Source organism: Primulina tabacum, chromosome 11 (genome assembly GCF_025594145.1).
Source record: "Primulina tabacum isolate GXHZ01 chromosome 11, ASM2559414v2, whole genome shotgun sequence".
In the NCBI taxonomy this organism is placed as follows: domain Eukaryota; kingdom Viridiplantae; phylum Streptophyta; class Magnoliopsida; order Lamiales; family Gesneriaceae; genus Primulina; species Primulina tabacum.
In genome coordinates, this window is record NC_134560.1 from 20999774 (window position 1) to 21576489 (window position 576716).

At 37.4% G+C, this 576716-nt stretch overlaps 4 protein-coding genes and 1 non-coding gene across 5 annotated transcripts; 2 read left to right on the forward strand and 3 right to left on the reverse strand.

The window, feature by feature from the left end:
- Positions 1-3635: 3635 nt before the first annotated feature.
- On the reverse strand, positions 3636-3741 carry LOC142519983 (small nucleolar RNA R71). Its single transcript, XR_012813865.1, has one exon. It is a non-coding gene; the product is annotated as a small nucleolar RNA R71 (small nucleolar RNA).
- Positions 3742-68412: 64671 nt separating this feature from the next.
- On the reverse strand, positions 68413-70472 carry LOC142519688 (uncharacterized). Its single transcript, XM_075622720.1, has 2 exons — positions 69175-70472; positions 68413-69037 (listed from the first exon to the last, which is right to left on the reverse strand). The coding sequence occupies exons 1-2, from the start codon at positions 70470-70472 to the stop codon at positions 68413-68415; spliced, it is 1923 nt and encodes a 640-aa protein (XP_075478835.1).
- Positions 70473-107198: 36726 nt separating this feature from the next.
- Positions 107199-109439, reverse strand: LOC142518635 (uncharacterized). Its single transcript, XM_075621428.1, has 5 exons — positions 109259-109439; positions 108693-108785; positions 108488-108595; positions 107490-107774; positions 107199-107383 (listed from the first exon to the last, which is right to left on the reverse strand). Exons 2-4 carry the CDS (start codon positions 108759-108761, stop codon positions 107556-107558), a joined length of 396 nt encoding a protein of 131 aa, XP_075477543.1. The 5' UTR covers positions 108762-108785; positions 109259-109439; the 3' UTR covers positions 107199-107383; positions 107490-107555.
- Positions 109440-453758: 344319 nt separating this feature from the next.
- Positions 453759-454214, forward strand: LOC142519690 (putative E3 ubiquitin-protein ligase XERICO). The gene has a single exon (XM_075622721.1). The coding sequence runs from the start codon at positions 453759-453761 to the stop codon at positions 454212-454214; it is 456 nt and encodes a 151-aa protein (XP_075478836.1).
- Positions 454215-527327: 73113 nt separating this feature from the next.
- Positions 527328-528718, forward strand: LOC142519691 (uncharacterized). Its single transcript, XM_075622722.1, has 5 exons — positions 527328-527600; positions 527701-528065; positions 528179-528293; positions 528438-528566; positions 528632-528718. Exons 1-5 carry the CDS (start codon positions 527328-527330, stop codon positions 528716-528718), a joined length of 969 nt encoding a protein of 322 aa, XP_075478837.1.
- Positions 528719-576716: the final 47998 nt, after the last annotated feature.

Consider the following 576716-nt stretch of genomic DNA (forward strand, 5'->3'; position numbering starts at 1 on the left):
TAGTAAGTATATAAGAGTGCGGTCTCTTTCATACAATACATGACCTAATTCTCCCTGATATGCTAGATTATCAGCCCTCATCCGTTCTTCAATAAATCCATGAAAAGTTTTAGTTGTTCCAAAGGTTTCAAAATGCTCCCGATACATGTTCACTAGACATTTCAAATCTGAGTTTTCTTTGCTTAGTTTTGCTATTTCTTCCTCCATTTGTATGATGATTATAGTTTGTTTTTTCTTTGATGTCCCATTAGACTCCGTCATCCTGAAAGAAAAATATTTCAATTATGAAGACAACATAAAGATTAAGGTATGACATTATAATAAACCTTAGGCTCCTGTCTCTAGGCTCTAAGAAACCTAGGCTCTGATACCACTTCTGTGGCGCCCGGTTTAAGAATTCATAATTATTCCCTTAGTAAGTGCCACATTTTTTTTTTCAATCTTTCTTTATTGAACTTATATTTTTATTTTTATCATTATTATCATTAGAAAGATATTGTAGATAAAAATTTAAATATAATTTAAAGATTATCTACAAATATTTACATTATTATTTCAAATATGTACAATTATTTTACAGCGAAAGTTTAACATTCATATGTACAATTATGTTACAGCGGAAGTTTAACATTCATCTATAAACAGATCATCCCAACTTTCAAATATTCTTATTTCAGCTTCAATTATTTTTCTCTTGTTCCAATTCGGGGGTTCCTGTGTCTGGAAATTACAATAGACGAAAAGAAACAGAAGGTTAAGTCTTCGAGGACTTAGTGAGTTTAAATTAGTATATGGCTTTTAAATAACACTTCATCGTAATTATGCATGAAATAATAGGCATACCAATTTAGATATTATGAATGATTTGCAATAAAATAATAGATAAATGAAAATTCCATAAATTAACATCGGTGGCTCTAATTGAGCACTTTTTACGAGCCGGGTGAACCATTCTCCGGACCGAAATATTCGGTGCGCGTTGTTCAGATGAACCATATACCCGAGATTTTTGACTCGTTGTTCATTGGACTCATTTTCCGGGCCGAAGTCACGTTGTCTAGTGGACTCAATTTCCGGACCGAAATCCGTTGTCCATGACTCCATTCATTAATGGTATATCAATCCATTCATAAATATGCAAGAAAATATATCAGTAATTGAAATGAATTGTATATGATATTTGCATATTAAATAAATGCTATTGAAATTTTCAGGCCAAATGCCAAAGGCTTTAATAGAAGAATGAATAGTAATTTCCTCACCTGATAACTTACAGTTTATGCTTGATTAATAATCCGAGTTGCTGGAGCAAGTCCTAAAAATATATTATGAATGATATTTATATGTTAGAGTTTTTAAGTAACTAGCTGATCATTTCCAGATTATTTTTTGTTCAAAATTTAACCCGGTTGATTTTACTTAAGTTTCCAAAATTCATATTAATTAGAAAGTATATCCAAACATTACGAAAGTTGGCCAAAAAGTCGTAAATATCATCAGGAACGTTCGGCCGCCGGAAAATCGCCGATCCGGCGGCGCGTGCAGTAGACGCGCCGACGATGCTGGCGCGTGTGTCGTCTTCCGGCGGGCACGCGCGGCCGGATTTTTTCCAGCATATGTAACTTTTGAATATCTTTAATTCTTCCGTTGAAAGTTTTGTCAAATTCCCAACCCATCAATACCAGATTTAAATATCGTCGTATGGCTAACTAAGGTACTTCGGCATTCCGAAAATGTTAGTTCCGGCAATATTTTAGGACGACTGTTGGTATGTGCCTTATCTATGCAACAAGAGGTACAACTTTTATATTCAAGTCGACCTCTAGTTTGGTGTGTAGCTATAAGAAAAATAAACGAAAAGTACCTAGCTTGAAGACGTGATACCGTTGCTGTTTTGCGGAATATCTTTGTTTGATTTTTCTAATTTTTGAGCGATCCTTTTACGTCACCTTCCGTGCTATATTGCTTTACTATATGAGGTAAATAGTTGGTGATTTATTGGGATTTTTCGGAAAGAGGTATGGATTTTTCTTCTATTTTTTTTCTCCCTTTTTTCCCTTTCCTCCTCCTCCTTCTTCCGTTTCCTACTGTCTCTCGGCTGGTTTTGAATTGCAATAGGCGAGAGTTCATATATATAGCCGATTCCATGCTTATCCTTTTATTATTATTATTATTTTATTTATTTATTTATTAAATGAAAAAAATGTTATGTTTATCCAAACTTAATATTATTATATTCGTGTATCTAATTATTGAACCTAATTATCTTATACTGAACTTAATAATTATTGTAATTAATTACTTAACATATATGTTGAGTTTAATTATAATATTTTATTATATTTTGGGTATTTGATTTTGGAATGGGAACCTCATATTGCTTGATTAATTTTAAAGTGTATTGCGATGTATTTTAATGTATTTCTAGATACTTTGGACAAATAAAATTTATACCGAAAAATAATGTGATAAAAATTTAAAAGTGAAAATAGTAAAATTTATAGTAATAAAAATGCATTTATGCACCTTTGTTTTAAGGGTGTCACAACTTCACTGAGTAGAATTAGTTTGGCACAGCTCGAAAGGGCGTGTTCAATTGAATAGGAAATCCTGTCGGAAGCATAATCACTATCGAACGAATTAGTTAATTAACGAGGGGTAGGTGTACCAATACTCCCAACAAATTCATTTTCCACTGAAATTTAATTAATCAGTCTAGCTTATATATTTCAGTATTTAATTCTTGAACTTGTTCATTGAGTTTTTATTTAATATTAGTAGTCATAAACAACCATTTAAATTTCGTTGCTAAAGATTTGATAACTGGAAATAAAACTTGTCAAATATAGTCTCCACTTGAACGACACTCTTACTCTCGTACATTATACTTTTACTTGACATCGTGCACTTGCGATTAATTTTCGAGCATACAAAACCATATTTTTATTGAGGATTCCATAGTGCAAGTTTTGCTCGATTAAGTTTTTAGCGCTTTTGCCGGGGACTGTTAATTCACAATTTTATTTTTAGTTATTTTCTTTAGCATTTTTTAATTCTCTTGAGCAAACACTCCATATTCTATTCCAGATATCTTTTTCAGTGCTTGCCAAAGTCACTCGACGTGGAGCTTGAGCAGTTTGACCCTGAGATTGAAAGAACTTTCCACAGAAGAAGACAGCAGCAGAGACTGAAGGAAGTGATGGAGAGGCACGAGCACGAGCATGAGGAGGAACACCATAAGGATAGAACTGTTGAGATGCCACACCGCATATCGATGCTAGAGTATGCCCATCCTTCTTTGGATGTTGCACGCCCCACCATTGTGAGGCCAATTGTGCGGGCAAACCACTTCGAAATCAAGCCAGCTATAATCCAGATGATTCAGAATAAAGTCCAGTTTGGAGGATCTGTATTAGATGACCCAAACACGCACATCATAGATTTTCTTGAAATTTGCGATACTTTTAAATTTAATGGAGTTTTTGATGATGCTGTTAGGTTGCGTTTATTTCCTTTCTCCTTATGTGACAAAGCTAAAGCATGATTAAATTGTTTGCCTGTAGGTTCGATCACCACATGGGAGGACATGGCAAAAGCGTTTCTCATTAAATACTTTCCTCCATCTAAGACCATGAAGCTGCGGGCAGACATCACCACATTTGCTCAATTCGAGCAGGAGTCTTTATATGAGGCACGGGAGCATTTCAAAGATCTATTACGAAGATGTCCTCATCACGAACTGCCACTTGGGTTAGTCGTTCAAATCTTTTACTATGGCTTACTCACTCCTAATCATACTATGATAGATGCTGCTGACTGTGCAAACCTACTGAGAAAAACTGCTGAGGAAGGATATGAGTTATTAGAGGAGATGGCCGCTAGCATCTATCATTCCCAATCTGAAAGGAACAACCAGCGAAAAAGTGCAGGAGTTCACCAGGCAACTGACCTTTCCGCTATTACTGCACAACTTGATGTCTTGAATAGGAAATTTGACGACTTGAATATGGGTGGCACGGCTATGCGTCTTCAAGAGATATTTTGTGAAAAATGCAGAGGAGAACACTATATTAAGGACTGTCAAGACAGTGGTCCTTTTTATGTGCAAGAAAGGGCACCAGTGAATCAAGTGGGAGTCCAAAATCGTCCAAGGAATGATCCGTATTCGAACACATACAATCCTGGATGGAGGCAACATCCCAACTTCTCATGGGGTGGCCAAAACAGTCAAAATCGACCACAGGGAGTACAAACATATGGAAAACAACCAATGTATAGATCTGAGCCTCCTAGAGAAGAAAAGTACAATTTGGAGCATATGATGTCTAAGTTTACCTCATCTACTGAAACTAGACTCCAAAACCAAGATGCATCAATAAAGGGGCTAGAAAATCAGATTGGGCAGTTAGCTAAGATGATAGCAAGTAGAGAACTGGGCACCTTGCCAAGTAACACAGAGACCAATCCAAAAGAGCAAGTGAAGGCCATTGAGTTGAAGAGTGGAAAGTCTAGAGAAAAGGAAAAAAGTCAAGTACCGGATGAACATACTGAGACATCTAAAGGTAAGTCTTCTAACTCTACACCAGCACCCATTGCACAATCGAAGATTGTCATACCTCCTCCTTTCCCTGCAGCATTGAAAAAAACAAAACTTGATGTGCAATTCTGTAAGTTTCTTGAAGTATTTAAAAAATTTCATATCAATATTCCTTTTGCCGATGCTTTGATGCAAATGCCTTGTTATGCTAAATTTTTGAAGGACATCTTAGCAAACAAGAGAAAATTGGAGGATCACATGACGGTAAATCTAACTGAAAATTGCTCTACTTTGGTGCAAAACAAGTTCCCACCAAAACTTAAAGATCCAGGGACTTTTTCTATTCCTTGCATGATTGGTGATTTTGTTTTTCATAAAGCCTTATGTGATCTTAGTGCAAGAATTAACCTCATCCCTTTGTCTGTATTTAGGAAACTTGGGTTGGGAGAACCTAAGCCAACGAGGATGTCTTTAAAGCTAGCAGACAGATCTGTCAAGTATCCACGGGGAGTTATTGATGATGTACTAGTGAAAGTTGACAAATTTATTTTTCCTGCAGATTTCGTGGTGCTCGACATGGAGTAGGATATGGAGATGCCTTTGATTTTGGGAAGATCGTTCCTTGCAACTGGCAAGGCCATAATTGATGTGTAAGAAGGGAAGTTGATATTGAGGGTGGGAGAAGAGGAGATTACTTTTGATGTTTTTAGTGCACTTAAGCACACACTGCATTCTGATAGTTGTTTTAGAATTGATGTTTTTGATTCTCTTGTATCTAACTATGTGCAGGATACTATTAGGGACACTTTGGAAGCCACTCTCACTACTAAATTGAGAGAAGACGAATTGGATGCAGAGAAAGCTGAAATAGTGGCATACCTCAATGCCAACCATCCATGGAAGAGGCCAATGAAGATGAGATTAGAGGACTTGGGGGATCGAAGAGACTTGATCCCTCAGAAGTCAAGCCTAGAGGAGCAATCGACTCTGGAGCTCAAGCCATTACCTCCTCATATGAAATACGTCTATCTTGGTGAGAATAATAAACTTCCTGTGATTATTTCTTCTTCTTCGACATATGTGATGGAGGACAAACTGCTGAAAGTCTTGAAAGCTCACAAGAGTGCATTTGCATGGAAAGTGGCGGATATCAAAGGGATTAATACATCAGTCTGCATGCATAAGATATTGATGGAAGACAAATACTCAACCCTTGTGCAACCTCAGAGAAGATTGAATCCAAATATGCAAGAGGTAGTAAAAGCAGAAACTATGAAACTTTTTGATGCAAGTATTATCTATCCTATATCTGATAGTGCATGGGTAAGTCCTGTTCAGTGTGTGCCTAAGAAATGTGGTATCACATTGATCACTAATGAAAATAATGAACTCATTCCAACGAGGACGATCACGGGGTGGAGAGTTTGTATTGACTATTGGAAATTAAATGATGCTATCCGTAAAGACCAATTTCCCATTCCTTTTGTTGATCAGATGTTAGAGAGACTAGCGGGACATGAGTTTTACTGTTTTCTAGATGGATATTCGGGGTATAATCAAATCACTATTGCACCTGAGGACCAAGAGAAAACCACTTCCACTTGTCCTTATAGAACTCTTGCTTTTCGTCGTATGTCTTTTGGTCTGTGTAATGCCCCTGCTACATTTCAGCGCTGCATGACTGCTATATTCCATGATATGATTGAAACCTTTCTTGAAATATTTATGGATGACTTTTCTATCTTTGGTGCAATGTTTGATGATTGTTTGCAGAATCTGAAGGTGATGTTGATGAGATGTGAGGAGACGAATTTGGTACTGAATTGGGAAAAGTGTCATTTTATGGTACAAGAAGGCATAGTGTTGGGGCAAAAGATATCACAGCATGGAATAGAGCTGGATAAGGAAAAAGTGGAAGTTATCAAGAACTTACCACCTCCGACATCCATAAAGGGAGTTGGAAGTTTTCTAGGCCACGTCGGTTTTTATTGGCGTTTTATCAAAGATTTTTCAAAAATTTCCAAACATCTATCTTCCTTACTTATGAAAGATGTGCCTTTTGATTTTAATTCTGACTGTTTACAAGCATACGAGGATTTGAAGGAGCGCTTGGTGACGGCTCCTGTCTTGGTGGCACCATATTGGGATCTACCTTTCGAGGTCATGTGCGATGCCAGTGATACTGCGGTTGGTGTTGTCCTTGGTCAAAGGCCGAACAAGGTATTTTACACTATATACTATGCAAGTAAGACTCTAGATGAAGCACAATTAAATTATGTCTTCACTGAAAAAGAATTACTTGAAGTATATTTGCACTTGACAAGTTCCATTCATACCGTGTTTTGTCAAAAGTAATTGTGTTTACTGACCACTCTGCCCTTAAATATCTGCTTGCTAAGAAAGAGGCCAAACCACGATTGCTTAGGTGGATATTACTTCTCCAAGAGTTTGACCTCGAAATAAAAGATAAAAAAGGTGTATAAAATGTGGTAGCTGATCATCTTTCTAGTCTAGAGCATGTTAGTAAAAATTGTGAAAACGATGAGATAGATGTTTGGTTTCAGGATGAACAACTGCTAGCGGTGAAAAATTGTCCCTGGTTTGCAAACTTTGAGAATTTTCTTGTTACAGGCTCACCCCCCACAAATTTAACATTTCACCAAAGAAAAAAATTCTTTTCGGACGTGAAATATTATTTTTGGGAGGAACCCTTCTTGTTCAAAATATGTGCAGATTCTATGATCCGAAGGTGTGTTGCGGAGGAAGAGTTTGGTCAAATTCTCAACCATTGCCACGACCGTGAGGTAGGTGGTCATTTTGGACAAACAAGGACGACATCTAAGGTACTTGAATATGGCTTCTATTGTCCAACTCTATTTAAAGATGCTCGTTCTTATGTGCTTACCTGTGATAAATGCTAGCGGACATGTAACATCTCTGTGGGGACCCGGACGCTAATTCATTCCTTAATCGTCTTTAGGAATAATTCAAACAATTATAATAAACAGGGTCTAAATTTTTTTTTTAAAATCCAAAGCGGAAACGTAATGTAATTCAATTCAAATTACATATTAAATATAAACATACAAATCTTGTGTTATCTACAAGAATTCAATTAGGTTCAACTATATATCAGTGCTGAATTCTAAGTTGCTTCGAAGTCCGGATCTTCACGCTCTCTAGTCCAGCCTCTTTCTCTTCTTGACCCTGATAATATCCCACCTGTTGCCATGCACACATACAAACAAGACAACAGCCGGATAACTCCGGTGAGAATTACATTCTCAGTATAAATCATGTATACATGCAATAATAAAAACAATATAAAAACATATAACAGATATGTCTAACATGTATTTAAATCAGAATATAAATCCATATCAAGAATAAATCCTATTCTAAACATATACCATCATCAGGAATATAATTCATCATGTACCATATTCAGGAAAATAATCAACATAACTCCATATAAACTGTCAATTAAACTCATGACTCCACATTTAAGACTAGACTCAATCCTAGTCTAGGGATCCCGGTTTCCAGATGTGGTATTCCTATATCGACCAACAGTAATAGAAAAGAATCCAGTTCTATCCACGTCGATATAACCAAAACACCCAGATGTAAAGATGTCAGTATTCCTATATCGACCAACAGTAATAGAAAAGACTCCAGTTCTATCCACGTCGATATAATCAAACATCTAGTGTCCTGACCTAACCGTCATGGACTGTGGTCCTATCGCCAATACACTATCTTGTGACATCGTGCAATGTGCCCGTGGCGATCCCACCACTATCAGGCACTTCTGTCACAAGATTACTCGTCTAATACCTGCTGTCTATAAATCAAGAGAACAAGTACATCAATCAAATCAATACAATAAGGTAAAGTATGTGATTTAGGGAAACTCGAGCCAAACCTCACTCGAGTTGTACAATCCCAACTCAACATTAATTTATACCTTTATCTTCTCGGTCTGACGAAGACGAAGTCCCGAATTCAATTCTGTCCATACCCAATCTGATAATGACAATCGAATAGATACAATATCAGTTAATAACTCAGTTCAACACCTGTTCTGATTAATACTCAAATCAAAACATAGTCTGATCAGTGCCAATCGACATAGGGTGCCACAATACAATCTCAACCAATACCGAATCTGATCAATATCAATTTACGGATGTTTCGACGGCATAACAATACAAATCTGATATCGAATCTCAATTAATCAATTCCAAAAATCATAACAATTACATAACCACTCTGTTCTTTAATCTGACTTCGATTATACGATGTCCACTGTATAAGAAACACCATATATGATTCCTATTCAATTTTGACAACATCATAATTTCAAACCGTACCTAAACGTAGCAAAACTTACATCCGGTTTTAGCCTGCGTTGATAGTAATTCGGTACTATACTCAGATTGAAAATCAAATGGGCGGATCGAAATCTAAAGGCGTAAGAATTCTTCAATTCTTTCTCGTGCTTCCTTTTCTTCGTTTGATATGAATTCTGAAGGCGTGATACGTATATATATATCAGCTGCATGTTAATGATACGTGTTATCATTTTCCATATTTTGCAAGCGGCGCTCGGGCGGTTAATCTTTACCGCTCGGGCGCGGAACTTTATGTCGAGATACTCAGCCGATCATCTCCTGGCGCTCGGGCGGTAATATTCTACCGTTCGGGCGCCAAACATTCGGTCCAAACTCATGGTGCATTGGCGCTCGGGCGGTTCTTTTCTACCGCTCGGGCGCGAGATGTTCGGTCCAACCTCTTGGCTTATAATGTAACGATGCCCTGCTTCTTCATTTGAGTTCCTATAACCTCAATTTTGTCAATTAATCAACGTCTGATTACAACAATTAAATCTCGGGCATTACATTTCTCCCCCCCTTAGATATGATTTCGTCCCCGAAATCACAGGCAATCAAATTAGATAAAGAAAGAAATGTATAATAGAATCAGTCATAACTCCTTTTAGTGTAATAACTTTGAACATCGCTACCTCATATCAGACTCAGTCTTCCAGGTAGCCTCTTCGATGCCCTGATGACTGTACTGTACTTCCAACAGTGGAATATTCTTCATCCGGAAATATCTTTCTTTCACGAATCTCTGATTTTACTCTGGAATAATCATTCAAGAAGTATAATATCATAATACCACTCGAAATAGCTCTAACAGAATTAATCTTACAATACTGGCTATACAACATCCGTATATACCCATCAACAGCTCATAACAAATCAACATTAACATATCCTATCAACTCTGATAATTCCAATCAAGGTTGTATTCAATCTTCCAGCTTCAAATATCAACAGTCATCATCCGACGTTGATATATTCAATCTATTTATTCTGAGCTGTCTTTATTTTCTTCTAAATCAGTTTCAATTTCTTTATCATATCTCTGATCCTATCCGATTCAATTTCAGGTATCTCGGAGATATTATTCTCATACGAAGGAAATATACCGTTCTCACTGTACAATACCTTGACTAGAGCTATCTCGATACTCATCTACTAGCTATTATTGTACAATCATTCAAAAAATGACAACACATCGTATCAACTAGTGCTAAAATCCAGCACTACAGTTCATGGATATCCTCCAGTATCAGGATAGTTACTCCAACTATCGGTCGATCTATAGACGATAAGTGAACGAGTTTATTGTATACTCTGCCAAAAGTACAAAATCAATCAAAAATCACGGTATGATATAATCACTATGGCATTCAATACAATCTGACCCCTTTTCTGACATACATCTAAGTCGTCTGATCATATCTATACGTCATCCTGTACAATATAACATCCGCGGATTTGAACAGTCGTTCAATAATAATCACATCATATCACCGTCAGCGCAAGATTTTCGATAGTTTCGTCACGAAATTCATATAAATGTACCCCCATTTCTATTCAAGAATCGATAATCTGTATAACCAATCTCCTGGTTTCTATCTTTCTGTCTTCATCTGTCAGCGATTTAGACATTTCAATACAAATTCTGACATAACTGATTTCATTTGTTTACATCAAAACTGTCCGTTCGAATTATCACACATTTCCTGTTACCAGAATAATACTGAATCTATTACTGTGTGCATCTGACAATACCTGTCATTTCAAATTCGAAATATCTGGGACAAAAAAATCAGCTAATTATATAAAATAAAGCATTACCTACCTGGTATTCTAACTGACACACTGTTCTGACTATCGATATCAAGTTCTGAACAATCTGATCAAAATTCGGAACTGTTGTAATTTTCAACATCAGCTCTGAGCCGGCTTGACTGTATATAATCTCAACGGTTCATAACAATCGGCATCAAATACGGATTCAGAATAACAGCAATATCGGATCGGATTCAAAATACCAATCATTTATACTAATCTAGTAAACACATAAAACGCAATTTCTGACATTTCTGACATTTATGAAGTTCTGCCATTTTCAATGTTGTTCTCATCCACAGATCACGGTCTCAACTGTGCTATAGTCAGTCAATATACTATCTTCAGATATCATAGACTCTGAATACTCTCTGTTACAATAAAGATTCATATCTGAACAATTCTGTATACAACAATCTCAGTTCCCAGAATATTCAATAAAATTTCAAGTGTTCGATTCAATCAATCATACCCTGATATCGAATCAAGGCTGAAATCGCTTTCCATATATAGGACAAATCCGGGATTTCATCTGGAACGACTATAGCAACTCTCCTGCTACTGGCAAATCATTCCCTGATAGGTTCAACTCCAGTAATAAACTGAATACATAAGGAATTACTCCATTCTTTTCGATAATCATCGAATCATACATAATACGGATATCAAGGAATTCAAAATCGAGAATCCTTACCGTATATCATTTATTCTTTGGTCATTTCAGGTCCGAATCTTACCATCTCCTGGCAAGAATCTATAATAGTTCTATACTTGCTAACACATCAATATCAATAATGTGGTCAGAATCAGATAACACAAGTACAACATAGTCTAACTCGATTTCATTCTCATCTTACTGCCGTACACAATATATCACAGAATTCACTGATATCAATTTCTTTCCCCAAAAGGTACAAAGATCAATACTACAGTAATACAGACCCAGCAGGTACAACATATATCAATACAACTCAGCCAAAGATAATCGTAGGGAATGCATTAGTATATATCAATACATATGCAACATAATCATAAAAGATTATTACCTGCCACTATATCATCATGTGTGTCATGGGTCTGTTCCTCGATCACTATCACCAGATGATTCTGCTCCCTGAAATCTTCGGGAACCTCTCTGTGGACAAACTTTACCAAAGTGTCCTGGTTGTCGACAAACATGACAACTACCAAGTACACCTCGGCATTGTTCTGTGGTATGCCTTCCTCCACAGGTTCTACAATAAACTCCAGTATAACTTGGGCTAGAACCACTGGAGCTAGATGAACCGCTCCCTAACTTCTTGAACTGTTTCTTTCGAGCTTTCAACAAATCTTGCTTCCCACTCGTACTGCCACTATCCAATCGGAGAGGGAATTGTTGTGTCTGGGGTTGCATTGCACACAACCTTTCTTGTTGTCTAATCAGACTCGCCTCAGCTCTTTTTGCTTTATTCAAAGTATCAGCAAAATGTTAAGGTCGCTGCATATTTATCAATGCAACTATCTCTGAATTCAATCTTTTGATGAACTGCTCAGTTACAGCTTCATCATTCCCAGCTATCTGAGGAACAAAACGCAGTAGAGTAGAGAATTTAGCAACATATTCTTCAATATTCAGTTGGCCTTGTCTCAAATTCTCAAACTCTGCTCTCTTGTCCTCTCGGTACGATCCTGAGAAGAATCTTTGATAAAATTCAGCTTTAAAGACTTCCCACGTAATCACCGTACCCCGCTGTTCTAATACTCTTTTGGTTGTAATCCACCAACTCCTAGTGACCTCGTGTAACTGATTGGGCACCAGTTTAATTCTCTGTTACTTTGGATAATCAAGTGAATCAAACAGTATCTCTATATCATCTAACCAATTCTCACACTCCCCTGACGTCTCATTACCCTTCAGAATCAGCGGTTGAAACGACTGAAATTTCTTCAACTGTGTTTCCATCAAGGTTTCTGTCTCATCCATCTGATCCGTCGAAGTACTACCCAATTCTCGAATTCTTCTTGGAGGTATATCTGATTACCACAAGGGTGATTAAGAATTGGTTCTGATTTATTTTCAAATCAGGCATATTACCAAATCAACTCAGGTATGCAGGTAACATGTATTTAAAAGCAGTAAACATAATATCATGCTAGCATACACAATGTAAGTCAACATCATAATAAGTAACATGCTAGCAATCAAAAGCAGGAAAGAAAACTCAATCTACCCCGCTCACTAGCTTCTATCTCAGTCTCAAGAACCTACAGTTCTAGAACCTACTGTTCTGGAACCTAATGCTCTGATACCACCTGTTGTGGGGACCCGGACGCTAATTCATTCCTTAATCGTCTTTAGGAATAATTCAAACAATTATAATAAACAGGGTCTAAATTTTTTTTTTAAAATTCAAAGCGGAAACATAATGTAATTCAATTCAAATTACATATTAAATATAAACATACAAATCTTGTATTATCTACAAGAATTCAACTAGGTTCAACTATATATCAGTGCTGAATCCTAAGTTGCTTCGAAGTCCAGATCTCCACGCTATCTAGTCCAGCCTCTTTCTCTTCTTGACCCTGATCATATCCCACCTGTTGCCATGCACACATACAAACAAGACAACAGCCGAATAACTCCGGTGAGAATTACATTCTCAGTATAAATCATGTATACATGCAATAATAAAAACAATATAAAAACATATAACAGATATGTCTAACATGTATTCAAATCAGAATATAAATCCATATCAAGAATAAATCCTATTCTAAACATGTACCATCATCAGGAACATAATTCATCATGTACCATATTCAGGAACATAATCAACATAACTCCATATAAACTGTCAATTAAACTCATGACTCCACATTTAAGACTAGACTCAATCCTAGTCTAGGGATCCCGGTTTCCAGATGTGGTATTCCTATATCGACCAACAGTAATAGAAAAGACTCCAGTTCTATCCACGTCGATATAACCAAAACACCCAGATGTAAAGATGTCGGTATTCCTACATCGACCAACAGTAATAGAAAAGACTCCAGTTCTATCCACGTCGATATAACCAAACATCTAGTGTCCTGACCTAACCGTCATGGACTGTGGTCCTATCGCGAATACACTATCTTGTGACATCGTGCAATGTGCCCGTGGCGATCCCACCACTATCAGGCATTTCTGTCACAAGATTACACGTCTAATACCTGCTGTCTATAAATCAAGAGAGCAAGTACATCAATCAAATCAATACAATAAGGTAAAGTATGTGATTTAGGGAAACTCGAGCCAAACCTCACTCGAGTTGTACAATCCCAACTCAACATTAATTTATACCTTTATCTTCTCGGTCTGACGAAGACGAAGTCCCGAATTCAATTCTGTCCATACCCAATCGGATAATGACAACCGAATAGATACAATATCAGTTTATAACTCTGTTCAACACCTGTTCTAATTAATACTCAAATCAAAACATAGTCTGATCAGTGCCAATCGACATAGGGTACCACAATACAATCTCAACCAATACCGAATCTGATCAATATCAATTTACGGATGTTTCGACGGCATAACAATACAAATCTGATATCGAATCTCAATTAATCAATTCCAAAAATCATAACAATTACATAACCAGTCTGTTCTTTAATCTGACTTCGATTATACGATGTCCACTATATCAGAATCACCATATATGATTCCTATTCAATTTTGACAACATCATAATTTCAAACCGTACCTAAACGTAGCAAAACTTACGTCCAGTTGTAGCCTGCGTTGATTGGAATTTGGTACTGTACTCAGATTGAAAATCCAACGGGCAGATCGAAATCTAAAGGCGTAAGAATCCTTCAATTCTTTCTCGTGCTTCTTTTTCTTCGTTTGATATGAATTCTGAAGGCGTGATACGTATATATATATCAGCTGTATGTTAATGATACGTGTCATCATTATCCATAATTTGCAAGCGGCGCTCGGGCGGTTAATCTTTACCTCTCGGGCGCGGAAGTTTCTGTCGAGATACTCAGCCGATCATCTCCTGGCGCTCGGGCGGTAATATTCTACCGCTTGAGCGCCAAACATTCTGTCCAAACTCATGGTGCATTGGCGCTCGGGCGGTTCTTTTCTACCGCTCGGGCGCGAGATGTTCTGTCCAACATCTTGAGATGTTTGGTCCAACCTCTTGGCTTATAATGTAACGATGCCCTGCTTCTTCATTTGAGTTCCTATAACCTCAATTCTGTCAATTAATCAACGTCTGATTACAGCAATTAAATCTCGGGCATTGCAATCTCTAACCGTCATGAAATGAATTAAATAATGTTCTTGAGTGTGAGGTTTTTGATGTGTGGGGTATAGACTTCATGGGACCGTTTCTCAGTTCATTCACGAAAAAATATATTTTGGTGGCGGTCGACTATGTGTCTAAGTGGGTAGAGGCAGAAGCATATGCCACTAATGATGCTCAAGTGGTCCTGAAATTTTAAAGAAAAATATTTTTAACAGGTTTGGGACACCACGAGCAATCATTAGTGATGGTGGCACCCATTTTTGCAACAAACTCTTTGAAAAACTTTTGAGCAAATACGGTGTCACACATAAGATTTCTACCTCCTATCACCCCCAGACGAGTGGTCAAGTGGAAGTGTTGAACCGAGAGATCAAGCGGATTTTTGAAAAAGCGGTAGGTGTCAGTCGGAAAGAGTGGTCAGTGAGGTTAGATGATGCTCCTTAGGCATATAGGGTTGCTTTCAAAACCTATAGGCACTTCACCATATAGGTTATTGTTTGGTAAAGCATGTCATCTACCTGTAGAGTTAGAGCATCGGACATATTGGGCATCAAAAGCACTAAACTTTAACTTTAATGATGCAGGTGAACGACGTCTGATACAATTGGATCAGTTGGAGGAATTCCGGAATCTTGCATATGATCTCGCACTGTCGTACAAGGAAAAGACAAAGAGGGCTCATGATAGGCGAATCATCGAAAGGGAATTCAAAGAAGGCGAAAATGTCCTACTCTACAACTCCTGGTTGCGACTGTTTCCCAGAAAAGTGAAGTCGCGATGGTCTGGTCCATTCGTGATTTCTAAATTTTACCCATCGGGAGATGTAGAATTGCAAGATGGAAAGGATGGTACATTTACGGTCAATGCTCAGCGACTGAAGCACTACATGTGGGGCACAATTGAGCCACAACTTGGAATCACCCGGTTCCAAGACAATCCAAACTAAAACTGACCGACAGTCAAGCTCTCGACTATAAATTGAGAACTACCTCTCTTTCCCTTATCTTGCACGTAATTCGATTTTGTTATTTTATTATTATTTATTAAAAAAAAATTATTTCAAAAACCTGAGGAGCTTGCGCTAGGGCGGTATAACTCTACCGCCCCAGAGCGACCCCTTTGATTTTCACCAGAACACACTGCGCTAGGATGGTCAAACTTTACCGCCCCAGCGCGCCTCGTTATAAAACCGTCCCCTTCCCTTCTCTTTTTCACTCTGCGCGCTCAAAATTTCTCCCCACACCGAAATTTCTGCTAAATTCGCCCTCACCTTCAATCTTCCCCTCTTGATTTGCAGGCACTCGAGTTCCTACACTCCCACAGCACTCAAGCCGCCGGTGACTCCGTTCTTCCTTCAATTTCTGCCAAGCCACGTGGATTGGCCTTGGCATCTCTACACACCCACATTCATACATGGCTCCGAAGAAATCAAAGGTAACACACGCCTCTTCTTCCTCATCGTCTGGTACTAGAGTTAAATTTGTCAATGACGAAGCCCGAAAGAGATATGAAAATGCCAAAGTTAATAGGCGCCCCATTCCGGAGCGGGGGTTTGATTTATCCTCTAGATCCTTAGATTTGTTGCATGCTATTGAGGAACGGAGATGGGAATCTTTTTGTGCTCTACATAAGGCCACGGTGATTCCGCTTGTATGTGAATTTTACGACAACGCCGTCGAGCGGACTGATGGAGCGGCTATGGTACGGGGTAGGTTATTCTCTTTCGACTCAACCGCACTAAATGCATTATTGGTTACCCCTGTAGTTGATGAGTCTGATTTAGAGGCGTTAATCGCCAATCCGAATTTCGAGTTCATTATGCAAACCATATGTTACCCGGGGGCTATTGGAAGACTCCGAGTTGTTTTCTGGAAAAATATTTGTTATTCAAGCCCGCGATGTGGTATGTGTTACTCTCAAAACGATTGATGCCGGTGTCACATACCAGTGACATTCAGAAAGACCGCGGCATCCTGGTCTACGCACTGATGGAAGGCATTCCCGTTAATGTGGGCCGACTGATCTTTTCTCAGATACAGCAGTCCATACACAGCTTGAGCATCGCCCTATTCTTTCCTACTATTAGTACCGCGCTGTGTGTGCGAGCCGGGGTAGTTGTTAATGTGGAGGACGAATGGTTACAACCAATGAAGCCCATTGATGACTCGTGGATGAAGACAAAGAGAGGCAAGCGTGCTATCGACTTCCCAGAGGTACCCGAGGAGGAGGCAGCCGCCAACCACCCACCACTACCCCCACATCCCCGCCGACGGTCCATTATTGATAAGGTTGACGAGTTGTGTGCCTTTGCAGTCCATCAAGATCAGTATACACTACAAAAAAAAGGCAAAAGACAATGGTTAAAAACCGTTGTCGTAGGTCAAATAAAACTATTGTTAAAGCCCCTGTGGTTAAAGGGTGCGCTCAAAGACAACGGTGAAAAACCGTTGTCGTAGACGTCAAAGACGACGGTGAAAAACCGTTGTCTTAGGTATTCTAAAACCGTTGTTAAAGGCCATGTGGTTAAATGGTGCCCTCAAAGACAACGGTGAAAAACCGTTGTTGTAGACGTCTAAAGACGACGGTGAAAAACTATTGTCGTAGCATTGAAAAATAGTTGTTAAACTAAATTTTTCGATGGTTTTGTAAAATAAACCGTCGTTTATATCGACGGCTTTTACAAAACCGTCGCTAATAGCAAATGTTTTTCATATGATATCCGTCGCAAACTAGCGACGGTTACTAATATTCCGTCGCTAATTAGCGACGGTGTTTATATACATTACATCGCTAAATAGCGACGGTTTGTAATATGATTTCCGTCGCTATAGTTTTCCGTAAAATAAAAAAATATATACTGTTATAATTTAATAAACATACAAAATAACCCTTACAATCTTACTAAATTAATAATATTTATAATCTTACATTTAGAATTTAACATAGTTTTTTTTAAATTAAAATAATATTTAAAATCTTACACTTAGAATTTAAACTTAGAACTGAAAACAGAAAAGAATTAGTTGTGGGAAGAAATGACTAAGGATGCGGTATTTATAGGCAATTTGCAATTAGCGACAGTTTTTGTATAAACTGTCGCTAAAGGCGACGGATAAAATAAAACCATCGCTATGAGCGACGGTTTAGAAATAGTCGTTACTAGTAGCGACAGATTGTCGAATCACAGTCGCAAAATTTAAATTAGCGACGGTTATTCCGTCGCTAATTTAAAATTGCGACGGTTTTTTTGAAACAGTCATTAAATGAAGCGACGGGTTTTTTTAAAACGTCACGAATTTAACAATGCGACAGTTTTATAGACTGTCGCTAATGTAAATTTCCGCAGTTATTTTGAAAACCGCCGCTACATATAGCGACGGTTTCGTCAAAACAGTCGTTGATTTAAAATTAGCGACGGTGTTTATTAAACCGTTGCCAACTTTACCGACGGTTTATAAAAAATCGTCGCTAAATTTAACCAATTTTTTTAAAAAAATTATAAACTACGACAACGTTTTTTTCAAAAAACCGTTGTCGTTAACAAAATAAAACACTAAAAAACGACAACGTTTTAAAAAACCGTTGTCGTAGTTAAAAAACCATCCGAAAGACAACGGTTTACACAAACCGTCAAAGATTTTCAAAAACCGTTGTCGTAGCCTAAAAAAAACGCTCATAGACAACGGTTTTTATCGTAGACACATCAAAGACAACGGTTTTTATAAAACCGTTGTTGTTCAGCGTGTTTTTTAGGCTACGACAACGGTTTTTTTTAAAACCATTGTTAAAAGTTAAAAACGCAATGGTTTTAATAAAAACCGTTGTCTTTTGAGTGTTGTTGATTTGTATTTTTCTTGTAGTGATAACACTGTCAACAGCGCACACATGGCATCGATGGAGTCTCTGGTACGCGGGATGGCATCGCACATGGGCCTTGACACCGCAACTTACCCACCACCACCTACATTCCCGCCTCCATTCCCATTCCACTATGCTTATCCACAGGCCGACGATCAGGAGCTTGGAGTTGTGCCACCCGAGGACAAGGAGGATGATCAGTGATCAGGGGAGTCTTCCTGTTCCCTTCTCTTTCCATTTGTTTACATATTTCACTTTGGTTTCATTTTGTTTAGCATTCAAAATTTTTGTTACTCTGTTAGTTTGTCTACTTGTTTTAGTATTGTTGTGCACTGGGGACATTGCACGTTTATGTTTGAGGGTGGGTGTTTAATTTTGTTATTTTGTGTTTAGTTCATCTGTTCAGTTTTGGTTTTGGTATTGCCTTTGTCTCGTGTTATTGGGGTGTCACTTGAGAATTGGTTTGAAGTAGTGTTAGATTGGTCAACGGTAGCCAATGATGATGTTGAATGAGTCACGCACACGCAGTTCCATTTTTTTGTCACGGCGCTAGTTCAGAACACACGAGGGGTTGACACATGAAAGTTTGAATTGGATAATGAAATCTTCGGCACGAATGTTGGCTAAAGACAAATGCATGACATAGTGAGCTTGGATATTGTCTGTGGGGAATTTGAAATGCACTAGGTGACTTGAACTTGAACACATTTCTTGACATGAACACTGCCCAGCAGGACGAGAATGAGTTAAACACATCTTTGCTAGACCAATTCATTGAACCTGAGCCATATGCTCATATTTCTTGTTCCTATTTAAGGGAGGACAGAAGAATTCAACAAAAGTATGCTGCACACACACAAGAAAAACGGGAAACGATGGAGATGTAAGTGAAAGAGGATCGGTTTTAGGTGTTCAAATGCTCAACGGAAGTTCAAAATTTATTTTCTAGGAAGAAAATCGAACACCTCATGTACTAGGATGTGTAGCAAATACAAAACACAAAATATGTCATACATAGGTTGTTTTAAGAAAATACACCTATCAATCTTAAAAGATTGATGTTGGCTCAAACTTAGTTGATATACAACTAAGCTCTTGATGGCAAGACAATCTTCAAGCTCTCCTTGCTCCAAAATTAGGTCCACCACTAACTAGCTAGAACCCCTCTTATTTCGCACTAGAAAAATAAAAAGATTTTTCTATGAGAAGTGTTTTCTTCCTCAACAATTGAAGAAGAAAATTTTGGTGAGAATATGAGGTAGAATTTCGGCCAAGGGGTGTATGGAATGAAGGGAGGATGACTTTTCTTGGTTGTGGAAAAAGTAAGTATGTCCCCAAAGGCATGTCATGCCTTGGATGTTGAAAAAGTGCCTCCAACCCTTCACCTCCTTAGCATGCCTTTCTATTTGGGCTTGTAACAATTACAAGGCCCATGAACTTTTATTTTAAATGTCTCAAACACATTTGAGTCCATTTAAACTTTACTTGATATTACTCAAGTCCACTAGTTTAATAATTATTTCTAATTAGGCTCTACAAGGCCCAATGTAGTTTAATTAATTCAACACTTGAATTAATTTAATTATTTGGACTATACTAGGCCCACTAGTGTTTAATTAATTCAACACTTGAACTAATTTAATTTAGTCCATAATAATGTTTATGAAAATCACAATTTTCAAAATACATTATTCACTTGGCCTACTTTTAATTTAAGAACACATTCATAAATTAAAAATTATATTTTTCTCATAGAAGTCATACTTCTATTTTTCTTTACGCTTATAAACTCATTTATAAGCCGTTCAACACATTGAACTATTTTAACTTCTCAACGGGATCTAGAAAGCTAGTACTTGTGTGGCCCTCAATGGTTCATTGATACAACTAGCCGTGGGTTCACATCTCCATGTGATTCGGACTAAACATGTCCTTATACGAGCATACACCAATTGCTCCATTCTTACTTATCAACTCCTTGATAACAAGAACGTCAGAACTCAAGTTTGATAGTACCCACCCAATCATGTTAAACGCTTAGCAGCATCGCTTACATGATTCCTTAGGTATCAAATGATAGTGCCTACAAGAACCATTCAATTATGGTTAGCGTACAGTACGGTCCCTTCAACTCATATATCCCGACCGATTCGACAACCATTGGTTTATCGAGAATTGTCATTGAATCGATACTATGTGTCATGTCGTAGTTGCATCGATGGTGTAATCTATGAAATCCCTTTCATAATTACCACCATACTCTGATCAGAGATTCCAACCTACATACACATGAGAACACATAGGATATCCATACCCGAAGGTAAGCGGTGAATCCCTGACTACAATGCATCGACTCCTATATGTTTCGACAGAACACCCAACCTTGCCACCTGATGACCCCATGAGAGTCAGTAAACAAGTCAAAGTGTAATTCTAGCACATAGAGTCTCAATGTTGTCCCGGGTCATAAGGACTAATGGTGTACAACCATAAACTAGGACTTTTGCACTCGATAAGTGAGAACCACTTGGAAAGCCCTTTATGGAGGGTTGTTCAGTGCACTCTACCACGAGCACCTATCTGCATGCTCGGACATCACAATGTCCCCTACCAATGAAACATGGTACTCACATCGCAGATACTAGTCTCGAACTCGAGCGGCCTATATCCTTCTTAGCAGCGGCTGAATCGACTAGGAACTGTTTAGAATATACAGTATTCCAAATATGAGTTTCATGATACTCATCATATGAGCATCTCGTATTCTTTCTACTATTTGTATATTCAAAGGCTTTATCTATGCAAATAGCATGGGTATACAGATAAAGATGTGCCAAAATAATAATTTCAAATATTATTAAAATAAAGATTATTTATACATAGAGTTTCATTGTGAACACTCGGCCAACACTTGGCTCGACGGGCATCTACTCTAACAATCTCCCACTTGCACTAGAGCCCACTACCCATATGCTTCAAACCCATCAATTCGCGATGCTACTCGAATAATGGTCCAGGTAAAGGCTTATTTAGTGGATCAGCAACCTTATCTGCAGAGCCGACTTTGTCAATCGAGACATCTCCTCTTTCCACAATCTCTCGGAGGATGTGGTACTTTCTCAATACATGTTTGGACTTCTGATGAGACCTTGGCTCCTTTGCTTGAGCTATAGCTCCCGTGTTGTCACACAACACCGGGACAGGAGAAACTCCATTAGGAATGACGTCCAACTCTTGGACGAAATTCCTTATTCAAACAGCCTCCTTTGCTGCATCTGATGCAGCAATGTATTCGGCCTCAGTGGTGGAATCCGCAGTACTGTCTTGCTTGGAACACTTCCAAGAGACAGCAGCACCATTGAACATGGATACGAACCCAGAGGTTGACTTCGAGTCATCGATATTGCTTTGGAAGCTAGAGTCAGTATAGCCTTCCAATTTAAGTTCTCCACCCCCATAGACCAAGAACAACTTATTGGTCCTTCTCAAATACTTGAGGATGTACTTCACAACTTTCCAGTGTGGAAGACCAGGGTTGGATTGATATCTATTCACTACACTTAGTGCAAAATCCACGTCAGGACGTGTAGATATCATCCCATACATGATGCTACCAATCGCAGATGCATAAGGAAAGCTTGTCATCGCCGCTATCTCTGCATCAGTCTTGGGAGACATAGACTTGGATAGGGACACGCCATGACACATTGGTAGATGTCCTCTCTTGGACTCATCCATCGAGAACCGCTTCACGATGGTATCAATGTATGTGGACTAGGTGAGACCAAGCAATCTTTTTGATCTATCTCTATAGATCTGTATTTCCAATAGAAAAGATGCTTCACCCAAGTCCTGCATCGAGAACTTACTCGCTAACCATATCTTAGTTGATTGCAACATCCCTACATCATTCCCAATGAGTAGAATGTCATCAACATAAAGCACAAGGAATGTCACAGCACTCCCACTGACCTTCTTATACACACAGGGTTCCTCAGGATTCTTAGTAAAACCAAACTCTTTGATTGTACTATCGAATCTGAGGTTCCAACTCCTAGATGCCTGCTTTAGACCATAAATAGATCTTTGAAGTTTGCATACCATATGCTCACTTCCGATAGATGTAAACCCTTCGGGTTGAGACATGTAAATCTCTTCATTAATATCCCCATTAAGAAAGGCTGTCTTAACATCCATCTGCCATATCTCATAGTCATACCATGCAGCTATGGCTAGCAAAATCCTTATAGACTTGAACATTGCAACTGGAGAAAAGGTTTCCTCAAAGTCAACTCCTTGTCTTTGAGTATATCATTTTGCTACCAATCGCGCCTTGAAGGTCAATACCTTCCCATCCGCCCCAAGTTTCCTCTTGTAAATCCATTTACACCGTATGGGAACAATTCCCTCAGGTAGATCCACGAGATTCCACACTTGGTTCGAATGCATGGAATTCATCTCAAATTCCATTGCTTCAAGCCACTTGGATGAATCGACATCAGATAACGCTTCCTTGAAGGTCATTGGATCACATCCATGGTTAGGCTCATCATGGCGGTCTTCAAGAATCAGACCATACCTCATAGGTGGTCTCGAGACTCTCTCGGATCTTCTAGATGCTTGTATCTCCTCTCTTGGCTCTTCGGGTGTGGGTTCTACGATTGTGGTTGTCTCTCGAACCTCTTCGAGTTCTATCATCTTCCCATTTCTATCCAATAGAAATTCTTTTTCCAAAAAGGTAGCATTCCTAGAAACAAACACTTTTGTTTCTTGGGGATGATAGAAATAATATCCAACTAAATTCCTTGGATATCCCACAAAGTAACATAAAATGGATCGACTATCCAATTTGTCTCCCACTACCTGCTTCACATAAGCAGGGCACCCCCATATTCTAAGATAAGAATATTTGGGTGGCTTACCCATCCATATCTCATATGGAGTCTTGTCAACTTCCTTTGAATGAACATTGTTCAACAACAGTGCCGATGTCTCAAGCGCATATCCCCAAAAGGATGGCGGCAACTCCGTGAACCCCATCATAGACCGAACCATGTCCATCAAAGTCCGGTTACGATGCTCCGAAACACCATTCAACTGTGGTGTAGCGGGTGGAGTCCATTGCGAGAGAATCCCGTTCTCCCTAAGATACTCTTGGAACTCGACACTCAAGTACTCACCACCTCGATCCGATCGAAGTGTCTTGATGCTTCGTCCCAATTGCTTCTCTACTTCACTTCTTAATTCTTTGAACCTTTCAAAGGCTTCAGACTTGTATTTCATAAAATACACATACCCATACCTCGAAAAGTCATTGGTAAAGGTGATGAAGTAGGCATGTCCATGCTTAGTGGTGATGCTAAGCGGACCGCACACATCGGTATGGATCAAATCCAATAACCCTTTGGCTCGCTCCTCATGGCCCTTAAAGGGAATCTTGGTCATCTATCCTTTTAGACAGGATTCACAAGTCGTGAGAGCATTAATATCAGACATATCAAACATGCCCACTCCCACTAGCTTGTTCATCCTTCTTAGGGAAATATATCCTAATCGAGCATGCCATAATTGTGCCAAATTTAGAGTATCTTGTTTGCGCTTGTTTGTTATTATAGCTTGGACATTTTTAAGTGGAATATCTTTCAATTTTAAGGTGTAGAGATCGTTTTCAAGTTCTCCAGTACCAATTAAACATTCATTCTTGTAAATATTGCAAACACCTTTGCTAAATAAACAAGAATATCCATCTTTATCAAGCATAGAAATGGAAACAATGTTTTCACCAAATCAGGTACAAACAAAACATCTCTTAAAATCAACTTAAAATCATTGTTCAACAATAAGTAAACATCTCCTACAGCCTTGGCAGCAACTCTTGCTCCATTGCTCAACCTCAAGAAGGTCTCACCTTCCCTAAGTCTCCTACTTCTTCTCATCCTCTGTAAATCATTACAGAGATGTGAGCCACAGCCAGTATCCAATACCCAAGAAGTAGAGTTAATTGAAATGTTTACTTCAATATAGAACATACCGTTTCCAGAACTCTTCTGGGCAAGATATTCTCTGCAGTTACGCCTCCAATGTCCAGGTCTTTTGCAGTGATGACAAATATTAGCAGTCTTGTCAGCCTTTACTAGTGTGGCTGCCACAACGGGATTCAGAGCTTGCCTCTTCAAGGGCACGTTCTTCTTGGGACGTTGGAAAGAACGTTTTTTTCCCTTCCCAGGTGGACCAGTCTTCGTACCAGATGAAGAGCCCACATAAAGAACCGACTTCTCATCTTTCATAGAAGCCTGCATATAACACTTGGCTTTCAAGTCATGGTCACACCATTTCTTGTAAGTCTCCAATTCCTCAGGAGTGCAGTTAGTCGGAGCCTCAACAGGGGACGACTTAGTAAGTGTATACGCTATCCTTTCCGAATTCAAGAGGATTTTTTAAATTTATTAGCCAATTGAGGTAATTAGGCCCGGTTAATACGTGTTTGTCGAGTATTACAGTTAGCGAATTGCGAATCGAAGACATTGTCAAAAAGTATTGAAAAGTAAACAGATAAATGTTAATGACTATTTTAAAATATTTAGTAAGATATAAAGTATGGAATTTTACTTTATAAATGTTTACTTCCACTGTTTTGACATCTTTCACTACCCTCTAGTGAAAACGAGAAACTCCTTTCCTCAGTAGGTACGCAAGGTCCAATTAGCGAATCATTATCCCGAATAATATCAGCCAATCACAATTCCTAAAAGATAGTTTCCAATTGCATCACAATGCAACCCTCTACGTAAACTTTTGTCTCACGTTTGATTAGGACCCAATAATATGACGTCGTTCATCTTCACGTGTCAAGCCTTACCCACCGATGTTGAACCTTAATGGACGGTCGCCATGAGTTCCCCCAATAATATGAGCCGAAATCATGGGAGTTCCACGTATTCACATCACCATGTCAATAGATGTCACAGCTTTTCGGCACCCAGAGCCCCCCCAATAATATGAGCCGAGCCCCGAGTACGGGTAGCGTTCATCATGCACCCATTGTCGATGGAAGACATGGAAATTATAAAAAAATTTATAATTCCCCTTTTCGGGCTTGATATTAATTTTGAATCTTATTCAAAAAGAGGGTTTTTTAATTTTGAAAGGTCTCATCATTAATTTTATTTAAAAGCTCGCCATGTTTGATCGTATGTTTGCCGGATTCATGCAACTTTGTTATTATCATAATAATAACGCACATACTCATTATTTATAACATATCATGCATATATTATAAACAGTAAACAAAACAAGGATGATCAATCGCCCCAATACTAATGGCCCGTGTGAGCTAAACACGGGCCTAGGTTCAATCCTAGGGTAATGCAAGGGATGCAAATGCATCTATTACATTAGCTTCCAATATTTACATGTCTTCGATCTTCATAATCATCATAGCCACCATCTTCCAATCTTGATCATCCACTATACTAATATTTACAAATAAATATCCATGGCAAATAGGGATACATCTCATGGGGGTGGGAACGGGCCATAAACCAAGCCCACTTGAAATTTGATAATTATTACAATCATTCAACACAAAATATCCTAGCATACACCTAGCAAATTGGGCTTGGGCTTTTGATCATCCTTCATGCATAATATCACATATCATACACCATCAATTAATTATCACAATAATTAATTGATCCAATATTATATATCTTGAACTAATCACTAACCGCCACGATTATAAACTAAATTAACAAAGTATACAAACACATTTGTCTACTTTCCAATTAATTTATTTATAACCGAATTTTTTGTAAATCACAATTTACTATAAATAATTAAAATCCAACTTCAATTATTTATTTTATGAGAAAATATTTGCAACTTTTGTAATTTTAAACTTAAGGGCCCAAAAACACATTTTTCACTAAAAATATTTTGGCCCATTTAAAATTTCACAAATATGTTAGCCATCTATTGGCCCACAACTTCAAGGCCCATGACACTTTGATATTCCAAAACACTTTTGGAAACCCCAGTCGTCATCGCCGTCGCCAGATTCCGGCCAACTTACCAAAAAAATTTTTTTATTTAAAATCAAGGGGCTGTTCGGGCAGCCCCTCGGGCTGCCCTTGCTGCCCGAAACGGGCAGCCCCATGGGCAGCCCGAGCTGCCCAAAAACACCCCAAATTCGGCATTGAATTCGTTGCAACAAATTATCTCATGCGGTTAGAAATCGACCTCAATATAATATCTTGTATAAGCTACACAAAATAGTATCCATAGCTCATTATACCACTTGAAAGAGGATCGGTTTTAGGTGTTCAAATGCGCAACGGAAGTTCAAACTTTATTTTCTAGGAAGAATACCGAACACCTCATGTACTAGGATGTGTAGCAAATACAAAACACAAAATATGTCATACATAGGGTGTTTTAAGAAAATATATCTATCAATCTTAAAAGATTGATGTTGGCTCCAACTTAGTTGATATACAACTAAGCTCTTGATGGCAAGACAATCTTCAAGCTCTCCTTGCTCCAAAATTAGGCCCACCACCAACTAGCTAGAACCCCTCTTATTTTGCACTAGAAAAATAAAAGGATTTTTCTTTGAGAAGTGTTTTCTTCCTCAACAATTGAAGAAGAAAATTTTGGTGAGAATATGAGGTAGAATTTCGGCCAAGGGGTGTATGGAATGAAGGGAGGATGACTTTTCTTGGTTGTAGGAAAAAGTAAGTATGTCCCCAAAGGCATGCCATGCCTTGGATGTTGAAAAAGTGCCTCCAACCCTTCACCTCCCTAGCATGCCTTTCTATTTGGGCTTGTAACAATTACAAGGCCCATGGACTTTTATTTTAAATCTCTCAAACACATTTGAGTTCATTTAAACTTTACTTGATATTACTCAAGTCCACTAGTTTAATAATTATTTCTAATTGGGCTCTACAAGGCCCAATGTAGTTTAATTAATTCAACACTTGAATTAATTTAATTATTTGGACTATACTAGGCCCACTAGTGTTTAATTAATTCAACACTTGAACTAATTTAATTTAGTCCATAATAATGTTTATGAAAATCACAATTTTCAAAATACATTATTCACTTGGCCTACTTTTAATTTAAGAACACATTCATAAATTAAAAATTATATTTCTCTCATAGAAGTCATACTTCTATTTTTCTTTACGCTTATAAACTCATTTATAAGCCGTTCAACACATTGAACTATTTTAACTTCTCAACGGGATCTAGAAAGCTAGTACTTGTGTGGCCCTCAATGGTTCATTGATACAACTAGCCATGGGTTCACATCTCCATGTGATTTGGACTAATCATGTCCTTATACGAGCATACCCCTATTGCTCCATTCTTACTTATCAACTCCTTGATAACAAGAACGTCAGAACTCAAGTCTGATAGTACCCAACCAATCATGTTAAACGCTTAGCAGCATCGCTTACATGATTTCCTAGGTATCAAATGATAGTGCCAGCAAGAACCATTCAATTATGGTTAGCGTACAGTACGGTCCCTTCAACTCATATATCCCGACCGATTCGACAACCATTGGTTTATCGAGAGTTGAAAATGAATCGATACTATGTGTCATGTCGTAGTTGCATCGATGGTGTAATCTATGAAATCCCTTTCATAATTACCACCATACTCTGATCAGAGATTCCAACCTACATACACATCAGAACACATAGGATATCCATACCCGAAGGTAAGCGGTGAATCCCCGACTACAATGCATCGACTCCTATATGTTTCGACAGAACACCCAACCTTGCCACCTGATGACCCCATGAGAGTCGGTAAACAAGTCAAAGTGTAATTCTAGCACATAGAGTCTCAATGTTGTCCCGGGTCATAAGGACTAATGGTGTACAACCATAAACTAGGACTTTTCCACTCGATAAGTGAGAACCACTTGGAAAGTCCTTTATGGAGGGTTGTTCAGTGCACTCTACCAGGAGCACCTATCTGCATGCTCGGACATCACAATGTCCCCTACCAATGAAACATGGTACTCACATCGCAGATACTAGTCTCGAACTCGAGCAGCATATATCCTTCTTAGCGGCGGCTGAATCGACTAGGAACTGTTTAGAATATACAGTATTCTAAATATGAGTTTCATGATACTCATCATATGAGCATCTCATATTCTTTCTACTATTTGTATATTCAAGGGCTTTATCTATGCAACTAGCATGGTATACAGATAAAGATGTGCCAAAATAATAATTTCAAATATTATTAAAATAAAGATTATTTATACATAGAGTTTCATTGTGAACACTCGGCCAACACTTGGCTCGACGGGCACCTACTCTAACAGTAAGGTGTGGGGGAGCCAAATAAAGGAATGAAATTCTATTCCTCGGCTAAAAGAATGGAGATGCATGGAGTTGAAAGAAATCAGACACAAAGTCTGGATGTGTGAAAATATTACACCACTGTACCTCCCTCATTATCCGTTCCAGCCTACTCGACACACCCCTACCCTGCACTAATTCTTGCATACTGTGTCCTAACTATCTGTGCTTCAAATCGGTAACTAGTGAAGAGGGATGTGAGAAAGGGATGTTACACGGACGTGCTGATTGAAGTCTCAGTCGGCTTTGAAAATTTTACGGTAGAAATGCATGAGGCTTGAGCCAACATTGCACACACACACGTTTTTTTTTTAAAAAAAAAATCCCTGAAAGATTGTAATGTTGAAACTCCGTAGTGAAATTTTGAACTAGTGTCGTGTGTTAATAGATTGGCGGATAAAATATGTGTTGAAATTCGCGGAGGCAAACCAAAACCATGAATGCACCGACATACTACTTCTCGATGTTGCTCTATCCTGCAACCTATTTTGCTCGAGGTCGAGCAAAAGGTTAGTATGGTGGGGTTGATAGAGGTAATATTTACGTGTTTTAATGCATTGTGTGAGTCGTAGTCTGCATCGTTCTGGGTTATATGGAGTCTACATTCTGTATATTTCTTCTTATTTTATTGCATTTGATAACCTCTCACTGAAATTATGTTAATGTGCACAAAAATGGAGAAAAATCAACTGAAAAAGAAGGCTGGGCACAGAAGATGTTGCGCTAGGGCGGTCAAACTTGACCGCCCCAGCGCGAGTGCAACAAAAGAAACGAGTGCCAAGCAGAACACCTCGCGCTAGGGCTGTCAAACTTAACCGCCCCAGCGTGAGAGGCTGAAGGAAAAAGAACAGGAGACCTCATGCAACTTGACCGCCCCAGCGAGAGAGGCTGTGGAAGACACCAGCAGTACAGAAGATCGTGCGCTGGGGCGGGGAAACTTGACCGCCCCAGCACGAATCAAAAAAGGAAAGTTATCTATTTGGATTTTATTCAATTTGGAAGGTGGAAGGCTATATAAAAAAACCCTAGGCACGAAAAAGGAGACATCATTCAGTAGCCAATGAAGAGAAGAAAAGGAGAAATTGCTAGGAGTTGAAAATTCGAAGATTTTCGGGCATCGTTCTTCACGTTTTTTGTCAAATCTAGTATTTCTAATTAATTTTTATCCTTTAAATATTGTTGTGTTTATTTTTACTATGAATTCGAGTAGGTAAACTAAAATATTTGTTGTGATTTAAGGGGATCCTACACCGAACTTTGAATTGGTTAATTCCATTGTCGATGTTGATTTATTCTTGATTATACTACTGTTTTGCATTTTGATTATTAAAGCGTAGCTAACTTTAATAATAGTCTTATATCGTGAGTGAGTTTGAGAGAATAACTTGTGATAAGAAGGAGTAGTATAGTCCGTGGATCTACAATTTACATAGAAATATTGAATTGGATACATGTTGATATTTATTGTTGTGGGGATCCGGACGCTAATCATCTTATTAATCGTCATTGGGACTAATTTAATTAATTATAATAAAGATGGCCTAAATTTTTTTTTTTATAATGCGGAACGTAATGGCATACATCTTAATATACACGTCAGTACTAAAAGTACAAATCTTGCACTATATACAATCAGTCTCAACTAAGGTTTAACAACTATATAACAAGTGTTTAAACCCTAACTCTAGTCCAAGTCCGTAGTCTCCACTCTAACTCGATCTTTCTTCACCTCTGTGACCCTGAACCTGTCCCACCTGTTGTCATGCACACATACATACAAGACAACAGCCGGATAACTCCGGTGAGATATAAATATCCCAGTATAAACAATGTATCAATGCAATCATATAAAACATCTATAAAAGCATAAATAATCATTAAAACATGTATCCAATCTGACTACATGAACCAATACGAATATGTATTTAAGTCAATGACTAATTATCTTATCTCAACTTATTTCTAACCTAGGGATCCCGATCTAATTTAGACTTTGGTATGCTGTATCGAATGTCTACAATAGACGTCGATCTACATCTATGCTCATCGATACACCGTAAGTCTAGAGTCTACGCGGTTCTGACAAAGACTCGGCGGTTCTGCCCTAGCTAGGCTGATCTGCCCTAGACTCAAACTCTGGCTCTGCTATAATTCAATAGACTAAACATATCAATCTGATAATCTGCAATATCAATGCAATAAAATAAAGTATGCGATTTTGGGAAACTCAAGTCAAACCTAACTCGAGTTGTGCAATCCCGAATCAACATTTATTTACACCTTTCTTTCTGTCGCTCTGATACAATCAAAGTCTTGACTCAAAGTCTGTCAATGTTCAATCTGGCAATGACAATATCAATATACTGTATCAATATTCTATTCAAATCAGGACCTCTCTGTCTTATTAAATTCTGACGGTACAACAGTATAATTCTGCGACACCGGTGATACCACACCAGTATATACTAATTCCAATAATTTATAGTCAACCACTGTACAACTCTGACATCACATCTCAGTCAATTTAACTCTGAAATTCATAACAATTCCATAATCAATCTGTTTCTTAATCTGACTTCGATTCTATGATGTCTACTATGTCAAGAACACTATATATGAATCGTATCTGATTCTGGACATAGCATAATTTCAAATCTTAACAAAACGTAACAAAACTTACGTCCAGTTGTAGCCTGCGTCGATATGAACCCAGTACCGAAGTCGGATTCAATTTTGGAAGGACGGATTGATTGAAAATCAAATTTTAATATCAAGAAACCCTTTTCCCGGAAGCTGCTTCGTTCCTCTTTCTTCTTTTTTCTGAAGAATGAACGAATGCATATATATATATATATATACAACCAACATTTCATAATACACCACATGTCGATTTTTCCTTTGGCATGACTCGCGCATATGCGCGGCATTACTGGCGCATATGCGCGAGACCTACTGGTCTCGGCCTTGGCAGCTCGCGCATATGCGCGACATTACTGGCGCATATGCGCGATGTCTTCTGGACCTCACTTGCATAGGCTCGCGGATATGCGTGACATCTTCCGCGCATATGCGCGAGGTCTTCTGCCTGTTTGGCGCATGTGCGCGCATCCGGTCGCGCATGTGCGCCGATGCTACTGTCCTCGCACATCAATTTTCACACGCGATCTCATTTCGTGTCCCGGTTAGCCCTTTCATAATCGTCTCGATTAAAAATTAATAATCGTAATTTAACACGGTATAAAATCTCGGGCATTACATTTCTCCCCCCCTAAGATACGATTTTGTCTTCGAAATCATAGGCATTCAATTATATCAATAGGGAGTATATACAGAAACGGTCTAAAAAGTTTACATTATCGAAACAACTCAGGGAATTCTTGTCTCATATCTGATTCAGTTTCCCAAGTGGCTTCTTCAGTGCCATGACGAGTCCACTGCACTTTCACAAGTGGAATGGTCTTCGTTCTGAGCTGTTTTTCTTTACGATCAATAATCTGAATTGGTTTTTCAACATAGTTTAACATCTCATCCATTTTGGCCTCGTCTGGCTGAATAGCATGTGAAGCATCAGGAAGGTATTTCCTTAATAATGATACATGAAAGACATCATGTATCCCAGATAATGAAGGCTGTAACGCGAGTCGATATGCACGATCTCCTATCTTTTCAAGAATCACATAAGGCCCAATATATCGTGGAGACAGTTTCCCTTTCTTGCCAAATCTGACAACTCCACTGAAAGGTGAAATCTTTAAAAATACTCGGTCTCCTGTCTCAAATACCAACGGTCTACGTCGAACATTGGCATATTTGGCCTGTCTGTCTTGTGCTGCCTTCATTTTCTTTTGAATTAGCTTCACTTTTTCTGTCATATCTCTGATCATATCAGGTCCAATCTCAGGCACTTCAGAGATATCATCCCAATAGAGAGGGGATCGACGCTTCTTTCCGTACAAAGCTTCAAATGGTGCCATCTCAATACTCGTCTGATAGCTGTTATTGTACGAAAACTCACAAAGTGGCAATGCATCTTGCCAATTAGTGCTAAAATCAAGCACTACTGCTCTCAGCATATCCTCCAATGTCTGGATAGTTCGTTCTGACTGTTCGTCAGTCTGTGGATGATATGCAGTACTTAGATGTAACTTCGTACCGAGAGCCTGCTACAAACTTTGCCAGAAGTGCGAAGTAAATCGAGGATCACGATCTGATACAATTGACTTCGGCACTCCGTGCAATCTGACCACTTCTCTGACATAGATCTCTGCCATCTGGTCAAATCTGTACGTCATCTTGTACGGAATAAAACATGCAGATTTGGTCAATCTGTCAATCACGACCCAAATCGCATCACAACCTCGGGAGGAACGCGGCAATTGTGTCACAAAATCCATGGAAATGTGATCCCATTTCCATTCAGGAATGGACAAACTCTGTAATAAACCTCCTGGTTTCTTTCTTTCTGCTTTCACCTGCCTGCAATTCAGACATTTGGAAACAAATTCGGCAATGTCAGTTTTCATTTGTTTCCACCAGAACTGTCTTTTCAAATCATTATACATCTTTCTGGAACCAGGATGAATACTGAATCGACTGTTGTGCGCTTCTGACAATATCTGTCGTCTCAACTCTAAAACATTCGGCACAACCAAACGATTATTTACATAAAAGACGTTATCACGTACCTGATATTCCGATCGATGCCCTGTTCTGACCATCACTATTGATCTCTGTACATTCTGATCAACTTTCTGAGTTGCTTTAATCCTCATAATCAGCTCTGGTTCTACTTGCACCGTATAAAGTTTCAACGGTCTATAATCTGTTTCAAATGCTAATCCAGACAAACAACAGTCTTCTATCAAATTTGAAACACCGATCGTCGATAAGGATAAGGAACATACCTTTCGACTTAGTGCATCAGCTGCTGCATTAGACTTTCCCGGATAGTATTTGATTTCACAATCAAAATCCTTAAGCAAATCAAGCCATCTTCGTTGCCTCATATTCAATTCAGATTGTGAAAACAGATATTTCAAACTTTTATGATCAGAATATATCTCGAATTTCTCACCGTAAAGATAGTGTCGCCATATCTTTAATGCAAAGACAATGGCTGCCAATTCAAGGTCATGGATTGGATAACGGGTCTCATGTGGTTTAAGCTGTCTTGAGGCATAAGCAATAACATTCCCTCTCTGCATCAGAACAAATCCCAACCCTCTGTGAGAGGCGTCGTAATAAACCACAAAATCACCAGTACCGGATGGGATAGTCAACACCGGAGCACTGGTCAATCTCTTTTTCAAATCCAGAAAACTGGTCTCGCATTCTTCAGACCAAACAAATGGAGCATTTTTCTGAGTCAGCTGAGTAATTGGTTTAGCAATACTTGAGAAATCTTTAATAAAACGACGGTAATATCCCGCTAAACCCATGAAACTGTGAATTTCGGGCACTTACGTTGGTCTTGGCCAAGAAATCACGGCCTCAACTTTACTGGGATCCACAGATATCCCATTTTTGGATATAATATGGCCCAGAAATACTACCTGTCTTAACCAAAACTCGCATTTTGACAGTTTAGCATATAATTTCTCAGTCCTTAAAATTCGCAACACAGTTCTTAGATGCTCAGCATGCTCACTCATAATCTTTGAATAAATCAAAATATCATCGATGAAAATAATCACAAAATCATCGAGATATTTCTGGAATATACGGTTCATCAATCCCATAAATACAGCTGGAGCATTCGTCAAACCAAACGGCATGACAATAAATTCATAGTGTCCATACCTGGTTCTGAATGCTGTTTTCGAGATATCAGAATCTCTGACTCTCAGGTGATGATATCCCGATCTTAAATCAATTTTGGAATATACTGAAGAACCCTGCAACTGGTCAAACAAATCATCAATACGAGGCAAAGGATATTTATTCTTTATCGTTGCCTTGTTCAGTTGCCGATAGTCGATGCAGAGTCTCATCGAACCGTCTTTCTTTCTTACAAACAATACTGGAGCACCCCAAGGAGAAACACTCGGTCTGATGTACCCCTTGGCCAATAAGTCTTCCAGCTGATCTTTCAATTCTTTTAATTCAATTGGTGCCATTCTGTACGGAGCTCTAGAAATCGGTACTGTACCTGGCATCAATTCAATGCTGAAGTCTATTTCTCTAACTGGAGGTAATCCCGGGATCTCATCTGGAAAGACGTCAGCAAACTCACGTACCATTGGCAAATCAGCCAATGACGGACTCGACTTCAGTACATCTACTGAATAGAAAAGGAATCCCTCTGCTCCTTTCTGTAACAATCGAGTCATAGATAATACGGATACTAAAGGAATTCTCGATCTAGAACCCTTGCCGTAGAATTTCCACTCTTCAGCCATATCTGGTCTGAATCTCACTATCTTGTGGAAACAATCCACAGTCGCTCTGTACTTTGTCAGCATATCAATACCGATAATACAATCAAAATCTGACAACCCAAGTACGATGCAATCTAATTCAATCTCATGCCCATCATACTGTAGTACACAATGTTTTACAGAATTTACGGATATCAAACCTGTCCCTAAAGGAGAAGAGACAGACACTACAGTAGCTAAAGAATCTACAGGCAAAGCATGACTTAATGCAAATCGTTCAGAAATAAAAGTATGTGAAGCACCGGTATCAATCAATACATAAGCAGGGTAACCACATAAAGAACAGTTACCTGCCACAACGTCATCTGGTGCTTCCTGGGCCTGCTCCTCGGTCAAAGCGAATACTTTGGTCTGCTGTCTAGGACGCTGGCTAACAATCTGGCTACCTCCTGGCCTCTGCTGTGACTGAGCTGGCGCTGACTGAAATGTATGAACAGCAGTTGATCGTCTCTCAGTCTGTGCTGCTGATCCCGATGACTCGGCTCCCTGAGATATTTGGGACCCTCTCTGTGGACACACTTTAGAAAAGTGTCCTGGCTATTTACAGATGTTGCAACTACCAGTTACTCCCTGGCATTGCTCAGTTGCATGTCTTCCTCCGCAAGTCTTACAATAAACTCCAGTATAACTTTGGCTCTGTCGGGAACCACCGGAGCTAGAAGAACTGCTGCCAGATTTCTTAAATTGCTTTCCTCTGGCTTTCAAAAATTCTTTCTTCCCTCCACTGCTGCTGCCACCCTCGAATCTGGGAGGTGGTTGCTGTGGTCTCGGTGCTGGAGGCACAAATGAAGCCCCTTTCTGTCTTATCAGACCGGCTTCTGCTCCCTTAGCTCTGTTCAGGGCGTCAGTAAAGTTATTCGGTCGCCCTGTGTTCACCAATGTAAAAATCTCTGGGTTCAAGCCATTGATGAACTGATCAGCAGTAGCTTCCTCACTATCAGCCACATATGGAGCAAATTTCAACAAGGTGGAGAACTTGGACACGTATTCTTCTATGTTCATCTGTCCCTGCCTTAGATTGGCAAACTCCGCCCCTTTGTCCTTCCGGTACGACACTGGAAAGAATCGTTGATAAAATTCAGTTCTAAAAACATTCCAGGTGATAGTCGTACCTCTATGCTCCAAAGCCCTCTTTATTGTAATCCACCAGTTCTTTGCAACATCGTGTAACTGGTGTCCAATCAATCGAATTCGTCGCTCATCTGTATACACCAATGAATCAAACAGCATTTCAATATCGTCAAGCCAACTCTCGCACTCCACAGCGTTCTATGTTCCTTTCAAAGTTGGCGGGTGAAATGACTGAAATCTTTTCAGTAACGTTTCCATTGGAGTCGGTGTTACATCCATTGGAGGATTTGATGTACTACCCTGTTCTGGAATTCGTCTGAGAGGCATATCTGGTTATCAATGGAATTAGTAACTCAAATACAACAACCAACTTCAGTCATCCTCTGATCATCTTACTGCTGATCTAGAATCGGTGCGGATCCAATCTCAATAAAACATATTACTATATCAAATCAGATAAGCAAGTAACATGTATTAAAGCAATAAGACATGCTAGCATTCAAAAGAAGGAAAGAAATCCTCAATCTACCCCGCTCACTAGCCTCTTCTATCTCAATCTAAAGGATCTATCGCTCTGATACCACCTGTTGTGGGGATCCGGACGCTAATCATCTTATTAATCGTCATTGGGACTAATTTAATTAATTATAATAAATAGGGTCTAAATTTTTTTTTTTAAATGCGGAACGTAATGGCATACATCTTAACATACACGTCAGTACTAAAAGTACAAATCTTGCACTATATACAATCAGTCTCAACTAAGGTTTAACAACTATATAACAAGTGTTTAAACCCTAACTCTAGTCCAAGTCCGTAGTCTCCACTCTAACTCGATCTTTCTCCACCTCTGTGACCCTGAATCTGTCCCACATGTTGCCATGCACACATACAAACAAGACAACAGCCGGATAACTCCGGTGAGATATAAATATCCCAGTATAAACAATGTATCAATGCAATCATATAAAACATCTATAAAAGCATAAACAATCATTAAAACATGTATCCAATCTGACTACATGAACCAATACGAATCTGTATTTAAGTCAATGACTTATTATCTTATCTCAACTTATTTCTAACCTAGGGATCCCGATCTAATTTATACTTTGGTATGCTGTATCGAATGTCTAAAATAGACGTCGATCTACATCTAAGCTAATCGATACACCGTAAGTCTAGAGTCTACGCGGTTCTGACAAAGACTCGGCGGTTCTGCCCTAGCTAGGCTGATCTGCCCTAGACTCAAACTCTGGCTCTGCTATAATTCAATAGACTAAACATATCAATCTGATAATCTGCAAATATCAATGCAATAAAATAAAGTATGTGATTTTGGGAAACTCAAGTCAAACCTAACTCGAGTTGTGCAATCCCGAATCAACATTAATTTATACCTTTCTTTCTGTCGCTCTGATACAATCGAAGTCTCGACTCAAAGTCTGTCAATGTTCAATCTGGCAATGAAAATATCAATATATTGTATCAATATTCTATTCAAATCAGGACACCTCTGTCTTATTAAATTCTGACGGTACAACTGTATAATTCTACGATACTGGTGATACCACACCGGTATATACTAATTCCAATAATTTATAGTCAACCACCGTACAACTCTGACATCACATCTCAGTCAATTTAACTCTGAAATTCATAACAACTCCATAATCAATCTGTTTCTTAATCTGACTTCGATTCTATGATGTCTACTATGTCAAGAACACTATATATGAATCGTATCTGATTCTGGACATAGCATAATTTCAAATCTTAACAAAATGTAACAAAACTTACGTCCAGTTGTAGCCTGCGTCGATATGAACCCAGTACCAAAGTCGGATTCAATTTTGGACGAACGGATTGATCGCAAATCAAATTTTAATATCAAGAAACCCTTCTCCCGGAAGCTGCTTCGTTCCTCTTTCTTCTTTTTTCTGAAGAATGAACGAATGCATATATATATATATATATATACAACCAACGTTGCATAATACACCACATGTCGATTTTTCCTTTTGCATGACACGCGCATATGCGCGGCATTACTGGCGCATATGCGCGAGACCTACTGGTCTCGGCCTTGGCAGCTCGCGCATATGCGCGACATTACTGGCGGATATGCGCGATGTCTTCTGGACCTCACTTGCATAGGCTCGCGCATATTCGCGACATCTTCCGCACATATGCGCGAGGTCTTCTGCCTGTTTGGCGCATGCGCGCGCATCCTGTCGCGCATGTGCGCCGATGCTACTGTCCTCGCACATCAATTTTCACACGCGATCTCATTTCATGTCCCGGTTAGCCCTTTCATAATCGTCTCGATTAAAAATTAATAATTGTAATTTAACACGGTATAAAATCTCGGGCATTACATATTGTCCCAAGGGTCGAAAACTAGGGGATTTCAAATATCGATATGCGATCCACTCTTGATAAATAATTAAAGACATTTAATTACTTCACTGAGTAGAATTAGTTTGTCACAGCTTGAAAGGGCGTGTTAAATTGAATAGAAAATCATGTCGCAAGCATAAATCACTATCGAAAGAATTAGTTAATTAACGAGGGGTAGGTGAACCGATACTCCCAACAAATACATTTTCCACTGAAATTTAATTAATTGGTCTAGCTTATATATTTCAGCATTTAATTCTTGAACTTGTTCATTGAGTTTTTATTTAATTTTAGTAGTCATAAACAACCATTCAAATTTCGTTGCTAAAGATTTGATAACTGGAAATAACAATTGTCAAATACACTTTCCAGTGGAACGACACTTGTACTCTTTTACATTATACTATTATTTGACATCGTGTACTTGTGATTAATTTTTGAGCAAACAAAACCATATTTTTATTGAGGATTCCACAGTGCAAGTTTTTCTCGATCAAGTTTTTGGCGCCGTTGCCGGGGACTGTTAATTCAAAATTTTATTTTTAGTTATTTCTTTAGCATTGTTTTATTTTTATTTAATATTGTCCTCCAATCCTCTCATTATCCGGGAAGTGAAAATCTGAACCCCAGATGGGATTGATACACTGAACCCTGAATCCATCGCTACTGGTATGATTCCTAGCCGCTTCACGAAAGATTCGGATACAAACGAATGCGTAGCCCCTGGATCTAGCAATGCATGCGTGGCTACACGTGCAATATATATCATCCCTCCTACAAAACATACCATCAAATCTAATAATGTTGAACTTAAGGAATTCCTTATCGGCTATTAGCCAAAAATCCTCGAAAAATCACTGAATTAACCCAAACATCATTTCCCAAAAATTCGAAATTGATCCTCAGAAAAATCGAAAATTGCAATATAGCCCATTTAAGTTCAAAAATTTCCCTATGGGTCTTTCAACATTTCAAAAATTACAACTTGACTCCATAAAATCATTGGTCGATAAATTTGTTCTCAATCAAATAATTACATTCTTATTCTCAACTAGGTAGAGCATGCATCCTATGTCCTTGTAAGTTATCAATCCCAAAAATAAATCCTCAAGCAAGCATCAAATCTATGCAATTGTACAATAAATTAAAATCTTAAACGAAAGGGTTATCGGTAATCAATGTCGAGTCTGGCTCTGCTTCAGGCCTCTTCGGCATTCATCACATAGACCCGACCATTAGTGGTGCATGTCTTCTTTGGGCAGTCTGCTGTTTTATGGCACTCCTGCCCACAAACGAAAAATCTGAAAGTCCCCCATAAGCACCAGCCGACATGGAGCTTGCTGCACTAGAGGCATGGCTTCTTGTCATCTGGCTTAGGCGCCCCTGGCGCCTGAGGAGGTCTCTGCTGCTGGGGCCTCTTCAACTATCCCTGGGGCTTCTGCTGCCCCTGCTTGCCTCGGTGGTCCAGAGAACTGCTTCTTCTGTGGCTGGGAACTGGACTGAGGCTGGTGCCGCTTCCGCTGCAGCTCAAAATCTATGTCTCGGAGCGCCTGCTCAGCCTGGAAGGCACAGGAAGTGGCCTCATCGTAACTTGCCGGCCTCATCAACATTACATCCGGCGAAGGGTAGGTCTCAGTCCATTCATAAAGTGTCGCAGCTTCTGTCCAGCATCCCTGGCGATAAGAGGCATGAAGTGACAGCCCCGATCAAACTTGCGGATAAACTCTGCCACAGATGAGCTCCCTTGGCCGAGACTCATAAACTCTCTCGTCAGGCGGCCCCTGATGTCGGCTGGAAAGTACTTCCCGTAAAATATCTCCTTGAATCTATCCCAGGTAAGGGTAAGCATGTCCACAGCATGAGCGGCTCCCTCCCACCAGAGGAAAGCATCGTCTCTCAACATATAGATGGCGCACCTGGCCCGGTCGCCATCCCTCATCTGAAGATACTCATAGTGTAGCTCCAGCAATCGGATCCACCCTCTGCTAAGAACGGATCAATAGTACCCCTGAACTCCTTCGGGTTAAGTCGCCTAAACTGTTCAAAAACATACACTTGTGGTTTAGGAGCCTGTTGAACATGCTTTAGTAGCCTAGCAATACCCTCCAGAACTTGGGTAGCTAGGTCCCCTGGCTGTGGTGGTGGAGGTCCTCTGCCTCCTCCATGAATCTAATCCTTCCTATCAGTACTGGGATCACGTTTGGGAGGCATATTTGAACACAGTCCAATTTAAAGCGTAACCCCTCATACAATTAATCTATTTTTTTTATACAGTAAAACCTTAAATCATGAAAGCAGTTAAACATGAACAGTAAATTATTGCAAGCGTACATCATGCAAACATGCAGCTGATAACAGTAAGCCATTTAAAACATTTAAAACATAAAAGCTTACATACTTGAGGCTTTGAATACTGAGCTACAGAGGCTGGTAGCGGCACAACCCTATACAAGACCCTTGCTCTGATACTGTAAGGTCCAAAATTAAGACGACGTAATTCAACAGCATGTAAATCTAGAAAGTATGAAAAATGGCTAATTAATTTATTTTAATTGCTTAATTGATTATGTAACATGCATGATTATATGTTAAATATGATTTTATTGTCATTATGCATAAAACTATATTTTAAGTATTATTCGAGTTGCGATCGAGAAATGGAGTCCAAGGGCTGAAAAATTGAAAATATTTTTATTAAATAATTATTTTTAATTATTTAAAATATGTGTGATGCTTTTTCATATTTTTTAAAATAAAGGGTTTTGAGGTGATTTTATACGCCGGGACGTAAATTTTATCGGTGTTGGTTTTTCAACAAAAACTTGAATGTTTTTGCAACCCGGCTAATAAATTAACAAAATTCATTAAACAAAATTATTTTTAAAATCTTAATTAAACACTAATGGGCTCAATTAGATTTAATAATGGGCCTAAGCCTTGTTAGTGGATTAATTAAGTATATATTAAGTTAAAACCTCCCCATTAACCCTAAACCCCCTGCCACATTTAAATTGCACACCCTCAAAATTCTCTCCATCATTATACACGAACACACACATCAAAGTTGAGAGAAAAATTCGAAGCTTTCAAAGGGAACACAAACCTAGGCCCTCGTCGTCGTCGTCAACGTAAAATCGTTCGTAAATTACGCAAAGGCACGCTATACATCTCTTTTTCTCATCTATCACATCGTATTGTGGTTTTAAATAACGTTTGTATGAAAAGCATGAAGTTCTTATGATTATTTTTGTAATATTGCACATACATGTATTAAACTTATAAATATTTGATCCAAAATCATGTTTTAAATTGTTCAATGAGGCTGCCATGATTAGGATATGATCAAGCAAGGTTTTTACACAATTTAGAGTCCTGGACACACACCATATACGCCACATAACCGAAGGAAACAAGCTGGTGCGAAACTTTCTGTCATGTGGTCTTGAGGGTTCGGTTTTGGGGTAAGGGTAGGCATGGCTGGGATCAGCTGGAACCAGGGCTAGCCAAGGTCATGTCTAGGTAAGGGAAAGAGTCCTCGAGTCAGGGGGCCAAACAAGGCACCGCGCAGGTACAGCTTGCACATGGGTTGAGAGGCTCTACTGGGGGTCTCGGGCTGGGCTATAGGGAGTTCTTAGGGTCCTAGGTGAGTGCACATGGGTTTGGTTCAAGGGCAGGGTCGATGGCTAGGGTCCTAGGCACCCAAACGTAGAGTCCTTGCACTTGAGGAGTTATCGGCCATGCTGGTGCAGGGTGGGGAGATTCGGTTCTTAACATAGGGGCTGGTTCCTTTGGTTCTTAGGGTACAGTAGGGTCCATAGAAGGGTTAGGAAGGGGCTGGCTTGGGGTGGCTCGAGCTTGGCTCGTGGGAATTAAAAGTTGGCTCAAGGGTGATCAAGCATGTTCGAACCTAGGGTTTCATTGCGAAAATAAATTGAAACATGGCTCTAAGGGGGTCGAGTCATGGTACATGAGGGCCAAATAATTATTAAAAGTCTAAGTTTTAAATTTAAGAATTTTATTTTAAAGTTTGAAATTATTCGGGATTAAAACGCCTTAAAAACGAATAATTAGGGATTAATTAAAATAGTCTATTATTTAAACTAAATAAAATTATGAGTAAATTAATTTACGCTTAAATAATTATTTGAGACATGTTAAGTGTCAAGGAAATTAAGAAAAGGTCGAAAACGTGAAATTTTACGTCCAGGCGTAAAACGGTAATTTTACACCCGAAAATTAGTAACCGTCATGGCAGTACTCTGAATATTGTTTTATATGCTAATATGATTATTTCAAATGTTTATGAAATTTTACATGTTAAATTATGATTTTAAATGTTTATGGAATTTTTACGATAAAGTTAAAATTTATGTTGTATGCTTGTTTTTAAAAGAAAATGATATTAGTGCATGAATTTTTGTAAAGTGATGAAAATGTGAAATATTGGAGGAGGTGAAGTAATTGTGACTATTGAGGATTTGAGGATAAGAATGAGGATATCGTTAGGGAAAAAGGCTCAAGAGGGAGCCCATTTATGGGAAAAGGCTCGTGAGGGTGCCCGACGATCGTATTTCCATTCGATGAGGATAGGCCAAGGCCCAGTTGACCGGTGAAAGTATTGCTGGTGTCCCCGCCGCCCAGTACTGTTATTACATGTAGAAGGATTCCATCGAATTTTTGAGGATGAGGAAAGTCACAATTAAAGATCTGAATGCAATAAAATGGAAAAATGTTTATGATCATGATAAAATGAAATATGTTATGAAATGAGGAAAAAGGAAAGGTTGAAGTTTATGTTATGCATGTCATGGAAATGTTATTTTTACGTAAAAGTATTTTCACTGTTGTTTGTGGTTTTATACGTATTATTTGTTATCAAGATTATGGTGTGTTGAGTTTTTAGACTCATTAGGTATGATGGATGCTGGTGATTATTATGTTAATGTTACTGAAGGTCTTGATGGTTGACCTTGCTGGATTGTCGGTGCACATAACCCGAGGACCAGCGCTTCTATTTTTCCGTACTTATGATTTAAGTTTATTATTTACGTTAAAGATTTTTAAGCCTATTTATTTATGCTTTTGAGTGGTTTTTGAGATGATGATACTTTTCAAGTTTATTGCTCTTTAGGTTGGTAAAAATTTGACGATTTTATGTCTTGAGATATTTCCTTTAATTTTCAAATACTATTTGGTTGATTTATTATTTTAAAATGATGCAAAATATTTTATAAAAATATTTTTATGTATATGTTAGTGTTCGGCCGATTCCTTTGAAAAAAAAAATTTTAGTACTTTTTAAGTAAAAAGAATTGCAGACGTTTCAGTTGGTATCAGAGCAAAGGTCCTGTAAAGGGTTGTGCCACCATCAGCGTCGGAAAGATCAGTTATCAAGGCTCAATTTGTAAGTTTGCATGCTTTATATGATTTAATATTATGTTACCTGCATGAAGACATGAATAATATGTTTACGTTACATTTTTACTAGCTTTTTGAGTATATATGCTTTGCATGCTTAAATTGCTAAATGAATTAGGATATGTCACATGATTAGAAAACTTAGATTTAAATACATGTTGGTTAAGTTAGAATTTGAAAAACGTTCAGATAAAATGCCTCCTAGACGTGCACCTGTTAATGAGAACCAAGCCGAGAATAGTGTGAACCATCAAGGGAATGCACCCCCACCACCTCCTCCAAGGGATGCTGCTACTCGTGCGTTAGAGGGGATGGCTCGTTTCCTGGAGCAACAGTTATAGCAGCAGCAGTTACACTAGTTGCAGCAAACACCTAGGCCACAACATGACATAAATGATCAGTTCCGGATGCTGGGGCCGAAGGAATTTTCTGGCACCACCGATCCCTTCGCTGCTGAGAGTTGGATTCGTTTACTCGAGGTACACTTTCGTTATCTTGATGTGGGAGATGCTGACCATGTGAGGTGTACCACTCATCTGTTTATGGATGATGCTTCTTTATGGTGGGAAGGAGCCCAGCATTGTATTGATGTTGCAACTCTTACCTGGGCACGATTTAAGGAGATATTATACGAGAAGTATTTCACTGCTGATGTTAGAGGGCGACTGCAGAGAGAGTTTATGAGCCTCCGTCAGGGAGACTCGACTGTTGCTGAGTTTGTGAAGAAATTTGATAGGGTTTGTCACTTTATACCCCTTATTGCGAGGGATTCTGCAGAGAAGCTTAGACACTTCATGGATGGTATACGACCCACATTATGAAATAATGTTATGATGATGCGTCCTATGGAATATTCCACTGCTATTACTTATGCATTCTAGTCTGAGAAATCTTTGAGGGACATTGAGTTTGAGATGCAGCGCAAGAGGAAACAACACCAAAGTAACAATTAGCCAAACAAGAAACCATATACGGGTCCTCCTAGAACTCAAGGGCCTCAAAAGCCCCAAGGTCAAGTCAAGAAACAAGGACAGCAAAAGCCACAAAATCCTGGAGCACCAAAGCCTGCTGAGAAGCAACCATGCAAGGAGTGCACTCGCTTACGTCTTGGAAAATTTGAATGGGGGACATTCAAATGTTTCTATTGCAAGGAGAATGGGCACAAGGTTGCTGATTGCTCGAAAATAAATGCACCTAATGGGACGAGCATATGTTATGAATGCAGAAGAAGCTGAAGAGGAGGCAGACACTACTCTTATCACGGGTAACCTAATCATTTAACATTTTTATACTGCTTTTATTGCATGAAATTTTAAATTGATTATTAGAATTGTATTGGTATCAAGTTTAACCTAGTGGAAATTAGGTTGCATCCTTAGTTGGATTTAAGTTATGATTTGAGAAACCCTAGAAATTAATTGGGAATTTTGTGCCTTATTTTATGTAAATGATGATTTAGTTCCAAATAAAAAGTTTTAGGGCCAAAATTTTAAGAAAATCATATCAAGGGTTTCTAAGGGTTTCGAAATTTATTAAGGGGTCTAAGTGCAATTTCCGAAAAATGTAAGGGCCCTAATGCAATTAACCGAAAGTTTAGGGACCTAAACGAAATTTCCGAATTATTAAGGGTCAAAAATGTAATTTTCAAAATTTAAGGGGCATAAATGAAAAGAATTCGAAAAAGTATAAGGATCAAATTGCTAATATTAGAAAATTTGGGGACTAAAATGTAAATTTCGAAAAATTGAAAGGCTAAAATGCAAATTTTCAAGCAATGCTTAGGATCAACACGTAATTTTCACTTAAATTTGGGAAATTAATGATAGAAATTCCTTAAGCTTCAACAAGAAAAGATTTAAAAGACGTTTTCGCCGCAGGGAGGATTATCATTCGAGGTGTGGCAACTTATGCACTACTAGTTTCGGGGGCTACACATTCCTTTATATCTGAAACCTTCATCAAAAGACTGAATATTACTCCTCAAGATATGGGTTTGGATTTCAAAGTTTTTATTCTTTCCGGTAATCAAATGCTCACGTCTAAATATTGTCAAGAATCTGGAGCTTAGTTTATTTCAAGATGTGGTTCGGGCAGATCTTATTGTGGTTCCTATGGTTGAATTAGATATTATTCTCAGGATGGATTGGTTATCAACAAATGGAGCTTCGATTGATTTTCGTCAGTGATAAGTGTCTATTCGACCGCTTAGTGGTAAATCTTTTGTCTTTGAGGCGGCGAGAAACAAATAAATGCCGCACATTATCTGTTGTCTATGTGCGAGAAAACTTATTAGACGTGGATGTCAAGTTTTTCTAGCATGTATCATTACCGCACATGATCTTATCAGTCAAAAATTGGAAAATGTTGATATTGTCAGGGATTTTCCTAGCGTATTTCCTGAGGACGTTTGTGGCATTCCACCCGATCGTAAAGTGGAATTCTCTATTGATCTAATGTCGGGCACTGTTCTTATATCTAAAGCACCTTATCATCTAACACCTGCTGAAATGAAAGAATTAAAATATCAAATCCAAGAATTGCTAGACAAGGGTTTCATTCGCCCTAGTTATTCTCCATGGGGCACACCAGTATTATTTGTGAAGATTAAAGATGATAGTATGCATCTTTGCATTGATTATGGAGAGCTTAATAGGGTCACTATCAAGAATAAGTATCCACTGCCAAGATTTGAAGATTCATTTAATCAGTTGCAAGGAGCATCGATATTTTCAAAGATTGATCTGCGTTCTGGATACCATCAATTGAAAGTAAAAGAGTCCAATGTTCACAGGACAGCGTTTCGCACTAGATATGGGCACTACGAGTTTATGGTCATGCCATTTGGGTTGACCAATGCACCAGTGATATTCATGGATCTCATGAATCGCGTATTTTTGCCGTATCTGGATCAGTTTGTTATAGTCTTCATTGATGATATATTAATCTATTCCAAGAGCAGAGAGGAGTATAGTCGTCATTTGAGGACAGTGCTACAAGTACTGCAAGATAGAAAGTTATATGCAAAATTCAGGAAGTGCAAATTTTGGCTTGATAGAGTGGCTTTATTAGGCCACATTATTTCTTAGTGATGGCGTCGAAGTTGATCCAAGTAAAGTTGAGGCAGTAAAAGATTGGCCAGTACCAAATAGTGTTACCGAGATTCGCAGTTTCTTTGGACTAGTTGGCTATTATCGAAAATTTATTCAAGGATTCTCATCCATTGCAGTACCTTTGACATCCTTGACTAAGAAGAATGAAAAGTTTATTTGGGGATCCGAGTGTCAAGACAGTTTTGATAAGTTGAAGCAAGCCTTGATATCAGCGCCAGTGTTATCTATGACGTTTGGCAAGGAGAGTATGTTCTATATACCGACGCTTCTAAACTTGATTTGGGCGCAGTTCTGATGCAAAATGACCGAGTTATAGCCTATGCGTCAAGATAGTTGAAAATTCACGAGAAAACCTACCCTACTCATGATCTTGAGCTTGCAGCAGTAGTTTTTGCATTGAAAATTTGGAGACACTACTTATATGGGGAGAAGTTCAAAATATTCACCGATCATAAATGTTTGAAATACAATTCACCCAAAAAGAATTGAATATGAGATAGCGTAGATGTCTTGAGTCATTAAAGGACTACAATTGTGACATTAGCTACCATCCGGGAAAAGCTAATGTTGTGGCATACGCATTGAGTCAAAAAGCAGCAGTTATCACTCCAAAAACCGTTGCAGTCCGAGATACATCAGTTTGAGCTTAAATGTATGCTAGGGGCGAGGCCCCTAATCTTGCCACATTATCAGTACAGTCGACCCTGAGAGATAGAATTTGTGATGGGCAGTCTACTGATGAGCAATTGCAAAAGTGGAGACCAAGAGATGAAGCCAAGAGCCGGAAGTTATATTCAGAGGTGGATGGTATAGTTCATTATCGAGATAGTTTATGGGTTCTGAGTGACGATTCTTTGAGAGATCTTATTATGAAGGAAGCTCATGACACACCATATTCCATTCATCCGGGAAGCACGAAGATGTATAAAGATTTGCAGTTGTTGTATTGGTGGCCAGGCATAAAGAGAGACATTATGAGATTTGAATCCGAGTGTTTGACTTGTCAGCAGGTTAAAGCAGAGCATAAAAGACCAGCGGGGAAACTTAAGCCACTTCCTATTCCCGAGTGGAAATGGGAAAATGTTACTATGGACTTTGCTGTGAGATTGCCGAAGACTATTAAGGGATTCAATTCCATATGGTTGATAGTGGATCGCTTTCAGAAATCAGCGTATTTTCTACCTATTAAGACGACCTTCACAATGATTCAGTATGACGAGTTATATATTCGAGAGATAGTTCGTCTGAATGAGATTCCAGTATCTATTGTTTCTGACAGAGAGCCGAGATTTATGTCATCTTTTTGGAAGAGCCTGCATGCAGCAATGAGGACCAAGTTATTATTCAGTACAACATTCCATCCTCAAACCGATGGTCGGTCCTAAAGAGTTATTCAAATTTTGGAAGATCTACTGCAAGCATGTGTTATTGATTTCCATGGCAGTTGGGAACCAAAATTATCTCTAGTGGAGTTCATCTACAATAATAGTTTCCAATCATCTATTGGGATGGCTCCGTTTGAGGCACTTTATGGAAAGAAATGTAGATCTCCTATTCATTTGGACGAGGCTGGTGAAAGAAGAGAGATTGGTCCGGATGTGATTGAAGAGACTGCCGAGCTTGTAGTCAAAATTTGTCAGAGAATAAAGACTGCACAAAACCGACAAAGAGTTATGCTGACAAGAGACGAAGAGACTTAGAGTTTGCGGTGGGAGATCATGTGTTTGTGAAAATAGCACTTAAGAAAGGTGGTGTGCGTTTTGGCAAGAAAGGCAAGCTTAGTTCAAGATTTATAAGTCCGTTCGAGATTTTAGAAAGGGTTGGGACACTAGCTTATAGAGTGGCATTGCCACCGACGCTTTCTGGAGTTCACAATGTATTCCATATTTCGATACTGGAAAAGTACATGTCAAATCCATCACATGTGCTAAATTATGAACCTCTACAATTGACTCCAAATATGACATATGAAGAAAGACATGTCCAAATCTTGGCAAGGCAAGAAAGAAGACTGTGTAACAAAGTCATTCCAATGTTCAAGGTCAAGTGGCTGAATCACTCGGAAGAGGAAGCTACTTGGGAAACAGAGAGAGACTTGAAGAGTCGCTATCCGGAGCTATTCGGTAAGTAATAATTTTGATGAAGAAATTTTATTAAGGGGGGAGGAATTGGAAGGTTTAAAATTAAGACGACGTAATTCAACAGCATGCAAATCTAGGAAGTATGAAAAATGGCTAATTAATTGATTTTAATTGCTTAATTGATTATGTGACATGCATGATTATATGTTAAATATGATTTTATTGTCATTATGCATAAAACTGTATTTTAAAGATTATTCGAGTTGCGATCAAGGAACGGAGACCGATGGCTGAAAAATAGAAAATGTTTTTATTAAATAATTATTTTTAATTATTTAAAATATGGGTGATGCTTTTTCATATTTTTGAAAATAAGGGGTTTTGAGGTTATTTTATACGCCAGTACGTAAATTTTATCATTTTTGGTTTTTCAACAAAAACTCGAACGTTTTGGCAACCCGGCTAATAAATTCACAAAATTCATTAAACAAAATTATTTTTAAAATCTTAATTAAACACTAACGGGCCCAATTAGATTTAATAATGGGCCTAAGCCTTGTTAGTGGATTAATTAAGTATAAATTAAGTTAAACCCTCCCATTAACCCTAAACCCCCTGCCACATTCAGATTGCACACCCTCAAAATTCTCTCCATCATTATACACGAACACACACATCAAAGTTGAGAGAAAAATTCGAAGCTTTCAAAGGGAACACAAACCTAGGCCCTCGTCGTCGTCGTCAACGTAAAATCGTTCGTAAATTACGCAAAGACACGCCATACATCTCTTTTTCTCGTCTATCACATCGTATTGTGGTTTTAAATAACGTTTTTATGAAAAGCATGAAGTTCTTATGATTATTTTCATAATATTGCACTTACATATATTAAAGTTATGAATTTTTTATCCAAAATCCTGTTTTAAATTGTTCAATGAGGCTGCCATGATTAGGATATGATCAAGCAAGGTTTTTACACAATTTAGAGTCCTAGACACACACCATATACGCCACATAACCGAAGGAAACAAGCTGGTGCGAAACTTTCTGTCATGTGGTCTAGAGGGTTCGGTTTTGGGGTAAGCGTAGGCATGGCTGGGATCGGCTGGGACCAGGGCTAGCCAAGGTCGTGTCTAGGTCAGGGAAAGAGTCCTACCCATGCTAGGACTCGAGTCAAGGGGCTGGGGAGAAGTCCTAGCAAGCTAGGACTCCACCCTAAGGCCAAACAAGGCACCGCGCAGGTACAGCGTGCACATGGGTTGATGGGCTCGACTGGGGGGTCTTTAGCTGGGCTAGAGGGAGTCCTTAGGGTCCTAGGTGAGTGTACATGGGTCTGGTTCAAGGGTTGGGTCGATGGCTAGGGTCCTAGGCACCCAAACGTAGAGTCCTTGCACTTGAGGAGTTCTCGGCCATGCTGGTGCAGGGTGGGGAGCTTCGGCTCTTAACTTAGGGGGTTGTTCCTTTGGTTCTTAGGGTCCATAGAAGGGTTAGAAAGGGGCTGGCTTGGGGTGGCTCGAGCTTGGCGCGAGGGAATTACAAGTTGGCTCAAGGGTAATCAAGCATGTTCGAACCTCGGGTTTCATTGCGAAAATAAATTGAAACATGGCACACAGGGGTCGAGTCATGGTTCATGAGGGCCAAATAATTATCAAAAGTATAAGTTTTTAATTTAGGAATTTTATTTTAAAGATTGAAATTATTCGGGATTAAAATGCCTTAAAAACGAATAATTAGGGATTGATTAAAAAGTCTATTATTTGAACTAAATAAAATTATGAGAAAATTAATTTAGACTTGAATAATTATTAGGGACATGTTAAGAGTCAAGGAAATTAAGAAAAATTTGAAAACGTGAAATTTTACGTCTAGGGGTAAAACGATAATTTTACACCCGAAAATTAGTAACCGTCATGGCAGTACTCTGAATGCTGTTTTATATGCTAATATGATTATTTCAAATATTTATGAAATTTTACATGTTAAAATTATGATTTTAAATGTTTATGGAATTTTTACGATAAAGTTAAAAGTTATGTTGCATGCTTGTTTTTTTTAAAAAAATGATATTAATGCATGAATTTTTGTAAAATGATGAAAATGTGAAATATTGGAGGAGTTGAAGTAATTGTGACTATTGACGATATGAGGATAAGAACGTGGATATCGTTAGGGAAAAAAGGTCACAGAGGGAGCCCATTTATGGGAAAAGGCCCCTGATGGTGGCTGACGATTGTATTTCCATTTGATGAGGATAGGCCAAGCCCCAGTCGACCGGTGAGAATGTTGCTGGTGTCCCCGCCGCCCAGTACTGTGGTTACACGTAGATGGATCCATCGACTTTTTGAGGATGAGGAAAGTCACAATTAATGATTTGAATTCTATTAAAAGGAAAAATGTTTATGATCATGATAAAAGGAAATATGTTTTGAAATGAGGAAAAAGGAAATGTTGAGGTTTATGTTATTCATGTCATGGAAATGTTATTTTTACGTAAAAGAATTTTCACTGTTGTTTGTGGTTATATACGTATTATTTGTTATCAAGATTACTCACGAGGTGTGATGGATGAATGTGATTATGATGTTAATGTTACTGGAGGTCTTGATGGTTGACCTTGCTGGACTGTCGGTGCACATAACCCGAGGACCAGCGCTTATACTTTTCCGCACTTATGATTTACGTTAAAAAATTTTAAGACTATTTATTTATGCTTTTGAGTGGTTTTGAGAGGATGATACTTTTCAAGTTGCTTTTTAGGTTGGTAAACATTTGACGATTCCTTTAATTTTCAAATACTAGTTGGTTGATTTATTATTTTAAAATGATGCAAAATATTTTATAAAAATATTTTTATGTATATGTGAGTGTTCGGCAGATTCTTTAGAAAAAAAATTTTTTTCTTGTACTTTTTAAGTAAAAAGAATAGCAGACGTTTCGGATACCAACTATAACATATAGCGTTTTAAAAAGTGCGAATTTTTTTTATTTTTATAAAGCTCATATTTTGAAACTTAACATTTGAATAAATGGCATGTATTCAGTCCTACTAAGAATATCATTTAAAAAAAATCATAAGTAAGTACCAATAAAATATAGCGGAGTAAAATTGAGTAAAAATCCTAACATCAAACAGTAAATAGAACAACGTATAAAATACTCATATCCTCTCAACAACATGAAATCATAAATATGCGGAAATCATGAGGTCCTCGGTCGTATCGCCCACCATGTCTGCTGACTCAGAGTTCAGCACCTCCTGTCCCCTTGACATCGAACTCACCTGCATCACACACGCCTAGTGAGTCTAAAGATTCAACACACCTGTACAATAAATAACAAATACATATACATAGCACATAGTAGTGAAATATATCATACTCAACATATCTTTCATGGGCTTTAAAAGCTTAATGTAAACGTGTCATATGCAATCGTGACATGTCAAAATAGTTCATCGTTAATCATCATTCATCATTTCCATTGGTGAATCCAGTTCATTAGAGGTGACTATCGTACATCATCATTTACGATGGATCTATCATACATAGAACCGCGGTACCCGGTGGCTGTCGGACATCAGTGACAGGATTATCCATCCACTGTGCCTAGGCCTCATCATCATCATTTACATATACGTCTTTTGTATTTACATATACTTTGATAGGCACAACTAATTATCATTGTTCAAAACATCATCAATTTCATAACTTATAAAATTCATGCACATATGCGGCTTTCTTTAAATTCAAGCAGGCAACGTATATTTTCATAAAATCTTAAAAATCGTGATCATGATGCTTCAACATTTAAAATATATTAAATTTGTGCTCAGAACACTGGCAGGACAAAAATCTTACCCCAGGTGCAAAATGACCATTTTGCCCTGGAAAACCCAAAAATTACCGTTTTACCCCTGAACCCCTAAAATTGACCCGAAACTTACCAAACTTCTTAAAACATCCTAAAACATATTTATAAGGATTCTTAGACGTAAAATCGAGCCCATATCATCACTTAACCGAATCATTTTAAAACTTGGACGTGGTCCCATTTTAACCCGAATCGACTCGAAACCTAACCAAATTCTTCCCAAATTTTTACTACACCTAGTAAACACTTAAAAGGCCCTAAAACCATCAAGACTCAGCCCTTAAACCTTTCTGAATGGGCCAAAAAGCTGCTGTACAGATTCAGCTATTCTCATCTCTAACCCATCCATGCGCCACCCGACTTCTAGGACTTAGACCAGACCCTAAGGGACCTACTGAACCCGCGCAACCAGCCCCATGCAGCCCACACGACGACAACGAGCACTAGAACCCAAAGCCCCCACTTCCGAGCCCTTCTCCTTCCCGCGTGCGAGCTACTAACTCAGGTGGTTCTAGCACGTGCCGAGCCCTTCCAAGCCTTGTCTCAGATGTTAGGAAATCGCACCACTAGGGTCTGGTCTAAGGCTTGTCTAGGTCCCTTCATTACTGGAAGACCCTTGCGTGCTGTTATTCCAAGAACATAGCCACCCCCATTGAAACATCCCGATCCGACAACCTACAGCCGCCAGCACGATTTCTAATCCTCAATACAACATCTTGCCCTCACTTTCAGTTTTTAAACCAACAAGAACCGCAGCCCCTTGCACAGCACACAAGAAAAACGTAGTTGATAAAAAATGAAAGAAAAGCAACCCAAAAACATTCGATCTTCATGCTGGGTGATGGATCAAAATTTCTTACAGTGATTAACACACATAACAAAAATGTGGCGTGAATGATTCATAAAAGAGAATACATGCGTTCCTTGATGATTCCTACACAAGAACGTCGAAGAAATGAGCAACAGGAAGGTGCCAGAAAATTTCTTTTGCAAGAACAAGGAGATGCCGAGGCTCTCAGCTGGATTTTTTTGATAATGCTATTATGGGAGTGAGGTTTCGGCTGATACAATCATTAGGTTTAGGTTAAATAGTAGCTTATGTGGTAATTAAATAGTAAACTAATTGATAATGAGCCCTTATTTGATAATTAAAAGTTTAAAAAGATAATTAAGTCTAAGAATAAAAGTAGGCTCATTAAATCCAAACACACTCCCGAAAAATATTTCGTGTTGGTAAGTTCTTGAAAATATTAGCCGAACCCTCAAAAATTCTCCCGATTCGATAAAACTTGCGTAACGGATAAAAATAAAATCATGCGGGTTAAAATACCAAATAAATACCATTTTGCAAAACACACTTAAAAACACCTTAAATTAATTAATAAAAATTAATCTTGCAATAAAATAATTTTCCTGAAAATTCTCCGATCTCTGTTTCTCGTTCGAGCGTGAAATGCATTTAGAAACCCTAATGCACGAACTTTTAAAATTTCATGAATTAAATCCTATCATGTGATAATTATGCATAAAATGCACAAAATTATTTAAACACGTAATTTAAATAGAAATCCTAGATTGCATGCATTCAGGTTACGTGATTTAAATTCTTGGAACTTACAACTACTCTGATAAAATAAGTGTTAAGTTGTCCTTACTTCTCCTCAATTCTAATTAAATTTACCTTCAAAATCCTCGTTTGCGAAACGTAACTTAAAACGACCTATGGTGACTTAGTTCTATTCTACTATGGCCTCGAATTTTTACTTTCTCGCAATTCCTGATACTAGAAATGGATATCCAAACTTATCGCACTTTAATTTTTTTGTACAATACCCATAATGTTATTCAACCTATTACATTATCATTTATGCAGTTTGACTTAAGAAACCTTAACACCAAAATTTACTGATAGACTTCTATCCTCAGCAATGCACTTAAAATTATACCATATCTCAACCCCATAAAAATTTTAGCCTAAGATCCATGAATCGAATCTTTATCTTACGACACCAATCTTACGTAACATTAACTATTTACATGTACATCCCAAATATAACAATGTTGCAAATCTTAAATTCGAGTAGTGTTAATCCATAAAACCTAAAATATACAATATCGATCTTCTAGCACCAATTGCATGTTTAAGCTATTCTCTTCCCAATTACAATAAAGTTGAGGACTAAGACCCTTGGACTATCCTCATTGACACGAATGTCGTATTCTTACGTATCTTTAATGCTAAATTAATATTAGCGTATAAACTTAATAAGTTATTCCATGTTAGCGATAAACTTACTCTAATAATTCAACATCGCTTATAACATCCATAGAGTTCTAGAATCTCCATATCACGATTTTAGATTTATTACTCGATAAAAATCTTAACATTCGTCCATTGGTAACCTATGTTGACCATAGCTAATTCCTTTTTATTTTTATTTCACCCAAAATTTCCGTTTGAACACATATCCCATAAATTTGAAATTCAAACTTACGCAACCCATATAGTTTTGGATAACATAATTCCAACACACATATTCACTTATTCCCAAGTTTCTTAATAACTTACAAAAATTCCTCAAGACAAGGTGTCTACCTCAATTCTTACATGCGTCTATCTTGTAACCTAACCATCAGTCATACCCCACTTTCAAAATAATAATTTTAACCCTAACTGTAAAATCATGACTAAAACTTATGACACGTCAAACTTAAGTTCGCAAAAATTCGTTAACTCAATGTCTACTCTTATAAATTAACTAACTGATCAACTTTATCTTAAAATGTCATCACTTTAAATTCTTGATTTACCACCACAGTATTTCACTAACACTTAAATTTTCAAGCCCAAGATTGGTTCATCATACAATGTCCTTGATTACCATTCCTTATAACATTATAACCCAAATATTTCAAGGTTCTAAATATCACTTCAAGCCTAAATAATCGAAAGTTCATATCCTTAAGACAATTCGATTCTCACTTACTGCTAAACTAGTTTCCCCAAATTTCTTAAAATTGCAACAATAATTCTTTATTTGCTCAAAAATTATCCAATTTGTCCTTAATTTCGAAAATTTAACAATTACCCATAAGTTCTTGGCGTTCCTAATTCTATTTTATAAGTTTATCGTAACATAAAGTTTAATAATTTTAAGCTTATTAAACCAAAAATCAATTCCCATAACCTCGAAAAATTACTGATTTAACCCAAGTGTTCCTTAAAAGTTTGAATTTAATCCTCAAAAATTTGGAATTTGCAATTTGTCCCTTAAAGTTCTCGAAAACTACATTTTTGGCCCTACAACTCTTCGAAATTTGCATTTTTGTCCCTATAAAATTTTTGATTTTAGTCTTATTGAACCTTAAAATTCTCGAAACTCAGAATTTAATCCAAAAATTTGGTAAATTCGAAAATAGTCCCTCAGAATTTTATTTTTGCACTTAGGTCCTCAAATTATAGGTTATTACAATTAGACCCTTAAAATTCTCAATTTGTGCAATTCAATCCTTAAATCCCAATAGGTAGAGCATGCATCCTAAATAAATTCTACGTTTTATACTTCCAAAGATCGTCGTAGTTTTAGAATCATTATTCCTTACATGAAATCCTCAAAAATTAACTCAACTAGTAACCACGAACTATCAATAATTTATTAGAAAATCTATAAGTCCCAAAAGCATTCATAATCTTAATGACTACCTTGTGATCCAAAGAGTAGAACATCAGTATTTACTAACCAAAAAATAAAAAAAATCAATATAAAATAATTTCCAACCTTTTCTAATGCCCAATAGAAAAATTCTTCTTCATGTCCAATTCCACCACAAAGCCAGCATGCATGAAAATCATATAATTTCTTATTTCGTTCCGTAACATGCATAAAAATTTAAAGTATATAATCTCAAAATATAACGACAGATAAATCCGTATTGTAAAACTTATATCATGTAAACATACATGTGATAACATTAAAACATATAGACTTGAGGCTTGAAAAATGAGCTGCAGATGCTGGCGGTGGCACAACCTTATACATGACCCTTGCTCTGATACCAACTGTAATATCTGCTCATTTTAAAATTCTACTGAACATTTATTTTTAAATGCAATGGCCGAAACCATGCCGGCAAAAATACATAAATTCAAAACATACATTTTGTAAAATCAATCCACTGTTGAATAAAATAACTACAGTTAAAATTATGAAAAGAGCAACCCACCTGAACAATTACCGTTTTGAAAATATAAAACTTCAAGCATTTTAAAATCTGTCAAAATCTTCAACAAAATAAAATCATCAACCATTTAAAAATCTGTTTAAATGTGTTCCCATAAAATTATATTTTTGCGGAAGAATACAAGGTCCTCGGGTTAACGTGCGCCACCAGCTCCGCCCGTTCAGTCATCATCACCTCAAGTCTCCTGATCAAAATGCTCACTTGCAACTCATACGCCTAGTGAGTATAAAGCCTCAACACACGTGTACCAGAAATAACAAGTAAATATACATGACACACAGCAGTGAAAAATACCATACTAAACATACCTTTTATGAACTTTAAAAGCGTAACATAACCGTCTCGTGTAAAATAATGACGTGTCAAAATATCTCATCGTTAATCATCAATCATCATTCATCATATCCTTTGGTAAATTTAATTCATTAGAAGTGACTATCGTACATCATCATTTACCATGGATCCATCATACATAGAACCGCGGTAACCGGCTGCTGTCGGACATCAGTGACATGATTACCCATCCACTTTGCCTAGGTCTCATCATCATCATGTACATATACGTCTTATCCATTTACATATATTTCGATTGCCGCAACTATTCCCATCATTCAAAACATAATCATTTTTATCACTTATAAAAATCATGCACATATGCAATTTTCCTTAAATCCAAGCATCGAACGTATATTTTCATAAAATCTTAAAAATCATGATCATAATGCATAATCATTTAAAATATGGTAAATTTGTGCTCAGGGGGATGCCAGGTCCAAAATCTCACCCGGGCGCAAAATGACAATTTTGCCCATAGAAACTAAAAATTACCGTTTTACCCCTGGACCTCTAAATTTTGACCCGAAGCTTGCCAAACTCCTTAAAATATCCCAAAACATATTTAAAAACATTCTTAGACGTAAACTTGAGACCAATACCAAACTAAACCGATTCGTTTTAAAACTTGGACTGTGGTCCTGGTTTTTAACCCGAATTGAACCGAAACTTAAACAAATTTCTCTCAACTTTTTACCATACCTTATAAACACTTATAAGACCCTAAAACCCCATGACTAAGCCCCTACATCTCTCGGCCATGACCCGCAAGGTGCTGAACAATTTTCCTAACTCACACCCGTAACCCTCAAGTGCAACTCTATACACGTTTTCTTCCCTAATTCAAAACCAAACGGACCAGCCACGACTCAGCTTATCCTAGACCACCCTAGGACCCCCTATGGACCCAAAGAAACCACGGCTACACCCCCATGCAAGGAACGCAGCTCGTACGCTCGAGGCTCACTCACAAGAGCATGACGCAACTGATCACACTAACCCATTCCCGATCTCATTCGGGCCTTTTTCCAACAGCGCTCGGGCTTACCTAAGCCATGGATTAGACCTACCAGGTCCTGGTCCATGGCTTGGTTCGGCCTTGTGCCGCTGGTTCAAGCAAATCGGCCGAACTCCTCACCAACGAGTCTACTGCTTCAAGGGACACACTCAACTTCTCCTCGACTCGACAAAGCCTAGTATCCAGCTTATACACCCCTTCTTCCTCGATGATTACAGACCTACAGCATCACAAACCAGCAGCCATTTCGCAACAGATCATCAGAAACGTGAGTGGTTAACACAAAGATGCAATACATGGCAAATTCTCGCATAAAAAAACGTGATACCGAACTAGATCGAAATACTTCAAGAATTTGTATAAATATCAACATAATATAAGCGTGTGTGAAGGAATAGAAGGGTGATACGTGCGTGCCTGATGATTCTTTTGTGAACAAATGCAAGAGGGGTACACGACCGAGGCACGAGGGAAGCTTGAGCTCAAAGGAAATGGAGAAGCCGACTTCCTGGTTGCTGCATCTAACGGGGAGGTTTGTGAGTGGAGGGGGTGGGTGGCTGATGTAAAATAATTTGGTTTAGTGGAGTGCTTAGGGGAATAAAAAAAATAGTATATTAAGCTCTAATGGGCTACTAATTATTGTTTAAAAAGTTTACAAAGAGTTTCAAGCCCACTAAGTTTAAAATTAGGCCCATTAAGTCCAAACGTACTCCCGAAAAATATTTCGTATTGCCCGAGCCCTCAAAAAGTCCTCCGTTTCGTTAAAATTTGCGTACTGATTAAAAATATAACCTTGCGGGTAAAAATATCCAACCAAGGCTCATTTTAAAAAATCATGCTTAAAAACATCTCAAAATAAATAATCAAAAATAATTTTTCAATAAAAATATTTTCCTGAATGTCCCCGGTCTCCGTTCCTCGTTCGAGCGCGAAATGCAACTTAAAAATCCTAATGCATGAACTTTAAATAAACCATGAATTAAAAAAACACAAATTAATAAAATAAACATGTATTTAATGCTTTAAAACAATTAAATAAAATACCAAAGAAATTTAATAACTTGCATGCATGTGGTTCACGTGGACTTTCAAATTTTCAGGACGTTACATATATATACATATATATATATGTATATATATATACTTCACTAAATTTTTGAAATGTCCACTATTTTTTAACTTTAAAACCATACTAAATTCTTTTTTATAAGCGTCGAAACTTGCAAACTAAATAACTCAACATTTCCAAAATAAAATAATTAATTTAACATTTAAAAATCTTAATTTCATAAAAATTTCTAAGTCGTCAATTAAAAAAAATCATACGTCAACCTTTAATTTGATCAAAACTAAAGTTTAAAATAAAAATAAAAATATCTAAATAAATCATTCTTAAAATCTTTATTTCAAAACTTCAAGTATCAAGCTAATGCGAAAACAAATGTCCCTCGAGAGTGTACTGCCGGACTCAATTCACTCAAGCGTCAGCACCTCCCTCATTATCATCATCACCTGCAACTATCCAAACCTAGTGAATCTAATTACTCAGCACGTTCTAACCATTAGTAACAAATATTACATTTACATTAACATGCACGAAAATCAAATTTTCATTGGAAATAATCTTGTAATCATAAATCATTTAATAGTAAATCTTTCTATCATCATATATCATTTTTGAGTGAAGTTTGATCCTTGAAAGTAACTAGCTATAATCATATCATGTGGTCGACCGATTAGTCTTAGCTCACCATTGCGCATGGGGAAGGGCACTAGGCGCCGCGGTAAATGGAAATACGATCGTTGGGCTCCCTCTGGGGTTTTCTCTCATAAACGGGCTTTATCTGCGGCCTTCTCACTCACGATATTCTCAATCATATCATATCATATTTGTCACTGTCAATTCACATCCTTCAAAATATTTTCCTTTCCTTTTTATTCATAAAATATTGCGTCCTTTCCAAATTCGTAAAATAGCATTTTAACAGGAAACATCGTGCAACTTTAGCATAAATCATAAAATTCCATATTTCATCGTAAACGTTTTGAAATATCATTTAGCATATATTATGATCATTCGGAACACTGCCAAGCCTTCCGTACTACTAGGGACGCAAAATGATCATTTTATCCATGGACTCTAAAATTCCATATTATGATGTTTTCCTACTTTAATCGACTCGAGCCTATCCCGAACCATCTTATAAGCTTAAAATTGATTTCTAATATTTTTCTTAGGCATAAACCCGAGCCTTTTGATTTATTTCCTTAATTACTAAACCGCAAAGTGTTTTAATCTCGAATTAATGCAAAACTTAATATTTGTTTCCCAAACTTTTTCAACATAAAATTTTCATACCTAAAATACCCCCGTGAGCCACGAACCACACCCCGTGAACCATGATTCGAGCCACTTCCTTGATCCCTAGCAATTTCGTAGACTAGACCCTAATTCACGTTTTTATCCCAAACATTCGAACCATCCTCGAGCCACCTAGGACCAGACTACGTCCAGCCCCTCCTAGACCACCCTGAACCGTCTTGGACTAGAAAACCAAGCCCCTAGCCCCAAGACAAACCTTAGCTCCTCTCTTTTAATCAACTAGGTCGCGGCCCTCACCAAACCGAGTCACCACGGACCTTGGCTGCACCAGACCAAGCCTCTACTTTGAGCCATCCTCCCTAGACCCTACTGGACCAGCCTAACTTTCCCTAGCCGAGCCGTGCACCCCTTTGAAGAAACCGATCGCACGCACACGCGTGAGAATCCTAGGGTTTGTGGACTCTTCCCTCTCTTACTGCCGCCAAGTCCATCCTTCCATGGACCTCCTTGCCTCTAAACCAAGCCATGTACAAGCCCTGTCCAGGCCCTGGCTGAGCCCTGGCGCGGTTCATCCCTAGCCGAACCCTTGAAGCAAAATCACTCCATGAAACCCTAACCTCATGTCCCCATGCACCGCACCTCTAGCTCTTGTCCAGCCATCGTCTCGTGCCTAAACAATCCTTTTTCCATTCCTTAAACATACTATGTAGGCAGCTGACCGACGATTTCGGTTGGGAATAAATCTAGCAAGCGGACTAGGTCAAGTAATAGTATTTGGAGATGAGTCCAGGTATCGTACCCACAGAGATCGATGTTTAATTACTAGAATATGAATTATTTTTCCTAATTTAGGCTAAATAAAGTTCAAATGATGGGAGAGATAGATTAATCAAAACTAAATTAAACAATTTAAATAAATTAACTAAAGAAAAAAAAATCCAAATTATTGAACTAGACGAAAATTCAAATTATTTAAAAATGACTAAGACGCACAACGGTACCGAGACAATTTATAATCTACGTGTCAAATTCATATTCAATAAATTAATTATTTAATTCACGACGGAATTCCCAAAATTATTTATTAAACGATTCCTCGAATTAATAAACCTAATTAAATCTAACAGTCCAATTATTACTAACTGAATTTAATTAGATTCAACCGCATTATATCGCTGTGAAATTCTAGTTTTTCAACCTAAAGTCGCACACTGAAATCCAATACTATTTCTAGTCAATTTAACCATGTGTTGATTGATGTGTGAAGCAAATATTAATATATCGCCTTCCGATTTTAGATTAACCAACAAATATTCAATTTAATTGGCCAGATTAAAAGAACACGTGATAAACGACATCAATCAATGAATAAAATAAATAATCTAATTGAATAAAACTCAAAACATCAAAAAATAATATGTCTCGGCCCTATCATGGCCTTAGTCTATAAAAATCTACTCCATAAACTTAAAATAAAATTCAAAAGCAGTGTTTAAATTCAATGAAGAGAACATAGTTAAGAAAGAAGGAAAGAATTCTCAGTGATTCGTAGCGTGTGCGTGGAATTCCTCTTGCTTCTTTTCCTTCTTCCGCGCTCTGTCTTTTTTTTTCTTCCCTTTGTTCTGCACTTCCGCCTCTCTCTTCCGCGCTCTGTCTTTTTTTTTTCCTCTGTTACGTTCTGCTCTCCTTCTTTTGTACGCTTCTGCCTTCACTCTTAATGGGCCTCCTTCTTCCTTTCATTCTAAGCCCATGTCAAATAAAGAAAGTGATAAGATATTTATCAAGATTCACATAGATTTTTCAAGATTTCAATATCATCAAGGAATAAAAATATTTTATTTCCTTTCTTTTGATATTTTTTTCTTTGAAGTCTTGTAAATTCATCTTTTATTCCAAATTTAATCATTTTCCTCTTTTATTCAAATCTACAATTATTATTCAATTAAGCACATAATTAGGGATAAAAAATTTTAGATAAGGGCAAATATTATTAAATCAAATCCCTAAAATCTTTTCAAGATTTGACCTTATCAATCCCCCCACACTTAGCCTTTGTTCGTCCTCGAGCAAATCAAAAGAATAAAAATATTATGAAGGAATATTCAATGATTCACCACACAAAATGACACAATCAACACTTTTCAACATACCAAATTTCGTCGCACTCAATCAAAAGATCATGCTTCGAAAATTGTAATATTCACTTTCGTTGCAACTTTAAAACTCAAGCATTCACTAGAAAAGATCAAGATAATGAGACGTGTGTAGTGTGGAAGTCAAAACTCATATTCCTCAAAGGTGTTTTAGTTCAAGGAGTGCTCATATTTTCTGATTTTTTTTCTTTCATATAAAGAAACTCTCCATAAGCTTATCTTTCATATCTTTCTCCACTAAATGTTGGAAGAATATGACCCGGTCAATAGGTCTTTTTAAGCTTATAACGTTAGGCCACGGCTCACGGCTACAATAAAGGTAGGGAGATTCAAAAATGAGAAAAAAATAAACAATTTAATCATACAGCGCACTCATTCATCTCTTATCTATCTTCCCTTATTTCATCATTCATCCACCTAACTTTTTCATCTTCCTTGTACTTTCATTCATGTTCCCCCATATTTTTTGTCTTCCTCTTCCTCCAGTTTTTTTTTTCGATCTTCAACAACATTCCCTTTTAGGTTTTTCAATTACCACATCATACAACGTTCAATCCTCTTTCTTTTCTTTTATAATTATATATATCTTTTCATCAACTCCTTTCTCATTCTTCATGAATTTTTTTTTTCAAACTCCTCCAATTTTTCTTATCAATCAGCACATGAGAGTTATTGAAAATTTTAAAGCGCTAAAGAGTTTATTTCTCTCAAAATTAAGGCAGAAGAATACTGTATGAGCTAAAATTGGGTAGTTGATGTGAGATTTTGAAGGAATACGAATGGTGGCTAATTGTATGTCTTTGACACACTCTATTCGATTTATTAGGCTCAAAAGGGAATACTAGGGATATGAATGATGGATTGGGTAGGCTTGAAAGGCTCAAACGCTCCAAAGATCGCCTAAATCATCCCTAAGTCATTCTCCTCCGTATTTTCGCCTCGAAAGATAATCAGACAAGTTCTAGATTGTTTCTTTTTTTTTTTTCTTGAGCTCGCATTTTACCAATTCACGATTAATTCATATAAGTATGACCTAAAGTGCATAGATGATGTCTCAAAACATGATACAAAACTAGTTTGTGCTCAAATCCTTCGGCTACAACTACAGCTCATATCAATCAATTCTAGGTGTGATTCAATCTCTCGAGTGATCAAAAATCTAGAAAGTCAATTAGTGTGTCATGTAATCACAAGTGCAGTTTCTCAAAGAATAACCAGAAAAAAAAATTTCATGCTCGAGGATTAAACATTGAAGCACATGCTAAGTGTGGTGACGTGAAACAAACACAAATCAAATCCCCCCCCCCCCCCCTCCACACTTTAGATTTACACTGCCCTCAGTGTCATGCCATTCAAAATGAATATAAAATTTGGATGCAGAATAGCAAGAGAACACTTCCCTGACAGTGTTGCTTTAAATTCCATGGACTGTTACATGAGGATGGTAGAATTCCTCAGTGCTGGAAATCTTTTATTTCAACAGTTTAGCTTTTCCAGAATCTAAATCATATTCCTTCATTCCAATATTCCCTACACACACCAAAATCACAGAGAATTAAACTAATAGAATGAAAAAGTAAAAAAAATAAAAATAAATAAAATGAACGAAATAAAATAAATCACCGGGTTGCCTCCCAGCTAGCGCTAAATTTCTTGTCTATAGCTAGACAACTCCCTTTATAGATTAGGTTGGATCGTGCAAAGGAGTACTCGGCTCCTCTTGCTCCACAATTCCTTTATGAAAATTTTTCAGTCGATGTCCATTCACCTTAAAGGGATTTCCAGAATCTCCACGGATTTCTACAACACCAAAGGGAAAAACTTCAGTGACAGTAAAAGGCCCAGACCATTTGGAGCGAAGTTTACCTGGCATGAGTTTCAAATGAGAGTTATAAAGAAGAACTTTTTGTCCAGACTCAAATTCCCTGTGCACAATCCTTGCATCATGCCACTTCTTTGTCTTTTCCTTGTAGATTTTTGCATTCTCATATGCATCAAGACGAAATTCCTCCAGCTCATTGAGTTGTAGAAGACGCTGATAACCTGTAGCTTGCACAGCAAAGTTCAAAAATTTAGTAGCCCATAATGCCCTATGCTCTAGTTCAACAGGAAGGTGACAATCTTTTCCATAGACCAAACGAAAAGGAGAAGTTCCTATAGGGGTTTTGAATGCTGTTCTATATGCCCACAACGCATCATCCAATTTACTAGCCCATTCCTTCCTCGAAGATCCAAGGTCTTCTCAAGAATTTCTTAATTTCCCTATTTGCACTTCTACTTGACCACTAGTTTGAGGATGATAAGGTGTTGCCACCTTGTGCGTGACCCCATATTTAGCCAAAAGAGATTCAAAATTGCGATTACAAAAATGTGTTCCCCCATCGCTAATAATGGCTCTAGGTGTGCCAAATCTTGCAAAAATATTTTTCTTTAAAAATTTGATCACAACCTTAGAGTCATTGGTTCTACAAGAACTTGCTTCCACCCACTTGGATACGTAATCCACAACCACCAAAATATATTTATTTCCTAAGGAATCTGGAAATGGCCCCATGAAATCAATTCCCCACACATCAGACAATTCACAGACTAAAATATTATTCAATGGCATTTCATGTCTCCTTGAAATATTACCAACACGTTGGCATTCATTGCAATTCAAAACATAAGTGTGTGCATCCTTGAACAGTGTGGGCCAGTAGAATCCAGCTTGAAGGATTTTTGTGGCCGTTTTACTTGCCCCAAAATGTCCTCCAGTTGGACCACTATGACAATGAGCAGGTATAGAACTTACCTCTTCCGCTGGAATACACCTACGAATAATGCCATCTGTACAAATTCTAAACAAAAGAGGATCTTCCCAAAGATAATATTTTAAATCTGAAAAGAACTGCTTTTTCTGCTGATATGTTAGATGAGAAGGAATAAATTTTCATGAGAAATAATTGACAAAATCAGCATACCATGGTAAATTAGAGATGACATAAAGTTTCTCGTCAGGGAATTCATCTCTAATTACATACTTACCTTCCTCGGGCTTCTCCAATCTCGATAGATGATCAGCAACTTGGTTTTCAGTCCCCTTTCGATCCACGATCTCTATGTCAAATTCTTGCAGTAGAAGGATCCATCTTATCAATCTTCGCTTGGCATCCTTCTTGTTTAAGAGATATTTTAAAGCTGAATGATCCGTGTGGACTATCACTTTACTCCCTACAAGGTATGGCCGAAACTTGTCCAAAGCAAACACAACATCCAGCAACTATTTTTCTGTAGTAGCATAGTTTAATTGAGCTCCTGAAAGTGTCATGCTTGCATAGTAGATTACATGCAAGAATTTGTCTCTCTTTTGCCCCAAAACAGCCCCTAAAGCAATATCACTTGCGTCACACATGAGTTCAAAAGGTAGATTCCAATCTGGTGCGACAATGATCGGCGTGGTGGTTAACTTTTGCTTTAATACCTGAAAAGCTTGTAAACAATCCTCAGAAAAAACAAAAGGAACATCTTTCATTAGCAAATTAGTTAAAGGCTTAGTAATACTCGAGAAATCCTTGATAAATCGCTTATAAAAACCTGCATGCCCAATAAAGCTACGAATTCCTTTGACATTAGTGGGAGGAGGAAGCTTTTCTATGATCCTCTACCTTAGCTCTATCCACTTCAATACCTTTTTCAAAAATTTTGTGACCAAAGACAATTCCTTCCCTTACCATGAAGTGACATTTCTCCCAGTTAAATACAAGATTTGTTTCTTCACATCTCTTTAGCACTTTTGACAAATTAACCAAACAGGAGTCGAAGGAAGAACCAAAAACAGAAAAGTCATCCATGAAGACCTCAATATACTTTTCAACCATATCATGAAAAATCGACATCATACAACGTTGAAAAGTAGCAGGAGCATTACACAAACCAAATGGCATTCTTTTATAAGAAAATGTACCGTATGGACAAGTAAAAGTTGTCTTATGTTGATCTTCGGGGTCTATTGGGATTTGCATATATCCAGAATAACCATCTAGAAAACAATAAAAAGTATGACCTGCCAAACGCTCTAACATTTGATCAACAAAAGGTAAGGGGAAGTGATCTTTTCTTGTGGCATCATTCAATTTGCGATAATCAATACAAACACGCCACCTAGTCACAGTTCTAGTGGGGATTAATTCGTTATTTTCATTTTCAACAACAGTGATTCCCCCTCTCTTAGGAACAACATGCACAGGACTTACCCACTTGCTATCGGATATAGGAAAGATCATACCAGCATCAAGGAGTTTGATTACCTCCTTTTTGACGACCTCTTGCATAACTGGATTCAATCTCCTTTGAGGTTGAGTAGTGGGAGAGTGCTCCTTCTCCATTAAAAATTTGTGCATGCACATGGATGGACTAATCCCCTTGATGTCAGCTATGCTCCATCCAATGGCACATATGTTGTCCTTCAGCACTCTCAATAGCTTATCTTCCTCATCACCTGTCAAGGAAGAAGAAACAATTACTGGCAGTTTATCTTCTTCCTTCAAAAATAAATATTTTAAATGAGGAGGAAGTGGTTTGAGTTCGAGGAAGGGGGTTCTTCTATGGAAGGTTTAAGTGATTTTGGAATATGCCTCAGCTCCCCAATCTTCGAATTCAACGATCTTGGCAAAGGCTTTGATCCCTCCAAATAGTTCATACATTACTCCACCTCTTCTCTGTCTGATTCCGTGGACTTTGGGTTCACCAAAAGCTTTTCCAGTGGGTCTTCAATCAAAGAATCCTGCACACTACACTCAACAATATCATCAATAGCATCTATTCTATAACAATCAGAAGATCCAGGATATTTCATACTACGAAAGACATTAAAAGTTACTTTCTCATCATTCAACCTCAAAACTAACTCACCTTTTTGCACATCTATGAGAGCTCTTCCAGTAGCTAAGAAAGGACGACCCAAAATTAGGGGGATCTCACGATCCTCCTCCATGTCTAGCACAACAAAGTCAACTGGAAATATAAATTTATCAACCTTAACCAAAACATCCTCTATAACCCCTCTAGGATATTTAATAGACCTATCAGCAAGTTGATGGGAAATAGTGGTTGGTTTAACTTCTCCAATCCCCAATTTCTCAAAGCAGGAATAAGGCATAAGATTTATGCTAGCACCAAGATCACACAATGCTTTGTTAAAATTAGAATTACCTATAGTGCAAGGAATGGAGAAACTACCTGGATCATTAAGCTTTGGAGGTAATTTATTTTGCAAAATAGATGAACATTCCTCAGAAAGCTTAACAGTTTCAAAATCAACAAGTTTTCTTTTTTTAGTCAAAATATTTTCAAGAATTTAGCATAAGAAGGCATTTGAGCCAAACCCTCTACAAAAGGAATATTTATGTGCAATTTCTTAAAAACTTCAAGAAATTTCGAAAATTGTTGATCCAATTGTACTTGCCTTGCTCTTTGAGGAAAAGGAAGTGTATTAATATCAATATTATCATTAGAATCAAATTCCTTAGCTTTCTTACATGTCTTCCGTGTAGTCTGAGTGTTCTGTTCCTTAGCATCTTCCATTTTGGGTTTCATTCCTCCATCATTCTTTGCCTCCATATCTGTAGAATTCTGCCTCTTTGGCTCCTCTTCCTCGGCCTTGATCACTGTACTCACTGCATTCACTCCTTTTGGATTTTTCTCAGTATCACTTGGTAGTGTTCCAAGGGGTCGATTTGCTAATTGATTGGATATTTGACCCATTTGAGCATCCAACCTTCGAAAGATAGCGTCATGATTATGCAGTCTCGTCTCCATTCCCACAACATGTTTCATCATAAAATCCTCATAAATTGGTCTTTGATGTTCTTGTTTGAACCCTGAAGGTGTTGCAGGTACCAATAATCCTTGTTGTCTCACTTGTTGAGGAATGGGCAGTGGAGGAATATGTGTTGGATTAAGGGAATTCTCCGTATTCTTCCAAGACAAATTAGGGTGATTCTTCCATCCTAGATTGTATGTGGAACTGTATGGATTGGATTGATGTCTCCAATGATTCCCCACAAAATTCACTGCTTCTTCATCAAAAATGGGTTGTTCCTCGATGATTATTCCTTGGACTTGATTTGCTTGATTTGATTGCAGCTGAGAGAATTTATGGGCCAACCCATCAATCTTAGCAGTAAGTGCATTCAAGACATACATTTCAAGAACTCTAGCCTTCTTTTCTCGTTTAATATCTGGCCAACCCGCACTATTTTCTGCTATATTTGAAATTATTTCAAGTGCAACTCGTGGAGTCTTCCTGTATAAGCTACCATTGGCTGCCGCATCTAGCATGGAACGCACAGAAGGATCTACTCCGTTATAGAAAATCTGAACTTGTTCAGATGAAGAGAAACCATGTTGAGGACACCTCCTCAACATCTTTCTAAATCTTCCCCAAGCTGTATGTAATGTCTCCCCATCCTTCTGGCGAAAAGATGAAATATCCATACGCAGTTGTGCTAGCTTGGTGGGTGGAAAATATTGATTCATGAACATTTCCACAAAACCATTCCATGTAGTAATAGAGCCAGCTGGTAGATCTCTAAGCCATTCTGCTGCTTCACCATGCAAAGAGAAAGGGAATAGTCTCAATCTTATGGCATCCGTGCTCACTCCATTGAATTTGATTGTGTCACAGATAGATAGAAATCCCTCCAGATGTGCATTAGGATCCTCGGCCTGCGATCTTCCAAATCTCACTTGATACTGTATCATTTGAATGATGGATGGCTTCAACTCAAAGTTATTTGCTTCCACGGTAGGGCGAGTGATGCTAGAACCATAACCTCCAGTGGTGTAAGGTCCGAAATTAAGACGACGTAATCCAACTGCATACGAATCTAGGAAATTATGAAAAAAATTGAGTAATTAATTGATTTTAGTTGCTAATTAATTATGTGACGTACTTGTTTATATGCTAAATGAGATTTATTTGTCATCATACATAAAAGAATGTATTTTTAGGAATATTCAAGTGACGATCGAGGAACGGGGACCGAGGGCTGAAGAAAACATAAAATATTTTTTAAATAATTATTTTTAATTATTTGAAAGATGGTCGATGCTTTTAAGTATTTTTGAAAATAAAGGGTTTTGAAGCAATTTTATACGCCGGGACGATAATTTTATCGGGGTTAAGTTTCAACTAAAATACGAACTTTTTGGCAACCCGGCTAATAAATTCACATATTTAATTAATCAAAACTTTGGTTAATATTTTATTAAATCCTAATTTAACTAATGGGCTTGAATTTTGGGGCTTAATAGGCCTAAAGCCTACTTAGTGGTTAGATTAGTATTTAAAGTGCAACGAATCACAAAACCCTTCACTTTTTCATCAAAGAACTCACGCCTCCCCACTCCCAAAATTCTGAAAAACCCTCTCCCAACTACAACACACACAGCACTTCACTTTAAGTTTTGGAAGAGATAATTCGAAGGGTTCAAAGGAAACAAGTCAAAGGTTTCGACCCGTTCTTCGTCGTCAACGGATTTTCGAGCGTATAAAATGCAAAGGCATGCCATATATCTCCTTTTCTCATCCATCATGTCATATTATTGTTTGGATAACTGTATGCATGAGAAACATGTAATATTTTTATGAATTTTCGGTTTACTGCATGTTTGCATGAGGAAGCATGGATTTCGAACCCAATATCTTGTTTATTGTTTAGTTAAGGGGCTGCCATGACGTAGGTAAGATCAAGGCTGGTTTATACATGTATAGAGCCACTCACACGCACCCTAAGCACCACAATAGTCGGCAGGGACAAGAACAAACGGAAAACGTATGTTTTGCTGTCAAGGGGCGTTGGGGTGTTCGGGTTCCAGGGAAAGGAGATGGGCTTGGTCTTGGCTTTTGCTAAGGCACGGCTAGGGCAGGTCACGGGTCAGGGGGAGAGTCCTAGCCAAGCTAGGACTCACGGTAAAGGCTGGGGAAGAGTCCTAGCCACGCTAGGACTCTACCCGAGAAGCATGGCAGTTCGCGTGCAGGGGGTGCGCGGCTGCAAGGAAGGGAAGGGCTCGTTCCAAGCTTGCTGGGCAGGGTTAGGGCGAGTCCTTAGGATCCTAGGTAAGTGCTAGGTACGCTGGTTCGTGGCTAGAGTGTCGGCTAGGGTCCTGATTGCATCAAACATAGAGTCCATGCAGGATATAACTCTCGGCCAGCATAGGGTCAGTTGGGAGGGGCTCGGTTTTGTGGTTTCGGCTGGGTTCTTGGTTGTCTAAGGGTCCAGTAGGTTAATTTAGGACGTTGGTCAAGTTTTGGACCAACATGGTTTAGGGGTAACTCGTGAAAATCGGAAGTTGGCTCGGGATCAAAGTTTAGGTGTCAAATAGGGTATTTAAAAGAAGAAGAAATTGGAAAAAGGCTCACAGGGGGGTCGAGTCGTGGTCCATAAGGGCTAAAATAATATAAAAAGACTAAATTTAGAATTTAGGAATTTTATATTAAATTTTGGTATTTTTCGGGATTAAAACACTGTTAAAACAATTAAGGAAAGATAAATGAAAAAGTCTAACATTTAAGCTAAATAAAATTATGAAAAAATTCACGTAAGCTTAAATAATTATTTGGGACATGTTAGAGTCATGAAATCAAGGAAAAAGTCGAAAAGGTAAAATTTTACGTCTAGGGGTAAAACGGTCTTTTTGCACCTAGAGCATAGTAAACGTCATGGCAGTGCCCTGAATGCTATTTTTATGAAAATATGATTATTTTTAAATTTTTATGAATTGTTCATGATTAAATGATGATTGTTAAATGTCTGAGGGATTTTTATGATTTAAGAAGACATTAAAATACATGTTGCATGCTTGGTTTCAAAAATGAAAAGCGTAATGATATTCATGATTTTTCTAAAGTGATGTGAATGAAAAATGTTGAAGGATGTGAAATAATTGTGACTAATTCGTTAATGTTGGCGACGTCGTGAGGGTTATGGTCCCAGTGGGAGTCCGATGATCGTGTTTCCATCATTGCGAATATGTGGTAACGGTTTTGTGGTAACGGAAGAATGGGAATATCGTGAGGGGAAAAGGCCCTGGAGGGAGCCCATTTATGGGAAAAGGCCCCAGAGGGAGCCCCGACGATCGTATATTCGAATCATGATAGGCCAGGGCCAAGTTGACCGGTGAGAGTGTTGCTGGTGTCCCCCGCCGCCCAGTACTGTGGTTTTATGTAGATGGATCCATCGACCCTCATGAGCATGATCAGGAAAGTCACAATTAACGATCTGAATTCAACAAAAGGAAAAAGGAAAAGGAAAAGGAAAAGGAAAAATGTTTATGATCATGAAAAATGTTTTATGTCATGTCATGTTGAGGAAAAAGGGAAAAGGTTAAGGTTTATGATTGCATGTCATGAAAAATTATTTTATGAAAATGTTTATGTTTAAAGTTTTATGCATCATGAAAATATTTACAAAAATGTTTATGTTTATGCATCTTCATGAAAATGATATTTTAAGTACAAATATTTTTCACCGTTATATGTTGACTGTATTACGTATTACTCGTTATCAAGATTATGGTGTGTTGAGTCTTTAGACTCACTACGTGTTATGGATGCAGGAGGTATTGAGGGAGGACTTGATGGGTGATTTGACTGGACTGAAGGCGCACACAACCCGAGGACCAGCGCTACATTTTCCGCATTATGCTTTATGATTTTATTTAAAGATTTTAAGACTATTTACTTATGCTTTTGAGAGATTTTGAGAGGTTTAGTATGGGCTTTACTTTTCAAATTTATTGCTTTTTAGGTTTGGTAATCATGCGACGATTTTATTTTATGACCATTGCACTCGATTTTTAAAATGCTAGATGGTTGGTATTTTATTTTAAGGGTTAAAATATTTTATAAAAATATTTTAGTGAAAGCCGAAAATTTTAGAGAAAGGAAAAAAAAAAATTTCTAGTACTTTTAAAGCAATAAAAAGAGCAGGACGTTTCAGTTGGTATCAGAGCAAAGGTCCTGTAAAGGGTTGTGCCACCATCAGCGCCGGGAAGATCAGTCGTCAAGCCTAAAGTTGTGAGTTTTACTTGCTTTATGTGATTCTATATGATTTAACCTGCATGACGTTATGGATATTATGTTTATGATACATGTTTAATAGCTTTTTGAGTAGTATTGTCTTGCATGCTTAAAATGCTAATTAAGTCAGGATGTGTTACATGATTAGAGAACTTAGATTTAAATGCATGTTGGTTACGTTAGAATTTGGAAAACATTCAGATAAAATGCCTCCTAGACACGAACCCGTTATCGAGAATCAGGCAGAGAACAGTGTTAATCGCGGAGAGAATAGTCAAAGAAATGCACCACCACCACCACCTCCTCCAGGGGATCCTGCTACTCGTGCATTAGAGGGTATGGCTCATCTCTTCGAGCAACAGTTACAGCAGCAGCAGATACAGCAGCAACAACTACTGCTGCAGTTACAGCAGATGCAGCAGCAGCAGCAGCAGCAGCCACCTAGGCCACAGCCTGATATTTATGAGCAGTTCCGGAGGCTAGGGCCGAAGGAATTTTCTGGCACCAGCGATCCATTTGCTGCAGAGAGTTGGATCCGATCACTCGAGGTACATTTTCGCTATTTGGACATGGGAGACGCCGACCGTGTGAGGTGCACTACTTATCTTCTTAGGGACGACGCTTCTTTATGGTGGGAAGGAGCCGAGCATGGTGTTGACCTTGCTACACTCACTTGGGCACAGTTCAAGACGAAATTCTATGAGAAATACTTTACTGCTGACGTCAGAAGCCGGATAAAGAGGGAATTTATGACTCTCCGCCAGGGAGACATACCTGTTGCTGATTTTGTGAAGAATTTTGATAGGGGTTGCCACTTTGTACCCCTTATTGCTGGAGACGCGGAAGAAAAACTTAGGCATTTCAAGGATGGCCTAAGACCTACCATTCGGGATAAAGTTATGATGATGCGTCCGGAGAATTATGCTATGGCAGTTACTTATGCATATCAGGCTGAGCAGTCCTTAAAGGACATTGACTTTGAGATTCAGCGCAAGAGGCAGCACTATCAGAATAACAATCAACCCAACAAGAAGCCAAATACGGGTCCTCCTAGACCTCAAGGGCCTCAAAAGCCCCAAGGTCAAGTCAAGAAGCCAGCGCCACCAAAGCCACAGAATCCGGGAGCACCAAAGCCTGCTGAGAGGCAACCATGCAAGGAGTGCAACCGTCTACATCTTGGCAAATGCGAGTTGGGATCATATAAATGTTTCTACTGCAAGGAGGCCGGTCACAAGGCTATTGATTGCCCAAAGAGGAAAGCAGCTGCTACGGCCCGAGCTTATGTTATGAATGCCGAGGAAGCTGAGGAAGAGGCAGACACTACACTCATCACGGGGAGGATCATCATTCTAGGCGTAGCTACCTATGCTTTGCTAGATTCGGGAGCTACACACTCTTTCATATCAGAAACCTTCATCAGAAGACTGAATATTACTCCTCAAGATATGGGTTTGGGTTTCAAAGTTTCGATTCCTTCCGGTGATCAGATGCTCACATTTAAGATTGTTAAGAATCTGGAGCTTCGTTTATTCAGAGATGTTGTTCAGGCAGATCTTATTGTGCTTCCTATGCCCGAATTCGATATTATACTTGGGATGGATTGGCTATCAATGAATGGAGCTTCGATTGATTTTCGTCGGCGATCGGTATCAATTAGGCCACCCAGTGGTAAATCTTTTGTTTTCGAGGCGGCAAGAAACCAGCAAATGCCGCACATTATCTCTTGTCTAAGTGCGAGGAAGCTTATTAAGCATGGATGCCAGGCGTATTTAGCATGTGTCACTACTGCACATGAATCCATCAGCCAGAAGTTAGAAGATGTTGATGTTGTGAGAGATTTTCCTAGCGTCTTTCCCGAAGACGTTTCTGGCATTCCGCCCGATCGTGAAGTGGAATTCTCTATTGATCTTATGCCAGGCACTGTTCCTATATCTAAAGCACCTTATCGTCTAGCACCTGCTGAAATGAAAGAACTAAAAGATCAAATTCAAGAATTGCTAGACAAGGGCTTTATTCGCCCCAGTTACTCTCCGTGGGGCGCACCGGTTTTGTTTGTGAAAAAGAAAGATGGTAGCATGCGTCTTTGTATTGATTATCGGGAGCTTAATCGGGTCACTATCAAAAATAAGTATCCACTGCCAAGAATTGAGGATTTATTTGACCAGTTGCAAGGAGCTTCGATATTTTCTAAAATTGATCTGCGATCTGGGTACCATCAGTTGAAAGTCAATGAGTCTGACGTTCACAAGACAGCATTTCACACAAGATATGAGCACTATGAGTGTATGGTCATGCCATTCGGGTTGACCAATGCGCCAGCGATCTTCATGGATCTCATGAATCGCGTATTTCAGCCGTACCTGGATCAGTTTATTATTGTCTTCATTGATGACATATTGATCTATTCCAAGAGCAGAGAGGAGCATAGTCGCCATTTGAGTACAGAACTGCAAGTTTTTCAAGACAGAAAGCTTTATGCAAAATTCAGCAAGTGCGAGTTTTGGCTTGATAGAATGGCGTTCTTAGGCCACATCATTTCTAGTGATGGCGTGGAAGTTGATCCGAGTAAAGTTGAGGCAGTAAAAGAGTGGTCAGTACCGAAGAGTATCACCGAGATTCGCAGTTTCTTGGGATTAGCCGGCTATTATCGCAAATTCATCAAGGGGTTCTCATCTATTGCAGTGCCTTTGACATCTTTGACGAAGAAAAATGCTAAGTTTATTTGGGGATCCGAGTGTCAAGACAGTTTTGACAAGTTGAAGCAAGCCTTGATATCAGCACCAGTGTTATCCATGCCATCAGGGCAAGGGGAGTATGTTCTTTATACCGACGCTTCTAAACTAGGTTTAGGTGCAGTTCTGATGCAAAACGACCGAGTTATTGCCTATGCGTCAAGACAGTTGAAAATTCATGAAAAGAACCACCATACTCATGATCTTGAGCTTACAACAGTAGTCTTTGCACTAAAGATTTGGAGACACTACCTTTATGGGGAGAAGTGCAAAATATTTACTGATCATAAAAGCTTGAAATACTTCTTCACCCAAAAGGAGTTGAATATGAGACAGCGCAGATGGCTTGAATTGGTAAAGGACTATGATTGTGACATTAGCTACCATCCAGGGAAAGCTAATGTAGTGGCAGACGGATTGAGTAGAAAAGCAGCGGTTATCACTCATTTATCACTCCAAAGACCGTTGCAGTCCGAGATACAGCGGTTTGAGCTTACAGTGTATGCTAGGGGCGAGGCCCCTAATCTTGCTACATTATCAGTGCAGTCGACCTTGAGGGACAGAATTCGTGATGGGCAGTCTAATGATGAGCAGTTGCAAAAGTGGAGAGCAGGAGATAAAGCCAAGGGACGGAATTTATATTCAGTGGTGGATGGTTTAGTCCGTTATCGAGACCGTCTATGGGTTCCTAGTGACGATTCTTTGAGAGATCTTATTATGAAGGAAGCCCATGACACGCCATATTCCATTCATCTGGGCAGTACAAAGATGTATAGAGATTTGCAGTTGTTATATTGGTGGCCAGGCATGAAGAGAGACATCTTGAGATATGTATCCGAATGTTTGACTTGTCAGCAGGTCAAAGCAGAGCATCAGAGACCAGCGAGAAAATTGAAGCCACTCCCTATTCCGGAGTGGAAATGGGAAAATATCACCATGGACTTTGTTGTGGGATTGCCAAAGACAGTTAAAGGATTCAATGCCATTTGGGTGATAGTGGATCGTCTCATGAAATCAGCGTATTTTCTACCTATTAAGACGACATTCACCATGGTTCAGTATGCCGACTTGTATATTCGGGAGATAGTTCGGCTGCATGGGATTCCTGTATCCATCGTTTTTGACAGGGATCCGAGGTTCACGTCGTCTTTTTGGAAAAGTCTGCATGCAGCGATGGGGACCAAGTTATTGTTCAGTACAGCGTTCCACCCTCAAACCGATGGTCAGTCAGAAAGGGTTATTCAGATTTTGAAAGATCTACTGCGAGCATGCGTCATTGATTTCCAAGGCAGTTGGGAATCAAAGTTACCTCTAGTGGAGTTCACTTACAATAACAGTTTTCAATCATCAATAGGAATGGCTCCTTTTGAGGCACTCTATGGAAGAAAATGTAGATCTCCTATTCATTGGGACGAGGTTGGGGAAAGAAGAGACATTGGTCCAGATGTGATTGAAGAAACAACTGAGCTTGTAGTCAAGATTCGTGATAGAATGAAAACTGCACAAAGCCGACAAAAGAGTTATGCAGACAAGAGACGAAAAGACTTAGAGTTTGCAGTGGGCGATCATGTATTTGTGAAAATAGCACCCATGAAGGGTGTTATGCGCTTTGGCAAGAAGGGCAAGCTTAGTCCAAGATTTATAGGTCCGTTCGTGATTTTGGAGAGGATTGGGACACTAGCTTATAGAGTGGCATTGCCATCAGCGCTTGCAGGAGTTCACAATGTGTTCCACATTTCGATGCTGCGGAAGTACATGTCGAATCCGTCACATGTGCTTAATTATGAACCCCTTCAACTAACTCCAAATATGACATATGAAGAAAGACCCGTCCAGATATTAGCAAGACAAGAAAGACGATTGAGAAACAAAGTCATTTCAATGGTCAAGGTCAAGTGGCTGAATCACTCGGAAGAGGAAGCTACTTGGGAAACCGAGAGGGACTTGAAGAGTCGCTATCCGGATCTATTCGGTAAGTTCTAATTTCGAGGACGAAATTTTATTTAAGGGGGGGAGGAATTGTAAGGTCCGAAATTAAGACGACGTAATCCAACTGCATGCGAATCTAGGAAATTATGAAAAAAATTGAGTAATTAATTGATTTTAGTTGCTAATTAATTATGTGACGTACTTGTTTATATGCTAAATGAGATTTATTTGTCATCATGCATAAAAGAATGTATTTTTAGGAATATTCAAGTGACGATCGAGGAACGGGGACCGAGGGCTGAAGAAAACGTAAAATATTTTTTAAATAATTATTTTTAATTATTTAAAAGATGGTCGATGCTTTTAAGTATTTTTGAAAATAAAGGGTTTTGAAGCAATTTTATACGCCGGGACGAAAATTTTATCGGGGTTAGTTTTCAACTAAAATACGAACTTTTTGGCAACCCGGCTAATAAATTCACATATTTAATTAATCAAAACTTTGGTTAATATTTTATTAAATCCTAATTTAACTAATGGGCTTGAATTTTGGGGCTTAATAGGCCTAAAGCCTACTTAGTGGTTAGATTAGTATTTAAAGTGCAAAGAATCACAAAACCCTTCACTTTTTCATCAAAGAACTCACGCCTCCCCACTCCCAAAATTCTGAAAAACCCTCTCCCAACTACAACACACAAAGCACTTCACTTTAAGTTTTGGAAGAGATAATTCGAAGGGTTCAAAGGAAACAAGTCAAAGGTTTCGACCCGTTCTTCGTCGTCAACGGATTTTCGAGCGTATAAAACGCAAAGGCATGCCATATATCTCCTTTTTCTCATCCATCATGTCATATTATTGTTTGGATAATTGTATGCATGAGAAACATGTAATATTTTTATGAATTTTTGGTTTACTGCATGTTTGCATGAGGAGGCATGGATTTCGAACGCAATATCTTGTTTATTGTTTAGTTAAGGGGCTGCCATGACGTAGGTAAGATCAAGGCTGGTTTATACATGTGTTAGAGCCACACACACGCACCCTAAGCACCACAATAGCCGGCAATGACAAGAACAAACGAAAAACGTATGTTTTGCTGTCAAGGGGCGTTGGGGTGTTCGGGTTCCAGGGAAAGGGGATGGGCTTGGTCTTGGCTTCGGCCAAGGCACGGCTAGGGCAGGTCACGGGTCAGGGGGAGAGTCCTAGCCAAGCTAGGACTCACGGTAAAGGCTGGGGAAGAGTCCTAGCCACGCTAGGACTCTACCCGAGAAGCTCGGCAGTTTGCGTGCAGGGGGTGCGCGGCTGCAGGGAAGGGAAGGGCTCGTTCCAAGCTTGCTGGGCAGGGTTAGGGCGAGTCCTTAGGATCCTAGGTAAGTGCTAGGTACGCTGGTTCGTGGCTAGAGTGTCGGCTAGGGTCCTGATTGCATCAAACATAGAGTCCATGCAGGATATAACTCTCGGCCAGCATAGGGTCAGTTTGGAGGGGCTTGGTTTTCTGGTTTCGGCTGGGTTCTTGGTGGTCTAAGGGTCCAGTAGGTTAATTTAGGACGTTGGTCAAGTTTTGGACCAACATGGTTTGGGGGTAACTCGTGAAAATCGGAAGTTGGCTCGGGGTCAAAGTTTAGGTGTCAAATAGGGTATTTAAAAGAAGAAGAAATTGGAAAACGGCTCACGAGGGGGTCGAGTCGTGGTCCATAAGGGCTAAAATAATATAAAAAGACTAAATTTAGAATTTAGGAATTTTATATTAAAGTTTGGTATTTTTGGGGATTAAAACACTGTTAAAACAATTAAGGAAAGATAATTGAAAAAGTCTAACATTTAAGCTAAATAAAATTATGAAAAAATTCACGTAAGCTTAAATAATTATTTGGGACATGTTAGAGTCATGAAATCAAGGAAAAAGTCGAAAAGGTAAAATTTTACGTCTAGGGGTAAAACGGTCTTTTTACACCTAGAGCATAGTAAACGTCATGACAGTGCCCTGAATGCTATTTTTATGAAAATATGATTATTTTTAAATGTTTATGAATTGTTCATGATTAAATGATGATTGTTAAATGTCTAAGGGATTTTTATGATTTAAGAAGACATTTAAAATACATGTTGCATGCTTGGTTTCAAAAATGAAAAACGTAATGATATTCATGATTTTTCTAAAGTGATGTGAATGAAAAATGTTGAAGGATGTGAAATAATTGTGACTATTTCGTTAATGTTGGCGACGTCGTGAGGGTTATGGTCCCAGTGGGAGCCCGACGATCGTGTTTCCATCATTGCGAATATGTGGTAACGGATATGTGCTAACGGATATGTGGTAACGGTTTTGTGGTAACGGAAGAATGTGAATATCGTGAGGAAAAAAGGCCCCAGAGGGAGCCCCGACGATCGTATTTCTATTTGAATCATGATAGGCTAGGGCCCAGTTGACCGGTGAGAGTGTTGCTGGTGTCCCCGCCGCCCAGTACTGTGGTTTTATGTAGATGGATCCATCGACCCTCATGAGCATGATCAGGAAAGTCACAATTAACGATCTGAATTCAACAAAAGGAAAAAGGAAAAGGAAAAGGAAAAGGAAAAATGTTTATGATCATGAAAAATGTTTTATGTCATGTCATGTTGATGAAAAAGGGAAAAGGTTAAGGTTTATAATTGCATGTCATGAAAAAGTATTTTATGAAAATGTTTATGTTTAAAGTTTTATGCATCATGAAAATATTTACAAAAATGTTTATGTTTATGCATCTTCATGAAAATGATATTTTAAGTACAAATATTTTTTACCGTTATATGTTGACTGTATTACGTATTACTCGTTATCAAGATTATGGTGTGTTGAGTCTTTAGACTCACTAGGTGTGATGGATGCAGGTGGTATTGAGGGAGGACTTGATGGGTGATTTGAGTGGACTGAAGGCGCACACAACCCGAGGACCAGCGCTACATTTTCCGCATTATGCTTTATGATTTTATTTAAAGATTTTAAGACTATTTACTTATGCTTTTGAGAGATTTTGAGAGGTTTAGTATGGGCTTTACTTTTAAAGTTTATTGCTTTTTAGGTTTGGTAATCATGCGACGATTTTATTTTATGACCATTACACTCGATTTTTAAAATGCTAGATGGTTGGTATTTTATTTTAAAGGTTAAAATATTTTATAAAAATATTTTAGTGAAAGCCGAAAATTTTAGAGAAAGGAAAAAAAAAATTTCTAGTACTTTTAAAGCAATAAAAAGAGCAGGACGTTTCAAGTGGTTTGTCTAGTGAGATCATAGACAGTGCGATCATCTTCCTCGTTGTCCATTACTTCCATCCCTACTGTTTCAACCTCGTCCTCTGGTTTTAACTGTTCTTCCACGTCAAAGTCTGAGGATTTCACCCTTTGTGCTCTACGTCTCCGTCGAAAGGTATTCTCAATCTCTGGATCAAATGGCTCTAATTCTATGTCTCCTCTAGCACGGCTCATGCACAGTAGATAATTCCTGAAAATAAGAAACAAACTTCAAACGTACTAATATGCAGAGAATCGACAAAATAAAATAATAACCTAATCTCAAGAAAATAATAAATCCTAATATTAAACAATTCAATCATCGGCAACGGCACCAAAAACTTGACCGACGATTTCGGTTGGGAATAAATCTAGCAAGCGGACTAGGTCAAGTAATAGTATTTGGAGATGAGTCCAGGTATCGTACCCACATAGATCGATGTTTAATTACTAGAATATGAATTATTTTCCCTAATTTAGGCTAAATAAAGTTCAAATGATGGGAGAGATAGATTAATCAAAACTAAATTAAACAATTTAAATAAATTAACTAAAGCAAAAAAAATCCAAATTATTAAACTAGACGAAAATTCAAATTATTTAAAAACGACTAAGGCGCACAACGGTACCGAGACAATTTATAATCTACGTGTCAAATTCATATTCAATAAATTAATTATTTAATTCATGACGAAATTCCCAAAATTATTTATTAAACGGTTCATCAAATTAATAAACCTAATTAAATCTAACAGTCCAATTATTCCTAACTGAATTTAATTAGATTCAACCGCATTATATCGCTGTGAAATTCTAGTTTTTCAACCTAAAGTCGCACACTGAAATCGAATACTATTTCTAGTCAATTTAACCATGTGTTGATTGATGTGTGAAGCAAATATTAATATATCGCCTTCCGGTTTTAGATTAACCAACAAATATTCAATTTAATTGGCCAGATTAAAAGAACACGTGATAAACGACATCAATCAATGAATAAAATAAATAATCTAATTGAATAAAACTCAAAACATCAAAAAATAATACGTCTCGGCCCTATCATGGCCTTAGTCTATAAAAATCTACTCCATAAACTTAAAATAAAATTCGAAAGCAGTGTTTAAATTCAATAAAGAGAACATAGTTAAGAAAGAAGGAAAGAATTCTCAGTGATTCGTAGCGTGTGCGTGGAATTCCTCTTGCTTCTTTTCCTTCTTCTGCGCTCTTTCTTTTTTTTTTCTTCCCTTTGTTCTGCACTTCCGCCTCTCTCTTCCGCGATCTGTCTTTTTTTTCCTCTGTTACGTTCTGCTCTCCTACTTTTGTACGCTTCTGCCTTCACTCTTAATGGGCCTCCTTCTTCCTTTCATTCTAAGCCCATGTCAAATAAAGAAAGTGATAAGATATTTATCAATATTCACATAGATTTTTCAAGATTTCAATATCATCAAGGAATAAAAATATTTTATTTCCTTTCTTTTGATATTTTTTTCTTTGAAGTCTTGTAAATTCATTTTTTATTCCAAATTTAATCATTTTCCTCTTTTATTCAAATCTACAATTAAGCACATAATTAGAGATAAAAAATATTAGATAAGGGCAAATATTATTAAATCAAACCCCTAAAATATTTTCAAGATTTGGCCTTATCAGCAGCGTACCAGTTGGAAATCATGATGCGTTTATATACGCATAAAATCATCAAAACATTGGAAATAATCGTCAAAACGTTAAGCGATTTATACTCAAATATTTTTAATTCTAAAATACATAAAACATGCATATATTATTTGAATGGTGTATTAAAAGAGTTTAGAAGTGTGCCTTTACGTTTAAAACCCCCCAATATACGACCGTTGGCGTGGGTTGCGAAGGGAGACGAACGGGCGACGAACGACCTTGAATATTTTCTCTCAACATCTCAAAAATTTAAGGGCGTTGTGTGTGCAAGTAGTACGGCTGCTAAGGGACTCAAGAACCCTAGCTTTGATATTAATATTTTCAAAAATTTGGTGTTTAATAGGTTAGGCTTTTGGGCTTTTTGTTTAGGAATAATATGTCCCACTAATCTTAGGTAAATTAGGCCCATTAAGGCCTATTTAATTGTAAAATAAATTTTTACAAAATTTATTTTCAAAATTAATAATTTTTGGGTCTTTAAAAGTTCTTCGTTTGACCAAAGCTTCCCGGATAAAATCGAGCTCGTCTTGTAAAATAATTTGGAATCCAACATTTTTAGAAAATTTTAATCATATTATTTACCCTCAAAAAAATTTATCGGAAAATATTTTATCTTGGTCGTCCGGTTTCCTTTCCCCAACCTATTATCGAATATTCAGATAAAATCTTTAATTTTCATGAAATCATGTAATTACATCTTCAACTATATATTATGTATCATTTAAGATTTTAAAATTAATTAAATGAAGCAATTTAAATCATTTGCATGCATGCAGTTTACGTGAGTTGACTTCTGGACGTTACAATTCTCTCCCCCTTAAAATAAAGTTTCGTCCTCAAAATTAAGGCTTACCGAATAATTCGGGGTAACGACTCCTCATCTCTGACTCGGTCTCTCAAGTAGCTTCTTCCTCCGAGTGATTTAGCCATTTTACCTTGACCATGTTTACCACATTGTTCCGCATCCTTCTCTTTTTTCTACCCAATATTTGAGTAGGCCACTCATCATACGACATGTTTGGTGTAAGTTTCAGTGGCTCAAAGTTCAGTACATGTGAAGAGTTTGACATGTACTTGCGGAGTATCGATACGTGGAAGACATTGTGAACTCCTGCGAGATTGGTGGCAACGCCACTCGATATGCGAATGCCCCACTCTTTCGAGTATCTCGAACGACCCGATGAACATCAGACTAACTTTTCCTTTCTTGAAAAATCTGATAACACCCTTCATAGGTGCTATCTTTATAAATACGTGATCACTGACTGCAAACTCAAGATATCGTATTCTTTTGTCCGCGTAGCTCTTCTGTCTTATCAGTTTTCATTCTGTCTCTGATCATGGAGACCATTTGTGCGGTGTGCTGAACTATCTTGGGTCCCATCGTAGCTCTACTTCCTAGCTCGTCCTAATAGATAGAAGACCTACATTTCCTTCCGTAGAGTGCCTTGTATGGAGCCATTCCTATTGATGAATAATAACTATTATTGTAAGTAAACTCTATTAGAGGTAGTTTCAGTTCCACACTCCCTTGGAAATTGATCACGCATGCTCGGAGTAGATCCTCTAAAATCTGTATGACTCTCTCAGATTGACCTTCTATCTGAGGATAAAATGTGGTGATGAATAGTATTTTGGTCCCCAAGGTCACATGCAAACTCCTCCAGAATGATGAAGTGAATCGTGTGTCTCTGTCTGACACTATAGAGACGAGAATCCCATGCAGTCTGACTATCTCACGAATATATAGCTATGCATACTGTGTCATAAAAAAAAGTCATCTTTACTGGTATGAAATATGCTGACTTAGTAAGACGGTCCACTATTACCCAAATGACGTTGAATCCTTTCACCATCATTGGAAATCCTACCACGAAATCCATAGTAATGTTCTCCCACTTCCACTCGGGAATGGGAAGTGGTCGGAGCATTCTCGCTGGTCTTTGATGCTATGCCTTCACTTGTTAACACGTCAAGCATTCGGATACGAACACATAATATCTCGTTTCATTCCCGGCCACCAATATAAAAGTTGCAAGTCCTTGTACATTTTAGTACTTTTGGGAGGAACACAATAAGGGGTACTGTGGACTTCAGTCATAATGTCAACTCTAAGAGATTCTCCACCAGAAACACATAGTCTACCTCGATATTTTATAATGCCATCGTCAACTGAATATAACATGCTGCCTTTTGATTCAATTCATTGTCTTCATTTTTGCAGTTTCTCATCGTTAGGCTAATAGCAAGAATTCTATCTCATATAGTAGGCTGTACTGCTAAAGTAGCGAGATTAGGGGCCTTTCCCCTGGCATAGACTTCAAGATCAAACCTCTGAATTTCAGTTTGTAGAGGTTTCTGAACTTACAAATGGGCCAAAACTGACCCTTTTCTACTCAAAGCGTCTGCCACTACATTAGCTTTGCCGGGATGATAGCTAATGTCACAGTCGTAATCCTTTACAAGTTCTAACCATATTATTTGTCTCATTTTCAGATCCTTTTGTGTGAAGAAATAATTGAGACTTTTATGGTCCGTAAAATTTGCATTTATCACCATATAAGTAGTGCTTCCAAATTTTTAGCGCGAATACGACTGCTGCAAGCTCAAGGTCATGCATCGGATAATTTTTCTTGTGGGTTTTCAATTGCCTAGACACATATGCTATGAGTCGATCGTGTTGGATGAGAACTGAGTCTAATCCTAGTTTCGAATCGTCGGTAAATAACACATAATCCCCTTAATCTGTCGGCGTAGTTAGAACTGGCGCAGTAGTGAGTTCTTGCTTCAATTGATCAAAAATGTTGACACTCCGGTCGCCAAAAAAATATTGCTTCTTTGTCAAAGATGTCAAGGGTACTGCAATGGTCGAAAAACTATTGATGAACTTGCGATAGTAGCCAGCTAAACCCAAGAAACTGCGGATTTTCGTTACACTTTCAGGCACAGGCAACTCTTTAACTGACTCAACCTTAGATGGGACGACTTCTATTCCTTTTCTCGAAACGATGTGGCCTAAGAATGCCACCTTCTCTAGCCAAAACTCGCACTTACTGAACTTTGCAAATAATTTTCGATCTCGTAAATCTTGCAAGGTCGTCTTCAGGTGCTGATCATGCTCCTCTCGGCTCTTGGAATATAACAATATTTCATCAATGAAGACAATAATAAACTTATCGAGGTACGACTGAAATACACGTTTTATGAGATCCATGAAGATCGCCAGAGCATTAGTCAGTCCAAAAGGTATCACTAAAAACTCATAATTCTCATAACACGTTCTGAAAGCCGTCTTATGCACATCCGCCTCCTTTACTCTCAGCTGATGATATACAAACTTTCTCCTTGCAGTTGGTCAAACAAATCCTCGATTCAGGGTAATGGATACTTATTGAAACTTCTTCTACTTTTTGACTTTAAAATCCTACTTTTTTTATAACGTTATTTCAAAAATTAATAACTAAATGCACTTAACATTTTCATAAATCAAAATAATCTAATATTTAAAATTTCAAGTGCATAAATATTCCTAAATCGTCAATTAACCAAATTTAACTCCAACCCTTAACATGATCATCCTACTTCAAAATAAAGCATAAAAATCTCTAACAAAATCATTAAAATGGAAATACGATTGCGCATGAGGACGAGCACTAGGCATATACATAAAATGGAAATACGATCGTTGGGCTCTCTCTGGGGCATTTCTCGTAAACCGGCTCCCTTTGGGCATTTTCCCTCACGATATTCTCAAAAATAATTTATCATATCATCTTTGTCACAGTCAATTTACATCCTTCAAAATAATTTTCCTTTTCCTTCTTTAATCATAAAATATCATCACTTTCCAAAAATAGCATTTTTACAGTAAATATTGCACAGCTATATCATAAATCATAAAATATTATATTTTCATTAAAATCTTCATAATATATCATTTAACATGCGTCATGACCCTTCGGGACCTTGCCAACCATTTTCGTACTACCTAGGTGTGAAATTACCATTTTTCCCCTAGATGTAAAATTTCTTGATTTTGATTTTTTCTTACTTTTATTGACTCTAGACCATCACAAATAATTATTTAAGCTTAAATTTAATTTTTAATATTTTTATTTAGCTTAAATTCGAGGCTTTAAATTTATTTTCCTATTTACTAATTCGTGAAGCGTTTGTTTCCCGAATTTATTTAAACTTTAATATTTTCCTCCCAAATTTTAAACATCAACTTTTTATACCTAAACGACCCTCGTGAACCATGAACCGACCCACGTGGACCATGGTTCAGACCCTTACCCATTAAACTCAATAATTCGAACCCTACCCTTCTATGTCAAGCCAACTCTCAATTTCCTTGAACCATGGCCGAGCCACATCGAGCCATACCATGACACGACCTCCTAGGGACCCTACTGACCATGCTTAGCCCATCTAACCAGCCCCTAGCCCACGCCACAACCCCATGCATGAGCCGCGGCCGTTCATTAGAGTCTAGCGAATTAGGACTCTTCTACTCAAGCCACCACCGAACCCGAGCCCTCCTGACCCTCACTGGACTACGCTGAGACCTAACCTGGACCAGCCTAAACCAATCCGAGCCCTTGTCAAGCCGGCGACAGCCATAATCTTATGAAGTCATGGCCCTCATCCTATTCAAGCAACCATGGACCATGGCTGCACCAGGCCCCATCCTAACACGAAACCATCTTCTTTAGACCCCTCTGGACCAGCCTAGATCCTCCCAACCAAGTCAAGAGCCGCCCCATCCGAGAACGCACACATGCGTGCAAGGGAATAGTCCATGCGGTTGTGGACTCTGCCCTTTGGCAGCTCCTAGGACTCTTCCCAACCCTTGACAATGTCCAGCACGAGCTTCTACCCAAGCCATGACCGATCCGTACGTAGCCAAGCACAAATCGAATCGTTTTTCACGTGGAAGCCATAGAAAACCCTAGGTGTGTGCTTCCTAGCCAAGCTCGAGTCCATCTCTCGTTTCCACCTTAAATCATCCTTGTTCTATCCATAAAATATCCTATGTTGGCAGCGCACCCGTTGGAAATCATAACACGTTCATATACACGTAAAAATCTTCAAACATGAAAAATAATCGTCAAAACGATAAGCAATTTGAACTCCAATATTTTTCATGCAAAATTAAACGAAGCATGCATAATATGGATTGAATGATGCATCCAAGAAATTAAGAAACGTTCATTTGCATTTTAGAACACTCGAATATGAGATCGTCGGCGTGGGGTGCGAGGAAGAACGGACGAGCGACGAAGACTCCTTGTTTTCTCCTCTCCAAGATTTTGAAAATATGTGTGTGTTGTGTGTTCAAATTTCGGCTGGTATGAAGTCTCCAAAGCCTATGTTTTTCTATTTTATATTTTTTAATTTGCATTATAATGGGCTTGGGCTTTGGGCTTTCAAGTTTAGGGGCAATTTGGCCAACTCATCCTAGGTAAATTAGGCCCAAGAAACACTTATTTAATTGAAAAATATAATTTTATAAAATTTAGTCTTCAAAAATAATGCATTTCATATTTTAAAAGTCCATCGTTTGCCCAAAACTGGCTTTTCGAATAAAATCGTGCTCGTCTCGTAAAATAATTTGAACTCTATTATTTTTAGAAAAATAATTTGAACTCTAGCATTGAAAAAATTTATTGAAAAATATTTATTTTGTATTGGTCGTCCCCGTTCTCTTTCTCCAACCTAATATCGAATATTCGGAAAAAATCTTAAATTCTCATGAAATCATGTCATTTAATCATGCAATCATACATTTAATTATATAATATGCATCATTCAAGCATTTAAAATCAATTAAATAAAAAAATTAAGCAATTTAGTTTATTTGCATGCATATGATTTATCTAGGTTGGTTTTGGACGTTACATATCATCCCCCCCTTAGATAAAATTTTGTCATCGAGATTAAGATTTATCGAATAATTCAGGATATCGGCTCCTAATCTCTGTCTCGGTCTCCCCAGTGGCTCCTTCCTCTGAGTGATTTAACCACTTGACTTTGACCGTCTTTATCACATTGTTACGCAACTTTCTCTCTTGTCTACCCAAGATTTGAGTATGGCTCTTATCATATGACAAGTTTGGTGTAAGTTGCAGTGACTCAAAGTTCAGCACATGTGAAGGGTTTGACATGTACTTGCGGAGCATCGATATGTGGAAGAAAATGTGAACTCCTGCGAGATTAGGTGGCAATGCCACTCGAAATGCTAATGTTACCACTCTTTTGAATATCTCAAATGGTCCAATGAATCTTGGACTAAGTTTGCCTTTCTTTCCATATCTCATAACACCCTTCATAGGTCATATCTTTATAAACACGTGATCAACTACTGTAAACTCGAGATCTCATCTTCTTTTGTCCCCGTAGCACTTCTGTCGACTTTGAGCAGTTTTCATTCTATCTCGGATTTTGACTACCATTTCAGCGCTGTGCAGAACTAACTCGGGTCCCAACGTAGCTCTCTCTCCTACCTCATCCCAGTGGATAGCCAATCTACATTTTCTTCCATAGAGTGCCTCGTATGGAGCCATTTCTATGGATGACTGATAAATGTTATTATAAGTGAACTCCACTAGATGCATGTAGTCTCGATTACCAACTCCCTTGGAAATCCATCACGCATGCTCGGAATAGATCCTCTAAATATGTATGACCCTCTAAGACTTACCGTCTGTCTGAGGATGAAACGCGATACTGAATAGTAGTTTAGTCCCCAAAGCTGCATGTAGACTCTTCCAGAACGATGAGGTGAAACGTGAGTCTCGGTCAGACACTATAGACACTGGAATACCGTGAAATCTAACTATCTCTCGAATGTATAGCTCCGCATATTGCGTCATGGAAAAAGTCATCTTCAATGGAAGGAAGTGTTCTCGTTTAGTAAGACGGTCCACTAATCACCCAAATGACATTGAGTCTTTTCACCGTCTTTGCAATCCTACCACGAAATCCACAGTAATATTCTCCAACTTCCACTCGGGAATAGGGAGTGGTTGAAGCATTCCCGCTGGTCTTTGGTGCTCTTCCTTCACTTGTTGACATGTTAAGCATTCAGATACAAAGCACATAATGTCTCGTTTCATTCTCGGCTACCAATATAAAAGTTGAAAGTCCTTCTACATATTGGTACTTCCAGGACGAACAGAATAAAGAGTAATGTGAGCTTCAGTTATAATTTCAACTCTAAGTGAATCACCACTAGCAACCCATAGTCGACCTCGATACTTAACTATGCCATCCTCGACAGAATATAACATGCTGCCTTTCGACTTGTCTCGATGTCTACATTTCTGTAATTGCTCATCATTCTACTGTCCAGCTTGAATTCAATTTCATAAAGTGGAATGCACTGTCAATGTAGCGAGATTAGGCGCCTCTCCCCTAGCTTAAACTTCAAGATCGAAGCGCTGAATTTCCACTTGTAGAGGCTTCTGTACTGATAAATGTGCCAAGACTGTCCTCTTTCTAATTAAATCATCCGCAACCACATTAGCCTTGTCGGAATGGTAGGCTAATGTAACAGTCGCAGTCCTTAACAAGCTCTAGCCACCGTCTTTGTCTCATATTCAAGTCCTTTTGGGTTAATAAATATTTAAGACTTTTATGATCCGTAAAGATCTTGAATTTCTCACCATACAAGTAGTGCCTCCAATTTTTCAATGCAAATATGACTGCTGCAAGCTCAAGATCATGAGTCAGATAGTTCTTTTCATGTATTTTCAGTTGTCTAGACGCATATGCTCTAACTCAATCATTTTGCATGAGAACAGCGCCCAATCCAAGTTCTGAAGCATCAGTAAACACCACGTATTCTCCTTGCTATGTAGGCATAGCTAAAACTGACGCTGTAGTGAGTGCTTGTTTCAAATGATTGAAGCTATTTTGACACTCCGGTTCCCCATAAAAATTTCACATTTTTCTTCATCAATTACGTCAAGGGTACTGCAATGGATGAAAAACCCTTGATGAACTTGCGATAGTAGCCGACTAAACCCAAGAAATTGCGTATTTCCGTCACACTTTTTGGTGCAAGTCAATGCTTAGCTGACTCGACCTTAGATGGGTCGACCTAAACTCCATCCTTTGACACGATTTGGCCTAAAAATGCCACCCTCTCTTGCCAAAACTCGCACTTGCTGAACTATGCATATAATTTCCAATCTCCTAAAACTTGCAAGGTCGTCCTCAAATGCTGATCATGCTACTCACGGCTCTTGGAATAGAACAAGATATCGTCGATGAAAACAATAATGAACCAATCGAGATACGGATGAAATACGCAATTCATGAGATCCAAGAAGATCGCTGGAGCATTAGTCAATCCGAAAGGTATCACTAGAAACTCATAATGCCTATATCGAGTTTTAAACGACATCTTGTGTACATCTGACTCATTGACCCTCAATTGGTGATATCCAGACCTAAGATCTATCTATGAAAATACCGAAACTCCTTGCAATTGATCAAATAAATCTTCGATTCGAGGCAATGGATTCTTACTCTTCACTGTCACTCTATTTAACTCCTTATAGTCAATGCTCAACCTCATAGTTCCATCCTTCTTTTTAACAAATAACACCGGCGCGCCCCATGGAGAAAAACTAGGGCAAATAAATCTTTTGTATAACCGCTCTTGAATTTGATCTTTTAATTACTTCATTTCAGCAAGTGCTAATCGATATGTTGCCTTAGAGATTGTCATAATACCATAGATAAATTGAGAGAATTCCACCACTCTCTCGGGTGGGATACCAGAAACATAGTCAAGGAACACGTCCGGAAAGTCCTTGACAACCTCCACATCCTCGATAGATCGATTGTCATTGTCGGGTGCAGATAAAATACTAACAAGGAAACTTTGGCAACCCTTTTGAATAAGCTTCTTCGCACGTATGCATGAAATAATATACGGCATTTGATTGTTTTGCGCCGCATTAAAGATAAATTCTTTCCCATTTAGAGGTCTAATAGATACTGACCTCCGTCGAAAATCGATAGTAGCCCCATTTAGTGTTAGCCAATCTATGCCCAAAATAAGGTCGAACTCGGGCATTGGTAAAACAATGAGGTCCGCTCGTATGATATTATTTTGTAATTTGAGCTCCACAACCTTAATCATGTTTGTAGAGACCATACGTTCGCCAGAAGATACTGTAACTTTGAATCCCGACTCCACTTCCACTGGTAGGATTCTCAATTTCTTCACGAAGCCTTCATATATGAAAGAATGTGTAGCTCTAGAGTCTAGTAAAGCGTAAGTAGCTATTCCAGCTAGCAATATTCGTCCTGATAATATTTGAATTATTCTTGATTAAGGCCATACAAATTAGGATTTTCATATCATCTAGGCCCCTCTAATTTCCCATATTAGCATTTCAACCAGTTAAATTTCAAAAATTAACAACCGGCCCCCTTAAAAATTAAAAAATTGCAATTTAGTTCCAGAAGATTTCGAATTAACCACTTAAAATTTTGTAATTTGCTAAATGACCCCTTAAATTTTTGAATTTTGCAATTTAGTCCTAGGAATTTCGAACTTTTATAAATCTATCCACAACATTTTTCGAAAATTGCAATCTAGCCAATTAGGTTTCGAAATTGCTAATTAGCCTCTTTCATTTTCAATGTTCTACGATTTGATTCATATAATTTAGTGTTCGCAATAATTCAAGAAGTGTCGTAACTAGCTTGCTGGGCACGATTCCTCTTACGCTGCATCTCCCAATCAATATCCTTTAGAGATTGCTCGCTTGAAAAGCTTAAGCAACAACAGTAGAATAATCGACAGGATCAGTGAGCATCACATCGCGACGGATCATGGGCCTCAATCCATCAAGGAAGTGTCGTAACTTCTCCGCCGGATCATTCGCAATCAAGGGCACAAAATGACAGCCCCTATCAAACTTCTGCACAAACTCGGCAACAGCTAAATCCCCCTAGTGGAGACGCATAAACTCTCTCTTCAACCTTGAACACTTGTGATAAAATATCCTCTTAAATCCTCCCAAGTCAGTGTCGCTAAATTCACTCCTCGCTCCGCTCCCTACCACCATAAGGAAGGGTCGCCCTTCAGCAGATAGATGGTACAGTGTACTTGGTCATCGTCCTTCATATCCATGTAAAGAAAAATACCTCCAAAGATCGAATCCATCCCTCAGCAACAAATGGATCCGTAGTGCTAGAAAAATCATCCGGTCGAACCCTCGCAGCATTTCCAACTTGGTGCTCTAGTAACTATGCCATGCCCGCTAGTACACGAGCACTGGCATCCTGATTAGGAGGAGGCAGTGGAATCTCCTCCTCACGTACAGCATCAATACAACTACGAAGAACTCGTCTAGGAGGCATCTCTGTACAAGTTGTCCCAACCACGTAACCAACATGCACTTAATATTTAAATATCATGTATCTAGCCTCTATATCATGCATCATGAAATCTTTTAAAAGAATTTTAGCATATAAAATATAAAGCAGGAAACACTCATGTGGGGACCCGAACCTAATTCGGCTTCTTAATCATTATTAGGATCATTTAATTAATCTGGGTCTAAAATTTTTTTAAAATACATAAGTGCGGAACATAAGATAATCAATCTGATATAATCAATCTGATATAAACATCCAAGGTAAAGTACAAGTCTTGTACAAATATATTTATCTCAAACTAGGGACCAACAACTATACATCAAGTGTTGAAAACAAAATATACTTCTAAGTCCGGATCTCCTCGTTAATCTCGAATCTCTCATCCTCTTCGTGACTATGATCATATCCCACCTGTTGTCATGCACACATACAAACACAACAACAGCCGGATAACTCTGGTGAGAAATACATCCCAATATAAACAATGTATACATGCAATCATATAAACAGATATAAAAGCATGAAACAAATATCAATAACATAGATCAAAATCTGAAAGACATGAATCGATATAAAGCTGTAAATAAACTCTGGACTCGTCATCTCAGACTCGACTCATCTCTAATCTAGGGATCCCGATCTAACTCAATCTTTGGTATTCTGTATCGAATCTCCGCAATAGAAGTCGATCTACTCCTACGCAACATCGATACACCAAAATCTAGTGTCTTGGCGGTTCTGCCGAAGACTTGGCGGCTCTGCCAATGACTAGGCGCATCTGCCTAAGACTATAACTCATGCTTTGCTATAACTCAATAGACAAAGCATATCAATCTCATGAATTGCAAATATCAATGCAATAAAGTAAAGTATGTGGTTTTGAGAAACTCAAGTCAAATCAAACTCGAGTCGTATCTTCCCGGTTCAACTTGATTTATACCTTTCTCTGTCGATCTGACGAAGTCGAAGTCTCAAATTCGAATCTGTCAATACTCAATCTGGCAATGACAATATCGAGGAGTATAATATCAATATCCCACTCAAATTAATACTGGATATAATAAGAACTCAATCTAATTCTGTTTGAACGGCATAACTGCACAATCTCAATATACCCAACAATACAAATCAACATATATCAATTCCCACAACTCATAATCGATAACAATACAAATCTTATATCAAATCTCAATCAAATCCATTCCAAAAATCATAACAATTCCATACGGTATCTGTTCTTCAATCCGGTTTAAATTATACGATGTCTAATATCGCAAAAACACCATATATCAATCATATCTGATTTCTTCAATATCATATTTTCAAATCATAACAAAACGTAGTAAAACTTACGTCCAGTCGAAGCTCTTGTCGATAGGAACACAACACTGAAGTCGGATTAAAAATCGGACGGACGGATTTTGCGTAAATCACAAATTCCTTATTCGAAGAAACTTAAGCTTTCCCCTGAACTTCTTCGTTATTTTCCCTTCTGAATTCTGAGGAATTGTAACATAATTATATATCAAGTTGCATGCCAAGATAGGTGGCTTCCTCTTGGTGCAGCACATCTTGCGCATATGCGCGACCCTCCTCGGCGCATATGCGCGAGACATTCTGTCTCGGCGCGTAACCTCATGGCAGCTCGCGCATATGCGCGCCCTCACCCGACGCATATGCGCGAGGTTCTCTGCCATACTCGCGCATATGCGCGAGGTTCTCTGCCTACCTGGCGCATATGCGCCCGTCTGGGTCGCGCATATGCGCGAGGGCTCATCCTCGCACATAATTCCAATCTCCTTTCCGGCTTTCCCGGTCTGATCCGTTCCGTCTAAAAATCACATCAATTATCAATAAATCATTTCAGATTATAATAACAAAATCTCGGGCATTACAACTCACATACTTGAGGCGTGACTTCCTGAGCTTCTCGGAGTGGCGGTAACACAACCCTTTGGGGATCTTTCGCTCTGATACCAACTGAAACGTCCTCGACTATTATTTTAAAATCTTATTAAAAAATTTTTTATAACGTTATTTTGAAAATTAATAATTAAAATCACTTAACATTTTAATAAATCAAAATAATTTAACATTTAAAATCTCAAGTACATAAAAGTCCCTAAATCGTCAATTAACCAATTTCAACTCCAACCTTTAACATGATCATCCTACTTCAAAATAAAGCAAAAAAATCTCTAATAAAATAATTAACAAAAATCCTTTAAATATTTTAACTATCAAGCTAATGCGGAAAAATAAAGGCCCTCGGGAGTGTATGTCGGACTCGATCCACTCAAGTGTCAGCTCCTCCCTCAATAACATTATCACTTGCAGTATTCAAACCTAGAGATTTTAATGACTTAGCACGTTCTAAACATGAGTAGCAAATAATACTTATACAAGCACATGCAATAAAATCATACTTTTATTTAAAATAAATTTGGAAGCATAAATAAAGCGTAAATCCTCAAATCGAAAAATCATAAAGCTTTCAATCATTTATCATTTTGGGTAAAGTTTGATCCTTGCATTTTATCCTCTGGTCGAATGATCAGTCTTAGCTCATCATTGCGCATGGAGACAAGCACTAGGCACCGACGTAAATTGGAAATACGATCCTTAGGCTCCCTCGGGGTGGGGGGCTTTTCCTCTAAACGGGCTCCCTCAGAGAATTTTCCATCACGATATTCTCAAAAATCTTTTATCATATCCTCTTGGTCACAGTCAATTCACATTCTTCAAAATATTTTTTATTTTCCTTTTAAAATCTAAAAATATCATGATTTTCCAAAAATAGCATTTTTGCAGTAAAAATTGCATAGCTTTACCATAAATCATAAAATATCATATTTTCATCAAAATCATCATAATATATCATTTAACATGCATTATGACCTTCAGGACGTTGCGAACCCCTTTCGTACTACCAACGTGTAAAATGATCGTTTTGCCCTTAGACGAAAAATTTCTTGATTTTTACTTTTTCATACTTTTATTGACTCTAGACCATCTCAAATAATTATTTAAGCTCAGATATAATTTTAATACTTTTATTTAGCTTAAATTATAGGCTTTTGATTTAATTTCCTATTTACTAATTCGTGAAACGTTTAATTCTTGAATTAATTCAAAATTTAATATTTTATTCCCAAATTTTAAACTTCAACTTTTTATACCTAAAAAACCCTCGTGAACCATGAACCGACCCCCGTGGACCATGGTTCAGACCCTTACCCATTAAACTCAATAATTCGAACCCTACCCTTCTATGTCAAGCAAACTCCCAATTTCCTTGAACCATGGCTGAGCCACCTCGAGCCATACCATGACCAGACCTCCTAAGGACCCTACTGACCATGCCTAGCACATCTAACCAGCCCCTAGCCCACGCTACAACCCCCTGCATGAGCGGCGGCCGTTCCTTGTTGTCTAGCGAACTACGACTCTTCTACTCGAGCCACCACCAAACTCGAGCCCTCCTGACCCCCTCTGGACCACCCTCCGATCTAGACTGGACCAGCCTAAACCAGTCCAAGCCCCCGTCAAGCCGCCCACAGCCATCCCCTTATTCCCAAAGTCACGGTCCTACGGACCCTGGCTGCACCAGGCCCCATTCCGACCCAGAACCATCTTCCTTAGACCCCTCTGGACCAGCATAGATCCTCCCAACCAAGTCACAAGTCGCCCCCTCCGAGAACGCACACATGCGTTCATGGGAAGAGTCCACAACCGCATGGACTCTTCCCTTCGGCAGCTCTAGAGTCCTAGCCCTGCTAGGACTCTTCCTAACCCTTGACCACATCCAGCACGAGCCCCTACACAAGCCATGACCGAGCCTTACATAACCAAGCACCAACCGAATCATTATTCACGTGGAAGCCATAGAAAACCATAGGCGCGTGCTTCCTAGACAAGCTCGACTCTAGTCCTCGTTTCCAGCTTAAATCGTCCTTGTTCTATTCATAAAACATCCTATGCTGGCAGTGTAATCGTTGGGAATCATAACACATATGTAAAAATCTTCAAAACTTTAAAAATAATCGTCATAACGATAAGCAATTTGAACTCCAATATTTTTCATGAAAAAATAAACAAAGCTTGAATAATATTGATTGAATGATGCGTCAAAGAAATTTAAAAACGTTACTTTGCGTTTCAAGAATGCTCGAATATGAGATCGTCGATGCAGGGTGCGAAGAAAAACGAACGGGCAACGAAGAATCTTTGTTTTCTCCTCTCCGTGATTTCAAAAATATGTGTGTGTGGTGTGTGTATATTTCGGCTGGTATGAGTCTCCAAAGCCTAGGTTTTTCTATTTTATATATTTTAATTTGCATGATAATGGACTTGGGTTTTAGGCTTTCAAGTTTAGGGCAATTTGGCCTACTCATCCTAGGTAAATTAGACCCAATAACAGCTATTTAACGAAAAATAAAAGTTTATAAAATTTAGTTTTGAAAAAAAATGCATTTGATATTTTAAAAGTCCCTCGTTTACCCAAAACCGGCTTTCCAGATAAAATCGTGCTCGTCTCGTAAAATAATTTGAACTCTATCATTTTTAGAAAAAAATATTCATTTTTATTCATATTAAGAAGCCTTAAAAACATTTATCGAAAAATATTTATTTTGTCTTGGTCGTCTCCGGTCTCCTTTTCCCAGCTTATTATCGAATATTCGGAAAAAATATTAAATTCTCATGAAATCATGCCATTTAATCATTTAAATATGCAATCATATCTTTAATTATATCTTTAGTTTTATAATATGCATCATGCAAGAATTTAAAATCAATTAACTAAAATAATTAAGCAATTTAGTTCATTTGCATGCATGTGGTTTACGTAGGTTGGCTTTTGGACGTTACACTTCTTCTTCACTGTCACCCTATTCAGCTCCATATAATCAATATACAGTCTCATACTCCCATCTTTTTTCTTCACAAACAGCACTGGGGCTCCCCATGGAGAGAAACTAGGGCGAATAAATCCCTTGTCTAGAAGTTCTTGAAGTTGATCCTTTAGTTCTTTCATTGCAGCAGTCGCTAGGTGATCGAACAAAACTTGCACTGTAAAATCCTTAGTAAAAAATTATAAAATTCAAGCTCGAAATAATCGGAAGTGCATGATGTCAAGTAATAATACAGTGTACGAGAGTACGAGTATCGTTCCTCTAGATACTGTATTTCGCAGTTATTCTCAGTTATTAAAATATTTAACAACGATAATTTGAATTATTGTTTACTACTATAATGATTAAATAAAAACTCAATGAAATGGTTCAAGGATTAAATTATGAAATAAATAAGATATAATGATAGATTAAAGTTCAATGAGAAATGAATTTGTTGGGAGTCTCGGTTCACTTACCTCTCGCTAATCTACTTAATTCGTTCGACAATGATCTATGCTTTCGACGAGATTTCCTAACCGATTGAACACACCCTCTCGAGTTATGCCAAACTAATTCGACTAAGTTAAGTAATTAAATATCTTTAATTATTTATCAAAGGTGAATTACATGTCGTTCTATGAAATCCCCTAGCTTTCGACCTACTGGAATATGACTATCGACGTGTACCCGATTTCATATTTCTATGTAAACTGTAAATCCACGTTTTATGCTACCGGTTCCTATCACGGGCTATTCTCTCGAATTCACTCGCAATATGAAATCGTTATTAAAGTTAGCTACGCTTCAACAACGAAAAGAAAATAATAGCTCAATCAAAAATAAATCAAAAGTCGATAGATGAATCAACTAAACTCGGTTTCGTGGTATGATCCCCTTAAATCCCAACAAATAATGAAAATTATCTACTAGAATTCATGATCAAACTAAACAAAACAATATTTCAATAAGAGAAAATAAACTCGAAATACTAGAAGCGATGAAAATGCAAAGAATGTTGCCATGAAATCTTCAACTCCAAGCTTTTTCCAAGCCTTTTCTCTCTTTCCAACCTTGGTGGCTGCTGAATGATGTAAATTTTTGTGCCCTAAGGTCTTTTGTGCAGCCTACCTTGGTAAGCATTTCACGGAAGGCAAGAAAACAACCTCAAGAATTTTTTTCCAAAATTAGTTCCCCTCGGGCGGTAGGATTCTACCGCCCGAGCGTCGAGTCCTCAGTAACTTCGATCCTAATGTGGGGCACTCGCGCTCGAGCGGTAAGATTCTACTGCCTGAGCACAGAGTCTTCAGTAATCTCCACTTGGCACAGGCACCACTCGCGCTCGAGCGGTAATATCCTATCACTCGGGTGCCAACTCTTCTATCAGCACTTCCGGATATCCATCCTCGTGCTCGAGCGGTAAGCTTTTGCCGCTCAGGCACCAGCTTTTCTGCCAATTTCTTGTGGCTTGCGTATTTCTGTCCCAATTTCAGTTCTCCGGCCATTTCACCTATAAATTCATCACCTACAAGTTAGACCATTCATATGCATATGCTAATTCTAAAACAAACAAAATGTATATGAAATGCACGCGCACACAATGCAACACACACACAAAACTAATGCAATAAAACACGTAAAAACAACACCTATCAACCCCCTCATACTGACTCTTTGCTTGCCCTCAAGAAAAATAGGTCATAGAACACAACTAAAACATAAAGTAAGACACCAAATAAACGTACTAAACCAACTAAATCGATGGAGAAACAACAACTAACATCTTATGCCTCTGCAGGTTTTTGAACTACATCTCATCAGTCAAATCACAACACCCATTACCACCCCCTTTAAAGCACCACATAGAATTTTTATTGGGACAAAAAATATGTTTATGTGTGTGCCGTAGGTTCTACTAGGTTGTACTTCAGATAGCTTTGTTCGCATATCATGTGAGTCACCAAATCAACACAAGTTTTCACTCGAGTTCCGTTTCTATTCGTGACCAACCAATAGACACAATGTAGTAGAATTTCATGGTTGCACAACGATATTAAGGGGGGGGGGGGGGGTAACGTCAACATGTGCTCAAATGGTCCAAAAAGATTGGGAGTACACCGATCATTTTCATTATGCACTTCCCAGAATTGTTAACCGACATTTCTCAACGCCTTACATCTCCATCTTTTCAGCCTAGGGATATGATTTCATCCCTTTTTGGTTCCCCCACACCTTACATTCCCTTTTGTTTTTCACTTTTTTTTTTTTGAATAAGTGCATAATTTTGTCATGTGTACACCCTAGGATCTGAATATAAGGCATGTTCATTTATTTGGCCTAGGGATGAATTTTCAGGTTCTATTCACGATTGGGAAGAAGGTTATTCCAGGTTTACTTCAGTTTTCTACTCAAGTTCATGCTACTGGTCAGTCACTCCTTTCAACGGACATTCATTCAAGTTCTACGCGCATCTCATGTCTCGTTAGTTTCCCCCACCAATTTTTAAACTCGACTATCATTCACACAACTACCAAAACCCACTATATGTGCATATAAAAATTCACAGTTCATGCTGAATGGGTATTAAATACGAGTGACAAGACTGCGAAACATGTAATTTATCAAGCCCAAAATCATCATCGGCTACCAACGTATTTGCTTCACCATCAATTAACAACACATGCAATGCACAACCCAACTGACCCCCTCATACTAAGTGTGTGCAATGTCCCCATTGCACAAAAGACTGAAACACATAAACGACACACATATGCCTAACATAGAAACAAATGCAATGTAATTGACATAATGAAACAACGATGATAACTGAAAAAAAACATAATGCAGCAGAAAATAATAATGAAATGATGGGGAAACAGTGAACTCCCCTGATTAATGCTCGTCCTCGTCGTGTTCCGGTGGTGGTACTCCAGGTTCATCCCCCTGCTGTTTAATTTTTTTTAATAAATAAAACAATAAAGATATAATTTAAAAACACTACTAAATAAAAAAAATTAGTGGGAAGGGAAATAAATTAGTTCTCAATTTATAGTCTAGAGCTAAATTGTAAATCCCTCTCAGCTCTGAATGTTGTGGAAACGAGTGATTCCAATTTGTGGCTCTACTGTGCCACCTAAGTAGTGCTTCAATCGTTAAGCATTGACTGTGAACGGCTCATTTTTCCCATCTCTCACAGTTATGGCTTCCGAGGGGAACACCTTGGTAATCATGTAGGGGCCAGTCCATGATAAACATAAGAAATTGTATATTATTTAAATTTTTTATAATATAAATTTATAATTTTTGCATTATTAAATGTTTAAATATTATATGTTTTTCAATAAATTGTATAAAATATAAGTTGTTGTGTAATTATAAGTTCTATTTTTACAGGTTCGTTAAAACAAGAATAACATTGGCTTTGCAAATGGGATTAAGGTGATTCTTGGACCTGTAGAAAGTTGATTTTAATATCTACAATATTGGTGTATTCTCACAATTGGGATAAAATTAAGCAACAAATAATGTTACCAAAGAAGTTGCAGTTTTAACATGCTCTAGGATTTTGACCATATCTCTCAAATTACTTGGCCAAATTTTTTCTTTTATGTGGAAAAGCAAAATCGGATAGGAAGATTTTCAAAAGTGATGTGTATGATCACATAATTTCTTGGAACACCAATGGAGATTTATGTGTATAAAATAATATTTTATTTGTGGTTGTCTCTCCAAATTTGGCTATAATAGGGGTGCATTGTAATGTATGGAGATATCCCTCATTTTATAAACAAATCCTTGAGTTCATAATATTTTTCTCTTTGTTTTTTCTTTATTTCTTCATTTAAGTATATTTAGCATGTTAATTTCATATTCAAAATTTTACACTTTGAATAATGAATAACTAACTTCTCAAAGTTAAGATGAAAATATGAAACTCTTGGTATGATAATAAGGTTATTAAAAGGTAATAATCGATTTTTTATATTGTTTAATCATTATTTTTTTATATTTTATTTATTTCTTTAAGCATTATTATACCCTACTTATAATTGGGAGTTTTGATTTATTGTTGCTATGTGTTACACTAAATAATTGTTACCATTTAAATGTTAGTATGGTATTAGCAACCATTTAAAGTTGATGCCTTGTTTATTATATATGAATATATCAAAATATTAATTTCTTGGTACTATGTAAATGTTTGTTTGGTTTTACCAACCATTTAAAGTGCGAACCTTGATTTAATGTTTACAAAATATATATAGCACAATAAATACTTGACAACATTTATAAGTTTCGGTATATATTATATACTTATAAGATAATAATATATAACATAATATAAATATGATTATTTAATATATCAGAACCATTTTATTAAGTGAATTTCATTATTTTTCATTGATGTTAACTTTATTAAAATACCAAAGAGTGGATCCTCTAATCTCAACTACTTGAATTAAAATTTGAACAATTAAAAATTAGTAATTAAAGAATCAAACAATTAAAAGCAAAAAAAATACAAAACAAAAGGACATTGTACTGGACATGTAATTACCTTAACTTCCCTGTAGATATGATATTTGAACTCACCGAATTATACTACTTGTGGACAATCTGCTCTTGGGAGTTCAACAATCAAAGCCGCATAAAGTTTTTGGCGTCGTTTCCGGGGAAGTATAATTTAATTTCAAGTCTATTTAATTTTGTTTATAATTTATTTTTCTTTCTTTGAATTTTTATTGATTTTGTGTTTTTCTTCTTTTCTTTTGCATTTGCATGAGCATTTGGTCACATAAACTTAGTGATTGACTCATTCGAAATAACATTTTATTTTCACAAAACATGGCGGAAGAATATATCCAAGAAAATAAAGATTAAATTCAATCTCAACACGATCATGATAGACGAAGAACACATAGAGATCATGTGGGGACCCGGACGCTAATTCAAGTCTTAATCATTATTAATGTCAAATATAACCATTAAGAAAAGTGGGACTAAATTTTTTTTTCTTTTAAATATAAATGCGGAAACGTAATGTAATCTATTTAATATACATGTCAGTATAAAAGTACAAATCATGTAGTACAAGTTTCTATCTCAACTAGGTTCAACATCTTTACATCGAGTGCTGAATCCTATTCTGCTTCTGGGCCCGGATCTCCACGCTAACTAAATCTCTCATCCTCTTCCTGATCCTGATCCTGTCCCACCTGTTGTCAAGCACACATACAAACAAGACAACAGACGGATAACTCCGGTGAGAATTACATTCCCAGTATAAATCATGTATACATGCATTTAATATAAACAGATATAACATAGCATGAAACAGATGTTCATCACATGTATCAAAATCAGAACATGAATCAATATAAACATCGAATCACACTCTGTGATTCTTAGACTCTGACTCGACTTATCCTAATCTAGGGATCCCGATATGAATAAGAACGTAACAATCTCTCACCTACTCCCTCGGTCGTGGTGACGGTACGTTCTTATTACGGACTTTGGTCCTAGCTATACGGAATATCGGAAATAGAAGTCGCTCTTCTTCTAAGTCACATCGATATGACCGAACGTCCGGTGCCTTGGCGGTTCTGTCCAAGACTAGGCGGGTCTTCCCTGGCTTATCTTGTCGAACCTCTGTGACATTGTGCAATGGCCCAGCGACTATTCTATCACTATCAGGCCCCTCTGTCACGAGATCAATCGCCTACGACTAGGCGCATCAGCCTATGACTCAATACATAAATCAATAGACCAAAGATAACAATCACATCAATTGCAAATATCAATGCAATAAGATGAAGTATGTGATTTTGGGAAACTCCAGTCAAATCTAACTCGAGTTGTGCAATCCCGCATCAACATCAATTTATACCTTTCGTTTCGTTCTGTCGATTTGACTCTGTCGAAGTCTCGAACTCCCTAGCTATCAAATCAATCTGGCAATAACAATATCGAATACACTGTATCAATGTATAACTCAATTCAAGACCTGTTCTAATCAATACTCAAATCAAACATAATCAGATCCATATCAATGATATCATGATACAATCTCAATCAATACTGAATCTGATCAAATCAATCTACTGATGTTTCGATGGCATAACAATACAGTCTTGATAACCCCGTCAATCTCCACATCACAGATATAATATCACAACTCATACTCGATATCAATACGAATCATAATCTACAATAATAACAGGTCGTGATATCAATTCTGTACAATCTCGATCATATTACTTCAGAAAATCATAACAATTACATACACAATCTGTTCTTCGATCTGACTTCAATTATATACTGATCTGTAGATCCAGAATACATAATATCAGTCCAATCACAATTTCCACAATATCATAATTTCAAACGATATTAGAATTCAATAAAACTTACGTCCTGTTGTAGTTGTCGTTGTTAGGAACACAGTACTGTACTCGGATTCAAATTCGGACGGCCAGATCGTTCACAATTCAAAATCTAAAATCAAAGACTTACGAATTCCTCAGATTCCCAATTCGTTCTCCTTTTCTGGTTGTTGAGGAAATGAACCATTGTATATATATATATTGCATGAAATGGTACAAGTGGCTCGTTGCATGTTCTGCATGTCTCGCCGCGGGTGCGCTAAGCGTACTGTATCACATCCAACAATTCAGAAGACACAACCGCGGGTGCGCTACATTTTGTACCGCAGGTGCGCTACCCTCACTGTCCCAATACCGCAGGTGCGGTAACTTTTATGGCGCGGGTGCACTGACTCTACTGTACACCAAACTCGAATTGCAACGTCGCCTATCCATGTCTGTTCTTCCATTCCCTTAGTCATAATACATGATAACTCAAAAGTATCAAACTAAAATTTCGGGCATTACATTTCACATGAATCCTACACGCACTAGTGCACCTTCATGTCTTGTTTTTCCCTCGGATGCATCTCATTTCAATTTTAAGCCTAGTATTATCAAACTTTTACCCAACTTTCATGGCAAAGATTCTGAAAATCTATACATGCATTTACGAGAGTTTGAAGAAGTGTGCAACACATATAATGATCTAAATTGTAGCATGAACACCATTCGACTTAAGCTTTTTCCTTTTTCTTTAAAAGATAAAGCTAAAACTTGGATACAAAATCTTAGATCGGGATCCATTCGAACTTAGGATGAATTGCAACAACAATTTTTGAAAAAAGATTTTTTCATCTCAAAGAACAAATTCTCTTAAAAGGCAAATCATCACTTTCACTCAAAAAAAGGATAAGCTTTTTATCAGTTTTGGGATAGATATAAAGAATTGTTTAATCTTTGTCCACATCATGGTTTTGAAATATGGAGAGTTATTTCTCAATTTTATGAAGGCTTAACACCTAAATATAGACAAATGGTTGAATTTATGTGTAATGGAACATTTGAAGACAAACATCCAAACGAGGCAATTGAGTATCTCGATTCATTAGCTGAAAATGCTCAAAATTGGGAGACTCATTACAAAAAAAATGGCTTTTCGCAGTGTGCAAATTCACTTTCCGAAGCGCGCATTGCACGATGCACAACTGCAAGCTGTTGAAAGTTCAACATTATCAACGGCGTGCCTATGCGCGCCGCGGATAATATTATCTACGGCGTGCGTAATAGTATCCGCGGCGTGACTGCGCACACTGCAGATAATATACGTCGCAGATAATAGTATCCGCGGCATTCACAGATAATATTATCTGCGGCGTGCTTGTGCACGCCGTTGATAATAGTATCCGCGGCATGCATAAAAGCACGCCGCAGATACTATTATCGATAGCGCGCGGGCGCACGCCGTGGATACTATTATCGATAGCACGCACACGCATGCCGTGGATAATATTATCTGCAGCATGCAACGTACGCTGTTAATATTCATATCCGCAGTATGCAAACAAATTCCTACATCGTTCGTTTGCAAGCCGATAAAATCAAATTCGTTAAAAAAAAATATCAATCTAATGGACAAAAACAATAAACCAAAATTTTACAAAAAATTTAGTGTAACTTTAAGTTTAATCAACACATAATTGATAAATTTCATTGTTTTTCAGTATATCAAAACAGAAAGTCTGAAAATCCAAAGCAAGATAAGAAATCTATAACAACTAGCTGGTACATATATAACAATGATTAAACTTTCAATACACGCAAATCAGTAGAATATGTATCAATCGCACAATACTCTAAATTAGATAACCATGCGACCGTGCTTCCTATCGCGTCCTCGAGAAACTGTATTTCATCATTTGGTCGAATTAGGTCCACCTTCTCCAAAAAAAATCAACCCAAACTTTTCAAAAAGATTTAACAAGAACAACATGATGCAATTTTGTGTTTGGATCTGTGGATGCAATTCGACCTTCTGCAACAACTAATTCATCAGCACACCAATGAAGCAGCTTACATTTAGTATTAGCACGAATATCTCCAAGACTCACATTCCTCAAATTTTAATGTAAATAAACAATGAAAAGTTATTGATTCAACCGTATCTATTTTTGTAACAATTTTGCGGTTTAAAAATACACAATTTAAAGATAATTACCTGAGAAACATGATCAAAATCACCATTTTTCTTGGCACCAATATCGATATCACCATTGCTACCAACTTAATTCCCGATACCACTACCAATACCACCACTAGCAACCTAATTTTACTTTCAAATCGTGTCAAGAGATGTAATCATGATAATTCAAAAGCATTTAAGTGTGTATATATACCGAACATATTTTTTATATGTTTTTTTTACTAACCTGTTCTTGCTGATTTTGTTTATTCATACTTTGTAAAAACATGAACCTCATTTCTTGCATTTCTAGCTAATTTTGTTGCATTTGTTGTTGAAGGCTTTGTACCATAGTTTTAAGTTGTTGAACAGTTTCATTTTGTTTCACAGAAGCTCCAACTTTTGATGGTATAACTCTGAAGCCCATTCCGCGCACACTACCCCGAGCTTCCTTGCCAAACACAAGGCTAATTGCATCATCAACAATGTAAGTTTTGTTTTGAGATTCAGGTAGACATTCTTGTATTTCTTTCTGCAAAAAAATTTTTTGTTTTGAGAAAATAACATAGTTATCTGCAAGAACCAAGAGAAATAATCGGATTAAAAGAACTAGTTTGAAGGTTATCATCTCATTAACCCATAAAGCTACATGCTGGTACCTAAATCTGAGCGACAAATACAAAAGCAGCGATAACCAAGGTGAAGATCATGCCAAAGCTATACATAATTATCAGAATCAAGAGAATGTTAATGGTATGTCAATATAACCAATCAAGATCATGTCCTCACTTTCTATAATGCACATAATCACTTATTTGCCATGAAGTTTTCACTCAAACATGCAGTCCAAAGAATGAAAATCACCATGATAATTTTCTTCACTTCGTCTAATTTTTCCCGACTTATCCCTTCTGTCATAATGAGCATACTGTGTCAACATTTAAACCAACAAAAAGTTCTCTAGAAATGAATAAACTTAAATCATCTAGAAATATTCTCCTGCATTTTTCATAAATTAACCCTTAAATACTTATTTCCCAAGATGTTAACTTTAACAGCTATGTTTGTTATGTGTGGTTATTTCAAACAGCTACGTGTGGGAGACATCAGCAGTTTTACAGAATGGAAACCAATGACCAAATATGTACTCTACTTCAGAACAAAAAATGAATATGTTAATTCTATTTTCCCAAATAAACATTACCTTATACAAGAAAAATGGTGCAAAGTTAATCTAATTTTTACCATTTTCTCTCCAACAGCTTCAGTACTAGGCTCTCCATTTTTTTTCTTGTGACCTTCAATCCAAACTTGCGATCTCGTAATTTTTGTATCTGTCGGGCTTCTCTTTTCCTTTAATATGAGTATATATACAAAATCGTTAGAACATAATTCAAAAGATGTATATATCACTAATTACATAAATTATAAAAAATTTAAAAAATTTTACCATAATGTGAGCCAAACGAGAATAACCAATCCGGCTCATTGTGTCAATGTGATCTTGTTTTTTCCTCATCGCTCTAAATCTTTCACTGTTTTCCTGAGATTAGTTAAAATCGCACAATCAAACCGTTCAAAAGATTAAAACTTAGTAGTCTCTTGCCCAACCAAAGCAACACAACGAAATGAAAAAATGAAATGCAAAACTTCTTCTCCAATTTCCAGGGCACATCCAATATTACAGTGATGGATTCTTCCCGAATCACGTCGCAATCTGATTAAGAAGAAATGCTCACATGAACGAGAACAATACTGGAAGGGAGAGTAATCAGATCGCAACTTGAACAAGCTTGTGGCTTATTAATGCGCCTTTATCTTCATAGCAACTAAATGAAAGAATGCAATATGTCCAAACAACCATTACATCCAAACACACACCTAAACTACTGACAAAGCAGTTTCGTTGGGGCAATAGCACAATACATTAACCACAAAGATATAAATAGCACCAAAAAATTGAAAGGTAAAGCAAATGTATTAAGTGACCATAAAAGAGTCCAGAAAAATTCTCACTTGAAAGTTAGGTGATAATGTCTTCTGTACAAACAAGTCCCACTAATTTTGGTCCATAAATTCAGGCTTCAAAAGATTGAGATCTCGTGAAGCCAGTCGACTTTTATTAGCTTCTCGTACAAGTATTTGCAATCTAGATTTCCTATCTCGCCACAATTTTGCTAAATTTCGAAAAATTGATTTCATTTCACAATCCTCAGCTTTGTAAGTCACCTGTACATTAAATAACAATAAAATATGTCAACATTTTTTTATGAAAATGGAAATGAAAAATTAAGTAACTAAATACATTACCTAAAGACAGATCCACATCTTATCCTTCACTTCTTCGATGATGTCATTCCATCGATTTAATGTATAAGGCACAAATTCTTTTATCATGCAACCTAGGAAAGAAGCGAACTTCACTGAATTATCTCCAATCGGCTGTCCAAACTAATTACGCTCCAGCTCTTTACACTTTTCTTGGTCACTAATTATTTTCAACTTTGATGCACCCCGTCCTTTTTTCTTATCTGTTTTCTCATCATCGATTGGTTCTTTACCATGCAAATCATGTGATGAATTAGCTGAATTGTTAGAATCCATTCTCGATAACCTATTAGACATATTTTCCTGTAAAATGGAAAAAGATACATTGAAATGTATTAGTGTGCTTTAGTAAAATAAAACAAGATTTAAAATAGAAAACAATATAACCTGAATTTCATCTACAGATCCTTTGCTACGTTTTTTGACAATTTTTCTTATCTTTGGAATGTTATTTAATGACTTGATAAACATGTAATATGACATGATGCATCACTGAAAATAAACAAGAAAATAAATACATTAAACACTAAATAAATAGTTACATAACTTCATAAAAAAATGTATCAATCAAAATAAATAAGTATAAAATCTATGCCTGAAAATTTCTGTCATGTCTCAGTCACATCGATTCCCTCACACTCATTCCTTGAGTACGGTTCTTTCTCAGTAATGTTAATCTCAAGTAGGGACACATCAAGAGGTGTTGATGACGTATAAGCATCTTCTTAATTCAAGCACATTCATGTTATTAATACCCCGCAGCGGCGCTTTTAGCAACACATACCAATTTGTTTCAACATTGTCCCTGGAATAGAATACTTGCTTTGCTTGTGATGCTAAAATGAAAGGATCACTTTCAAAAGTTTTTAGTCCTTGGTGTAAGCTGACAATTGTAAAACCATCTTCAATTTTGATATCAGTTCCAGGATTGGCCCAATCACACCTAAAAACAGACACTTTGAAAGAATAGTAGTCTAGCAAAACAATATCCCGTATAACCCCATAGTATGGTAGTCTTCCTGCTCTAAATGAATTGTCATTAGAATTAGATTGAAAAACAGTATCGACTTCAATGGAAACACCACTATCTTGTGTCGACCTTCCAACATCAATTATGTGGAACCGATGTCCATTTACAATATATCCCGTATAAGATGTAACATGCTTTCTTGGACCATGTGCTAGCCATTGAATTCGGTCTGAAGAGTTAACATGATCCTCTTTTGATAACCATTCAGCAAATGTTTTCATATGTTGCATTTGTAACAACGGTTTTGTTACTTAAGAAACGATGATCTGTTTGTTTAAGCTCGTCAATGTGCATCCTAAATAAAATAATTGAATGGAGATGTTAGAATACACAAGATATGTAATAGATCAAGACTAACAATATGAAACTAACTACACTCAATGTAAGTAAGGTTCAACTTCTACTGTATTGAACAACACATATCAATGTGCAACTTGTAACACATGATCCTCTAAAATCTTTTCTTTCCCTTTACAAATTGGACGACCTTTTGATAATCCATATTCCAAATTATCGTTCCTATTACAACGAACACCAATACTAGAAGCATTTTTTATATAAGCACTACAAAATGCCATTTGTTCTTCTGCGAGGTAACACTCGGCTCTACAACCTTCTGGTCTTGCCCGGTTCTTCACATACCTTTTTAGTATTTTCATAAATCTAAATCACAAAGCAAAATTCACATGGAAGAAGTGTTGATAGAAAAATCTAAATCTTTTTATAATATAAAATTTGTCAAAAAGATTAATGATTATTTTATACCTTTCAAATGGATACATCCAACGGAATTGTACTGGCCCACACAAGCGAGCTTCTCTTGCTAAATGAATTGTCTAGTGAACAGAGATGGTAAAGAAAGCGGGTGGAAAATACCTTTCCAACATGCATAGAATTTCAGCAATATTCTCCTTGAGTTGTTCTAAACGGTTCCTGTCTAATACTCTGTGACATAATTCATTGTAAATTACACTCAACAAAAATATAGCATTGCGTCGACCTTTCGGTAGAAGATTTCTCAATGCTACTGATAGCAATTGTTGCATCAGAACAAGACAATCATGAGATTTCAGCCCAATAAACTTACGCTCTTCTACAGAAACACAGTTACCAATATTTGAGCTATATCCATCAGGTAACTTTATTTTTTTCAACCTAGAGCAAAATACATCCATTTCTTTTTTAGATAATGTGTACGGGGCAGCAGACAAATGATATTTAGTTTCTCCTTTTTCTTGAGGATGTCATTCTTGTCTAATTTTTAAGTGTACCAAATCTTTGCGAGCATTCACACAATCTTTGGATTTTGTCTTCAGGTTTAACAATGTGCCTATGATATTCTAGCAGAAATTCTTTTCAACATGCATCACATCAAGTTATGACGTAGCAGGAGGACCTAAAGGTAACCATCAACAAGCTTCATAGTGTTAGTTAAGAATATTTCTAACATTTTAGTAACAAAAAATAAAAAATTTGCAAAATCTAATGAATAGATTGCAAAATAACTTACACTCCAATATGGAAAATCCAAAATAATTGACTTTTTCTTCCACCTTTGAACTGGTTTTTGTACCTCTTTTGAACTATCCTGCTTCTTCCTCTTTTTTCTCAAAGTGTTGACAGTCTCACCCTTTTGCTTTTTATCCCAGTCATTTTCAATATCTTTCAATACATCGGCAATTTCTAACCCATTCAAAGGTCTAGGTTTCCCTTTACTCTCTTTTTTCCCATTAAACCACTTTTTTTTTCTGACGAAATGGATGATTAAGAGCAAGAAATCTCATGTGGCCTAAGTATGCAAACTTTCTACTATACTTAAGCCACATAGAACATATGTCTTCACCACATATTGGGCAACCGAGTTTCCCTTTTGTGGCACATGCAGCTAGGTTTCCATAAGCTGGAAAATCATTGATTGTCCACATCAAAATAGCTTTCAGATTGAACATTGACTTGCTAAATGCATCATACGCCTCCACACCGGTGTCCCACAACTCCTTCAAATCCTCCACAAGAGGTTCCAAGTATACATCTATATCATTTCCCGGTTGCTTTGGACCTGGAATCAGTAATGTCAGCATAAGATTTTATTTTATCATGCACAACAATAAAATAAGGTTATAATTGACCAAAATAACTGGCCAACAACTATATCTGGAACTAAGGTCACAAAAAGGGTTGAATCCGTCTGTTGCAAGGCCAAGGCGGAGATTTCTAGGATCTGATACAAAATCAGGCCACTTATGATCTATCGTATCAAGAGTGTTTAGAAGGGGGGGTTGAATAAACACTCACAATTAAAACTGATCTTTTTCGAATTTTGAGTTCAGTTTGGTGACAAACTGATTCTCGGAATCTTGTTGGTCAATGACAATCAGTTAAACTAAAGTAGTTGCAGAAAATAACTGACTGAAAGATAGAATACGAAACTGAAATAAAGTAGGCAAGGGTTGTTTCTGGATGTTCGGAGAATTTAATTACTCCTACGTCACCCCTTCTATCTCAAGGATAGGATATCCACTAAAAGACTTTGATCAAATACAGTAATTGTACTGACCCACTTCAGTTTGGACTTAACACTGCCAAGACTTTAATCAAAACGGAAAATAACTGACTGAAAGATAGAATACGTAACTGATCTTAGCACTATCGAATTTCAACGATTATTACAACTTGCTAATGAGCTCAAACTGTAGCTTTAACTGCTACGAATATATCAAGTAAGATTGAGCTGAGATTTTGACAGAGTGACATCAAGCTTTTGAATAGTCTTGACTCTCTTTTTCTTCAGCTGTTCTTCTGTCATATTTATAAGCTTCTTTTCTCCAACGGTAACTTGAGATGAATTTGAATCTTTGTATCCGTTGATTATTCCTTGGACATTGTTTGCTTCATTTATTGTGATGTGGCGTCTTAATTGCTTTCGCCGAAATGCGTTTTTCTAAGCTGTATTGATTGAAGTGCGGCGTTGCAATCTTCTATGTTTCTTGACGATTTATTGTTCTTTCCCGAGATATGTTCAGTTAAAGGGTGCTTAGCATACGGCTGAATATATCAACTGATCAGTTTCCAACTGATCAGTCAGTTGATTTCAGTTATTAGTCCAGTTGCTGAGTTCAGTTTACTCGATCAGTTGGTTCGTATTTTTAGTTGATTCATATTTTGTCAAACGCCGGAATTTAGTTTCCAACAATTTCCCCCTTTATGGTGTTTGACAAAACTAAGTAAATAATAACTGAACATCTGAGCTCATTGTAGATAAAATAAGAGATTGAATTTCTTGAACTGAAAGAGATCTTGATTTAATAACAGCTGAATCTAATAATCTGATTAACTGCTTCTGCTGTTTTCTGCTGTTTTTCAAGATGCTCTTTGATCTTTGATTTTTTTCCCCTTTTTGTCAAACAAATCCATCTTCTCAGATAATTTTCGAACATCAGTGGAAAGAATTATGACATCTGCGGAGATACTTGAGACAGCAGTTTGTAAACAAGTCTGCAGCAATTCCATTTTATTAGAAACAGAAGTTTCCAATCACTCAACTCGTTGACTGATTATATCCTGGGTTGTATAGAAACTTTGAGCTAGACCTCTGTTATTTTTCATCTCAAGTACGGTTCGGGTAAGAGACTCCATGTTTGCTTGAATGCCTTTCAGTTTTGCGGAGTCATATTCAATTGAAGAATCCAATTTGACAGTATGAGAGAATTGTGTGGATTGAATTTTCTTGATTTCAGTAATCATCTGCTGCATATTGTGCTGCATATTTTGGATTTCTTCAAGAAGAAGATCCATTTCTGTGGATTGAAGAGGAGGTGACTGATTAGATGTTCTTGGTTCATGTAAGACTTGATCAAAGACCACCATGGTACTATCAGATAATATCGTTTCAGAGACAGTCTGTGCTGGAACATCTGTTTCAGTTACTGCTACTTGGACTGGAGGAGATGAAGATTGATGTTGATCAACAATTGGGCTTTCCTGCTGAATAAGATTTTCAGTGAAAGGATCATGAACTGCCTCCATATTTTCAGCAATCTGTTGATTAGGTGATTGAGTAGGCACCACTGTTTGCTCCTTTAGTTCAGAAACAGCAGGCTGAACTGGTGCTTCTGTTGAGATAGAAACCTCTTGAGTGATTTGATCAGTTGAGTGATCAACTTCTTCAGAAATGGTTTCATTATTCATAGATTCTGTCACTACTGCTTGAATTATTTCATCAATGTTGGCAAAATTCAACTCCGCTTCAGAGTACAGCTGATGTTCCACAGCAGATGATTGTGGCACATCCTGAACTAGTTCTTCAGTTGTAACAATAGTTTGTTCTGAGGATGGCTCTTTCTGCTGAGAGGAGGGGTCTTCTTCTTCTTCTTCAGAGGCTTCCTTAGGAAGAACTAACTCCTGATCCATTTCCCACATTTTTATCTGAGCTTGCAAGCTAGTAAGATCTGTATCTAGCTGAGTGATCACAGCTCGATCATTATAGGTAGTTGGATTGGTGGGAATGTAGTTTGCCTTTAATTTCTCAAGCAGTTGAGATAGCTTCTTAGCTCGAATTTGATCAAAAAAATATGTTTTTCTCTCCAAAGCCTGAACAATTGTAGTTCTGTAGACAGTCCAGTCATCATAGATTTTAAGTTTTGATGATGCAAAATTATTAACATGTTCCCAAACAAGGTCAATATGAGTTTGAATTGAATTGGATGGCCTGGGCTCTTCAATCAATTTGCCTTTGCCTTTTTCAGTACTGAGGATGTGTGTAATTTTCAATCCAGTACGAGTAGTATCCACCTGTTCTATAATCTTTATACCTTTGGGTCTGGGAGGTGCTAGAACGGTAGGACGATTGATGTGGATTAGAGGAGCTTTGATTCTAACTGTTTCCTTTGTTGCACCAACTGAGATTTCTGGTGGAATAATCTTCAGAGGAACTGCTTTGATAGGCTGTTGGGCATCTGAAGATATCAGTCTTTCAGTAGGAATTGATTTTACTGTGGTTGGTAATTTTGTCCTTTGTGTTCTTGGTTTCTTGGCAAGTTTTGGAGAGGGCGTCTTCTCAGAATCGGATTCACTAATAATCACTTTTCTTTTAACTGTCTTCAGTTGAGCCAATGTCTTCTCCTGTTTAACTGATTTGGGAGCCACCTGTTGAGTCCCAATCTCCTGTTTTATCTTTACAAACTGAGCAGGAAAAATGTCTAGTTTAGTCTTGGGTGGCAGAATATTCTTCCCATTGAAAATTTTGAATTTAGATAATCGCTCCGAATCATCAGCCACCAACCCTTTGACTTTCATCAAATAGCTTAGCGGCACTGCAAATCCTTTGGATTGCTTGGTGGAGGAAAACATGTTCTTCAAGATACTAAAAATAAGTTGCTTCCAGTTGAATTTTATTCCAGCCATAATGATCGTAATAGCTTGAAACTTCTCCAAAGTCAGGGCAGCATACGATCCTGCCTTGGCCAATAGCTCTTTGGCTACGATATCAGCCAGCAACTGAACCTCATGCTTCAGTTCCTTCTTAGGATCGGAAACTTTGATTTTCCGTCCATCAGCAGAGAGTGCAGTTTGCATTTCTTCAATATCTGATGCTTTAACATCAGCAAGGTGTACTAATCCATCAGAGGGTAATGAAAAGATTTCTCCAAAAGAATCTTCAGAAATGGTCACCGACTGACCATTAATAATGGCAATGATGTTTCCATCACAGTTGATATATATCCATTTGAGTAGAGGTCTTGGAGTTCTTTTGGGTAAATCTCCTGCGAGTATTGTCCCAAAAACATTCTGAGACCAGCAGATTCAATCTTCAGAAAGACGTTCTTAATTTAAGCTTCGTGAACTGATAGAACTGAATCAAAATCAATGGCCATGGCGTTCAACATGTGAGCTGGGATTTGATTCGCCATTGCTGAGAGTAAGGAAACCTGAAATTTTGTGAAATACAAGTTCTGAGTGTATGAGTTTGCTCTGAGAGATGATGTACGCGTAAGAAAGCTGAATTGAAGCGGGAAATTATTTATATGTATGTGACTGTTTAGATTCTGGACACGTGTCAGTCCATCAAAATTTTGAATAAAAACGTGTGTTCGTGTGCTATAAGCGTGTGTACAATTTAAACGGTTCAAATGCTTCCACGTTTTCAAAATGAGATTCATCATTAGATAATAGAAAGTCACGTCACTTGATTTGGAATATAATATGTTTTAATTAGTTAACTTATATGAGAAGATTAGTGAAATACCCAACTGAACGATCAGCTGTAAGACTGTGTCCTTTCAGTTGAGAGTTTAATAACATTTGTCTTCTCAGTTAACCTTTTAAAACCATTATTTCCCCTTAATTAGTGCATAAAGTAATTAAAGCAAATAAATTTAAAGGTCAGAAAGATTATCGTTTGCTGAAACGTTGACGACCCTTCAGCTTCCTTGATATTCTGCTATAAATAGAAGTAACACGGTTAGTTTCAGTTATATTGGTGAAAATATTCAAGACGAAAGAATGGCAGATACGAGTAGTTCGATTGCTTCGCCATTTTCTCTGAAAGCTAGGAAGGCTGATATAGAAGTCGAAGTCTTCTACAAGAGTCTTCCCTATTGGGAAAAGTTACAGGAGCTTGCGTTCCTGTATAATTCTGGAGAGGCTACCACTCCTGAACTGATGGCAGAGTTGAGAGAAGTGCGGGAGCACTTGAATATAGCTGTGTGGGTGGACATCTTTACGGATGGTCGTATCTATCAGCTGATGCTTCGAAAGGAACTGGAGATCCTTAATCGCATAGCTTCTTCACACAGCTTCTTCACACAGCTTTCTCAAGACATCTTCCTCATCTCTATCCGTTTGGTTGAGAATGTGGATAGATGATATAGAGGAAAAATATGAAAATGTAATCCAAGCAAATATTTATGGTTGAATAAAACATTTATTTTGGCTTAACTTTGTTTTTTTCTTTTTCCTACAAATAATAAGTTTCATTAGTTATTATATATGAATTACGATCATAAACAGATGAACTGATGATTGGTTAAGCGTTAAGTAATAAATATCAAACTGATATCAGTTGATAATGAACAACTGATAGTTAAGAAGCCTCGGTAAATGAGAAAGACGCTTCAGTTGATTTGAGTCTCTTCAGTTTCTTCAACATTTAAATTTCATCTGTCTTTAAATAAGATGAAAGAATGTGAGACAATAACAGTGAGTAACTTTCATGCATGCAGTAGTTCGCATATTCAAGTTAATGAGCAATTAAGTCCTTATTTAGAAGAATTGAAGAAGACAACGGAAGAATATGTCTTGATGAAAGTGATGTCAACATGGTTCAAGATTCATGATTTGCAGAGGGTAAGTAGTAGTGGTGTTGTTCCTACTCGTGCTCAAGCAGCAACAGCAAGAAAATACATTGATCGTTTTGAAGTTAGGCATGTTACAGATTTGATTGATGAAAAATGTCTGTTAGAAGCAATGTTATGGAAGGAATGGCATGTGGTTGAGAAGATTTCTACAACTAGGTCATTTTCTAGAATCCAAATTTATGAGTTGAATGATTGTATTAGAGAATGGCAGGATTCAGTTGGTTCTATGATATCTTCTGTACACTGGGATCGATGGTATTCTTAATAAATTATTATTTTCAATTTGTTGTGTTCTTATTTTCTGCAGATAATTCTATTAGTAAAGCAATATTATTAATAATTTTAAGACAGATCAATTAAACCAAGAATATTGTGAAAGTAAGAAAACTTAGTCTCGGGTAATGGTTTGGTGAAGATGTCAGCTGCTTGTTGCTCAGTTGATATATACTCCAGTCTGATGTTCTTCTTCAAAGCATGATCTCTTATGAAGTGGTGTCTGACATCTGTATGCTTTGTCCTTGAGTGAAGAACTGGATTATAGGTGATGGCAATTGTACTCGTATTGTCACAAAATATGGGCGAATTATTTGTAATTACTCCATAATCTCTCAATTGTTGCTGGATCCAGATCAGTTGTGCACAGCAACTACCAGCAGCAAGGTATTCTGCTTCAGTTGTTGAGGTAGCTATAGATGTCTGCTTCTTGCTGAACCAAGAGATCAGTCTGTCTCCTAGAAACTGACAAGATCCACTTGTACTTTTACGATCAAGCTTACATCCTGCATAATCTGCATCTGAATATCCAACTAAATTGAAAGTAGAGACTTTAGAGTACCATAACCCAACATTTTGTGTGCCCTTAAGATATTTCAAAATTCTTTTAGCAGCTGAGAAATGTGATTGCTTAGGATTTGCTTGAAATCTAGCACACATACACACAGCAAATACAATATCAGGGCGACTGGCAGTTAGGTATAACAATGACCCTATTAAACCTCGATATAGTGTCGCCTCAACTGATATTCCCCCTTGATCAGTGTCCAATTTTACTGATGAGCTCATGGGAGTATTTGCAGCTGAACATGATTCCATGCCAAATTTCTTCAACAGCTCCTTTGTATATTTAGTCTGACTTATGAATATACCAGTTTCCAGTTGCTTTACTTGTAATCCAAGAAAGAAAGTCAGTTCACCCATCATGCTCATTTGAAACTTATCCTGCATTAGCTTAGCAAATTTCTCGCATAATTTGGAGTTAGTTGACCCAAATATGATATCATCAACTTAAATTTGAACTAATAAAATTTGATCATTCTTAGTAAATTTGAACAAGGTCTTATCAACTGATCCAACAGAAAAATCATGATCAGTTAGGAATTTTGAAAGAGTTTCGTACCAAGCTCTGGGAGCTTGTTTAAGACCATATAAGGCTTTGTTCAAATGATATACATGATCAGGAAAGTTGTGATTTACAAAACCTGGGGGTTGTTCAACATATACTTCCTCTTGTAGCTGGCCATTTAGGAATGCACTTTTGACATCCATTTGATAGACTTTGAAGTTCTTGTATAATGCATAAGCAAGAAACATTCTGATTGCTTCCAGTCTTGCAACTGGAGCATATGTCTCATCATAGTCAATTCCTTCTTCTTGTCTGTATCCTTGTGCTACTAATCTTGCTTTGTTGCGCACAACTGAACCATCCTCGTTCAGTTTATTCCTGTACACACATTTTGTACCTATAACAGTTTTTGAAACTGGTCTTGGAACTAAGTTCCAGACATTGTTATGAGTGAACTGATTTAGCTCTTCTTGCATTGCATTTACCCAGTTAGGATCAGCAAGAGCTTCATCAGTTTTCTTTGGTTCTATTTGTGAGACAAAAGCTGAATAGATAAATAAATTTAGCATTTGATTGCGAGCTCTTACTGGATCAGATGGATTTCCTATTACCAGCTCAGGTTGACGTGATTTTCTCCATCTGTACTCAGTATTTGTTGTATCAGCAATTTCTTCAGTTGTTAACTGAACACAGTTTTCAGTCTCAGTTGGTGCTTCGTCAACTGGTATTTGAATGTTATCATTATGCTCTATCAACTGATCATTAGGAATGGCTTCTGGTTCAGCTGGTTGATCTGACACTTCTGGTTCGGGTGTTTGGAGATTGTTTTGATTAATATGATTGTCTTTTTCATCATCATCCTCCAAACTGATATCTGTAAATCGATCAACTAGCTCAACTTGATCAGTTGGCTTATTAGTTAGTTCAGTTTCATCGAAATCAACATGAGCTGATTCTTCAACATTTAGGGTTTTCTTGTTGAAGACTCTATAAGCTATCTAACTGATGAGTATCCAAGAAATATTCCCTCCGCAGATTTAGCATCAAACGCTTTTAAATAATTTTTACCATTATCAAGAATAAAACATCTGCAGCCGAATATTTTGAAATAAGTAATTATACTTTTTCTTCCATGCCAGATCTCATATGGTGTTTTCATATGATTCTTATTAATCATTGATCTGTTCTGAGTATAACACGCAGTGTTTACTGCCTCTGCCCAAAACCTTTGAGAAATACCAGAATCAACAAGCATTGTTCTAGCAGCTTCTTTAAGGGTCCGATTTCTTCTCTCAGCTACACCATTTTGCTGAGGAGTTCTGGCTGCTGAGAGCTCATGCTTAATTCCAGCATTCTCTAGAAAATTTGAAAGAGTTTGATTGATGAATTCAGTTCCTCGATCTGATATGATTCGATCAATTCCAACTGATTTTTCATTTAAAAGTCTTTTGAAGAGCTTTATCAGTTGTGAAGCAGTATGGTCTTTAGATTTGAGAAAAATAACCCAAGTAGATCTTGAAAAATCATCCATGACTACCAAGGTGTATTTCATTCTCCCTAAGCTCATGACTGGTATAGGACCAAAGAGATCCATGTGCAACAGTTATAAGCATCGGGATGAAGATTTACAACCCTTGTTTTTAAAAGAAGATCGTACTTGTTTACCATACTGACATGCTGAGCAAAGTTTTTCTTTTGAAAAGTCTATTTTGGGCAAACCAATTACAAGTTCATGTTTACTCAGATAGGCAATGGATTTAAAGTTTAGATGACTTAGTCTCTTGTGCCACAACCAGTTTTTAGATGATTTGGAAGCAATGAAACAAACTGGTGCATAAGTTTGATCATTCCAACTGATTTTATATGTGTTTTCATTACGTTTGCCAGTTAGTATGATTTCATCAGTTGAAGTTTTGACTGAACATGAGTTTCTGTCAAAATGTACTGAGAATCCACTGTCGCATAACTGACTGATGCTGATCAAGTTATACTTCAGGTTTTCTACTAATAGAACATCTTTAAAAGTGAAGTTACCATGGATAAGCTTACCCTTACCCACAGTTCTACCTTTGGAATTGTCCCTAACACTGATATTTGGACCACTGTATTTGATCAGTTGAGATAGCACACTTGCATCTCCTGTCATATGTCGCGAACATCCACTGTCCAAATATCATATTGAGTTCTTGTTTGTACCTGTTACCTGCAGTCACACACATAATATAATTTGGTACTCATATCTATTTGGGTCCTGAACTGATTAGTCCTTTAGGAACCCATACTTGGATTAGTCTAACAGGCTTTCCAGTACCTGTATTCCAAATGGTTTTTCTCGGCTTTTGTGTGCCTGTGTGGTTTACGAATGATACAATATGTGTTTTAGCTTTATTCAACTGATTGTTCAGTCTATATCTCTTCTGAACTGGCTTGCAGTTATAGTAATTGGAATAGCCATTCGAATAGTTTTTGTAAAATCTCTTTGATGACTGACTTTGTGAATCAGTTGAGAATTTTTGACTATAACCAATACCATATCTTTTGCCCTTGTTCATACTTTCAGTTGGCTTTTCAATCAGTTTACTTGGCTCTGATTGTTCTTGTACCATAACTGATTTGACAAAGTGAATGTATTTCCCTTTGCCCATATTCAGTTTTGGTTGAGTATCATTGGTTGACATTTCATCTTGGTTACAGAACCCCAAACCAGTTTTATCAGTTACTGATTTTTGGGAGTTCTGTATATCAGTCAATGCAACAGATGATTTGTTCCAAGCCTGAATAATTTCAGTTTGTTTTGAATTTTCAAGAATTAACTTCTGGATTAATTCCTGATTTTTGTTTCTTTCTGCTTTTAACTCAGCAATTTCCCTTTTTAGACTCAACCCATCGACTGATTCATCAGTTTTGGTTTTATTGTCTGTGAGATCAGTTTGCTTTGCTTTGCTATGATTTTTTCAAATGATGATGCAAGCTTTTGATACTCATTTACCATGTTCTTCTCGTGTGAAATCAGTTGAGCTGAAATCAAATACCTATTGGCTAGATGATTCTTCTGCTGCATCATTAGCCATCAAGCACTTTACTTCCTCATCATCACTTGAACTGCATGAGCTTTCTTGTTCCGACTCTTCACTGTCAGTTTCTGCTCATTTAGATTTGTTTTCTTCAGCTAAGAGTACCTCATGTTTCTTTCTGAAGACCTTCTTATCTTCCTTGGATCTTCTTTTGCGTTCATATGATTTCTTTCTTCTGTCAGTTGAGCCTTGACAGTCCTTCTTGGGTTTAGGACAATCAGCAATGAAGTGACCTGATTTGCCACAGTTATAGCATGCATTTGGTTCATCTATGGAATTGTTCCTTTGGTATGGCTTCTGAAAGTTCCCTTGATTCTTTCTCATGAACCTTCCGAATTTTTTGATGAATAATGACATAGCATCATTACTCAACTGATCAGCAGATTTTTCGACTGAACTGATTTGTTCAGTTCTGACAGCAGCTAGAGCAGTTGTGGCTGCAGGGGTGGATGGTTCTCCTTCTCTGGTCTGCAGCTCGAACTCATAAGCCTTTAAATCAGCAAATAAATCATGAAGTTCAATCTGGTTTAGATCTTTGGACTCCCTCATTGCCATGGTTTTGACATCTCATTCTTTGGGAAGACCTCTCATTATCTTTAGTGCAATCTCTTTGTTAGTATACATTTTTCCAAGTGCATTGAACTCATTGATGACACTGCTTACTCTTTCATCATACTCGTGCATCGATTCTCCTGCTTTCATTTTGATGTTATCAAGCTTTTGCATAGCAACAGAAAGTTTATTTTCCTTGATTTGATCATTTCCTTCATACAGCTGGATCAGCTTCTCCCAAATTTCTTTGGCTGTTTTACACATCTTTATTTTGCTGAAAGTTACTTTGTCCAGCGTTTAAAACAGAATGTCTTTAGCCACATTGTCAAGATTTGCTTTTCTTTTTTCTTCAGTTGTCCATTCATCTCTGGGTTTTTCTATTCTTTGTGGTACCCCTTCTGTTATGGCAACTGCTGTATTTGCTTTTAGAAACTTCATGGGTCCATCAGTTATGACATACCACATGTCATCATCTTGTGCAGCCAAATGAGCCTGCATTCTGATTTTCCAATCGTCAAATTCTTCTCTGGAGAATATGGGAATTTTGTTGAATGAAGTCATGCTTGCAAGTTTTTAGATCAAAAGTATTCAAGAACAAGATTCAACCGCTCTGATACCACTTGATAGGATCGATTAACGTATCAAGAGTGTTTAGAAGGGGGGGTTGAATAAACACTCACAATTAAAACTGATCTTTTTCGAATTTTGAGTTCAGTTTGGTGACAAACTGATTTTCGGAATCTTGTTGGTCAATGACAATCAGTTAAACTAAAGTAGTTGCGGAAAATAACTGACTGAAAGATAGAATACGAAACTGAAATAAAGTAGGCAAGGGTTGTTTCTGGATGTTCGGAGAATTTAATTACTCCTACGTCACCCCTTCTATCTCAAGGATAGGATATCCACTAAAAGATTTTGATCAAATACAAGAATTGTACTGACCCACTTCAGTTTGGACTTAACACTGCCAAAACTGAAACTCTTAGTTTAACAGGATGTTCTCAGTGCGTAACTGATCTTAGCACTATCGAATTTCAACGATTATTACAACTTGCTAATGAGCTCAAACTGTAGCCTTAACTGCTGCGAATATATCAATTAAGATTGAGCTGAGATTTTGACAGAGTGACAGCAAGCTTTTGAATAGTATTGACTCTCTTTTTCTTCAGCTGTTCTTCTGTCATATTTATAAGCTTCTTTTCTCCAACGGTAACTTGAGATGAATTTGAATCTTTGTATCTGTTGATTATTCCTTGGACATTGTTTGCTTCATTTATTGTGATGCGGCGTCTTAATTGCTTTCGTCGAAATGCGTTTTTCTAAGCTGTATTGATTGAAGTGCGGCGTTGCAATCTTCTATGTCTCTTGACGGTTGATTGTTCTTTCCCGAGACATGTTCAGTTGAAGGGTGCTTAGCATACGGCTGAATATATCAACTGATCAGTCAGTTGATCAGTTTCAAACTGATCAGTCAGTTGATTGCTGAGTTCAGTTTACTCGATTAGTTGGTTCGTATTTTCAGTTGATTCATATTTTTTCAAACGCCGGAATTTAGTTTCCAACAGTATCCCAAGCTACTGAATCAACTGGATGACGCATCATATGATCTTGACTTTTGTGTTTGGATTGCCAATTCAACTCTTCATCCTTTTGTTTTGATTTAAACATCCTTTTTAGTCTTGGTATTATTGGAAAATACCGTAGGACCTTTGCAGGAACTCCTTTACAAACTTTGGTGGTGACTTTGTCTATCTTTCATCTTGAGGATCCACACTTTGTACACGAGTCCAGATCTTGAAGCTGCTTTCTAAAAAGATAACAATCATTTGGGCAAGCATGAATCTTCTCATATCCTAAATCAAATGGTTTCAACAACTTTCTCATCGTGTAAATAGTTTCTGGAAGTGTGTTGTTTTCTGAATGAAACTATTGTCTGTGTGACCATTAGTAGACTTGTAATTGTATAGTGTGATGACTGCTGACAACTTTGTGTAAAATGTACAACAAGGGAAGAGAGGAGTTTCTACATCTTTTAATAAATCATCAAACTCATAATCTTTTTTCTCAGACATAGTGTATCCAACCTCTTCTTCCGGCAAAAAAACATCCTTATATAAGTGATATGCCTCTCTACTTTCATCTTTTTTCTGAACTCCTCCTGAACTACGTTCAGCTTGAGATTGTGAGTTATAAGTTTCACCATGGAAGACCCAAATAGTGTAAGAAGGATTGAACCCCTTAATAATTAAGTGGTCGTACACTTGGTCAAATTTCATATACTTCTTATTTTTACAACCCTTGCAAGGACATAAAATTACTTCACGTGTTTTTGCATAGTTCCTAGCTTGTGCTATAAATTTTTTTACCCCTTCTTCATACTCGGGTACAAGCCTAGAAGGCAGATGCATCCATTCCTTATTCATCTCGTGAACAAACCTTTTTCATTTGTATTAAATACAAAAAAACTTATTCATACATCATAATATTTTAAACAAGTAAAAATCTTGTTTCAAAGTAGTATTTACCATCTATTTCAAAATAATACACACAATTAATATTTATACCTGCACACAGATTGAGCACACTTCAGAACTCCAGCAGTGTTAGCTAATCCAAGCAATATCCCCTGTATAAGTAAGTGTTCATAGTATTACAAGAATGACAACTCAATGACTATGAATAGTATTGTTCAAGTTAGATCTTGGAATATATTAAAGAAAGATAAAGACAATGAAAAACTACTTAAATATATAATATCAAGTTCTCCTTTTTGTACAATAAAAATTGGTGGATTCACACGTCATTGCCACATAAAATGGAAAAAAATGACGGTTTGAAAAGACATACTAGTAAAAAAAATTGAACTGGTTATATCTCAAAATCTTGGTCAAAAGGTAATTTCTTAAATCTTCTCTAAAATACACAGTACTAAATAAAGCAGCATACTTGCGTAAGCATTAAATCTGCAATGGTATGACATTTAGTATTGAAATTAATTATTTCATTAAACCTGATAAGAGTTGTGAAACATTAATTTTTCACGCCATATGAAAGTGTTTTAGGAAAATTCCCATTTTAAAATGTCAAATAAGAGGGATTATTTCCTATGAATTACCATAATTAGATTTGATCTTAGATTAAAATTACTAATCAAATTATCAATTTAATTATGTTAAATTCCAAATATATTAATTAAATTTTTACCTTTTTTACATTATTTTTATTTACACATACATAATTAGAATACTTTATTTTATATTAAATTAACAAAATATTATAATATCACTATATATTAATTCTAAAATTTTATTAAAATATAAATTAATGTATGCAAATTAAATAAAAAACCATACACATGTCACTAAATTGTTTATGTATATATAGCCATGGTTTATTAAATTAAACTTTTATAATGCTCGAAAGAAGACATCTAAGTATTCATAGATATCGGCATGTAGTACTCAGATTCTTAATATAAAAATTCAAGAAAAATTAAAATTAACCAAAGGAAAGAAAGCATTATCTGCAAACATTAGAAAGAGTATACTTGACATGTTTTGAAGGTGCGGCTGATTTTAAAAATATTCTATTAGTTGATCCTTGCATTGGCAACAAAGAACAAGAAGATGATGGGGTAACATGATGAAAATCATCCAGCTATGGAGCATAACATAGGCCTTAAACGAAGAAAAATATTGAAAATGGAAAATAACATGTAAAATGCCATCAAAAACATGCATTCATATCTCAATCTCAGACGATTCAAACATACAGCTTTTTTTACGCTTCTATCTCTAAACTGGACAATTTAGAGCAGAAGCTAGGGGGTGAGCAGGGAAGATCACTTAAAAAATCCTCTAATACCTAAGATTCTGTATTAATTTTTAGTAGTATACATCATGAAAAACCTCGATATGGAACAAAAGGTAAATCATTCAACCAAATATTGAATCTTGTCGCTAGTCGTTGATGCAAGTTGCAGCAAAAGCATCCAAGCTAAGGGCCTCGTCTAGACATCAAATCCCCAAAATCTTAGCTTTCTAAGAATGTCCTAAGTTTATTAGCCAATACACTAATACTAGTTGAGTCACTGTGGGACCTAACATATCCAACCACTGGAGAAACCGAATCGATTTCACTCCGGCCAATATTCGATGCACGTGACGATGTAAACTTAGTTCAATCTATAAGATGAACACGGATCACCAATCTCTGGCCTTTCGCCTTTTCCATTCCCATCAGTTCTCAACAAACTTACAAATACAAGACTACATAAAGCCATAACGATAGTCCAAACTCCAACAAAAACCATCTTTTAGTTGAAATTCATTAGTAATCCAACGCTTACATTAGACGCCGATAGGAAGACATAAAACCCCTTCAAGAAATACCAGAGCAATTAAAACAAACAATCAAAATATACACCCTTCAAAACAATTTATGGACCGTGAAGGTACCGAGGAAGTTTCACGTACAGACACACATCATGAAGGTTTAAAAAAAATTACTTTGTTCTAGCCTTGGATGCACATAAACAATTTCTGGGTTTTTGAATTTAAAAACGAAAATCAAACAAAAAAATAAATTGGGGATTTGTATATTCTCTGATTTCTCTCCACCTTTCTAGCTTTTGGTACAGCAAATATAAATGAGAATTTAATTTCACAATACAAAACTGTCCACCTATATAAGGTTAATACTGCGACGAGCTTCTCTCATTCACAGTGATGAGATCGGAATGATACTTGCAAAGCACCTGAAGTAATGAAAACGAGTGACTGTTCCTAAGTATTACAGAATCGTGCAAGGAAGGTCCCTTACCTTTCATATTAGGGCATCTGATGACTGAAATCAACACTAACAGACACAGGTGGCGCCAGTGAGGAGGACGTGGCGGAAAGTTAGAGGCGGCGACAAGGGTTTTGGAAAAGAAGAAATTGGCGCACAGAAAAGAAGAAATTGAATTGGGGCTTGCCGGAATGAAAATTGAGCGCGCTTCTCTTCCACAGCGTGCATCAAAATACATGCGGTTAATAATCTAAACACGATTTTTTTTTAAAAAAAAATTTTATACTATTAATAGCGCACATAAAAACGCACGTTGTTAATAAAACCATTAACGACGTGCTTTTAATATGCGCTGTTAATGTCTAGACGCGATTTCTTTTTTAATTTTTTATAGTATTAACAACACACATTAAAGGCACGCCGTTAATATCGAAACACGAATTTTTTTTAAAAAAATTTAGACTATTAACATCGCACATAAAAACGCATGATGCTAATAGTATTATTAGCATCATGCGTTTTTATGTGCGATGTTAATGTCTAGACGCGATTTATTTATAAAAAAAATTTTATACTATTAACAGCGCACAAAAAGATGCACGCTGTTAATAATAATATTAACGGCGTGCTTTTAATGTGCGCAGTGAAAAACTATTTTTGTTGTAGTGATAGTTACAAAAAATTATCAAACAAGATTCAATCTCCCACATCTGGTGGAGGTATGTATACCCTCAAGGATGAACATGATCTCCAAGCCAGATTTAACTCTTTGGCAAGAAAAGTTGAGGTACTTGAATTGAAAAAGAACGGTTAATTAAAATTTGTTAAATAAATTGTGTGTCACATCTGTGATACAAGTGATCATTCTACAAAAGATTGTCTCACTTTGCCCTCTTTTAAATAATGTCTCAAAGAACAAGCCAATGTTTTGAACAATTTCAAAAAGCCAAAATTTGAACCATTTTCTCCAAGTTACAATCTAGGTTGGCGAAATCATCCAAATTTTAGTTGGAGGAATGATAATGCTGCACAATTTTCACAATCAAATTTCCAAAATCAAAATTTTTTTCAAAATTATGCACCTTATGTTCCTCCATCTAAAAGAAATTTGGAAGATACATTGAATTCTTTCATTGCAAAGCAAGAGTCTATAAATACTCAAACTGCTCAAACCATGACAGATTTGAAAGATACTCTTGCTAAATTTGCATCTACACTTCATGTTCATGAAAAAGGTAAATTTCCTTTACAACCACAGCCTAATCCCAAGGATCGTCATTCACAAACTGGAACTTCTGGAACTCAACCGATGGATCAGGTAAAATCTGCTATTATCCTTCGCAGTGGTAAGGTTGTGGAAAAATCCATTCTTGAACCTTGTGAAGATGATGATAAATCAACTCTAAAGGGTAAGGAAGTGGAACCCATAACTTGCGAAAAGGAGTTTCAACAAACAGTGTCACCACCATTCTCTCATGCATTGAAAAATGCAAAAAAATCAAGTTTGAATTTTGATATATATGATATTTTTAAACAAGAAAAAGTTAATATTCTTTTATTCGATGCAATAAATCAAGTACCATCATATGCCAAATTTTTGAAATACTTGTGCACTGTGAAAAGAAAATTGAATGTGAAAAAGAAAGCATTTTTAGCCGAACGAGTAAATGAAATCATTCCAAATAATAATACTTTGAAATACAAACATGCTGGTTGTCCTACTATTTCATGTATTATTGGAGAACAAAATATTAAAAAAACCTCGTTTGATCTTGGAGCTAATGTGAATTTACTTCCATATTTAGTTTATGAAAAACTCAATCTAGGCGAGTTAAAACGTACTTCGGTAACACTTTACTTGCCGATAGATATGTTAAAGTGCCAAGAGGCATGGTAGAAGACTTGCTGGTCCAAGTAGATAACTTTGTATATCCTGTAGATTTCATAGTTTTAGATACACAACTTATTGAAGTTTGTAATGCAATTCCTGTAATTTTGGGTCGTCCATTTTTAGCAACTTCTAATGCTCTAATAAATTGCATGAATGAAATAATGAAATTGTCATTTGGTAACATGACCTTGTAGCTTAATGTTTTTAATCTTTGTTAGCATCCACATGACAAAGGAGATGAAAGTGAAGATGAAAATCTTATTAAAACTCTTGTGGAAGAAAACATTCAAGAATGGAGTACTCGTGACCAATTAGATATTTGTTCAATTGATACTGTTAAAGAAAATATTGAAATTAATCTTGATGAGTCTATCAGGTATCACTTGTTACTAGGATCAGGGAAAGAATTTAAGGTAAAATATGAGAACAAAGATCAACCAACCATATTGGAGTTGAAACCATTGCTAGAAGAATTAAAGTAGGCATTCCTTGGAGAAGATGAAACATATCCGATGGTAATTTCTTCCAAACTAGCAAGTGATCAAGAAGGTAAATTAGTTGATATGCATAAAAGAAATAAAAATGCAATTGGTTGGACACTAAAAGATTTCAAGGGCATTAATCCACTAACTTGCACTCACAAAATTCACTTAGAAGAAAATGATAAAACATATTAACAACCAAAAGGAGATTAAATCCACAAATGAAAGATGTTGTGAAAACTGAAGTACTCAAACTACTCGATGCTGGAATTATCTACTCTATTTTTGATAGTAAGTGGGTAAGCCCAACACAATAATTTCAAAAAAAAATTGGCATCACAGTGATAAAAAATGAAAAAGGTGAATTTTTAACAAGTCGAGTCCCATCAAGTTGGCAGATATGTATTGATTATAGAAAATTAAATGACGACACTAGAAAATGATAATTTTTCGTTATCATTTTTGATCAAATTTTAGAAAGAGTAGCATGTCACCCGTACTACTATTTTCTTGATGGATATTTAGGATATTATCAATTTTCCATTGCACTCGAAGATCAAGATAAAACTACATTCACATGTCCTTTTGGAACATTTGCATTCAAAAGGATGTCATTTGGTTTACGTAATGCCCCAACAACATTTCAAAGATGTATTCTAAGCGTTTTTAGCGACGTGGTTGAAAATTATTTGGAGATTTTCATGGATTATTTAACTGTTTTTGGAAATATATTAGATAATTGTCCTAAAAATTTAAAAAAAGTTTTAAAAAGATGTGAGGAAAAATGTCTTATTTCAAATTGAGAAAAATGTCATTACATGATTACTTCTGGGATTGTTTTGGGACATGTTATGTCATCTTATGGATTTGAAGTTGATAAAGCAAAAGTTGATGTCATTGCCAATTTACCCCTCCAAAAACCATTAAAGAAACTCACTCATTTTTTGGACATGCTGGATTTTATAGGAGGTTTATAAAGGACTTTAGTTTAATCACTAAACCCATTTGTAACCTCTTAACAAAAGACACTGCATTTGAGTGGACTCAAGAATGTCAATATGAATTTGATAAAATCATTCGACATTTAACATAAGCTCCTACGATGCAACCTACTGATTGGTCTTTACCCATTGAAATCATGTGCGACGCGAGAGATTATGCTGTCGATGCAGTATTGGGTCAAAGAAGAAACGGAAAGCCTTATGTGGTATATTATGCAAGTAGAACTTTAAAAAATACTCAAATGAATTATTCCACAACTGAAAAAGAACTACTTGATGTAATATTTGAATTAGATAAATTTCGTTCTTATTTGATTGGATCAATGATTATTGTGCTTATTGATCATTTTTCTATTAGATATTTATTGACCAAACAGGATGCAAAGCCACGACCGATACGATGGATTTTGTTGCTCCAAGAATTTGACATTGTAATCAAAGATTAAAAAAAGAACCGAGAATGTCGTTGCTGATCATTTATCGAGACTAGTAACATGATCATCTTTTGAAATGACACAAATTGATGATAATTTTCGTGATTAACATCTATTTTCAGTCACTACTACACCTCGGTTTGCTGACATAGTAAATTTTATTTTGACAGGAAAAATGCCACCGCAATAGAGTTCCAAAGATAAAAGAAAATTTTTGAATGAGGTAAAAAACTTTTATTGGGATGATCCATATCTGTTCAGGTATTTTTCAGATCAAATTTTTCGACGTGGCATACCCGAGAATGAGGTAAGTAGTGTCATTAAATTTTGACATTCAGAAGCATGCATATGACATTTTTCTTCAAATAAAACGGCTGCAAAAATCTTGCACTGTGGATTTTATTGGCCCTCTTTATTTAAAGAAACCCACAAAATCTGCAAGATCTGTGAAAATTATCAAAAATTGGGTGCAATTTCAAAAAGAAACATGATGCCTTTGAATCATATCGTTGAAATTGAAATATTTTACTGTTAGGTAATTGATTTTATGAGACATTTCCATCGTTTTTTGGATACTTGCATATTTTAATCGCAGTTGATTATGTTTCAAAAGGATAGAGGCAATTTCATGTCGAACAAATGATCATAAAATCGTCATCAATTTTTTGAAAGAAAATATTTTTAGTAGATTTGAAAATCCTCAAGCCATGATAAGTCATGGAGGAACTCACTTTGTTAATAAACCATTTGCTTCATTAATGAAAAATATGGTATTACTTACAAAGGAACTACTCATATCATCCGCAAACAAATGGACACGTTGAATAAGCTAATAGGGAGATAAAGAAAATTTTGGAAAAACCTATTAATCCAAATAGAAAAGATTGGTCTCCGAGACTTAATGATGCACTTCGGGCATATCGAACAGCTTTTAAACATCATTGAATACGTTTCGCTATAGGTTGTTTTACGGAAAACATTGTCATTTGCATGTGGAATTAGAACATAAAGCTTATTGGGCGATCAAATCTTTTAATTGAAGCATGGTTGATGCCAAAAAATTGCGCAAACTGCAACTTAATGAACTTGATGAACTCAGAAATGACACGTATGAGAATCCAAGGATTTATAAAGCAAAAATCAAATCATTTCATGATAGGAGAATTCTTAGAAAATCATTTGAGATTGGTAAAAAAGTTTTGCTTTATAATTTTCGACTTCACATATTCCCAGGAAAATTACGATCAAGATGGACAAGCCCATATATTGTAAAACATGTGTATCCTTATGGAGCTGTGGACATTGAAAATCCTAAAAATGGTGATGTTTTTAAAGTATATGTACAAAAGCTTAAACCATTTTCAAATCTTTCAAAAAGAGTTTATTTCTCTTTCCAATCTTTGATTTTTTGTGTTGCATTTAATTTTGTTTGTTTTTATTTGAGGTTCCCTTAATCTTTTTATTTTTCCGGTTAAATGATTGATAATGGTACTCCGTGGCTCTCATAGTTTGTTAAATCAGTTTCTCATAATTGCTGATACAAAAATTTAAAAAAAAATCATTTCTTTTCCTTTCAAAATGGATGATATTCTCTCAAAAATTTGTAAATATTTTCCCTCTGTTTCTAAAAATGTTCTAAGAAAAATTTATGCAGGTATGTGTGAAAGATTGAGATTATTAATGCAAAAAAAAATTCCAAAAAATATTTGTTTTTTAATTAAAGCTAAGGTCCGATTAGGAGGAGAAGTTCCACAGTCATTGTTCATTCGGTATATGACTGGATTAGGAAAAAACACTTACGCGAAAAAACGACTAGGAGGAGAAGTTCCACAGTCGTTGCTCATTCGGTATTGAAAATTCTGATGCTTTTATCGCACTATCAGGTGGTTTTGGTACATTAGAAGAAATTTTTCACACTGTTTCTTGGGCTCAACTTAATATCCATAATAAAATTGTGGGTTTGTTGAATGTCAATAATTATTATGACAGTTTGTTGACATTTCTTGATAAAGCTGTTGAACAGAATATCATTTCAGAAAATTCACGACGGATACTCATCTATGCTTCGACTGCTGACCAATTAATTGATGATTTTGAAGCTTTTGTTCATAAGCCTGATCCAATGATAACAAAGATCAATTGGTCGCATTCAAGCAGTAAAAAAAGAAAGTTGGATCATTGATTCAAAAGTCGTAGATTGGTTTCTGTTTGTTTCAGTTTGTTATCTTCAATAAAATTCCAGATGATATCTCTTCTCTTTATTAATAGTTATTATGCCATTGGGGACAATGTCATATTCTGATTAGGGAGAGAACAAATTTAAAAAACAAATAAAAAATATATATAATATAAAAATATTATTTAAAAAAAAACATGTTTATTGTTTGTATCTTAGTAATTTTTTCAAAAATATCACACATTACATGTTTGAAAAGTTTAAATTCGAAAATGTATTAATGCATCTAAGGATGTTTAAATTTTTATTTTTAAACAAAAGTCAATTTTGATATTCTGATCACTATAAAAATATGATTTATGAAATCTTTTTGAGTTATTAAACATTGTGATAAGATCAGTTATTAAAGTATATGACCCAAGATATACCTGATAAGAGTGAATAAAATTTTAAATTAACACATATTTTGTGATTGAGTGGAGAGGATTGAGAAAAAAACTTTCGAGAGTTTATTGATCATGAGAGATGTTATCTATTGTTTAGATCTTGAGTTCTTATTTTGAAGAACCTGGAAAAAAAAGGAAAAAAATGTTTAAGATCTATGTAATTTTAAAGTTATATGCTACGACCCAATTATCTATCATAAAAAAAGAAAAAATACAAAGAGAGAAATATACTGTACAAATTAAATAAATATGTGGTCAAGGAGCATAAATTTAGTCTGATTCCATGATGTTATGAAAAAAAAAGATCAGGAAAAAATATATAATAAGAACAACTAGATTTTGAATCAATGGATTTCCTATCTTTTGATTAGTTTTGCTCGTTTGTCTGTCTGCATTCTGTAAACCATTTTCCTGAGCATTTATCTGTATTCCAACTCCATGAGAGAAATCGTTCCCATAAATTGAAAAATTTATTAACCTGTGAGTATATGAAGTTGAGACTCTTACTAGAAATTTCTGAAAGCCATGTACATTTATCTACCTGAAAATAAGCTTTGAATTGATCAACTCATATTATTTCATAAATTATAATTATGATGGTCTTGATATAACTTTAACAGTTTTCAACTTTAATTTAAACACTTGGATAGTTACGATTAAATTTATATTTAAATTAATCAATATGTTTTGTGTTGTTATTAACGCTTAAATTGCTAGAAACTAACAATAAGCTTGTTGGTGGGGTGTGATAAACATAAAATTTTTTACATTAATTAAATGTTTTATAATATAAATTTATAGTTTTTGTTTTATTAAATGTTTAAATACTATATGTTTTATAATAAATTGTATAAAATATAAGGTGTTGTGTAATTATAAGTTTTTACTATTTTTATAGGTTCGATAAAACATTAATAACCTTGGATTTGCAAATGGGATTAAGATGATTATTAGACCTGTAGAAAGTTTATTTTAAAATCTACAATATTGTTGGCAAGCATGAGATAAAAATCTTCTCATAATTGAGATCAAATTAAGCAACAAATAAAGTCACCAAAAGAGTGACAGTTTTACCATGCTCTAGCATTTTAACCATATCTATCAAAGTACTTGGTCAAATGGTTAAAAAAAATACCACAATTCAAACAACTCAATTATCTACATGTTTTGTTTTATGTGGAAAAGAAAATTCGGATGGGAAGATTTTCAAAAGTGATGCGTATGATGACATAATTTCTTGGAACACCAATGAAGACTTATGTGTATAAAATAATATTTTATTTGTGGTTGTCTCCCCAATTTGGCTATAAAATGGGGTGTATTGTAATGTATAGAGATATCCCTCATTTTGTGAACAAACCAATGAGTTCATAATATTTCTCTCTTTTTTTCCTTTATTTCTTTATTTAAATATATTTAGCATATTAATTTCATATTCAAACTTTTACACTTTGAATAATGAGTTGCTAACTTCCCAAAGTTGAGATGAAAATGTGAAACTTCGGTATGGTAATAAGGTTATTAAAAGGTAATAATCTATGTTTTATATTATTTAATTATTATTAATTGTTTATGTTACATTTATTTTTTTAAGCATTATTATACCATACTTATAAGTTGGAGTTTTGATTTATTGTTGTTATATGTTACATTAAATTCTTAGAACCATTTAAATGTTAGTTTGATATTACCAACTATTTGAAGTGAATGTCTTGATTTATTATATATGAATATATCATAATATTAATTTTTTGGTACTATTTAGTAAGATTGGGTCTATCTAATTGAGTCGAAGTAGTCAAGGGCTTTTCCCTTACTAGTAAAGTGGTAAGGTAGGGCGCTATTCGATGAAGAAAATGTTTGTTTGGTTTTACCAACCATTTAAAGTGGGAACCTTGATTTAGTGTTTACAAAAATATATATAGCACAATAAATATTTGACAAAATTTATAAGTTTTGATAATTATATACTTATAAGATAATAATATATAACATAATATAAATATTATTATTTAATTTATTGGAAACCATTTTATTAAGTAGATTTGAATAATGTTAATTAATGTTAACTTTATTAAAATACCAAAGAGTGGTGATCAAGCTAAACTTGCACTGTGGAATCCTCAATAAAAATATGATTTTGTAAGCTCTAAAATTAATCGCAAGTGCATAATGTCAAGTAATAATATGATGTACGAGAGTACGAGTATCGTTCCACTGGAGACTGTATTTTACAAACATTATTTCCAGTTATCAAATCTTTTAGCAACGAAATTTGAATGGTTCTTTATGACTAATAAAATTAAATAAAAACTCAAAGATAAAATTCAAGAATTAAATAATGAGATGTAGAATCTAGACCAATTAATTAAATTTCAACAAGAAATGAATTTGTTGGAAATATTGGTTCACCTACCCCTCGTTAATTAATTAATTCGTTCGATAGTGATTTATGCTTCCGACAGGATTTCCTATTCAATTGAACACGCCCTCTCAAGCTATGCCAAACTAATTCTACTCAGTAAAGTAATTAAATGTCTTTAATTATTTATCAAGAGTGAATCTCATATCGATCTATGAAATCCCCTAGTTTTCGATCCTTTGGACTATAACTATCAACATGTATCCAATTTCATATTTTTTGTAAATTGTAGATCCACGGACTATAATATTCGATCCTATCACAAGCTATTCTCTCGAACTCACTCACGATATGATACTATTATTAAAGTTAGCTACAATTTAATTATTATAATGAAAGACAGTAGTATTATCAAGAATAAATCAACATCAACATCTGAATTAATCAAATCAAGTTCGGGGTAGGATCCCCTTAAATCCCAAAAAATATTGTAAATTAGCTAGTCGAATTCATAATGAATATAAACAATACAATGTTTTAACGATAAATTCTAAATAAGAAATACTAGACAAGACGAGATATGTGAAGAACGGTGTCCGAAAATCTTGAAATCTTCAACCCCAAGCAATTGCTCCAAGATTTTCTCTTTCTCTAAGCTCCTTGGCTGCAGAATGATGTCTCAATAATGTTCAAAATCGTCCCATCTCCCCTTCCATATCTTCCATATCCAGAAATAAGGAAAGAAATCAGCCAATAATTTTTCCAAAAATTCAACTGCGCCCAGGCGAATGTCTTGCGCAAATCCTGTATTATTTTTTCCATCGGCGCGCCCGAGCGAACATAAGTTTCCGCCCGGGCAGGCAGATGACTTTCGCAAAAATATTTTTTTCTCACATCTTGCAGGCGCCCTAGCAGATATAAATGTGCTCCCGCGCGGAGTTCTCTCGCAAGTTGATGAATTTCTTCAATATTCACGAATTTCTTGCATTTTAACCTACGAGACACATGAGCAACAATAAAACATAATATATTCCAAAATGTACCAAAATTCAAGCAATCTAAACGATATGTGCAACACAATGAGCTATCACATAATATAAAAACACGTAAAATCCACCTATATCAACCCCACAATACTAACCTTTTGCTCGCCCTCGGGCAAAACAAGTGACACGACAAAACGGAACATGACACAAAGTAGCTCGACAGTGAATTCATAATCATCAATTAGCCTTAGCGAAACTCAAAATATTTCCTTGTCGAGCAATGTAAAAGCACAACTCTTCTACTTTTCTTGGTCTAGACATTGTTTCAAATAAACCCGAACGTGTATGTGTGTGTCGTTAGTCTTAGCATCATATATGATAGAGGGATCCATTCTCAACCATTTTCAAATATGTAAATCAGACTGTTAGTGTAAATCTTACTTTTCTCTATTCCTCTGCACTCAGTAACCACCAGCAACCATTTTTTTTGACTGAATTGGAATACAGTAATAAAATGATTATATTAGAACCTTTCATTTCAGATTCAAATCCATGTGTTTTACATTTTTAGCTAGGAATAGGATTTCATTCCTTTATTCGGCTCCCCAACACCTTACATCTCCAACTTTAGCCAGGAATAGGATTTCATTCCTTTATTCGGCTCCCTTACACCTTACATCTCCATCTTTCTCTCTTTTTTTTAGCGCTGCTGATAGATAAATCGATTCAAAAGAATATAGTCAAGCTCAATTCACACCTTCAAACCTCTCCGGTCCCCACTTTAGTTTTAAATTTCCACCATCTTATCATGCATGCTTCTAGTTCTAACATTCGTGCAAAGAGAATTCAACGTTTTAAATGAAAATTCATGTCTTTACCACAGTATGTGATAAAGAAATGCGAGTATACGATAGACAGAGCATGTCTCATCACCTCTTAATCATCCTTAGCTAACAAGTACTACTTCGGACACTGTTGGCTGACACACACACCAATGCAAAACGACTAAAACTATTTGCCAATGAATAAAACTTACAAAGCACCAAAAACAAAACACACAAAACAACACACATCCACTACCAATACTAAATTCGAGCAGTGTCCCCAATGCAACAGACGATAGAAAAAGAGACATATACTGCATAACACAATGGATGCAATAGAACCTAATAATGCAACAGAAACAGAAATAAATAAAATGATCGAAACAAAATGCAAGGAATAAAAGAAGGGATAGAAGTGACTCCCCTATCAATGATCATCCTCCTCGTGCTCCTCCGGGGGAATGACGTCAGATTCCAACTCTGGTGCATCGGCGTAGTGAAACTGAAACGGCGGCAGGAAAGCTGACATAGGTGGTGGCATATGGGCCGGGTCAATACCACAGCGGCTCAGGGACAGACGCAGCATGGCATCAGTAGCGGTCTGATAAGTCTGACTCACAGCCTGCCACTGTAACTGATGGTCAGTAAATGCAGCAAATTCATCCATTTGGTCCTGAAGAAGGCGACGTCGAGGTCGCGGGGCTAGTGGTGGGGGCTGCTGTGGCAGTATATCAAAAGTCAAGCTATCCCAAACTGAGGGAAAGCCTTCCGTTGCACTACTGCCTTCTGTAGCCAGCTGGCGTCATCAAGGGCCTTGGTCGGTGGCAACCATTCATCATCATCCTGGAAAATGACCCCGGCGCCTGCACACAGCTCAGCGATAACATGGGGAAAGAATAATGCCACATTCGGATTGTGAATGATCAGCTGGATCTGTGAATAAATAATTTTCCCCGCATTGATTGGCATATGGGTTATCAGTGCATAAACCAACACTCCCCTCTCCCTTTGTACGTCGCTAGTGTGCCCGACTGGCATCAATCGTGTGGCCAAAAATGCATACCACATCGCAGCCGGGACTAAAAAATATTTCTCGACGAAACAAGTGTATGATCCATGTGTCTTCCAAGGAGACCCCGGATAGCAGATTCAGCGCATCATAAAGTCTAAGTCGGGTTCTGCAGCCCATTCCATATACATCGAATCATCCACAACCAGTGTCTAAAGCACCCTATTAATCTCTATCGAACTAAACTCCACCAGCTTCCCTCTCACAAATGCTTTATTATCACTCCGCTCAGCCGCATTGACATAAAATTCTCGCACTACTGGTGCCACCGCGGCTTGCAGTTGGGTACAAAATTTTCCCCATCCTCTATTTGCAATTTGATTTATAATAAAAATGTGTTGCACAAGCTGGAAATCACGCTCTCGAATCGGAGATCGATGTATTTTTGCATGTTCATAGCGTTCCTTAGCAGCATTATTCACAAAAAACTGGGAACTACGAGATGAAGATGATGAAGCATCATGACTTACCCGAGATTTCTTAGGCGGCATCGTTGATGATTTGTGAAGAACAAGAAGCCCGGAGTAGGAGGTGTGTTGTCGGAAGAATGACTCGATGGAATCCGAGAGAGGAATCATTGGAGAATCACAGTGGTGGCCGGAAAGTTGCAGCGGTGGCCGGAGAAACAAAGTGGTAGCCAAAAATTGTAGTGGTGGCCGGAAAATTGACGCCCTTGGTGCTTGGTGAAGGTGGTGACACAAGATTTCACCTGAAATCGGCACAAAACAAGTTACTTGAGTGAGATTGAGAGAGGAGGAGGTGAAAATCGATGGGAAGAGGCTAGGTTTCGAATGGGGCAAGATAAAAAGCGTAGAACTCGAAAATCAGATTACGTATAAGCCATGCATAATTGCTACTATTTAAATTAAAAATGAATATTTTATATAAATATGAAGTGTTTGAATTATTTTAATAATTTTAAGTCATGATTATTTATTTCAAAGATAGATGTTTACGCGAGGCCGGACCGGAGTTTGGAGGTTAAAGATAAGATTAATAATAAGAAAAATATTCCTAAATTTAATTTAAGTAAAAGAATGATTTAATTTAAAGAAAAAGAATGTCTTTGGGATTTAATAAACTAATTAGAGCTAAGTTGGTAAATAAATTCTTTAGTTTAATATTTAATTAAAGCTTAAATTAAAATATGTAAACATATGGGGGATGAATTAATCTAGGTATAATATATTCAAAAAATTAAGCATAGCATTTGAATATTTAAATTTGAGGTCATACATGCCATGCAAAATGCTAAGAAGGATTCTAAGCTAAATAAATTTGTTAATGCATTAAAATATATATAATGGAAGTTTAAAAACTTAAACAATTAAAATGAAAAGTTAAACCATAAAATACCATTAAAAAATGAGTAGCAGATTCGGTCAAAACCTTAAACCATTTCTAAAGTGACTAGTAACTCCCCATTCAAGTCAATGTTAATTGTATTCTATGGTGTGTTCATCTCCCCATTTTAATGCACTAATTATAAGTAAATTCAAATACAAAATACACCTTAATTCTTCTTTAATCCATCATGCTAGCAAATAAAACGAAAATATGCAGCAAAAATAAGAACAAGACAACGGCAACAAGAGGAAGGAGAAGCAATTCAAAACCAATCAAATTCTCACTTGTAACTCTCAACTAAATGCATGTTATGACTCATTTAACACCTCCTATAATACTCCTTTTCATTGCCTAGCAAACCTATGCTCTTATCTTTGAAAAACACCAGAAAAACAGCAGCATAGAATTGAGAGAATAGCAGCAGGAATAAGAAAAGAGATTCAACTCCGTGACGCCGCTCGTATTCGTCGTATTGATTTGTTTTTGTCAAAACAAATTTTCAGGCATGTATATATTGTTTCTTTTCTCTTCAATCAAGTCCTATAGATATTTTAAAACATTATATGATCAAGATTCATGAGGCAAAACGAAATTTGACAGCAACAGTTTTGAACAAAATCTGCACAGGTTCTCTCCATTGACTTATGTTTCGTTTGAGATGTTGCTTGTGGTTTACAGGTGGTTGCTTGGTTCCAGGCTTCCAAGGCTGCTTCTAGGCATAAATTAGAATGTGTTAGGGTGTTTTTGGTTCAATGGTTCAAGTCCATACACGCACACACGAAGAAATGACAGCAAGTTCTTCTTAAGTGCAGAATGAGACACGATTTCTGCCATTGAGTTGTTTAAGTGGAGTGTTCGAACCTTGGCTGTCCTAGGGACTGTAGTCATGGTTAGAACCCTCCCTTAATATGTCTAGGGTGTGACCAAATCGGTATTTACAAGCTTGGTTCATGAATCCATCAGATTTTTACATCAACAATGCAAGTGTCATTCGGTTTTTCCCTTTTCAGTTTCTGTGTGAATGTGGTTTCGGTCATTGCTGTGTTGAGTGGATTATGGTTGGCTCCTAGCCCATAGCCATGGTTCATACAACACTCCTTCATGTCTAGATCGAGCCATGGTTGATTAAATGGTCCTTGAAACGAGAAATGATAATAAAATATTTCAATACAAACCATCACACAGCAAGTGGTGCTCTCGGGTTGGGCTGTGATTTGTCTTCGGTGGTGGCTTGGTTTGTGGTTGGCTTTTAGCCCTTAGCCATGGTCCAAGTCATGCCTTAGGATGTTGGTAAGGATATCTGAGTGGTGGTTCAAGCCAATGTCCATTTGTTTCAGAGATACACCTCACGTACGCACCACAGCCTGCTGCTGAAATTCTGTTTTTTTCTACAGCAACTTTGAGCTTCGATTTTGGAGGTGGTTTGAGTTCTTGGTTGGCTTTTAGCCCATGGCCTTGGACTGGACAGTACTGCAATGAGTTAGGAAAGTCAAGTTTTTGGCCGTTCGTGATTTGGTCGAGTTTAGAGGTCGTACGAGAATTTACGGTGAAAGGTGCCAAAATGAATCTCGAAAGAGTGTTTTATGTTTTTGGATTCCTTTCACCTATTTTCATGTTTTACAGTTATTATGCATATTTTTCAGTATGTTTGGGGTATTTTTAATCATGGTTAAACGTCAGTTTAATGTTGGTTCGGGTTGGTACAAAGCCATGATTAAAAATCAAGTTGTTGGTCCGAATCGTCTCGTTTTTGGTTCTATTGTTAAAATTTTGTCAAGTTAAGATTTATTGCATGTGTCACATATTAGTAGTATGTCGCAGCAAGCCTGGGAACGATCCAAATCATCCGGTAAAAAATTAAGGTTATAATTATATTACGTGCATAAAAATATAAAATTTTTATTTTTGAGATATATGCTATATGTCTTGTGGCCACCTTACGTTTATGGGTTTGGAAGTCGGTAGGCGCAACCGAGGACCTCTCCGCCCGATGACTTACGATCGGTTTATGATTATGTATGGGTACGGACATCCAGTCCAAGGGCTGTGACTGATCTATACCGCCCAGTATACTGTGGTTTAGTCTGATCAGACGCTCACGTTATGTTATGAGTTACTTGCTTAGAAACATTATCTCTACCAGAAAAATTATGATGTGTTATGACAGAGCTCTATTGAGCAAAGCTTTTATATATGAATTTTCAGATATTCACGTAGTTATAATTATTCATGATATGATTTTCACCATACGCTCTACGATACTTTATTTTTATGATGCATGCGATTTTATGATATATTTACTTGTTATTCACGATATATACATGTTGAGTCTTTAGACTCACTAGACTTGATTTTTGTAGGTATTGACGAGGTCAAGACCGCGGGCGGAGACCAATGAGCGATCTTGGGACAGCAGTAGTAAACCCGAGGACCTCATGATTTAATTTATGCACCTTTTATTATTTAAACTCAGTTTTAATATGTTGGATTATTTTTAAGTTGATGTTTACGTTGGATTATTTTTAAATTGTTGGTTGAAAACAATATTTGCTTCCGCTGTTATTTTAAAGTTAAAATTATTTACTTATTTATTTTAATTAAATAAGACAAGATAAATATTTATTTAGAAAAATTTTAATAATTCCGCAAAATTATGAATACGAAATACGGGCCTTTACAAAAAGAGTCTGCAGTTTTAAAAAATTTCGCGACCCGCCTGGGCGGACATAAGTTTTCGCCCGGGCGGATGGCTTGCGGCTTTGAATTAAAAATTTATTAATTTTTTTTATAAAAAAAGGGCGCGCCCGGGCGGACATAATTTCCGCCCGGGCGGATGCTTCACGGCTTTTTATTAAGTTTTTTATAAAAGGGCCGCGCCCGGGCGGACATAAATATTGGCCAATCAATGTGGAGAAAATTATTTATTCACATATCCAGCTGAGCATTTACAATCTGAATGTGGCATTATTCTTTCCCCATGTTATCACCGAGCTGTGTGCGGGCGCTGGGATCATTTTTCAAGATGGTGATGAATGGTTGCCACCGACCAAGGCCCTTGATGACGCCAGCTGGCTACAGAAGACCGTAGTGCGACGGATGGCTTTCCCTCAGTTTGGCCCTATTTGGACATAAATGTTGGCCTGGGCGGACCTCGTGCGCTGTCCCCCAAAATTTTATTTTATTATTATTATTTTTTTCAAATAAGTAGAATAAATAAATAACGAAAATAGTAAAATCGAATGAAGTAGGGAAAAATGTAGTTCTCAATTTATAGTCGAGAGCTGGACTGCCAGTCAGTTTCAGTTCGGATTGTCTTGGAACCGGGTGATCCCAAGTTGTGGTTCAATTATGCCACCCATGTAGTGCTTCAGTCGCTAGGCATTGACCGTAAATGTCCCATCCTTTCCATCTTATATTTCTACGGCTCCCGATGGGTATACTTTAGAAATCACGAATGGACCAGACCATCGTGACTTCAATTTTCCGAGAAACAGTCGCAACCGGGAGTTGTAAAGTAGGACATTTTTGCCCTCCTTGAATTTCCTTTCGATGATTCGCCTGTCATTAGCCGTCTTTGTCTTCTCCTTGTATGATAATGCGAGATCATATGCCAAATTTCGGAATTTTTCCATTGATCAAATTGAAGTAGATGCCATTCACCTGCATCAGTAAAGTTATAGTTTAGTGCTTTTGTTGCCCAGTATGCCCGATGCTCTAACTCTACAGGTAAATGACATGCTTTACCAAATAGTAACCTATATGGTGTAGTGCCTATAGGTGTTTTAAAAGCAGTCATATATGCCCAAAGAGCATCATCTAACCTCACAGACCAGTCTTTTCGACTCACGCCTACCACTTTTTCCAAAATCCGCTTGATCTGTCGGTTAGACACTTCCACTTGACCACTCGTCTGGGGGTGATAAGGGGTAGAGATCTTATGTGTGATACCATATTTGCTCAAAAGTTTTTAAAATAGTTTTTTGCAAAAATGAGTTCAACCATCACTGATGATTGCTCGTGATGTTCCAAATCTGTTAAAAATATTTTTCTTTAAAAATTTCAGGACCACTTGAGCATCATTAGTGGCATATGCTTCTGCCTCTACCCACTTAGACACATAATCAACCGCAACCAAAATATATTTTTTTGTGAACGAACTGGGAAACGGTCCCATGAAGTCTATCCCCCAAACATCAAAAATCTCACACTCAATGATACTATTTAATGGCATTTCATGACGGTTAGAGATGTTACCTGTCCGTTGGCATTTATCACATGCTAGCACATAAGAACGAGTATCTTTAAAGAGGTTTGGCCAATAAAAGCCACATTCAAGTACCTTAGATGTCGTCTTTGTTGGTCCAAAATGACCACCTACCTCAAGGTCATGGCAATAGTTGAGAATTTGACTAAACTCTTCCTCTGCAAGACACCTTCTTATCATGGAATCTGCACAAATCTTAAACAAAATAGTTCCTCCCAAAAATAATGTTTAACGTCAGAGAAGAATTTCTTTCGTTGGTGAAATGATATATTTGGTGGTGGTGTGCATGTGACAAGAAAGTTTACAAAATTTGCATACCAAGGACAATGTTTCACCTCAAATAGCAGCTCATCAGGAAACCAATCATTAATGGCATGAATGACACAGTCATTACTAATACATTCTAATTTAGACAAGTGATCTGCTACCATATTCTCAACACCCTTCTTATCTTTTATTTCTAAATCAAATTCTTGTAACAATAAAATCCACCGAAGTAGGCGTGGCTTTGCATCTTTCTTAGCAAGTAAATATTTAAATGCAGAGTGGTCTGTGTAAACAATGACTTTGGACAAAACAAGATATGAATGAAATTTTTCAAGCGCAAATACTGCTGTAAGTAATTCTTTTTCAGTTGTTCCATAATTCAATTGAGCCTCATCTAAGGTTTTACTAGCGTAGTAAATTGTATGAAATACCTTGTTTTGCCGCTGGCCAAGCACAGCCCCCAACATAGTATCACTGGCATCGCACATGACCTCGAAGGGTAGATTCCAATCTGGTGCCACCAAAACAGGTGCCGTCACCAAGCGCTCCTTTAAATCCTCGTATGCCTGCAGTTAGTCAGAATCAAAATCGAAAGGCACATCTTTCGTAAGTAAAGAAGATAGAGGTTTTGCAATTTTTGAATAATCCTTGATAAAACGCCGATAAAAACCGACGTGGCCTAGAAAACTTCTAACTCCCTTTATGGATGTCGGATGTGGTAAGTTCTTGATAACTTCCACTTTTTCCTTATCCACCTCTATTCCATGCTCTGATATATTGTGCCCCAATACTATGCCTTCTTGTACCATAAAATGTCATTTTTCCCAATTCAGCACCAAATTTGTCTCCTCACATCTCATCAACACGGATCTCAGATTCTATAAATACTCATCAAACGTTGCACCAAAAATTGAAAAGTCATCCATAATTATTTCAAAAAAGGTTTCAATCATATTATAGGAATATAGCAGTCATGCAGCGCTGAAATGTAGCAGGGGCATTACAAAGACCAAAAGGCATACGGCAGAAAGCAAAAGTTCCATAAGGACAAGTGAAAGTGTTTTTCTCTTGGTCCTCAAGTGCAATAGTGATTCGACTGTACCCCGAATACCCATCTAAAAAACAGTAAAACTCATGCCCCGCTAGTCTCTTCAACATCTGATTAATAATGGGAAGGGGAAAATGGTCCTTACGAGTGGTATAATTCAACTTCATATAGTCCATACACACTCTCCACCCCGTAACAGTCCTCATGGGAATAAGTTCATTCTTTTCATTAGTGATCATAGTAATTACAATGGCCCGAATATTCGTGTTTGAAAATTTGCGGAAAAATTTAAAATTTTCTTTTTAAAATAATTAAAATGCCTCTTTCACCAAAATAAACTGATAAGTCAAGTTTAATGTTCAAAATAGCAGCGGAAGAAATTATTGTTCGCAAAATAACAAGTTTAAAGTAATCCAACAACTGATAAAAATGTTTGAGCATAAATTGGTAAATGCCGTAAATGAGGTCATCGGGTTCCACTACTGCCGACCCAAGCTGGCTCACTGGTCCCCGCCCTTGGTCCCGACCTCATCAGTACCTACAACAATCAAGTCTAGTGAGTCTAAAGACTCAGCATGCATATATTGTAAATAACGAGTAAATAATATAATAAAATTGCATGGGATAAAATATCATGTCATGAGGCATAACGTGAAAATAACTTATCATGAGCAATTATAATACGTGCATAACTGATTGAAAATCATAAGTGAAATATTTGCTCAATCGAGCCCTGTCATAAAATAACATGTCATAAATTTTCTGTTGAGATTATGTTCTACGCAAGTGGCCCCGGCACTGAACTGAACTGAACTGACCGGTAACTGACGACCGGGTGAAGTAATAATCGTCTGATCAGAATAATGCCACAATATACTGGGTGGAACTGAACTGAACTGAACTGAACCGGTAACTGACGACCGGGTGATGCAATAATCCCATGATAGTGAAATGGCCACAAGCAATATCGCATAAATATCAAAAATTAATATTTTATATTTTTATGCACGTAATATAATTAAATGGCATAATTAAATATCCTGTATTATTTTACCACTTGAGTTGGATCGTTCCCAGGCTCGCTGCGACCTAAATTTAACATGAAAAATATGCAAATGATTTTCTTGACCCAACTTTGTAATTGAATCCAAAAACGAGACAATTACGCCCAACGACTTCGTATTTAATCATGACTCCGTGCCAACCCGAACCAACACCGAACCATCATTTAGTCATGATTAAAATACACTTAAAAATGATGAAATAATGCTCCTAAAATGGTAAGGACCGAAATTTTTTGTGAATGGAGGCCAAAACATGAAACGCTCTTTCGAGAGTCAATTTGGCACATCGCACCGAAATTCCTCGTACGACCTCTAAAATGATCCGAATCACAAACGGCCAAAAACACGACCTTCCCAACTTGATGAGGTACTGTCCAGTCCAAGGCCATAGGCTAAAAGCTAACCAAGAACCCGTAATGCACCTCTGAACCGACGTACCACTTGCTGTCGACAAAATACAGCAGCAACGCCTTCGTTTCCTTGTGTCGTTTTCGAGACTACCGGCCATTGGGGATTGCACCACTGACCAGAGCCTCTTCCCAACATCCTAAGGGATGATTTGAACCATGGCTAAGGGCCCTAGGCCAGCCACAATTCAAACCACACCAGAAAAGTGACCATACTCCTAGCCGAGAGTAACAAGCTGCACACGTGGGGTAATGCTGTCGTTTTGCTGTCATGGATCATTCCAGTGGTCATTTTATTGACCATGGTACAAACTAGACATCAAGGGGTATGGTATGAACCATGGCTAAGGGCCAGAGGCCAACCAAGATCCACACCACTCCCTAAAAACCAAACAACACATGCAATAAGGGGAAGGGGCCGTGGGCTGTTCTTGTTTCTTTTGATTTGAAAACCGATTCACCATGGACCAAGCCTCAAAAGGGCGACTTGGTCACGTCTTAGACATGATAGGGAGGTGTTCCAACCATGGCTATAGGCCCCTAGGGCAGCCAAGATCAGCAACTCTCCTCTTTGGACAGCAACTCAAAAAAATCGAACACAATATGACACTTAAGGGGGTGTTGCTGTCATCTCTAGATTTCGGCTTGCATAGGACTTGAACCAATGGACAAACGTGTTCCTAACATGTCCTAGTACATGACTAGAAGCAGCCTTGGAAGCCTGGAATCGAACCATACCCTGAAACCATTGAAACAATGCAACCCGTGAAGCACAAGAGGGGAACAAAAATTCTGTGCAGATTTTTCTTTGAAAATTTGTATCCAAATTTGGTTATGCCATGGAAATGATGATCATATAATATTTAAAAATGTTAATATGACTTGATTGAAGAGCAAGGGGAATATACACATGCCTTGGTTCGTTTTGAAAGAAAAACGAACGAAACGACGACGCGGCGTGGAGGAGGCGGAGTGATCTTCTTGTTCTTGCTTCTACTCGATTTTTCTCTCCTATTTTCTATGGCTACCTCACGATTTCTCTCTGGTTTTTCCTCTGAATTTCGGTGGTGAGGAGGGGGAATGATGGTTAGGAGAGATGGAGGGAGTTGCAATATAAAAGGGATGGCAAGACCAAGTCTTTCTCTCTTTTGAATTTGAAATGGTTTGATATCAAAATGATTGTTGGAGGGATAGTTGGGGTATGACCGATTCTACATGTCATCTCAAGGCTAGGATAATGATCTATTATTAATTAATGGTGGTTAATAAATGAAAGGATTATCATGCTAAGAAATGACAAGGAGAGGGTCAAAGGTTGTGAGTTGTCAAAGAAATGTTATCTCACTTAAGGGGTGACCGAAATAAATCTAATAAATGGAGGGGAAATATTGTTTAGTTAGTGTATTTTAAACCTTTAGAGCCTTACATATCCTTTAAATAATTTAGTGAATTAACACATTAATTATGGAACTTAAATGAACTTATTTCATACTTAACTCAAGTTACTTAAATAATTCCTTAAACCTTCTTTTAACTTAAATTAACTTATTAGCTAGCTAAAATAAATTCTGGGAATGATTTCTAAATCTTATATTTTATCTCAAAACTCCAACTCCAGTCCGGCCTCACTGAATTAACTGAAAAGATAAAAATTAAAATACTTCATAAACTAATTAGATTTAAAGGAAAGAATAAATACTCATGCAATAATAATAAAAAAAATCATTTTCCTTTAAATGCTAGAAATTATGCATGACTTATACGTAGTCTGGTTTACGGGTTCTACAGTAATCCCACATTTCTTAGGAACACACTGAACATGACTTACCCATGCACTATCAGAAATGGGATAGATAATACCTGCATCGAGAAGCTTGATAGTATCCGCTTTCACTACCTCTTGCATCTTTGGATTGAGTCGTTGATGCGAATCCTCGTACGAATGAAAGGCAAGCACGAATAAAAATCGCACCCTCAATTCAATAACAAACAAGGAACGATTATGTTGTCCCGATCTTTTGAAACAAGTAACGATTTGTGATATTCACCTCTAAGGGATTAAAATTTAGCAACAAATATCAACGATAAGAACAATTGAATTTCATACGAACCTTCAAATAACTTGTTTTGACAATCCGTGCGAAGAACAATCGACAAACGCCACAAAGATGCAATCTTTGATAAGTTTGATTTGGTTTTCTTCTTGTGAAGAACAAAGCTAAAAGCCTTGAAAATTGAGAGAACCTCAAGTTTTTCTTATATCATTCAATAATTTCGTTCATGGTCCTTACAATGCATTATATAAACAATAAAATACAAGAAAAGTTGTGTGAAAAGGCTTAATAAAAGTAGATAACAATTTTGACACGGAAGGACGCCAAAAGACCGCAGGTGCGGTGCTTGTTTGACCGCGGGTGCGGTGTAGCTTCGGCAACAGACCGCGGGTGCGCTAATGATTTGACCGCGGGTGCGGTGCAGCTTCGGGAATTTTTCTTAAATTTGATTATCATGGACCGCGGGTGCGGTCCCTGCTTTAGCGCGGGTGCGCTGGACCTTCGGCAATTGCACTTGAATAACATTCCAAAGACCTCCAATATTATTCCCATGATTCCCAACCTCTTCTAATTTAGTCATCCAATTTGTATAACTTTCTTTGTAGCTCATCATAAGTCCTTGAAGTGCTTCTTTAAACTTCTTGATACATCTCCTCGTTATAGGTCCTTCGTTATATTCTTTGTTGAACTCCACCACTTGCTTGAATATGCTTGATTCATCATCTTTTATCACAATCAAGCTTGAAAGTCCAAGGCAACAACGCATCTTAAATCTTCCCCCAAACATTTGCACACGGTGCCTAGCCAGATTCATATCATACTCCCCTTCTTCAAAAAGATTTGTCCTCAAATCTTGTCTACCTACACAAAAACGAAGCAAGTTAGTAATAACAAGAAGTATATTATCAACATGCTTACCTTTAAGCTCAAGATTGTAGACGCTATCATTTACTCGCTCCATCAGCACCAGAAACTCCAACTTCACGGTCGCCTTCCATATGTATTCATCATCCTCAACATACACCAATTGACGAGTGACACCAAATGATAAGATATCATTAACTATCACAAAGATCAGATTTCTCCTCTTCTTAGACCTAGTTAACACACAATTGAAATCCATACACGTGTACGACCATAGTCCACTAGGAATAAGATATAATTGATACAACACATAAGAATCAAACTTAAATGCCCTTCCCCATATCCAATGCACCCTTGACTACACCACTTAACATACTTCTTCATATGCAACCATAGTAAAAATTCATGCATCATATCTATGGCTCTAGTTACTTCATGGCTATCAATTAAACACATGTCATGTGCCTCAATATCAAGCAACAACTCATGCAATGGATGTAGGATGAAAAATTTATTCTTGTTAAACATGTTTTCATCATGAACAAAGAAACAGTCATGTTCATACTTGCCCCCCTCAAAACCATCATCAAACCAACATAAATCATGCAAATAGAACACATTAAATGTACTATCCATGTAATCTTTACAATCATCACTAATCAAGTATAAATCATGGAAATAAGATATGTCACGTGTACTATCAATGCAATATCTTATCTCATCACAAAAATTTAAGTCTAATGCATATAAACACTTGTAGCAAACAAATCCTACTAACTTAGTAACTCGTGGAAAATCAAAGTTCATAAAAAGTACATGCATTTCATCAATAGTCTCACATCCATAACAACCAAGGAATAAAGACAAACTGACACCCGGTCCTCTAACCACCAAACTTGCAACCCGTTCTACAAATTCTTGAAAACAAAGCAACACAACTTTAAAGTAAGGAAGAAAGTTATACCTCATAGTTGTTTTGTTGGCAACTAAACTTACCTCATCTCGAATGATCCTGAATTCATATGGATCATCCCATGGTATTATCACATTATCAACACTTGCTTTTCTCTTCATCATGTCATCACAATAATCCTGCAAAGAATAATTAACATCGCTCGGGATTGAACCGGCTATATCATCACAATGACAATAAACCACTTTGTACAAAGGTACTTTAAAGAGTTTATTCAAAAATACATAAGTCTCAACCTCACTCTTTTTACCCTTTTGGGCCTTCAAATTATATTTCTTTTCGTTTTCTTTTCCTTTGGCCTATTTTTCTCTCTCCTTTTCGTTAATATCATATTTTTCATCTTTTTTTTTTCATGGCCATCTCACTCTTTTGTTCTCTCTTTCTTTCGGTCATTTTAATTTTTTTTTCACTCACTTCAAGAATAAATTTCAATTGATCCTCAAGAACACTTGGATTCAATTGAACCAATGAAACATTTGGTTCCTCAACAAATTTATGTACAATAACTTCTCCTTGTGTACTTTCCTCCTCCATAGTAGACAAATTAGGCATTTCTTCACCACTCAATGATTCAGCTTCCACTGTACACAATTTAACATCATTCGAATCATCAACTAGTGGAATACTATCATCAACAACTTTCTCAACCACAACTTCAAATTCAGGTTCTTCTACAACCTCAATTTCACGTTCAAATTCTCCAACAATCTCAACCTCCACTTGGGATTTAAGTTCAACCAACAACTCTACTACTGTCAGCTCCTTACGTTGACATTGGCTAGTATCATGCCCAAATTTTAAACACCAAAAACATATAATATCAAAAGTACTAGAATTTGAGTTTTTACTTGTACCTTGATTTCATATTTGGTAGCTTCACGTCTCGACTCATTCATTGGCCTAGCAATAATTTTCTCTTCCAAGCTCGTCCGCCAAGTAGATGTCAAAGACTCCCTATGCACATCACGTTCACCTCTTCGGCCTACTCCTCTATTCTCATCACATCGCCTATCATCACCATGATCCACGTGCAAAGCTCTATCCCCACCAATTCTACTACCTCGTCTATTCCCATCATCTTGCCTATCATACCTCTCATCTCCTTCACTCCGCCTATATTTCTCATGTAAAGGCTTAAACTTCTTCTCCCATATTTTATCCAAACCTTTTAACATTGTTTGAAATTGACGATCGTCAACCATTATACCTGCAAGAAAAGGTTAGTATAAAATAATAAAGAATAAATTTTCTCACCACGAATCCTCACTGGTCACTCCAATGAAAATTCACTCGACTCTTTTTTTTTTCTCACTACAAAATACTCACCGGTCACTCCAAAGAAATAACGCTCGCACTCAAGTGTTTTCACTCGAATTTGATAGTTCTCTCTAAGATGTGCTCAATCTTTGTACTTGTATATCAAACTAACAAGATTCAACTCGTGGACACTCGCAACTGTCTCACTTGGACTGCACAAAACAAAGAACACTAGAATAAAGCAGATCTTACAACAATACAAAGGATAACAAAGATCTGAAAACAGAAACGAAGGAATAACACAGATCTGATAACAGAATGAAATTTATGTTTTTCTTTTCTTATATATTTTTTTATATAGAAAGATTTGACAATAGAAACGAAAGGATACCACAGATCTGATAACAGAACGGTTTTTTTTTTATTTTTATTTTTTTTGACAGATCTGAAAATGAAGAACAAGATACTTACTTGAATTCAATGAGCCAAAGCTCTGATACCAAATGATGCGAATCCTCGTACGAATGAAAGGCAAGCACGAATAAAAATCGCACCCTCAATTCAATAACAAACAAGGAACGATTATGTTGTCCCGATCTTTTGAAACAAGTAACGATTTGTGATATTCACCTCTAAGGGATTAAAACTTAGCAACAAATATCAACGATAAGAACAATTGAATTTCATACGAACCTTCAAACAACTTGTTTTGACAATCCGTGCGAAGAACAATCGACAAACGCCACAAAGATGCAATCTTTGATAAGTTTGATTTGGTTTTTTTCTTGTGAAGAACAAAGCTAAAAGCCTTGAAAATTGAGAGAACCTCAAGTTTTTCTTATATCATTCAATAATTTCGTTCATGGTCCTTACAATGCATTATATAAACAATAAAATACAAGAAAAGTTGTGTGAAAAGGCTTAATAAAGGTAGATAACAATTTTGACACGGAAGGACGCCAAAAGACCGCGGGTGCGGTGCTTGTTTGACCGCGGGTGCGGTGTAGCTTCGGCAACAGACCGCGGGTGCGCTAATGATTTGACCGCACCCAACATTTGCACACGGTGCCTAGCCAGATTCATATCAGTCGTCTTTGAGGTTGCACGAGGGGTGAGTACGTTTCTTCAATCAAGATTTTGTGTATGCAGATTGATTGACTTATTCCCTTGATGTCTGCCACCTTCTAGGCAAATGCCTTTTTGTGCTCTTTGAGAACTTGCAACAATTTTTTCTCCATAGCATCTGTCAAAGTAGCATAAATAATGACAGTCAAAGTGTTATTCTCACCTAGGTATATGTACTTTAGGTGCGGAGGCAATGATTTGAGCTCAAACGTCGGTGGTTCCTCGATGCTTGACTTTGGGGGTTAAAATCTCTTCGCTCTCTAAAATCCTCCAGTCTCATCCTCATTGGCTTTCTCCATGGATGGTTGGCATTAAAGTATGCCACTATTTCAGCTTTTTTTTCGTCCAAGTCATCCTCCTTCAATTCAGTTGTGAAGGTGGCTTCCAATGGGTCTTTCATGCCATCCTGCATAAAATTACAAACAAGTGAATCCACAACATCAATTCTAAAGCAGTTATCAGTGTGCAGTTGTGCTTAAGAGCATTAAAGATGTCAAAAGTAATTTCTTCCTCGCCCACTCTCAATCTCAACTTCCCTTCTTGGACATCAAACAGGGCATTGCCAGTCGCAAGGAATGGTCTCCCCAAAATCAAGGGCATCTCCATGTCTTCCTCCATGTCAAGTACTACAAAGTGTGCAAGAAATATAAATTTGTCCACCTTTACCAGGACGTCCTCCATGACTCCTCGTGGGTATTTGACAGATCTGTCTGCCATTTGCAAGGACATCCTGGTTGGCTTAGGCTCTCCTAATCCGAGTTTATTGAATACAGATAAAGGCATAAGATTAATACTCTCACCCAGATCACACAAAGCTTTAGGAAAAACATCACCACCAATCATGCATGGAATAGAAAAACTCCCTGAGTATTTAAGTTTCAGTGGGATTTTGTTTTGCACCAAGGCAGAGCAATTTTTAAACCATGCCATGTCATGCAAGAATTTATTCTAAATTAATGTGTTAATTCATTAAAATGTATAATGAGTATTTAAAACCTTAAGAATTTAAAATACAAGAATTTAATAATATTTTACCATGCACAAATTAGTAACCTTCGGTCAAGCCATTTCAAAAGGTAGTAACTTTTCTTTTCAAAGCACCTCTAATGGGGCTACATGGTATATTCATTTCTTTAATCTTTTAATTCACTAATTAGGATAATTCTAACACAATAATTCACCTTAATTCTTCTTCAACCCATTAGCCTAACAAATTAATGTGTACATGCAACAAGAATAAGAACAAGAACCTCGGCCAGCTAGGGAATGAAGCATTTCAAATTCCCATTAAAAGCTTTCACTTGTAACTCTCAATTCAAACCATCTCTAATTGCACTTCATGGTGTATTCATTTCCTATTTTTAATTCACTAAGTAGTAGTAAATTCAAATACTAAAATCCACATCATTTCCCTCAAGCCATTTCCTAAACAAATTAACGTGCACATGCAGTAAGAATAAGAAGCAAAATCCAACGGCAACTAGGGAAGGAATCATTTCAAAATCCATTCCACTTCTTGACTTGTAACCTCCACCTTAATGCACTGCAATACCCATTTAACACCCCTTGAATCTTCACCTTCAGAACTTACAACCATAAGCTTCGAAAATAGCAGAGAACCAGCAGCATAGAATCAAGAGAATAGCAGCAGAAATAAGAAAAGAGATCCAACTCCGTTTCGCCGCTCGTATTCGTCGTATTGATTTGTTTTTGTCAAAACAAATTCCAGGCATGTATATATTAGTTCTTTGCTCCTCAGTCAAGTCATAATAGATATTTTAAATCAATATGTGATCAAGGTTTATGAGAAAAACGAAATATATCAACAACATTTTCGAAAAAAAAACAAATCTGCACAGGTTCTCGCCTTGGCTTATGTTTCGTTTGAGTTGTTTCTTGTGGTTTCAGAAGGTTGTTCGATCCCAGGCAATCAAAGATGCATCCAGACATCATTTAGAGTGTGTTAGGTGGTTGTTTGTCCATTGGATTATGTCCATACACTCAGAAACAAGGGAATGACAGCAACATTCCCCTTAAGTGCCGAAATGGATTTACGGTTTTTGTCATTGGGTGTTTAAGGTGGGTGTTCGAATCTAGGCTGTCCTAGGGGCTGTAGCCATGGTTATAACCCTCCCTTAACATGTCTAGGATGTGACCAAATTGGTCTTTACAAGTTTGGTTCACGACCCAGCAGATATTTACAGCAACATAGCATACGTCCTACAATTTCAAAGTTATAAATTTTTGGGTGAGTGAGTTTCGGTTGTTGGATGGTTGGATGAATTATGGTTGGCTTGTAGCCCATGACCACGGTTCATACAACACTCCATCATGTCTAGATCAAGCCATGGTCGATGAAATGGCCAATGGAACGACCCACAACAGTAAAACAACTCAATACATGCCACTGCACAGATTTGGTGCTCTCGGTTGATACTTTCTGTTGTCCTAGGTGTTTGCTTGGGTTGTGGTTGGCTTTTAGCCCTTAGCCATGGTCCAAGCCATGCCTTAGAATGTTGGTAAGAGTCCTTGGGCAGTGGTTCAAGCCAATGGTCATTAATTTCAGGATTTACACCACAAATACACTAGCTGCTACTGCTGTAATTTTGACACCAGCTTTGGGTCACGGTTTTGGTGGTGGTTTGAGTTCTTGGTTGGCTTTTAGCCCATGGCCTTGGACTGGACACTACCTTAATGAGTTAGAAAAGTCATGTTTTTGTCCGTTTGTGATTTGGTAAAGTTTAGAGGTCGTACGAGAATTTACAGTGAAAGGTGCCAAAATGACTATCGAAAGAGTGTTTTATGCTTTTGAGTTCCATTCACCTATTTTCGTGTTTTACAGTCCTTGTGTATATTTTTCAGTATGTTTGGGGTATTTTTAATCATGGTTAAATGTCGGTTTAATGTTGATTCGGGTTTGTACGGTACCATGATTAAAAATCAAGTGGTTGGTCCTAATAGTCTCGTTTTGGTTCTATTGTTAAGTTTTTGTCAAGTTAAGATTTATTGCATGTGTCACATATTAGTAGTAAGTCGCAGCAAACCTGGGAACGATCCAACTCATCCGGTAAAAATAAGGTTATAATTATATTACGTGCATAAAAAAATATAAAATGTTTATTTTGAGATATATGCTATATGTCTTGTGGCCACCTTACGTTTATGGGTTCGGAAGTCGGTGGCGCAACCGAGGACCTCTCCGCCCGGTGACTTACGACCGGTTTATGATTATGTAAGGGTACGGACATCCAGTCCAAGGGCTGTGATTGATCTTTACCGCCCAGTATACTGTGATTTAGTCTGATCAGGCGCTTACGTTATGTTATGAGTCAGTTGCTTAGAAACATTGTCTCTACCAGAAAATTATGATGATATGACAGAGCTCGATTGAGAAAAGCTTTTACGTATGATTTTCAGATATGCACGTAGATATAATTATTCATGATACGATTTTCACCATACGCTTTACGATACTTTATTTTTAAGTTGCATGCGATTTTATGATATATTTACTTGTTATTCACGATATATACATGTTGTGTCTTTAGACTCACTAGACTTGATTGTTGTAGGTACAGATGAGGTCGAGACGGAGGGCGTAGACCAGTGAGTAATATTGTGGCAGCAGTAGTAAACCCGAGGACCTCATGATTTAATTTATGCACCTTTTATCATTCAAACTCGATTTTAACATATTGGATTATTTTTAATTGTTGTTTGAAATACAATGTTGACTTCCGCTGTTATTTTAAACTTAAAATTATTTACATGTTTATTTTATAAATTGGGCAAGTTATTAATTTATTTAGAAAAATTTTAATAATTCCGCAAAATTATGAATACGAAATACGGGCCTTTACACATCCCCTTTTCAACCGAACTCAAAAAACATATAACCATTAGTTATGCCCATAACATTACTGAATTTTTCTGCGCAAATCAACTAAACCTAGCCCTAACCATCCACGAGTTCCTTCAATCCTAGCCCCAAACCGACTAGACTAGACCCTAATCAACAATCTTGGGACATTTACCTAACCCTTTAGGACCCTTCTGGACCAGCCTAACAGGCCATGCACGTGTACGACTCATGTGGAAGGCTAGGTTGAGCCCTAGCCGTGGGCCAACTCATCCTAGCCCATCCAGCAGTGCGTGGACCACCATGACTCGAGGTTTAAAGATCTAAGAGCCTTGGCTGGACAGCCAGCTACCCAGCCTCCTACCTTATTTTCCAAAATCGCCGTGCCCTAACCCCTTCGAGCCAAACCCGGAACAAGGAAGCCCCTTCAAGACATCAAATAATGTAACACCCCATATTCGACGACTGTCTCCACTGCACCAAGACGAGTCTTTCCAGCGTGCTTATATCCTCACTCACACGCACCATAGGAAACTTCCTAGAGGGTCACTTATCCCAAAATTGCCCCAAGTCAAACACGCTTAACTTTGGAGTTCTTACGTGATGAGCTATCGAAAAGAACATCCACCTTCTTAATATGAGTAGTACATATCAGATCTTTTAAGCCCTTCTCAACTGCACAGTCCCATATCTGAACAGTTTCAGAATCCCTTTCATTCTGGTGTAAGATTGGTTCATTCATGTTCCCTCCACCTAGAAGCCTGCCAAGAGCCGCTCATTGTCCGTGCAACCTCATGGCACCGGCGATCACGCCCCGCCCTCTTGAGCCTCGGGCCTCACATGCCCACCAGCTTCCACTTGGTTTGTCCCCAAACCACAACGTACTTGGAGATGTTGGATCTGATACCAACTGAGACGACCCTCGATTTTTATCTTTTAAATTCTATTTTTTTAACATTAGTTCTAAAATCAATAATTTAAATAACTTAACATTTCCATAAATCAAAATAATCTAACATATCAAATCTCAAGTGCGTGAAAATCCTTAAAATGTCAATTAACCAAAAATCCTACGTTGACCTTTAACAAGATCAACTAACATCTAAATAAAGCATGAAAGAATATTTTTAATAAATCATTAACAAAAATCTTTTAAATCTTTTAACTTTCAAGCTAATGCGGAAATAAATGTCCCTCAGGAGTGTATTGTCTGCCTCGATCCACTCAAGCGTCAGCGCCTCCCTGAATATCATCAACTACAACAATCAAACCTAGTGAATCTAATGACTCTGCACGTTTTAAACATGAGTAGAAAATAATCCATATACAAGCACATGCATTAAACATACTTTTATTTAAAATTAGCTTATAATAATAAATATATCATAAATTGTAAAATCATGTTATCGTAAAGTGTTAGTCATTTATCATTTTAGGTAAAGTTTGATCCTTGAAAGTGACTAGACTTTTATCTTCTGGTTGACCGATCAGTCTTAGCTTACCATTGCGCATGGAAACGGGCACTAGGCACCGACGTAAAATGGAAATACGATCATCGGGCTCCCTCTGAGAACTTTTCCCGTAAAAGGGCTCCTTCTGGGTCTTCTCCCTCGTGATATTTCCAAAAATCATATATCATATCCTTTTTGTCACAGTCTATTCACATCCTTCAAAATATTTTTCCTTTTCCTTTTTAAATCATAAAATATCATGACTTTCCAAAAATAGCATTTTTATTGCAAAAATTGCACATCTTTACCATAAATAATAAAATATGATATTTTCATCTAAATCATCATAATATATATTTTAACATACATTATGATCCTTCAGTACGCTGCCAACCCTTTTTGTACTACCTGGGTTTAAAAAGAACGTTTTGCCCCTGAACGTAATATTTCTCGAGTTTGACTTTTTCTTACTTTCATTGACTCTAGACCATCCCAAATAATTATTTAAGCTTAAATTTAATTTTCGATATTTTTATTTAGCTTAAATTTGAGGCTTTTGATTTAATTTCCTATTTACAAATTCGTGAAGCGTTTAATTCATGAATTAATTAAAACTTTAATATTTTCTTCCTAAATTTTAAACATAGACTTTTTATCCGTAAAATAACCTCGTAAGCCACGACCCACCCCCGTGGACCCCCGTTTCGAGCCTCCTTCCAATCCAACCCATATTTCAAACCATAGTCTACCCCATAGAGCCACCTTCGTTTTTTTTTGAACCATGGCCGAGCCACCTCGAGCCATCCTTGACCAGACCTCCAGGGACCCTACTGACCATGCCTAGCCCATCTAACTAGCCCCTAGCCCACGCCACAGCCTCCTGCACCAGACAAGAGCCGCAGTAGAGAATTGAGACAAGGACTCCTTTTTTTTTTTCCCGACTAGGACTCTTCACTCGAGCCACCCTTGAGCCCAAGCCCTCCTGACCCTCATTGGATCATGCTCCAACCCCAGCTCGCCAGCCCCAGCCAGCGTCGAGTCCCTACAGCCGCGCGAAGCCGCCTGCGTGCACCAAGAGAGAGTCCTAGCACCACAGAACTCTTCCTAGGTTGCTGTCCAAGAGTCCTAGCCTTGCTAGGATTTTTTTCAACACCTAATGAAACATCTGTCCTTTTTATTGCTTTTAAAGTACTAGAAATTTTTTTCCTAAACACTCAATTTTCGACGATACACATAAACATAATGAAAATAGTTTTATAAAATATTTTACCATTTAAAAATAAAATCTCAACCAACTAGCATTTTAAAAATCAAGTGCAATAGCCATAAAATGAATTCGTCAACTGCTTTACCAACCCTAAAAAGCAAAAAGTTTGAAAAGTATAGCCCATACTAAACCTCTCAAAAATCTATCAAAAAGCATAAATAAATAATCTCAAAATCCTTAACGTAAATCATGAATCATAAATCGTAAATGCGAAAAAAGTAGAAACGCTGGTCCTCGGGTTGTGTGCGCCTTCAGTCTAGTCAAATCATCGGTCAAGACCTCTCTCAACCTCACCTGCATCCATCACACCTAGTGAGTCTAAAGACTCAACACCCCATAATCTTGGTAACAAGTAATACGTAATACAGTCAACATATAACAGTGAAAAATACTTGTACTTAAAATATCGTTTTCATGAACATGCATAAACTTCAAACATGAACATTTTCGTAAACCTTTTTATGATGCATGAACTTTAAATAGAAACATTTTCATAATGATGCATCAACCCTCAGCATAAACATTTTCATGACATGCATAACATAAACCTTAACCTTTTCCTTTTTCCTCAACATGACATGACATAAAACATTTTTCCTTTTCCTTTTCCTTTTGTTGAATTCAGATCGTTAATTGTGACTTTCCTCATCATGACATAAACCTCAAAAGTCGATGGATCCATCTACATGTAACCACAGTACTGGGCGGCGGGGACATCAGCGACACTCTCACCCGTCAACTGAGCCTTGACCTATCCTTTTTCAAATAGAAATACGATCATCGGGGTTCCCTTTGGGGCCTTTTCCCATAAATGGGCTCTCCCTTGGGTCTTTTCCCCTCACGATATTCTCATTCTTACCGTTACCACAAGACCGTTACCACATATTCGTAATGATGAAAATATGATCGTCGGGCTCCCACTGGGACCGTCACCCTCACGATATCTCCAACATTATCGACTTAGTCACAATCACTTCACTTCCTTCAACGTTTACATTCTCATCACTTTATAAAATCATGTATAACATAACATTTTTGTTTTGAAACCAAGCATGTAACATGTCTTTTAAATATCTTCCTTAAATCATAAAAATCCCATAGACATTTAAAAATCATAATTTAATCATTAACATTTCATAAACATTTAAAATGACATTTTAACCTCAAAACATTTAAAATGACATTTTGACATATATAAACATATAAAATTCCCTAAACATTTAAAATATCATTTTAACCTATAAAATCATATAAACATTTAAAATATCATTTTAACCTATAAATTCCATAAACATTTAAAATATCATTTTAACATAAAAATTCCATAGACTTCCATAACTATAGAAAATAATCATATTAGCACATAAAACAGTATTCAGGACACTGCCATGACGTTTAATAATTTCTAGGTATAAAAGACCGTTTTACCCGTAGACGTAAAATTTCCGTTTTTGACATTTTCTTGAATTCATTGACTCCAACATGTCCTAAATAATTACTTAAGCCTACATGAAATTTTCCATTTTTTTTAGCTTAAATCGAGGAATTTTAATTTAATCTTTAAATAGACGTATTAACACGTTTTAATCCCGAATTAAACCAAACATTAATATAAAATTTCAAAATTAAAAACTTAGACTTTTAATATTTATTTAAGCTTAAATCTAATTTTTTATAATTTTATAAAGCTTAAAACTAGGCGTTTCAATTAACTCATTAATTAGCGTTTCGTGCGGCGATTAAATCCCGAATAAATCCAAAACTCGTTATTTTGATCCCAAATTTTTAACATAACCTTTCTATGATTTATTCTACCCTTTCAAGTTATGAGCCACCCCCGTGGACCCATGGATCAATTTTTGCCCATTAATTTTTTTTTGACACACCGACGAACACACCGAGCCATCTCCCAATTTACTCGAGCCACGCCCGAGCCACCTTGAGCCAAAGCTTAGACAACCCATCTAGAGACCCTACTGTGCAAGCCCAGCCTGAAACACCAGCCTTGGCCCGCCCAAAACACTTCTGAAACTTGGCCCAAAAACCTGCATGTGTTGTGTGTGTGCTTCTTTGTATGTCTAGGACTCCTAACCCAACTAGGACTCTCCCAGCCGAGCCACCACCAAGCCCACATGATCCTAACCTTCCCTAGACCACGCCCAGACCATGCCTAGACCGACCCAGTCCCTGGACCCCGTGCACAATCCACCTGAAGAAGGCAGCAACCTGTGCGTGACTCTTATGATGCAACCCTCACGTTTCTGTTGTTAGCCACCTACCCAACGAGCCAACCCCTGAACCAGATCCTCAGGCACCCTCTTAGGACCCTTAGGACCTAACCTAGCCCCTGCCCAGACCCCCAGGCCGAGCCTCTTCTGCACTGCACCAGCTGCCAACCTGCGCACACCTTGATCACCATTCTCGGGTGGAGTCCTAGCTTGCTAGGACTCGAGACCAAGCTAGGACTCCTCCCCTACCCTTGGTCTCGAGTCTTGGCATGGCGAGGACTCTTCCCTCGACCCATGACAGACCCTAGCCATGCCCTGGTCCCAACCCCCAAGTTCCATGCACCGAACCGAGTTTCTTGACTTGAAAAGCAAACACAAACTCACGGTTGTTCTTTGGTTTTCCTATCCTACGGCTCCAGCTTTATTCTTCTCATGTTTGCAGCGTTTTTAGTGTGTTTTAAGGCCTCTAAACTTGTGTAAAACTTGCCCCTTAACATCCTAATTCATGGCAGCCCTTTCCACAACAATAAAACATGATTTTGGAATCAAATAACACAAGTTTGAAACCTATATGCACATAGTTACGAAATTTCAATTGTGTGTCATGTTTTCTTTCAAATCCTGATCAAATAAGTATTATGATGTGATAGATGTTTGAAAGAAAAAAATATGTCATGCCTTTGCGTTATATACGCACGAAATAACCGTTGGCGACGAAGAACGGGACGGAACCTAGGCTTGTTTCCTTAGCACCCTTCGAATTTCCCTTCTAAAATTGTGAGTGTGTGTGCCGTGAGGTTTGTGAGAGTTGGGGAGAGTTTTCTGAATTTACAAAGGTGGGAGGCGAGAGTTGTGATGCTAGGTGTAGGGTTTTTAACTTAATAAATACTAATAAATTTACTAACTAGGCTTTAGGCCTATTAAGCCACTAAAATAAGCCCATTAGTCTTAATTAGGATTTAATAAAATATTAACAAGGTTTTTGATTAAATAAATTTGTGAATTTATTAGCCGGGTTGCCAAAAAGCTCGTATTTTTTTTGAAAATCCAACACCGATAAAAATTACGTCATGGCGTATAAAATCATCTCAAAACTCCATATTTTCAAAAAATAATAAAAAGTATCACCCTTATTTTAAATAATTAAGAACAATTGTTTAATAAAAACATTTTCTAATTTTCAGCCATCGGTCTCCGTTCCTTAATCGCAACTTGAATAACTTTTAAAAATACATTTTATTGCAACCATGTAGAAAAATATATTTTAAACATGTAAATATGCATAACATAATTAATTTAATGCAATTAAAACAATCAATTAAAATACACAAAGAATTTAATAATTGCATGCATGTCATTCGCATGGACCTTTAAATTTTCGGGCGTTACACCTAACCACGTCAAGCCCAGCCCCTAGCCCAGCTCTGACCGAGCCTTTCATGGTGCCGAGCCCTTCCCATCGAGTATGGCTAGGAAACCCTAGGATTATACCCTTCCACGTGCAAAGCCCCTTCCAGCTTGTGTCTTGCCATCATTTCAATCCTAAAACGTCCATGTTACGTCCATAAATCGTCCCAAGTTGGTAGCCTATCCTTTGTAAATCATAACGTTTTCAAAACAAGCATAAAAGCATCAAAACTTCGAAAATATTAATTCTGTCATTAAACCAATCGTGCATATGTATTTTTCATGCAAAAATAATCAAAACATGCGTAATATTGTTTGAATGATACGTCAAAGGAATTTAGAAACGTGCATTTGCATTTTAGAATGCTCGAATTTAAGATCGTCGGCGTGGGGCGCGAAAAATATGTGGTGATGTGTGTGTAGTGTTTCTGCAAAGGCCCTAGAACTCCTTGCTTGAAAAATTTGCGAAAAATTTAAAATTTTCTTTTTAAAAATAAATGGAGTGCCTCATTCATAAAATCGTCCTCTCGACGGTGTTCGCCACTACCTCTCGCGCGTCCTACTTGACGTCTAGAAGGCATACTGTTCCAAACATAACCAATACGTAACTAACATGCATAATTCCATAATTTATTTTAAATGAACACTGAAATGCTGAAAATCTGGTTGAAATTATTTCATGGAAGCATGCTGTCAAAATAATTCGTGCTATAAATAAAATGCTGAACTGTAAAACTTACAGACCGAAGGCGTGGCTTCGTGAGCTTCTCGTGGTCAGTAGTAGTGTAACCCTATACAGAACCACCGCTCTGATACCAACTGCAAAGGCCCTAGAACTCCTTGCTTGAAAAATTTGCGGAAAATTAAAAATTTTCTTTTTAAAAATAAATGGAGTGCCTCATTCATAAAATCAACTGATAACTCAAGTTCAATGTTTAAAATATAGCAGCGGAAGAAAATAAAGTTTGCCGAAAATAACCATTTAAAAATATTCAACAGCTGATAAAATGTCTGAGCATAAAAAGTGGCAAGTGCTGAAACTGAGGTCCTCGGGTGCCACTACTGCCGACCCAAGCTGGCTCACTGGTCCCCGCCCTTGGCCCTGGCCTCATCAGTACCTACAACAATCAAGTCTAGTGAGCCTAAAGACTCAGCATGCAAATATCGTAGGTAACGAGTAAATACTGAAGTAAAATATGCATGGGATAAAATATCATGTCATGAGGCATACTGAAAATAACTTGTACTGAGCAATTATAATACGTGCATAACTGAACTGAAAATCATAATGAAAATGTTTGCTCCTTGGAGCCCTGTACTAAAATAACTGATAAAAATTTTCTGTTGAGATTATGGTCTACGCCTGTGGCCCCTGCACTGAACTGAACTGATCGGTAACTGGCTACCAGGGAGTATCAAACTGAACTGAGCTGGCCGGTCACTGGCGACCGGGTGGTACCAAACTGAACTGATCGGTCACTGGCGACCGTATAAAATAATGCTCCCATAATAGTGAATTGACCACAAGCCATATCGCATAAATCTCAAAAATAAGTATTTTCTATTTTCATGCACGTAATATAATTAATTGGCATAATGAAAAATCCTGTAATTTTACCAACTGGATTGGGTTGGATCGTCCCCAGGCTCGCTGCAACCTAAGTGTCATGAAGAATATGCAATAGCTTAAACTTGCCCAACTATGCAAATTTACGTTTGAAAATGCGACAATTACGTCTACCGACTTCGTATTTAATCATGACTCCGAACCAACCCAAACCAACACTGAACCGACGTATAATCATGATTAAAATACGTTTAAAATTATGAACTAATGCTCCTAAAATGATGAGGGTCGAAATCTAGGTGAAATGGAGGCCAAAACATGAGACGCTCTTTCGAGAGTCAATTTAGCACATCGCACCGTAAATTCTCGTACGACCTCAAAAATGATCCGAATCACGAACGGTCAAAAACACGACCTTCCCAACTCAAAGGGGCACTGTCCAGTCCTAGTCCATAGGCTAAAAGCCAACCGAGAACTCGAACGAGCCACCGAACCGACACATCAACTTGCTGTAAAATTCCAGCAACTGTACCATTGCGTAACTTGTGTTGTTTTCGAGACTACCAGCCATTGGAGGCGTGAACCACCGACCAGAGACTCTTACCAACATCCCAAAGAGTGATTTGAACCATGGCTAAGGGCCCTAGGCCAGCCACAATCCGCGTCACACCATAACTCAACCGAAACTCCAACCGAGAACCAACGTGAATGCGTGTGTAGTGTTTTTCTTTGATCGATTTCTTGCGTCGTTCCAGTGGCAGTTTGATTGACCATGGCACGATCTTGACATCTAAGAGCATGGTATGAACCATGGCTATGGGCCATAGGCCAAACAAGATCCATACCAAGCAACCCAAAACCGAAATGCATATGCTGAAATTTGAAGGGGCCGAAGGGACATGGGGCTGTTGTGATGTTTTTATTAAAACCGATGAGCCATGGACCAAGCCACCAAAAGGGCGACTTAGTCACGTCCTAGACATGCTAGGGTAGTGATCTAACCATGGCTATAGGCCCTTGGGGCAGCCAAGATCAGATCCTTCCTCCTTGCCATCAAAACTGAATTTCGAAACTCATAATGGACCAAATGAGAGGTTGCTGTCCATTTCTGAATTTCCAGCAACCAAGGGCTTGAACGAACGGACAAATCTGATCCTAATGCATCCTTTACGTGTATAGATGTCACCTTGGGAGCCTGGAGTCGAACCATCCACCTGAATATACACAAACAAGCACAACCGTGAAGAGCATCATGAAGGGGCCGAAATCTGCACTTTGTATTTTTCTGAAAATTTTTGATATATTTTGGTTATGCTGTAAAATGATGATCATGTAATGTTAAAAATATGATAATAGGACTTGATTGAGGTTTTGAAAGGATCTAGACATGCCTTGGTTATCGTTTGAAATAGAAACGAAAAGAAGAGACGAGGCGGCGCGGAGGAGACGGAGTTGCTTGCTTCTCTACCTTTCTTGGCTCTCGATTTTTCTTGCCTTTCTCCCTAGCTATGGCTCACGATTTTCTAATCTGAATACACTCTAAATTTCGAAAAGGAGAGGGGAAAAATGATGGTTATGAAGGTGAGGAGAAGGGTGCACTATAATAGGATCATATCAAGACTAAGTCTTCTCATTTGAATTTTGAATTCTAGTTTGATATCAATTGATTTGTTGGTGCTTGCTAGGTGTAGTGGCCGATTATTTCCATCCTAATCTAGACTAGGATCATGCTAATTAATTAATAAATGGAGGTTGATAGATAATTGGAATTATTAGCATGCTAAAAGATGGCAAAGAATTGGTCAAGGGTGAGTTGGCAAATGAGTTGATCAAAAATCTAAGGGGGGGCGAAATTTAAAAAAAAAAGGTAGGGGAGATGTTGATTATCTAGTCAACTAATAATCCTGAAAAGCCTTACTAATCCTTTAATTAATTTAGTGAGCTAACCCCTTAATTAAGCAACTTAAATGAGCTTATTTCTTAATCACCTCAAGCAACTTAAATTAAATCCTCACACCTTATTTTTAACTTAAATGAACTTACTTGCTAGCTAAATTAACTTCTGGAAATATTTCTCAAATCTTAAATTCTATCTCAAAACTCCAACTCCAGTCCGGCCTCAATGAAATAACTGAAATGCTAAAAATCAAACTACTGAACTGAAAAAAATAAATAATTAACTTCAAAGAAATGCATTTAAAATAATCATGCAATGAAGTCAATTAATTTTTAAAAATCTAGAATTATGCATGGCTTATACGTCTACTGATTTACGGGTTCTACAGTTTCGGCTGGTATGGTGCCAACAATACCTAGGTTTATATTTTTTTATAGATTTTAATTTACATGATAATGGGCTTTGGTTTTGGGCTTTAGGGTTTAGGTGTAATTGGACCTTGTTATCCTAAGTAAATTAGGCCCAATAATACCTATTTATTTGAAAATTAAAATTTTATAAAATTAGGTTCCGAAAATAATGCATTTGATATTTTAAAAGTCCTTCGTTTACCCAAAACCGGCTTCCCGGATAAAATCGAACTTGTCTCGTAAAATAATTTGAACTCTATCACTTTTAGAAAAATTTAATCATTTTTAATCATATTAATAATCCTCGAAAATATTTATTGAAAAATATTTATTTAGTCTTGGGCATCCCCGGTCTCCTTTCCCCAGCCTATTATCGAATATTCGGGTAAAATCCTTCAATTTCATGAAATTATGCACTTTAAACATTTAAGCATGTAAAATATATCACTTGAGTATTTAGAACCAATTAAGTAAAACAAATATGCAATTTAAATCATTTGCATGCATGCGGTTTAGGTAGGTTGGCTTTTTGGACGTTACAAATCCTCTCCCCATTAAACAAAATTTCTTCCTCGAAATTAAGACGTACAGAATAATTCGGGATAACGACTCCTCATCTCTGACTCTGTCTCCCACGTGCCTTCTTCCTCCGACTGATTTAGCCATTTGACTTTGACCATCTCTAACACTTTGTTTCGCAACCTTCTTTCTTGTCTACCCAAAATTTGGGTTGGCTTTTCCTCATATGACAAGTTTGGTGTTAGTTGAAGTGGTTCAAAGTTCAGCACACGTGAAGTGTTTGACATGTATTTGCGGAGAATTTATATGTGGATGACATTGTGTACTCCTGCCAGATTAGGTGGCAACGCCACTCGATATGCCAATGCTCCCACTCTATCTTGTATCTCAAATGGTCCAATGAATCTTGGGCTAAGTTTGTCTTTTTTGCCAAATCTCATAACACCCTTCATAGGTGCTATCTTTATAAACACGTGATCACCTACTTCAAACTCGAGAACTCGTCTTCTTTGGTCCGCGTAGCTCTTTTGTCGAATTCGAGCTGTTTTCATTCTCTCTCGGATCTTAGCTACCATTTCTCCGGTGTGTTGAACTATCTCGGGTCCTAATGTGGCTCTTTCTCCTAACTTGTCCCAATGGATTGGTGATCTACATTTCCTTCCATTGAGTGCCTCGTATAGAGCCATTCCTATGGATGAGTGATAACTGTTATTGTAGGTGAACTCCACTAGAGGTAGTTTCGATTCCCAACTCCCTTGGAAATCGATCATGCATGCTCGGAGTAGATCCTCCAATATCTGTATGACTCTCTCAGAATGATCGTCGGTCTGAGGATGAAATGCGGTACTGAGCATGTAAACTCTTCTAGAACGATGAGGTGAAATGTGTGTCTCGGTCCGAAACAATAGACATTGTAATACCATGCAGTCTAACTATCTCTCGAATGTATCGCTCTACATACTCAGTCATGGAAAAAGTCGTCTTCACTGGTAGGAAGTGTGATGATTTAGTAAGACAGTCCAGTATCACCCAGATGACATTTAGTCCTTTCACCGTCTTTGGAAATCCTACCACGAAATCCATAGTAATATTCTCTCACTTTCACTCGGGAATGGGGAGTGGTCGAAGAATTCCTGCCGGTCTTTGATGCTCTGCCTTCACTTATTGACATTTCAAGCATTCAGATACAAAGGGCATAATGTCTCGTTTCATTCCTGGCCACGAATATAAAAATTGCAAGTCCTTTTAAATCTTGGTACTTTCGAGATTAACAGAATAAGGAGTACTATGGGCTTCAGTCATAATGTCAACTCTAAGTGAATCACCACTAGGACACCATAGTCGACCCCAATTAGTAACAATGCCATCCTCGACTTAATATAACATGCTGCCCTTTGTTTCATCTCGCTGACTCCACTTTTGCAAGTCCTCATCCTTAGATTGTCGGGTTCGAAGCTCTGTATTTCCACTTTTAAAGGCTTTTACACTGATAAATGTGCCAAGACTGTCCTTTTTCTACTCAAAGCATCCGCAACTACATTAGCCTTGCCGAGATGGTAGATAATGTCACAATCGTAGTCCTTAACAAGCTCTAGCCACCGTCTTTGTCTCATATTCAAGTCTTTTTGGGTGAAGAAACATTTAAGACTTTTATGATCCGTAAAGATCTTGCATTTCTCACCATACAAGTAATGCCTCCAAATTTTCAATACAAATACGACTACTGCAAGCTCTACATCATGCGTCATATAATTCTTTTCATGTATTTTCAATTTTCTTGACGCATATGCTATAACTCGATAATTTTGCATGAGAACGGCGCCCAATCCAAGTTTTTAAGCATCAGTGTACAACACATATTCTCTTTGTTCTGCTGGCATGGCTTGCACTGGCGCTGTAGTGAGTGCTTGCTTCAACTGATGAAAACTCTTTTGACATTCCGGCCCCTATACAAACTTCACATTTTTTCTTCGTCGATGTCGTCAAGGGTACCGCAATAAATGAAAAACCCTTGATGAACGTGCCAAAGTATCCGGATAAACACAAGAAACTATGTATTTCTGTCACACTTTTAGGTGCAGGCCACTGCTTGACTGACTCGACCTTAGATGAGTCGACCTCTACTCCATTCTTTGACACGATGTGGCCTAAAAATGCCACCGTTTCCATCCAAAACTCGCACTTGCAAAAACTTCGCAAATAATTTCCGATATCGTAAATCTTGCAAGGTCGTCCTCAAGTGCTGATCATGCTCCTCATGGCTCTTGGAATAAATCAAGATATCACCGATAAAAACAATAATGAACTGATCGAGATACGACTGAAATACGTGATTCATAAGACCCATGAAGATCGCTGGAGTGTTAGTAAAACCGAGAGGCATCATTAGAAACTCATAATGCCCGTAACGTGTTCTGAAAGCCGTCTTGTGTACATCCGACTCTTTTACCCTCAATTGGTGATATCCAGACCTTAGATCTATCTTTGAAAAAACCGAAGCTCCTTGCAATTGATCGAATAATTTCTCGATTCAGGGCAATGGATAATTATTCTTCACTGTCACTCTATTAAGTTCCCTATAGTCGATGCACAACCTCATAGTTCCTTCCTTCTTTTTCAAAAATAGCACTCGCGCGCCCCATGGAGAAAAGCTAGGGGGAATAAATCTCTTATCTTACAGCTCTTGAATTTAACCTTTTAATTCCTTCATTTAAACATGTGCTAAACGATATGGTGCCTTAGAGATCGGCACTGTACCGGGCATCAACTCAATAGCAAATTACACCTCTCTCTTGGGTGGGATAGGTGAAACATCGTCAGGGAACCCATCTGGAAAGTCCTTGACAACCTCCACATCCTCAATAGATCGATTGTTAGTCTCAGGTGCAGATACAATTCTAACAAGGAAACTTTGGCAACCCTTCTGAATAAGCTTCTTCGCATGCATGCATGAAATAATATGCGTCATTTCTTTGTTTTGTGCCCATCAAAGATAAATGCTTTACCATTATGTGGTCTAATAGATAGTGACCTCCGTCGAAAATCGATAGTAGCCTCATTTAGTGTAAGCTAGTTCATGCCCAAAATAATATCGAACTCGGGCATAGTTAGTACTATAAGATCCGCTTGTATAACATTCTTTTGCAATTTAAGTTCCACATCCTTAGGCCATCCCCAACCACAAAATCTATTTTTGTGCAAATTTACACTGAAATAGTGCGATTTCTGCACCAAATACAACATCCATCTCCAACCCATTTAATTCAAATCTTACACCAAAAAGAATGTTTTCGAAATATTCCTTTTATTTTACATATATTAATTATTATATTTTATTTAATATATTTAAATTATGACTAATGTTTTATTATTAATAAATTTAAATAATAATATTTAAGTTTATAATTTAATTATATAACATAAATTAATTTATATATAATAAGAATTAATATAAGAAAATTATTTAAATTGAAAAATATAAACACAAATTTAAACACAATACAGATGCAACTTCAAATATAATAAGAATACAACTTTAAACATTTGAATGACTATATTCATCCCACAATGATCAATTAAAGCATTTCGTAGGGCGAAGTGAGCATCTTTGTCTTTTATTCTTTTATATCGACTAAGAAATTCTTGAAATTTGATATGCTCATCAACAGCCGTTTCTACGTCCAGAGTTGGTGCTTCTCTCGCATCTTAAATGGGTGCACAGAGATCACGTTCATCTTCGTTAATCATATTGTGCATTATGATACATGATTTCATTATTTCATGTAGATGATGTTTCTTCCAACCACGTGCTGGGGATGCTACAATTGCAAATCGTGATTGATGAACGCCAAATGCGCGTTCCACGTCTTTTCTACAGGATTTTTGTTTCATTGCAAAATATTTCTTTTTCGTACCCCTTGGATCATGAATACTTTTCACAATAGATGACCATTTCGGATAAATAACATCAGCTAAATAATATCCCATATCATATTCTTTTTGTCCAATTCTATAATGAGCAGTAGGAGCAATACCTTGTGCAAGGTTGGAGAATAGATCGGACGCCTCCAAAACATTTATGTCATTATTGGATCCGGGCATACAAAAATATATATGCCATATCCAAAGATCGTAATCAGCTACTTCTTCTAAAATGATTGTTGGAGAATCACTACGACCTGCATATTGACCCGCCCAAGCCGTGGGGCAATTTTTCCACTTCCAGTGCATACAGTCGAGACTTCCCAACATCCCCGGGAATCCTCGTTTTTCACCAATATACAGTAGTCTGGCAACATCATTAGATGCGGGTGATCTCAAGTATCGTTCCGCAAAAACTTCCACTATATCCCGACAAAACCGTTGCATACACTCAATTGCAGTTGATTCTCCAATTTTGATATATTAACCAGTAGCATCTGCGGGTAAAGCATATGCTAGAATTCGCAATGCGGCTGTCGTTTTTTGAATAGTCGATAGACCAAGCCACCCCACACCGTCATTTCCTTGTGTGAAATAAGCATCGTGATTCTTTAACCTAGCAACGATACGAAGGAACAAATTTCGAGACATTCGAAATCGTCTTCGAAAAAATGCTTCATTATATGTTGGATTCTCAGCAAAGTAATCATTGAAAAAATTACGATCAGTGATTTTCCGATCACGATGGATGACTACGTGACCTGGAATTGAATCCCTGTGTGCTCCTTGCTCTTGTTAAATGATGTACGCAACAACCAACTCTTGCTCTTGAGCTATAACATTTAAAAAATATTTTCTTTTGTTTTCAAAATTCTCAACAACATTTATACAATCGTTTTGTGTTTCATCTTTATTTTCTGATAAAGAAGATGAGCTAGAAGACGATACATGATATTGGAAATGAGAATTCATTTTCAAGATAGTGAGAATGTAAAATGTGTGGTGTGAGAAAATAGGAAAATTAGATCACATTATATAATAGTTGTTAAGGATATGACATTTAGATGGATTACATTTGTAGGGCCCAAATTCAGTATACGTAAAACCCATGAAATTATTAAATTGTTAAATTATTTATTTATTTTTAAAATGATTTTATCGATGCATGATTTATGATTTGTTTTATTTCAAATTATTACATGTTTATTTGAAGCACATTAAAATATTTTCTTGAGTTTCATATTTCAGGTGATTATTCGATGCTGGATCGAGGAAAAAAGACCGACGACGATTTTGGCGATTTTTAAAATGTAGTATTTTAATTTTAAGTTAGGATTGGAGCATTTTAAATGATTTATTTAGTTTTAATAATTTTAAAACCTAATTTATTTATTTAGTGATTTTAATATTTTAACTTTTTTTAAGGTTTATCAATTGCATATTTTAATTTTAAAATATGAGATTGTTAGTAAAGTGATTAATGTGTTAGCATATTATTAGCATTCTAATTAGCATGTAATTGGTTATTATTTATTTAATTAACATAATTATCTTTAATTACCCCTATTTATCACTCTCACACACGTTACCATTTTATACCAAAACTCTCACACACACACGCGCTTCATTTTCACTTCCACTTCATTTCTTTGAGTAAGAGGCTAGGGTTCTTGGAGAGTTCAGCAAGCGCCCATCCTCTGTAATTTTCCAGCAAGTTTTCATTCATTTTCTTCAAGAAATCGAGCCACAAATCGTTCCGGATCAACCCTTGCATCATTCCCGCTTCGGTGTCGTCGTTTCGGTAACTTTAAAGATTAAATGCATGTATATTCTTTCCCTTTTCGCATCGATCTTGTCATATTAATTATTTTGATTGTAGTGTATGGAAAACATGTGTATGTTATGCCAAAGTTTGAGCAAAAATGGGTGGATCGCTTTTGAAATGATTTTTGGATCTCAAAACACGAATTTTCTGTCATTTTAAATTCTGCAACTTTTCGGTCGATTTTCTGAAAATACTTTCAACATATAAAACATATTAATTTTTGATACCTTCAATTTGACAGTAAATTCGTAATTTTTGGATAAGAAATGAGTGAGTTATGATTTTTTTCGTGAGACTCAAACTGCATTTTTCTGAAAATGTGTTTTTAATGTGTTCTTGAAGTTTTGGTTGCAGGCTTTGTTGGGATTGTAACGACCCATTACAGGCCCAGTGGAGCGCCCATACGGCCCACTGCCCCGATCGACCCAAGGCTATCCCGATCTTGGGCTCTGCTCTCTGGGCCTTGGCCCATCTATGGAACTCTTCCCTCACGGGCTTTCCATAGGCGTCGTACGGGTTACTCATAGAACTCCTCCAGCCCATGAACTGGAGTCAGTGCCTTCCCAGGATCGAACCTAAGACCACTTAGATATATAGGTACTTAGCACAATCCTGGTACCAATTGAGCTGGTACCAGGATTGTGCTAAGTACCTATCTATCCATGTGGTCTTAGGTTCGATCCTGGGAAGGCACAGACTCCAGTTAATGGGCTGGAGGAGTTCTATGAGTAACCCGTACGACGCCTATGGAAAGCCCGTGAGGGAAGAGTTCCATAGATGGGCCAAGACCCATAGAGCAGAGCCCAAGATCGGGATAGCCTTGGGTCGATCGGGGCAGTGGGCCGTATGGGCGGTCGACTGGACCTGTAATGGGTTGTTACAATAAAAGGCGCCTTTTATTGTAACGACCCATTACAGGTCCAGTGGACCGCCCATACGACCCACTGCCCCGATCGACCCAAGGCTATCCCGATCTTGGGCTCTGCTCTATGGGCCTTGGCCCATCTATGGAACTCTTCCCTCACGGGCTTTCCATAGGCGTGCTCAATTGGTATCAGGATTGTGTTAAGTACCTATATATCCATGTGGTCTTATGTTCGATCCTGAGAAGGCACAAGCTTCATTGCATGGGCTGAAGAGTACTATGAGTAACCCGTACGATGCCTATGGAAAGCCCGTGAGGGAAGAATTCCATAGATGGGCCAAGGCCCATAGAGCAGAGCCCAAGATCGGGATAGCCTTGGGTCGATTGGGGCAGTGGGTCGTATGGGCGGTCCACTGGGCCTGTAATGGGTCGTTACAGTTTCAATGGTTTTACTATGTTATTCCCTTCTATTTGATTCATATTATGTATAGATATACCATGTTGTATATGAGAGGATTTATATGTCTCAATTGTGTAAAAAGGGAATACAAAAGAAAAGAGTATTCAAAGCGTTTGGTTTAATGCCAAAGAGAGAATTCAAATGATTTATTGGATTGATAGAGAGATAGTCAGAGATTGCATGCAATGAGTTGATCAACGACCATAGGCTTATATCCCAACAGAGTAATCATTTTATATCGATGGGATATAGGTACAGAGACAGAGATACTATTGAAATATCAATCCATCAGAGAAAAGAGAAATACCATCGTTATTGTTATTCATGGTATGATATTTATGTTTCAGAGTTGATGGTATTTAATGATTTCAAAGCCATGTTTTACATAGTATGATATGTACAGATTGTTATGTAAGAGTTCCACTTGCTGAGTTTTATACTCATTTCAGTTATTTCATGTGATGCAGATAAGAGCGACGAGCCGGGACGTTGAATGGGGCCGGAGTCATATGCATAAGAGAAGGAAGGAAGAAGGCTATTTTGCTAGCATTTTGGACATGATCACAAAAATGATATTTTGTATTTTGTTGCATCATTTTATTGATCATGTATATATTTTTGATTGTATATATTGAAAATGTGTTTATGTCAAGAAAATTTTAAATCCTTCCTCCCTTCAAGTAAATTTTAAATTCCGCTGCTATTTTATTAAAACTGGTCAGAGGTGTTACATTTGGTACCAGAACTCTTGATATCAATGTATTTATCCTATAGGTCATGGGAACGAGTCCTGGGGAGGCGAAAGAAACCCATTGGTATGGAGGGGGAGATCCTATGAGTAACCCGTACGACGCCTATGGAAAGCCCGTGAGGGAAAAGGCCCCTTTGAGGGAGTCCAAGATCAGGATAGCCTTGGGTCGATCGGGGCAGTGGGCCGTATGGGCGGTCCACTGGGCCTGTAATGGGTCGTTACAATAAAAGGCGCCTTTTATTGTAAGAGCCAAAAATTGTGAATTCCCATCTCAACTTTTTCGGATGCCTCTAGGTTGATAAGTAAAAAATCTTTATTATTATTTCTAATCATTACTTTACTTACTTAATCAAATTAATTAAGTTAATTAATGATTCCAAAGATTGCATCCCATGAGTCTCGAAAATCTCATAATCCAATTTTGTGGAGGCTATGATTTTGGGTCAAAAATTTTAAAATAAGAAATTACATGACCTAATTACCATAATTAACATTAATGGGCTTGATTAATTAATTGGACTAGTCCAACTAGTTTAATTAATTAATCAAAATCCATTAAGAACTTTAATTATTTAGTATGTTAGACTTGTACTCCTACAAACCCATTAAACATACTTCCCACTATATTTAATTTAATATTTAATAAACTCAACTTTTGAGTTTAATAAATTAAATATATTATAAATTCAACATTTGAATTTAATATTACAAATTCAACTCCTTGAATTTACCACCTCCAAAATTTAATATTTAATAAACTCAACTTTTGAGTTTAATAAATTAAATCTTCAAATTTTATAAATTCAACCCTTTGAATTTATTCTCTCCAAATTTCATAAATTCAACTTCTTGAATTTACTATCGTATAAATTCAATTCCTTGAATTTATTTTCTCAAAATTGAATTATTATAAATTCAACTCCTTGAATTTACAATATAATAATATAAATTCAACTCCTTGAATTTATTCTCTCAACGGGAACAAATGATCTAGTACTTGTGTGACCCTCAATGGTTCAGGGATACAGCTAGCCGTGATTTAACAATTCTTTGTGATTCAGAATAATATTTATTCTTATTCGGGCTTACCCTAATTAGCCCAATTCTTTTCATCAACACCTTGATTAAGAATGTCAGAACTCATTTCTTATTGCACCCATCGGATCATGGTAAGAGCGTCTAGTAGCATCGCCCCATGATCACCTAGGTATTACTGATAGTGCCTGCAAGAACCAGTCGATTATGATTAACGTACAGTACGGTCCCTTCATCTCAAATATCTCGATCGAATCTACAACCATTGGTTCATCGAGCGTTACATATTAATTCGATAACTATGTGATAACTATAATAGTGGCATCGCGTGTACTATTTGAGAACTCTTTCTCTAACGTACATCTCATACTCTGGACAGAGATTCCATGCACTATTATTTCATCAGATCACATAGGATATCCACACCCGTAGGTGAGCGGTGAATCCCCGACTACAATGCACTGGCTCCTATATGTGTCGCAACTGTACCCAACCTCGCCACCTGATAACTCTCCTGGAGCCGGTAAAAGAGTCAAAGCACAGCCCTAGCATATAGAGCCTCAGTGTTGTCCCGGGTCGTAAGGACTAATGGTGTACAATCATAACCACGGACTTATCCTCTCGATGAATGATAACCACTTGGAAAGTCCGAGGGAGGGATGTTCGGTATAATCATCATATGACTACTCATCTGCATGTTTGGACATCTCCATGCCCTTACCAAGAAACGCAGTACACAACATTACAGATGCTAGTCTCGAGCTCAAGCGGTCTTTATCACTGTTTTAGGCGGCTGAATCGACTAGGAACGAATTTAGAATATGCGGTGTTTACAAATGAGTTTCAACATCGAATTACGATTCATTTGTATTAAAGCATAATCAAGGACTTTATCTATGCTGTTTGCATGGGTATACAGATAAAGTATAACAAGACCATGAAAAGTTAAATTACATTAAAATAAAGATTGTTTATTTCACTTGAGTCAATAAATTCCCTAGCCAACCGTTGGCTTGCAGGGCATCTACTCTAACATTAGTAAGGTAAAATTATAATTTAAAGTAATAGATTCTTAAAAATTAAATAGTCTCGTATACCTCTAAAATCTTAGAAGATCTTAGAGAAATCCAAAAGATGGTGCAAAATTATGGCAACCAGTTAGGCTACGTACCTTGAAAAATTGAAAAAATCATTGAAAAACAAAAAGAAAATTTGTGGAACATTGAATCATATTCAAGCAAGAATCCAAACCTAGAATAACAAATCAGTGTTAGAGTACGTGCCCGTCGAGCCAAGTGTTGACCGAGGGTTCATGTTTAAACTCTAGGTATAAACAATCTTTATTTTAATAATATTTGAAATTATTGCTTTGGCATATCTTTATCCGTATACACATGCTAGTTGCATAGATAAAGTCATGAATATACAAATAGTAGAAAGAATATGAGATGCTCATATGATGAATATCATGAAACTCATATTTTGAATATTGTATATTCTAAACAGTTACTAGCCGATTCAACAGCCATTAAGAAGGATAAAGGACGCTTGAGTTTGAGACTAGTATCTGCGATGTGAGTATAATGTTTCATTGGTTGGGGACATTGTGATGTCCGAGCATGCAGATATGTTCTCCTTGTAGAGTGCACTGAACAACCATCCATAAAGGACTTTCCAAGTGGTTCTCACTTATCGAGTGGAAACGTCCTAATTTATGGTTGAACACCATTAGCCCTTATGACCCAGGACAACCTTGAGACTCTATATGCTAGCATTGCACTGACTTGTTTACTGACTCTTATAGACTCATCAGGTGGCAAGGTTGGGTGTTTTGTCGAAACATATAGGAGTCGATGCATTTTAGTCGGGGATTCACTGCTTACCTTCGGGTATGGATATCCTATGTGATCTCATGTGTATGTAGTTTGAAATCTCTTATCAAAGTGTTGATGGTAATTAAGAAAGGGGTTTCTTAGATTACATCATCGATGCAACTACAACATGACACATATTATCGATTCTTTGACAGCTCTCGATATACCAATAGTTGTCGAATCGGTCGGAATATATGAGTTGAAGGGATCGTACTGTACGCTAACCATAATGCAATGGTTCTTGCAGGCACTATAATTTGATACCTAGGGAATCATGTGAGCAATGCTGCTAGGCGTTTTACATGATTGGTTGGGTAATTTCAAACTTGAGTTTTAACTTTCTTATTATTAAGGAGTTGATAATTAAGAATGGAGCAATTGAGTTATGCTCATATAAGGACATGTTTTGTCCCAAATCACATAGAGATATGAACCCACTGCTAGTTGTACCATTGAACCATTGAGGCTCACAAAAGTGCTAACTTTCTAGATCTCTTTGAGAAAAAAAATAGTTCAATGTGTTGAACGGCTTAGAAAGGAGTTTATAAGTGCAAAGAAAAATAGAAGTATGACTTCTATAAGAGGATTATGAGGAATTTAACATTTAAATTGTGGAAGTGTTCCTAAATTAAAGATGGCTCAAATAAATAATGTATTTGAAAATTGTGATTTTCATAAACATTATTATGGACTAAACTAAATTTATTTAAGTGTTGAATTAATTAAACACTAGTGAACCTAAAACACTAGTGGACCTAGTAGAGTCCAAATAATTAAATTAATTCAATACATTAAATAACATTAGGTCTTGTGGAGCCCAAATGGAAATAATTATTCAATTAGTATGCTTGAGTAAATTCAATCAAAGTTTAATTGGTCTCAAATGTGTTTGAGATATTTGAATAATAAGTCCATTGGCTTTGTAATTGTTACAAGCCCAAATAAATTCCATGCTTGGGAAATGAAAGGTTCGAAGTAAACTTTTTGTGTTTAAGGCATGCATGCCTTGGGAATACACTTTAACTTTTTACACAACCAAGAAAATTTCCTTCCCTTCTCTCCCCCTATCATGGCCGAAATTTTGAGCTTATTTTTCTTCAAAATATGCTTCTTCATTTTGATGTTGATAGAATATTTTTTCAAAGAAAAATTTTCTAATTTTTCTAGTGCAAAATTATAGTGGATTTTTTTTGTTAATTGTAGACCTAATTTGAAGGAAGGAGTCCATTTGAGCAAGGAGTGCTCTTGGAAGCTTGTAGATTGTCTACCCTCAAGAGCTAAGTTGTTTTCAACTTAGTTAGAGCCAAAACATCAATCTTTGTGATTGATAGGTACATTTCTAAACATATTATGTGCGACATTTTTGTTTATTTGTATTTGTTACACATCAAGTGTAATGCTCGGTTACTCGTACAAATGATTAATGATGCGTTTATGTCATTTACTATGTAGTTATTTGACTCATTATGTTTCACGTGTTGATTGAGGTATCGATATTGAGATTGAATATGATTTTTATATTGTCCATGGTGTATTGAGAATTAATATGTGTCTATATAGTGATAGTAAGATCAGTAGCTAAAGTAGTGTAATGAAAGTTGGTATGGAACTGCAGGAAATGAGATGAAAATATGACAGTTCTTACTGGTTTTAGTATAATGATTTAGATATTGAACCAAATTGTGTGGGGCCAAAACCATTAGAAAGCTAAGATAAAAGGTTACAACTTTCATGTTTTGAGTGTTGTCCAAATCATTGTGGAAGACAAGCTAAAAGCGCCCCGAAGTGTGTCGTGTGTATCGTTATTTCTACAATGACACAGTTTGGTAGATTGAGCATAACGTTTTAATCCTACCTCTAAATGGCATGAACCCAATTGGAGATTCAAGCCAAGACATAGAGCTACAACTTTCATTTTTTACTACCTTTTCAGATTATGAGGAAAGAGACGTTTCTGGAACGATCTTTGAGGAACTTGTGCGTAGAGACAGAATTTTTGGTGCCCGAGCGCCGCCTTATGTAGGAAAAGATAAGTTTCGAAATCCTGAAGCATTCTTACCACTTCTTCCATCTTAAGTCAGAATAAACACGAAAGAAACAAGAACCCTTCCTCCCAAAAGCTCTTTTCTTCTTCTTCATCATCATTTTGAAGTTAGAATTTAGTTATCCATCACAAGAACTTCCTAAGGGTGTAAGTTTCCATCTCTCTTGGTTGTTATACATGTAGAAGAGTAAATTTCACCTAGTATAGACATAGTGTAACGCCCCGAAAATTTAAAAGTCCACGCGAACCAGATGCACGCAAGTTATTAAATTCCTTGTTTAATTCAATTAATTGTTTTAAATGCATTAATTAATTGTGATGTGCATATTTACATGTTTAAAATATATTTTTCTACATGGTTGTATTAAAATATATTTTTAAAGGTTATTCAAGTTGCGATCGAAGAACGGAAACCGATGGCTGAAAAATAGAAAAAGATTTTATTAAATAATTGTTTTTAATTATTTAAAATATGATTGATGCTTTTTATTATTTTCGAAAATATAGGGTTTTGAGGTGATTTTATACATCGGGACGTAAATTATATCGGTGTTGGTTTTTCAACAAAAATACGAACATGTTGGGCAACCCGTCTAATAAATTCACAAACTTATTAAAACAAAATTATTTTTATATTTTAATTAAGCACTAATGGGCCTAATTTACATATTTAATGGGCATAAGCCTTGATAGTAGATTAATTAAGTATTTAATGTACAATTTCACCCCATTAATCCCTAAAACCCACGCCACCCAACATCAGATTATAAAATCCTTCCAAAGCAAATACACGGCACACACAAGTGAAAGTAAGGGAAAAGCTTCGATAATTCAAGGGAAAATTCGGCCAAGGTGTACGTCGCCGTTCTTCGCATCGTCGATTCGTTTTCGTGCGTAAAATATGTTAGAGTAGGTGCCCGTCGAGCCAAGTGTTGGCCGAGTGTTCACAATGAAACTCTATGTATAAACAATCTTTATTTTAATAATATTTGAAATTATTGTTTTGGCACATCTTTATCTGTATACACATGCTAGTTGCATAGATAAAGTCCTTGAATATACAAATAGTATAAAGAATATGAGATGCTCATATGATGAGTATCATGAAACTCATATTTGGAATACTATATATTCTAAACAGTTCCTAGTCGATTCAGCCGCCGCTAAGAAGGATATAGGCCACTCGAGTTTGAGACTAGTATCTGCGATGTGAGTACCATGTTTCATTGGTAGGGGACATTGTGATGTCCGAGCATGCAGATAGGTGCTCCTGGTAGAGTGCACTGAACAACCCTCCATAAAGAACTTTCCAAGTGGTTCTCACTTATCGAGTGGAAACGTCCTAGTTTATGGTTGTACACCATTAGTCCTTATGACCCGGGACAACATTGAGACTATATATGCTAGCATTGCACTTTGACTTGTTTACTGACTCTCATGGGGTCATCAGGTGGCAAGGTTGGGTGTTTTGTCGAAACATATAGGAGTCAATGCATTGTAGTCGGGGATTCACCGCTTACCTTCGGGTATGGATATCCTATGTTATCACATGTATATGTAGTATGAAATCTCTGATCAGAATATGGTGGTAATTATGAAAGGGGTCTCATAGATTACACCATCGATTCAACTACGACAATACACATAGTATCGATTCATTGACAACTCTCGATATACCAATGGTTGTCGAATCGGTCGGGATATATGAGTTGAAGGGACCGTACTGTACGCTAACCATAATTGAATGGTTCTTGCAGGCACTATCATTTGATACCTAGGGAATCATGTAAGCGATGCTGCTAGGCGTTTAACATGATTGGTTGGGTATTATCAGACTTGAGTTCTGACGTTCTTGTTATCAAGGAGTTGATAAGTAAGAATGGAGCAATTGGGGTATGCTCGTATAAGGACATGTTTAGTCCGAATCACATGGAGATGTGAACCCACGACTAGTTGTATCAATGAACCATTGAGGGCCACACAAGTGCTAACTTTCTAGATCCCATTGAGAAGTAAAATAGTTCAATGTGTTGAACGGCTTATAAAGGAGTTTATAAGCGTAAATAAAATAGAAGTACGACTTCTATAAGGAGAATGTAACTTTTAATTTGAGAAAGTGTTCCTAAATTAAAAGTTGGCCAAACGAGTAATGTATTTGAAAATTGTGATTTTCATATACATTGTTATGGACTAAATTAAATTAATTCAAGTGTTGAATTAATTAAACACTAGTGGACCAAGTAGAGTCCAAATAATTAAATTAATTCAAGGGTTGGATTAATTAGACAACATTGGGCCTTGTATAGCCCAATTAGAAATAATTATTAAACTAGTGAGCTTGAGTAAAATCAAGTAATGTTTAATTTGGCTCAAATATATTTGAGAAATTTAAAGTTCATGGGCCTTGTAATTGTTACAAGCCCAAGTAAAAAGCATGCTAGGAAGGTGAAGGGTTGGAGACAACTTTTGAGTTAATTGCATGGCATGCACATGCACCTTTTTTGCTTTTGCTTTTTCCAAAAACCAAAAAAAGTCTCCCCTTCACTTCACACATGCTATGGCCGAAATTTTGATGATTTTTCTCTCCATTTTTGCCTCTTCACTTGTTGATGAAAGCACACACTTCTCAAAGAAAAATGCCCTAATTTTTCTAGTGCAAAATTAGAGTGGATCTACCTTATTAGTGGTGGACCTAATTTTAAAGAAAGGAGACCAAAAGCAAGGTGAAGCTTGTAGATTGTCTACCATCAAGAGCTAAGTTGTTTACAACTTAGTTGGAGCCATAATCAATCCTTGTGATTGATAGGTACATTTCTAAACACTCTATATATGACATTTTGGTGTTTTTGTACTTGCTACACATCCTAGTACATGAGGTGTTCGGTTTTCTTGTTACAAAATAAATTTTGAACTTCCGTTGCGCTTTAGAACACCTAAAACCGATCACCTTTCAAGTGGTATCAGAGCTAAGGATACTATTTTGTGTAGCATTTACATAATATTATATTGAGGTTGATTTCTAACCGCATGAGATGTATTTTTGCAACAAAATCAAGGCCAAGACAAAGGGAATTTTTCGGCAGCATGTTGCTGCCCATTTCGGGCAGCAAGGGCAGCCCAAGGGGCTGCCTGAAACCCTCCTTTAAAATAAAAAAAAAAATTTTGTTGGCCGGAATCGGGCGACGGAGCTCTGGCGACGGCGATGACGACTAGGGTTTCCAAAATTGTTTTGGAATATCAAAGTGTTGGGCCATTAGATGGCTAACATATTTGTGAAATTTAAATGAGCCAAAATGTTTTTGGTGAAAAAAATGATTTTTTTTGGGCCCTTAAGTTTAAATTTACAAAAGTTGCAAATATTTTCTAATGAGATAAATAATTAGAGTTGGACTTTAATTATTTATAGTAAATGGTGATTTACAAGAAATTCGGCTATAAATAAATTAATTAGAAAGTAGACAAAGGTGTTTGTATACTTTGTTAATTTAGTTTATAATCGTGGCGGTTAGTGATTGGATCAAGATATATAATATTGGATCAATTAATTATTGTGATAATTATTTGATGGTGTATAATATGTGATATTATGCATGATGGATGACCAAAAGCCCAAGCCCAATTTACTAGGTGTATGCTAGGATATTTTGTGTTGCATGATTGTAATGATTATCAATTTATAAAGTGAACTTGGTTTATGGCCCGTTCCCACCCCATGAGATGTATCCCTATTTGTCATGGATATTTATTTGTAAATATTAGTATAGTGGAAGATCAAGATTGGAAGATGGTGGCCTTGATGATTATGAAGATCAAAGACATGTAAATATTGGAAGCTTATGTAATAGTTGCATTTGCATCCCATACATTTTCCTAGGATTGGACCTAGGCCCGTGCTTAGCTCACACGGGCCATTAATATTGGGGCGATTGATCATCCTTGTTTTGTTTGCTGTTTATAATAAATGCATGATATGTTATAAATAATGAGTATGTGCGTTATTATTATGATAATAACAAAGTTGCATGAATCCGGCAAACATACGATCAAACAAAGCGAGATTTTAAATAAAATGAGACCTTTCAAAATTAAAAAACCCTCATTTTGAATAAGATTCAAAATTAATATCAAACCCGAAAAGGGGAATTATAAATTTTTTTATAATTTCCATGTCTTCCATCGACAATGGGTGCATGATGAACGCTACCCGTGGTCGGGGCTCGGCTCATATTATTGGGGGGGGCCCTGGGTGCCGGAAAGCTGTGACATCCATTGACATGGTGATGTGAACTACGTGGAACTCCCATGATTTCGGCTCATATTATTGAGGGAACTTATGGCGACCGTCCATTAAGGTTCAATATCGATGGGTAAGGCTTGACACGTAAAGATGAACGACGTCATATTATTGGGTCCTAATCAAACGTGAGACAAAAGTTTACGTAGAGGGTTGCATGACGATGCAATTTGAAACTACCTTTTAAGAATTGTGATTGGCTGATATTATTCGGGATCATAATTTGCTAATTGGACCTTGCGTACCTACTGAGGAAAGGAGTTTCCCGTTTTCACTAGAGGGTAGTGAAAGATGTCAAAACAGTGGGAGTAAAAAAAAATTTATGAAGTAAAAGTCCATACTTCATATCTTACTAAATATTTTAAAATAGTCATTAACATTTATCTGTTTTACTTTTCAATACTTTTTTACAATGTCTTCGATTCGCAATCCGCTATCTGTAATACTCGACAAACACGCATTAACCGGACCTAATTACCTCAATTGGCTAAGAAATCTGAAACTCGTCTTGAATTCACAAAGTATAGCATATACACTTACTAAGTCGACCCCTGTTGAGGCTCCGACTGACTGCACTCCTGAGTAATTGCAGACTTACAAGGAATGGTGTGACCATGACTTGAAATCCAAGTGTTATATGCAGGCTTCTATGAAAGATGAGAAGTCAGTTTTTTATGTGGGCTCTTCAGCTGGTACGAGGACTTGTCCACCTGGGAAGGGAAAAAAGCGTTCTTTCCAACGCCCCAGGAAGAACGTGCCCTTGGAGAGGCAAGCTCTGAATCCCGTTGTGGCAGCGACACCAGTAAAGGCTGACAAGACGGCTGATATTTATCATCACTGCAAAAATCCTGGACATTGGAGGCGTAACTGTAGAGAATATCTTGCCCAGAAGAGTTCTGGAAACAGTATGTTCTATATTGAAGTAAACATTTCAATTAACTCTACTTCTTGGGTATTGGATACCGGCTGTAGCTCACATCTCTGTAATGATTTACAGATGATGGGAAGAAGTAGGAGACTTAGAGAAAGTGAGACCTTCTTGAGGTTGGGCAATGGAGCAAGAGTTGCTGCCAAGGCCGTGGGAAATGTTTACTTATTGTTGAACAATGATTTTAAGTTGATTTTAAGAGATGTTTTGTTTGTACCTGATTTGCTGAATTAACATTGTTTCCATTTCTATGCTTGATAAAAATGGACATTCTTGTTTATTTAGCAAAGGTGTTTGCAACATTTACAAGAATGAATGTTTAATTAGTACTGGAGAACTTGAAAACGATCTCTACACCTTAAAATACAAAGATATTCCACTAAACAATGTCCAAGCAATAACAACAACAAATAAGCGAAAGCAAGATACTCTTAATACGGCACAATTATGGCATGCTCGATTAGGACATATTTCCCTAAGAAGGATGAACAAGCTAGTGGGAGTAGGCATGTTTGATATGTCTGATATTAATGCTCTCACGACTTGTGAATCATGTCTAAAAGGAAAGATAAAAAAAATTCCCTTTAAGGGCCATGTGGAGCGAGCCAAAGGGTTATTGGATTTGATCCATACCGATGTGTGCGGTCCGCTTAGCATCACCACTAAGCATGGACATGCCTACTTCATCACCTTTAACGATGACTTTTCGAGGTACGAGTATGTGTATTTGATGAAATACAAGTCTGAAGCCTTTGAAAGGTTCAAAGAATTCAGAAGTGAAGTAGAGAAACAGTTGGGACGAAGCATCAAGACACTTTGATCGGATCGAGGTGGTGAGTACTTGAGTGCCGAGTTCCAAGAGTATCTTAGGGAGAATGGGATTCTCTCGCAGTGGACTCCGCCCACTGCACCACAGTTGAATGGTGTTTCGGAGCATCGTAACCGGACTTTGATGGACATAGTTCGGTCTATGATGGGGTTCACGGAGTTGCCGCCATCCTTTTGGGGATATGCGCTTGAGACATCGGCACTGTTGTTGAACAATGTCCATTCAAAGGCAGTTGATAAGACACCATATGAGATATGGATGGGTAAGCCTCCCAAATATTCTTATCTTAGAATATGGGGTGCCCTGCTTATGTGAAGCAGGTAGTGGGAGATAAATTGGATAGTCGATCCATTTTATGTTACTTTGTGGGATATCCAAGGAATTCAGTTGGATATTATTTCTATCATCCCCAAGAAACATAGGTGTTTGTTTCTAGGAATTCAACCTTTTTGGAAAAGGAATTTCTATTGGATAGAAAAGGGGAGATTATTGAACTCGAAGAGGTTCGAGAGACAGCCACAATTATAGAACCCACACCCGAAGTGAAACGTCTGCTTATTCGTTTCTTTAAAACGTTCTAGAATTTTTTTTTTTTAAAACACTCAATTTTCGGCCATACACCTAAACCTCATGAAAATATTTTTATAAAATATTTTAACCTTTAAAATAAAACATCATCCAACTAGCATTTTAAAAATCAAGTGAAATAGTCATAAAGATGAAATCGTCACATGTTTTACCACACCTAAAAAGCAATAAATGTTGAAAAGTGTAGCCCATATTAAACCTCTCAAAATCTCTCAAAAAGCATAAAATAAAATGTCTTAGAAATCTTTAACTTAAAATCGTAAACTTAAATGCGGAAATAGAAGCGCTGGTCCTCGGGTTATGTGCACCGACAGTCCAGCAAGTCACTCGTCAAAACCTCCAATATCATAGTTATTTATATCACCTGCATCATACACACCTAGTGAGTCTAAAGACTCAACACGTCATATTCTTGATAACGAGTAATACGTAATATAGTTAACATATAACAGTGAAAAATACTTATATTTAAAATATCATTTTCATGAAGATGCATAAACATAAATGTTTTCGTAAATATTTTCATGATGCATAAAACTTTAAACAATAACATTTTCGTAAACTTAATCGTATCATCCTCAACATATTCATATTCATATTATCATCAACATATATGTATTCTTTTTTACTTTCGTTGAATTCAGATCGTTAATTGTGACTTTCGTATTCATCTACGTCTACGTCTACGTGTTGGGCGATGGATCCATCTACATGTAATCACAGTACTTGGCGGCGGGGACACCAGCAACACTCTCACCGGTCAACTGGGCCTTGGCCTTACGTATTAACATATCATCATATACATCTACATGTCCGTATCCAAGAAAACACGATCGTCGGGCTCCCACTGGGACCATAACCCTCACAAAATTTCCAACATATCATCGTATTAGTCACAATTACTTCACTTCCTTCAACGTTTTATATTCTCATCACTTTATAAAATTTAAACATGCATATAACGTTTTTCTTTTAAACTAAGCATGCAACATGTCTTTTAAATGTCCATAATTAAACCATAAAATCCATAAACATTTTTAAAAATAACTTTTTAACATATAAAAATTCAATCAACATCCATAACCATTGAAAATAATCATATTAGCACATAAAACAGTATTCAGGGCACTGCCATGACGTTTACTAATTTCTAGGTGTAAAATGACCGTTTTACCTCTGGACGTATAATTTCCCGTTTTTGACTTTTTCTTAAGTTCTTTGACTCTAACATGTCCCAAATAATTATTTAAGCCTACATGAATTTTCTCATATTTTTATTTAGCTTAAATCGATAGTTTTTAAATTAATCTTTAAATATAACATATTAATGCGTTTTAATCTCGAATTAAACCAAACCTTAATATAAAATTCCCAAATTAAAAAATTAGACTTATAATAATTATTTAAGCTTAAACCTAATTTTTCATAATTTTATAAGGCTTAAAACTAGGCGTTTCAATTAACTCATTAATTAGCGTTTCGTGCGGCTTTTTAATTCCGAATAAATCCAAAACTCGTTATTTTGATCCCAAATTTTTAACATAGCCTTTTCATTATTTATTCTACCTTTCTATGTCATGAGCCACCCCCGTGGACCCATGGAATCAATTTTGGCTTAATTAATCTTGTTTTTGACCCTTCGACGAACACACCGAGCTATCTCCTAATTTACTTGAGCCACGCCCGAGCCACCTTGAACAAAAACCTATCCAACTCATCTAGGGACCCTACTGTGCAAGCCCAGCCCAAAATCATGATCCTAACCCGTTCAAAAAGCCTACTGAACTTGACCCAATTCTGCAATATCATGGAACTCACGCCTATAGATTCCTAGTGCCACTAGGACACCTCCAGCCGCCTAACCAATGACCACCCATGACCATTACTGCCCCTAGACCAGCCCCAGACCCGAGCCACCCACAGCCCGAGCCCCTGAACCACGCACCATCCTCCTGAAAAATCCAGCAGCCTGCGCGCGTCTCAAGCTATTCTCACGTTTCCAGGTTTTGATCGTGCCTCCCTGAACCACGCCACACCAGACCATGTCCCAACCCTGGTGCATCATCCTTAGACCCTAAAGAACCCACCTGGACCCCTAGAACCTAGCCCTAAGCCCCTGACCCCAGCCACGCAGCCCCCACGCTTGCTGGTCTCTTCTCGGGTTGCTTGGGGAAGAGTCCTTGTGCTCTTGGACTCTTCCCTAGCCATCTATCTCGAGTCCTAGCGTGGCTAGGACTCCTCTCCTGACCCAACCACGTCCTAGCCAAGCTTTGGTCGAGCCAAAGCCAAGCCATGCATCCCCTTTCTTTCAACCGATCACATATGCTACCAATATTATCAATTTGGTTTCCAGTTTTTTTTATTACTTACGTTGCAGCTTTTGTGGTGTGTTTCAAGGACCCTAAACTTGTGTAAAACAGTGTGTGATCATACCTTAAATCATGGCAGCCCTTTTACCATACAAAAACATGATTTGGGAATCAAAACTTTGCTTGAAAATTTCATGAGACACAAAAACGAAAATACACCAAGTGTCACTTGTTTTCCATATTTTTTGTTGCATAAAAACATAATATGGTGTGATGATGAGAAAAAGGAGAATATGGCGTGCCTTTGCGTTATATACGCTCGAATAAACGTTGACGACGAAGAACGGAGGGACACCTTGGCTTGAACTTGCTAGCACCTTTGAAAATCCTTCCCAAATTGTATATGTGCCGTGTGTATGTATGAGAGAGGGGTGGGGAGAGTTTTCCTATTTTTGAAAGAGAGTGGCCGATTGTTTATGGTTTCTAGAATAGGGTTTTTGATTAATTGATACTTTAAATACTAATTAATCAACCTCAAGGCTTTTAGGCCTATTAAGCCTCCAAATTAAGCCCATTAGTCTAATTAGGATTTAAATAAAATATTAACAAAGTTTTTTTCTTTAATTAAATATGTGAATTTATTAGCCGGGTTGCCAAAAAGCTCGTATTTTAGTTGAAAAACCAACACCGATAAAATTTACGTCCCGGCGTATAAAATCACCTCAAAACCCTTTATTTTCAAAAATACTAAAAAGCATCAACCATATTTTAAATAATTAAAAATAATTATTTAATAAAAACATTTTACATTTTTTTTCAGCCCTCCGTCCCCGTTCCTTGATCGTCAATGAAATATTCCTTAAAATACATTTTTAATGCAACCATGTAGAAAAATATAGTTTAAACATGCAAATATGCACAACATAATTAATAAATGCAATTAAAACAATTACTTAAAATACAAGAGAATTTAATAATTGCATGCATGTGGTTTGTGTGGACCTTCTAAAATTTTCGGGGCGTTACATGAAGAGTCAAGAGAGGAGATACAAGCTCCTAGAAGATCCGAGAGAGTCTCGAGACCACCTATGAGGTAGGGTCTGCTACTTGAAGAGGGCCATGATGAGCCTAACCATGGATTTGATCCAAGGACCTTCAAGGAAGCGTTATCTGATGCCGATTCATCCAAGTGGCTTGAAGCAATGGAATCTGAGATAAATTCCATGCATTCGAACCAAGTGTGTAATCTCGTGGATCCACCTGAGGGAATTGTTCCCATAGGATGTAAATGGATTTACAAGAGGAAACTTGGGGCGGATGGGAAGGTATTGACCTTCAAGGCGCGATTGGTGGCAAAAGGATATACTCAAAGACAAGGAGTTGAGTTCGAGGAAACCTTTTCTCCAGTTGCAATGTTCAAGTCTACAAGGATATTGCTAGCCATAGCTGCATGGTATGACTATGAGATATGGCAGATGGATGTCAAGACAGCCTTTCTTAATGGGGATATTAAGGAAGAGATTTACATGTCTTAACCTGAAGGGTTTACATCTTTCGGAAGCGAGCATATGGTATGCAAACTTAAAAGATCTATTTATGGTCTAAAGCAGACATCTAGGAGTTGGAACCTGAGATTCCATAGTACAATCAAAGAGCTTGGTTTTGCTAAGAATCCTGAGGAACCCTGTGTATATAAGAAGGTCAGTGGGAGTGCTGTGACATTCTTTGTGCTTTATGTTGATGACATTCTACTCATTGGGAATGATGTAGGAATGTTGCAATCAACTAAAATATGGTTAGCGAGTAAGTTCTCGATGCAGGACTTGGGTAAATCATCTTTTGTATTGGGAATACAGATCTATAGAGATATATAGAGAAGATTGCTTGGTCTCACCCAGTCCACATACATTGATACCATCGTGAAGTGTTCTCGATGGATGAGTCCAAGAGAGGACATCTACCAATGTGTCATGGCGTGTTCCTATCCAAGTCTATGTCTTCCAAGACTCATGCAGAGATAGCGGCAATGACACGCATTCCGTATGCATTTGCAATTGGTAGCATCATGTATGAGATGATATCTACACGTCCTTACGTGGCTTTCGCACTAAGTGTAGTGAGTAGATATCAATCGAACCCCGGTCTTCCATAGTGGAAAGCTGTGAAAGACATCCTCAAGTATTTGAGAAGGACCAATGTATTGTTCTTGGTCTATGGGGGTGGGGAACTAAAATTGGAAGGCTATACCGACTCTAGCTTCCAAAGCGAAATCGATGACTCGAAGTCAACCTCTAGGTTCGTATTCATGCTCAATGGTGTTGCTGTCTCTTGGAAGAGTTCCATGCAAGACAGTACTGCGGATTCCACCACTGAGGCCGAATACATTGTTGCATCAGATGCAGCAAAGGAGGCTGTTTGGATAAGGAATTTCGTCCAAGAGTTGGACGTCGTTCCTATGGAGTTGCTCCTGTCCCGGTGTTGTGTGACAACACGAGAGCTATAGCTCAAGCAAAGGAGCCAAGGTCTCATCAGAAGTCCAAACATGTATTGAGAAAGTACCACATCCTCCGAGATTGTGGAAAGAGGAGAAGTCTCGATTGACAAAGTCGGCTCCGCAAATAATGTTGCTGATCCACAAACTAAGCCTTTACCTGGACCATTATTCGAGAAGCATCGCGAATCGATGGGTTTAAAGCATATGGGTAGTTGGCTCTAGTGCAAGTGGGAGATTGTTAGAGTAGGTGCCCGTCGAGCCAAGTGTTGGCCGAGTGTTCACAATGAAACTCTATGTATAAACAATCTTTATTTTAATAATATTTGAAATTAATGTTTTGGCACATCTTTATCTGTATACCCATGCTAGTTGCATAGATAAAGTACTTGAATATACAAATAGTAGAAAGAATATGAGATGCTCATATGATGAGTATCATGAAACTCATATTTGAAATACTGTATATTCTAAATAGTTCCTAGTCGATTCAGCCGCCGCTAAGAAGGATATAGGCCGCTCGAGTTTGAGACTATTATCTGCGATGTGAGTACCATGTTTCATTGGTAGGGGACATTGTGATGTCCGAGCATGCAGATAGGTGCTCCTGATAGAGTGCATTGAACAACCCTCCATAAAGGACTTTCCAAGTGGTTCTCACTTATCGAGTGGAAACGTCCTAGTTTATGGTTGTACACCATTATTCCTTATGACCCAAGACAACATTGAGACTATATATGCGAGCATTGCACTTTGAACTGTTTACCGACTCTCATGGGGTCATCAGGTGGCAAGGTTGGGTGTTTTGTCGAAACATATAGGAGTCGATGCATTGTAGTCGGGGATTCACCGCTTACCTTCGGGTATTGATATCCTACGTGATCACATGTATATGTAGTATGAAATCTCTGATCAGAGTATGGTGGTAATTATGAAAGGGGTTTCATAGATTACACCATCGATGCAACTACGACATGACACATAGTATCGATTCATTGACAACTCTCGATATACCAATGGTTGTCGAATCGGTCGGGATATATGAGTTGAAGGGACCGTACTGTACGCTAACCATAATTGAATGGTTCCTGCAGGCATTATCATTTGATACCTAGGGAATCATGTAAGCGATGCTGCTAGGAGTTTAACATGATTGGTTGGATACTATCAGACTTGAGTTCTGACGTTCTTGTTATCAAGGAGTTGATAAGTAAGAATGGAGCAATTGATATATGTTCGTATAAGGACATGTTTAGTCCGAATCATATGGAGATGTGAACTCACGGCTAGTTGTATCAATGAACCATTGAGGGTCACACAAGTGCTAACTTTCTAGATCCCGTTGAGAAGTAAAATAGTTCAATGTGTTGAACGGCTTATAAAGGAGTTTATAGGCGTAAATAAAATAGAAGTATGACTTCTATAAGGAGAATGTAACTTTTAATTTGATGAAGTGTTCTTTAATTAAAAGTTGGCCAAACGAGTAATGTATTTGAAAATTGTGATTTTCATATACATTGTTATGGAATAAATTAAATTAATTCAAGTTTTGAATTAATTAAACACTATTGGACCTAGTAGAGTCCAAATAATTAAATTAATTCAAGTGTTGGATTAATTAAACAACATTGGGCCTTGTAGAGCCCAATTAGAAATAATTATTAAACTAGTGGGCTTGAGTAAAATCAAGTAATGTTTAATTGGGCTCAAATATGTTCGAGACATTTAAATTAAAGTCCATGGGCCTTGTAATTGTTACAAGCCCAAGAAAAAAGCATGCTAGGAAGGTGAAGGGTTGGAGACAACTTTTGACTTAATTGCATGGCATGCATATGCACCTTTTTTGCTTTTGCTTTTTCCAAAAACCAAAAAAAGTCTCCCCTTCACTCCATACATGCTATGGCCGAAATTTTGATGATTTTTCTCTCCATTTTTGCTTCTTCACTTGTTGATGAAAGCACATACTTTTCAAAGAAAGATGCCCTAATTTTTCTAGTGCAAAATTAGAGTGGATCTACCTTGTTAGTGGTGGACCTAATTTTGAAGAAAGGAGTCCAAAAGCAAGGTGAAGCTTGTAGATTGTCTACCATCAAGAGCTAAGTTGTTTACAACTTAGTTGGAGCCATAATCAATCCTTGTGATTGATAGGTACATTTCTAAACACTCTATGTATGACATATTTTGTGTTTTTCATATTTGCTACACATCTTAGTAGAGGTGCTCGGTTTTCTTGTTGAAAAACTATTTTGAAACTTCCATTGCGCATTAGGACACCTTAATCGATCCCCTTTCAAAATACGCAAAGGCACGCCATATTCTTTTCTTCAATCATCTATCACACCATAATATTTATTTGAACATGTTTTGGATGAAAACAAATTGCACACCATGATATTTTCGTAACTATGCATATGTGTGTGTTAAACTCTTGTGTTTTGGTTCAAAAATCATGTTTAATTTGTGTTAAGGGGCTGCCATGGTTAGGATATGGATTAAGGGTGTTTTACACATAGTTTAGGGTCCTAGACACACACAAAATAAGCTGCAAATGTTAATAACAAAAGCTGGAACCAAATTGATCATTATGGAAGCATATGTGATCGGTTGAGGGGAAATTGATGCATGGTGGAAAGTGGGCTTTGCCAGGGCTGAGTCAAGGTCAGGGTGGTCTCGGTCTAGGGCTGGTGTGGGTCCTAGAGCGGCTAGGGGTCAAGGTAGTGGCTAGGGAAGAGTCCTAGTGAGCTAGGACTCTCCCCCATGTGAGGAGCTGTGCGCAGCGGGAAATTTGGGCTTGCGGCTGGCCTGGGCGTGAGCCAGGCTGGTCCATCAGGATCAAGGGAGGTTTGCAGAGGGTTGGGTTGTGTGTTGGTGTAGGCTGGGAAACGTGAGAAGCAAGGGTAGCGTGCTGCTGCTGTTGTGCTTGGTTCAGAGCTTCGTGCTTGGGGTTCCTGGGCTTTGCTGGTTTGGGAAGGGTCTGGGCGTGGTCCAGGGTTGGTTAGGGTCATGGTGGTTTGGTGGTGGCTCGGCTGGAAGAGTCCTAGACTAGTTAGGAGTTCTAATGATCAAAGGAATCTCACATACACACATGTAGTTTTGGTTCCAGTTTCCAGCAGGGTTTGAGCGAGCTAAGGGCTGGTTCTGTGGATGGGCTTGGTCAGTAGGGTCCTTAGGTACATTTTCTATACTTGAGGTGGCTTGGGCGTGGCTCGGGTAAATTGGGAGATGGCTCGGTGTGTTCGAGTGAGGGTCATTATTTCGAAAATTACAAGGAAAATTGGAACCATGGGTCCACGGGTGTGGTTCATGGCCCACAAGTGTAGAATAAATAATAAAAATGTTATGTTTAAAATTTAAGATCAAAATAATGAGTTTTGGATTTATCCGGGATTTTATCGTCGCACGAAACGTTAATTAATGAATTAATTGAAAAGACTAGTTTAAGCTTTATAAAATTATGAAAAATTATATTTAAGCTCAAATAATTATTAAAAGTATAAGATTTTAATTTGGGAATTTTATATTAAGGTTTGGTTTAATTTGGGATTAAAACGCATTAATATGTTATATTTAAAGATTAATTTAAAGTCCTCGATTTAAGCAAAATAAAAATATGAGAAAATTAAGGTAAGCTTAAGTAATTATTTGGGAAAATTACAAGTAAATGGAATTAAGAAAATGTCAAAAACGTGAATTTTTACGTTTAGCGGTAAAACGGTATTTTATACCTAAAAATTGGAAAACATCTGGCAGTGTCCTGAATGTTGTTTTATATGCTACTATGATTATTTTAAATGTTTATGAAAGTTTATGATGTTAAAATATTTATTTTTATGGATTTTTATGATATAAAATGTTTATTTTAAATGTTTATGATTTAATATGTTAAAATGTTTGTTTTAAATGTTTATGGATTTTATCATTTAATATGTTATGATTTATTAGTTTAAATGTTCATGGAAATTTTATGATTAACCGATAAAGTTAAAAGATATTTGCATACATATTTTTGAAATAAAAATGATATTAAATGCATGATTTTTATAAAGTGATGAAAATATGAAACATTGGAGGAGGTAAAGTAATTGTGACTATTATGAGTATATGAATAGGGATGTTGCGAGGGAAAAGGCCCCAGATGTTGCCCATTTACTGGGGAAGGTCCTAGAGAGAGCTTATTGGTGGGAAAAGGCCAAGAGGGAGCCCGACGATCGTATTTCTATTCGATGAGGACAGGCCAAGGCTCAGTTGACGGGTGAGAGTGTCACCGATGTCCCTGCCGCCCAGTACTGTGGTTACATGTAAATGGATCCCAACGACTTTATGTGGAAAAGGAAAGTCACGATTAACGATCTGAATCCAATAAAAATGAAAAAATATATATGCTAATGATGAAAGGTTATATGATATGAAATGATAAAAAGGAAAATGTTGATGTTTAAGTTATGCATGTTCATATGAATATGTTTATGATGATATGGAAATGTTTACGAAAAGTTATGGAAATGTTTATGTTTAAAGTCGATGCATCAGTATGAAAAATGTTTTATTTAAAGTTTATGCATCATGAAAATGTTTACGAAAATATTCATGTTTAAAGTTTTTTGTATCTTCATGAAAACGATATTTTAAGTACAAGTATTTTCACTGTTGTATGTGATCTGTATATGTAGTACTTGTTAACAAGATTATGATGTTTTGAGTCTTTAGACTCACTAGATGTGATTGATAATATGATTATGATAATAATATTATTGGAGGTCTTAATGATTGACTTTGATGGACTGAAGGTGCACATAACCCTAGTTTTCCGCACTATTTTATGATTATGATTTATGTTAAAGATATTTTTACGACAATTTATTTATGGTTGCGAGTGGTTTTTGAGAGGTTATAGAATGAGCTATACTTTTCAAATAATATTTTTAGGCTTGGTAAAAGTTTGACGATTTTACGATTTAAACTATTTTCCTTTGATTTTCAAATGTTAGTTGGTTGTTTTATTTTCAAAATGGTGAAAGGTATTTTTAAAGGACATATATATGTATTCAACCGATTTAGTAAGAGGAAAAAAAATTTATAGCATGCATTAAAAACAAATAGCAGACGTTTCAATTGGTATCAGAGCAATTGTTCTGTAAAGGGTTGTGCCACCATCAGTGCCGGGAAGTTCAGTCGTCAAGCCTAAAATTTTAAGTTTACATTCTTTATATGATTTTATGATGTTACCTGCATAATTATATAAATTATATGTTTACGTCACATGTTTAATAGCTTTACGAGGATATATGTTTTATATGCTTTAGAAATTTTATACGTGATACGATATGAAATAAGAAATTATTTGATTTTAATGCATGTTGTCTTTGTGGTGGAATTGGACTATGTTAATTTTTGGTTTTTAGTATTGATATTCTACTATTTAGGCCATAATTCAATCGTGAATATTATGAATGTTTTGGGACACGTAGATTTTCTAAGAAAATATTTATGATTCGTGGTTACTAGTTGAATTAATTTTTGGGAATTACTCATAAGTAATAATGATTCGAAGAATGTGATTATCTTTGGAAGTAAGAAAGTATATAAATTTGGATTTTAAGCTTGATAAAAGGTCAGATTGGTTATAGAAATTGATTTTGGGTAAATAAGTTTAAATTTATCGAAATTTATGTTATGAGAAACCCGTAGAAGGGAATTAAGGATGCCAAAAACTTATGGCTTAATCGTAGGATTTTGAAATTAAGGACCAATTAGGATAATTTTTGAGGAAATTAAGAATTTATTTTGGAATTGTTAATGAATTTGGTGACTAGTTTAGCAATTAGTGAAAATTGAATTGTAAGAATTTTCGATGATTTAGACTTTTAAGAATATTTGGAACCTTGAGATATCTTGTTTATAATGTTATAAAGAATGTTAACCAAGGGTTTTCAGGATAAATCAATATTATGCTTGAAAATCCAAGCGTTAGCGGATGCGTTTGGGATTTTAATGTTGAAATATGATAAGTTGATGAACATTTTGGGCATAATATAAGGTAAAATAATATAAGATAAGTATGGTCGTCCTTCTTTTAATATTGGAAATTGTAAGAAAAGTTGAAATTCGATGTTATAATAACATAGCACTAAGTCATCATGGGTCGTTTTAAGCTGCGATTCGCAAACAAGGATTTAGAAGGTAAAATCAATTGGGATCAAGGAGACGTAAGGACATTCTAGAACTTAAGTTTTATCAGAGTAGCGCAGCGGAAGCGTGTATTTTTGGGATACTAGAACTATGTCTAAAATTTCAATTATCAAGGATAAGCTAATTTCGATGACGAAATTCAATTTAAGGGGGAACATTGTAACGCCCCGAAAATTTAAAAGTCCACGCGAACCACATGTACGCAAGTTATTAAATTCTTTGTGTATTTCAATTAATTGTTTTAAGTGCATTAATTAATTATGATGTTCATATTTACATGTTTAAAATATATTTTTCTACATGGTTGCACTAAAATGTATTTTTAAATGTTATTCGATTTGCGATCGTGGAACGGAGACCGATGGCTGAAAAAGAGAAAATGATTTTATTAAAAAAAATTTTAATTTAATATATGATTGATGCTTTTTATTATTTTCGAAAATAAGGGTTTTGAGGTGATTTTACACGACGGAACATAAATTATATCGGTGTTGGGTTTTCAACAAAAATACGAACGTGTTGGGCAACCAGGCTAGTAAATTCACAAAATTATTTTTATATTTTAATTAAGCAATAATGGATCTAATTTACATACTTAATGGGCCTAAGCCTTGTTAGTAGATTAATTAAGTATTTAATGTACAATTTCACCCCATTAATCCCGACAACCCACGCCACACACCCACCATGAGATTGTAAAATCCCTCCCCAAGAAAATACACGGAACACACAAGTGAAAGTAAGGGAAAAGCTTCGATAATTCAAGGGAAAATTCGGCCAAGGTGTACGTCGTCGTTCTTCGCATCGTCGATTCGTTTTCGTCTGTACAAAGGCACGCCATATTCTTTCCTTCAATCATCTATCACACCATAATATTTATTTGAACATGTTTTGAATGAAAACAAATTGCACACCATGATATTTTCGTAACTATGCATATGTGTGTGTTAAACTCTTGAGTTTTGGTTCAAAAATCATGTTGAATTTGTGTTAAGGGACTGCCATGGTTAGGGTATGGATTAAGGGTATTTTAGACAAAGTTTTGTGTCCTAGACACACACCAAATAAGATGCAAACGTGAATAACAAAAGCTGGAACCAAATTGATAATTATGGAAGCATATGTGATCGGTTGAGGGGAAATTGATGAATGGGGGCAAGTGTGCTCGGCCAGAGCTGGGTCAGGGTCAGGGTGGTCTAGGTCTAGGGCTTGGTTGGGTCCTAGGTGTTAGAGTAGGTGCTCGTCGAGCCAAGTGTTTAATTAATTAAACTCTAGTGGGCCTAGTAGAGTCCAAATAATTAAATTATTCAAGTGTTGAATAAATTAAATAACATTGTGCCTTGTAGAACACAATTAGAAATAATTATTCAACTACTGGGATTGAGTAAAATCAAGTAAGGTTTTTGAGACAATTAAATTAAAGTCCATGAGCCTTGTAATTGTTACAAGCCCAAATAAAATTGCATGCATGGGAGGTGAAAGGGTGGAGACAACTTTTTCAACATCCAAGGCATGGCATGCCTTTGGAATACACAACACCTTTTTGAACAACCAAGAAAATTTTTCTCTCCCATTCATTGCATGAGATGGCCGAAAATTTGATGTCATTCTTCTCCATTTTCTTCTTTATTTTTGTCGAGGGAAGATTATTCTTCTCAATGAAAAATACTCTAATTTTTCTAGTGCAAAAGTATAGTGGTTCTATTTTGTTAGTGGTGGACCTAATTTTGAAGGAAGGAGTCCAAGAACAAGGAGGCTTGAAGATTTTTCTTGCCTTTCAAGAGCTAAGGTGTTTACATCTTAGTTAGAGTCATCATCAATCTTTCGAGATTGATAGGTATTTCTCTAAACACACTATGTATGACATATTGTGTGTTATGTTATTTGCTACACTACTAGTGGGTGCTCGTTTTTCACTTGTTGAAAATCATTTTTGAAACTTTCGTTGCGCATCCGGGCACCGTAACCGATCCCCTTTCAAGTGGTATCATGAGCTATGGTTACTATTTTGTGTAGCAAATACATTATATTATATTGAGGTCGATTTCTAACAGCATGAGTTTATTTGTTGCAACAAAACCAAGACCATATTTGGGGCACATTTCGAGCAGCTCGGGCTGCCCGAGGGGCTGCCCATTTTGGGCAGCAAGGGCAGCCCCCTTCGAAAAATTTTAAAAAAATTTTTTTTTACAAGTTGGCTGGAATTCGGCGACGGAGCTCCAGCGACGGCAATGACGACTAGGGTTTCCAAAAGTGTTTTGGAATATCAAAGTGTCATGGGCCTTGAAGTTGTTGGGCTATTAGATGGCTAATACAATTTGTGAATTTAAATGGGTCAATAAATTTTTGTGAAAAATGTCTATTTGGGCCCTTAATTTTAAATTTACAAAAGTTGTACATATTTTCTCATTAAATAAATAATTCAAGTTGAATTTTAATTATTTATAGTAAATTGTGATTTAAAAGAAATTCAGTTATAAATAAATTAATTAGAAAGTAGACAAAGGAGTTTGTATACTTCGTTAATTTAGTTTATAATTGTGGCGGTTAGTGATTGGATCAAGATATATAATATTGGATCAATTGATTATTGTGATAATTAATTGATGGTGTATGATATGTGATATTATGCATGAAAGATGATCAAAAGCCCCAGCCCCATTTGCTATGCGTATGCTAGGATATTTTGTGTTGAATGATTGTAATAATTATCAAATTATAAAGTGGGCGTTGTTTATGGCACGTTCCTATCCCATGAGATGTATCCCTTTTTGCCATGTATATTTATTTGTAATTATTAGTATAGTGGAAGATCAATATTGGAAGATGGTGGCCTTGATGATTAAGAAGATCGAAGACATGTAAATATTGGAGGCTTATGTAAAAGTTTCATTTGCATCCCATGCATTTCCCTAGAATTGGACCAAGGCCCGTGTTTAGCTCACACAGGCCATTAGTTGTTGGGGCGATTGATCATCTTTGTTTTGTTTACTATTTATAATAAATGCATGATATGTTATAAATAATGAGTATGTGCGTTATTATTATGATAATAACAAAGTTGCATGAATCCGGCAAACATACGATCAAACAAAGCGAGATTTTAAATAAAATGAGACCTTTCAAAATTAAAAAACCCTCATTTTGAATAAGATTCAAAATTAATATCAAGCCCGAAAAGGGGAATTATAAATTTTTTTATAATTTCCATGTCTTCCATCGACAATGGGTGCATGATGAACGCTACCCGTGGTCGGGGCTCGGCTCATATTATTGGGGGGCCCTGGGTGCCGGAAAGCTGTGACATCCATTGACATGGTGATATGAACTACGTGGAACTCCCATGATTTCGGCTCATATTATTGAGGGAACTCATGACGATCGTCCATTAAGGTTCAACATCGATGGGTAAGGCTTGACACGTAAAGATGAACGATGTCATATTATTGGGTCATAATCAAGCGTGAGACAAAAGTTTACCTAGAGGGTTGCATGGTGATGTAATTGGAAACTACCTCTTAGAAATTGTGATTGGCTGATATTATTCGGGATCATGATTTGCTAATTGGACCTTACGTACCTACTGAGGAAAGGAGTTTCCCGTTTTCACTAGAGAGTAGTGAATAATGTCAAAATAGTGGGAGCTGAAAATTTATAAATTACAGACTTACAAGGAATGGTATGACCATGACTTGAAAGCCAAGTATTATATGCAGGCTTTTATGAATGATGAGAAGTCAGTTCTTTATGTGGGCTCTTCATCTGGTACGAAGATTGGTCCACCTAGGAAGGGAAAGAAGCATTGTTTCCAACGTCCTAAGAAGAACGTGCCCTTGGAGAGGCAAGCTCTGAATCACGTTGTGGCAGCCACACCAGTAAAGGCTGACAAGAAGGCTGATATTTATCATCACTGCAAAAATCCTGGACATTGGAGGCGTAACTGTAGAGAATATCTTGCCCAGAAGAGTTCTGGAAACGGTATGTACTATATTGAAGTAAACATTTCAATTAACTCTACTTTTTGGGTATTGGATACCAGCTGGGGCTCACATCTCTGTAATGATTTACAGATGATTGGAAGAAGTAGGAGACTTAACGAAGGTGAGACCTTCTTGAGGTTGGGCAATGGAGCAAGAGTTGCTGCCAAGGCCGTGGGAGATGTTTACTTATTATTGAACAATGATTTTAAGAGATATTTTGTTTGTACCTGATTTGGTGAAAAACATTGTTTCCATTTCTATGCTTGATAAAGATGGATATTCTTGTTTATTTAGCAAAAGTGTTTGCAACATTTACAAGAATGAATGTTTGATTGGGACTGGAGAACTTGAAAACGATCTCTATAACTTAAAATCGAAAGATATTCCACTAAAAAATGTCCAAGCAATAACAACAAAAAACAAGCGAAAACAAGATACTCTAAATTTGGCACAATTTTGGCATGCTTGATTAGGACATATTTCCCTAAGAAAGATGAACAAGCTAGTGGGAGTGAGCATGTTTGATATGTTTGATATTAATTCTCTCCCAACTTGTGAATCCTGTCTAAAAGAAAAGATGAATCAAATTCCCTTTAAGGGCCATGTGGAGCGAGCCAAAGAGTTAATCGGTAAAGGTGATGAAGTAAGCATGGACATGCTTACATCATCACCTTTACCGATGACTTTTCGAGGTATGGGTATGTATATTTAATGAAATACAAGTTTGAAGCCTTTGAAAAGTTCAAAGAATTCAGAAGTGAAGTAGAGAAAGAGTTGGGACGAAGCATCAAGCACTTCGATCGGATCGAGGTGGTGAGTACTTGAGTGCCGAGTTCCAAGAGTATCTTAGGTAGAATGGGATTCTCTCGCAATGGACTCCGCCTGCTACACCAGAGTTGAATGGTGCTTCGGAGCGTCGTAACCGGATTTCGATGTACATGGTTCGGTCTATGATGGGGTTCACGGAGTTGCCACCATCCTTTTGGGGATATGCGCTTGAGACAGCGGCACTGTTGTTGAACAATGTCTATTCAAAGGCAGTTGATAAGACACCATATGAGATATGGATGGGTAAGCCTCCCAAATATTCATATATTAGAATATAGGGATGCCCTGCTTATGTGAATCAGGCAGTGGGAGATAAATTGGATAGTCGATCCATTTTATGTTACTTTGTGGGATATCCAAGGAATTCAGTTGGATATTATTTCTATCATATTCAAGAAACAAAGGTGTTTGTTTCTAGGAATGCAACCTTTTTTGGAAAAAGAATTTCTATTGGATAGAAAAGGGGAGATGATAGAACTCGAAGAGGTTTGAGAGACACCCACAATTGAAGAACCCACACCCAAAGAGCCAAGAGAGGAGATACAAGCTCCTAGAAGATCCGAGAGAGTCTCGAGACCACCTATGAGGTATGGTCTGCTTCTTGAAGAGGGCCATCATGAGCCTAACCATGGATGTGATCCAAGGACCTTCAAGGAAGCGTTATCTGATGCCGATTCATCCAAAAGGCTTGAAGCAATGGAATCTGAGATGAATTCCATGCATTTGAACCAATTGTAGAATCTCGTGGATCCACCTGAGGGAACTGTTCCCATAGGGTGTAAATGGATTTTCAAGAGGAAACTTGGGGCGGATGGGAAGGTATTGACCTTCAAGGCGCGATTGGTGGCAAAAAGATATACTCAAAGACAAGGAGTTGAGTTCGAGGAAACCTTTTCTCCAGTTGCAATGTTCAAGTCTATAAGGATATTGCTAGCCATAGCTGCATTGTGACACCTCGACTCGTTAACAATAAAAATAGCAGCGGAATTTAAAATTTTCTTATAAAATGAAGGAAGGTTTCAAAATACATCACCATAAGATGTTTAAAAGTAAATAAATGATCATTCAAATGATATAACAAAATACAAAATATCATTCCTATGATCATGATCCAAAAATACTAGCAAAATAACATCTTCCTTCCAACTTCGTATGCATATGACTCCGGGCCACAATCAACGTCCTGGTCCGTCGCTCTTATCTGCATCACATGAAATAACTGAAATGAGTATAAAACTCAGCAAGTGTAACTCTTACATAGCAATGATACATAGTATATTCTGTAAAACATGGCTTTGAAAACATAAAATACCATCAACTCTGAAACATGTATATCGTAGCAATAGCATAACAATGAGATGGTATTTCTCTTTATTATGGTGGATTGATATCAATAGTAACTCTGTCTGTGGTGCTCGTATCCCATCGATATAAATCGACAACTCTGAGGGATATAAGCCTATGGTCGTTGATTAACTAATTGCATGCAATCTCTGACTATGTATCTATCAATCCATAAAACATTTAAACTCTTTCTTTGGGACATTTTATCAAACACCTTGAATACTATATCTTTGTATTCCCTTTCAATACAATTGAGACATACAATGCCTCCAATAGATATAACAAATGAATCAATACATAACTACGAAACAAATGAAGGGAATAACACATTACAACCTTTGAAACACAATACATATAACATCATGTGAGCACAAGGGATGAATTTCCACTTACAACCACTTGAAACCTTGATTTTATACTCTTTGGTTGAAATCCTACAACAATAACCCGTATATAACACCATCATCAACTCTATAATCAAGAGCCCATGCCAAATAATCCATAAAACCAACATAAACAACAAACCCATATCATCTCTCTTCCAAAACCAAGAAATAACAACACCAAAAGCTTACCTTAGCTTCCTAGCACCAAGAAGAACTTCGATCTTAACTCAAATCACCAACTAAAAGCTTGAATCGAAGATAGGAAGTGAAAGAAATAAGGAACCCTAGCCTTCCCAAGGAGAGAAATCCGAAAATGAGAGGTGAGAAATGAGAGAAATGGAGCAACACTTGTATATAAGCACTTAAAACTCCAAAAACACGCTTTTAAAAAATCGCTGGCCGCTCGGGCGGACATTTTTTTCCGCCCGAGCGCAGAAATCTCGGCCAGAAATCCAAAATTTTCGAAGTAGGCTCGCCCGGGCGGACATTTATTCCCGCTCGGGCGTGCACTCTGCGCACTGTCACTCCAAAGCTCGCTTCTGAAACGCCTCTTCCCTTCATAATTTGGAAAAGTGGTAAACTACAAAGTTGTAGATCTATGTCTTATCTTGAAGCCCTCAAAATTCCAGATCATTTGGACGTCTGAGTAAAAGGTTATACCCATTCTCCCAACATGTGTCACTGGAGGAACGTCGAAACACACGAAACACTTCGGGGCACTTATGGCTTACCTTCCACAATGATTTGAACAAAACTCAAAATAATAAAGTAACACCTCTATGTCTTATCTAACCACTCCAATTGGCCTCATACCAATTGGCTCAACATACGAATTATCATGAATTTAATCGTAACGCCGCTACAAAAGCACTACACATCATCTATAACCAACCATACTATAAATCCTAAATCGAAACTCTTAACATCCAAACTATACCTAAACTTGACCAAGTAGTCAATAAAATTATGAAAACTTAAATCGTACCGTACACCAGGCTTGGATATTACATGCATGGTATGACTATGAGATATGGCACATGGATGTCAAGACAGCCTTTCTTAATGGGGATATTAAGGAAGAGATTTACATGTCTTAACCTGAAGAGTTTACATCTTTCGGAATTGAGCATATGGTATGCAAACTTAAAAGATCTATTTATGGTCTAAAGCAGACATCTAGGAGTTGGAACCTCAGATTCCATAGTACAATCAAAGAGCTTGGTTTTACTAAGAATCCTTAGGAACCTTGTGTGTATAAGAATGTCAGTGGGAGTGTTGTGACATTCTTTGTGCTTTATGTTGATGACATTCTACTCATTGGGAATGATGTAGGAATGTTGCAATCAACTAAAATATGGTTAGCGAGTAAGTTCTCGATGCAGGACTTGGGTGAAGCATCTTTTGTATTTGGAATACAGATCTATAGAAATAGATCAAGAAGATTGCTTGGTCTCACCCAGTCCACATACATTGATATCATCGTGAAGCGGTTCTCGATGGATGAGTCCAAGAGATGACATCTACCAATGTGTCATGGCGTGTCCCTATCCAAGTCTATGTCTCCCAAGACTGATGCAGAGATAGCGGCGATGACACGCATTCCGTATGCATCTGCGATTGGTAGCATCATGTATGCGATGATATCGACACGTCCTGACGTGGCTTTTTCACTAAGTGTAGTGAGTAGATATCAATCGGTCGAACCCTGGTCTTCCACACTGGAAAGCTGTGAAAGACATTTTCAAGTATTTGAGAAGGAACAATAAAGTGTTCTTGGTCTATGGGTGTAGAGAACTGAAATTGGAAGGCTATATCGACTCTAGCTTCCAAAGCGATATCGATGACTCGAAGTCAACCTCTGGGTTCATATTCATGCTCAATGGTGCTGCTGTCTCTTGGAAGAGTTCAAAGCAAGATAGTACTACGGATTGCACCACTGAGGCAGAATATCTTGCTGCATTAGCTGCAGCAAAGGAGGCTGTTTGGATAAGGAATTTCGTCTAAGAGTTGGGCATCATTCCTAATGGAGTTGCTCATGTCCCGGTGTTTTGTGACAACACGGGAGCTATAGCTCAAGCAAAGGAGACAAGGTCTCATTAGAAATCCAAACACGTATTGAGAAAGTACCACATCCTCCGAGAGATTGTGGAAAGAGGAGAAGTGTCGATTGACAAAGTCGACTCCGCAGATAATGTTGTTGATCCACTAACTAAGCCTTTAGCTCGACCATTATTCGAGAAGCATTGCGAATCGATGGGTTTGAAGCATATGGGTAGTTCGCTCTAGTGCAAGTGAGAGATTGTTAGAGCAGGTGCCCGTCGAGCCAAGTGTTGGCCGAGTGTTCACAATTAAACTCTATGTATAAACAATCTTTATTTTAATAATATTAAATTATTGTTTTGGCACATCTTTATCTATATACACATGCTAGTTGCATAGATAAAGTACTTGAATATGTAAATAGTTGAAAGAATATGATATGCTCATATGATGAGTCTGATGAAACTCAAATTTGCAATAATGTATATTCTAAACAGTTCCTAGTCGATTCAGCCGCCGCTAAGAAGGATATAGGCCGCTCGAGTTTGAGACTAGTATTTGCGATGTGAGTACCATGTTTCAATGGTAGGGAACATTGTGATGTCCGAGCATGCAGATAGGTGCTACTAGTAGAGTGCACTGAACAACCCTCCATAAAGGACTTTCCAAGTGGTTCTCACTTATCGAGTAGAAACGTCCTAGTTTATGGTTGTACACCATTAGTCCTTATGACCCGGGACAACATTGAGACTCTATGTGCTAGCATTGCACTTTGACTTGTTTACCGACTCTCACGAGGCCATCAGGTGGCAAGGTTGGGTGTTTTCTTGAAACATATAGGAGTCGATGCATTGTAGTCGGGGATTCACCGCTTACCTTCGGGTATGGATATCCTATGTGATCACATGTATATGTAGTATGAAATCTCTGATCAGAGTATGGTGGTAATTATGAAATGGGTTTCATAGATTACACCATCGATGCAACTACGACATGACACATAGTATCGATTATTTGACAGCTCTCGATATACAAATAGTTGTCGAATCGGTCGGGATATATGAGATGAAGGTACCGTACTGTACGCTAACCATAATAGATTGGTTCTTGCAGGCACTATCATTTGATACCTAGGGAATCATGTAAGTGATGCTGCTAGGCGTTTAACATGATTGGTTGAGTACTATCAGACTTGAGTTCTGACGTTCTTATTATCAAGGAGTTGATAAGTAAGAATGGAGCAACTTGGGTATGCTCATATAAGGACATGTTTAGTCCCGAATCGCATTGTGATGTGAACCCACAGCTAGTTGTATCATTAAACCATTGAGGGTCACACAAGTGCTAACTTTCTAGAACCTGTTGAGAAGTAAAATAGTTCAACGTGTTGAACTGCTTATAAAGGAGTTTATAAGTGTAAATAAAATAGAAGTCTGACTTCTATAAGGAGAATGTAACTTTTAATTTGAGGAAGTGTTCCTAAATTTAAAGTTGGCCAAACAAATAATGTATTTGAAAATTTTTATTTTCATAAACATTATGATGGACTAAATTAAATTAATTCAAGTGTTGAATTAATTAAACACTAGTGGGCCAAGTAGAGTCTAAATAATTAAATTAATTCAAGTGTTGAATAAATTAAACAACATTGGGCCTTGTATAGCCCAATTAGAAATAATTATTCAACTAGTGGGATTGATTAAAATCAAGTAAGGTTTAATTGGTCTCAAATTTGTTTGAGACAATTAAATTAAAGTCCATGAGACTTGTAATTGTTACAAACCCAAATAGAATTGTATGCATGGGAGGTGAAAGGGTATAGGCAACTTTTTCAACATCCAAGGCATGGCATGCCTTTGGAATACACAACACCTTTTTGAACAACCAAGAAATTTTTTCTCTCCCATTCATTGCATGAGATGGCCGAAACTTTGATGTCATTCTCCTCCATTTTCTTCTTCATTTTTGTTGAGGAAAGATTATTCTTCTCAATGAAAAGTACTCTAATTTTTCTAATACAAAATTAGAGTGGTTCTATTTTGTTAGTGGTGGACCTAATTTTTAAGGAAGGAGTCCAAGAACAAGGAGGCTTGAAGATTTGTCTTGCCATTCAAGAGCTAAGGTGTTTACATCTTAGTTGGAGCCATCATCAATCTCTTGAGATTGATAGGTATTTCTCTAAACACACTATGTATGACATATTTTGTGTTATGTTATTATCTACACTACTAGTGGGTTCTCGTTTTTCACTTGTTGAAAATCATTTTTGAAACTTTCGTTGCGTATCCGGGCATCGTAACCTATCCCCTTTCACTAGGGCGGCTAGGGGTCAAGATTGTGGCTAGGGAAGAGTCCTAGTTTTTACTAGGACTCTCCCCTATGTGAGGTTCTGTACGCAACAGGAAAGTTGGGCTTGTGGCTGGCCTGGGCGCGAGCCAGGCTGGTCCATCAGGGTCAAGGTGGTTGGCCAAGGGTTGGGTAGTGGATTGGTATAGTTGCTATTACTTAAATAATAATTCACCCTAGTGTAAGTTGTCTGCAAGTAATATATTTTGTAAGTACGAGATCGATCCTCAGAGAGGTTATTTTGAGTTTAAATTTATTAATTTATAGATTACCGAATGCAAGAATGAAGTTTACAAATTATAAATTTTGTCAAGGCTTGAGGATTTATTCTTGGTTTATGTAATATTGTTTAACTAAAAGTAAAACAAAAAAAATCACCATAAATAATGGTTCCAAGAAAATTAAACACACATATAATATAATATAGTTCCCACAATAGAAAATATCGAATTAACCGATATTTTATATATGGTACCTATGATTATAATTATAACTATATAAATAAATAATTGCATAAAGTAAATGTTAAATTAAATCATTATATTTCATTTAGAACAACCGGCAGAGCCACGCTATTGCCTAAATGAAATATATTGATTTAATAAGTTAGTTGCGGTAAAGTAAAAGTTAGTTGCGATAAAGTAAATGTTAGTTGCGGAAAAGTAAAAGTTAGTTGCGAGAAAGTAAAAGTTAGATGCGAAAAATAAAAGTTAATTGCGAGAAAGTAAAGGTTAGATTGTTAGATGTTAGTATTAAATCATAATATTTCATTTAGAACAACCGGCAGAGCCACGCTATCGTCTAAATGAAATATTATGATATTATTATATAAATATATATTTATCTATATATATAATAATAAGTGATGAAATATTTATTGTATCAAAATTAAACAACAAATCAAGATAACCACTTTAATGATATCAATCATTTGATGTAAATTGATAACAACAAATAATTCATTTTTATAGCTGCAACAAAAATAAATTAGCTAAATGAAAAGAAATAAAGAAAGAATATACAAAATATAAACAATCTTACTTCACCAAGAATGCATCATCTTCACCTTGACATAATAGATTTAGATTGCCATAAGCTTACTTTTGATCAACACTAAAATATCACTCATAGTTGAGAACATGAAAGAAAATATATTGGAACTTAGAACTTTGATACACACTCACACTATATTTTACAATGAGATAGAATGATTATCAATCTAGCACAAGGCATCTATTTATAGGCCAAATGAGAGAAATGGTCAAAATTTTTATTAATGCCATGTAGTTGCAATTGTATTCTTTGTCTCCTCCAAGTTCAATTCCATGTCTCTTCTTTCAATGCTTTGTTCCACAACTTTAATTACCGAATTTGACTCTGCTCAAAACGGCAAACATGTGGGGAATTGTCTGTAGATGAATTTGGCCACTTGGTTCACCTCATTTGGTTAAATATTGAAATAGTTATGATTTTTTTACTATATGCTGGTCATAATAAAAGTAAATTTGTCCTCCTTTTGATATTTGCAGAATTTGACATCTTAATGAACTTTTTAAGCAATCATGTCTTCTGCAAAGTTGTAGATAATTTCTCATTGATTTCAAACATGTTTGAGTCACCTCCATTTGAATTTTCTAGCTTGAGTTATCATTATTTTACCAACACGTAGAAAACCTGAAAATAAAACATATTTATTAAGATAATTAAATATAAACAAACAATACTAAAATAACATTATTTTATAATTTTAATGAAACTTAAATTTTAAAATACAGGTTTTAACATATAATAAATTATTAATTTTAAGTTTCATCAACAGTGTGGCTCGAACCAAACGCAGGGAAACGTGAGAAGCAAGGGTAGCGTGCTGCTGCTGTTGTGCTTGGTTCAGAGCTTCTTGCTTGGGGTTCCAGGGCTTGGGCTGGTCTGGGAAGGGTCTGGGCGTGGTCCAAGGTCAGTTAGGGTCATGGTGGTTCGGTGGTGGCTCGGCTGGAAGAGTCCTAGACTAGTTAGGAGTTCTAATGATCAAAGGAATCTCACACATACACATGCAGTTTTGGTCCCAGTTTCCAGCAGGGTTTGAGCGAGTTAAGGGCTGGTTCTTTGGGTTGGGCTTGGTCAGTAGGGTCCCTAGGTGGGTATTCAAGGGTTTGGCTTGGGCGTGGCTCGAGTAAATTGGGAGATGGCTCGGTGTGTTCGAGTGAGGGTCATTATTTCGAAAATTAAAAGGAAAATTCGAACCATGGGTCCACGGGTGTGGTTCTTGGCTCACAAGGGAAGAATAAATAATAAAAATGTTATGTTTAATATTTGAGATCAAAATAATGAGTTTTGGATTTATCCAGAATTTTATCGTCGCACGAAACGTTAATTAACGAATTAATTGAAAAGCCTAGTTTAGGCTTTATAAAATTATGGAAAATTATATTTAAGCTCAAATAATTATTAAAAGTCTAAGTTTTTAATTTGAGAATTTTATATTAAGGTTTGGTTTATTTCGAGATTAAAATGCATTAATATGTTATATTTAAAGATTCATTTAAAAGTTCTCGATTTAAGCCAAATAAAAATAATAGAAAATTAATGTAAGCTTAAATAATTATTTGGGACATGTTAGAGTCAATGGAATTAAGAAAATGTCAAAAATGTGAATTTTTACGTCTAGGGGTAAAAATGTAATTTTACACCTAGAAATTAGTAAACGTCATGACCGTGTCCTGAATGCTATTTTATATGCTACTATGATTATTTTAAATTTTTATGGAAGTTTATGATGTTAAAATGTTTATTTTAAATTTTATGATTTAATATGTTAAAATGTTGGTTTTAAATGTTTAAGGATTTTATCTTTTAATATGTTATGATTTATTATTTTAAATGTTCATGGGGTTTTTTTGATTAACCGATAACATTAAAAGATATGTTGCATGCTTGTTTTTAAAAGAAAAATGATATTAAATGCATGATTTTATAAAGTGATGAAAATATGAAACATTGGAGGATGTGAAGTAATTGTGACTATTATGAGGATATGAATGGGGATGTCATGAGGGAAAAGGCCCAGAGAGAGCCCATTTATGAGAGAAGGCCCCAGAGGGAGCCCATTCGTGGGAGAAGGCCTCAGAATGAGCCCGTCTATGGGAGAAGGCCCCAGATTGAGCCCGACGATCGTATTTCTATTCGATGAGGATAGGCCAAGTCTCAGTTGACGGGTGAGAGTGTCGTTGATGTCTCCGCCGCCCAGTACTGTGGTTACATGTAGATGGATCCATAGACTTTATGAGGAAATAGAAAGTCACGATTAACGATCTAAATCCAATAAAAATGGAAAAATATATATGCTCATGATGAAAGGATATATGATATGAAATGATAAAAAGGAAAATGTTGATGTTTAAGTTATGCATGTTCATATGAATATGTTTATGATGATATGGAAATGTTTACGAAAATGTTTAAGAAAATGTTTATGAAAAGTTATGGAAATGGTTATGTTTAAAGTCGATTCATCATTATGAAAAATGTTTTATTTAAAGTTTATGTATCATGAAAATGTTTACGAAAATGTTCATGTTTAAAGTTTTTGTATCTTAATGAAAACGATATTTTAATTAAAAGTATTTTCACTGTTGTATGTGATCTGTGTATGTAGTACTTGTTAACAAGATTATGGTGTGTTGAGTCTTTAGACTCACTAGGTGTGATTGATACAGGTGATTATGATAATAATATTATTGGAGATCTTGATGGTTGACTTTGCTGGACTGAAGGTGCACATAACCCGAGGACCGACGCTAGTTTTTCACACTAGTTTATGATTATGATTTATGTTAAAGATATTTTTACGACAATTTATTTATGGTTGCGAGTGGTTTTTGAGAGGTTATAGTATGAGCTATACTTTTCAAATAATGTTTTTAGGCTTGGTAAAAGTTTGACGATTTTACGATTTAAACTATTTTCCTTTGATTTTCAAATTAGTTGGTTGTTTTATTTTCAAAATGGTGCAAGGTATTTTAAAAGTACATATATATGTATTCGGCCGATTTAGTAAGAGGAAAAAAAAAATTCTAGCAGCCATTAAAAACGAATGGCAAACGTTTCACATAGTAAATGAACTATTGATATATTTGACTGCATAAGAACGAGAAACATCGCCTCAAACCAATATTCGTATACTTGGACTGTAAGTTGGCATGTTCTTGAAGTAATACATGAGTAATATTATGTATTTCAAATGCTTCCCATTGATTATTGATATATGTACATTGTTAGTATGTTTATTGATGAAAACATAGCACCATATTCCATTATCATGTATTAAATATGAAAGACACATTCATGAATATTGAAGATGGGTGCTATGTCATTAACATGAACATGAAAGAAAAGGAAAATGACTGATTTTTATATGATATATGAGCTTGTTGACATCATGGATGGTTTTAAGTCCACCAAACATATTGGCCAATATATGTTCATGGGGTGTGGGGTTGTCAAAGGTACTCCCTGATGTCCAACACAGTAGTAGCTATATAATAAAGCAAGCACAGTAGTATATGTCAACTAATGAGGCTCAAGTACAAAAATGAACAAGAATATATGCTATGGTATGATATGGTTTAAGTACAAGTATTTTCACAGTTGTATGTGATCTGTATATGTTGTACTTGTTAACAAGATTATGGTGTGTTAAGTCTTTAGACTCACTAGGTGTGATTGATGCAGGTGATTATGATAATAATATTATTGGAGGTCTTGATGGTTGACTTTGCTGGACTGAAGGTGCACATAACCCGAGGACCGACACTAGTTTTTCGCAATAGTTTATGATTATGATTTATGTTAAAGATATTTTTACGACAAATTATTTATTGTTGCGATTAGTTTTTGAGAGTTTATAGTATGGGCTATACTTTTCAAATATTGTTTTTAGGATTAATAAAAGTTTGACGATTTTACGTTTTAAACTATTTTCCTTTGATTTTCAAATTAGTTGGTTGTTTTATTTTTAAAAAATGTGCGAGGTATTTTTAAAGTACAATATATGTATTGGGCCGATTGAGTAAGAGGAAAAAAAAATTTATAGCACCCATTAAAAACGAATGGCAGACATTTGACATAGTAACTGAACTATTTATATATTTGACAGCATAAGAATGAGAAACATCGCCTCAAACCAATATTCGTATGCTTGTACTGTAAGTTGGCATGTTTTTTAAGTAATACATGAGTAATATTATGTATTTCAAATGCTTCCCATTGATTATTAATATATGTACATTGTTAATATGTTTATTGATGAAAAAATAGCACCATATTCCATTGTTATGTATTAAATATGAAAGACATTCATGAATATTGAAGATGGGTGCTATGTCATGAACATTAACATGAAAGAAAAGAAAAATGACTGATTTTTATATGATATATGAGCTTGTTGACATCATGGGTGGTTTTAAGTCCACCAAACATATTGGCCAATATATGTTCATGGGACGTGGGGTTGTCAAAGGTACTCCTGATGTCCAACACAGTTGTAGCTATATAATAAAGCAAGCACAGTAGTACATGTCAACTAATGAGGTTCAAGTACAAAAATTAACATGAATATATGCTATGGTATGACATGATTTAAAGGTTCATTGTAGATCACGACTTGATATGTATGTTCTTTCTATGCATATTGATACGTATAAATGCAAACTTATTGAGTTTTATAAACTCATATAGCTCATGTATTACATGATCAGGTAATGAAGATACATAGGATGCCGGTTCGCCAATGGATGCTCGTGACGTGCCTTACCTCGACAAGAACCTGAACATCTTATTTTATAGCTTCCACATATGTATTATGATAAATTTTATGTCATGGTTTGAAACAAATTTTATGAATATATTTTTAACGATACAATGTATGTTTGTATATGAAAATATCCTTCTATATATGCATCGATGTTGTTGCTTGAGTTTTGGCTTTTACAAATATGGGGACATCATTCCAAAATTTTTATAAACCGTCAAAATGATACTCTTATTTGAATTACTTCAAAATAAAGGATATCATCAAACCCTATTTTGATTATGATTATAAGTATCATTAATCGTGTCAAGTATAGAAGAAGAGTGTTACATCAAGTGAAGGGGGTGCTCGGTTTTTGCTATGAAAATATATTTTTCGAAACTTCCGTTGCGCTTCAGGGCACTGTAATCGATCCACTTTCAATTATATTAATTCAAGCAATGGGATCTTGAGAGGATGATCTCATAAAATAAAACAATCTGATGAAAACAATTGAAAGGATTGGTCTTAATTATCTCAAAGACCTTGCAGAGTCTTTTGAAAACCTCAAGGTCCTAAATCTAAAAATGAAGACCAATCACCCCTAGTTTGGAAATTATAAACACCTTTATAATTCTTCTTTTCGGGCTTGATATTAATTTTGAATCTTATTCAAAATGAGGATTTTTTAATTTTGAAAGGTCTCATCATTAATTTTATTAAAAGCTTGCCATGTTTGATCGTATGTTTGCCGGATTCATGCAACTTTTTTCTTATCATAATAATAACGCACATACTCATTATTTATAATATATCATGAATATATTATAAATAGTGAAATTAAAAATCATGATCAATCGCCCCAATACTAATGGTCCGTGTGAGCCAAACACGGGCCTAGGTCCAAACCTAAGGAATGCATGGGATGCAAATGCATAATTACATAAACTTACAATATTTACATGTCTTCGATCTTCATAATCAAGGTCCACCATCTTCCAATCTTAAAATTCCACTATACTAATATTTACAAGTAAATATCCATGGCAAATAGGGATATATCTCATGAGGTGGGAACGAGCTATAAACCAAACCCACTTATAAATTTTTAATTAAATATCCTAGAATACACCTAGCAAATTGGGCTTGAACTTTTGATCATCATTCATGCATAATATCACATATAATACACCATCAATTAATTATCACAATAATCAATTGATCCAATATTATATATCTTGATCCAATCACTAACCGTCATGATTATAATTAAATCAACTAAGTAAACAAACTCATTTGTTTACTTTCCAATTAATTTATTTGTAACCAAATTTCTTGTAAATCACAATTTACTATAAATAATTAAAGTTCAACTTCAATTGTTTATTTTATGAGAAGATATACAAATATTTTGTAGTTTTAAACTTAAGGGCCCAAATAGACATTTTTCACAAAAATTTATTGGCCCATTTAAATTTCACAAAATAACAACCATCCTAATCGACCAACAAACTTAGGGCCCATGACACTTTGATATCCCAAAAACTTTTGAAAACCCAAGCCACCATCGTCGTTGTCGGAGCTCCGTCATCGGAATCCGGCCAACAAAATTTTTTTTTTATTTTGTTGGGGTGTTTCGGGCAGTCCATGGGGCTGCACTTGTTGCCCGAATGGGAAGCAACCATGCACCGAAACACCCCCAAAAACCGGCCCTTGATTCGTTGTGTCGATTTATCATACGGTTAGAAATAAGTTCTCAATATAATATCATGTATTTGCTACACAAAAAGTGACATAAGCTGTGATACCACTTGAAAGAGAATCTTTTACGGGTGCCTGGAATGCGCAACGAAAGTTTTAAAATATCATTTACAAGAGCAAAGCCAAGCACCCCTCACTAGTGTGTAGAAAATACAAAAAGACAAACATACATAGGGTGTTTAAGTGTTTTACCTATCAATCTCAAATATTGATGATGGCTCCAACTAAGATGATAAAAAACTTAGCTCTTCAATGGGTATGGAACTCTACAAGCTTCCCTTGAGCACTCCTTGCTCAAAATCAACCCTACCACCAACAAGCTAGAACCACCTTACACTTGCACTAGAAAATGTAAGGCATTTTCTTTTAGAAGTTTACTATCAAATCATCAAAATGAAGAAGCAATTTTTGAAGAAAAATAGGAGCAAATTTCGGCCATGGTGAGAGCAAGGAAGGTGGAGCCTTTTCTTGGTTCTTACAAAAGATGTTGTGTATTTCAAAGGCATGCTGGTCTTTAATTTAAATAGTTGACTCCCAACCTTTCACCTTCATAGCATGTTATTTGGATTTGTAAAATTTACGAAGCCCATTGTCTATTATTTTAATATCTCAAACACATTTGAGATCGATCAATTAAATCTTAATTGAATTTATTCAAGCCCACAAGTTAAATAATTATTTTAATTTGGTCTCTACAAGACCCAATGTTACTTAATTAATTCAACACTTGAATTAATTTAATTATTTGGACTTTACTAGGTCCACTAGTGTTTAATTAATTAAACACTTGAATTAATTTAATTTATTCCATAACAATGTTTATGAAAATCACAAATTTCAAATACAATAATTATTTTGCCAACTTTTAACTTCATAACACTTCCAAAAATTAAAAGTTACTTTCCCATATAGAAGTCACACTTCTAATTTTCCTAATGCTTATAAACTCCTTTATAAGCCGCTCAACATATTGAACTAATTTCTTTCTCAACGTGATCTAGAAAGCTAGTACTTGTGTGACCCTCAATAGTTTATTGATACAACTAGAAGTGGGTTCACATCTCAATGTGATTCAGAACTAAACATGTTCTTATATGAGCATAACTCAATTGATTCATTTTTACTTATCAACTCCTTGATAATTAGAATGTCAGAACTCAAGTCTGATAGTACCCAACCAATCATTTTAAACGCCTAGCAGCATCGCTTACATGATTCCCTAGTATCAAATGATAGTTCCTGAAAGAACAATTCCATTATGGTTGGCGTACATGGCGGTCCCTTCATCTCATATATCCATACCGATTCGACAACTATTGGTATATCGAGAGCTGTCAAAGAAACGATACTATGTGTCATGTCGTAGTTGCATCGACGATGTAATATAAGAAACACCTTTCTTAATTACCACCAACACTCTGATCAGAGATTTCAAACTACATACACATGAGATAACATAGGATATCCATACCCGAAGGTAAGCGGTGAATCCCCGACTACAATGCATAGACTCCTATATGTTTCCACAAAACACCCAACCTTGCCACCTGATGAACCCATATGAGTCGGTAAACAAGTTAAAGTGCAATGCTAGCATATAGAGTCACAATGTTGTCTCGGTTCATAAGGACTAATGGTTTACAACTATAAACTAGGAAGTTTCCACTCGATAAGTGAGAACCACTTGGAAAGTCCTTTATGGAGGGTTGTTCAGTGCACTATACAAGGAGCACCTATCTCAATGCTCGGACATCACAATGTCCCCTACCAATGAAACATGGTACTCACATCGCAGATACTAGTCTCAAACTCGAGCGGCCTTTATCCTTCTTAGCAGCGGCTGAATCGACTAGGAACTGTTTAGAATATACAGTATTCCAAATATAAGTTCATGATACTCATCATATGAGCATCTCATATTCTTTCTACTCTTTGTATATTCATAGACTTTATAAATGCAACTAGAATGGGTATACAGATAAAGATGTGCCAAAATAATAATTTCAAATATAATTAAAATAAAGATTGTTTATACATAGAGTTTCAATGTGAACCCTCGACCAACACTTGGCTCGACGGGCACCTTTTCTAACAGCTTGTTGTCTTGAGATGAGTTTATTATGATATCGAGATGATGATATTGATTTGCATCATTACATCGCATATTTATCCACTTTTCGATTCAGATTTGATATGGCGGAGGTCGCCTTGAATTATTGATTTCTAGGACTTATGGGGCCATAGTTGAGTTGGCATAGTGTATGCGGAGGTCGCTGTTATGGCTGAACACTCTCTATAGGCACACCATAGTCCTGGGATTGTAGAACACAACACTCCACCCCGAGCGGAATAGTCGGTGGATATTGTTGGGGGATTCTCTTTCCTTGAGTATCCTATGATCAGATGATTCACTTGATCTTGAGATTTATCGATAGCCCACAGCTTCTGATCATGCATTGCATTATATTGCATCTTTATGAAATTCATATGAACTATTTGTCATTTTAATTCTCTTATGTTATTGTGTCATATTGGGTTTATACTCACTGGCACGTCGGCTACCTCTTGTTTTCATGTGCTTGATGGTATGTGAGGCGAGGCTTGGGATGCCAGTGTCCAGCTCCAGGCGAGGAGATACGAGTTAGAGTGGGATTCTCGGGTCTTAGGAGCTATTTGATAATGTTTGAATTATTTTGGCTCACTAGTTTATTTTGGCATTTTAAAACTTAAATTTCAAATATTCGAGACCTTTAAATTATTTTGACGATGTTTATGTTGGTTTGTGAACCACAGATTATGTGTTTTACTCAATCGTTTAGTTTGTTACATTTATAATTATTAGTTTTAATGTTGGCCTGAGGCCCCACATTAGGTAATATCAGAGCATAAGATATTTGGGAACATGGTAGATCGAGTCGGTTCGAACTGCTTGATCATGTGATATATTTGCTAGCATTTTCACTGTTCCATAATGTGAAATACATTATTATAATTGAGATATTATATTGTTGAGCTTTATTCAATATTTTTGAGATTTATTGAGTCTCGAGAGCCAGAGATGGTCGATACAAGATTTAGATGATTATGATATTTTGATTTTATCTTTGTTTGATCTATTGTATATCAGACATGACTATTCGAGGTATAGGTCATGGTAGACCTAGACAGAACATACCAGTGACACAAGTTCAGGGCAGTGGTACTCTTACTCAGATGGATATAACTCCGACTCCGATGGAGATACTGTTAGCCAGATTTCAATATTTGAACTAACTGATGTTGAAGGGCACGGAGAATGCATTAGAGTGTGAGAGTTGGTTGGAGAGTATGAATCAGTTATTTGGATCTCTTGAATATCCAGATTATGGTAGAATCAAGTTAGTTGTTCATTAGTTATTGGATGTTGCTAAGAGTTGGTGGATCATGACTAAGAAAGATTTAGAGGGTCGAGGTATGATTGTTACCTGGAATATCTTTAAATATGAAATTTATCAGTGTTTCATTCCTACCTCTTACAGGAAAGATAGAGGAGCCGAGTTTGCAAATTTAAACCAGGGAAATCTGAATGTTGAGGACTATGTTGCTAAGTTCTCGAATTTACTGAGAATTGCACCTCATGTAGCATCAGATGAAGAATCTAAGGCCGATCACTTCATAAATGGTCTTAACCCTGATATATTTACCTTGGTTAACACTTGAAGGCCTAACACTTTTGCTGAGGCTCTTGACCGAGCCAAGGGAGCTGAAACCGGGATCATTAGATAGAGAGGTCCTCAGTATATGCAACGACCCCAACAGCCACAATATCGATAACAGTTCAGACAAGCTAATAATGACAGTAACAGTGGCAAAATAAGAGAGCTTTTAAGGCTGCAATTAAGAGGCGTGGAAATAATTTTTCGAGTTCTAGTGTATCAAGATAGTATGATTCAGTTCAGAGCACTGGATATTCATGACCGACTTGTGGACAGTGTGGTGGTAGAGATTATACCGATAAGTGTAGAGGAGTATCGAGAGCTTGCCACTTGTGTAGCCAGGAGGGACACTATGCTCGAGTGTGCCCTAACCGTGGAGTGATATATCTCAGAGTGGGTATTCATCGAGACAAACACCTCACCAGAACCGCCAGACCCCTACAATTCATTCATATCAGCAGTCTAGCCGGTCAGGTCAGAGCAAACAGGGTGGTAGCCAAAGGGTATGACAGCCATCTAGACAGCAGGCTCGAGTTTTTTCACTCACTGAGGATGAGGCACATAATGCTCCAAAAAATGTCATTGCAGATAATTTTCTTCTCTCAAGTTATCATGCTTATGTTTTGATGGATACTGGTGCATCACACACTTTCATATCTGAGCACTTTGTCTCCTTGCATTCATTGCATTATGTGGCATTATCATCTACATTATCTATTTCTACTTCACTGGGTAAAGTGATGAGGTCAGTTGAAATGATAAGTGGTTGTGAATTTCGTTATGAGGATAATGTCATTGAATATGATTGTATTGTATTGGAGATGTCTGATTTTGACTGTATAGTCGGCATTGACATGTTGACAAGATACATGACTACTGTAGATTGTTTTCAGAAGGTTGTTATGTGGGGACCCGGACGCTAATTATCTTCTTAATCGTTATTAGGATCAATTTACTAATCAAGTAATTAGGGCAACAAAATTTTTTTCTTTAAACTGCGGAACGTAATGGGATTAATCTAATATACAAACAGTATAAAACTACAAGTTTTGTACGACATGCATTCTAGTTCCAAATTAAGGTTCAACTACTACAATCAAGTAATGAAACCTATCTACATCAAAGTCCGGAATCACCACTCTAATCTCGATCTCTCATCATCTTCTCGACCCTGATCCTGTCCCACCTGTTGTCATGCACACATACAAACAAGACAACCGCCGGATAACTCCGGTGAGAATTTTATCCCAGTATAAATCATGTATACATGCCTTTCATATAACAGCATTTATAAAAGCATGAAATAGATATCAAGACATGTATCATAATCTGAAATCATAAATTGATATCAAATAGTAATTCATACTCTGAACATGTATCACATAAGAAATATGAATCAATATAGACTCTGAATCACACTCTGTGATTCTAAACGCTGACTCAATCTCTCAGACTCGACTCCTCTCTCATCTAGGGATCCCGGTCTGAATAAGAACGTAACAAGTATCCCACCTACTACTATTGGTCGCGGTAGCGGTACATTCTTATCTCTGGACTTTGGTCTAGTCTATATCGAATAATCTGTAATAAGGATGCTATCTGTATCTGAAGCATCTCGATACACCAAACGTCCAGTGTCTTGGCAGATCTACCAAAGGCTTGGCATGTCTGCCAATCCTATTATGACAAAGTGCAATGGGCCAGTGATCGCTCTGTCAAAATCTAGCCCCTCTGTCAGTGACTCACACTCAATAACTATCTGTTATTCACTGCTTCTATATACATCAATAAAATCAACATACTTAGACAAAGCATACAAAAATATAAAAACAATAACATACACGTATGTGGTTCTGGGAAACTCAAGTCTAATCTGACTCAAGTCGATCTCCCGGTTAACACTGACTTATACCTTCTTGTCGTTGGAATCAATCGAGATCTCGAAGTCGAATATCAAGTCTGTCAATCAAATCTGAAATGTCAATGTATAGATGTACTCTATCAAGATACAACTCCATTCAACACATATATGCATCAATAATAAATCTCGATACCCCTCGACGGTACAACGGCATAATCTTGTGATACCGGTAACTCAATAACAACATAATCCATATCCACATCTCATAATCTTCATCAAAAGCATACATAACTTCTGAAATCTGTATAATCTTATATACAATATATGCTGAAATTCAAATCAATAGCGTACGCCATCCGATAATCGATCCGGTTGCGAATATACTATGCTCAATATGTCAAGAATACAATATAACCATCATCTTATAATTCTTTCAACACATGGAATCTAGATCATGTTGAAAAGATATCAAAAGTATACCCTTTTGAAGCCTTTGTCAAGAGGAACAAGAATCTCAACTTGGATTAAACTTTGGATGGATAAATCTTACACAACCAAGTGATAAAGTTGAAAGGAAAGCTTGAAAATCCCTTTCTCTCTCGTTGCTGGTCTGCTGGAATGCTCAAAATGAAGACTCAGCACAATTCTATATATATATGCCATGTGTCATCATAAGAAACAAAGGTGTATTTCTCCATGCAGCACCGCGGGTGCGGTCTCTTTCAAACGCAGGTGCGCTCAATCTTCGGCATGCCTTTAAAAAAATTCATAAATGTCGACCGCGGGTGCGGTCCTGTTTTTACCGCGGGTGCGGTGACCCTACTGTAGCTGCACCGCGAGTGCATTATTTCTGGTACCGCGGGTGTGGTGTGGCTACTGTAAAAATGTCCCAACTCTCTGTCCATCAACCGCGGGTGCGGTAGCTTCCTTAGCGCGGGTGCGGTCTTCATTTCTTGCCACATTTCATAATCTCATCTCACTTAATGCCTCTCATTACATGTCATGCATACTCATGTCTTCGAATATCACGTCAATGAAGAATAATAAATCTCAAGCCTTACATGTTAAGTTTAGGCCTGATATGACAGATTGCTGGACGTTCTATGGTAAGGATTCGCGAGCTAAGATTCTTTTGATATCTGTTTTGTCCATGACTCGTTTGTTGCAGAAAGGAGCAGAATGTTTCTTGGTTTATGCAATTGATATTTCAAGGTCAGTATCTAATGTGGTAGATATTCCATTTGTTAGTGAATTTTCAAATATATTTCAAGATTAAATTCCAGGATTTCCCTAGTCCGAGAGATTGAGTTCAACATTGAGTTGATGTCAGGTACACAACCTATTTCTAGAGCTCCTAATAGGATGTCACCAATTTAACTGAAGGAGCTAAAGGAACAACTTGAGGATCTTTTGGCTAAAGGATATATAAGACCAAGTGTTAAACCTCTGTGTGCTCCGGTTTATTCGTGAAGAAGAAAGACGGTTCTATGAGGCATTGTGTCGATTATAGACGGTTGAATAAAGCCACAGTAAAGAATAAGTATCCTTCGCCAATGATTGATGATGTCTTTGACCAGTTGCAGGGTTCTTCAGTATCTTCTAATATTGATTTAAGATCCGGATATCATCAGTTAAGAGTTAGTGAGATAGATGTGCCTAAGACAACATTTCGTACGAGGTATGGGCATTTTAAATTTTTTGTTATGCCTTTTGGGTTGACCAATGCACCTGCGGTATTTATAAATTTGATGAACCGTGTGTTTCAAAGGTATATAGATCAATTTGTTGTGATCTTCTGTTGGAACATTTCATGTTCGCAATCTTAATTTTGACGTTAACAAAACTTGTTGTTTTGTTTCTAATGATTTACCTTAGTGTGCAGGTAGCTGGAACTGATCAGGCTTCAAACTGATCAGTTAAGCAAGGTAAAACTGAAGCTATCGAGACAATTAACTGATGAGACCAACTGATCGACCAAACTGAATCAGCTCAACTGGTATCTAAAAGAACGATTCAACTGATTGTCCAGCTGATTGGTAGTTCAGCAGAAGACCTTCAGAAGCCCGACCAGCTGATGAAGAGCTCAACTGATGAAGAACCTAGCTGACCAGTTCAACTGAATGAGTGAAATTAGTTCAACTGACGAGTCAACTGATTTCACCAGCCCAACTGAATATCAGTTCAGATTACCAGTTAGGAACATCAGTTAGGAACAATTCAGTTGCAGATCAAGACAAGCTTATCCTAGTGGACTCTAGCTAAGCACAAAGATACAAATATCTGTACGATCAAAGGCACAAAATGGACGTTGCAGCAAAGATTAAAGCCGAGAGATTCCTGGAGGTTTTTCAGAAAAGTCAAGACACATATAACAAGGAACGCATTCAAAATTGCAACGATCACATGTGATGGGTCTTGAAGTACGGTCTCAATGCCTCTATATATACAACTCAGGACCATCAACAAACATAACAAGAGAGAGCACATACTAGAGTGTGTGAAGATATAAAGAATGGGCACGCATATTGCATATCAGCTTACGAGAAGCAATCAGCCCAGAGAGAACACTTCATCGTGTTTTCAGCTTAGTTTAGAAGCATATTTCCCTCAATTTGTGAGAACACTTTCGGGTAGTTTTCAGATATCAGTTCTCACACACACACACAGACCACCACTCAAATACAGTCTTGCACAAAGACAATAAACTTGTGTAATCAGTCTCACATAGACGTTAAACAAGTGTTGACTGGAAGGTGTTGCCTTCAGTCTAGTCTTGGAGTTTAGTTAGCCAGTACTGTAAGTCCTAAGTTGGGTGGGTTATTACACTTGATGTAATTAATCAAATTTTTCTAGTGAGTCCTACCCGAGGGGATAGAAGGGGTGACGTAGGAGCAGTTGAAGTCTCCGAACATCCATAAACATATCTTATGTATTTAACTGATTAACTGTTGTTTTCAAACTATTTGGATCAATTAGAGTATTCGTCAGTTCAAGTTGTCACCATAACTGAACTGATGAATGCGAAAACTAATCTACCCTTTATCAGTTACTCAATTACACATGATATACAAAATAGATAAATGTTTCTTAACGAAGGATTATTTCGAGTGTTTTCAGCTTGGTTTTAAAACCAAATTCGATTTAATTCATCGGTATATAGATTATTAGAATACGAGCTATTGTAGTTCTTAGAGAGTATTTTGTTTGAAGTACCTCAAGGTGCTCTGCAAACGATCCTTCAATTGGTATCAGAGCTAGCTCTTGTAAGAAGGACATTTGAAAACTAATATTTTAAAATATTTTTCAAAATGTTATTTAAAATGGATTTCAAAATCCGCTTTAATATTTTATGCGTTTGCCATGAAGAGATAGAAGATTCTTGGCTCAGCAACTAACTTTCTAGCCACTTCTCTCGATTCATTAACTTTGTTGTTTTAAGTGGCCTGCAGGGCTTTGAGTTCATCTGAGAGCAGTTCAACTAAAATGCTCAACGAACAAAATTTCACTTGCCAGTCTACCAATTCAACTGATCAATAGACGAAAGCCAACTAGCAGTTGAAACTGATGAGTTAAGTGGAACTTAATTATCAGAAGTTTCGCCGCTTCATTGCCATATCAGATCAAATATAGATGATCAATGCGGTTCAGCACCAGTTGAGTCCAATTTGAGTCAGCTCGACCAGTTAGCCAGCACAAAGATCAAGTCCAAAGGAAAATTAGCTAATCTTCTGGCAAAAGAAACTCGAAATCTTTGCAGCATTCAAAGCATTCAAGGTGACTAGTTGTTAGTATATTCAGTTCTATTATGTGTAAACTAAGTGATTTTTGATGTTATTTAAAGTCTGCCAGTGGAGTGGCAATTTCCCTTATGCTTGTTGATGTGCGAAAAGTATAATCAAATAGACGCTTATTTGATTAAATAAACATCTTGTTAATCCAGTTAGCCTTTACATAACTGAACTTCTATATTAAGATTTGTTGCCCAAAGTGCTTACTTGATACTAAAACTTCATTAATCACGTAAATGATTATTTTTTTGAAGGGGTGTTTTTAATTCAGTTTCTGAGAGAGAGTTTTGTTTAGAATTACCCCTCGAACTGAAAAACTGTTTTCAAATATTTTCATTCAGTTGTTGAGGAGGAGCTTTTATTTCTGCTATCTCACAAACTGAAGAATTTTCTCTTAACATTTTCTTTTAAATTGTTTTAACTGTCCAAGTTTTGTAATCATAAAAAAAGGAGAGATTGTTGGAACATTTCATGTTCGCAATCTTAATTTTTATATTAACAAAACTTGCTATTTTGTTTCTAATAATTTACCTTAGTGTGCAGGTAGTTGGAACTGATCAGGCTTCAAACTGATCAATTAAGCGAGGTAAAACTAAAGCAATCGAGACGATTAACTAATGAGACCAACTGATCGACCAAACTAAATCAGCTCAACTGATATATCAAAGAACGGTTCAAGTGATTGTCCAGCTGATAGGTAGTTCAGCAGAAGACCTTCAGAAGCCTGACCAGCTGATGAAGATCTCAACTGATGAAGAACTCAGCTGACAAGTTCAACTGAAAGAGTGAAATCAGTTCAACTGACGAGTTAACTAATTTCACCAGCCCAACTGAAGATCAACTCAGATGACTAGTTAGGAACATCAGTTAGGAACCATTCAGTTGTAGATCAAGACAAGCTTATCTTAGTGGAATCCTGATACGCACAAAGATACAAATATTTGTACGATCAAAGGTACAATAATGGACGTTGCAGCAAAGATTAAAGCCGAGAGATTCCTGGAGGTTTGTCAGGAAAGTCAAGACATATATACCAAGGAACGCATTCAAAACTGCAACGATCACATGTGATGAGTCTTGAAGTACAGTCTCCATGCCTCTATATATACAAGCTCCAGACCATAAACAAACATAACAGGAGAGAGGAAATACAAGAGTGTGTGAAGATAAAAAGAAAGGGTACGCATATTGCATATCAGCTTACAAGAAGCAATCAGCCTAGAGGGAAAACTTCATCGTGTTTTCAGCTTAGTTTAGAAGCATATTTTCCTCAGTTTTCAGAGATTAGTTCTCTCACACACACACACCAAGTGCTGACTAGAAGGTGTTGCCTTCAGTATAGTCTAGGATTTCAGTTAGGCAGTAATGTACGTCCTAAGCTGGGCGGGTTATTACAATTGCTGTAATTAATCAAAGTCTTCTAGTGAATCCTACCTGAGGGGGTAGAAGGGGTGACGTAGGACCAGTTGAAGTCTTTGATTATCTATCAACATATCTTGTGTATTTAACTTACTAACTATTCTTTTCAAACTATTTGGATCAGTTAGAGTATTCGTCAGTTCAGTTGTCACCATAACTGAACTAACGAATGCAAAAACTAATCTACCCTTTTTCAGGTACTCAATTACACAGGATATACAAAATATATCAATGTTTCTTAACAAAGGATTATTTCGAGTGTTTTTCGCTTGGTTTTAAAACCAAATTCGATTTAATTAATCGCTGTATACATTTTAGAACACGAGCTATTACAGCTCTTGGAGAATATTTTGTTTGAAGTACCTCAAGGTGCTCTGCAAAAGATCCTTCATCTTCATTGATGATATTCTTATTTCTTCAAAATCTGAATTTTAGCATGCCGAGCACTTGAGAGCTATTTTTCAGAATTTTAGATCTGAAAAACTATATGCTAAATTATCCAAATGCGAGTTTTGGTTGGATAGAGTTTTTTTCCTTGGACATGTGATGTAACGTACCGTACTTTTAACAATTTTAAAATTTGCGGAAAAATTTTTTTTTCTTAATTAAACAGAAACCTTCAAATTGCGATAACAATAAACTGATCATTCAAAATATTTGCAACAAAAAGATCACAAATAAAGTTTTCTAAAAACACTTGTTTAAATATCGTAAACAATGACGTGAAATCATAGTATTTAAAACATTGCATAATTTCTTAAAAACATGGGCGGTCATCGGGTTTAGCCTCCTGCTCAGTCCAAGCCGGCTCATTGGTCCCCACCCCTCATCTCGTCAAAGTCATCATCACCTGCATCGATCAATTCTAGTCAATATAATGACTCAACATGTATAAAAACTGGAGATAGCAAGTACTACATAATAAAACCACATGCATCTTTAAAGTAGGTTTACATACTTGAAACTTGAACGTAATAGCATAAACATACTTAAAACTTGAACGTAGTAGCATAAACGTAGACGTGCCATCTTCATAAAACTTTTCTTAAACATACTTGCATCATACATACTTGATCATACATAACATCATATTCCATAGATATATGTTTCAAAGCGAGTGACCCATACATAAATGCGCATAATCATAATAAACCACAGTACTGGGCTGGCAGGGAAAATCCACTACCACATACATGAGATCCCCGGTCATGCTTTACCGGGTGGATTGATCCCTGGTCATGCTTTACCGCTTTCCAATCCTGATCTAAACCCGATCATTGTTTACCGGGGTGGAGAGGTCCTCGGCCACGTTCCCGACTTCCAAACCCGTTCATAATTTGGTCAAAAGACATTTACCATACCTCAAAAACATAAAAATATTTTCTTTTGCACGTCGAACATACTTACTTGGCGTTGAGGGATTCGTTGAATCTCGCTTGGGGCCACTACTGCATGTACTAACATAAGTTCAAACACTTATCTTGCATGACTTAGACGTATAGTCATGCTCTCACCCAAAAATGACAAATTTCCTTATGACGTTCTAAATATCTTGGGACTTGACATCGTTTAATTATCGAACCAAATCATTACATCAAACCCTAAAACAACCCTAAAATAAAAAATTTTTAAAAGCACACGGACCCCGTGTAAGGGTCGGGTCGGGGTCCGTGTAGGTGCTGGAAATTCACATTTCGAAGGAAAAAGAGCACGGACCCCGTGCCATGGTCCGTGTACCTACTGGAATTGCAAACCAACGAAAATTCACTACATTTTTGACCACATCGAGACTCGTCCTAGGGTGATATGGCAATGACTAAAATTATAAAACGACCCAAAAACAACGACGTCCAACCTACAACGCAATACAACACATGAACACGAAATTTGACACCAAATCAATTCCTACGACTTCTAATTCAACCAAGTGCCTAACGACACGAAATGAAACACCAACAATCATCCCAACATCATTCTTGATATACTTAAATGCAGCAGTGATAACCCGTCGATCCCCAACGAAGCCTGCAACAATAAAACTTCAAGAAAACATTTTTCAGAAAAATACAGTTTGAGCAGTCCCACGAAAACATCATAACTCACTCATTTCTTATCCAAATATTTTGAATTTACTGTCAAATCGAAGGTATCAAAAAATTCTACGTTTTATATGTTGAAATTTTTCCATAAAATCGACCGAAAAGTCGCAGTATTTATAGTGCAGAAATTTTTTTGTTTTCAAATCTAAAATCGTTTCAAAATCGATCCAACCAATTTTTGCTCAAACTTTATACAACATACATGAAATTTTACACAAATAAACATAAAAACAAATACTATGATGAGATCGATGCATAAAAGAAAGAATATACATGTCTTTTGATATTTAACGTTACCCAAACGACGAAATCGAAGCGGTAAAGATGCGAGGTTGATCCGGAACGAACGTGGCACGATTTTCTTGACGAAACCCAAAGAAAATTTCTGGAAAAATGAAGGAAAAAGGAGGCGGCTGCTATAGCTTTTAGAACCCTAAGGTTTCTCTCAAAAATAAGAAATGAAACAATGAAAAATGAAGGGGTAAGTGTAGGTATGTGTGTGTGTCCGAGTGTGTGTGTAGGTGTGGTAACGTGTGTGTGTGTGTTTTAATTAGGGTAAAATTATTGCATAATTAACTAATTAAAAATTCTAATTAAAAAGTTAATCAACACTAACCTTAACACATCTCTTAATTAAAATAAAATACATACTTGCTAGACTTTAAAGGTTTTAAAAATCTTAAAATCACTAAATAAATAAATTATGCTTTAAAAATGCTAAAAACTTAATAAATCATTTAAAATGCGCCAATCCTAACTTAAAATAAAATACCACATTTTAAAATTGCCAAAAATCGTCGCTGATCTCTTTTCCTCAATCCCACATCGAATAATAGTCTGAAACATAAAACTCAAGAAAACATTTTAACGTGCATCACATAAACATAAATAATTAAAATAATGCAATTTAATAGATCATGCATCACTAAAAATCATTTAAACTTAAATAAATAATTTAACAATTAAATAAATGCATGGGTTTTATGTGTACTGAATTTGGGCTTTACATGTGATTTTAAGTGCATGTATATCAGTTAATCCGAGTAAAGTTGAGGCAGTCATCAATTGGTCTAGACCGACATCAGTTCCTGAGGTGTGTGGTTTTATGGGTTTGGCAGGCTATTATCGCATATTTATTGAAGGATTCTCACAGATGGTGAGGCCAATTACCAAGCTGACACAAAAGAATGCACCATTTAATTGGTCGCAGGCATGTGAGGCTAGTTTTGCTGAACTTAAGCAGAGATTGACTAGTGCTCCGGCTCTAACTATCCCGTCAGATGTAGTAGGATTTACATTGCACACTGATGCTTCATATCGAGGACTGGGTTGTGTATTAATGCAGCATAGCCATGTGGTTGCCTATGCTTCACGACAGTTGAAGCCACACGAGTCTAGATACCCAATGCATGACTTGGAACTAGCAGCAGTGGTTTTTGCCCTAAAGAGTTGGCGTCACTACTTGTATCGGGGAGACATTCGAGATATTCACTGGTCTTAAGAGTTTGAAATACCTCTTTTCACAAGCAGAGCTGAACAAGAGACAGAGGCGTTGGTTAGACTCGTTGAAGGACTATGATTGCGAAATAAAATATTATCCAGGCAAGTCTAATGCAACAACCGATGCTTTGAGCAGAAAAGTATGCAATATGTCCTTGATCACTAGAAGTATATCTGATCTAGTAGAAGAATGTTGTCTTTCTGGTTTGATTTTGGGGTAGATACTCAATCTGTACGATTATTTATGATCCAGGTAGAACCAAGTTGTTTGTAAAAATTAGAGTGGCCCAAAGGTTAGATCAAATCATTCAGAAATCAGTTGAACTCATCAGATCAGGACATCGATCAGAATTTCAGGTCAATAATGAGGGTATTTTGTTTGTGAATGATAGTCTTGTAGTTACTAATATTTCAGAGTTGAGGATACATATTTTGCGTGATGCTCATTGCAGTAAGTTCATTGTACACCCTGGAAGTAAAAAGATGTACAATGACTTGAAGAAACAATTTTGGTGGAAAAGAATGAAACTTAACATAGTAGAATTTGTAACTCGTTGTTTGAATTGTCAACAAGTGAAAACAAAAAAGAAGCGATCATAAGGTTTTTTGCATAGCCTTAAGGTTCCAGAATGGAAGTGGGACCATATCACCATTGACTTTGTCACGAAATTTCCGAGGTCGTCGAGGGGTTGCGATGCAGTTTGGGTTATCGTTGTCAGATTAACCAATTCTTCGTGTTTCATTCCTTATCAGATGACATATAGGCATGATCAGATGGCCAGATTTCAAATTAGAGAAGTTTTGAGATTGCATAGTTTGCCTAAGTCCATTGTATCAGATCGTGATCCCAAATTTTCTTCTCATTTTTTGCAGAGTTTACAAGAGGCCTTTGGTACTTGTTTGCATTTGAGTACATCACATCATCCTCAGATAGACGGATAGTCGGAATATTCTATTCAGACATTAAAGGATATCCTGAGAGCTGTAGTGTAACATCCCGGATATTTTAAGCTCCACGTAAACCACATGCATGCAAGTTATTAAATTTTTTATGTATTTTAATTAAATGGTTTAAATTGCATAAATTAAATATAGTGTGTATGTTTACACATTTGAAATGTATTTTTCTATATGAATGTATAAAACTGTATTGTTAAATGTTATTCGAGATGCGATCGAGGAACGAGACCGAGGGCTGAAAAATGAAATTGTTTTATTAAAAAATTGTTTTTAATTATTTAAAATAAGGTTGATTCTTTTTATTAATTTTTAAAATAAGGAGTTTTACAGGTGATTTTATACGCCGAGACGTAAATTTTATCGGTATTCGATTTTCAACAAAAATATGAACGTTTTAACAACTCGGCTAATAATTTCACAAATTTTCCTAACGAAATAATTTTTAAATGCACAATTGGGCTTATTGGGCATAATATAATTTTTTAATGGGCTCAAGCTTGCACACTTATTACTTTACAAAATAAAAGCTCAAACCCTACCTCAAACACTATAAGAGTACATGCCCCCTTGCCCTAAAATATTCTCAAGAGTCCTAGCATCACACAACTCATGGCACACACGTAAATTGCAAGGAAAAGCTTCGAAATTCTTGAGGATTTTGAGCCAAGGTTTTCTCGTCGTCGTTCTTCAAATCGTCAACGGATTTTCATGAGTTAAATATGCAAAGGCACGCCCTATTTCTTTATTTTTCTCATCTATCACACCCTAATAATATTTTAATATGATCATGAAAAAAAGTTACTCTTTTATTTATTTTTGTTTTATGCATAAACATGGGGTTTGAAGCCTGTTATTGATCCAAAAACTTGATAGTTTCATACATGAAGGGGCTGCCATGTTATAGGATTAAAAGGGCAATGCTTTTACATGATTTAAGGGTCCTATGTTACATGAAATAAGCTGCACACGAGAATTGAACAAGCTGGAACCGAAACTTTCACGTTTTGTGTCATAGGGCTCGGTTTCAAGAGTAAACCATGCATTGCTCGGCTTAGGTGCGACCAAGGCTGGTCTGGCTCATGGTTGGGTCAGTAGAGGAGAACTAGCCATGCTAGGACTCGAGCACAGTGGCTGGGAAGGAGTCCTAGAAATCTAGGACTCTACCCGCGGCTTAGCAAGGGGATGCAGCTTTGCGCATGAAATTGTGGCTCGGACAGGGGGCTTAGGTCTGGGCTAGGCTAGGTCTCTGGGATCCTGAGAGGATGCACAAGGGTCTGGGTGAGGATCTGGCTCGCTGGTTAATGTCCTAGTAGGTTTTGAAGAGTCCTAGTGCTCTTATAATTCTCGGCCGCAGCGCATGGCTCACACAGATGGCTTTGGTTTGGGCTAGGGTCAAGTCCTAGGTGTCCAGTGGGTTCATGAGGGTCCATGGGAGGTCTGGTCCGAAGATGGCTTCGGCTGGTTTGAACATGGCTCGATGAAAAGGTAAGATGGTTCAAGGTATGCTAGGTTGGTTCGAAACTATGGTTTAGTTGGCTAGGGTTTTAACATGATTCAACGGGTGTCGAATCATGTTCACGAGGGCTAATTAAATATAAAAAGTCTATGTTTAAAATTTGAGAATTTTATATTAAAGTTTGAATTAATTCGGGAATTTAACGCTCCGTGAATTAATAATTAAATAATAATTAGAAGCCAAGAATTTAAGCAAACTAAAATAATGAAAATTTTAGTTTAAGCTTAAATAATTATTTGGGATGGTCTAGAGTCAATGAAAGTAAGAAAAAGTCAAAATCGAGAAATTATACATCTAGGGGTAAAACAGTCATTTTACACCTAGAAAATAGTAAACGTCATGGCAGTGCTGTGAATGTTGTTTTATATGTTAAAATGATTATTTTAAATGTTATAGATTTTATGTTATAATGTTCACGCTAAAAGATATATTGCATAATTGGTTTTAAAAAAATGATATTTATATGCATGAATTTTATAAATTGATGGAAATATGAAATGTTGAAGGATGTGAAGTAATTGTGACTAATACAAATACAATGATATGTTAATATGTTAGGCCAAGGCTTAGTTGACGGGTGAGAGTGTCGTCGATGTCTCCGCCGCCAAGTACTGTGGTTACATGTAGATGGATCCATCGAACCCCTAATACGAAAGTCACAATTAACGATCTGAATTCAATGAAAAAGAAATATGTATACGTATATGATGAATATGAATATGTTTATGATGATATGAATATGAATATGTTTATGTTGATATGGAAAATGTTTAAGTTTATGCATGATTATGAAAATATTATTTTACGTAAAAGTATTTTCACTGTTGCAGGTGATCTGTACACGTATTTTTTGTTTTCAAGAATATGGTTTGATAAGTCTTTAGACTCACTAGGTGTAATCGATGTAGGTGAATATGATAATAATGATAATGGAGGAGGTCTTGATGGTTGATCTGACTTGACTGAAGTTGTACATAACCCGAGGACCAGAGCTAGTAGTTTTCCGCACTTATATCTATGATTTAGGATTTTAAGTTTATGTTAAAGATATTTTTACGACTTTTATTATGTTTTTGAGTGGCTTTGAGAGGTTGTTAGTTTTAACAATATTGCTAAGTTAGGTGTTGAAACGTTTGACGAATCTTAAACTATTTCCTTTGATTTTCAAATTATAGTTGGTTGCTTTATTTTGAAAATGATGCAAGTTATACTTTAAAGTATGTAAATATTATATATATATTTATATATATATATGTATCGGCCAAATTGGGAGTAGGAAAAAAGTTCTAGTACTTTTTAAAGAAAACGAGTAGTAGCCGTTTCAGTTGGTATGAGAGCAATGTTCTTGTAAAGGGTTGTGCCACCGTCAGTGTCGAAAAGCTTAGTCGTCAAGCCTCAAGTCTGTAAGTTTAATTGCTTTACATGGTTCTTATTATGGTACTTGCATGTTTACATGGTTTACACGTTCAAGCTATATGTTTAAACTCTTTTTGAAAGTTAAATGACGTTTATGTCTAGGTATGGATGTTAAATGATTTTTATGATTAAAATCATGCATGGTTGCAAGATTTTGTTATGCTAAAAGATTAGATGCTTTATAATTTTTATGCATATTACGATATGAAATAAGAAATTTTATGATTTACATGCATGCTGGCTTTGTGGTGGAATTGGACATATTTAAGAATTTGGTTAATGGGCCTTAGGAAAGGTTGAAAATGGTTGGACTATATTGATTTTTGGGATTTATTATTGATGTTCTACTTTTTGGGTTATAAGTTAATCGTGAAGATTATGAATGCTTTTTGGAACATGTAGATTTTCTAAGAAAATATTGATGATTTGGTGGGTACTAGTTGAGTTAATTTTTGGGGATTACACATAAGAAATAATGTTTCGAAGACTGCGATGTTAATTAGAAGTAAGAAAATGTATAATTTGGGATGTTAGTTTTCGTTGGAAAGGTAATATTGGTTATGAAAATTTATTTTGGGTTGATAAGCTTAAAATATTTGAAAATTATGTTATGGGAAACTATAGAAGGGAAATAGAAATGCCGAAAACTTATGTGTTGATTGTAGAATTTTCGAAATTTAGGAACCATTGGATAATTTTCGTGGAAATTGAGAATTTATTTTGCAATTATTAAAGAATTTGTGTAATGCGCGAATTTTGATATAATATGGCAGTAGTTGTGATGGTTCTTGGCTTTACGTTATAGTATGAATGGTAATGATGTTATAGAATTGAATAGATAATGGATGGGTAGAATCAAAGGTGGAATTTGAGCTAAATAGGTAATTGAATTGCAGAAACGGTAAGAAAAATATGGCACAAGTTGTGGTTTTTAGAATAATGTTTTGTATATTGATCCAATTGATGTGAGCCACTTCCATTAGAAAGATAAGACATAAAGCTATAACTTTCCAGTTTTGAATTTTCTTCAAATCATTAGAGAAGATGAGCCAAAAGCGCCCCGAAGTGTGTCGTGCGTATCGTCGTTCCTACAATGACACATGTTGGGAGATTGAGCATAACTTTTTATTCAGACCTTCATATGACATGAGGCCAATTAGAGATGCAAGCCAAGATATAGGGCTACAATTTCTAGTTTACCACTTTTCCTAATTCTGAAGGGAAGAGGCGTTTCAGAAGCGATCTTTGTAGTAGATGTGCGCAGATTGCGCGCCCGGGCGGGAATTAATGTGCGCCCGGGCAGGTCTTGTTCGGGAAAAATGGTGTTTTGGCCGAGAGTTCCGAGCCCGGGCGGAAAAAGATGTTTGCCCGGGCGGCCAGCGATTTTTAAAAAGCGTGTTTTCGAGATTTAAGTGATATAATAGAAGAGTTGGTTCACTTTTCCCTCATTTCTCTCCTCACTTCTCGATTCTTCACTCCAAGGGAAGCTAGGGTTCTTTTTTTCCTTCATTGGTCCCTTTGATTCTAGCTACTTGTTGGGTTTTGGAGTAAGAGCAAGAGCATTTTGGGTTCAAGGAACTAATGTAAGCTTGTGAGTTTAGTTATTGTTGGATTTTGGTGTTGAGGAATTTTTGAGATTGTGATTGTGTTGGTTTGAATTTAAAATTGAATTGAAGCCAATGGCAAAGTAAAGAAGCTAACTCTTTAGCACGCATGTTATGTGTTTGATAAAATGATTCAATAAATGTTTTTATGGCATATTACGGTGTAGAAATTTACGGATCTTGATTCGAAGCAGTATTGAATTAATTATGAATTTTGAACAGAAACTACTCTGTTTTGATAGATGATCAAAGTTCTTGAGTTATAGTAGAATTCAAAGGTTCAAGACTTCTCACCTACACATTTCGATCTTCTTTTGGTAATATTTGAAAGGTATGTTACGGTCGGTAACATACGAGGTAAAAGTATCATTTTTATTTTAAATTGAAAACTCAATGGCTCGATGAATTATTGGTGATTTGATGGTGATTGTTGTATTGAGATGAGTTTATTATGATATCGAAATGATGATATTGATTTGCATCATTACATTGCATATTGAGCCACTTGTCGATTCAGATTTGATATGGCGGAGGTCGCCTTGATTTATTGATTTATTGGATGTATGGGGCTATAGCTGAGTTGGCATAGTGTATGCGGAGGTCGCTGCTATGGCCTGAACACTCTCTGTAGGCGCACCATAGTCCTGGGATTGTAGAACACAGCAACCCACCTCGAGCGGATGAATCGGTGGATATTGCTGGGAGATTCTCTATCCTTGGGTACCCTATGACCAGATGATTCACTTGATCTTGAGATTTATTGATAGCCCACAGCTTCTGATCATGCATTGCATTATATTGCATATTTATGAATTTTATATGAGATATTTGAAATTTTAATTCTCATATGTTATTGATTGTATCATACTGGGTTTATACTAATCGGCACGTCGGCTACCTCTTGTTTTCATGTGCTTGACGGTAGGTGAGGCTAGGCTTAGGATGCCAGAGTCCAGCTCCAGGCGAGGAGATACGAGTTAGAGTGGGATTCTCGGGTCTTAGGAGCTATTTGATAATGTTTGAATTATTTTGGCTCACTAGTTTATTTTGGCATTTTAAAACTTAAATTTCAAATATTCGAGACCTTTAAATTATTTTGACGATGTTTATGTGAATTTGTGAACCACAAATTATGAATTTACTAAATCATTTGGTTTGTTACAATTATAATTATTAGTATTAGATATCGGACCCGGGCCCCCACATTATGTGGTATCAGAGCATAAGATATTTGGGAACAGGGTAGATCGAGTCAGTTTGAATTGCTTGATCATGTGATATATTTGTTAGCATTTTCATTGTGCTATGATGTGAAATACATGATTTAAATTGAGATATTGTATTGTTGAGTTTTATTCGAGATTTTTGAGACTGTTGAGTCTCAAGAGCCAGAGATGATTGATACAAGATTGAGATGATTATGATATTGTGATTTTATATGTGTTTGATCTATTTTATATCAGACATGGCTACTCAAGGTAGAGGTCGTGGTAGACATAGACAGAACGTACCAGTGGCACAAGATCAGGGCAGTGCTACTCATACTCAGATGGATATAACTCTTGAAACATCTGCCTTTTTATTGCTTTAAAAGTACTAGAAAATTTTTTTTTCCTCAATTTCGGCCATGACGAAAAAAATTTTTATAAAATATTTTTTCCTTAAAAATAAAACATCAACCAACTAGCATTTTTAAAATCAAGTGAAATAGTCATAAAATAAAATCGTCTACTGTTTTACAAAACCTAAAAGCAATAATTTGAAAAATATAGCCCATACTATAACCTCTCAAAAATATCTCATAACATAAATAAAAGACGTAAAAATATCTTTAACATTACTTAAAATCATAAATAATAACTAGTGCGGAAAACTAGCGTCGGTCCTCGGGTTATGTGCACCTCCAGTCCAGTCAGATCAACCATCAACACCTCCATTAACATTATCATAATCACCTGCATCAATCACACCTAGTGAGTCTAAAGACTCAACACGTCATATCCTTGATAACAAGTAATATGTAATACAGTTAACATATAACAGTGAAAAATACTTGTACTTAAAATATCTTTTTCATGAAGATGCATAAACTTAAACTTAAACATTTTCGTAAACATTTTCATGATGCATAAAAACATTTTCATAAAAACATTTTCGTAAACTTAATCATATCATCCTCAACATATTCATATTCATATTATTATCAACATACACGTATTCTTTTTTACTTTCGTTGAATTCAGATGGTTAATTGTGACTTTCGCGTTCATCTACGTCTACGTCTACGTGTTGGGCGATGGATCCATCCACATGTAACCACAGTACTGGGCGGCGGGGACATCAGCAACACTCTCGCCGGTCAACTGGGCTTTGGCCTTACGTATTAACATATCATCGTATACATCTACATGTCCGTATCCAAGGAAACACGATCGTCGGGCTCCCACTGGGACCATAACCCTCACGAAATTTCCAACATATCATCGTATTAGTCACAATTACTTCACTTCCTTCAACTTTTTATATTCTCATCACTTTATAAAATTTAAACATGCATATAACGTTTTTCTTTTAAACCAAGCATGCAACAAGTCTTTTAAATGTCCATAATTAAACCATAAAATCCATAAACGTTTTTAAAATAACATTTTAACATATAAAAATTCAATCAACATCCATATGAAAATAATTATATTAGCACATAAAACAGTATTCAGGGCACTGCCATGACGTTTACTAATTTCTAGACGTAAAAAGACCGTTTTACCCCTGAACGTATAATTTACGATTTTGACTTTTTCCTTGCTTTCTTGACTCCAACATGTCCCAAATAATTATTTAAGCTTACATGAATTTTCTCATATTTTTATTTAGCTTAAATCGAGGACTTTTAAATTAATCTTTAAATGTGACGTATTAATGCGTTTTAATCCTGATTTAAACCAAACCTTAATATAAAATTCCCAAATTAAAAACCTAGACTTATAATAATTATTTAAGCTTAAACCTAATTTTTCATAATTTTATAAAGCATAAAACTAGGCGTTTAAGTTAACTCGTTAATTAGCGTTTCGCGCGGCGATTAAATCCCGAATAAATCCAAAACTCGTTATTTTGTTCCCAAATTTTAAACATAGCTTTTTTAATATTTATTCTACCCTTCAAAGTCATGAGACACCCCCGTGGACCCTTGGATTCAATTTTAGTTCCTAAATTTTTGTTTTTTGACACACCGACGAACACACTGAGCCATCTCCCAATTTACTCGAGCTACGCCCGAGCCACCTCGAGCCAAAACCTAGCCAACCCATCTAAGGACCCTACTGTGCAAGTCCAGCCCAAACAACCAGACCTAGCCCGACCAAAAACGTCCTGGAAGTCGACCTGAAATTCTGCACGTGTGTGTGTTTGTAGTGTCCTTGTTGCTTTGGGACTCCTAGCCGCCTAGGACTCTACCATCCCTTAACCACCGACCACCCATGAACCTACCCTTCCCTGGACCACGCCAAGACCAAGCTCAGACCAACCCAAGTCCTGAAACCAGCGCACGAAGCACTGCACCAGATGCTTGCAGCTTGGCCGAGAATCCCTTGCATGGTAGGACTCTACTTTTCTGTTGCTAGGATCTAACCATCGAGCCACCTGTGGGGACCCGGACGCTAATTCATTCCTTAATCGTCTTTAGGAATAATTCAAATAATTATAATAAATAGGGTCTAAAATTTTTTTAAAAAATACAAAGCGGAAACGTAATGTAATTCAATTCAAATTACATATTAAACATAAATATACAAATCTTGTATTATCTACAAGAATTCAACTAGATTCAACTATATCTCAGTGCCGAATCCTAAGTTGCTTCAAAACCCGGATCTCCACGCTATCTAGTCCAGCCTCTTTCCCTTCTTGACCCTGATCCTATCCCACCTGTTGCCATGCACACATACAAACAAGACAACAGCCGGATAACTCCGGTGAGAATTACATTCTCAGTATAAATCATGTATACATGCAATCATAAACACAATATAAAAGCATATAACGGATATGTCTAACTTGTATTCAAATCAGAATATAAATCCATATCAAGAATAAATCCTATTCTACACATGTACCATCATCAGGAACATAAATCAATATGTACCATATTAAGGAACATAATCAACATGAATCAATATAAACTGTCAATTAGACTCATGACGTCACATTTAAGACTAGACCCAATCCTAGTCTAGGGATCCCGGTTTCCAGAAGTTAGCATTCCCATATCGACCAACCGTAATAGAAAAGACTCCAGTTCTATCCACGTCGATAGGGTATCGATCACCAGTAATAAAAGAAATACCAATTATATCCACATCGATATGGTATCGATCACCAGTAATAGAAGAAGCTCGTATTCTATCCACATCGGTATAGTATCGATCACAAGTAATAGAAAGAACTCCGATTCTATCCACATCGATATAATATCGATCACCAGTAATAGAAGAAGTTATGATTCTATCCACATCGATACGGTACCGACCACCAGTAATAGAAGAAGAAGCTCCAATTCTATCCACATCGATATAATATCGATCATCAGTAATAGAAGAAGTTATAATTCTATCCACATCGATAGCCAAACATCCGGTGACAGACTTTGGCACTATTGCCAATACACTATCTTGTGACATCGTGCAATGTGCCCGTGGCGATCCCCCCACTATCAGGCACTTCTGTCACAAGATTACTCGTCTAATACCTGCTGTCTATAAATCAAGAGAACAAGTACATCAATCAAATCAATACAATAAGGTAAAGTATGTGATTTAGGGAAACTCGAGCCAAACCTCACTCGAGTTGTGCAATCCCAACTCAACATTAATTTATACATTTATCTTCTCGGTCCAACGAAGACGAAATCTCGAATTCAACTCTGTCCATACCCAATCTGATAATGACAATCGAATAGATACAATATCAGTATATAACTTAGTTCAAACCCTGTTCTGATTACTACTCAAATCAAAACATAATCTGATCAATGCCAATCGACATATGATATCACAATACCATCTAAATCAATACCGAATCTGATCAATATCAATCAACTGATGTTTCGACGGTATAACAATACAGTCTTGATAACCCCGTCAATTCCAACACCACAGATATAATACCATACCTCATAATCAATATCGGTGCAACTCATAATTTCAATAACAACACCAATCTGATATCGAATCTCAATTAATCAATTCCAAAAATCATAACAATTACATAATCAGTCCGTTTCTTAATCTGACTTCGATTCTATGATGTCTAACATGTCAAGAACATCATATATGACGGGTATTCAATTTCAACAACATCATAATTTCAAAACATGTCTAAACCTAACAAAACTTACGTCCAGTTGTAGCTGTCGTCGCTAGGAACACGGTACTATACTCGGATTCGAAAACAGACGGACCGATTGCTCACAAAAGGCGTAGGGATTTTCTACAACCTTACTAAAACTTTTCTCGATTCCTTCGTTTCCTTTTTCTCTCTTCTGAAGAAATATGCATGTTTATATATATATATATATATATATATATATATATACCACGCATGCAGCAAGGCAAGTGGCCTGCTCCCTCGAGTAACACGTCTCGCGCATATGCGCGACATCTTTCGGCGCATATGCGCGAGACCTACTGGTCATCGCACATCATTTCTTGGCAGCTCGCGCATATGCACGATGCCTTCCGCGCATATGCGTGAGGCTCTCTGGACGTTGGTAACATATGCTCGCGCATATGCGCGCACTCACTTCGCGCATATGCGGGCCTTCTGTCCATCTTGCGCATGTGCGCGCATTATGACGCGCATGTGCGCGAGAGCTACGGTCCTCGCACCACAAATCTCACACGCGACCTCATTTCGTGTCTTTTCTCGTCTGTCCCGGTCTGATCTGTTCCGTCTTTAATCACCTCTCACTTACCCATAATTCGTATTAACTATTGCCAAATCATTTCAGATTAATCTCAGATTACTGTAAATAAAATCTCGGGCCTTACACCACCCCTTGAACCAGCCTGTTTTTCACTCAACTAGGACCCCAAAGGGTTGATTTAACCCATCCCAGAACCCCTGGACCGAACCTAATCTCCCTGCACAAACCTGCAAACCTGCGCAACTTTCCTTGCCTCTCTCGGGTGGGGGTCCTTGTTGTTAAGGACTCCTCCCAGCCCACTAAGTTCGAGTCCTTGCATGGCTAGGACTCTACCCCTGACTCCCCCACGGCCCTGGCTAGCCCTTGGTCCCAGACACAGCCCAGCCGAACCGTGAAGAACCAACAACCGCACCCTAGATCACACATGACAGCCCCATGCTTCCAGCTTACGTTTTTTTTTCTTTTCCTTTTCGTTGTGCAGGGTTTTAGGTTATGATTTAAGACTTTAAATTCATGTAAAACAATGCTTGATCAATACCTATATCATGGCAGCCCTCTTAAACATATAGAACATGATTTTTTTTAAAGAAAATACAAGCTAAAACTTGACTTATGCCATAACTCCGAAAATAACACAAAGTGCCACTTGATTTCCATTCTTTTCATGCATAAAAATATACTATGGTGTGATGATGAGTAAAAGGAGAATATGGCGTGCCTTTGCGTATTAAACGCACGAAAACGAAGCGACGATGCGAAGAACGACGACGAGGAACGACGGCTTGAAAACCTTGCAACTTTTGATGCTTTCCCTTGAATTTACAAAAGTTTCTCTTCGAAATATATTGTGTGTGCCGTGAGTTTGATGAAGTGGAAAGAATTCTGAAGGTGGCGTGGGAAACTATGGGTTTAGGGTGGGGTTTAGAACTTTAAATACTAATTAAAATCACTAAAAAAAGTTTAGGCCCACTAAGAAGTTAATTAGGCCCAATTAAGCTCATTAGTACTTAGTTAAAATATTAAAAATAATTTTGTTTAAAAAGTTTGTGATTTTATTAGCCGGGTTGCCAAAACATTCCTATTTTTGTTGAAAATCCAACACCGATAAAAATTATGTCCAGGCGTATAAAATCACCTCAAAACCCCTTATTTTCAAAAATAAGAAAAAGTATCACTCATATTTTAAATAGTTAAAACAATGATTTTATCAAATCATTTTCTATTTTTAAGCCCTCAGTCTCCGTTCCTCGATCGCAACTTGAAAAATCCTTAAAAGTACAATTTTATGCATAATGACAATAAAATCCTATTTAACATATAAGCATGAATATCACATAATCAAGTAATCAATTAAAATAATTTAATTAACCATTTTTTTTCAGCCCTCGGTCTCTGTTCCTCGATCGCAACTTGAATAACCTTTAAAAATACATTTTAATGCAACAATGTAGAAAATATATTTTTAACATACAATTATGCACAACATAATTAATTCATACAACTAAAACATTTAATTAAAATACAGGAGAATTTAATAATTTATATGCATGTGGTTCGCGTGGACCTTTAAATTTTCGGGACGTTACAACTCCGACCCCGATGGAGATAATGTTAGCCAGATTTCAGTCTTTGCACCCACCGATGTTGAAGGGTACAGAGAATGCATTAGAGTGTGAGAACTGATTGGAGAATATGGATCAGTTATTTGAATCTCTTGAGTATCCAGATGATCGTAGAATCAAATTAGTTGTTCATCAATTATTGGATGTTGCTAAGAGTTGGTGGATAATGACCAAGAAAGCTTTAGAGGGTCGAGGTACGATTGTTACCTGAGATATTTTTAAATCTGAATTTTATCAGCGATTCTTTCCTACCTTCTAAGTTCTCGAATTTACTGAGATTTGCTCCTCATGTAGCATCCGATGAAGAAGCTAAGGCCGAGAACTTCATAAATGGTCTTAACCCAGATATATTTACTTTGGTTAATACCGGAAGGCCTAACACTTTTGCTGAGGCTCTTGATCGAGGAAAGGGAGCTGAAACTGGAATCATTAGGCAGAGAGGTTTTCAGTATTCACAACAACCCCAACAGCCACAGTTCCGACATCATTTCAGACAGGGTAATAGTGGCGGTAACAGTGGAAACATAAGAGAGCAGTTCAAGGCTAGAGGGAAGCAATTTAAGAGACATGGCAGTAATTTTTCGAGTTCTAGTGGATCGAGACAGTCTGGTTCAGTTCAGAGTACTGGTTATTCAGCCCCGACTTGTGGTCAGTGTGGTGGTAGACATTATACCGATCAGTGTAGAGGAATCTCGGGAGCTTGCCACTTGTGTAACCAGGTGGGACACTATGCTCGAGTGTGTCCTAACCGTGGCAGTGAAATATCTCAGAGTTGGGGATCATCGAGACAGACACCTCACCAGAATCTTCAGACCCCTACAGTTCATTCTTATCAGCAATCAAATCGGACAGATCAGAACAAACAGAGTTGTAGCCACAGGGTAGGACAGACACCAAGACAGCAGGCTCGAGTTTTTGCACTCACGGAGGATGAGGCACATAATGCTCCAGATAATGTCATTGCAGATAATTGTTTTCTCTCAGGTTATCCTACTTATTTTTTGATGGATACTGGTGCATCACATACTTTCATGGCTGAGCACCTTGTCACATTGCATTCGTTGCATGCTATGCCATTATCATCTACATTATCTATTTCTACTCCACTGGGCAAAGTGAGGAGGTAAGCTGAAATGATAAAGGGTTGTGAATTTCGTTATGAGGAAAATTTTATTGAGATTGATTGCATTGTGTTGGAGATGTCTGATTTTGACTGCATACTTGGTATTGACATGTTGACAAGATACAAGGCTACTGTAGACTGTTTTCAGAAGGTTGTTAAGTTTAGGCCTGATATGACAGATCACTGGACATTCTATGGTAAGGGTTCTCGAGCTAAGATTCTTTTGATATCTGTTTTGTCTATGACTCGTTTGTTGCAGAAAGGAGCCGAATGTTTCTTGGTTTATGCAATTGATATTTCAAGGTCAGTAACTAAATTGACAGATATTCCAATTGTTATTGAATTTTCAGATGTATTTCTAGATGAGATTCCTAGGATTTCCTCCAGTCCGAGAGATTGAGTTCAACATTGAGTTGATGCAAGGTACACAGCCTATTTCTAGAGCTTCTTATAGGATGGAGCCAATTGAACTGAAGGAACTAAAGGAACAACTTGAGGATCTATTGGCTAAAGGATATATAAGACCAAGTGTTTCACCTTGGGGTGCTCCGGATTTATTCATGAAGAAGAAAGACGGGTCTATGAGGCTTTGTGTACATTATAGATAGTTGAATAAAGCCACGGTAAAGAATAAGTATCCTTTGCCAAGGATTGATGATCACTTTGACCAATTGCAGGGTTCTTCAATATATTCTAAGATTGATTTAAGATTCGGATATCATCAGTTAAGAGTTAGAGAGACAGATGTGCCTAAGACTGCTTTTTGTACCAGGTATGGGCATTTTGAATTTTTGGTTATGCCTTTTGGGTTGACCAATGCACCTGCGGTATTTATGGATTTGATGAACCGTGTGTTTTAACGGTATATAGATCAGTTTGTTGTGATCTTCATTGATGATATTCTTATTTATTCAAAATCTGAAATTGAGCATGTCGCAGATTTTGAGAACTGAAAAGTTGTATGCTAAATTATCCAAATGCGAGTTTTGGTTGGATAGAGTGGTTTTCCTTGGACATGTGATTTCGAGTGCTGGTATATCAGTTGATCCGAGTAAAGTTGAGGAAGTCATTAATTGATCTAGACCGTCATCAGTTCCTGAGGTGCGTAGTTTTATGGGTTTGGCAGGATATTATCGCAGATTTATTAAAGGATTCTCACAGATTGCGAGGCCAATTACCCAGCTGACACAAAAGAATGCACCATTTATTTGGTCGCAAGCATGTGAGGCTAGTTTTGTTGAGTTTAAGCAGAGATTGACTAGAGCCCCTGTTCTGACTATTCTATCAGGTGTAGGAAGATTTACAGGGCACACTGATGCTTCACATCAAGGACTGGGTTGTGTATTAATGCAGCATTGCCGTGTGGTTGCCTATGCTTCACGACAGTTGAAGCCACATGTGTCTGGATACCCATTGCATGACTTGGAACTAGCAGCAGTGGTTTTTGCGCTAAAGATTTGGCGTCACTACTTGTATGGGGAGACATTTGAGATATTCACTAATCATAAGAGTTTGAAATACCTCTTTTCACAAGCGGAGCTGAACATGAGACAGAGGCGTTGGTTAGATTTGTTGAAAGACTATGATTGCAAAATAAAATATTATCCAGGAAAGTCTAATGCAGTAGCCGATGCTTTGAGCAGAAAAGTATGCAATATGTCCTTGATCACTAGCAGTGTATCTGACTTAATAGAAGAATGTTGTCTTTCTGGTTTGGATTTTGTGGTAGATACTCAACCTATAAGAGTATTTATGATTCAGGCAGAGCCAGAGTTGTTTGTAAAGATTAAAGAGGCTCAAAGGTTAGATCAAAGCATTCAGAAATCAGTTGAACTCGTTAAATCAGGACATCGATCAGAATTTCAGGTCAATAATGAGGGTATTTTGTTTGTGAATGATCGTATTGTAGTTCCTAATATTTTAGAGTTGAGGATACAGATTTTGCGTGATGCTCATTGCAGTAAGTTCAGTGTACACCCTGGAAGTAAAAAGATGTACAATGATTTGAAGAAACAATTTTGGTGGAAAAGAATGAAATCTGACATAGCAGAATTTGTATCTCGTTGTTTGAATTGTCAACAAGTGAAAGCAGAAAGAAAGCGACCAGAAGGTCTTTTGCATAGCCTTAAGGTTCCAGAATGGAAGTGGGACCATATCACCATGGACTTTGTCACGAAATTGCCGAGGTCGTCGAGGGGTTGCGATTCAATTTGGGTTATCGTTGATATATTAACCAAGTCTTCATGTTTTATTCCTTATCAGATGACATATAGGCATGATCAGATGGCCAGATTGTATATCAGAGAAGTTTTGAGATTGCATGGTGTGCCTAAGTCTATTGTATCAGATCGTGATCCCAGATTTTCTTCTCATTTTTGGCAGAGTTTACAATAGGCCCTTGGTACTCGTTTGCATTTGAGTACAGCCTATCATCCTCAGACAGACGGACAGTCAGAACGTACTATTCAGACATTAGAGGATATGCTGAGAGCTGTAGTGATGGATTTTGGTATTGGTTGGCAGGATTCGTTACCACTTGTCGAGTTTTCTTATAACAATAGTTATCAAGTGAGCACTGGAATGTCACCATTTGAAGCACTATATGGCAGGAAGTGTCGATCTCCTCTGTATTGGGACAATTTATCTGAAGCATCAATTGTAGGACCTGATATGATAAGAGATATGACAGAGAAGAAATTGATTCAGAGTCGTACGAGAGCTGCTCAGGATAGACAGGCTAAGTATGCGAACATTAGGAGACGGCCGTTGATTTTTGAGAAAGGTGACATAGTTTTTTTGAAAATATCTCCTTTTTGTGGTACAGTTAGATTTGGAAAGAAGGGTAAATTATCACCGAGATTCATAGGTCCGTATGAGATTTTGGAACATGTTGGTGATTTGGCTTATATATTAGCTCTTCCACCTGCATTATCAGGTGTTCATGATGTTTTTCATGTGTCTATGTTGAGAAAATATCATCCAGATCCTTCTCATGTACTTCCACCCGATGAAGTTGAGTTAGATCAGACTTTGAGCTACATTGAGAGACCGATTCAAATTCAAGACATAAAAGATAAGAAACTCAGAAATAAATTGATACCATTGATTAAAGTACAGTGGAATAGACATGGTGTCGAGGAGGCAACTTGGGAATTAGAAGATAAAATGAGACAAAAATATGCAGAGTTATTCAAATGAAGTACGCTTCTATTCTCGGTTTTAATTTCAGTATTGATTATTACATGTTCGACTTGAAAGAGATGATTGATTTCGAGGACGAAATCTATTTTTAGAGGGGAGGAATTGTAATGCCCGAATTTTGATATAATATGGCAGTAGTTGTGATGGTTCTTGGCTTTACGTTATAGTATGAATGGTAATGATGTTATAGAATGGAATAGATAATGGATGGGTAGAATCAAAGGTGGAATTTGAGCTAAATAGGTAATGGAAGTGCAGAAACGGTATGAAAAATATGGCACAAGTTGTGGTTTTTAGAATAATGTTTTGTATATTGATCCAATTGATGTGAGGCCACTTCCATTAGAAAGATAAGACATAAGGCTATAACTCTCCAGTTTTGACTTTTGTTCAAATCATTAGGGAAGATGAGCCAAAAGCGCCCCGAAGTGTGTCTTGCGTATCGTCGTTCCTACAATGACACATGTTGGGAGATTGAGCATAACGTTTTACTCAGACCTCCATATGACATGAGGCTAATTGGAGATGCAAGCCAAGATATAGGGCTACAACTTTCTAGTTTACCACTTTTCCTAATTCTGAAGGGAAGAGGTGTTTCGGAAGCGATCTTTGTAGTGGATGTGCGCAGAGTGCGCGCCCGGGCGGGAATTAATGTGCGCCCGGGCGGGTCTTGTTCGGGAAAAATTGTGTTTTGGCTGAGAGCTCCGCGCCTGGGCGGAAAACGATGTCTGCTCGGGCGGCCAGCGATTTTTAAAAAGCGTGTTTTCGAGATTTAAGTGATATAATAGAAGAGTTGGTTCACTTTTCCCTCATTTCTCTCCTCACTTCTCGATTCTTCACTCCAAGGGAAGCTAGGGTTCTTTTTTCCCTTCATTGGTCCCTTTGATTCTAGCTACTTGTTGGGTTTTGGAGTAAGACAAGAGCATTTTGGGTTTAAGGAACTAAGGTAAGCTTGTGAGTTTAGTTATTGTTGGATTTTGGTGGTGAGGAATTTTGGAGATTGTGATTGTGTTGGTTTGAATTTAAAATGGAATTGAAGCCAATGGCAAAGTAAAGAAGCTAACTCTTTAGCACGCATGTTATGTGTTTGATAAAATGATTCAATAAATGTTTTTATGGCATATTACGGTGTAGAATTTTACGGATCTTGATTCGGAGCAGTATTGAATTAATTATGAATTTTGAACAGAAACTACTCTGTTTTGATAGATGATCAAAGTTCTTGAGTTATAGTAGAATTCAAAGGTTCAAGACTTCTCACCTACACATTTCGATCTTCTTTTGGTAATATTTGAAAGGTATGTTACGGTCGGTAACATACGAGGTAAAAGTATCATTTTTATTTTAAATTGAAAACTCAATGGCTCGATGAATTATTGGTGATTTGATGATTATTGTTGTATTGAGATGAGTTTATTATGATATCGAAATGATGATATTGATTTGCATCATTACATTGCATATTGAGCCACTTGTCGATTCAGATTCGATATGGTGGAGGTCGCCTTGATTTATTGATTTGTTGGACGTATGGGGCTATAGTTGAGTTGGCATAGTGTATGCGGAGGTCGCTGCTATGGCCTGAACACTCTCTATAGGCGCACCATAGTCCTGGGATTGTAGAACACAGCAACCCACCTCAAGCGGATGAGTCGGTGGATATTGCTGGGAGATTCTCTATCCTTGGGTACCCTATGACCAGATGATTCACTTGATCTTGAGATTTATTGATATCCCACAGCTTCTGATCATGCATTGCATTATATTGCATCTTTATGAATTTTATATGAGATATTTGAAATTTTAATTCTCATATGTTATTGATTGTATCATACTAGATTTATTGATTAGTGCAATTTATTGTACTTTTATTACTTGTTTTTAACTTGGAATTTTGTGATTTTTGAGCAGGTTTTATGTGATTTGTTGTTGTTTTTGTTGTTGTAGTTTGGAAGCTTAGAATGAGAGTTTGGAGTAGTAAAGTGTTGAATTGGAAAGTACAAAAGATAAAAAATGGCCGAAGCTCCAGCGCACCCGCGGTCTACATTGCAGCGCACCCGCGGTTATGAAGATCAATTTCAGAAATTTCTGCCGAAAGCACACCGCACCCGCGGTCTGTGTTGTAGCGCACCCGCGGTATTTCGCAAAACAGAGTCCGAAAAATCTGTAACTTTGTGGACTTCGAATAAAAGTCTATGAAAATGGTGTGCTGCATGGGGAAGCTTGTCTGGACTATAAAAAGGCATCTTTTACTTACCATCTAGGGTATTGGAGAGCTAAGGAAGGAGTGGAGGCTGCTGAAGAAAGATTGAAGATCAAGTTCATCAAGTTCTTGAGAATTCTTTTGCACAAATCCGGAGACGGAATCAGCACTTCAACATCTTGTTCTAAGTCTTCTTTCTTTTATTTTTTCATTTGATATGTCTTGTTTTAAAACCATGTTTTGTTGTGTTGTTTTTATTATTATGAACTAATTTTTATTTCTAGAGGAATGATGGAACAAAACTAGAAACCATGTGTTGGGATTTATGAATTATGCTATATAAGTTTTCCTTATTGTTCATTTGTATTTTTCCAATCTTAAAGCTTTCATTTTACTGGCCATATCTTGAATGATTCTTATGTTTATAATTTATCACTTGGAAAAGGGAATTTATAAACAAGAAAGGGAAAAATACATCGATGGTATTTATATAGTTCGGGAGAACATATATTGCTATTGAAGCCATTAAAAGAAGTTATTGCTTATTGTGTTATTTAATTATAGATTGTTGATGGGGACGTTACAATCCTTTGTTAGATAATTAGTATCTACTTAGCACTCGGGAGAGAGAGTAGATAATTATAGAATTCTTGGCTAATGAATAAGAAGGACATTTATAATATAGCTACACAAAATAACACATGGTGGATAGTTGCGTGAAATCGGACCTCTAGATTATTTATTCCATTGTTGTTTACTACTATTTGATACTATAATTAAACTTATTTCAAATCTAGTTATTGGTGCAAACAAATCTGTCAATTGATTATTCTAAATAAAGTCGAGATTATTTCAATTACAAGCACTAATATAAGTTTAAAAATACATTCCTCGTGGGATCGACACTTGTACTCAAAATTACATTTTACTATAACTTGACGTCGTGCACTTGCGAGCAATCAAGAAAACACGCACCAAGTTTTTGGCTCCGTTGCCAGGGAGTGTTTATTATAAATTTATATTAGTATTGTTACAAATTAGTCTAGATTTTAATTTAGAGCTGTTTTTGCTGTTTTACATTAAACATTGATTTGTTTCTTATCTTTGTTTAACAGTGCATGCGAAGATCGCAAAATCTTGACTTGCTTATCTTTGATCCTGAGATCGAAAGAACCGTAAGAAGATTAAGAAAGGCAAGAAGAGAAGATTTTCAAGCAATGGCTGACAACAGAGATAATGAAAATCCACCCCCTGCAATACCCATCAGAGATCATTTTAGGCCGGTACTGAATGCTCATTACTCGGGCATAGCACGAGGGACTATCAATGCAAACAACTTTGAGCTCAAACCCGCATTGATAAACATGGTTCAACAGAACCAGTTTGGGGGAGCCGCTACTGCAGATCCTCATCTACATCTCAGAACATTCCTTGAAATCACTGACACGGTAAAAATAAATGGTGTTTCTGATGATATAATTCGATTGCGCTTGTTTCCTTTTTCTCTTAGGGATCAAACAAGAGGATGGCTCCAATCGCTTCCTTTGGGGAGTATCACTACATGGCAGGAATTAGCAACCAAGTTTCTTGCTAAATATTTTCCACCTGCGAAATCTGCACAGTTGAAAATTGAGATAAGTACTTTTAGGCAGACTGACTTTGAGCAATTATATGAGGCATGGGAACGGTATATGGAGTTGTTGAGGAGGTGTACAAACCATGGTTTTGAAGATTGGGTACAGATTGAATTGTTTTATAATGGTTTGAATGGACAAACAAGAGGCACTGTGGATGCAGCAGCTGGAGGCACGATATTTGCAAAATCACCTGATCAAGCATATGATTTGCTTGAATAGATGACCATTAACAGTTATCAGTGGCCGTCTGAGAGGTCAGGAGTAAAGAAGCAAGCTGGAATTTATGCCATAGATCCTATTACATCACTCACCGCTCAAGTTTCAGCTTTAACAACTCAAATTGCAGCTATGAATAAGGCTAGTACATCAGAGGTTGAAAATGCATTCGTTGTTACTGAAGAACCACATATTCCTGATGAGGCTCATTATATCAACAATAGGAATTTTGGTGGCTACGGAGGATATCGAGGTAACCCTCTCCCTAACACTTATCATCCTGGTTTGAGAAATCATGAAAATTTTTCATATGCTAATAATAAGAATGTGTTGAATCCTCCACCGGGGTTCAATACATCAAAGGGGGAAGAAAAACCTTCACTTGAGGATCTAGTTGGGACATTTGTTGCTGAATCTAGTAAAAGGATGGCTAGGACTGAATCTCGTCTTGATGGCATGGAAACTCACATGGGAAATATGGGTGCCACAATGAAATCATTGGAGACACAGATTGGACAATTGGCTAATGCATTGAGAGATCAAAATAAAGGTCAATTGCCAAGTAATACTGAAGTAAATCCAAAGGAGCAATGCAAAGCTGTAACTTTGAGAAGTGGAAGAGAACTAGAGGTTAGAAATTCCAAAGAGAAGGAGAAAAATGAGATGACAGTTGAAGAAGTTGAAACTGAGGGATCCAAAGCTGAGGTTGAAGTTGAACAACCTCCAGTATTTAAGCCGACTCTTCCATATCCACAGGGGTTCAAAAAGAATAAATTGGATGATCAATTTGCAAAATTTTTGGATATTTTCAAAAAGATTCACATCAACATTCCATTTGCTGATGCTTTAGAGCAAATGCCAAACTATGCAAAGTTCATCAAAGATGTGATGTCAAAGAAGAGGAAGTTGCATGAGTTTGAGACAGTAAAGTTGACCGAAGAGTGTAGCGCCATACTCCAAAGGAAACTACCACAGAAACTCAAAGATCCAGGGAGTTTTACTATTCCTTGTGTTATTGGTGGTTCTAGAATAAATAAAGCTTTATGTGATTTAGGTGCCAGTATTAATTTAATGCCTTTTTCTATTTACAGGACTTTGGAGCTTGGCGAGGTGAAGCCTAGCATTATTACCCAGCAGCTGGCGGACAGATCACTTACATATCCACGGGGGATAGTGGAGGATGTTCAGGTAAAGGTAGAAAAATTTATATTTCCTGCTGATTTTGTCATTCTGGATATGGAAGAAGATCAGGAGACTCCGCTTATCTTTGGAAGGCCATTCTTGGCCACCGGAAAAGCTTTGATTGATGTGCACAAGGGCGAGCTCACATTGAGAGTAGGTGGAGAAGAAGTCATGTTCAACATCTACAACACAATCAAAAAACCAAATGAGGTAAGTACTTGTAATAGTATTGATGTAATTGATTCATGTGTATCTCATGTTGGTGCAGGTAGGATGACGAAAGATTCCTTAGAGAGATGTTTGTTGGAATCGGCGTCTACACTGGATGAAGATGATTGGGATGTGCAAGAGGAGTTACTTGATCTCAATACACTGCCTAAAGAAAAGAGTGATGTGCATCATGTAGAGCTACTTGAAGATGCAAGTAAAGAGGCAGCAAAAGCATCCCCTGAATTGAAGGAACTGCCAAGCCACCTTTGTTATGCATTTTTAGGTGAAAATTCGACATATCCGGTAATCATCTCTTTCTTTCTTACTTGTGCTGAAAAAGAAAAATTGTTGAGAGTGTTGAGGAAATTTAAATCTGCTTTGGGATAAACAATTGCTGATATAAAGAGGATTAGCCCTACTGTTTGTATGCATAAAATCTTGATGCAGGAGTCATATTCACCCTATGTTGATCATCAGAGAAGGCTTAATCCAGCAATGAAAGAGGTTGTGAGGGCTGAGGTATTAAAATTGTTAAATGCTGGTGTTATTTATGCTATATCTGATAGCTCGTGGGTTTCACTAGTACAAGTAGTGCCTAAGAAGGGGGGAATAACTGTAGTGAGAAATGAGAATAATGAATTGATTTCAACTCGCCCAGTGACTGGTTGGCGAGTATGCATAGACTACAGGAAATTGAATGATGTGACTAGGAAAGATCACTTTCCTCTTCCCTTTATTGACCAGATGCTTGATAGAGTAGGTGGTTATCATTATTATTGCTTTCTAGATGGTTATTCAGGTTACAATCAGATTGTCATAGCACCGGAGGATCAGGAGAAGACTACCTTCACTTGCCCCTACGGTACATTTGCTTTCAGGAGAATGCCATTTGGTCTGTGCAATGCACCTGCTACTTTTCAGAGGTGTATGATGGCCATATTTTCTGACATGGTCGAGGAAATAATGGAAGTTTTTATGGATGATATCTCTGTGTTTGGTTCATCTTTTGATCACTGTTTGCAAAATCTAATGCTTGTTTTGCAGAGATGTCAGGCGAAGAATTTAGTTTTGAATTGGGAAAATTGTCACTTCATGGTTCCAGAAGGTATTGTGCTTGGGCATAAAATTTCGGCTAAAGGAATAGAAGTTGACAGAGCCAAAGTTGTGGAAATTGAAAATCTCCCACCATCGAAGAATGTGAAAGGGATCAGAAGTTTCTTGGGACATGCCGGGTTCTATCGTCGTTATATCAAAGATTTCTCTAAAATTACTAGACCATTATGTAATTTGTTAGAGAAAGATTCGACATTTATTTTTGACGCTGATTGTTTGCAGGCTTTTAACAGGATCAAGAAAGCACTGATTTCTGCTCCCATTATGATAATGCCTGATTGGAAGGAGCCCTTTGAGCTCATGTGCGATGCTAGCGACTATGCTGTGGGAGCAGCATTGGGACAGAGGCGAGACAAAATGTTCAAGGCTATATACTATGCAAGTCGTACACTTAATGCAGCCCAACAAAACTATACAACTACTGAGAAAGAGATGCTTGCAGTGGTGTTTGCATTTGAAAAGTTCAGAACATATCTCATTGGCACCAAGGTAACTGTTTTCACTGACCATGCAGCTCTTCGCTACTTGTTTGCCAAAAAGGATGCCAAGCCCAGGTTGATATGATGGATACTCCTACTTCAAGAATTTGACTTTGAAGTAAAAGACAAGAAAGGTTGTGAAAACTAGGTGGCAGATCACTTGTCACGACTAGAGCTGGAAGAAAGAACTGAAGGTGGAGTTATCAATGAGTCGTTCCCAGACGAACAACTGTTTGAGGTAAATTCTAAACTCCCTTGGTTTGCTGATATAGCTAACTTCTTGTCTTGTGGTACTCTTCCTCCAGATCTGAATCACCATCAGAAAAAGAAGTTCTTCCATGATATCAAAATTTTCTTCTGGGATGATCCTTGTGTGTATAAGAGATGTGCTGACCAAGTGATTAGGAGATGTGTTGATGGTGACGATGCAAACAAAATTCTGGAACAATGTCATTCATCACCTTATGGTGGACATTTTGGAGCAACATGAACAGCAGCTAAGGTATTGCAATCAGGTTTTTTCTGGCCTACTTTGTTTAAGGATAGCTATACCTTAGTAAAGTCATGTGATAGATGCCAGAGGTTAGGAAACATATCTAGGCGTCATGAATTACCACTGACAAATGTTTTGGAAGTGGAACTTTTTGATGTTTGGGGCATAGATTTCGTGGGACCCTTCCCCCCTTCTTTTGGTAATTCTTATATTTTATTAGCTGTTGATTATGTGTCGAAATTTGTGGAAGCAATCGCCACCAATACTAATGACTCTCATGTTGTAGCGAAATTTGTGCATAAGAACATCTTCACCAGGTTTGGAACACCGAGAGCCATCATAAGTGACGAAGGTACGCATTTTTGCAATAGAATTTTCAACTCACTGTTAGCTAAATACAATGTGAAGCACAAAGTGGCACTAGCATATCATCCTCAGTCGAATGGACAAGCTGAAGTATCAAACCGGGAAATTAAGCAAATACTGGAAAAGACTGTCAATACCAACCGGAGAGATTGGGCTGTGAAGAAATTAAATTTTGATTTGAAAGCTTCTGGTGACGTTAGAAAACTGCAGTTGAGCGAGATGGATGAACTCCGAAACGACGCATATGAGAATGCCAAGATCTACAAAGAGCAAACTAAGAAGTGGCATGACAAAATCATTGTAAGAAGGGAGCTCAAACCAGGACAACAAGTACTACTGTTCAACTCTCGTCTGAAGTTGTTCCCTGGTAAGCTAAAGTCGCGTTGGTAAGGGCCGTTTGTTGTGGAAACGGTGTCACCTTATGGGGCTATCGAGTTAAAGTGCAGTGATGGGAGAACCTTCAAGGTCAATGGACAGCGGGTTAAGCCGTACTATGGGACTGAAGTAAGGAATATCGACAATGTCAAGCTGAGCGAACCAACCTAATCAGACTAGTGAAAGTCGGGCTGAAAACGTTAAACCAAGCGCTTATTGGGAGCCAACCCAAATTTTTGTTTTTCTTTTGCATTTTGTTTTCGGTTTTGTTTTTATTTTTGTATCATGATTATTTTTGGTTGTGTACTTTTAGTATAGTGTGTGCTTATATCTTCCCAAATCTAATGAATCTCAATTGTTTTCTTTTCAGGACTAAAAATTGGAGAAGAAAAAAATTTACCGAAGGTACACCGCACCCGCGGTAAATGCTGCACCGCAGCCGCGGTCAAAGAAGAAAAATTTTCAAGAAATTGCCGAGACAAGACTGCACCCGCGATCTGTATTGGAGTGCACCCGCGCAACATTTTTCGAAGCTATACCGCACCCGCGGGCCCTTGTACACCGCACCCGCGGTCTATGAATTAACATTTTGAAAAGAATTGCCGAGACCATACCGCACCCGCGGTCTTTGATCTACCGTACCCGCGGTCCTGGAATATTGAGTATCAAAAATAATTCGAAGTCATACCGCACCCGCGGTCCTTCTTACAACGCACCCGCGGTCGATGGTTTTAAAAACTGAATCGGGCAGAATTTAGACATAAACGAAGAACACATCTCAAATTTTCCTCCTCCACTTCGAAAAACTCCACTCAAAATACATTCCACACTCACATTTTGATCTTTCAAGCACAAAAATACACTCCACACCTACATAACTTCACAAATTCCACTCAAATTTCCATCTACATTTCATACAATCAACACTAAACCTAGGGTTTCAAAGGGGCTCGAAAATTTCTTCAAGAATTGAATGGAGCATTGATTTTGTTCTTCAAGAAACATTTCAACACACTCAAGGTGAGCAAATCCATTGTATATTTGTTGAAAATTCGAAATTTTGGTGCTTTTGGATATGGAAGATAATTAAATTTTTGTGGAGTTTATTTGTGACATTGTTATTTGGATTGGTGTGTATAATTGTTGAGGTGTGTATATTGTGAGTATTAAGTTTGGGGAAGTGCAAGAATCATTAAATTTTGTGAATTGGCTTGAGGAGAAGTTGGTGATTGAAAGGTGTTCGATAAAATGCCTCCAAGAAAAAAACAATCCAAGGGTGCATCATCATCTGCAAATTTTAATGCAAACAGGTTTTGGGACGAGAATGCGGAGGAAAACTATGGAAAAATTTTGAACAAGAGCATTATAAAAGAAAGGGGATTTGATCTTAGTTTCCCTCGAACTGAAATTAGATTAATGCTTACTGCTCGGCATTGGGAGGAGTTTGGCAGGCAGCCACAAGATGTTGTCATTTCGTTGGTGAGAGAATTTTATGCTAACCTCAAGGTTAGGCATGATCAATTAAGGGTGTTGGTGCGAGGAAAAATGGTAGCCTTTGATGCACATACGATCAATACGTTATATGGTATCCCTCATGTAACGCACGATGAATATGAAGAATACAGGACTGAGCATGTTGATTATAATAATATTCTTCAAACAATTTGCATAGAGGGAGCGGAGTGGAGAATGAGGGATGATATGCATGTCAGCCTAGCCAAATCTGATCCTAAAACGAGTTGCCAAAGATTGGTATTCCTTTATTTCTGCTAGGATTAAGCCTACCGAGCATACCAACACATTCATCAAGGAGAGGGCTATTCTTATTTTTTGCATTATGACGGGGAAGATAATTGATTTAGGTCAATTGCTTAAGAGTTCGATGCTTGATTATGCAAGAGGTAACTCTCCTAGTGGACTCCTCCACCATTCTCTTATCACTGCATTATGCCAGAATGCGGGAGTGACTTGGGCAGTGAATGAAGAATTGTTAAAGCCGAAAAATCCCATTGTGGTAGTTCAACCACATAGGGTAGTGAGAGGTGAACAAGCGGCGGCACGTCGAGCTGAAAGGGAATTTAACAAACGAGCTGCAGAGAGACGTGCCCAGGCTCAAGCTCAAGAACCACAACCACAACCGCAACAACGAAATAGGAGAGATAGGTTGACCATTTTGGAAGAAGAAATGCGAAATCAACGCCAAACATGGATGAGTTTCGGTTTAGGACCGATATATTTATGGGATATATGATGGATTTTACATCTGTCTTGGCTCAGCAATTTCCATCGGCTTCAACCTCTGGCAATCCATTTCCACCTCGTCCACAGTGGCCACCCATATACCACCCGCCGGAGTTCCATCCACCCCATGATGACGCAGATGATGAGGATGGCGATGACCACTGACGGTCGTTGCCCGAGGTATGTGTATTCCTCTAATTTTCATGCTTATTTACATCGAGGACGATGCACATGTTTTAGTTTGGGGGAGATGTTGTTTATTTTATTTCGTGTGTTTATTTATTTATTTAGTGTAATTTGAGTGTTTTAATTACTTTTGAGTTTTTTTTGTTTGCTTGTGTGTTTGTAGTGTTTTAATCATGAAATATATTTTTTTTTTATATATGGCCAATGATGAGAAAAGAAAAATGTTGCAATAAGAAGAAAAGTCATGCATTACATTCATGTTAATCGATCAATTTGAAAAATTTAGAGAACAATCATGAGATTTGGTAAGTTTGAGACTTATAGTTTCTATACAACTCTGTGATTTTCATTTGACATCGAAATAAATTTTTGCAAACACATATATGATTGAGGCAATCTTTGACTTTATTTGGGCCTATTTATATTGTTCATAAATATTCATTTGAAGCCCTCTTGAGCCTATATGAGAAAAGAATTGTGTTCTTGAAATTTCTTGGAAGCCAAGCACTTTTCTTTTGAATATATATGTATTTGGTTGATGCATTGAGACAACATTTTTCATGATGATTAGATTCTACTTTGTGTTGGTGAATTGAGATTTTGTCTAGAACTATCCAAACTTCACTCGAGGCGAAATACGGACAAATTATGATTTAGGAATGATTTAGGTGATTTTTGGATCGATTGAGCCGTTCAAGCCACCAAATATAATTAATTTGTCATTTGTCACCTCTTTGAGCTTATATGAATTTGAATGGCACACGTAAATATGTGTAAAAGACCCCCGTTCGAATATTCTTTCAATTATCCCACATCTAGCAATCTTTTGAATATCTTATACAATTATTTCCTACCTTCTCAAGGGAGTAAGAATTCAAAAGATTAAAGAAGGTGATATTCTCCTACAAAAGAAAAGAAAAGAAAAGAAAAATTGATGAATGATGTGTGATTGAAGAAGTTGGAGAAAAATGGGAGAAAAAGAGATGAAATGAATAAAAAATGGAGATAAAAGAAAAAGTGGAGTTTGCAAAAGAGATAAAATTCAACTTACTCCCTTATCTGAACTCCTAATTTTTATTTGTAGCCATGAGCCAAGGCCTAACATTACAACCATTGAAAATCCTATTAACCTAGTCATAGTTGTCCAATATACTAGTGGAGAGTGATTGGGAGGATCTAGCTTATGGACAATCGATAAACACTTTCATTGAGTACGAATCTTGATCAATTTTACACATACCTCATTGCATCAAATATTTATTGGGTATTCCTTTCTTGAATGAATATTGCTTTGAATCCAATTTTTAACCGGAAAATACCTCTTGATTTGTGTTTGTAAAAATTGAAATCGATTGAGAATGTTTTGAAACATGAATTGAAGAGATTAGAAGTTAAGAAAATTAACCGATTGCATGATTATATACGGATGAAAAATTGGTTGAATTGATTTGAATTGTGAATGCATGAAGAGTTAGTTAAAATATCTTGAGGCCAAGTTCTTTAAAGTATTTCATTACTTGTTTGTTTATGTTGTTTTGTTTTGCTCGGGACTATCAAAATCTTAAGTTTGGGGGAGTTTGATCAAAAACTTGGTGCGTGTTTTCTTGATTGCTCGCAAGTGCACGACGTCAAGTTATAGTAAAATGTAATTTTGAGTACAACTGTCGATCCCACGAGGAATGTATTTCTAAACTTATATTAGTGCTTGTAATTGAAATAGTCTCGACTTTATTTAGAATAATCAATTGACAGATTTGTTTGCACCAATAACTAGATTGGAAATAAATTTAATTATAGTACCAAATAGTAGTAAACAACAATGGAATAAAAGATCTAGAGGTCCGATTTCACGCAACTATCCACCATGTGTTATTTTGTGTAGCTATATTATAAATGTCATTCTTATTCATTAGCCAAGAATTCTATAATTATCTACTCCCTCTCCCGAGTGCTAAGTAGATACTAATTATCTAACAAAGGATTGTAACGTCCCCGTCAACAATCTATAATTAAATAACACAATAAGCAATAACTTCTTTTAATGGCTTCAATAGCAATATATGTCCTCCCGAACTATATAAATACCATCGATGTATTTTTCCCTTTCTTGTTTATAAATTCCCTTTTCCAAGTGATAAATTATAAACATAAGAATCATTCAAGATATGGCCAGTAAAATGAAAGCATTAAGATTGGAAAAATACAAATGAACAATAAGGAAAACTTATATAGCATAATTCATAAATCCCAACACATGGTTTCTAGTTTTGTTCCATCATTCCTCTAGAAATAAAAATTAGTTCATAATAATAAAAACAACACAACAAAACATGGTTTTAAAACAAGACATATCAAATGAAAAAATAAAAGAAAGAAGACTTAGAACAAGATGTTCAAGTGCTGATTCCGTCCCCGGATTTGTGCAAAAGAATTCTCAAGAACTTAATGAACTTGATCTTCAATCTTTCTTCAGCAGCCTCCACTCCTTCCTTAGCTCTCCAATACCCCACGCAGCACACCATTTTCATAGACTTTTATTCGAAGTCCACAAAGTTACAGATTTTTCGGATTCTGTTTTGCGAAGGACCGCGGGTGCTCTACAACACAGACCGCGGGTGCCGTGTTGTTTCGGGGAAACTTTCATTTTCGAACTACGAAGACCGCGGGTGCGCTTGAAATGTTACCGCGGGTGCGGTGTGCTTTCGGCAGAAATTTTTGAAATTGATCTTCATAACCGCGGGTGCGCTGCAATGTAGACCGCGGGTGCGCTGGAGCTTCGGCCATTTTTTATCTTTTGCACTTTCCAATTCAACACTTTACTACTCCAAACTCTCATTCTAAGCTTCCAAACTACAACAACAAAAACAACAACAAATAACATAAAACCTGCTCAAAAATCACAAAATTCCAAGTTAAAAACAAGTAATAAAAGTACAATAAATTGCACTTATCCTTTATACTCACCGGCACGTCAGCTACCTCTTGTTTTCATGTGCTTGACGGTAGGTGAGGCGAGGCTTAGGATGCCAGAGTCCAGCTCCAGGCGAGGAGATACGAGTTAGAGTGGAATTCTCGGGTCTTAGGAGCTATGTGATGTTGTTTGGATTTCTTTGGTTCACTACTTTTTGTTGGCATGTTGAAAATTATATTTCAAACATTTGAGACCATTAAATTATTTTGATGATGTTTATGTGAATTTGTGAACCACAAATTATGTATTTACTAAATCATTTGGTTTGTTACAATTATAATTATTAGTATTAGATATCGGACCCGGGCCCCCACAATTTGGGGACTAGTTTAGCGATAAGTGAGATTTGAACTGAAACGCCTGCCCTTTTTATTGCTTTAAAAGTACTAGAAATTTTTTTATTTTTTTTAAAAGCCTACAAACTAGGCTGAACCCTCATCATCCATGAAAATATTTTTATAAAATATTTTGACCACTTTAAAAATAAAAGTCAACCAACTAGAATATGAAATACCAAAGGGAACGTCAAAACATGAAATCGTCAATTGTTTTACCCACCTAAAAAGCAACAAATTTTGAAAGTATAGCCCATACTAAACCTCTCAAAAATCTCCCAAAAGAATAAATAAATAGTCTTAAAATCTTTAACGTAAATCATGAATCATAAATCGTAAATGCGAAAGAAGTAGAAGTGATGGTCCTCAGGTTGTGTGCACCTTCAGTCCAGTCAAATCATCCATCAAGACCTCCCTCAAATTCACTTGCATCCATCACACCTAGTGAGTCTAAAGACTCAACACACCATAATCATTATAACAAAAAATACCTATAAAACCACATGCAACAGTGAAAATACTTTTACATAAAAATAACATTTCAAGACATGCATAAATAAACCTTAACTTTTTCTTTTTTCCTAAACATGACATAGCATAAAACCTTTTAACATGATCATAAACATTTTCTTTTTCCTTTTCCTTTGTTGAATTCAGATCGTTAATTGTGACTTTACTCAAACCTAAAAAGTCGATGGATCCATCTACATGAAACCGCAGTACTGGACGGCGGGGGACACCAGCAACACTCTCACCAATCAACTGGGCCCTAGCCTATCCTCTTTCGAATAGAATACGATCGTCGGGGCTCCCTCTGGGGTCTTTTTCCATAAATGGGCTCTCTCTGGGCCTTCTCCCCTCACGATATTCCCATTATTACCTCAAACCTCATATCCTCATATCCTCATATTTGTAATAATGGAATACGATCGTCGGGCTCTCACTGGGACCGTCGCCCTCACGATATCTCCAACATTATCGAGTTAGTCACAATTACTTCACTTCCTTCAACGTTGTACATTCTCATAACTTTATAAAATCATGCATAACATAACATTTTTGTAAGGCCCGAGAAATTTATCCTGTTAATCTGAAATGATTTGGTAAATAATTGATATTATTATAGACGGAATGGATTAGACCAAAAAGACGGAAGAAAACACGGAATATGTGCGAGGACAGAACACCTCGCGCATATGCGCGACAAGGAGCCGTGCATATGCGCGTGGGTGGCAGAAGACCTCGCACATATGCGCCAGAAGTGATCGCGCATATGCCCGAGCTGTGCGGGAAGCCAAAGGGAAGTCCAGAGAAGTTGGCGCATATGCGCCGATTGGGGCGCGCATATGCGCGAGTGATAGAATGCACGAGACAGTAGGTCTCGCGCATATGCGCGCATATGTGCGAGCAGTCCAGTAGCAAATTCGGGATAAAGCTTCCGGCGCATATGCGCGGGGCTTGGGCGCGCATATGCGCGCGGCATGCAGAAGGAAAGTGAGCCATTTGTTCTTGTTATGTGCGAGAAATATATACATATATAAGAATTGCACGACTTTTCCTCACAAAATTCAGAAAAGGGTCGAAGCTTTGGAGAGAAAAATCCTTACGCCTTTTAGATTTGTGATTGTGAAATATCCGTCCGTTAGAATTTAAATTCGACTTCAGTACTGTGTTTCTATCGACGCAGTCTACAACTGGACGTAAGTTTCGTTACGTTTAGATACGATTTGAAATTATGATATTTGTCAGAATTGAACATGAATCATATATGGTGTTTCTGATACAGTGGACATCGTATATTTGAATTCAGATCGAAGAACAGACTGTGTATGTATTTGTTATGATTTACAGAGTCGATTTGATTGAGATTTGATATCAGATTTGTATTGTTATCAAGTATGAGTTACAGGAATTGATATCTGTTGATTTATATTGCGTGGTATATTTATATGGTACCGTTATGCCGTTGAAACCGAATTCGATTAGGTTCTGATTTTATCTGATATTGATTATGACCCGTATTATTATATCTGTGATGTTGAAATTGACGGGGTTATCGAGGTTGTATTATCATGCCGTCGAAACATCAGTGAATTGATATTGATCAGATTCAGTATTGATTGAGATTGTATTATGGTGTCGTGATATCGATCAGATTAGGTATTGAATTGAGTTATACATTGATACAGTATATTCGATATTGTTATTGCCAGATTGATATCGACAGACAGTGAGTCCAAAGCTTCGACAGAGTCAGACTGAAGATGGACAGAGTTGAGTTTGAGACTTCGTCTTCGTCAGACCGAGAAGAGAAAAGTATAAGTCAATGTGGTACCGGGAGATCGACTCGAGTATAGTATGATATACTTGAGTTTCCTTAAATCACATACTTCTTATTATTATGTTCATTGATTTGACTGGATATGCTTGTTCTATGAATGTATAGAAAGCAGGTATTAGTCGAGTGATCTTGTGACAGAAGTACCTGATAGTGGCGGGATCGCCACGGGCACATTGCACGATGTCACAAGATAGTAAATTGGCGAAAGTGCCAATGTCGATCACGTATAGGGCACTGGACGATTGGCAATCGATGTGGATAGAATTGGAGTTTCTTCTATTACTGGTGATCGATACCATATCAATATGGATAGAATTGGAGTTTTTTCTATTACTGGTGATTGATATGGAATGCCAACGCCTGGAAATCGGGATCCCTAGACTAGGATTGAGTCTAGTCTGAGTTTAAGAGTTACGGATATTGATTCATTGATTGATGTTGATTTATGTTCCTGATTTTGGTACATGTTTAGAATAAGGGTTATTGTTGATATTAATTTATGTTTCGGATTATGATACATGCTACGAATATTTGATTCATGCTCTAAATTTGATACATGTTATGAATATTTGTTATATGCTTTTATATTGTTTATATGATTGCATGTATACATGATTTATACTGAGAATGTAATTGTCACCGGAGTTATCCGGCTGTTGTCTTGTTTGTATGTGTGCATGACAACAGGTGGGACTGGATCAGGGTCAAGAAGAGAACGAGGCTGGACTAGATAGCGTGGAGATCCGGGCTCAGAAGTAAATTAGGATTCAGCACTGATATGTAGATGAATCTAGTTGAATTATTGTAGACAATACAGGACTTGTATGTTTATTTTTAATATGTAATTCAGATTGATTTAAATAACGTTTCCGCTGTGTATTTTAAAAAAAATTTAGAACCTGTTTATTAGAATTGATTGATTAATTCTAAGAACAATTAAGAACATGATTAGCGTCCACGTCCCCACAACAGGTGGTATCAGAGCTTTAGGTTCCAGAACAATAGGTTCTAGAACTGTAGGTTCTTGAGACTGAGATAGAAGCTAGTGAGCGGGGTAGAATGTGTTTTCTTTCCTTGCATGTGATTGCTAGCATGTGATTTATTATAATGTTGAATTACATTGTATATGTTAATATTGCAGTATGTTTTACTCTTTTGGAAGATACATGTTACCTGAATATCTGAGTTGATTTGGTAATGTGTATTGTTTGAAAATGGATCAGAACCAATTCTTGATAAGAGATAAGCTGATCTGAAAGGGGCTGAGATGGATTTATCTCATGTGATTGCTAACTCTTGTTATTATCAGATATACCTCCGAGAAGAATTCGAGAATTGGGTAGTACTTTGAGTAATCAGATGGATGTGTCAGAAACTCCGATGGAAACAATGATGACGAGGTTTCAGTCGTTTCAACCGCCGATTCTTAAAGGTACTGAGACACCAGTCGATTGTGATAATTGGTTAGAGGATATAGAAATGCTATTTGAATTTCTGGGTTTCACAGATGATTGTAGAATTAAACTGATTAGGCACCAGTTACGGGAAATCGCAAGGAGATGGTGGCTGGTAACCAAAGTAGCTTTAGAACAGCGTGGTTCAAGGATTACGTGGAAAGTTTTTAAAGTTGAATTCTATCAAAGATTTTTGCCCGTATCATACATACAGGATGAAAGTGCAGAGTTTGCAAATCTGAGACAGGATCAGTTGAATATTGATGTGTATTTGGCCCAGTTCTTCACCTTGTTACGTTTTGCCCCTCACGTGGCTAGAAATGATGCAGTTGTGTTTGATCAGTTCATCCAGGGATTGAATCTAGAGATACGTACATTGGTGAATGTGAAGCAACCGAATAATTTTGCTGATACTCTGAACAGAGCCAAAAGAGCAGAAACAATTCTGATGAGACAAAAGGAAGCTCCGTATGTTCTTCCAACACCGAGACCATAGCAACTACCTTCCAGAATCGAGACTGGTAGTAGTAGTGGTGAAAAGAAAGACTATTTGAAAGCCCGAAAGGAACAGTTTAAGAAGTTAGGGAGCGGTTCATCTAGCTCCAGTGGTTCTAGCCCGAGTTATACCGGAGCGTATTGTAGAGCCTTTGGAGGAAGACATCCCACGGAGTAATGCCAGGGAGTGACTAGTAGATGCAATGTCTGTAAACAGCATGGACATTTTGCTAGAGTATGTCCACAGAGAGGTTCCCGAAGATTCCAGGGAGCAGAGGCGTCTGGTGGTAGGGACCGAGGAACAGATCCAGGATGCACTTGATGATGTATTGACAGGTATCTGTTCTTTTATGATTTTGTTCCATATGTATTGGGAGACTCTTGTACATCCTAGACATGATTCTGTATGAATTGCATTGATATATGTTTTATTCTGTTGGGTCTGTATGTACTGTAGTATTGATTTCTTTACCTTTTGGGGGAAAGGTTGATATCAGTGAATTCGGTAAAATATCGTATACTGCAGTAGGATGAGAATGAGATTGAGTTATACTGTGTTGTACTTGTGTTGTCCGATTTTGACTGCATTATTGATATTGATGTGTTGACAAGTACAGAACTATTGTAGATTATTGCCAGGAGATGGTAAGATTCAGACCTGAAATGGCCGAAGAATGAATAATATACGGTAAGGATTTTCGATGTAAAAACTCCTTTGATGTACGTATTATTTATGCCTCGATGATTATCGAAAGGAATGGAGTAATTCCTTATGTATTCAGTGGATTACTGAAACTAAGCGTATCATGGATTGATTTGCCAGTAGCAGGAGAATTGCTAAAGTCTTCCTAGCTGAGATTCCAGGTTTGCTTTATATCAGAGAGAGTGATTTCAGCCTTGATTTGATATCAGATATCAGGTACTGTTCCTATTGTTAGAATTCCATACAGAATGATGTTGATTGTATCGGAAGAATTGAAATATCAGTCAGAAGATTTATTGCCTGAGAATTAAAGTTACATCTGATTGTGCGGTTCTCTGTAAAATACTTCAGTTCTGTTTATCAGTTCAGTTATGGGCAGATGAATCCTGTGTTCAGAGGTATTCTGATGATTTTATGCCGTTTATCTATGATATTTTGATATACTCGTGGCATATGACTGACTGAATTGAGTACCTTGTATTAAATGATCTGAGAACTAAAATTGGTGTATACAGAAATTGTTCAGATATGAGTTTTGACTGAAACAGATTGTATTTGTGGGATGTAATATCCGATTTCAGTATACCGATTGATCTTGACACAGTTGAGGTCGTGATCAGTGACTGAGGACGACACCGATGGCAGAAAAGTCAGAAATTCATAAAGGTCTGCGGTTAGCAAATTATGATATGTGATTGTTGTTGTGAAATTTCTTAAGAATGGTTATTGTTGTAAAACAGTATTAAAGACAGATTATATTGTTTGGGGGACATTAGATTCGAAAATGATATAGCAGTTGATTTAAACAACGTCGAAGATGTGATACAGATTATTGGGAACCGTTGAGAGTATATACAGTTCAAGCCGAATCAGAGCTAAACTCGCGAATTAAAACAGTCCAGAAGTTTAATCAGAATGTTCAGAACTCGGTTTCGATAATCAGAACAGGGTGTCGATCAGAATAGCACGTAGGTGATACTGTATTGTATGTGAATAACCGACTTGTTTGTGCCGAATATTTCGAATCCGAAATGACAAATATGGTCAGAAGCGCACAGTAGTCGATTCAGTATTCTTTTTGGTAGCAGAAAAGGGGAAAATCGGAGATTGGTTATATTGATTATCGATTCTTGAATAGAAATGGGAGTACATTTCTATAGATTTCGTAATGAAACCACCGAAATCTTTTCAAGATTGTGATGCAATGTGATTGTTATTAATAGATTGCGTGAATTTGCTTATATTATTTGTACATGAAGACTTACGGATATGACCAGTCAATGGAGATTTATGTGAGAAAAGAGGATAGATTGTACTGAATGCCAAAGTTGATTATATCGGACTGTGATGTTCGTTTGAATTTTGTACTTTTGGGCTGAATATACAACAAGATCTTTCACCTATCGTTTATAAATCAACGGATAGTCGGAGCGAACTATCCCGATTCTGAAGAATATACATGAACTATAGTGCTGGATGTTAGCACTAGTTGACATGATTTATTGTCACTTGTAAATTATCGTATAACGATAGTTATCAGATGAGTATTGAAATAGCATCAGTCGAGGTATTGTACAATGAGGACTGCATATTTCCTTCGTATAGGAATAATATCTGCGAGATGCCTGAGATTGGATCGGATGGAATCAGAGATATGAAAAAAGAAATTGAAACTGATTCAGAGGAAAATGAAGACAGCTCAAAATAAATAGACTGAATATGTCGACGTCGGATGATGACTGTTGATATTTAAAACTGGAAAATTGAATGTAACCTTGACTGGGAGTACCGGATTTGATAATAGAGGATAATATTGATTTGTTATGAGTCGGTAATTGGTATATACGGATGTTGTATTGCCAATGTTCTGAGATCGATTCTATCAGAATTTCTTCAAGTTGTATTATGAGATTATACTTCTTGCATTAATATTCCAGATTGAAATTAGAGATTCAGGAAAGAAGAATAATCCAGAATGAAGAATATTCCGCTGTTGGAAGTACAGTACAATCATCAGGGCATCGAAGAGGCTACCTGGAAGACTGAGTCTGATAGGAGGTAGCGATGTTCAGAGTTATTACACTGAAAGGAGTTATTACTGATTCAATTTTACATTTCCTTCTTTATCTGATTTGATTACCTGTGATATGATCTGATTGCCTATGATTTCGAGGACGAAATCGAATCTTAGGGGGGGAGAAATGTAAGGCCCGAGAAATTTATCCTGTTAAACTGAAATGATTTGGTAAATAATTGATATGATTATAGACGGAATGGATTAGACCGAAAAGATGGAAGAAAAAAAGGAATATGTGCGAGGACAGAACATCTCGCGCATATGCGCGACAAGGAGCCGCGCATATGCGCGTGGGTGGCAGAAGACCTCGCGCATATGCGCTAGAAGTGATCGCGCATATGCGCGAGCTGTGCGGGAAGCCAAAGGGAAGTCCAGAGAAGTTGGCGCATATGCGCCGATTGGGGCGCGCATATGCGCGAGTGATAGAATGCACGAGACAGTAGGTCTCGCGCATATGCGCGACTTATGTGCGCGCATATGTGCGAGCAGTCCAGTAGCAAATTCCGGATAAAGCTTTTGGCACATATGCGCGGGGCTTGGGCGCGCATATGCGTGCGGCATGCAGAAGGAAAGTGAGCCATTTGTTCTTGTTATGTGTGAGAAATATATACATATATAAGAATTGCACGTCTTTCCCTCACAAAATTCAGAAAAGGGTCGAAGCTTTGGAGAGAAAAATCCTTACGCCTTTTAGATTTATGATTGTGAAATATCCGTCCGTTAGAATTTAAATCCGACTTCAGTACTATGTTCCTATCGACACAGGCTACAACTGGACGTAAGTTTTGTTACGTATAGATACGATTTGAAATTATGATATTGTCAGAATTAAACATGAATCATATAAGGTGTTTCTGATACAGTGGACATCGTATATTTGAAGTCGGATCGAAGAACAGACAGTGCATGTATTTGTTATGATTTTCAGAGTCGATTTGATTGAGATTTGATATCAGATTTGTATTGTTATCAAGTATGAGTTACAGGAATTGATATCTGTTGATTTATATTGCGTGGTATATTTATATGGTACCGTTATGCCGTTGAAACCGAATTCGATTAGGTTCTGATTTTATCTGATATTGATTATGACCCGTATTATTATATCTGTGATGTTGAAATTGACGGGGTTATCGAGGTTGTATTATCATGCCGTCGAAACATCAGTGAATTGATATTGATCAGATTCAGTATTGATTGAGATTGTATTATGGTGTCGTGATATCGATCAGATTAGGTATTGAATTGAGTTATGCATTTGATAAAGTATATTCGATATTGTTATTGCCAGATCGATATCGACAGACAGTGAGTCCAAAGCTTCGACAGAGTCAGACTGAAGATGGACAGAGTTGAGTTTGAGACTTCGTCTTCGTCAGACCGAGAAGAGAAAAGTATAAGTCAATGTGGTACCGGGAGATCGACTCGAGTATAGTATGATATACTTGAGTTTCCTTAAATCACATACTTCTTATTATTATGTTAATTGATTTGACTGGATATGCTTGTTCTATGAATGTATAGAAAGCAGGTATTAGTCGAGTGATCTTGTGACAGAAGTACCTGATAGTGGCGGATCGCCACGGGCACATTGCACGATGTCACAAGATAGTAAATTGGTGAAAGTGTCAATGTCGATCACGTATAGGGCACTGGACGATTGGCAATCGATGTGGATAGAATTGGAGTTTCTTCTATTACTGGTGATCGATACCATATCAATGTGGATAGAATTGGAGTTTCTTCTATTACTGGTGATTGATATGGAATGCCAACGTCTGGAAATCGGGATCCCTAGACTAGGATTGAGTCTAGTCTGAGTTTAAGAGTTACGGATATTGATTCATTGATTGATGTTGATTTATGTTCCTGATTTTGGTACATGTTTAGAATAAGGGTTATTGTTGATATTAATTCATGTTTCGGATTATGATACATGCTACGAATATTTGATTCATGCTCTGATTTTGATACATGTTATGAATATCTGTTATATGCTTTCATATTGTTTATATGATTGCATGTATACATGATTTATACTGAGAATGTAATTGTCACCGGAGTTATCCGGCTGTTGTCTTGTTTGTATGTCTGCATGACAACAGGTGGGACTAGATCAGGGTCAAGAAGAGAACGAGGCTGGACTAGATAGCGTGGAGATCCGGGCTCAGAAGTAAATTAGGAGTCAGCACTGATATGTAGTTGAACCTAGTTGAATTATTGTAGACAATACAGGACTTGTATGTTTAAATTTAATATGTAATTCAGATTGATTTACATAACGTTTTCGCTGTGTATTTTAAAAAAATTTTAGACCCTGTTTATTAGAATTGATTGATTAATTCTAAGAACGATTAAGAACTTGATTAGCGTCCGGGTCCCCACAATTTTGTTTTTGAAACCAAGCATGCAACATGTCTTTTAAATGTCTTCCTTAAATCATAAAAATACCGTAGACATTTAAAAACATAATTTAATCATAAACATTTAAAAATAATCATAATATCATAAAAATAGCATTTAGAGCACTGCCATGACGTTTACTAATTTTTATGTGTAAAAAGACCGTTTTACCCTTGGACGTAAAATTCCTCGATTATGACTTTTTCTTGAATTCATACTCTAACATGTCCCAAATAATTATTTAAGTCTAAATTAATTTTCCCATAATTTTATTTAGCTTAAACATTAAACTTTTTCATTTATCTTTAATTAATTGTTTTGACGGTGTTTTAATCCCGAAAAATCCCAAACTTTAATATAAAATTCCTAAATTAAAAACTTAGACTTTTTACATTATTTTAACCTTTTTGGACCACGACTCGACCCCCGTGAGCCGTGTTTCAATTAGTTTTAGTTTAGAAAACCCTAAAGTGACCTACAAAAGTCACACCCGAGCCATGTCTCGATTTTATTGTCAAGCCACCCCCGAGCCATACCAAACCAAACTCTGACCGACACCCTTAGACACCCTACTGGACCCTTGGAACCCTAAGTAACCATCCCCAACCCAAAAACGTGAACCCCTAATCAAGACCCAGCAGTGGCCGAGAGAATCACTTTGCATGAACTCTAAGTTTGTGAACTTAGGAACCTAGCCGACGCTCAAGCACCCAAACCACCCTCTAGTACACCTACCTAGGACCTTAAGAACTTGCCCTAGCCCTGGACCGAGCCCTCAACCCGCTGGAAGGCTGCACCAACTCGCGCAAGTGCTGCGCGATTCTCGGTAGGAGTCCTAACTCGTGTCCTAGCCTAGTTAGGACCCTACCCCTGACCCATAGCCGACACTGGCCAAGTCCTGGCCCAAGCCAAGACCCAGCCGACCCCTCCACAAGCAACCCGATCACAAGACCCATGACAACAATAAAACGATTTCCAACGTGTGCTTGTGTGCAAAGTTTTGTGGTGCTTAGGACCTCTTTAAAACGTGTAAAAACATCACTCGATTATGTATTATCGTCATGGCATCCCCTTAGCATATGTAGAACATGATTTGGTACACAAAACCATTAGTTTAACTCATGTGCATGCAAAAAAAATCCGAAAATAATAGTAAGAACCCCATGTTTTTCATACAACGTAATTAAAAACAATGGTAAGGTGTGATAGATGAGATAAGGAGATGTATGGCGTGCCTTTGCGTTTTATACGCACGAATAAACGTTGACGTCGAAGAACGGGGGCGAGGAGACGATGGCTTTGATGCTTCCCTTGCAAAAACCGAAAATTCTTCTTCCAAATATGATGCGTGTGCTGTCGTGTGTATTGGGAGTTTTGGTGTGCCAAAATTCTGAAAAAGTGGCTGTGTGTTTTGTGTGAAGGTTTGGGGTGATTTACATATTTTATACTAATTAATTCCTTAATTAAGCTTAAGCCCATTAAGCCCCCAAATTAGGCCCACTAGTGCTTGATTAGGAATTAAATAAAATATGATAATAGTTTGTTTAATAAAGTTTGTAAATTTATTTGTCGGGTTGCTAAAACGTACGCGTTTTTGTTAAAAATACAACACCGATAAAAATTACGTTCCGGCGTATAAAATCACCTCAAAACCCCTTATTTTCAAAAATATGAAAAAGCACCACCCATATTTTAAATAATTAAAAACATTTTTTAATAAAAACATTTTCTATTTTTCAGCCATCGGTCTCCGTTCCTCGATCGCAACTCGAATAAACTTTAAAAATACATTTTAATGAAATCATGTAGAAAAATATATTTTAAACATGCAAATTTGCACAACATAATTAAATGATGCGATTAAAACATTTAATTAAAATACACAAGGAATTTAACTGCATGCATGTGGTTCCTGTGGACCTTCAAATTTTCGGGCGTTACATGAACGGTTTAAATGATAGGAATTTTCGATGATTTAGGCGTGAAAAATATTTAGAACCTTGAAATATCTTGGTTATAATGTTATAATGAATGTTAATCAAGGGTATTGTAGGATGAATCAATGTTAGGCTTGAAAGTCTAAGCGTTCGTGGATGCGTTTGGGATTTTAATGTTTAAATATGATTGGTTGATGAACATTTTGATGATAATATAAGGAAAGTAATATACGATAAGTTTGGTCATCCATTTTTAATATTGAGAATTGTAAGAAAAGTCAAAATTCGAGATTATAAAAAAATGAAACTAAGTCACCATGTGTCGTTTTAAGTTGCGATTCGCAAACGAGAATTTAGAAGGCGAATTTAATTAGGATTGAGGAGACATAAGGACATTCTAAAATTTATTTTTATCAAAGTTGTGCAGCAGAAGCGTGGATTATTGGGATGCTATAATTAAGAGTCTAAACTTTGGATTATCGATGATAAGCAAATTTCGGGGACGAAATTCAATTAATGGGGAGTAGATTGTAAAGTCCAAAATTTTAAGGTCCACGTGAACCACATGCATGCAAGTTATTAAATTTCTTATTTATTTAAATTAAATCAATTTAATTGCATGAATTAAATATAGTGTCCATGTTTACACATTTAAAATGTACTTTTTTTACATGAATGCATAAAACTGTATTTTTTAAGGTTATTCGAGATGCGATCAAGGAACGAGAAAGAGGTCTGAAAAATTAAAAATGTTTTCATTAAATATTTATTTTTAAAATAAGGTTGATGCTTTTTATTATTTTTGAAAAAAAGAGTTTGTAGGTGATTTTATATGCCGAGACGTAAATTTTATCGGTATTTGATTTTTAACAAAAATATGAACGTTTTGACAACTCAACTAATAATTTCACAAACTTTCCTAAACGAAATAATTTTTAAATGCACAATTGGGCTTATTGGGCCTAGTACAGTTTGCTAATGGACCAAAGCTTGCACACTTATTATTTTAGCAAAATGAAAGCCCAAACCCTACCCCAAACTCTATATTAGTACACGTTCCCTTCCCCTAAAATATTCTCAAGACTCCTAGCTTCACACAACTCACGGCAAACACATAAATTGCAAGGAAAAGCTTCGAAATTCTTGAGGATTTTCAGCCAAGGTGTTGGAACATTTCATGTTCGCAATCTTGATTTTGATGTTAACAAAACTTGATATTTTGTTTTTAATAATTTACCTTAGTGCGCAGGAAACTGGAACTGATCAGGCTTCGAACTGATCAGTTAAACGAGGTAAAACTGAAGCTATCGAGAAATTAACTGAAAACACCAACTGATCGACCAAACTAAATCAGTTCAACTGACATATTAAAGAACAGATCAACTGATTGTCCAGCTGATAGGTGGTTCAGCAGAAAACCTTCAGAAGCTCGGCCGGCTGGTGAAGAGTTCAAATGATGAAGAACCCAGCTGACCAGTTCAACTGAAAGAGTGAAATAATCAGTTCAACTGACGAGTTAAATGATTTAACCAAGCCCAACTGAAGATCAGTTCAGATGACTAGTTAGGAACATCAGTTAGGAATCAATCAGTTGCAGATCAAGACAAGCTTATCTTGGTGGATTCCAGCTACTCACAAAGATACAAAACATCTGTACGTTCAAAGGTACAATAATGGACGTTTCAGCAAAGATTAAAGCCGATAGATTCCTGGAGGCATGTCAGAAAAGTCAAGACACATATTTCAAGGAATGCATTCAAGCTACAACGATCACATGTGATGAGTCTTGAAGTACGATCTCAATGCCTCTATATATACAAGCTCAAGACCATCTGAAAGTAGAGAGCATATACAAGAGTGTGTGAAAATATAAAGAAAGGGCACTCTTATTTACTTATCAGCTTACAAGAAGCATTTTACCTAGAGGGAATACTCAGTCATATCAGCTTAGTTTAGAATCTTACTTCCCTCAGTGTGTGAGAACACCTTCGTGGTGCTTTCATTGTTCAGTTCTCAAATACGCACGCACACCACCACTCAAATACAGTCTTCCACAAAGACAATAAACTTGTATATGTAGTCTTTAACACACAGATGTTAAACAAGTGTTGACTGGAAGATGCTGCCTTCAGTCTAGTCTAGGAGTTCAGTTAGGCAGTGGGTAAGTCCTAAGCTGGGTGGGTTATTACACTTGCTGTAATTAAGTAAAGTCTTCTAGTGGATCTTACCCGAGGTGGTAGAAGGGGTGACGTAGGAGCAGTTAAGGTCTCCGAACATCCATAAACATATCTTGTGTATTTAATTGTTTAAATATTGTTTTCAAACTGATTTAATCAGTAAGAGCATCTGTCGGTTCAGTTTTTCAATATAAATGAACTGATATATGTCTCAACTGATTCATGTTATTTTCTGTTATTCAGTTACATAGGATAAAAGATATATCAGTGTTTCTTAACGAATGATTATTTCGAGTGTTTTCCAGTTGGTTTAAATACCAAACTCGATCTAATCCATCTGTGTATACATTCTTAGAACACGAGCTATTGCATCTCTTGGAGAATATTTTGTTCGAAGCACCTCAAGGTACTCAGCAAACGATCCTTCACAAGGTTTTCTCGTCGCCGTTTTTCACATTGTCAACGGATTTCTGTGCGCTAAATACGCAAAGGCACGTCATATTTCTTTTCTTTTCTCATCTATCACACCCTAATAAGTATTTGAATATGAATTGCATGAAAAACAAGTTAGCCTTTTATATATTTTCATTTTATGCATAAACATGGGTTTTGAAGAATGTTATTGATCCAAAAACTTGATAATTTCATACATGAAGGGGCTGCCATGTTATAGGATTAAAAGGGCAACACTTTTCTAAGATTTAAGGGTCCTAAGTTACACGAAATAAGCTGCACACGAGAATTTAACAAGCTGGAACCAAAACTTGCACGTTTTGTGTCATAGGGCTCGGTTTCAAGGGTAAACCATGCATGGCTCGGCTTGGGTGCGACCAGGGCTGGGCTAGGTCATGGTTATTTTAAGCTAAATAAAATTATGATAATTTTAATTTAGGCTTAAATAATTATTTGGGATGATCTAGAGTGAATGAAAGTCAGAAAAAGTCAAAATCGATAAATTTTACGTCGGGGGTAAAACATTCATTTTACACCTAGAAAATAGTAAACGTCATGGCAGTCCTCTGAACGTTGTTTTATATATTAAAATGTTTATTTTAAATGTTCATGGATTTTATGTTAAAATGTTGACGCTAAAATATATGTTTCATGCTTGGTTTAAAATAAAAATTATATTTATATTATGAATTTAATAAAGTGAAGGAAATATGAAATATTGAAGGATGTGAAGTAATTGTGACTAATACGAATACGATGATATGTGAATACGTAAGGCCAAGACTCAGTTGACGGGTGAGAGTGTCGCTGATGTCCCCGCCGTCCAGTATTGTGGTTACCTGTAGTTGGATCCATCGAACCCCTAATACGAAAGTCATAATTAAGGATCTGAATTCAATGAAAGAGGAATACGTATACGTATATGATGAATATGAATATGTTTATGATGATATTAATATGAATATGTTTATGTTGATATGGAAAATATTTAAGTTTATGCATGATATGAAAATGCTATTTTACGTAAATGTATTTTTACTGTTGAATGTGATATGTATATGTATTATTTGTTACAATGAATATTGTTTGATGAGTCTTTAGACTCACTAGGTGTGATCGATTCTGGTGAATATGATAATAATGATAATGGAAGTCTTGACGGTTGATCTGACTAGACTGAAGGTGCACATAACCTGATGACCAGCGCTATTAGTTTTCCGCACTTATGTTTATGATTTAGGATTTTTAAGTTTTATGTAAAAGATATTTTTACGAATTTTATTATGCTTTCGAGTGGTTTTGAGAGGTTGTAAGTTTTAGCAATATTGCTAAGTTAGTAGTTGAAACGTTTGACGATTCTTAAGCTATTTCCTTTGATTTTTAAAATATAGTTGGTTGCTTTATTTTTAAAATGGTGCAAATTATAATTTAAAGTATGTAATTATTAAATATATATATATATTATGTAGCGGCCGAATTAGGAGCAGAAAAAAATTCTAGTACTTTTTAAGCCAAACAAGTTGTTGACGTTTCTTGTAGTGATGGATTTTGGTATTGGTTGGTAGGATTCGTTACCACTTGTCGAGTTTTCTTGTAACAACAGTTATCAAGTAAGCATTGGAATATCACCATTTGAAGCACTATATGGCAGTAAGTGTCGATCTCCTCTGTATTGGGATGATTTATCTGAAGCACAAACTGTAGGACCTGACATGATAAGAGATATGACAGAGAAGGTGAAATTGATTCAAAGTCGTATGCGAGCTGCTCAGGATAAGCAGGCTAAATATGCGAACATCGGGAGACGGCCGTTGATTTTTGAGAGAAGTGACAGAGTTTTTCAGAAAATATCTCATTTCTGTGGTACAGATAGATTTAGAAATAAGGGTAAATTATCACCGAGATCCATAGGTCTGTATGAGATTTTGGAATGTGTTGGTGATTTGGCTTATAGATCAGCTCTCCTCCCGCATTATCATGTGTTAATGATGTTTTTCATGTGTCTATATTGAGGAAATATCACCCAGATCCTTCTCATGTACTTCCACCCGACGAGGTTGAGTTAGATCAGACTTTGAGCTATATTGGGAGACCGATTCAGAGTCTAGACAGAAAAGATGAGCAATTCATAAATAAATTGATACCGTTGATTAAAGTACAGTGGAACAGGCATGGTGTTGAGGATGCAACTTGGGAATTAGAAGACAATATGGGACATAAATATCCAGAGTTATTCAAATGAAGTATGCTTCTATTCTCTGTCTTACTTTCAGCATTAATCATTATATCGTAGACTTGTAATTGATGATATGATTTCGAGGACGAAATCTATTTTTAGAGGGGAAGAACTGTAATGCCCGAATTTTAAAAAAAATTAAAAATTTATTGTTCAATATGTAAGCCCACATTCACCTCAACCAATCATTTTCCTGTTTCTTCACGTAAACCTTCATCTTTTTCCTCTCCATTATCAAAAATCTTTCCTCATTTTATGGGAAATTTATCCAAAAAATTATGAAATGAAGGTATATTTTTTATCCTCTCATCACGGGCTTCAAGATGATATAAGTATTTCGCATTTTTTATTCACGTTTGGAAATGGGTTGTAATTTGAGTTGATATTTGAGATATTAGGATGTAGGAGATGTTGTACTTGAGTTGGTTTGAATTTAAAATGTATATGAGCATGGTTTCTTGTTATATGCACAAACAGTTTTACACCTTTTGTATTTCGTGTATATGGGACGGTTGTAATTGTATTTTGATGTTAGGGTCTTAATAAAACTTGTCGACCATCTATTCAACTTTGATTTGGTTCTCAAATCACTCAATTCCTGGATGAAATGAAAGAGATATGTGATTTTTACTAAAAGTGGTTTGGAACTCCGAGTTAGTGCAGATTTGTGTATATGCCTTCTATTTATTCGAATTCTGGGATTTATTAGTTTGGAGATGTTCGAATGAAAGTTATAGAACATTGTCTTGTCTTTAAAATGTTACCAAATTGGCTTGATTCCATTGGATATTGAGGAATTTATGCTCAGAATACTAAAATGCGCCAGAAATGTATTGACTCAGAATTCGTGGGAATTATGTTGTTTGTTTCAGATTATGAACTACTGGGTAAATGACTTTATTTGACAAAACTCTGTGAAGAATAACTGTCGGCCTTTGAGTTTTTTTGCATATCCAATTTGCGGGTCTTGATTCGAAGCAGTATTAAATTAATTATGAATTTTGTACAGAAACTACTCCGTTTTTATAAATGATATGAGTTTTTGACTTGTAGTAAACTTCAGGGGTTCAAGACTTCCCAACTACATTTTTCGATCTCATTTTGGTAATATTTGAAAGGCATGTTATGGTCGGTAACATACGAGGTAAAATTATCATTTTTATTTTAAATTTAAAATTCTATGGCTCGATGAATTACTTGTGATTTTGTGTTGAGATGATTTTATTATGATATCGAGATGATGATATTTATTTGCATCATTACATTGCAATTGAGCCACTTGTCGATCCAGATTTGATATGGCGGTGGTCGCCTTGAGTTATTGATTTGTTGGACGTATGAGGCTATAGTTGAGTTGGCATTATGTATGCGGAGGTCGCTGCTATGGCCTGATCACTCTCTATAGGCGCACCATAGTCCTGGGATTGTAGAACACAGTACCCCACCTCGAGCGGATGAGTCGGTGGATGTTGCTGGGGGATTCTCTTCCCTTGGGTACCCTATGACTATATGATTCACTTGATCTTGATATTTATTGATAGCTCATAGCTTCTGATCATGCATTGCATCTTTTTGAATTTCATATGAACTATTTGTCATTTTAATTCTCAAATGTTATTGATTGTATCATACTGGGTTTATACTCACCAGCACGTCGGTTACCTCTTGTTTTCATGTGCTTGACAGTATGTGAGGAGAGGCTTGGGATGCAAGAGTCCAGCTCCAGGCAAGGAGATACGAGTTAGAGTGGGATTCTCGGGTCTTAGAAGCTATTTGATGATGTTTGGATTACATTGGCTCACTAGTTTATTTTGGCATGTTAAAACTTATATTTCAAACATTCGAGACATTTAAATTATTTTGGCGATATTTATGTCGGTTTGTGAACCACAGATTATTTGTTTTACTCAATCGTTTTATAATTATTAGTAGTAATGTTAGACCCGGGGCACCACATGGGTTGACTATAGAAGGTGGCTGGACCAGGAACCAATCAGCTAGGCAGATGGGAGTCAGTTTAAGCTAGTCACGGCTCTTGCTTGTTTGGGGCTCAGGAGTTGGTTATGTGTAAGGTCTAGGAATTTCGAACTACTTAACCCTACTACATGCAATCTAGGGTTTAATAAAAATATGTGTTTAATGATTTTTATACATTTAATGCATGAATATTGCATGGTTAGGTGTTGTTGATTCGGTATTTTAAAGTTTCATGCATTAAAGTTTTAAGTTTCATTTCGCGCTCGAACGGGTAACAAAGACTGGGGACAATCAGGAAAAATATTTTTATTGAATAATAAATTTTAATTATTTAATATTAGGTATTTTAAGTATAATTTTTAAAAATGGGCCTTTGTTGGGGATTTTTACTTACGGAGCTATATTTTTAACCGATACGCAAATTTTAGCGAATCGAGGGACTTTTTGAGGGTTTGGGCAATATTTTTAAAAACGTACCAGAACAAAATATTTTTCGGGAGTGTTTTTGGGCTTGTTGGGTTTGTTTTAATGCTTAATGGTCTCAAACCCTTTTAATCCTTTTAAATTTCAAATTAGGGTCCATTAACATTTTCTTTTAAACCTAAACCTATCATCTAATCAACCCTAAACCTAGCCTCCTGATTTTGGCCGATCACCATACCCTTCAGCAGCAACATTCCCTTGGTTTTTCATCAGAAACTCAACGGGTTCCATAAGCTTTCAAATAAAATGAATCCCTGCTTCTCCGGTTCAAGTCCCGCACGTAGTTCTTCAAGCTTTCAAGCATATAATCATTGAGGCATGCCTTGTATCATCCTTTTGCTCATCATTCACGCTAAGTATGCTGATATATGTATATTTTCATGAGAAACTCTTGGACCTAGCATGTACTATCGTTTTTGAGTGGTTTTACATGGGTTAATGAATTCCTTTGATCATACCTCACATTTTCTAATGTTTGTGAAAGGGGCTACCGATTTTATGTTGCTAAGGGGTTGAATACATCGAGGATTTGGTGACAAGGATATGGATTCTGGAGAGGCTCGAGTCTATCATATGCCGATCGAGTTTCTTGGGTTTGCGGCTTGATTGCAAGTAGATTGGTTGTCGGGGCCGAGCCGGTGGTGCAAGGGCCGATCCAAGCCATGGACCAAACCCTGGTGGGTCTGAGGCACAGACTAGGAGGGCTCGAACTGTAAAGGCCTGTATTTCGTATTCATATTTTAGCGGAATTATTAAAAATTTTCTAAATAAGTAATTATCTTGCCTCATTTATAAAATAAACATGTAAATAATTTTAAATTTAAAATAACAGCGGAAGCAAATATTGTTTTCAAACAACAACTTTAAGAATATATCCAACGTATTAAAACTGAGTTTGAACAATAAAGGTAAATAAACTGAAACATGAGGTCCTCGGGTTTGCTACTGCTGCCCAAGATAGCTCACTGATCTATGCCCTCTGTCTCGACCCCATTACTACCTACAACAATCAAGTCTAGTGAGTGCAAAGACTCAACATGTATATATTGTGAATAATAAGTAAATATATCATAAAATCGCATGCAGCGCAAAAATATGGTATCGTAAAGCGTACAGTGAAAGTTGTATCATGAATAATTATAACTACGTGCATTTATGAAAATCCTACGTAAAATCTTTGCACAATAGAGCTCTTTCATATCATAACATTATTTTCTGATAGAGATAATGTTTCTAAGCAAGCGGCCCATAACATAACGTGAGCGCCTGATCAGACTAAACCACAGTATACTGGGCGGTAGAGATCACCATAGCCCTTGGACTGGATATCCGTACCCATAGATAATCGTAAACCGGTCGTAAGTCACCGGGTGGAGAGGTCCTCGGTTGCGCCTACCAACGTCCAAAACCATAAACGTAAGGTGGCCACAAGACATATCGCATATATCTCAAAAATAAACATTTTATATTTTTGTGCACATAATATAACTATAACCTTGTTTTTACCGGATGAGTTGGATCGTTCCCAGGCTTGCTGCGACTTAATTATAATATGTGACAATTGCAATAAATCTTATCTTGACCAAAACTTGACAATCGAACCAAAAACGAGACGATTATGACCAACCAATTAATTTTTCAATCATGGCTTCGTACCATCCCGAACCAACATTAAACCGACGTTTAACCATGATTAAAATACCCCTAACATACTGAAAAATATTCATGATGATAGCTGTACATGAAAATTGGTGAATGGAATCCAAAAACATAAAACACTCTTTCGAGAGTCATTTTGGCACATTGCACCGTAAATTCTCGTACGACCTCTAAACTCAAAAGAATCACAAACGGCCAAAAACATGACTTTCCTAACCCATTAAGGTACTGTCCAGTCCAAGGCCATGGGCTAAAAGCCAACCAAGAACTGAAACAAGCACCAAAACCGAAACTGAAAGTTGTTGTCTAAATACAGCAGTAGCAGCTTGTGTGTTTGTGGTGTAAACTCTGAAATTTAATGACCATTGGCTTGAACCACCGACCAAAGACTCTTACCAACATCCTAAGGCATGGCGTGGACCATGGCTAAGGGCTAAAAGCCGACCACAACCCAAGCAAACACCTAGGACAATCACAGCATACCAGCCGAGAGCACCACTTGTTGTGTAGTGTGTTGTATTGAAATATTTTACTGTCTTGTCTCGTTCCAAGGGCCATTTGATCAACCATGGCTCGATCTAGACATGATGGAGAGTTGTATGAACCATGGCTATGGGCTAGAAGCCAACAATAATCCAAGCAACACTCAAAAACCGAAACCATACTCATACAGAAAATAAGAATTTTAAAACCGATGGGCATTTGTCATGTTTATGTAAAAATCTGAAGGATCCGTGAACCAAGCCTTGAAAAACTGATTTGGTCACGTCCTAGACATGATAAGAAAGGGTTCTAACCATGGCTATAGTCCATAGGACATCCAAGATTCGAACACACTCCTTAACCAACCAAGAACAAAAAAACAGTGGCTCAAATCTGTATCTTTGGAAAAAGTTGCTCTCATTTCTGTATTTGTGAGGTTATGGATGTGAACCAATGGACCAATAACACCCTAATACACTCTAAATTATGCCTAGAAGCAGCCTTGAATGCCTGGAACTGAGCAACTCCCTGTGAGCAACAAAAACAATACAACCGTGAAATACATATCATAGGGCCGAGAAGGCTTGTGCAGATTTTTAGAACATTGCTGTCAAATTTCGAGTTGTTGCTTAAATCATGAACATATAATGGTTTAAAATTATCTATATGACTTGATTGAAGAGACAAGAAACCACATATACATGGCTGGAATTTGTTTTGACAAAAACAAATTAATACGACGAATACGAGCGGCGGAACGGAGTTGGGTTTCCTTCTTACTTTTTCTGCTGCTGCTATCACGATTTTTGGTTGCTGTTTCTCTGCTATTTTTGAAAATCAGGGTGTAGCTATAATAGACAATAGAGTTGACTGATACAAAGGGTGGTAAAGGTGTCATAAAATGCATTAAGATGGGAGTTACAAGTGAAGGAGTTGAATGGGTTTTGAATTGTTCCTTATTCCCTTGCTGCCGTTGGTTTCTTTCTTATTATTCCTGCTGCCTGTGCACGTTAATCTTCTAAGATAATGGTTTGAGGAAAAATTTATGTGAATTATAGTATTTGAATGTACTAATAACTAGTGAATTAAAGGTGGGGAATGGTATTTACTTTAAAGACCAATGAGGTGATTTGAATTAGATTTACAATACCTTTGGAATGTCTTGACCGAAATTATTAGTCATTTTCATGGTTTATTTTTATTTAAACCTTGCATTATAATTGTTTAAGATTTTAGACCTCCATTATATATTTTAATGCATTAACAAATTAATTTAGTTTAGAATCTTGTTTAGAATCTTTCATGGCATGCTTGACCTCAAATTTAAGTATTTAAATGCTATGTTAAATTTCTTGAATATATTATACCTAGATTAATTCATCCTCCATTGTTTACACATTTTACTTTAAGCTTTATTTAACTATTGAACCTAGAAGAATTTATTTAGTTACTTAGCTCACATAAATTTAATAAATCTTAAAACATTCTCTTTTTTTTAAATTAAATTAAACCTTAACTTAAATTAAATTTAGGAATATTTTCTTACTATTAATCTTTTCTCTAATCTCCAAACTTCGGTCCAATCTCGCGTATTTATCCTGAAACGATAAAACTAAACATCTACTTTTAAAATAAATAAAACACTTCATATCTTCATAAAAATTCATTTTTAATTTAAATAATATAAATTATGCATGACTTATACGTAATCTGATTTTCGGGTTCCACAACTCTTGTGGGGACCCGAACGCTAATCAAGTTCTTAATCATCATTAGGACAATTTGTGTAATCATAATAAATAGGGTCTAAATTTTTTTTAAAAAAAATTGCGGAACGTAATGGAATACATGCAAATATACATATCAATATATTAAAAGTACAAGTCTGGTACTATATACAATCATTCGAGCTAAGGTTTAATAACTATATATCAAGTATTCCAAACCCTATCTCAGATCAAAGTCCGCAGTCTCCACTCTAATCACGATCTCTCTTCATCTTCTCGACCCTGAACCTGTCCCACCTGTTGTCATGCACACATACAAACACCACAACATCCGGATAACTCCGGTGAGAAATAAATCCTAGTATAAATCAACGAAACATGCAGTTATATCAACAATGTAAAAGCATGTAAAACATGTAACAAATATCAGTAACATGTAACAAAATCAGAAACATAATAAATATAAAATCGCCAATCAGACTCGTGACTCCACGTTTCAGACTAGACTCAATCCTAGTCTAGGGATCCCGGTTTCCAGACGTTGGCATTCCATATCGATCACCAGTAATAGAAGAAACTCCAATCCTATCCACATCGATATGGTATCGATCACCAGTAATAGAAGAAACTTCAATTCTATCTACATCGATTGCCAATCGTCCGGTGACCTGTACATGATAGACTTTGGCTCTTTCGGCAATTTACTATCTTTTGACATCGTGCAATGTGCCCGTGGCGATCCCACCACTATCAGGCACTTCTGTCACAAGATCACTCGACTAGTACCTGCTTTCTATACATTCATAGAACAAGCATATCAAGTCAAATCAATGAACATAGTAATAAGAAGTATGTGATTTAGGGAAACTCAAGTATATCATACTATACTCGAGTCGATCTCCTCGGTCTGAAGCAATATCAATTCTGAACTCAAGACTGTCTCTGTAAATCTGAAACGACATATCGAGAATCATAATATCAATATTCCATTCTCAATTCAACACTGAATCTGATTAATCCGAATTTAATTCAATTCACGGCATAACGGCACAATCTCAGTATCCCCGTCAATACCATATCAACAGACATCAATTACAAATCATAACTCATATCTGACACAGTCTGTAATTAATTCATAATCCAAATCTGTCCGATTTCAAATCAATATAATCAGAAAATCATAACAATTCCATAATCAGTCTGTTTTTCAATCTGACTTCGATTCTATGATGTCTAACATGTCAAGAACATCATATATGAATCATATCAAATTCCTACATCATCATATTTCAAAACATATAAAAACGCAACAAAACTTACGTCCCGTGGTAGCCTGCGTTGATAGGAACACAGTACTAAAGTCGTATTCTAAATCGATCGGTCGGATTTCTCACAAACTGAATTCTAAATTCATGAATAGGAAAATTGCTCTGAACCCGTCGTTCCTTCCTTTTTCTGATTCTCAAGGATGAAAACAATTCTTATATGTATATATATATATACCCACGATATATGATAGACCAAGTGTCAATTTCCCCTTTTGCATGCCTCGCACATATGCGCGACATCCACTGGCGCATATGCGCGAGACCTACTGGTCTCGGCCCTTGGCAGCTCGCGCATATGGGCGTCCATCTCCCTGTCGCGCATGTGCGTCCACTTCTCTGGAGTTGACTTTGAACCCTCGCACAACTCGCGCATATGCGCGCACACCCACCGCGCATATGCGCGAGACCCTCTGTCAGTTTCGCGCATGTGCGCGAAAGGCACTGTCCTCGCACATACATCTTTTCATGCTGAATCAAATCGTGTCCCGATTAATCATCTCCTAATCATATCAAATTATAAATCAATAATTATAGATTACTAGGATTAAATTCTCGGGCATTACATTTCTCCCCCCCTAAGATATGATTTCGTCTCCGAAATTACAGGCAATCAATCATATCAATAAAAAGGAATGTAATAGAAACTGAATAGAAACTTACATCAGTGAAACAATGCTGGGAATTCCTGTCTCATGTCTCATTCAGTCTCCCAAGTAGCTTCTTCAATGCCATGACGAGTCCATTGAACTTTCACAAGCGAAATTGTTTTTGTTCTGAGCTGTTTTTCTTTACGATCGATAATCCGAATCGGTTTCTCGACATAACTCAATGTCTCATCCATTTCGGCCTCGTCTGGCTGAATAATATGAGATTCATCGGGGAGATACTTCTGCAGCATAGATATATGGAAGACATCATGTATCCCTGATAATGAAGGCGGTAATGCGAGTCGATAGGCATGATCTCCTATCTTTTCGAGAATTTCATATGGACCAACGTATCGTGGAGACAATTTTCCTTTCTTCCCAAATCTGACCACTCCTCGGAAAGGTGAAATCTTCATAAATACTCGATCTCCAGTCTCAAATACCAACGGTCGTCGTCTGATGTTGGCATATTTGGCTTGTCGGTCCTGAGCTGCCTTCATTTTATTCTGAATCAGTTTCACTTTTTCAGTCATATCTCTGATCATATCAGGTCCAGTCTCCGGAATCTCAGAGATATCATCCCAATAAAGAGGCGATCTACATTTCTTTCCGTACAATGCTTCGAAAGGCGCCATCTCAATACTCGTTTGATAGCTGTTGTTGTACGAAAACTCACAGAGAGGCAATGCATCTTGCCAATTAGTGCTAAAATCAAGCACTACAGCTCTCAGCATATCTTCCAATGTCTGAATCGTCCGCTCTGATTGTCCGTCAGTTTGTGGATGATATGCGGTACTCAGATGTAACTTCGTACCTAGAGCCTGCTGCAAACTCTGCCAGAAGTGCGAAGTAAACCGAGGATCACGGTCTGAAACAATCGACTTCGGCACTCCGTGCAATCTAACCACTTCTCGGACATAAATATCGGCCATCTGGTCATATCTGTATGTCATTTTGTATGGAATAAAACATGCAGATTTGGTCAATCGATCAATCACGACCCAAATCGCAACACAACCTTTGGAGGATCTCGGTAATTGCGTCACAAAATCATTGGAAATGTGATCCCATTTCCATTCAGGAATGGACAAACTCTGTAATAATCCTCCTGGTTTCTTCCTCTCAGCTTTCACATGTTGGCAATTCAAACACTTGGCTACAATTTCAGTAACATCAGATTTCATCTGTTTCCACCAATACTGTGTCTTCAAATCATTATACATTTTCCTGCCACCAGGATGAATGTTAAAATGACTGTTGTGCGCTTCTGTCAGTATTCGATGTCTCAATTCTAAAACATTTGGCACAACAATACGATTATTCACATACAAAGTACCGTCACGAATCTGATACTCTGACTGATGCCCAACTCTGACCATAGCAATCGAATTCTGTACGTTCTGATCAACTTTCTGTGCCTCTTTGGTTTTCAATATCAATTCTGGTTCAGCTCGAATTGCACATAATCTCAGAGGCTGACAATCTGTTTCAAAGGCTAATCCAGACAAACATCAATCTTCTATCAAATTGGAAACACCAATCGTCGACAAGGATAAAGAACATACCTTTCGACTCAGTGCATCTGCTGCATTAGACTTTCCTGGGTAATATTTGATTTCACAATCAAAATCCTTCAATAAATCGAGCCATCTTCGTTGCCTCATATTCAGCTCGGACTGTGAAAACAGATACTTTAGGCTCTTGTGATCAGAATAGATCTCAAACTTTTCACCGTACAGATAATGTCGCCATATCTTCAAAGCAAAGACAATGGCCGCCAATTCAAGATCATGAATTGGGTAACGAGTCTCGTGTGGTTTCAGCTGTCTCGAGGCATAAGCAATAACATACCCTCGTTGTATCAGAATACAACCCAATCCTCGATGAGATGCATCACAATAAACCACAAAATCACCAGTACCTGAGGGAATAGTCAATATCGGTGCACTGGTCAGACTTTTCTTTAATTCAAGAAAACTGGTCTCACATTCCTCAGACCAAACGAATGGAGCATTCTTCTGAGTCAACTGTGTAATCGGTTTGGCAATACTAGAAAAATCTTTGATGAATCAACGATAATATCCTGCCAAACCCATAAAACTGCGAATCTCGGGCACTGATGTCGGTCTCGGCCAAGAAATCATTGCCTCAACCTTACTGGGATCAACTGATATACCCGTCTCTGGATATAATATGCCCCAGAAATACTACCTGTCTCAACCAGAACTCACGTTTCGACAGTTTAGCATACAATTTCTCAGCCCTCAAAATTTTCAACATAGTCCTCAGATGATTAGCATGCTCAATCATATTCTTTGAATAAATCAAGATATCATCAATGAATATGATAACAAAATCATCCAGATATCTCTGAAATATGCGGTTCATCAACCCCATAAATACCGCCGGTGCATTCGTCAAACCAAATGGCATGACAATAAATTCATAGTGTCCATACCTGGTTCTGAATGCTGTCTTCGAGATATCAGAATCTCTGACTCTCAGTTGATGGTGTCCAGATCTCAGATCGATCTTGGAATATACAGATGAACCTTGCAACTGATCAAACAAATCATCAATGCGAGGCAAGGGATATTTATTCTTTACCGTTTCTTTGTTCAGTTGCCGGTAATCGATATAGAGTCTCATGGAACAGTCTTTCTTTCGAACAAACAGTACTGGAGCACCCCAAGGAGACACACTCGGTCTGATATACCCCTTGGCCAGTAAATCCTCCAACTGTTCTTTCAATTCATTCAACTCAATCGGTGCCATTCTGTACGGAGCCCTCGAAATCGAAACTATACTTGGCATCAACTCAATGCTGAAGTCTATCTCTTGAATCGGAGGCAAACCAGGAATCTCATCTGGAAAGACATCAGCAAACTCATACACCACCGGCAAATCCGCCAATGATGGACTCGATTTCAGTAATTCAACTGAATAGACAAGGAATCATTCCGCTCCTTTCTGTAACAATCGAGTCATAAACAATACGGATATCAAAGGAATTCTAGATCGAGAACCCTTACCATAGAATTTCCACTCATAAGCCATCTCAGGTCTGAATCTCACAATCTTGTGGAAACAATCGACAGTAGCCCTGTACTTGGTCAACATATCGATACCGATAATACAGCCAAAATCAGACAACCCAAGTACAATACAGTCTAACTCAATTTCATGCCCATCATACTGCAATATACATTGTTTAACAGACTTCACTGATATCAAACATGTCCCCAACGGAGAAGAGACAGACACTACAGCAGACAATGACTCAATAGGCAAAGAATGCATCAAAGCAAATCGCTCAGATATAAATGTATATGATGCACCAGTATCTATCAATACATATGCAGGATAACCAGAAATAAAACAGTTACCTACAACAACATCGTCAGGTGCCTCCTGTGTCTGCTCCTCAGTCAAAGCGAACACTCTGGCCTGCTGTCTCGGAGGCTGGCTCACTGTCTGGCTTCCTCCTGGCCTCTGCTGTGATTGAGTAGACGGTGCTGACTGGAAAGAATGAACAGTGGCTGATCGTCGGTCAGTTTGTGCCGCTGATCCAGATGATTCGGCACCCTGTGTTCTCTGAGAGTCTCTCTGTGGGCACACTCTGGCAAAATGTCCCCGTTGCCTACAAATACGGCAACTGCCGAACACTCCTCGGCACTGCTCAGTGGAATGCTTCCCTCCACAGGTGCTGCAAAAGGGTCCTGTATAACTCTGGCTCTGTCGAGGACTCCCAGAGCTAGAAGAACTACTTCCTGACTTCTTGAATTGCATCCCTCTAGCTTTCAAGAAATCCTTCTTTCCGCCACTACTGCTGCCACTTTCAAATCAAGGAGGTGGTTGCTGTGGTTTCGGTACTTGTAGCACAAACGAAGCTCCTCTCTATCTTATCAGACCGGCTTCAGCTCCCTTGTCTCGGTTCAGGGCATCAGTAAAATTATTCGGTCGCCCTGTGTTCACCAATGTAAAAATCTCAGGATTCAAACCATTGATAAACTGATCCGCAATAGCTTCTTCATTCTCGGCCACATGTGGAGCAAATCGCAGCAAGGTAGAGAACTTAGTCACATATTCCTCAATATTTAGCCGGCCGTGTCTCAAGTTTGCAAACTCCGCTCCCTTATCCTTCATGTACGACACTGGAAAGAATCTCTGATAGAATTTAGTTCTAAAGACATTCCAGGTAATAGTCGTACTTCGATGCTCCAAGGCCCATTTTGTGGTAATCCACCAGTTCTTTGCCACATCATGCAACTGGTGCCCTATCAGTTTCACTCTCTTCTCATCAGTATAGTCCAAGGTCTCAAACAGCATCTCTATATCATCTAGCAAACTCTTGCAATCCACTGAATTCTCAGTACTCTTCAGAGTTGGTGGATGGAACGACTGAAACCTTTTCAATAATGTCTTCATAGGAGTGGCTGTAACGTCCATTGGAGGATTCGAAGTACGACCCTGTCCTGGTATTCTTCTCGGAGGCATATCTGATAATCAAAAGGGTTAGCAACCAAATACACAAATATGTTTCAGTCCTCCTCCGATCATCTTACTGCTGATCCAGAATCGGTGCTGATTCATTCTCAATAACACATGTTTTCAAATCAAGTCAGATAAACAGATAAACATGCATTATAAAGTAGTAAATCATGCTAGCAATCAAAAGCAGGAAAGAACACACCTTCTACCCCGCTCCCTAGTTCCTATCTCAATCTAAAGGATCTATCGCTCTGATACCACCTGTTGTGGGGAACCGGACGCTAATCAAGTTCTTAATCATCATTAGGACAATTTAAGTAATCATAATAAATAGGGTCTAATTTTTTTTTTTAAAATTGTGGAACGTAATGGAATACATGCAAATATACTTATCAGTATATTAAAAGTACAAGTCTGGTACTATATACAATCATTCGAGCTAAGGTTTAACAACTATATATCAATTATTCCAAACCCTATCTCAGATCAAAATCCGCAGTCTCCACTTTAATCACGATCTCTCTTCATCTCCTCGACCCTGAACCTGTCCCACTTGTTGTCATGCACACATACAAACACGACAACAGCCGGATAACTCCGGTGAGAAATAAATCCCAGTATAAATCAACGAAACATGCAGTTATATCAACAATGTAAAAGCATGTAAAACATGTAACAAATATCAGTAACATGTAACAAAATCATAAGCATAATAAATATAAAATCGCCAATCAGACTCGTGACTCCACGTTTCAGACTAGACTCAATCCTAGTCTAGGGATCCATGTTTCCAGACGTTAGCATTCCATATCGATCACCAGTAATAGAAGAAACTCCAATTCTATCCACATCGATATGGTATCGATCACCAGTAATAGAAGAAACTCCAATTCTATCCACGTCGATATAGTATCGATCACCAGTAATAAAAAAAAACAATTCTATCCACATCGATTGCCAATCGTCCGGTGACCTGTACATGATAGAATTTGGCACTTTCGCCAATTTACTATCTTGTGACATCGTGCAATGTGCCCGTGGCGATCCCACCACTATCAGGCACTTCTGTCACAAGATCACTCGATAATACCTGCTTTCTATACATTCATAGAACAAGCATATCAAGTCAAATCAATGAACATAGTAATAAGAAGTATGTGATTTAGGGAAACTCAAGTATATCATACTATACTCGAGTCGATCTCCCGGTACCACATTGACTTATACCTTTTGTTTGTAGTCTCGGTCTGAAGCAATATCAATTCTGAACTCAAGACTGTCTCTGTAAATCTGAAACGACATATCGAGAATCATAATATCAATATTCCATTCTCAATTCAACACTGAATCTGATTAATCCGGATTTAATTCAATTCACGGCATAACGGCACAATCTCAGTATCCACGTCAATACCATATCAACAGACATCAATTACAAATCATAACTCATATCCGATACAGTCTGTAATTCATTTATAATCCAAATCTGTCCGATTTCAAATCAATATAATCAGAAAATCATAACAATTCCATAATCAGTCTATTTTTCAATCTGACTTCGATTCTATGATGTATAACATGTCAAGAACATCATATATGAATCATATCAAATTCCTACAACATCATATTTTCAAAACATATCAAAACGTAACAAAAATTACGTCCCGTGGTAGCCTGCGTTGATAGGAACACAGTACTGAAGTCGGATTCTAAATCGATCGGCCGGATTTCTCACAAAAATTCTAAAATCATGAATTGGAAAATTGCTCTGAACCCTTCGTTCATTCCTTTTTCTTATTCTCAAGGATGAAAACAATTCTTATATGTATATATATATATACCCACGATGTATGATAGACCAAGTGTCAATTTCCCCTTTTGCATGCCTCGCGCATATGTGCGACATCCACTGGCGCATATGCGCGAGACCTACTGGTCTCGGCCCTTGGCAGCTCACGCATATGCGCGTCCATCTTCCGCGCATATGCGCGAGGCTCTCTGGACATCTCGCGCATGTGCGCGCTCCCCGTCGCGCATGTGCGCCCACTTCTCTGGAGTTGACTTTGAACCCTCGCACAACTCGCGCATCTGCGCGCACACCCACCGGGCATATGCGCGAGACCCTCTGCCCATTTTGCGCATGTGCGCGTCTCATGTCGCGCATGTGCGCGAAGGGCACTGTCCTCGCACATACATCTTTGCATGATGAATCAAATCGTGTCCCGATTAATCCTCTCCTAATCATATCAAATTATAAATCAATAATTACAGATTACTAGGATTAAATTCTCGGGCATTACAACTCTACCCCCCTTAAAGGAATTACGTCCCCGGAATTAAAACTTACCGAATCACTCGGGATATCGACTCTTCATCCCTGGCTCAGATTCCCACGTAGCTTCCTCCTCCGAATGATTAAGCCATTTGACTTTCACTAGCTTAACCAATTTGTTCCGAAGCTTTTTCTCCTGCCTGTCAAATATTTGCACTGGTCTTTCCTCATAAGTCAGGTTCGGAGTGAGCTGCAACGGTTCAAAGTTCAAGACATGCGATGGATTTGCCATATACTTCCTCAACATAGAAACGTGAAACACGTTGTGTACTCCGGCCAGATTCGGCGGAAGAACAACACGGTAAGCTAACGTCCCAACTCGGTCGAGGATCTCAAATGGTCCGATGAATCTCGGACTGAGCTTTCCTTTCTTACCGAACCGCATGACACCTTTCATCGGTGCTATCTTCACGAAAACATGGCCCCCAACAGCGAACTCCAGATCTCTCGTCCTCTTATCTGCATAACTCTTATGTCTACTCTGAGCAGTCCTCATCCTATCACGGATCATGAATACTATATCAGCAGCCTGCTTCACAATCTCCGGGCCCAATTCTGATCTCTCCCTTACTTTGTCCCAATGAATAGGCGATCTACACTTACGACCGTACAGTGCCTCATATGGAGCCATACCTATAGACGACTGAAAACTGTTGTTATAGGTAAACTCCACCAACGGTAGCTTTGATTCCCAACTCCCAGAGAAATCTAGGACACATGCACGAAGAAGATCTTTCAAATTCTGGATAACTCTCTCGGACTTACCATCTGTCTGTGGGTGGAAAGCTGTGCTAAACAACAACTTCGTACCCATAGCTGAATGTAGACTCTTCCAAATTGAGGAAGTGAATCTAGGATCTCGGTCAGACACTATAGAAACGGGAATACCATGAAGTCTGACGATCTCCCGGATATACAACTCTGCATACTGAATCATGGAGAAAGTCGTCTTAATAGGCAAGAAGTGCGCTGATTTAGTAAGACGATCAACAATCACCCATATAGCATTTGACCCTCTGACTGACTTCGACAAACCGACAACGAAGTCCATGGTAACATTCTCCCACTTCCACTCGGGAATAGGAAGAGGCTTGAGCATACCTGCTGGTCTCTGATGTTCCGCTTTCAGTAGCTGACACGTCAGACACTCGGACACAAAACGTCTGATATCCTTCTTCATTCCAGGCCACCAATATAATAACTGCAGATCTTTGTACATCTTCGTACTTCCTGGATGAATAGAGTACGGCGACATATGGGCCTCAACTAAAATATCTGCTCGGATAGAATCGCTGCTAGGAATCCAAATTCTGTCTCGATATCTCACAATACCGTCCCTAACTGTATACAAGATACTGCCCTTGGCCTCATCTCTCTGCCTCCACTTTGCCAACTGCTCGTCTGCTAACTGTCCACTACGAATACGGTCTAGAAGAGAAGACTGAATCATCAAAGTAGATAGACGAGGAACTCTACCTCGAGGATATGTCTCTAGATCAAACCTCTCCATCTCAAAATGAAGAGGTCTCGAAACCACCAAACGAGCCATCACTGCGACTTTGCTGCTCAACGCATCTGCAACTACATTAGCTTTGCCAGGATGATAGCTAATGTCACAGTCATAATCTTTCACTAGCTCCAACCAACGCCTCTGCCGCATATTCAACTCTTTCTGTGTAAAGAAGTATTTGAGACTTTTGTGGTCGGTAAAGATCTGGCACTTCTCCCCGTACAAATAACGCCTCCAAATCTTCAATGCAAATACTACGGCTGCCAACTCTAGATCATGGGTAGGATAATTCTTCTCATGAATCTTCAACTAACGAGAAGCATATGCTATCACCTTCCCATGCTGCATCAATAGTGCGCCTAACCCGAGTTTCGAAGCATCGGTATACAAAACAAAATCTCCGGGCCCTGAAGGCATGGCCAACACTGGTGCTGAAATAAGAGCTTGCTTCAAGGAATCGAAGCTCTTCTGACACTCATCGGTCCACACGTACTTAGCATTCTTCTTTGTCAACGACGTGAGTGGAACTAAGATGGAGGAGAATCCCTGAATAAACTTCCGATAATATCCAGCTAGCCCAAGGAAACTACTGATCTCTGATGCATTTTGCGGCACAACCCAATCTCTGACTGCTGCAACTTTCGCTGGGTCTACCTCAATACCACTGCTAGAAACGACGTGGCCTAAGAACGCCACCTTCTCTAGCCAGAACTCGCACTTGCTGAACTTCGCGAATAGCTTGTGCTTTTGTAGGGTCTGCAATACTGTAGTCAGATGTCTGTTGTGATCCTCTTGATTCTTTGAGTAGACGAGAATATCGTCTATGAATACTATCACGAACTGATCAAGATACGGCTGAAATATGCGATTCATGAGGTCCATGAAGATCGCTGGTGCATTCGTCAAACCGAACGGCATCACAAGAAACTCGAATTGGCCATAACGAGTCCTAAAAGAAGTCTTGGGAACATCGGCGTCTTTCACCCGTAACTGATGATACCCGGAACGCAGATCTATCTTGTAGAAGACTGATGCTCCCTGCAACTGATCAAAAAAATCTTAAATCCTCGGAAGTGGGTATTTTTTCTTCACTGTAACTCATTTCAACTCCCGATAATCAATGCAGAGCCTCATCGAACCATCCTTCTTCTTCAAAAATAAAACTGGCGCGCCCCATGGCAAAAAACTCGGGCAAATAAATTCCTTGTGAAGAAGTTCCTGAATCTGTTTCTTGAGTTCTGCCATCTCCGTCGGTGCTAATCGGTACGGTGCTTTGGATATCGGCGCAGTACCGGGCATAAGCTCAATAGAAAAGTCCACCTCTTGCACAGGTGGTAGACCAGAGACGTCATCAAGAAAAACGTCTAGAAAATCCCGTACAATTGGAACATCGGATGCTGACTGTTTGGGTGTCTCAGGAACAGATACAAGAGTAGCTAAAAATGCTCGGCACCTTCGATGCATGAGTTTCCTAGCCTGGACATAAGGTATTATACGCGGTAAGTTAAAATACCTGTCTGGCTTGAATAAAAATTGCTCCATCCTAGGCGGTCGGACTAGAACAGATCTCCGCTGGAAATCAATCAAAACTTTGTTCCTCAATAGCCAGTCCATCCCCAGAATGATATCAAATTCTGGCATCGGCAGAACGATTAGATCCGCATACACAAGATTACCATGAAATTCGAGGTCTATATCTCGGATTACATTAATAGCTTTCAGCTCCTCTCCAGAAGGCAATACTACTGAATACGCTATGTCTAGCCCAATTGTCTTGATCTTGAGAGAATTTGCAAAGGTTTCTGAAATGAACGAATGAGTAGTCCCTGAATCTATCAAGGCTTTCGTAGCTGAACCGGCTATAAAGATTCTCCCTGAAAGATTGGAATATCATGCTAAACCCAATAGTTTTACAAGAACTATGCTTATAGTCATGCAAAGGTCAAAGTTCTTTTAACCTAAATTCCCGTAAATAACACTGATTAAAACATGCAATCCTATCATAAATTCTAAGTTCAAAATCTTAACCCAAAACATTAAACTTCAAATACAACTTAAAGATTTAGAATACCTGTCATGAGTATCGTCTCCAGATTAGTCTCCGCTGCATGGAGAGCAAAAACTCTGCCTTGGGTAGGCAGATTCTTCTGAGGGCAATTTTTCAATATGTGGTCAGTACTACCACATTTGTAACACTTTCCCGAACCATACATACAAGTCCCAGCATGACGGCGTGAGCACTTGGAACAGACTGGATACTCCACTGTCCTCGGGACTACCCGTTCTTGCTGTTGCTGCTGCTGTCCTCTGTTCCTGGGTGAGTCGTGGAAAGGCTTTTTACTCGGAAGCTGCTGCTGAGGAGGACGGTGTGGTGCCTGAAATGGTTGTTTACCCTGGCGATCGCCCTCAATATCATTCTGGTCTTGTTCTGCCGCTAGAGCTCTGGAAACAGCAACATCATAGGTAGTAGGGCCAGCCACCCTAACATCACGGCGCAAGATCGGCCGCAGACCATCCATAAAATGCCTCAATTTGTCACCAGCGTCATTTGCAATTAGGGGTACAAAGTGATAACCCCTCTCAAATTTACGGATAAACTCCTTAACAGTCATGTCTTCCTGCCTCAGGGTCATAAACTCCCTGGTCAACCTGGAACGCACCTCGTCAGTAAAATATTTAGAGTAGAATACCTCTGTGAAGCGCGTCCAGCCGAAAGTAGAAAAATCAAAAGCTACAGATGCTCCTTCCTACCACAAGCGAGCATCTCCTCCAAACAGATAAGTCGCACAACGAACCCTATCTCCATCTTCAAGCCCCATGAACTCGAAAATAACCTCAATGGATTTAATCCATCCTAATTCATACGTAACCAACATGCATAATTCCACTATTTTATTTAAATTTAAATAAATATTGCATAATCATAATCTTGACATAAAATATTTCATGAAAACATGCGATTAGAATATTTCATGCTTTAAACGAAATGCGTATACGTAAAACTTATAGGCCGAAGACGTGACTTCATGAGCTTCTCGAGAGCAGTAGTAGTACAACTCTTTACAAGATCATAGGCTCTGATACCAACTGTAACGCCCCGTATTTCGTATTCATATTTTAGCGGAATTATTAAAAATTTTCTAAATAAGTAATTATCTTGCCTCATTTATAAAATAAACGTGTAAATAATTTTAACTTTAAAATAACAGCGGAAGCAAATACTGTTTTCAAACAACAATTTTAAGAATATATCCAACGTATTAAAACTGAGTTTGAACAATAAAGGTAAATAAACTGAAACATGAGGTCTTCGGGTTTGCTACTGCTGCCCAAGATAGCTCATTGATCTACGTCCTCTGTCTCGACCCCATTATTACCTACAACAATCAAGTCTAGTGAGTCTAAATACTCAACATGTATATATCGTGAATAACAAGTAAATATATCATATAATCGCATGCAACGTAAAAATATGGCATCGTAAAGCGTACAGTGAAAGCCGTATCATGAATAATTTTAACTACGTGCATATATGAAAATCCTACGTAAAATCTTTGCTCAATAGAGCTCTGTCATATCATAACATTATTTTCTGATGGAGATAATGTTTCTAAGCAAGTGGCCCATAACATAACATGAGCGCTTGATCAGACTAAACCACAGTATACTGGGCGGTAGAGATCACCACAGCCCTTGGACTGGATATCCGTACCCATACATAATCGTAAACCGGTCGTAAGTCGTGGAGAGGTCCTCGGTTGCGCCTACCAACTTCCAAACCCATAAACGTAAGGTGGTCACAAGACATATCGCATATATCTCAAAAATAAATATTTTATATTTTTGTGCACATAATATAACTAAAACCTTGTTTTTACCGGATGAGTTGGATCGTTCCCAGGCTTGCTGCGACTTAATTCTAATATGTGACACATGCAATAAATCTTATCTTGACCAAAACATGACAATCGAACCAAAAACGAGACGATTATGACCAACCACTTAATTTTTCAATCATGGCTTCGTACCAAACCGAACCAACAATAAACCGACGTTTAACCATGATTAAAATACCCCTAACATACTGAAAAATATTTATGATGATAGCTGTACACGAAAATTGGTGAATGGAATCCAAAAACATAAAACACTCTTTCGAGAGTCATTTTGGCACATTGCACCGTAAATTCTCGTACGACCTCTAAACTCAACCGAATCACAAACGGCCAAAAAAATGACTTTTCTAACCCATTAAGGTAGTGTCCAGTCCAAGGCCATGGGCTAAAAGCCAACCAAGAATTGAAACAAGCACCAAAACAAAAACTGAAAGTTGCTGTCAAAATACAGCAGTAGCAGCTTGTGTGTTTGTGGTGTAAACTCTGAAATTTAATGACCATTGGCTTGAACCACCGACCAAAGACTCTTACCAACATCCTAAGGCATGGCGTGGACCATGGCTAAGGGCTAAAATCCGACCACAACCCAAGAAAACACCTAGGACAATCACAACATACCAGCCGAGAGCACCACTTGTTGTGTAGTCTGTTGTATTGAAATATTTTACTGTCTTGTCTCGTTCCAAGGGCCATTTGATTGATCATGGCTCGATCTAGACATGATGGAGAGTTGTATGAACCATGGCTATGGGCTAGAAGCCAATCATAATCCAAGCAACACTCAAAAACCGAAACCATACTCATACAGAAAATCAGAATTTTAAAACCGATGGGCACTTGTCATGTTTATGTAAAAATCTGAAGGATCCGTGAACCAAGCCTGGAAAAACTAATTTGGTCACGTCCTAGACATGATAAGGAAGGGTTCTAACCATGGCTACAGTCCCTAGGACATCCAAGATTCGAACACACTACTTAAACAACCAAGAACAAAAAAACTGTGGCTAAAATCTGTATCTTTGGAAAAAGTTGCTCTCATTTCTGTATTTGTGAGGTTATGGATGTGAACCAATGGACCAATAACACCCTAATACACTCTAAATTATGCCTAGAATCAGCCTTGAATGCCTGGAATTGAGCAACTCCCTGTAAGCAACAAAAACAATACAACCGTGAAATACATATCATAGGGCCGAGAAGGCTTGTGCAGATTTTCAGAACATTGCTGTCAAATTTCGAGTTGTTGCTTAAATCATGAACATATAATGGTTTAAAATTATCTATATGACTTGATTGAAGAGACAAGAAACCACATATACATGGCTGGAATTTGTTTTGACAAAAACAAATCAATACGACGAATACGAGCGGCGGAACGGAGTTGGGTTTCCTTCTTACTTTTTCTGTTGCTGCTATCACGATTTTTGGTTGCTGTTTCTCTGCTATTTTTGAAACTCAGGGTGTAGCTATAATAGACAATAGAGGTGACTGATACAAAGGGTGGTAAAGGTGTCATAAAATGCATTAAGATGGGAGTTACAAGTGAAGGAGTTGAATGGGTTTTGAATTGTTCCTTATTCCCTTGCTGCCGTTGGTTTCTTTCTTATTATTCCTACTGCATGTGCACGTTAATCTGCTAAGATAATGGTTTGAAGAAAAATTTATGTGAATTATAGTATTTGAATGTACAAATAACTAGTGAATTAAAGGTGGGGAATGGTATTTACTTTAAAGACCAATGAAGTGATTTGAATGAGATTTACTACACCTTTGGAATGTCTTGACCGAAATTATTAGTCATTTGCATGGTTTATTTTTATTTAAACCTTGTATTTTAATTGTTTAAGATTTTAAACCTCCATTATATATTTTAATGCATTAACAAATTAATTTAGTTTAGAATCTTGCTTAGAATCTTTCATGGCATGCTTGACCTCAAATTTAAGTATTTAATGCTATGTTAAATTTCTTGAATATATTATACCTAGATTAATTCATCCTCCATTGTTTACACATTTTACTTTAAGCTTTATTTAACTATTGAACCTAGAAGAATTTATTTAGTTGCTTAGCTCACATAAATTTAATAAATCTTAAAACATTCTCTTTTTTTTCTTTAAATTAAATTATTCCTTCACTTAAATTAAATTTAGGAATATTTTATTACAATTAATCTTATCTCTAATCTCCAAACTCCGATCCGGCCTCGCATATTTATTCTGAAAAGTAAAACTAAACATCTAGTTTTAAAATAAATAAAACACTTCATATCTTCATAAAAATTCATTTTTAATTTAAATAATAGAAATTATGCATGACTTATACGTAATCTGATTTTCGGGTTCTACATGCCACTTCTGTATCGCCTCTATTTTTACCGGATCAACAGCTAAACCATCCTTCGAGACAACATGGCCTAAGAAAGAAATCTGCTTCAACCAGAACTCACATTTCTTCAACTTAGCATATAGTCTTTTCTCTCTCAACAACTGAAGAGCGACTCTAAGGTGCTCTGCGTGAAGCTCTCTGGTCTTGGAATAAATCAATATATCATCGATGAAAACAATGACAAAACTATCCAAATACGGCTTGAACACCCGGTTCGTAAGATCTATGAAGACTGAAGGAGCATTAGTCAGACCGAACAACATAACAAGAAATTCGTAATGACCATACCTGGTCCGGAACGCCGTCTTAGGAATATCAGATTCCCTAACTTTCAACTGGTAATTGCCAGATCGTAGATCAATCTTTGAAAACACTGTAGCCCCTTGCAGTTGATCAAAAAGGTCGTCTATTCGTGGCAACGGATATTTATTCTTAATCGTCACTTTGTTGATTTCCCTATAATCAATGCACAACCGCAAAGACCCATATTTCATCTTGACGAAAAGAACCAGAGCTCCCCAAGGCGAAGAACTCGGCCGTATAAAACCTTTATCTAATAGATCCTGCAACTGCGTCTTCAATTCTTTCATCTCTATCGGGTCCATTCTGTATGGAGCTTTGGAAATAGGAACCGTCCCCGGAACTAGATCAATCACAAACTCTACATCTTTGTCCGGCGGTAAACCCAGCACATCATCCTCAAATACATCAGGGAACTCTCTCACAATATTAATATCATCAATATTCAACTTCACAATTCTATCAATATCAACAATCGAAGCCAAAAACCCATCACAACCTCTAAACAACAACTTCTTAGCCTCAAGACATGAAATAAAAGGAAACACCAGCGAAGTACCTACACTGGTGAGCACACCTTCCTTATTTTCATCATCTGAAAATTTCACCGTCTTGGCAACGCAATCAATCACTGCACGATAAGTCGATAGCCAATCCATGCCAAATATAATATCAAACGCAAACATCGAAATAACAATCAAATCGGCATAAACCACTTGCTCATCAATTTGAACAGAACACGCATACATAATAGACGTCGGGCATAACACATCCCCAGAAGGCAATACAACATTAAACTGGAGGGGAAGAACATAAGGAACTAGACCCAAATATCTCAAAAATAGTTCAGACATAAAAGAATGAGTAGCACCTGTATCAATCAATGTCGTAGCTACTCTGCCTGAAATTAAGATGGTACTAGAGATCACAAAAGAATCAGGATTTATACCTTTCTTCGTCATGGTGAAGATGCGACCCTGCACCTTCTCTTTACTCGATCCTCTCGGACAGTCCTTGGCAATATGGCCTGCAGTACCACATCGGTAGCACGTATGAGTACCAAACCTGCACTCACCCCTATGATGCCTACTGCACTTGGGACACAACGGCTTCTCTGGATCAAATGGGACTGTCGGTGCTTTAGAACTCGGCTCTATCTTGCCTTTCCCCTTGTAACTGCCTTTTCCTCTTTGGCTCGAACCTTGACCTCTTTGAGAAATAGCCTGCTGCCTTTCCTATCTCTCTCTATCAATATCCTTCTCATCTTGCTCGGCTAACAATGCTTTAGCCACAATCTCTTTAAATGTCACCGTCTTAGACATATTGATGTCCCTCCTGAACTCTGCTCGAAGTCCTCTAATGAAATGAGCACCCTTGTCTTTGTCATTTGAGGCAATATATGGAGCAAACAGACAGCCCTCCTCAAACTTCAAAATGTACTCGTCAACATTCATACTACCCTGACGAAGCTCTAAAAACTCAGTCACCTTCCGAGCTCGAAGTGCATCCGGGAAATACTTGTCGTAGAAAAGATCCGTAAAATCTTGCCACTTCAATGCCGGAACATCAACACTTACCTTGATGGCATTCCACCAAATACGTGCAGCTTTGACTAGCATGAATACTGCACAACCAACTCTGTCCTTGTCTTCATACTTGAGATGATCAAATATCGCCTCAAGTGCTTTAATCCACTCTACAGCCACCAATGGATCAATGCTTCCTGCAAACTCAGGCGGATCCATCCTCTTAAAAGCAGTAAAGATTCCATCAGTCCCAACCACTTGAACCACTTGGCCTCTCCCTTGGCCTCTACCCTTACCTGAACCTTGCCAACAGAGCAACTGTTGAATCTGTTCACTGTGAACCTTGGCTTGCTCTTTCAGTAATTTGCCGAACTCATCGACAACTCTCGATGAGGAACTATCCTCACCCTCTGAAGCCTTTCTCTTAGGAGGCATTAAATCCTACAACGTGCTCACATAATACATATAAACCATTAACAATAAATAGATGTAGAAGAAGACATACCCGGACTGTTGAAAGTAGACGAAGCCATATGCATTGTTCCGAAGAACGTTGCTTTGATACCACTAAATGAAACGCCCTCGAAAAATTTCATAAAATAACAGCGGAAATTGAAATAATTTACTTAGAGGAAAGAAGGATTTAAAAATTCTCTTGAGATGAATACATTTTCAAATTATATACAATCAAAAGTATATACATGATCAATAAAGTGTTGTATCAAAATACAAAATATCATTTTTGATCATGTCAAAATGTTAACAAAATATCTTTCTTCCTTCCATCTCTTGTATGCATATGACCTCGGCTCCAATCAACGTCCCAGCTCGTCACACTTATCTGCATCACATGAATAACTGAAATGAGTATAAAACTCAACAAGTGAAACTCTTACATAACAATCTATACATATCATACTCTGTAAAACATGGCTTTGAAATCATTAAATACCATCTAACTCTTAAAACATGAATAACATAGTATAACATGACAATAAAGATGGTATTTCTCTTTTCTCTGATGGATTGATATGTAAACAGTATCTCTGTCTCTATACCTATTTACCATTGATGTAAATCGATTACTCTGTTGGGATATAAGCCTATGGTCATTGATCAACTAATTGCATGCAATCTCTGACTATCTATTTATCAATCCAATAAATCATTTGAACTCTCTCTTGGATATTAAAACAAACACTTTAAATGCTCTTTTCATTTACATTACCTTTTATAACATTGAGACATATAAAAGCCTCCAATATACAACAAAGTGTATCAATACATAATATGAATCAAGTTGAAGGGTATAGCATGTTAAAACATTGAAATACCATACATATACTTCATGTGAGCACAAGAAATGAATTCCACTTACAACCAATGGAAAGCTTGATTCTAATCTCTTGGTACAATTCCTACAACAATAAACCATGTATTGAACCATCAAAAACTTAATAATCCCAAACCCATACCATAAAACCCATAAAACCAACACAATCACACATTCCATGATTTCCCCCACACCATAATCCAAGAATAACTTAAACCACAAGATTACCTTAGCTCCTTGAACCCAAAATGATCTTGTTCTCACTTCAATAATCCAACTAGGAGCTTGAATCAAAGAAATAAAAGAAAGAAATGAGAACCCTAGCTTCCCTTGAGCTGAAGAATCGAGAAGATGAGGAAAGAATGAGAGAAATGAGCCAAACCCTTGTATTATATTACTTAAAACTCCAAAACACGACTTTACTGTTCACGCACCGCGGGTGCGCTAACTCTTCCACCGCGGGTGCGCTAGGTAGTCTGTACCACTTCCGAAAATCCAAAGGCAACGACCGCGGGTGCGCTGCATTCTTACCGCGGGTGCGATGGCCCTTCTGCCCAAACACCGCGGGTGCGGTAGCTTTCCTGGCGCGGGTGCACTCTCCTTTGTAGCCAACAAATATTCTTTGCAACTAGAATCGAATCGCAACGTCGCTACAATATAACTACACAACCTCTAAAATCAACAATACTATAAATCATAAATCGAAAGTCTTAACATCTAAACTATACTTAAACTTGACCAAATAGTCCATAAACATAAGAAATCTTAAACCGTACCGTTCACCAAGCTTGGATATTACATTACCAAACCTAAAAACATTATTTGAAAAGTATAGCCCATATTATAATCTCTCAAAGACCACTCATAAACATAAATAAACTCATAAAATATCTTTAACATACTTAAAATCATAAATTATAAACTAGTGCGGAAACTAGCGTCGGTCCTCGGGTTATGTGCATCTGCAGTCCATTCAGATCAACCATCAAGGCCTCTATTAACATTATTATCATAATCACCTGCATCAATCACACCTAGTGAGTCTAAAGACTCAACACACCATAATCTTGATAACAAGTACTACATATACAGATCATATACAACAGTGAAAATACTTGTACTTAAAATATCGTTTTCATGAAGATGCATAAACTTTAACCATAACATTTTCGTAAACCTTTTTATGATGCATAAACTTTAAATAAAACATTTTCATAATGATGCTTCATCTTTACACATAAACATTTTCATATCAACATAAACATATTCATATTCATCGTATTCGTATTCATATCCTTATCCATATCCATATTCATATCATTATATTCATATTCATATTCGTGTTTGATGCATTCAGATCGTGATTGTGACTCGTATTCGTATTGGGCGATGGATCCATCTAGAGAAAACCACAGTACTGAGCGGCGGGGACACCAGCAACACTCTCACCGGTCAACTGGGCCTTGGCCAACGTATTAACATATTAATTTATTCGTATCTGTATCCAAGGAAACACGATCTTCGGGCTCCCACTGAGACCATAACCCTCACGATATCTCCAACATATCATCGTATTAAAGACAATCTTTTCACGTCCTTCAACATTTCGTATTTCCATCACTTAATAAAAACATGCATATAATATAGCTTTTCTTTTAAACCAAGCATGCAACATATCTTTTAAATGTAAATATTAAATCATAAAAATTTATAAACATCATAATTTAAAATATTAAAATCATAAACATCCAAAAAATTTTAAAATAAACATTTTAACATATTAAAAATCCGTAAACATTTAAAATAAACTTTTTACAATATAAAAATCTTAAAAAGTCATAAACATTTTAAAATCAACATTTTAACATATTAAATCATAAATATTTAAAATAAACATTTTTACATCATAAAATCATAAGATCCATAAACAATTAAAATAAACATTTTACCATCATAAAAATCTTATAAACATTTAAAATTGACATTTTAACATATAAAATTCATAAACATTTAAAATAATCAAATTAGCATATAAAACAGCATTCAGGACACTGCCATGATGTTTACTAATTTTTGGGTGTAAAATTGCCGTTTTATCCCTAGCAGCATAATTTTTCGTATTTATCCTTAGACCTCGAAACGACATCCCAAATCATTCCAAACTTAACATATTACCTTAAAACACTCACATAAATATTCCTTAGGCTTAAAACTTAGCTTTTTATAGGCGTACCTCTCGATTTTGACTCGTATGGGCTCGAAACTTAACCAAACTTGAACCAAAGCTTAACAACACCTAATTAAACCATATTCTACTCAAATCAAGCCCATTAAGTCCCTTGAACACGTCTAGGAAGCTACTGAATTTTTCTGCACCAAGAGTTCTAGTCCGAACATGATTCGAACCTAGGCTAATTTCAACTCCAGCCCTTAACCACCATGTCCAGCCTCTACCCAACAATCCTAGGACCTAGAAAAAACCCATGACATGCTTCTGGACCGAACCTACCAGCCCTAAACACACCTAGCCCTTCAACCGTACCCTAGGACTCTAAAACATACAATTTTCGTTCGTAATGGTGTCCTATATTTTCCAGCCTTTAAACATACACCTATGGACCCTTAAACATGTGAAAAAACATCCCTTGAAGTACCCCTACCATGGCAGCCCCTTTGTGCATCATTGTGAAGAGTTTTAAAAAAATAAACACTAGTTTTATGCATAATAGCCATAAAAACGAAAATACAAGGTAGTGTTTCATATTTTTCATGCAAACATGCATCATACATATAATATGGTGTGATTGATGAGAAAAAGGAAGATTATGACGTGCCGTTTAAAACGCTCGAAATACGAATACCGTAGCAGTGAAAGTCGGCGACGAACGAATGACGATTTCTATTTTTTTCTATTATTTTCTCTTGTCAAAACCCCTCCAAAAACCCATCTTGGGATGCAGGGGAGTCGAATGATCGTTGTTGGAAGAAAGAACGAGGAAGGAAAGCGAAGAACAATGGAGATAAAAAATTCAAAACTACTAATCCCCAAGAACTAAAAGTCTTGCCGATTCCTCTCTTCACTTTTCTATGTAGGTGACTTAGTGTGTGTTCGGTGTGTTTGTGTGTTAGGTGTTTAGGTGTGTGTGTGTGAGTTTAGGTTTAAAAAAAACAAAAAGGCTTTTTAACTTTTTAATTAATGGACTTAATCAAACTAATTTTTTTTAATTAATAAATTAGGCCCATTAAAATTAATAAAATCATTAGGCTTAAATTAAAAGATTTAAAATATATATTTTCAAAAATCCCCTTATAAAATATATAAAATCCCTTGCTCCCACTAATTAATTAAAACTTGACCTTAAAAATGCAAAAATTCTTAAAATATTTAAAATAAATATTTTCTTATATAAAATAAAAATTTAGCTTTTAAATCTTTAACACTTTAATCGTCTCCAGTCCTCCATCCCTGGCCAACCACCGATATTCGTCTTAAAAATCTTTAAATCATTAATAAAACAAAATTACACAATTAATCATTTAGTCACTCAAAATAAATCATTCAAGCATCAACCTTATTTTAAATAATTAAAAACAATTATTTAATAAAAATATTTTACCTTATTCAGCCCTCGGTCTCCGTTCCACGATCGCAACTCGAATAACCTTTAAAAATACATTTTAATGCAACCATGCAGAAAAGTATATTTTATACATGTCAGTATGCATAACACAATTAATTCATGCAATTAAAATAATTAATTGAAATACACAAAGAATTCAATAACTTGTGTGCATGTAGTTCACGTGGACCTTTAAATTTTCGGGACGTTACATTAAAGTTGCTGGAATTTTCCAGCGCACCTACCACGATACCCTAGCTTTACCCTAACCTCGAATTCTCAACTCTATCCCAAACCGACAAGGACCAGCTCCAAGCCAACCCTTCCTAGACCACCCGTGGACCCTCCTAGACCTACTTGACCCTACCCTTCAGCCCCATGCACGTCGCTAGGCGTCTTAACCCATGGATCACCGAAAGGACTCCAACCAAGACCAACCGAGATCAAGCCCCTTCGATCGGTTCCAAGACCACCACCAACTGTTCATAGCCCTCTCCCAGCCCTATCATGGACCCAAGAGGGTCAGCCTCTTGGCTGTAATCTTGCCATGCACGGCTGCAACACCCTAACCTCCCCATCTAGCCATAGTCGAGACTTACACTCAAGGCAACCGATCTGCTCTCACAAAAATCTCGAACCCCAACCAACTCCAGCCCCTTGGCGCCTTACTCCTCGACATGTACAGATCCACTAGGGCCCTTACTCTGCAGCCTCTTGCACAAAGGATCACAAACACATGAGATATATGCAAAGACATACGTAAAACATGACAAACCGAAGCCAAAAATGATTTAACATGCAAGGACTGTGGAATATTCATACACGGAACACATATCAGTATATATACAACATGAATTATGAGAAAAAGAAGATACACATCATGCCTCAACGTTTTTGTGATCAAAACGTCGAAGGTATGCGCGTAGGACTTGCACTGGAGAGGCGGGGAAGAATTTTCTTGAAAGCTATGGAGGCTTTCGTTAGTTGCTACTGTTTTTTCTTCCAAAAGAGGTTGCTGATGGAGGGGAGGGGTGGCCGAATGGGTGTGCTAGGGTTAGAGTTGTCTAATGGTGTGTTTAAATAAAAGTTTTAAGAATAAATAGGCCTCTAATTAAAATTAACTGAATTTAAAAGGGTGTTGGTCCCACTAAGCACTAAAATAAACCCATGAAGCCCAAACACACTCCCAAAAAATATTTCGCTTGGTTACGTTTTTGAAAATATTGTCTGAACCCTCAAAAAGTCCTCCAAATCGTTAAAATTTGCGTACCGGCTAAAAATATAACCCGACGAGTAAAATACCCAACCAGTGCTCATTTTCAAATTTCATAATTAAATACACCATATATTAAATAATTAAAATTAATTATTTAATAAAATTATTTTTCCCGACTATCCTTGGTCTCTATTACTCGTTCGAGCGTGAAATGCACCTTAAAACCCTAATGCATGAAACTTTAAAGTAACCATAAAATAAACACTTATCCATGCAATAATCATGTATTAATTGCATAAAAATTCATTAAACATATTTTTTTTAAATAAAAACCCTAGATTGCATGCAGTCGGGTAACGTAGTTCGAATTTCCTAGACCTTACAATTCTCTCCCCTTAAATTGAATTTCATCCTCAAATTTAAAACGTACCGAATAACTATGGGTAGCGACTTTTCATCTCTGTCTCCGTCTCCCAAGTATCCTCCTCCTCATAATGATTCAGCCTTGACTTTGACCATGTTGATCACCTTGTTCCGGAGCCTCCTCTCCTGTCTATCCAATATCTGAACGGGTCTCTCCTCAAAAGACAGGTTCGGTGATAGCTGAAGTAACTCATAGTTTATCACATGCGACGGGTTCGACATGTACTTCCACAGCATGGAGACATGGAACACATTATGAACTCCTACCAGATTCGGCGGCAATGCAACTCTGTAAGCGAGTGTCCCACCTCTCTCCAGGATCTCAAACGGTCCTATGTATCTAGGACTTAGCTTGCAATTCTTCCCAAATCTCATCACACCCTTCATCGGTGTGACTTTCATGAACACATGATCGCATACGGAAACTAAAGATTTCTGCGCCGTTGATCTGCGTAACTCTTCTGCCGGCTCTGAGCGGTCTTCATTTTGTCTCGGATCTTGACCACTAACTCTGCACTCTGACTGACAATATCTGATTCCAACTCTGCCCTCTCTCCTACCTCGTCCCAATTCACTGACGACCTACACTTCCTCACGTACAATGCCTCATATGGAGCCATGCCACTCGATATCTGATAACTATTGTTGTACGTGAACTCCAAAAGAGGTAACTTTGGCTCCCAACTGCTCTGAAAGTCGATCACACATGCTTTGTTTAGGTCATCCAATATCTGAATCACCCTCTCAGACTGTCCGTCGATCTGAGGATTAAAGGAAATACTGAATAACAATTTAAACCCCAATGCCTGATGCAGATTTGTAGGACCAAGCGCTTACCGCTTTGCCAAAAGCTATAGCTAGTTTTAATGGTGCAACTCAAATCTTTTAAACCGCACAACAGCTCAAGCACCACGGTTCGATCGTTCTACCAAGAAGGGACAATTATTGCACCCAACAATCTCCCTCCCAATAATTTAACTTCTTGCAATCAATGGGAATCGAACCCGTGACCTTGGCTCTGATACCAATTGTAGGACCGAGCTCTTGCCGCTTTACCAAAAGCTATAACTATTGGTAATTGTGTAACTCAAATCTATTAAACCGCACAGCAGCTCAAGCACCATGATTCGATCGCTCTACCAAGCAGGGACAATTATTGCACCCAACAAGATTATTCCAAAATTCAGACATGAATCTCGGATCCCTGTCTGACACGATGGACACTGGAATTCCATACAGTCTGACTATCTCTCTGATATACAGCTTTGTGTATTGTGTCATGGGGAAAGTCTTCCTGATCGGTAGAAAGTGTGCTTACATAGTGAGCCGATTAACTATCACACAAATGACATTATATCCTCTTGTAGTCCTCAGTAGTCCCATCACAAAATCTATAGTAATGTTCTCCCATTTTCACTCGAGAATAGGGAGTGTTTTCAACCTTCCTGCAGGTCTCTGATACTCGGCCTTAACATGCTGACATGTCAAACACTCGGAGACGAAACGAAAAATATCCCGCTTCATGTCCGGCCACCAATAAAGAGACTGAAGATCTTTATACATCTTCGTACTCCCTGAATGGATGGAGTACGGGGTGCTGTGGGCCTCACTCAAGATATTTGCTCTCAGGGAATCATTGCTAGGAACTCACAATCGGTCACGATATCTGACTATGCCTTCCACAATTGTATACAATCTCCGGCCCTTAGCCTCATTCCTCTGTCTCAACTTCTGTAACTGCTCGTCAGAAGCCTGTCCTGCTCGGATCCTGTCCCTCAATTCCGACAGTACTGTCAAGGTAAAAAGACTAGGGGCATCGCCTTGGCATAGACTGCAAGCTCAAATCTCTTAATCTTTGCATGCAATTGTCTCTATACTGACAACAGAGCTATCAATTCATTCTTCCTGCTCAGGTCATCCGCAACTACATTAGCTTTACCTGAATGGTAGCTAATGTCATAGTTATAATCCTTAACTAGCTCTAGCCACCTCCGCTATCTCATGTTCAGCTTTTTCTATGTGAATAATTACTTCAGACTCTTGTGGTCAGTTAAAATCTTGCACTTCTCCCCATACAGATAATGCCTCCAAATCATTATAGCGAAAAGCACTGCTGCTAGCTCGAGGTCATGAGTCGGATAGTTATTCTCATGGACCTTCAACTGTCTAGACGCATAAGCTATAACTCTGTCATGCTGCATCAGAACCGTGCCCAAACTGAGCTTCAAAGCATCTGTATAAACCACAAACTCTCCTTGCGCTGATGGCATAGCTAGAACTGGTGTTGTGGTCAACGCCTACTTCAGCCTATCAAAACTCTCCTTGCACTCAGGTCCCCAAGAAAACTTCACATTTTTCTTCGTCAAGGTGGTCAATGGCACCACAATGGAAGAAAAACCCTGTATGAAATTCCGAGAATACCCTGTTAGATCTAAGAAACTGCAGATCTCTGTCACACTCTTAGGCACTGGCGAATCTCGGACTACCTCAACTTTGCTGAGATCGACCTCCACTCCATCTCGGGATATAATGTGGCCCAAAAATGCCACTACGTCTAGCCAGAACTCAAACTTACTGAACTTTTCCTATAGCCGTCTGTCCAATAAAGTCTGCAGTACGGTCCTCAGATGTTGACTGTTCTCCTCTCAACTCTTCGATCAGATCAGGATGTCATCTATGAAAAATACAACAAACTTATCCAAATATGGCTGGAACACACGATTCATGAGATCCATGAAGATCGCTGGCGCATACGTTAATCCGAAAAGCATCACCACAAACTCATAGTGCGCGTAACGTGTCCTGAATGTCATCTTATGAACGTCAGACTCTCTCATCTTCAGCTGGTGGTATCCTGATCGGAGATCATTCTTCGAAAATATTTATGCTTCCTGAAGCTGAACAAATAGATCTTTGATCCTGGGTAGTGGATACTTGTTCATGACCATGTCCCTGTTCAGTTCTCTGTAATCAATTCAGAGCCGCATACTGCCATCTTTCTTCTTGATAAACAATACCGGTGCGCCCCATGGAGAAACGTTAGGGCAAATGAAATCCTTATCTAGCAAGTCATGTATCTGATCCTTCAGTTCCTTCATCTCTGCAGGTGCTAGACAATAGGGTGTCTTAGAAATCGGCACTATACTTGGCATGAGCTTGATAGAAAACTCCACCTCTCTGTCCGGTAAAATGCCTGAAACATCGTCAGGGAAAACACTGGGAAATATCTGACCACTTCGACATCCTCTAGCCTCTGACCAACTGGCTCGGTCACTGTCACAATCCTGGCACAAAACACCGGGCAGCCCCTCCTCGTGAGCTTCCTTGCACAGATGCAAGAAATGATGTGCGGCATCTGTTGGTGTCTGACTGCCTCCAATACAAATGGCTTACCGCTGGGCGGTCGGACAGATACTGACCTCCGTTGAAAATCTATGACAGCTCCGTTCAAAAAAAGCCACTCCATACCCAAAATGATGTCAAACTATGGCAACGGTAGCACAATCAAATCTGCCTGCACCGCATTCTTCTGTAACCGAAGCTCCAATCTCTTCACTATCTACGAGGTAAACATCTGATCCCCAGATGGAATCGATACTTTTAATCCCATATTCATAGCTTCTGGTACTCGGATACAAACAAATGAGTAGCTCCAGAGTCTAGCAATGCATATGTAGCTACACCTGAAATATTTATCCTTCTTGCGACAAAATATACCATCAAATCTAATCGTGTTAAAACTTAAGAAGTTTTCTACTAGCAATTAACCCAAAATCCTCGAAAAATTATTGATTTACTCCTAGCACACAATCCAAAAATCTCGAATTTTTATCTAAAAAATTTATTAATTTGCGATTTGGCCCTTAAAGTTTCGAATTCTTTACAATTTGGCCATGCAAGTCTCGAAAATTGCATTTTTGTCCCCATAAAATTTTCGAATTTAACCCAATTAAGCCTTAAAGTTCTTGGAATTCACGAATTTAATCCCCAAAAATTTAAAAAAAAATTCAAAAACAACCATCAAAATTTTGATTTTTTTAATTAGGTCCTTAAAATTTCCTGCTCATTTAATTCAATTCTTAAGTGCAACTAGGTAGAGCATGCAACCTAAATTATTCTACGTTCTCAATTCCATAAATTAATTCTTACAACAGTCATATAACCCATGCAATCAAGGCGGTAATTTAAAATTCTTAAACACCAAGGTTAGCGGTGATCAGTGTAGAGTCTGGCTCTGCCTCTGCCTCTGCCTCCTCCACGAGCATCACATACGTCCTGCTAGTAGTGGGGCCCTTGTTCTTATGGCAATCTTCCACCTTGTGACCATTCTCCTTGCATATGAAACATTTGAAGGTCCACCACATACATTTGCCGAAGTGGAAACGGTTGCACTGCTTGCAAGGCTGTCTGTCCACCAGCTTAGTGTAGCCCTTGGTGCCTATGGTGGTCTCTACTGTCCAGACCTCTTAAACTATCCCTGGGGCTTCTGCTGCCCCAGCTGCCTCGGATGCCAGAAAACTGATTTTTCTGCGGCTGCGAACTAGACTGGGCCTGATGTCTCTTTCGCTGCATCTCCACCTCAATTTCCCTCAAGGCCTGCTCTGCCGATTTGATTAAAAAAAACACTCAAAAACAACGGTTTTTAAAAAAACCGTTTGTCTTATAGCTTACTATTTCAGGCGATAGACAATGGTTTTTTTGTGTCAACGACAACGGTTTTTGTAAAACTATTTGGATTAGTGTGTTTTTTTGGAAAAACTACAATAGTTTTAGAAAACCGTTGTGGATTAGCGTCTTTTTTTTGGAAAACAACAACGGTGTTAGCAAACCGTTGTTGAATGTCGGATAATTAGCGACGGATTTAGAGAACTGTCGCTAATTAGCTACGGTTTTGCTTAAACTGTCGCTATAAAACCGTCGTAATTTTTTAAATAGCAACGGTTTTTGCTTAACCATCGCAAATAGCGACGGTTTAATAAACAACCATCGCTAATAGCGACGGGTTTTGCTTATTAGCGACGGTTTGTTCTTAACTGTCGCTAGTAGCGACTGTTTAATTAGCGACGGTTGTAATTAAACGGCTTAGTAAACAACCGTCGCTAATAGCGACGGTTTTACCAAAAATCGTGGCAAATTGTCTATAAATATCCGTGTTTTTGGTCCATATCCTCCACACTGCTTAACATCAACAATAAATTTTTCTCTTTTAAACGATTTTAGTTTTATTTTGGGTAGTTTTTTCGCTTCAATTCTTGGTAAATATCTAAATGTTAATTAATATCATGATTACAGTTAGCTTAGTCAGATTTTAAGTTTTTTTGGTAGATTTATTAAATTATAAAAGTATTTTTTTACTAAAAAATTAGCGACGGATTATGTCTAAACGGTCGCTAATTAGCAAAGTTTTAGTCAAAATCGTCGCAAACTTTAGCGACGGTATATCTTAAACCGTCGCTAATGAGCGACGGCTTAGTCAAAACCCGTTGCTAATTCGAAGGTTTAATGTTTCGTCGCTAAGTTGATTAGCGATGATTTTTTATGTCACTAAAATACAACCGTTGAAAACCATGCGAAACTGTTGTCGTTGGTACTCAAAAACAACCGTTGTCGTTGAACACACTTTCAACAACACTGTCAGTTACAATGGTTTTCTGGCAGCTACGACAACGGATAATATCCGTTGTCATTTTTCGTTTTTTTTGTAGTGATTCATTAAATCATTAAAAGCACTGCCAGAACATCTAACATATTTCCGATGTAAAATGACTATTTTTCCCCTAAAACCCTAACTTTCCAAATTTATCTTTAAACTTTAAAACGACGATCCAAATCCATCCAAACAAAACATAACACCTTAAAATATACCCATAAATATTTGTTAGATGTAAACTAACGCTCCTCGACTAATTTCTCAATTCGTTTTAAAACTTAAAATACATCCCGGTTTCAACGCGAATCGACTCGAAACTTAACCAAATTTTACCAAACTTGAACCATAGCTTATTAACACCTAACCATACCATATATAACTCAAATACAACCATTTAAGACACTTTATCAAGCTTAGAAAGCTACTGAATTTTCTGCACTTAATTTTCGAAAACCCTTGCTTGTTCAAACCCTATGCCCCTTCGTTCCTAGTGAAAGGTCTACTCATTTTAAAAGTGCGGAAATTTTTTTTTTAAGATCACATTTCAAAATAAAATTTACAATAATCATAATTATTTGACAGTAAATATAATGTAGTTTAAATTAATCAAACTCATCCAAAATCTTACGTAAACATAAACGAGTAAAAATCTTAAATCATCAACGTATGAAAATGTTCATCTCCTCTAAAATCTCATAAAACATAATGCGAATAACATGCGGTCCTCGGGTCGTGTCATCGCACCAGGTCTGCCTACTCAGAGTTCGGCACCTCCAAACTCCTCATCATTTTGATCACCTGCATCACACACGCTTAGTGAGTCTAAAGACTCAACACACCTGTACCAGGAATTACAAGTACATATACATGGCACACAGCAGTGAAAAATACCGTACTCAACATATCTTTATGAACTTAAAAGCATAACATAAACGTGTCGTGTAAAATCGTAACGTGTCAAAGCATGTCATCTCATGTCATCATATACGTATACATTTTCATTTAATTGAATTCAGTTCATTAGTTGTGACTTCCCATCAGCTCTATCGTATCAGCTCTATCGATGGATACATCTAAGTATAACCACGTTACCGGGCGGCGGGAACATCAGCAACGGCATTACCAGTCCACTGAGCTTTGGCATCAGCTCATCATATCTCATGCCATCGTATGCATTTACCCCTGGACGTCTAAATTTCGACCCGTAACTTACCAACTCCTTGAAACATCCCAAAACATAATTATAGGCATTTCTTAGACGTAAGCTCGAGCTCATTTCAAAACTTAATCGATTCATTTTTAAAACTTGGACCGGGGTCCCGGTTTTGACCCGAATCGAAACGAAACTTAACCAAATTTTTCCTAACTCGAACCATGACTCAAACCTCCATGACCACCCTTTATCCACTTATTTCAAACCACTTAGGAACTAGAAACAAGCCCCAAAGGTTGCTGGAATTCTCCAGAGAGCACACAAATTTTTTCAGCTTGAGCGGTTTAACGATAAAAATCATATCTCCCTCGTTGCTTATCAAAAATTTGCTATCGAATCGAAAATAACAGAGAGTGCTACAAATAATATGTTGAACACATTTTCAGAAAACCAACCAATATGTAGAACCCGAAAATCAGATTACGTATAAGCCATGCATAATTTCTATTAATTAAATAAAAAAAATGAATTTTATGAAAATATGAAGTGTTAATTCATTTTTATAATTTTAAGTCATGATTATTTATTTTAAAAGTATATGTTAGTTTATCTTTTCAGGATAAATACGCGAAGTCGGACCGGAGTTGGAAATTAGAAATAAGATTAATAATAAGAAAAATATTCCTAAATTTAATAATTTAATTTGAAAAAAAAGAATGTTTTAGGATTTATTAAATTAATGGGAGTCAAATTAGTAAATAAATTCTATTAGGTTCAATATTTAATTAAAGTTTAAGTAAAATGTGTAAACAATTGAGTATGAATTAATCTAGGTATAATATATTCAAGAAATTAAACATAGTACTTAAATACTTAAAGTTGAATCCATGCAAAGTCATGCAAGAGTTTAATTTAACTTAATGTGTTAATTCACTAAAATATATAATGAGTATTTAAAATATTAAGAATTTAAAATACAAAGTTTAAATAATAATATACCATGTAAATGAGTAATAAAATTGGTTAAGACAATTCAAAAGAGTAGTAAATTCATTCTAGTCACCTCAATGGCCTTTAAAATGAATACCATTACTCACCTTTAATTCAAAAAGCTATTGGTAAATTTAAATACTATAATACACCTTATTTCTAATCAAACCATTACCATAACAAACCAACGCGCAGTAGGAATAGAAAGGAAAGAAGCTTCGGCAGTAGGGAAGAAAGATCATTTCAAAACCCATTCAAAATTTCTTCACTTGTAACCTCCCACCTTAATGCACCTTTAACACCCCTAATAACACTCATATTCATTATCTAGCAAATCCACACTCTCTCCTTTGGAAAGTATCAGAAATAAGATAATGAGATCGTGAATAGCAACAAGAATGAATAAATAAGAACAGCTATGGCAAGGGTGAAGAAACATTTCAAGTTCCCACTTGTAACTCCTAACTAAATGCAATTCAAGACTCAATTAACATCTCCTATATCATTCACCTTCATCCCTTACCTTTCCTACACTCATATGCTCGAAAATACATCAGAAAATAGCAGCTGAAATCGTGAACAACAGCAGAAACGAGAAGAAGAAATCCAACTCCGCTCCATCGCGTCGTATTGTCGTATTGATTTGTTTTTCTTCAAAACAAATTTCAGGCATGTATATATTGTTTTTTTTCTCTTTAATCAAGTCCTATAGATATTTTTAAACCATTATATAACCATGATTCAAGCAATATATCGAAATTGACAGCAAGTTCTAAAGTAAAAATCTGTACAGATTTTTCTATGCTCTTTTGGTTCAACTTCACGGTTTGGTTGCTTTTGTGGATTACAGGTAGTTGTTCGATTCCAGGCACTCAAGGCTGCTACTAGACATGATTTAGAGTATGTTAGGGTGTTATTGGTTCATTGGTTTGAGTCCATACAATTCGAACAGGGCATGACAACAACTATTTTCCATAAACTACAGAATTGTATTCAAGATTCTGTCATGTGGGTGTTTAGGGTGGTGTTCGAATCCTGGCTGTCATAGGGGCTGTAGCCATGGTTAGAACTCTCCCTTATCATGTCTAGGACGTGACCAAGTCATTCTTTCCATGCTTGGTTCACGGCCCATCAGATTTTTACAGCAACATAGCATACGTCCCATAGTTTCAACATTCTAAAATTTTGGGTGAGTGAGTTTCGGTTGTTGGGTGGTTAGAAGGATTGTGGTTGGCTTGTAGCACATAACCACGGTTCATACAACACTCCAACATGTCTAGGTCGAGCCATGGTCAATCAAATGGCCATTGGAACGATACAAGACAACAAAACAATTCAAGATACACCACTGCACAGAATTTAAATTATCGGTTATCATGTTTCATTGTCCTAGGTGTTTGATTGGTTTTTGGTTGGCTTTTAGCCCTTAGCCATGGTCCAAGCCATGCCTTAGGATGTTGGTAAGAGTCTTTGGTCGATGGTTCAAGCCCATGGTCATTATTTTCAGAGTTTACTCCACAAACACATAAAATGCTACTGCTGTATTTTGACAGCAACTTTCATTTCGGTTCAGGAGGTTTTTCTGAGTTCTTGGTTAGCTTTTAGCCCATGGCCTTGGACTGGACAGTACCTCAATGAGTTAGGAAGGTCATGTTTTTGGCCGTTTGTGATTTGGTCGAGTTTAGAGGTCGTACGAGAATTTACGGTGAAAGGTCCCAAAATGACTCTCGAAAGAGTGTTTTATGTTTTTGGATTCCATTCACCTATTTTCATGTTTTACAGTTCTTATGCATATTTTTCAGTATGTTTGGGGTATTTTTAATCATGGTTAAACGTCGGTTTAATGTTGGTTCGATTTGGTACGAAGCCATGATTGAAAATTTAGATTATTGATCCTAATCGTCTCGTTTTTGGGTTAGTTGTTAAGTTTTTGTCAAGTTAAAATTATTTGCATGTGTTACATATTAGAATTAAGTCGCAGCAAGCCTGGGAGCGATCCAACTCATCCGGTAAAAATAAGTTTATAACTATATTACGTGCATAAAAATATAAAATGTTTATTTTTGAGATATATGCTATATGTCTTGTGGCCACCTTATGCTTATGGGTTTGGAAGTCGGTAGGCGCCACCGAGGACCTCTCCACCCAGTGACTTACGACCGGTTTATGATTATGTATGGGTATGGACATCCAGTCCAAGGGCTGTGATTGATCTCTACCGCCCAGTATACTGTGGTTTAGTCTGATCAGGCGCTCACGTTATGTTATGGGCCACTAGCTTAGAAACATTATCTCTACCAGAAAATTATGATATGCTATGACAGAGCTCTATTGAGCAAAGCTTTTACGCATGATTTTCAGATATGCACGTAGTGATAATTATTCATGATACGATTTTCACCGTACGCCTTACGATACTTTATTTTTAAGTTGCATGCGATTTTACGATATATTTATTTGTTATTCAAGATATATACATGTTAAGTCTTTAGACTCACTAGACTTGATTGTTGTAGGTATTGATGAGGCCGAGACCGCGGGCGGGGACCAGTGAGTGATCTTGGGACAGCAATAGTAAACCCGAGGACCTCATGTTTTAGTTTATGCACTTTTTATGTTAAACTCAGTTTTTAATACGTTGGATTATTTTTAAAATTGTTGTTTGAAAACAATATTTACTTCCGCTGTTATTTTAAAGTTAAACTTTAATTACATGTTTATTTTATAATTGTGGCAAGTTAATTATTTATTTAGAAAAATTTTAATAATTCCGCAAAATTATGAATACGAAATACGGGCCTTTAAACAATAAGTCGCAGAATTTGAAATATCAGAGGGTGACGGGTTTTGAGACACATAAATTCCACCCGAAGACTCAAGATATCGATCGGCCCTCTCCTAAAACTCACAAAACCTCGACTCCAGCCTTATGTCACTATCATTTTCAACGTGAACAGCCCCCTTGAGCAACAAGCAAAGAAATCAAAATTTCATGTCAAACTCTTCTCAAAATGCAAGCATGAAGTAGATCATAGAATTCTCATACAAATATATTAAATTCAACATATATATGGCATGTATGAAGAGAAAATGAAAATACAAGCGTGCATTGATTATTTCTACGTAAGAACGTCGAAGAACGGGTGTCGGGAGAAGCGCCGGAGAATTTTTCTTTAAAGAAAAGCTATGGCCGATGTTTGGTTACTGAAGGATTGCTGAAAACGAGAGATGAGAGTGTTTGGAGAGGGTTTTTTGGCTGATGGGATTTAGATTTAGGTTTAGTGGGTTATTAGGTAATATTTAACTAGTTATTAAGGTGCAAATGGGCCTTAAATGGCCATTTAAAAGTTTAACAAAAGTTATAAGCTCAATAAGCTTAAAAGTAGGCCCATTAAGTCCAAACACACTCCCGGAAAATATTTCGAGTTGGCAACTTTTTGAAAATATTACCCGAACCCCCAAAAAGTCTCCTGATTCGATAAAATTTACGTACCGCTGAAAAATATGCTTTGACGGGTAAAAATACCCAACAAAGCCTATTTCTTGAAAAATACATTTAAAACACCTTATATTAATTAATAAAAATTAATCACGTAATAAAAATAATTTTCTTGATAATTCCTCGGTCTCCGTTCCTCGTTCGAGTGCGAAATGCATCTTAAAAACCATTATGCATGAACTTTAAATAAGCAATGAATTAAAACAAAAATTAATGAAATAAACATACATTTAATGATTTAAAAAAATTTAATAAAATACCAAAGAAATTTAATAACTTGCATGCATGTGGTTCACGTGGACCTTCAAATTTTTCGGGACGTTGCACATAGCCCTTAGCCAACCCAACCAGCTCCTACGCCACCACTTATGACCATATTCGACCACTAGAGACCCTGCTGGACCGAACTTAACGAGCCTAGAAGCCACAGCCCCCAAACCCGATTGTTACAAGCCATGTGCGACCTCCCCCTTGAGGTTTGAGCCCTAGCCCTTGCACCAGCCGACCCTTAGCCTTTCTAGGACCATCATATCATCCTCTTAGGTCTCCTAGATGTAACCATATGGCAGCTAAGAGTTGTGCCCCTCTAGGACCCCAAAACCGAAACCTTAGTCCATGCAAATCAAATTTGCGTTCATCAAGGTGTCCTATCTTTTCCAGCCCGTTAACATGCATCTCATGTCCCTTAAATATATTGAAAAACTTCTCTTCTAGTAACCCTACCATGGCAGCCCCTTTGTGCATCATAAGCATGAGTTTTAAAAGATGAACTCTATTCTTGTTCATGTTAGCCATAAAAATGAAAATATAAGAGAGTGTATCATATTTTTAATGCAAACATATATCAATTCATATGATATGGTATGAACGATGAGTGAAAGAAGAATAAGGAGTGTCTTTTTGTATTTTACGCATGAAAATCAATCCTTGACGCGAAGGATGTTGACGGAGAGACGGGGCGAAGAATCCTTGATGAGTTTTTCCTTAAATTTCACGTGAAACCTTGGTTGTGAGGGTGTGTGATCACGTGTTTCTGCTGATGGAGAGTCCTAGTGCTTTTGTGTGATGTGTGTGTGTGTTTTATGTGGGAGTTTAGGGTTTTCAAACACTAATTTGAATATAAAATACCATGATAAAGGTTTAGGCCTAATAACCTAGCTTACATCTTGCATAATCGGCATATGAATATCCAACTAAATTGAATGTAGAGTCTTTAGCATATCATAAACACAAATTTTGTGTGCCTTTGAGATATTTCAATATATGTTTGGCAGCTAAGTAATGCGATTGTTTAGGATCAAGTTAAAATCTAGCACATATGAATACAACAAATATAATATCAGGACGAGTAGCAGTTAAGTACAATAATGAACCTATTAAACCTCTGTAGAGAGTCATCTCAACTAATATTTTCTTTTCATCTTTGTCTAGTTTAATCGATGAACTCATGGGAGTGGATGCTGCTGAACATGCTCCCATGCCCAATTTCTTGGGCAGTTCCCTCGTATATTTCGTCTTACTGATATAGATACCAGTTTTCAGTTGCTTCACTTGCAAACTGAGAAAGAATATCAGTTCATCCGTCATACTCATCTTAAATTTGTCCTGCATCAGTTTAGCAAACTTTTCGCACAATTTGGGGTTAGTTGACCCAAAAATAAAATTATCAACATAAATTTGAACAAGCAGAGCATGATCTTAAATTTTGAATTTGAACAGTGTCTTGTCAACTGTTCCTACAATGAATTCATGATCAATTAGAAATCTTGATAGGGTCTCATACCAAGCTCTGAGAGCGTGTTTAAGAACATATAAAGCCTTTTTAAGTTGATAAACATGGTCAGTAAATAAATGATTTACAAAATCTGGTGGTTGTTCTACATAAACTTCTTCTTATAACTGACCATTTAGGAAGACAATCTTCACATCCATTTAATGAAATTTGAAGTTCTTGAAGGATGCGTAGGCAGGGAATATTCAGATTGCTTCCAGTCGAGCAAGTGGAGCATACGTGAAACTCTCTAATTCATTTTTATTTAAAATGTACTATAATTTTTTTCTAAAAATAAACCTCTTGGCTTCGGCCGAAATATACATATATATATTGATATAAAATATATATATTTGCACGTTTTAAAATAAACTCACCATAAATTTTAATCAAAATCCAAAAATGCAGTAAAAGTCGTAAAATTATAAACATCAAACCAAACATAAAGCTAGAATTTTTTCAATCATAATCCTCTCAAAAACGACTCTTTACTTCCAAAAGTCATCAAATAGGTCCTCGTGTTAGTGCATCATCCGCCTAGCCAGTTCAGTCATTCAACCTTCATGTCTCAACATCAAAATCCTCACCTGCATCATTCACATCTAGTGAGTCTATCGACTCAACAAGCCTTAACCATAATAAAAAATAATACTTATACATCCACATGCAACAATGAAAATACTTTTAATAAAAATAGTTTTTTCATGACATGCATAAACTTAAACTTTTTCTTTCGTCGTATACTTTTCCTTTCACCATATACATATACATATATGTTTTCCTCTTAGATGAATTCAGATCATTAATTGTGACTTTCGTATCAACTGTCTGTCGATTGATCATCTTACGTATTACCATGGTACCAGGCGGCGGATACATCAGCGATACTCTTACCCGTCAACTGAGCCTTGGCCTTACATGTCATTGTGTCATTTCGTATTCGTATTTGTGTTCTTATTAGTCACAATCAAATCACTTCCTTCAAAACATTTTAACATATCCATTACTTAAAAAAATTCATGCATATAATATTTTCTTGAAACCAAGCATGCAACTTTTTCTTTAACATTTTACAATTTTCATCAAAAAATTCCATAACCTTTCAAAATGTACATTTTAACATTCATTACTGCTTTCAGGACACTGTAACGACTCATAACATTTTTCAGGTGTAAAATGATCGTTTTGCCCCTGAAACCCTAACTTTCCCATTTTACCCTTGCTGTCACGACCCGAGCCCGAGCTCGGGCTGACGCCTACGTGACTGCACAATGGGCCTCTATAGCAACTACTTTGTATTCGTCCTCGCTTTATGAAAATGATTAACCCAAGTAGCTATAGAAGTCAATTGTAGCATATTATAAACTCATTTTAGATCTTTAATTTTTAAGATGTGGAACAAGAGGTATCACAATCACCCCTCCTTTAGAATGCGATGTCCTCGTCGCGGCCTGACCACTTGATCCACCAACGCCGAGAATCTAGAGGTGCCTCCTACAGGTTCAAGAGGTGACTCTCGTCATGTAGCACTTTGCCCCGCAGGTTCAAGAGGTGGCTCCCATGCACGTAGCACTTTGCCCCGCATAGCACTTATTTCTCGGTGTTCCATGCCGGTGACCGGATCTGATACTTTTCTGTCATGCCCTGAGCCCGGGCCCCGCTCCTGCGTAATTGCACAATGGGCCCTTGTAGCAACTACTTCGTATTCGTCCTCGCTTTACGAAAATGATTAACCCAAGTTGCTATAGAAGTCAATTGTAGCATTTATAAACTCATTTTAAATCTTTAATTTTTAAGATGTGGGACAAGAGGTATCACACCTAACCATTTCTTAGACGTGAACTTAAGCTCCTCGACTGAATTAGTAATTAGTTTTAAAACTTGGAGCAAAGTCCCGGTTTTAACCTGGATCAACCAAAACTTTAACCATAGCTTACTAACACTTAACCAACCTTTTTCAACCCAAATCAAGCCATTTAAAACCCTTGGAACCCACCTAGTAGGCTAGTGAGTTTTCTGTACTCATTCAAACAATTACCTATCCTAAACCACAAGTCCTTCGAACCTAGCCCTTAACCAACGTGGTTAGACCCCACTTGAACCTATTGGGACCCTAACTGAACCCTTTAGGACCCTTTTTTTCCCAGCCTAAATGCCATGCACGAGAACGTGCATGGTTCTCCTTCCTTGCGCACGCCCAAGGTCGTACGGCCATCTCTTGCAGCCTCTGCCCTTCCGAGCCTCTCCAACTCTATGTGGACTACCATGGTTCGTGGCTAGGACCCTCACGAGCCCATCCCCTTGCCTATACAGCACCCCACATGACCTTCCACTTTTATCCCACAAAACAGTGCCCTAGCTTGTTTGAAACCCAAAAACGTGCAGCCCTTGCCTTGCCTCGTTCCAGCCCTGAACCATGCAGGCAAATGACCCCTAAACCTACTGCAATTCGGTCCCCTAACCATAGAAACCTGGCATCCCCTTCATACCATCAAGAACCATCAAGAATCATGAACAAAATCAAGTTTTTCCCATGTATAATCCATAAAAACGAAAATAGCTAAGAGGGTATCATATTTCTCATGCAAACATGTATATTCACATAATAATATGGTATGAATGATGAGAAAAGAAAGAATAAGGCGTGCCTTTGCATGATTCACGCACGAAAATCAATTCTACACGCGAAGAACGTTGGTGGAGAGACGGGGGAGCCTTGGCTTCATTTTCTTCCTTAAAAATCACGTGAATGGCCTTCAAAGTGGGTGTGTGTGCGTGTGGTTGGCTGCTAGGGGAGAAACCTTAGGTTTCTTTTGTGCTATGAGGTGTTCTGTGGTTTAGAAACTCCATCTTTTGATATAAATAATTGGGTAGAAAGCTAGGGCCAATAACCTTGATATAATAGGCCCGTTATAATTTAGGAAAAATATCTCGCTTAGTAAAGTTTCCGAAAATAATAACCGAGCCTCCAAAAGTCCTTGTTTTTGTCAAAAATCGATTACCAATTTAAAATACAACTCGACATGTAAAAACACCTCAAAAGACACCCTTTTCAAACTTTTCCTATTAAATATGCCATATATTAAATCATTAAAAATAATCATTTAATAAAATATTTTTACTTTACAGTCCCCGGTCTCTGTTGCTCGATCGCGTCTTGAATAACCCTTGAAAACACAGTTTTATGCATTATAATATACAAGCATATTTTTAAACATGTAAACATGTCTACCACATTTAATCAATGCCATTAAAATCATTTAATCAAGCATTTTCCATTTTTTCCTAGATTTACATACAGTTGGATTACATTATCGCATATTGGACCTTACAATCCGTTTCATCGTAGTCAATTCCTTCTTCTTTCCTATAACCTTGTGCAACTAGCCTTACTTTGTTGTGCACAACTAAAACGTCTTCATTAAGTTTGTTCATATACACCCATTTTGTACCTATAATTGATTTTGAAAGAGATCTTGGAACTAAAGTGTAACGTCCAAAAGCCAACTCACGTAAACCGCATGCATGCAAATGATTTAAGTTGCAAATTTATTTTACTTAATTGATTTTAAATACTTAATTGATATCTTTTACATTCTTAAATGTTTAAAGTGCATGATTTCATGAAATCGAATTTTACCCGAATATTCGATAATAGGCTGGAAAAAGGAGGCCGGGGACGACCAAGACAAAATAAATATTGTTCAATAAATATTTTCAAGCTTATTAATATTATTAAAAATGATTAATTTTTCTAAAAATGATAGAATTCAAATTATTTTAGGAGATGAGCTCGATTTTATTCCCCAAGCCGATTTTCGACAAACGAGGGACTATATCAAATGCAATATTTTTGAAAACTAATTTTTATAAAATTTTATTTTTCAATTAAATAGATGTTATTAGGCCCAATTTACCTTGGATGAGTAGGCTCAATTGCTCCTAAACTTGAATGCCCAAAACACAAACCCATTATTATACAAATTAAAATATATAAAAAATAAAAAAGCTAGGTCTTCTAGTACCCATAGCAGCCGAAAACACATCACACACTTATTTTCAAAAATTGGAGAGAAGAAAACAAGGAGTCTTTGTCACCCGTTCATTCTTCCTCGCACCCCACGCCGATGATCGTATTTTCGAGCGTTTTAAAATGCAAATGCACGTTTCTAAATTCCTTGATGCATCATTCAAACCATATTATATGCATGTTTTGGTTATTTTGCATGAAAAATATGTAAGCACGATTTGTTTAACAATAGCACAAATATTTTCAAATTTTTGATACTTTTAAGCCTGTTTTGAAAACGTTATCATTTCCAAGGGATTGGCTTCCAACATAGGATGTTTCATGGATATAACAAGGACGAATTATGGTGGGAACGATGGCTGGAGTCGAACTTGGCTAGCTAAGAGGAATCCTAGGGTTTCTAGGTGGACAACGTTTTCAAGGTTTCATTTAGGAGGTTTGTGTGCTGGGGGCTTGGCTATGGTTCGGCTGGGACTCGGTGTGAGTCACGGTTCAGGGTCTGGGAGGGTCTTAGCAGGGCTGGACCCGTGGTGTGTCGATAGGAAAGAGTCCATGATCGCATGGACTCTTCCCATGCACGCACGATGCAGGGCTTGGGAGGTGGAGCATGGCTTGGTTAGGGTGGTCTAGCTGGTCCAGTAGGGCCTAGGGTAGGAGGATAGGGGTTGACATAGGGTCCAGAACAGCGGAAGACCGAGATGGCTTGGGAAAGCTTGGGCCGCGATCGTGGCTGATATAAGGGAACTCGCGCGGCTGGCTGCGGGGGTTAGGGGCTAGGTGCATGGGTCAAGGGTGGTCCAGGAGGGTTAGGGTCAGGTTTGGTATGAGGTGGCTCGGCCATGGCTAGATGGAATCGATAGTTGGCTCGAGGTAGAAGAGTTAGGGTTAGAATTCTCAACTTTAATGGTTAAGGAACGAACCATGGTCTACGGGGGTCAGTTCATGGTTCACGAGGGTTTTTTAGGTATAAAAAGTCTATGTTTAAATTTTGGGAAGAAAATATTATATTTTGAATTAATTCGAGAATTAAACGCTTCACGAATTAGTAAATAGTAAATTAAATAGAAAGCCTCGAATTTAAGCTAAATAAAAATATTAAAATTTAATTTTAGCTTAAATAAGTATTTGGGATGATCTAGAGTCAATGGAAGTATGAAAAAGTCAAAAACGAGAAATTTTACGTCCAGGGGCAAAACGGTCATTTTACACCTTGATAGTACGAAAAAGGGTGGGCAGCGTCCCGGATGTCATAACGCATGTTAAATGATATTTTATGACGTTTATGATGAAAATACGTGATTTTATGATTTATGGTAAAACTGTGCAATATTTACTGCAAAAATGCTATTTTTGGAAAGTCTTGATATTTTATAAATTTAAAAGGAAAGAAAAAATATTTTGAAGAATGTTAATTGACTGTGACAAAAAGGATATGATATATGATTTTTGGAAATATCGTGAGGGAGAAGGCCTCGGAGGGAGCTTCTTTACGGGACAAGGCCCAAAGGGAGCCCAACGATCGTATTTTCATTTTACGTCGGTGCCTAATGCTCGTCCCCATGCGCAATGGTGAGCTAAGACTGATCATTCGACCAGAGGATAAAAGGGTAGTCTCTTTAAAGGATCAAACTTCACCAAAAATGATAAATGAACTAAAGCCTTATGATTTTATGATTTACGATTTATTTATGCTTACAAATTTATTTTTATAAAAGTTTGATTTTCAATACATGTGATTGTATATATATTATTTGTTACTCATGTTTAGAATGTGCTGAGTCATTAGACCCAATAGGTTTGAATGTTGCCGGTGATGATATTATTGAGGGAGGCGTTGACGCTTGAGTGGATCGAGTCCGGCAGTACACTTCCGAGGACCATTTATTTTTCCCTATTAGATTCATAGTAAAAAGATTTCAAGATTTTTGTTAATAATTTATTAGAGATTTTTATGCATTATTTTGGAAGTAGGATGATCATGTTAAAGGCTGGAGTTGAATTTTGGTTAATTAACGATTTAGGAATTTTTATGCACTTGAGATTTTTTAAATATTAAATTATTTGATTTATGAAAATGTTAAGTGATTTTAATTATTAATTATTTTGAAATAATGGTGAAAAAAAATTAGTAGGATTTTCAAGTTAAAAAGTATAGGGAAACATTTCATAAAGTCCAGACATTGTTATGAGTAAACTGATTTAATTTCTCTTGCATAGCATTTACCCAACTGGGATAAGTCAGAGCTTCATTAAATTTCTTCGATTATATTTGATAGATAAAATCAGAGTGTACGAATAAATTGAACATTTGTTTTCTTGTCTTTACCGGATCATTTGGGTTACCTATTACCAAATCATGTGGATGATTTTTACTCCATCTGTAGTTTGGATCTATCAAACTATTTTGCTTATCTTGTTCAATTTTCAACTGACCAGTCTATGCTTCAATTCGAATAACTTCAGTTTGAGTTTGAATATCATCTTGACGTTCCACAAACTGGTAAGCAGGAACTGAAGCTTTACTAATTCACAAATAATCCAGAAATATAACCTCGTCAGATTTAATATAAAAAAAATTAGGTGATTTTTACTATTATTATGATGAAGCATTTACACTCAAATATTTTAAAGTATGAGACCACATTTTTCTTTCGATGCCAGATCTCATAAGGTGTTTCTTAATGATTCTTATTAATTATTGATCGGTTCTGAGTGTAACACGCTGAGTTAACTGCTTCTGCCCAAAACCTTTGAGAAATTCCGGAATCAACAATCATAAATCTAGATGCCTTCTTAAGAGTTTGATTATTGCGTGCAGTTAAACCATTATGTTGTGGTGTTCTTGCAGCTGAGAACTCATATATGATTCTCAAATTTTCAAGAAATTGATAGAGTCTTTGGTTGACAAATTAAGTTGCTCGCGGTTGGATCTTATTATGTCAATTCCAATTGACCTTTCATTTAAAAGTTTTTTGAAAAGTTTTCTCAGCTGTGTAGCAGTTTGGTCTTTTGATTTTAGAAAAACTACCCAAGTAAATCTTGGGAAATTATCAACAATCACCAAAGTGTATTTCATTTTCCCTAAGCTCATGAATGCTATTGGATCGAATAAGTCATATGCATCAGTTCTAAGCACTGGGTAGAAGATTTAATTCATTTGTTTTTAAAACAATATTTTACTTGATTCCCAAACTGACAAGTTGATCACATTTTATATTTTGAAACTCACTTTTAGGCAGACCAGTTATCAGCTCATGTGTAATGTCCGAAAAACCAACCTATGTAAACCACATGCATGCAAATTATTTTAATTGCTGAATTGTTTTAATTAATTGATTTTAAATGCTAGCATGATATTTATTATATGATTAAATGTATGATTTTATGATTAAATGATAATATGACATTATTACATGAAATTAAGAATTTTACCCGAATATTTGATAATAGGAAGGGGAAATGAGACCGGAGACGACCAAGACAATAATATATATTTTTCATTAATTAATGGCAAGGCTTCCTAATATGATTAAAAATGATTTAATTTTCCAAAAAATGATGGAGTTCAGATTAATTTACGAGTCGAGCTCGATTTTTCCCGGGAAGCTGGTTTTGGGCAACAAAGAGTTTTAAAATATCAAAAATATTATTTTATGGAGACTTTTTATAAAGTTTTATTATTTAATTAATTAAGTGTTATTGGACTCAATTAATTAATTTAGGTTGGCCCAATTACCCTTAATATTGCAAGCCCAAAACTAAAGCAATTAGCATGTTGTTTAAATCTATAAATATGTTACTTAGGCTTTAAAAACACCATAATATTACTTTCAAACACACTTCAAACACACTACAATAATTTTGATATTTTTGGGGAAGAAGAAAGCTTGTGTTCTTCGTCGTTCGGTCGTCCAACGTCGCACCCTCACCAACGATCGTATATTCGAGCGTTATAAACGCAAAGGCACGTTTCTAAACTCTTTAAAAAATCATACAAATCATAATATGTGTGAGTTTATTGATTATACATGAAAAATATTGATTTTTTGATTATTTTTACGGCATATCGTATATTTTCAAAAACATGACGATTTTATGTTTATTTAAAGAACATTATGAACCCAATGGATACGCTGCCAATACATGATAAAATATGAACAAAACATGACAAAATTTAAATGAAATAAAGCTCGCAACCGTGAGACAAGAGAGAAGAAGGAACCGTGTGTTGTTGGGAGTGTACGTAGTTCAAGAGACTCGGTTACTATGCATGGGGTCATGGGGCTCGACCAGGTCTCAAGGGAGGCTCTTACAGGTCATGGTTAGGTCCTAGGAGGGCTAGGGCTCGAGTCATGGGCCGGGGAAGAGTCCACGTGAAGTGGAACTCTCCCCCATGAGTTGTGCGCTGCTGTGCTTCGGGATAGGGGTGCAGCGGGGCTAAGGGCGAGCTAGGGTGGTCTGTCAGGGTCCAAGGAGGTTGGGCAGGGGTCGGACCAGGGGTTGCTACAGGTGGGTGCACTGTGTCTTGAGCAAAACGTGGAAAATGTGAGGTAACCATGGAGGCGCGTTGCTGCTTTCTTCATGTGCAGGTGGCTTGCGGCTCAGTTTGGGGCTGGGCTAGGGGGTCTGGGTGTTGGCTCAGGGTGGTCCAGGAGAAGTTAATTTTCGGAGGAGGAATTCCGAAGACTGTTGGATCAAAAAGAGAAGGATAAAAGGAGGGTCAGTGAGGCTTGGCTTCGGTGGTGGATCAGGCGAGGAGTCCAACGTGAGAAGGAGACTCAATCACATTGAGGAGAGGCGCACACAGCTTATGTCTACCTCAGGTGGTTCGTGCGTGGGTTGAAGTGGCTGGGCTGGGCTTGTTTGGGTCTGGGCATTTTCCAGGGATGGTTAGGGTCAGGTGGGCTCGATGGTGGCTCGGCTGGAAGAGTCCTAGTGTTCCTAGGAGTCTATAGGCGTCAGTTCAAGCTGCGCGACCAAGGTCCCGGTTCCAGGAGTGATTGAGCAAGCTAGGGTCTGGTTCTGTAGGCTGGGCTTGATCAGTAGGGTTCTTAGGTGATTTGGCTCGGGTTTGTCTCGAGGTGGCTCGACCTTGGCTCGAGTAATTTGGAAAATGGTTGTGGTTGTTCAAATAAGGGTCAAAAACGAGATTTAATGAACTAAAATTAGAACCATGGGTCCACGGGTGTGGTTCATGGCTCGCAAAGGTACAATATGTAATAAAAATGTTATGTTTAAAATTTGGGATCAAAATATGGAGCTTTGGATTTATCCGGGATTTAATCGCCTCACGAAACGTTAATTAAAGAATTGATTGAAACGCCTAGATTTAAGTCGAATAAAATTATGAAAAATTATATTTAATCATAAATAATTATTTGGGATAAGCCCATGTCATTAAAATTAAGAAACAGATAAAACGAGAATCGATTATTTTACACATAGGAAAATACGTAAAAGTTTTGCAACGTCCCGAAGATTATAATGCATGTTAAATGATATTTTATGATTTAAAATGATGATTTTGATGAAAATATGATATTTTATGATTATAGATATTTTATCATTTATGGCAAAAGCTGTGTAGTTTTCATTGTCTAAAATGCTATTTTTGGAAAGTTAAGAAGATTTATGATTTTAAAAAGAAAATGAAAAATGTTTTGAGGGATGTGAATTGACTTTGACAAATGATATATGATTTTGTGGTGATGTCGTGAAGGGAAAAGGCCTCAGAGGGAGCCCATTTGTGGGAAAAGGCCATAGAGGGGGCCCGTCTATGAGAGAAGGCCTCGAGGAAGCCCCGGCGATCGTATTTCTATAGTGGAGCCTAGTGCCCATCCCCATGGACCATGTGGAGCTGAAGAATGATCAGTCGACTGGATGATAAAAGATAGTCACTTTCAAGGATCAAACTTCACCCAAAATGATATATGATTGAAAGCTTATGATTAAAATGATTTTATGATATATGATTTACGCTTAAAGCTTTTTAAATGATTTATTTATGCTTAAATGATTTTTAAATGATTTTAAATTGTTTATTTATGCTTAAAAGCTATTTAAAATAAAAGTATGATTTTTAATGCTTGTGAATGTATATGTATTATTTGCTATCCATGTTTAGAACATGCGGAGTCTTTAGATTCACTAGGTTTGTATGATGCATGATATGATGATTTATGAGAGGCGTTAACGATTGAGCAGATCGAGTGCAGCAGTACACATCCGAGGGCCTTTATGTTTCCGCACTAGCTTTATAGATTAAAGATTAAAATATTATGTTAATGATTTTATTAAAGATATTTTTGTGCTTTAATTTTATGTTAGTTGATCTTTTAAAGGTCGACGTAGAATTTTTGGTTAGTTAATGATTTAGAGATTTATTTTATGCACTTGAGATTTTAATTATTAATTTATATTGATTGTTACAAATGTTAAGTTATTTTATTTAGTATTTTAGAATTTATGATTTTTTTTAAAAAAATCGAAGTCGTTTCATCATGGTTATTCAGATGTGCAATAGTTTTGAAGTTTAAGTGGTTCAACCTCTTATATCATAACTACTTTTTAGAATGATTTGAAGCAACAAAACAAACTGGTTCATTAGGTTGATTACTACAGACCTTATATATGGTTCCACATCTATTGCATGTCATAATAATGTTACCGGTTGTGTTTTTAACAGTGCAAGCATGTTTATTAAACTCAACTAAATAGTTATGATCACATAAATGACTAATTCTAATCAAGTTATATTTCAGGTTATCAACAAGAAGAATATCATCAATAATAATGTCATCATGGATAAGCTTACCCTTACCCAATGTTGGGACCCGGACGCTAATCATGTTCTTAATCGTCATTGGGACTATTTAATCAATTATATTAAAAATGGTCTAAATTTTCCTTTTTTTAAAAAAAAGAATTGTGGAACGTAGTGAAATAAAACTTATATACATCTCATTATAAAATAAAGTACAAGTCATGTACCGTCTACAAATCAGTAAAAATTAAGGTTCAACATCTAATTATCAAGTGTCAAAACCCTATATACATCAAAGTCCGAAGTCTCCACTCTATCACGATCTCTCCTCATCTCCTGGACCCTGATCATGTCCCACCTGTTGTCATGTACACATACAAACAAGACAACAGCCGGATAATTCCGGTGAGAAATACATCCCAGTATAAATCAACGAACATGCAATCATATAATCAATAAAAAAGCATGTAACAGATAACATTAATATATATCAAAGTCTGAAAACATAATCAATATAAAACTGTCAATCGTACTCGTGACTCCACGACTCAGACTAGACTCAATCCTAGTCTAAGAATCCCGGTTTCCAGATGTTGGCATTCGTATATCGACCAACAGTAATAGAAGATACTCCGATTCTATCCACGTCGATATAACCAAACATCCAGTGTCTTGACCTAACCGTCACAGGCTTTGGCGTTTTCACCAATTTCCTATCTTGTGACATCGTGCAATGTACCCGTGGCAATCCCACCACTATCAGGCGCTTCTGTCACAAGATCACTCGTCTAATACTCGTCGAATACATGCTTCCTATAAATCAATAGAACAAGCATATCAAATCAAATCAATAAACACAATCATAATAATAAGTATGTGATTTAGGGAAACTCAAGTATATCATACTATACTCGAGTCGATCTCCCGGTACCACATTGACTTATACCTTTCGTTCTGTAAATCTGCTTCTGTCGAAGTCTCTGATTCGAATCTGTCAATACTCAATCTGGCAATGACAATATCAAGGAGTATAATATCAATACACTACTCAATCAATACTGGATATAATCAGAACTCAATCAAATTCTGTTTCAACGGCATAACGGCGCAGTTTCAATATACCCAGCGATACAACATCAATCAGTTATTAATCACAACATCTCATAATCGATAATAATCCAATTCTGATATCAATTGTCAATCAATTCAACTCTGAAAATCATAACAATTTCATAATCAATCTGTTTCTCAATCTGACTTCGCTTCTACGATGTCTAACATATCAAGAACATCATATATGAATCCTATACAATTCTGACAATAGCATAATTTCAAATGATATCAGAAATTAATCAAACTTACGGCCTGTAGTAGCTTTCAACGATAGGATCACGGTACTGAAGTCGGATTCAAAATCGAACGGACGGATCTTTGAACAAATCGATGTCTAGACTTCGAGAGGACTTATCAATCTTTGGAGCTCTTCTCGGTTTTCTCAGAAGAAAGGTGGAGAAAAATGAATCATTTTCATATTATATTGCATGGTAAGGTACATGTGGCTAATCCTTCAACCTGCACGTCTCGCGCATATGCGCGACATCACTCGGCGCATATGCGCGAGACAATATGTCTCGGCACGTTTGACTTACGGCAGCTCGCGTATATGCGCGTCTCTCTTCCGCGCATATGCGCGAGGTCCTCTGGAATTTTACTTGGCTTCTCGGATGACTCGTGCATATGCGCGCACCACTTCCGCGCATATGCGCGAGGTTCTCTGGACATGGTATTTGCCAATACACCTCCTCGCGCATATGCGCGCCCTATCTCGCGCATATGCGCGAGGTCCTCTGCCTTCCTCGCGCATGTGCGCGCATCATGTCGCGCATGTGCGCGAGAGGCACTGTCCTCGCACATTCGACCTCACATGCTAAATCAAATCGTGTCCCGATTAATCCTCTCATAATCATATCAATTCACAATAAATCATTTCGCAGATTAACAGATAAAAATTTCGGGCATTACACCCAAGGTTCTACTTTTTGAGGTGTCTCAAAAACTGATTTTGGGACTTGAATACTTGACCAGTTGTGATATCAAATCTGCATCTCCAGTCATGTGTCTTGAACATCCACTGTCCAAGTTCCAAACTGAATCTTTGGTCAGTTTACCTGCAATCACAGATAATGAATAAACTTGGTACCCAAATCTATTTGGCTCTTGAACGATTAGTCCTTTAGGAACCTAGACTTGGATCAGTAAAACTGACTTTCCAGTGGCTGTGTTCATAATTTATTTACCTAATTTTTGTGTATGGGGTGTGTTGTGTGCAGTTTATACAAGATATGTTTTAGCTTTGTTTTCCTTGTTCATCCTTTATCTTTTCCAAAGTGGCTTACAATTATAGTAGTGATTATGATAGTCATTTACAGAGTTCTACTTATGGTAACCGGACCGTTTAGGTGACCAACTACACGTATCAGTTGAGCTCTTTGGGCTATATCCAATCCCATGTCTGTTAGCCTTGTTCATCTTTTCCATCGTTTGTTCAACCTGTTTACTTAGCTCAGGTTGTTCATATGCCATAACTAATTTGAAAAGTGAACGTATTTCTCTTTGCACATGTTCCGTTCTGGCTTGGTACCACTTTTATCTCCAACTGATTTCTGTAAAACTTGCATCTCAATCAGTGTAATTGATGATTTGTTACAGACCTGGATCAGATCAATTAATCTCGAATTTTCAGACTGTAACTGCTGAATCACAGACTAGTTCTCATTTTTTTCCGCTGTCAGCTCAGCAATTTCCTTTTAGAGATTCAACAGATCAACTGATTGTGAGCAATCATTTTCAGTTTTGTCATCTTTAGGTTCAGTTTTCTTTGCTTTAGCTTCCTCGAAGGAGAGAGAAAGCTTCTGGTACTTGTTTACCATGTCATACAACGTTGAAATAAGTTCTTCTCGTGTAAAGTTAGTTGTACTGAAATCAAATACATGTTCACTGTTGGATTCCAGTTCGGCATCATTATACATGAGGCAATTCACATCTTCTTCATCACTACAGCAAATTGAGCTCTCTGAGTCTGATGTGTCACTATAAGTTTCTGCCCATCTGGACTTATTTTATTCAGCCACTAAGGCTTCATGCTTCTTTCTGGATGATTTCTTGTCGTCCTTTGATTTTTTTTTGGGCTCAATGGGCTTCTTTCACTTTTCAACTAATCTCTTACTGTCCATCTTTGGCTTGGGACAGTCAGCAATGAAGTGACCCGTTTTGTCACAGCTGTAGCAAGCATTCGATTCCTCCTTGGATTCATTGTTGTGATAGTGCTTCTGAATGATCCTTGGTTCTTCCTCAAGAACCTCCCGAATTTTCTGACAAACAATGACATCGCTTCATTGCTTAGTTGTTCAATTGTCTTCTCAGCTGAAATGGTTGGCTCCAATTTCATAGCACTTAGGGCATTTGTGACTGGTGGAACGGATTGTTCACCCTTTCTTGTCTGCATCTCGAATTTATATGCTTTTAGCTCAACAAACAAGTCATGAAATTCCACTTTGTTCAAATCTTTTGATTTTCTCATGACCATTTTCTTGACATCTCACTCCTTGGGAAGACAACGCATCACTTTCAGTGCAATTTATTTATCTGAATACACTTTTCCCAGTGCATCAAGTTCGTTGACAATGCTACTGACTCGTTCATCAAATTCATTAATTGATTCACCATATTTCATTATGATGTTGTCAAATTTCTGTATAGAAACTGAAAGTTAATTTTGCTTAGTCTGCTAATTGCCTTCACATAACTCAATCAGTTTCTCCCAAATTTCTTTGCCAGATTTTACACATCTTTATTTTGCTGAATGTATACTTATCCAGCTTTTTGTATAGCATGTATTTGGAAACATTATCCGAGTTTTATTTTTCTCCTGTCTTCACTTGTCAAAATCTGATCTCGAAATCTTGTATGTTATTATAAATCAGTTAACTAAAACTAGTGCGAAAATAAACTGAGAGATGGATTTGAATATTTTGGCTTGGATACTGTAAATTGATGGTTTGAAAGATTGTTACGAAATAGTAAATAAGAGAAATGAACACAAGGATTTTTCTGGATATTCGGAGACTTCAAATGTTCCTACATCACCCATTCTATCTCAAAGATAGGTTTTTACTAAAAGACTTTGATTAATACAATAAGATGTAATAACACACTTCAATTTGGATTTAAACACTGCCAAATTAAAACTCTTAGCTTATCATAAACTTATCAATGAATAACATGAACAAAATAAAACGAGTAAAATCCTGAAAATCCACATCATATCATAATAACGTATAAAACTAATCATGTCTAATCAAAGCTCATAAAAACATGATGTGCGAAAAAGTGTGGTCCTCGAGTCATGGGCGCACATCCAGCCCTGCCTACTCAGAGTTCGGCACCTCCAGTCTTCTCCTCGAAATGCTCACCTGCATCACACATCCTAGTGAGTCTAAAGACTTAACACACCTGTACCGTTAATAGAAAATGTGAAGGCCCTCGAACTACTTGCTTGAAAATTTGCGGAAAAATTAAAAATTTTCTTTTTAAAAGAACTTAAATGGCCTCATTCATAAAATCACTGGTGAATCAAGTTCAATATTTCAAAGTATTGCAGCGGAAGAAAATCAAAGTTTTTGCCAACAACAACGATTTAAAAATATCCAACAACTGATAAAAATTGTTTGCGAAGAAAATAACAACTGCTGCTCTGAGGTCCTCGGGTGCCACTACTGCCGACCCAAGCTGGCTCACTGGTCCCCGCCCTCGGCCCTGGCCTCATCAGTACCTACAACAATCAAGTCTAGTGAGCCTAAAGACTCAGCATGCATAAATCGCAGGTAACGAGTAAAAATCTGAATTTAAAATATGCATGTGATAAAATATCCTGTCCTGAGGCATACTGAAAATAATCTGTACTGAGCAATTATAATACGTGCATAACTGAACTGGAAGTCACTGTAAAAATATTTGCTCCTTGGAGCCTGTACTGAAATATCTGATAAAATTTTCTGTTGAGATTATGTTTTACGCCTGTGGCCACTGCACTAAGCTGAACTGATCGGTAACTGGCTACCGGGGAGGCTGAAACTGAACTGAGCTGGCCGGTCACTGGCGACCGGGTGGTACCATACTGAACTGATCGGTCACTGGCGACCGTATAAAATAACACTCCCACATAGTGAATGAACCACAAGCCATATCGCATAAATCTCAAAAATAATCATTTTCTATTTAATGCACGTAAAATAATTAACTGGCATAATGAAAATTCCTGTAATTTTACCAACTGGATTGGATTGGATCGTTCCCAGGCTCGCTGCAACCTAACTGTGCCATGAAAAATATGCAATAGCTTAAACATGACCAACTATGCAATTTACGTTCAAAAGATGCGACTATGACGCCTAATGACTTCGCATTTAATCATGACTCCGAGCCAACCTGAACCGACACTGAACCGACATATAGTCATGATTAAAATACGCTGAAAAATCATAAAATAATGTTCCTATAATGATAGGGTCGAAATCTAGGTGGAATGGAGGCCAAAACACGAAACGCTCTTTCGGGAGTCAATTTGGCACATTGCACCGTAAATTCTCGTACGACCTCAAAAATGATCCAAATGAAGAACGGTCGAAAACATGACCTTCCTAACTCAATGAGGCACTGTCCAGTCCAAGGCCATGGGCTAAAAGCCAACCAAGAACTCAAACGACGCTTCTGAACAGCAGCATACTTGCTGTCAAAAAAATACAGCAGCTGCGCACTACAAGACTTGCATTGGTTTCGAGACTATCGGCCATTAGGGGCGTGAACCACCGACCAGAGACTCTTACCAACATCCCAAGGAATGATTTGAACCATTGCTAAGGGCCCTAGGCCAGCCACAATCCGCATCACACCAAATCTTAACCGAAGGGTCCAACCAAGAGCAACGTGCATGCGTGTGCAGTGTTTATGCTATGATCGATGTCTTGCGTCGTTCCAGTGGCCATTTTATTGACCATGGCACGATCTAGACATCTAGGAGCATGATATGAACCGTGGCTAAGGGCCATAGGCCAACCAAGATCCACACCAAGCCACAAAAGAAACGAACCATATGCTGAAAAATGGAAGGGCCTAATGGGGAAAGGGGCTGTTCTTGTTGATTATTTAAAAACCGATGAGCCATGGACCAAGCCACCAAAAGGGCGACTTAGTCACGTCATTAGACATGCTAGGGAAGTGATCCAACCATGGCTAAAGGCCCTTGGGGCAGCCAAGATCAGATCCACAACCCTTGACACAAAACTGAAATTTTCGAACCACATTTCTGCACCTATGGGGAACTTGCTGTCATTCTGAATTTCCAGCAAGCATGGGGCTGGTTTGAATGGACCAACATGGTCCTAATGCATTCTACTACATGTATACAAGCTGCCTTGGGAGTCTGGAGTCGATCCAATACCTGAAACCACAAAACTCAGAAAAACGTGAAGCTTGTCATGAAAGGGCCGAAATTCTGCATGTGTGTTCCCAAAATATTTTGACATGTATCTCGGTTTTTGCTTGCTAAAACATGATCATGTACTGAAAAATAAATGATAATATGACTTGATTGAGGTTTGAAAGAAATCTAGACATGCCTGGTTTCGTTTCGAAAGAAAACGAAAAAAAGAGACGAGACGGCGCGGAGGAGACGGAGTGGCTTGCTTCTCTACCTTTCTTGGCTCTCGATTTTTCTCCCTTTCTCCCTAGCTGCTATCCACGTTTTTTCTACTGAAAAGGGGTCTTATTTTTGGTGGAGGTGGAGGGGGGAGTGATGGTTATGAAGGTGAGGAGAAGGGTGCACAAAAATAGGATCATATCAAGACCAAGTCCACTCCCCTTTTGAATTTGAATTTTGAATTGATATCAAATGAGTTGGTGGATGCTTCTAGGAGGTGGTGGCCGAAATTTAGCTTGATTCTAGACTAGGATATGTCCATTTATTTAATTAAATTGTGCTCCCAAAAATCCTAGAATTATCCTACTAATTACATGCAAAGAATTGGTCAAAGTTGGTGAGTTGGAAAATGAATCTTCTAGCACTAAGGGTGGCCAAAAAATGCATGATAAAATAAAGGGAAATGTTGATTATCTAGTCAACTAATAATCCTTGAAAGCCTTACTAATCCTTTAAATAATTTAGTGAGCTAACCCCTTAATTTAATAACTTAAATGAGTTCATTTCTTAATCACCTCAAATAATTAAATTAAATCTTCAAACCTTCCTTTCTAACTTAAATGAACTTAGTTACTAGCTAAATTAACTTCTGGAAATATTTCTCGAATCTTAAATTCTATCTCAAAACTCCAACTCCAGTCCGGCCTCACTGAAATAACTGAAATGCTAAAAATCAATCTACTGAACTGAAATAATGAAATAATTAACTTCAAACAAATGCATTTAAAATAATCATGCAATGAAGTCAATTAAATTTAAAAATCTAGAATTATGCATGGCTTATACGTCTACTGATTTACGGGTTCTACAATCCTTCCCCCCTTAAATAAATTTCGTCCTCGAAATTAGAACTCACCGAATAACTCAGGGTATCGACTTCTCATCTCCGGCTCAAACTCCCACGTAGCTTCCTCCTCTGAATGGTTGAGCCATTTGACTTTGACTCGCTTAACCAACTTGTTCCGAAGTTTCTTCTCCTGTCTGTCTAGGATCTGCACGGGTCTCTCCTCATAAGATAAGTTCGGAGTAAGCTGAAACGGCTCGAAGTTCAGCACATGCGAAGGATTTGCCATATACTTCCTCAGCATGGAGACGTGAAAGACATTGTGTACTCCGGCCAGATTTGGCGGAAGAGCCACACGATACGCTAGCGTCCCAACTCTGTCGAGGATCTCAAACGGTCCAATGAATCTCGGACTGAGCTTCCCTTTCTTGCCAAATCTCATGACACCCTTCATAGGTGCCACTTTCACGAAGACATGATCGCCCACTGCAAACTCTAACTCTCTCCTCCGCTGATCGGCATAACTCTTCTGTCGGCTCTGGGCAGTCCTCATCCTATCACGGATCTTGACTACTACATCTGCTGCCTGCTGAACAATCTCTGGACCCAACTCTGCTCTCTCTCCTACTTCATCCCAATGAACAGGAGATCTACACTTGCGACCATACAGCGCTTCATACGGAGCCATACCTATAGACGACTAGAAACTGTTGTTATAGGTGAACTCTACCAATGGTAAGTTCGACTCCCAACTCCCAGAGAAATCAATGACGCAAGCACGGAGAAGATCCTCTAAGATCTGAATAACTCGCTCCGACTGTCCATCTGTCTGCGGATGGAAAGCTGTGCTAAACAGCAACTTCGTACCCAAAGTCGAATGCAAACTCTTCCAAAACGAGGAAGTGAATCTGGGATCTCTGTCGGATACGATAGAAACTGGAATACCGTGGAGTCGGACTATCTCTCGGATATACAGCTCTGCATACTGAACCATGGTGAAAGTCGTCTTAATAGGCAAGAAGTGCGCTGATTTGGTAAGACGATCTACAATCACCCAAATAGCATTCGATCCTCTGGCTGACCTCGGCAATCCGGTCACAAAGTCCATGGTAACATTCTCCCACTTCCACTCGGGAATAGGGAGAGGCTTGAGCAAACCTGCTGGTCTCTGATGCTCGGCCTTCACTAACTGGCAAGTCAGGCACTCGGATACAAAACGACTGATGTCCTTCTTCATTCCTAGCCACCAATACAATAGCTGCAGATCTTTGTACATCTTTGTACTCCCAGGGTGAATAGAGTACGGGGACGTATGGGCCTCTGATAAGATGTCTGCTCGGATAGAATCACTGCTGGGAACCCATATCCTATCTCGGTATCTCACAATACCGTCGCTGACTGAATACAAAACACTGCCCTTAGCTTCATCTCTCTTCTTCCACTGTGCCAACTGCTCATCAGCTGCCTGACCGCTGCGAATACGGTCAATAAGAGAGGACTGGATAGTCAAGGTAGATAAACGAGGAACTCTACCTCGAGGGTAAGTCTCAAGATCAAACCTCTGCATCTCGATCTGAAGAGGTTTCTGAATCGTCAAATGAGCCATCACTGCGACTTTCCTGCTCAAAGCATCCGCAACTACATTAGCTTTACCCGGGTGGTAGCTAATGTCACAATCGTAGTCTTTCACAAGCTCCAACCAACGTTTCTGACGCATGTTCAGCTCCTTCTGCGTAAAGAAATACTTGAGGCTCTTATGGTCGGTAAAGATCTGGCACTTCTCTCCATACAGATAGTGCCTCCAAATCTTCAAAGCAAAAACTACGGCCGCTAACTCCAGATCATGGGTAGGGTAATTCTTCTCGTGGATTTTCAGCTGTCGAGAAGCATACGCTATCACTCTCCCATGCTGCATCAAAACTGCACCTAAACCAAGCTTCGAAGCATCGGTATAAAGGACAAACTCACCAGATCCTGACGGTACAGCCAAAACGGGTGCTGAGATAAGAGCTTGCTTCAAAGTATCGAAGCTCTTCTGACACTCCTCGCTCCACACAAACTTCACATTTTTCTTTGTCAGTGCTGTGAGTGGAACGGCAATAGAGGAAAATACTTGGATGAATTTTCTGTAATATCCTGCTAGCCCAAGGAAACTGCGGATCTCTGATGCATTCTGAGGCACAACCCAATCTCTGACTGCTACAACTTTCGCCGGGTCTACCTCAATGCCACTGCTAGAAACAATGTGGCCCAAGAACGCCACCTTCTCTAACCAGAATTCTCACTTACTGAACTTTGCGAATAGTTTATGTTTCTGCAATGTCTGCAACACTGTGGTCAGATGCCTGCTGTGCTCCTCCCGATTCTTGGAGTAGACGAGAATGTCATCTATGAACACTATCACAAACTGGTCGAGGTACGGCTGAAATACGCGATTCATGAGATCCATGAAGATCGCTGGCGCATTCGTCAGACCGAACGGCATCACAAGGAACTCGTAGTGACCATAACGAGTCCTGAAAGCTGTCTTCGAGACATCAGCATCTCTCACCCTCAACTGGTGATAACCGGAACGCAAATCTATCTTGGAGAAAATCGAAGCTCCCTGCAACTGGTCAAACAGATCCTCAATCCTCGGCAGTGGGTATCTATTCTTCACTGTAACCCTGTTCAACTCCCGGTAGTCAATGCAAAGCCTCATCGAGCCATCCTTCTTTTTAACGAATAAGACTGGCGCGCCCCATGGAGAAAAGCTCGGGCGAATGAACTCCTTGTCGAGAAGTTCCTGGATCTGCTTCTTAAGCTCTGCCATCTCTGTCGGTGCTAGTCGGTATGGCGCTTTGGATATCGGAGTCGTACCTGGCATAAGCTCAATGGAAAACTCCACCTCTCTCTCTGGTGGCATACCAGAGACGTCTTCGGGAAAAACGTCTAAGAAATCTCTAACAATCGGAACATCTGAGGCTGACTGGCTGGGTTCCTTGGGGACAGATAAAAGGGTTGCTAGAAATGCCCGACACCCTCTATGCATGAGCTTCCTAGCATGAACATAAGGAATAATGCGCGGTAAAGGAAAGTACCTGTCCGGCTCAAATAAGAACTGCTCCATTCCAGGCGGTCGGACAAGAACAGATCTCCTCTGGAAGTCTATCAACACTCTGTTCCTCAATAGCCAGTCCATCCCTAGGATGATGTCAAATTCCGGCATCGGTAGCACAATCAGATCCGCATAAACAAGATTACCGTGCAGCTCAAGGTCTATATCTCGGATAACATTGGTGGCTGCCATCTCCTCGCCTGACGACAACACTACTGAAAAGGCTGTATCTAGCCCAATGGTCTGGATCTTGAGAAAGTTTGCAAAGACCTCCGAAATAAACGAGTGAGTGGCCCCTGAATCTATCAAGTCCTTGGTAGCGGAACCAGATATAAAAATTCTCCCTGAAAGAGCGGAGCTCTAAGTTGAATCCCACTACAAGATCTAAACTTATAGACATGCAAAGGTCTAGGTTCCTCTAGCTTAATTTCCCCGAAATAAATCTGAGTAGAGCATGCAATCCCATAACAGTTCTAAGTTCAAAATCTAAATCCCGATTCCCAAAATGCGGAAATTCAAATAATAACTTAAAGTTTTAAGGTACCTGTCAACAACATAGTCTCCGGGTTGGCTTCCGCGGCATGGAGAGCAAAAACTCTGCCTTGGGTAGGCAGATTCCTCTGAGGGCACTGCAGCAACATGTGGTCTGGACTGCCACACTTAAAACACTTTCCTGAGCCAGCCATACATGCTCCAGGATGGCGACGTGAGCACCTGGGACAGACTGGGTGCTCCTGAGTCCTCGGGGCTGGGCGTCCCCGCTGCTGCTGCTGCTGCTGCTGGCCTCGGTTCCTGGGCGGTCCATGAAAAGGCCTCTTATTCTGCTGCTGATGCTGATGAGGAGGAGGGCGGTGCGGTGCCAGGACTGGGCGCTTGCCCTGGCGATCCCTCTCGATATCCCGCAGATCCTGCTCTGCGGCTAAGGCCTTGGAGACGGCAATCTCATAAGTAGCAGGGTCAGATACCCTAACATCCCGGCGCAAGATAGGCCGTAAACCCACCAGGAAGTGCATCAGCTTGGCTCTGGCATCATTCGCTATCAGGGGCACAAAGTGACAGCCCCTCTCGAACTTACGGATAAACTCCGTAACCGACATATCCCCCTGTCTCAGGCTCATGAACTCGGTGGTCAGCCTGGTGCGAACCTCCTCAGCAAAATACTTGGAGTAGAAAACCTCCGTAAAGCGGGTCCAAGAAAGTGTAGCCAAGGTCAGGGCTACCGAAGCTCCTTCCCACCATAAGCGGGCGTCTCCAGTGAACAAGTAGGTGGCACATCGGACTCGATCTGCATCTCCCAGCTCCATAAAATCGAAGATAACCTCGAGGGATTTGATCCATCCCTCGGCAACCATGGGGTCAGATGCCCCAGAGAATTCCTTCGGGCGCATCTTCATGAATCGCTCATACACAGCCTCGGGCCCTGTCGGCCTGGCTGCGGCTGCGGCTACGGCTGCGGCATTGCCCCCCGCAAACTGTGCGAAGAACTGTGCCATCCCAGCTAACATCTGGGCGCTCATGTCCGGTGGGGCCGGTGGAGGAGGTGGTAGGTCTCCCTCCGGTCTATGCTCCTCTCTGTCCTCTCGGCGAGGCTCCACCTCTCTGTTGCACTCTAAAATGCGTCTAGGGGGCATACTGTTCCAACATAACCCATACGTAACTAACATGCATAATTCCATACTTTATTTTAAATGAACTCTGAAATACTGAAAATCTGGAAGCATGCTGACAAAATAATTCATGCTATAACTGAAATGCTGAACAAAATGCTGAACTGCAAAACTTACAGACCAAAGGCGTGGCTTCGTGAGCTTCTCGCGGTCAGTAGTAGTGAAACCCTATACAGAACCACCGCTCTGATACCAACTGTGAAGGCCCTCGAACTACTTGCTTGAAAATTTGCGGAAAAATTAAAAATTTTCTTTTTAAAAGAACTTAAATGGCCTCATTCATAAAATCACTGGTGAATCAAGTTCAATATTTCAAAGTATTGCAGCGGAAGAAAATCAAAGTTTTTGCCAACAACAACGATTTAAAAATATCCAACAACTGATAAAAATTGTTTGCGAAGAAAATAACAACTGCTGCTCTGAGGTCCTCGGGTGCCACTACTGCCGACCCAAGCTGGCTCACTGGTCCCCGCCCTCGGCCCTGGCCTCATCAGTACCTACAACAATCAAGTCTAGTGAGCCTAAAGACTCAGCATGCATAAATCGCAGGTAACGAGTAAAAATCTGAATTTAAAATATGCATGTGATAAAATATCCTGTCCTGAGGCATACTGAAAATAATCTGTACTGAGCAATTATAATACGTGCATAACTGAACTGGAAGTCACTGTAAAAATATTTGCTCCTTGGAGCCTGTACTGAAATATCTGATAAAATTTTCTGTTGAGATTATGTTTTACGCCTGTGGCCACTGCACTAAGCTGAACTGATCGGTAACTGGCTACCGGGGAGGCTGAAACTGAACTGAGCTGGCCGGTCACTGGCGACCGGGTGGTACCATACTGAACTGATCGGTCACTGGCGACCGTATAAAATAACACTCCCACATAGTGAATGAACCACAAGCCATATCGCATAAATCTCAAAAATAATCATTTTCTATTTAATGCACGTAAAATAATTAACTGGCATAATGAAAATTCCTGTAATTTTACCAACTGGATTGGATTGGATCGTTCCCAGGCTCGCTGCAACCTAACTGTGCCATGAAAAATATGCAATAGCTTAAACATGACCAACTATGCAATTTACGTTCAAAAGATGCGACTATGACGCCTAATGACTTCGCATTTAATCATGACTCCGAGCCAACCTGAACCGACACTGAACCGACATATAGTCATGATTAAAATACGCTGAAAAATCATAAAATAATGTTCCTATAATGATAGGGTCGAAATCTAGGTGGAATGGAGGCCAAAACACGAAACGCTCTTTCGAGAGTCAATTTGGCACATTGCACCGTAAATTCTCGTACGACCTCAAAAATGATCCAAATGAAGAACGGTCAAAAACATGACCTTCCTAACTCAATGAGGCACTGTCCAGTCCAAGGCCATGGGCTAAAAGCCAACCAAGAACTCAAACGACGCTTCTGAACAGCAGCATACTTGCTGTCAAAAAAATACAGCAGCTGCGCACTACAAGACTTGCATTGGTTTCGAGACTATCGGCCATTAGGGGCGTGAACCACCGACCAGAGACTCTTACCAACATCCCAAGGAATGATTTGAACCATTGCTAAGGGCCCTAGGCCAGCCACAATCCGCATCACACCAAATCTTAACCGAAGGGTCCAACCGAGAGCAACGTGCATGCGTGTGTAGTGTTTATGCTATGATCGATGTCTTGCGTCGTTCCAGTGGCCATTTGATTGACCATGGCACGATCTAGACATATAGGAGCATGATATGAACCGTGGCTAAGGGCCATAGGCCAACCAAGATCCACACCAAGCCACAAAAGAAACGAACCATATGCTGAAAAATGGAAGGGCCGAATGGGGAAAGGGGCTGTTCTTGTTGATTATTTAAAAACCGATGAGCCATGGACCAAGCCACCAAAAGGGCGACTTAGTCACGTCTTAGACATGCTAGGGAAGTGATCCAACCATGGCTAAAGGCCCTTGGGGCAGCCAAGATCAGATCCACAACCCTTGACACAAAACTGAAATTTTCGAACCACATTTCTGCACCTATGGGGAACTTGCTGTCATTCTGAATTTCCAGCAAGCATGGGGCTGGTTTGAATGGACCAACATGGTCCTAATGCATCCTACTACATGTATACAAGCCGCCTTGGGAGCCTGGAGTCGATCCAATACCTGAAACCACAAAACTCAGAAAAACGTGAAGCTTGTCATGAAAGGGCCGAAATTCTGCATGTGTGTTCCCAAAATATTTTGACATGTATCTCGTTTTTTGCTTGCTAAAACATGATCATGTACTGAAAAATAAATGATAATATGACTTGATTGAGGTTTGAAAGAAATCTAGACATGCCTGGTTTCGTTTCGAAAGAAAACGAAAAAAAGAGACGAGACGGCGCGGAGGAGACGGAGTGGCTTGCTTCTCTACCTTTCTTGGCTCTCGATTTTTCTCCCTAGCTGCTATCCACGTTTTTTCTACTGAAAAGGGGTCTTATTTTCGGTGGAGGTGGAGGGGGGAGTGATGGTTATGAAGGTGAGGAGAAGGGTGCACAAAAATAGGATCATATCAAGACCAAGTCCACTCCCCTTTTGAATTTGAATTTTGAATTGATATCAAATGAGTTGGTGGATGCTTCTAGGAGGTGGTGGCCGAAATTTAGCTTGATTCTAGACTAGGATATGTCCATTTATTTAATTAAATTGTGCTCCCAAAAATCCTAGAATTATCCTACTAATTACATGCAAAGAATTGGTCAAAGTTGGTGAGTTGGAAAATGAATCTTCTAGCACTAAGGGTGGCCGAAAAATGCATGATAAAATAAAGGGAAATGTTGATTATCTAGTCAACTAATAATCCTTGAAAGCCTTACTAATCCTTTAAATAATTTAGTGAGCTAACCCCTTAATTTAATAACTTAAATGAGTTCATTTCTTAATCACCTCAAATAATTAAATTAAATCTTCAAACCTTCCTTTCTAACTTAAATGAACTTAGTTACTAGCTAAATTAACTTCTGGAAATATTTCTCGAATCTTAAATTCTATCTCAAAACTCCAACTCCAGTCCGGCCTCACTGAAATAACTGAAATGCTAAAAATCAATCTACTGAACTGAAATAATGAAATAATTAACTTCAAACAAATGCATTTAAAATAATCATGCAATGAAGTCAATTAAATTTAAAAATCTAGAATTATGCATGGCTTATACGTCTACTGATTTACGGGTTCTACAGAAAACACATATACATAATATGCAACAGTGAAAATTATTGTAATAAGATACGTTTCATGAACTTAAAAGCATAAATGTAAACATGTATGAGAAATCATATCGAGTCAAAACAGACCATCGTATCATCATATACTTATACATTTACTTTAATTGAATCCAGTTCATTAGTTGTGACTTTCGTATCAGCTCTGTCGTATCATCTCTATCGTATCGGCTATATTCGATGGATTCATGTACATAAACCGTGGTACCCGGAGGCTGTCATACATCAGTGACAGTATTACCCATCCAATGTGCCTAGGCCTCATCATCATCGTATACATATATCGCCAATCACAACCAATTTTTTAACCTTCAACAATATCATTATTTTCATCACTTATCAAAATCATGCATATACGTAATTTTCCTTAAAACCAAGCACGCAACATATTTTTCATAATTTCATAAAAATCAGGATCATGATACAAAAACATTTAAAATTGTGCTCAAGGCGCTGCCAGGACTAAAATCTTGACTCAAGTGCAAAATGACAATTTTTCCCCTGGAAACCCAAAATGATCATTTTACCCCTGGACCTCTAAATTTCGATCCGAAACTTACCAAACTCCTTAAAGCATACCAAAAATTTTGCACCTAGAAACCCAAAATGACCATTTTATCCCTGGACCTCTAAATTTCGACCAGAAACTTACCAAACTCCTTAAAACAACCCATAACATATTTAAAAGTATTTCTTAGACGTACGTAAACTTGAGCCCATTTCAAAACTTAAAAGGTTCGTTTTAAAACTCTGATCGGGGTCCCGATTTTAACGCGAAGCAACCCGTAACTTAGCTAAATTTTTTCCCAACTCAATTCATGTCTTAAATCTACTAGACCAGTACCTAAACCAACAATTACAGCCCCGTATGGCCCCCAAACCCTTGCTGAAAGTTGCTGGAAAAATTTGCAAGTTACCACACAAAACCCTAGATGCACCTTCCATATTTTCGATCCTAGTCTACAACCAACGGAACCAGCAACACACCAACACCTCTTAAGCCTACTGGACCTACCTGACTCACGACCACATCCCCATGCAAGCCCAACGATGCACACGCTCGCTATTTCCTGAAATCGCATCACCCGAGCCTCATCTCCCTTCACGCGATCGGCCGGCTTCAGGGCTGGTTCCAGCAGGGGTCGAACCTTTCTAGGCCCTGTATCAGACCCACCAGGGTCTGGTCCATTGTTTGGATTGGTCCTTGCACCGTTGGCTCAGCCCCTTGCATGCGATCTCCCCAAAACCGCACCACTCCTTGACAATACCTCTCGGCCTACATCATACACAACCAAGCCTCGACTCCAGCTCCTAAATCCTTTAACCCTTGACATGTTCAGCACCCTAGGACATAGACCAGCAACCCTCGTACACAAAAAATCAATAAAAGCATGAGTTGCGAGCATGAACATGGATTTATGATCAAACCGAAGGAATGAATGCAAAATCAAGCCGAAGGCATGAATGCAAAAATCATGCAAGGCCGTTCACTATATTTATATAACTTACAAAGCAGCGCATACATATGGTGTGAATGATGGAAAAGAAAGTACAAAGCGTGCCTTGATGATTATAAGCTAATAAACTGGAAGAAACGCGCGTCGGGGAAGCATCGGAGGAGCGGGGAGGGAACTTGGTTGAGAAAATAAGGAGGAATTTCGATGGTGGCTGGTTGCTACTGCAAAACCGAGAGGGAGAGGCTGCTGATTAAGAGGGAGGGGCGGCCACTATGAGGGAATAAGGTTAGGGTTTGCCAGGGTAGGTTTTAAATAGATAATACATGCACTAATGGACTTAATCAAATTTTTAAAATGATTAAAAGGGATTTTGAGCCCATTAAGCTTTAAATCAAACCCAACAAGCCCACAAACGCTCCCGAAAAATATTTCATTTAGGTACGTTTTTGAAAATATTGCCTGAGCCCTCAAAAAGTCCTCTCAATCGTTAAAATTTGTGTACCGGTTAAAAATATAGTCTGACAGGTAAAAATACCCAGCCAAGGCCCATTTTCAAAAGTCATACTTAAAACACCTCTTATAAAATAATTAAAAATAATTATTCAATAAAAATATTTTTCCTGAATATCCCCGGTCTCCATTCCTCGATCAAGCGCGAAATGCAACTTAAACCTTGATGGTAAACAAACAATTGCTCTTAAGGTAAGAAGATGCTAGGGTAATCGCATAACCAGATGCTAGAGCAAAACCAAGTAACAGATCAGGAGTAATACCTGGGAGTGAAAGTGTTGAGATTGAGAAATCAATTTTGATGAGGAGGTGTAAATAGCAGAATCAGGGCCTTTTTTATACCTTATTTTATGAAATTATTTTGACAAACAGTTGCTCTTAAGGGTAAGAAGATGCTAGGGAAATAGCATAACCAGATGCTAGAGCAAAACCAAGCAACAGATCAGGAGTAATACCTCAGAGTGAAAGTGATGAGATTGAGAAATCAATTTTGATGAGGACTAGTAAGAGCTTTTTTTTGATTCCTTATGTTACGAAATTATTTTGAAAAATAATTGCTCTGATTTCAGTCGTAATGTTATCTACTTTGATGATCTCTGCTCTTGTCTTGTTTATTTTTTTTAATCTTCTGGTTTTGACATTAGCACAAAGAGGGAAATTGTCAGGATTATCTTAATTGTGGTGATACGAGTGACTTAAGAAAAACCATAACTCTTTGATAAATTAAGAAAAACAGAAATACTAGCCCTTATTATGTTTACATTTTATTAGTACTTAACCAGAAGAAACAGTAGTTCTTATAATGCTTAGGTTTCAGTATACTTAACCAGAAGACACAATAGTTCAATCACTCCAGCACTCAAGCCTTTCATATATTCAATATCTGAAAATCCAGCACACATTTAAAATGTTTATATGATTCAAAAGATCATTTGTGCTATTATTGTTTACACTCATTCTTGTATTATCTACTGTAAAGTGTGGATCATTTGTAATCTGTGAAAAGAGCCTTTCCTAAAATCATATTTTATTAAGTGTTGAGTTATAATATTAAGAGTTCACTAGGCAAAGATAAGTCATACTAAAGTGGGTTTGTACAATAGTATACTAATCAAAGTCTTTTAGTGCTACCTTCTGGAAATAGAGAAAGGGGAGACGCAGGAGGGATTGTCCTTCGAACTTCCAGGAACAAGCCTCATCTTATTGTACTATTTACCGCTTTACTGTTTCACCCAAGTGTTGTTGACTGTTTCCACACTTATAGTAGTTTAATGCACTTAATCATTTGAACGAGATTAGCTTTTTACCTCTCAAAAGGTCGGAAACACTTTTAAGAATTTTATGGTCAATGAGAAGTATATTATCATAATCTTTATTTCACGTGCTCACCAATTGCTTACTATGCTAGCATTTGCAACCATTTTTTTTGTTCTTTTACTCATCATCGTGCCTTTTTTATCCTATAAAATTAGGAGATTCATGACAATGTGTAATTTAATATAAAATTTAGGCGTAATTCCAAAAATAAAACACAAAATTGGATGTGAATTTTTTTAAAAAATATTGATTAGTTCAATTTGCAAATCTATTTTACTGAATAAATTGGTAGATTTTTACTTTTGACATATTATTATTTAAAAATATATTTAAAACTAACCTACGTAAACCACATGCATACAAGTAAATTATTGAAACTTTTCAAATTCGCAATATTGATTTTGATGTTAACAAAACTTGTTATTTTGTGTTACTAATAATCTACCTTAGTGTACAGAAGCTAGGATCAGTCACGAGCTGTTTACATCGCAAACTGAGGACTCAATTGACTGCACAAACTGAATCAGTCTAACTGTTAGGTAAATTGAGCAGTCTAGCTGATTGTCCAGTTGATAGGTGGTTCAGCAGGAGAAGCTCAGAAGCCTGACCAGCTGAAGGAGTGTTCAACTGATGAAGAAACCCAGCTGATCAGTTCAACTGAACGAGAGTGAAATCAGTTCAACTGACGAGTCAACTGATTTCACCAGCCCAACTGAATATCAGTTCAGCTGACTAGTTCGAAGCATCAGTCAGAATCTTTCAGTTGTAGATCAAGACAAGCTCTTTCTAGTGGATTCCGGCTTTACACAAAGGTACTAAGCAATTGTCTAGTCAAAGGACAATAAATGGACGTTGCATCAGAGTATTAAAGAAAAAACGATTCAGAAGGACAGTCGAAAAGTTGAGACACAAAGTCCAAGAAACAAATTCAAGATGCAACAGATATAATAATTGAGTCTCACTGTACGACCAGTTTTCCCGCCCATATAAAGAGAAGATCGGTGAAGACTCAATACATATACTTTGAGATAAAAGGAGCTTCAACAAAAATAAGAGAGAAAAAGGGCACGCACATTGCACATCAGCTTTCAGAAGCAATCAGCCCAGAAAGAATTCTTCAGAGTCATATCACCTTAGATTAGAAGCTTATTTTCCTCAGTGTGTGAGAACATCCTTGTTCAGTTCTCACACACAAATCACTCTCAACATCACTCAAATACAGTCTTACACAAAGACGTTAAACTTGTGTATTTAGTCTTTGACACATAGACGTTAAAGAAGTGATGGCTAGTCGTAGCGAGGAGTTCAGTTTATGCAGTAGTGTAAGTCCTAGCTGAGTGGGTTTGTACAAAATAATGTATTGATCAAAGTCTTCTAGTGGATCCTACCCGTGGAGGTAGAAGGGGTGATGTAGGAGCAGTTGAAGTCTCCAAACATCAATAAACACATCTTGTGTATTTAATTGATTAACTGCTATTTTCAAACTATTTGGATTAGTTAGAGTAACTGTTAGTTCAGCTGTCACCATAACTGAACTGCTGAATGCAAGAACTAATCTACATTTTTCAGTTATTCAGTTTACATGAGTTAAATTATTTTCTAATATAACAGTCTTCTTCACGAAGGATTACTTCGAGTTTCTTCCGCTTGATTTTAAACCAAACTCGATTTAATTCGTCGGTGTTAACATTCTTAGAACACGAGCTATTGCAGCTCATTGGAGAATATAGTGTTCGAAATGCCTTCCAAGGCACTAGCACACTCGATCCTTCAATTGATATTAGAGGTAGTTGTTCTAAGAAGAACATTTGAAGAAAACTGTGTTTTAAAATTTGTGACTTTAAAATAGTGTTAAAAGCTATTTAAAAGTATTTCATACAATTTTCAAAACTACTTGAAAATATTTATATATCGCTCTTTAGCAAAGAGTTGAGAGGATTTGTTCTGCAACTAACGTTGTAGCCACTTCTCTAGATTCTTAGCTTCAAGGTTTAAATCAGCCTGCAGCGGACTGAGAATCATCTGCAAAGATGAACAGCTAAATTGCCCGATGAACAATTTTTCAATTGCAATCCTACTAGGTCAGCTGTTCTTCAGATTAAACTCATCCATGTTGGGATGTTGGTCGATTCAATCGCCAGCTGAATTCCACGTGAGCCTAGTCAGAGTCTGCTCGACCCGTTGAGTAAGCAGAGAGATCAAGTTCAAAGCAGTTTAACTTGTTTCTCTAGAAAATTTAACTCACAATCGATGCAGAATTTCAAGTAGTCAAGACAACCAGCTGATGGTATATAAAGTTCTATCACATAAACCTACTGATATCTGATGTTGTTTAAAATATGTTGTTGTTGTAGCAAGTTTTCCTTTATATACTCATATGTAAATACAAGGAAATTTATTTAAATAAATATCTTGTTTATTCAGCTGTGTTTCGTTGTGACTGAATGGATATTTAAAGATTTCTTGTCTACGATGCTTGAATGATTATAACATCTGAATGAATGATTAAATAAGTATTTTTCAAATGTGAGTTTTATTCAGTCTTTGAGGGGGAGTTTTTTTTTTCTCCCCTCAAATTGAAAAATAAAATCGTTTTTAATCATTTTTTAAAATTCAGATGTTAAGAAGATTTTCCTTTTTTTTGTCAACTGAAAAGTGCTTTCTTTAATTTTTTTTAATTCAGTCTTGGAAAGAGGAATTTTTTTTCTCTAAATTGTTTTCAAAACTTCTTTAACTCAGTCCTTGAGGGGGAGCTTTTAACAATGTTTAAATGTATTAACCCTTGAACTGAATATATTGTGCTTAACTACACAAGTTTTGTGATCATAAAAAAGGGGGAGATTGTTGGAACTATTCAATTCGCAATCTTTATTTTGATGTTAACAAAACTTGTTATTTTGTGTTACTAATAATTTACCTTAGTGTGCAGAAGTTATGATCAGTCACTAGTTGTTTACATCGCAAATTGAAGACTCAATTGATTGCACAAACTGAATCAGTTTAACTGTTACGTCAATTGAGCAGTCCAGCTGATTGTTCAGTTGATAGGTGGTTCAACAGGAGAACCTCAGAAGTCTGGTCAGCTGAAGGAGTGTTCAACTAATAAAGAAACCCAGCTGTTCAGTTCAACTGAACGAGAGTGAAATCAGTTCAACTGTCGAGTCAACTGATTTCACCAGCCCAACTGAAGATCAGTTCAGCTGACTAGTTCGAAGAATCAGTCAGAATCTTTCAGTTGTAGATCAAGACAAGCTCTTTCTAGTGGATTCCAGCTTTACACAAAGTTACATGCAACTGTCTTGTCAAAGGACAATAAATGGACATTGCATCACAGCAATAAAGACAAAACATTTCAGAAGAAAAGTCGAAAAGTCGAAACACAAAGTCCAAGAAACAAATTCAAGATGAAACGGATATAATAATTGATTCTCACTGTACGACCAGTTTTGAAACGTCCTGCCCTTTTTATTGCTTTAAAAGTACTAGAAATTTTTTTTATATAAACACTCAATTTTCGGCCATACACATAAATCTCATGAAAATATTTTTATAAAATATTTTACCCTTTAAAATAAAACATCATCCAACTAGCATTTTAAAAATCAAGTGAAATAGTCATAAAAATAAAATCTTTGCATGTTTACCAAACCTAAAAAGCAATAATTTTGAAAAGTATAGCTCATACTAAACCTCTCAAAAATCTCTAAAAAAGACATAAATAAATAGTCTTAAGAATCTTTAACTGAAGTCATAAGTCGTAAATCTTAATGCGGAAAAAGTAGAAGCGCTGGTCCTCGGGTTGTGTGCACCGACAGTCCAGCAAAATCACCCATCAAGTCCTCCCTCCAAACCACCTGCATCCATCACATCTAGTGAGTCTAAAGACTCAACATACCATAATCTTATTAACGAATAATACGTAATACAGTCAACATATAACAGTGAAAAATATTTGTACTTAAAATATCGTTTTCATGAAGATGCATAAATTTCAAACATGAACATTTTCGTAAATATTTTCATTATGCATAAACTTTAAATATAAACATTTTCATGACATGCATCACATAAACCTTAACATTTTTCCTTTTTCCTCAACATGAGATAAACCTTTAACATGATCATGAACATTTTCCTTTTCTTTTTCTTTTTCCTTTGTTGAATTCAGATCGTTAATTGTGACTTTCCTGACATGACATGAACATGAAAAATCGATGGATCCATCTACATGAAACCACAGTACTGGGCGGCGGGGACATCAGCAACACTCTCACCGGTCAACTGAGCCTTGGCCTATCATGATTCGAATAGAAATACGATCGTCGGGGCTCTCTCTGGGGCCTTCTCCCATAAATGGGCTCCCTCTGGGGCCTTCTCCCCTCACGATATTCCTATTCTTACCTCAAACCTCATAACCTCATATTCGTAATAATGGAAACACGATCATCGGGCTCCCACTGGGACCGTCACCCTCACGACATCTCCAACATTAATGAATTAGTCACAATTACTTCACTTCCTTCAATGTTTACATTCTCATCACTTTATAAAAATCATGCATAAAATTTAATTTTGTTTTTGAAACCAAGTATGCAATATGTCTTTTAAATGTCTTCCTTAATTCATAAAAAATCCAATAGACATTTAAAAATCATATTTTAATCATAAACATTTCATAAACATTTAAAAATAATCATAACTTCATAAAAATAGCATTTAGAGCACTGCCATGACGTTTACTAATTTTAGGTGTAAAAAGACCGTTTTACCCCTGGACGTAAAATTCCCCGTTTTTTTTCTTGACATTTTCTTAATTTCATTGACTCTAACATGTTCCAAATAATTATTTAAGCCTACATGAATTTTCTCATATTTTTATTTAGCTTAAATCAAGTACTTTTAAATTAATATTTAAATAAGACGTATTAATGCGTTTTAATCTCGAATTAAACCAAAACTTAATATAAAATTCTCAAATTAAAATCTTAGACTTATAATAATTATTTAAGCTTAAACCTAGTTTTTCATAATTTTATAAAGCTTAAAACTAGGCGTTTCAATTAATTCGTTAATTAGCGTTTTGTGCGGCGATTAAATCTCGAATAAATCCAAAACTCGTTATTTTGATCCCAAATTTTTAACGTAACCTTTTTATGATTTATTATACCCTTCCAAGTCATTAACCACACCCGTGGACCCATGGATTCATTTTTAGCATTATTATTTTCGTTTTTGACCCTTCGGCGTACACACCGAGCCATCTCCCAATTTACTCGAGCCACGCCCAAGCCACCTCGAGCCAAAACCTAGCCAACCCATCTAGGCTCCCTCCTGACCAATTCCAGCCCAAGGAACCAGCCCCTAGCTCACCCGAACTCACCTGAAACTTGACCCCAAATTTCTGTACGTGTGTGTGTAAGTCTACCATGAACCATAGGACTCCTACCTAGTCTAGGACCCTTCCAGCTGAGCCACCACCGAGCCCAGCACACCCTAACCCTCCTTGGACCACGTCCAGAGTCGACCCAGACCAGCCCTTACCCTGGAACCCCAGCCCGAACACATCTAAACCAGGAAACATCCTGCGCGCTACTTGGGGTGCCTCTCGCGCCTCACGTTTTGCTTGAGCCAGCGTTGACCCTAGCCACTCCAGCCCCTGGGCCGACCCCTACCCATCACCCTAGAACCCTGATGGACCACCTATCCCAGCCCCAAACCGAGCCACCCTCTGTAAATCTCAGCCACACCAGATTTCACTTCGTGAAGAGTCCAACCAGCCGAGGTCTCTACACCAGCCTTGTTGCGCGAGCCCTTGCCCCCTAGGACTCTACCAGACCCTCTCCCCTGACCCTAATCGAGCCCCAGCCAGCCCTGGCCAAAGCCCCAAGTCCCATGAAAAACAACCGAAAACTTGCACCATACAAAACCCAAAACAAACTCACGCTATTCTTCCTTCACCAAATTTTGGTTCCGGCTTTGTTCCTTTATAATTTGCAACGTTCTTAGTGTGTTTTAGGACTCTTTAAAACATGTAAAAACACCCCTCAAACCTATCCTAATCATGGCAGCCCCTTCTACAATATAAAAACATGATTTTTGGATCAATAACATGCTTTAAAAATTCACATTTGATGCATAAAAGAAATTGTTTGAAAGCTTCACTTGTTTTCATGCACAACATAATAAAATTTAAAAATATATTATGACATGATGGATGAGAAAAGGAGATGTATGGCGTGCCTTTGCGTTATATAAGCACGAAATAACCGTTGACATCAAAGAACGGAGTGAAACCTTTGACTTGTTTTTCTCTTGAACCCTTCGAAAATCCCTTCAATGTGATGTGTGTGTAATGTCGTGTATGTTGATGGAACTATGGGGAGAGTTTCTGAATTTTTAATGAGAGGGAGGCGTGTAGTTGTGTGGTGAGGAAAAGGGTTTTTACCATAATATATATTAAATAATTCTACTAATAGGGCTTAGGCCCATTAAGCCTCATAATTAAGCCCAAAAACCTTTAATTAAATAACAAAAATTATTTTGTTAAGCCTAGTTTGTGAATTTTATTAGCCAGGTTGCCATTAAGTTCGTATTTTTGTTGAAAAACCAACACCGATAAAATTTACGTCCCGGCGTATAAAATCACCTCAAAAACCCCTTATTTTCAAAAATGTGAAAACCTATCAACCATATTTTCAATAATTAAAAACAATTATTTAATAAAAACATTTTCCATTTTTCAGTCATCGGTCTCCGTTCCTCGATCGCAACTCGAATAACCTTTTAAAAATACATTTTCATGCAATAATGTAGAAAAATATATTTTAAACATGCAAATATGCACAACATAATTAATTAATGCAATTAAAATATTTAATCAAAATACAAGAGAATTTAATAATTGCATGTATGTGGTTCGCGTGGACCTTTAAATTTTCGGGGCGTTAAAATCTTCCCCCCTTAAATTGAATTTCGTCCTCGAAATTCGCTTATCCTTAATAATCAAAAGTTTAGACTTAGTTCTAGTATCCCAAAAATCCACGCTTCCGCTGCGCTATTCTGATAAAACTTAAATTCTAGAAGGTCTTTACGTCTCATTGATCCCAATTAAATTTTCCTTCTAAATCCTTATTGTCAAATCGCAACTTAAAAAGATCCAAATGACTTAGTGCTATTACTATTATAACCTCGAATCACAACTTTTCTTACAATTCTCAATATTAAAAGATGGATAACCAAACTTATCATATATTATTTTCCTTAATTTATACCCAAAATCTTCGTCTGCTTATCATATTTCAATCTTAAAATCCCAAACGCATCCGTTAACGCTTAGATTTTCAAGCCTAATATCGATTCATTCTTAGAAACCTTTGATTAACATTCCTTATAACCTTATAACCATATATCCCAAGGTTCTAAATATCCTTTCGAACCCAAAGCAACAAAAATTCTTAGCATTTAACTCATTCAATTCTCGCCTATTGTTAAACTAGTTCTCAAATTCAGTAATAATTTCAAAATAAATTCTTAATTTCCTCAAAAATTATCCTAATTGGCCCTTAATTTCGGAAATCCTACTATTTAACCCATAAGTTTTTGGTGTTCTTAATTCTCCTCTACGGGTTTCCCATAATATAAATTTCGATAATTTAAACTAATTTACCCAAAATCAATTGCTATAATCAATTTTGACCTTTCATCAAACATAAAATCTCAATTTATACATTTTCTTACTCCCAAAGTCGTTGCAAATCCTTAAATCATTATTCCTTACGTCTAATTCCCAAAAATTAATTCGGCTAGTAACCATGAATCATAAATATTTTCTTAGAAAATCTAGGTGTCCCAAAACATTCACAAAATTCACGATTAACTTATAACCCAAAATGTAGAACGTCAATACTAAAACTCAAAAATCAACATAGTCCAATTCCACCACAAAGCCAACATGAGTTAAAATCAAATAATTTTTCATTTCATATCGTATCACGTATAGAAATTCTAAAGCATAAAAATCATATATTATCATAAAGCAATTAAATATTCGACGTGAACATATAATTCATACAATTATGCTGGTGACAACATATAGATCATATAATGCATGTAAACTTACAAGTTGAGGCTTGACGACTGATCTTTCTGGCGCTGATTGTTGAACATCCCTTTACAGGAACTTTGCTCTGATACCAACTAAAACGTCCTGTCCTTTTTATTGCTTCAAAAGTACTAGAAATTTTTATATATATATAAACACTCAATTTTCAGCCATACACATAAACCTCATGAAAATATTTTTATAAAATATTATATCCTTTAAAATAAAACATCATCCAACTAGCATTTTAAAAATCAAGTGAAATAGTCATAAATATAAAATCTTTGCATGTTTACCAAACCTGAAAAGCAATAAGTTTGAAAAGTATAGCTCATACTAAACCTCTCAAAAATCTTTCAAAAAAACATAAATAAATAGTCTTAAGAATCTTTCACTGAAGTCATAAGTCGTAAATCTTAATGCGTAAAAAGTAGAAGCGCTGGTCCTCGGGTTGTGTTCACCGACAGTCCAACAAAATTACCCATCAAGTCCTCCCTCCAAACCACCTGCATCCATCACACCTAGTGAGTCTAAAGACTCAACACACCATAATCTTAATAACGAATAATACGTAATACAGTCAACATATAACAGTGAAAAATATTTGTACTTAAAATATCATTTTCATGAAGATGCATAAATTTCAAATATGAACATTTTCGTAAATATTTTCATGATGCATAAACTTTAAGTATAAACATTTTCATGACATGCATCACATAAACTCTAACCTATTTCCTTTTTCCTCAACAGGATATAAACCTTTAACATGATCATGAACATTTTTCTTTTCCTTTTCTTTTTCCTTTGTTGAATTCAGATCATTAATTGTGACTTTTCTAACATGACATGAACATGAAAAATCGATGGATCCATCTACATGAAACCACAATACTGGGCGGAGGGGACATCAGCAGCACTCTCACTGATCAACTGAGCCTTGACCTATCATGATTCGAATAGAAATACGATCGTCGGGGCTCTCTCTGGGGCCTTCTCCCATAAATGGGATCCCTCTGGGGCCTTCTCCCCTCACGAAATTCCCATTCTTACCTCAAACCTCATAACCTCATATTCGTAATAATGGAAACACGATCACCGGGCTCCCACTGGGACCGTCACCCTCACGACATCTCCAACATTAACGAATTAGTCACAATAACTTCACTTCCTTCAATGTTTACATTCTCATCACTTTATAAAAATCATGCATAACATTTAATTTTGTTTTTGAAACCAAGCATGCAATATGTCTTTTCAATGTCTTCCTTAATTCATAAAAAATCTCATAGACATTTAAAAATCATATTTTATAAACATTTAAAAATAATCATAACTTCATAAAAATAGCATTTAGAGCAATGCCATGACGTTTACTAATTTTAGGTGTAAAAAGACCGTTTTACCCTTGGACGTAAAATTCCCCTTTTTTTTTACATTTTCTTAATTTTATTGACTCTAACATGTCCCAAATAATTATTTAAGCCTACAAGAATTTTTTCATATTTTTATTTAGCTTAAATCGAGGACTTTTAAATTAATCTTTAAATAAGACGTATTAATGCATTTTAATCTCGAATTAAACCAAAACTTAATATAAAATTCCCAAATTAAAAACTTAAACTTATAATAATTATTTAAGCTTAAACCTAATTTTTCATAATTTTATAAAGCCTAAAACTAGGCGTTTCATTTAATTCGTTAATTAGCATTTTGTGCGGCGATTAAATCTCGAATAAATCCAAAACTCGTTATTTTGATTTCAAATTTTTAACATAACCTTTTTATGATTTATTCTACCCTTTCAAGTCATTAACCACACCCGTGGACACATAGATTCATTTTTAGCTTTATTATTTTCGTTTTTGACCCTTCGGCGAACACACCGAGCCATCTCCAAATTTACTCGAGCCACCTTGAGCCAAAACCTAGCCAACCCATCTAGGCACCCTCCTGACCAATTCCAGCCCAAGGAACCAGCCCCTAGCTCACCCAAACTCACCTGAAACTTGACCCCAAATTTCTGTACGTGTGTGTGTAAGTCTACCATGAACCATAGGACTCCTACCTAGTCTAGGACCCTTCCAGCTGAGCCACCACCGAGCCCAGCACACCCTAACCCTCCTTGGACCACGTCCAGACTCGATCCAGACCAGCCATTACCCTGGAACCCCAGCCCGAACACATCTAAACCAGGAAACATCCTGCGCGCTACTTGGGGTGCCTCTCGCGCCTCACGTTTTGCTTGAGCCAGCGTTGACCCTAGCCACTCCAGCCCCTGGGTCGACCCCTACCCATCACCCTAGGACCCTGATGGACCACCTAGCCTAGCCCCAAACCGAGCCACCTTCTGTAACTCTCAGCCACACCAGATTTCACTTCGTAAAGAGTCCAACCAACCGAGGTCTCTACACCTAGGGGTGTCAATCGGGCGGGTTGAGTCGGGTTTCGGGTCAACCCGCGAAATTTTTTTTATTTTTTTTCAACCCGAACCCGAAGCCACCCGAAAACCCCCAACCGGAACACGAACGCGTATAACCCGACTCAACCCATCTAATCCGTCTAACCCGAATTTTATTTATTTATTTTAAATTTTTTTAAAAAATTAATGAAAAAAATTCAAAAAAATAAATAATAATAATAATAATATTTTAATTTAAACACATAATAACAAAATTTCCGATTTAAATTTGAAAGTTTAATCGTAGAAAATTAAAAGTATATTTACTAAATCAAATAAAAAATTGTTAAAAAAATAAAAATATGCAAAATAAATATTAAATGATGAAAATTTATCATATAAATATACAATAAATTTTGTTCAAACATACAATATATAAAAATATAGGTAATATTTTCAAAAAAAAATTTGCGACCCAACCCGCGACTCAACTTGAAACCCGCCTAGCATGGCATTAACCCGAATCAACCCAACCCGAACCTGATTTTTTTCTTGTTAGGTCGTGTCGGGTTGATGGGTCGTGTCGCATTTTGACACCCCTATCTACACCAGCCCTGTTGCGCGAGCCCTTGCCCCCTAGGACTCTACCAAACCCTCTCGCTGACCCTACTCGAGCCCCAGCCAGCCCTGGCCAAAGCCCCAAGTCCCATGCAAAACAACCGAAAACTTGCACCATACAAAACCCAAAACAAACTCACGCTATTCTTCCTTCACCAAATTTTGGTTCCAGCTTTGTTCCTTTTTAATTTGCAACGTTCTTAGTGTGTTTTAGGACTCTTTAAAACATGTAAAAACACCCCTCAAACCTATCCTAATCATGGCAGCCCCTTCTACAATATAAAAACATGATTTTTAGATCAATAAAATGCTTTAAAAATTCACATTTGATGCATAAAAGAAATTGTTTGAAAGCTTCACTTGTTTTCATGCACAACATAATAAAATTTAAAAATATATTATGACATGATGGATGAGAAAAGGAGATGTATGGCGTGCCTTTGCGTTATATACGCACGAAATAACCGTTGACGTCGAAGAACGGAGTGAAACCTTTGGCTTGTTTTTCTCTTGAACCCTTCGAAAATCCCTTCAATGTGCTGTGTGTGTAATGTCGTGTATGTTGATGGAATTAAGGGGAGAGTTTCTGAATTTTTAATGAGAGGGAGGCGTGCAGTTGTGTGGTGAGGAAAAGGGTTTTTAGCATGATATATATTAAATAATTCTACTAATAGGGCTTAGGCCCATTAAGCCTCATAATTAAGCCCAAAAACCTTTAATTAAATAACAAAAATTATTTTGTTAAGCCTAGTTTGTGAATTTTATTAGCCGGGTTGCCATTAAGTTCGTATTTTTGTTGAAAAACCAACACCGATAAAGTTTACGTCCCGGCGTATAAAATCACCTCAAAAACCCCTTATTTTCAAATATGTGAAAACCCATCAACCATAATTTCAATAATTAAAAACAATTATTTAATAAAAACATTTTCCATTTTTCAGTCATCGGTCTCCGTTCCTCGATCGCAACTCGAATAACCTTTTGAAAATACATTTTAATGCAATAATGTAGAAAAATATATTTTAAACATGCAAATATGCACAACATAATTAATTAATGCAATTAAAATATTTAATCAAAATACAAGAGAATTTAATAATCGCATGCATGTGGTTCGCGTGGACTTTTAAATTTTCGGGGCGTTACAAGTTTCCCCGCCCATATGAAGAGAAGATCAGTGAAGACTCAATACATATGCTCTGAGAGAAAAGGAGCTTCAACAAAAATACGAGAGAAAAAGGGCACGCACATTGCACATCAGCTTTCAGAAGTAATTAGCCCAGAGGGAATTCTTTACTGTCATATCAGCTTAGATTAGAAGATTATTTGCCTCAGTGTGTGAGAACATCCTTATTCAGTTCTCACACACAAATCACTCTCACCAATACTCAAATACAGTCTTGCACAAAGACGTTAAACTTGTGTATTTAGTCATTGACACATTGACGTTAAAGAAATGTTGGCTAGTCGTAGCGAGGAGTTCAGTTTTTGCAGTAGTGTAAGTCCTAGCTGAGTTGGTTTGTACAAAGTAATGTATTGATCAAATTCTTCTAGTGGATCCTACCCGTAGAGGTAGAAGGGTGATGTAGGAGCAGTTGAAGTCTTCGAACACCCATAAACACATCTTGTGTATTTAACTGATTAACTGCTGTTTTCAAACTATTTGGATCAGTTAGAGTATCTGTTAGTTCAGCTGTCATCATAACTTAACTGATGAATGCAAGAACTAATCTACCCTTTTTCAGTTATTCAGTTTACATGAGTTAAATTGTTTTCTAATATAACAGTCTTCTTCACGAAGGAATATTTTGAGTTTCTTCCGCTTGGTTTTAAACCAAACTCGATTTAATTCATCGGTGTTAACATTCTTAGAACACGAGCTATTGCAGCTCATTGGAGAATATAGTGTTCGAAATGCCTTCTAAGGCACTAGCACACTCGATCCTTCAATTGATATCAGAGCTAGTTGTTCTACGAAGAACATTTGAAGAAGCTGTTTTTTAAAATTTTTGACTTAAGATAGTGTTAAAAGCTATTTAAAAGTATTTCATAAAATTTTCAAAACTATTTGAAAATATTTATATATCGCTCTTTAGCAAAGAGTTGAGAGGATTGGTTCTGCAACTAACGTTATAGCCACTTCTCTAGATTCTTAGCTTCGGGGTTTTAATCAGCCTGGAGCGGACTGAGAATCATCTGCAAAGATGAACAACTAAATTGCTCGATGAACAAGATTTCAGTTGCAAGCCGACTAGGTCAGCTATTCTTCGGACGAAACTCATCCATGTTGGGATGTTGGTCGATTCAATCGCCAGCTGAATTCCACGTGAGCCTAGTCAGAGTCTGCTCGACCAGTTGAGTAAGCCGAGAGATCAAGTTCAAAGCAGTTTAACTCGTTTCTCTTGAAAATTTAACTCACAATCGATGCAGAATTTCAAGCAGTCAAGACAACCACCTGATGGTATATCAAGTTCTATCACATAAACCTACTGATATCTGATGTTGTTTAAAATATGTTGTTGTTGTAGCAAGTTTTCCTTTATGTACTCATATGTAAATACAAGAAAATTTATTTAAATAAACATCATGTTTATTCAACTGTGTTTCGTTGTGACTGAATGGATATTTCTAGATTTCTTGTCTACGATGCTTGAATGATTATAATCTCAGAATAAATGATTAAATAAGTATTTTTCAAATATGGGTTTTAATTCAGTCTCTGAGGGGGATTTTTTTTTCACCCCTCAAACTGAAAAATAAAATCATTTTTAATCATTTTTTAAAATTTAGATGTTAAGAAGATTTTCCTTTTTTTCGTCAACTGAAAAGTGTTTTCTTTAATTTTTTTTAATTCAGTCTTGGAAAGGGGAATTTTTTTTCTCTAAATTGTTTTCAAAACTTCTTTAATTCAGTCCTTGAGGGGAAACTTTTAACAATGTTTAAATGTATTAACCCTTGAACTGAATATGTTGTGCTTAACTGCACAAGTTTTGTGATCATCAAAAAGGAGGAGATTGTTGAAACTTTTCAAGTTCGCAATCTTTATTTTGATGTTAACAAAACTTGTTATTTAGTGTTACTAATAATCTAACTTAGTGTGCAAAAGCTAGGATCAGTCACGAGCTATTTACATCGCAAATTGAAGACTCAATTGATTGCACAAACTGAATCAGTTTAACTGTTACGTCAATTGAGCAGTCCAGCTAAGTGTTCAGTTGATAGGTGGTTCAACAGGAGAACCTCAGAATCCTGGCCAGTTGAAGGAGTGTTCAACTAATGAAGAAACCCAGCTGATCAGTTCAACTGAACGAGAGTGAAATCAGTTCAACTGACGAGTCAACTGATTTCACCAGCCCAACTAAAGTTCAGCTCAAATGACTAGTTCGAAGCATCAGTCAGAATCTTTCAGTTGTAGATCAAGACAAGCTCTTTCTAGTGGATTCCAGCTTTACACAAAGGTACAAGCAATTGTCTTGTCAAAGGACAATAAATAGACGTTTCATCAGAGCATTAGAGAAAAAACGTTTCAGAAGGACAGTCGAAAAGTCGAGACACAAAGTCCAAGAAACAAATTCAAGATGCAACGAATATAATAATTGATTCTCACTGTACGACCAGTTTTCCCGCCCATATGAAGAGAAGATCAGTGAAGACTCAATACATATACTTTAAGAGAAAAGGAGCTTCAACAAAAATACGAGAGAAAAAGGGCACGCACATTGCACATCAGCTTTCAGAAGCAATCAGCCCAGAGTGAATTCTTCACAGTCATATCAGCTTAAATTAGAAGCTTATTTTCCTTAGTGTGTGAGAACATCCATTTTCAGTTCTCACACACAAATCACTCTAACCATAACTCAAATACAGTCTTGCACAAAGACGTTAAACTTGTGTATGTAGTCTTTGACACATAGACGTTAAAGAAGTTTTGGATGGTCGTAGCGAGGAGTTCAGTTTATGCAGTATTGTCAGTCCTAGCTGAGTGAGTTTGTACAAAATAATGTATTGATCAAAGTGTTCTAGTGGATCCTACCCGTGGAGGTAGAAGGGGAAATGTAGGAGCAGTTGAAGTCTCCGAACATCCATAAAACCATCTTGTGTATTTAAATGAATAATTGCTTTTTTCAAACTATTTGGATCAGTTAGAGTATTCGTTAGTTCAGCTGTCATCATAACTGAACTAATGAATGCAAGAACTAATCTACCCTTTTTCAGTTATTCAGTTTACATGAGTTAAATTGTTTTCTAATATAACAGTCTTCTTCACGAAAGATTAATTTGAGTTTCTTCCGCTTGGTTTTAAACCAAACTCGATTTAATTCATCGGTGTTAACATTTTTAGAACACGAGCAATTGCAGCTCATTGGAGAATATTGTAGAACGTAAATCAGACTACGTATAAGTCATGCATAATTGCAATTATTTGAATTAAAAATAATTTTTATGGAGTGTTTAGTTCATTTTAAAATTTGTTAAGTCATGATCATTTATTTTAAATCGCAAAAGTTTAGTTTCATCTTTTCGGTTAAATACGCGAGGCCGGACTGGAGTTGGAGTATTGGGATAAAATTTAATAAAAAGAAAATATTTCTAAATTTAATTTAAGCCAATAAATAATTTATTTTAATGTAAAAGAATGTTTAAATTTATTTAATTAATTGGAGTTAAGTAGTAAATAAGTTCTTTTATGTCCAATAATTAATAAAAATCCTAAATTAAAATGTTAACCATTTGGGATAAATTAATCTAGACCTATTTTATTTAAGAAATTGTAACTTAACATGTTAGTAATTTATTTTAAGACTTAGCCATGCATGTAAGAAAATTACTATCCTAAATTAATTTATTATTTTACTAAAATACATAATAAGTGTTTAAAACTTTAAAGAGTTAAAATTCATGAACCAAAAATTCATGAACCAAGCAATATCTTACCTCCATTTTTTATAGCAATTTTCGGCCATTTAGAATCAATCCTTACATGTTTGGCAACTCTCCATTTTTGATTCTTTTCCTTATCCTTTCTCGGCATGATAATTCCTTCATTTTAAATCACCTATAATTAATAATTAAGCAATATCCTTACCTTCATTTTTGATAGAAATTTCGGTCATCACACTCCCCCTAATTCACCCCTCAATCCAATAAAATCACCCCTCATTCCATATCTCACTAGCAACTAGGATGGAATTATTTGAATTGCCATCCAACCTCCTCATTTAATTAGTAACCTTCCCCCTCCATTACCTAGCCATTCTCCCTCACTCTCATTCGAAAAATCAGTAGACATTCAGCACAAAAATCGTGAGCCTTCATCAAGAAAATAAGAGAGAAAAATAAGAAAAGAAAACTCCGTCTCCGCCACGCCGTGTTCGTCGTAAGTGTTTGCTTTATTCAAAACAAATTTCTAGGCATATTTATATTGTTCTTTGCTCTTCAATCAAGTCCTATAAATATTTTTTAACATTATATGTTCATGATTCATGAAGAAAAATCTAAATTGGTCAGCAACGTTTCAAAAAAAAAAATATGTGCAGTATTTTCGGCTCTCCCTTGTTGCTTCACGGGTTGGCTTGTTTTGTGATTTCAGGGATTGTCTCGGTTCCAGACGCTCAAGGCTGCATCTAGGCATGTACTAGGATGTGTTGGAGTCATGTTGGTCCATTGGTTCAAGGCCATGCACTCAGGAATCAAGACTTGACAGCAACTTTCCCATAAATGCAAGTTGAGGCTCGATTTTTGTGCTTGGATTGTCTAAGGTGTGTGTTCGAACCATGGCTGTCCTAGGGACTGTAGCCATGGTTAGAACCATTCCTTAGCATGTCTAAGACGTGACCAAGATGGCCTTTCAAGCCTTGGTTCATGGTCCCATCGAAATTTTTAAACAAACAACACAAGTGGCCCTTCGGTTTTCATTCTTGTTTTGTGTGAGTGGTTTCGGCTTTTGAGGTCTGGGCGGATCTTGGTTGGCTTTTAGCCCTTAGCCATGGTTCACACAATACCTCATGATGTCTAGATCATGCCATGGTGGATCATATGACCACTGGATTGAAAATGACAGCAAGATTAAACAACACACCCCACGCGTGCAGCATGGTTCTCGGGTGGAAGTTTTGCGTTGTCTTAGGTGTTTGTTTGGATTGTGATTGACATAGGGACCTTAGCAATGGTCCAAGACTCACCTTAGGATGTTTGGAAGAGGCTCTGGTCGGCGGTTCAAGCCCCAATGGCCATTAGCCTTGTAAACAAAGCAACACAAGCACAGCTGCTGCCACTGAAATTTGACAGCAGCCTTGTTGCGGTTCAGGAGGCTGTTCCGAGTTCTTGGTTGGCTTTTAGCCTCTGGCCTTAGACTGGACAGTAACTCAATGAGTTAGGAAGGTCATGTTTTTTGCCGTTCATGATTTGGTTAAGTTTAGATGTCGTACGAGAATTTACAGTGCAATGTGCCAAAGTGACTCTCGAAAGAGGGTTTCAAGATTTTGGTCTCCATTCACATTTTTCGTGTATTACAGCCCTAGGAATATATTTTCCATCATTTTAAGTGTATTTTCATCATGGCTAAATGATGGTTCAACGTTGGTTCGGGTTGGTACGAAGCCAGGGTTGGATACTAAGTTGTTAGGCGTAATTGTCTCGTTTTTTGTTCGGTTATGAAGTGTTGGTCAAGTTGAAATTATTTGCATGTTTCTCATGTTAGAATTATGTCGCAGCAATCCTGGGAACGATCCAACTCATTTGGTAAAAACAGGGTTATAATTATATTACGTGCATAAAATATAAAATGTTTATTTTTGAGATATATGTGAAGTGTCTTGTGGCCACCTTACGCTTATGAGATTGCTTCACCCGGTGACTTACGACCGGTTTACGATTATGTATGGGTACGGATATCCAATCCAAGGGCTGTGACGATCTCTACCGCCCAGTATACTGTGGTTTAGTCTGATCAGACGTTCATGTTACCTTATGGACCACTTGCGTAGAAACATTATTTCTACAGAAAAATTACGATATGATATGTTATGACAGAGCTCTATCGAGCAAAGCTTTTACGTATGATTTTCAGATATGCACGTATTTATAATTACTCATGACATGATTTTCGCCTTACGCTTTACGATACGATATTTTTACGTTACACGAAATTTTATGATATATTTACTTGTTATTCACGATATATGCATGCTGAGTCTTTAGACTCACTAGACTTGATTGTTGTAGGTACTGATGAGGTCGAGACTGAGGACGGGGACCAGTGAGCTAGCTTGGATCAGCAGTAGTAGGAACCCGAGGACCTCACTTTTTATCATTTACTTTTCATGTTCAAACCCAGTTTTCTTTTTATGTTGAATGATTTTTTTTAGTGATTGTTTTGAAACAAAATATTTACTTCCGCTGTTATTTTAATGTTAAATCCATTTATCAGTTTATTTTATGTATGATGCATGTTATTTATTTAAAGAGAAAACTTTTAAATAACTCCACAAATTTACAAATACAAAATACGGGCCTCTACAGTTGGTATCAGAGCCTATGTTCTTGTAAAGGGTTGTACTACTACTGACCTCGAGAAGCTCATGAAGTCACGTCTTCGGTCTATAAGTTTTACGTTTACGCACTTCGTTTAAAGCATGAAATATTTTAACATCATGTTTTCATGAAATATTTTATGTCAAGATTATGATTATGCAGTATTTATTTAAATTTAAAGAAATAATGGAATAATGCATGTTGGTTACGTATGAGTTATATGTATGGAACAGTATGCCTCCTAGACGCATTCCTGAGCGCTTGAGAGATGATGAGCATCGTCATGAGGACAGTGAGGATCATAGGCAAGAGAGAGATTTACCACCACCCCCTCCACCAGACATGAACGCCCAGATGTTAACCGGAATGACTCAGTTCTTCGCGCAGTTTGCGGGGAACAATGCTAGGGTAGCCAGGCAGACGGGGTCTGAGGCTACCTATGAGCGATTCATGAAGATAAAGCCGAAGGAGTTCTCAGGGACGACAGATCCTATGATTGCCGAGGGCTGGATTAAGTCCATCGAGGTTATCTTGGAGTTCATGGAGCTTGGAGACGAGGATAGGGTTTGTTGTGCGACCTATCTGTTTGGAGGAGACGCTCGCTTGTGGTGGGAAGGAGCATCTGTAGCCCTGAATTTGGCTACTCTGAGCTGGACGCGCTTTACAGAGGTATTCTACTCTAAATATTTTACTGACGAGGTGCATTCAGGGTTGACCAGGGAATTTATGACCCTGAGGCAGGGAGACATGACTGTTACGGAGTTTATCTGTAAGTTTGAGAGAGGTTGCCATTTCGTGCCACTGATTGCAAATGATGCTGGAGCCAAGTTGAGGCAGTTTATGGATGGTCTGCGGCTGATCTTGCGCCGTGATGTTAAGGTTGCTGGCCCTACTACCTATGATGTCGCTGTCTCCAGAGCTCTAGTTGCAGAGCAGGACCAGAATGATATTGAGAGAGATCGCCAGGGCAAGCGACCAATCCAAGCGCCGCGCCGCTCTCCTCTGCAGCAACATCAGAATAAGAAGCCTTTCCACAGCCCATCCAGGAACAGAGGACAACAGCAGCAGAGACGTGTAGTCCCGAGGGCCACGGAGTACCCAGTCTATGCCAAGTGCTCACGCTGCCATGCTGGAGTTTGTAGGTATGGTTCCGAGATGTGCTACAAGCGTGGTAGTCCTGACCACTTACTGAAGAATTACCCTCAGGGGAGTCTCCCTACCCAAGGCAGAGTTTTTGCCCTCCATGCAGCGGAGACGAACTCGGAGACAATGCTCTTGACAGGTATCTTAAAACTTTAAGTTTATATTTGAAAGTTATTGTTTCGAGGGTTTGGGTTGAGATTCTGAACTTAGAATTGATGATAGGATTGTATGTTCTAATGAGTGTTACTTTCGGGAATTTAGAGTAGAAGAACTTTGACCTTCGCATGTCTATAAGTTTAGTTCTTGTAATTATTGGTTTAGCATGATGTTCCAATCTTTCAGGAAGAATTTTTATAGCTGGTTCAGCTACGAATGCCTTGATAGATTCAGGGACTACACATTCGTTCCTTTTGGAGACCTTTGCGAATTTTCTCCAGATCAAGACCATTGGGCTAGATGTAGCGTATTCGGTAGTACTGCCTTCTAGAGAGGAGCTGGCAGCTACTAATGTGATCCGAGACATAGACCTCTAACTTCATGGTAATCTTGTTTATGCGGATCTTATCGTATTGCCGATGCCAGAATTTGATATCATTCTGGGTATGGACTGGCTATTAAGGAATAGAGTTTTGATTGACTTCCAGCGAAGATCTGTTCTAGTCCGACTACTTGGGAGAGAGAAGTTCTTATTCGAACCAGACAGGTACTTCCCTTTACCGCGTATTATACCTTGTGTCCAGGCTAGGAAGCTCATGCGCAGAGGGTGTAGAGCGTTTTTAGCGACTTTTGTATATGTTCCTGAGACACCCAGTCAGTCGGCCTCCGATGTCCCAATTGTTATGGACTTTCTAGACGTGTTTCCTGATGACGTCTCTGGTATTCCACCTGTGCGGGAAGTGGAGTTTTCTATTGAACTTTTGCCAGGTACCGCACCGATATCAAAAGCACCGTACCGATTAGCACCAACAGAGATGGCAGAACTCAAGAAGCAGATTCAGGAACTTCTTGACAAGGAGTTCATTCGCCCGAGTTTTTCACCATGGGGCGTGCCAGTCTTATTTGTGAAAAAAAAAGGATGGTTAGATGAGGCTCTGCATTGATTACCTGGAGTTGAACAGGGTTACAGTGAAGAACAAATACCCACTTCCGAGGATTGAAGATTTATTTGATCAGCTGCAGGGAGCTTCAGTATTCTCAAAGATTGATCTGCGTTCTGGTTATCACCAGTTGAGGGTGAAAGATGCCGATGTTATCAAGACTGCTTTTAGGACTCGTTATGGCCACTTCGAGTTCCTTGTGATGCCTTTTGGTTTGACGAATGCGCCAGCGATCTTCATGGATCTCATGAATCGCGTATTCCAGCCGTACCTTGATCAGTTCGTGATAATATTCATAGACGACATTTTCGTCTACTCAAAGAATCATGAGGAGCACAGCAGACATCTGACCGCAGTTTTGCAGACCTTACAGAAGCACCAGCTATTCGCGAAGTTCAGTAAGTGCGAGTTCTGGTTAGAGAAGGTGGCGTTATTAGGCAACATCGTTTCTAACAGCGGTATCGAGGTAGACCCAGCGAAAGTTGCAGCAGTCATAGATTGGGTTGTGCCGCAGAATGCATCAGAGATCCGTAGTTTCCTTAGGCTAGCAGGATATTATCGGAAGTTTATTCAGGGATTCTCCTCTATCGCAGTTCCACTCACGTCGTTGACAAAGAAGAATGCCAAATCTGTGTGGAGCGATGAGTGTCAGAAGAGATTCGATACTTTGAAGCAAGATCTTATCTCAGCACCAGTATTGGCCATGCCGTCAGGGCCCGGAGACTTTGTTTTGTATACCGATGCTTCGAAGCTCGGTTTAGGCGCAGTGTTGATGCACCATGGGAATGTGATAGCGCATGCTTCTCATCAGTTGAAAATCCATGAGAAGAATTACCTTACCCACGATCTAGAGTTGGCAGCCGTACTTTTTGCTTTGAAGATTTGGATGCATTATTTGCACGGAGAGAAGTGCCAGATCTTTACCGACCATAAGAGCCTCAAGTACTTCTTTACGCAGAAAGAGCTGAATATGCGTCAGAGGCATTGGTTGGAGCTAGTGAAGGACTATGACTGCGACATTAGCTACCACCCAGGCAAAACTAATGTAGTTGCAGATGCACTGAGCAGGAAAGTCGCAGTGATGGCTCATTTGGTGATTCCGAGACCCCTTCAGTTTGAGATGCAGAGGTTTGATCTAGAGACATATCCTCGAGGTAGAGTTTCCCGTCTATCTACTTTGACGATTCAGTCTTCTCTTCTAGACCGTATTCGCAGTAGACGGTCAGCAGATGAGCAGTTGGCAAAGTGGAAGCAGAGAGATGAGGCCAATGGCAGTATCTTGTATACAGTTAGCGACGGCATTGTGAGATATCGAGACAGAATGTGGGTTCCTAGCGGTGATTCTATTCGGGCAGATATTTTATCCGAGGCCCACATGTCGCCGTACTCTATTCATCCTGGGAGTACGAAGATGTACAAAGATCTGCAGTTGTTATATTGGTGGCCCGGGATGAAGAAGGATATCAGACGTTTTGTATCCGAGTGTCTGACGTGTCAGCTAGTGAAATCGGAGCACCAGAGACCAGCAGATATGCTCAAGCCTCTTCCTATTCCCGAGTGGAAGTGGGATAATGTTACCATGAACTTCACTGTCAGTCTGCCGAAGTCAGTCAGATGATCAAATGATATCTGGGTGATTGTTGATCGTCTTACCAAATCAGCGCACTTCTTGCCTATTAAGACGACTTTCACCATGATTTAGTATGCAGAGTTGTATATCCGAGAGATAATCAGACTTCATGGTATTCCCGTTTCTATAGTTTATGACCGAGATCCTAGATTCACTTCCTCATTTTGGAAGAGTTTGCATTCGGCTATGGGTACGAAGTTGTTGTTTAGCACAGCTTTCCACCCACAGACAGATGGGCTATCAGAGAGAGTTATCCAGATTTTGGAGGATCTTCTCCGTGCATGTGTCATTGATTTCTCAGGGAGTTGGGAGTCGAAGTTTCCATTGGTGGAGTTCACCTATAACAATAGTTTTCACTCGTCTATAGGTATGGCTCTGTATGAAGCATTGTATGGTCGTAAGTGCAAATCGCCTATTCATTGGGATGAAGTAGGGGAGAATTGGGTCCGGAGATCATTCAGCAGACTGCCGACGTAGTAGTCAAGATCCGTGATAGAATGAGGGCTGCTCAGAGCCGACAGAAGAGTTATGCGGATACGAGGAGGAGAGATCTAAAGTTTGCCGTTGGCGACCATGTTTTCGTGAAGATAGCACCAATGAAAGGTGTCATGCGGTTCGGGAAGAAAGGAAAGCTTAGCCCGAGATTCATCGGACCATTTGAGATCCTCGGCAGGGTCGGGACGCTAGCTTATCGTATTGCTCTTCCGCCGAATCTGGCCGGAGTACACAATGTGTTCCATGTCTCTATGCTGAGGAAGTATATGGCTAATCCTTCGCATGTCTTGAACTTTGAACCGTTGCAGCTCACTCCGAACCTGTCTTATGAAGAAAACCAATGCAAATCTTAGACAGACAGGAGAAGAAGCTTCGGAACAAACTGGTTAAGCTGGTGAAAGTCAAATGGCTTAATCATTCGGAGGATGAAGCTACGTGGGAATCTGAGCCAGAAATGAGGAGTCGGTATCCCGAGTTATTCGGTAAGTTTTAATTTCGAGGACGAAATTTCTTTTAAGGGGGGAGAGTTGTAGAACCCGGTAAATCAGACTACGTATAAGCCATGCATAATTGCTATTATTTAAATTAAGTGTTTAGTTCATTTTAAAATTTGTTAAGTCATGATCATTTATTTTAAATTGCAGAAGTTTAGTTTCATCTTTTCGGTTAAATACGCAAGGCCGGACTGGAGTTGGAGTATTTAGATAAAATTTAATAATAAGAAAATATTCCTAAATTTAATTTAAGCCAAGGAATAATTTATTTTAATATAAAAGAATGTTTAAGGATTTATTTAATTAATTGGAGTTAAATAGTAACTAAGTTCTTTTATGTCCAATAATTAATTAAAAGCCTAAATTAAAATATGTAACAAATTTGGATAAATTAATCTAAACCAATTTTATTTAAGAAATTGTAACTTAACATGTTAGTAATTTATTTTAAGACTTAGCCATGGATGCAAGAAAATTACTATCCTAAATTAATTTATTATTTCACTAAAATACATAATAAGTGTTTAAAACTTTAAATAGTTAAAATTCATGAACCAAGCAATATCTTACCTCCATTTTTTATAGCAATTTTTGGCCCCTTAGAATCAATCCTTACATGTTTGGCAACTTTTCATTTTCGATTCTTTTCCTTATCCTTTCTCGGCATGATAATTCCTTCATTTTAAATCACCTATAATTAATAATTAAGCAATATCCTTACCTTCATTTTTGATAGAAATTTCGGTCATCACACTCCCCCTAAATCACCCCTCAATCCAATAAAATCACACGCCATTCCATATCTCACTAGCAAGTAGGATGAAATTATTTGAATTGCCATCCAACCTCCTCATTTAATTAGTAACCTTCCCCCTCCATTACCTAACCATTCTCCCTCACTCTCATTCGAAAAATCAGTAGACATTCAGCACAAAAATCGTGAGCCTTCATCAAGAAAATAAGAGAGAAAAATAAGAAAAGAAAACTCCGTCTCCGCCGCGCCATGTTCGTCGTAAGTGTTTGTTTTATTCAAAACAAATTTTCAGGCATGTTTATATTGTTCTTTGCTCTTCAATCAAGTCCTATAAATATTTTTTAACATTATATGTTCATGATTCATGAAGAAAAATCTAAATTGGTCAGCAACTTTTCAAAAAAAAATATGTGCAGTATTTTCTGCTCTCCCTTGTTGCTTCACGGGTTGGCTTGTTTTGTGATTTCAGGGATTTTCTCGGTTCCAGACGCTCAAGGCTGCATCTAGGCATGTACTAGGATGTGTTGGAGTCATGTTGGTCCATTGGTTCAAGGCCATGCACTCAAGAATCAAGACTTGACAGCAACTTTCCCATAAATGCAAGTTGAGGCTCGATTTTTGTGCTTGGATTGTCTAAGGTGTGTGTTCGAACCATGGCTGTTCTAGGGACTGTAGCCATGGTTAGAATCCTTCCTTAGCATGTCTAAGACGTGACCAAGATGGCCTTTCAAGGCTTGGTTCATGGTCCCATCGAAATTTTTAAACAAACAACACAAGTGGCCCTTCGGTTTTCATTCTGGTTTTGTGTGAGTGGTTTCGGCTTTTGAGGTTTGGGTGGATCTTGGTTGGCTTTTAGCCCTTAGCCGTGGTTCACACAATACCTCATGACGTCTATATCATGCCATGGTCGATCATATGACCACTGGATTGAAAATGACAGCAAAATAAAACAACACACCCCACGCGTGCAGCATGTTTCTCGGGTGGAAGTTCTGCGTTGTCTTAGGTGTTTGCTTGGATTGTGATTGACATAGGGCCCTTAGCCATGGTCCAAGCCACACCTTAGGATGTTGGGAAGAGGCTCTGGTTTGCGGTTCAAGCCCCAATGGCCATTAGCCTAGTAAACGAAGCAACACAAGCACAGCTGCTGCCACTGAAATTTGACAGCAGCCTTGTTGCGGTTCAGGAGGCTGTTCCGAGTTCTTGGTTGGCTTTTTGCCTATGGCCTTGGACTAGACAGTACCTCAATGAGTTAGGAAGGTCATGGTTTTGTCCGTTCATGATTTGGTTAAGCTTAGAGGTCGTACGAGAATTTACGGTGCAATGTGCCAAAGTGACTCTCGAAAGAACGTTTCAAGATTTTGGCCTCCATTCACATTTTTCGTGTATTATAGCCCTAGGAATATATTTTCCATCATTTTAAGTGTATTTTCATCATGTCTAAATGATGGTTCAACGTTGGTTCGGGTTGGTACGAAGCCAGGGTTTGATACTAAGTTGTTAGGCGTAATTGTCTCGTTTTTTGTTCGGTTATGAAGTGTTGGTCAAGTTGAAATTATTTGCATGTTTCTCATGTTAGAGTTAGGTCGCAGCAAGCCTGGAAACGATCCAACTCATTTGGTAAAAACATGGTTATAATTATATTACGTGCATAAAATATAAAATGTTTATTTTTGAGATATATGCGAAATATCTTGTGGCCACCTTACGCTTTTGGGATTGCTTCACCCGGTGACTTACGACCGGTTTACAATTATGTATGGGTACGGATATCCAGTCCAAGGGCTGTGACGATCTCTACCGCCCAGTATACTGTGGTTTAGTCTGATCAGACGTTCATGTTACCTTATGGGCCACTTGCGTAGAAACATTATTTCTACAGAAAAATTACGATATGATATGTTATGACAGAGCTCTATCGAGCAAAGCTTTTACTTATGATTTTCAGATATGCACGTATTTATAATTACTCATGACATGATTTTCACGTTACGCTTTACGATACGATATTTTTACGTTACACGAAATTTTATGATATATTTACTTGTTATTCACGACATATGCATGCTGAGTCTTTAGACACACTAGACTTGATTTTTATAGGTACTGATGAGGTCGAGACTGAGGACGGGGACCAGTGAGCTAGCTTGGGTCAGCAGTAGTAGGAACCCGAGGACCTCACTTTTTATCATTTACTTTTCATGTTCAAACCCATTTTTCTTTTTATGTTGAATGATTTTTTTTAGTGATTGTTTTGAAACAAAATATTTACTTCCGCTGTTATTTTAATGTTAATATTTACTTCCGCTGAGCTCAAGTGGCTACCAGGATTGTAGCCAATATACCTATATGCCAGGAGGTTGAGGGGTCGAATCCTGGGAAGGCACAAACTCCACTTTCCTGGCGTGGAGAAGTCCGATGAGTAAGTGCAAGCTGGTCTAAGTCCAGGAACTGTGATTGCAGGGTCTGAGGACAGGGCCAGGGCCTTACATTAACTGCTGTTTTCAAACTGTTTGGATCAGTTAGAGTATCTGTCAGTTCAACTGTCACCATAATTGAACTGATGAATGCAAAAACTAATCTACCTTTTTTCAGTTATTCATTTTACATGAATTAAATTGTTTTCTAATAAAACAGTCTTATTCACGAAGGATTACTTTGAGTTTCTTCCCCTTGGTTTTAAACTTAATTCGATTTAATTTATCGGTGTTAACATTCTTAGAACACGAGCTATTGCAGCTCTTTGGAGAATATAGTGTTCGAAATGTCTTCCAAGGCACTAGCACATTCGATCCTTCACAAATTAAATTTCATAAATGTTTTATCTAATTGATTTTAAATACTTACTTGATGCATATTATATGATTAAATGGTATGATTGCATGATTAAAGGATTATATGACATGATTTCAAGAAATTGAAGGACTTTACCCGAATATTCGATAATAGGTTGGGAAAAGAGACCGGGGACGACGGAGATAAAACGAATATTTTTTATTAAATATTTTCAAGGCTTCTTAATATGATTTAAAATGATTAAATTTTTCTAAAAATGTCAGAATTCAAATTATTTTACTAGACGAACTCGATTTTATTCGGGAAGCTGATTTTGGGCAAACGAGAGACTTTTAAAATATCAAATGCATTATTTTTGAAAACTAATTTTTAAACTTTTATTCTTCAATTAAATAAGTTTTATTGGGCCCAATTTAACTACGTTGAGTAAGCCCAATTGCTTCTAAAATTAAAGGCTCAAAACCAAAAAATCATTATCATGCAAATTAAAAACTATAAACTAGAAACAGAGGCTTTTAAACATCATATCAGCTGATTTTTACACACACTTCACATAAAAAAGTTCAAAAATTGGAGGAGAGGAAAAAACAAGGATTATTCGTCGTTGTTCGTTCATCTTCGCGCATCTCTCCAAAGATTGAATATTCGAGCGTTTTAAACACAAAGGAACGTTATTAAACCTTTTTGACACATCATTCAAACCATAATAAGCATGTTTTGTTTATTGTTGCGTGAAAAATATCGACACTCAATTATTTTTATGATAGAACGATTATTTTCAAAGTTTTGAAGATTTTATGTTTTTTTGTTAAACGTTATGATTTCTAAGGTTAGGCTACAAACTTGGGACGATTTATGGATTGAACGTGATGATTTATGATGGAAACGAGGGCTGGAAACGAGACTCAAGATCAGCGGGTGGGGAAGAGTCCTTGTAAGTTAAGAATCCCCCCATGCACGTGTCAGGTGGCTGCGGCCAAGGGGGCTCGCGGCTAGGGCAGGGTGGTTCAGGGTTGGTCCAGCAGGGTCTAGGGAGGATGGCTAGGGGTCCGGTTAGGGCCTGGTGCAGCCATGGGCCATGGTTGCTCGAGTAAGAGAGAACCCGCAACTCTGGAGAAATAAGGGGCTAGGGACGGCTTGCTGCTGGCCTTTTGGCTAGGGGTTGGTACGCTGAGTTAGGCCAGGTCAGCGAGGGTCAAGTGAGGGTCAGGAGGGTCTGGGATCGGTGGTGGCTCGAGTCGAACAGTCCTTGTCTTGCCAAACTCCTAGGACCGCTGCGGCTTTTGTTCTCATGTGTAGGAGGCTGTGGCTTGGGCTAGGGGCTGGTTAGATGGGCTAGACGTGGTCAGTAGGGCCCCTAGGAGGTCTGCTCAAGGGATGTCTCAAGGTGGCTCGGCCATGGTCCAAGAAAAACACATGATGGCTAGAAGGGAATAGCTTGGGTTCGAATTATGGCTAGGAATAAGAAAAAGGGTGGAGCCTTATTCCATGGGGGTCGGTTCATGGTTCATGAGGGTAGCTTAGGTAATAAAAAGCTTGTGATTAAAGTTTGGGAAGAAAAAAATTAAGTTTGAATAGATTCGGGAATTAAACGCTTCACGAATTAGTAATTAAGGAATAAAATCGAAAGTCCCGAAATTTAAGCCAAATAAAAATATTAAAAATTAGATTTAAGTTTAAATAAATATTTGGTGTGGTCAAGAGTAAATAAAAGTAAGAAAAAGTCAAAAACGAGAAATTTTACATATAAGGACAAAATGGTCTTTTTACACATTGGCAGTACGAAAAAGGGTTAGCAGCATCCTGAAAAATCATAACGCATGATAAATGATATAAAATGATGATTTTGAAGAAAATATGATATTTTATGATTTATGGTAATGATGTGCAATTTTTACTGTTAAAATGTTATTTTTGAAAAGTCATGATATTTTATGTTTTAAAAAGGAAAAATGAAAAATGTTTTGAGGGATGCGAATTGATTGTGACAAAAGGATAGAGGATATGTGGGGGATCCGTTTTAAGAATGAACGATGAACTTACAATTTTATGGGAATGTCGTGAGGGAAAAGGCCCTAGAAGGAGCCCGTTTACGGGACAAGGCTCCTAAGGAAGCCCGATGATCGTATTTTAATGGCGGTGCCTAGTGCCGTCCCCCCGTGCAATGGGAGCTAAGACTGATTAGTCGACCAGAGAATAAAAGGCTAGTCACTTTCAAGTATTAAACTTCACCCAAAATGATAAAGGATGCAAAACTTTACGAATTTAGGATTTTACGATATATGATTTATTCATGCTAAAAAGTTATTTTTAATAAAAATATGATTTCAATGCATTTGTATATTATTTGCTACTCATGTTTAGAACGTGTTGAATCATTAGACTCACCAGGTTTGAATGCTGCAGGTGATGATGATATTGAGGGTGGCGCTGACGCTTAAGTGGATCAAGCACAGCAGTACACTCCTGAGGGACATTTATTTTCCGCACTAGATTGTTATGCAAAGTTTAAAGGATTTTTGTTAAGAATTTTATTATAGATTTTATACTTTATTTTGAATTTAGTTTTGATGATATTAAAGGTAGAAGTCGAATTTTGGTAATTGACGATTTTATGGATTTTATGCACTTGAGGTTTAAATTGTTAAATGATTTTGATTTATGAAAATGTTAAGTTATTTTAATTGTGGTTTTCAAATTAATGGGTATAAAAAAAATTGTAGAATTTCAAAGTAAAAAGTAAGGGTCCTTTCATAATTCATTATTTATAATTTAAGTTATAAAATTAGTATGATTAATGCATTTTAATTTATAAGACGTTAAATTTATTTTTGGAAAAAAAATAGTTGAATGATAATATTAGATATTATAAGCTCGATATATTCAATTTTGTATTTCATCATGACTTTATTATTTAGATAATTTTAACATGTAGATTCAGAATAAAATTTTGTCCACTAGACAAATTTTTTTTGACCTCGCTTGTCACATGTCGGTCTTCAATCGGCCATTTTACTTAATTTTTTTATTTAAAATGGTGTAGGGATTCTCAGAGCTAGCTAGATCTGCCAATGGAAGCCCTCCATCACCGATTTCCTCCACTACCAGGCCGGGATTCGTCCCAATTGAGGGTTAACCTCATTCCCGCATTCCATATGGTCAATTTATTTAAACAAAAAATGGAAGAAACAAAAATGCATGTAAATTAGGGCAGATGCAAGTATATAATTTTATTCCAATGGTAAAGAGTTTCAAATAATTTAACATGAATGATGTCTCTGTTAGAGTAGATGTTCTGCAGGTCAACGGTTGGCTAGAGAATTTATTGACTTAAGTGTAATAAACAATCTTTATTTTAATATAATTTAATTTTTTATGATCTTATTTTACTTTATATGTATACCCATGAAATCAGCATAGATAAAGGCATTGATTATACTTTAATACAAATGAATCGCAATTCGATGTTGAAACTCATTTGTAAACACTGTATAATCTAAATTCGTTCCTAGTCGATTCAGCCGCCTAAAACATGGATAAAGGTCGCTTGAGCTCGAGACTAGTATTTGTGATGTTGTGTACCGCGTTTCTTGGTAAGGGCATAGAGATGTCCAAACATGTAGATGGGTAATCATATGATAATTATACCGAACAACCCTCCCTCGAACTTTTCAAGTGGTTATCATTCATCGAGAGGATAAATCCGTGGTTGTGATTGTACACCATTAGCCGTTACGACCCGGGACAACACTGAGGCTCTATATGCTAGGGCTGTGCTTCTACTCGTTTACCGGCTCCAGGAGAGTAATCAGGTGGCGAGGTTGGGTACAGTTGCGACACATATAGGAGCCAGTGCATTGTAGTCGGGGATTCACCGCTCACCTACGGGTGTGGATATCCTATGTGATCTGATGAAATAATAGTGCATGAAATCTCTGACCAGAGTATGAGATGTACGTTAGAGATGGAGTTCTCCAATAGTACATGCGATGCCACTATTTATATTTATCACATAGTTATCGAATTATTACGCAACCCTCAATGAACCAATGGTTGCAGATTCGATCGGGATATTTGAGATGAAGGGACCGTACTGTACGTTAATCATAATCGATTGGTTCTTGCAGGCACTATCAGTGATACCTAGGGAGTCATGGGGCGATGCTACTAGACGCTCTTACCATGATTCAATGGGTTTAATCAGAAAATAGTTTTTGACATTCTCATGATCAAATGTTGGTGCATGGAATGGGGCAAATTAGGGTAAGCTCGAATAAAGGATTATGTCCTGAATCACAAAGAGTTGTGAACCCACGGCTAGCTGTATCCTTAAACCATTGAGGGTCACACAAGCACTGATTTACTTGTTCCCGTTGAGATAATAAATTCAATGAGTTGAATTTATAGAAAACGTTGAGATAATAAATTCAATGAGTTGAATTTATAACAAAAAAGTTTGATATGATCAATCGATAAGCTTATAAATAAAGTTTATAAAAGCTTATAGAAATTTTGAAATCATGACTGTTAAGAAAGTCAACGGATTACACCTGCCTTATATAAACATTGGTGATCTCGAAATTAAAGTGTGCATCATAATAACAAATAAGTTAAAATTGTCACATCGATGATATTTGATCACCGATCGGGATTATGATGAGGTTAATGCAATGTGAGCATGAATCATAGGCTTGTAAGAGTATAAGCCCATTATGCTAATTTATGAAAGTTCAAATGGACTTTAATAATTAAATTATATTTTAATTGAGTTAAAATATAGCTCATTAAATTTTTATAAAATATGGTATTGATTTATATGATATGGAAATATTCATGATACCATAATTTTAAAACTTGCACACAAATCAAAATGATATTAGTGCATGATATTCTCAAATATATATGCATCCAGATTTACCATGATATGAGATGCAATTTTGGAATCTTTAATTAACTTAATTAATATGATTAATTAAGTGAATAAAAGATTAGAAAAGATTAATAAGGATTTTTCCTTGTTAGCATCCGAAAGTTGATGATGGAGATACATTGACTCTTCCCAAAAGTTTTCCATGATTTGGCATATATTTAGAACCTTTAATTAACTTAATTAATGAGATTAATTAAGTAAATAAAGCTTACAAATATTATAATGATTTTGATTCCTATTTTGAACAAGATGCATCCGAAAGTTTTTGCAAGGGAATTATTACCTTCGGCTCTTTCAAAAGGTTTCAGTAGTTGCTCTCAAAATCCATATATTTTTTTGCAAGAAGTTTTCGGCAGACCTAATTAATAGAATGGAGTCGATTTCTTCTTCGTGTTCTATTTCTACGCAAATATCTTCCATACTTTCTAGTGCAAGTTAGAAGAGGAACAAGTATTCCAGTCGTGGACCGGATTAGGAGATCGAAGAACGTTCGTAGAGATTTACAATAAGAGCTACGTCCGCTAATACCGGAGTAGTTGGAGCCAAATGAAAATTTCACTAAAGGTAAAATATTACTAAACTCCCTAATGAATGATTATTTAATTAAAACCATACGAGTGTCCAAATATTTTGAATGTCAAGATCTAAATTTTTTTTAAAACTTCCGCTGCGTTTTGGGCACGAGAAAACCGAGATCCAACAGTCTCTAATATCACTTGTAAAACTTTATATTTTCTCAACATAACAAGATATTTAAACATTCATATTAAATTACAAACTTAATCGCAAGTAAACTTATCAGAATCTGTGATAACAAATTTATTTGCATGAAGCATTCCAACACCAAATCTCTTTAATTCTTTACATGATCTATCACAATTCTTCCCTTTAATCCCTTATGTACTATCCTTAATCCTATCTCGAATGAGGTAGAAAGATGAATTATTTGTTGTAGATTCCATAATATTAAATCTATAACTCATGTGATTAAATCCATTTATCACAACACGTCAGGAATTCATGTCAAATTATCAGAAAATATGAATAACAGTAAATACGTACCAGAATCCATGGATTGATATAGCGTCAAAGTTATGGATCTTCCAAGACAACAGAGAATCGACCACCTTATTCTTGCCTTTGATGAGAGAAGGAGAGAGATCTAGAATACGTGTGCCGTATGTATTCTGTGTTATTCTCTGTGCCTTGGGGACCATAACCTTATATAACCTTAGCAGTCTTCAACCCATCATAGAAGACCTAATTGGGCTGGGCTTCTACACATAAGGTGGATCATACCAATTTATTTAATAATTTGGAAACCCATAATTAATTAGATCACTTTATTGAGTCCTTTATTAGATAGCTTGTCCATGTACAATTAATTAAATTATGTGAGCCCAAAAAATAATTCCAACAGTCTCCCACTTGGGCCACAAAAGTTATCATGATATTGTATATGCAAAAACTGGATTGAGCTCTTGCTATCTAAACCAAAATATTCCTTAACAATCTGGTCTATCGATTATACCAATATCGAACCAAAGCAGTCATCACTACATTTAAAATCACTAGACCCATCAATGATCACAATATTAGCATAATCAATAACATAGATCAAGTATTGATGTGTAGCATGGAAATACATAAATGTGATCTCAGAATAAAACATGTATTTCCAACTGGTCCTCCTAATGACTCAAAGAGTCCAATAACAGACTTTCAACCAAATGCTAAACCACAATGAAAGTCATCACTTTATTTCAGAGTAATTCAAATAAACCTTAGTCTGTACAGAAACTTAAATCATGTCAAATGAGTCAATGCTCAAATCGAATACAAACTCCCACTGTACAGGCACATCAACTATATGGACAACACCAATGTGTGTTGACCATGCCCAAAAAATCTTGGATGGCCAACCCATGACAAACGCATCCGCAATTATAGAGTTTGCAATAACATGCTCAATTGACATATAACCACTCTGAATTATTTCTTTCCAACTGGAAACTTCATATCAAAATATTTTGACTTTGACAAGTTTCAGTTGTTCTTTAAGTATAATATAGCGGCTTTATTATCACAATTGATCCTCAATGATTTCTTAAACCAATGATCATTACCGGTGATAAAATTCCGCAACTTTATTCGGATTCCAAATATCCAACTATTTCCAAATGTCATATTTCCGATGTGTGAGCATAAAATCTTTAGTTCACTTCATGTACCGCATAACCCGATTAATAATCCAATGTCGGGTTTCTTAAATATCTGCCCAACATTCTAATGATGTTCACAATATCTAAACAATGTTCTCTATAAATCCGAATGAGATTACCACATGATAAAATTTATACCAGCACATATGTACACATAAACATCAATATATATTTCTCAATGTTGACTTTCCAATTTACTCACTCCCACTAAAGTCAACATACGAATTTAATTTGCATTTAATTTCAAAATTTCATGCATGCATAATGTCAATGTCATTTAAAATATTGATGTTCAATTTATCAAGCTTATCAATCAAAGAACTCATACAAAACATATTTGAATTTCGAAAAACTGAAAATACCACATGGATAAAGGAAAAACTTGATTTGTCTAAACATGAAACTAAAATCAAATTTCGTTTTTTTTTTCAAATTCAAATACCATAAAATAAAAAAACTCAGTTCCCAAATAAAGCTTTAGAAAAAAAAAAAAACACCAACAGTTTTATTTTCATCTTCCATAAGATGTATCTTTCACCATCAGTTGGCAACCAGCTCCTTAGGCAACCCTTTCTTTGCACACCAATTGGCGTATTTGGGACAATCCTTCTTGACATGGCCATCAGTCCTTTTGCAAAAGAAACAAGTGATCACTTTATCTTGTTTCTGTTGCTCCATATGCTGTGATGTCCCAGAGTTTCCTTCCTTATTGCTCCATTTCCTTTTCTTACTGATGCAATTACCTTGATAGTTAGATGTCAAGTGAGCACTTTCAATCACATCTTGTTTCAATCTCTCCTCTTCCTGAACGCACTGCGCAATAAGCTCATTCAAAGTCCATTTTTCCTTCTAGGTATTATAACTTATTTTGAATTGATTAAATTGCGCAGGCAGAGAGATCAAGACTAAATGCACGACTATGTCTTCCGACAATTCCAACTTGAATGCTTTTAGCCGAGTCACAAGATTTGACATTTCCATTATGTACTCCCTTATGGTATCTGGAATGGAGTGTTTCATAATCATCAGACTCATGCGATTTGATCGCTCCCACTTTTCCAAAGAACCCTTTTGATCAGCAGTTCCTGAACTGGTCAAAAGTGCGGGGCGATCTTCCCTTAGCGCATAGTCCAAATCCATGCAGCCGAGCACTATCATAACATGCTCTTTTCATTTCTTGAAGTTTGAGCCATTAAGTACTGGAATGTTGTTCAGATTGGCAGATATAGAAGATGCTATAACAAAATAGAACAAAAAAAAAAACTCACAGTAAAATATAGTCCATGCATATATTTAAATTAAATAAATTACAAAATATAAGCATGCTGGTGGTGGGCCCATAAAAAAAAGATACCTAGCACAACATTGATATTTAGTCTTTGAACAAAAATAACAATTTGTAAGTGGTACACTCAAAAAACATGGTTATTAAATATTGATAATAAATCAGGCCAACAATATGACTTTCTTTGGACCGACAATTGCATGCATGGATAAATCCGAAATTATCACATATTTAGCACCACATATTGTGCTAAAATTTAGCCAGAAAATTATCTTCCTTTAGGCCGATCATTTTCCGCATAAATTTAACACAATTTAATATCATATAATGTGTCTACAATCTGGCAAGAAAATAATCTTCCTTTGGGCCGATTAATTTCTGCATAGTTTTGACACGCTTTAAGATCACATAATTATGTGCTTATAATCTGGCCAAAAATAACCTTCCATTGGGCCGATTATTTTCTGCATAGATATAAACACAACTTTTTTTTATAAAGTCTGCAATCTGGCCAAAAAATAGTCTTCCTTTGGGCCGGCTATTTTTCGCATAGATATAAATGCAGTTGAAAAAGATATATTGAATCTTAAATCTGGCCAGAAAATAATCTTTTTTTAAGCCGATTAATTTCCGCATAGATCTAGATATACTTTAAAATCATCTATTGTGTTTGAAATTTGGCCAAAAAATAATCTTCCTTTGAGCCGACTATTTTTCGCATAAATTGAAACACAATTTATTTTGAACTTGAACAATATCTACATATCTCAAAAAATCACTTTATTAACATGAAATTTAAATTTAACCAAATTTGAGATACAAGATATTAATTTAACTTTGATTGGGCCAAATAAAGCATGAAGACTAAATTTGCAAGAAATAAAATATTTGCACCTCATAATTATTCATCCACAAATATTTTATCGAAATAAACAAAGACGATAAAATAATGAATAATTTAATTTTATTTTTATTTCATGCAATTAAATTTTGAAATAGTCGAATTTAATTTTCACAAATCAGAATTGCGGAAGTCAAAATTCTGGATTTCAAAATTTGGACAACCAAACAAGGCCTTAAATTCAACAAAAATGATCAGAAAATATGAATAACAGTAAACACGTACCAGAATCCATGGATTGATATAGCGTCAAAGTTACGGATCTTCCAAGACAACAGAGAATCGACCACCTTATTCTTGCCTTTGATGGGAGAAGGAGAGAGATCTAGAATACGTGTGCCGTATGTATTCTGTGTTATTCTCTGTGCCTTGGGGACCATAACCTTATATAACCGTAGCAGTCTTCAACCCATCATAGAAGACCTAATTGGGCTGGGCTTCTACACATAAGGTGGACCATACTAATTTATTTAATACTTTGGAAACCCATAATTAATTAGATCATTTATTGAGTCCTTTATTAGATAGCTTGTCCATGTACAATTAATTAAATTATGTGAGCCCACAAAATAATTCCAACATTATTCATTTGTTTTATAGATTTAGTTTGCGGATTACAGCCCTTCAATATGTCCATTCGATGTGAATTTTCGAAACATCCCACAGTGACATCCTTTCTTTACTATTTCAAATTAGAATTCCATCAATCCTAATTAAATAATATAAGATTTCTACACATTAAATTTTATACTTCAAATATAAACTTGAGTGGACTTTATAAATAACTTATTTGACTCAATTAAATTAGATATTATATAATATAATTGTTATTTAAATATGTATGGCCATTATAGACAACAAAATTCTTACACCCATAATCTATTTTAGTAAAATTTTGGAGCAATCAGTAAGCCGACTAAAATCTATTTTTCGATAGAAGAATGTTCACTAACCGCTTATGAGATTACCACAATTTTTTTATACATCAGGTCATTTAGTGATACCTTCAAATGTTTCTTACACATTATAACTTTTTTATTAATCTTGAAATATAATTACTTTAGTAGAATTTTAAACGATTAGGATCTAGTGAGTCAATTTGTGACTTGAACTTTATTAACTCTTATGTAAAAAATAATTTTTCTTTTAATAATATATTATGGCGGCTCTGATATCACTTAAATGTCATGCCACGAGACTGGGATTAGTCAACACCGGCGTTGTTTTACAACCACACAATTGAAAACAACAAGCCTCGTAGTACAGTATAAACCAAAAATCACTTTATTACTCATAATCAATCATAAAATTGTCGTTACAACGTAAATTCTTATAACAACAAAAATTATACGGAAGCGTTTACAACTTACTAAGCGAAAACAAAAATAAATTTCTTGATTCATCTTAATATCAGCTTCAAAACTTGTCTTTTTCATCTTCCTTGATTTCTTCTTCTGACTTATCTGGGGAGGGTAGAGTAAGGGTTGAGTGATATGGTCGTCACTCAATAAGCAGGGGCCGTTCGAGCACATACATAACAAATACAGATGAATTTCGAAAACCACATATCATATCATGCATAACATGTCATTAACATAATCATAAACATAATTTTGGCTAAGACACTGAGATTCCTCTACTTTCTATGGTTTACTGATATCGATCCCAAAGTTTTACTCATCTAAAGGGGCGAGGCTATATAACGGTTACAATACCACCATGTAAGAGCCACAAACATATTGTTCATATTGAGATTCACACTCATATCCAGTTGAATCATCACAATGCCAAAACATAAAACATATGATAATCATATCAAAAAGGGGTAAAAACAGAATAATGGTGCTCGGCCGAAACTTTCAAAAATAAAATAATTCATATGCAATGTTGGAACTTTTCAAGTTCGCAATCTTGATTTTGATGTTAACAAAACTTGTTAATTTGTGTTACTAATAATCTACCTTAGTGTGCAGAAGCTAGGATCAGTCACGAGCTGTTTACATCGCAAACTGAGGACTCAACTGATCGCACAAACTGTATCAGTCTAACTGTTACGTCAATTGAGTAGTCCAGCTAATTGTCTAGTTGATAGGTGGTTCAGCAGGATAACCTCATAAGCCTGGCCAGACGAAGGAGTGTTCAACTAATAAAGAAACCCAGATGATCAGTTCAACTGAACGAGAGTGAAATCAGTTCAACTGACAAGTCAACTGATTTCACCATCCCAACTGAAGATCAGTTCATCTGACTAATTCGAAGCATCAGTCAGAATCTTTCAGTTGTAGATAAAGACAAACTCTTTATGAGGATTCCAGTTATACACAAAGATACAAAGTAATTGTACAGTCAAATGACAATAATGGACGTTGCATCAGAGCACTAAAGACCAAACGAGTCAGAAGGGCACTCGAAAAGTCGAGACACAAAGTCCAAGAAACGAATTCAAGATGCCACGGATCCAATAAATGAGTCTCACTGTACGATCAGATTTCCCGCCTATATAAATTGAATATCAGTGAAGAATTGACATATAGAGACAAGAAACTTCAACGCAAATACGAGAGAAAAGAAAGGGCAGGCAAATTGCACATCAGCTTTCAGAAGCAATCAGCCCAGAGGGAATTCTTCACAGTCATATCAGCTTAGATTAGAAGCTTATTTCCCTCTGAAACGTCTGCTATTCTTATTGCTTAAAAAGTACTAGGAAATTTAATTTTAATTTTTTTAAAAACCCTCACAATTTCGGCCCTTACCCCAAATATATAAAATATTTTTGCACCATTTTAAAATAATAAATCAACCAACTAGTATTTGAAAATTAATGTAAATATTTCAAGTCATACAATCGTCAAATGTTTACCAGCCTAAAAAACAATAAACTTGAAAATTATAATCCTCTCAAAAACAACTTTAAAGCATAAATAAATAGACTTAAAAATCTTTTAACTTAAATCGTAAACATAAATCATAATTGCGGAAAGTAGAAGCGCGGGTCCTCGGGTTATGTGCACCGACAGTCCAGCAAGGTCAACCATCAAGATCTCCATTAACATTAACATCATAATCACCCACATTCATCACACTTAGTGAGTCTAAAGACTCAACACACCATAATCTTGATAACAAGTAATACGTATAAAATCACATACAACAGTAAATATATACTTTTACGTAAAAATAACATTTTAATGACATGCATAGCATAAACCTAAACCTTTCCTTTTTCCTCATTCCATAACATAATTCCTTTTATCATGATCATAAAATTCTTCCTTTTTATTGAATTTAAATCGTTAATTGTGCCTTTTCTCATCCTCAAAAAGTCGATAGATCCATCTACATGTAACCACAGTACTGGGCGACGGGGACATCAGCAACAATCTCCCGTCAATAGAGCCTTGGCCTATCCTCATCAATGGAATTACGATCGTCGGGCTTCCTCTGGGGCCTTTTTCCTCACGATATCTACGTTCTTATCCTCATATCCTTAATAGTCACAATTACTTCACTTCCTTCAATATTTTTCATATCCATCACTTTATAAAAATCATGCATTTAATATTTTTTTTCTTTTAAAAACAAGCATGCAACATAACTTTTAACTTTATCGTAAAAATTTCATAAATATTTAAAAATTATAATTTATCATGTAAAAATTCATAAGGATTTGAAATAATCATATTAGCATATAAAACAGCCTTCAGAGCACTGCCATGACGTCTACTAAATTTCAGGTGTAAAATTACTGTTTTACCCCTAGACGTAAAATTTCGTGTTTTGATTTTTTTCTTAATTTCCTTGACTTAAACATGTCCCAAATAATTATTTAGGCTGAAATTAATTTTTCCATAATTTTATTTAGCATAAATGATAGACTTTTTAATTAATCTTTAAATATTCGTTTTTAAGGCGTTTTAATCCCGAATAATTTCAAACTTTAATATAAAATTTCTAAACTTAAAACTTATACTTTTTATATTATTTTAGCCCTCGTGAACCACGACTCGACCCCCCGTGAGCCGTGTTTCAATTAATTTAACAAAGAACAAAACCCTAGACCTACGGTTGAATCGCCATTGAGCCAACATGAATTTCCTTCGAGCCATGCTCGGACCACACAGAGCCAGCCTCTTCCTAGACCTTCTATGGACCCTATTGGACAAACATGACCCCATGAATCAGCCCCCTAGCTTGACACCGAAGCCCAACTCCAGCAGCAAGCAAGGCCGAGTCCCCTCTAGTGCATGGACTTTACGCTTTGGTGCCTAGGACCCTAGCCGCCGCCCCAACCCTTGAACCAAAATCATGTGCACTTTCCTAGGACCCTAAGGACTCCCTCTAGCCCAGCCCGCGACCCCAGACCAAACCCCTCCACCCTTGCGTGTTGCTGCACTAAGAACACGCAGCAATCCCTTATCGGGTGGGAGTCCTAGCAAGCTAGGAATCCTTCCCCTAGCCCATGACTCGAGTCCTAGCATGGCTAGGACTCTCCCCTTGACCCTTCACCGACCCTGGCTAACCCCTGGACTCAAGCCGTGACCGAACCAACGCCCAAGCCCCACAACCAATCACCAAAAATCCCATGACAGCGCTTTCCCGTACCAGCTAGCTTCGATCGCATTTTCAGAGTGTAGGGTGGGTGTTCTAGGACTCTAGCTTATGTAAACAACCTTGCTTGATCATAACCTAAATCATGACAGCCCCTTAACACATACAAAACATGATTTTGGATAAAAAACTCATAAGTTTAATACATGTAGGTGCAATAATACAAAAATAAATATGAGAACACTATGCTTTTCATACAAACGTGTTTTAAATCAATAATACGATGTGTTAGATTAGAAAAAGAGATGTATGATGTGCCTTTGCGTTTTAAACGCACGATTATACGTTGACGATGCGAAGAACTTCGACGTAGGAGACCCTAGGATTATTTCTCTTCAAAACCTTGGTTGTTTCCTTGAATTTTCGAAGGTTTCTTCTTCAATATTCTGTGTGTGCCGTGAATTGAGTGTGGGGAGAATTTCGATAAAGTTGGGCGTGAGTTGTAGGGTTAATGGGGTGGGTTTTGTACATTAAATAGTTAATAAAGTTGCTAATAATTCTTAAGCCCACTAAGTAGGCAAATTAGGCCCATTAGTGCTTAATTAAAAGTATAAAAATACTTTTGTTTAATAAAGTTTGTGAATTTATTAGCCAGGTTGCCAATACATTCGTATTTTTTGTTGAAAAACCAATACCGATAAAATTTACGTCTCGACGTATAAAATCACCTCAAAACCCCTTTTTTTAAAAATATGAAAAAGCATTGTTCATAAATTAATTAATTAAAAAAACTATTTAATAGAAACATTTCCTATGTTTTCAGCCCTCGGTCTCCGTTCCTTGACCGCAACTCGAAAAATCATTAAAATATATTTTTACGCATAATGACAATAAAATCCTATTTAACATATAATCATATATGTCATATAATAAATTAAGCAATTAAAATCAATTAGTTTGCCATATTTCATATTTCCTAGATTTGCATGTAGTTGGATTACGTCGTTTTAATTTTAGACCTTACACCCTCAGTGTGTGAGAACATATTTGTTCAGATCTCACACACACAAACACTCTCACCACCACTTAAATACAGTCTTGCACAAAGACGTTAAACTTGTGTATGTAGTCTTTCTGACATAGACGTAAAAGAAGTGTTGGCTGGAAGGTGTTGCCTTCAATCTAGACTAGGAGTTCAGTTAGGCAATAGTTTAAGTTCTAAGCTGAGTGTGTTTGTAGAAGTAGTTGTATAAATCAAAGTCTTCTAGTGGATCCTATCCGAGGTGGTAGAAGAGGTGACGTAGGAGCAGTTCAAGTCTCCGAACATCCATAAACATATGTTGTGTATTTAACTGATTAACTTATGTTTTTAAACTGTTTGGATCAGTTAGAGTATTCGTCAGTTCAGTTGCCACCATAACTGAACTGATAAATGCAAAAACTTATATACCCTTTTTCAGTTATTCAGTTTACATAAGCTAAAATGTTTTCTAATATAAAAGTTTTCTTCACGAAGGATTACTTAGAGTTTCTTCCGCTTGATTTTAAAACCAAACTCGATTTAATTCATCGGTTTTTAACATTCTTAGAACACGAGCTATTGCAGCTCATTGGAGAATATAGTGTTTGAATTCGAAGGCACTAGCTGATACGAATCCTCGTACGAATGAGAAGCAAACACGATTAATTAGAATCGCGCCCTCAATTCAATAACGAACAAGGATCGATTAGGTTGTCCCGATCTTTTGAAACATGCAACGATTTGTGATATTCACCTCTAAGCGATTAACACTTAGCAACAAATATCAACGATAATAACAATCGAATTTCATACGAACCTTCAAAGAACTTGTTTTTGACAATCCGTGCGAAAACAATTGACAAATGCCACAAAGATGCAATCTTTGATAAGTTTAATTTGGTAATGAACAGAGCTTTAAAAGCCTTGAGAATTGAGAGAAAACCTCAAAATATTTCTTATCAATCTGAATTGGTTCGTTTGTCCTTCATGTACACTGAATATATAATAATTAATACATGAAAAGTAGTGTAAAAAGTCATAAAGAAAGTTGTGAACAATTTCTACACGGAAGGTCGCGCGATGGCGCGCGGTATACTGCATTGCACCAGCCCGGGTCGCGCGATGGCGCCGAATCACGCGCCATGGCGCCAGCAGAGCGCGCGGCCGTGCCAGTTCAGGCGCGCATACGCGCGTGCGACTACGCCGCTTCTGGCGCGGGTCCGCGCGTGCTGCTGTCCTCATGGTCTTTTAACACTTAAATTACATTCCAAACACTTCCATCATTGTGTCCATGTTCCCCAAGCTCCTCTAATTTAGACACCCCATTTGTTGAACTTCCTTGGTAGCTCACCATGAATCCTTGAAGTGCTTCTTTAAACTTCTTGCTACGTCCCCTCATTATAGGTCCTTCGGGCAACTCTAACGACTCCCATGCCTTCTTTGGTGCTTGACTGTCAGAACCCGAGATTTTACGATCCCAAGTAAATAAAGTAAGAAATAAACAAGCTTAAAACTTAGCTTAATCTAAGATCAAAATACTTTCATTCTAATTATAAAACTTAAATATGAACTTAGATTTTCAGCTAGTAACTCGTGGAAGTAACTTCAAAGCTCGGGAAAGAGCTAAACAGGAAGTCATGCTACAAGTAACCGCATCCAGCGAAGTATTGTCATGGGAGGAGTAAAACCCCAGCTCAAGGACACAATCTTTCAGCTCAAAGTAGCTCAACCAAGTTGTCCTAACAGGACCAAAAAGGGAGCTAAAAGATAAGCCAAGGAATTAGACAAACTTAATATACAAGAGATGACCTTTGAGATAATCCATAAATGAGCCAAGGGAGGAGCTAGGAGATCAAGACACCTTTATTATGCAAAGAATGACTCTTGGTGCTTGGACTTCTTTGACCAACATTATGATCACCATTATGGCCATTCTTGGAGACCAAGAATTCGGCCATGAGGCTAGGTGAAAAGCCTTGGATGGCCTATAAATACCACATCAAGGTGATAGAAAGATCATTCCAAAAACCCTCCAAGTTTCGGCCCTCACCCTCCACAATTCTCTCAAAAATTTCGGCCCTTCCTCCTGACAAAATTTCGGTCAAGACTAGCAAAGGAAGAGGAAGGAAATTTCGTGCAGTCAAGTACTGAAATCCTACGTCGAAGTGCTGCTCGATTGAAGACAGTATTCGTTAAAGTTACGCCGAAGTGCTACCCGATTTTTGAGAAGACGTGTTGTATAAAAAAATCTGCAAATACTGTAAGTGGGCTTTTGTTATATATTCGTTTGTATATTTAAACTTGAATATATATTATGACATGCATGATTGTGTGTCTTCATTTTCGAAAAAGGGCATGATTTCCGTCGTTTAAAATTTCGATCGATCATATGCTCAGTCTGTTATTTGAAATTCTTTGGTTCCGCTGAATCCATCTGAAACTCTGATACGTTCTGTCTGGTAAACTCTGAATTCTGTGTTGCACTGTTACGATTCGAATTTGAAATGGGACGAGAATTGTGATTCTGTCTGGCCCCCATTGGTGGGTATAAAACCATGTTCTGTCTGGCCCCATCGGTGGGTATAAAACCGTGTTCTGGCCTCACCCCTTAGAGGACTAACATATTGGGGACAATTTGACCATGGAAATGAGATGAGTAACAGTGTTCTGTCTATTCTGATATGTTCTGTTCTGAATTGAAATGATCTGAATTGCTTCTGTTTTGTTCTGAATCATTTGATAAGTTTTGTCTCTTATTCGATTCGTTTCCGTTTTGTTAAGTTAAGAATATTAAGTTTTGAAAATCTGTTAAAAGAACGTTTTAAGAAAAATAAGTTCTATATGTATCTTTGGAATCGATCGACCCCCACTTGCTGAGTGTTTCCCAAAACACTCACCCCTTACAAATTTCAGATAAAAATGAGGAGCAACTGGATGAGGAAGAGCAAGAAGCGTTCTAGGGATGTCGATCAGATTTCGAGATCAGTAAATCGAGAATTGTAATCCTTTACTTTTGTTTAGCTTCTGCAACTCTGATGTAAAAGTGTATTCTTTTGTCATGGTAAGACAATACTCTATTTATGAAAAAGACTGGTTTGATTTGATACGAGGCTTTATTGTTTTTCGATGTAATTGTTAAACAATGCCGGATGTCACCGACGCTTCGAACTCGGGGCGTGTCATTTAAGTTGTATCAGAGCCGCCAGATTCATAATCCCGCTGGGATTTTGATAGACAAAATTTGGCGAAGTCAAATTTTGGCAAAAGCCTAGTGTATCCCAATTTGAGTCCAACTTTAATCTGTTCTTGAAGTCTAACTTTCATCTGTTTCCTAAATTTCAAATAGACTTCAAAGATCTATCCCTTCGATCATTCCACAAACTCTGAGTATCGAAAAATTTTCCACGACAACTTTGTTTATACTATTTGTGCCTTTCTATCCTTGATACGATTCTGATGTTTTACTTCCATTTTTATCCTAGGAAATGGCTGCTCCTCGTACCCGCGCACAGGCTGCTCTTCGTATGCGTCAGCTTACCATAGATAATCAAACCAGGGAGATCGCAAATTTGAAAGCGCAACTAGCCAAGGAAAGATTGGAGAAACAAGAGCTTAGTGAGATTAGACACATGCTTGAGACTGATGTGCAGCGATTGACTCATCATCTGGACTTGGCGGAGAGCCAGCTGTTGCAGATACCGACCGATTCGTTCGCATCACACGCTTAGTTGCACTTAACAAGGAATTATTGAAGAGAGTGGAGATAGAGCGAAGACATGCTGCTCAGGCCCGTCAGCGCCAGGACGAGTACAACGCCAGACAGGATCGGTACATTTCGAAGCTCCACAGCGCTATGGACAGACTTCAGGATCAGAATAACTACCTACATTTGGTGATAGAGAACATGGAGGAAGAGGAGGTAGCACAAATGGAGGTGGCCAGAGACGACAGTGCCAGCGACAGCGACGGCGGAGAGATGTTCGATTAGATTAGCATTATAATAAAGTATCTGGGATGTAGTAAACTTGTGACTAAGAAAATAATATGTGTACCAAACTATTTTTAAACTTTCTATTATCTTATTGCATATTTAAGAATGGATGAGTATCTTATTTAAATGTTTTTATATGAAACCAACATGGACTTTCAAAGCATTATAAATGAACTTCAGAAACAACTTCAGGAAAAGGAGTCAGAAATTAAAACACTGAAAGAAAAGAATGATAAACTTGAGAGAGATAACTATCAGTTGGACGGAAATAACTTGTGCATGATGGAGGATCTTCGTGAGGCCAGAGTGGAAGGAATAAACTACGCGAAGACGTTAAACGTTACGCGGCTTATCATCTAGAGTCAGAGCGTCAGCACGAGATCACCAAGCAAGAGTTGAAGAAAGCGCAAGATAGGATTTTTACGCTCGAAATTCGGGAAAATAGTCTTCTTAAAACCCAACGTCGTCTTCAGGAGCGGATTGAAGAGCAAGATGTCAATGAAAAAGTGAGTCAATCAACAATACAAGAACTACAGGATCAAGTAAACAATCTCGATCACCACAACACCCAATTGCAGAATTACATCGAGCATCTACAAAATGAGATGGTCAATATGGATGAACTCATAGAACAACTGGAAGAGAACTCTGTGGAGGAAGAAATTAACGAGGCAGTAGGAGACGGAGAAGTAATAGACGAGTAGGAAGAGAAAGTTCTAGAATAGGCTTTGATTGTGTCTAGAAATATTTGATTAATCATTTTGAAAACTATTTGGTTGTATGAAACAAATTTTACAATTTAATGAAATTATTTCTTTGATTAAATATTGTGGCAAACAAATTAATAAAATACCTGTTTATAGGAAATGGCAGGTAGACCACCCCGAAACAACCGTAACCCTCGTGGCGTCAACCAAGATGAAAACCCACCACCACCACCACCAAGAGTGAATCTCAGTCAAGAGGATATGATGGCAATAGCCACTATCGTAGCTGCGACGTTGCAAGGATTCGTGAACCCATTGGCTAACGCCATCCAACCACCACCTGAACCGCAACCGCGTGGGATTAAGTACCATTACGAATCTCTCAGAAGGAATCGAGTTCCAACTTTTGATGGGAACCCAGACCCAGAGGTCAGCCAACTCTGGCTCAAGAACGCCGAAACACAACTACATTTACTGGAGATACCTGAAGAACTGAGAGTGGAGGTTGTAACACCGTTTTTGGAAGACCGAGCTAGGAAATGTTGGGAAACTGTGTCGCCATCCTTGGCAGAAGTGGAAGAAATTACATGGCAGATTTTTAAGAGAGAATTTTTGAAACAATATTATCCAGCTGAGTTTCGACTACAGAAGTTGAGTGAGTTCGAGAATTTCAAACAGGCTCCGGACATGTCAGTAATGGAATACACTTCCCGGTTCAACGATCTAGGAACCTATGTCCCAACGATTATGTCGGATGAGACGTTAAAAATGCATCGTTTCAAAAAGGGACTCAACAGTCGAATTCAGTCGGCATTGGCAGTATTCAAGCCAAACAATTTTGCGGATCTGATCGGCGCTGCAATGAGCGCAGAAACTGATATCAAGCGACGCGAGGATGAAAACAAAAACAAAAGACCGATGAGCAGTCAATCTACTCAGAACGGTCCCAAGTTTAAGAAACCAAATTATTCAGGTGTGTCTTTCAAAGGAAATTCTGGCAGTGCTGGTAACACCGAAGGAAAGTGGTGTGATACATGTCGACAGAAACATGTTGGAGAATGTTATCAGAAGACAGGCGCTTGTTTTAAGTGCGGAAAGGTGGGTCATAGAATTAAAGATTGTCCTGACCACAAGGACAAAGGGACGGGGTCCAACAAGAAAAATGAAAACAAGACCAATGCACGGGTATATGCAATCACCCAAGAGGAAGCTGATGATACCAATGAAGTGGTGGCAGGTACTATCTTACTCAATGAAATGCCTGCTTATACCTTATTTGATTGTGGTGCTACACACTCATTCGTGTCTAGAAGGTTTGCTAAGAAGCTTAAACTCGAACATGATACTCTTAGTGAACCATTAAGAGTAGCAACACCGGCAAGTAAAATAATTGAGACACAAAAAGTGTATCGAAACTATAAAATTTTTATCAGCAAACAAATTTTTGAAGCAGAATTGATTCAACTCAATATGGTTGAGTTTGACATCATTCTTGGAATGGATTGGTTAGCTAAATACCATGCCATTGTGGACTGCCAAAAGAAAAATGTTAGACTCCAGACTCCTCATGAAGAAGAGATTTTATTCCATGGAAAATCAAAAGAAAGAAAATCTCTGTTATCTGCCTCACAAGCCTAGAAAGCCATAAGAGGAGGAGAAGAAATTTATCTGGCAATGATCAATGAAATCAAAGAAGAAGAAGTCCCAAGTTTGGAGGATATTCTGATTGTTCAAGAATTTCCAGACGTTTTCCCCGAGGAACTACCGGGAGAGATACCAGATAGGGAAGTAGAATTTGAAATCAATTTGGTCCCTGGTGCTGCACCAATATCAAAGGCACCATACCGAATGGCTCCAGCTGAATTAAAGGAGCTAAAGGAGCAACTGCAGGAATTATTAGACAAGAAGCAGATTCGCCCCAGTGCATCCCCGTGGGGAGGCCCAGTGCTTTTTGTAAAGAAAAGGGACGGAAGCATGAGGCTATGTATTGACTACCGGGAGTTGAACAAGATCACCATAAAGAATAAGTACCCACTCCCAAGAATAGATGATCTTTTCGATCAGTTAAAGGGAGCCAAGGTCTTCTCAAAACTAGATCTGAGATCTGGTTACCATCAGTTAAAGGTCAAAGAGGAAGACATCCCTAAAACTGCTTTTAGGACAAGATATGGACACTACGAATTCACGGTAATGCCTTTTGGTCTAACAAATGCTCCTGCAGCATTCATGGACCTGATGAATCGGGTATTCAAACCATATCTCGACAAGTTTGTGGTTGTCTTCATAGATGATATCCTTGTGTACTCAACAAGTGAAGAAGAACACAAAGAGCATCCGCGTCTCACTTTGGAGACACTTCGAGAAAAGGAACTATACGCCAAATTCAAGAAATGTGAATTTTGGTTAAAAAGTGTGGCGTTCTTAGGGCATATAATTTCTGAATTAGGAGTGTTAGTAGACCCTAAGAAGGTAGAGGCAATCAAGGATTGGCCACCACCAAAGACAGTGACTGAAGTAAGAAGCTTTCTGGGATTAGCAGGCTACTATAGAAAATTTGTGAAAAGATTTTCTTCAATAGCCATTCCACTCACCAAACTTACTCAGAAAAATTCGAAATTTATTTGGAATGAAGCTTGTGAAAAGAGTTTCGAAACCCTAAAGACAAAACTCGCATCCACACCAGTACTCATTCTTCCCGAGGAAGGTAAGAATTTCACTGTATACAGCGACGCAACAAAGGAAGGATTGGGGTGTGTGCTTATGCAAAAGGGTCAGGTAATCGCTTATGCCTCACGGCAATTAAAACCATATGAGCATAATTACCCCACTCATGACTTGGAGTTAGCCACAGTAGTATTTGCGCTTAAAATCTGGAGGCACTATCTTTATGGAGTAAAATGCGAAGTGTTTACCGACCACCAGAGCCTCAAGTATATTTTCACTCAAAAAGAATTAAACATGAGGCAAAGAAGGTGGATGGAACTTCTCAAGGACTATGACCTGTCAATTAATTACCATCCGGGTAAGGCAAATAAGGTGGCAGATGCGTTGAGTCGAAGGAACCCTGGGAAGGTGAACTTAATTTCCCTATCAGTGCAACCAAATCTCCAAGAGACCATCAAATTGAAGCAGAGTCAAGACACCTACATCCTTAAAATTTAAGAACAAATCCAGGAAGGAAAAGCTCCAGAATTTCAAATTGATGGAAATGGAATACTCTGGATGAAAGGACGATTGTATGTGCCAAACGTCGATAGAATTCGAGAAGAAGTGATGGCCGAGGCACATAAATCGAGATTTTCAGTACATCCAGGAAGCACCAAGATGTACCGGGATTTGAAAAATAATTACTGGTGGAACGGTATGAAGAAAGATGTAGCTGTCTTTGTTGCTAAGTGTTTAGTCTGTCAACAAGTCAAGGCGGAACATCAAAGGCCTGGAGGACTTTTACAGCCATTGGAGATACCAGAATGGAAGTGGGATAACATCTCCATGGATTTCGTAGTAGGACTACCACGATCAAGACAGGGTCACGATGGGATCTGGGCGATCGTTGACAGATTGACCAAGTCCGCCCATTTCTTGCCAGTACGAATGAATTATAATTTGGATAAATTAGCCACTTTGTATGTGGACAACATAGTGAGGCTACATGGAGTTCCAGCGAGTATATTGTCTGACCGAGATCCGAGATTTGTGTCAAGATTTTGGAAAAGTTTCCAAAAGGCTATGGGAACCAATGTCACTCTCAGCACGGCCTATCATCCCCAGACTGATGGCCAAACCGAAAGGACAATTCAAACCCTCGAAGATATGCTGAGGGCATGTGCACTGGACTTTTCTGGAAATTGGAGTGAACAGTTACCCCTGATCGAATTCACTTATAACAACAACTATCATAGTAGCATTGAGAGGGCTCCGTATGAGGCTTTGTATAGAAGAAAGTGTAGGTCGCCTTTATATTGGGACGAAGTCGGAGAAAAAGCTGTTAGCGGACCAGAACTTATTCAGCTAACAGTTGATAAAGTAGTCATAATCAAGGAGAGACTCAAGGCAGCCCAGGATAGACAGAAGAGCTGGGCCGATCTAAAAAGAAGATCGTTAGAATTAGAGATTGGTGAGAAAGCTTATGTCAAGGTCTCCCCTATGAAAGGAGTAGTTCGATTTAGTAAATCCGGGAAGTTGAATCCGAGATACGTGGGACCGTTCGAGATACTGGAAAAGGTAGGAACCTTAGCCTACCGATTAGCGTTACCACCAGACATGGCCAGGATACATAACGTTTTCCACATCTCACAACTGAGGAAGTATGTCCCAGACCCGAGTCATGTACTCAAAGTTGCACCATTGATGATTGAAGGAAACCTCAACGAAGAACTCAAATATGAAGAAGTCCCTATTCGAATAGTGGACAAAAAAGATCAAGTATTGAGGCACAAGACAATACCTTATGTCAAGGTACAGTGGTCAAATCATACTGAAAGAGAGGCAACTTGGGAACTCGAAGAGAAGATGCGGTCACAATACCCTCACCTATTTGAATGATCAAGCTAATGCAAGTTTCGGGGACGAAACTTTTAATAAGGAGGGAGGGATGTGAGAACATGAGATTTTACGATCCCAAGTAGATAAGGTAAGAAATAAACAAGCTTAAAACTTAGCTTAATCTAAGATCAAAATAATTTCATTCTAATTATAAAACTTAAATATGAACTTAGATTTTCAGCTAGTAACTTCAAAGCTCGGGAAAGAGCTCAACAGGAAGCCAAGCCACAAGTAACCGCATCCAGCGAAGTATTGTCACGGGAGGAGTAAAACCCCAGCTCAAGGACACGATCTTTCAGCTCAAAGCAGCTCAACCAAGTTGTCCTAACAGGACCAAAAAGGGAGCTAAAAGATAAGACAAGGAATTAGACCAACTTAATATGCAAGAGATGACCTTTGAGATTGTGAGGCCCGGGGCCGAAGAGGGCGGGGGGTGATCGCCGGTGCCATCAGTTGCACGGACAATGAGCGGCTCCTGGCAGGCTTCTAGGTGAAGGGAACATGAATGAACCGAACCCACACGGGAATGAGAGGGATTCCGAGACTGTTCAATGTAATGGACTGTACAGTTGAAGAGGGCTTAAAAGATTTGATTTGTACTACTCATATCACGAAGGTGCATCTTCTTTTCGGTAGCTCATCACATAAGAACTCCAAAGTTAAGCGTGCTTGACTTGGGGCAATTTTGGGATGGGTGACCTCCTGGGAAGTTTCCCAGGGTGCGTGTGAGTGAGGACATAAGCACGCTGGAAAGACTCGTCTTGATACAGTGAGGACAGTCGTCGAATCTGGGGCGTTACAAGAGTGGTATCAGAGCCGACCTCTCTTAGTACGGTGTGGTTCGGGGACGAACCAAGCGGAAGCTGGTGGGCATGTGAGGCCCGGGGCCGAAGAGGGCGGGGGGTGATCGCCGGTGCCATCAGTTGCACGGACAATGAGCGGCTCCTGGCAGGCTTCTAGGTGAAGGGAACATGAATGAACCGAACCCACACGGGAATGAGAGGGATTCCGAGACTGTTCAATGTAATGGACTGTACAGTTGAAGAGGGCTTAAAAGATTTGATTTGTACTACTCATATCACGAAGGTGCATCTTCTTTTCGGTAGCTCATCACATAAGAACTCCAAAGTTAAGCGTGCTTGACTTGGGGCAATTTTGGGATGGGTGACCTCCTGGGAAGTTTCCCAAGGTGCGTGTGAGTGAGGACATAAGCACGCTGTAAAGACTCGTCTTGATACAGTGAGGACAGTCGTCGAATCTGGGGCGTTACAGAGATAATCCATAAATGAGCCAAGGGAGGAGCTAGGAGATCAAGACACCTTTATTATGCAAAGAATAACTCTTGGTGCTTGGACTTCTTTGACCAACATTATGATCACCATTATGGCCATTCTTGGAGACCAAGAATTCGGCCATGAGGCTAGGTGAAAAGCCTTGGATGGCCTATAAATACCACATCAAGGTGATAGAAAGACCATTCCATAAACCCTCCAAGTTTCGGCCCTCACCCTCCACAATTCTCTCAAAAATTTCGGCCCTTCCCCCTTACAAAATTTCGGTCAAGACTAGCAAAGGAAGAGGAAGGAAATTTCGTGCAGTCAAGTACTGAAATCCTACGTCGAAGTGCTGCTCGATCGAAGACAGTATTCGTTAAAGTTACGCCAAAGTGCTGCTCGATTTTTGAGAAGATGTGTTGTATAAAAAAATCTGCAAATACTGTAAGTGGGCTTTTGTTATATATTCGTTTGTATTTTTAAACTTGAATATATATTATGACATGCATGATTGTGTGTCTTCATTTTCAAAAAAGGGCATGATGTCCGTCTTTTAAAATTTCGATCGATTATATGCTCAGTCTGTTATTCGAAATTCTTTGGTTCCGCTGAATCCATCTGAAACTCTGATATCTGAAACTCTGATACGTTCTGTCTGGTAAACTCTGAATTCTGTGTTGCACTGTTACGATTCGAATTTGAAATGGGACGAGAATTGTGATTCTTTCTGGCCCCCATTGGTGGGTATAAAACCATGTTCTGTTCTGGCCCCCATTGGTGGGTATAAAACCATGTTCTGTCTGGCCCCCATCGGTGGGTATAAAACCGTGTTTTGGCCTCACCCTTTAGAGGACTAACATATTGGGGACAATTTGACCATGGAAATGAGATGAGTAACAGTGTTCTGTCTGTTCTGATATGTTCTGTTCTGAATTGAAATGATCTGAATTGCTTCTGTTTTGTTCTGAATCATTTGATAAGTTTTGTCTCTTATTCGATTCGTTTCCGTTTTGTTAAGTTAAGAATATTAAGTTTTGAAAATATTTTAAAAGAACGTTTTAAGAAAAATAAGTTCTATATGTATCTTTGGAATCGATCGACCCCCACTTGCTGAGTGTTTCTCAAAACACTCACCTCTTACAAATTTCAGATAAAAATGAGGAGCAACTGGATGAGGAAGAGCAAGAAGCGTTCTGGGGATGGTGATCAGATTTCGAGATCAGTAAATCGAGAATTGTACTCCTTTTCATTTGTTTAGCTTCTGCAACTCTGATGTAAAAGTTTATTCTTTTGTCATTGTAAGACAATACTCTATTTATGAAAAAGACTTGTTTGATTTTATACGAGGCTTTATTGTTTTTCAATGTAATTATTAAACAATGCCGGATGTCACCGATGCTTCGGACTCGGGGCGTGACATTGACCAACCACGTTTGCATCATCCTCCCCTTCTTGAAAAGGATTTGTCCTCAAATCTTGTCTACCTACGCAAAAACGAAGCAAGTTAGTAATAAAAAGAATTAAATTATCAATATGCTTACCTTTCAACACTAGGTAGTAGGCGCTATCGTTTGCTCGCTCCATTAGAACTGGAAACCCCAACATCATCATTTTCTTTCCAATAAATTCATCAACTTCACCACATACCAAGTAACAAATGACACCAAATAATAACAACAAGCTATCATTAAGTATCACAAAAATCAGATTTCTCCCCTTCTTAGACCTATTCAACACCAAAATAATATCCATACACGTGTACGACCATAGCTCACTAGGAATAAGAAATAATTGATGCAACATATAAGAATCTAGCTTAGATGCCCTTTCCCTATATCCAATGCACCCTTGACTACACCACTTAACATACTTCTTCATATACAACCATAGTAAAGATTCATGCATCCTATCTATGGCTCTAATTACTTCATAGCTACCAATCAAACAAATATCATGTGCCTCCATATCAAGCAACAACTCATGCAATAAGTGTAGGATGAAAAATTTATTCTCCTTAAACAGGTATTCATCATGAACAAAGAAACAATCATGTTCATCATTGCACCCCTCAAAACCATCATCAAACGCATAAATCATGCAAATAGAACATATTAAATGTACTATCCATGTAATCTTTACAATCATCACTAATCAAGTATAAATCATGGAAATAAGACACGTCACGTGTACTATCAAGCAATATCTTATCTCATCACAAAAATTTAAGTCTAATGCATATAAACCCTTGTAACAAACAAAACCCACAAACTTAGTAACTTGTGAGAAATCAAAATTCATGATAGATACATGCAATTCATCCATGGTCTCAAATCCATAACAATCAATGAATAAGGATAAATTTACAACTGGCCCCTTAACCACCAAATTTGCAATACGTTCTCCAAGCTTTGGAAAATGATACATCAAAGAATAAGGATAAGGACGAAAGTCATACCTCATGGTTGTTGTGTTGGCAACTAACCTTACCCCACCTTGTATGCCTCCAACGTCATGTGAATCAACACATGGCCTTCCTCCACCATCAGTTCTTGCTTGCCTCCTTATCATGACATCTCCACAACCTTGCAAGTGCGAAATAACAATGCTCGGGACTGAACCGGCGATATCATCACAATGATAATAAACCTCTTTGTACAAAGGTACTTTAAGGGGTTTATACAAAATTAAATAACTCCCAACCTCACTCTTTTCACTCTTTTGGGCCTTTAATTTATTTTTCTGTTCTTTTTCTTTTTCTTTGGCCTCTTTTTCTTTTTCTTTTTCTCTGATTTCATCATGCTCTTCTTTTTTTTCTTTCTATGGTCATCTCACTCTTTTGTTCACTCATTCTTTCGACCATATCACATTTTTTTCTACTCTTTTCAATACATTTCAATTTATCATCAATAATTTTTTTTCGTTTCAATTGAGCAAAAGAAATATGTTTTTCTTCAAATTTTTTTAGCAACAAAGTTTCTTCTTGCCTACTCTCCTCTTCCTTAATAGACAAATCACACATTTCTTTACCACTCAATGATTCACTTTCCGCTATACACAATTTAACATCATTCGACTCATCAACTAGTGGAATATTATCATCAACAACTTTCTCAACCACAACCTCAAATTCAGGTTCTTCTACAACCTCAACTTCATGTTCAAATTCTCCAACAATCTCAACCTCCACTTGAGATTTAAGTTCAACCGAAGACTCTACTACTGTCAGCTCCTTACGTTGACATTGGCTAGTATCATGCCCAAATTTTAAACACCAACAACATATAATATCAAAAGTACTAGAATTTAAGTTTTTACTTGTACCTTGATATTCATATTTGGTAGCTTCACGTCTCGACTCATTCATTGTCCTAGCAATAATTTCCTCTTCCAAACTCGTCCGCCAATTGGGTGTCAATGACTCCCTACCCACATCACGTTCACTTCTTCTGCCCACTCTTCTATTCTCCTCACATCGCATATCATCATCCCTATCCAAATGCGACGCTCTATTCTTTCCAAATCTACTAACTCGTCTATCCCCATCAACATACCCATTACATGTCTCCTCTTCTTCACACCTCTTATATTTTTTTCGTAGAGGCTTAAACTCCTTCTCCCACATTTTATCCAACCCTCCTAACATTAATTGAAATTGACGATCGTCAATCATTATACCTGAAAGAAAAAGGTTAGTATAAAACAATAAAAGATAAGATTCCTCACCAAGAATCCTCACTGGTCACTCCAATGAAAATTCACTCGACTCTCCTTTTTTTTTTCTCTTTTTTTTTGTCCTCACTACAAAATACTCACCGATCACTCCAAAGAAATAACGCTCGCACTCAAATGTTTTCACTCGAATTTGATAGTTCTCTCGAAAGTGTGATCCATCTTTATATTTTTATATCAAACGAACAAGATTCAACTCGTGGACACTCGCAATTGTCTCACTTGGACTGCGCAAAACAAAGAACGCTAGAATAACACAGATCTTACAACAATACAAAGGATAACACGGATCTGAAAACAGAAACGAAAGTACAACACAGATCTGAAAACAGAACAAAATTTTAGAAAGATCTGACAATAGAAACGAAAGGATAACACAGATCTGAGAACAGAACGAAATTTTAAACAGATTTGAAAATAGCAACGAAAGGATAACACCGATCTGAGAACAGAACAAAATTTTAAAAAGATCTGAAAATAGCAACGATAACTTACTTGAATCAAAGAGAACCAAATGCTCTGATACCAAATGATACGAATCCTCGTACGAATGAGAAACAAACACGATTAATTAGAATCGCGCCCTCAATTCAATAACGATCAAGGATCGATTAGGTTGTCCCAATCTTTTGAAACAAGAACGATTTGTGATATTCAACTCTAAGCGATTAACACTTAGCAACAAATACCAACGATAATAACGATCGAATTTCATACGAACCTTCAAAGAACTTGTTTTTGACAATCCGTGCGAAAACAATTGACAAACGCCACAAAGATGCAATCTTTGATAAGTTTGATTTAGTAATGAACAAAGCTTTAAAAGCCTTGAGAATTGAGAGAAAACCCAAAATATTTCTTATCAATCTGAATTGGTCCGTTCGTCCTTCATGTACACTGAATATATAATAATTAATACATGAAAAGTAGTGAAAAAGTCATAAAGAAAGTTGTGAACAATTTCTACACGGAAGGTCGCGCGGTGGCGCGACTTCTCGCGCGATGGCGCGCGGTATACTGCATTGCACCAGCCCGGGGCGCGCGATGGCGCCGAATCATGCGCCATGGCGCGCGCCGAGCGCGGCCGCGCCGGTTCATGCGCGCGTGCGGCGGCGCCGCTTCTGGCGCGGGTGCGCGCGTGCTGCTGTCCTCATGATCTTTTAGCACTTGAATTACATTCCAAACACTTCCATCATTGTGTCCATGTTCCCCAAGCTCCTCTAATTTAGACACCCCATTTGTTGAACTTCCTTGGTAGCTCACCATGAATCCTTGAAGTGCTTCTTTAAACTTCTTGCTACGTCCCCTCGTTATAGGTCCTTCGGGCAACTCTAACGACTCCCATGCCTTCTTTGGTGCTTGACCAACCACGTTTGCATCACTAGCAAACTCGATCCTTCACGCAACATATTTTAAAACAAGTCCAATTACCTTAGACTGGAAGAAAACATGAAGAATTCGAAAATCACAAAAGAATCATGCAACCGACACTTCGAAAATGCAACTGCACATCTACCGAAAAATCAACCGTATTATAAAATTACTTGCACCATATTGAACCGTTGGATCGGGTCTAAACTTTTACAGTACGTTCACACATACGTCAAATAAATTCAGAACGGTGGAGATCGAGTTTGGTAGTCGTTTTAATCTGCTTATGGACAAATATCATAGGTATGCTGTTCCAACCTAAAACTTGAGCAGTTTGATTGCGAAAGCTATAAACCAAAACCTAACCGTTGGATTTGGCTGAAATTTGGATTCAAAACATATGACAGCATATTGGAATGGTGGAACATAATTCTAAACTCAGAAAGAATTTTGATGACTCCTGCAAAATGTTTGGTAGGAAATTTCCAAAACTGGAGAGGAAACTCGAAATTTTCACTGTAAATTCTGAATGAGAACTTCTCCTATTTATAGAGGGGTGGTAAAAATCTTACCAAAATTCAATTGATTTCCTTCCTTAATTTGGAGATGCTCCTTACATAAATTTCGAGATACTCCTTCCATAAATATTGAGATGCTTCTTTGTTGAGAAATATTGCCTTGTATTTAATATTTCATTCCAATTAAGTGGATATCCAGCCTTAATTTCAAATTTACTGTGTATCTTTCACTGGATTTCGAATTCCATATATTTATTGGCTTAAAATTTCAAATATCATGTATTATTTAATATTATCAAATTTATTGTTTTTACAATAATACAATAATTCAAAAATAAATTCTTATATATGTCGATATTAAAAAATTACACTCCCAAATTTTGGGTTCTCACATCACTCCCTTCTTTTTGGAAGTTTTGTCCTCGAAACTTGAGTCGGCTTCATCTTCGAAAAAGTAGGGATGCTTGTTGCGCATTTTCTCTTCAAACTCCCAAGCATTTTTCTCGTTCTGTGTGGTTTGACCATTGCACATTGACATAGAGAATGATATGTCGTCTAAATACTTGGTCCTTGGTGTTCACAATATTAGTGAAACATCTTCATATTTCAGCTCTTCTCCCAAGTTACTTTGATTATGAGCGGTTTAATTACCACAACATGGTTTGAGTTCGGGATGTATTTCCTTAGTTTGGTCTTGTGGAGTACATTGTGGATTCTACACATATTTGGTGACAATACTAGTCTGTAAGCCAATGTGGCAATCTCTCTAGAATTTCGAATGATCCTACATAACGATTATTCCCTTTTCCAGCTTTACTGAATCTAATGGTTCCTTTCATTGGTGAGATCTTTATATAATCTTTTTCACTCACTGTGAATTCCACTTGTCCTCTTTTAAGGTCAGACTAACTCTTTTGCCGGTCTTATGCAGCCTTGATTCTGTCTTTGATGATGGCCACTTTTACCATTGTATCTTGGAATAATTTTGGCCATGTTATGGTTGTCTCCTCTATTTCGTCCAAGTACAGTGGTAATCGAAATTTTTGTCCGTAAAGGGCTTCATATAGAGTCATTTCAATACTATTGGGATAATTGTTATTATAAGTTAACTCTATCAGCGGTAGATATTCACTTCAATTACTAATGAAGTCTATTGTACATGCCCATATTTGCTAGGGTTTGAATCGTTCTCTCTGTTTTGTCATTAGTTTGAGGGTGATAAACTGTAAGGTCCAAAAATTAAGACGACGTAATCCAACGACATGCAAATCTAGGAATTCTGAAAATTGTTAATTAATTGATATTAATTGCTTAATTGATTATGTGACATGCATGATTATTTGTTAAATATGATTTTATTGTCATTATGCATAAAACTGTATTTTAAGGATTATTCGAGTTGCGATCGAAGAACGGAGACCGAGGGATGAAAAACGTAAAATGTTTTTATTAAATAATTATTTTTAATTGTTTAAAATATGATTGAAGGTTTTTCATATTTTTGAAAATAAGGAGTTTCGAGGTGATTTTATACGTCGCGACGTAAATTTTATCGGTGTTGGTTTTTCAACAAAAATACAAACTTTTTGGCAACCCGGCTAATAAATTCACAAATTTATTTAAACAAAACTATTATCATATTTTAATTAATTCCTAAATCAAGCATTAGTGGGCTTAATTTGGGGGCTTAGTTGGCTTAAGCTTAATTAAGGAATTAATTACTATAAATTATGTAAAACACCCCCAAACCATTCAAAAAAGCACACGTCTCAAATTTCAGAATTTGTGCACACCAAAACACTCAAATACACGACAACTCACACACCAAATTGAGGGAGAAAATTCGAAAGCTCAAGGAAAGATTTCAAGTCAAGGTTCTTGCCCCGTTTTTCGCGATCGTCAACGAGAATTAGTGCGTTTAAAACGCAAAGGCACGCCATATTCTTTCCTTTACTCATCATCACACCATATTATGTATTTAACTATGAATTGCATGAAGATCAAGTGGCACCTTTAAATTATTTTCGTTTTTGTTCAAACATGAGTTTCTAAGGCATGGTTTTGATTCCAAAAATTGTTGTTTTCATACACAAAGGGGCTGCCATGACTAGGGTATGGATTAAGGCTTGTTTTGCACAAGCTTAAGAAGTCCTAGAACACTAGAAACGGGCTGCACACGTTCAGGAACAAAGCTGGGACAACTTTCTGTCATGGAGTTAAGGTGGCTCGGTTTTATGGGATGGTGGCTGGGCTTAGGTTTGGTTGGGACCAGGGCATGGCTAGGGTCTGTTAAGGGTCAGGGTTAGAGTCCTAGCCACGCTAGGACTCGAGTCATCGCTGGGGAAGGAGTCCTAGCTTGCTAGGACTCCCACCCGAGAGTTGAGAGGGGTTGCGCGCAGGTTCTATGGTCTGCGCAGGGATAAGGGCTCGGCCTGGGGTTCAAGGGCTGGGCTAGGTTAGGTCCTTAGGGTCATAGGAGAGTGCTTGGGGTGCTGGTTCAAGGGGTGGCTTGATGGTTGGGTGGCTAGCAACAGAAAACGTGAGGGAAGCATGGTGCTACGCGGGAAGTTGCTGTCACGGATCAGTGCTTTGAGCACGAGTTCGAGGGGCTGGGTTGGTCTGGGCTTGGTCTAGGCATGGTCCAGGGAAGGTTAGGGTCATGGGTGGTCAGTGGTTAGACGGCCGGAAGAGTCCTAGGCAACTAGGAAACCCAATTCAACAAAGACACTAACACACGCACACAAGCATGCAAACGGGCCTTCTGTCCAGCAAGTCTTTAGGCAGGCCAGGGCCTGTGTTTCGGGCTGATCTTGGTCAGTAGTGTCTCTAGGTGGGTTGGCTAGGTTTTGGCTCAAGGTGGCTTGGGCGTGGCTCGAGTAAATTGGGTTATGGCTCGGTGGGTTCGTTAGTGTGTCAAAATCAAAAATTAAAAGGCTAAAATTGAATCCATGGGTCCAAGGGTGTGACTCATGACTTGGAAAGGTAAAATAAATCTTAGAAATGTTACTTTTAAAATTTGGGATCAAAATATCGAGTTTTGGATTTATTCAGGATTTAATCGCATCATGAAACGCTAACTAACGAATTAATTGAAACGCCTATATTTAAACTTAATAAAATTATGAAAAATTAGGTTTAAGCTTAAATAATTATTAAAAGTCTAAGTCTTTAATTTGGGAATTTTATATTGAATTTTGGTTTAATTCGGGATTAAAACGCATTAATACGTCACATGTAAAGAATAAATTAAAAGTCCTCGATTAAGCTAAATAAAAATATGAGAAAATTATGGTAAGCTTAAATAATTATTTGGGACATGTTAGAGTCAATAAAATTAAGAAAATGTCAAAAACGTAATAATTTACGTCCAAGGGTAAAACGGTCTTTTCACACCTAGAAATTAGTAAACGTCATGGCAGTGCCCTAAATGCTGTTTTATATGCTAATATGATTATTTCACATGATTATGAATTTGTATATGTCAAAGTATGATTTTTAAATGTTCATGAATTTTTACGTTTTAAATTGGACATTTAAAAGATATGTTGCATACTTGGTTTCAAAATAAAATGATATTATATGCATATTTTTATTAAGTGATGGAAATACGATATGTTGAAGGACGTGAAGGAATTGTGACTAAATATGTTGATATGTTGGAAATATCGTGAGGTTATGGTCTCAGTGGGAACCCGACGATCGTGTTTCCATTTATACGAATACGAATACAAATAAGTGATACGAATACGAATACGTTGATATATTGATATGTTGGCCATGGACTCAGTTGACGGATGACAGTGTTGCTGATGTCCCCGCAGCCCTGTACTGTGGTTTTATCGCCCAATACGTTTAAGAATACGAGTCACAATCACGATCTGAATTCGACAAACACGAACATGAATATGAATATGAACATGAATATGGATACGAATATGGATATTAGTATGAATATGTTTATGTTGATATGATTGTGTTATAAAAATGTTTTTTAAAGTTTATGCATTATTATGAAAATGATATTTTAAGTACAAGTATTTTTCACTGTTGTATGTGAACTGTATTACGTATTACTTGTTATCAAGGATATGATGTGTTGAGTCTTTAGACTCACTGGGTGTGTATGATGCAGGTGATATTAATAATTATGATGTTGGAGGACTTGATGGGAGACTTTGCTGGACTGTCGGTGCACATAACCCGAGGACCAGCGCTTCTATTTTCCGCATTTAAGTTTATGATTTTACATTAAAGATTTTTACGACATTTTATTTATGCACTGAGAGATTTTTTGAGAGGTTTATTGCCTTTTAGGTTGGGTAAAATGATTAACGACTTCATGTTTCGACTTTTCCTTTGGATTTTTAATTACTAGTTGGATGATTTATTTTAAAAATGGTGCAAAGGTATTTTATGTATATGTATAAGTAATGGTCGAAATTTGAGAGTTTAAAAAAAATTCTAGTAATTTTTAAGAAAACGAATAAGCAGACGTTTCATAAACCGTACTAAGAGTAACTTTCGTTCTCATGGCTTCTTGAAAGTTCTACTACAAATGTGACACAAATCTAAGATATTTATCTGACAAGATGCTTGTTTGTTGGGAACTTAATTTCGGTGGTATGACAAACTAAGAGATTAATTAATTGGACTAATTGATCACGAACTGACAGTTGCCTAACTGAAGATTAAATGAGCAGTTTATTAAAGGCAACTGAAACCAGCCGAACAGAATTTACAGAGTCAACTGACTGATCAGTTGGATACTGATCAATTGATACACTCAATTGAGAGCTTACCAGCGTCTTCATTTCAGCTGAACACGTCATCAATTGAAAAGGACATTCAACCGACAACAGTACAAAGCAGACTGCAACTCGTAGTGGAACACCGCATTTCAGAGTTTACAGTGTACGAATGTCAGAAGTATATTGACGTGGCAATCAACGGATATAAATATTCAAATATTATTTAATGTTACCGTTGAATAGAAGCCTATAAATAGGTGAAGAAAGCAGTTGAGAAAACAACTCTTGAACAACTAAGTTATCTATCTATTCTCAAGCTTTCCGTTACCCTGCTAAAATTATAGTTCTCACTCAGAGAATCAAAAGCTCACTCTTATTCGATTTATCTGTACCATTTGAGGCTACCTTTTGAGCTTTCTAGCACAAACTGTTGTATTATTCATTTGATCTTAACTAGATCAGTTGTGCTAAGTTCAGTCGAGAACTGTGAGAAATTTAGTAAACTAAGAGTTTCAGTTTTGGCAGTGTTAAGTCCAAACTGAAGTGGGTCTGTACAAGTTTTGTATTGATCAAGTCTTTTAGTGCATATCATATCCTTGTGATAGAAGGGGTGATGTAGGAGTTATTCAATCTCCGAACATCCATAAATCTTCGTGTTATTCTTTAAGATATTTATTCTATCTTTCAATTAGTTTATTTCCGCAACTGTATTCAGGTAAACTGATTGTTATCGACTGACAAGATTCCTAGTATCAATTCTTCACAGAACTGACACTTCATTCGAAAATATTACAAAAATCGTGTGTGTGTTTATTCAACCCCCATTCTATACATATTTCAACCCCTCAACCGATCCTATCATTGTTGGCACTTCATGTTGCCACATAATGTTATCCATGTATAGAATAGCCAACTTGTCAATATTATAATACCTTCGAACGAGTAGAAAGTACGTAGATTTTGTGAGTCTATCTACGATTATCCATATCCCGTCATGACTCTGTACTGACTTTGAAAATTCTACTACGAAATCCGTGGAAATATGTTCTCATTTCCATTATGGGATTTTAATGGTTGCACTAATCCTTCCGGTCGTTGATGCTCGACTTTCACTTGTTGGCATGCTTGTCACTAAGATATAAACTTGGCTACGTCTATTTTCATTCTGCTTCGCCAGAAAATTTTCTTTCAAGTCACTATACATCTTTGTACTGTCGGGATGGACATAGAATTTTGACTTACGTGCATCTGGCATCATTTCTTGCTGAAGATTTTCGAGGTCTGGCACAAATAATCCTCCTATCATCCATAGGATTTTTTCTGGATCAGCTTGAAAATCTGATGACTTTATTTCCTTGGCTTGTTCTTTGAACTTCTCTAGTGTCGTGTCTTGACTCTGATTTAACTTGACTGCTTCCCGAAGGCATGGTTGCGCAGAGAGTGATGTTAGGTTATCTTACCCATGTTTTTTTGACTCAAAGCATCGGCTACCTTATCTGCCTTTCCGGGGTGGTAGCTTATTGTCAAGTCATAGTCCTTGAGTATCCACCTTCTTTGTCTCATTTTTGAATCTTTTTGCATGAACAAATACTTGAGGCTTGGTGATCTGTGAATATTTCACACTTGGCATCGTAGAGATAGTGTCTTCAAATTTTCAAAGAAAAGATCACTGCTGCCAAATCGAGATCGTGAGTCGGGTAGTTTTGCTAATGCGGCTTTAGTTGACTCGCCTGTCTTACATGAGTACGAATATGAGACCTTCCTTTGATGTTTCACTGCAGATGGTAAAATCCTTGTCCTCAGTAAATAATACCAACATTGGTGTAGATGCTAGCTTCTCCTTTAATGTTTGAAAACTCTTTTGACATATTTCTCTTCAGTTGAATTCATAGTTCTTTTGTGTGAGTCTAGTTAGTGATACGACTACTGAAGAGAAGCCCTCGACGAATTTCAGCTAATAGCCTGATAATCCAAAGAAGCTTATAATTTCAGTTGCATTCTTTTGTCTCGGCTAATCTAGATTTTCCTTTACTTTTTTTGGGTCCACTGATACTCTTGATTTCGATCTTACATGACCTTCTTCTGAATATTGACATTGGAGTGTCTTCTGCTCTGTCCTTTAGCTGATGATAGCATGTCCTCAGGTCAAGCTTGGAGAAGACTGTAGCTTCTTTAAGTTGATCGAAAAGACCGTCTTTTATTGGAAGAAGATATTTATTCTTGATTGTGATCATATTGAGTTCTCTGTTTTCTATACACAATCTCATACTTCCATCTTTCTTCTTTTCAAATAGGAATGGAGCTCCCCAAGAGGACGCACTTGTTCTAATCTGCTTTTTGTTTAATAACTTTTAGAGTTGTTCTTTTAGCTCCTTGAGTTCAGCTGGAGCCATTCAGTACAGTGCATCACCAGCTACCCAATTTATCTCGAACTCTATTTCACAGTGCAGGACTATTCCAAGAATCCCTTATGAAAAATTTCCGGAAATTCTCGTATTATTGGAATATATACCAAATTCATCTCAACTTCTTCCTGTACTTCGTTTACCATTACTAGGTAAACCTATTCGCCTGATTTTATGGCTTCCAAGTCTGGGAAGCGGAAAGAATGTATTTCTATTTCTTGGCATTGTCATGGTTCATGATTTCTTCTTGGTTCGGGATTTAGAGTTTGATGTTCTTACTCCAGCAATCTACTATTGCACGGCTCTTAGATAATCAGTTCATCCCTAAGATGTCATCAAAATCTACTGAAGTGAGTTGAATCAAGTCAGCACTGAATATTTGCGATTGATATTGATTTATTATATCTTGAAATTCTCCCGATTACTATCTCAAAAATTAAAACCCATATATAATATTTAAACTAAACTCTATATCGATCTATAGCATATTGACTTAAATCCTGAAAATTATAACCTAGTCGTTACCTCAAATAATTATTCTTTTACTAAATTTTACTTTCATCAAGACCATAAGCCTAGCACGCTCTAACACAAAAGGGTCCATTGAATGTCTTTCTCCTTTGATAATTCTTTATACCATAAAAGAAACATCAAAACTTATTGTGTTATACTTTGCTTGATATCCACCAATATTTCATAACTTATTTTATCTACATAAGGTCGTAGCCTACTAGTTATCACAAAATAATATAAATTTCTTAAATCGGAGATATTATTTCTCGCATTCATTTTATACAAGATATTCCAAGATCCTATATATTTAAAGGGGCTAAATAAAAAAGTAGGAGTGAGACAGAAAGTATTTAAAAAACAAGGACTCTGACTTTTTTTTAAGAAACAAGGAGTTGATTTTTGATTATTATATTAACTGCAATTAAACTCTTTAACTTAATTAATTCTCCTCTTCTCTTTCTTCTCGGTCAACGCATATCTTCCCCCAATTAAAATTTACGAGTCATCTACCCCTTCTTCCCAAAATCGTGATCTGTCAAGCCAGAATCAATTTAGTCGACCCAGAATCTACTTTAAGAAAAAGTAAGAGTCCACCCAGAAGAATTGGTCGACCACAATTAAGTTGGTCAACCAATTATTATGGGTCAAATTTGGTCGACCAAGAAGAATTCTTCTTGGTCGACCAACATAATATTGGTTGACCGAGAAGAAATTCTTTTTGGTCGATCCATAATTATTGGTGTGCCACACTTATTTTTTTTATTTATTAATTTTTGTCTAGTCTCATTCTCTTAATTTTTATTGAATTTTGTAGGATATACCTTTGGGTAGACCCAAAAACAACAAGGTCCTTGTTTGGGTCTGTCGACCCAAGTTTGGGTCTACCAAACTACTACTTGGTAGACCCAAGTTGGACCAAGCTTGGGTCTACCAAGGCAACTTAGGTCGACCAAGGTTGATCTCCCGATTGACTCATGTTGATTTTGGGTCGACCAATGTTGTTTTTGGGTTGACCTTTTTTTTAACACATGAATCCATGGATTTGACAAATATGACCGATAATTACTTAATTTTGACGGATAAATACACAATTTTGACCAATGTTGCATGTTTTTAACATATGAATCACATAATTTCACAAGTATGTTTTATAATATTACATTTTATGACATATGAGTCACAATTTAACCTATGTTACATGTATTATGACATATGAGTCACAATTTCACCTATGTTACATGTATTGTGATTCATATGTTAAAACATGTAACATAGTTGTGAAATTGTGATTCATATGTTAAAACAACATGTAATATAGTTGGTTGTGAAATTGTGATTAATATGTTAAAAAATGTAATATAGTTGTGAAATTGTGATTCATATGTTAAAACAACATGTAACATAGTTGGTTGTGAAATTGTGATTCATATGTTAAAACATGTAACATTTGTGATTCATATGTTAAAACAACATGTTACATAGTTGTGGTTCATATGTTAAAACATGTAACATAATTGTGAAATTGTGATTCATTCTTTAAAACAACATGTAACATAGTTGTGAAATTATGATTCATATGTTAAAACATTTAACATAATTGTGAAATTCTGATTCATATGTCAAAACATGTAAAATAGTTATGAAATTGTGATTCATATGTTAAAATGAAATTGTGGCTCATATCTCAAAACATGTAATATAGGTGAAATTGTGACTCATATGTCATAACATGTAACATAATCATGTAACCTTATAGAACATACTTGTGAAATTATGTGATACATATGTTAAAAACATGCAACATGGTCAAAATTGTGTAATTATCCATCAAAATTAAGTAATTATCGACCATATTTGTCAAATCCATGGATTCATGTATTAAAAAATGGTCGACCCAAAACAACCTTGGTCGACCCAAAATCAACATGAGTCGACCCAGAGATCAACCTTGGTCGACCCAAAGATTAACATGGATCAACAAGGTCGACCCAGAAGCAACATGGTCTACCTAAAAATCACCATGGTCGACCCAAAACTCATCAGGGTCGACCCAAAAACTGACCAACAAAAAAATTCCACCATAAATACTTAAATTGTAATTAAAAAGATCAGTACAATGTCTAATAATTAAAATATCAATACAAAGTCCAATGATTATAAAACACTGAACTCAGATACAAAAACAAGCCCTGGGTCGACCCAAACTTGGTCGATTTGGTCTACCCAACATTTTTCTTGGGTCGACCAAGCATTTTGAGTAGACCAAAATAGCTTGGTCTACCCAAGCAAAACACCCAAGCAAAATGTTTTGCTCGGGTCCCAACATGCTTGGTCGACCCAAGCTATTTTGGGTAGACCAAATGTAATGCCTGAGATTTTGATTCTATTAATCTGAGATTATTGATTATGAATTGATGTGATTATAGTCGGTCCATTCCGAGACCATATTGGGCAAAGCATATGAATTGTACAAGTTTTAGACAGAACTATTGGCGCCCGAGCGGTCGAAAATGACCGCCCGAGCGCCAATGTTCAATAAAATATGCTTCGGACAGAAGATGTGACGCCCGGGCGGTAGTTTTTGACCGCCCGAGCGCCAATGATTAATCGGGAGGCAGAACACCTCGCGCCCGGGCGGTAAGTTTCAACCGCCCGAGCGCCGAGCAAGCGCCCGGGCGGAAATTTATGACCGCCCGAGCACCAATCGATATGAATGAAAAATGTGACACGTATCTTACACATGCAAGGGATATATATATAAGTTCTTTCCTTCAGAATTCATTAGAGACGAAGAAGGAAATCGAGAAATCTTTCAGAAAATCCTTACGCCTTTATATTTTGATCCGACCGTCTGATTTTCAATCCGACTTCAGTACTGAGTTCCTATCGACGCAGGCTTCAACTGGACGTAAATTTTCTTATGTTCTGATATGATTTGAAAATATAATGTTGAAGGAATCAGATATGATTCATATATGATGTTTTTGATATGTTAGACGTCGTATAATCGGAACCGGATTGAAGAACGGGTACCGTATAGAATTGTTATGAATTTCAGAGTTGATTTGACTGAGATGTGATATCAGATTTGTATCGTTATCGGTTATGAGTTGTGGGAATTGATATCTGATTGATTTATATTGCTGGGTATATTGGGATTGTACAGTTATGCTGTTGAAACAGAATTTGATTCAGTTATGTTTATATCCAGTATTGATCTGAGTTGTATATTGATACGATACATTCGATATTTTCATTGCCAGATAGAGTATTGACATATTTGAATTCGAGACTTCGATAAATTCAGATTGACAGAAAGAAAGGTATAAATCAATGTTGATTCGGGATTGCACAACTCGAGTTTGATTCAACTTGAGTTTCCCAAAATCACATACTGAATTATATTGCATTGATATTTGCAATTCTTGAGATTGATATGTTTAGTCTATTGATTTATAGCAGAGCAGGTGTCCAGTCATGGGCTGATGTGCCTAGTCATTGGCTGATGTGCCAAGTCTTCGGCCGATTCGCCAAGACACTGGATGTTTGGTTTATATCGATGTCGCTTAGTATTTGATTCATTCCTGTCGCTGAAATTCGATATAGGTGCTCATATCCAGGAATCGGGATCCCTAGATTAGATATGAGTCGAGTCTGAAATGACGAGTCTAGAGTTTTATTTACAGCCTCATATCGATATATGTCTTTTGATTTGGTACATGATATCGATATATGTTTCATGCTTTTATATATGCTTTTATATGACTGCATGTTTATATTGTTTATACTGGGATATATTTCTCACCAGAGTTATACGGCTGTTGTTTTGTTTGTATGTGTGCATGACAACAGGTGTGATAGGATCAGGTTCGCGAAGAGAATGAGAGATTCAAGATTAGTGTGGAGATTCGGACTTAGAGTAGAGTTATTTTCAGTACTTGATGTAGTGGCTGAACTCTAGTTGGGAGAAACATATGGTGTACATGATTTGTACTTTATGTTGGGGTTTATATCATTTTGATTACTTTACGTTTCCGCACTTGTATTTAAAAAAAAATTAGACCCAGATTAATATAATGATCCTAATAATGATTAAAAAGATGAATTAAGTTCGGGTCCCCACAGCAGGTGGTATCAGAGCAGTAGGTCTTTAGACTGAGATAGAAGCTAGTGAGCGGGGTAGAATGAGTTTTCTTTCCTTGCTTTTGAATGCTAGCATGTGTTACTGCTTTATATAATACATGTTTACTTTTTTATCTGATTTGATTTGATAACTTGTATTATTGAGAACGAATCAGAACCGATTCTTGATCAGCAGTAAGATGATCAGAGGAGGACTGAAACAGGTTTGATGTATTGGGTTACTAACCTTTTTGGTATCAGATATGCCTACTCGAAGAATACCTGAACAGGGTAAGACATCTGCAAATCCGATGGATGTGACAGCAACACCGATGGAAACACTGTTGAAAAGGTTTCAGTCATTTAAATCGCCAACCCTGAAAGGAACAGAGACTTCTGTTGATTGTGAGAGCTGGTTAGATGACATAGAGATGTTGTTTGATTCTTTGGATTATACAGATGAGCGACGAGTTCGACTGATTGGGCACCAGTTGCATGATGTTGCCAAGAACTGGTAGATAACGACAAAGAGGGCATTGGAGCATCGAGGTACGACTATTACCTGGAATGTTTTTAAAGCTGAATTTTATCAGAGATTTTTTCCAGTGTCGTACAGAAAAGACAAGGGGGCAGAGTTTGCCAATATGAGGCAGGGTCAATTGAATATTGAGGAGTATGTGACCAAGTTCTCTACCTTGTTGCGATTTGCTCCACATGTGGCCGAGAATGAGGAAGCTATTGCTGATCAGTTCATCAATGGTTTGAACCCCGAGATTTTTACATTGGTGAACACTGGGCGACCGAACAATTTTGCTGATGCTTTGAATCGAGCCAAAGGAGCTGAAGCTGGTCTGATGAGACAGAAGGGAGCTTCATATGTTTCTCCAGCACCGAGGCCACAGCAACCTCCTCCCAGAATTGAGGGTGGCAACAGCAGTAGCGGAAAGAAAGATTTCTTGAAAGCTCGAGGAAAGCAGTTCAAGAAATCACGGAGCAGTTCTTCTGGATCCAGTGGATCCAAACAGAGTTATACCGGAGTTTATTGCAAGACTTGCAGAGGGAGACATCCCACGGAGCAATGCCAAGGAGTATTTGGTAATTGCCATATCTACAGACAGTTCGGACACTTTGCTAGGGTGTGTCCACAGAGAGGTTCCCAGAGATCCCAGGGAACGGAGTCATCTGGATCAGTGGCTCGACAGGTGGACGATCATCCACTGTACATTCCTTTCAGCCACCACCGACGACTCCTCAGTCACAGCCTAGGCCAGGAGGGAGCCAGATAGGGAGCCAGCCTCCGAGACAGCAGGCCCGAGTATTTGCTTTGACAGAGGAGCAAGCTCAGGAAGCACCAGATGACGTCGTTACAGGTAACTGTTCTTTATGTGATTATCCTGCTTATGTATTGATTGATACTGGTGCTTCTCATACATTTATTTCTGAGAGATTTGCATTGAGTCATGCATTGCCTGTTGAGTCATTATCGTCTGTTGTGTCTGTCTCTTCTCCTTTGGGGACAGGTTTGATATCAGTGAATTCTGTGAAACATTTTATGCTACAGTATGACGGGCATGAGATTGAGTTAGACTGTATTGTGCTTGGGTTGTCTGATTTTTACTATATTATCGGTATCGGATATGTTGACCAAGTACAGAGCTACTGTTGATTGTTTCCACAAGATTGCGAGATTCAGACCGGATATGGCTGATGAGTGGAAATTCTACGGTAAGGGTTCTCGATCTATTATTCCTTTGATATCCGTATTGTCTATGATTCGATTATTAAAGAAAGGAGCGGAGGGATTCCTTGTCTATTCAGTTGATTTACTGAAATCGAGTCCATCATTGGCCGAATTTCCAGTGGTTTGCGAGTTTGCTGATGTCTTCCCAAATGAGATTCCTGGTTTGCCTCCGATTCGAGAGATCGACTTCAGCATTGAATTTATGCCAGGTACAGTTCCGATTTCGAGGGCTCCGTACAGAATGACACCAATTGAATTGAAAGAGTTGAAAGAACAGTTGGAGGATCTACTGGCCAAGGGGTATATCAGACCGAGTGTGTCTCCTTGGGGTGCTTCAGTACTGTTTGTGAGGAAGAAAGACGGTTCTATGAGACTCTGTATTGAATACCGGCAACTGAACAAGGCTACGATAAAGAACAAATACCCTATGCCTCGTATTGATGATTTGTTTGATCAGTTGCAGGGTTCTTCTGTATATTCCAAGATCTATCTGAGATCTGGATATCATCAGCTGAGAGTCAGGGACTCTGATATCTCGAAGACAGCGTTCAAAACCAGGTATGGACATTATGAGTTTATTGTCATGTCGTTTGGGTTGACGAATGCTCCAGCTGTATTTATGGGTCTGATGAACCGTATATTCCAGAGATATCTTGATGATTTTGTTATCATATTCATTGATGATATATTGATTTATTCAAAGAATATGATTGAACATGCCGAGCATTTGAGAACTGTGTTGAGAATTCTGAGGGCTGAGAAATTGTATGCAAAACTGTCGAAATGTGAATTCTGGATGAGACAGGTTGTATTTTTGGGTCATATTATATCCGGAGACGGTATTTCAGAAGGTTGAGGCAGTGATTTCTTGACCGAGACCGACATCAGTGCCCGAGATCCGCAATTTTATGGGTTTAGCCGGTTATTATCGTCGATTTATTAAAGATTTCTCGAGTATTGCTAAACCTATTACTCAGTTGACTCAGAAGAATGCTCCGTTTTTATGGTCTGCAGAATGTGAGACCAGCTTTCTTGAATTGAAGAAAAGATTGACCAGTGCACCGATACTGACTATTCCATCAGGTACTGATGATTTTGTGGTGTATTGTGATGCATCTCACCGAGGATTGGGTTGTGTTCTGATGCAGCGAGGTCATGTTATTGCTTATGCCTCGAGACAGCTGAAGCCACACGAGACTCGTTACCCAATTCATGATCTTGAATTGGCTGCCATCGTCTTTGCATTGAAGATATGGCGACATTACCTTTACGGTGAGAAGTTCGAGATTTATTCTAATCACAAGAGTCTGAAATATCTGTTTTCACAGTCCGAATTGAATATGAGGCAGCGAAGATGGCTTGATTTATTGAAGGATTTCGATTGTGAAATCAAATATTATCCTGGAAAATCCAACGCAGCAGCTGATGCACTGAGTCGAAAGGTATGTTCCTTATCCTTGTCAACAATTGGTGTTTCGAATTTGATTGAAGACTGCTGTTTGTCTGGATTGGTATTTGAGACAGATTACAGACCGATGAGATTATATGCTGTTCAAGTTGAACCAGAGCTGATTTTGAAAATTAAAGCGGCTCAGAAAGTTGATCAGAATGTTCAGAATTCGGTTTCGATGGTCAGAGCCGGGCATCGATCTGAATATTAGGTACGGGATAGTGTAATGTATGTGAATAATCGTCTTGTAGTGCCGAATGTTTCCGATTTGAAACGACAGATATTGTCAGAAGCACACAGCAGTCGATTCAGTATTCATCCTGGTGGCAGAAAGATGTATAATGATTTGAAAAGACAGTTTTGGTGGAAACAGATGAAAGCGGATATTGCTGAATTTGTATCCAAATGTCTGAATTGTCAGCAGGTGAAAGCAGAAAGAAAGAAACCAGGAGGACTGTTACAGAGTCTAGCTATTCCTGAATGGAAATGGGATCACATTTCCATGGATTTTGTGACGAAGCTACCGAGATTCTCTTGAGGTTGTGATGCGATTTGGGTCGTGATTGACAGGTTGACCAAATCAGCATGTTTTATTCCGTACAAGATGACGTACCGACATGACCTGATGGCAGAGATTTATGACAGAGAGGTGGTCAGTTTGCACGGAGTGCCGAAGTCGATTGTTTCAAACCGTGATCCTCGGTTTACTTCGAACTTCTGGCAGAGTTTGCAGCAGGCTCTAGGTATGAAGTTACATCTGAGTACCGCATATCATCCACAGACCAACGGACAGTCGGAACAGACTATCCAGACACGAGAAGATATGCTTAGAGCTGTAGTGCTTGATTTTAACACTAGCTGGCAGGATGCATTGCCACTTTGTGAATTTTCGTACAACAACAGCTATCAGACGAGTATTGAAATGGCACCATTTGAAGCGTTGTATGGAAAGAAGTTCGGATTCCCTCTGTATTGGGATGATATCTCTGAGGTTCCAGAGATTGGACCTGACATGATCCGAGATATGACTGAGAAAGTGAAGCTGATTCAGAAAAGAATGAAGGCAGCTCAAGACAGACAGGCCAAATATGCCAATGTCCGACGTAGACCTTTGGTATTTGAGGCAGGAGACCGAGTATTTTTGAAGATTTTATCTTTCAGAGGAGTTGTTAGATTTGGCAAGAAAGGGAAGTTGTCTCCACGTTATATTGGGCCTTATGAGATTCTCGAGAAGATAGGAGATCGTGCCTATCGACTCGCCCTACCGCCTTCTTTATCTGGGATACATGATGTCTTTCACGTATCATTATTGAGAAAATATCTCTCTGATGCTTCACATGTTATTCAGCCAGATGAGGCCGAACTGGACGAGACACTGAGTTATTTCGAGAAGCCGATTCAGATTCTCGATCGAAAGGAAAAGCAACTCAGAACGAAGACTATTCCGCTTGTGAAAGTTCAGTGGAGTCGTCATGGCATCGAAGAAGCTACTTGGGAAACAGAGTCAGACATGAGACAGAGATTTCCCGAGTTATTTCACTGATGTGAGTATTTTGATTCAACTTCTGTTATACATTTCTTTCTGATATCTGATTTGATTGCCTGTGATTTCGGGGACGAAATCGGATCTTAGGGGGGGAGAAATGTAATGCCCGAGATTTTGATTCTATTAATCTGAGATTATTGATTATGAACTGATGTGATTATAGCCGGTCCATTCCGAGACCAGATTGGGCAAAGCATATGAATTGTACAAGTTTTGGACAGAACTATTGGCGCCCGAGCGGTAGAAAGTGACCGCCCGAGCGCCAATGTTCAACAAAATATGCTTCAGACAGAAGATGTGGCGCCCCGGGCGATAGTTTTTGACCGCCCGAGCGCCAATGATTAATCGAGAGGCAGAACACCTCGCGCCCGGGCGGTAAGTTTTAACCGCCCGAGCGCCGAGCAAGTGCCCGGGCGGAAATTTATGACCGCCCGAGCGCCATTCGATATGAATGAAAAATGTGACACGTATCTTACACATGCAAGGGATATATATATAAGTTCTTTCCTTCAGAATTCATTAGAGACGAAGAAGGAAATCGAGAAATCTTTCAGAATATCCTTACGCCTTTATATTTTGATCCGACCGTCTGATTTTCAATCCGACTTCAGTACTGAGTTCCTATCGACGCAGGCTTCAACTGGACGTAAGTTCTCTTATGTTCTGATATGATTTGAAAATATGATGTTGAAGGAATCAGATATGATTCATATATGATGTTTCTGATATGTTAGACGCCGTATAATCGGAATCGGATTGAAGAACGGATACCGTATAGAATTTTTATGAATTTCAGAGTTGATTTGACTGAGATGTGATATCAGATTTGTATCGTTATCGGTTATGAGTTGTGGAAATTGATATCTGATTGATTTATATTGCTGGGTATATTGGGATTGTACAGTTATGCTGTTGAAACAGAATTTGATTCAGTTATGTTTATATCCAGTATTGATCTAAGTTGTATATTGATACGATACATTCGATATTGTCATTGCCAGATTGAGTATTGACATATTTGAATTCAAGACTTCGATAAATTCAGATTGACAGAAAGAAAGGTATAAATCAATGTTGATTCGGGATTGCACAACTCGAGTTTGATTCAACTTGAGTTTCCCAAAATCACATACTGAATTATATTGCATTGATATTTGCAATTCTTGAGATTGATATGCTTAGTCTATTGATTTATAGCAGAGCAGGTGTCCATTCATGGGCTGATGTGCCTAGTCATTGGCTGATGTGCCAAGTCTTCGGCTGATTTGCCAAGACACTGGATGTTTGGTTTATATCGATGTCTCTTAGGAGTTGAATCATTCCTATCGCTGAAATTCGATATAGGTGCCCATATCCAGGAACCGGAATCCCTAGATTAGATATGAGTCGAGTCTGAAATGACGAGTCTAGAGTTTTATTTACAGCCTCATATCGATATATGTCTATTGATTTGGTACATGATATCGATATATGTTTCATGCTTTTATATGACTGCATGTTTACATTGTTTATACTGGGATATATTTCTCACCGGAGTTATCCGGCTGTTGTCTTGTTTGTATGTGTGCATGACAACAGGTGGGACAGGATCAGGGTCGCGAAGAGAATGAGAGATTCAAGATTTGCATGGAGATCCGGACTTAGAGTAGAGTTATTTTCAGTACTTGATGTAGTGGCTGAACTCTAGTTGGGAGAAACATATGGTGTACATGATCTGTACTTTATGTTGGGGTTTATATCAAATTGATTACCTTACTTTTCCGCACTTGTATTGAAAAAAAAAAATTTAGACCCAAATTAATTAAATGATCCTAATAATGATTAAAAAGATGGATTAAGTTCGGGTCCCCACACCAAATGTTTTGCTTTGATCGACCAAGAATGTTGGGTAGACCAAGGGTTCAAATTTTGGTCTACCCTACATGTTATTTTGGTCAATCCAAGCAAAATATTGGGTAGATCAAAATTTTCAGTGATGTATACGTATCTAAATTTTTTTGAAGCAATTTTGACATCAAATATTACGAGTGTTGGTTTCAAAAATAACACAAAAAATTGCATAAAGTTAAGAAGCGCTTGGGTCGACCCTTTCTTCTTCAAGTGAGTCGAAGAAACAGAAGCAATAAATCAAAATCAGACATTTGTCCGATTGAGTTTTCTTAGATTGGAAGGATCTGCGTCAAGAATTGCCATGAAGGGAAAGATGATTTGTATTGAGAATCGTCGTCAGAAAAGAAATTTTGGGCCGAATTGCACCTAAACTTGAAAACCCAAAATCTAAGAAAATTATCATGCAGTCTATAAAAATAAAAATAGGTCTTTTCTACTCCATGGCAGCCGACACCAGCACACACATCACACACTATGTGGGGATCCGGGCTCTAACTCAATTGACTTTGGGATTAATTGGATCTTTGCTAGAAAATATGGGTCAAAATTTTGCCTTTAATATCAAAACAATTGTATATAAATCATATACAAGCAACATCTTTATTTTATTTCAACAAAAGCAAGTACATGTCTTGTTTCCTTACATCATTATACAAACTAGTGTTTAGAACACATTACATATAAAATGTAAACACTCCTAGCTCATCTGCTACGCCCGTAATCTCCACGCTATCTCAATCTCTCATCTTTGTCTCGACCCTGATCCTGTCCCACCTGTTGTCATGCACACATACAGACACAACAACAGCCGGAAACTCCGGTGAGAATAAATCCCAGTATAAAACATGTACACATGCATAGACACCATATAAATCAAGAACATACTATCATGAGTAAAATCAAAATAAGGCAAGCAACTTAAATCAAACTCATATCTTTGACTCGACTCGTATCTAAGTCTAGGGATCCCGGTGTGAATAAGACGTAACAAGTCTCCCACCTACTCTCCCAATCGGGGTGGCGGTACGTCTTATTCCTAGACTTCGGTCCTATCTGTATCGAATATCTACAATCGGAGTCGATCTTCTCCTATGCCACGATACCACCGAACGTCTAGAAACTTGGCATATCTGCCAATGACACTCCTATCTCAATGCTTGTATATAAATCAATATAAAGCACAACATAACAAAGTATAGAAATCTAGTATGTGATTTGTGGGAAAACTCAAACCGGATCTGATTCGAGTTATATCTCCCCAATCAAACATTGAATTATACCTTTCTCGTCGAAGTCTCGGTTTGCACAAGTCGAAGTCTTGAAATCTCGATATCAACTCTGTCAATACAATCCGAAATGATATTTATGACATGTACCATATCAATTTCCAACTCAAAGGAATACACCTACGGATCAATATTCAATCTCGGTACATTTTGACGGCATAACGGTGTAATCTCGCGATACCGTTCAACTCAAACATCAATAATCAATAACAATAGCTCCTAATTCTCATCATAATACATCTACTATGATGAAATCTGCATAATCTCATACACATATATGCTGAAACATCGTAATAATCATATACGGTAACATTTCTTCGATCCGGTTTCGAATATACGTATCTCGTAATCTCAAGAACATATTTTAGAGTTCAAATTATACTTCCTTCCATATATCAATTTCGAAACATGCTGAAATGGAGTAAAACTTACATCTTTTCGTAGCCGGTGATGAGAGGAGCACAAATATAGACTCGGATTCAAATTCGGTTGGCCGGATTTTGCACAAGCTAAATTCTAAGATAGAAGGAACTTTGAACCTTTCATGGGAGTTTTGCCTCGTTTCTGTAGTTGCCAAGGTGAAGAATGAAGACTCAACATCTATATTGCATGGCAAGGGACACATGGTTTCATTCTTTATCCCGCACGTCACACCGCGGGTGCGCTCATTCTGCACCACGAGTGCGCTGAGCGTACTGTAATACTTCCACAAATTCAGAAGACACGACCACGGGTGCGGTGGCTCTTTTACCGCGGGTGCGCTCCTGTCTCGGTGCATCTACCGCAGGTGCGGTCCTGTTCTTACCGCGGGTGCAGTCAGGCTACTGTAAACCTTCATTATTTCAGAAGACCCACCGCGGGTGCACTGTCTTTTGAACTGCGGGTGCACTGTCTCTGCTGCCCCAACAATATAATTTGCAACTAAACTCAAATCGCCACGTCGCTTCTTCGTGTCTGTTCTTCCATTCCCATATTCATAATACCTAGTAACTCAAACGTATTACACAAAATCTTGGGCGTTACACACTAGAATTTGAAAATAGGAAATGAGGAAAATCTAGGGTTCTTCGTCGCCCGTTCGATCTTCTTCGTGCCCCTCATCGACGATTGTATATTCGAGCGTTTTAAACACAGATAAATATTTTTTAAACCATTTTACAAATCATTCAAATCATAATATGCATGTTTTAATTGTTTATGGATGAAAAATATAAGTGTTTGATTATTTTACAGTAGAACGATTATTTTCAAAAATATGATCATTTTACATTTATATGAAAAACGCTTGGATTCATAAGGACACGATGCCATTAGGAGATGTTTAAAGGACGGGAAAAGAGTCATAAGGGTTGAATACATGCTGTAAATCGATGGGAAGGCAAGGGAGGTGAGTCCTAGGGTTTCCTAAATAATTTTGTGGAAAGTGGCTTGGCTTTGTGAATGGCCGCTCGCGGCTCGGCCAGGGCTTGGGTAGGGGCATGTGCTGGACGTGGGTCAGGGTTAGGAAGAGTCAACCAAGGAAAAGTCCCGTAAGGCTAGGACATTTCCTTGGATCACGCGAGGGGACTCGCATGGCTGCAATGGCTCAGTGCTGGCTGGGGCTGGAGAGAAGGGGCTGGAGCGTGGTCCAGAGATGGTCAGGAGGGTTCAGGCTTGAGGGAGGCTCGAGCAAAGGGTTCTTTACTGAGTAGGAACTCATAGGCGCAATATGGAGTGTTACGCGTGACCCTTGTCTCGTGCAAAGTTGCTGCGTGGTTCAGGGGCTCGTTGCTGGTTAGGCTGGGCCTGAGCATGGTCGAAGGATGGTGAGGTTCAGAGGGTATCATGGGTTCAGGGGGCACGTGAGTCCTAAATCGAGTAGCAGTCCTAGTATGTCAATGAAGCGACTTTGCACAGCTTTGGGTCTGAGTTCAGAATGATTTGCGTGAGCCAAGGGCTAGTTCCTTGGGTCAGGGCTGGTTAGTAGGGTTCCTAGATTAGTTGGCTCAGGTTTGACTCGAAGTGGCTCGGGCGTGGCTCGAGTAAATTGTTAGATGGCTCTGTGTTTTCCACTAAGGGTCATATTTCAAAAATTAAAGGGAAAGATTCGAACCATGGGTCCACGGGGGTGGCTCATGATTTGAAAGGGTAGTTTAGGTAATAAAATGTTATGTTTAAAATTTGGGATCAAAATATTCAAGTTTGAATTTAATCGGGATTAAAACGCTTAACGAACAAGTAATTGAGGAATTAAATCGAAAACCTCGAATTTAAACGAAATAAAAATATAAAAAAATTAAATTTAGGCTTAAATAATTATTTAGGATGATTGAGAGTCAATAAAAGTAAGCAAAAGTCAAAATAGAGAATTTTAGAGTCCAAGGGCAAAACAGTCATTGTATACTTGGATAGTACAAAAATGGTTGGCAGCCCGAAATGATCATAACGCATATTAAATGATATTTTATGATGTTTAAAATGAAAATACGAGATTTTATTAATTATGGTAAAGCTGTGCAATGTTTACTATAAAATGCTAATTTTGAAAAGTCGTGATATTTTACTATTTTTACAATTGAAAATGCTATTTTTCAAAGGTGGAAAGAAAATGATATTTTATATTTTAAAAAGGAAAAGGAGAATATTTTGAGGGACGTGAATTGACTGTGACAAATAGGATATGTTGAGGATCTGTTTTAAGAAGGAACGGTGAACTTACAATGTTGTGGGAGATCCATTTTAAGAAGAAACGGTGAATTTACAATTTTGTTTATGGGGATGTCGTGAGGGAAAATGCTCCAAAGGGAGCCCGTTTATGAGACAAGGCCCTAGAGGGAGCCCGACGATCATATTTCCATGGCGGTGCCTAGTGCCTGTCCCATGCGTATGTGGAGCTAAGACTGCAGTCGACCAAAGGATAAAAGACTAGTCACTTTAAAGGATCAGACTTCACCCAAAATGGTAAAGGATGTAAAGCTTTACGATTTTAGGATTTTATGTTATTTGATTTATATATGCCGAAAATTATTTTAAATGGTTTATTTATGTTCAAAAATTATTTTAAATAAAAGTTATTTTATTGCATGTGCTTATATATGTATTACTTGTTATTCATGTTTAGAACATGCTGAGTCATTAGACTCACTATGTTTGAATGTTGCAAGTGATGATTATATTGATAGAGGCGCTAACGCTTGAGTAAATCGAGTCGAGCAGTACACTCCCGAGGGAATATTACTTCCTCATTAGCTTGATAGTTAAAATATTTAAAGATTGTTTTTAATGGTTTAATTAGAGATTTTATGATTTATTTTGAATTTTATTATGTCTATGTTAAAGATAGAAGGTGAATTTTGTTAATTGATAAGTTAGGGATTTTTATGCACTTGAGATTTTAAATTGTTGAGTTATTTTGATTTATGAAATTTTAATTTTGTTTAAATTGTGTTTGTCGATCTTATGCAAATAAAAAAAAATTGTAGTAGAATTTTAAATTTAAAGCGAGGGACGCTTCAATATTACCCATTAGGTCGTCGTTAAAAGGGGACTGCATCAAAACTTTTACCATAATCTAACAAATATTTTTTTTCCAACTGGATTATGAACTTGGCGGCTCTGATACCACTTAAATGCCACGTCCCGAGACCGGGGTTATTCGACATCGGCGTTGTTTTACAACCACACAATTGAAAAAAAAAACAAGTCTCGTAGTACAGTATAAACCAAAAACTAGCTTATTAGTCATAATCAATCATAAAATTGTATTTACAACGTAAATTCTTATAACGACAAAAATTATACAGAAGCGTTTACAACTTACTAAGCGAAAACTAAAATAAATTTCTTGATTCATCTTAATATCAACTCCAAAACTAGTCTTTTTCATCTTCCTCGATTTCCTCTTCTGACTTATCTGGGGAAGGTAGAGTATGGGGTGAGTGATATGGTCGTCACTCAGTAAGCGGGGGCCGTTCGAGCAAATGCATAACAAATACACTTGAATTTCGAAAACCACATATCATATCATGCATAACATGATTCTCATAACATGTCATTATCTTAACCATAAACATAATTTTGGTCAAGGTACTGAGATTCCTCTATTTTTCATTGTTTACTGATATCAGTCCCTAATTTTTACTTCTCTAAGGGAGCGAGACCATATAACAGTTACAATCCCACCGTGGACAAATATCATAGGTATGTTGTTCCCACCTAAAATCTGAGCAGTTTTATTGCGAATGCTATAAAGTCAAAAATAACCGTTGGATTTTGCTGAAATTTAAATATGTTATTCAAAACATATAAAACATATTCTTAACGGTGGAGATTGCATTCGGAGTACCCGAGCGAGAGAAACGAAATTCAGAACTTGGAAAGAATTAAGATGACTCGTGTAGAATTTTTCGGAGGAAATTTCAAAAATTGGAGAGGAAACTCGAAAATTTCAGTGTAATTTCCGAATGAGAGCTTCTCCTGTTTATAGAGGGGTGAAAAAATCTTACCAAAATTCGATTGATATCATTCTCTAATTTGGAGATGCTCCTTCCATAAATTTCGAGATACTCCTTCCATAAATATTGAGATGTTTCTTTGTTTAGAAAAATTGCCTTGTATGTAATATTTCCTTCCAATTAGGTGGATATCCAGCCTTATTTTCAAATTTGTTGTTTATCTTGCACTGGATTTCGAATTCCATATATTTATTGGCTTGAAATTTCAAATACCATGAATTATTTAATATTTTTTAATTTATTATTTTTAAAATAATACCATAATTCGAAAATAAATTCTTATACATGTCTATATTTAAAAATTGTACTCCCAAAATTTTGGGTTCTCACAGCGGTTATGATTGTATATCATTAGTCTTCTTACCCAGGATCACATAGAGGCTCTACGTACTAGCATGCACTTTTATTCGTTTGTCGACTCCATTGATGGTCATTAGTTAGCGAGATTGGATATAGTTTCAACATACATAGGAGCCAATGCAGTGTATTCGGGGATTCACCGCTTAGATACAAGTAAAGATATTTTATGTGGTCTGATGAGTTATTAATGCAAAAAATCTCTAGCCATAGTAATACATGTGCGTTATGGAAAGATTTTTCATTAGTTTCACATACCATGTAACTATTATTACTCAAAGATACATAACATCTTTATTGAATTCATATGTAACTCTCGATATATCAATGGTTGCAAATTCGATCGGTTTATATGAGTAAAATAGACCGTATTATACGTTAACCATAACTTACTGGTTTGTGCATGCACTATCAGTGATGGCTAGAGGATAATGAGGCGATGCTACTAGACGCTCTTACCATAATAAGATGGGTGCAATCAAACTAGAGTTATGACGTTCTTGATGAAAGGGTTGATGAAAAGAATGAGGCTAACTAAGATAAGCCTGAACAAGAACAAATGTTGTTTTGAATCACAAAATACTGTGAACCCACCTCTAACTCTATTCCAGAACAATTAAGGATCACACAAGTATTGAATTATGTGTTCCCATTGAGATAATCGAATTCAAAGAGTATAATTTGACGATTGTAGTTTGATGAAGATGAAACAGATTTCTTATAAAATATTTAAGCGTAACTTCTAATTAAGTAAGGAGAGTGAAACTGTCTGTTTTAGTGAAGGAGTTCACAAAACTGATAGCTTCCAAAAATTAATCAATGTAATTTTGGCCTTCGAAATTTTCGTTTTTTATTATATGAACAAGATATATATCTTTGATATATAGTCGTTTTATCATCTTCGATCAATATTATAACAAGTTCACAATTATTTATTTAGTCAATTTATTATATGATAATTAAATAATAAATTAATGATAGTGACTACTAAGTATAATAATCTCATTGAATATTCTAGATGGTCTAGAATTAATGATAGTGAATACTACAACAATACCACAACGACGTCGCCTCGCCGAAATTTTCAATTTTCAGCGATTAATCGATTTATTCTGAACACATAATTTTTTGTAGATTTCTAGTGCTATCAACAAGAGAAACAAAGTTTCTAATTTTAGACCTGATTAGAATGTTGAAGAAAGTTCGTAAAGATTTACGATAAAGACCAACTCCGCTAATCCCAGATTGATTTGGCTTTCAGCATTCTCAAACGCAAAGGTAAATCAAATCTAAACATTTTATGAGTTGTTTAAATCATATATACGATTTCCAAGAACGTTTTGAATGTCAAAACAATTTTTTTAAACTTTTATTGTGTCTTGGGTGCGATAAAATAGTACATCAACTATGGTATCAGAGCTTTTGTTTCTCAACCGTATGATTCTTCTATTGTTTATTGTTTAAAATTATGTTGAAAAAATCTTTTATAACTGCATATGAAATCTAAATAAATTGCATGCCCTGAAAATTTTTGAAACCAAAAAAAAGGAGTGATGCCTGGAAGTGTACAGTGCACGTGTAAGGTCCAAAATGCGATAACGTAACCTAACTGCATGTGAATCTAGGGAAAAATGTAAAATGACTAATTAAATAGTTTTAATTGTATGAATTAAACATGATATGCATGATTACATGTTTAAATTAGGGTTTTCTATTAGAATGCGTAAAACTGTGTTTTAAAGGTTATTCGGGACGCGATCGAAGAACGGAGATTTGGAACCGTACGAGGGAAAATATTTTTATTAAATAATTATTTTAAATTATTTAATATCTGGTATATGTTATGTGGTATTTTCGAAATGAGGTGTTTTGAGGTGATTTTATACGCCGAGACGTATTTTAAACCAGTATTCGATTTTCGATGAAAATATGAACTTTTCGAGAATTCGGCTAATAATTTCACAAACCTTCCTTAAAAAAATATTTTAAATAATAGCTAATGGGCCTATTATACTTGGCTAATGGCCCCAAGCTTGCACCATGAGTTTTAATTAAAATAAAAGCTAACAAACCCTCCCCAAACCCCATAATAAAACACGCCCCTCACCCCCTAAGCATACTAGGACTCTCCCCTCCCCATTGATACACGGACACAAGAGATTTGGAGAAGGCAAGTGCAAGAAATCTTTAAGGAAAAATTCAACAAGGTCCTCTCCGTCGACGTCCCTCGCATCGCCAAGCTGTTTTCCGTGTGTAATAATTGCAAAGGCACGGCTTAATCTTCTTTTTTTCATCTATCACACCATATTATATGTTTGATACATGATTGCATGAAAAACATGATACAATTTTTATATTTTCGTTTTTATGACATGTCATGGACTAAACTTGTGTATTTATGATATAGCACTTATGTTAATCATGCACAAAAGGGCTGTCATGGTAGGGTTACTATATGAGACATTTTCCATCTGTTTAAGGGTCATGAGATGCATGTTTAAGGACTGGAAAATTTAGGGCAAGAGGATGAACGAAAATATGGGATTCTAGAGTCCTAAGGTTTCGAACATGGGTTCTATGTGGGCACAACTGTTGCGGCTATTTGGGATGTGTTCAAGGGTCCCAAGGGAGTCTAGAAATGGTCCTAGATTGGCTGTTCAAGGGCTGGACGCAAGATAGGAGAGGGCTGCGTGTTTTGGGGTTTGAGGGGAAGCTAGGGTTTCGGTTTTGGGTTCCTTGAATGATGGGGATGCTAGCTCTATAATGTCACATCCAGGGGTCCTAATAGGGTCTAGTCATGGCCCTATATGGCTTGAGGTAAGGATGGTGCAAGGACAAAGGGGTGTAGGGTGAAGGTTGGTCGTGTGAGTACAAGGTTGCATGGGTTTGAGGGCTCTAGCATGTAAGGGCATTAGGGCTGGTCCAGTAGGATCTAAGGGGTTCGGTTTTGGTCCTAGGGGGGTGAGCTAAGGGTTGGATGGGTCGGTAGAGGCCTAGGAACGAAAGGGCATATGATTGGTTCAAGCTAGGGTTTCAGAAAAAGATTGCAAAAAATTCAGTAGCTGAGTTAGGCTAGTTGGGAGGTCTTAATTGGCTTCAATTTGGTTGAATATGGTTTATCTAGGTGTTATTAAGCTTTGGTTAAAGTTTGATTAAGTTTCGAATCAATACGAGTCAAAATCGGGATGTACGTCTAAGTTTAAAAAAGAATCGAGAATATTATGGAAAAGCTAAATTTTAAGCCTAAGAAATATTTAAGGGAGTTTTTTTTAGGGTAATAGGATAAGTTTGGAATGATTTGGGTCGTCGTTTTAAGGTCTAAGGACAAATACGAAAAGTTAGAGTTTGAGAGGTAAAACGATCATTTTATACCTGAAAAATGTTAGACATCCTGACAGTGCCCTTAATGCTATAAATAATATAACTATCTTTATTTTAAATGTTTATGAAATTATATGATGAAACGTTAATGCTAAAAGACATGTTGCATGCTTGATTTAAAAGAAAATGATTTATATATGGTTGAATTTTTATAAGTGATGGAGCTATGAATAGTTAGTTGAAGGAGGTGAAGTGATTGTGACTAATATGATGATACGATGATTATGATGATACGATGATATGTAAGGTCGAGGCTCAGTTGACGGGTGAGAGTGTCGCTGATGTTCCCGCCTCCCAGTACTCTAGTTACACGTAGATGGATCCATCGACCTTCAGCTGATAAGAAAGCCACAATTAACGATCTAAATTCAATAAAAGGAAAACGTTTACCTATATTATGAAAAAGGGATATGTATATAATGGAAGGAAAGAATGTTTACTTAAGTAAAAGTATTTTCACTGTTTCTTGTGAATATATATGTATTACTTGTTATCATGATTAAGGTTTGTTGAGTCAATAGACTAACTAGGTGTGATCAATACAGGTGAGCATGAGATTGATGGTAATGGAGGTCTTGATGATTGAACCAGCTGGACTGAAGGTGCATACAACCTGAGGACCGTCGCTAGTTTTTCGTACTTATGTTTATGACTTATGTTAATTATTTAAGTTACTTTGAAGATTTTATTGCTTATGATGCATTTGAGGTGTTTTTGAGATGATGTTAGAGTTAAGTTTATTTTTGAAATAATGTTAGTTTAGGATAGTTGACGTTTTATGATTTATGTTTTGAATTACGTTCTTTTGGATTTGAAAATGATAGTTGGTTGGTTTATTTTTAAGTGGTGTCAAATATATATATATATATATGCATATATATATGTATAGTTACATTTCGGCCGAATAATATAGGAAGGAAAAAAATTCTAATACATTTTAAAGAAAAACGAGTACTGGACGTGAAACGTCCTGCCCTTTTTATTGCTTTAAAAGTACTAGAAAATTTTTTTTTAAACACTCAATTTTCGGCCAATACATAAAGCTCATGAAAATATTTTTATAAAATATTTTACCCTTTAAAATAAAACATCATCCAACTAGCATTTTAAAAATCCAAAGGAAAATATTTTAAAGCATAAAATCGTCAAACATTTTACCAAACCTAAAAAGCAATAATTTGAAAAGAATAGCCCCTACTAAACCTTTCAAAAATCTCTCAAATGCATAAATGAATAATCTTAAAAATCTTTAATCATAAAGCATGAGTCAAAATTCATAATGCGGGAAAAGTAGAAGCGCTGGTCCTCGGGTTGTGTGCGCCTCAGTCCAGTCAAATCATCCGTCAAGTCCTCCCTCAAACTCACTTGCATCTATCACACCTAGTGAGTCTAAAGACTCAACACACCATAATCTTTATACCGAGTAATACGTAATACAGTCAACATATAACGGTGAAAAATACTTGTACTAAAAATATCGTTTTCATGAAGATGCATAAACATAAACATTTTCGTAAACATTTTCATGATACATAAAACTTTAAACATAAACATTTTCATGACATGCAAACATGAATTTCCTTTTCCTCAACATGACATGACATAAAACCTTAAACATAATCATGAACTTTTCCTTTTTTTCCTTTTGTTGAATTCAGATCGTTAATTGTGACTTTCCTGATTATGCTCATGAGGGTCGATGGATCCATCTACATAAAACCACAGTACTGGGCGGCGGGGGACACCAGCAACACTCTCACCGATCAACTGGGCCCTGGCCTATCATGATTCGAATAGAAATACGATCGTCGGGGCTCCCTCTGGGGCCTTTTCCCATAAATGAGCTCCCTCTGGGGCCTTTTCCCCTCACGATATTCTCATTCTTCCGTTACCCCAAAACCGTTACCACATATCCGTTACCACATATTCGCAATGATGGAAACACGATCGTCGGGCTCCCACTGGGACCATAACCCTCACGACGTTGCCAACATTAACGAATTAGTCACAATTATTTCACATCCTTCAACATTTTTCATTCACATCACTTTAGAAAAATCATGAATATCATTACATTTTTCATTTTTGAAACCAAGCATGCAACATGTATTTTAAATGTCTTCTTAAATCATAAAAATCCCTTAGACATTTAAAAATCATCATTTAATCATGAACAATTCATAAACATTTAAAAATAATCATATTTTCATAAAAATAGCATTTAGGGCACTGCCATGACCTTTACTAATTTCCTGGTGTAAAAAGACCGTTTTATCCTTGGACTCGACATTTTACGTTTTCGACTTTTTTCTTGATTTCATGACTCTAACATGTCCCAAATAATTATTTAATCCTAAATTAATTTTCTCATATTTTTATTTGGCATAAATCGATGACTTTTAATTTAATATCTAAATGTGATGTATTAATGCATTTTAATCCTGAATTAAACCAAAACTTAATATAAAATTCCCAAATTAAAAATTTAGACTTCTAATAATTATTTGAGCTTAAATATAATTTTTCATAATTTTATCAAGCATAAATCTAGGTGTTTTCCATATTTGTTTTTAAACTTAGACGTACTTCCCAGTTTTGACTCGTATGGACTCGAAACTTAACCAAACTTTACCAAACTTGAACCAAAGCTTAATAACACCTAACTAACCCATATACAACCAAATACCAGCCCAATAAGTCCATTGAATATGCCTAGGAAGCTACTGAATTTTTCTGCACAAGAGTCCTAGTCTTAATATGATTCGAACCTAGGCTAGCTTCGCCTCCAGCCCTTACCCACCATGTCCAGCCTCTACCCATCCCTCCTATGCAGCCCACTTAAGTCTACTGGACCCTCTCTAACCGCAGCTAGCAGCCTTGACCCTCAAAGACTCCTAGTCGAAGAGTCCTTTCCCTTAAGGAGTCTATTTTCGTTTTTATTTCTTCCCTATTTTTTTCAGCCCTTAAACATACACCTAGGGACCCTTAAACATGTGGAAAAACATTTCTTCAAGTACCCCTACCATGGCAGCCCCTTTGTGCATCATTATGAGGAGTTTTAAAAGATAAAAACACTAGTTTTGTGCATGTATAGCCATAAAAACGAAAATATAAAAGTTGTATCATGTTTTTCATGCAATCATGTATCAAACAAATAATATGGTGTGAAAGATGAGAAAAAGGAGATTAAGGCGTGCCTTTGCGTTTTAAACGCACGAATAAACGTTGACGATGAAGAACGATGACGCGGAGGACCAAGGCTTGCCAACCCTTGAAGCTTACGATTTTTTCTTCAATTGATATGTGTGTGCATGGTTTCGTGTATTTGGAGGAAGTTTGGGAAGAAAATTCAGAAAGTGGCGTGTGATTGTGTGAGGTTAAGGGTAGGTTTTAATATATTATATACTAATTAATTTACTAATCAAGGCTTAGGCCTAATAAGCCTACCAATTAGGCCCAATAGTATTAATTAGAATTTAATTAAAATTTTAAAATAGTTTTGTTAAAAATGAGTTTGTGAATTTATTAGTCGGGTTGCCAAAAAGCTCGTATTTTATTTGAAAAACCAACACCGATAAAATTTACGTCCCGGCGTATAAAATCACCTCAAAACCTCTTATTTTCAAAAATAATAAAAAGCCTCACCCATATTTTAATTAATTAAAAACAACTATTTAATAAAAAAAACATTTTCTATTTTTCAGCCCTTGGTCTCCGTTCCTCGATCGCAACTTGAATAACCTTTTTAAAAATACATTTTAATGCAACAATGTAGAAAAATATATTTTAAACATGCAATTATGCACAACATAATTAATTAATACAACTAAAACATTTAATTAAAAATACAGGAGAATTTAATAATTTATATGCATGTGGTTCGCGTGGACCTTTAAATTTTCGGGGCGTTACAGGACGATTCAGCATGACTGCCCACGAGCAGCCGCTAACATATGGGCAGCAGCAACTACCTATAAGTTTTAATTAAAAAATTAAAATAAGGGTTTTTTCGTACATGACAGTGTGTGTTTCCGCAGCGCAGAACATTGTTGCCCAAAAAATTTCTGGCAACAAGTAGGGCAGAAACACGGCTACCCAAGATCGTCCCGGGCAGTGCATGGTCCATTGACTCAAAAAGTTTAAGCTGGAGTATGATTTTATGCTTTCTCAAAATTATGCAAAATTGATATTTTTTGAGAATTTGATGAATTGGCCCTTGAAATTTTTATTTTAATGAAATGATGGGATATTTTTATAAAATAAAAATTTGAAACAATGATTTTTTAATAGTACAAGGTGTTTTACAACGAATTTAATTATTAATAAATTGGATAATTGAATAAAAATTTTAATTTAATTTTAATTTATTTTCAATTATGGTGGTTAGTAACATATTTGTAAGATACATGATTGATAATATATGATATTATGTTTTTGTATATTATATGATATTATATGGTAAAAAGATGATTGAAATTCACAATCAATTTTCTAGATAAATACTAAGATATTTTGCATTGTTGTTTTTTAAATTATTTGATAATTATTAAAGTGGGCATGTTTATGGTATGTTCCCACTCTTTAAATTTATATTTGAATGTATCAGGGAAATTTAATGTAAATATTAGATTTAGTGAGAGATCAAGATTTGAAGATGGTGAACTCATATCCTCAAGAGTGTTGAAGATCAAAGACAATTAAATTATAAGGCATGAGATTTGATCATTATAACCCGAGATTAACTAATTGACGAATTGACGTGATTGTGGAAGGAAATGTACGAGGAAGACGTGGGGAAAATCATGATTCATGTGTGAGGACAGGAGGCCTCGCGCATATGCACGGAGATGATGCGCGCATATGCGCGAGCAACCAAGGCCGAGGCAGAAGACCTCGCGCATATGCGCGAGACGAGGCGCATATGCGCGAGCTGGTGCATTTCAGTATTGTCGAGACAGTAAGTCTCACGCATATGCGCGAGAAAAGGCGCGCATATGCGCGAGCAGATGGATTTGTCATGTGCCGAGACAGTAGGTCTCGCGCATATGCGTGAAGATCGGGCGCGCATATACGAGAGCACTACTGTATGAAATTGTGCCACTTGACTTTACATGCATGGGGACATGTATAAACCTTCATTCCATCTTCATTTCCTTCAGAATTCTCTGAGGAAAACCGAGACCTTCCATGAAAATTGTCAAGCTTTCATATTTTAGAATTGTGATTTTGCGAGATCCGACCATCCGAATTTCAATCCGAATTTAATTCCGTGCTCCTCTCGTCAAAAGCTTCAAAAGTATGTGAGTTTATTTACTTTTCAGCATGGTTCGAAATTTTATTGTTGGGGAAATCATAATTTGAGTTATATTATGTGTTCCTGAGATTGTAGTAATCGTATAATCGAAACTGGATCGAAGAACGGATATCGTATGAAACTGTTATTATTTCCATCTTATGTTCGATTGAGACTTTGCAGATTTTGAGAATTCTAGCTTATATTTGTTATTGATTATGAGTTGGGATTGGTATCTATTGATATTGAGTTGCCGGGAGATTTCTAGATTGTGCCGTTATGCCGTCGAAACGTAACTGGATTGAGTATTGGTCATGCCAAGTCTTGTGTTGAGTTGTATATTGATATTGTACTTCTCGAACATGTGATTCCAGATTGGTATTGAAGACTTCGAAAGCGATAGAAGAACGAGCCAAAGCCAAACCCCGAGAAAAGAAAGGTATAAATCAATGTTAAACCGGGAGATACAACTCGAGTAAGAGATAGCTTGAGTTTCCCAAAACCACATACTATATTGTTATTGCTTCTATGTGTTTGCAATTCTTGAGATTGATATGCTTAGTCTATTGATTTGTAGCAAAGCATGTGTTATGAGTCTTTGGCAGAGGTGCCAGGTCACTGGACATTTGGTTTATATCGATGTGCTTAGGAGAAGATCGACTCCTATTGTAGAGATCCGATATAAAGGACCAATGTCTGGGAATAAGAACGTACCACCATCTAGCTGGGAAGAGTAGGTGAAAGACTTGTTACGTTCTTATTCAAACCGGAATCCCTAGATAAGAGTCGAGTCAAAGAGTAAGAGTTAAAGAGTAAGAGTTAAAGAGTTGATTTACAGATTTGTATTGATTTATGTTTTATTAGATTATGATACATGTTTTTTTACAAATGATATATGCTTTTGTATATGTTTGTATGAAATACATATATACGTTGTTTATACTGGGAAATATATTTCTCACCGGAGTTATCCGGCTGTTGTTGTGTTTGTATGTGTGCATGACAATAGGTGGGACAGGGTCAGGGTCGAAAAGAGGATGAAAGATCGAGATTAGAGTGGAGATTCGGGCCTAGATGTAGAACTGGTTTTCAACACTAGATATGTAGTGGATGAACACTAGTATGTTATGATTGTATTTTGTACAAGAATTGTACTTTTGATCATGTTGTAGTTATTGCACTTGATCTTGTAATTAAATAAGAAGGAGCATAACTTGTTGTAGTATTTTGTATACTTGTTTATTGAGATGCTCAATTTGAAAAAAAAAATTCGACCTAGTTTATTTAATTGATCCGTTTTATCCCAAAGATGATTGATAAGATGGAGTTAGTGTCCGGGTCCCCACATAAATATTGGAAGCTTATGTAGTATTACATTTGATTCCTTGTATATACCTATGTTGATGCGATTCTTCAATCACGAATAGCAAACGCGCTCAAAAACGGAGTCACGCTCTCGATTCGATGAAACAAAGAACGCTGTGTTGTCCCGATCTTTTTGAAACAAGTAATTGTTGTGATATTCACCTCTAAGCTACGAAAAGCCTAACAACAAATATTCACGAAGATAACAATCGATCTCAAACGAACCATCAAAGAACTCGTCTTTGACAATCCGAGTGAAGAACAATTGACAATTGACACAAAGTGTTAAACTTTGATGAGTTTGATTTGAGAAACACACAAAGTTATATATGTACAAAGTCAAGCTTTGAAATTAGAGAAATGCTCACAAAATGTAATAAAACTCAATGCTAATTGTTTAGAATGAATAAAATTCGTGTATATATTGTTTACAAATCTAAAAGATATCAAAATCTAGTTACCTAATTAACTAGGATTCTAAACTAGGAAATAAGACACTTTTCCGCAGGTGGGCGCGCTCGGGCACGAGATTCTCCCACTCGAGCGTGGATTGTTTTGGACTGGGCGCGCTCGGGCGGTAAGATTTTGCCACTCGAGCTCCGAGTGTACTAGAATTCACCGTTTGGACAGTGAATGTGGCGTTCGGGCCCAACATTTTACCTCTCAAGCGCCAGGCATGCGCTCGGGCGCAAACTTTTGTCGCCCTAGCGCGGAACTCTCAGGTCCGGGGTCTTGGTTTGACATCCTCTTAATAATTTAGCACTTTAATAACATTGAAATATCTTCCAACTTCATTGCTATGCACTGCCGAATTCTTTGAAGCTTCGATTCTTGTTTGTATGATCTTGACAACGCAGTTGTCGGGATCTCCTCTCAAGATTTAGCACGTAATGTCCGGCCATATTCATATCATATGTTTTGGACTTGGATCCGTATATGGTTATCTATATTATACTATATTATTAAGGTTGGGTGATATAAACTAACTAAATTGAGTGTCATGATATGTTTTTTAGTGAACTAAAAATGTCACCCTTTTCAAATTTTAAAAAATATTTATTATATTATAAAAATATAATTAAAACCTATTTTAGTATACTCTTGAGGAATCGAACTCCAGCAGGGGAAGCTCCCTCCAAAAAGAGGACATCTTACAGAGAGAATTCGATTGGAACCCTCGAATAGTTTTGGGGTTGGGCGAGAGCTCTTCAAATGAGCTTCCTCATTAGGAAGAAGCATACTCTTGAGGAGTCGAACTCCAGCAGGGGAAGCTCCCTCCAAAAATAGATTAAACCGACGAGGGGGGATGGGAGCATCGGAAGAAGAGAGGCCCTCGTTCAAAGGAGGGCGCGACCCGGCAGCTTGACGAGTTTCCTCTTCAGGGCCAGCTATCGCTTTTCGTTTATAATCCTCTGCCTCCTCAAGAAATTTTGGAGGGGAAGTAGTTTGGAGTAGTGGCCCCGCCCCACTTGGCTTGACAATTTGAGCAGCGACCCAGGTTTCCTCTTCATCGGCCCCCCGAGCAAGGGTTTTCTTTGCAGCCACCTCTTGAGAAGCCTTCTATTTTTCTGTTGCCGCTGCTTTTTCAGCTGCACTTTTGCGTGCAAAGGCTGCTTGCATATTGGTTTCACCTACAAGACATGGTTATAATCGGAATTTGTGGAAAGAAAAATCATTAAAGTACGGAATAAGAACAGAAGAAAATTACCAAGCTGAGCGTCCGAGCTGGCCACTTCATCAATCATCCTGTCTATAGCGTCTTCAGCCCGGCATTCAACCCATATGTTATTAAATTTGCCTCAGACATGAGGGTGGAGGAAGAAAATTTTTGACCCTCTACCAAGTCTTGGCTTCGGGTCAATGGTTCCTCAAATTTGTATGATTTGGGAAGGGCAGGTTGAGTAGGAAGAGAAGGGAGGAAGCCAGTCAGAAAAGAAAGGAGAGCCGAGAGTTGAATATAAAAGTATTGTCCTTTCCATCCCTTTTGAGAAGAAGTGATATCATCAAGAAACCGAGATTTGACCTCGACAGATAGGGAGATGGCATTATCCCCCAACCGGCATACGAAAAAGTAATGGAGAATCGGGGGGGTTATAAAAAGGTCGTGCATTTTGAAAAAGATATAGGCCGAAGCCATAATTTGGAAAGAATTGGGGTGGAATTGATTGATAGGAAGCCAAAAAATTTAGCATTGTCAATATAAAAAGAAGGAATGGAGAAGCAAAGACCATTCCTAACCTGGTCTCGAAAGAAAGTGGTGAAACCAAGAGGGGTCAGCTCTATCAGAAGGACCAGGAATTAAGATTGGGAAAGAAGAAGGGATAGAGCCAAGAGTCCGAAGTTCCTCATCAACCCTCGAGCACAGTGTGCAGCTCATTGAGGAGAACCAAGGAACTACCGGGACCTCAGATTGAGGAGAGGACGAGGCCTGGGCTTTGCCTTACCCTTGCCTTTTTGCAGAGCTCGGGAGAGGCCAGAATTGGAAGGTTAGGGCTGTTTGGTTTCGGGTTTTGCAGAAGGCTGGGTTAAAAAACTTTTTGGGGAAGGAGAAGGAGTGAAGTAAGTGCATATTACGGTGGACTCGTAACTAGAAGAGCCTCGCGCATTTGCTCCAGAAGTGGAGGAAGTGGAGGAAGACATTCTTGAAAGAGAAGGGGAAAATAACTTACAAATAATTGATCAAACTGAGAAGTGGTTGCTAGAATCGCCGAAATGGGAGCGAGCAATGTACGTAGGAGAAGCTAAAAAGGATTGGAAGATTTTGAATTTGTAAAAGTGGTAAATTGGGGGGGGGGATTCATAGTCTTATATAAGCGAGAGAAGAGTAATCTCAACCGTTGATCTAAAAGTAAATCAGACGATCAAGAGGTATCTTGGAAATTCTGTGGATAGATGAAAGGACGTGCACAAAAATCGAGGCATGTCAGACTGATCGCATGCTTGGAATGTGAAGCGTTTTGGACCATTTAGCTTATAGGGCACATGTTATCATGACATCAGCCCTACTACACGAGAATACTAAACGGAAATATATTCTTAAATCTGGGAGACACGAGGCCCAGACATCTTATATTCTTGAATCCGGAAGACACGAGGCCCTGGCACTCTATTCCTAAGTTCAGGAGACACGAGGCCCCGACATCTTATATTCTTGAGTCCGGGAGACATGAGGCCCTGGCACCTCATCCCATCTTTGGGAGACATGAAGCCCCCGATGCTTTTGTAGACAAATTAATTATCTTTATGTAAAAGTCCAAGCATGACTGATCGGGACAGCGAGTGTGATTCTAACCCGAATATTTTAGGGATGAGTGGTGATACCTCCATTAGAGCCCGGGTCATGGATGAGCCGAGATATTGTATGGATAGCTCAATCAGGGTAAATCTACAGGAAGGGTTCATCAGAAGCCGGGCAGATGGATGCCCATGACATCTTCTCCTCGTGTTATCAAAAGCCCAAGCTCTCATACAAAGATCTCTGATGATTTCTACCCGGGCTACATTGATAACAGTACAGCACTCAAGTGTTTGAGTAGGTAAGATCTTGTCTCGATAATCGTTCCCGACAAAATCCTACTGATGTGACACGATGAAAAAGTTGGACAGAAAGTCAACATTCAAGGCTACAAGTGATAAGTAAGCACTGAAAACAAGGCCATCATTACCTTCCTTCCTATAAATAAACATGTTCTTGCATTAAACTTATTCAATCACATATATTTACAGCAGTAGAATTTATTTCTCTCCAAAACTACACTGGTTATCTTCACCTGCTGACTTAAGCATCGGAGTGACCACGCCGGACACCCCTCCGGCGCCCATTCACGAGTTCATTTCCTTGTTTGCAGGACACGGTTGCAGCCATATTATACAGACATATACCTTTACCACAAGAGATATCTCCCTGCTCATTTTCACCCTCATAAGATTCGGTGGATAGCCCGACCCTGCTGACCATATTCACCTGGATCGCATCAATTGATAAGTTTAAATGTCCTAAGTTTTTGAGATAACAAACAATATCGAGCTGCTTCAGGGTCAATCTGTGATTTGCGTGTAATTATGATTTCTAACCGGATATTATGAAGTCAAGTCAAAAAACAAATATTCATGTTGAACCACACTAGTCTATTCATCTTAAAGTCAGGATGCACTTCAAGCTGCCTTCAAGATTCTAACTAAACTGCATAAGAAACTCAACTGAAAACTGGTCTTCCAACTGATAATGCTTGTGCAATCAAATCAATAAGATAAATTACTTTTGTCAAATCATGCACATTACCCAACAACTCATGTTGCAAGAATGTTTGCTAAAAAATCAATGATCAATCACCTTTTTAAAAGCCGAAGATGTCTATTGCAAGATGCATTTAATATTCATTAATTATGGTGTACTCTAATGAGAAACATGAAAATACTTTCTTGTCGGATGCCATTACATATGATCGTTGGAAAATTTCGTACCGTTAAAAGAACTTCTTGTATAAACAGATAGATTCAAGAATGCAGAATACATAGAACCCTCTATCAAAGACACTACTATCTGTCAGATTTCGAGCATTCTAAATCTTTCAATATCAAGTCTCTCACCATAGCACACACTCATTCTTTATATCATACCATAAAGAATAATTATGTGATACCTTTCTAAGTCTAGTTGCTCAAGCTATTTGTTGGAAGTTTTCTTTCTGAAGTGAGTTTCATAGACAACTAGATATTTGTATTGTTATTGTGGTGATACTAAAAATTCCAATTTAGGAATTGATAAGCTCTGGCTGAAGTGGGTTTGTACAATGATTATATAAATTAAAGTTTTTTAGTGAATTTCTTCCTAAATGGAAGATAGGAGATGTCGAATGATATATTTTTAACTTCTATAAAAACATCGTGTCATTTACTTTAAACTTTATATTTCTGTATGTGTAGATTTTAAATATTGAATATTAAGGGTGGTCAATTTTTTAAGTTTTTAAAATATTATCTAATATTGAATATACATTATCACTAGTCTAGTCATACCATTTTCGCACTTGAAAACAATTTGCAGCGGTCTAGTTATCTATAGCCGTTAAAGAAAAAGGCATTAACAACTAACAACTATTAACGTCGGCTTGAGTTTTCAAAGAAAATTTTAAAGTATTTATTTATTACCCATCTAAACATATTTTCGATTATAAAAAGTGGTATCAAAGTAAGTTTTTCTTTCAAAACTTTTTTAAAGTATATATTCAAAATGATATATTAAAGAAAATTTTAAACCATATTAAAGAAAATTTTAAAGTATATATTCAAAATGTTTAACAAGATTCCCACTAAAGAGGATTATAATGACTAAAAATTCATATGCAGATATATCTAGCTGCACATGATTACGATATATGGTTTGTCGAACTGATGAGTCAATAAAGATTCTCAAACTCAACATTTCTATAGCTATATCCGAGGGTGCACGTCAAAGGATGGACAGGAACCCTCCTATTGCTTGGCATGCTAACACTATAGATACGAACCAGATTAATCTATCTTACGGATATAAATCTATGAGACCGTGTTAAAGGAAATATACTCTTTATCAAATACTCTACCTTAAAAAAAATTCAGATTTTAATTTTTACTTTCAAACACCAATAATTTTTAATTTTTCTCATTTTTCCATAATTTATAAACTTAATAACTTTTACAAAACCATTATCTTTTGAAAGCACTCTATAAATGATATCGAAACCTTTTTTAGTGAAGCCTTTAAAATATCCCAAAAATACACTCAATTACGATTCTCTATTTTTTCCTCTTACCACAATCAACAAATCCTTCAAATCAATAACCATAAATCTCTTTCTTATTGAAAATCATCCAACATCTTAAAATTTTACCAGATATATCAATCTATTTTATCGTTCTATAGTTTTATAAAATTCTATTGAATTTATTTCAATATTTTGTAATCACGAAGTACACGGTTATTAGTTTAAAAACTATACTTGAGAACGGTTTAAAATCAATTAATATTTTTATTTAAAAATTAGAAAATAATTATAAACGGAGCTTCAAGCTTCAACAAAACGACAGAAGTTGGAGTGTAATTTAATGGGATTCTGACATCTAAACAATCTAAAAAGATAGTTTGAACCCAACTTGGCTGGCGATGATGGGGAAGAGGTAGCATTGGGAAGTGAGTCCACTGGCTCTGTGGTGGGGTCAACAGTCGCTTTAGCACAATTTGAGATTCATCTAGAAAACACAAAATTAGAATTAAAATAAATATACTGTTTTTATGTATCATTACCAAAATTCCAATTGAATTTTTCACCTCACAAACAAAATTTATTCTCTTTCTTTCAATCTCACCATTCTTGATTGGAAAAAAAACTGATTTTTGAGCTCAATATCTTAAACTGTGAGTCTTGTCTAATTATTTCTTGTACTGTGTCACCACAAGTAGCTGTTTCTTTTAATGTGTTCGAATCTTTCCGTTCTTTGTTTTCTTTTTTGGGATCTCATGTTCTTAGTTTTGATAGATCTTCTGTTTTACCCTCATGATGTTGGATATGGTCTTGATTGCTGCTGTGGTGATTCTGTTTTGATTTGATCTTGTTTTGTTTTGGCCATTTTTGTGTTGTAAATGGTTTGTCTTGAAGATGAATGATTTCCTCTATTGTGCGTATAATTTCTGTTTTGTTTTTCGATGTTGTGTCAAGAAAAGCGTAGTGTTATGTGAATGAATCTACGAGGAAATTTGAGGAAGGATGTATTCAAATTTCGAAATAATGGAAATATTCCTTTTGTGAGTGGTTGGTTGTTTGCAACTTGCGAGTCCTGTTACATGGTTTCTGAGAAACGTTATCTTGGTGAAAGTTTAGGCCGATCTTATTTTGGAACTCAAATTGATGTTTTGTGATTCACTTTCGAAGAGCTACTTACCATTATTTCACAAATGTGGTACAATTATATGGCTGCGATACCACTTGTTACGGATTTAGCCCTCACGACACCTCGCGTGTGTCGTGCATTCATCACCCCCATGACTTTGTGCCACCCTCACAGTAGAAGTGAAGTAGGCTTAGGATAGATGGTGGGTGATGAAGTTGATGATTAAGGCACAACAAAAGCTTGGATTGAGTGAGTATTTGGTCAAATCATTACTTGGTTGATTGATTTGAGTGTTTCTCGATTGTAAAAGAGTATTTGAGTTTGCACTTCCACTGAGTGTGGGGATTTTTCTTAACCGAGCATGATTTGTTTGGTTCAACAACCAAAATGTGCAAAGCCCACAAAAGTTTTGTAAAACTGTTGGAAATTTTTTATTGATATTGGCCTTTCTATGTGCAAAAAATTGAGTTGGTTAGATTATGTTGCATAATTTGGGGAAAATACCATGTATTACGGTTGCGGTTCTTTTGTTGGTACCTTGTCCAAATATAGCCTCATGTTGGCTGACTCAAATCGAATTTTGATTAGGTTTGCCTTTTCAGAATGGCTATATCATCTTATCCTAATCCAGCCGATGCCGGAGTCCTCTGTATAATCCTGGCAAACACAGCAATATCCATCTCCATTTTCAAAGAAATTGTTTGCTCAATACTTCATGTGATCGGCATTCATATTAAATCATGGCAAGAATTATTGGTCGAGCCCTCTGATTCATCTGAATACTGTGCGAGGCGCTCAGAATGGTACATGGAGGAGTTCAGAAGCCGAACACCAGCAATTCGGTATGATTCAATTTTCTTAGCCGACTGCCCCAAACAAGAATGCTCAATCTGCCTAACTGCACTTGAGCCAACATCAGAGGTTAATCGCCTTTCTTGTGGCCACATTTTCCACAAGTTGTGCCTGGAGAAGTGGTTGAAGTACTGGAACGCAACATGTCCTCTTTGCCGGAATTATCTGATACCTCAAGAAATGGAAGAATATGACTGCCCCATGTGAGTATCAGTAGCGTGCGCAGTGTGAATATCTGTATCTACCAAAATTTCGTTCATCAGATTGTGTAATCTAATGTTTATGTTTAGCCACCAACATTTTGCGTCCTCTCGTAGCGACGGGTCCTCGTGACGACTAATGTATGTGTTGTATGTATCGTGAAGTGTTACTCGAAAAATGCCTCCGCATGTTCTATTAACCTCAATCATAATAATATAACTTTGTTAATCTTATGTGGTACAGAAGTACTAGGCGTTTGGTCCTATGCTTATGTTGCATGTTGGGATAGAAGTGTTTTAATCGTAATTTAACATGAATATAACTGTCAATTTTGGATATAACAGACAATTGATTAATAATCAGAATCCTAAAGAAGAAATAGGAGGGGCAAAATGTTTTTTTTTTAATGACAAAGTTAATGAAACGATTTTTATGTCAGAGAAATGAAGACACATTAACTGAATCAAACATGAGTGAAATGTTAGAGCAGATGCTAGAGAGTTAACTTGTTGCTTTAGTTTATTGATTTTTTTATAAAAACAATTTTTATTTTAATAATATTCCAAGATGTTACCCAATTATGAAAATTGTTTTATCCTTATACTTATACAAGCTACATAAATAAAGTTTTTTAATATATATAAAGTACTATGAGATCTGTCACTCAACGTAAGATCATAAAACTCATTAAGAAGTGTATCATATATTCTAAACATGTATTATATACTTTTAAATTTAAAATTTAAATAAATACTAGGGAATTTATTTTTAATAAACATTTTCCTCTAAATTTCGAAACCATCCAACATAAATAAACTAATATTTAAAAATCTTAAATACATAAAAATCCATAAATCGTCAATCATAATACGTAAGTCAGCTTAAAATAATATGACAATTTAAGTTTCAAAATCAACCATAAAATTTTCACAAAATTATTCTCAAAATTTTCTTAAACTTTAAATACTAAGCTAATGCTGAAAAATAGATATTTGTTCCTCGGGAATGTACTGACGGACCCGATCCATTCATACGTCAGTGTCTCCCTCAACATTATCCTCTCCTGCAATTATTCACACCTAGTGAGTGTAATAACTCGGCATGTTCTAACGATATATAACAAATAATACATATAAATGCACATGCAGCTTTAAAATAAATCTTTCAATGAAATAAGCTGGTGTAAAAACTCTTAAGAATATATCATTTTCGTAAATCATTTAAACACGTAATATCATTCAGCTTCCTCAACGTAAATCATTTTAACATCATAAATCATTTCCTCATCATATATCTTTTTGGGTGAATTTGATCTTTGAAAATTATTATCCTTTATCATTTATCCTCGGTCGATTGATCAATCTATACTCCAAGTATCTGGGGGCAGGGCATCAGCAACTCTCGTCACTAGTCCGTGGCAAAAATTTAAAAATACGATCGTTGGCTCTTTATGGGCCTTCTCTTGTAAACGAGCTCCCTCTAGGGCCTTTTCCCTCAAGATATTCTCATTTGTAAGTTCATAATTCCTTCTTAAAACGAATCCCCCCACATATTCTCAGTGTCCCATTCAATTCACATCCTTCAAAATATTTTTCCTCTCCTTTTATTTATGAAATATCATTTTCTTTCAAAAATCATAAAATAGCAATTTTTTTCGAGAAAATCGTAAATCCTTTGTATATATCATAAAAATATCATATTTTCATCATAAACATTTTAAAATATCATTTAGCATATATCGTGACTCCCTCAGGACACTGCCAGGCCTTTCTCACTACCCGACACGTAAAATGAGTATTTTACCCCTGGACTTCGAACTTCTGAATTTTGAGTTTTTCCAACTCGAACCTATCTCAAACCATCATATAAGCTTAAACTTGACTTCTAACATTTTTCTTAGACGTAAAACCGAGTCTTTTTATTTAATGACTTAATAACTAAATCGTTGAAGCCTTTTAAACCCGAATAGATTCAAAACTTAATATTTTCTTCCCAAATTTTAAATTTAAACTTTTCATCTCTAAAATGCCCCCGTAAGTCATGAACCATCCCCCGTGAACCACGGTTCGAGCCCTTTTCTTTCCCTAGCCATGATCGCGCCCTTCCCTTCAATTCAAGCCACACGCCCTCACCAACCATCGAGCCCCTTGCGGACCAAACCACAGGCATGCCACGTCCAGACCTTCTACACCTTTCTAGGACCACCCTATTCAGCCTGAACCAGCCCCTAGTCTCTACCCTAAGCCATACGCATCCTTGCTTCAACCCCAAGCCACGCTACTTCTCCCTTTAGCCACGCAAGTCTAGCCAAGCCTGCACCAGACCACTAGCCCCTTTTCTAGGACGCTACTGACCCTACTGGACCAACCCCTGACCAGCCCTAACCGTGCAGAGCCTCCTCGCCTAGCCTCCCAAAAGAACCGAGCCCTAAACTTCCATCCTAGTGGCCGCAACTCCCTTCCTTCGTCCATCAGCGAGTCCAGCCTTGCTAGCCCTCTCCCTAGCCCTTAGACATGGCCTGCACAGGGCCTTGACCTAGCTTGGTCGAGCCCTAGTACAACCTCCATCGAGCCATCACAAGTATACACATGAAAAATCATAACCGAACCCGCCTCATGCATGACCCTTGTCTCGATTTCGTCCAGACCTCATTCCACCCTTAGAAGACTCCTTTTCCAACCCTGTAACGTTTTCAAATGGCAGTGTGTCCCTTAAAATTCATAACACGTCTCAAACAACCTAAAAACATCAAAATTTTAAAAAATATTCATCCAATCCTCAAATAAATTGATAAGTATAATTTTTATGCTTCAAAACATAAAACAGATATATTTTGATTTGAATGGCACCTAAAGAAAGATTTAGAACGTGCTTTTGCATTTAAAACACTCGAAATACGAATATCAAAGTGGTGGAACGTCAGCGACGAACGAAGGACGATTTCTACCCTTTTTCTACCTTTTTTTCCTCGTCAAAACCCGACTGAAAACCCATCTTGGGATGCAAGGGAGTCGGGTAATCGTTGTTTGAAGGAAAAATGAGGAAGAAGATCGAAGAACGAATGAGAAAAAAATTCAAAATCTCCCTTGTAAGACTCTTAGTCTTCGACAGCTGTTCTACCTTTCAAGTCATGTAAATTGTGTCTGTGTGTTTCGGGTTGTGTGTGTGTGTGTTTAGGGCTATGACTCTTATTTATTTACTTATTTTAAAATAAATAATAAAAGGCTTCTTTAATCACTAAATTAATTGGCTTAATCAACCCTAGTTTTTAATTAATAAAATAGGTCCATTAAGAATTATAAAATTATTAGGCCTCAAATTTAAATATTTAAAAATATATATTTCAAAATATCCCTTATAAAATACATAATTTCCTTGCTCCCAATAATTAATTTAAATTTGATCTTAAAATGTCATAATTCTTAAATTATTTAACATAAATATTTTCTTAACTAAAAATAAAAACATAGTTTTTAAATTTTTAACACCTTAATCGTCTCCGGTCCTCTACCCGAGCCAACCACCGATATTCGCCTGAAAATCTTTAAGTTATGCAATCGAGCAAAATTATACAATTAATCATTTAGTCACTCAAAATATATCATTCATGAATCCAAAATCATTTAATTAAAATATTTTAGCAATTTAATAATTTTCATGCATGCGGTTTACATGGACTGATTTTCGGGCGTAACAAATCCTCTCCCTAAATAAAATTTCGTTCTCAAAATTTGTCTAATCTTGATTATTGAAGTTTAGGCTATCTCATTCACTTCATACTTAATCTGATTGGCTTAACTTTTGCATTCATCATGCTTTCGATTCGTATTCTGATATGACATCTTCCATTTTTATATATTTATACCAAATTTCTTGATCTCAAGGAAATAAAAGATTTAACTAACTCAACATCCTCTATCAATTATAAATCTTAAAATGCCTTAATTTATTTTGTCTTCCCAAATATTAATTAATTGGTTGACTTTACCTTAAGTCGTCCTCATCGTATAATTTAATTTCCCTAAAATATATTTCTATTGTCAAACCCAGTTTCGATTCATAGTCATCATATAGTATCCATGATTATAAAACATCTTAATGACTGATACTTATTAAAACCATTCCTTTATATGTCAAACATATTGTATTAACGCTATCATCATTTTTTCGTTTTCTTAAATCTCAAGCATTCAAAATATTTAAATGATTCAGGTCTATCGAGTCACTATTTCACATTATGATTTAATTCTAAACACCGCTATAAAATTGAACACTTATATGTAACCTCGCAATTCAAGATAGTGTCCTATAATATTACATTTACAAAAGTTTTGTCACACTAAGGGTGAAAAACTTTAATCCACCTTCCAATATAATTACTAATTCCATGATCATTTTAATTAAATCTTATATTGTAATGTCTGAATTTAAAAAAAAAATAAAAACAAAATTCGATAAAAAAATTACTATTCACGGGTACTGTTCACGGTACTGTTCATCGGGTTACTATTCAAGCGGTACGGCGCTAGAAAGTGGCGCCTAGGCGCTAGTTTGCGAAGGTTTGGCGCTGAGGCGCTAAAAGGTGGCGCTGCGGCGCTACAGACGCGAAAAATCAATATTTGAGTCAACTTTCACCTCTTCCAATCATTTTTCTCCTCCTTCACACAAACCCACATCCATTTCCTCTCCATTTTCAATCTTCTTTCTAATTTTAAGGGAGATTTGCTCAAGGAAATTTAGAAATAAAGATAGATTCATGATCATCTCTTCAAGATCTTCAAGATGGTGTAAGTATATTATATTTTTATTCAAGTTTGGAAATGGGTTGAAGTTTAGAATTGATATTTGAGATATTGAGATGTTGGAGATGTTGTATTTGTGTTGGTTTGAATTTAAAAGGGATATGAGAATGGTTTCTTGTTTATGTACGAAGAACAATTTCCACGCCTTCTGTATTTCGTGTTTATGGGACATTTGTGGTTGGATTTTGGAGTTATGGTCTTCATCAAACTTGTAGATAATCAAGTTAGCTTCGATTTGGTTCAAGAATCACTCAAGTCCATGAAGAATTGAAAGAGATATGCTATATTTACTAAACCTGGTCTAGAATCCCGAGTTTGTGTCCATGGCTTTTGTTTATTCGAATTCTGGTATTAATCGGTTGGGATTCGGAATTTGTTATTCAAAAAAAAGTTATAGAACATTGTCTTGTCTTCGAAATGATATAAACTGGGCTTGATTCCATTGAGTATTGAGGGAGTTATGCTCCAAATACTAAAATGTGTCAGATTGGTACGGATGCAGAATTTCGAAAATTATGTTGTATGTTTCAGATTATGAACGGCTGAGTAAATGACTTTATTTGACAAAAGTTTGTGAAGAAGAATTGTTGGGATTTGAGTTTTCTTGCACATCCAATTATGCGGATCTTGATTTGAAGCCGTATTGAATTAATTATGAATTTTGTAAAGAAACTGCTCTGTTTTGATAAATGATCCGAGTTCTTGAGTTATAGTAGACTTCAGAGGTTCAAGACTTTTCACCTACGCATTTCGATCTTCTTTTGGTAATATTTGAAAAGTATGTTACGGTCGGTAACATAAGAGGTAAAAGTATCATTTTTATTTTAAATTGAAAATTCGATGGCTTGATGAATTATTTGTGATTTGTTGATGATTGATCTTTTGAGATGAGCTTATTATGATATTGACTTGATGAGATTGAAATGCATCATTCCATTGCATATTGAGCCACTTTTTGATTCAGATTTGATATGGCGGAGGTCGCCTTGATTTATTGATTTGTTGGACGTATGGGGCTATAGTTGAGTTGGCATAATGTATGCGGAGGTCGCTGCTATGGCCTGAACACTCTCTATAGGCGCACCATAGTCCTGGAATTGTAGAACACAGCACCCCACCCAGAGCGGATGAGTCGGTGGCTGTTGCTGGGTGATTCTATTCCCTTGGGTACCCTATGACCAGATGATTCACTTGATCTTGAAATTTATTGATAGCCCACAGCTTCTGATCATGCATTGCATTATATTGCATCTTTATGGATTTATATGAACTTTGTGAAATTTTAAATTCTCATATGTTATTGATTGTATCATACTGGGTTTATACTCACCGGCACGTCGGATACCTCTTGTTTTCATGTGCTTGACGGTAGGTGAGGCGAGGCTTGGGATGCCAGAGTCCAGTTCCAGGCGAGGAGATACGAGTTAGAGTGGGATTCTCGGGTCTTAGGAGCTATTTGATGATGTTTGGATTAGTTTTGTTCACTAGTTATTTTGACATGTTGAAAATTATATTTCAAACATTTGAGACATTTAAATTATTCTGACGATGTTTATGTCAGTTTGTGAACAAGAAATTATATATTTTATTAAATCGTTTGGTTTGATACAATTAAAATTATTAGTATTAGATATCGGACCCGGGGCCCCACATATATTAAATTTTCTCATTAGTGAATCATAATAAGAAAAGTTATTTGATTTAATTTCTTTAACCTGGAAATATCTTTTCTTAATTTATTGTAGTCAAGATAATCTAAGATCCTACATAACCATTTTAAGCGTTTAACATTCTTCAAAATTCAAAGTTAATATTCACAGGGTTAATTAGTGCTCAGAAAATAATTTCTACATTGGAACTTGAAAATTGATTATAAAATTTTATCCAAAGATCTTTAATTACCAGCCTCACGTAAATAACTTATTATTCCTGAATTACATTTTGTTGAAACTTAAAATTTGTTCTGTTAAGAACACTACCATTTTATTGATCCATGTAACTTCAGTTCCATCTAATCCCATAAATCTCATATATCACAGAACCTAGCATCCATAAGATCATAAATTATTTACCTAATAAAACTTACTACATAATCCCAATACATATTTTCAATCGGTCCTAAAATAAATGTCTTTTAGTAACAATTATACTCTTAATCGTCAATTGGAACTTAGATTCCAAATTTCATAATCTGAAAAAAAAATCGTATGACACTACAAATTGTTTCTTAATAACTTTAAACATTTCCTCAAATGACTTCATGCGTATGAGGTTTAGCAACAAGGTTAAAAAAAATAGAGGGTTTTGGATATTAGAAATTATAGCAATCACAAGTGTCAATCAATTTAAACATAATAAAAAATTTTATTTAACCAAATTCCCAAATTTCGCAATTTCCTCAAATGATTCCCTAATCATATTTTTCTCAAACCTATAAACTGAAGCTTACAAAAATTATACGAACTCCGATATTTTTAGTTTGTATTCTTCGATTCCTTCATAACATTACTTTAATAGTTTTATGTCTAATATCCTAATATAATCGAATTTCATTTACTTATTGTGGCGCCCCAAACCTTGCCACGTAATCATACAACATGTGACGTCATATGCATAAAAATTTTCTTTTCGACGACGTAATAATATAATGCATATACGATAAAATAGTGCAATCATCACATTATCTACATCAGTGCAGCAGAAACAGTATAATAAATATACACATACAACTTAAATAAGAAAATAAGCTATACTGTCTCTATCTCCTAGCAACTACAGGACTGTTTGACTAGACACACCTAGTCCTTCACTACTATCCTATCTAACAGCATAGTCCTGTAACCTGTCCAACAGAAACAGCCCCCAAAGGGTGAACATACACAACAATAATCATCGTAATACATAATAGTTATATTAACAACATAAAATATAACTGAAATGATAACAAAATACTCCATTTGCTGTCTCTGGACAATCAAGTCACCAACCATGCACGACATCAACAACATCACTCTCATACTACTGCAACGACAACATCGACGATACGTCGCACCCCAACTCCGGCGACAGCAATATCGTTAAACGAACAATATCAACATGACGTCTCCCAACAACGACAACCAACAACATCAACAATAATAAACAACAACAGATATAATATCTAATCACCCAATACCAGTGATTTACCAACGTTCAACGCAATATTATTCAACAATACTAAATAATAACAACATATGCTCGTACGTCAACACGTACCTGATAATCGAGAATATATATAAAATCTGGCTATTTCTTTGATCCCGAGCCTTGTGACGTATCTAAATAATTCAACAACAATTATCAGATCATTATCACCGTATCAACACAATCATAATAGCCTCAATGCACAACATCAAATAGCCCAACAACAATGAATTCAACAAAGTATAAAACTCGATTATAAATTCTTATCGTTCAACAATTAATATTCTGGTGTATTTTATTTCACAATACTCACATAAAATACACTCTAATTAATTAACTTCAAATAATAGGCTATTTTACAACATCCGTCAAATTACGACAACTTTATATCAACGTATAGCCTATATTTCGTAGACTCCGAATATATAATCAGAATTAATAACAACTGACAAACAACTCATCAATCTCAATCCAACGATTAAAAATCCATAATTATAATAAATTAGAAATAATTCAAAATAACACCACTATAATCTTCTCTACTTCGTTAAAATCATACACTATTCACCAATATTCAATTTCTGTATGATTTAACAATTTATTGGATTTATTCCAGAAATCGGCGAATTTCAAACATCATCAAAAATATAAAATTTATACCTTAAATCGAAGATCTCGTATCAACGATTCCAGAACTGAAGTCGGTTCGTCGATTAGATAAACCAATAAGTCGCAAAATCGAAAAGAAGATTCAAAATACTATTCTTTCTTCGTTCTCTCTCCCCTCTGTTGTGCAACTTTGAATTCATTTGATTCATATTATCTTTTTTTTAATTGTATTATATTATATTAATTGTATTATATTGGTATCAGAGCCATGGAAATAGTCTGGATAATAATTTAGAACTTTTTATTCAAATGAATATTTTCGGTATGAAAGAAACTGTTCTAACAGTTTGAATGAAGAATATGATTTACCTGAGAATTTAGATTTATTGAATAAATGAACTATTCCTAAGATAGAATCTAAAATGATCCATAAGTTAGGAACCTTTGAAAAAATTGGTTTTAAACAGGTAGTTAAAAACTACAGAATCATCAGTACCACTTCATAATAATGAAATGGTTATTAGATTGTTAAACAATAAAGATATTTTGCCTTATATGAAAAATTATAGATTCATGCATATAGGTTTAATTCAAATTGCTCTTAGACCTTTAATATTAGAAGGACTGCCAGAAAGCTTCATAGCAGCTTTAAGAGATGATAGAAATTTGAATTAGAAACAATCCCTTATGGGAATAATTCAATATAGTCTGGCACATGGTCCAGTATATTTTGATGTTTATCCTAATTTATCTTTATTTTTGTCTGATATTAATATATTAGATTCTTTAACATTAAATGTTAAAACTCATGGTTATAATTATACTCCTGGAACAGAAGTTATATGTATCTGTTATCGTATTTATTATAAACCATTATTTACACTGAATTCTATGTGTAAAAAAATAGATAAAAAATTAAATGAAACTATTCTTATAGAAACTAATTTTAATAGATCTAATATTACAACCCGTAGATCTATAAAATGGGAAAAAATTGAATTTCCAGAAAACTGGATAATTGAACAAGCTGTTCCTAGAAATCCTATAATAAATAAGGATTTACAACAAGCTATTCAAAATAATGAAGGATCTGTTCAAATATAATTTAATAATGAAAAAAGAAGATTATTACCATCTTCTATATATGCTAGATCAAAATCTAGTCATTCTTTTATTTCACCCTTAGATTATATGGTGGATATTCCTCAAACTTCTAGAGCTTCTACTTCTCAGATAAGAGAAGATGTTGAGTCTTCTGTACAAGATACCGTAGATGAGTTAATAATTAATCAAAACAATATTGTTCACAAAAGTAACTTTCAAAAAGTTAGAGAAACTGATACAGTTTCAGAAATGAATTTTAGTATTTAATGGATAGTAAATCAAAAATTGATTTTACTAAAGGATCTCTTGCTAGAGCAAGGATCAATGCAGAATTTTATTTATCCAAATGGGAATCTTTCAGATATTGGTACTTTAAAAGTTTCTCTGAAGAAGAATTTGAGTATATTGTTTCGGAATTTTATAAATATTGTGAAAACCAGAATAAATTAATACATTTTGTTCCTTGGTGTTTTAAAACTTTTATCATAGATTATATTTCTATTCTTGAAAGAAATTATAAACTTTCTTCTGGACAGATTCAAAAATCTGCTTATCCTCTTCAACAATCTTTTATTATAGAGAAGAATAATAAAATTTTAAATTTTACTGCATTTTCAAAATTATTTGACAATGATACATTACAAATAACTGTTAAACATATTAATCAGATAATTGAAAAACAGAATTATACAAATTTGTATCTTACGATAATAGGAGAAGAGATAGTTTCTCTTAAGGATCGTATTGATAAAATTATCTTGGCTATTAATCAAATCAAACCAGATGTTCATATTCAAACCAAAGAAGAAGAAACTAATATTGTTTCTATTGCTACTTCTTGTATTCAATCCTCTCCAGATATAAAGGATTTTAAATTTAAATATTCTGTTTCTGTTATAGAAAAATTATTAGAAGAAAAATTTAAAAATCTGAATTTAAATACTCTTAATGAAGAGTTTGATGAGAATCATTCTGATGAAGAAATTAATAAAATCAAATGGGCAGATAGACCTACCCAGAACAAATATTATTATAATAGACCTACTCCCATGGATGTTCTTATTGAAGAACAAGAATATATTTTTGCTAATAGTTATAATGAGAAAAGTATTTATGAATGGAATATTGATGGTTTTAGTGATAATCAAATTTATAATACTGTTCACAGAATGCTTATGTATAGTACAGTGTGTAAAACTTCAGGCAATACTGATAAAAATATTGCTAAGATGATTATATCATGATTTACTGGCCAACTTAAAGGTTGGTGGGATAATTATTTAAATCAATTCCAAAAAGAAGATATTATTAATTCAATAAAAATTGAGAATAATATTCAATCAGAAAATTTAGTTTATTCATTAATAATGACTATGATTGAACACTTTACTGGTAAATTCACTGATGATAGTGAAAAGATTCGTACTTTATTAAGTAATCTAAAATGTAAAACACTTACTGATTTTAGATGGTATAAAGATACCTTTTTATCTCGTATATATGAGATACCAGATTGTAATAATAGTTTCTGGAAAGCTAAATTTATAGATGGTTAACTTTTCTATTTGCTGAAAGAATTAGAAAAGTCTTAAGAAAAGATGAGATTAATATTCCATATGATAATTATACTTATGGAAATTTAATTAATACTTGTATAAAAGAGGGTTTAGCTCTCTGTAATGAATTAAAATTAAATAATCAAATTAAAAGATAGAATTTACTTAAGAAAAAACAATTAGGTAAATTTTGTGATCAATTTGGTATGGACTTACCTAATAAAGGTAAGAAGAAAATTAAAGAAAAAGATGAAAAAACTTTATAGAAAGAAAAGACATTTGTCTGATAGACAAAGAGATAAAAAGAAGAAAAGAAAAGAAAGCCGTGATTTACGGAAAGAAGAAAAATACAAAAATAAATTAATAATTTGTAGAAAATGTAAAAAGCCAGGACATTATGCCAATCAATGTTGGGCTAAAAACAAAATTAATAATTTAGATATAAATGAAAATCTAAAAGAAACATTATTTAAAATAATAATGGATTCGAATAATAATTCTGACAGTGAAACTGCGAATTCTTCAGAACCTTATATTTCAGATGAAATTATAGATAGTGAATCAGAAATATCTGATTTAGATGAATGTAATAATTGTATACAAGAAAAATCTTGTATAAATCATATAGAGGATAATAAAAATCAAAATGATGATTTTTATAAACTCGTGTCTCAATTTAATGGTTTAAAAATTAATGTATTAACTAACAATAATATTTTAGAATTCCTTAAAATGATTAAGGATCCAGTTTTAAAACCTACAATTATTGATCAAATGGAGAATATTGCTTCAACTAGCAATAATAATAATAATAACATTCTTGTTAAACAAGAACAATCTTATTATGTGAAAGAAGTTAAAAATCTTCAACAACAGAAATATAGTAAACAAAATCCAGTTACTATACAGGATTTAGTCAAAGAAATAGATAATCTTAAAGAACAAGTAAAAATTTTACAACATAATAATAATAGTTTAAATTATCATATTTCAATTATTGAAACTAATAATAATAATTCAGTTAAAAATTCTGATAGTTTTGATAATCTTCAAGATATTTCTTTTCCTGATCCAAATCAAAAACATTTATCTGTTTTAAGCATGATTATATCTCAAAAATGGTACACCAATATTACTTTGTTAATTGAAAATTCTTATAAAAAGAATTTAATTGCTATGATTGATAGTGGTGCAGATTTAAATGTTATACAGGAAGGATTAATTCCTACGAAGTATTTTCATAAAACTATGTGGAATGCTTCCCTCCACAAGTGCTACAGTAAGGTCCCGTATAGCTCTGGCTCTGTCGAGGACTCCCAGAGCTAGAAGAACTACTTCCTGACTTCTTGAATTGCTTTCCTCTAGCTTTCAAGAAATCCTTCTTTTTGCCACTACTGCTGCCACTTTCAAACCGAGGGGGTGGTTGCTGTGGTTTCGGTGCTGGTGGCACAAACGAAGCTCCTCTCTGTCTTATCAGACCGGCTTCGGCTCCCTTGGCTCGGTTCAGGGCATCAGTAAAATTATTCGGTCGCCCTGTGTTCACCAATGTAAAAATCTCGGGATTCAAACCATTGATAAACTGATCCGCAATAGCTTCTTCATTCTCGGCCACATGTGGAGCAAATCGCAGCAAGGTAGAGAACTTAGTCACATATTCCTCAATATTCAACTGACTCTGTCTCAAATTGGCAAATTCAGCCCCCTTGTCTTTCCTGTACGATACTGGGAAAAACTCTGATAAAATTAAGTTCTAAAGACATTCCAGGTAATAGTCGTACCTCGATGCTCCAAGGCCCGCTTTGTGGTAATCCACCAGTTCTTTGCCACATCATGCAACTAGTGCCCTATCAGTTTCACTTTCTTCTCATCAGTATAGTCTAAAGACTCAAATAGCATCTCGATATCATCTAGCCAACTCTCACAATCTACTGAATTCTCAGTACCCTTCAGAGTTGGTGGATGAAATGACTGAAATCTTTTCAACAATGTTTCCATTGGAGTTGCTGTCACATCCATTGGAGGATTCGAAGTGCTACCCTGTTCTGGTATTCTTCGAGGAGGCATATCTGATTACCAAAATGATTAGTAACAAAATACAACAAACCTATTTCAGTCCTCCTCTGATCATCTTACTGCTGATCCAGAATCGGTGCTGATTCATTCTCAATAAAACATATTACCATATCAAATCAGATAAACAAGTAACATGTATTAAAGCAGTAAGACATGCTAGCATTCAAAAGCAGGAAAGAAACCTCAATCTACCCCGCTCACTAGCTCCTATCTCAATCTAAGGATCTATTGCTCTGATACCACATGTTGTAGGGACCCGGACTCTAATCATGTTCTTAATCGTCATTGGGACTATTTAATCAATTATAATAAACAGGGTCTAAATTTTTTTTTAAATTGCGGAACGTAATGAAATAAAACTTATATACATCTCAGTATAAAATGAAGTACAAGTCCTGTACCGTTTACAAATCAGTAAAAACTAAGGTTCAACATCTAATTATCAAGTGTCAAAACCCTATATACATCAAAGTCCGAAGTCTCCACTCTATCACGATCTCTCCTCATCTCCTGGACCCTGATCATGTCCCACCTGTTGTCATGTACACATACAAACAAGACAACAGCCAGAAAATTCCGGTGAGAAATACATCCCAGTATAAATCAACGAACATGCAATCATATAATCAATAAAAAAGCATGTAACAGATAACAGTAATATATATCAAAGTCTGAAAACATAATCATTATAAAACTGTCAATCGTACTCGTGACTCCACGACTCAGACTAGACTCAATCCTAGTTTAGGGATCCCGGTTTCCAGATGTGGTATTCTTATATCGACCAACAGTAATAGAAGAAACTCCGATTCTATCCACGTCGATATAACCAAACATCCAGTGTCTTGACCTAACCGTCACAGACTTTGGCGTTTTCACCAATTTCCTATCTTGTGACATTGTGCAATGTGACCGTGGCGATCCCACCACTATCAGGCGCTTCTGTCACAAGATCACTCGTCTAATACTCGTCGAATACATGCTTCCTATAAATCAATAGAACAAGCATATCAAATCAAATCAATAAACACAATCATAATAATAAGTATGTGATTTAGGTAAACTCAAGTATATCAAACTATACTCGAGTCGATCTCCCGGTACCACATTGACTTATACCTTTCGTCTGTAGTCTTGGTCTGAAGCAATATCATTTCTGAACTCAAGACTGTCTCTGTAAATCTGAAACGACATATCGAGAATCATAATATCAATATTCCATTCTTAATTCAACACTAATCTGTTTAATCTGGATTTAAGTCAAATCAACAGCATAACGGCACAATCTCAGTATCCCCGTCAATACCAAATCAACAGACATCAATTACAAATCATAACTCATATCCGATACAATCTGTAATCAATCAATAACCTAAATCTTCCCGGTTTTCAGTCCATATAATCAGAAAATCATAACAATTCCATAATCAGTCTTTTTCTCAATTTGACTTCGATTCTACGATGTCTAACATGTCAAGAACATCATATATGAATCATATAAAATTCCTATAACATCTTATTTTCTAGTGATGATAGAACTCAATAAAACTTACGTCCAGTTGTAGCCTGCGTCGGTAGGAACACAGTACTGAAGTCGGAATCAAAATCTAACGGACGGATTTATCGCAAATCAGAATCTAAAATCAAGAACTTGAAGTTGGCCTCGGTTTTCCGTTTTTCCCTCTTTTCTTTTCTTTGAACGAAGCCTTGTATGTATATATATATTCACACGTTGCATGTAAAGGTTAGGTGGCTCGCCCTTTGAAAAACACGTCTCGCGCATATGCGCGACATCACTCGGCGCATATGCGCGAGACAGTATGTCTCGGCGCGTAGCTCGCATAGCCCCTCGCGCATATGCGCGCCCTTACTCGGCGCATATGCGCGAGGCCCTTGTTCATTTTGCCCAATTCTCGGGTACCCTCGCGCATGAGCGCGGATACACATCGCGCATGTGCGCGAGGTTCTCTGGACATCTCGCGCATGTGCACGCTCCCCGTCGCGCATGTGCGCCCACTCTCTGGAGTTGACTTTAAACCCTCGCACAGCTCGCGCATATGCGCGCACACCCACCGCGCATATGCGCGAGACCCTCTGCCCATTTCGCGCATGTGCGCGTCTCATGTCGCACATGTGCGAGAAAGGCACTGTCCTCGCACTTACATCTTTTCATGCTGAATCAAATCGTGTCCCGATTAATCCTCTCATAATGATATCAAATTATAAATCAATAATTACAGATTACTAGGATTAAATTCTCGGGCATTACAATATAAGCCTATAGTCGTTGATTAACTAATTGCATGCAATATCTGACTATCTCTTTATCAATCCAATAAATCATTTCAACTCTCTCTTGGGCATTAAATCAAACACTTTGCATACTCTTTTCTTTTGTATTCCCTTTGACATAATTGAGACATACAATATTCTCCAATATACAAAAAAGTATATCAATACATAACATGAATCAAGTGGAAGGGAATAACATGCTAAAACCATTGAAATAACATACATATATTATTATGTGAGCACAAGGAAATGAATTCCACTTACAACCAACAAGAAGCTTGATTCTAATCTCTTGGTACAAAACCTACAACAATAAACCATGTATTGCACCATCAATAATCCAATAATCAAACAACCATACCATTAAATCCATAAAACCAACACCATCAACAAACCCATGATTTCCCCAACACCAAAATCCAAGAATAAACAAAACCACAAGCTTACCTTAGCTTCTTGAACCCAAAATAACCTTGTTCTAACTTCAAAACCCAACAAAAAGCTTGAATCAAAGGCACCAAATGAAAGGAAATGGAACCCTAACTTTCCCTAGAGCTAAGAAATCGAGAGTGAGGAGAGAAATGAGGACAACTCTTGTATTTAAAACACTTAAATCTCGAAAACACGCTTTCACTGTTCATCTACCGCGGGTGCGCTACGCCTTGCACCGCGGGTGCGCTGAGCTTACTGAACTACATCCGAAAATTCAAAGGCGACGACCGCGCGTGCGCTGCTCAAATGACCGCGGGTGCGCTGAAGGCTCTGCCCAAACACTGCGGGTGCGGTAGCTTTTTCAGTGCGGGTGCACTCTCCTCTGAAGCCAACAATAAACTTTGCAGCTAAAAATCGAATCGCAACGTCTCTTCTCCTCATATTTCGGCAACACTCTCAACATGAAATTTGCACCTCTATGTCTTATCTAACCACTCCAATTGGCCTCATACCAATTGGCTCAATATACGAATTACCATGAATTAAACCGCAACGATGCTACAACAAAACCACATATCAAGTATAACCAACAATACTATAAACCATAAATCACAACTCTGAACATCAAAACTATACTTAAACTTAACCAAATAATCCATAAACATTCGAAATCTTAAACCGTACCGTTCCCTAAGCCTGGATATTACAATCTCCCCTCCTTAAAGGAATTTCGTCCTCGAAATTGACGTCACTGCGCAAACAACTCATGATACTTCTCTTTCATTTCATCCTCTGGTTCCCACGTGGCTTTTCAATCAAATGATTCCTCCAAAGGACTTTAACAATGCCGATCATTTTATTTCTCAACATTTTAACTTTGCGATCCAGAATCTGAACTGGAATCTCTTGGTACGTCAAATTCGGCGTCAAATCCAATGGCTCGTGGCAAAGAACATGGGAAGGATTTGCAATATACTTTCTGAGCATGGAGACATGAAAAACATTATGAACTCTATCAAGATCTGGCGGTAGGGCTAACCTGTAGGCTCGATCACCAACTCTATCCAAGATTTCAAATGGGCCAATAAATCTTGGACTCAACTTTCCCTTCTTGCCAAACCGCATTACACCCTTAAGAGGTGCAATCTTCAAGAACACATAATCACCAACCTCAAACTGCAACGGCCTACGTCGTACATCAGCATAATTCTTCTGTCTTGACTGCGCTGTCTTCATTCTTTCTTGGATAACAGCAACAACATCAGCTGTTTGTTGGACCAACTCTGGACCCAACATCTTTCTCTCACCAATCTCGTCCCAATACAAGGGAGATCTACATTTTCTGCCATAAAGTGCTTCATACGGTGCCATGCCAATCGTCGCCTGGTAGCTATTATTGTACGTGAACTCAACAAGAGGCAATTTGGAATCCCAACTACCAGAATAGTCGATAGTTCAAGCTCTGAGCATATCATATAAAATCAGAATAACTCTCTCTGATTGACCGTCGCCTGGGGGTGATATGCTGTACTGAATGCTAACCGTGTACCCATAGCTCTATGCAAACTCTTCCAAAACTCTGAAGTAAATCTAGGGTCACGGTCAGATACGATTGACACAAGAACACCATGAAGTCTAACAATCTCTGCTATATACTCTTCGGCATACTGGTTCATGGAATACATTGTTTTGACCGGAAGAAAATGCGCGGAGTTGGTCAATCGATCAACAATAACCCAAATAGAGTTAAAACCTTTCTGCGTTCTGGGAAGACCAGTCACGAAGACTATCGTAATATGCTCCCATTTCCATTGAGGAATCGACAATGATAGCAATGTCCCATCAGGTTTCTGATGCTCGATTTTCTCCTGCTGACAAGTTAGGCACTGAGAAATAAACATAGCAATATCCTTCTTCATACTTGGCCACCAATAGAGTCTAAGAAGATCCTGATACATCTTGGTACTACCTGGATGTATCGAATATGGCGCGGTATGTGCCTCTATCAAGACGTCTCGCCGAATATCATCACCAGCAGGAATACATATACGGCCTCTGAGTGTCATCAAACCATCTCCATTCATCCCAAACTCTGAATTACCTCTCTCCTCTGCTCTCGCTCTCATCTCTATCAACTGTAAATCATTGACCTGCTCTCTACGGATTCTGTCCGTCAATGTAGCCCGAATGACCAACGCTGAAAAGCGAGCAATGGTTCCTGGGACTACCAAAGCTATTTCCTCTCGTTGCAAGTCTAACAACAATGGCTTCTGGATCATAGAACTCAAAGAAGAACTCGACTTACGGCTCAATGCATCTGCTACAACATTCGCTTTCCCAGGGTGGTAACTAATCGTCACATCATAATCTTTGACAAGCTCTAACCACCGTCTCTGTCGCATATTGAGTTCTTTCTGGGAAAACAAGTACCTTAAACTCTTGTGGTCCGTGAAAATTTCACACTTTTTGCCATATAAATAGTGTCTCCAGATTTTCAGGGCGAAAACCACAGCTGCAAGCTCCAGATCATGCGTAGGATAATTTTTCTCGTAGTCCTTCAGCTGACGAGGAGCATAGGTTATAACCTTTCCACGTTGCATCAGCACTGCACCGAGACCCTTCTTCAACGCATCGGTATAAACAACAAAGTCCTCTGAACCACTGGGCAATGCAAGTACCGGAGCTGTCGTCAACTTATCTTTCAACTCTTGAAATCCACTTTGGCATTCATTGGACCACTCAAACTTCACAGTCTTTCTTGTCAAATTGGTTAACGGCAGGGCAATCTTGGAAAAGTCTGCAATAAAACGACGATAATAACCCGCCAAAACAAGAAAACTACGTACCTCTGATACAGTGGTAGGAATAGGCCACTTCTGAATCGCCTCGATTTTTACTGGATCAACAGCTATACCATCCTTCGAGACAACATGGCCTAAGAAAGAAATCTTCTCCAACCAGAACTCACATTTCTTCAACTTAGCATACAACCTCTTCTCTCTCAACAACTGAAGAACAACTCTGAGGTGCTCTACATGAAACTCTCTGGTCTTGGAATAAATCAAAATGTCATCGATAAAAACAATGAAAAAGCTATCCAAATACGGTTTGAACACCCGGTTCATAAAATCCATGAAGACTGAAGGGAGCATTAGTCAGACCAAACGACATAACCAGAAATACGTAATGACCATACCTGGTCCGGAACGCCGCAAAGACCCATCTTTCTTCTTGACGAAAAGAACCGGAGCTCCCCAAGGCGAAGAACTCGGCCGAATAAAACCTTTATCTAATAGATCTTGCAACTGCGTTTTCAGCTCTTTCATCTCTGTCGGGGCCATTCTGTACGGAGCCTTAGAAATAGGAACCGTACCCGGAACTAGATCAATAACAAACTCTACATCTCTGTCCGGCGGTAAACCCGGCACATAATCCTCAAATACCTCAGGAAATTCTCTCACAACATCAATATCATCAATATTCAACTTCACCATTCTATCCATATCAACAATCGAATCCAAAAACCCATCACAACTGAAAGGGATCGATTTTTAGGTGCCCGAATGCGCAACGGCAGGTACAAAATTTTCGGTTTTTGCAAGAGAAAAATCGAGCACCTTAGTATTAGTGTGTAACATATACTAAACACCTTTGTCATACATAGGGTGTTGAGAAATTATACCTATCAACCACTTGAGGTTGATGTAATGGCTCCAACCAAGTTGTAAACAACAAGGCTCTTCAAAGGCAAGACAAATCTACAACCTCTCCTCCTTTCTCCAAAATTAGGCCCACCACCAACTAGCTAGAATCCTTCTTATTTTGCATTAGAAAAATAAGAAGATTTTTCAAAGAGAAGAGTATGAATTCCTCAACAACTTGAAGAACAAAAATTGGAGAGAAAGTGAGATGAATTTTCGGCCAAAGTGATGGAGGGAAAGAGGTTGGAAGACTTTTCTTGGTCCCTGAAAAAGTTGAGTTAAGCATGTGCATGCCATGCCTTGGTTATTCAAAAGGTTGTCTCCCAACTCTTCACTTCCCATGCATGCATTTTTGAGTGGGCTTGTAACAATTTCAAGGCCCATGGACTTTAATTTAATTGTCTCAAACATATTTGAGCCCAATTAAACTTTATTTGATTTTACTCAAGTCCACTAGTTAAATAATTATTTGCAATTGGGCTCTACAAGGCCCAATGTTATTTAATTAATTCAACACTTGAACTAATTTAATTATTTGGACTCTACTAGGCCCACTAGTGTTTAATTAATTCAACCATTGAATTAATTTAATTTAGTCCATAATAATGTTTATGAAAATCACAATTTTCAAATACATTATTCACTTGGCCTACTTTTAATCTAGGAGCACTTCCACAAATTAAAAGTTATATTTCTCTCATAGAAGTCATACTTCTATTTTTTTTTCTTACGCTTATAAACTCATTTATAAGCCGTTCAACATATTGAACTATTTTACTTCTCAACGGGATTTAGAAAGCTAGTAATTGTGTGGCCCTCAATGATTCATTGATACAACTAGCCGTGGGTTCACATCTCCATGTGATTCGGACTAAACAAGTCCTTATATGAGCATACCCTAATTGCTCAATTCTTACTTATCAACTCCTTGATAACAAGAACGTCAGAACTCAAGTCTGATAGTACCCAACCAACCATGTTAAACGCCTAGCAGCATCGCTTACATGACTCCCTAGGTATCAAATGATAGTGCCTGCAAGAACCATTCAATTATGGCTAGCGTACAGTACGGTCCCTTCAACTCATATATCCCGACCGATTCGACAACCATTGGTTTATCGAGAGTTGTCAATGAATCGATACTATGTGTCATGTCGTAGTTGCATCGATGGTGTAATCTATGAAACCCCTTTCATAATTACCACCATACTCTGATCAGAGATTTCAACTTACATACACATGAGAACACATAGGATATCCATACCCGAAGGTAAGCGGTGAATCCCCGACTACAATGCATCGACTCCTATATTTTTCGACAAAACACCCAACCTTGCCACCTGATGACCCCATGAGAGTCGGTAAACAAGTCAAAGTGTAATTCTAGCACATAGAGTCTCAATGTTGTCCCGGGTCATAAGGACTAATGGTGTACAACCATAAACTAGAACGTTTCCACTCGATAAGTGAGAACCACTTAGAAAGTCCTTTATGGAGGGTTGTTCAGTGCACTCTATCAGGAGCACCTATCTGCATGCTCGGACATCACAATGTCCCCTACCAATGAAACATGGTACTCACATCGCAGATACTAGTCTCGAACTCGAGCGGCCTATATCCTTCTTAGTGGCGGCTGAATCGACTAGGAACTTTTTAGAATATACAGTATTACAAATATGAGTTTCATGATACTCATCATATGAGCATCTCATATTCTTTCTACTGTTTGTATATTCAAGGGCTTTATCTATGCAACTAGCATGGGTATACAGATAAAGATGTGCCAAAATAATAATTTCAAATATTATTAAAATAAAGACTGTTCATACATAGAGTTTCATGGTGAAAACTCGGCCAACACTTGGCTCTACGGGCACCTACTCTAACAATCTCCCACTTGCACTAGAGCCAACTACCCATATGCTTCAAACCCATTGATTCGCGATGCTTCTAGAATAAAGGTCCAGGTAAAGGCTTAGTTAGCGGATCAAAAACATTATCTGCGGAGCCAACTTTGTCAATTGTGACATCTCCTCTTTCCACTATCTCTCGGAGGATGTGGTACTTTCTCAGTATATGTTTGGACTTCTGATGAGAACTCGGCTCCTTTGCTTGAGCAATGGCTCCCGTGTTGTCACAAAACACCGGGACAGGAGCAACTCCATTAGGAATGACGCCCAACTCTTGGACGAAATTCCTTATCCAAACAGCCTCCTTTGCTGCAGCTGATGCAGCAATATATTCTGCCTCAGTGGTGGAATCCGCTATACTGTCTTGCTTGGAACTCTTCCAAGTGACAGCAGCACCATTGAGCATGAATATGAACCCAGAGGTTGACTTCGAGTCATCGATATCGCTTTGGAAGCTAGAGTCGGTATAGCCTTCCAATTTCAGTTCTCCACCCCCATAGACCAAGAACAACTTATTGGTCCTTCTCAAATACTTGAGGATGTCTTTCACAGCTTTTCAGTGTGGAAGACCAGGGTTGGATTGATATCTACTCACTACACTTAGTGCAAAAGCCACGTCAGGACGTGTAGATATCATCCCATACATGATGCTACCAATCACAGATGCATAAGGAATGCTTGTCATCGCCGCTATCTCTGCATTAGTCTTGGGAGACATAGACTTGGATAGGGACACGCCATGACACATTGGTAGATGTCCTCTCTTGGACTGATCCATCGAGAACCGCTTCACGATGGTATCAATGTATGTGGACTGGGTGAGACCAAGAAATATTTTTGATCTATCTCTATAGATCTGTATTCCCAATACAAAAGATGCTTCACCCAAGTCCTGCATCGAGAACTTACTCGCTAACCATATCTTAGTTGATTGCAACATCCCTACATCATTCCCAATGAATAGAATGTCATCAACATAAAGCACAAGGAATGTCACAGCACTCCCACTGACCTTTTTGTACACACAGGGTTCCTCAGGATTCTTAGCAAAACCAAACTCTTTGATTGTACTATCGAATCTGAGGTTCCAACTCCTAGATGCCTGCTTTACACCATAAATAGATATTTGAAGTTTGCATACCATATGCTCACTTCCGATAGATGTAAACCCTTCGGGTTGAGACATGTAAATCTCTTCCTTAATATCCCCATTAAGAAAAGCTGTCTTAACATCCATCTGCCATATCTCATAGTCATACCATGCAGCTATGGCTAGCAAAATCCTTATGGACTTGAACATTGCAACTGGAGAAAAGGTTTCCTCAAAGTCAACTCCTTGTCTTTGAGTATATCCTTTTGCCACCAATCGCGCCTTGAAGGTCAATACCTTCCCATCCGCCCCAAGTTTCCTCTTGTAAATCCATTTACACCTTATGGGAACAATTCCCTCAGGTGGATCCACGAGATTCCACACTTGGTTCGAATGCATGGAATTCATCTCAGATTCCATCGCTTCAAGCCACTTGGATGAATCGGCATCAGATAATGCTTCCTTGAAGGTCCTTGGATCACATCCATGGTTAGGCTCATCATGGCCCTCTTCAAGAAGCAGACCATACCTCATAGGTGGTCTCGAGACTCTCTCGGATCTTCTAGGAGCTTGTATCTCCTCTCTTGGCTCTTCGGGTGTGGGTTGTATAATGGTGGGTGTCTCTCGAACCTCTTCGAGTTCTATCCTCTCGCCTTTTATATCCAATATAAATTCATTTTCCAAAAAGGTTGCATTCCTAGAAACAAACACCTTTGTTTCTTTGGGATGATAGAAGTAGTATCCAACCGAATTCTTTGGATATCCCACGAAGTAACATAAAATGGATCGACTATCCAATTTATCTCCCACTACCTGCTTCACATAAGCAGGGCACCCCCATATTCTAAGATAAGAATATTTGGGTGGCTTACCCATCCATATCTCATATGGTGTCTTGTCAACTGCCTTTGAATGGACATTGTTCAACAACAGTGCCGCTGTCTCAAGCGCATATCCCCAAAAAGATGGCGGCAACTCCGTGAACCCCATCATAGACCGAACCATGTCCATCAAAGTCCGGTTACGACGCTCCGAAACACCATTCAACTGCGGTGTAGCGGGCGGAGTCCACTGCGAGAGAATCCCATTCTCCCTAAGATACTCTTGGAACTCGGCACTCAAGTACTCACCACCTCGATCCGATCGAAGTGTCTTGATGCTTCGTCCCAACTGTTTCTCTACTTCACTTCTGAATTCTTTGAACCTTTCAAAGGCTTCAGACTTGTATTTCATCAAATACACATACTCATACCTCGAAAAGTCATCGGTAAAGGTGATGAAGTAGGCATGTCCATGCTTAGTGGTGATGCTAAGCGGACCGCACACATCGGTATTGATCAAATCCAATAACCCTTTGGCTCGCTCCACATGGCCCTTAAAGGGAATTTTGGTCATATTTCCTTTCAGACATGATTCACAAGTCGTGAGAGCATTAATATCAGACATATCAAACATGCCCACTCCCACTAACTTGTTCATCCTTCTTAGGAAAATATGTCCTAATCGAGCATGCCATAATTGTGCCGAATTTAGAGTATCTTGTTTTCGCTTGTTTGTTGTTGTTATTGCTTGGACATTGTTCAGTGGAATATATTTCAATTTTAAGTTATAGAGATCGTTTTCAAGTTCTCCAGTACCAATTAAACATTCATTCTTGTAAATGTTGCAAACACCTTTGATAAATAAACAAGAAAATCCATCTTTATCAAGCATAGAAATGGAAATAATGTTTTTCACCAAGTCTGGTACAAACAAAACATCTCTTAAAACAAACTTAAAATCATTGTTCATATGCAAGTAAACATCTCCCACAGCCTTGGCAGCAACCTTTGCTCCATTGCCCATCCTCAAGAAGGTCTCACCTTCCCTGAGCCTCCTACTTCTTCCCATCGCCTGCAAATCATTACAGAGATGTGAGCCACAGCCAGTATCCAATACCCAAGAAGTAGAGTTAATTGAAATGTTTACTTCAATATAGAACATACCGTTTCCAGAACTCTTCTGGGCAAGATATTCCCTGCAGTTACGCCTCCAATGTCCAGGCTTCTTGCAGTGATGACAGATGTCAACAGTCTTGTCAGCCTTCACTGGTGTGGCTGCCACAACGGGACCCAGAGTCTGCCTCTTCAAGGGCACGTTCTTCTTGGGACGTTGGAAAGAACGCTTCTTTCCCTTCCCAGGTGGACCGGTCTTCGTACCAGATGAAGACCCCACAAAAAAAATCGGCTTCTCTTTCTTGATAGTGGACTCAAAAGTCACAAGCATATTCACCAACTCCTCAAGGGTCGGCTCCATCTTGTTCACGTTGAAGTTCACCACAAAAGGATCAAATGAGCTAGGCAATGACAACAGCAACACGTCGGTGGTCAGCTCCGAAGGAAATATCAAATCCATGCCAACGAGCTTGTCCACGAGCCCAATCATCTTCAGGCCATGCTCATGGACCGAGGCCCCATCTCGCATGCGCATAGGGATCAGCTCCTTGACGGTAGCATGCCTAAGAGGCCGATTCTGCTCACCAAAGAGCTCCTTGAGGTGCATTTGAATGTCAGCAGCATTCTTTGCATCCTCAAAACGCCTCTGCAGCTCATCATTCATAGAAGCCTGCATATAACACTTGGCCTTCAAGTCATGGTCACACCAATCCTTGTAGGTCTGCAATTCCTCAGGAGTGCAGTCTGTCGGAGCCTTATCAGGGGCGACTAAGTCAGTGTATATGCAATCCTTTCCGAGTTCAAGACGATTTTCAGATTTCTTAGCCAAGTGATGTGATTAGGTCCGATTAATACGTGTTTTTCGAGTATGGCAGAAAGCGGATTGCGAATTGAAGACATTGTCAAATTTTGTATTGAAAAGTAAAACAGATAAATGTTAATGACTATTTTAAAATATTTAGTAAGATATAAAGTATGGACTTTTACTTTATAAAATTTCGCTCCCACTGTTTTGACATTTTCACAACCCTCTAGTGAAAACGGGAAACTCCTTTCCTCAGTAGGTACGTAAGGTCCAATTAGCGAATTATGATCCCGAATAATATCAGCCAATCATAATCCCTAAAAGGTAGTTTCCAATTGCATCACAATGCAACCCTCTACGTAAACTTTTGTCTCACGTTTGATTAGGACCCAATAATATGACGTCGTTCATCTTCACGTGTCAAGCCTTACCCATCGATGTTGAACCTTAATGGATGGTCGCCATGAGTTCCCTCAATAATATGAGCCGAAATCATGGGAGTTCCACGTAGTTCACATCACCATGTCAATGGATGTCACAGCTTTCCGGCACCCAGGGCCCCCCAATAATATGAGCCGAGCCCCGAGTACGGGTAGCGTTCATCATGCACCCATTGTCGATGGAAGACATGGAAATTATAAACAAATTTATAATTCCCCTCTTCGGGCTTGATATTAATTTTGAATCTTATTCAAAATGAGGGTTTTTTAATTTTGAAAGATCTCATCATTGATTTTATTTAAAAGCTCGCCATGTTTGATCGTATGTTTGCCGGATTCATGCAACTTTGTTATTATCATAATAATAACGCACATACTCATTATTTATAATATATCATGCATATATTAAACTGTAAACAAACAAGGATGATCAATCGCACCAATACTAATGGCCCGTGTGAGCTAAACACGGGCCTAGGTCCAATTCTAGGGTAATGCAAGGGATGCAAATGCAACTATTACATTAGCTTCCAATATTTACATGTCTTCGATCTTCATAATCATCATGGCCGCCATCTTCCAATCTTGATCATCCACTATACTAATATTTACAAATAAATATCCATGGAAAATAGGGATACATCTCATGGGGGTGGGAACAGGCTATAAACCAAGCCCACTTTAAATTTGATAATTATTACAATCATTCAACACAAAATATCCTAGCATACACCTAGCAAATTGGGCTTGGGCTTTTGATCATCCTTCATGCATAATATCACATATCATACACCATCAATTAATTAACATAATAATTAATTGATCAAATATTATATATCTTGAACCAATCACTAACCGCCACGATTATAAACTAAATTAACAAAGTTTACAAACACCTTTGTCTACTTTCCAATTAATTTATTTACAACCAAATTTCTTGTAAATCACAATTTACTATAAATAATTAAAGTCCAACTTCAATTATTTATTTTATGAGAAAATATTTGCAACTTTTGTAATTTTAAACTTAAGGGCACAAAAACTCATTTTTCACCAAAAACATTTTGGCCCATTTAAAATTCACAAAGATGTTAGCCATCCAATGACCCAACAACTCAAGGCCCATGACACTTTGATATTTCAAAACACCTTTTGAAAACCCTAGTCGTCATCGTCGTCGCCGGAGCCCCGTCGCCGGATTCCGGCCAACAACAAATTTTTTTTTTATTTTTAAAGGGGCTGTTCGGGCAGCCCGAGTAGCTGCCCGAAATGGGCATCCCTTCGGGCAGCCTGAGCTGCCTGAAATGGGCAGCAAGTTGCTGTCCGAAATTTGCCCCGAAACGCCTTGATTTTTGTTGCAAATTTTCATCTCATGCGGTTACAAATCGACCTCAATATAATATTATGTATATGCTACACAAAAACTAGTACCCTTAGCTCATGATACCACTTGAAAGGGATCGATTTTTAGGTGCCCGAATGCGCAACGGAAGGTACAAAATTTTCGGTTTTTGCAAGAGAAATATCGAGCACCTTAGTACTAGTGTGTAACATATACTAAACACCTTTGTCATACATAGGGTGTTGAGAAATTATACCTATCAACCTCTTGAGGTTGATGTAATGGCTCCAACCAAGTTGTAAACAACTTGGCTCTTCAAAGGCAAGACAAATCTACAAGCTCTCCTCCTTTCTCCAAAATTAGGCCCACCACCAACTAGCTAGAACCCTTCTTATTTTGCATTAGAAAAATAAAAAGATTGGAAGACTTTTCTTGGTCCTTGAAAAAGTTGAGTTAAGCAAGTGCATGCCATGCCTTGGTTATTCAAAAAGTTGTCTCCCAACTCTTCACCTCCCATGCATGCATTTTTGAGTGGGCTTGTAACAATTATAAGGCCTATGGACTTTAATTTAATTGTCTCAAACATATTTGAGCCCAATTAAACTTTACTTGATTTTACTCAAGTCCACTAGTTAAATAATTATTTGCAACTAGGCTCTAAAAGGCCCAATGTTATTTAATTAATTCAACACTTGAACTAATTTAATTATTTAGACTCTACTAGGCTTACAAATGTTAAATTAATTCAACACTTGAATTAATTTAATTTAGTCCATAATAATGTTTATGAAAATCACAATTTTCAAATACATTATTCACTTGCCCTACTTTTAATCTAGGAACACTTCCACAAATTAAAAGTTATATTTCTCTCATAGAAGTCATACTTCTAATTTTTTTCCTTACGCTTATAAACTCATTTATAAGCCGTTCAACACATTGAACTATTTTACTTCTCAACGGGATCTAGAAAGCTAGTACTTGTGTGGCCCTCAATGGTTCATTGATACAACTAGCCGTGGGTTCACATCTCCATGTGATTCGGACTAAACATGTCCTTATATGAGCAAACCCTAATTGCTCCATTCTTACTTATCAACTCCTTGATAACAAGAACGTCAGAACTCAAGTCTGATAGTACCCAACCAACCATGTTAAACGCCTAGCAGCATCGCTTACATGATTCCCTAGGTATCAAATGATAGTGCCTGCAAGAACCATTCAATTATGGTTAGCGTACAGTACGGTCCCTTCAACTCATATATCCAGACCGATTCGACAACCATTGGTTTATCGAGAGTTGTCAATGAATTGATACTATATGTCATGTCGTAGTTGCATCGATGATGTAATCTATGAAACCCCTTTCATAATTACCACCATACTCTGATCAGAGATTTCAACCTACATACACATGAGAACACATAGGATATCCATACCCGAAGGTAAGCGGTGAATCCCCGACTACAATGCATCGACTCCTATATGTTTCGACAGAACACCCAACCTTGCCACCTGATGACCCCATGAGAGTCGGTAAACAAGTCAAAGTGTAATTCTAGCACATAGAGTCTCAATGTTGTCCCGGGTCATAAGGAGTAATGGTGTACAACCATAAACTAGAACGTTTCCACTCGATAAGTGAGAACCACTAGGAAAGTCCTTTATGGAGGGTTGTTCAGTGCACTCTACCAGGAGCACCTATCTGCATGCTCGGACATCACAATGTCCCCTACCAATGAAACATGGTACTCACATCGCAGATACTAGTCTCGAACTCGAGCGGCCTATATCCTTCTTAGTGGCTGCTGAATCGACTAGGAACTGTTTAGAATACACAGTATTCCAAATATGAGTTTCATGATACTCATCGTATGAGCATCTCATATTCTTTCTACTGTTTGTATATTCAAGGGCTTTATCTATTCAACTAGCATGGGTATACAGATAAAGATGTGCCAAAATAATAATTTCAAATATTATTAAAATAAAGACTGTTCATACATAGAGTTTCATTGTGAATATTCGGCCAACACTTGGCTCGACGGGCACCTACTCTAACAACAACCTCTATACAACAACTTCTTAGCCTCAAGACATGAAATAAAAGGTAGGACCAGCGAAATACCTGCACTGGCGAGCATACCTTCCTTATCTCCATCACCTGAAAATTCCACAGTCTTGGCAACGCAGTCAATCACTGCACGATAAGTCGATAGCCAATCCTTGCCAAGTATAATATCAAATGCAACCATCGGAATAACAATCAGATCGTCATAAACCACTCGCTCATCAATTTGAACAGAACACGCATACACAATAGACGTCGGGCACAACACATCTCCCGAAGGCATTACAACAATAAACTGGAGGGGAAGAACAGAAGGAACTAAACCCAAAGATCTCAAAAATAGTTCAGACATAAAAGAATGAGTAGCACCTGTATCAATCAATGTCGTAGCTACTCTGCCTGAAATTAAAATAGTGCTAGAGATCACAGAAGAATCATGGTTTATACCTTCCTTCGTCATGGTAAAGATGCGACTCTGCACCTTCTCTTTACTCGAGCCTCTCGGACAGTCCTTGGCAATATGGCCTGCAGTACCACATCGGTAACAAGTATGAGTACCAAATCTGCACTCTCCCCTATGATGCCTACTGCACTTGGGACACAACGGCTTCTCTGGATCAAATGGGACTGTCGGTGCTTTAGAACTCAGCTCTAGCTTGCCTTCCCCTTGAAACTGCCTTTCCCTCTTTGGCTCGAACCTTGACCTCTTTGAGCAATAGCCTGTTGCCTCGCCTGTCTCTCTCTAGCGATATCTTTTTCATCTTGCTCGGCTAACAAGGCTTTAGCCATAATCTCTTTAAATGTCACCGCTTTAGACATATTGATGTCCCTTCTGATCTCTGCTCGAAGACCTCTAATGAAATGAGCACACTTGTCTTTGTCATTGGAGGCAATATATGGGGCAAACAGACAGCCCTCCTCGAACTTCAGAATGTACTCGTCAACATTCATACCTCCTTGATGAAGCTCTAAAAACTCAGTCACCTTCCGAGCTCTAAGTGCATCTGGGAAGTACTTGTCATAGAAAAGATCAGTGAAATCTTGCCACTTCAATGCCGGAACATCAACACTTACCTTGGTAGCATTCCACCAAATGCGTGCAGCTTTGACTAACATGAACACTGCACAACCAATTCTGTCCTTGTCTTCATAGTTAAGATGATCAAATATCGCCTCAAGTACTTTGATCCACTCTACAGCCACCAATGGATCGGTGCTTCCTGCAAATTCCGGCGGATCCATCCTCTTGAAAGCAGTAAATATCCCATCGGTTCCAACTGCTTGAGCCACTTGGCCTCTCCCTTGGCCTCTACCTTGACCTGTACCTTGCAAACGGAGCAACTGCTGAATCTGTTCACTATGGACCTTAGCGTGCTCTTTCAATAACTTGCCGAACTCGCCGATAACTCTCGATGAGGAGCTATCCTCACCCTCTGTAGCTTTTCTCTTAGGAGGCATTAACTCCTTCAATGTGCTCACATAATACATATCAACCAATGACAATAAATAGATGTAGAAGAAGACATACCCGGACTGTTGAAAGTACACGAAGTCATATGCATTGGTCCAAAGAACGTTGCTCTGATACCACTAAATGTAACGCCTCTGACTGATTTTGTAAAATAACACAACGGAATTTATCTAAAATTTAATTGAAGGGAGGAAGGATTTAAAATTCTCTTACCATTAAACATTTACAATCAAAAGTATATACATGATCAATCAAGTGTTGCACCAAAATACGAAATATCCTTTTTGATCATGTCAAAATCCTAGCAAAATAGCCTTCTTCCTTCCATCTCTATGCATATGACCTCGGCTCCAATCAACTTGCTGGCCCGTCACTCTTATCTGCATCACATGAATAACTGAAATGAGTATAAAACTCAGCAAGTGGAACTCTTACATAGCAATGGATACATATCATACTCTGTAAAACATGACTTTGAAATCATTAAATACCATCCAACTCTTGAAACATGAATAACATGGTATAGCATAACAACAACGATGGTATTTATCTTTTCTCTGGTGGATTGATATTTCAATAGTATCTCTATCTCTGTACCTATATCCCATCGATATAAATCGATTACTCTGTTGCGATATAAGCCTATGGTCGTTGATCAACTAATTGCATGCAATCTCTTTATCAATCCAATAAATCATTTCAACTCTCTCTTGGGCTTTAAATCAAATACTTTGCATACTCTTTTCTTTTGTATTCCCTTTGACATAATTGAGACATACAATTGCCTCCAATATACAAAAAAGTATATCAATACATAACATGAATCAAGTGGAAGGGAATAGCATGTTAAAACTATTGAAATAACATACATATATTATCATGTGAGCACAAGGAAATGAATTCCACTTACAACCAACAAGAAGCTTGATTCTAATCTCTTGGTACAAAACCTACAACAATAAACCGTGTATTGCACCATCAATAACCCAATAATCAAACAACCATACCATTAAATCCATAAAACCAACACCATCAACAAACCCATGATTTCCCCAACACCAAAATCCAAGAATAAACAAAACCACAAGCTTACCTTAGCTTCTTGAACCCAAAATAACCTTGTTCTAACTTCAAAACCCAACAAAAAGCTTGAATCAAAGGCACCAAATGAAAGGAAATGGAACCTAGCTTTCCCTAGAGCTAAGAAATCGAGAGTGAGGAGAGAAATGAGAGAAATGAGGACAACTCTTGTATTTATAACATTTAAATCTCGAAAACACGCTTTCACTGTTCATATAACACGGGTGCGCTACGCCTTGCACCGCGGGTGCGCTGAGCTTACTGAATTACTTCCGAAAATTCAAAGGCGACGACCGCGCGTGCGCTGCTCAAATGACCGCGGGTGCGCTGAAGGCTCTGCCCAAACACTGCGGGTGCGGTAGCTTTTTCAGTGCGGGTGCACTCTCCTCTGAAGCCAACAATAAACTTTGCAACTAAAAATCGAATCGCAACGTCGCTTCTCCTCATATTTCGGCAACACTCTCAACATGAAAGTTGCACCTCTATGTCTTATCTAACCACTCCAATTGGCCTCATACCAATTGGTTCAACATACGAATTACCATGAATTAAACCGAAACGATGCTACAACAAAACCACATATCAAGTATAACCAACAATACTATAAACCATAAATAACAACTCTGAACATCAAAACTATACTTAAACTTAACCAAATAATCCATAAACATACGAAATCTTAAACCTTACCGTTCACTAAGCTTGGCTATTACAAAAGTAATATCCGCAGCGTGTATTTATGTGTGTTGTAAATATTATATACTTTCCGCAGCGTGCTTTTAATACGCGCCGTTAATAACATATACATAAATGGCGGGCATTAAAAGCACGCTGCAGAAAGTAATAATATTTACTATCCGTAGCAAGCAATAATGTGTGCTGTTCATACCCTATGCATTCAAAGCGTGCATTAAAAGCACGCCGCGGAAAGCACTTCTGAAACAAGTACAAAGCCAAAACTAGATATGAGTAAAGACAAATACATTCACTTTGTTAAATCCAGTGGGGTACATGAACCAGTAGTACCAACTGTTCAAGTTGAAAGATTTGTAGATCAGACGAACAGAAGTAAGCATTATGGTCTGGGTTATGTTGAACCTAAGAGAAAAGTCTATCAGAGTGCTGGATCCAGTAGAGGATTCAACTCAGGAGGACAACCCCCTGTGAAGGTTAGAAACTACCAGTACAATAATTACAGACCAGTTCAGAAGAGATACAGACCAGACGATAAAAACAGAAGGGAAGAACAACATCCTAAGATGCATTCTGTTAGAAATAACAGACTTTTTGTTGCACACACCTCTGGGGATACCCGAAGTACAAGATCACCTAGAATTTACAAATGTGGGTTCGTAAAGGACTGATAAGGCTTGGACCCAAATAGATTGGGTACCAGTTACTAAAATTTGTGCTTGCAGGAACTGGAGAGGAAAGCCAAGATAAGCAGATCTACATGGTATATGGACAGTGGATGTTCCAGACGTATGACTGGACAAAAGAGCCTATTTTCAGAAATATTGAGTTGTACTGGACCAAAGATAACTTTTGGGGACAATTCAAAAGGTAAAACCGTGGGTAAGGGTAAGATTATCCATGGTAATATCACTACAAATGATGTGCTCTTGTTGAAAATCTCTGTTACAATTTAATTAGTATTAGTCAACTATGCGATAATGGTTACTCAGTAGCTTTTCAAAAGCACACATGCACAGTTAAAGATGCTAATGAGTCTATAGTCTTAACCGGAAAAAGAGAAGGCAACACTTACAAAGTTTCATGGAACAAAAATCATGTTAATGTTATTACATGTTTAGTTGCCTCCCTTATTGATAAACATTGGCTATAGCACAAGATATTGAATCACCTTAACTTCAAGTCAATCAATAATATCAAGAAACAGAACATAGTTAATGGTTTACCTGATATTAGTTTCGTTAAGAATTTAAAGGGTACTCAAAATGTCGGCTTATGGTATCCCAAGGATTCTAATTTCAATCTTATTGGATATTCAGATGCTGACTATGTAGGTTGCAAAATGGATAGAAAAAGCACCAGTGGTTTTTGTCAATTTCTTGGTGATAGGTTGATCTCCTGATTCAGTAAAAAGTCGACTTCCATAGCCACATCTACTGCATAATCAGGATATCTTGCTGCTGGAAGTTGCTGCTCTCAATTACTTTTGATGCTACAACAACTTAAGGACTATGGAATTCAAGCCTCTAAATCATCTATATTCTGCGACAATACCAGTGCTATAGCAATTACACACAATCCAGTACTTCATTCCAGAACGAGGCACATTGACATCAGACATCATTTTATTAGAGATCATGTGCAGAAGAAGGACATTCGTCTGGAATATGTCCCTACTGATCAACAAGCAGCAGATATCTTTACAAAGCCTCTGCTTGAGAATAAGTTTTCTTATTTTCGTAACGTTCTTTGTTTAATTGCTTTATCGTAACTAATGATTACTATCTTCTATTTTTTATGCATTTAGTAGAAACAGTAGATAACAAGAAGCATGACAAAATGAACTGATCCATTCATAAAATCAAATGTGTTACAGTAGATAAGCAGTTACAATCATTGATATCAGCAGTACTGAGATTTACAGCAGAAACCCTAACTAGAACCTACTGGAATCACCCCCTCTCTTTGCATGATCGTGGTTGTTGAACGGGATGATTCCGCAGCTTAGATCTAATTATATAGAATAATCTAACTGATTATTCAGATTACAGATCCAGGAATTTGTTCCAAGTCTTCATCTCTTGGAGAACGATGTCTTCAAACATCTTTTTACAAGACGCCGGAAGTTGCCTTTGGAACTCCCCTGCTGTATCCGACTCCGGAGAAGACTCAGATGTATTGCCTGCACTTTCCATTTGTTAGATGACTAAAATGATTTTATTTGTGTGTTTGCAGATATTTATATTTGTCCTCGGGGAAGTTGAAGAGTCACTTAACTGTTCACCTCCTGCACGAATATCTAGAGTCATCTGTCATTCCCTCAGATCTCAAATCTTCGCATTTAAAATTTGTTTGTTTGCATTAATTTAGGGGGAATATTGTTTTATTATGAATTATATTTCTGTGCCATGTAAAAAACAGAAGGAGATTTGTCTTTTCGATAAAACAATGTGTCTACTGATATTTATCAAAGTGCTGGATATATTTCAGTACATTACGACTTTCAATAGATATTATCATAAAACGACAAATCATCTTCTGATTTTCTTTTATTAACCACTTTGGACAGCCCGCATTTTCATTGATTTTCAAAATTTTTAAAATCATTGGCTTACCTGACACTCACTGTTTAACTTTTAAGAAACTCAACCGTAAACATATTGACACGTGTCCCTATGTTTACACTGACGGCTGTACATTTTGAATATTAACCGCCTCTTCTCTCTCATTTCACTTTTATGATTTCAGACTATTGCATACTTTCTACTGCTTTCTCTCAAACTTCTTTCTACTATAGAATCTACTTTGAATCCTTCTTATTTGCAGAAATGGCTGGAGCTTATACACTCAAAGCTTACCAAGTCAACTTTACATCAGTACTGACCATCAAGGATGAAAACCTTGTTAAAATGTTCAAGACCATTGAGAAATCTGGTCTTTGAAAATTTCTGGAAGCACCGGCAATCATCTACAAGACCACCCTCCTGGATTTCTATGCCAAGGCAACCGTTGAGGATGGAAAGATCAAATTCTCTCAGGGAGATGCATCCATAACCATTGATGTTGCACTTTCCTTTCTTTCTTCCCTTCTCAGGTACTTTTGAATGTTTGGTTGTTTCTAAAGAAGAGATGACTTCTGTTCTTACCCCATTCTCAGCTTATGGAGAGGAACTCTCTCCCTCTTGCTTTGAGAAGCTTTTGAAAATGGAGTACCATGTACTCACCGATATTATGGCAAAGGCACTTCTGGTCAAGGCTGATACTTTTGATAAGCTGACCAAGGAAAAAGTTCAAGTGATGATAGCCATCACTTCTGAAGCTAAAGTGGATTGGAGTCGTTTTCTGTTCAAGATTATGAAGGACATGATTGTGAGGAAGGGTACTGGTTTTGCTGTTCAAATCAGCAAAATTTTGAAGGATGCTGGTTTTCCGTTTACATCAGAACAAGACGGATTATATGTCACAATGGCCAATGCTGACAACGTACTTGATTTAAGGCCAAAGCCAACTGTGGCAGAATTTGTTGCTCTCAAGAAAGAGATTGGTGATGTTCAAACTGAGGCTCCAGTACCTCAGAAGAAAGTCAAGAGAAAGAGAATTGTTGCCTTGACTGATTTAGATAAAATCATATCTGAAGAATCTGCTGCTTCCACCAAAGCATCACTCCCAACCACCCCAAGCAAAAAGAAACCCAGAACCACCATTCGTCTCAAGAAGAAAACAGCCCTTGCTGATCTTGACACTGTTCCTCTTAGACAAATTTTTCCAGAAATCACCTCATCAAAACCAGAATCTATCACCTCCTCAAAACCAGCTGCCATCCCTACTGAAACAACTTCCACTTCTTTTCAAACTCTCAGACCCTCATCTGGAGTTGTTTTTAGAGATACTCTAGCAGGGTCGTCTTCTTTTAGACCTGTGATGCCTGCATCCTCAACAGACAAAGGAAAAGAAAAACTTATTGAAGAACCACAAATTCATGGCGCCAAGTCATTTGTTCAAACTGCTATTGATCTTCACATGGACGAAATTGATAAATCTGCCAATGAAGACATAATTTTCTTTGATGATTGGCTAAAGGATAGAGTTTTCCACCCAATCACATATTTAAGAACACCAGGTGCTTACGCAAAAATGGTGAAAAATGAGAAGCAGGTATTTGCCTCCGTTAAGACAAAAAATGTGATTGAGGCTATTAACAGAAGAAGCTACATATTTGAGCAGCTCAAATGTGTAGAAGCTGGATTCTGTTTTGAAGACTTTAAAGTCTAACTTTGATTATGTGAATCCTACTGCTATCCAAGACCAGAATGTGATAGGATCGAATGACGTGTCAAGAGTGTTTAGAAAGGGGGGTTGAATAAACACTCTCAATTAATATTGGTCTTTTCGAATTTTTGAGTTCAGTTTGGTGACAAACTGATTCTCGGAATCTTGTTGGTCAATATCAATCAGTTAAACTGAGGTAGTTGCGGAAGGTAACTGACTGAAAGATAGAATACAGAACTGAAATAAAATACACAAGGATTGTTTCTGGATGTTCGGAGAATTCAATTACTCCTACGTCACCCCTTCTATCACAAGGATAGGATTTCCACTAAAAGACTTTGATCCAATACAACACTTGTACAGACCTACTTCAGTTAGGACTTACCCACTGCCTAAACTGAAACTCTTAGTATTACAAAATGATCTCTGTGCGTAACTGATCTTAGCACTATTGAATTAACAAATATTACAGAGTGCTAGTTTGCTCAACTTGTAGCCTTGATTGCTACGAATAAATCAAGTAAGAGTGAGCTGAGATTTTGACAGAGTAATACAAGTTTTGAATGATGTATCGTTGCTTTATTCTTTTTCTTCTGCCATATTTCTACTCTTCTTTTCCAACGGTAATCTTGAGATAAATTTGAATCTTTGTATCCGTTGGTTTCCACTTGATTATTCCTTCGATATTGTTTGCTTCATTCATTGTAATTCGACGTCTTAATTGCTTTGCCCGGAATGCGTTGTTTTAAGTAGTCTTGGTTGTTGTGCGGTGCTCTTGTAATCTATTATGTCTTCTTTGTTCTTTCCCGAGACTTCTTCTGTTGAGAGACTTTGAGGCATTCACCAGAATGTTTTAACTGATAAGTTCCAACTGATCAGTTTACTCTGTATCATTGTATCAGCTGATTTCAGTTGCCGAATTTGCTGCGCGTATCAGTTGATTCATATTTTGTTAATCGATTGATTCATGTTTTGTCAAACTCCAGAATCTAGTTTCCAACAATTTCCTCCTTTATGGTGTTTGACGAAACCAAGTGATTTAAGATCGAATAACTGAGCTCTTTGTAGATAATAGATTACGCAACTGAATCATAAAATAACTGGATTCCTTGTAGATAACATAAAATCTGAGAATATAATATCAGTTGATTCTAATAAACTGATTAATTCTTCTTCAGCTGCTGTTCTTCCCCCTTTTGTCAAACAACTCCATTTTGTCTGATAACTTTCGAACGTCAATGGAAAGAAGTTTTACATCTGATGAGATACTTGAGGCAACAGTTGTGAGGGAGGTCTGTAGCAATTCTATTTTATTTGAAACAGAGGTTTCCAGTCGCTCAACTCTCTGACTGATTACATCCTGAATTGTAAAGAGTGAGTTAACTAGCCCCTTCTTTATTTCATGCATTGTTCTGCTAAGAGAGTCCATGTTGGCTTGAAGAGCATTTAGTTTCGCCGAGTCAAATTCAGTCGAAGAATCTAATTTGACAGTATGAGACAGTTGTTCGAACTGAATTTTCTTGATTTCAGCGAGCATCTGTTGCATATTGTACTGTATGTTCTGGATTTCTTCAAGAACAACATCCATTTCTGTGGATTGAATTGGAGGTTGCTTACTGGGCGTTTCTGAATGCTTCGATGTTTGTCCAAAAAGAACTAATGCTTGATTAGTTCCCATTGTTCCAGCCATAGGCTGAGCTGGAATGTTTTCTTGAATTTGAGATGATGAACGTTGGTTTTGATCAAGAAGTGGACTGTCTGGCTGAATGATGGAGATGGATAGTTCATACATAGGGGCCTCCTGTGGAGAATTAACTGAAATTTGTTCTTGCTCCTTTGATTCAGTGAGCAACTGACCTTCTACATGTTCAGCAGTTTATTGTTCTGAGGGTTTTGCTTGTTTATCAGTTTGAATATCTTGTTCAGCAGAAGTTTCTGGCTGAACTGGTGCTTCAGTTTGAGTTTTTTTGGTTTCAGTTATTTCTTTTTCTGAAGTTTGGTTTGGCACTTCAGTTTGATCTTCAGTTTGAGCAGATATAAATTTTTCAGCAATAAGTGACTCAGCTGGTGCTTCAGATGATATCTTAATGTCTTGCTCTGGTTGTTCAGCTGAATGGGTAATTGAGTCATACTGTATTTCCTCTAGCTGAGCTTCCAAGGTAACAACTTGAATAATTTCATCAATGTTTGCCAAGGATAGTTCTGCTTCAGAGTATAGCTGATGTTCTGTCTGAGAGGATTGAGGTATTTCTTGAACTGGCTTTTCAGTTGCCTGTTGTAGAGATGGTTCTTTTTGTGGAGAGGAGGATAAATCTTTTTCAATATTTGTGTTAGGGGGTTTGTCATGAAGAACTAGTTCCTGATCTTCTTCCCAAAATCTGATTTCTCTCTGGTGACTACTAAGATCTGTGTCAAGTTGAGTGAACACAACTCTATCATTGTATGCAGTTGGACTTGTGGGATTGTAGTTGGACTTCAGCTTTGCTACCATTCTTGTTAGCTTTTTGACGCGAATCTGATTAAAGAAATATTTCTGCCTTTCTAATGCCTGTGGAATTGTAGCAGCTTTGACTACTTTCATCACAATTGCTTCTAGCTTGATGAACTTTTTCAGTTGAGATCTATGCTTCAGTTCTTTGGCAAAGATTTCTGTTCTGAAACTTTTCCAACAATCAAAAGATTTTAATTGTGATGTGGCAAATTCATTGACCTGTTCCCAAACTAGGTCAATGTGTGTTTGAATGACATTGGATGGCCGGGGTTCTTCAACCAGCTTGCCTTTTCCTTTGTCAGTTGAGAGAATGTGAGGAAGATCCATTCCAGAATGTGTGGAGTGCACTGGTTCCCTTATTATTACACCTTTAGATCTGGCTCTAGGCAGGATGGTAGGGCGATTTACAAGAGTCAAGGGAGCTCTTACCTTATCTGGTGTCTTTGCTTTGGTAACTGAATCATCAGGTGAGACTACTTGCAAAGGAATAGCCTGAATGGGCTATTGAGCAGCTGATTGAATAATTTTCTCAGGTGGAATGACTTCCACTGTGGTTATTGGTTTGGTTCTTTGAGTCCTTGGTCTCTTGACAAGTTTAGGGGAAGGAGTTTTCTCTGAATCTGATTCACTGAGAATCATTTCCTTTTTGCTGTTTTGACCTTCTTGACTGGTGATGGCTCAACCTCTATTTTGGTTTTTGATGGCAAGGTGTTTTTGATAGTAAATACCTTGAATTTTGATGATGTTTCAGCATTTTCAGCTACCAAACCCTTCAGTTTTAACAGATAACTGATTTGGATGGCGAAGCCACATGACTGTTTGGATGACTTGAGCATATTCTTCAAGATGTTAAAAGGAATATATCTCCAATTTGCTTTCTTTTCACCCATGATTATGGTCATTACCTAAAAATTTTTCGAGTGTAAGAGCAGCATAAGAACCGGCTTTTGCTAATATTCCCTTTGCCACGATATCAGCTAACAACTGAATTACTGGTTTCAGTTCCTTCTTTGGATCGGAAACCTTGATTTTCCGTCCATCAGCAGATAGTCGAGACTGCATTTCTTCAATGTCATGAGTTTTTACTGCAGAAAAGCTGACATAACCATCAGTTGGCAAAGAGAAGATTTCTCCGAAAGCTTCTTCAGAAAGGAGTAGCAACTGATCATTGATAGTCACAGAGATAGTGTCATTAGCAGTGATAAATCCCTTCCGATAGAATTCATTGACCTCCTTGAGGTATATCTTCTGAGAAGATTGTCCCAAGAACATCCTGAGACCTGCCGACTCAAGCTTTAGAAATACATTCTTAACGTCTGCTTCTTGAATCGATAGAACCGAGTTAAAATCGATGACCATCGCATTCAAGATATGGGCTGGGATCTGGTTTGCCATTTCGGAAAGTGTAGTGATCTGCAAATTGAAGAGAATAAGTTCTGAAATTTGTATACTCTTAGAAACTGATTGTAATTGTGCAGAATAGAACTGAAGTGAAGCGGGCAAAATGCTTTTGTTCGTGACTGTTCAAATTCTGGACACGTGTCAGCCCGGGAAAAATTTTGAATAAAAATGTGTGCACGTGTGCTGTAATCGTGTGTATATAATAATGAGCGGTTTTAAAATATGCCACGCCATAAAAATTTAGTCACCTCATTTGTTTTGGAATATAATAAGTTTTTAATTGGTTAACTTATGTGAGAAGATTTGTAAAATTTTCAAGCTGAACGATCAGTTGGGAAACTGATTCAAGTCAGTTGAGAATTCACAAACGATTGTCTTCTAAGTTAACTTCTTAAAAACTGACATTCCCCCTAAATTGGTGCATATAATAATTAATGTAGTGCTACAAAATAATTTTAAGAGTCAGAGAGGTTATTGGTTTTGCTGAAACGTTGACGACTCTTCAGCTTTCTTGATATTCTACTATAAATAGAAATGGCTCAATTAGTTTCAGACATATCATTCAAAATATTCAAGATAAAAAAAATGTCTGATACGAGTGACTCAAGTCTTTCTCCCTTTTCTGTGGAGGCCAGGAAGGCTGAGATAGAAGACGAAGTCTTCTATGAAAGTCTGCATTACTGGGAGCGATTGCAGGAGCTTGAGCTCTTATACAACTCTGGGGAGGTCACCACTCCTGAATTGGTAGCAGAACTGAATCAAGTGCGAAAGCACTTGAATATTGTTGTGTGGGTGGACATCTTCAAGGATGGTCACATGTATCAGCTGATGCTCCGCAAGGAATTGAAGATCCTGAGGCGCATAGCTCATTCTCACAGCTTTCTCATGACTGGCTCCTTCTTCTATATCTGTTTGGCTGAAATTTTGGATAATTGTTGTGGAGGAGAAGTATGATGATGTAATTCAGACCAACATTTATAAGTAATGAAATATTTATCTGGTTTTAACTCTGTTTTTCTGAAAATGATATATTTCATCAGCTGTGATATGTAAACAAATGAACTGATGAAAGACTAACTGTCATAAGTTGATCATGAACTGGGACTATTTAAACAACTATTAATAGAATTCAAACTGGTGTCAGTTGACAAAGAACAACTGATAACTTAAAGTCCTTGGTAAATGTGAAAGACGCATTGATTGACTTGAGACTCTTCAGCTTCTCCAACATCATTTTCCTATAAATAAGATAATAGTGATAAAAATGTGATGCAATATCAGTTCAAAAATATTTCAATATGTCTGATTCTGATGCATGCAGCAGCACTCATGTTCATGTTACTGAGTAGTCAACCTCTCGTTTAAAAGATATCAAGAGAAAGATGGAGATATATGTTTTCAGAAGGTGATGTTAACATGAGAAAAGATTCATGAGTTGAAGAGGGTGAGTGACAGTGGTGCTATTCCTACTCGTGCTCAGGAGGCAAGAGCACTGAAATACCTTGAACGTTTTGAAGTGAGGCATGTTAGGGATTTGGTTGAAGACAAATGTCTTTTGGAGGCGATGCTATGGAAGGAGTGGCATGTTGTGGATAAGATTTCGAAATCTAGGGCATTTGCTAGAGTTCGAATTTATGAGTTAAATGATTGGGTTAGGGCGTGGCTAGATTCAGTTGATTCCATGATTTCTTCTGTAAAATGGGAACGTTGGTATTCTTAATGAAGTGTTATTTTCAATTTGTTGTGTTCTTATTTTCTGCATATAATTCTGTTAGTGAAGCAATATTACTAATAATTTCTAAGATAAATCAATTAAACCAAGAATATTTCGAAAGTAAGAAAACTTAGCCTCGGGTAATGGTTTTGTGAAGATGTCAGCTGCTTGCTGTTCAGTTGAAATATATTCTAGTCGAATATCCTTCTTTAACGCATGATCCCTAATGAAGTGATGTCTGACATCTATATGCTTGGTCCTTGAGTGAAGAACTGGATTATAAGTGATGGCAATTGTGCTGCTATTATCACAAAATATGGGCGATTCAGTTGACGTTACTCCATAATCCTTCAGTTGTTGCTGAATCCAGATCAGTTGTGCACAACAGCTACCAGCAGCAAGATATTCTGCTTCTGTTGTTGAGGTAGCTATGGATGTCTGCTTCTTGCTGAACCAAGAGATCAGTCTGTCTCCTAAGAACTGACAAGATCCACTTGTACTTTTGCGATCAAGCTTACATCCTGCATAATCTGTGTCTGAATATCCAACTAAATTGAAGATGGAGTCTTTGGAATACCATAGCCCAACATTTTGCGTGTCCTTAAGATATCTCAGAATTCTTTTAGCAGCTGAGAAATGTGATTGCTTAGGATTTGCTTGAAATCTGGCACACATACAGACAGCAAAAACAATATCAGGTCGACTGGCTGTTAGGTACAACAGTGAACCTATTAATCCTCTATATAATGTCGCCTCTACTGATATTCCCCCTTCGTTAGTATCTAGTTTAACTGATGTGCTCATGGGAGTAGTTGCAGCTAAGCATGATTCCATACCAAATTTCTTTAGCAACTCCTTTGTATATTTTGTTTGACTAATGAATATACCAGTTTCCAGTTGCTTCACTTGCAGTCCAAGAAAAAAATGTCAGTTCACCCATCATGCTCATTTCAAACTTTTCCTGCATTAACTTAGCAAACTTTTCGCACAATTTGGGGTTAGTTGACCCAAATATTATATCATCAACATATATTTGAACTAATAGAATATGATTATTTTTAGTAAATTTGAACAAGGTCTTATCAACTGATCAGACTGTAAAGTCATGATCAGTTAGGAATTTTGAAAGAGTTTCGTACCAAGCCCTGAGAGCTTGTTTAAGACCATATAATGCTTTGTTCAAATAATATACATGATCAGGAAGTTTGTGATTTACAAAACCTGGAGGTTGTTCAACATACACTTCTTCTTGTAACTGACCGTTTAGGAATGCACTCTTCGCATCCATCTGGTAAACTTTGAAGTTTTTGTGAGATGCATAAGCAAGAAATATTCTGATTGCTTCCAATCTTGCAACTGGAGCATACGTCTCATCGTAGTCAATTCCTTCCTCTTGCCTATATCCTTGTGCTACTAGTCTTGCTTTGTTGCGTATAACTGAACCGTCCTCGCTTAGTTTATTCCTGTACACCCATTTTGTACCTATAATGGTTTTTGAAGTTGGTCTTGGAACTAAGTTCCAGACGTTATTGTGAGTGAACTGATTCAGCTCTTCTTGCATAGCATTTACCCAGTTAGGATCAGCAAGAGCTTCATCAGTTTTCTTTGGTTCTATTTGTGAGACAAAGGCTGAATGAATAAATAAATTTAACATTTGATTGCGAGTTCTTACTGGATCAGATGGATTTTCTATTACCAATTCTGGTGGATGTGATTTTCTCCATCTGTACTCAGCATTTGTTGCATCTGCAATTTCTTCAGTTGGTAACTGAATGTAGTTTTCAGCTTCAGTTGATGCCTCGTCAGCTGATATTTGAATATTATCATTTTCCTTTAATAACTGATTGTCAGCATTTACTTCCTGCTCATTTAATTGATCCAATATCTCTGGTTCTGGTGTTTGGAGGATGTTTTGATTATTATGATTTTCATCTTTGTCATCATCTTCCAAACTGATATCTGAAAATCGATCAGCTAGCTCAACTTGATCAGTTGGCTTATCAGTTAGTGCAGTTTCATCAAAATCAACATGCGCAGATTCTTCAACATTTAAAGTTTTCTTATTAAAGACTCTATAAGCTATACTAACTGATGAATATCCAAGGAAAATTCCTTCTGCAGATTTGGCATCGAATGCTTTTTTGTAATTTTTACCATTATCGTGAATAAAACATCTACAGCCGAATATTTTGAAATAAGTGATTATACTTTTTCTTCCATGCCAGATCTCATATGGTGTTTTCATATGATTCTTATTAATCATTGATCTGTTCTGAGTATAACATGCAGTGTTTACTGCCTCTGCCCAAAATCTTTGAGAAATACCAGAATCAGCAAGCATTGTTCTAGCAGCTTCTTTAAGGGTTCGATTTCTTCTCTCAGCTACACCGTTTTGCTGAGGAGTTCTTGCTGCTGAGAGCTCATGCTTGATTCCAGCATTTTCTAGAAAGCTTGAAAGTGTTTGATTGATGAATTCAGTTCCTCGATCAGATCTAATTCGATCAATCCCAACTGATTTTTCATTTAAAAGCCTTTTAAAGAGTTTAATCATTTGTGCAGCCGTATGGTCTTTGGATTTGAGAAAGATAACCCAAGTAAATCTTGAAAAATCATCTACGACCACCAAGGTGTATTTCATTCCCCCTAAGCTCATGACTGGTATTGGATCGAAGAGATCCACGTGCAATAGTTCTAAGCATCGGGATGAAGACTTACAGCCCTTGTTTTTGAAAGAAGATCGTACTTGTTTTCCATACTGACATGCTGAGCAAAGTTTTTCTTTTGAAAAATTTATTTTGGGTAAACTAGTTACAAGTTCATGTTTACTCAGATAGGCAATGGATTTAAAGTTTAAATGATTTAACCTTTTATGCCAAAACCAGTTTTGAGATGATTTTGAAGCAATAAAGCAGACTGGTGCATGAGGCTGTTCATTCCAACTGACTTTATATGTGTTTCCACATCGTTTGCCAGTTAGTATGATTTCATCAGTTGATGTTTTAACTGAGCATGAGTTTTTATCAAATTGTACCGAGAATCCATTGTCGCATAACTGACTGATGCTAATCTAGTTATACTTCAGATTCTCTACTAATAAAACATCTTTAATAGTAAAGTTACCATGGATAAGCTTACCCTTACCCACGGTTTTACCTTTGGAATTATCTCCGAAACTAATGTTTGGACCACTATATTTGGTCAGTTGAGATAGCATACTTGCATCTCCTGTCATATGTCGTGAGCAACCGCTGTCCAAATACCATATTGAATTTTTATCTGTACCTGTTACCTGCAAGCACACACATAATATGATTTGGTACCCATATCTATTTGGGTCCAGAACTTATTAGTCCCTTTGGAACCCATACTTGGATTAGTCTAACTGACTTTCCAGTAGCTGTATTCCAAATGGTTTTTCTTGGCTTTTGTGTGCTTGGTGAGTAGTGTACAGTTGATACAGTATGTGTTTTAGTCTTATTCAACTGATTGTTCAATCTGTATCTCTTCTGAACTGGCTTGCAGTTATAGTAATTGACATAGCCATTCGAATAGTTTTTGTGAAATCTTTTTGATGACCCGCTTTGTGAATCAGTTGAAAGCTTTTGGCTATAGCCAATCCCATATCTTCTAGCCTTGTTCAACTTCTCAGTAGGTTGTTCAATCAGTTTACTTGGCTCAATTTGTTTTTGTACCACTGCTGATTTGACAAAGTGAATGTACTTCCCTTTGTTCATTGTCAGCTTTGGTTGAGTATCATTTGAAAAAGTTTCTCCTTGATTATTGAACCCTAAACCAGTTTTATCAAAAACTGATTTTTGTGAATTCTGCATCTAATTCAGTGTAGTAGACGACTTATTCCAAGATTAAATGAGTTCAGTCTGTTTTGAATTTTCAAGGATCAATTTCTGGATCAGTGACTGATCTTTCTTTCTCTCTGCTTTTAACTCAGCAATTTCCCTTTTTAGACTCAACCCATCAACTGATTCATCAGTTTTGTTTTTATTGTCCATGGGATCATTTTGCTTCGACTTTAGTTCCTCAAATGATGATGCAAGTTTCTGGTACTCATTTACCATTTCATGCAATGTTAAAATGAGTTCTTCTCGTGTAAAATCAGTTGAACTAAAATCAAATACCTGTTGACTTGTAGATTCTGCTTCTGTATCATTGGCCATTAGACATTTGACTTCCTCTTCATCACTTGAGCTATATGAGCTTTCTGGTTCTGATTCGTCACTATCAGTTTCTGCCCATTTGGATTTGTTCTCTTCAGCTAATAGAACCTCATGTTTCTTTTTGTAGGTTTTCTTATCATCTCTGGATCTTCTCTTATGCTCATATGATTTCTTTCTTCTGTCAGTTGATCCTTGACTGTCCTTTTTAGGTTTAGGACAGTCAGCAATATAATGATCTGTTTTGCCACAATTGTAGCAAGCATTTATTTCTTCTTTGGAATTGTTTCTCTGGTATTGCTTCTGAAAGTTTCCTTGGTTTTTTCTCATGAACCTCCCAAACTTTTTGATGAATAATGACATAGCATCATTGCTTAACTGATCGGCAGATTTCTCGACTGAACTGGTTGATTCAGTTCTTACAGCTGCTAGAGCAGTTGTAGCTGTAGGAGTAAATGGTTCTCCTTCTCTGCTCTGCAATTCAAATTCATAATCCTTTAAATCAGCAAATAGTTCATGAAGTTCGATCTGGTTCAAGTCTTTAGATTCTCTCATAGCCATAGTTTTGACATCCCATTCCTTTGGAAGACCTCTCATCACTTTTAGTGCAACCTCTTTGTTAGTATACACCTTTTCGAGTGTATTTAATTCATTTACAATACTGCTCACCCTTTCATCATACTCATTCATTGATTCTCCAACCTTCATTTTGATATTGTCAAATTTCTGAACAGCAACAGAGAATTTATTTTCTTTTGTTTGGTCATTTCCTTCATATATATGAATCAACTTTTCCTAAATTTCTTTTGCTGTTTTGCACATCTTTATTTTGTTGAATGTTGCTTTGTCCAGTGTTTTGTATAGAGTATCTTTGGCCACATTGTCAAGATTGGCTTTTCTTTTGTCCTCAGTTGTCCACTCTTCTCTGGGCTTTTGAATTCTCTGTGGTGCCCCTTCAGTTATGGCAATTGCTGTATTTGCTTTTAGAATCTTCATGGGTCCGTCTGTTATGACATACCACATGTCATCATCTTGTGCAGCTAAGTGAGCCTGCATTCTGATTTTCCAGTCATCGAAATATTCTCTTGAGAACATAGGAATTTTATTGAATGAAGTCATGCTAACAGATTTATAGATCAGAAGTATTCAAGAACAAGATTCAACCGCTCTGATACCACTTGATAGGATCTAATGACGTGTCAAGAGTTTTTAGAAGGGGGGGTTGAATAAACACTCTCAATTAATATTGGTCTTTTCGAATTTTTGAGTTCAGTTTGGTGACAAACTGATTCTCGGAATCTTGTTGGTCAATATCAATCAGTTAAACTGAGGTAGTTGCGGAAGGTAACTGACTGACAGATAGAATACAGAACTGAAATAAAATACACAAGGATTGTTTCTGGATGTTCGGAGAATTCAATTACTCCTACGTCACCCCTTCTATCACAAGGATAAGATTTCCACTAAAATACTTTGATCCAATACAACACTTGTACATACCCACTTCAGTTAGGACTTACCCACTGCCTAAACTGAAACTCTTAGTATTACAAAATGATCTCTGTGCGTAACTGATCTTAGCACTATTGAATTAACAAATATTACAGAGTGCTAATTTGCTCAACTTGTAGCCTTGATTGCTACGAATAAATCAAGTAAGAGTGAGCTGAGATTTTGACAGAGTAATAGCAAGTTTTGAATGATGTATCGTTGCTTTATTCTTTTTCTTCTGCCATATTTATACTCTTCTTTTCCAACGGTAATCTTGAGATAAATTTGAATCTTTGTATCCGTTGGTTTCCACTTGATTATTCCTTCGATATTGTTTGCTTCATTCATTGTAATTCGGCGTCTTAATTGCTTTGTCCGGAATGCGTTGTTTTAAGTAGTCTTGGTTGTTGTGCGGTGCTCTTGTAATATGTTATGTCTTCTTTGTTCTTTCCCGAGACTTCTTCAGTTGAGAGACTTTGAGGCATTCAGCTGAATGTTTTAACTGATCAGTTTACTCTGTATCATTGTATCAGCTGATTTCAGTTGCCGAATTTGCTTGCGCGTATCAGTTGATTCATATTTTGTTAATCGATTGATTCATGTTTTGTCAAACTCCAGAATCTAGTTTCCAACAGAATGTTACTAAATTTTTGACTGACCGATTGAGATTGATGAACGAGCAACTTCTTGGTCAAGAACAGGCTTTTGCGCAGCCGTTGCAGTACCAAGTAGGTCTTGTCCCAGACATTCTTCAGATTAACCAAGTTGAAGAAAGGACCACAGCTCCTTCAGAAGCTAAGGTTTCTAGTACTCCTGCAGCCCCGACATTACCTAATAAATCTTCATAACTCATCTCTGATCATGAGTTGGCATCAGTTGATGAATTAATTCAATCAATTGTTCTCTCTGCTACTGCACCAGAAGCATCGCATGTTGTTGATTTAGTACTTCCAGAAGCTCAACCAGCAGACCAATCAATGGAAGAATCAGATGCTGCTCCATCCCAATCACTGCCAAATTTGGAGAAATTTTCTGCTGAACACCGAGCATAAATGGAAGCTCTTTTGAATGATCCATCTGAATCTATTCCAGCTGTTGAGTAACTGGAAGCCACTGAAACAGCCCAACTAGAAGACAGAGCAGAACTGGAACAAACTACTGCTGCTGAAGGAACTTCTGCAGAACCGTCTACTGCTCCATCTGCTGCTCCACCAGAAATTGTCACTTCTACTGCTTTGATTATCCCTCCTACTGGTTCACCTGCTCACATCGCTCATATTGCGCTCATATTGCAGACATCAAACAACGTATTCTACAAAGAACTCCATCCCTAGAAGACTAGTTTGATCTTGAATTTCAGATAGATATTCTGCAAAGAAATCTGAACAATCTATGAGAGATAGTTAAAAAGTTGTCTTATGAACATGATGGTGAAGTTAGTGCCACCAAATTCTTATGTGACCGCATCTCTAAAGAGGTCACTTGCACGGCAGAATCGTTGGCCAAGCTGCATGTTGAAACCAGTGTATTCAGGCAATTTGTTCTCTCAAGCCAGGGTAACATCTTGATCGGTCAAGCTGATATCATTAAAACTGTCTCTGATCATGATTCGTCTATTCTCTCAGTCTCTAACAAAGTTGCAGCTATTGATTCGAAACATGAACTTATTGATACCAAGATTAAGTCCCAATCTCAATCACTTCAAGATCTTAATGAACGAGTTTCGAATCAAGCACCATATCTAGAGATGCTGAATCATGGTATTCATACTCTTACTTGCCAAGTGGATGACTTACTAACTCGAATTCAGACTAATGATGCAAAAAAAGGGGAATCAGAAGGCAGAATTGGAAAAGGCTGAACTGGAGACGGCAGACATCACGCAGAATATTATTTCACAATTCAAGATCCTCAGGACGAGGAAACTATGTTCAGGGATATTGGAACCACTGATTAAACTCTTTTGTTTATTTACTTATCAATTATCTTGCTATTAACTCTATCTGCTTTATGTTATAACTGTTGTTCTTCATCTTTACTAACATCTAGGTTTTGGCATCACCACAAAAGGGGAAATTGTCAAACTTAATTTTTTTGTGGTGATGAGAGTCAAAACCAGTAGGCCGTTATAGTGAAATTAGAAGACAATATAAAAAGCAAAAGCGCTCGTATCGTTTAAATAGAAGCAGTACTTTTCGAGTATTAACGGCTTATAAAAGCAGAAGCAGTACTTAGCTTAAGCAGAAAGAAGAACTTGACGTATTTCATTTGATAGTTACAAGTCTTAAATGTTACCGTTACTTTACCTAGTACTAGTATTAATTACACCATTTAATGTTGTACGAAGACATTTAACGCTCGTTACTATTTTTAGTATAAAACAAAGACTGATTATTCTGAAGATTTTTGCCGGACCCTTTTCGGTGATATAACTTATTTACTCAAAAGTCAAAGAAGCCGTTTTGTTTATAGAAGTTGGATTCAAGGTTTCTATATATTAAAAGATCAATCCAATATAGAAAACAACGCTTATCATTTTCAAAGAACACATTCTATATCCAACGTTGTTTTGGGCAATCAAAGAACCAATCTATATCTTCAAGCTCAACATACAGAAAAGCAGCACACTCGTTATAGCAATTATCTGATCTTCTGAGATAATATTGTGCTGCTGTTTCGTTATCTCTTCACAAGCTATTCACTTTACTACATCTTATTGAGAAGAGTCTTTAATCTGGAAAAGAGTTTTTTTCAGAACTTTGTTGTGTTCGTTTTATTTTGTTATGAAACTAAGAGTTTCAGTAGACTAAGGATAAGTCTTACTGAAGTGGGTGTGTACATGAGTTGTACTGTAAAAACCAAAGTCTTTTAGTGATACCTTCTAGAAACAGAAAAAGAGGAGACGTAGAAGATTTCATCTTCGAACTTCCAGAAACAGCCATTGTCTACTGCCTACTGGTTTATTGTTTTCACCTCATACCATCAGATCATTTTCGCACTTATTATTGTGATCTGCTGGATATTTATTCGAATAAGATAAGCTATAATCTCTAACAAGATTCTAGCACCTTTGCAAAAACGTCAAAGAAATGAACGAGTTTATTCACCCCCCTCTAAACTCTATATCGATCCCCAACAATATAAACTATTACTTCTGCACTTTATGAAATCGATTACGTAAAAGACGTTGTTTTACTTCGTCATTGGTCTAATTACGGACCGGTTTACCCTCATTGAACCGGTCAAAAACTTCGCTAATTTCTTGGATATGACTTCGGTGAGAAAGCGAAGTACAATGGTACCATATTACTTCACGTGCGTCTACTTCGGGCAATTATCTACCTATGACTTCATTTAATATGCGAAGTAAATCAAGGAAATTCTACTAGTGATAGCACACATCACCTAATTTATTAATTAAATAATTAAATTATTTCAACCATGCATAAATAAATTATTTCAACCATGCATGAGATTTATGTGTACTGATTTTTGGACCCTACAACTGCACAGTAGGCCTGAACATGTATACGGTTACAAGATTTTTGGGTCGTGTATGGGGATGTGTAGGGTTTAGTTTTCTGTAGCAGACCCCGAGCACAGTAGTCCGGTGCACCATAAATTCACCTTCGAGCCATGTGCTAGAAAGAATTTTAATTTTTTAAGCATTCACGCTCGAGGGAAGGGAAGGAAGGGAATTTGTTTTTGACATTCAAATTTTGAGAAACTGTCGGATCCATGAAAAAAAGCGTACTGCATATGAAATGGAAACCACATACGTAGCTTTAAAATAAACAAAAGTTTTTTGAAGAGTGCTTCTGAAGATAGGTGTGTGATACGTGTGTGAGTTGGGTTCATTTAATATATATATAGAGACTATATTATGTGATGCATATATTAAAATTTGAATTTTGGGACAAACTATGTATTTCAATGATAGATGAAATATGTTTAATGATTTGCGGCGAGATGATGAGAGGAATTTTTTTACGGGTGTTTGGATGTTGGCGTTCGGGTTGGGATGTTCCGCCAAATCTGAGGATTTATTTTGAGGAGTTAAGTCAGAAATTTTAAAATCCGAAAGTTAAGCCAAATATCAGATTCATTCTGAGGAGTTAAGCTAGAAAATAAGGATCTATTCTCGGGAATTAAGCCAAAATATTTATACGGAAAATATGAGGATCCATTCTGGGGAGTTAAGCTAAAAGATTTATGACTTTGACGGAAAAATTATGTGCCAGGTTTTGTAAAAATTTTTGAAAATTTGAGGAATACCTTAAATGTTTATGTGTTGCATTATTTTAAATAAGTTGAGGTGAAGAGAATAGAATTTTTATACGTTCAGGTTTGAGTTTTAATTTTTATGCATGTCATTTTTATCAAGTATTATTTATTATCTCCGGAACTACTTGTTGTACCTTTAAGCTCACTAGATGTTAGGATCGATTGGGTGAGTGAAAATGTAAAGAAAGGGAGTTGAATAAACACTTTACGTTTTTCAAATCTTTTCGATAGGATGAATCAGTTTAGTGATAAACTAAATTCGATAATCTTTTTGTCAATGTCAATCAATTAACTTAAAGTGCGAAAATAAAATGAAAGACAGATTGAATACTAGAGAAATAAAGAACACAAATATTTATGGATGTTCGGAGACTTCAAATCCTCCTACGTCATCCCTTATATCTCAAAGATATGATTTTCACTAAAATACTTTGATTAATTACAGAAATTGTAATAATCCACTTCAGTTTAGTCTTAAACAATGCCAAACTGAAACTCTTAGCATCTTTACAATTTTATCAGTACACAACTGGTATATTTTTCTAAGCACGACTGATCTAAAAAGATCTAATATAGTAACAACAAGTGGTTGTGCTAGTGCTCGAAATATAGCCTGAAAACTATCAATATATCTAATAAAGCGTGATCTTTTTGTAACTGAGAATGATTTGCTTGTTCTTGTTCTTGCTAACACAGTAACTGTCACTCTCTTCTTCTCAGCTGATCTTCTCGGTTATTTATATGTTTTGCTCCCAACGGTAATGTTGAATGCGTTTAAATGTCATATATCCATTGATTTGTCCTGAGTAGACACAACATCATTCTTCTGACAATCGTACACTATGACATTTTCATATGCAGCGCTCCCACTACAAGTTGCAGTCTGCTCTTGTACAAAATGTCGGTTGTTGGCTACGTTCTTTAACTGATGATGTGTCAAGCTGATTTATCAGTTGACTCTATTGCTGATTCGATGAATTGACTGTGTAATTGATCAGTCTTAAATGATAGTTCAGTTCGCTACACAGCTTCAGTTACCTTTAATAAGTTCAGTTGCCTTCAATTGTTTAGCACATTAATTATCAGTCGGGCAATTTCAGTTCAAGTCATTTCAATTTAGTTAGGTTCAGTTGAGTTGATCAATTCTGTAATCTTCAAACGCTCAATTTGTCAAACTCTGAAATTATGATTCCAAAAATTTCCCTCATTTTACTATTTGACAAAACTTAGAATTCAAGAACTGATATTAACTGAACCTTGTAGATAAAAGAATCTTTCGTTTACAAATAATCTTTCACTGTACAGATTCGTACAAAGAATGAATAAAAGAATGTCTTCTAACAGATACTCCGCCAAATCAAAGAATAAACGAATAGAGACTGTCTTCTAACTGATCTTTATTTCTTAGCTCTTTTATCAGATGTTCTTGATGAGTTGGCTGACTCGGTCTCTTCTTTGATTGTTGCTGCTGCTCTTGTTGTTGCTCTTCTTCCCCCTTTTTGACAACACCACCAACTCGATTGGATAAAATATGGACTTCTGAATTGACTTGGGATATAGCATTTAACATTTTTTCCTGTATCAAATCCATTCTTTTTGTCATGCTTGTTTGTACGAAATCAATCCGATTGATAAGCATGTCTTCAGTTTGGAAAAGATCTAGTACTGTCACTATGTCCTTCTTCAATTGATCTACTAGGAGTAATAAGGAATTATTATCTTTAGTAACCCGCTGGAGGATCTTCATATTACTCTCCTTCATAAAATCAATCTTTAACATATGTAGCAAATGGGTTGATTTCATATCAGAAACAATTGAAATTAGATTGTGCAAACTAGACTGGATTTCTTCAATCATAGTGTCAGCAGCCATAAGCATCTCAGAATATAGGGTTTCAGGTGTATCTGGATCTTTGTCCTTGTCTTATTCATTGAAAATAACCATGGCCTATTAGAATAGGTGCCCGTCGAGTCAAGTATTGGCCGAGGGTTCAAGTTTAAACTCTATGTATAAACAATATTTATTTTAATAATATTTGAAATTAATGCTTTGGCACATCTTTATCTGTTTACCCATGCTAGATGCATAGATAAAATCCTTGAATATACAAATAGTAGAAAGAATATGAGATGCTCATATATTGAGTATCATTAAACTCATATTTGGAATATTATTAGTCGATTCAGCCTCCATTAAGAAGGATAAAGGCCGCTTGAGTTTGAGACTAGTATCTACGATGTGAGTACCATGTTTCATTGATAGGGGACATTGTGATATCCGAGTATGCAGATAGGTGCTCCTTGTAGAGTGCACCGAACAACCTTCCATAAAGAACTTTCCAAGTGGTTCTCACTTATCAAGTGGAAACATCCTAGTTTATTATTGTACACCACTAATCCTTATGACCTGGGACAACATTGAGACTCTATATGCTAGCATTACACTTTGACTTGTTTACTGTCTCTTATGAGGTCATCAGGTGACAAGGTTGGATATTTTCTCGAAACATATAGGAGTCGATGCATTGTAGTCGGGGATTCACTGCTTACCTTCGGGTATTGATATCCTATGTGATATCATGTGTATGTAGTTTGAAATCTCTGATCAGAGTGCTGGAGGTAGTTAAGAAAGAGGTTTCTTAGATTACACAATCGATGCAACTACGACATAACACATAGTATCGATTCTTTGACAACTCTCGATATAACAATAGTTGTCGAATCGGTCGGGATATATGAGATGAAGAGACTGTACTGTATGATAACCATAATGGAAAGGTTCTTGCAGGCACTATCATTTGATACCTAGGGAATCATGTAAGCGATGCTGTTAGGCGTTTAACATCATTTGTTGGGTACTATCAGACTTAAGTTCTGACGTTCTTATTATCAAGGAGTGGATAATTAAGAATGAAGCAACTGGGTTATGCTCATACAAGATAAGTTTAGTCCTAAATGACATTGAGATGTGAACGGACTGTTAGTTATATCAATGAACCATTAAGGGTCACAGAAGTGCTAACTTTCTAGATCCCGTTGAGAAGAAAAATAGTTCAATGTGTTGAACGACTTATAAAAGAGTTTATAAGCGCAAAGAAAAATAGAAGTATGAATTCTATAATAGGATTATGAGGAATGTAACTTGTAATTTGTGGAAGTGTTCCTAAATTAAAAGATGACTCAAATAAATAATGTATTTGAAAATCGTGATTTTCATAAACATTATTATGGACTAATATAAATTATTTTAAGTTTTGAATTAATTAAACACTAGTGGACCTAGTAGAGTCCAAATAATTAAAGTAATTCAAGTGTTGAATTAATTAAATAACATTGGGTCTTGTAGAGCCTAATCGAAAATAATTATTCAACTAGTAGGGTTGAATAAATTCACGCAAAGTTTAATTGGTCTCAAATGTATTTGAGATATTTAAATAAAAGTCCATGGGCTTTGTAATTGTTACAAGATCAAATAAAATGCATGCAAGGGAGGTGAAGAGTAGGGAGACAACTTTTTCAATAAACAAGGCATGACATTCACTTGCACTTTTTAACTTTTTCAAGCACCGAGAAACTTTTCCCTTCTCTCCTCCAAGCTTTCTTTGGCCGAAACTTGGTTCCTCATTCTTCATCAATTTTTGCTTCTTCATTTTATTGATGAACGCATACACTTCTCAATGAAAAATACTCTACATTTCTAGTGCAAGTGTAGAGTGGATCTTCCTTGTTGGTGGTGGACCTAATTTGAAGGAAAGGATTCATTTGAGCAAGGAATGCTCTTGGAACCTTGCAGATTGTCTACCATCAAGAGATAAGTTATTTACAACTTAGTTGGAGCCAAAACATCAATCCTTGTGATTGATAGGTACAATTTCTAAACACACTATGTATGACATTTGTTTGTTTTGTTATTTTCCACATTGTGTGAGGTGCTCGGTTTTCTTATGGTAAAACTATTTTTGAAATTTCGTTGCGCATCCTAGCACCGTAACCCATCCTCTTTCAAGTGGTATCAGAGCTAATGTGGGAACCCGGACGCTAATTCAATTCTTAATCATCATTAGGATCAATTTATTAATTCAAGTAATTTGGGTCATAAAAAAAATTTCTTTAATTGCGGAACGTAATGGAATCTAACTAATATTCAAATTCGTATAAATAAAGTACAAGTCCTGTACAATCTACACTCAATAAAAACTAAGGTTTAACAACTAATTATAAAGTGTTCAACCCTATCTTTAATCCAAGTCCGTAGTCTCCACTCTAATCATGATCTCTCTCTCTTCTTGTCTTGACCCTGATCCTGTCCCACCTGTTGTCATGAACACATACAAACAAAACAACAGCCGGATAACTCCGGTGAGAATTATATTCCCAGTATAAATCATGTATACATGCCTTTCATATAAACAATATAAAAGCATGAATTAAACATTCATAACATGTATCAAAATCAGAACATGAATCAAATATTCATCACATGTATTATAATCCTAAACATGAATCAATATCAAGAATAAATTATATTCTAAACATATACCATCATCAGGAACATAATTCCATATCAAGCAATGAATCACTCATCGTTATTCTCAGACTCAGACTCGACTCACTTCTAATCTAGGGATCCCGATCGGAATAAGAACATAAACCCACATACACTCCCGATCGGGGTGGTAGTATGTTCTTATTCACGGACTTTGGCTCTTTCCATATCGAACACCAGTAATAGAAGAAATTCCAATTCTATCCACTCCGATATAGCCGAAGGTCCGGTGTCTTGACCTAATCGTCACAGACTTTGGCATTTTCACCAATATCCTATCCTGTGACAATGTGCAATGTGCCAGTGACGATTCCATCACTATCCGGCACTACTGTCACAAGATCAAATGTGTATGACTAGGCACATCCTCCTATGACTCAACTCATACATTGTCTATAAATCCATAGACCAAAGATATCAATCATATTCAATTGCAAATAACAATGCAATAACATAAAGTATGTGATTTTGGGAAACTCAAGTCGAATCCAACTCGAGTTTTGCAATCCCGCATCAACATAAATTTATACCTTTCTCTTCTTGGTCAGACGAAGTCGAAGTCTCGAAGTCAAATCTGTCCATATCAAATCTGAAATGACAATATCGAATATACTGTATAATTGTATAACTCTATTCAAACCCTGTTCTGATCAATATTCAAATCAAACATGATACAATCTCAATCAATACTAAATCTGATCACAATCAATCTACTGATGTTTTGATGACACAATAATACAATCTTGATCGCCCCGTCAATCTCAACATCACCGAAATAATACCATAACTCATAATCGATATTAATAGGAATCATAATCTTCAATAAGAACAGGTCATGATATCAAATCTGTACAATCTCGATCATATTACTTCAGAAAATCTAAACAATTGCATACACAGCCCGTTCTTCGATCCGACTTCAATTATACAATGTCTGATATCGTAAGAACAACATATATAACTTGTATCTGATTTTGGCTGTATCATAATTTCAAATCATATCAAAAGCATAAGAAACTTACGTCCCGTTGTAGCCGGTGTCGATAGGAACTCGGTACTGAAATCAGATTAAAATTCAGATGGCCGAATCTTGCGTGAATTGAATCTATTATCACGAATTTTGAACTTTCCTCAGAAGCCACCGTTTCTTTCTTCTTGCCTTCTGAAGAAATGAAATGTTCATATGTATATATATATCCTGCATGTTCAAGGGACAAATGGCCACTTCTTCACGCAACACGTCTCGCGCATATGCGAGACCACCGTCGGCGCATATGCGCGAGACCTTCGAGTCTCGGCGCTTGTGTCTCGGCAGCTCGCGCATATGCGCGCCTCACCTCCGCGCATATGCGCGAGACATACTGTCTCCGCATTCAGCACTCGCGCATATGCGCGTCCCAATCGGCGCATATGCGCCAACTTCTCTGAACTTCCCTTTGGCTTCCCGCACAGCTCGCGCATATGCGCAATATTTTCTCGCGCATATGCGCGAGGTCTTCTGCCACCCACGCGCATATGCGCGGCTCCTTGTCGCGCATATGCGCAAGGTGTTCTGTCCTCGCACATATTCCGTGTTTTCTTCTGTCTTTTCGGTCTAATCCATTCCATCTATAATCATATCAATTATTTACCAAATCATTTCAGATTAACAGGATAAATTTCTCGGGCCTTACATTTCTCCCCCCCTAAGATTCGATTTCGTCCTCGAAATCATAGGCAATGAGATCATATCACATGTAATCATATCAGCCCGGAAGAAATGTATACCGGAAGTTAATCAGAAAACTCACTTTAATGAACTACTTCCAGAATCTTTATCTCATCTCAGATTCCATTCAGCAAATAGCTTCTTCAATATCCTACCCATTCCTTTGAACTTTCAACAACGGAATAGTTTTATCCTGAATCATCTTTCTTCTGCTGATTCTGATTTCAATCTGGAATAATGCTTCAAGAAGTATAATCTCATAATACCATTCGAATAACTGATGACAGAATCAATCTTACAATACTGGCTATACAACATCCGTATATACCAATTAACAACTTATAACAAATCAATACTATTATCTCCTATCAATCTGATAATTTTCAATCAGGGTTATATTCAGTCCTCAACTTCAAATATCAACAGTCATCATCCGACATTGACATATTCAGTCTATTTATTCTGAGCTGTCTTTATTTTCTTCCGAATAAGTTTCAATTTCTTTTTTCATATCTCTGATACCACCTGTTGTGGGGACCCGGACGCTAATCAATTCTTAATCATCATTAGGATCAATTTACTAATCAAGTAATTTGGGTCATAAAAAAAAATTTCTTTAAATGCGGAACGTAATGGAATGAACTAATATACCTATTCGTATAAAATAAAGTACAAGTCCTGTACAATCTACATTCAATAAAAAATAAGGTTTAACAACTAATTATCAAGTGTTCAAACCCTATCGTTAATCCAAGTCCGTAGTCTCCACTCTAATCATGACCTCTCTCTCTTCTTGTCTTGACCCTGATCCTGTCTCACCTGTTGTCATGCACACATACAAACAAGACAACAGCCGGATAACTCCGGTGAGAATTATATTCCCAGTATAAATCATGTATACATGCCTTTCATATAAACAATATAAAAGCATGAATTAAACATTCATAACATGTATCAAAATCAGAACATGAATCAAATATTCATCACATGTATTATAATCCTAAACATGAATCAATATCAAGAATAAATTATATTCTAAACATATACCATCATCAGGAACATAATTCCATATCAAGCAATATATCACTCTCCGTGATTCTCAGATTCAGACTCGACTCAATTCTAATCTAGGGATCCCGATCGGAATAAGAACATAAACCCACATACACTCCCGATCGGGGTGGTAGTATGTTCTTATTCACGGACTTTGGCTCTTTCCATATCGAACACCAGTAATAGAAGAAATTCCAATTCTATCCACTCCGATATAGCCGAAGGTCCGGTGTCTTGACCTAATCGTCACAGACTTTGGCATTTTCACCAATATCCTATCCTGTGACAATGTGCAATGTGCCAGTGACGATTCCATCACTATCCGGCACTACTGTCACAAGATCAAATGTGTATGACTAGGCACATCCTCCTATGACTCAACACATACATTGTCTATAAATCCATAGACCAAAGATATCAATCATATTCAATTGCAAATAACAATGCAATAACATAAAGTATGTGATTTTGGGAAACTCAAGTCGAATCCAACTCGAGTTGTGAAATCCCGCATCAACATCAATTTATACCTTTCTCTTCTTGGTCTGACGAAGTCGAAGTCTCGAAGTCAAATCTGTCCATATCAAATTTGAAATGACAATATCGAATATACTGTATCAATGTATAACTCTATTCAAACCCTGTTCTGATCAATATTCAAATCACACATAATCTGATCCATATCAACGATATCATGATACAATCTCAATCAATACTGAATCTGATCACAATAAATCTACTGATGTTTTGATTGCACAATAATACAGTCTTGATCGCCCAGTCAATCTCAACATCACAGAAATAATACCATAACTCATAATCGATATTAATAGGAATCATAATCTTCAATAAGAACAGGTCATGATATCAAATCTGTACAATCTCGATCATATTACTTCAGAAAATCTTAACAATTGCATACACAGCCCGTTCTTCGATCTGACTTCAATTATACAATGTCTGATATCGTAAGAACAACATATATCACTTGTATCTGATTTTGGCAGTATCAAAATTTCAAATCATATCAAAAACTTAAGAAACTTACGTCCTGTTGTAGCCGGTGTCGATAAAAGACGAAGGAAAAAACGGAATATGTGCGAGGACAGAACACCTCGCGCATATGCGCGGCGAGGATCCGCGCATATGCGCGTGAGTGGCAGAAGATCTCGCGCATATGCGCGAGAAGTGTGCGCGCATATGCGCGGCGAGGATCCGCGCATATGCGCGTGAGTGGCAGAAGACCTCGCGCATATGCGCGAGAATTGTGCGCGCATATGCGCGAGCCATACGAGAAGCCAAGGGGGAAGTACAGAAGAGTTGGTGCATATGCGCGACATGTATGGGCGCATATGCGCGAGACCTACTGTCTCCGCATTCAGCACTCGCGCATATGCGCGCCCCAATCGGCGCATATGCGCCAACTTCTCTGGACTTCCCTTTGGCTTCCCGCACAGCTCGTGCATATGCGCGAGGTCTTCTGCCACCCACGCGCATATGCGCGGCTCCTTGTCGCGCATATGCGCGAGGTGTTCTGTCCTCGCACATATTCCGTGTTTTCTTCCGTCTTTTCGGTCTAATCCATTCCGTTTATAATCATATCAATTATTTACCAAATCATTTCAGATTAACAGGATAAATTTCTCGGGCCTGACAGCTAAGGTTACTATTTTGTGTAGCAAATGCATGATATTATATTGATGACTATTTCTAACCGTATGAGATAATTAAACACAACAAATATAGGCCATTTTTTGGGCTGATTTCGGGCAGCAACATGAGGGCAGTCCCATGGGGCTGCCCGAACCCCCCTCATTTTAATAAAAAAAATTGTGTGTTGGTCGGAATCCGTTGGCGGAGCCCCGACAACGACGATAAAGACTAGGGTTCCAAAGTGTTTTGGAATATCAAAGTGTCGTGGGCCTTGTGTTGTTGGGTTATTACATGGTTAACATATTTTGTGAAATTTAAATGAGCCAAAATATTTTTGGTGAAAAATGTCCTTTTTGGCCCTTAAATTTAAATCTACAAATTTTTTATATATTTTCTTATAAAATAAATAATTGAAGTTGAACTTTAATTATTTATTGTAAATGGTGATTTACAATAAATTCGGTTATAAATAAATTAATTAGAAAGTAAACAAATGAGTTTGATTACTTTGTTGATTTTATTTATTATCGACGCGGTTAGTGATTGGATCAATATATATAATATTGAATCAATTGATTATTGTGATAATTAATCCATGGTTTATTGTATATGATATTATGCGTGAAGGATGACCAAAAGCCCAAGCCCAATTTGCTAGGTGTATGTTAGGATATTTTGTGTTGAATGATTGTAATAATTATCAATTTATAAGTGAGCTTAGTTTATAGCATGTTCCTACCCCATTAGATGTATCCCTATTTGCCGTGAATATTTATTTGTAAATATTAGTATAACAGAAGAATAAGATTGGAAGATGGTGGATCTTGATGATTATGAAGATCGAAGACATGTAAATATTGGAAGCTTATGTAATTATGCATTTGCATCTCATGCATTCCCTAAGGATTGGACTTAGACCCGTGTTTGGCTCACACGGGTCATTAGTGTTTGGGGCGATTGATCATCCTTTTTAGTTTACTGTTTATAATATATGCATTATATATTATAAATAATTAGTATGAACGTTATTATTATTATAATAACTATGTTGCATGAATCCGGCAAACATAAGATCAAACATGGCGAGCTTTTAATTAATGATGAAACTTTTCAAAATTAAAAACCTTCATTTCGAATAAGATTCAAAATTATTATCAACCAAAAAAAGGGGAATTATAAAGGTGTTTATAATTTTCATGTCTTCTATCGACAATGGATGCATGATGAACGCTATCCATGCTCAGTGCTCGGCTCATATTATTGAGGGAGCCTTGGACACCGGAAAGCTGTGTGAATCAAGGTCAAAGTTTTCCATTGTGTATTTTCAACTTTGTTCTTATTTTGTACACACTTGATTAATTTAGTAAAGATGTTTTAGTAAAATCAATTATTATGATAAGGTCAAAATTGACAAACTACGTGTTTGTTGGATAAAGATCAAGTTTGAGAAATTTTTTTTTTCTATGGATACTTTGATTTTTATTATTATTATTTTTTATTTAGTTATAGATAAAGTGAACATATTTTTTCCAACGAAATTCTACATGTTTGTTGAAAATAAAAATCAAGTTTGATTGAAATATTAAAATATTTTGCTTTTTATTATTATATCTAAAGTTAACATATTTCTCCCTAAAAATACCAAAATACTTTGATCATTATTATTATATTTTTATATAATTATAGATAAAGTGAAAATATTTTTTTTCACAAAAATCTACAAATTTGTTGAAAATAAAAATTAAATTTGTTTGAAATAAATTCAATATTTTTTCTCACAAAAATCTACATATTTGTTGAAAATAAAAATTAAATTTTATTGAAATAGTTTTTTTTGTAATTTTAAAAAATTCATTTTTCTCTCTTATTATTATCTCCACTCTCTCTCCCCAATAAAAGTTTCCTTCCCCGTTAAAATTTCCTCTCGATACAAATCTAAATCCTTTGCCGCTAGCCGCCGGTTTGTCGCCGTACGTCGTCAAAACTTAGAAATAAATACATATATCAAAAAAATCTAGTCATAATCTTTCTATTGATGTCGATATTGAGGGGTATTTCGCAACTTGCCGACGACCTATTTTCTGCCGGTCGTTCTTCCACCGTCATCCACCGGACCGGGCCTCCGCCGTTGCTTGGACTTGACTTTTCAAGGCATTTGGAGTTTGAAATCTTTTCCTAGCTTGAGTTTCACAGGCTGTCGGTGAGTGAGTTTTTAACTTCTCAATTTAGCTCGACTTTTGGTACGTACCAATTGTTGAGGGGGTTATTTCGATTTTCTTGATGTTAGAATTGTAAGGCCCGAGATTATATCATTTTAATCCGAGATTATTTAATTTATGAATTTTGGAATGATGAATTAAATTCCACGATTTTTGTAATTAATTAGGATTGAAATGGAATTAAAAAGAGTTTTGAGGACCAAATTGCAAATAGTAAAGAATTGAGGGACTAAATTGTAAATATGGAAAATTGAGTGGGACACTTGTCACCACCATGCAACTTGGTATATACATTTACATTTTCATGTCCTTCTACAAGAAGAAAACGAGACAATTCTCTGGAGAATCTTCAAGTTATTTTGGAGCTTTGGAAATTGATTTTTCAAGATCCAGTTATCAGAATTTGAATCCGGGCACAGTACCGTGCTCCTCTAGACACGAGCTACAACAGGACGAAAGTTTTATTGAGTTCTGTTATCATTTGAAATTATGATATTGGATAAATTATTATTTGATCATTATTATGTGTTCTTGGAATACTAGACATCGTAGAATCGAAGTCAGATCGAAGAACAAGTTGATTTTGGAATTGTTATGATTTTCTAATCATATTGATTGAGAATTGAACAGATTTGAATTACGGATTGATTATAGATGGTATTGGACATGAGTTATGATTTGTAATTAATATATGTTGAGATTGTATTGACGGGGATATTCAGATTGTTCCGTTATGCAGTTGATTTTGAATTAAATCCAGATTGATCAGAGTTGGTATTGATTGGAGTAGTATATTGATATGGTACTATTGATATTGTCATTGCCAGATCGAGGGTTGACAGACTTTGAATTCCAGACAGGAACGACATTAGAATTTAAATAAAAGAAAGGTATAAGTCAATGTGGTATTGGGAGATCGACTCAAGTAGGATATACTTGAGTTTCCCTAAATCACATACTTATTGTTGTTATATGCATTGATTTGATTTTATATGTTGTTCTATTGATTTATAGGAGCATGTATTAGATGAGTATTAGACGAGTGATCTTGTGACAGAAGTGCCTGATAGTGGTGGGATCGCCACGGGCACATTGCACGATGTCACAAGATAGTGTATTGGCGATAGTGCCACAGTCTGTGACGGATAGGTCAGGACACCGGATGTTTGGTTATATCGACGTGGATAGAAGCGGAGTTTCTTCTATTACTGTTGGTCGATATAGAAATACCAACGTCTGGAAACCGGGATCCCTAGACTAGGATTGAGTCTAGTCTGAGTCGTGGAGTCACGAGGATAATTGATAGTTTGATATTAATTATGTTTCAGACTTGATATATATCTGATATCTGTTTCATGCTTTATATTGATTATATGATTGCATGTTCATTGATTTATACTGGGATTATATTCTCACCGGAATTATCCGGCTGTTGTCGTGTTTGTATGTGTGCATGGCAACAGGTGGGACATGATCGGGGTCGAGGAGATAAAGAGAGATCGTGATTAGAGTGGAGACTACGGACTTGATTAGAGATAGGGTTTGGACACTTGATATTTAGTTGTTAAACCTTAGTTTGAATGATTGTATATAGTACAAGACTTGTACTTTAATACTGACATGTATACTAGAATGTATTCCATTACGTTCCGCATTTAATACTGTATTTAAAAAAAAATTAGACCCTGTTTATTATAATTGATTAAATTGTCCCAATGATGACTAAGAATATGATTAGCGTCTGGGTCCCCACAACAAGTGGTATCAGAGCTGATAGATCCTTCAGATTGAGATAGAAGCTAGTGAGCGGGGTAGATTGAGTTTTCTTTTCTGGTTTTGATTGCTAGCTTGATTTACTGCTTTAATACATGTTACTTGATTTATCTGATTTGATATGGTAATATGTTTTATTGAGAATGAATCAGCACCGATTCTAATCAGCAGTAAGACAATCAGAAAGGGACTGAAACAGATTTGTCAATTGTGATTGCTAACCTTTTTGATAATCAGATATGCCTCTCCCAAGAGTACCGGAACAGGGTAGTACTTCGAATCCTCCAATGGATGTGACAGCAACACCGATGGAGACATTGCTAAAGCGATTTCAGTCGTTTCATCCACCTACACTGAAGGGTACTGAGACAGCAGTGGATTGTGAGAGTTGGCTGGATGACATTGAGATGCTGTTTGAGTCCTTGGATTAGACTGATGAGCGGAGAGTGAAACTGATAGGGCACCGGTTGAATGATGTGGCAAAGAACTGGTGGATTACGACCAAGAGGGCCTTGGAGCATAGAGGTACGACTATTACCTGGAATGTGTTTAAGACCGAATTTTATCAGCGGTTCTTTCCAGTTTCATACAGGAAGGACAAGGGGGCCGAGTTTGCGAATTTGAGACAGGGACAGCTGAATATTGAGGATTATGTGTCCAAATTCTCTACATTACTGAGATTTGCTCCACATGTGGCCGAGAATGAAGAAGCGGTGACTGATCAGTTCATCAATGGCTTGAATCCGGAGATATTTACATTGGTGAACACTGGGCGACCAAACAACTTTTCTGACGCCATGAACAGAGCAAAGGGAGCAGAAGCGGGTCTGATGAGACAGAGAGGAGCTTCATATGTTGCCCCAGCACCGATACCACAGCAAACCCCTCCCAGATTCGAGAGTGGTAGCAGCAGTGGTGGAAAGAAGGAATATCTGAAAGCCAGAGGAAGACAGTTTAAGAAGTCTGGCAGTAGTTCTTCTAGTTCTAGTGGCTCACGACAGACTGCCCAGAGCCAGAGCTATACAGGACCTTATTGTAGCACTTGTGGAGGGAAACATTCCACCGAGCAGTGCCGAGGAGTGTTTGGCACTTGTCGTATTTGTAGGCAGCAAGGACATTTCGCGAGAGTATGTCCCTAGAGAGGTGCCCAGGGATCCCAGGCAGCAGAGTCATCTGGATCAGTGGCTCAGACAGGGAGACGACCATCTGCTGTTCATTCTTTTCAGCCAGCACCATCTACACAGTCACCGCAGAGGCCAGGAGGAAGCCAGACAGTGAGCCAGCCTCCGAGACAGCAGGCCAGAGTTTTTGCTTTGACTGAGGAGCAGGCACAGGAGGCACCAGATGATATTGTTGCAGGTAACTGTTTTATTTCTGGTTATCCTGCATATGTATTGATTGATACTGGTGCATCACATACATTTATTTCTGAGAGATTTGCATTGATGCATGCATTACCTGTTGAGTCCCTATCTACTGTAGTATCTGTTTCTTCTCCTTTGGGGAAAGGTCTTGTATCAGTGACTTCTGTTAGATCTTGTATACTACGATATGACGGGCATGAGGTTGAGTTAGACTTTATTGTGCTTGGGTTGTCTGATTTTGACTGTATTATCGGAATTGATATGTTGACCAAGTACAGAGCTACAGTTAATTGTTTCCACAAGATTGTGAGATTTAGACCTGAGTTGGCTGAGGAGTGGAAATTTTACGGTAAGGGTTCTCGAGCCAGAATTACTTTGATATCCGTATTAACTATGACTCGATTATTGCAGAAAGGAGCGGAAGGATTCCTCGTATATTCAGTTGATTTACTGAAGTCGAGTCCATCATTGGCGGACTTGCCAGTGGTGTGTGAGTTTGCTGATGTCTTCCCAAACGAGATTCCTGGATTGCCTCTGATTCGAGAGATAGACTTCAGCATTGAGTTGATGCCAGGTACAGTTCCGATTTCTAGAGCTCCGTACAGAATAGCACCGATTGAACTGAAAGAGTTGAAGGATCAGTTGGAGGATTTATTGGCCAAGGGATACATCCGACCGAGTGTATCTCCTTGGGGTGCTCCCGTGTTGTTTGTGAGGAAGAAAGACGGTTCAATGAGACTCTGCATTGATTACCGGCAACTGAACAAAGCAACGGTAAAGAATAAATATCCATTGCCCCGTATAGATGATTTTTTTGACCAGTTGCAGGGTTCTTCTATTTATTCCAAGATCGATCTGAGATCTGGATATCATCAGCTGAGAGTCAGGGATTCTGATATCTCGAAGACAGCGTTCAGAACCAGGTATGGACACTATGAGTTTATTGTCATGCCGTTTGGTTTGACCAACGCGCCAGCTGTGTTTATGGGTCTGATGAACCGTGTATTTCAAAAATATCTCGATGATTTCGTGATTATTTTTATTGATGATATTTTGATTTATTCGAAGAATATGATTGAGCATGCAGAACATTTAAGAACTGTGTTGAAAATTCTGAGAACTGAGAAATTGTATCCTAAACTGTCAAAATGTGAGTTCTGGTTGAGACAGGTAGTATTTCTGGGTCATATCATATCCGGAGATGGTATATCAGTTGATCCCAGCAAGGTTGAGGCTTGGATTTCTTGGACGAGACCGACATCAGTGCCAGAGATTCGTAGTTTTATGGGTTTGGCAGGATATTATCGTCGATTCATCAAAGATTTTTCTAGTATTGCCAAACCGATTACACAGTTGACTCAGAAGAATGCTCCATTTGTTTGGTCTGAGGAATGTGAGACCAGTTTTCTTGAATTAAAGAAAAGACTGACCAGTGCACCGATCTTGACGATTCCATCAGGTACAGGTGATTTTGTGGTTTATTGTGATGCATCTCATCGAGAATTGGGTGGTATACTGATGCAGCGAGGGCATGTTATTGCTTATGCCTCGAGACAGCTGAAGCCACATGAAACTCGTTACCCAATTCATGATCTTGAATTGGCTGCCATCGTCTTTGCTTTGAAGATATGGCGACACTACCTTTACGGTGAGAAGTTTGAAATCTATTCTGATCATAAAAGCTTGAAATATCTCTTTTCATAGTCAGAGTTGAATATGAGACAACGAAGATGGCTTGATTTGCTTAAAGACTTCGATTGTGAAATCAAATACTATCCAGGGAAGTCCAATGCAGCAGCGGATGCATTGAGTCGAAAGGTATGTGCTTTATCCTTATCGACAATAGGTGTTTCAAATTTGATTGAAGACTGCTGTTTGTCTGGATTGGTATTTGAGACATGTTGTAGACCATTGAGATTATATGCTATTCAAGCGGAACCAGAGCGGATTTTGAAGATTAAAGCGGCTCAGAAAGTTGATCAGAAAGTTCAGAAATCGATTGAGAAGGTCAGATCAGGTCATCAATCAGAGTTTCAGGTACGTGAGGATGTACTGTATGTGAATAATCGTATTGTTGTGCCGAATGTTCCAGAGTTGAGACAGCAGATATTGACTGAAGCGCACAGCAGTCGATTCAGTATCCATCCTGGTGGCAGAAAGATGTATAATGACTTGAAGACACAGTTTTGGTGGAAGCAAATGAAATCTGATGTCACTGAATTTGTGTCAAAATGTCTGAATTGCCTACAGGTAAAGGCTGAAAGAAAGAAACCATGAGGTCTACTACACAGTTTATCAATTCCTGAATGGAAATGGGATCACATTTCCATGGATTTTGTGACGCAGTTACCGAGATCCTCCCGAGGTGGTGATGCGATTTGGGTCGTGATTGATAGATTGACAAAATCAGCATGTTTTATTCCGTACCAGATGACATACAGGTATGACCAGATGGCTGAGATTTATGTTAGAGAGGTGGTCAGATTGCACGGAGTGCCGAAGTCGATTGTATCGGACCGTGATCCTCGGTTCACTTCGCACTTCTGGCAGAGTTTACAGCAGGCTCTTGGTACGAAGTTATATCTGAGTACCGCATATCATCCACAGACCGACGGACAGTCAGAGCGGAATATCAAGACATTGGAAGATATGCTGAGAGCAGTAGTGCTTGATTTTAGCACTGGATGGCAGGAGGTATTGCCACTTTGCGAGTTTTCGTACAACAATAGCTATCAGACGAGTATTGAGATGGCTCCTTTCGAGGCGTTGTACGGAAAGAAATGTCGATCCCCTCTGTATTGGGATGATATCTCTGAGGTTCCTAAGATTAGACCTGACATGATCAGAGATATGACTTAGAAAGTAAAGCTGATTCAGAAGAAAATGAAGACAGCTCAGGACAGACAGGCCAAATATGCCAACCTTCGACGCAGACCGTTGGTATTTGAGGTTGGAGACCGAGTATTTATGAAGATTTCACCTTTCAAAGGAGTTGTCCGATTTGGCAAGACAGGAAAGTTATCTCCACGATACGTTGGGCCGTATGAGATGCTTGAGAAGATAGGAGATCGTGCCTATCGACTTGCCCTTCCGCCTTCTTTGTCTTGAATACATGATGTGTTGCATGTATCTATGTTGCGGAAGTATCTCCCTGATGATTCTCACATTATTCAGCCAGATGAGGCCGAACTTTATGAAAGTCTGAGTTATATTGAGAAACCGATACAGATTATTGATCGTAAAGAAAAGAAACTCAGAACAAAGATTATTCCTCTTGTGAAAGTGCAATGGACTCGTCATGGAACTGAAGAAGCTACTTGGGAGACTGAATTAGATATGAGGCAGGAGTTCCCAGCGCTATTTCACTGATGTGAGTCTTCTATTTTTAGTTTCCATTAATTCTGTCTGATTATTGCATTTGATACGATTTGATTGCCTGTGATTTCGAGGACGAAATCATGTCTCATAGGGGGAGAATTGTAAGGCCCGAGATTATATCATTTTAATACGAGATTATTAATTTACGAATTTTGGAATGATGAATTAAATTCCACGATTTTTGTAATTAATTAGGATTGAAATGGAATTAAAAAGAGTTTTGAGGACCAAATTGCAAATATTGAAAAATTGAGGGACTAAAGTGCAAATATGGAAAATTGAATGGGACACTTGTCACCACCATGTAACTTGGTATATACATTTACATTTTCATGTCCTTCTTCAAGAAGAAAACGAGACAATTCTCTGGAGAGTCTTCAAGTAATTTTGGAGCTTTGGAAATTGATTTTTCAAGATCCAGTTATAAGAATTTAAATCCGGGCACAGTACCGTGCTCCTCTAGACACGAGCTACAACAGGACGTAAGTTTTATTGAGTTATGTTATCATTTGAAATTATGATATTGGAGAAATTATTATTTGATCATTATTATGTGTTCTTGGAATAGTAGACATCGTAGAATCGAAGTCAGATCGAAGAACAAGTTGATTTTGGAATTGTTATGATTTTTTGATCATATTGATTGAGAATTGAACATATTTGAATTACGGATTGATTACAGATGGTATTGGACATGAGTTATGATTTGTAATTAATATATGTTGAGATTGTATTGACGGGGATATTCAGATTGTTCCGTTATGCATTTGATTTTGAATTAAATCCAGATTGATCAGAGTTGGTATTGATTGGAGTAGTATATTGATATGGTACTATTGATATTGTCATTGCTAGATCGAGGGTTGATAGACTTTGAATTCCAGACAGGAACGACATCAGAATTTAAATAAAAGAAAGGTATAAGTCAATGTGGTATTGGGAGATCGACTCAAGTAGGATATACTTGAGTTTCCCTAAATCACATACTTATTGTTGTTATATGCATTGATTTGATTTTTTATGCTGTTCTATTGATTTATAGGAGCATGTATTAGATGAGTATTAGACGAGTGATCTTGTGACAGAAGTGCCTGATAGTGGTGGGATCGCCACGGGCACATTGCACGATGTCACAAGATAGTGTATTGGCGATAGTGCCACAGTCTGTGACGGATAGGTCAGGACACCGGATGTTTGGTTATATCGACGTGGATAGAAGCGGAGTTTCTTCTATTACTGTTGGTCGATATAGAAATACCAACGTCTGGAAACCGGGATCTCTAGACTAGGATTGAGTCTAGTCTGAGTCGTGGAGTCACGAGGATAATTGATAGTTTGATATTAATTATGTTTCAGACTTGATATATATATCTGATATCTGTTTCATGCTTTATATTGATTATATGATTGCATGTTCATTGATTTATACTGGGATTATATTCTCACCGGAATTATCCGGCTGTTGTCGTGTTTGTATGTGTGCATGGCAACAGGTGGGACATGATCGGGGTCGAGGAGATAAAGAGAGATCGTGATTAGAGTGGAGACTACGGACTTGATTAGAGATAGGGTTTGGACACTTGATATTTAGTTGTTAAACCTTAGTTTGAATGATTGTATATAGTACAAGACTTGTACTTTAATACTGACATGTATACTAGAATGTATTCCATTACGTTCCGCATTTAATACTGTATTTTAAAAAAAAAATTAGACCCTGTTTATTATAATTGATTAAATTGTCCCAATGATGACTAAGAATATGATTAGCGTCCGGGTCCCCACAGTCACCCTGTTTTTGTGCAAAACTTCCTGGAAAGACCGATTGTTGAATTTGTTTATCTCTGTTTTCCTGTGGAGGAGAAAAAAATCATACTATGTGGGGTAGGAATGTTGTGCAGTATATTGTTTCAAAACTTTGTGAAGTTAACCACAATGGAGCACGTATCGGTTTCTTTTGCTTTTCAGTGGTATGGCTTTGCTCCCTTAACATGTTGCATCTTTTTTCCAATCCGAGGAATCTTGTTTTCTTGCTTAGTATTGTTAGTTTGGTTTGTATGATGAACATTCATGGGATGACACGTTGATGCGAGACTCCCTCAAGCCGTACTGGTGGTGGAGCTATGCTTGTTAATTGTTGCCATCAACTCTTCCTTCTTTGCTCCCACGAGCCTATCCACTTCCTTCCATTATTTGAAGAACAAAAATGTCGTCATCGCCTACATTTGGAATTTCTTTGCCACAGCCTAACGAAATTTGTATCAAATTAGCAACCCAATGACGATGGATGCTCAAAATGCAATTACAACTTGTTGAAATCGATATGACCAAACCAATGACAGATTACTTCAATTAAATCGAAAGTTTGTACATGGCTATCTAATTGTGTTTTTGGATACTCAATTTTATTCTAAATTGCCTCAAAATAGCAATGAAAAGTATAACATTACCTCAAGTTCATCAACTTTCAAGAACAGAACATTAGGTGTATTGCATCCATGTAAAAATGCTGTTGTGGATCAACGATGTTTCAATACACCTACAGCTGATGAAGTTGCTGCCATTTGGATCGAAAGAAATAATGCCAATATACCATATGATAGAGACATTGTAATTCATGGATGCAATAGTCAGAATAATAGAATTAATCATTATTTTTTATTTAATTTAATACATTGTTAGAACTTTTACCAATTCACTATATAATATTTCTCTAATTTTTATAATTTAATGCATGGTTTTATTTGTATTATATAATATTTATTTGTAAATTTTAAAAAATGTCATATTCTGAATGCGTACTTTTTCTCTTTTTAATATATTATCATAGTAATCAACAAAGACAAGCAGAAGATAGTTTCTAACTGAGAGTACTATTGTTACAAATTTCAAATAAGAGATAACATGCCATCGATGCTTTTATATGCTGGAAGATTGTTGCAACAATATGCAGTTGATATGTAGATTAAACTTGAAACAACTAGATTGGATTACTTTAGAAGGAACTAAGCCAAAATGAGGTTAGAACATTATCAAGGTATCATTGACAGCATTATAAATGGAGAAACAAAAGGAAATGAAATTGGAAGAAGAATAGTTCTTCCACCATCATTTATCGGAGGATCAAGGGATATGCGTCGTAGATATCTTGATGCAATGGCATTAGTAAGAAAGTTTGGAAAACTTGATCTTTTCATTACAATGGCTTGTAATCCAGAATGGAAAGAGATAACAGATAATTTGAAAGAAGGTCAACAACCTCATGATCGACCTGATTTACCTACCAGGGTATTTCGAGCTAAGTTACAAGATTTAAAAAATCAAATAATTACCAAGTCAATATTCGGAGTGTTTGCTGCTTTTGTTTATGTGGATGAAATTTCAAAAGAGGGGGATGCCTCATATGCACATGTTGATTATTTTGAGGCAAGATTCTAAAATCAATGGTCCTGAAAATTTTGATTACTATGTATCAGAAGAATTACCAAACAAAGACAAAAATCCCAACCTTCATAATTTTGTTGTGAAGCATATGATGCTTGGTCCTTGTGGGGATTTAAATAAAAAGAATTCTTGTATGATTGTTGGGCGTTGTAAAAGCAACTATCCACGCCAGTTTTGTCAAAGTACAACACAAGGAAAAGATGGTTATCCAATTTATAGAAGAAGAAATTATGGGCAAATAGTTGATACACGAAAGGCAAAGCTAAACAATCAATGTGTTGTTCCTCACAATTGTAACCTTCTGTTAAGGTATGATTGTCAAGTTAATGTCGAAGTATGCTCTGGATTGACGGCTGTCAAATATCTTTACAAAAATATATATATAAAGGACATGATAAAGTTGTTGCGCATATTGCCTCCAGCAATAGTGATACTGTTGTGGATGAGATTAAGAACTTTCAAGATGCAAGGTGGGTCTCAGCACAAGAAGCACTGTGGAGAATATTTGAATTTGATTTAAACGAGATATCCCCGGCTGTAATAAGTTTGGCATTACACTTGCCTAACAAACAATGCATCACATTTTGGAGGAATCAAAATTTGGAAAATGTCATGCAACACAAATTGACCTCAAAGACGTTGCTAACTGAATTTTTCATATTTGCTCAATAAATTCTAAAGCAATATCTTATTTATATGCCGAATTCCTACAACATTATGTATGGGACAAAAGAAACAAGTGTTGGTATGAAAGGAAAAAGTAAAGGTTATTGGGCGTATAAATGGTGCAAATTCTACAGAAAAAGAAAGGTATTATTTAAGATTATTGCTCAATCATGTAAGAGGACCTACTTCTTTTAACTATTTGTTAACAGTTAATGGAAATATTTGTTTCACATTCAAAGAAGCAGAACAGCAAAAGGGGTTACTTGAATCAGATCAGAGAAGCTTTGAGTGTTTGAATGAGGCTATGAGCTTCCATGTGAGTGCCCGTATCTTGTATTCATAATTTTACGGAATTATTAAAAATTTTCTCTTTAAATAAATAAACTTGCAACGTTTAAAAACTTTCATAAATAACTCAACGGTTTAACATAAACATAGCAGCGGAAACTGAATAATGTTTTAAACAAGAACTTAAAATATATAAAAGTTATAACAAGAGTTTGAACATAAAACTGAATAATTAAACGTGTTGTCCTCGGGTCGTACTACCGTTGATCCGAGCTAACTCATTGGTCCCCGCCCTCAGCCTCTGCATCGACAGTACCTACATCAATCAAGTCTAGTAAGTCTAAAGACCCAGCATGCATATATCGTGAATAACAAGTAAATATATCATAAAATCGCATGCAACGTAAAAATATCGTATCGTAAAGCGTAACGTAAAAATCGTATCGTGAGTAATTATAAATACGTGCATATCTGAAAATCATACGTAAAAGCTTTGCTCGATAGAGCTCTATCATAACATATCATATCGTAATTTTTGGTAGAGATAATGTTTCTACGCAAGTGGCCCATATCATAACATACACATCTGATCAGACTAAACCACAGTATACTAGGCGGTAGTGATCATCACAGCCCTTGGACTGGATATCCGTACACATACATAATCGGAAACCGGTCGTAAGTCACCGGGTGAAGCAATCCCATAAGCGCAAGGTGGCCACAAGACATATCGCATATATCTCAATAATAAACAATTTATATTTTTATGCACGTAATATAATTATTATCCTGTTTTAATTTACCAATTGAGTTTGATCGTTCCCAAGCTTGTTGCGACCTAATTCTAACATGAGACACATGCAAATAATCTCAACTTGACCAACATCTCATAATCGAACTAAAAACGAGACAATTACGCCCAACAAACTTAGTATCTAACCATGAATCCGTACCAACCCGAACCAACATCGAACCATCGTTTAGTCATGATTAAAATACACCTAAAATACTGAAAAATATAAACCAAGGGCTGTAATACACGAAAATTTTGCATGGAGGCCAAAATAATGAAACGTTCTTTCGAGAGTCACTTTGGCACATTGCACCGTAAATTCTCGTACGACCTCTAAACTTAACCAAATCACAAATGGCCAAAAACAATACCTTCCTAACTCAATAAGGTACTGTCCAGTCTGAGGCCATAGGCTAAAAGCCAACCAAGAACTCGAAACAAGCTTCTTGAACCGAAGCCAAAGTTGCTGTCAACAAAAATGCAGCAGCGGCTGCTGTGATTCCTTGGGTTAGTTTTCGAGGCTATTGACCATTGGGGCTTGAACCACTGATAATAACCTCTTACCAACATCCTAAGGTGTGGCTTGAACCATGGCTAAGGGCCCTAAGCCAACCACAATCAAAACAACCACCCAAAACAATCCAAAGCTTCACTAGAGAACACATATGCTGTACCGTGGGGAGTGTAGCTTGTTCTTGCTGTCATGTATCATTCCAGTGGCCATATGATCGACCATGGCATGATCTAAACATCATGAGGCATTGTGTGAACCATGGCTAAGGGCTTGAAGACAACCAAGATCCACCCCCAACCTCAAAACCGAAACTACTCACACAAAACAGAAATGAAAACCGAAGGGGCACTTGTCTTGTTTATTATAAAAATCGATGAGACCATGAACCAAGCCATGCATCTTGGTCATGTCGTAGACATGCTAATGAAGTATTCTAACCATGGCTACACTGCAATGGTTTGAACACATACCTTAGACAACAAACCAAGAAAATCGAGACTCAAATCTGCACTATGGAGAGTTGCTGTCCATTCAGTTGCTGGGGGGGGGGGGGGAAGGGCTTTAACCAACGGACTAACACCTTCCTAGCACACCCTATGTCATGTCTATAAGCAGCCTTGAGCCCCTAGAAATCGAGCCAACCATGAAACCACAAAAACATCAAAACCGTGAGGTGCACAAGTGAAGAGTCGAAAAATCTGCACAATGTTTTTCGAAAGTTCTTGACATGATTTCGGTTTTGTCATAGATCAAGCACATGCAATGGTTTAAAAATAGATATATAACTTGATTGAAGAGCAAAGAAATAATATAGACATGCCTTAAGTTGTTTTTACAATAAAAAACACAATACGTCGGATCGGGAGACACGGCAACGGAAATGAAGACACCTTGCTATTGTTGCTGTCTTGGGTGAGAATGGGAGCTTCTAAATCTCTAATATTTCGTGCTAGGGAGAATGAAGAAGGTGGTGAAGGCTTGTGGTCAAATAAGGTGGTGCATGGGTGAGTAATTGATGTCAAGTTGGGGGGACATACATGTTGAATGGTTGTCATTTCTTTTCTTGTTGTTTGGGGAGTTAAATGGTGTCAAGTTGGGATTGTGTGGAGTAGAATATGATCGAGAGTAGGCTGCCAATTAGTGTAGGATTTGTTTAAGTTTTGCTAAGTAGAATCCTAGGCTAGATAAGCTTGATTAAAAGGTTAATTAAGCATAATTTTGATGAATTAAGAAGCCTACAATTAAATTGGTGATTAATTAATTAAAGTATACTAAAATCAACTTAATTTCATTAAAATAAATTATTTCTTAGCTTGGAATAAATTTAGGAATATTTTTGGATCATAAAATTCATCTCCGATTTCCTATCTCCGGTCCGCTCTCGCGTATATATCTAAAAAGCTAAAATTTGAAATACGCGATTTAAAATCCTTAGAAATAATGTAAATTATTTAAATGCAATTAAACCAACAATTTCTTAAAATAATAACCATTTAAAATTAAATAATAGAAATTATGCACATATCTACGCATATTGGTTTTTCGGGTACTACAACACTCCCCCTCTTAAATAAAATTTCGTCCTCGAAATTAGAACTCACCGAATAAATCTGGAAAGCGACTCCTCATCTCTGACTCTGACTCCCAAGTAGCTTCCTCATCAGAATGATTAAGCCGCTTGACCTTCACTGATTTGATCACTTTGTTTCGAAGCTTCTTCTCCTTACGGTCTAATATCTGCACTGGTCTCTCTTCATAAGACAAGTTCGGAGAAAGCTGCAACGGCTCAAAGTTCAACACATGAGAAGGGTTCGCTAAATACTTCCTCAACATCGACACATGGAATACAATGTGTACTCCGGCCAGATTCGGCGGAAGAGCGACACGATATGCTAATGTCCCAACTCTGTCGAGGATCTCAAATGGTCCGATGAACCTCAGACTAAGCTTCCCCTTCTTTCTGAATCTCATGACACCCTTCATCGGTGCTATCTTCACGAAAACATGGTCGCCAACGGCAAACTCTAGATCTCTCATCCTCCGATCGGCATAACTCTTCTGTCGACTCTGAGCAGTTCTCATCCTGTCACGGATTACGACTACTAGATCAGGAGTCTGCTGAACGATCTCTGGTCCTAACTCTGATATCTCGCCTACTTCATCCCAATGAATAGGCGATCTACACTTCCTTCTGTACAGTGCTTCATAAGGAGCCATACCCATAGACGACTGAAAGCTGTTGTTATAGGTAAACTCCACTAATGGCAACTTCGATTCCCAGCTCCCTGAGAAATCAATGACACAAGCACGGAGAAGATCCTCCAAGATCTGAATAACTCTCTCTAATTGACCATCTATCTGAGGGTGAAAAGCTGTGCTAAACAACAACTTCGTACCCATAGCTGAATGCAGACTCTTCCAAAATGAGGAAGTGAATCTCGGATCTCTGTCATAAACAATAGAGACTGGGATACCGTGCAATCGGACTATCTCATGGATATATAACTCGGCATACTAAATCACGGAGAAAGTCGTCTTAATAGGCAAGAAATGCGCTGACTTGGTAAGACGATCAACAATCACCCATATAGCATTCGAACATCTAGCCGACTTCGGTAAAACAACCACGAAATCCATGTTAATGTTCTCCCACTTCCACTCGAGAATGGGAAGTGGCTTGACTAAGCCGGCTGGTCTCTGATGTTCAGCTTTCACAAGTTGACAAGTCAAACACTAGGATACAAATCTCCGGATCTCTTTCTTTATACCGGGCCACCAATATAACATCTGCAGATCCTTGTACATCTTCGTACTCCCAGGATGAATAGATTACGGGGACATATGGGCCTCAAATAATATGTCTGTTCGAATAGAATCGCTGCTATGAACCCATATCCTATCTCGATAACGAACAATGTCATCACTCACTGTGTACAAAACACTGCCCTTCGCCTCATCTCTCTGCCTCCACTTTGCCAACTGCTCATCAGATGACTGACTGCAGCGAATACGGTCTAATAATGAAGACTTAATCGTCAAGGTAGATAGACGGGGAACTCTACCTCGAGTATAAATCTCTAGATCAAACCTTTGATTCTCACTCTGAAGAGGCCTCTGAACTGTCAAATGAGCCATTACTGCGACTTTTCGGCTCAAAGCATCCGCTACTACATTAGCTTTACCAGGATGGTAGCTAATGTCACAGTCATAATCCTTGACCAACTCCAACCAATGCCTCTGACGCATATTCAACTCTTTCTGCGTAAAGAAGTACTTGAGGCTCTTGTGGTCGGTAAAGATCTGACACTTCTCTCCGTATAGAAAATGCCTCCAAATCTTCAAGGAAAATACTACAGCAACTAACTCAAGATCATGAGTAGGGTAGTTCTTCTCGTGGATCTTCAACTGACGAAAAGCATACGCTATTACTTTCCCATACTGCATCAACACTGCGCCTAGACCAAGCTTCGAAGCATCGGTATACAATACAAAATCTCCGGGCCCAGAAGGCATGGACAAGATCGACGCTGGAATAAGAGCTTGCTTCAAAGAATCAAAGCTCTTCTGGCACTCATCGCTCCACACGTACTTAGCATTCTTCTTAGTCAATGACGTGAGTGGAACTGCGATAGAGGAGAAACCCTGAATAAACTTCCGATAGTATCCTGCTAGACCAAGGAAACTACGGATCTCTGATGCACTCTGCGGCACCTCCCAATCTCTGACTGTCGCAACCTTCGCTGGGTCTACCTCAATGCCACTGCTAGATATGATGTGGCCTAGGAACGCCACTTTCTCCAACAAGAACTCGCACTTGCTGAACTTAGCGAACAACTTGTGCCTCTGCAACGTCTGCAATATTGCAGTCAGATGCCTGTTGTGATCCTCTTGACTCTTTGAGTAGACGAGAATGTTGTCTATGAATACAATAACGAACTGATCAGGATACGGGTGAAATACACGATTCATGAGATCCATAAAGATCGCCGGCGCATTCGTCAGACCGAACGGCATCACTAGGAACTCGAAGTGCCCATAACGAGTCCTAAAAACAGTCTTAAAATTATCGGCGTCTTTCACCCTCAACTGGTGATATCCGGAACGCAGATCTATCTTGGAGAATACCGAGGCTCCCTGCAACTGATCAAAAAAATCCTTGATCCTCGGAAGTGGGTATTTATTCTTCACTGTAACCCTGTTCAACTCCCGGTAGTCAATGAAAAGCCTCATAGATCCGTCTTTCTTCTTCACGAATAAGACAGGCGCGCCCCATGGAGAGAAACTCGGGCGAATAAACTCCTTGTCAAGAAGCTCCTGAATCTGTTTCTTGATCTCAACCATCTCTGACGGTGCTAATCTGTATGGCGCCTTAGAGATTGGCGCGGTACCTGGCATAAGATCGATCGAAAACTCAACCTCTCGTACCGGTGGTCTACCAGAGACGTCATCGGGAAAAACGTCTGAAAAGTCCCTGACAACTGTGACATTTGCAACTAACTGGCTGGGGACCTCGGGAACAGATATAATGGTTGCAATGATTGCCGACAACCCCTATGTATGAGCTTCGTAGCTTGAATACAAGATATCATGATAGGAAAATTAAAGTACCTGTCAGGCTCGAATAGGAACTGCTCCCTTCCAAGCGGTCGGACTAGAACAGATCTCCGCTGAAAATCAATAAGTGTTTTGTTCTTGTGCAGCCAATCCATCCCAAGGATAATATCGAACTCTGGCATTGGCAGCACGATCAAATCCGCATAGACAAGATTTCCATGAAGCTCGAGGTCTATGTCTCGTACTACGCTAGTTGCTGCCATCTCCTCGCCAGATGGAATAACCACAGAATACGCCACATCCAATCCAATCGTCTTGACCTTGATGGAATTCACAAAAGTCTCAGATATGAATGAATGAGTGGCCCATGAATCAATCAAGGCGTTCGGAGAAGCTCCGCCTATAAATATTCTTCCTGAAAGGTTGAAACATCTATCTAAATCCAATAATTTACCAGAATTAATCCTATAGACGTGAAAAAGGTCAAAGTTCTTCTAACTTAGATTCCCAAAACGACCCGAATAGAACATGCAGTCTTATCACAATTTCTAAGTTCAAATATTGTAGCCCAATAATTCAAACCAATTAATCCCAAAACGCTGAATTAAATATGCTAAAATTTTCCCAAATATAAACTTAAAGATTTAATATACCTGTCAAGAGCATAGTCCCTGGGTTCGTGTAAGGCCCTATATTTTGATTCTGTTAATATGAGATTATTGATTATGAATTGATGTGATTATAGACGGGCCATTCCAAGACCAGATTGGGCAAAGCATATGAATTATGCAATTTTTCGGACAGAACTATTGGCGCTCGAGCGGTAGAAAATGACCGCCTGAGCGCCAATGTTCAACAGGGATACGTCTCGGACAGAACATTTCGCGCCCGAGCGGCAAATTGCAACCGCCCGAGCGCCGACCGAGATGCAAGAAAATGTTGGACAGAACATGCCGCGCCTGAGCGGTAACTTGCAACCGCCCGAGCGCCGCTTAAGGTTCAAGAAAAATAGACACGTACTTTTAACATGCAAGTTGGACATATATATATGTATATAAAAAATTCATTTCCTCAGAATGTATTAGAAAGAGAAAGAATGAGAAAGGGTCAGAAGAATTGTGTGAAAAATCCTTACGCCTTTACATTTTGATCCGTCCGTCTGATTTTCAATCCGACTTCAGTATTGTGTTCCTAACGACGAGAGCTTCAACTGGACGTAAGTTTTATTAAGTTTTGATATGGTTTGAAATTATGATATGGAGAAAATCGGATATGATTCATATATGGTGTTTCTGATATGTTAGACATCGTATAATCGAAATCGGATTGAAGAAAGGATACCGTACGGAATTTTTATGAATTTTAGAGTTGATTTGATTGAGATGTGATATCAGATTTGTATCGTTATTGATTATGAGTTGTTGGAATTGATATCTGACTGATATGTATTGCTGGGTATATTGAGATTGTACAGTTATGCTGTTGAAACAGAATTTGATTTAGTTCTGATTATATCCAGTATTGATCTGAGTTGTATATTGATACGATACCTCGATATTGTCATTGCCAGATTGAGTATTGACACATTTGAGTCCGAGACCTCGACAGAGTCAGATTGACAGGAAGAAAGGTATAAACCAATGTTGATCCGGGATTGCACAACTCGAGTTAAATTCAACTTGAGTTTCTCAAAATCACACACTGAATGATTATTGTATTGATATTTGCAATTCCTTAGATTGATATGCTTGTTCTATTGATTTATAGCAAAGCATGAGTTAGACTCTTGGGCAGATATGCCTAATCTTTGGCAGAACCGTCAAGTCACTGGACTTTTGGGTATATATCGATGTGCCTAGGAGTAGATCGACTTCTATTGCAGATATTCGATACAGATAGCCAAAGTATTGGAATAAGAACGTACCACCATCTGGCTGGGGAAAGTAGGTGGGAGAATGTTGCGTTCTTATTCAACCGGGATCCCTAGATTAGAAATGAGTAGAGTCTGAAATGACGAGTCCAGAGTTCTATTGACAGCTTTATATCGATACATGTCTTTCTGAGTTGATACATGCTATTGATATGTGTTTCATGCTTTTATATATTCTTTTATATGACTGCATGTTTACATTGTTTGTACTGGGATTATATTCTCACCGGAGTTATCCGGCTGTTGTCTTGTTTGTATGTGTTTATGACAACAGGTGGGGCAGGATCAGGATCAGGAAGAGGATGAGAGATTCAGAATTAGCGTGGAGATCTGGACTTATAGTATATTGATTTTCAGTACTTTATATAGTGACTGAACTTTAGTTTAAGTTAAATAAATGTTGTACAAGACTTGTACTTTTATATTGACATGTATATCAGATCGAGTATATTACGTTTCCACATTTGCATTTTAAGAAAAAAATTTATGTCCCACATTACTTAATTGTTATATTGATTCTTAATAATGATTAAGAAGACGAATTAGGTTTGGGTCCCCACAGTTCGCCTCCGCTGCATGGAGTGCAAACACTCTGCCCTGAGTAGGCAATGTCCCTTGAGGACAATCCTTAAGCAAATGGCCAGTACCGCCACACTTGAAACACTTCCCAGAGCCATACATGCAAACTCCGGTATGGCAGCGTGTGCACCTGGCACAGACCGGGTACTCCTGCCTCCTCGAGACCACACGTCCCTGCTAGTACTGCTGCTCTATGCTCCTCGATGGGCCATGGAAAGGCCTCTTATGCTGCTGCTGGTGCTGAGGAGGGCGGTGGGGCACCTGAAATGGCCGCTTACCCTGGCGGTCATTCTCGATATCTCTCTTATCCTGCTCTGCAGTAAGAGCTCTAGAGACAGCGACCTCGTATGTCATAGGGCCAGCAACCCTAACATCATTGCGCAAGATCGACATCAATCCATCCATGAAGTGCCTAAGTCTGGCACCCTCATCGTTCGCGATCAGGGGTACAAAGTGACAACCCCTCTCGAACTTACGGATAAACTCCGTAACAGTCATGTCACCTTGTCTCAGGGTCATAAACTCCCTGGTCAATCTCAAACGCATGTCATCAGTAAAATACTTAGAGAAGAATACCTCTCTAAAGCGCGTCCAACTGAGAGTAGCTAGATCCAGAGCTACAGATGCGCCCTCCCACCACAGACGGGCGTCTCCTCCAAAAAGATAGGTCGCACAGCGGACCCTGTCAACATCCTCCAGCTCCATAAATCTGAAAGTAACCTCTAGGGACTTAATCCATCCTTCAGCAACCATGGGATCAGAAGTCCCAGTGAACTCCTTCGGGTTCATCCTCATGAACCGCTCACATATACCATCGGGTCTAGGCGGCCTAGCTACCGCTGCAGCATTGTTCCCCGCGAACTGTGCGAAGAACTGAGTCATACCCGCCATCACCTGGGTAAGCATATCAGGTGGTGGAGGAGGTGGCAGTGGACCTCTATCCTCATAACGGTTCTGAGTCTCATCAGCCTCGCTTTCAGCACCCCTCGGGCGGTCAATAGCTCATCTAGGAGGCATACTGTACCATGTAAAGTCCTTACGTAACCAACATGCAATATTTCTACTATTTTTCTTTAAATTTAAATATATAATTGCTAAAACATAATCTTAACATAAAATATTTTTCATGAGAACATGCTGATAAAATATTTCATGAGAACATGCTGGTAAACTATTTCATGCTCAAAAAATGTAATACGTGAAAGTAAGACTTACAGACTGAAGACGTGACTTCGTGAGTTTCTCTAGATCAGTAGTAAGTACAACCCTTTACAAGAAACAACGCTCTAATACCAACTGTGAGTGCCCGTATTTCGTATTCATAATTTTACGGAATTATTAAAAATTTTCTCTTTAAATAAATAAAGTTGCAACATATAAAAACTTTCGTAAAATAACTCAACGGTTTAACATAAACAAAGCAGCGGAAACCGTATAATGTTTTAAACAATAACTTAAAATATATAAAAGTTATAACAAGAGTTTGAACATAAAACTGAATAATTAAACGTGAGGTCCTCGGGTTCGTACTACCGCTGATCCGAGCTAACTCACTGGTCCCCGCCCTCAGCCTCTGCATCAACAGTACCTACATCAATCAAGTCTAATGAGTCTAAAGACTCAGCATGCATATATCGTGAATAACAAGTAAATATATCTTAAAATCGCATGCAACGTAAAAATATCGTATCGTAAAGCGTAACGTAAAAATCGTATCGTGAGTTATTATAAATACATGCATATCTAAAAATCATACGTAAAAGTTTGCTCGATAGAGCTCTGTCATAACATATCATATCGTAATTTTTGGTAGAGATAATGTTTCTACGCAAGTGGCCCATAACATAACATGCACGTCTGATCAGACTAAACCACAGTATACTCGGCGGTAGTGATCATCACAGCCCTTGGACTGGATATCCGTACCCATACATAATCGTAAACCGGTCGTAAGTCACCGGGTAAAGCAATCCCATAAGCGTAAGGTGGCCACAAGACATATCGCATATATCTCAAAAATAAACAATTTATATTTTTGTGCACGTAATATAATTATTATCCTGTTTTAATTTACCAATTGATTTGGATCGTTCCCATGCTCGCTGCGACCTAATTCTAACATGAGACACATGCAAATAATCTCAACTTGACCAACATCTCATAATCGAACTAAAAACGAGACAATTACGCCCAACAAACTTAGTATCTAACCATGACTCCGTACCAACCCGAACCAACATCAAACTATCGTTTAGTCATGATTAAAATACACCTAAAACACTGGAAAATATAAACCAAGGGCTGTAATACACGAAAATTTTGCATGGAGGCCAAAATCATGAAACGCTCTTTCGAGAGTCATTTTGGCACATTGCACCGTAAATTCTCGTACAACCTCTAAACTTAGCCAAATCACAAACGGCCAAAAACATGACCTTTCTAATCAATAAGGTATTGTCCAGTCCAAGGCCATAGGCTAAAAGCCAACCAAGAACTCGAAACAAGCCTCTTGAACCGAATCCAAAGTTGCTGTCAACAAAAATGCAGCAGCGGCTGCTGTGATTCCTTGGCTTTGTTTTCGAGGCTATTGGCCATTGGGGCTTAAACCACCGACCAGAACTTCTTAACAACATTCTAAGGTGTGGCTTAAACCATGGCTAAGGGCCCTAAGCCAACCACAATCCAGGCAACCACCCAAAACAATCCAAAGCTTCACCCGAGAACACATATGCTGTACCGTGGGGAGTGTTGCTTGTTCTTGCTGTCATTTATCATTCCACTGGCCATATGATCGATCATGGCATGATCTAAACATCATGAGGTATTGTGTGAACCGCGGCTAAGGCCAGAAACCAGCCAAGATCCACCCCCAACCTCAAAACCGAAACTACTCACACAAAACATAAATGAAAACCGAAGGGGCACTTGTCTTGTTTATTATAAAAACCGATGAGACCATGAACCAAGCCATGAAAGGTCATCTTGGTCACGTCCTAGATATGCTAAGGAAGTATTCTAACCATGGCTACAGCCCCTAGGACAGCCATGGTTCAAACACATACCTTAGACAACAAACCAAGAAAATCGAGACTCAAATCTGCACTATGGAGAGTTGCTGTCCATTCAATTGCTGTGGGGGAAAGGGCTTTAACCAACGGACTAACACCTTCCTAGCACACCCTATATCATGTCTATAAGCAGCCTTGATCCCCTGGAAATCGAGCCAACCCTGAAACCACAAAAACACCAAAACCGTGAGGTGCACAAATGAAGAGTCGAAAAATCTGCACAATGTTTTTCGAAACTTCTTGACATGATTTCGGTTTTGTCATAGATCAAGCACATGCAATGATTTAAAATAGATATATAACTTGATTGAAGAGCAAAGAAATAATATAGACATGCCTTAAGTTGTTTTTACAATAAAAAACACAATACGTTGGATCGGGAGAATAAATATCCATGGCAAATAGGGATACATCTCATGGGGTGGGAACGGGCCATAAACCAAGCCCACTTTAAATTTTATAATTATTACAATCATTCAACACAAAATATCCTAGTATACACCTAGCAAATTAGGCTTGGGCTTTTGATCATCCTTCATGCATAATATCACATATCATACACCATCAATTAATTATCACAATAATTAATTGATCCAATATTATATATCTTGATCCAATCACTAACCGCCACGATTATAAACTAAATTAACAAAGTATACAAACACCTTTGTCTACTTTCTAATTAATTTATTTATAACCGAATTTCTTGTAAATCACAATTTACTATAAATAATTAAAGTCCAACTTCAATTATTTATTTCATGAGATAATATGTACAACTTTTGTGGATTTAAACTTAAGGGCCCAAAAACTCATTTTTCACCTAAAACATTTTGGCCCATTTAAAATTCACAAATATGTTAGCCATCTAATGGCCCAACAACATCAAGGTTCATGACACTTTGATAATCCAAAACACTTTTGGAAACCCTAGTCGTCATCGCCGCCGCCGGATTCCGGCCAACAAAATTTTTTATTTTTTATTTTTGAGGGGGACGTTCGGGCTGCCCTTGCTGCCTGAAATGGGCAGCCCCTCAGGCAGCCCGAAATTTGCCCCCAAAATTCCTTGATTTTGTTGCAAAAATTTCATCTCATGCGGTTAGAAATCGACCTCAATATAATATTATGTATATGCTACACAAACTAGTACCATTAGCTCATGATACCACTTGAAAGAGAATCGATTAAGGTGCCCTAAAGCGCAACGGAAGTTCAAAACTTTTCAAGGTATGAAAACCGAAATTTTTATAGAAAAATTTAAACACCTCATGTACTAGCATGTAACATATACAAAAACACAAACTATGACATTCATAGAGTGTTTAAAATGTTACCTATCAATCTCAAAGATTGATGTAATGGCTCCAACCAAGTTGTAAACAACTTGGCTCTTCAAAGGCAAGACAAATCTACAAGCTCTCCTTGTCCTTGAGTCCTTCCTTCAAAATCAAGCCCACCACCAAACTTAAAAGATCCACCTTACACTTGCACTAGAAAATGTAGGGTATTTTTCTTTGAGAAGGGAATTGTTTCTCCAACAATTGATGAACTATTTGAGAGTAAAGGCACAAGAATTTCGGCCAAGTGCTTGTTTCGACAAGGGAGGAAGACTTTTCTTGGTTTGTGGAAAAGTAAAAGTAGTCTTTGCATGCCATGCTATTTTTTTAATAAAAAGTAATCCACAACCTTTCACCTCCCAAACATGCAAATCAAGTGGGCTTGTAACATTTACAAAGGGCCCATGGACCTTTTTAATTTAATTGTCTCAAACATATTTGAGCCCAATTAAACTTTACTTGATTTTACTCAAGCCCACTAGTTAAATAATTATTTCTAATTAGGCTCTACAAGGCCCAATGTTATTTAATTAATTCAACACTTGAATTAATTTTAATTATTTGGACTCTACTAGGCCCACTAGTGTTTAATTAATTCAACACTTGAATTAATTTAATTATTTAGTACATAATAATGTTTATGGAAATCACAATTTTCAAATACATTATTTATTTGGCCAACTTTTAATTTAAGAACACATTTATAAATTGAAAATTATATTTCCCTCATAGAAGTCATACTTCTATTTTTCATTAAGCTTATAAACTCCTTTATAAGCCGTTCAACACATTGAACTATTTTGCTTCACAACGGGATCTAGAAAGCTAGTACTTGTGTGGCCCTCAATGGTTCATTGATACAACTAGCCGTGGGTTCACATCTCCATGTTATTCGGACTAAACATGTCCTTATACGAGCATACCCCAATTGCTCCATTCTTAATTATCAACTCCTTGATAACAAGAACGTCAGAACTCAAGTCTGATAGTACCCAACCAATCATGTTAAACGCCAAGCAGCATCGCTTACATGATTCCCTAGGTATCAAATGATAGTGCCTGCAAGAACCATTCAATTATGGTTAGCGTACAGTATGGTCCCTTCAACTCATATATCCCGACCGATTTGACAACCATTGGTATATCGAGAGTTGTCAATGAATCGATACTATGTGTCATGTCGTAGTTGCGTCGATGGTGTAATCTATGAAACCCCTTTCATAATTACCACCATAATCTGATCAGAGATTTCATACTACATACACATAGGATATCCATACCCGAAGGTAAGTGGTGAATCCCCGACTACAATGCATCGACTCCTATATGTTTCGACAGAACACCCAACCTTGCCACCTGATGACCCCATGAGAGTCGGTAAACAAGTCAAAGTGTAATTCTAGCACATAGAGTCTCAATGTTGTCCCGGGTCATAGGGACTAATGGTGTACAACCATAAACTAGGACGTTTCCACTCGATAAGTGAGAACCACTTGGAAAGTTCTTTATGGAGGGTTGTTCAGTGCACTCTACCAGGAGCACCTATCTGCATGCTCGGACATCACAATGTCCTCTACCAATGAAACATGGTACTCACATCGCATATACTAGTCTCGAACTCGAGCGGCCTATATCCTTTTTAGCGGCGGCTAAATCGACTAAGAACTTTTTAGAATATACAGTATTCCAAATATGAGTTCATGATACTCATCATATGAGCATCTCATATTCTTTCTACTATTTGTATATTCAAGGGCTTTATCTATGCAACTAGCATGGGTATACAGATAAAGATGTGCCAAAATAATAATTTCAAATATTATTAAAATAAAGATCGTTTATACATAGAGTTTCATTGTGAACACTCGGCCAACACTTGGCTCGACGGGCATATACTCTAACAAAGACAGCGCCCTGAGCAAAAATTTATTATATTTTAAATGTTTATGCATCATGTTTAAGATATTTACGCAATTATGATAAATACATTGCATGCTTGGTTTTAAGGAAAAAGTTACGTTTATGTATGTTTTTATTAAGTGATGAATATGATGACATGTTTTGAAGGAAGTGATTTAGTTGTAGCTAACACGATGACACGATGATATGATTGGAGATGTCGTGAGAGAAAATGCTCCAGAGGGAGCCCGTTTAAGGGAGCAGGCCCAGAGGGAGCTTAACGATCGTATTTTCATTGACATGATATGATGATGTGATAGGCGGGCTTAGTTGACGGGTGAGAGTGTCAGTGATGTCCCCGCCACCCGGTACCGTGGTTACACGTAGATGGATTCATCGACTGACATGATGATACGAAAGTCACAGCTAATGAACGAAATTCAAATTAAGAAAATGAACATGTATATGTTGATACGATGATACATACTATGTGTTTGGCCAAAATATTTGAAACCCAATGATAATAGAAGCCCTAAAATGTGGAGAGGCCCAATAGACAAGTCCAGGAAAAGGTAAGTTGAAGACCACGTTTGGGGGAGCTGGTCCACGATCCACGTTGGACGATCGTGGAAAATGATCAAATCGTTCGGTGGATTGGAACAAAAACTGAGAGGAAGAATCAGAAAAAGAACAACAAAAAATCATCCAACAAAGCTTCTTCAATTCTCTCAATATTTTATCTGCATATTTTTCAATTTCTAGCATCCTAGTTTCTTTAGATTTTGGCATATTCCTCCAACTTTCTTGTAAAAAAATGTCGTTTATGCTCATAACTACGTAATTAAATTTGATGTTGTTCATGGATTTTCTCTTCAATTTCATTACATTCCTCAATTTATATATTTCTCTTTGAAGCCACACCGAGGGAATTAGAACTAACGGTCGAATCGGGACTCGCAACGCTTGACAAAGAAGTCAGAACATTCCATATTTGGCACGTTCACGTGTTTGGCACGCCCGCAATTTTCGTGATAAAACACTATGATTATTATCATGTTTTGACAGGTCACAATTATGTGCTACGATTCTTATCATTCTTGACAGGTTTTAAGCTATGCATACGCCTTTTCACGTTCATGAAAATATATGTTGAATATGCTATTTTTCACTGCTGTGTGCTATTATATGTATTTGTTATCACGATACAGGTTTGTTGAATCTTTAGACTCACTAGGCGTGTGTGATGCAGGTGAGCATTTTAATCAGGGGACCGGAGATACCGAAGACTGAGTAGGCAGGCGGGATGTGCGGCGACACGACCCGAAGACCATTATTTTTCCGCATATTGATTCATGTGTTTTGAGAGGAGTTACACATTTTTATATGTTGATGATATTACGATTTTTACACTTTTACGTTTACGTTGATTTTGGATGACGTTAGTTATTTTTAAACTGCGTTATTCTTGTTGGCCAATAAATACGATTATTTTAAATGTACTTTGTATTTGCAAGCTTTAAAAAAAAATTCCGCACTTTTAAAACGAGTAGATGGTACACTTATAGATATAATATTTAAATGTAAATTTACCTTGACACAATATTGATATTGAAGTCTATGCAGTTATTACAACTCCGGGTTTTCATTGTTTTGTTGATTGATTTTGAGCAATTACTAGATGCTTCGTACCATGGATTCGCCTTATTTTCAATCTCATGTATGTATGCCTTGAAGCAATAGAATTTGTTCTGTATTTGTTAATAAGTGAGATACATTTAGTCAAATTAAATATAAAATTGTGATTCCCTAATGTTTTATAAATATCATTTATAAATTATTTTATCCATTGAATAAATATTACAAAAAATCGTGAAGTAATAAAAATAAATTGAATAATAAATGATACGTAACCTTTGGCAGAATATTAATTTGATTGAGAATTTGCCTCAAAGTAATTTCTTCGGCATCTTTAATTTGATGTGTCATCCATAATTCTTCTAGACTTGTATCTTTGAAGTTGTTACCTAGCCTGTAGTAGAATTATTAACATAAAGATATTTACAAACTTGAATCGTTAAAAGAATAAATATCAATATTATAGTTTTGTTAAAAACAATCGAAAATAATCATACCATATATTTATTGTTTCTTTACTATGCAAGATGGATTTGTGAACATTGTTGTTGTTGTTGATTTGAGTTGAAATTTCCTATTATCAGTCATAAGGAGAAGTGATGAGTAATGCTAATGAATAATTTTTGGAAATATGTATTATGAAATTTTAAAAAATTTACCTTCAAATATATGTCTTTTCAAATTACTGAAAGTTATAACCGGTTTATCCATCTCTATCTCTTGTAAAAATAGTCCTTCGTTAATAGCAAGATCATCCCATAAAATAATTGTTATAGTATCTAGTCTATAAGAAGAGGAAAAAATAGTTAAAATCAGTAAAACTATATTTATTAAATCATGTATCGTAAAATTTTATTACTAAAATAATGCTTTGAAAAATATTAGTTGGCATTTTTTTAATAAATACATATAGATAGAATAAATACTCACGAATGATTTATAAGTACTATCTCTCTTCTATATCCGACGATGTTCATATCTTTTTTGTGAAATTTATTAAACTGCCGAACTTCCTTCAGGACACCAATTATATCTGCAAAAATTTTACATCATTTGATAATTTCATTGCATAAATCTAGAAAGTTTTTATTGTTCGCATAAATCGATACATTTATCTTCATTAGTATGTGATTCTGTTGGGGATCGATAAGAAGTTTAGAGGGTGGGTGAATAAACTATTTCCTTTGTCTAATGATTTTGCAAAGGGTGCTAGAATCCTGTTAGAGATTATAGCTGGTCTTGTTCGAATAAAAGTCCAGTAGATCACAATAAGTGCGGAAACGATCCACTGGAGTACGATGAGAAATAATAAAACAGTAGGCAGTAGAACAATGGTTGTTTCTGGAATTTCGAAGATAAAATCTTCTACGTCTCTCCTTCTTTTGTTTCTAGAAGGTATCACTAAAAGACTTTGGATTTTATAGTACAACACTTGTACAAATCCACTTCAGTAGGGCTTACCCTTAGACTACTAAAACTCTTAGCTAAACAACTCCATAAAAATGAATACAACAAAGTTCTGGAAAAAACTCTTTTCCAGTGAAAAAACTCTTCTCAATGATATAGCGAAGTGTTTTACCTTGAGGAGAGTTAAGAATCAGTAACATCACAAAATGATTTCAGAAGATCAGATATTGATAATGAAGCGTGTGCTGCTGTTCTGTATGTTGAACTTTGAAGATAAGTAGTAGTTGATGATAGCTCAAACTCACGTTGGAAAAATCGATGCGTTGATAAAGATAATAACATTGTTCTCTATAAAGGATTGATCTTCTTATATATAGAAAGCTTGAGTCCAACGTAAAAAAAACGGCTTCTTTTGACTTCTGATAGAATCAGCTTTATTACCTAAAATGGTTCCTACAGAAAGTTTTCAGAATAATCAGTCTTTGCTTTATATCAAAACTTGTAAGGCGTATTAAATAACGTCGTACAACATTAATGGTGCAATTAATACTTGTACTAGGTAAAGTAACGTTAACATTTAAGATAGAAATTATCTACTAAAAGACGTTAAGTTACTTCTGCTTAAACTAAGTTCTGCTTATAAAGCTACGTTCTGCTTCTGGTTTTTCTAAGCTGATAAGTACTCGAAGAGTACTGCTTTGTTAATGCCAAACGAGAACTTCTGCTTTTATGTAGTCTTCTGGTTTTAGTTATCGCGACCTAGTGGTTTTGACTCTCATCACCACAATTAAATTAAGTCTAACAATTTCCCCCTTTGCGGTGATGCCAAAACCTAGATGTTAGTATCGATGAATATAAAAGCAACAAGCAGTAAAACAGAGTTCAAGAGAATTTAATCATCGGTTCCAATGTCTCTAAACATTGTTTCCTTATCTTGAGGATCTTGGTTTCTGAAGGAGGATTCTACATGATGACCTCCAGATCTGCCTTCTTCTCTACCTTCTGCTTCCCTCTTTTTGGCATCATTGGCTAGAATACAAGTGAGTAAGTCGTCCACTCGGCCAGTAAGAGTAAGGATGCCATTATTCAGTATCTCCAGAAATGCTGCCTGATTCGAAACCCGTTCATTTAGATCAAGAATAGATTGAGATTGAGACTCAATCTTGGCGTCAATAGATACAAGTTTCGAGTCCAAGGCCTGTACTTTGGTGAAGACTGATTGAATAGCCGAATAATGTCCAGAGACAGTTTTATTGATATCTGAATGACCAAGCAAGATGCTGGCGTGACTTGAGACAACAATTTGTCTGAACAGGCTGGTTTTGACATGCAATTTGGCCAAAGATTCTGCCGTGCGAGTGACTTCTTTTGAGATGCGGTCACGGAAGAATCTGGTGACACTAACCTCACCAGCACGTTCAAAAGACAATTGTTTAATAATCTCTGACAGATTATCAAGATTTCTCCTCGGAATATCTATCTCAAATTCAAGATCAAATGGTGCTTCTGCTGTGGAAGGTGTTCCTTCGAGCATACGCTGTCTGATCGCTTCATGTTGAGCAGTACGAGCAGGAGATCTTGAGGGAGGGAGAATCAAGGCAGTAGAAAGATCATCTTCTGTTTGAGCAGTAGAAGGAGCAGTAGTCTGTTTTACAGAAGTGCCTCCAGTAGTAGTTGGTTGAGTAGCTGTAGTTTCATTTGGTTGTGCAGCTTCCGTGGCTTCCAGTTGCTCAGCGGTCGGAATAGATGTAGATTGAACATTTAGAATAGCTTACATTTTTGCTTGATGTTCAGCAGAGAAAACCTCCAGATTCGGCAGTGATTGAGATGGGGCAGCATCTGATTCTGCCAAGGGTTGGTCTGCTGGTCGAGCTTCTGGTTGGACCACATCATCAGCTTGAGTTGCTTCTGGTGCAGTAGAGATAGTAAGAATGATAGATTGAATGACTTCATCAACTGAAGCAAATTCTCAAACATAGAGAAGTGATGATGATTGAGTAGGCTGCTTCGGAGATGTAGGAGTACTGGAAATCTTAGCTTTTGAAGGAGCTATAGTCCTTTCCTCAACTGGCTTAGTCTGAGTAAAGTCTGGAATGAAGCCTACTGAATACTGTACAGACTCTCCAAATTCCTATTCTTGAGCAAGAAGTTGCTCGTTCATCACTCGCAGTCGGTCAGTCAAAAGATAGATCACATTCTGATCCTGAGCAGCAGTGGGAATCATAGCGTAAAATTAGACTGAAGAGGCTTTAAAACAGATTCCAGTTTCTGTCGTTTCAGCTGTTCAAGAATGAAGCTTCGTCTTCTCATTGCTTCAATCACATTGTCAGTCTTGGCGAAATCAAACACTTTCTTTTGATTTTTTACCATTTTACCATAAGCACCAGGTGTGCTGAAACATGTGATTGGATGGAAAACTCGAACCTTATGACAATCATCAAAGAAATATATGCCTTCACTGGCAGATTTCTCAATCTCCTCCAAGTGAAGATCAATAGCAGTGTGGACATATGATTTGGCGCCAAGTGATTGTGGTTCTGCAACAAGTTTTCCTTTCCCTTTATCTGAAGAGGAAACATGCAGCACGGGTCTAAAAACGGAAGACCTTGCAGTTGATTCTAGAATAACGACTCCAGACGAGGGTCTAAAAGTCGGAATAGAAGTAGAGGTGGTTTCAGCAGATTTGACTGCTGGTTTTGAAACAGGGACATATTCTGGTTGGGATGCGGTGGCTTCTGGAAACACTTGTCTCAAAGGGACAGTGTCTAAATCCGTAATGGCTGCTGTCTCCTCCGATATTGTTTTATCTGAATCAGTGGAGACAACCACTATTTTTCTTTTGATTTTCTTTTGAGGCACTTGAGCCTCAGTCTGAGCATCGTCAACCTCTTTCTTCAGAGAAAAAAAATCGGCCACATTTGGCTTTAGCCTCAAAGCAAATACATTGGCAGCATCGGCCATTGTTACAAAAGAAGCATCATGTTCAGAAGTGTGAGGAAAACCAGCATCCTTTAACATTGTGTTGATCTGAACAACAAAACCAGTAGCTTTCCTCACAACCATATCCTTCATGATTATGAACAAGAATCCACTTCAGTCCACCTTAAAGTCAGAGGTGATAGCTACCATTATTTGTACCTTCTCCTTGGTCAGTCTCTCAAATGTTCCAGCTTTGACCAAAAGTGCCTTTGCCACGATATCAGCAAGCACTTGTAACTCCATTTTCAGAAGCTTCTTGAAGCAAGAGGGAGAGAGTTCCTCTCCAGAAGCTGAGAAAGTGACGAGGGCAGCAGACATCACCTCCTTAGAAATATATGAAAAGTCAGAGATACCTGAGCATGGGAGAAAGAAATTCGATCCCAATAGTGCATCATCAATGGAGATAAATGAACTTCCCTAGGAATAAATGATTTTTCGTTCCTCGACGGTTGTTTTGGCGTAGAAATCCAAGAGAATAGTCTTATATATGACAACAGGTGCTTCAAAAAACCTTCGGAGACAAGATTTTTCAATTTCTTTGAACATCTTAACAAAATTCTCGTCTTTGATGGTCAGAACCAATGCAAAGTTGACTTGATAAGCATTTAGACTGTAAGCTCCAGCCATTTCTGCAAAAAAAAAGAATTCGGAGTAGAGTCTGTAGTAGATGAATGCGAGAGAAAGTAGTAGCTAGTAAGCAAAAGTCTGAAATCGTAAAAGGTTAAATGAGATCGAAAAGGCGGTTAATATTCAAAATGTACAGCCGTCAGTGAAACATAATGACACGTGTCAGTATGTTTGCGGTTGAGTTTTTGAAAATTTAAACATAGAGTGTCAGGTATGCCAAAATTTTAAAAAATACTAAAATAGGCAGGCTGTCCAAGCGGTTACTAAAGAAAATCAGAAGAGGATTTGTCATCTTATGATAATATCTACTGGAAGTCATAAAGTACTGAAATATTTTCAGCACCTTGATAAAAACCAGTAGTCACATTGTTTTATCGAATAGAGAAACCTCTTTCTGCTTCAGATAAAGCACGGAAATATTAGACAAAATAAAATATTGTTCCCCCTCAATTAATGCAACTAATTAATGCAAAGATACGAGATCTGAGGGAAAGACAGGTGACTTTGTATATTCGTGCATGAAATTGGCTCTTTAGCTTCCCCGAGGCTTAGTATAAATACATGCAAGCTCACAAACTAGGTTATTTACACAAATAACAAATCAAAACAGATGGATGATGCAAAAAATTCTCTTGGAGTCTTCTCCAGAGTCTGATTCAGCAGATGAGTTGCAAAGACAACTTCCAGCTTCTCGTAAGATGATGTCTAAAGACATCCTTTTCCAAGAGATGAAGACTTGGAAGAAATATCTCGATCTATAAGTCGAGTATTTTCTTGACAGTCTGAGGAATCATCCCTTTCACAAATCATGATCATGCAAAGAGAGGTGGATGATTCCAGCAGGTCCTAATTAGATTCCTGCTGAAGTTCTCAGTACTGCTGAAATCAACAAATGTAATAGATTAGATAATGTAATGCATCTGGTTTATAGATGAAATATCTCATTTTGTTATGTTTCTAGTTTATCTACTGCTTTTACTCAATGCAAATAAATAAAAAAGAAAGGGTAAGAAAAGCTCAGTCTGAGTAAGTCAAAAGACGTTTCAAATGACTTGAGTCTCTTCATCTTCTCCATAATTAAATGTAGCCTGTCTATAAATAAGATTAAAAAAGGCCAGATAACAACAAAGCAGTATGTCTCGTTCAAGCTTTTCGGATGCCTGCAGCTGTACTCATAACTTTGTGACACAATGGACACTTCCTCATTTGGAAACTGTGAAGAAAAACATCGAAGAATACGTCTGGATGAAGGTCATGTCTTCTTGGGTTAAAGTTCAAGATCTCTAGTCTATTCGACGACACGGTTCAGTTCCTACTACCAAGCAAAGAGCTGTAGCAAGAAAGTACTTCAGGCGATTTGACGTCTATCAAGTTTCACAGCTTGCCACTGATGTAGTTCTGTTGCATGTTGTTGGGGACCCGGACGCTAATTCATTTCTTAATCATTTTTGGGAATAACTGAACCAATTAAGATAAACAGGGTCAAATTTTTTTTTTAAAATACAAGTGCGGAAACGTAATGTAATCAATCTGATATACATACCAAAAATAAAGTACATGTCTTGTACTCAATACATTAAAATCAAACTAGGGTTCAACTACTATATATCAAGTGCTGAAGCCTACCTACTTCTTATCCGGATCTCCACGTTAACTTTTCCTCTCTCATCCTTTTCTTGACCCTGATCCTGTCCCATCTGTTGTCATTCACACATACAAACACGACAACAGCCGGATAACTCCGGTGAGAATATAATCCCAGTATAAATAATGTAACATGCAATCTTATAAAAACATATATAAAAGCATATACCAGTTATCAATAACATGTATCAAATCCGAAAACATGAATGATGTAAGTAATTAAACTCATGACTCGTCATCTCAGACTCGACTCATCTCTAATCTAGGGATCCCGGTTCCTGGATATTACAATATACCGAATCTTCGCAATAGAAGTCAATCTGCCCCTATGCAACATCGATATAAAGCTATCCTCGATTTCTTGCAACTGAATCTGAAGGAATGAATTTGTAACCTTTAATATGCATGCCAAGGACCAAGTGGCTTCATCTTGGTGCAGCACGTCTCGCGCTTATGCGCGACCCTCCTCGGCGCATATGCGCGAGACATTCTGTTCGGCGCGTAATCTCACGGCAGCTCGCGCATATGCGCGCCCTCACCCGGCGCATATGCGCGAGGTTTTTTGTAACTCTTTGCCATACTCGCGCATATGTGCGGGTCTATGTCGCGCATATGCGCGAGGTTCTCTGCCTACCTCGCGCATATGCGCCCGGCTGGGTCGCGCATGTAACGCCCCGAAAATTTAAAGGTCCACTCGAACCACATGCATATAAATTATTAAATTCTCCTGTATTTTAATTAAATGTTTTAGTTGCATGAATTAATTATGTTGTGCATAATTGTATGTTAAAAATATATTTTCTACATTGTTGCATTAAAATGTATTTTTAAAGGTTATTCGAGTTGCGATCGAAGAACGGAGACCGAGGGCTGAAAAATAGAAAATGTTTTTATTAAATAATTGTTTTTAATTATTTAAAATATGGTTGTTGCTTTTTAGTATTTTTGAAAATAAGGGGTTTTGAGGTGATTTTATACGCCGGGACGTAAATTTTATCGGTGTTTGTTTTTCAACAAAAATACGAACTTCTTGGCAACCCGGCTATTAAATTCACAAACTTATTTTACCAAAATTATTTTTAATATTTTAATTAAGACTAATAGGCCTAATTAAACCCCTTAATAGGCTTAAAGCCTAAACTATTTAATTAGTGTATTTAATATATTAAAGCACCTAAACCCTACACTTTGCATCCAATCACACGGCCACACACTTCACAAATTCTGAAATTCTCCCCAACTCATTGACACGGCACACACAACAATTCAAGAGGAAAAATCGAGAATTTTCCAAGGAAGATTCAAGCCAAAGGTCTTGCCCCGTTCTTCGACGTCGTCAACGAATAATCGTGCGTTTAAAACACAAAGGCACACCATATTTCTTTCTTTCTCATCTTTCACACCATAGTATTTTATTTAATTGTGTTTTTGCATGAAAAACAAGTGCACCATAATAAAAATTCGTTTTTTTGGCATATGTTAATTTTAAAGCTTGTAATTTCATCCAAAATCATGTTTAATATTATCTAAAGGGGCTGCCATGATTATGATATGTTTGAGGGATGTTTTTGCATGATTTCAAGAGTCCTAAACCCACCAAAACATTGCAAATTTAAAAAAACAAGCTAGGAAACATGGGTGGTTAATTGGGTAGGGCCGAGGTGCTTGTGATCTTCATGAATCCAGGTGGTTGTGCATGGGGCTTAAGAGTTCGACTAGGTATCGAGGGGGGGCTCGTGCTGGACGTGGGTCAGGGTCAGGAAGGGTCCTAGCATGGCTAGGACCCTTGGAGCGCAGCTGGGGAAGAGTCCCATGTAGAAGGGGCTCCTTCGCGCGAGAGCAGGTTTCTGAATTTGCTGATGAAGGTGGCTCACGGCTGGCCTGGGGGCGAGCCAAGTGGGTCATACGGGGTCTAAGGGAGGTGGTCTATGGTCGGGCTAAGGGCTGGTGCGGTTGGGTCGCAGCTGGCTCGAAGGAGAAGGTGGAACCGTGAGTGAACAAAAGAAGCACACATGCTGTTGTTCTCTTCAGGTGGTTTGTGTGCTAGTTCAAGTGGTTGGGCTGGTCTGGGTAGGGACTGGGCGTGGTCCAGGAAAGGTTAGGGTGGTGTGGGCTAGGTGGTGGCTCGGCTGGAAGTGTCCTAGGTTGGCTAGGAGTCCTTATGTGCTTAGGAGTTACACACACATACACGGGCAGATTTGGGGCAGAGTTCAGTAGGCTTTTTGAATGGGTTAGAGCCATGATTTTGGGCTGGGCTGTCACAGTAGAGTCCCTAGATGGGATGGCTAGGTTTTGGTTCAAGGCGGCTCGGGCGTGGCTCGAGAAAATTAGGAGATGGCTCGGTGTGTTTGATAAGGTGTCAAAAACGAAAATAATAAAGCTAAAATTAAAAACAAGGGTCCACGGAGGTGGATCATGGCTTGGAAGGGTAGAATAAATCTTAAAAATGCTATGTTTAAAATTTGGGATCAAAATAATGAGTTTTGGATTTATTCGGGATTTAATCGCCACACGAAACGCTAATTAACGAGTTAATTGAAACGCCTAGTTTAAGCTTTATAAAATTATGAAAAATTAGGTTTAAACTTAAATAATTATTAAAAGTCTAAGTTTTTAATTTGGGAATTTTATATTGAGGTTTGGTTTAATTCGGGATTAAAACGTGTTAATACGTCTTATGTAAAGATTAATTTAATAGTCCTCGTTTTAAGCTAAATAAAAATATGGGAAAATTCATGCAGGCTTAAATAATTATTTGGGACATGTTAGAGTAATGAATTCAAGAAAAAGTCAAATTCGAGGAATTTTACGTCTAGGGGTAAAACGGTCTTTTTACACCTAGAAATTAGTAAACGTCATGGCAGTGCCCTAAATGCTATTTTTATGATATTATTATTATTTTTAAATGTTTTTGAAATGTTCATGATTAAATTATGATTTTTAAATGTCTAAGGGATTTTTATGATTTAAGGAAGACATTTAAAAGACATGTTGCATGCTTGGTTTCAAAAACAAAATGTAAGGCTATTCATGATTTTTATAAAGTGATGAGAATGTAAATGTTGAAGGATGTGAAATAATTGTGACTAGTTCGTTAATGTTGGCGACGTCGTGAGGGTTATGATCCCAGTGGGAGCCCGACGATCGTGTTTCCATCATTACGAATATGTGGTAACGGTTATGTGGTAACGGAAGAATGGGAATATCGTGAGGGGAAAAGGCCCCAGAGGGAGCCCATTTATGGGAAAAGGCCCCAGAGGGAGCCCCGACGATCGTATTTCTATTCGAATAATGATAGGCCAGGGCCTAGTTGACCGGTGAGAGTGTTGCTGGTGTCCCCCGCCGCCCAGTACTGTGGTTATATGTAGATGGATCCATCGACCTTCATGTCATGATCAGGAAAGTCACAATTAACGATCTGAATTCAACAAAGAAAAAAGAAAAGGAAAAGAAAAATGTTTATGATCATGAATATGTTTTATGTCATGTCATGTTGAGGAAAAAGGAAAAAGGTTAAGGTTTATGAAACGCATCATGAAAATATTTATGAAAATTTTTATGTTTAAGTTTATGCATCTTCATGAAAACGATATTTTAAGTACAAATATTTTTCACTGTTATATGTTGACTGTGTTACGTATTACTTGTTATTAAGATTATGGTGTGTTGAGTCTTTAGACTCACTAGGTGTGATGGATGCAGGTGAGTTTGATGGAGGTCTTGATGGTTGACCTGACTGGGCAGAAGGTGCACACAACCCGAGGACCAGCGCTACATTTTCCGCATTACGTTTTATGATTACTGATTTAAGTTAAAGATTTGTAAGATTATTTATTTATGCATTTGAGAGATTTTTGAGAGGTTTAGTATGGGCTTTACCTTTCAAATTATTGCTTTTTAGGTTTGGTAAACAGAAGACGATTTCAGTTTTATGACTATTTCACTAGATTTTTAAAATGCTAGTTGTTAGTGTTTAATTTTAAAGGGTAAAATATTTTATAAAAATATTTTCATGTGAGAAAGGTACATGGCCGAAAAATTGAGTGTTTATAAAAAAAAATTTCTAGTACTTTTAAAGAAATAAAAATGGCATGATGTTTCAGCGCATATGCGCGAGGTGCTCAGTCCTCGCACATAACATTCTTCCTCCGATCTTCCCCGGTCCGATCCGTTCCGTCTATAATCACATCAATTATCAACAAATCATTTCATATTACAATAATCAAAATCTCGGGCATTACACATGTGCTGCTATGGAAAGAGTGGCATCAGCTTGAGAAGATCTCTACTTCAGAGTCCTTGAGAGAACTGTATTGCCATGAACTGATTAATTGGTTAAATGTTTGGAAAGATATTGTAGGAAGAGAACTGAATGATGTTGTATGGTTTCGATTTTATTCTTAATGAAATATCAGTAGTTGCAGCAAGTTGTCTCTTTACTTCTCAAACAAACTATCGTTAGTTGAATAACAAATAACTGATAATAATTTAACAAAGTGATAGCAACGATATAATCAAGTTAAATCAATTAAACCAAGTATATTTCGAAAATAAGAAAACTTATTCTCAGGCAGAGGCTCTGTAAAGATGTCTGCTGCTTGTTGTTCAATAGAAACGTATTCCAGACGAATGTCTTTCTTCTGCAAATGATCTTTAATGAAATGATGTCTGATATCAATGTGCTTTTTTCTGGAATGAAGTACTGGATTATGCGTGATTGCTATAGCACAAGTATTTGAAAGGGGATCGATTTTAGGTGTTCAAATGCGCAACGGAAGTTCAAAAAACTTTTCAAGGCATGAAAACCGAAATTTTATAGAAAAATTTGAACACCTCATGTACTAGCATGTAACATATACAAATCACAACTATGACATTCATAGGGTGTCAAGAAATTTATACCTATCAATCTTAAAAGATTGATGTTGGCTCCAACTTAGTTGATATACAACTAAGCTCTTGATGGCAAGACAATCTACAAGCCTCCTTTCTTCAAAATTAGGCTCACCACCAACTAGCTAGAACCCCTCTTATTTTGCACTAGAAAAATAAGAGGATTTTTCTTTGAGAAGTATCTTCTTTCCTCAACAATTGAAGAACAAAAATTGGAGAGAAAAATGGTGCAAATTTTGGCCAACTTAGTGTAGGAAAGAAGGGGGGAGACTTTTCTTGGTTGTGGAAAAAGTTAAAGCAAAAAGGTGCATGTGCATGCCATGCAATTAACTAAAAAGATGTCTCCAACCCTTCACCTTCCAAGCATACATTTTACATGGGCTTGTAACAATTACAAGGCACATGGACTTTTATTTTAATTTTCTCAAACACATTTGAGACCATTTAACATTTACTTGATATTACTCAAGTCCACTAGTTTAATAATTATTTCTAATTGAGCTCTACTAGGCCCAATGCTATTTAATTAATCCAACACTTGAATTAATTTAATTATTTGGACTTTACTAGGTCCACTATTGTTTAATTAATTCAACACTTGAATTAATTTAATTTAGTCCAAAATAATGTTTATGAAAATCACAATTTTTAAATACATTATTCATTTGGCCAACTTTTAATTTATGAACACTTTCACAAATTAAAAGTTATATTTCCCTCATATAAGCCGTTCAACACATTGAACTATTTTACTTCTCAACGGGATCTAGAAAGCTAGTACTTGTGTGGCCCTCAATGGCTCATTGATACAACTAGCCGTGGGTTCACATCTCCATGTGATTCGGACTAAACATGTCCTTATATGAGCATACCCCAATTGCTCCATTCTTACTTATCAACTCCTTTATAACAAGAACGTCAGAACTCAAGTCTGATAGTACCCAACCAATCATGTTAGATGCCTAGCAGCATCGCTTACATGATTCCCTAAGTACCAAATGATAGTGTCTGCAAGAACCATTCAATTATGGTTAGCGTACAGTACGGTCCCTTCATCTCATATATCCCGACCGATTCGACAACCATTGGTATATCGAGAGTTGTCATTTAATCGATACTATGTGTCATGTCGTAGTTGAATCGATGGTGTAATCTATGAAACTCTTTTCATAATTACCACAATACTCTGATGAGAGATTTCAAACTACATATACATGAGATCACATAGGATATCCATATCCGAAGGTAAGAGGTGAATCCCCGACTACAATGCATCGACTCCTATATGTTTCGACAAAACACCCAACCTTGCCACCTGATGACCCCATGAGAGTCGGTAAACAAGTCAAAGTGTAATTGTAGCACATAGAGTCTCAATGTTGTCCCGGGTCATAAGGACTAATGGTGTACAACCATAAACTAGGATGTTTCCACTCGATAAGTGAGAACCACTTGGAAAGTCCTTTATGGAGGGTTGTTCAGTGCACTCTACCAGGAGCACCTATCTGCATGCTCGGACATCACATTGTCCCCTACCAATGAAACATGGTACTCACATCGCAGATACTAGTCTCGAACTCGAGCGGCCTATATCCTTCTTAGTGGCGACTGAATCGACTAGAAACTGTTTAGAATATACAATATTCCAAATATGAGTTTCATGATACTCATCATATGAGCATCTCATATTCTTTCTACTATTTGTATATTCAAGGACTTTATCTATGCAACTAGCAAGGGTATACAGATAAAGATGTGCCAAAACAATAATTTCAAATATTATTAAAATAAAGATAGTTTATACATAGAGTTTCATTGTGAATATTCGGCCAACACTTGGCTCGACGGGCACCTACTCTAACAATCTCCCACTTGCACTAGAGCCAACTACCCATATGCTTTAAACCCATCGATTCGCGATGCTTCTCGAATAATGGTCCAGGTAAAGGCTTAGTTAGTGGATCAGCAACATTATCTGCGGAGCCGACTTTGTCAATCGAGACATATCCTCTTTCCACAATCTCTCGGAGGATGTGGTACTTTCTCAATACATGTTTGTACTTCTGATGAGACCTTGGCTCCTTTGCATGGGAAATGGCTCCCGTGTTGTCACACAACACCGGGACAGGAGCAACTCCATAGGAACGACGTCCAACTCTTGGACGAAATTCCTTATCCAAACAGCCTCTTTTGCTGCATCTGATGCAGCAATGTATTCGGCCTCAGTGGTGGAATCCGCAGTAATGTCATGCATGGAACTATTCCAAGAGACAGCAACACCATTAAGCATGAATACGAACCTAGAGGTTGACTTCGAGTCATCGATATCGCTTTGGAAGCTAGAGTCGGTATAGCCTTCCAATTTCAGTTCCCCACCCCCATAGACCAAGAACAATTCATTGGTCCTTCTCAAATACTTGAGGATGTCTTTCACAGCTTTCCAATGTGGAAGACTGGGGTTCGATTGATATCTACTCACTACACTTAGTGCGAAAGCAACGTCAGGACGTGTAGATATCATCCCATACATGATGCTACCAATTGCAAATGCATACGGAATGCGTGTCATCGCCTTTATCTCTGCATCAGTCTTGGGAGACATAGACTTGGATAGGGACACGCCATGACACATTGGTACATGTCCTCTCTTGGACTCATCCATCGATAACCGCTTCACGATGGTATCAATGTATGTGGACTGGGTGAGACCAAGCAATCTTTTCGATCTATCTCTATAGATCTGTATTCCCAATACAAAAGATTCTTCACCCAAGTCCTGCATCGAGAACTTACTCGCTAACCATATTTTAGTTGATTGCAGCATTCCTACATCATTCCCAATGAGTAGAATGTCATCAACATACAACACCAGGAATGACACAGCATTCCCACTGACTTTCTTATACACACAGGGTTCCTCAGGATTCTTAGAAAAACCAAACTCTTTGATTATACTATCGAATCTGAGGTTCCAACTCCTAGATGCCTGCTTTAGACCATAAATAGATCTCTGAAGTTTGCATACCATATGCTCACTTTCGACAGATGTAAACCCTTCAGGTTGAGACATGTAAATCTCTTCCTTAATATCCCCATTAAGAAATGCTGTCTTGACATCCATCTGCCATATCTCATAGTCATACCATGCAGCTATGGCTAGCAATATCCTAATGGACTTGAACATTGCAACTGGAGAAAAGGTTTCCTCAAAGTCAACTCCTTCTCTTTGAGTAAATCCTTTTGCCACCAATCGCGCCTTGAAGGTCAATACCTTTTTATCCGCCCCAAGTTTCCTCTTGTAATTCCATTTACACCCTATGGGAACAATTCCCTCAGGTGCATCCACGAGATTCCACACTTGGTTTGAATGCATGGAATTCTTCTTAGATTCCATCACTTCAAGCCACTTGGATGAATCGGCATCAGATAACTCTTCCTTGAAGGTCCTTGGATCACATCCAAGGTTAGGCTCATCATGGACCTCTTCAAGAAGCAGACCATACCTCATAGGTGGTCTCGAGACTCTCTCGAATCTTCTAGGAGCTTGTATCTCCTCTCTTGGCTCTTCGGGTGTGGGTTCTATAATTGTGGGTGTCTCTCGAACTTCTTCGAGTTCTATCATCTCCCCTTTTCTATCCAAATGAAATTCTTTTCCCAAAAAGGTTGCATTCCTAGAAACAAACACTTTTATTTCTTGGGTATGATAGAAATAGTATCCAACTGAATTCCTTGGATATCCCACAAAGTAACATAAAATGGATCGACTATCCAATTTATCTCCCACTACCTGCTTCACATAAGCAGGGCACCCCCATATTCTAAGATAAGAATATTTGGGAGGCTTACTCATCCATATCTCATATGGTATCAGCCTTTGAATGGACATTTAGTGTAATATCTTTTAATTTTAAGTTATAGAGATCGTTTTCAAGTTCACCAATACCAATCAAACATTCATTCTTGTAAATATTGCAAACACCTTTGCTAAAGAAACAAGAATATCTATTTTTATCAACATAGAGATGGAAACAATGTTTTTTCATCAAATCAGGTGCAAACAAAACATCTCTTAAAAATTAACTTAAAATTATTGTTCAACAATAAGTAAACATCTTCAACAGCCTTGGCAGCAACTCTTGCCCCATTGCCCATCCTCAAGAAGGTCTCACCTCCCCTTAGTCTCCTACTTCTTCCCATCACCTGCAAATCATTACAGAGACGTGAGCCACAGCCGGTATCCAATACCCAAGAAGTAGAGTTAATTGAAATGTTAACTTCAATGTAGAACATACCATTTTCAGAATTTTTCTGAGCAAGATATTCTTTGCAATTACGCCTCCAATGTCCAGGCTTCTTGCAGTGATGACAAACATCAATAGTCTTGTCAGCCTTAACTGGTGTGGCTGCCACGACGGGATTCGGTGATTGCCTCATCAAGGGCATGTTCTTCTTGGGACGTTGGAAAGAACGCTTCTTTCCCTTCCCATGTGGATCAATCTTCGTACCAGATGAAGAACACACATAAAGAACTGGCTTCTCTTTCTTGATGGTGGACTCAAAGGTCACAAGCATGTTCACCAACTCCTCAAGGGTCGGCTCCATCTTGTTCATATTGAAGTTCACCACAAAAGGATCAAATGAGCTAGGCAGTGACAAGAGCAACACGTCGGTGGTCAACTCCGAAGGCAACGTAAGTTCCATGCCAACGAGCTTGTCCACGAGCCCAATCATCTTTAGGCCATGCTTATGGACCGAAGCCCCATCTCGCATTCGCAAAGTGATTAGCTCCTTGATGGTAGCATGCCTAAGAGGCCGTGTTTGCTCACCAAAGAGCTCCTTGAGATGAAAATGAATGTCAGCAGCACTCTTTGCATCCTCAAAACGCCTCTGCAGCTCATCATTCATAGAAGCCTGCATATAACACCTGGCTTTCAAGTCATGGTCACACCATTCCTTGTAAGTCTGCAATTCCTCAGGAGTGCAGCTAGTCGGAGCCTCAACAGGGGGCAACTCAGTCAGTGTATATGCAATCTTTTCCGAGTTCAAGACGATCTTTAGGTTTCTTAGCCAAGTGAGGTAATTAGGTCTGGTTAATACGTGTTTGTCGAGTATTGTAGATAGCGAATTGCGAATCAAAGACATTGTCAAAAAATTGTACTGAAAAGTAAAACAGATAAATGTTAATGACTATTTTAAAATATTTAGTAAGATATAAAGTACGGACTTTTACTTCATAAATAATCGCTCCCACTGTTTTGACATTTTCATTACCCTCTTGTGAAGACGGGAAACTCCTTTCCTCAGTAGGTACGTAAGGTCCAATTAGCGAATTATGATCCCGAATAATATCAGCCAATCATAATTCCTAAAAGGTAGTTTCCAATTGCATCACCATGCAACCTTTTACGTAAACTTTTGTCTCACGTTTGATTAGAATCCAATAATATGACGTCGTTCATCTTCACATGTCACGCCTTACCCATCGATGTTGAACCTTAATAGACGGTCGCCATGAGTTCCCTCAATAATATGAGCCGAAATCATGGGAGTTCCACGTAGTTCACATCACCATGTCAATGGATGTCACAGCTTTCCGGCACCCAGGGCCCCCCCAATAAAATGAGCCGAGCCCCGAGCACGGGTAGCGTTATCATGCACCCATTGTCGATGGAAGACATGGAAAATATAAACAAATTTATAATTACCCTTTTCGGGCTTGATATTAATTTTGAATTTTATACAAAATGAGGGTTTTTAATTTTGAAAGGTCTCATCATTAATTTTATTTAAAAAACTCGTCATGTTTGATCGTATGTTTGCCGGATTCATTCAACTTTGTTATTATCATAATGATAACGCACATACTCATTATTTATAACATATCATGCATATATTATAAACAGTAAACAAAACAAGGATGATCAATCGCCCCAATACTAATTGCCCGTGTGAGCTAAACACGGGCCTAGGTCAAATCCTAGGGAAATGCAAGGGATGCAAATTCAACTATTACAAATGCTTCCAATATTTACATGTCTTCGATCTTCATAATCACCAAGGCCACCATCTTCCAATCTTGATCTTCCACTATACTTATATTTACAAATAAATATCCATGGCAAATAGGGATACATCTCATGGGGGTGGGAACGGGCCATAAACCAAGCCTACTTTAAATTTGATAATTATTACAATCATTCAACACAAAATATCCTAGCATGCACCTAGCAAATTGGGCTTTGGCTTTTGATCATCCTTCATGCATAATATCACATATCATACACCATCAATTAATTATCACAATAATTAATTGATCCAATATTATATATCTTGAACCAATCACTAACCGCCACGATTATAAACTAAATTATCAAAGTATACAAACATCTTTGTCTACTTTCCAATTAATTTATTTATAACCGAATTTCTTGTAAATCACAATTTACTATAAATAATTAAAGTCCAATTTCAATTATTTGTTTTATGAGAAAATATTTGCAACTTTTGTAAATTTAAACTTAAGGGCCCAAAAAATTCATTTTCACCAAAAATATTTTGGCCCATTTAAATTCACAAATATGTTAGCCATCTAATGGCCCAACAACTCAAGGCCCATGACACTTTGATATTTCAAAACATCTTTTGAAAACCCTAGTCGTCATCGCCGTCGCCGGAGCTCCGTCGCCGGATTCCGGCCAACAAAAAATTTTTTTTTATTTTTATTTTTGAGAGAAACGTTCGGGCAGCCCCTCGGGCTGCCCTTGCTGCCCGAAATGGGCAGCCCCTCGGGCAGCCCGAGCTGCCCAAAATTTTCCCCAAAATGCCTTGATTTTGTAGCAAATATTTCATCTCATGCGGTTAGAAATCGACCTCAATATAATATTATGTATATGCTACACAAACTAGTACCCTTAGCTCATGATACCACTTGAAAGGGGATCGATTTTAGGTGTTCAAATGCGAAACGGAAGTTCAAAAAACTTTTCAAGGCATGAAAACTGAAATTTTAAAGAAAAATTTGAACACCTCATGTACTAGCATGTAACATATACAAAACACAACTATGACATTCATAGGGTGTCAAGAAATTTATACCTATCAATCTTAAAAGATTGATGTTGGCTCCAACTTAGTTGATTTACAACTAAGCTGCCTCCTTTCTTCAAAATTAGGCCCACCACCAACTAGCTAGAACCCCTCTTATTTTGCACTAGAAAAATAAGAGGATTTTTCTTTGAGAAGTATCTTCTTTCCTCAACATCTGAAGAACAAAAATTGGAGAGAAAAATGGTGCAAATTTTGGCCAACTTAGTGTAGGAGAGAAGGGGGGAGACTTTTCTTGGTTGTGGAAAAAGTTAAAGCAAAAAGGTGCATGTGCATGCCATGCAATTAACTAAAAAGATGTCTCCAACCCTTCACCTTCCAAGCATGCATTTTACTTGGGCTTGTAACAATTACAAGGTGTAATGCCCGAGATTGTAGGTTGATAAAATGAAATTATGATGTGTTGCATGGAAGAGGCACCGCACCCGCGCCTAGCATTCTACCGCACCCGCGGTTGTGGCTTATCAAATGTGGAAGCTCTACAGTAGCTTCACCGCAACCGCGGTCCCCGATGTAGCGCACCCACGGTGAAGAGGCAGTAGGATATGATGTTGGTACAGTAAGGTCACCGCACCTGCGGTCTAAAAAGCAGCGCACCCGCGGTCGATTATTCTGAATTTATGAATGTGGTGCCGTGGGGTGAGCGCACCCGCGGTGAGAGAATGAGCGCACCCGCGGTCGCTGTTTCTAAATTCTTTGGATGAGCCCCGTGAGCTCAGCGCACCCGCGGTAAGAAGTGAGCGCACCTGCGGTCTTGCGTGTTAAACAAAGAATGAAACATGTGTCCCTTCTCATGCATACTTAATGTGTTGTCTCTCATTCCTTACCCTTTCCAGCAGGCAGACCGAGAGAGATTATCTTGGCAAGTTCATGATCCTTGCATCTTAGAAATTAGATTGTGCAACATTCAACCAACCGAATTTAATTCCGAGTTCAGATTTGTGTTTCTTGCATCATAAGCTTCAGAAGGATGTAAGTATTATTCATTTCCACCATGTTTTGGGATTTATATGTTGGAGAAATTGTAATTTTATTAGAGATTTATGTTCTTGAGTAGCTAGAGATCATAACGCCGTAAACGGATCGATTATCGGATCTCGTATGCAATTTGTATGATTTTCCAGCATATATTGAGTTGAGATTGTGCATAATTCAGTCTTGTGGATTGATATTGATAAGAATTATGAGTATTGTTACTGAGTATTGATATTTGAGTTGATCGGTATCGAAAGATTACGTCGTTAAGCCGTCGAAAGTTATTGAAATTGCATATTGATCTATTTGCATATCCTACTTGGATTTAAAGATTGATATGGTGCATTTATACATGTTATTCAGATAAGGATTGACAGATTTTATATCCCGACTTCGATTGATTCCAACGTAAAGAAAGGTATAATTCATGTGAATTCGGGAAGATACAACTCGAATTAGATTTGATTTGAGTTTCCCAAAATCACATACTTGTTATGTTTGTACTTTATATTGATTTATATATATGTACTGAGATAGGAGAGTCATTGGTAGATACGCCAATTTTCTAAACGTTCGGTGATATCGAAGCATAGGGGAAGATTCACTCCATATACGAATCCTCGTACGAATGAAAGGCAAGCACGAATATAGAAATCGCACCCTCAATTCAATAACAAACAAGGAACGATTATGTTGTCCCGATCTTTTGAAACAAGTAACGATTTTGTGATATTCACCTCTAAGCGATTATAACTTAGCAACAAATATAAACGATAAAACAATTGAATTTCAAACGAACCTTCAAAGAACTTGTTTTGACAATCCGTGCTAAGAACAATCGACAAACCCCACAAAGATGCAATCTTTGATAAGTTTGATTTTGATAAACACAAAGCACAAGCCTTGCAAATTGAGAGAAATCTCAAATAATTTTATATCAATCTTCAATCAATTCGTTCATCCCCCTTACAATACATTATATAAACAATAAAAATAAGAAAATTTGTGTGAAAAGGCTTAAATAAGATAACTAGCAACTTTGACACGGAAGTGCGCCAAAAGACCGCGGGTGCGGTGCTTGTTTGACCGCGGGTGCGGCATAGCTTCGGCAATAGACCGCGGGTGCGCTAATGATTTGACCGCAAGTGCGGTGCAGCTTCGGGAAATTTTCTTAAATTTGATTATCATGGACCGCGGGCGGGTGCGGTATAGCTTCGGCAATAGACCGCGGGTGCGCTAATGATTTGACCGCGGGTGCCCTAATGATTTGACCGCAGGTGCGGTGCAGCTTCGGGAAATTTTCTTAAATTTGATTATCATGGACCGCGGGTGCGGTCCCTGCTTTAGCGCGGGTGCGCTGGACCTTCGGCAATTGCACTTGAATAACATTCCAAAGACCTCCAATATTATTCCCATGATTCCCAACCTCTTCTAATTTAGTCATCCAATTTGTAGATCCTCCTTGGTAGTTCATCATGAGTCCTTGAAGTGCTTCTTTAAACTTCTTGCTACGTCTCCTCGTTATAGGTCCTTCGGGCAATACCAACGAATCCCATGTTTTCTTTGGTGTTTGATCAACCACGTTTGCATCATTCTCCCCTTCTTGAAAAGGATTTGTCCTCAAATCTTGATCATCTCCTACATCAAACAACGAAAGATCACTAACATTAAAAGTAGAACTGACATTGTACTCACCTGGTAGGTCTAATTTGTAGGCATTGTCGTTAAGATTTTCAAGCACTTGAAATGGTCCATCACCCCTAGGTAAGAGCTTCGAATGTCGTTTTTCTGTAATCTTTCCTTTCTTAAGTGCAACCATACCCAATCTCCCTTTTCAAAAACCATCTTTTTCCTCCCCTTGTTGGTTTGCTTCGTATATTGTAAATTCTTCTTCTCGATGTTATTCTTGACCTTCTCATGCAAACTTCTAACGAATTCAGCTTTCTTCTTGCCATCCATGTTAAACCTTTCACTCACAGGCAAAGACATCAAATCCAAAGGAGTTAAAGGATTAAAACCATAAACAATTTCAAATGGTGAATAATTCGTAGTAGAATGCACGCTACGGTTTAAGCAAACTCAACAAATGACAAACATTCTTCCCAATTTTTCAAGTTCTTTTTGAGTATAGCACGCAAAAGTGTTCCTAGAGTTCAATTAACAACTTCAGTTTGTCCATCCGTTTGAGGATGACATGTAGTAGAAAACAACAGTTTAGTGCCAAGCTTAGCCCACAAAGTTTTCCAAAAGTAACTCAAAAATTTAACATCACGGTCAGATACAATAGTCCTAGGCATACCATGCAACCTAACGACTTCCTTAAAGAACAAATCTGCAATGTTGGATGTATCATCGGTTTTATGACAAGCAATAAAATGTGTCATTTTAGAGAATCTATCAACAACAACAAATATTGAATCCCTCCCCTTCTTAGTCCTTGGCAAACCTAAAACAAAATCCATAGAAATATCAATCCAAGGTTCACTAGGAACAGGAAGTGGTGTATATAATCCATGTGGATGTGTTCTAGACTTAGCTTGTCTACAAATAATGAACTTTTCACAAACACGCTCAACATCACGTTTCATATGTGGCCAATAAAAATGCTATTGCAAACAACTCAAAGTTTTAGCCACACCAAAGTGCCCCATCAAACCACCACCATGTGCCTCCCTCACAAGTAACTCACGAATTGATGACTTAGGAATGCACAATCTATCTTCTCTAAATAAAAACCCATTATGCAAATAAAATTTGTCATGTGGACCATGCATACATGTTTCAAATATCTCCTTAAAATCCTCATCCAAGAAATACAACTCTTTCATATGTTCAAATCCCAAGATTTTCGACTCCAAGGTAGAGATTAATACGTACCTCCGTGATAGTGCGTCAGCCACTACATTATCCTTACCTTGTTTGTATTTGATTATGTAGGGAAATGTACCTATGAATGCAACCCACTTAGCATGCCGCTTGTTCAGTTTCTGTTGTCCCTTAAGGTACTTTAGAGACTCATGATCGGTATGGATTACAAACTCCTTAGGCCTCAAGTAGTGTTGCCACATCTCCAAGGTCCTCACAAGCGCGTACAACTCCTTGTCATACGTTGGATAGTTTAGTGCTGCTCCATTGAGTTTCTCACTAAAGTACGCCACTGGTCGTCCTCCTTGCATCAAAACCCCACCAATACCTACACCTGAAGCATCACATTCAATTTCAAAAGTATTAGAAAAATCAGGCAAAACAAGTAAAGGCGCATTAATTAATTTTTGTTTAATAATATTAAAAGACTTCTCTTGCTCCTCGCCCCAGTGGAATGGAACGTTCTTCTTAATCACTGCCGTCATCGGTGCCGCCAGTGTGCTAAAATCTTTTTCAAACCTCCTATAGAAGCTTGCAAGACCATGAAAGCTTCGAACTTGACTAAAATTAGCAGGCGTTGGCCAATCTCGAATAGCAATTACCTTGTCCTCATCCACTTGTATCTCCTGTGAACTTACCACAAAACCAAGAAAAACAAGTTTGCTTGTACAAAAATCACATTTCTTAAGATTAGCATATAAATGTTCAGCCCTATGTGTTGTCAGTACAAGTCTCAAATGCTCAACATGCTCTTCTAAATCTTTACTATACACAAGAATATCATCAAAATAAACCACAACAAATTTCCCTATGTATGCACGCAAGACATGATTCATAAACCTCATAAAGGTACTAGGAGCGTTTGTTAAACCAAAAGGCATTACCATCCACTCATATAACCCATATTTGGTTTTAAATGCTGTTTTCCACTCATCACCTTCCTTCATCCTAATCTGATGATAACCACTCTTCAAGTCAATTTTACTAAAAATACATGCACCATGCAACTCATCTAACATATCATCTAATCTAGGTATGGGATGCCTATACTTGATGGTTATGTTATTAATTGCCCTACAATCCATAGGCATACGCCATGAGCCATCTTTCTTAGGAACTAGTAAAACAGGTACAGCACAAGGAGACATGAACTCACGCACAAAACCCCTATCTAACAACTCACTTACCTGTAGTTGTAGCTCCTTAGTCTCCTCCGGATTGCTTCTGTAAGCTGGACGATTTGGCAATACACTTCCGGGTACCAAATCAATTTGGTGCTCAATCCCCCTCAATGGTGGTAATCCTTGAGGTAGCTCCTCCGGAAATACATCTTCAAATTCCTGCAAAAGTGAAAGAACAATGCTCGGAAGGGATCCGGCTATATCACTTGTGTTAAAGAGAATCTCTTTGTAAAGAATCAACACAAGTGGATCATGTGTGTGAAATATTTTTCAACTCACTCTTTTGGGCCATATATGTTTTCTTTTTGACCTCTTTCCTCTCATTTTCTTTTCCCTCATTTTTCTTTTGTATGGCTATCTCACTTTTTCTTTTAGCCATGTCATTTTTGTTTTCAAAGTCCATCTCACTTTTTAATTCACTCTTTTTTTCGGCCTCATCTCTCTTTTTTTTTTTCAATTGGTCCTCCAACACTTGCTTTGGGGACAAAGGAAGTAAAACAATGGGTTCTTTCTTGAGTACAAAAGAATATTTATTTCTAAACCCATCATGTGTCACTTGTCTATCATATTGCTATGGTCTTCCTAACAAAATATGACAAGCATGCATTGGTACCACATCACACAATACCTCATCAATATACTTCCCAATCGAAAACGCAACCAAAACTTGTTTGTTCACCTTCACTTCGGCACAGTCATTCAACCACTGTAGCCTATATGGTTGAGGATGTTTCAAAGTAGGCAAGCTCAATTTTTCAACCATCTCAAAACTAGCAACATTGGTACAACTTCCTCCATCTATAATAAGATTGCAAACCTTGCCATTGACAAAACACCTAGTATGAAATAAGTTTTCCCTTTGGTTAGTTTCTTCTTCCTTGACTTGGGTACTCATTATACGCCTAGTCACTAATGCTTCGCCCACAACTGCCTCATATCCCTCATCAGGATCCTCTAATGCAGGCATCTCATCTTCATCCTCTCCATCATCTCCCTCACTATGAGATTCATACTCCCCATAATTATTCAACACCATCACTCTTTTATTGGGACATTGGCTAGCAATATGGCCAACTCCTTGATACCGAAAACATTTAATATCTCTAGAACGATTAATAGTAGTTTCAGGTTTACCTTGCACTCCTTGCTTAGGCGCCTCTTGTTTAATGTCAACTTTGGGTTTGACCACTACCTTGCTTTCTTCACGTTTAACAAAGTTGGAACGCCAAGGTGTTGATGTATTCCCATATTGTGTGGTACGGCCAACTCCTCTCCTCTTGAGTTGTTGCTCCACTTTTATCGCCATCTGCACCATTTCATCTAGATCCAAGTAATGTCTAAGCTCCACTTGGTCTTGAATTTCCCTGTTCAAACCACACAGAAAACGAGCCATAGTAGCCTCACTATCCTCATCTATGTTTGCTCTAATCATGACTACTTCCAACTCTTTATAGTAGTCCTCAACACTCTTCACACCCTGTCTCAAAGTTTGTAACTTCCTAAACATTTCTCTATAGTAGTGATTTGGTACAAACCTCTTCCTCATTACGCTCTTCATCTCAACCCAAGTTTCTATAGGCCTCTCATTGCATCTTCTCTTAGTGGTCACTAATTGATCCCACCAAATAAGTGCATAATCAACAAATTCAACCACGGCCAACCTAACCTTCTTTTGTTCAGAATAATGGTGACAATCAAACACGAATTCAACTCGCTTTTCCCATTCTAAATAAGCCTCTGGATCCGACTTACCATGGAACGACGGAATTTTCATCTTAATGCTACCTATGTTATTATCTTCCTTATTCGCATCATCGTACCTACCCCGTAAGGCTTCTCTTCTTCCCCTACCAAATCCTCTACCTCTTCCACTCCTACCCCAGTTCTCGTTTTGACTCTCCTCTTCTACTCCTAATTCATAATCATCCTCTTCTTCTTCGACTGTACCCAAACCTTTAGGTTTAGATTTATTTTCACTAGTGCTAACTTCAAGCCTATCCAACCTCTCATATAAAGGATCCAACTCGGCCCTCATCATTCTACTAAAATGCCCAAATAACGCCTCCATTTGAACCTTAGACAACCCCTGGTTCGAACTTTCTCCTACTTCCCTCTCCATTTTACTTTCAGATTTTGTACCTGCAAGAAAATGTTAGTAGAAATAAAAGATGTTCCTCACCCAAATTCTCACAATCACTCCAAAGAAATAACACTCGCACTCAAATATTTTCACTCGAATGTGATAGTTCTCTCAAAGATATGATCAATCTTTATATTTGTATACCAAACTATCAAGATTCAACTCGTAACACTTGCAACAGTCTCACTTGGATTGCACAAAGCCAAGAACACTAGAATAACACAGATTTGAAAACAGAACAAAGGATTACACAGATCTGAAAACAGAAACGAAGGAATAACACAGATCTGATAACAGAATGAAATTTATATTTTTCTTTTCTTAGATATATATATATATATATTTATATATACATATAGAAAGATTTGACAAAAGAAACGAAATGATACCACAGATCTGATAACAGAACAAAATTTTAGACAGATCTGAAAATTAAGAACAAGATACTTACTTGAATTTCAATGAGCCAAAGCTCTGATACCAAATGATACGAATCATCGTACGAATGAAAGGCAAGCACGAATATAGAAATCGCACCCTCAATTCAATAACAAACAAGGAACGATTATGTTGTCCCGATCTTTTGAAACAAGTAACGATTTTGTGATATTCACCTCTAAGCGATTATAACTTAGCAACAAATATCAACGATAAAACAATTGAATTTCAAACGAACCTTCAAAGAACTTGTTTTGACAATCCGTGCGAAGAACAATCGACAAACGCCACAAAGATACAATCTTTGATAAGTTTGATTTTGATAAACACAAAGCACAAGCCTTGCAAATTGAGAGAAATCTCCAATAATTTTATATCAATCTTCAATCAATTTGTTCATCCCCCTTACAATACATTATATAAACAATAAAAATAAGAAACGTTGTGTGAAAAGGCTTAAATAAGATAACTAGCAACTTTGACACGGAAGTGCGCCAAAAGACCGCGGGTGCGGTGCTTGTTTGACAGCGGGTGCGGTATAGCTTCGGCAATAGACCGTGGGTGCGCTAATGATTTGACCGCAGGTGCGGTGCAGCTTCGGGAAATTTTCTTAAATTTGATTATCATGGACCGCGGGCGGATGCGGTATAGCTTCGGCAATAGACCGCGGGTGCGCTAATGATTTGACCGCAAGTGCGGTGCAGCTTCGGGAAATTTTCTTAAATTTGATTATCATGGACCGCGGGTGCGGTCCCTGCTTTAGCGCGGGTGCGCTGGACCTTCGGCAATTGCACTTGAATAACATTTCAAAGACCTCCAATATTATTCCCATGATTCCCAACCTCTTCTAATTTAGTCATCCAATTTGTAGATCCTCCTTGGTAGTTCATCATGAGTCCTTGAAGTGCTTCTTTAAACTTCTTGCTACGTCCCCTCGTTATAGGTCCTTCGGGCAATACCAACGAATCCCATGTTTTCTTTGGTGCTTGATCAACCACGTTTGCATCAACTCCGATTGTAGAATTCGATACAGACACGACCGAAGTTTAGGAATAAGATGTAACGCCACCCCGATTGGGAGAGTAGGTGGGAGACCTGTTACATCTTATTCACACCGGGATCCCTAGAATAAGATATGAAGTGAGTCAAAGTTATGAGCTGAATTACATTGCTTGACTTATTCTGATTATGTTTTATAGTTTATAAGATGTATTGTTGTTGATTACATCCATGATAGTATGTTCATGATTTATATTGTCTATATGCATGTATACATGTTTTATACTGGGATTTGTTCTCACCGGAGTTTCCGGCTGTTGTTGTGTCTGTATGTCTGCATAACGACAGGTGGGACAGGATCTGTGTCACGACAGAGATGAGAGATCGAGATAGCGTGGAGATTACGGGCATAGAAGAAGACTACTAGTGGTTTCTTACTAGACATGTACTACGTGTTGTGTGTAGTTAGTATTGAACACTAGTTTGTATACCTTGGAAATGAAACAAGACATGTATTTAGGTTTGTTGAAATAAAAGAGAGAAAGTTATTGTGCTTGATTTATATACATTTGATTTAATGTTAAAAGCAAAATTTTGACCCACATTTTCTAGCGATTATCCAATTAATCCCAAAAAGAATTGAGTTAGAGCCCGGGTCCCCACAACAGGTGGTATCCGAGCCGTAGGTTCTGTAGACTGAAATTGGAGTGAATGAGCGGGGTAGATCGAGTCGTCTTCCTTGCTTTTCTTGTGCTAGCTTGATTTATTGCTTTCCCTATTACATGTTGTCTCATTATCTGAGTTGATTTACAGCATGTATTCGCAAAGACTGAATCAGAACCGATTCTGGATCAGAGGTATATGATCAGAGGAGGGCTTAGACAGATTGTATAGATTGTGCACTAATCCGTTTGATAATCAGATATGCCTCCTCGATGAGTACCGCAACCAGTACCAGGTCGAGCACCAGAACAGGGCAGTACATCCAATGATCCGATGGATGTGACAGCTACACCGATGGAGACTTTACTTAAGAGGTTTCAGTCATTTAGACCGCCGACACTGAAAGGTACAGAGAATGCAATCGATTGTGAAAGTTGGCTCGATGATATCGAGATGTTATTTGATTCCCTTTAGTACACCGATGATCGACGAGTGAAATTGATTGGACATCAACTGCAAGAAGTTGCAAAGAACTGGTGGCTTACCACGAAGAGAGCCTTGGAGCACCGTGGCATGCAGATTACTTGGAAGGTGTTCAAGACTGAGTTTTATCAGCGATTTTTCCCCGTGTCCTACCGAAAAGACAAATGTGCTGAATTTGCCAATTTTAGACAGGGACAGCTGAATATTGAGAAGTATGTTTCTAAGTTCTCAGCATTGCTCCGATTTGCTCCTCATGTCGCAGACAATGACGAAGCCGTTGCGGATCAGTTTATCAATGGCCTGAATCCAGAAATATTTACCTTGGTGAATACCGGTAGGCCCAATAATTTTGTTGAAGCATTGAACCGTGCCAAGGGGGCAGAAGCTGGATTGCTTAGGCAACGAAACACTTCCTATGTCGCTCCTACTCTGAGACCGCCACAACCTTCAATTCAACCCCCTCTCAGATTTGAGAACGGTGGTAGCAACAGCGGAAGGAAAGACCAGTTGAAAGCAAAGGGCAAACAGTTTAAGAGATCAGGGAGCAGTTCGTCGAGCTCCAGTGGGTCTCGACAGAGAGGTCCTGGCCAGAGTACAGAGTATACAGGGGTATATTGCAGTTCCTGTGGAGGCCGACATGCCACCAAGCAGTGTCAGGGTGTTATGGGTCGCTGCAACATCTGCAAACAGCAGGGACACTTTGCCAAAGTTTGTCCCCAGAGAGGTGTACAGCAGGCTCAGAGTGTAGGAGCATCTGGTTCAGTAGATCAGCCTGAGAGGCAAGCTTCATCTATTCATTCCTTTCAGCCCACTCCTACACAGACACAGCCCAGAGCCAGAGGTAGCTAGACTGTGAGCCAACCTCCCAGACAGCAGGCTCGAGTATTTGCAATGCCTGAAGAACAGGCCCAAGATGCACCAGATGATGTGATTGTAGGTAACTGTTTTCTTTGCGGTTATCCTGCCTATATGTTGATAGACACGGGTGCATCTCATACTTTCATATCTAAGCGTTTTGCATTGTTGCATTCATTGCTTGTCGAGTCATTATCTGCTGTAGTGTCTATTTCTTCCCCTTTGGGAAGTGGTCTTATATCTGTGACTTCAGTTAGACATTTTATACTACAGTTTGAGGGTCACGAGATTGATTTAGATTGTATTGTGCTTGGGTTAGCTAATTTTGATTGTATTGTTGGGATTGACATGTTAACCAAGTACCGAGCCACTGTAGACTGTTTCCAGAAGATTGTCAGGTTCAGACCAGAGATGGCTGACGAATGAAAATTCTATGGTAAGGGTTCCAGATCTCGGATTCCCTTAGTATCTGCTTTGACTATGAGTAGATTGTTGCAGAAAGGAGTAGAGGGATTCCTTATATATTCACTAGATTTACTGAAACCGAGTCCGTCATTGGCAGATCTGCCAGTGGTACGTGAGTTTGCCGATGTATTCCCCGACGAGATTCCAGGGCTACCTCCAGCTCGAGAGGTAGCTTTTAGCATCGATCTCATTCCAGGTACTGTTCCTATATCTCGAGCTCCCTATAGAATGGCGCCTATTGAATTGAAAGAATTGAAAGAACAGCTCGAAGATTTATTGGCCAAGGGTTACATCAGACCGAGTGTATCTCCTTGGGGTGCTCCGGTATTATTTGTTCGAAAGAAAGACGGTTCGATGAGATTGTGTATTGATTACCGACAACTAAACAAGGCAACAGTGAAGAACAAATATCCATTGCCTCGTATCGACGACTTATTTGATCAGTTGCATGGATCATCTGTCTATTCCAAGATCGATCTGAGATCTGGATATCACCAGCTGAGAGTCCGAAATGTTGATATACCGAAGACAACGTTCCGAACCAGGTACGGACATTATGAATTCATTGTCTTGCCTTTCGATTTAACAAATGCGCCAGCGGTATTTATGGGACTGATGAATCAGGTTTTTCAAAAGTATCTGGATGAGTTTGTTATTGTTTTTATTGATGATATTTTGGTATATTCCAAGAATGAAACTGAGCATGCCAGACATTTAAGAACTGTGCTGCAGACATTGAGAAATGAGAAATTATATGCAAAACTGTCAAAGTTTGAGTTTTGGCTGAGACAAGTTGTCTTCTTGGGTCATATTATATCCGGAGACGGTATATCTGTGAATCCGAGTAAAGTTGAAGCTGTGATCAGTTGGCCGAGACCGACTTCTATGCCACAGAGATACGCAGTTTCATGGGTTTAGCAGGGTATTACCGATGATTTATTAGAGATTTCTCCAGTATCGCGAAACCGATTACCCAGTTGACACAGAAGAATGCGCCATTTTTATGGTCTGAAGCTTGTGAGTCTAGCTTCTTTGAGTTGAAGAAATGACTGACTAGTGCTCCAGTGTTGACGATACCTTCAGGTACTGGTGATTTTGTCGTATATTGTGATGCATCTCACAGAGGGCTAGGATGTATTCTTATGCAGCGAGGACATGTGATCGCATATGCCTCAAGACAGTTGAAGCCACACGAGACTCGCTACCCAATCCATGATCTTGAATTGGCGACCATTGTCTTTGCATTGAAAATCTGGCGTCACTATCTTTATAGCGAGAAATTTGAAATCTACTCTGATCACAAAAGCCTGAAGTAGCTGTTTTCTCAGTCAGAGTTAAACATGAGACAACGTAGTTGGCTCGATTTGCTGAAGGATTTTGATTGCGAGATCAAATACTATCCAGGAAAGTCAAATGCAGCAGCGGATGCCTTGACACTACAAGAATAAATGTTTATGGTGACATTCATAAATGTCATCATATTCAATATTTAGTGACATTTAAGTTTTAGTGACACCTCCAACAAATGTCCTCTATTCCAATGTCGTCTTAAACTTCCTGACATTTTTTAATGTCATTATAAGATGTTAATGACAACTTCATACGTGTTACTAATTATTCATATAATGACAATTTTAAATGTCAGGAAAACTCATGTTTTAAATACATTTATACATGCTTTGTTATATAGTAATAATGACAAATTTATATGTCAGTTAAAATAATTTATAATGACAACTAAAAATGTCGTGTATGTTATTTATAGTGACAATAACAAATATGAGAATATTTGGGTTGGATAAATATTGGAGGAGGGAAAAATAGATAAAATAAATGTGGGAATAAAAAAACATATTAGATTAGTTATCCTGACATTTTTAATTGATGCCATTTTTTATATGGATGGAAACAATTATTTTCCCTCCTCCAATATTTATCCAACCCAAATATTCCCACATTTATTTATAGTGACAATTTTT

Bases quoted from the DNA above. Each gene is read 5' to 3' on its own strand.
- LOC142519688 (XM_075622720.1), bottom strand. From the start codon at position 70,472: ATGATACAGTATCAAGTGAGATTTGGAAGATCGCAGGCCGAGGATCCT. The intron at 69,038-69,174 runs GCAAGTACAATT...GACTAAAAAAAG, and splicing joins CCTTTTCCTCAAAGAGCAAG to AAAACTTGTTGATTTTGAAA.
- LOC142518635 (XM_075621428.1), bottom strand. From the start codon at position 108,761: ATGAGGAAAAAACAAGATCACATTGACACAATGAGCCGGATTGGTTAT. The intron at 108,596-108,692 runs GTAAAATTTTTT...CTCATATTAAAG, and splicing joins CTCGTTTGGCTCACATTATG to GAAAAGAGAAGCCCGACAGA. The intron at 107,775-108,487 runs GTAAAAATTAGA...ATTTTTTTGCAG, and splicing joins AAGCTGTTGGAGAGAAAATG to AAAGAAATACAAGAATGTCT.
- LOC142519690 (XM_075622721.1), top strand. From the start codon at position 453,759: ATGGCTATATCATCTTATCCTAATCCAGCCGATGCCGGAGTCCTCTGT.
- LOC142519691 (XM_075622722.1), top strand. From the start codon at position 527,328: ATGAGGTTAGAACATTATCAAGGTATCATTGACAGCATTATAAATGGA. The intron at 527,601-527,700 runs GTATTTCGAGCT...AAATTTCAAAAG, and splicing joins GACCTGATTTACCTACCAGG to AGGGGGATGCCTCATATGCA. The intron at 528,066-528,178 runs GTATGATTGTCA...TATTGCCTCCAG, and splicing joins AATTGTAACCTTCTGTTAAG to CAATAGTGATACTGTTGTGG.